Source organism: Myodes glareolus, chromosome 14 (assembly GCF_982192425.1).
Source record: "Myodes glareolus chromosome 14, mMyoGla1.1, whole genome shotgun sequence".
NCBI lineage: Eukaryota > Metazoa > Chordata > Mammalia > Rodentia > Cricetidae > Myodes > Myodes glareolus.
The window spans coordinates 43,993,366-44,570,081 of NC_142039.1; the positions used below are offsets into that span (position 1 = coordinate 43,993,366).

General features: G+C 37.8%; 2 protein-coding genes, 1 long non-coding RNA gene, 1 other non-coding gene and 1 pseudogene across 4 annotated transcripts; 3 read left to right on the plus strand and 2 right to left on the minus strand.

The window, feature by feature from the left end:
• Positions 1-103,972: 103,972 nt before the first annotated feature.
• Positions 103,973-104,169, plus strand: LOC148119855 (Nuclear RNase P; annotated as a pseudogene).
• A 283-nt stretch (positions 104,170-104,452) lies between these two features.
• On the plus strand, positions 104,453-105,858 carry LOC148119856 (uncharacterized). The gene is made up of 2 exons (XR_015734934.1): positions 104,453-105,193; positions 105,522-105,858. It is a non-coding gene; the product is annotated as an uncharacterized LOC148119856 (long non-coding RNA).
• Positions 105,859-136,297: 30,439 nt separating this feature from the next.
• Positions 136,298-136,401, plus strand: LOC146892001 (U6 spliceosomal RNA). The gene has a single exon (XR_015005273.1). It is a non-coding gene; the product is annotated as a U6 spliceosomal RNA (small nuclear RNA).
• Positions 136,402-336,123: 199,722 nt separating this feature from the next.
• Positions 336,124-338,147, minus strand: Hdgfl1 (HDGF like 1). Its single transcript, XM_048428118.3, has one exon. The coding sequence runs from the start codon at positions 338,137-338,139 to the stop codon at positions 337,210-337,212; it is 930 nt and encodes a 309-aa protein (XP_048284075.3). The 5' UTR covers positions 338,140-338,147; the 3' UTR covers positions 336,124-337,209.
• Positions 338,148-514,173: 176,026 nt separating this feature from the next.
• Positions 514,174-519,144, minus strand: LOC146892002 (prolactin-3D4-like). Its single transcript, XM_085698878.2, has 4 exons — positions 518,998-519,144; positions 517,429-517,536; positions 515,427-515,606; positions 514,174-514,362 (listed from the first exon to the last, which is right to left on the minus strand). The coding sequence occupies exons 1-4, from the start codon at positions 519,142-519,144 to the stop codon at positions 514,174-514,176; spliced, it is 624 nt and encodes a 207-aa protein (XP_085555004.2).
• Positions 519,145-576,716: the final 57,572 nt, after the last annotated feature.

Consider the following 576,716-nt stretch of genomic DNA (forward strand, 5'->3'; position numbering starts at 1 on the left):
CGGTAATGAAAAGTCCCCAGACAATCTTAATACAAAATATATAGCTTTAATAAACAGAAAGAAGACTTACACCAGCTTGCACCAGAATCCAAACGATCCGTCCGGATGCAGGAGCCAGACGAGAGAGCTAGCTGGAGCACACTGGCCAGATTTATATGTAAACTTTAGCCTAAGGGCGACATGCCCCACGAACAGAATGTGATTGGCTGAAATCCCCTATCAATCTTGTCAAGTTTTAAAGTGAGGTGACAAGATAACTTTAGACCAACAATCTTTGGACCAGTGCATTTCAAGAACTTTAGCAACATTTGATGTGACCTTCCCGCATTGTCTATGGAGCCAATAGATGGAGATGACACAGGTTATCAGCATCCTATTAAAGATTCAGCATATCTCCAGTGCATATGACAAATGGAACATGTCAGCAGGAGGCAGCTTAGAGGTGTGGATGAATGTAGGCAGTTTCCTATAAAATCAGCTAAATTAGACATCATACACTGTGTCTACCATGCAGGCTTTCCTTAGCAGAATAAAGTATTTTAAAGAAACCTTATACCACCAGTTTTCATACCAGGTAGCCATCCTCTTTGGACCAAAGAATGGATACTGGAATCTCAAGCCGCCAATCCCAAACCTGGTGAGAAAATTGATGGTGCCTGACTGGCAAAAGAAGAGTTCAGCTAATAAACTGAGCTCTCCCGAGACTCGGAAGAAGGAAATTGTAAGGGTGTGAGTCATTCAAGCATCAGCTGGAACGACAGAGATGGTGTTTGCCAAAGTTATGAGGTAACAGAAACTGTGAGTAAGCAGGCCGTTGGGTGGAGAAAAGGCAGGAAGTAAAAGATGAGATTTCTAAAGTCTGCTGAAAGTCAGCATGGGAGAATATTTGTGCCATGCTGTCACAGTGAGAGGTGCACTAAAAATGCCTCAGCATTGCAGTGAAAGTCTCTGGAAGTACATGACCATGAAATTTAAGGCTATCTTCCTTGTTGGAACTCTGTGTTTCAAATGTATCCATTTTGACTGATCTTCATAAGCCGCTTATCTGAATTGTTCATCCTTTCCTCACAAACAAAAGCGACTGTTAGTAACAACACAGTCAGCAGCATCGAGAATGAGCTTTCATTGTCAAGGGGAAGCTTCTAGGAGCTTTATTTAAAATTATGCTAATGCAAGGGTTAGTTGCCCATGCTGGGAGTTTGCCAATGATATTTTAGCTACTTCTTCAAGAGATCCTGCCTGCTACAGTCTTGAAAGAAGCTCTCTTTGTTGTCAAATATGAACAACTTATGTGGGACTGAAAGAATACAAGGTAATCCTGTGAAAAAAATCATTAACTGTAGACACCAAGAACGGTATTCTTCCCTAAAATCTATCTTCGAAGTTGGATTGAAAGAAAAATAATCCTTATAAAAATCTACTTGTGAAGAGAATGGAAATAAAAATGTTGTGATTCCTTCTCATGATTCTTTTGTTTCCAGTTTCTTCAGAATAAATGACACAATTGAAGAGCCTCTTTCCTCTGTCTACAAACACAACTCTGGAAGCCTCATTTCCCTTTGCACTACTGATGGATTTCTCAAACAGCCTGCCACTCAATTCTCTGTTCATCTTGACTTTATTCCTTTTAGGAAGCTACATACTACTATTCTCTTCTAACAGTTTTCACATCTTCAACTTAGTTTGCTGGCGCCTTACTTTGACGTTATCATACTAGTGGTTCCTGCCACATCACCGAAATTTTCTCTCCTTTTAATTTGGAATTTGTTATAACATTTTTTTTCAAGATATAAGTTAGATGTCAAGATGTAAATACATGGTGGTTTAACATTTATAATACAATGTTAAATGAAATGTCTTGTTTTCTACCGTGGTAACAAATGTGTGAAATATTCTGGCACCTGTTTGAAGTTCCTCTTCAGGTATATTACTAGGAGTAGTTTCTATTGCAGTGGACAGAAACCTAAACAGAAAGCTGGCAAAACAATAAAGGAACTATTGTACCGCTGAAAATGTCAAGGCATGTATCAGGTTTTAGGCCGTTGGAAGGGGATGTACTGCAACTCTGGAATTTTCTGGTTCTCTGTTCTTTCACGTGTTGACTTCCTAAGCAGGTGAATTTTCCACATGGCAATCAAAGGCTGCAGGAGCCTAGGCATCGCCTCTGCCACATGATTGCCTATTCATGCATCCATTCACTTGGGGGCTCCAAAGACTGTGCTCTGTCCTGAATATTGCAAGGAAGTGCTAGGCCTCTGTCTGAGTAGACTGAATTTAGTGACATGCTAAGATACTTAGGAAAGAGTCAGCACCTGCCCTGCAGGTATGGACTAGGTGCTGGTCACTGAGTCAGTTGCTGGATCATGTATTTATAAGACTGGTTTAAAATTGAGTAGAATAAAATTGATTAAAATTGAGTAGATTACGTCAATCACCAATCCAGGTGAGGGAGGCACATCCTCTCATTCTAACTATTTAACCTCCTCCTAGAGAGAGCACGTAGGTTCTCCCACAATTAACTGGTGAGGAAACAAAGAGCCATGTGCACTCTGAAAATGATGTTGTGGGTTCTGTTCCCATTTTTCAGGACTTTATGTGTGAACTCATAAAACAGGAATAATCCCAATATCTGTTCTTCAAAAGGAGATGATAAATGCCTGCTAAGGAATTCTGCAGACTGTTGCAAGTCTAAAATAAATAAATAACAAAGCAAAACCTACTTTATTAGCTTGTTCAAATGTTGTGACTCTTAGCATTAGTTAAATGAAACATAAAGAAACAGAAACGCATCAGACACTTAATGAAACTGGGAAGCCTTGAGTATGTGTCATGAATGAAGCAAGTATTTGTACAAACAGTCAGTTTTAAAGATTTTTCAATGCGTTTTTTTAAAAAAAAAGTAAAAGAAATTAAATAGCTATCACTAAGATACAGATGATTCTGTAGTCAAAATATTTGAGAAATATTAAACTAAACAAGGAAGATTGGTATGAATGTTTGCTATAAGAAATTTCAGAATCTTTAATAGGCTAAAGTTAATTGTGAATCTTTATGGTTCATTTTATTCATCATGAAATCACTGAAGAGAGACTAAATTTTGAGAAACAATTCTCAACTTCAGTAATTATGCCTTCTCCCCAACACACACAGTTTCAGGAGACATATGCTAATATCGAGAGACACTTTTAATTTTTACAAATGGGGTAGGTGATGTTGGTGCTGTTTAGTTTCTTGCAATATGAAGACACCTTCTCCCACAAAGAGTCAAGGTGTCAACAGACTTCTAGTTTAGAAATCATACCTATGTAGTGTGTGTGTGTGTGTGTGTGTGTGTGTGTATGTGTATGTGTGTGTGTATGCACGTGTGCGCACATGTACACATGCTCATTTATGTATGGATGCATATATGGAGGTCAGAGGACAGCCTTCAGTGTTGGTCGTTACTATCTTGACCTAGTTGATAAGGTCTTAGGAAGAATTAAGTGATAGTGCATTTCTAAAAGACATAAAGAGTTTCCTAGACAGGAAGGAATGATTATTTTTCCTCCTCAACAGGAAAACCATGCTTTCCATTCCTTCAGTTGAGTCTGACAAGGAAAACATACATGGCTTGCTTCTTGATGTTCTCTTGTTACTAACTAAAATGTTTCAAAAACAGAAGAAAGTGTATTATTTATCTGTGCCCCAAAAGCTCCCAACAGGGCTCTGGGAAAAAGTTCTATTTACTAAAATTGAAATCTTTATTACACTGAAGCTTCAGTTCATGACCTCACATTTGTATATGTAATCTGCGGTGACACTCCCCACACAGCACCAACAGCATCTTAACACCTGTCCTTTAAAAAGCTACTATATTTCTATGCACAACTTTTATATCTCTGTTCTGATATCACATATTCTCATTATATCCTTGAGGCTCACTGAGTAGGAAAATCACATGGACTATTGAAGAAGAATTTTTCTTTTCTTTTTTTATTGATATTTATTGAGCTCTACATTATTCTCTGCTCCCCTCCCTGCCTCTCCCCTTCTCCCTTCAATCAACCCCCAAAGTTCCCATGCTCCCAATTTATTCAGGGGATCTTGTCTTTTTCTACTTCCCATGTAGATTAGACCTAAGTAATTTTTCAATGGTTTAGAGAAATTTCGCTATGCACTGAAAACCTGATTGATGATTTAGATGGGAAAATTTTACTAGTCTTTCAAAGTCCTGTTCAAAACTTTCATCAATTGTTCTGTGTAATATTTTATATTTAATGATAAATGTTATTCATCAAAGATCACCGAAGAATATTTGATATTAAGACAAAGTTTCCTAGGATTTAATTCATAAATTAATACAATGAAATCTTAAGAACCAAAAACTTTAATAAATTCATAGGAATGAAATTAGAATCGGAAATTGTTTAAATCTTGTGTTTGTACGTTGTTGTCTATATTTATTTAGCAGTTCTCTGACTGAACTCACTATCAAGGTCTTCCTTTACCAGACACATAAACTCCAAGCTCTGCAGGCAAACAGGCAAGTGGGCTAGCACAGTGCTGGCACTGCCTCAGATTTTAACCTCGCCCTGGCTTCTAAAGTCAAATCTCATAGAAACGTTGAACACACAACAACAGTTTACATGGGGGACATGAAAAACTTAAAGAATTGGCAGAATTAAGTGTCAAAGTCAGAGACAAAGTTGGTCGTTTGACAAATATGCTGTCTTTTTTAAAAATTACTGAAACTAATCATCTGTTAAGGAAGGTGCCTCTTTCTCAACATTAGAAAGTAGGAGTGGAAATGCCTGCCACACAAGATCCATAAGTGCTTTTTCTTTTCTAATCTTTTTGTTTTTCTCTTACTACTAGAGTCTTTTCAAAAGACGAGTAGGTCAAATGAGGCAATGCAGGTCCCACTAGGAAGTCCTGTGTTCACAGTGTGTCCCTGGGCTGCAGTGGAAAGTCCCTAACATTGTCATCCAGTAAGGCAAAGGTGTCTGGCTCAGAGTTACAATTTGCTGGATCCAACTATTTTTTTCCTAATCTGAAAGACAACAGTGACATCATGTTATTTCCCAGACCCAGGGTATCACTTGACATTCTTTTCTATTGTACATTGGTAGAGTCAGTCTCAGAGGCGCAGGGGAGAATATACTCATGGTATTTTAATTAACCAAGTTTCCTTACTCATCCATAAAATTCTCTCTATATATAAAGTGTATGTGTGTGTGCATGTGTATATGAGCATGTGTGTATGAGCTTGTGTGCATGTGTCTGTGCCTGTATAGTGTGTGTGTGAAGATTTGCATGCACACACAGTTCTATTTATGTTCTCACTGTACTAAAATAGACATATATGATAAACTTATTGGACATTGTTCTTTAATGTTGGATCTTTTTTCTCATGAAAACTCCTCCTGAACAGAAATCAATGGGTCTAGTTTTAATGCGGCAAAGGCTTAAGTACTCTGTTTAACGTGTGAGTTATGATCACCTTCCTCTCTGTCTCCCATTCTTTGTGACTCAACTGTCTGGTGGGCATCATAAACATTAAGTTAAGCAATCACCACAGTAACACTCTGGCAAGAAGTTACACGTTAGACTTTGTAATGATAGTGATGTACCAAGTTGAGGCTGGAATAAAATAAATATTAACCATAATGTCAGTAATAAGTCATTATGCTGGGTAACTTAATGTGATCATTGCAATAATTGGGTTAAATGGCATCATGATCTCCATTTTATTGTTGAGACAACTGAGGTATCTGAGTGAAACTTATTCAAGCCAGGTAGTGTGAGAGCTGAGAATCAGATTTTGGTCTGTCTAGTCCTCTTAATACCTCTGGGCTTGCCTTCTATTCTTCCCATTTTAATAATATCAGCATTCAGCAAGTGTGGCATTTCATTTATGATAACTGTTTAAATGCTTATTATAAAGACTAGACACTGCTCATTGTATTATCAATATAGAGACTGTGTTTAATAACTTCATTTCTCATTCCTCACAATGCTGCCAAAACTGCCAAATTGGTATCTGAGACAATTAGTGCTTAATTTAGTAGTATTCTTTCTGCAAACACATTGGAATCTCCAGAAGACTTCTAGAAAGTATTAATGCTTTCGTGGGCAGTGCTTGGGGGTTTCTAGGGTAATGGTGAGGGACTATCATTCAGTAAGTATCAGCTACATTGGTGTGTAGGTGTGCTGACTTTATGATAATTCTTTAAGTTGTATTTTGGCAGTAGCTTTATTTCAACGCAAATTCATCTGTAAATGAATGCACAGTGAGAACAAGGATTTCAAGGTTCAAACTCTCATAAACTTTGCATAGGAATTTGTGGTAGGCAACCTTCATCATCAGCATAACTGGACTTGGAAACACCTTACAGACCTCCAGAAAGTGTTCAACATTAAAGCTCTGAGAAATTCTTAATTCAGCTGAGTTGACAGTATCACATCTTCAAAGTTAACAGATGTGAATAAGTGTTCTAATACTAGGTTTAGAGATGGTGAGAGAGTATGTTCACTTCATCTAGGACTTGTTCCAAACCCAAGAATTGGAAGAGGCCATTATGTCTGATAAGTTTGTAGACATTCCAATCATATTTATTTTCTTTAAAGCCATTTCTTTAACATTTATTTTAGCAAATTATCCATATTTTATAATTTCATGATTTATGCTCATGAATGAAGATGTCATTCTCAGTTTTGTTCACTTCCTTTGTTATAAATATTTTTTTTTGCTTATATAGCTTCAAATTGGTAGCAGGGCATCTGTAGACTGCCACCTACTCTTTTATCTCCTCCCCTTCTCAAGTCTCCAGAAATCCAGGTTTTTCTTGAACTTGGTATGCATCCTGGAGTGGCCCTGAACTCTTGATTTCCCTTCCCCCACATTCTGAATGGTGGTATTGCTGGTACGTGCTGACATGTCGGGCCTACATGTTGTTTAATAGAGGGAGTATATGTAGCATTGTTGGAGAAAAAGTATGACATGATTCTGAGTTTAAACTGTTATCAGAAGGTTAAAATAGATCATTTTCCCACTTTCCAACACATCCCCCTTTCTCCATGGTTCTGGGACTAACTAACCTCACTTGCGCATTCTAGGCTCATGTTGTAGCTGTATCCTGAATCAGACATCATCTCACTATTTACCCTTGGCTTGCCTCGAACTTGCCCTCCTTCTTCTGCCTTCCCAGTGCTTTGAAAATACACACTTGTGACCTCCATGCCCAGCTCCAATCATTTTAGGAAAGTAAATACCAGCTTTTCAGTAAGTCCAAAGAATGCACATACTTCTAAATTACATTATTCAGTCAGAAAACCAAGAAAAGCAGTAAGAAAAAAGGTGTTGGCCTTATGAGGAGTAGATGAACGTGTAGCATTGACCCCAGCTCCACCAAATCTCAAGGTGTGACTTGGACACCAATGAACTTACTATATTTTTGAAATTTCTGAGACAAATTTGAAAAAGACCAACTAAAACATGAAAGTTGCTGAAAATTCTATACTCTAAAGGATATTCATTAGTGTTGAAGCATAAACACATCTCATGGAAGCTAGTGTAAATGGTAAGATTTTTGTAGCCGATAACTTCTGTAATTAAGTAGCATGTGCCAAATCACATAGGATTGAATATTTCAGTAGTTAGAAGCAGATAGAGGCTATTAGTTGTTAGTATTTCTTCCACTCAATAACACTTGGTGTGCTGGAGAGTACTGGGAGAAGTCTCCCATCCTTCTGGATTAGAAGAGAGTACTTACGGAAGAAAATGCAGCTATGTCTTAAATACTTGTCTCCAGTTTGGCTTACTTTGCAGCCTGCATGGATCTTACATAAATAAAACTTCAAGAAAAAACATGGAATTTAAAAAGTGGGGCATGGTCTCCAGTGGTCCCTTGTGATGGATTGACAAGCTTCCAGGTGTGGTCCCTTACATTCTTATCTCTCAGGAAACAGGCATCCTGTCACTGTCTACTGGCTCCCAAATTTTCACAGGAAGTCATAAACACTGCCACGGCCCTGCCTAGCATTATTTATAGTTGAATATTCACATAATGATGTTTGACCTTTCTTTCATCTCTTGTCATTGACGCATCTGTGTGTTTATTTATTCTGCCTTCATACAATATTGTGATTTGAGCTAATTGAATTTGTCACCTTTTAGTACCCAAATTATCAGCTATTGCTATTTTCACAATTGCACATGGCTCAGTCTAGACTTACTTTACTTATGGATGAGTAAATGAATCAGGTGAGTTTTAGTGCAAGTAATAAAGAGGGCCATTTAGAGGTGTATGTGTATATGTGTGTGTGTGTACATGAATGTGTGTTTATGTGGGAGGTATGAGTGCATATATAAGTATGTGTGTATAGGCCTGTTCATGTGCATGTATGCATGGACATATGTTTATGCATGCTTGCATATAAATACTTGTGCATGTATGCATTTATATGTGTTTGGGCATGTATGTGTATATGTGGATGCAGTGAGTGTGGATTACCAAATGTAATATGTGGTGAACATTGTATTCTAAGTCCACCTATGACAAGAAAACGAATAAAACCCTTGATCTCATGAGAGCCACACATTTACAAGACAGTATATAAGATGATAGTTGCTGTGAAAAACATCTCATGAAGTGAAATGGAACACAAGGAGAACCAAGGAGTTCATTTTATATGGGACCAGGCGGCAATTAGAGATGTGGTGGCCAGGGAAGTTTCATTCAGGCTCTGAAAACTGAACAATAACCTGAAAAAGAGACAGATCATAAATCTTGCAAACACTGGGACAGTGTTTCTCCGTGCCAATGAGTTGGCAAGTGTAAAGGTCCTAGGGAGAGAAGGAACTGGTTGTTCTGAAGAGAAAAATGGAGACTAATACGGTTGGAACCAGCTGAGGAAGGGACAATGGCAATGGATGAGGTCAGGAAATAACAAGCCAGATAAGGGATGGTTATGAATTTGATTGACTTAGGAATATTATTTGATGAATGATGGAAAAGTACTAAAAAGTTTTGAGTGGAGAAGCAAAATGATTTGACATTTTACTCTTACGGGGTGACTCTGGTTAATGTGATGGAAAAAGCAGAAAGAAGACCAACTATAGAGATGGGATATAGCTTAGCTGGTAGCATTTTTGCCTATCTACAATAAGTTCTGGGTTAATGATGGAATCTAACTGGATACATCAAGTGTTGTAACATATATTTGTAACCCCAGCACTGAGGAGATAAAAGGAGGAGAATCAGAAATTTAAGATCATCCATCCATTGTTACAGAATCAAGACCTACCTTGGGTAAATAGTACCATGGAAAGAAAGGGTAGGCGGGAGAAAGAAGAGAAGAAGGAAGAAAGAGAATAAAGAAATATATAAATAAATGCTGATAATTTAAATACAGTAATTGGTCTTGGTAGATGTTTATGATGTAAATATTTATGGTTGTCATTCCACATTACAAAAAAAAACCAAATGTTTAACTTAAGTAAAATTCACTTTTTTTGGTTTGAAGTTTTATGTCTCTTCCAAACAAGCATGTGCATCCATGCACACACATGGACACACATGCACACACACACACACACACACACACACACAGAGAGAGAGAGAGAGAGAGAGAGAGAGAGAGAGAGAGAGAGAGAGAAAGAGAATTATGTGTTGCTACCTGAATTATGGTCTATAACTTTTTATCAAAATGCAAAACACCCAATGCCTTCTTGCAGTCCAATTCTTCCTCCAAATATGGTTTGGAAGGTCCTTCTGGCTGTGTGTTGCTTTTATTGGTTAATGAATAAAGAAACTGCTTTGGCTTGTTGATAGGGCAGATCTTAAGTAGGCAGGGAAAACTGGACTAAATGCTGAATGAAGGAAAGTGAAGAGAGAGACACCATGGAGTCATGGCCAGAGTCAGACTTGCCAAAACTTTGCCGGTTTGTCACTTCCATGTGGCAATACACAGACTAATGGAAAAGGGTTAAATTAATATGTAAGAGTTAGCCATTAATAGGTTAGAACTAATAGGCCAAGCAGTGATTTGCATAATATGGTTTCTGTGTGATTATTTCAGGTCTAAGATAGCTGGGTGGCTGGGAACCAACAAGCGACCCCCTCCCCCAACCCAAACGGAGGACAAGTCTGCTTTCTTTCACAGATGAAACTGTCCATTCTGACCCTACTTAAATCTGACTGTTTTCATTTGCTGTAGATCTGTGGAGATTTATTAGCACAGTTATTGTGTTAAATTTTGTGAATAGACCACAATCCCTTTATCTATTCTCCTGCAGAAGATTGGTTTCAGATTGGGGCAATTGCAAATTAATTCACAACAAATAGTCATCTGAAGATTCTGAATGAACAAAAGTTTTCATTTCACCTGCGTGTTGCTAGAATTGTCAGACTGTGTTGTTAATGTGTGCCCAGCTTCATAAAAAAGCAATGAGTACTCTCTCCCAAAGCCATTGCACTATTGCCATTCTGAGAAAGAACACATGTGAATGACAGTTGTTCTTTCTAAATTTTATTTTAATCTACACACTTCTGGCAGGTAGTATAGAATTTTGATGTTAATTTCTATGTCATGATCTGTTGTCTCTCCGGTCAGTTGTGGGTGAACGCTTATTTAAGCTTTTTGTTCATTTTAATTGCATGCATATTTCTTGATTATTCAGATGTGGAATTTCTTTATTATTCTACATACCTGACTTTATAAGATATATGCTTAGCCAATATGTTCTCCAACTGTGGCTTCTCTTTTTAGCCTTTTACCAGTGTTTTTAAGAGTGTATGTTTTAAGTTTAATTCAATCTAAAATACAGTCTTTGCTGTCATGGGTTATCTTTTTTAATTTATATCTAAGATATTCTTGCCTAACTATTCCATGTTCAATAGACGTCTCCCTTATGTTTCCTCTGAAAGTTTTGCTTTTCTTATTGTTTGTTTGTTTTGTACTTGTTGGAATTTATAGAATGAAAAAAACAATTTTTACCTGCCGTTAGTTGCCCAAGTGTTATGCGCATTGCCTAGAAAGACTCTCGGGCACTTTTTTCCATTTTCTCCTTAATATATTCTGAATAGGGTTTTGTAAAAATTAGTATTTATAAAACAAACAAACATGGCATCCTTCAGAGAATGAGAAGCTCTGAGACCAGACAATGGTTATTTAAGATGAAAAGAGCAAAGTTTCCAGGGCAAGTGAGGATAAACATCAATGATTTTGTACACGAGCCAGAGAAATATTTGGCTTGGAAAAAAAATGAAGAGAGGTGGAGAAAGAATTTCAATTTGACCTCCAGCTCAAGAACTTGCCGAATTGAGTCTTTTTCCACGGGTTTAACACAAGAGGAGGGAATGAGGCTAGGGTGTCTTTTCCCCAGAGCAGAATGTCAGTGGATCTTGTATTTCCTAGAGTCTCTTCAAGCATACTTTAAACACAGTTTGTTTATACAGTGATTCTAGGAGCTTTGGGACATTGCCACAGGAATGGCATTCCCTGGGCCCATTGTCAAAGTGGCACTGAGCAGAACCAGGCAGCATACAGGGTAGACCTTGGAGAAAGATTTTTTTTTTTCATGTTTGGGTTGTCTTTTTCTAGAAGTGTTCTTTCAACTTTCAGAAGAAAACAGAAGACTGTGTTGAGAAGTGAGAAGTGAAGAAATGCCTTGCTTGTCCAAGCTTGTATGCAGGGTTTGAGTTCTAGAACTAAATTAAATTTCAGGGAACATATCCTGGTTTAAGAGCAGAGTTTCAAATCCTGCCTATATACCAAGTCATGGGCCTTGTCGTACATACACGACATAGTCACCAACTGATCAAAAGGAATGAAAGTCTCTACTGTTGACATGTCTCAGAATGAGAAGGAAAAGATTAAGCTTTTGTGGGGCTTTTGATTCTTGTGTTTATTAGTTTACGTTATCACAAAAATAGCCAATTATTTCTAATGAAAAGTTGGAAGGCATATGTCAAGGATCCTTGCAGGGAATTAAAATTGAATTTTTTTCCTTTAAATTTTATGGAAGAGTTTCACAAATGAAATGCAAAATGATAAGCAGCATAAACACTTTATGTAGCATATTGTCTTAGTGCACATCCACCAAAGAACTAGAGAAGTTACATGTCTCTGACTAGTACATAAGGACTCATGTTGACAAACCTGGTCTTTAACAGCCCTAATTTTCAGTTCATTTACGTCAAGAAGATTTGAATATCACTCATATACTTTTTTTAGAAGTCAACATGAAAATTACATTACAAAGGCTGGAACGATGGCTCAGTGGGAAAGAGCCATCTGCTCTTGTGAAAGACCAAGCATCATGTTCAGCCCTCCACAATCACCTGTAACTCTAGCTCCAAGAATCTGTCACTCTCTTCTGACTTCAATCAGTACTGCACATATGTACACGTGCACACAACTAAAATGAAAACAAATCTTTAAAAAGAAAACTGTCATTCCTGAAGATTTTCTCTTGTTCATTCCCTTTTCTCACATGATCTTCAGCCTTGTCAATGGGTACAAAACTAGCCTCAACTCGTCTTCAGGGTATAGCACCAAGGTAATGTCACATGACTTCCAATCTGGCTCTGGTTGCAATTGCAGTTGTCACTTGTGTTTTAAAACATTGTTTGCAAAAAATATGTGCTCAGAACTTACAGTCCATTTTTATTTTCATTCCACTCCATGAATTTAGAAAAATTGCATTCGTACTTTATATATGTATAAATAAGCTTGGAGATGAAAAAATTGCCCAAATCACTTCTCAATTCTGTAAAAAAATCTATACCCTGAGACCCCAGTTTTCTATGTAGCATAAAATGTCCTCCAATTACCTATGCTTCCGTCTCAGCCTCTCCAGTGGGGTGCAGAGGTTAAAGTGCTACACTAGCTTAATCCCCTGTATTCTTGAGGGTTTGATGACAACCATCAATCAAGGGATCATACATAGTCAAAGAAGCTTAAGTTGAAATCAGGGAGACCTCACAGAGTAAGGGCACTTTTCATCAAATCTGATGACTGCATTTCACTTCCAAGGCCCGTATAATGGAAACAGAGAACCAACTCTCTCCCATTGTCCTCTTTCCTCCAAATGCCTATCACCTTGACGTATGCTTCCCAGCAACCTTTGCAAACTAAAATGAGTAGAAATATAAACAAAACAAAAATAGTAATTGAAAAGCAAATGAGAAAAGCCTCATGTTTAGAATAAGAAGAGTCTTCTTATGAATAGATTGGAGTGGATGATGAATTTTAAAGTTATCATTCCCAGATATCACATGGGAGAGGATTGTGGGTGATATTGTGACTGACTGCTATGAAGAAGTCTAGCAGTGAGATGGAATAATCCAAATATTGCCAAAAAGACAGAGTGCCACCTACCAGCCTCAACTTTCAGTTTTCAACTACTCAATAGTTACAGGACTCCTGACATTGTTAACTCCACCCTTAGGCAGGGATTGGTGGCAGAACATAGAATGGGTTCCCTATGGAAATGTCTGGCTGATCATGGAACTCCTATTGATGAGGCCAAGACATTCTATGGTTTCATAAAATAAAGCATATTTCATGGAGGAAAACTTCCCACTGCCTGTTTAAAATAAACTTACTCAGTTACGCAAGTGAAAGCCTTGCAGAAAGAAAGGAAGTGGGATGGAGATGCATTGGATGCCTGGATCCAGTGGAGGTGTGCAGAGCATGTCTGCTCATCCATGTGGAAGTACCACTGAACGTCCTCTCCTAGTTTTCACGCCACTTGTTTTCACATCTGTCTGTAGTGTCTACGATGAGTCATTTAAACTGCAGTCACAGCTGTTTTTAAATAATTTTATGAAAGCATATAGAACACATATAGAATGACAACTTTGTTTTCTCTACATTTAAAATTTCTCATGCATGTTGGAGCAGGATCAATATCAGAAAGCTCACTGAGCCTTCACTCCTAGCAATAGGCATGCAGAGTCTTTGGAATTTTCTAGAAGAAAGGAAAGCTTTGTGATTAAAAGCACAGCAAAGCCTGACTTCTAGGAAGGGTAGGCTGCTCAGTTCTCCCTGCTCTGATTTAGAACGTGAATGTGTTTATCATGGAAAGTTACTGTATAGTAATAAAGACAAAAATGTGTTCACTTTCTCTCTGATTCCCTCTGCCCTGTTCCGATCTACTTTATGCCACACCCCAGGAAAGTAAGTCTTTGCCAAAAACCTTAAAAATTAGAAATAAATTGCATTTATAAAGTCACATAGGCAGAGGCTTCACATGGCAGGATCTGTATTTCTTTACATTATTTATTTATTTTTTCCCTTCCCCACTTTAAAGAGTATTGCCATTAAGTTTCTGCTTTGGAGGGAGATGTGCACTCAAAGGTTATGCTGATAATCAACTATCGTATCTTCATTCTGTTTGGTGTCCTAAATAAGTCTGCAAAGTCTACAGTAAAAGGATGGAAGGAAGAGCTTGGCATTCTGCTTCCCGTGTTCCTAGCCTTCTTCTGGACCAAAGCTAAGTGTCTAGTTACACTGGTGCACAGGGTCCCTGTGAACTACTGTAGCCTGCAGGGGCTGAGAGATGATGAGAGATGCTGTCTGCAGCCCTTGATCTTGTGTGTGTGTGTGTGTGTGTGTGTGTGTGTGTGTGTGTGTGTAATCCTCATTCCCCTAGATTGGGTAGTCAGTAAGCTTTCCTGCTTTTGCCTCATCTGCACTGTTTACAAGCAAATGCCACTGTGCACAGCATTTTCTTGGATGCTGGAGGACTAAATATACCTTCTTCTCTATGTATGGCAAAGAGTTTCCTAATTGAACCATCTCTCCAGGCCAGATTGAAGACTTCCAAAATAGAATTGTGAGATGGGAGTCTCTTACTGAAACACTCTTCAAAAATAATTCTTAAATAACCTTTCTGTAAAAATGAAGACTAGCATTTCCTACATTTATTTTAACATTTTTTTTTGTATGAGTAAGAGGGTGCGATTAGGGAGGTCAGAGGACAACTTGCAGGACGCAGTGTTTCCTTCCACCAAGTGGGCTCCAGGGACCAAATTCAGGTGTTCAGAGTTGGCCCCAACCACCTTAACTCACTAAGCCCTCTCACGAGCCTAGAACTTCATGTTTTCAACACATATGATCTATTTGTAGGTCTTGCATTTCTTGAAACTTTGTGAAATTATCACACACACACATGTACATATATACCTATTCCTGAGACCTTAAACAGCTATGTTCTCTTTTGTCCTTGAACTCCAAATGATCTTCTTTCCAACCACACTTGAAGTTAGAGTTTATCTTTCTCTACCCTCCCATGCTGAGCATCATTTCTCCCACTTTTTTTAAAATCACTGTTCCTAAAGAAAATAAAATTTTATATGTAAACCAAACTCCGTGGGAATCCAGTCTTCTAAACACCAGGATTCCATTTTAAAAAATATTTTTTAATAATTCCAGGTTAAAAAATATTAGCAATGACAGTGCAAAACACAGCCCTCACCTCAATGGGAGTAAGAGAGAGTCTATTATTAAGTCAGACATGAGTGACCATGTCGAACTAACAAAGATTTAGGCTGACCCACATACCATGCTCCAATGTTGAAATGATTTCATGATGATTTATATTTATAGAATGAATGAAAGTCCTAAATCAAAGCACTTTTCAAACATAGAGGAGGCAACATTTGACCGTCTGGTTTTAGCATATTCGGGACATTTATGCTGTGTGTCTTGTATGTTATAAGATTGCACTCATAACGTTTAGATTGGTGACAGATAGTAGCCTGCCAAGTTAATACGTTTTAAACCCTTTAACCAGACAGTCACAGGACCTTTGATCTGACACAGATGTGGACAATGAGTTACTACTAAGAGGTTGAAAACTAACCAAGGCATTTTGGCTTTGGGTCTGCAGAGTTCCAATTCTCCTCAAACACTGTTCTCATTTGGCAGTCAGCCTTGTGGAATTGTTAACACAGGTAAGGCATTTTTCAATTCACAACAGGTTTCTTTAAAGTAGGATTTCTTACAGCTTTTCACCCCAGGCTTTTGTAATCACAAAACTCCAAGAAAGAGATACCATAAAGCATTCTGTTTTAATTTCCTCAGAAAGCTTTTGCAAACATTTCCATATTTGAGACTAGCCAAGCAGAAGCCCTGCTTATCAGCTACACACCCTACCACCAGCCTTGTCTCCAGACCTGAATGGGTTCAGAGTCCTGAAGGGCATTTCCTTTTTCTACTTGATGATGGTAACACAATAAACTAGAAGGATATGTAGTTTGTCTGTTTTGTTTTGTTCCTAATTTCTGATGCCTATTTCACAATATTGCCCTAGAGCCATGTTCTGTAATGACAGGAAAATAACATTGCACATTGCACCAATCTATGAAATTTAATAACAGAAGGCCATAGACATTTCAAGCAAATGTAGTTCACATAACAGACCAAAAGGTCATCTTTTCCTCTTGATCTGACCAGATTCCTAGGTACTTTGCGAGTTATGTTTTTGCAAGTCCACATGTAGCAAAAGGGAGGATCTAGACCCACCCACAAGCTGTGAGGATGCTGCCTGAACCTCAAGAGAAAACTAGGAGGACACATGCTGAGGGATTAAGAAAACTCAAGTAGTAAGGAACATACTTTTCATCGCTTCTTTTTCAAATGAAGCTACAATTTCCATAATAGAAAAATATGGCTGCCCAGCATTATTCACACTTGATCAAGAGTGGCCAATGGGCTAAATTGCAGACAAACTATTGAGTAGTTCTGTTTAGTTTCAATTTGGTCATTCAAGGTTTTTACTCAACTTCTTAAGTAAAGTTGACATTAAAAGTAGATAATCTAGTGTGACTTTTGTTTGTCCTTATGAGCAGCCTGTGAGGAATGAAGGAGACTCTTGCATCCCCCACTTTGGCACTGAAATAATGGAAATCCCTAAATTGGATTGTCTCTGAGGATCTCATGTTGGAGGAAGTAAAAAAAACGGGAGCTGGTGCAAGCCAGAAGAGGAACTTGCGTCAGTGAAAGCAATTTGCTACTCTTGAGACCACTTTGCAGGAGAGACTGGCATTGAGACAATGGTGATGGCTCAGGATGACACTTTTAGGAGGAATGTTTAGTCATGCACAGAACTCTCTTTCCACCTCTTCATACCTGAATTTCCTGTTAGGAATCTGTACAAAGACTTTTGGGTTGGAGATGAGGGTGGTCACCTATGCTCTTTCTTCCTTTTCCCTATGTAGCCGTATTGAATACGCTTCTCCTTTCTGCTCTGCTTTATGAACTGCACCTTTAATTGGACTTTGAGGATGATGGCCAATCCTGACTTCTTGGGGATAAGTCAGAGCCTAGGCTTCAAGCCTGGGTTTAATTCCATAATATCTGGACTTGAAGAATTATATGCTAAATCAGGGGTAATGTTGGCCATGGGATTTTCTTCTGTTTTGAAGTCAATTTATCCAGGGAAGACTTGCATGGGAAGTGAAAGTGAGAACTAGTGTTCTCCTTGCCTACCTGACAGCTGTCTTCCCTAGAGTTGTGTTTTGCTTGATTTTAGGCTTCACTAGATTCCAGCTGTGAAGTTATTTTGAGGGTTCAGAAAGTGAGTATTCAGATGGCACCTTTGCTAAAAAGCATTGACTTTTTACTTGAGACCACAAGCTGAAGATGTGATATCTGTGCCTGCATGGTATGTCTGGTTCATGTACTTACCTCTACATGTTGGCATGCTAATGACACAAGGAGGGTCTACCTAGTCTACCTCATTTCTTTCCAAGGGTGAAGGCACTACGACAAATCATTGTCTTAAACCTGTAGCTACCTGGATTCCAAAAACAGAAGAACATTGCAAGGCACATCAACCCTTCTCCAATGGGATCTTAGCCATGAAATGAGGAAGATGAAGCATGGAACAAAAGTTATTGCCTAAGAACCAACTTATCCCCTCCAGCAATGAGAACTTCCTCAGAGGAGCAGAGACAGTGATGAGACAGGACCACACTTAGATCATGAAGGCATCACTATGCCCCCATCCTTCCTCTATATTAACCCAGGACACAAGCCAGTATCCAAAAATCATACCTGAGGTCATTGGAAATTTTCCATTGCTCCTCTTCCCAATATGGCCACACTGAATAAGTACTGTCTGCAATTTTCAGTATTACCCTTATCTTCAGCTGGTTCATTGGTAGGAGTGGCTGATTGTGGCCTGTTAGGCCTCCTGAAACCCAGACTTCTACCTAAGAACTCCATTTGCAACCTATTTTCTTGAATTATGTGATTTATCTAAGTATTTATGTGGGTATATTTTGCAGGTCCAATGCAACCACAAGTATTTGACCTGGTATCAATAATCAGAAGTGTATTTAAGTTGATGAAACCTATGATAAAAACTGTGAATTCTGAACTATTTTTAACCTTGGCTTTATTGTTTTCCAGTCCTCATAATTGGAACCAATCTAACAAACTGTTGCTTGGTGTTGACATCAAGTGTCCTTTCTTAGTTAATAGCTAATAATGATTGGTAATTAGCAAATAATTTAAATGTAAATAGATTCTTCTGCATGGCCTACCAATACTTGAAAACAATTTGTTCTCCTAAACAGTTCAGAAATTACCCAGACAGTCTGGGCGATACCCTTAATTTGTTTGGAAAAAGTATTCTTTATGAGATGTGCATAATGAAGACTGATTCTTTCCTGAATTGTAATGTTTTGAGCCAATAGACTTGTGTATAGGATGGAATAGGTATTGTTTAGCGGTAACACAGGGGAAAAACTCTTCAGAAAAAAACTGTCTCAATAGGTGACTTGATTTCTCAGAAAATTCTCCAGCTTAGGAAGTAGATCTGTCTACTCTGTTTCCCATGGTAACATCAAATCAATAGGTGGAGAAAGCCAAGAGAGGGAAATTAATTAGGAAGTTATGAATCTGGATAAGAGCATTGGAGCTTCTGGATGAGAGCTATCAAAGTCACCAAGAGAGGGAGGAACCATGCAGCCATACAGAGGTTGGGCCAGAGCATGGAGACTTCAGAATGGGATTTGTTGGTTTGTGTATGAATTGAAGGGAGTGAAGAAGTGGAAGATGTTTTCATGACTGGCACCTGACTTCATAATTTGTCAAAACCTTGACTCACCACTGAAGGGACCTACAGCAATATTGCTCAGTTTTAAATTTACCACAGGCTGAGAACGAGAAAGCACATTTTCTAACAGTAGGAAGTTCATATGATTAAATTCGAAGACAAAATTTTCATAGTTACACACTAAGAAAACAAATTTGGAGGAAATAAAGATTGAAATGTGTGTGTGTGTAGGGTGTTTATATATGTGTGTGTAGGGGTATTTATAAATATCTGTGTGTGTGGTATGTATCCATATATCCATATGCATATGTAAGGAGTCCAGAGTTTGATATTAGATGTCTTCTCTTATCACTCCCCACACCTGTCATTTATGTGGGTGCTGTGGATCTGAACTCTACTCATTTTTCTGTAGCAAGTGCTTCATGTCCTCACCCAATAGATAACATTTGCCTGAATACCAGTCATACTCGTGTACCTGTATATTTACACAAATAACTTACTTATTTTAATATGTTTTGTATCATAATTTTTCTTTAATTCTTATGATTTTTTAAAGGCAATTTCACTTTATATGGATACTAGCATCTCCAGAGCAAAGCTTATTGTTAGTAAGGACAAGGTAGAGGCCTTACCACTGACACTGGCACTAATGTGAAGTTCTCTATAGAGAGGTGACTATAATATTTGCTCTGTTGGAAGGAAGAGTCAGATAATTTTCAAATGAAGCAGTACTGAAATGTGTCAAATCTGTCAGCACACACAGAGGTATTATTGATTCTTAGATTATTAGTGTGATAAAAATGTTTTACACCTTGAGTTTTGCAACAGTTTAAATGACACTAGTGTTATTTGCTATTAAAAGTTTTGGTAGATTGACTTAAGTATGAAGTCACTTAGGCTTGGATAGTTGAGGTGTTAACTTCTTGACAAATTTCCTTTTCTCCCACAGAAATGTTCACCAGAAATGCTCTGGCTGCAACTCCTGGGACATGTGTCCATCTAAACATAGTTTTCACATATTTGTAAACAAATTCAAAAAATTGGCTCTTCTTGTTTCCTAAAGTGTCTTTAAATCCCATGATTGTCATGCCATAAAAATTCCTACTTATTTGATTGACAGTTTTTCCACTTCTTTCCCACCCTCTCTCTATTGCCATCTGTTAATCCCTTAATTAGATTAGCTGATGTTCTGCTTAATAAAATAACATCCTTAACTTTTTTCTTATATTAATTTTGCTTTTTTAAAAACTGATGCATTGTTTCTGCCTTTCTTCAACTTTTAATTTTGCATTTAAATCATAACTTCCTTATACATTTTAATGCAGGTGTTTTGTTTGCTTGTTGATATTTGTTTCCATGTTTTACTTTCATTAGTACTTTGAGAGTTTTGTATACCATGTCTTGATCATATTCACCCTTTCCCAACACCTCATAGATTCATACACTGCTTATCCAACTTTGTATCCTATTTTTAATAGTTTTTAAAGACCAGTTTGTGTTGCAGGAATATTCTTGTATGGGTGGTCTTTCACTGGAAATAGGGACATATATACATGTATGCTTTATAAATGTATTTTATTGGAAATATATTATTTTGGCTTACAATTAATATTGGCTGAATATTCTAAATATGGCTGTCTACATGCTGGAGAAACCAGGAGCATCTCATAACATAAAATTAGATGGCTCATTATTTTCAATCCAGCACTGAAGGCCTGTAAGTTCTGGGTTAGCCACTAGTATCCAATACTCACTAGAAAGCAATGAAACTAATGTCCGATGACCTCAGAAGGTGACAGCACCAACAACAAACACTCACACTCATGAAGAAGTGAAGCAGGCAGGTGAGATTGCTTTCTCTTTAGACCTCTTTATATCTTGGATATCTCTTATTTCAGACTCTGCCAACATCCTTGGAAATACAACCATGAATTGTCTCTTTGGTGGTAAAATCCTGTTGACAATCAAGATGAGTCACTGTACAGCATTAAGCAGAGTTCAGAAGGTAAAGCTGCTGACACCAAGCCTCATCATATGAGTTCAATCCCTGAACCCACATTGGGGAAGGAAAGAACCAATTCTCAGAGGTCATCCTCTGACCTCTACATACACAAATAAGTACATTACATTGCAAAATTTTATAAAAGACGAGGCATCACAAGTACTATTTTCATTGGTATATCTTATCAATATTCTTCATTAGCTAAAACTTAGTCCAGAGAGAGTTAAACATTTGAATGTTGTATCACTTCAGTTTCATTGCGTAGCAGTTAGGAAGTGTAGCAAGTATGTTTATATTCTTACTAAATCCACATTAGATGAAGGGATGGTTCAGTTGGCTAAGAACTTGCCCTGTGACAGCAATGACTTGAGTTCTATTTTGAAAACCCAAAGACACATTGTGTGTATGTTGTTGTGTGATATTTGATTGTGTTCTGACAAATAAAACTTGCTTGGAGTCAGGGTGGAGATAGCCACTAGCTGACCAAAATTAACCACAGAGGTTATGGAGGACTGACGTCAGATAGGAGTGGGAGTAGTAAGGTGGGGCAGAGAGGTTCTTTTCTGGAGGAAGCAACGGAGCAGGTGGGAAGGACTGGTGGTTTCGCTGCTTCTCTGAGCTTTCAGGCTCTTACACCAATATCTGAATCCTAATTATTATTGATAAAGAATAAGTAGGATAATGTGTCAGTATGCTAGCACATACCTGTAATCCAGTGTTGAAGAGGTGGAGACAGGAGCATCCCTGGGGTTTGATTCCCAGTCTTTGTAGCCTAACCAATGAGGTCTAGGACCAGAAGAGATTCCTTCTCATTGGGCAGTGGTGGCATGCATCTTTAATGGAGCACTTGTGAGTTCAAGGCCAGTCTGGTATATATAGAGAGTGCCAGGACAGGTTCCAAAGCTACACAGAGCAACCCTGTCTCAAAAAACAAAAACAAAACAAAAACGTAAATAAAAATAAAACAAACAAAAACAAACAAACAAACAAACAAAAAACCAAGATCCCTTCTCAAATGGAGTAGATGACATTCCAGGGAACAGCACTTGAGGATGGCCTCCACATGCATGCTCACATATGTATATCACATAAACACACATGCACACACACATACACATGAAAGTGATTTTATGTAAATGCATATGTAGAGTCTCTAATCACAATTTGAAGGTATTGGAGTTTGGAGTGATTCAATTTAGGTCTCTGGGGAAGGAGTCTCTTTGATGGAACCTGTGCTCTGGTAAGAAGCAACAACAAGAAAGTTCTGAGTCCACAGAGATGACCCCAACTAGGACCCTGGGCAGTGGAGGAGAGGGTGCCTTAACTGGCCTTGTCCTGTAGTCAGACAGATGACTATCTTGAATATCACCATAGAACCTTCATCTGGCAACAGATGGAGATAGAGACAGACAGAGACCTATATCAGAGCACTGGACTGAGCTCCCAATTCCAGTTGAAGAGCAGAAGGAGGGAGAATACGAGCACAGAAGTCAGGACCATGAGGGGTTGGTCCACCCACTAAGACAGTGTGCCTAAGCTAATGGGAGCTCACCAAATCCAGCTGGACAGGGACTAAACGAGCATGGGATCAAACCCGACTCTCTGAATGTGGCTGACAATTGAGGCAGACTGAGAAGCCAATGATAATGGCACTGGGATTTGTCTCCACTGCATGTACTGACTTTTTGGGATCCTATTCTATTTGGATGCATACCTTCCAAAGCCTGGATGTAGGTGTGGCGGGGGTGGACTTCACACATGGCAGGGTACCTTGCCCTCTCTCAGGACTGGAGTGGGAGGGGGAAGGGTGTGTGGGAGAGTGGGTGGAAGTGGGAAGAGGGGAGGAAGTAGAAATTTTGATTGTTATTATTTTTAAAGTAATATAATAATAATAAAAGAAAGTTCCATCTCCCTGTCTTGTCATTATCTACCAAGAAAGTGATCATATACATATAACTTAGATCCTTGCCAAAAAGCAAATTGCTCAATATCTTCATCTTAGATTTCCCAGTGCCAATATCTTTGAGAAATCAATGTCTGCTCTGTTTAACCCAGACAGCCTGTCACCTCTGCTGCGGTACAAAACAAAGTTTCCTTAAGTGCATTACAAAATGTATCAAGTGTTTCTACGAGGCATAATATATGATCAATTTTTATAAGGGTTCCATTGGGACAGTGCATATTCTCTAGGGTGCAGAATTTAATATATGGACAGCAATGGCTTTATTACCAAGGTACAAATCTTCTGCACCAATACTTCTTTGCTTGATCTGGTGTTCACCAACACAGGCAAACTAGAGTTTATAATTTTCTCTTTACATCCATCTCATTTTTTCATACTTCCTGATTTTCCTCTTGTGACTTCTGCTCTGTTCTTATTACTAATCTTTATATTACTTCCTTTCCTTTATATACCTTTTTGTCTTTTAATCAATTGTAAAATACCTGTGAACAGCAAAAAGGATGCTTTCTTTCTTTTGTACTTAATTTTGCTCGTTTATTTTCATAATGAAGGTGACACGTCTGTTTCATATTAATAAGACTTATGCGACAAAGTCATGATAGTTTCCATCTATAATCCTAGCACTAGTGACGCTATGACAATAGAATGACTATGAATACAACAGTAGCTTGGGACATAAGGTTTTCAGACGTCTTGACTGCAGAGTGAGACAGGACCTCAAAAACACCAACAAAGAGGAGGAAGGAAGGAAGGAAGGAAGGAAGGAAGGAAGGAAGGAAGGAAGGAAGGAAGGAAGAAAGAAAGGAAGAAAGGAAGGACAGACCTTCTTATCCAAGTATGTCCTAATCAGACATAGAAACTACTGACATGTTCATCCTGTTTTTCCTTATCTCCAGAACTTGAATATACACATTTTGGCTGTTAATTAGTAACCCAATCTCTGCCCTTTTGTTTCGTAAGCACAGGAGATCTAGGACAAATCTCCAAAGGCCTTTCCTCTAAATTCAAGGCTCTTGTTTTGATGACCCTTTAAAAAGAATAGTAGTCATAAATACAGTTTTACCATGCCCTGAAAATACAGTTTAAAGTCCCCACATGCACAGACTAGAGGAAAAGGGTAATGGCTTCTTTCTTGACTGAACAAACTGGCTCTCTAAGCCCTAAGTCAGGGACATTTGCAGCACCACTCCCCACCCATCCCCCCTCCAGCAGTCTATGGTCTGGGAAGTCTTCTGCAGCCAGGCCACCCCACCACTATCTCAGGCTGCATCAGAGGGCCCCAAAGGCACCGCTTTCACCTGCACTGATTGGAGAAAAAGGTCAGTCCACCAATCCACAGCTGCATCAGAAGCTCCTAGAGGCACAACCCTCACCTATAGCTACTGGAGCAAGCACAGTGTAAGAGGCCCTTAGAGACACAGCCCCCACCTCCACCTATTGAAGGAAGAGCCACACAGCCAATCAGCAGGCAAGACTACTTCAGCCAGACCACACCACCACCAGTCCCAGTGGCATCAGAGGCCAACCAGAGGCACAGTCTCCACATGCACCAATTCGGGGAAAAGTGGCCCCCTGAGGCACAGATACCACCTGCCCCAATTAGAGGAAGAATCCACACCTGAACCTATAATTATCCTAAACCCAGATGGATAGAAGGCAGTCTAGAAATACATTCAACAACATAAAAGGCAATGTGGCACTACCAGAACCCAGTGGTTCTTCAACAGCAACACCTGAATATCCCAACAAAGATGATGAAGAAAAAAATCTTAAAATAACTTTATGAAGATGATAGAGGCCCTTAAAGAGGAAAAGAAAAAAATCCCTTAAAGAAATTGAGAAAAAGACAAACAAAAAATTGGAAGAAAATAGTAAACTCCTTAAAGAAAGTCAAGAAAAACAAGCAAACAGATGAAGGAAATAGTTCAAAACTTAAAAACTGAAATAGAGGCAATAAAAACACAAACTGTGGGAATTCTTGAAATGGAAAATCTGGGTAAAGAAAGATGAACCACAGATGCAAGAATAACCAACAGAATATAAGATATGGAAGAGAGAATTTCAGGTGTTGAAGATATAGTAGAGAAAATAGATTCATGCACCAAAGAAAATGTTAAATTTAAGAAATTTTTGGACGTCTGGGATACCGTGAAAATACCAAACCTAAGAATAATAGGGACAAAGAAAGAGGAGAGTTCCAGCTTAAAGGCACAGAAAAAATAGTCAACAAAATCATAGAAGAAAACTTTTCCAGACTAAATAAAGAAGGACATACCTATGAAGGTACAGGAAGCTTTCAGAACACCAAATAGACTGGACCAAAAGAAGAAATTCCTTCACCACACAATAATCAAAACACTAAACATAGAGAATTTTTTTGATAGAGGATTTTGTTCTAGTTTTAGAGCCTGTCATGGAACTAGCGCTTATAGACCAAGCTGGCTCCAAACTCACAGAGATCCACCTGCCTCTGCCATGTGCTGGGATTAAAGGTGTGCACCACCAGTGCCCAGCAAACATACAGAATATTAAGAGCTACAAAAGAAAAAGAATAGGTAACATATGAAGGCAGACCTATCAGAATTATAACTGACTTCTCAATCAAGATTCTCAAGGCCAGAAGGTCCTGGACAAACATTTTGCAGACACTAAGTAACCACAGATATTAGCCCAGACTGCTTTCAAATACCATAGAAGAGAAAACAGTTATTCCATGACAGAACCAGATATAAACAATGCCTAACCACAAATCTAGCGTTACAAATAATCTAGTATTAGAAGGAAAATCCCAACCCAAGGAAGTAAACTACAACATGAAATCACAGGCACTAGATAATCTCACACCAGAAAATCCCAAAGAAGGGAAACACAAATACACTACCAACAACAACAACAAAACCAGAAAAAATAATAGGAACAACTTGGGGGAAAAACATCCTGAATGAGATAACTCAGACCCGGAAAGACAAACATGGTATGTATTCACTCATAAGTGGATATTAAATGTAAAGAAAGAATAATCAGGCTATAATCCCTAACTCCTGAGAAGCTAGGTAACAAGGAGGACACTAAGAGAGATATGCACAGATGCCCCTAGGAAGGGGAAATAGATAAGGTCTCCTGAGTAAATTGGGAGTTTCAGGGGAAAGAGAGGAAGAGGTAAAGGAGAGGGGGTTGAGAAACATGATGGAATGGGATGGTTGAGTTGGGGGTGGTGCAGAGAGGGAGAGCTAGAGAAAAGATATAAAGATAGACGGAGCCATTATGGGGTCAAGGGGAAACGTAGTGCTAGCGAAACTCCCAGGAATTCACAGGCATGACATCAGTTAAACCTCCAAGCAATAGTGGAGAGGGTGCCTGAACTGGTTTCTTCTGTAATTAGATTGATGACCATCTTAACTGTCATCATAGAACCTTCATCCAGGAACTAATGGAAGCAGATGCAGAGATCCACAGCTTAAGTACTGGTCTGAGTTCCAGGGATCTAGTCAAAGAGAGGGAGGAGGGATTATATGAACAAAAGGGTCAAGAAAATGATGGGAAAACCCAGAGAAACAGCTGACCCAAACTAGTAGGAGCTCACTGACTCCAGACTGACAGCTGTGGAACAAGACCAATGACCGAACAAGACCCTCTGAATGTGAGTGACAACTGTATGGCTTGGGCAGTCTGTTGGGTCACTGGCCAGACTTTATTGACTCAAAATGGGAGGACTTACCCTTTCTGAGGAATGGATAGAAGTTTCTATGGGGGGAGTGGGAGAAAGGGAGGGAGGGGAAACTTCAGTTGGTGTGTAAAATGAAAAAAAAAGCTTTAAAATAAAAAAAGGAAAGAAACAGAAAAGTTTATACCAATCACCCAATTTTCTGGTGTTTTAGATGAATTTCCAACATTCTATTTTCTACTTGAAGCACTGAGACATCTCCCTCATGAAGAAATTAAGTAATTTATTCTCGAGAAGATCTAATGAGATCTTGATTCTGACATACACCTATGCTCTATTATTTCATGTCCGTCTCCTTGCCTTTTTTAAAAATGTAATTTATTAGTTTCTTATATTGGTAGCTAATCTGATTCATAATCTTCATGGCCAAATGATTTTTTTAGATACCTCTTTCCTTTTCATTCTATTATTATTAGGATGATTATTGCTGTTTTTATTGCTGTCACGAGGGTGTGTGTGTGTCTGTGTGTGTGCGCACACATGCGCACTATGCCATGTTGAGACCAGAGAACAACTTTATGCAGTCAGTTCTCACCTTTATGAGGTTTCCAGAAACAAACTCAAGATTTCCAGGTTTCCTAGGCAAGTTCCTTTACTCTCCAGACCACTTCACCAACCATTCACTTATCTCTTTCTAATCAAAGCTGTTACTCCGTGCCCTATTCTTAGCATGTCTGGGTTTTGGCCTTTCCTCCACTATCTGAACATTATCTGACTGTGATAGATGGGACTTTTACCTTAGTTAATTTTCTTTAAAATGAGAATAATGTGTAGAGTTGCTATAGATAAAGTATAAGGAAACATAGATCAGTTGTATATAAGTAAAAACTGAAAAACTGTGATTCATTCAGGTGGCCTTTGCTTTGCTACTTCATCCTTCCAATACTCAATTACTCTAACCTAATATGTTTCATAGCTTAAGAACTAACTAACTTTAAAAATCAACCCTTGCTTAATCCCTCTTCTAGTTCTCTATTGAGAATATTTTAACATTCATGTATTCTATAGTATGTTCTTTGAGGTTCTATTTGCTTCTGTTTAAACCATGTCTACATTGCCCTGAGAGTTGAATTAAGATCAGTACTTATCAAGTAGCTCTCATGGTTAAATCCCACAAGGTAGACTTCATTTCCTTTAAGAGAACACCCAGAACTCTTAGTGTTGCTAAGGAAGCCTGGAATGACCTGGGTCCTGATTTCCCCTACAGACATACCCCTTCTTGTTTCATATGACACTCTCTTCTTTTTTCTCATGCAAGCTCCCATAGATATTCATCCTCACCTCTATGCCTTTTGACATTATATTCTCACTGTAATAATTTTCATCTTTAGTGTTGCTTTTCCTACTAGGTATTAAGACTAAAGACCTGCTCTATTTCCTTTGCTAATTAGGATGCAAATAAGAGTTCCCTCTTCTGTTTTCATAATGCTTTGGGCCTCTCTTCTTGTAATAGGTGCTCAGTGTCTAGCAACTGTTCATCAAATATGCCACACCAGTGGAGTGTAGTCTAAGTGATACAATAGACTTTTCCCTGTCAATATTGTCATTGCCTGCTAACCTCACATATCATTTATGAAGGACAATGAGAACTCAAAGTAATCTTTTGAATGGAATAATGAATAAGTGGATAGAGGGAGAAAACTTATGAAAATAGTCTATCACTACAAATGCTCATTAGAATTGCTCTATTTTCCTGACAGAAATTTAGAATCTACATGGCAGGTAAATTTATGGATTGGTATTCTTAAATCATATACCAGATACTGTTCTCAGCACTATAGATAACTTACCACATTTCATTCTTATAAAAGCACTCTAAAATAAAAGCTACTACCATTCCTACCTAAAGGGCTGAGAGTGGAGATATATCATTTGCATATTGTGCAGGAAGTGAAAAATAGAAAATGGTAAAGCTCTTCTGCTGAAGCTCCAGTTCTGCCTGATATTACACCAGACAAGATACGTGCAATCACATGTCTACCGTTAAAATACGCCATCAGTCGAGAATGAATCCGGTTCACAAATTCTTTAGCTTCATGACTCCAAGGGAGAAGCAAAATATGTGAAGATCTTTGGCACTGTACACTTTATCTTCATGCCCTTTTCATGATGGCATGCTTCTTTGGATTCTCTGCCTTGGTCCACACACACTTAACTTCACATCATTATTGCTAACTTACATTCATCTGTCCTTAATTATTCATGAAAACATGTCAGTAAATGATACAGGGTGTAATTCAGTTGGTAGAGTACCTACCTAATATGTATGATAGCATGGGCTCAATCCTTAGAACCACATAAACTAGGGTCACGGTGCATGCCTATAATTCTAGCTCTAGATAGATAGTGTCAAGAGGACCAGAAGTTCAATGTCATTTCAGCTATACAGCAAGTTCAAGGTCAGGCAGGCCTACATGAGACAATTTCGCAAATGAGAGATTTCTGGTAGTGTGTGGGGTGCTGGTGATAATTTCCTCAGTCATTGTTAAAGCTGTCATTTTTAGGTAAATATTTAATTTATGAGAAAAATACAGCAAACACTTAAGTGTTTTAAACACAGACACAGGAGACCATAAATAAGTACACATATATTGAAGAAAAGCATAAAAATCCTCAGGTGCTAGCGAACATGAAAAGTAGGGAGCTGGTACATAACAGTAGTACTGAAATTTTTATATGTATCATCCTCTGGCTCAAAATATTCCTATGTGAATAGAATTAACTCTAATAGAAACATACTGAACAAAAGGTGAAGGAGTCTCACAAAATGTAAAGCAAGAATTAATCCAAATGTTTGGTGAAATGATAAGGTACAAGACATTTTTTAAAGTATCTGTCTTTTTTTCCCAGTATTTATTCCATTCTTTCTATTACAATCTTTGGATTACCATTTTCTTGTGATTTCTGGATTTATTCCTAGCCTATATGGCAGGTTATTTGTCTGTATTTAATTGTGACACATGATTGATCTGTAATTTCAAGAATAAGTACAGGAGTTGGCATCTATCAGCAACTTTTAGGAGCTTTTGAATTTGGGTTTTATATAGTTAATTACTACCGTGTGTCAGATGGTTTTCTCACATCTATTGGCATTAATTTTTAAAAATTTATATTTAACAAGGTAGACTTCACAAGTTAAGTGAATGCCAATTAACCTAAAAATCTGAACTGACTTTGATATGCAAGTCATTGCTATCAAATTAGCATTCTCTACGGATTTAGTAGATAGCTGTCACCACAATGGAACCTAAGCATCAATTTTAAGCAATTTATTTTTTAAGTTTATAATATTAGTTTGATTGTGATTATATATCCCAAATTTATATAATTTTGTGTCAATTACTGAGAAGCTGGATGAATTTTGTGTATTATTACATTTTAATCATCTTTATAATTAACATTTAATTTGTACCTTTTTTTCTCTTTTTTCCTCTTCCGTCTATGGAATGCATTTCTTTGAGTTTGTCACACATATTTTAAGCAATTTGCCTGCCAATTTAATGACATTTTATTTTTCTAAGTGAATTGACTGTTGGGGATATAGACCCCGGAGATTAAAGTCCCATGTGTTAATAAGAAGAGCTTACTCCCACACAGCTATTGCTGCTTTCCATTTTTTTCCATCATGACCCATCACCTTTCTGAGACAAAACCTAAGGTTTCAAAACCTAGTTTTAAAGCAATTGATGATGCTATTTTGGCATTTCTGATATGATCCCCATTCTCTAGGACCCAGTCCACTAGGTCAGCATAAAGAGTTATCTGTGAAACAATAGAAAATGATTTATAGGTTTTGATTGTCTGTATAACAGGGAAAAGCTGAGCCAGGCAGTGGATCCTCCATGTTGTCACTGGGGAAACAGGAGATGCTCTTTGACCATTACAATCACTCCACTTATTTTCTCTCCTGTACTCATTTCAGGTCTTTTTCTTTTTCAATTAATTTGGAATGATTTTGTTTGAACAATAATTCTATAGAAGCTTTATTATTATAAATTGTTATCTTAATGGGCAAATTAAATCTTTTTTGACTTCCATTAGAAGGGAGAAAAATATGCGACCAAAAGTTAGTAGCAGAAGCAGTTGTAAGTAGTTATTTTTGCATGAAATGAGGGAGAGATTAAAGACTATTCTGTATGAATATTCTCTGTGTGATATGTAAATGTAGACAACTCCTGATGTCATGCTCCAGCACAGAACTTATACATATGCATGATGACAGTGCATTGGGGAATATTGCAGAGAAGTTCAAGGAGAGAATTTCCAATTACGTTTATGACTGCAAACGTGTACTAAATGAAACACGGGGCATTTCTAAAGCTTTCTTCCCCCTGGGCTAAGTTGACATATCAACATACTTTTTTTTCTATCAGATCCATGCTGTTTGAGGGTAGTCCCCTTTATCCAAATGACTTTTAGCAGATCTACAGAGAGGTTTTGAAAATTCACTAATCTCATTTAAGTTATAAGACATAGAAAAGGAATCTTAGTCCATTATTCGTAGATAATATGGTGGTAACTTAGCCATTACTACTGGGAGTAGGAGCCTCTGTGCACATGGGATTTTTAGTTAGTATATCTATCACTACTCAAAGAATATGCTGCATTGTCATTTATTTTTTTATAAAAGTTTATTAATTTATAAAAGTTTCCATTTCTGCCCCTCCTCCCAACACCCTCCACTCCCCCCACTCCCTCTCCTCCTCCCTCTCCATCCCTAAGAGCAGTCAGGGTTTCCTGCCCTGTGGGAAGTTCAAGTTCCTCCCCCCCTCCCTCCAGGTCCAGGAAGGTGAGCATTCAAACAGACTGGATCCCAAAAATCCAGTATATGCAGAGGAAACAAGTCCCAGTGTCATTGTCAATGGCTTTTCAGAAAGACCCCGAGCCAGCCACATTCAGAGAATCTGGTTGGATCTCGTGCTCGTTCAGTCCCAGTCCAATTGGCCTTTATTTTTTTATGTTGATTGTATAAAACCGATCCATCATGTGAAAATTCTGTTTGATTTAAAACAAAAACAATATTCTTTGTTGAACACAATCCAATCTATCTTTATATATGTATATATATTAAGATATTATCACTATATATACATGTTAAGATATATCACTATATATATATATATATATATAGTGATGAATATATGTACTCTTAAGTACATTTACATCATGAGTTTTAGATCAACTATTTGCTGGTGAAGAAACAATAAAAACTACCTAAATTCTTTAATTTCTTCTTCTTTCTATCTTCTAACAGTTCAATGAGACACTAAACATGGAAATTAAATTTGATAGAAACAAACTTTCTTATAAATTAATAGATCTCTTAAAATTTTCAAGTATTGATAGTATTTATCTGTTTTTTTTACCATAACCTTTTTTATTTTATTATGTGGTAGGGAAAAATCTCTTTTTTATTGTTTTCCTTGAGCTATATATTTTCCTCACTTCCCTCCATTCTTCCCCCTTCCCTTCTACCCTCTCCCATTATTCCCACACTCCCAATTTACTCAGGAGATCTGGTCTTTTTCTACCTCCCATGTACATTAGACCCATGTATAGCTCTCTTAGGGTTTTCTTTGTTGTCTAGGTTCTCTGGGGTTGTAAATTATAGGCTGGTTTTTCTTTGTTTTATGTCCAAAAGTCACTTATGAGTGAGCGCATATTATATTTGTCTTACTGATTGATATGAGGTTTTTTAGATACATCTATTTGAATGCAAATTTCAAATTATCATTATTTTTCCCCATTGTATAGTACTCTGTTGTATAAATGTACCATATTTTCTTTGTCCATTTTTTGGTCAATTGGCATTCAGGTTGTTTCCAGGTTCTAACTATTATAAATAATGCTGCTATGAACATAGTTGAGCACATGTGCTTGTGGTATGAATGAGCAACCTTTGGATATAGACTCAAAAGTGGTATTTCTGGCTTCTGAGATAGGTTGTTTCCTAATTTTCTGACAAATCACCATACTGATTTTCAAAGCATCTGTACCAGTTTACACTCCATCAATGGAAGATGTTCTCTTTACCTTATGTTCTCTCCAGCATAAGCTGTCATCAGTGTATTTGATCTTGGCCATTCTTACAGGTGTAAGATGGAATCTCAGAGTTGTTTTGATTTGCATTTCTCTGATGGCTAAGGATATTGAGCATTTTCTTGTCTTTCGGCCATTTTGGATTCATCTGTTGATAGTTCTCTGTTTAGGTCTGTACCCCATTTTTTATTAGATTATTTGTTCTTTTGTTGACAAATTTCTTGAGTTCTTTATATGTCTTGGAGATCAGCCATCTGTCTGATATGGGGTTGGTGAAGATCTTTCCCCATTCTGTAGGCTGTCGTTTTGTCTTGTTGACCATGTTCTTTACTTTACAGAAGCTTCTCAGTTTCAGAAGGTTTCATTTGTTGATTTTTGTTCTCAGTGTCTGTGCTGCTGGCGTTTTATTTAAGAAGTCTCCTCTGCCAATGTATTCAAGTGTACTTTCCACTTTCTATTCTATGAGGTCTAGTATGGTTAGTTTTATGTTGAGGTCTGTGATTGATTTGAACTTGAATTTTGTGCATGGCATTAGATCTGGATCTATTTTCATTCTTCTACATGTTGATATGCCAACATCATTTGTTGACTATGTTTTTTTTCCATTTTATATTTTTTGCTCCTTTGTCAAAAATCAGGTGTTCATTGATATGTGGATTAATACCCAGGTCTTCAATTTGATTCAATTGATCCTCCAGTTTGTTTTTATACCAATACCAGCTGTTTTCTGTGCCTCGGCTCTGTAGTAGAGTTTGATGTCAGGGATTGTGATGCCTCCAGAAGTCCCTTTGTTGTACAGGATTGATTGTTTTGGCTTTGCTGTTTTTTTTTTTTGCTTTTCCATATGAAGTTGAGTATTGTTCTTTTGAGGTCTGTGAAGAATTTTTCTGGGATTTTGATGGGAATTGTATTGAATCTGTAGATTGCTTTTGGTAAGATTGCCATTTGCTGATGCTATAATAATTTACGTAAGTGACCCCAAAAATTCTACCAAGGAACTCCTACAACTCATAAACATCTTCAGTAACGTAGCAGGATACAAGATTATCTCAAAAAAGAATCATCAGCCCTCCTTTATACAGATGATAAATGGTCTGAGAAAGAAATCAGAGAAACATTACCTTTTACAACAGTCATAAATAACATAAAATATCCTGGAGTAACTCTAACAAAACAAGTGGAAGACCTGACTGACAAAAGACAAAAGAAATTGAAGATGACTCTATAAAACAGAAAGATCTCCCATGCTCTTGGGTAGGTAGAATTAACATGATAGTATTTATTCTTTAAAGTTACTAGTCCTAATTTCTAGAACCTTCTGATAATGCTGATTGTATGGCAGAGAAGAGTACAAGCAATGGGATTAGAGTGGTCAGTTTCTCAGTGCTTTAGGTAATGACAGTGCTTTGCATTGTCATTGAGTGGGGAACTGGACATGGTATATGTAAAGATAAAAAAATGCCTTATATTATGTTCTGATTACTGAATAGCAATTTATAAACATTTTATTTTTAATAAAGTTCTTTTTAGGAAATGTTGAAAAATATTTAAGGGAGTGATTGGGGATCCAAATAAATTTAAGTGGATGAATAGACATATATGTATATATATGTATATTTAGTATATACATATATGTATATTCAGTATATACACATATATGTATATTCACTATGATGCAATACATATTATTAAAATGAGGGTAAGTTTCTCTATTTCCAATTAAAATATGTATCAAACAATAATCCCATATAGTTCATACTAATAAAAATACCTCCAGTACATAGGATTTTTAAATTAAATGCAAGGCAAGTGTCCCAGTGCAACAAAAACCCCACAATTTTCATATAAGCTGACGAGCCAGCTTAGCTCTGACAAGATCGTTTTATCCAAAAAGATTATGGGACAAAGTCACATCATAATTTTGACCTTCCTGAATTCCTTGCCAAAGTTTATAATGAAGAAAAGATATCATTTTCTTGATGTGAAATACTTGTCCATTTTGGATGAATATATTTGCTTTAAGGACAAATAGAAAATCCAATAAAGTAAATATATATTTGCATGTAAAGGCAGTACCTCTGGGGAGATCAGATATTTCTATTCTTAACCTGTAGATGACATGACAACTTGAGAAGAATAGAAACATATATCAAAAGACAGATATGCACAATGAAAAATGGTCCGGGTTGAAAACATAGGCCTACAGAGCTCAGGAAAAATCTCAAGAGCCCTGGACTCCAAGAAGGCTCACAGCTACATAGAAATAGGTAGAACAGGAAATCTACATAGAAATAGGCAGAACAGGAAATCTAGACCTTGCTAGCTGCTATTTATATGAGAAAAACACATAACAAAGAAAATAGGTTCCAGAGACCCAGAAGATGCTTATCAAAATATTCAAAGACTTTGGACATAGGTCAGTTAGAAGAATGGTGCCCTAGCACACACGAAGCCCTGGGTTCAGTCTCCTGCAGTGCATGAACTAAGTAAAGGCACATGCCAATTATCCCAACATCAGAAGGTGCAAACAGAAGAATCAGAAGTTCAAGTTTATCTTCAATTACATAATGATTTAAGCTGCATGAGACCCTATCTCAAGATAAACAAACAAGCAAAATAAAATAATCCCTGTTTAATACCACTATCCACTCAAGAGCAAATGCCATACCAAATTTATACAAACCTACTACTGAAACTATGAGTGAATTTCCAACTACCAAACGGCAGCACCCTAGTTTACTCAGACGCACGGATCACAGGAGGCTCACAGGGCTACATACAGTATTGAAACTGAAATAGTCCTGAGTACGTTGCTGTCACTGTCCACATGCTCTTACGGTCCCTGTAAGACACAAATACAACTGAGGAGAAAATGTTAATAGAATTGATATTCTAAAGAATATACCTTGGTAAAAATATAATTAATTTGAATTCCTACTAGAGTAGTAACAGTAGGGTAACAGTTTAGTTCCATAGATATGATTAGCACATTGATGTATCAAGAAAACCCAGAGGAGCAATAAGAGGAAGGTGATGCAACTTGAGTTAAAAAAAAAAACAGAAACAAACAAACAAGCAAGCAAGCAAGCAAAAGCAGCTTTTCAGAGTTCTGTAGGGAATGATTTTTTGATGTTTCTTGATACACAGTAAGTTCCATTTTTAATGCATAATTTTATCTGGGTTTGAACTAAAATGTAGTAAAATTATACATTTTTATAGCTGATGTGTTTCTTAGTGTGAAGTCTGGTTAGTACTAATTACGCTTGTATTTTTGGAAAGACAGAGTACCATTAGGAATTGGTAAGATAAAAATTTCTCAAAATATTGATCTGTGATGGTTCTTCTAAGCATTTGCTTTTCTGAAATTGCCTTTTGAAATCAGGCCCTATGTTCCATGGTTAAGTAAATCATCATTTTGAGAAGTGTTTTCTGTGTCTCCTTATTTATACTGCAAGACGTTCACTTTTTTGAGCACTAGAGTGATGATCACTAATAGGGCCCCACCTTTTAGCAACGTGGAACCTACTTTTAAAATAGCATCGATTGGTTTCAGTGTGTTGATAGGCAGTGGACTTGTACCAGGAACATGGTGCTCATGGGAAGGCCAGAGAAGTGAGTTTTCTCTTTTATTATGGGTTCAAGGAATCAAACTCAGGTGGCCAGGCTATCAGAGCAAGCTCTCTCAACAGCTGAACTTACAGGTCCTTGGAATCCAAATGTAATGTGACCTGGAAAGTATTCTTCAAGTTTTCCACAAGGTCACACAGTATTAAACAGAAATATTTATATTAGAATGATTTCAGAAGGGTATATTTCAACTGACTTTGAAGGAATCAACAAAACGTGCCTATTTAGGAAAAGAACCCTAATTTCAAAAATGTAGAAAACCTTAAGAAATATCTAAATATCAAAAAGGAACTGTGTGTGAAAGAGAGAAAAGAGAAGTTTCTACATTTGAGCCAAAACATATTGAGGAGTATGTCAGTTAGAGAAGATGGGATTGGGGCAATCATTTTGTTTTTGATTTTTTATTTTATAAACTTAATATTAATTTATAAAAATTTCCACTTCCACCTCTCCTCCCAATACCCTCCCACTCCCCCCACTCCCTCTTCTCCTCCCTCTCCAGTCCTAAGAGCAGTCAGGGTTTCCTGCCCTGTGGGAAGTTCAAGTTCCTTCCCCCCCCCTCCAGGTCTAGGAAGGTGAGCATCCAAATAGACTAGGATCCCCTAAAGCCAGTACATGCAGATGAAACAAGTCCCAGTGTCATTATCAATGGCTTCTCAGTCAGCTCCCATGTCGGCCACATTCAGAGAATCCGGTTTGATCACATGCTCATTCAGTCTTAGTCCAGCTGGCCTTGGTGAGCTCTCATTAGATCAGTCACCTTGTGTCAGTGGGTGAACATACCCCTCGCGGTCTTGACTTCCTTGTTCATGTTCTCCCTCCTTCTGTTCCTCATTTGGACCTTGGGGGCTCAGTCCAGTGCTCCAATGTGGGTCTCTGTCTCTATTTCCATCCATCATCAGATGAAGGTTCCCTCTGATCCTGACTTCCTTGCTCACGTTCTCCCTCCTTCTGCTTCTCATTTGAACCTAGGGAGTTAAGTCCAGTGTTCCAGTGTGGGTCTCTGTCTCTATCTCCATCCATCGCCAGATGAAGGTTCTATGGTGATATGCAAAATATTCATCAATATGGTTATGGACCAAGGCCAGTTCAGGCACCCTCTCCTCTGCTGTCCAGGGATCAATCTGGGGACCTCTTCTTGGACCTGGGATGGGGCAATCATTTTGGTATCAATCATTTTATGCCTCCACTTCAATGACTGTATGTCACCAGAATCAAAGAAGACTCCCTTATCACGAAACTTTTGAATGAAAACTTTATTAAGAGAGGCAAACTGATTCACACAAAAGTAAGAAAAAATGTTTAAATTACTCTTTAAGCCATAGGAAAATGTCTTTATGAATTCAAACAGAAACGATAAATCAAAACGTAAATTTTAGTCCTGATAAGATGGTAATGAACATATGCACATCTCAGGACATAAAATATCTTGGGGTTACTCTAACCAAGGAAGTGAAAGACCTATTTGACAAAAACTTTAAGTCTTTGAAGAAAGAAATTGAGGAGGATACCAGAAAATGGAAAGACCTCCCCTGCTCTTGGATTGGGAGAATCAACATAGTAAAAATGGCAATTCTACCAAAAGCAATCTATAGATTCAATGCAATCCCCATCAAAATCCCATCAAACTTCTTCACAGACCTTGAGAGAACAATAATCAAGTTTATATGGCAAAACAAAAAACCCAGGATAGCCAAAACAATCTTATACAATAAAAGAACTTCTGGAGGCATTACCATCCCTGACTTCAAACTCTATTATAGAGCTACAGTATTGAAAACAGCTTGGTATTGGCATAAGAACAGAGAAGTCGACTTATGGAATCGAATAGAAGACCCAGATATTAACCCACAAACTTATGAACACCTAATTTTCGACAAGGGAGCTAAAGGTATACAATGGAAGAAGGAAAGCATCTTTAACAAATGGTGCTGGCATAACTGGATGTCAACCTGTAAAAAAATGAAAGTAGATCCATATCTATCACCATGCACAAAAATCAAGTCCAAATGGATTAAAGACATCAACATTAATCTGTCCACTTTGAACCTGATAGAAGAGAAAGTGGGAAGTAGTCTACAAGATTTAGGCACAGGAGGCCTCTTCCTAAGTAGGACCCCAGCAGCACAGACAATAAGAGAAACAATGAATAAATGGGATCTACTGAAACTGGGAAGCTTCTGTAAAGCAAAGGACACTGTCAGTAGGACAAAAAGGCTGCCTTCTGACTGGGAGAAGATCTTCACCAACCCCTCATCAGACAAAGGTCTCATCTCCAAAATATACAAAGAACTCAAGAAACTAGGCACTAAAACTCTAATTAACCCAATTAAAAAATGGGGTACTGAACTTAACAGAGAATTCACAACAGATGAACTTCGAATGGCCAGAAGACACTTAAGGTCATGCTCAACCTCCCTAGCGATCAGGGAAATGCAAATCAAAACCACTTTGAGATACCATCTTACACCTGTCAGAATAGCTAAAGTCAAAAACACCAACGATAGCCTATGCTGGAGAGGATGTGGGGTGAGGGGAACACTCATCCATTGTTGGTGGGAATGCAAACTCGTGCAGCCACTGTGGAAATCAGTGTGGCGGTTTCTCAGGAAACTGGGAGTCAACCTCCCTCAGGACCCAGCAATACCACTCTTGGGAATATACCCTAAAGATTCCCTAACATACTACAAAAGCATTTGTTCAACTATGTTCATAGCTGCACTATTTGTAATAGCCAGATCATGGAAACAACCTAGGTGCCCCTCAATAGAAGAATGGTTAAAAAAGGTGTGGAACATATATACATTAGAGTTTTACTCGGCGGTAAAAAACAATGACATCTTGAATTTTGCATGCAAATGGATGGAAATAGAAAACGCTTTACTGAGTGAGGTAAGCCAGACCCAAAAAGAGGAACACGGTATGTATTCACTCATAAGTGGATTCTAACCATAATTAAAGGTCTTTGAGCCTATTATTCGTGATCCTAGAGAAGCTAAATAAGAAGATGAACCTGATGAAGATTATTTAGCTATCCACCAGGAGATCCTTCGTCTGGCGAAGGACGGCTATGCAGTCGGAGGCCCACATTGGAGCACCAGATTGAGCCCCCCGAGGTCCGGAGGGGGAGCGAAAGGAGGAGGAACATGAAAGACGAAATCAGTACTGCGAGGGATGCTATCACCCACTGATACAAGGGAACGGATCTGATGAGAGTTTACCAGGGCCAGCCGGACTGGGACTGAACGAGGACGTGATCTAGCCAGATTCTCGGAATTTGGCCGGATTCTCTGACGGTGGCTGGCCCGGGGTCTTTCTGAAAAGCCATTGACTATGACACTGGGACCTGTTTCCTCTGCATATGCTGGATTTTGGGGATCTAGTCTGGACGCTTGCCTCCCTGGACCTGGAGGGAGGGGGAGGGAGCTGGAGCTTCCCACAGGGCAGGAAACCCTGACTGCCCTGGGGGACGGAGGGGAAGGAGGGGGGGAGTGGGGGGAGTGGGAGGGTGTTGGGAGGGGGAGCGGAAATGGAAACTTTTATAATTTAATAAAATTTACTAAAAAAAATGAAAAATAAAAAAAAACATGGTTACTTATAGTAAGGCTATCAGAATTATTGAGTTGATGTGTTCCTTGTATGCACATATCAGTTACTAACTAATAAGGTTATTTGCGGTATTATCTGCTGTATCAGACATATGTGGTTAATCCTAGCAACTACTAATAGTAATAATCACTGCCATCACTATTGTCTTCCCTGGATCTGGAGTTAAGATGGTTTTGAGCTGCTGGACAGGGGTACTGGGAACTCAGTTTTGGTCCTCTGCAAAAGCATCAAGTGCTCATAACAACTGACCTTTCTCTCCAACCCAAATGCCCATCATATTAAAATCGAAATTGAGGCTGAGCATGAGGTAATTACTTCTTAATTGTTTCTGCTAAGTCTTCTAATTTCAGGTCTGGTGTGGATGGACCTTCCTGTCTTTGGTAAGATTTCAGTTCTAGCCCCATCACTACTTTTCATTGCATTGCAGAAATGCTAAGGACATCTGATAGAGCCTTGCAGAGATCACTGGGAAGAGATCTTGTACTCTAGGTAATGTAAAGAGAAAGAATATCATCCCAGTGGACATCATAGCCACTTGTATTCATGAGAGGCCATTCTAACTGATCACACTGCCTTGTTGAAGAATCTTATTCGAAGATAAATTTATTATGGTGTTTGTAGGAAAAGTGCTATTCAGAGTCAGTCTCTGTTGAACCATCTAATGATAAAATCACATGGCTTTTGAGGTTTAGAGATTTTTTTTCCACTCCCAGAGCTTGCACAGCACTTAATTGGCACTTAACCTAATATAGAATGTATCAAAAATTAAGTAGGCATTAATTAGGAACACAAAATGTGAAGTAGCCTTAAAAAGTTAATTATCAAATTGGTAGAGCTATCTGTCAGCAGCCTCACATAAGCACCCTGTGAAAGTGGTTTCATTTTTTAAAATGTAATATGTTTCTTAGGATGTGATTACACATACAATGTATGGTTGTAATTTTGAGTTAATTGCATAGTAGTTAGATTAACTTTTACATCATTACACTTTAATCAGTGTTTTTCATCATTAACATTCATTTACATTCGGGGCTTCTGAGTTCTTCCTTGCATTGTCTGCTCTCTGCCCCTCTTGCTATGTGTTGACTTAATCTACCACTAGCTAAAGCCCTTGATAAGGGTGAACTTCTGTATTTTCTCACTTTAGGAGCCCTGGAAATGGTCTATGAAACAACTATGGTGATAGTCTCTAACACCAGGTGATACTACGGAGTGCCATTACCTTTATCATAGAAGAAAGGGGAGATGTTATCAGGGGGAGATTATAGCATATCCTGCAAGTGATAAAACTCTCCATCATTTAAACTTTGGTTTTAGTGGAGGTTTAACTTTGAGAGGAAAAGAGAGTATTCATTTCACTTCCTCATAGGTGCTTTCAATAACATAGAACACACCAAAAGCTTTGGGAAAAAAAAACACTCAAGTTTTTAAAAAGCATATAACTGTTCATAAATTTGCTCATCCACTAAGAAAGAAATTCCTCATACAATGATATTATAGGCTTTGACTAGGCTGAATCTATCAGTAAGAACAGTAAGAATTGGGAGCTTTTGTCTTTAAAAAAATTCCTTTATTAATGGAACAACATATGTAATGATCTTTTCTATTTTACTTTTTTTTGAGGCAGGCTCACATGTATTTCAAATGATTTTGGGGTGGTTATGTAGTCAAGGGTGGTCTTATACTCCTGGTCCTCCTCTGTCCACCTCCTGAGGGTTGAGATTACACCTGTGCACCCCTGCACTTGGTTTGATGTGGAGTTGGGGACTAAACTCACTGTTTAGAGCATTCTGGACGTGCACTCTACTGCCTAAGTCACATCATGAAATGTGTGTTATGGTGTTATATGTTATTAAATACTAAAATATTATACTCTTCTCCATTCCCGAAACCTTTTTACTCTCCTTTGGGACAGTATTTTGTCATGTTTTCTGGAAACTAGGACTATAGACTCATGTCATGGTTTCAGGACCATCAGTAACCTTAAACCCTCGCTTATTCAGCTGCTACTTTCATATAGAATTGGAATACTCTGTGGACATTTTCCTATTACCTTCACTTCAAGGCAATACTGTTGTTGAATTAGGCAACTATTTGATTACATGTGTTTCTGTATACCTACTCCTTTATCGTTTCCTTCAACCTTCCTTCTTATCTCTTGTGGTCGCCATTTGGATTCACTTAATTTCTAATTTAAAAAAGTTGTGTTAAGGTTTAGCATTAAACTCTTTCAGGTTTTGCTTGTTCGAAGTATCTCTACCTCACCTCCTAGAAAGATTGTAAGAACCAAAAGAACACAAAGTCCACTATGAAATTGCATCTCCAAGAAATGTCAGAAAATTACACCCAGCAAGTCTCAACACATCTGCTTGAAGCCTGGAACAAGAAGGACATCGTAAGTTACACTACCAGGGAAGGGAAAACCTCTCAGGGGCCCAACCTATACAACTAAGGCGACTAACAGCCAAGAGTGGTCTGAGAGGAGCTTCTATTTTTATTAAGGTATTTACTTTAAAGTTCTTTTTTAGCTGTTGACTTCTTATCATCTAGAAAATCTATTTTTGTGATTATGGGTAGTTCTTGGTACTGGTAAAAGTTTCTGGGTATGTCTATGAGTTCATGCACATTCACAGTGTGGATGGGCACTATGTGTTCTTACACAAGTCTCAGAGACAACAGCAATAATACGAGGGAAAGGAAGTTCTTTTCTCTTGTTCTGAGAAGGGGCATCCACCCTTTGTTCTGTACATCAGTTTCCCTACCTCTCAAATCTTGGGCACAAATGGAAATATACTTAGATTCTGTTCAATTTCTCCAGTGAAATGTTCTATAATTTGTTTGGAAAATGACTGTTCCTCAGGGTTGAATTTCCTGGAACTGGAGTTACAGAATAGTATTATTGACCATTTGGGTGGTAGGAATTGTATCTAGGTCCTCTGTAAGAACACCAAGTACTCTTAACCAGTGTGCTATCTCACGAACCCCTTTCAACCTATTCAAAGATAAATTATTTTCTGATTTTTAGATGATAACAGACCAGGAGAAATTTAGTTTCACTACTTCAAATTCTCTCTTTCATGCTTTGAAATTAAGAAAATCCCCATCTTTGTACTTCAGAGAACTGTCTCTCTTGCTTCCAAATACATTAAACAGATAGACAATTTGATTCATCAACTATGTTTTTGTGAAAATGCTTTGTTGACATGTGGCCACAACAGGTGTTTTATCTATTTTTCTATTTCTTTAGGCTCCTTTCATGAAGCGATTGAAAAATCTTAGATCCTAGTAGATACTGCCTGGCTGGCAAAGCCTGTAGGAGCTCCCATCATGATGGACGAACTCTTGATCCTGGTCTTTGCCCTTTATTCTCTCTTATCTTTTCACATTTGATTAAATTCCTAGCCCAGCGTTCACAGTTTGCTCGGCCCTCTCACATCAATAAATAATCAAGAAAATGACCTCTCAAGCTTGCTTACAAGCCAATCTGATGGTAACATTTGCATAATTGATGGTCTTCTTTCTTGAGTACTCTAGCCAGTGTCACATTGACAAAAAAACTAGGCAGCACCATGATCAAGTGTCATTATTCACTGGTGGCAATGATATTTAAAATTGGTTAACTGCCAAATAACCGTGATATAAAATATTTTGTTAACTCTTGCCAAAATTTAAACATGTTTTAATTCAGAATCTTATTCTCCTAAATTAATCTCAAAATTTTATGTGCAGAAGACTTTTGTGCACAGATGTTCATTGTGTAATATTCAAATTTAGAAAATAACTGAGTGCAATTATTCAAGAAGATACTTGTGAATTTTCAAGTATCAGATATCACAAAACAATATTTGAATAATTGACAGCAGACTACATGGAATCTGAGGAAAATTCGAAACTGACCCTTAAGAAAACCAGTATATGTGGAGAATACATCGGTTTCCTTTACGAGTAAAATAATATGTGTCCATGTAGAAATGTTTGATAAGCCAAAATGTCCCCCTGAATCTCTAACAAAACGAGAACTCTGCTATGACAACTGATTGTGGTTAGTGAGAGACCATCCTCTGCAATGGATTCTATGTGGTTTTCTGTGATTTAAAGTTTTCTAAGTGATGATTTATTCATGTGTTGTTGTGTAACATAAGATCGATATGGAGAATGATTAAACCTTTTAACGAAATGGGCTGTAAGAAGAAGAAAGCTTGTAAGGCAGAGGGAGTTGCCTCTCTGAAGAGAAACTGAGAAATGATGAGAGTCAATGATGTCAAGTTGAAAATATTTAGAAAAATAAAAAGAATTGGGCAAGTTGTGAAGATTGCTAATGGGCTCTGGCTGGGAGATCCATTCTAAACTCTCTGGTCTACATTCTCATGGTTTTGTAGAAAAAGAAATACAGATAGCTTGAGCTAGCCAGACACTGCTTGGCTGCATAGAGAAACAGAGAAAAAGCCTGCACTAATAGCTTTGAAATTTGCATGTGGAAGAAGTCATCTTTAGGGCTGGAGAGATGGCTCAGAGGTTAAGAGCACTGACTGCTCTTCCGGAGGTCCTGAGTTCAATTCCCAGCAACCACATGGTGACTCACAACCATCTGTAATGAGATCTGGTGCCCTCTTTTGACCTGCAGGCATACATGGAGGCTGAACACTGCGTACCTAATAAATAAATAAATAAATCTTTTTTTTAAAAAATGTCATCTTTAAGAGGAGGAACAATCATTTCGTATTTTTTAAAAAAATCCTGCATGTTTTAATATTCAGAACTACACCAACCCTTGTTTTCAGTTCTAATATATTATTTACTTTTTTTGCATTTTCACTATGAATTTTTCAAGCTACGTTGACCATTCAAATTATCCTGAGCATTGAAAAATAAGAAATGCAATTTATTTTAGACTTGGAAACCTTAACCATTTTGAAAATGGAGAAAACAAGGTGTGTGTAAAAATAGATATTGTAATAAAGGTTGCCAAGAATAAGTCATTCAAGACAGTTTCAGTTTGGTTGTTCTCTTTCCCTCGCTGTCACATTTGTACATCTAAAGCACATTATAGTCTGATTAAAAGGGTTTCTGAGGAGTACAAAGATTATTTAAGGTAAAAAGATAGGCTCTGAGCTCATTTGATTTCTTAAGGAAGTGTGTATGTAAAAGTGACTATTTTCTAGAACACTCTGGGTTGAACAGATAATCTTGACACCCTGAGTACCTTGTTCCCTGCAAGGTTTATCAGTGACCAGTGTTGAGAGACACTTTTCTCTGTAAAGAATCTATTCAGTAACTCTAACTGTGGGGGACAAAGGTCACAGCATTTAAAATGACATCCACTGTTGCAAACAGAGCTGTGATGTCATCTCCTTTCTAAAGCAAATCAAAGCCAGGCAGTGGTGGCACTGGCCTTTAATCACAGCGCTTGGAGGCAGAGGCAGGCAGATCTCTATGAGTTCGAGTCCAGCCTGGTCAACAGAGCTAGTTCCAGGACAGGCTCCAAAGCTACAGAGAAATCTTGTCTCAAAAAAAAACCAAACCACACCAAAACAAATCAAAAACCAAAAATAACAGCAAAAAAAAAAAACAATGACTACTAAAGAAAGGTTCTTCTTGTATCTTCTTACATTAAACAAAATTAAATATAAGTATACCCTGAAAACTGTATAATTTCAGTATCAGATTTTTAACATTTCTCTATTCTTTGTAAGGATAAATTTTAGTCAAATTCCACAAACTTTGATATCATTTGATCTCTGGAAATTTGTTTTACTATCTTAAAAAAAGAATTAACACATATGCTATGTGTGTCCCCAAATTTAAGTGAGGGGCATCTATCTGTCTCTCTGTCTGTCGATCGATCTATCTATCTATCTATCTATCTATCTATCTATCTATCTATCTATCTATCCATCCATCCTTCTATCTATCTATCTATCTATCTATCTATCTATCTATCTATCTATCTATCTATCTATCTATGTATCTATGTATCTATCTATCTCATCTCCTTTTCTTCTTTTCTCTCTTCCTTTCTATTTTCTTCTCTTCTTGCTGTCTCTCTCTCTCCCTCATCTTTTTCTTCTTTCCTTTCTCTCTTCTCATCTCATTTTCCCTCTTTATTTTCCTCTGCCCCTCCTATCTTTCTCCTATCTTCTCTCTTTTCTCCCCCCTTTTCTTTTCTCCTCACTGTCTCACTACTCACACATGTCCACACATCACCTCTTCCTCTCATATATAGGAAAAATCTAAATAGGAATTTTTAACTTATTGTGATATTTTAGTAATTATTTTTGAAAATGACAGAAAGAACACTTGACAAAATTTTGTGTTTAAATAATCTGTGAAGTGAAAAGAGTTCATTTCTCTTGTGAGTCTGTGACCATCTGTGTTCAGTATTGGGGAAGAAGGGCTTATATCATCATGTGAGTGATTTTCTATATCTGCTATGCAACTTAGTTTGGAATACGCCAAAAATGTTTTCCATGGACAAAATGTGATCCACTTAGAGCCTGGTCCTTGTTCTCCATGTAGCCGGTACATTAAAATCCTAATTCTGAGAATATTTGAGGTGGACATTAGGAAGATCATTAGGTCACGAGGGTATGGTCCTCAAGATGGCTTTGTATCATTATAACAAGAAGAGGAGACCAGCCAGGTGAAGGACGAAGACCCATAATCTTAGTACTCAGGAAGCTGGCACCAGCAGACTTCTGTAAATTTCAGGTCAGCCCTGGCTATATGATCAGACTCTTTATTAAAAACATTTTTCAGTTTTTGAGAATGAGATGTCTCTAGATAAAAACAGAGGGTCCTAGAGCCAAATCAACAGGCTTGAAATTTTCACCCCAGAGCTATGGGGAATAAATATTTGTATTCTAAACCATTCCTTCTATGGTAACGATTTTCACATTAATTTGTTTATTTTGTGTGTGTATAGGCTGGGAGGAGGGTGCATACCTCTGTTGTGTGAGGTCAGAGTACAACTTCTGAAAGTCAGTTCATGGCAAGGGTTCCGGGGATCAAATTCGGATTGTGAGGCTTAATGGATAGCTCCCTTACCTGCTGAGTCATCTTCCTGGCCCTGTCCATAGTAATTTTTATAACTGACCATGGTAACTAGCATCGGTTCCATGTCACCACCACACCCCATTCCTTTATCCCACATCAGCTGCAGGGTACTCTAGAAAGAACATGCCGTGGGTACAATTTAGGGTAAATTGTGACTGAGCTTTAGCTTAGAAGCTTCCTAATACATTAACCAATGCATTGTCAGTAAATAGTGCATAAAGCTTTTGACACCAAACTCTAAGCCATGTATTATTGATGCGACAATGTTAGAAGAATGGGATGTTAAAGACAACACACAGCAATAGCGACAATTCACACTTGGAATTGCAGGACTCATTAAGACGACAGGAGGATCGAAAATTCTAGGCCGTCGTAAGATGTAAATCAAGACACTGTCAAAGAGAGAAGAAAAAAGAGGGCAAGAAATATAAAGGGAGGGAGGAAGAGAGAGATGGGGTCAGTTATGAATTACATTCTGACCCTAAAGTTACCAAGTAATCTTTCCTTCCTATGATGACTCTTAGAACAAGGTGTATGATCCGTGAGAGATCATCATTCTCCCCTTTACCCATGAATCAAGAGGAGGATTGCTTGAAATGACAAATAAAGTCTCTTACAGCTTGTAATTCCATGCTGTTCTTCCATGTTGCTAAAAAAATTCTCATGGTCAATAAGCTTAAAAAACCAGAGCATACACTGAAAGCCATTCCAGCCGTTCATACTTGATTTACTTCTTTGGAAGTTTATTTACATGTGACCAAAAACAGGACAGAAAAGTAAAAGTGAGTGTCTAGAAATCTGTGACTCCACTGTCAAAACACCTGAACATGTGAACAATCTCACATGAGAAGGGATTGCTTGGGAAAGTCCACATGTACTGGCGATGACAGGACTCTTCCCTTTATATAAACAGAGGTGGGACTATTTTGCTTCTGGCCCAAGATATCACATTTCCTTGTGCTATGCATAATTCTTTACCCATTCTTTCCTGCTTGCCACATCATGTAGCTTATAGCTGGGAAGAGTAACTATCATCATAAGGCCTATCTCTGCACAGAGGTCTTTAGCCCAGTTTTCTTCCAATTTGTTTTTTTGAATAAGTCCATAAAGTATTCCCCAACAGTACTGTAAATTGTACCAACTTTCTCTAACGACTAATGAGCTAAAAAGATGATATTTGTTATTGTATTTATACTAATATTATATACTTCTGTTTCGTCTCATTGTTTTTCATTCCCCTAAATTAGCCTTGCCTTTTTCCCAAGGGCACATAACAGATACAAGTCAATGATGAATACTCAACAACAGTTGTTGAAGTGTTTTGATTTTCTTAATCACTATACTATATTTTCATGAACAATTGATCTAGTCACTAAATAAATGGTTAAAAAAAAGTGATGTCTTTGAAAATAATTCACACAGCACCTTGCTGTCTGTGTGTGATTCTGATTGATGATTATACACAGATATGTGGAGCCAGTCTCGGTCAGCCCTAATCAAAATTGCCACCGAGGAGAAGCATACCATCTCATCCGTCCTGAATATTTTGTCCTAATCCAGTTCACTTAAGGCCTAAGCACATATTCCACAGCATATGAAATACTTAGAAAATATTTTGAAGTCAAAGAAGAAATTAGTTCTTATTTTTAAAGTTTTTGATTGTGAGGGTTGTGTCTGTGAGGGCAGGCAGGCATGCGTGTGCCTGTGGAGTACAGAGGTTAATGTTGGGGACTCTTCCTTTGATGTTTTCTGTGTTGTTTGTGAGAGAGGGTCTCTCTCTGAACCTAGAGATCATCATCAGCGAGAATAGCCAGCCAACAAGCTGTGGGTCTCCACCTGCCTCTCTGACACCACACTGAGGTGACAGGCGGACAGGGCCACACCCTACTGGGGATCCACACTCAGGCTCTCAAGATCGCACAGCAAACTCTTTGCCCACAGAACTATATATACCCTTAGCCAAGCAGATTTCATTTTCAAGAGTTTTGTTTGTTTGTTTGTTTTTTCGGGTTGGGGTTTCCCTGTGTAACAGTCCTAGCTGTCCTGGAACTAGCTCTTGTAGATTAGGCTGGCCTCGAACTCACAGGAATTCACCTTCCTTCGCTTCCTGAGTGTTGGGATTAAAGATGTGCACCACCACCTCCGAGCCCATTTTCAAGAGTTTTATAGTGAAAACATATTAAAATTTTGAAACACAAAATATTCTTCAACTTTTATTACCTGATAACGTCAGGAATTCTTATCTACTTATCACCACCTTTGGATATGGTTTTCCCATCATCTCTCAAGTACTATTTCAACAGCATTTTGAGAAAGAAGATAAAATTACTATCGTACATATCATTCTTCTTTTCTCAATTGATTTTTTTTTTGGTCTTGTGTATTTTCTACGGAATTTATTTGAAGTAGATACTTTAGGAAGCTTTTATTCATATTCACCAAGGTTTGATTCTGAGACCAGATTATTTTAATGAATAATTGTTGAAAAAATTAACAGCATAATTTACTTCAGGTTAGATGTCCTAAGCAGATTGCAATGGCTGGAGATTACAAAGAGCAGTGTTGTACAGAGACAGTGAAGTAGCTAGAGGGAAGAAGGGAGGGGAAAATGAGAGAAAGAGAGAGGGGGGAGGGAAGGAGATCAGGTCAAGCAGCAAATGAGCAAATAAGTTGGGAACAGCATTTTATATTTATAAAATGCCAAATTTTGAGAATTTTCTAACAATATGACTCTTATATTAAACTTGACTGGAAAAACACAGTTCTAAGGAAAGATAAAATGATTTTGAAAAAGTTTCCTACACTAGTTAATAAAGTATTACTTTCTTTGAATGGAAAAAAAGTATTTTAATTTAGAAGTTGATGGACAGTCTTGAGAATTGCAGACTATTGGTAATCTATAGCACCGAGGTTTTATAAACAAACTGCTCGCTAATCTAGTACTTGAGAAATAAATTCAAATAGTTTAAAGTTACAAATGAGAATAATGGTTCTCAACCTGTGTATTACAACCCCTTCGGCAAAACTCTATCTCCAAAAAATATTTACATTATGACTCATAACAGTAGCAAAATTACAGCTATGAAGTAGCAAGAAAATAATTTTATTGTTGGTTGTTGTGGGATAATCTTTTTGTACACTGTCAAATGCATTACTGATTGGGTTCATAAAGAGTTGAGAGACCAATAGCTAGGCAGAATTTCTAGTCAGAGAGGACTCTGGGAAGGAGGCAGAGATGCCAAGAGATCCAGATCAAGAAGAATGGTCACTATGGAGATGAGATAATAAAGCAAAGTGGTAAATAGTAAGTTAATAGAAATGGGTTAATTTAAGTTATAAGAGCTAGTTAAAAGTCAAGCCTAAGCTAAGGCCGAGTTTTCATCATTAATATAAGTCTCCCTGTCATTCTTTTGTGAGCTGGTGGCCCAAAGAAAAATCTGTCTATCGCTGGGGGTCACCACAACATGAGGAACTGTATTAAAGAGTCTCAGCATTAGGAAGATTGAGAGACACTGAATTAGAAGGAAAATATAATATGATAAATTTTAACATATCAGACATGCTATTATTTTTTTCAAAGTTTATTAAATTATGAAAGTTTCCATTTCCGCCCCTCCTCCCAACACCCTCCCACTCCCCTCCCCTCCTCCCTCTCCATCCCTAAGAGCAGTCAGGGCTTCCAGCCCTGTGGGAAGTTCAAGTTCCTCCCCGCTCCTTCCAGGTCCCAGAAGGTGAGTATCCGAACAGACTGGATCCCAAAAATCCAGTATATGCAGAGAAAACAAGTCCCAGTGTCATTGTCAGTGGCTTTTCAGAAAGGCTCCAGACATGCTATTTTTTTTTTGATTAGCTTCAGCTGAAAACTAAAATGTGAAATGTCCGCCACAAGCTTCTGTGTTTTAGTGGTGTTGTTTGAGAGGCTGTGAGAACTTCAGGAATTAGAGCACAGCCTTAGGAGGTTGGCCAGTAAGAGCAGGCTTTGCGGGTAACAAGCAAGCCCCATTGTCTCTGGGCTTCCTGAGGGCCCACACAATGTCACAGTGTCCTCATGCCCAACCACTATGAGAACCCCTACTATGAAGGCTATAGCTTCCCAAGCCTAGAGGTAAAGTATATCCCCTCCAAGTATGCCAAATCACACACCAAAACAAACAAACAAATAAATTTTTAGATATTGAAAAAAATACTAATATATTGGATTACTTAATGTTAGCTATTAGTCTTATTATTTCGGGGTGTGTCTTAAGAGCATTTCTGGATGAGGCTAGCATTTGAATCTCTTATGATTCTGAGTGAAGGCTAAATGGTCCCCAAGTACATTGTCCTTATCCAGTCCACTTAAGACCTAAGTAGAACAGAGAGGTGGAAAGAGAAAACAATCTCTGCCTTTCTGTCAAAACTGCTTCATCTGCTTTCTCCCCATGACATAGGATTCATGCCATGACTCATTTCTCAGGATTTCAGGTCTTCAATTGCGATTTACCCTACAAGTTTTTCAGATTCTCTGCTTCAAGTCCTTTGGACATCTAGGATTATGTAATCCTGGGAGTTAATTGCTACTCTCACACAAACTTCTCTTTTTTCTAAACTAGTTCTCATTTATTTTTGAACCGATTCTACAATATAGTCATACTCAAGGATGCTAATGACTTTATTTCCAGCAGGTAGCGGCCCATAGTGTAAAGTGGTAATAGAAATACCAATATATCACACATGGATATTGTCAATCACTTAGAGGATAGCAGAGAAGTCAGTGGTAGTGTATGCTTCAGAATATTTTTAGAAAACTGATTATAACAAGGTTAGCTGGATGCTCATAAAATCACTGAAAATATTGGTAAAGAAAAAGATGAGCCCAGGAACTTGAATTCCCTCAGAACTTGCTTGTGTTTTGCAACAGTATTTATTGGGTCAAATCTTCATTAGGAAATATGTTAAAATCAACACAATTTGCATATCATGAACTCTAATAGTCAAGTGAAGGTCAAAGAAAAATTACACTTTACAAGGTAGATAATACACCATCCAAGAGCCCTCTCATTTTGCAAAGTAAAACCTCCTACAAGTTAAAACTAAATCCATGGTATGGCAACTTTGTACTACATTGGGACACAAATGTAGTACAAACTTGAATTTTCAACCTTGGTTCAGAAATTAAACATGGTTAATTTCAGCATTTACTTTTATAAAACAGTCATGAACCCATAATTATAAGGAAAACAAGTTGATGGATTCTGTGCGGGTTCAAAGGTATATTTAACATCACTCTTATTGAAAAAAAATGCAACTCAAGTGTGGTTTTACTTTAAATTCCAGCATTTTGGAGGCAGAGGCAGGCAGATCTCTGAGTTCAAAGCTAGTCTGGTTTACATAGAGAGTTCCAAGACAACCAGTTTGCCCTGACTCAAAAACTTAAAATTAAAAAGGTGTTTGCTTAACCAATTGGTTAAGATGCAAATATGACAGACGAAAAAGAAAAGAAGAAGAAGAAGAAGATCCATAAAACTAGTCACTGCTAGCACTGGATGTATTAAAATTGTTGATGGAGGGTTCTGCTTCGAATAAGCGCAGTGTTTGCAGAGGTAAGTATTAAAATATTATGGGAAATTAAGGGATAGCCATGAGTAAAGTGTGAAGAACGTACCATGAAAGATCTGCTGAGAACAACCAGTGAAATATTTATGACCCACCTCAAAGCCTTCAAATCAGTAGCACTAACAATGGAAGACCCTCGCAGTTCTAAAATAGAGAAGTATTCTAAAATGTTAGAGAATGGTATAGATGGCAAAGATCATTGTTTACTTCAGTGGTGTTAGTGGAGTTCATTGAAAAAATTAGAAAGCTCCATTTTTAAGATAAAATTGTAAATCTACAAAGCTTTTCAGTGAGTTTTAGCTAAGTCTTGCAAACAAAAGTGTTTCTCTGAAGTCAATGAGTCTGCTCCTTTTCCTCTTACTCTTCTGGTACAGGAGGACACATGGATAAATCATGCATGGCAATTCTCTGACTGGGCCAGCTAGAGATGGGCACAAAACCTTCCATGCCTTGCTGCCAGCTCAGCCTTCTGACCACTAGTGGGCAGGCACAGTCCTCGGTTTTGAGAAAATTTTCCTCTCAGTGAAGGGACCCATGGGTCAATGACTTCAAGACCAGACTCAGTACTTAATCCAACCAGTTCATTTGGCAATATAGACTGTAAGTTTACTGCCTAGTCACTAGCCCCGAGCCATCACCTTCACCATGAAGGTGATTCCACCTGTGAATGAAGTATAAAATAGTGAGCAATGAGAAGATGACCAGATGTTTGCCCCTAGCAGAACTTTCATTGGTGTTCTCTTTAAAACATTTATTTGTTCTTTGTTTCACATCCCGTATTTTTCTCTCCAGCCCCTCTCTCTGTCTCTCTCCATCGCTCCCTTTGTGTGTGTGTGTGTGTGTGTGTGTGTGTGTGTGTGTTTAAGTATTAACTCTCCTATTTAAAATTCGCAGACGGTGAGTCAGACCTGCTCAGTCAAGCTCATGGAGAGTCACTTACTGTGTTGTGTTTTGACTAAACTTCACCTTTGAGGAGGTTGGAGGACAAACATCAGAGGAACACTTCAGGGTTGTGCATATGCATACATGCATTCCATCAAGGCACACGTGTTTGTTGGTATGTCATTTCATGCCCTGATTTCCCAGATGCAGAGACAGAAGGGAGATGGACAGATATATAGTTATATACATACTGGGATAATGCTCCTCTCTCTGCTTCTCTCTCTCTCTCTCTCTCTCTCTCTCTCTCTCTCTCTCTCTCTCTCTCTCTTTCCTGCAGATAACTGAAATCTTGATGTGTCAACATCTCATTACTTTCTTGAAACTAGAAAGAAATAGCAGCTTTGGAGTTGTATACAGTGGGCTGGAAAGCCTGTTGGGTATCTTCCTTTTCCATTCAGAGCAGACAGACTGGAAGTCTGGATCCTAACATGGCAAAGAGAAAGCACTTCTCAGGATGACTGCAAGTCTGTCCCTTCACAGTTCTTATTCTGTGCCTCAGCTCATCTGAAAAGTTCTGTGCTCACATTTCCTTTCAACTCACTAGGATGCTTCTTGTGTGGGTAATGCATCTTGTCAATATTTCAAGTAAAGATGGCTACTTCTAATTGTTAACTCTGTTATAAAAATGATATTTGAAGTTTACTTATGTATTTTGTTTTATTTTGAGACAGAATCTTTTTCAGTGCAGAGTGACCTCAAAACATTAGAGAGTTGAGAATAACCCTCAATTTTCAGCCCTGTTGCTTTCACCTTGCAAGTGCTGGGATAACAGCATGCACTATCATGCTTGGTTCCTGTAGACCTGGAGATTAAAACTAGGACTTTGTGCCTGCTAGATGAGCACTCTACCAATTGAGTGATTTCTCAACATTGCAGTATAAACTTCACATGGTTACAAACCCTAACTATAGATAGGCAGGCCTGAACTAGTTGGGAAAATACATTAAAGAAAAAAAATCCAGTCTTCTTAAAAAATTCAGACTGAAGATAAACAAATAAAAAACATAAATAGTTCCTTTGAAGGGAAAATTCCCATTAGGTGACTGAGAATACCAGAAAAATTTTAGGAGTGGCTTGGTGTCTAAAGTCATCTGGATTTATTCATTTAACTATCGTTTACTATGAACCCCTTATGTACCATTACTTCTGGGGTCTTTTAAATTGAAGAAAAGTCTGTTATGGATCTACCTGTGTAGATTCCAGCTTGGACAACGAGGGTTGTGCAAACAGACAGTCACTGTTTAGGAATGAGGAAAGGATTATGAAAACCCGGATGCTGAATGACTGATTTCTTGTAACATTCACTATCTGATGTGGCTTTACAGAGGAGGTGACCCATGCAGATCTTCACAGTAAGCAGGAGGTGACTGGCTGAGCAATCAATGAACCAGGGAAAGAAAATTTTGAAGATTGGAAAGGGAAGGTTCAGAGAGAAATTCCTTTTCAAGGTGTCATTTAATGTCAGCCAGCTCTGGTCTGTGCTCCAGAGACTAAAATGTACCATTCATTTGCACTTTTATTCTTGTCCCATCCTAATGCTAACTACACACGGGAGAGCATCTACAAGTAGGAAGAAGAAAACCAGTATGTTCCCTGTCACATTAACTCACCCATTTGCTCTCTGTCTGTCTGTCTTTCTGTCTGTCTGTCTCTTTCTCCCTCTGTTGCTTAGTTTTCCATTAGACATCTGAGGACAAGTGACATGCTCCATTTAAACACTATGATTTACAAGTCACCATTGTTGAGGACACTTCAGGCTTTCTCAGGTTGCTTTATCTAAATCCCAGAATCCTGGTGGGAGATTCTCACTTGCCAAGCTGATTCCATGCATGGGTTTGAAAATAAGTCAGATACGGAACTATGAATCTGGAAAATAAACCCCAACTCTTGGGAGGAACATTCTTAGACTACCTAGACTGTGGCTCAAATTCTGCAGCAAAACTTCCCTGCTGTATATAATAATTGTACTCAGAATGTGTGGATAAATTACACTCTCACCTTCTGTAAAATTCCAACTTAATTTGGCTGAGGTGGCTTTTTCTTTGTTTTGTTTTGTTGTTTGTTTATAATTATTCATTTGGGTGTTTATGCAGAAAAAAGAAAAGAGCATTCTGTCAACGTTTCCAGAAAAATGTATTTCTCCTCAAACAGGAGGGCAAGAGGTAGATTTTAGAAGATAATTCATTGTGGACATCTGACATTTTGTTTATCTCTCCAAACTCACTGGCTAACAATAGGCTAAAAAAGGAAAAATAAGGCCATTGTGCTAAAGATATACATGATAATGAAATTCATTTTTCTGGAAGGCCTAGTCTTCCTGTGGTCAGATCATCAGGGACTTGCAGATATGAAGGGCTGGTAAGGACCTATAATTTCTCCCAATATATTTCTTTTATGGAAAAGTAGTAGACTAGTGCTGTTAGCTTCTGAGTGTTGTTTCACAGATTCACTATTTTCACACATTTTATAAAAAAATTAATTGAAATTGAATTATTTTACTTTTTGTTGCTTTTTCTCCCTGTATTCCCTCCCACTCTTATTATTAGATGTATACACAGACATACAGACACACACAGACACTCACACACACACACACACACACACACACACACACACACACTTGTATGAGTATATGCATGTGTGCATACATACAAGAACATAAATACGGATGAATTTTGATTTTGTAGTTTGTGTGTACAGGCCTTCTGGACTGACCACTCTACATTTGGAGTATCAATAAGAGGGTTCAACCCTAAGAGAGCAAAATTCTTTTTCTTCCACAAGTCATACATTGTCTACAGATCTTTGTACAGCAATGGGACCCTGCAAAATCTCCTGCTTTGTAACATTACCATGTTCATTGATATGGTCATCATTCCAATTTTGTTTATACACTCATTTCTAGAAAAGACTGCTTTATACCAGACTTATAATATATAGTGTTTCTGTACCTTCTTCTCTGATGTTCCCTGGTCCATAGTTGCAGTTGGTGTAATGTAAATGTATCTATTCACTCTGAGCTTCCCACCAAAAACTGGTTTCAGTAGCATGTTCAGTTGTGGTTTGCTGTGACAGTCTCTGCTTGCTCTAAAGTAAAGAGAAGATTATTTGGTGAGGGACGACAGCTACACTTACCTAGTTTTCTGTGGTCACTCTTTGCTTTATACCCACATCTAAAGATTTGGATCTAGGAATCTCAAATGAGAAAGAACATGTGGCATTTGTCTTTCTTGGTCAGTGTTATTTTCCAGGTCTTTCCATTTACTTGCAAATTTCATTTTTTATTTGAATAGTTTTTCATAGCACACATGTACAATATTTTGTTATCCATTCATCAGTCTAAGGACATTTAGGTTGTCTAGATTTCCTAGCTATTGTAAATACTGCATCAATGAACATGCCTGAGAAAGTATCTATGGAATAGTATGTTCAGTCTATGCGCTATTTGCCAAGGGCTGTATAGATGGATCATATAGTAGATTTATTTTTACTATTTTTTTTGCTTAGGTTAGAAAGTTATAAGAAAACTGATATTTGATTTACTTGAATTATGTTATACCAATTGTTGAGGAATAGTTTTACCTCAATATTTCCATTGGCATGTTAGTATCTAAACTGAAAAAAGTACTTTAAATTCACATCCAACAGAGCTCAAACTTGTATTTATGAAACTTCAATAAATGCCCACCTCTGAATGGTATGTTGCATGCTCACATAAAGTACCACCTAGACGTTTCTGATTGGTGGATACTCTTCTCTCTGGCAGTGCTGAGGTTGTTCTACCAAATTCTATACTAAATTTCTGTGGTCCACATGAAAGAGGAAGTATAATATAGAATTTCATTTGGGAAGATTTTATGGGCCAGACAAGGAGGTAGTAGAAATCATTTTCATCCACACACATTCGGGAAGATATATGTTATTCACAGGCTACTATCAACTAACAGCACTTGGCAAACACAAAGAGAACATAAGAGTCACTTGGCTTAGTATCCCTAGGTGCTAATAGTAACAATGGAATTGAATAATTGTTGTATAATTTGATTTGAAAACCACTTGGACACAGTTAAATCCCTATAAAATTTTCTATGACATGCAAACTTCATGCTATTTTGTTGTTTACATTAAATTAAGCATTAAGCAGCCTATAATACTATATAGTACATAGACACACACATGAGTACACACACACAAGATATTCATTGAGTCTTGTTTTATAATTGTTCAGGTTGTTTAGAGATTAAAAAATAAGCAATAAGAGCAGTAGAAATGATGCGAGGAGCTAATTTGATGGTCCATGGCTATAACTCCAACACTTAGAAAGCAGGGGAGGGAAAACTGATGTAAATTTGAGGCCAGTCTGGGCTACACTTCTAGTACCAGCCCAGACAGAGGTACAGACAATGACCTTGTGTCAAAGCAAATAAGCACCAAAAGAAGAGGAGAGAAACAGGATCTGAAGACACACACCACAGCTTTCCTACCTAAGGCCATGTTTTAAATAAAACTAGTCGATTTATGCTTAATATTTGTATAAATTGGATGCTGCTGGAAACAGACACTGAAAGAGCTCATTGTTAAATAAAATGATGAACTCTCCAGGCTTCTTACTCTCATCATTTGGCTGTGTTCCTGTGCCTCAAAATGCTAAAACCATCCTACGCATTCTACAGATTGTCCTGGCTAATTAAATCTATATTTGTTGAAAATTTTAACTTGTGGTTCTGCTTGTTTATTTTTACTAGAAATTATGGTAAAGAATTCATCTTACTCATAGGGGAAAGAAAGCATACAAAGCTATACTATTTATGGTCAAGCCCAGTGCCCTAGACTTCTAAATGTACTTCTCACCACAGTCTCTGGAGGAAGTGTTTATGGTTTGAATCCCAGGAAATATTGTCAGATGCGGTCTGGGAACACCAAGGAACAGCACACTACCACAGGGTTAATGTGATGGATTATGTCATTCCTCATTTTTAGCAGATGTCAAAAGAAGGAAACTCAAACTGCCATTCCACATACTGAACTGTTTTTCACTTAATAGAAGATCTTTGTGAACAAATTATGATTGTGGCTAAGTTTCCTGAGCTAAGCAATGGGCACTCAGACCACTTCTGAATTTTCAAGAGAAAAAGACGTGAAAATATGAGAATTCCTAGAAGAGAGACTTGTGTATTATGTTATTTCTTCTTGCTATAAATGACCACAATATTTAATTTGGTGTTGGTAAATGGATTCTAGGTAGGAAAAGTGTTGTTTTAGAAATACAACCACATGTATAGCATTCAAAATTCTAAAATTTATACAGCCTTAAACTGTGTCTTTATTTTTTTTTTAGTAAATTTTATTAAATTATAAAAGTTTCCATTTCTGCCCCCCCTCCCATCACCCTCCCACTCCCCCCACTCCCCCCCTCCTTCCCCTCCGTCCCCCAGGGCAGTCAGGGTTTCCTGCCCTGTGGGAAGCTCCAGCTCCCTCCCCCTCCCTCCAGGTCCAGGAAGGCGAGCATCCAAACAGACTGGATCCCCAAAAACCAGCATATGCAGAGGAAACAGGTCCCAGTATCATAGTCAATGGCTTTTCAGAAAGACTTCGGGCCAGCCACATTCAGAGAATCCGGCCAAATTCCGAGAATCTGGCTAGATCACGTCCTCGTTCAGTCCCAGTCCGACTGGCCCTGGTAAATTCTCATCAGATCCGTTCCCTTGTATCAGTGGGTGATAGCATCCCTCGCAGTACTGATTTCGTCTTTCATGTTCCTCCTCCTTCCGCTCCCCCTCCGGACTTCGGGGGGCTCAATCCGTTGCTCCAATGTGGGCCTCCGACTGCATAGCCGTCCTCAATAGAAGAATGGTTAAAAAAGGTGTGGAACATATATACATTAGAGTTTTACTCGGCGGTTAAAAACAATGACATCTTGAATTTTGCATGCAAATGGATGGAAATAGAAAACGCTTTACTGAGTGAGGTAAGCCAGACCCAAAAAGAGGAACACGGTATGTATTCACTCATACGTGGATTCTAACCATAATTAAAGGTCTTTGAGCCTATTATTCGTGATCCTAGAGAAGCTAAATAAGAAGATGAACCTGATGAAGATTATTTAGCTATCCACCAGGAGGTAGGAAATAGACAAGAGTCCCAGGTAACCTCGGGTGCATGGGGGAGTGGGAGGGTCGATGGAGGGGGAGAGGGCTAGAGAGAAGGGAGTAGGGGAGGAACGGGGAAAGCTTGGTGGCCGGGGATGGGGGGGGAGGGAGGTAGGATGAATATGGGATCAGGGAACAATATATTTCAACTAAGGGAGCCATTTTAGGGTTTACAGGAGACTTGATTATATATGGGATCCCAGGTCCAAGGAGAAATCCCCCAGATTGCTCTCTGGACAGAGGAGAGGGTGCCTGAATCGGCCGTGGCCCATGACCATACTGATGTATATTTTGCTTATCACCATAGATCCTTTGTCTGGCGAAACTGTGTCTTTATTAATGCTAGGTGAAAATGCTACTCCCAACTGTGTCTGATAGAGAGAGAGAGAGATAACAGGGAAAGAGAGAAACAAAGAGATGGGCTTTGTTCATTTACTTTAATTTTATTGTTTTTGCACATGTGTGTGATGTGCATGTAACCAAACTTGTGTGTATAGGAATCCATGTGTGTGAGGTAAGCATGCATATGTGTACATATAAATGTAAAGATCCAAGGTTAACTTGGGTGTCTTTTCTCATTTGTGGATGTCCACTTTATTTATTGAAGCAAGGTTCTTGATGAACATAAAGATCATTGACTCTTTTCAGTCTACCCAACCATTTTGCCTCAAGGATCCCTTATTTAGGGATCCTAGTCTTTTGAGTCCTAGGATGCTACCATGTTTGCCTAGTTTTATAAAGTTTCTTGGGGTTTTTTAAACTCTTGCGTTCAATTTTCTGATCAAGCATTTTATCCACTGAACTATCTACCCAGGCCAGGTGGTATATTTTAAGGATGTGTGCATATGAACAGGATTTGGAGAAAGTGAAAAAAAAAATTCTTCATTTAGTTAAAGACAATCAGTTGTCTTTGCTAAATGCAGCATGCTATTAGCTGTTTCAGCATTTTCTTTCAATGTAGGACTGGCTGTGCTGACCACCTCTGAAACAGGGCAAAGCAGTACCACCCACCTGCTATGTGCAGTAGTACTCATAGCATCCTTTCCCGAATCAAATCACATTGATTTGGGAGATGCCATGGTGATTCTGGAAATTTGACAAGTCTCAACTCAGGAAAGAGTGCTGGTTCCTTCTTTATTAAATGTGTAAATGGTTTCTCACATTTGAAGCATACTCTCTTTGTGTTTGACATACTTTCCTTAAGGAAGTATGAGGTCAGCATAGGCTGAGATGCTGCACTGGGCAGCATGAGTGATGATGTCCCATTTCCATCTAATCACACACCTGCATTTGTGTATCCACAAACCCCCAGGAAGAGCAGGGTTTGGCATCTATGTTATAGAGTGCTTGTTTAAACGAACAATGAAACATAAGCTCCGTAAAGGGCTGTGTCTTATTTTAACTGGAAAATATCATGTTAGGATTTAACTCTAAATAATTCCTCCAGTGTTGTCCGAAAACCCTAGCTCAAGGGCAAACTGGTTTTAATGTTGTAACTTTGACAATCTCCAGCAGGGTAGACAAAGGTTTCCTATGGTACTGCAGGCTGCCATCCTCCCTCGTGTGTCCTAACTCTGGCTCTGTTGCTGGAAAACAACTACAGTGGATGCTTAAGTGAAGAAGCACAGAGTGTTCCAGCAAGCCCTTGACACACACTAAAACAAGTGTTGGCTTGGATTTGGTCCATGATTCACAGTTTGGTAAATCCTGGAATACAGCAACCTTCTCATCATATGTTAAATGCAGTTCTCCCATCACTGGGACTCCAAGAATCCACTCTCAAGTGATTTGGGACTGAAACTCTCTCCAAAATACAAATAAGAAATAGGCCTTTGTCCTGCTGTATTGAACAGAACCATGTCACTGACATCTCCTCCTGTGCCTTGTGGGTACCAAGGACCTGTAGGAATTGGGAAATGAGTGCATCTGTTAACTGATAGCTAAAGAATCTGAAGCAAGAACACAGAGTTTTGGTTCCACATGATGCTCTATTTAATAGGACACTGCAGAGAGGCTTAATGTTCAGCACAATGAGGGATAGACTTGAAAATAATGACCTACTTTCTCTCAGCAAAGCCAACTTTGAAAGAGGATGATGTCTACAAATGAGGCCTCATAAAAGAGTATAATTAAACACTGATGCTCTTTGGAGTGAAAGGACTTTGAGATAATGACTACAGTGGTACACACTGTACCAAGAGAACAAGATGTCACAGTTCTGTGTTCGCAGGTTGATTTAATCTGACAGGGCTTTTAGCAGCAGTGAACTTGGTTTGTCAGAGCCTACCAGCAGAGCCTATGTGCTCCACAGATGGAGCTCTATTCATGTTTTATAATCATACAAGTGTCAACTATCAAACTTCTGGCTGGCTACTCTTAAGGGAAGCATACACCACATATGCCTTCATTTTATATAGCAAACTGTAAATCACCCTCTTTACATAAAGTCTTTAAAATTCTCTGTATAAATAGATGGTTTTGTTTTTGCTTTGGGAGATAATGTCTCACTGCAAAGTTCTAAGCACCGATTTTCTTAAATACAATTAACCCCTAGTAGTTTTCAGTTTCATTTCCCATTAGCACAGGAAAGAGAAGAAGGGACTAAAGCCCAAACAGCCCTGCAGACAGATGGAGCTCAGAGGCATTTCTGTCTGGCTCCTGAGATTAAGATGAACAGGTCCTGTAAAACACAAAACAGTCATGCTTCTTACAGAACTCAAAATTTCAGGGTCCTTAAGTACTCATCAAGAGACCAGACACCCTTTCTAGTGTACGGTCTAGCTCTGCTTTCTGTCACAATAGTGTGGTAGAATATTTTAGGGCAAGGTGGTAAGACCAGCAAAGACTGACTAGTCCTACTCTACTTTTTTGGAGAAAGGTTTGTAGTCAACCCTTTACCAAATGACCCTTCAAAGTCTCTTTCCAATTTCATTTTAATGTGTCTATTTTCCATACTCTCCACAGACTTCCTGCTCATGACAAAGTCATCACAGTTTGGGAGGTATTCCAAGATAGTCATGAGACCTTGACTCCATTTGTAAAGATGCACCTTCTTATTTTCATCTCTGTCCTATAAAATATAGAACTCAAACGGTTGCCGTTAGCCAGAATGCCAACAGTTATGCAATGGTAAAAGATTTATAAAGTTTTGTCAAGTACACTGCCTCATTTAATGTTACTCACTGGGACTAGTTTCTTTGCTTCAAGGAGATGGAACCTGACAGTCAGGAAAGACATTGGATGACATTCTAAAAACCAGTGCAAGCAGTAAGCAGGATGTTCAGACTTCTAACCCGAATTGGCGTCTTACTTTATCTCTATGTGTGCACCTTCTTTTAGGGAATCAGAAATATAAACTAATTACCTGTGGTCTAATACGTAAGCCCTAGACAAAGCTGCTCTGAGGAGGACACGGGGAGTGATTCTCTTCTTCTCTTGTCCTTGGTATAAAATCAGTAACAACTGCAGGCAGGCAGGACTCTCTTTCTTCACATAGAGCAGAAAACAGCAAGGGCTCTTCCATCTGCATATTAATTAGCTCAGGCATCAAAAAAGAAGTCAAAAGCAGTTCTCCAGACTGGAAAGATTTAGCACGTCAGCCAGTGTCACCCATTTTCATTGTTGAGCCTGCATAGGTCATTATCCAATGGCAGTGAGAAACAGTATTTTGAAAATCTAATGACATCAATAGAATAAATTGAGACCCCTTAAAGGTTGATCTCAATCATTTCACCATACTTTTCTCCCCCTCTATCGATCACCTGACTGTTTCCTTCTTATCTTCCCCACTCCTGCCTCATTGTCTTTTGTATCCCTGGCCAATGGCAGCCAGGCTACTCTATTCCTCTAAATAGTCAAAACTTACTCCTTCCCCTAGTTACAGCGCCATTCAAATGATACCCTTTGTGACCATTTCCACCAGATGTCCATCTTGGTTTGCCAACTTGTTTTTTTCTTAGCATCGTGTCACTTTTAAATCAAGTTGTTGATGGAGTGGAACAAGCCTTAGATGTTTCTTTTCCTCTAGGAGACTATAAGGGCTCTTGGCATAAAGACTGCTTGTGTTTCACCAGCATCAAGAACACTGCATGCCAGAAAAATTATATCCAATACACATATGCTTGAGTGTATAAGTACAGTAATATATGTACCTTATTAAACAAGCACAGTGAGTTCACTCTGGAAGGAAAGAAAATAAAGTGTAAGCTCTATAGGGATATAGGTTACTTCTGCCACTTTTGACCACCATAAACATCTTTACCTAAACACATATTCTTTCCAAAAACCCAGGTGAAGGCTACATTTACAGTTCTGTGGTCTCCTGTGATTCTGAGGCATCTGAAGGTTATTAGGAATCTAAAGTTCATAAGCTGTCACCCTTTGCAGCTACTTCAAGTTACTATGTGAACAGGAAGTTGGAATGACCCAGTTCTGCATCTATTAAGGACACAACTCTTCCAAGGAAAATACTCTGACTTTTTGATGAATCCAATAATAGTGACAAGAGTCGCTTTGGGCATGTTCACTCTTTAGTAAACATCTGTGGCAATTTGAGAACTTTAGTCTATTTGTCCAGTGGGTGCATTTGTGTGTCTGTGTGTGCGTGTATTAAAAGTTGTATTTTCACATACTTCAAACGATGCATTGCTTTGGCTGTGGAAGTAGCTCAGTTGCTAGAGTGCTTGCATAGTATGCAAAAAGCTCTGTATTAAAGCCCTTGCATTGCAAGAAACCAGCCAATCATTATGCTGGTTGACACGCCTGTGTTCACAGCACTCAGGAAAGGAAGCAAAGGTGGGAAGAGTACAAGTCTAAAGATACCTTCAGCTGCAAAATGAGCTGCAGGCTAGTATGGATTACAAGAGGCCCTTAATCAAAACATATCCAAAAATTAAGTTGATAAAAATAAACATAAATAAACAACAACCCACCTCAAAAAACAAAACAAAACAAAAATGGTACTTTGCCAAGTAAGTTCAATATGCAAAAGATGGCTATTATACAAAAACAAGGTTTAGTTTAAGCATATGTGACTTTGAAATTCTGAAGTATTTGAGAGGAATGGTAGGTTTAATGAAGCTTATATCTGAGATATGCATTAGGCTAGAGTTGAACTTTGCTTAAGACCTGGTGATTTAATGAACCCGCAAAAAAAAAAAAATCACATTTTCCTCAAGAGGAGAGAAGGTACTTGGCATATTTCATCATGAAATACAAAAGGATCTTCCTGAAAACAAGCTAAGCAGGCGGATCTACGGGATAAAAGTAGAGATGAAAGACCTATCTTTGAAACCACCAATTTGGATACGATTGCAAAGAAAGCTTCTGTTTGCATAAATTTATATACTTTTCTGTTTCAATCAATGTAAGGCAGAACTGTGAATTTTGTCTTGGATTTTTTTCTTTTTTTTCTCTATATTGCCTTCCCACAGCCGTAATTTCCCTCTTGGTGATGCCCATTTTCACTCCCATTTCGTTGGTAGAGTATTTGCTTGGAAAAGGTACACACGTCATAGAATTTATTTTTATTTACACGTTTGTTTGCTTGTTTATTGAGACAGTCTCACTCTGTACCTACTATAGTTCGGTTCCCATTGCTGTGATAAACACTATGACCCAAAGAAACTTGGGGCAGGCAAGGGTTTATTTCATTTTATAGCTTGTAGCCCATCATCCAGAGAAGGCAGGGCAGCAACTTAAGGCAGGAAATGAAGTGGAAGCCGCAGAGGAATGCTGCTTACTAACTTGCTCTACAGGTTTGCACAGCCTGTTTTCTGATACAACCTAGGGCCGCCTGCCTGGGGGGGCACTGCCTACAGTGAGTTGTGCCCTCCTACACTCGAGAAAAAGCCCCCACAAACTTGCTTAAAGGAGATCTTATGAAGGCCTTTTCTCCATGAAGACTCTAAATTGCCAGATGTGTCTACGTGTGAGTCAACTTAACAAACTAATCTGCTCAGTGCCCTGGCTGGTTTTAGTGCCCACTGCATTGATCAAGTCAGACTCAAAAGTTATGTTAATCCTGTCTCAGTTTCTAGAACGCTTGAATTATAACCATGTACTACCATACTCAGACAGGACACAGAATTTTAAAAGATCAACTTATATTGTATATATTTATAAAATTTTCAAAGAATAAATAAAGATATTCATAAAAATAAAGAAATGGCTCTTTAACATGTGGGCTTCTTTCAGATATAGGTTGCAAAGGGGACTCTTCAGCAGAGATCATTTTCATATCTGTAGAAGGGGCTGGACGTGAATTGCCCTACCTGGCTCATACATAGGCCTGACTGTAGCACTGAATTACTAAATTAAAGTTACTAGACCTGGAGGTGGCAACTAGATAATGGCCTTCTCATGACAGTGAAATGCATGGGCCTATGTATTTATGCACAGAGTAAATGGTCTTTTTAAGTCATGAGAATCCAATTCCATTGTCATTATGTCCATTGTGCCAAATGACTTGTAAAATAAAACAAATGAGATCTCCAGCACCTAGCAAATGAAGACAACTCCCTATTCATCATCCCCTGCAAAACTGCACTCCGATGCTCTCTAAACAAGGGAGAGAGGGGGTTAGTTGTGACCTTCCACCCATCAGAACAAAGAGTTATTCTTGATTCCACTTCACTGCTTTCTGGCTAGCACAGCACTTTTTGTATTGTCTTATTTCCCTCTGTTCATAAATCAAAGTCAGACTCTAAAGAGTGATAGGACCTACTGTACCACTGCTGATTTACAGAGCCCACCTCTTTGGTGGCCATGGAAGCTATTTTTACCTGAATAAGAGGCAAACGTTGAGCTAGATGAAATGTGTTAATTCCGTGAGCCTTCCAAAGAAATAGAAGCAAGGGGTCTTGGGCAAAGTTTGATATATGCATCAGCAATGCATCCCTTTGTAACTTTGCAATCCATGTTTACTCAATATCAGAAGAGCAGAGATGAAAAGAGAAAGATGCAGGACAATGGGAAAAGCATATACAAAATGTTGCTGAATTCAAGTGACAGGTCTGGACTTGGATCCTGCAGATGTGCTTTCAAAGATTTGAAATCATTCAGCCACTATGGGACACAAACTGCATATATTATTTTCATATGAAAAAAAAGCAAAAACTGCCAATACAGGGGTGAAGACACAGTTTAGTTGGTAGACTACTTCCCTAGCACTCACAAAAGGCTGGGTTCCCATCACAGCACCACAGAAATGTGACATAGCAGTGCTTGCCTGTAATCTAAGCACTTAGGAAGTACTAGGATCACAAGTTCAAAGTTATCCTTTGCTACATAGCATTTTCCAGGCCAGCCCGAGACATATGAGACACTGTATCAAAAGTAAAATAAAGAAGATCACTATTTAAATATATAGAGCAAATAAGCTTGGAAACTTTCTGAGGTTCTCTGCCATTACCGCTGGATGATAGAACCAACAGTCTTTGTTTGGGAGTGTGGTAACGAATCTTGGTTAGCAATTAGACATACCTTTATGGCTTGTCTACAGTTTCAGAGGTTCGTTAATGCCGGAAGTAGACAGGAATGGTGCTGAAATAGTAGCTGAGATCTTTGTATCATGATCCATAGGTAGCAGGCAGGAGAGAAAGAGGAGAGAGAGAGAGAGAGAGAGAGAGAGAGAGAGAGAGAGAGAGAGAGCCTGTTATGGGTTTTTGAAACTTCAAAGCCCACACCTAGTGACAGGATTAGGACTTCAAAAAGGAACACCTCCTAGTCCTGCTCAAGCAATCCATTAACTGGTGACTAAGCATTCGAATATATAAGCCTATGGGGTCCACTCTCATTCAAACCACGATACCTGTGAAAAAGGAAGTTTAACTGAGGAATTAGGTCTATCATATTGTTTTGTGAGCATGTAGTTAGGGCATTCTCTGATTTTCTCTGATTGTTAATTGATGTAGAAAAGGCCAGTCTGTTATGGGTAGTATCAAACCTGGACGTATGGGCCTGGTTTGTATAAAAAAAAAAAAGAAAAAGAAAACTAAGGTGAACCTAGGGGGAAGCCAGTCAGCACCCATCCTCCACGATTTGCTTTAGTTTCTATCTCCATGTTCTTGCATTGAGCTCCTGCTCTGAATTCCCACAATGGCAAACCGTTACCTGGAAGTATGAGAGCAAATGAATATGCTCTAGACTGGAGAGATACTTTGGTGGTTAAAAAGCATTTGCTGCTCTTGCAGAGAACCCAGGTTTGATTTCTGAATTCACATGACAGCTTACAACTATCTGTATCTCTGGTTTCAGGAGATCCAACGCCCTTTTCTGACTTCTGTGCCAAAACTTTCCTTGGGGAAATGCAACACAAACATCTGCTCACCCCAGATAGAAAATCCACAACAGAACAAAGTGTGGATACTACCAAAGTCCAACTTGGTGAACCAATAAGTTTTGTTGGGGTCACTTACAGGAATATGAGTGAGGGGTTACTTACCAGAACAGAAATGACAGACATCTATATCATGAAAGTCTAACCAAGAATGGGTGCCTACTCATGAAAGCTGGGTGCCTGGAACACACTCCTAAGCCTATAAGCAGCTCAAAATTAGGATAGTGTCCTTTCCAGGTATCTCAGTTGGTCTAAACCTATTGCCAAAAGCTTGGCTGCTTCTCCTTCTTTCTGGTCTCAGTGTCTTGTTTGCAGCTTTTCTCCTCTGAGGATCTTCACAGTTCAGTTTGTCTGAGAATCTTCTTGGCAGCTCTGTTCCTATGGTGTACTCCATTAGGGGAGGAACCTGGTGAATCTGGTTGGTTTCAGGGACTTCCTAAAGGTGTTTTGATTTTGTTACCTTTCTGCTTAAGGAACTTTCTTGCAGGATAGAATGTTTCAATCTCTGAGGAGACTGTTAAACATGTGGGCACAGAAACCTTTGTGGTATATATACACACATGTAGACAAATACTCACTCACACAAAATAAAAGCAAAAAATTTGAAAAGAAAAAAATAAAACCCTTTCTCCCCCAAGGTTCTTTGGATTCTGGTGTTTATCACAGTAACAGAAAGGAAATTATGACAGGGAAGGTTGACTCACTCTTCCAAAGCAGCCATAACTGATACCTTTGATGCCTGTCGCTTTGGATGGACTGATGTTTGCAATGAAGGGTAGGTAAGTCAAAGTACAGGAATTTTGGAGTTTGACAAACCTGACTATGAATCATTATGCAAATGTCCTTAATTTACCATGCACCACACTTATAAGGTTTTGGGCCTTCCGTCAGTGAGAAAGTACACCCGTAACAAAACTTCTGCTTTCATTTTAGAACACCATTCATGAACAAATGGGCTCTGGCCAGCTCAAAGGTGGTGAACATGGTTCTGGCAGGCCTTACCCTTAACCCCAGTTCCCTCTGCCTTGCTAAAAACCAGTAGATTACATTCTTGAGGTTAGCCACCAAGTCCTAGTCCCTTATTTGTCTACACCCTTCTCCTGAGGTTAACTACTGAGTTTCAATTATCAACGTATTGAAGCTCAGCAATCAAAACCCCCTTTAAGCCTTTCTTGTCTCACCTAGTTAACATGCTCAATTAGAATTAAGCACCTCTTCCTAGTGGGGCTTCCTATTTTAACTTTATAAACCACCATTTGCCTATGAGCTACATCTGTCTCCTCTTTATCAAGAGGCAGTCCTTTGTCCTTCTGGGACAAATATTCTTCCCCCCACTCCCTTTTCCCTCAGCCTCTATCTGCTGTCTTTGTCTCTTCTTCCCTGCCTTCTGTCCCTTTGGGGTAAATATATCTCCTTTGTATTGAGACTTGGTCTTGAGGTTCCCAATTTGATACTTTTCCTTTCAATAAGATTGTAATATTTTGAGTTCATGATGGAGCTGTGACTCCGTTGAAAGCAGAACAGGATCAGATCTGCTGTGTTTTGGTGGCTTTGACAAATTGCCTGAAATTGTCAATTCTTTGATTTCTTGTTATAGTAGTACTTTTTATTTGTTCATTGTAATTCTTATTTACGGAGCTACCAAGTTTATGTCAGGAAAGTATCTTACTGCTTTCTGTGTATATTGCCCATTGATAGGATCACACCAAGCATCAGCTGCAATTTATATCTCTGACAGGTCAATGGTCTTGGCTAAAAATAGCAAAATTCCCAAGCCTTGTCTTGTTCTCTGCTGTAGGGTCATCATCATGGGTTGGCTACTTCCAAATCCATTGGAATGATCAAAACTATAGTGTTTATCCATACCACTAAGCCGTAACCATTGAAAGTGTGCTGCATCTTTTTTCCAAATGTAATCTCATTAGTTTTACTATCCTCTTCGTGCAAAACAAGAACTACATGTTGAAATTTGTTTGCAGGTTTACTGTTTCACTTTGTGCCTTTGGCATAAGCAATAAACTCTAGAGTCTTGATCTCTTCATGGGCACTGACCACTGCTTCATGACCTTTAGTACCTGCCCAACAAAACCTATAAGTCTTGATTCTCTGAATTACATGGGACTAAGCTTAAGCCTTTTCAGTATAACCTGAAAAATTGAGGTCCCAGATCTTATTCACACCAGAATTTACTTCCTCACATTTTCCTGCTTTAACTTCATTATTCTATTATTGTGTGATATTCATTCTTCTTTGTCAATATAACCCGACTTATTATAACCACCTATGGGATGCCTCAGGTTTTGTTGAAGAAGATTTTCCCAGAATGTTTTAACTGAGGAGCGACTATATATCCAGAATTCACGTAGCAACATTCAGAGTTTGGGGGCCTTAACCAAATAGGATAAAGAAAGCAGAACTGGAACTCACCTTTTTCTGTGCGGCAACAGTGTATGCAATGAGACCAGCTACCTCATATGCTTGTCGCCACAGTGTTTGCCCTTCAGCATGCTATCTTTACCATGATGGACAGCACCTCCCCTTAAACAGGGAACCAGCCTGAATCAGTCCTTCTTTAAGGTGACTTGTCAAATACTTTGACACAACAACAAGAGAATTTGATATTCCATAATTGAATTAAAATGAAAATGATTTACCTTTACAATTATTATACTATATATGCTCTACATATGTGCGTACATGTATAAATGCATTTAAATATAGTCATTCTACTTATTTGGAGAACCCCTATTCCCATCTTCTGTTCCACACTTCCAAAAACCTAAGGATTTACTGAAGTCTTACTTCCATGCTGTGTTAATGCTCAGTCTCACAGCATATGGTGTCCTACAAAATACCCTGAGACTCATGAATACATCATATTCCTTTCAATCAACAAGTCATCTTGGTTGCAAATGCAGTACAGATGTGATATTATATGTGGAAGCCAGTAGAAATGTCAAACCCAAACCACCTTGAAAATAAATGCTTTCTCCTTCATTTTTAAACCACACACAGCTTAATACATGGAGGCACTTTCCCACGAAAAGTACTTAACACACACACAGAGAGAGGGAAAAGTGAGAGACTTTGCCTCTTCAACTCTGCTCTCTTTCTTTGACTTACTGATTAGATGGTATTCAAAAGACACATTCTGCTTTAAAAGTGTTATCATCAAATGAAACATGAAAGTAGAAGAAAATGGAGTCTTTGGCTCTTGTGAAGGTCAAAGTGTTCCTTGAAACAGTACACCTAAGTGTTTTCAAAACTACAGATCTCAGGGTCAGGGTGAACTTTTTCTTAGTACCAAATATTTCACTTAAAATGTGAAGACAGCCTGATGACCCAGCGTTTTCATTGAGTTTATTTATTTTCATTGAGTAAGATGTAAAGAATAGTGTCCTGAGTTTTTCATTGGGTGCAGGGAGGCAGCCAGTGCGGTACACAGTCCTGTAATATACACATCCATTTTGCAAATCAACTGACATTTAAAAATCTGTTGAGCCATATTGATGCTTAGCCCCCATCCCCGCAACCCTGTATGTATGTGTGCTAAAGTATATGGGTGAGTGATCAGTGACAGACCACAACCCCAGCCTGTGGAACCTCCCCTAACCCATAGGAACACATGTCTTGAATGTCTGAAATAAGGATTTAGGGGTGTTAATAATCGAAGTATGAGAAATACAGAAAATTCCAGGTGGTCTTTTTTTAGTGTTTTGAATAACAAATGGTCTGAAATGTATTCCTATGATAGCAGACTACAGTGGGAGAAGAAAAACCACACATCCAGCCAAAGCCGGAGCCGAAGAGTGGCTGAGTGAGGCTGTCTGCAGCTGACAACAGAAAGGCAGACCTAACTTTCCAGGAGTGAGAACTCCCATATGTCCAGTTAGTCCTGACACAATTCTGGTGAGCTCTGGACTTTTGTGTTGGTGCCAATTAAAAAGAAATCATAGCAAATGAAGATGCAGCCCCCATTAGAAACTGCACGCAAAGATAGGTGTCATGCAGACCTTCTCTGGGGGCTCCCCTTGTGTAGCAATTTCCTGCACCTGCAGAGCATACATTTTAATTTCATCTGGCATTCTTTCCTGCTGCCTTCAGATCCTCTGCACCTAGGGCCTCAGGTACGGATTTTCCGGCATCATAGGTGGTATGACAAAGGACAGTGGCTTACCCTATCTACTTGACGAACCTTGATCCAAGTGCCACAAATTATCCGGAGATCACAGCAGCACATAGAACATGTGGCTCATGGTTGGAATGTGACATGACAGGAAAACATGATCAGAGAACGGTGCTCTGACTCTTGAGAGTTCTGCCTTTATCATCATTTTGCTGCAGAAGGCACCACTGATGGGCTGACTTCTGAACTCAGTGAGTGTTTGAATGCATTGCTTTCCTCATTACTGTGAGAAAGTTCCTGACACAAGCCACCTAAGGAAGGGGTGTGTTGATTCAGGATTTGAGAGGATATTGTAGTCCCTCGTGGTGGAGGAGGCCCAGTGACTGGTCACAGTGTATATGATGTTAGGGAACAGAGGGATATGAATACTGTCACTCAACAGGCCTCCTACTTTTTTTTTTTTTAAAAAAAATCATTAATCTAAAACTCCATCCTGTGGAATGGTGTTTTCTATATTTAGTGTGACTCTTTCCTCCTCAAAGAAATATCTCCAGAGTTTGTTTTCCTAGGTTATTCCAGATTGTTAAATTGATAATGAAGATTAACCGTCATAATCACCTTATTGGAGGCTTCCAAATGGAGATGTGGGACAGCAAGACAAGATGCCTCAGTGGGTAAAGTTGTTTCTTGACAAAACAGATACCCTGAGGTCCATTCCTTGAACCCATATGGAAAAAATAAATTTAAACCAATTTCCATATTCCCCCTGAAACTCAAATCTACATAGTGACACACACACACACACACACACACACACACACACACACACACACAACAATAAATGTAAAAATAAAAAATATAGAGTAGAGAAATGATGGTGTTAGATCAGATTGATTTTCAGTGTGTGTATGTGTGTGTGTGTGTGTGTGTGTGTGTCTGTGTTTATATGTTCATGTGTATGAAACTGTCATTTAAGTTTGGATTTTGGAAGGCACCTGATGTGCCATCATGTTTTATATCAAGCAGGGAAACTTTCCTACAAATTACAGCATAATTAAACATCTATATTTTAATAAGTGTGATATAACTGTAGCCTACAGACTTACTGTTGAATGGTGAGCTCCAAGATTTGCTGGATCTCTGCTTCTGATGTGGGAATTGCTATTTATGAGAGTGCTCAATCTTTTTTATGACAGTTACATAATCAAGTGTTTCTTTAACTAAAAAACTATTAAAGTCTCATAAGTTCATAAAAATAAGATAGATCACACAGTAATTAAATTTTGAGTCAGTGCTTTATCTGTGGGAGCTCTCTAAGTAATTTTGGGAGGAATTAACATAGGGTCATGTTGTAATAGTCAGACTGCACTATCGTTATGTATTAGACACACATACATGTTAAAATGAGGAAAATGTAAGAATTGAGAACCTCACACTTGTGCTGTAAGTGGAAAAAAAATACAAATTAGCCCTTATAATCAGGGTGACATCTATCAAATGAAGTTTCATGCACAACAGAATTTTCTAACTACCTGAACAGAATACATTCCCACAATCTAGTATTTCCTCATGATATCTATGTTACTTAAAAGCAAAACTCAGTTGGAAACCATACTAAAGCAAAGAAGACCTGATCTCAATATGCTGTTTAACATTTTCTTTTTTATTGAAAATAGATATTCCTTTTACATAGAATGTATTCAGATTATGGTTTTCACTCATTCAACTCCTCCCATTTCCTTCTTATCCTTTCTTACATCTGGATTCATCTGTTTCTCCTTAGAAAACAAACAGACAAATAAGAAATAATGAAACAAAGTAAGATTAAAAACAAAACAAAATAACAACAATTTAGAAACAATCTAAATGCCCCTCTACTGAAGAATGGATAAGGAAAATGTGGTACATTTACAAAATGGAGTACTACACAGCAGAAAAAAAACAACATCTTGAATTTTGCAGGCAAATGGATGGAGTTAGAGACCATTATTTTGAGTGAGGTAGCTCAGAAACAGAAAGTCAAGTATCACATGTACTCTCTCATAAGTGGTTTTTAAACATAAAGCAAAGAAAAGCAACCCACAAATCACAATCCCAGAGAACCTAGACAACAACGAGGACCCTCAGAGAGACATACATAGATCTAATCTACATGGGAAGTAGAAAAAGACAAGATCTCCTGAGTAAATTGGGAGCATGGGGACCTTGGAAGAGGGTTGAAAGGGAGGGGAGAAGCAGGGAAGGGAGTAGAGAAAAGTGTAGAGCTCAACAGAAATTTAAAAAAAAAAAGAAAGAGTTCTTTCCCCAGTGAGACTCCCTTGGAGAAACTAATTTTCATCTAGAAATGCTTATCAATTGGACATAGCTTCTGGGTTGGCAATGGGGGCAGGTGTCCTCTTCTCCCTCTGAGCACTGGGATTCTTGTCTGAGCCAGCCACAGGCAGTCCCAGTACATGTTGCCACAGACTCTGTAAGTTCATATATGCATCTGTTGTGCTCTGTTTTGAAGGCCATATTTGTTTAGTGTTCTTCATTCCCTTTGGCTCTTAAACCCTCTTTGCCCTCTCTTCCACAGGGTTCCCTGAAGCCTGAGTAGAGAGGTTTAATGAACATACCCATTTATGTCTGAGTGTTCCAAGATCTCTCATTCTCTTCACCGTGGCACTCTGTGGATCTCTGTATTTTTACCTATCTACTGCAAGAGGACGCTTTTATAATGATAGTTGAGCAAATCACTGATCTATGAGTATAACAGAATGTTGTTAAGATTCATTTTATTGCTATATTACTTAGCAGAACAGTACCGTAGCTCCCGGACCAACCTACTCTCAGGTTCTTGGCCACACAAGCAGCTTCAGGTATGGGTTCTGTCTCATGGAGTGGGATTTGAATCAAATAAGATTTGGTTACTTACTCCCACAAGCTTTGTGCCATTGTTGCTTCAACTTGCATGTAGGTCACCATTATAGATCAAAGGTTTTTTATCTGGATCAATGCTTATCTTTCTCCTTTGGTAGCACAGGCAGAGTATCTACCAATACCCTGAACAGTAGTCTGTAGGGGTGGAGGATCCTGGTAGAAGAGAGCTGAACTTCTTAAGAAGTTGTGTAGGTTTTGTTTTCAGCAATAAGGCATTATCATCAGTTTGTGGGGAGCAATCAATAGCCTTGATAATAGCCTAGGTCGTTTTGGGGTTTCCATAGGACTCTTTTTAGCCAACATTTGATTATATCTAATCCGTTCCTGACCTGGGAAATTCATTTGCTGATGAGCGATGCCCAAATGGTTCTCTGCTTCACCCATTAATAACCATTATTTGATAATTTCTCTTAGATTGCCTTAATATTGGTGGATATTTTAAGAAGCTTCTACTTCATTGGGTTTCTATATGACTCCTCAAAAGGCTGTTAGTTTTATCCGTCCTTCCCTGTGCTCCCTCTACATCTCCTTTTCCCATTCTCCTCCCCATTTTAATTTACCATTCCAGTCCTGCACCCCTCACCTATCACCAATATATCCATAGCTATCTCTTCTATTTCCCTTTCCTAGGGAGATGCATGCCTTCTCCGTAGTCCATTACTCTATACCTAATTTCTGCTGTTATTAAGATGGTATTTTGCTTATTAGTAACTTAAGAGCTAATGTCCACATACAAGTGAATACATACCATATTTGTCATTCCAGGTTTGGATTACTTCAATTAGGATGACTTTTTTTTCAAGTTCTATCAATTGACCTGAGAAATTCATGGTTTTATTTTTTAACACCCAAGTAATATTCCATTTTTCAAATCCACCAAGTTTTCTGTATCCATTCATCAGTTGATGGACATCTTGGTTGTTTCAAGTTTCCGGCTATTATGAATAGAGCAGCAGTGTGTGTGTCTAAACAAGTATCTGTATAGTAGGATAGTATGTTCTTTGGGTGTATGCCCAGGAGTGATCTAGCTGGATCTTGAGGTAGATCAATTCCCATCTTCTTGATGAACTATTTCCACAGTGACTTCTATAAGTTTTCACTCTCACCAGCCATGGATGAGTGTTCCTCTTACTCCACATCTTCACTAGCATGAGTTATCATTTGTTTTATTAATCTTAGACATTCTGGCAAGTGTAAGATGAAATTCCAAAGGAATTCTGAATTGCATTTTGCCAATGCCCAGGAGTATTGAATATTCTGTAAAGTAGCTTCCAGCCATTTATTTTCTTAAGAATTCTCTATTCACATCTATATCCCATTTTGAAACTTGGGTTGTTTCCTTGATGTTCTGGTTTCTGGCTTCTTTATATTCTTTTGTTATTAGTCCTCTATGGGATGTGTAGTTGGTAACAATCTTTATTCATTCTTCAGCCTGCCACTAGGTCAAAATTATGTGCCTTTGTCATACAAATCCTTTTGAATTTCATGAGCATTCATTTGTTAGTATGCTTAGCACCTGTGCTATCAGTGTGTTGTTCTGTTTATTATGTCATTTCCTGTGGCAATGAGTTCAAAGATATTCCCTGCTTTTTCTTCTATCAAATTCAGTGTGTCTGACCTATATGTTGAGATCTTTGATCCATTTGGAGTTGAGTTTCATGTTGAGTGATGAGAATGAATCTATTTACATTCTTCCACATATAGCCATGGTGCTTAATCAGCACCAATTGTCTTTTTTCCAGTGTGTGTTTTGGGCTTTTTTTTTTTTTGCCAAAAATCAGGTGTCATAGGTATGTGGATTTATGTCTGAGACTTCAATTGATACCATTGATCAATGTGTCTGTTTTAGAAAATATCATGCTGATAATAATAATTATTATTATTATTTACTAATATTTTAGCTCAGTGGTACAATTTAAGAGAGGGATGGTGATATTTTATCATTTATAAGTGATTTAACTATCCTAGATTTTTGTGTTTGCCTATGAATCAGAAAATTGGCATTTCAATTTCTGTGAAAAATTGTATTAGAATTTTGATGAGATAGCATTGAATCTGTAGAATTCTTTTTGCAGAACGGCCATTTTGCAATATTATCCATAAACATGGATTTTTTTTCATCTTCTGATATCTTCATCAATTTGTTTCTTCAATATCTTAAAGCTTTTATCAAACAAGTATTTCACTTGTGAGGTTGGAGTTACCCTAATATTTATATTTTGAGGCTATTGTAAAAGGTGTTATTTTCTTCATTTTTTCTCACACTCTAGTTGTCAGTTGTATATGGCAAGGCTTCTGACTTATATGTGTTATGTTTGTATGCTGCTACTGTGCTGATAGCATTCATCAGCCTTAGTAGTTCCCAGTGAAATTTTTTGTGTCTCTTATGTATAATGTCACATGGTCTGCAAATAAGGATATTTTTACTTCTTCCCTTCTTATTTGTTTCCACATGAAATCCTTCAATTGTCTTATTGATCTGGGTAGGACTTCAGACACTATATTAAATAGGGATGTGAAAAGTAAATAAATTTTCTTTTTCCTGTTTTTGGTAAAAAAAAAATGCTTGCAGTTTCTAGGCATTGTTTTTGGCTTGCTGTAATTACCTTCATTGTGTTGAATTATCCCTGTTATGTCCCCTTTATCATGTTGTAGATTATGTAAAAGGGTTTTTTTTGCAACCAATGACATGATTATGTGGTTTTTGTCTTTCTGACTATTCATACAATGGGCTATACTTATCAATTCACATATGTTGAACAATCTATACATATCTGGGATGAAGCCTCCTTGATCATGGTTGACAATCTCTTTGCAAATATTTTATGGAGAATATTTGTATCTATGTTTATAAGGGAAATTGTTCTGTAATTCTCTCTGTTGGGATTTTATATAGTTTAGGTATCAGGGTAACTGTGGCCTCCTAAAAAGTATTGGTCAATGTTCCTTTTACTCCTATTTTCTAGGATAATTTGAGCAGTATTTGTGGTAATTCTTTGAATTTCTGGTAGAATTCTGCATTAAAACTGTCTGGCCCTGGGCTGCTGCTGCTGCTGCTGCTGCTTCTCCTTCTCCTTCTCCTCCTCCTCCTCCTCCTCCTCCTCCTCTTCCTCCTCCTCCTCTTTCTCCTCCTCCTCTTTCTCCTCCTCCTCTTTCTCCTCCTCCTTCTTATTCTTCTGGTGTTGGTAGAGGAGATTTTTAATACTGCTTCTATTTTCTGGTTTATTAGGAGTTATAGAGTTATTTTAATTGCTTATCTGTTCTTGATTTAACTTTGGTAGGTTGTGTCTAGAAATATATGATACAAGAAGGTCATCTGGAAAAATCATAGTCCTTACTTTTTAAGGAACAAAACTTATCAACCAAAGACTGACTGTAAAGCAGAGTATATAAGAGAGTTAATTTTTTTCATTAATTCAGTTAACTATTGAGTGGGCAGTCCTGTGTAAAGTATATTTGGAGATGTAGGAAATAAATGAAGATTCTAAAGTCCAGGAGTGTTTCAGATTACATTACTCTATACTCTGGCCTGAAAACAGGATTCTCCAATTTTCCTTTCTATTTTCGTTCTGTCTCTAAGTACAGATGTATTCATCTCTTCTCTGTTCTTCATATATGTCAAGGTTAGGGACCAAGAAACATCACTTTATTTTCCTGAGGCCACCTCTCACATGCTCAAATAGACCTTCAGCCCCTGAACAGGCCTTTCATATGTGATTACTTTGGCCTTTGACATGCAATGGCTTCCCATGTAGATGACGTAAGTAGGTGTTGCTGATCATCAGGTACAAATGCCATAAGGTCACAGATTCTAATTATGTGTAAAGGGTTTCTGGGTTGTATTTTCAATTTCACTAAATTGTTCTTGCAAATTCTCATCTTATTTATTTGTCTTTGTTCCTTTTATGCAGAGTTAAGTTTAAATATATGCCCTCCTCATTCAGAATTGTGAATATTCAACTCTGATAATCATTGGAGCATATTCATTCAAAATTATTCAGCTCTCCCCATAGACTTTAAATCAAAACAAACAGCTTAGAACCTTCACAACATGGCTACCTTAGTTACATCTTGGTAACCATTGATCATATATCCAATGTCTTTAAAATAGTGTGTGGCAGGGTGTGGGAGTTCTTCAGATATAACCTATTCTTTAAAATAATTAAGTATATTTATCTATGCAGGTGTATGTGTCCATGTGAGTCCAAGAGCCCTCAAGAGCCAGAAGAGGATATTAGGTTCCCTGGGGGCCCGCATTATAGGTAGTTGTGAGCTTCACAACATAGGTACTTGGATCCTATCTTGGGTTCTCTGTAAGAACAATTCATGTTCTTATCTGCTGAACCATCTCTCTATCCTCCTCTCAACCATGGTCTATCATTAGCCTGGAACCAATCATGTTAGACTAGATGGTAGACCAGCTCCAGAGGTCTGCCAGCTTCTACTTTCTCAATACTGCAGTGGCAAGAACATGAATCACATCAGACTTTACATTTTAATGTGGCTGATGGGAAGACAACATATTTATCATCTGAGCTATCATTCAATTCTTAGTCTTTGAAGTTTTTTAATTGTCAGACTATGTTGTGTGATTATGTTATCAGAATCCCAGAAAACACCTATTTCTTTAGCTCAGAGAAAGTTAATTTTTCCTAATTCCAATTATACTTGCTATGAAAACCTCTTTGCCATCATCTCTTTGCCTACATATCCAGCAGAACCTCTTTCTTGACTTTAAGACTTAAAACAACAATATGAAAAGCTGTCTTTAATGACCTCCTGCTTTCAGGATTATTTTCCCACTTGGGAAAGATCATGCTATTTAACCAACTGTAAGTAGAAAAAAATACATCATGGGAAAAGATACAATTTAAACTTAAAACAAATTTTTCTTGCTAACTGTGAGTAACTAAAAATACAGGTTATCTGGATATGTGTCTCAAAGACACAGGAAACTTATTTAATGATCAATGTATGCCAAAATGTAGGAGCCTGCTAAAATAGTAAGTTATTTCAAGGGAAGGAATACTCCAACAGAAGTCTGAAGTTGCTGCAATGCCTAAAACCATCGAGGTCCTTGATTCTAGGTGGAGGTGAGGAGAAATAAATGGGTTTCATGGTGTTTGCAAAAAGACATAACATTTAAATATATTTTACTATAGGATGTTGCTGAAATTGTTTGTTACTGTTGTTTATCTCTTACTGTGTATAATTCATAAATTATAACATCATAAATATGCATATATTGGAAGAAACACTATGCTTAGTGTCTATTAGTGATCATGGTTTTAGCAGTCCACCAGGAATCTTGAAACATGTTACTCATATACAGGAAAATTCACTATTTGAATTTGTCAACTCTGTTTTATAAGAAAAGCCTTATTTATTGATTGATCTTTTTTGTCTGTTTCTTGCGAACCAGGTAGTAGAAAGTTTCTGACTCTTTTGTTTGTACCTTAAAAGTATAGGGGTTACAGCACTAAGCAGTTTTTTTGTTAGATGATATCTCTCAAAAGTAGATTAATGTAAGTGTTCTGAATATATTTAAGGAAGTCTAGTACAAGTTCTAACTTTAACCAGCTTAGAAGTAATTAGTGCCTTTTTGACTTACCATGTTTTCAATTTATAGTGAGTATATCAGACTATTACTTGATCATAAGTAAAAACATGTATTTCCATTGTTACAAAATATACTAGTTTTTATTTGATCTTTTCATTTTTGAGGCATGGTGTAATAATTTTGCCAAAATTAACTGATAACTACTGATTTTCTGTCCTCAACTTCCTGAGTGCTGGAACAACAGGCATGAGACATTATTCTCAACTATTTTCTGTTTTGTTTTATTTTGCTTTGATTTTATAATGCTGGAAAGGAAATCCAAGTCCTTATGAATTAGTATTAGAAATTTTGAAAAATTCTATTAAGATAACAGGAGTTTGGCACATGCAAATTTAATATTAGGTATTATGATCCATGAAATATAACAGGACACAAAATGTATTGGAGTTGTGTATGTGTGTGTGTACACATACATATTTAAAACATAATACAGAAAATTGGGTTACAGAGTGTAGAGTATGTCATAATCATTACCAATAAGATGTCAACTACTTTCAGAGCTAAACAAGTAGCAAACATAATAGAAATTGCTTATGAAGACTGAAAGCAAGGGTAGATTTCCCCGGTCTATGTAAATCACAGAGCATTTAAGAAGGTGTTTCTAGTTGAGTGTGGTAGTACATGCTTGTACTCTCTACAGTTGGGTAGTAGAGCAGGAAGGCTTAAGAGTTCATGGCTAGTCTTGGCTACATAGTGAGTTAGAGTCTGTTGTGCTTTGAATGTATCCTCAAGGCTCATGTGTTTGAACATACTAATTATATATCACATACTTGTTCCACTTCTAATTTCTATTAAAAGTACTAATAAGCTTGATATTATCCCTGAATATGTCAGTAGATTTGAGAATAACATTTGACTTGAACAGGTAAATCCCAACATCATCACAGAAGGAAGCACAGTAATTGTAAAAATACATGCCCTTCCCCCTACCTCTACCCTACTTTACATATACTGATTGAGAAAAGACATTTTAAATACCTCAGTGTTCAAATTTCTCATGCTAGAGAAAAAAACATGATCATCATCATCATCATCATCATCAACAGCAACAACAAAAACCCCCACAAAAACCAGAAACAACAACAAAACATTAGTTCACAGCGGGGTCATGGGAAGGTGATTGATGCAGATTTCCAATTGGAAAATATTTTTTTGTTACTGTCTCAAAGCTTGGAATGAATGGTCTAGAGAAATGGTTCAATGGTTAGGATTACTTGTTGCTCTTGTATAGGACCTGAGTTCATTTCCAATCACCCACATTGGGTTTCTCACAGAACTGCCTGTAACTCCAGCTCCAAATGATCTGGTGCCATCTTCTGGCCTCCACAGACACCTGAACTCGCATGCACATGCTCACGCACTGATATACGGAAATGATTTAAAATAAAATAAATTCTTAAAAATACTTGAATTGAGTAATGCAGCTTCTATTATTTGTGTATTTACAGTTTTAAAAATGCTGCTATGAACTTACTTGAACAAATATTTTTGTAGTATGATTGAGCATCCTTGGGGTATATGTCCAAGAGTGGTATTGCTGAGTCTTGAGTTAGGTTGATTCCCAAGTTTCTGAGAAACAGCCATACTGATTTTCAAAGTGGTTGGAGAAGTTTGTACTCTCACCAGGAATGGAGGAGTGTTCAGGTGACACTGCCTTCTCTCCAGCATAAGCTACCATTGGCATTTATGAACTTAGCCAATCTGACAGGTATAAGATGGTATCTCAGAGTTGTTTTCATTAACATTTCCCTGCTGGTGAAGGATGTTGAGCAGTTCTTTAAGTGCTTTTTTGTTTGTTTGTTTGTTTTTGTTTTGTTTGGGTCATTTGAGATTCTTCTGTTGAGAATTTGAGAATTCTCTGTTTAGATCTGTATCCCATTTCTTAATTGGATTATTTGGTATTTTGATATCTAGTTTCTTAGTTCTTTATCTATTTTGGAGATCAGTTCTCTGTCTGATGTGGGGTAAGTGAAGTTTTTTTCCCATTCAGTAGACTGTCGTTTTGTCTTATTGGTTGTGTTCTCCATTTCAGAAGGTTCCATTTATTTATTGTTGCTCTCAATGTTTGTGCTTCTGGTGTTATATTTAGGAAATTTTCTACTGTTCCTATGCATTCAAGGATACTTCCCACTTTCTCTTCTATGAGGTTCAGTGTGACTAGATTTATGTTGAGGTCTTTGATACATTTGGACTTGAGTTTTGTACATGTAGGCAGAAACTGCTTGTTTGTTTCCCACAGCTCAGACTCAAATAATCATACAAAAACTATATTAATTACAATTGGCCAATAGTTTAGGCATCTTTCGAGCTAGTTCTTACATCTTAAATTAACCCATTTCTATTATTCTGTGTATCATCATGAAGCTGTGGTTTACTGTGTAATGTTCTGGTGACTGTTTCCTTCGGTAGCAACATGGCAACTCTCACTCTACCTACTCTCTTCTCTATATCTCTTAGAGCCCGCCTATATTCTTCCCTGTCATTGGCCAAAGCAGCTTCTTTATTAATCAATGATATTAAAACATAGTCACAGCATAAAAAAGGGGAATCTCATATCAGGGACAGATATGTATCTATTTGCATTCCTCTCCATGTTAACATCTAGCTATACCAACACTGTTTGTTGAAGATATTTTCTTTTCCTCTTGTATAATCTTAGCTTCTTTCACAAAAATCAGATAGTCATAGGTGTGTTCATTAATATCAGGGTCTTCAATTTTAATACATTGGTCTCCTGTCTGTTTTGGTTTCCAATACCAAGCTATGTTTTGGCTATACTGTTTTTTTTTTCTTTTTTCCATATGAAGGTGATTATGGTTCTTTCAAAGTCTTTAAAGAATTGTGTTGAAATTTTGATGGGGATTGCAATGAATTTTTACATTGCTTTTGGTGAGATTGACATTTTTATTATGTTGATCCTACCTATCCAAGGGCATGGGAGATCTTTCCATTTTCTCTTATCTTCTTCAATTTCTTTCTTCAAAGATTGAAAGTTCTTGTTGAATAGGTCTTTCACTTCTTTCTTTAGTGTTACCACAATATATTTTATTTTATTTGTGGCATTGAAAATGATGATGCTTCTCTCATTTCTTTCTTATTCCCTTTATCATTTGTATGTAAGGGAACTACTGATTTTTCTGAGTTGATCTTATATTCTATCACATTATTAAAGGTGCTTTCCACTTGTAGGAGTTCCCTCATAGAATTTTTGGCTTCACTTGTGTATCCTATCATATCATCTGCAAATAGCAAAATTTGACTTCTTTCTTTCCAATTTGTATCCCTTTGATCTCCTTTTTTTCTTATTGCTCTAGCTAGAGCTTTGAGCACTAATCTTTTGGGAATAGATCTTTATTAGTATTTAAGTGGTAAAAGTAGAATAACACTGGCCTGTAGTTGTGGATGACCAAGAAAGTGGTCTTTTATGAAAAAATACAATTTTAATGAATGACAAGGTCATAAGAAAAAAGATAATGACTATCAGACTCATTATTATACTCTGCATAAGTAAACCTCAATAGTACCTTTAGTAACTCAGCTATTTTGACAGCGTAGGCAATGCTAGACCATTCATGCTTAGAATATTACAAAATGCCATTATGGGGTTAGGGAGAAACCTGGTGCCAGGGAAACTGCCATGAATCCACAGGATGACCCCGGTTAAGACACCTTGCAATAGTGGGGAAGGTACCTGGACTGGCCTTTCCCTGTAATCAGACTGGTGACAACTCTAATTATCCTCATTGAACCTTTAACCAGTAATAGATAGCAGCAGGTACAGAAATCTATGGTCAAGCACTGGGGTTAGCTCCGGGCACCCAATCAAAAAGAGGGAGAATGAATTATATAAGCAAGAGGTCTAAATATCATGACAGGAAACCCACTGAGACAGTTGACCTGAGTTTGTGGGAACTCAGGGACCCTAGACCAACAGCTAGGGAGTTGGCATGGGACTGAGATAGACCCTCCACATGGGGAGACAGTTGTGTAGCTTGGGCTGTGTGACCCTTAGCAATGGGACCAGGATCGATTCCTGGCACATGAGCTGGCTTTTTGGATTTCCTTTTGTGGACACTTCTCTTGGCCTTGATGCAGGGGAGAGGAGCTTGGCCCTGACTCATCTTGATATGTCATGCTTTGTTGACTCCCCATGGAAGGCCTTACTCTTTCTTAGCAGTAGATTGGGGTCCAGGTAGAAAGAGAGAAGAGAGAGGAGAAACTGTGGTTGATATGGAAAATAAATTTAAAAATTTAATAAAAAAGAAGATTACAAGATGAAATTTAATCAAACTCTTTTTGATAAAGAATACAGATGTGAGATTAACATTTACAGACAACATTCTCTTTCAATGGGTATACACAACGTCTTGTATATTCAGAAATAATATATGTTTGTTTTAAGCATAAAACATAGACATTGGGGAAGAACCAATCTCTCTTTTAGTGATTGTGAACATTCCCTTCCCCATTTAACCTTGGGTAATTGTCGGTATAGAGTATGTGCCATCAAACATTTGTCAAGTACACAAATTTACAAATAACCACTAATCCACCCACATAGACATCAGTTTGGGTTAAACAAATGTTTGCATGAGACATAAAGCAAAATCAAAGTGATCTTTTACCTTCAGCAATTTGACGAAAGGAAATTGAAACAAGGAAAATTCAATCGATACAAATCAAGCCTCTGTGTTGAACAAGCAACAAAAGAATGTAGTTGAAAGACAGCATAGCTCTAGAGTAAACATGGGGAAATTACTGAGTACTTACCCTGGATCTTCAGACAGCTCTATAAATAATCCCAAGTTCTCTACAGTTAACAACATTGTACCAGTTTTGCTAATCCCTAGTCCCCATACCTTGAAGAAATGACGCTCTCTGCAGCTTCCCAGCCTCCAATTTCTTCACATCTTGTACAGGACCAAGAGCTCCTGCATTCCTTGGAAAGACCTTACCTCTATTGTACATGTTAAGACAGCATCATGAAAAGTGATCAGTATCCTTTAAAGTCAGTGAATAGAAACCAAATGAGTTTCCGTCTCAATCCAGTCGGAATGATTACAAACAAGATAAGTATGCCAAATACTGGTGAGGATGCAGGAGGAAAGGAACCTTTGTTTGTTGCTGGTGAGAATGCATATTAATATAGACACAACAGAAATCAGTGGTTGATGAAGAAAATTAAAAATAGAACTACTATATGATTGAGGTATGCCCTTTCTGGAACAACCAGAGTCATCTTGCTTGCTATAGAGACAATTCTATACCTGTATATTTTGTATCACTGGCCACAATGATCAGACCAAGCAACTGGCTTAGATCCATCAGCACAGGAATGGATAAAGAAAAGGAGGAATAGTTTCAAATGAGCTTTTAATTATCCATAAAGAAGAATGAAATGTGGGTATCTGCATGAAAATGAATAGATAAGGTGATTATGTTAAATGAGATGAACCAGACTCAGAAGGACAAATACTGCATGTGGGACTGGAAGCCAGAGGAGAAGCTATGGCTGTAGAATGGAATGGGAAGGCAGAGATGGAGGGTAATAATAAAATATAATCAAAGGGTAGGTGAGTGAACTGGAGAGATGACTCAGTAGATAAGAAGACTGATAATTCTTCCAGAGGATTTAGGTTCAGTTTCCACAATTCACAGGGTGATTCACAGCCCTTTGTAACTCCAGGTCCAGCAAATCTCATGATCTCCTCTGGTCTCTGCAGGTACCAGATATTCTATCTACTACACATGAGCTTCACAGACATACAAGCAGACAATGCACTCAAACATAAATAGTGAAATAAAATAAAGAAGACAATTAAAAGTGATATACGTGTGTTTGTGGTGTGTGTGTGTGTGTGTGTGTGTGTGTGTGTGTAAATGCTGCCATTAAATATTATTTTGTGCAATTAAAATCAACTGATAAAAATAGTAGCATTGAACAGCACTGAAGTTTAAATAGTGCAAATATTGGTAGCAGAATGAGACCAACAACAACAAAAAGGTAGTATCCTTTTTCTTGATAAAGAAGGGATCTTTGAAATCATCTGCTGAGATTCTAACAGTCCGACATTAGCTTAGACGGAAAAATACTGAGAGGACTTCAGAAATAAAATGACAGATTGGTATTACTAATTATTTTATTTTTAAATTAATAGACAAATGGGATAGAAGGCAAGGCAGCTGGTTAGGAATGGGAAAAGACAAGATGTGGAACTTGTGTGATAAAGCCATACTATCACACTACGCCTATTGAAAGGCACCACAGAGCTAGAGAATACACATGGTATTGATATCTGAGCCTCACAGATGGCCCTCAGAGTGTTTTTTCACAGCTAGCAAATAGACACAAATAATCAGATACATTGAGCGAGCTGACTAATTTGCTAATGGAATATTTGCTCAAAGGCTGTACCTACACAGTAAAACCCTGCAATTAACCTTTGAAAACAAAAGGGATGGCTGCCTAGAAGGGTTTCCGAGCTTAATTATTGATAGAAGCTGAAGGGTAAATCCAAAGCTGACCTTACACACTCTTTACCTTTATCCCTCCTTTCTGATTTAGGCAGCGAGGTAGTTCCATCACCAACCTGCTCACATGAGGACAGGGAAGGAGAGACCTGTCGGTGTTCCCTCAATTGATCAGGACAAGTGGTTCTCAGATGCTGCCTCTCATTGTTCCTTACAGATGGGGAATCGATCATCCCATGCATAAAGTGACTTTCTTAATTCAAATTACACATTTATTTTGCAGTCATTTAAAATGATGGTAATCTGTGTTGGGAAAAATAAAACCCACAGTGAAACAATTCCAAGCAAGCGAACAACACAACTCCCCAGAGATGGCAATGGTATAGTAAGATTGAAATGACAGCAACTGAACCATGCCAGGCTCTAAGTTCTTATGGGATATGTTACACATTGCTGTTTGTTTGTGGTTGCCAATGAACAAAGAGATTAAGATATTATATTGATCATGAATTATGCATCTTCTACATAGCTGATGTTCAGTGACTCTGTGGGACTGAATGAAGGTTAGACCCTATGCCAGAGAGTAGATAGATGTACGCTGCCCTTTCTTTAAATACACTATGTTTAGATATACTGTGATTTAGTAATTAGCTCAAAACTATTCAGTGATATAAAACCAAGATCTTTAAATGGGTTGGTCTGTCATTTTATAAACCCCAGAAAGGTTTTTCTCAAATATTTCATGAACCTTTAAATCTGAATTGGATAATTATTGGAGATTGTGCTCTTCTCTGAATTTACAAGAAATCAGAAGAGGGAAGCTGTCTTCCTGGGTAAATGTTAGAGCACACTATCAACAATCAGAGGGATACAATGAGCCCTGCAAAAGATGATTCCCTCCAAAATTTCTTTCTTTTTTTTTTTTTTTTCATGTGTTTTTTTTTATTGTTGTTTGTTTGGTTTTGTTGTTCATTTCTTGTTTTTTTTTTTTTTAGTAAATTTTATTAAATTATAAAAGTTTCCATTTCCGCCCCCCCTCCCAACACCCTCCCACTCCCCCCACTCCCCCCCCTCCTTCCCCTCCGTCCCCCAGGGCAGTCAGGGTTTCCTGCCCTGTGGGAAGCTCCAGCTCCCTCCCCCTCCCTCCAGGTCCAGGAAGGCGAGCGTCCAAACAGACTGGATCCCCAAAATCCAGCATATGCAGAGGAAACAGGTCCCAGTGTCATAGTCAATGGCTTTTCAGAAAGACCCCGGGCCAGCCACAGTCAGAGAATCCGGCCAAATTCCGAGAATCTGGCTAGATCACGTCCTCGTTCAGTCCCAGTCCGACTGGCCCTGGTAAATTCTCATCAGATCCGTTCCCTTGTATCAGTGGGTGATAGCATCCCTCGCAGTACTGATTTCGTCTTTCATGTTCCTCCTCCTTCCGCTCCCCCTCCGAACCTCGGGGGGCTCAATCCGTTGCTCCAATGTGGGCCTCCGACTGCATAGCCGTCCTTCGCCAGACGAAGGATCTATGGTGATAAGCAAAATATACATCAGTATGGTCATGGGCCACGGCCGATTCAGGCACCCTCTCCTCTGTCCAGAGAGCAATCTGGGGGATTTCTTCTTTGTTTTATATGCCGTCTATATTTTTACTCATAAAATACTAATTTATGTTAATAATTATCATTTTAAAATGTAACTATTCCTGAGAAAATTGAATTGATTGCAATTAATTTTCCAAAGTGTACTGATTAAATAAACTTAACACAGGTAAGTCTCACTGGAAAAACAGGCATTTCAGTTCAGAGGCTTCTGTCCTTAAAGGGAATCTAAAGACAGCCCTTTATAGGAAGACAGTTGAAGACTGGCATTGCAAGGTGATTTGTATTTCCAAAGAGCAGTCCAGATCAGTGGGTGCTTGGGTTTAGAAGAACAATGGGGAATAACTTGAAGAGGGATGTAAACATGTAGCGGTTTATTTAGCTAACTGATTAAGCTGTGCAATTGTTGTCAATACTTAAGAAGCACAACTTACTTTTAAACAAGTCTCCCTCTTAGACTACACGATTTGATCTGTCCTCTGACATTTTTATACTGCCAACTGAGGCATCACCTCTCGGGATAGTGTGCTGCTAGCTATCAAAGAAATGACAAATTTCCATAAAGGATTAAACTGTGTATATGGGCAAAGAGAGAGCAGGCTATACTAGCCGTTTTTCTTGTTGCTTTGGCCAAATACCTGGCACGCTAGAATTCAAGAAATGGGGTGGGGTTCTAAAGTGTGAAGGGATCCAGTCCACTACGGTGAGAAGGACATGGCATCAGATGGCTCCATAGTAGGAGAGATGTACTTCTGGGACTTCTCAGCTCATCACAGCACGATAAAAGAGAAAGAAGATAGCAGACAGGAAATGGAACTAGCCTAGGAAGCCATAAGACCCTCTCCAGATGACCTCCTTCCTCCAGTAAGGCCTCACTTTGAAAAGTTCCACAACCTTCCATATTGGCACTACCAGCTGGGTACATCACACTACATTCTTGACCTTCCAGGCTGCTGTAAACCTCCACACTGCAGTCAAAGGAAGTACATATTGCTCTCAAAGAATTTGCAGTGAGATCCATACATGCTTGTAAAGTAAGTATTGACTGGTTGTGCTAAATTTTAAATACCATGTTCTATCACATTGGGGTCCTGCAGTAGGATACTACACCCAAGGGAGCTAAAAGCAAAAAAAAAAAGTTTCTTTCTGAACTCTATTGCTAGAAGTCTAAAATCAGAGGGACAGCATGCCCAGATTCTCTTTGAGACTCAAGCTAAAATCCTTAGTTATTTTTCAGTATGTGGTGCCAACAGTACTAGGCATCTGTTGGTGTGAAATTGCATCAATTTAATCCCGGCCTGGCTATTATAAGACTGTCTGTCTCTGTCTTTTCTCCTCCATAGGTGTTTTGTTTTCCTTATTAGGACATTAATCATACTGGGTAGGCACTGCAAGATCAAAGAAAGGTACATTCTAGTATCACATCTTAACTACATCTTCAGAGTCCTTATTTCTTTTATTATTATTTTTATTTGTTATTATTATATTTTAAAACAATTTTATTTTACATACCAATACCATTTTCCTCTCTCTCCTGCCCTCCCACTTCCCCATATTCCTATCCCAGGCCCCATCCATTCCTCAGAGAGGGTGAGGCCTCCTATGGGGAGTCAACAAAGTCTGTCAACGTCACTTGAGGCAGGACCAAGGCCCCTCACCCCTGTATCTAGGCTGAGCAAGGAATTTCTCCATAGGAAATGGGCTCCAAAGAGCCAGTTCATGCACTAAGGATAAATCCTGGTTCCACTGCTAATGGTCCCACAAATGCCCAAACCATACAACTGTCACTCACATTCAGAGGGCCTAATTCACTTTTATGCAGGTTCCCCAGCTCAGTCTGGCCTCAGTGAGGTCCCACTAGCTTAGGTCAGCTGTTTCTGTGGATTTCTCCATCGTAATCTTGGCCCCTTTGCTTAGAATATTGCTCCTCCCTCTTTGTGGCTGGACTTAGGAGGTTGGCCCAGTGCTGAGCTATGGATCTCTACATCTGCTTCCATCCAGTTGCTGGATGAAGTTTCCATGATGACAAATAAAGAAGTCATCCATCTGATTACAGGGGAAGTGCATTTTAGGTACCTTCTCCACTACTGCTTAAATGCTTAGTGGGGATCATCTGGTGTGGGAGGTCCTTCTGTGTATTTGTGCTTTTGTTGGTTAAAGAATAAAGAAAACTGGCTTGGCCTATAGCATTGGAGGAGGAAGGCCAAGTCAGAGAGAAGCCATGGATCTTCCACCTGAGACAGACGCTGGGAACTTTACCTAGTGTGCCACTGCCATGAAGCGATACACAGGTTAATAGAAATGGGTTAAATTAAAATTTAAGAGCCAGCTGATAAGAAGTTAGAGCTAATAGGCCGAGCAGTGTTTCATATAATAGAGTTTCTGTGTGATTATTTTGGGTCTAAGCTAACCAGGTGGCTGGGAACAAACCAGTAGCTCCTTGCAACAATCATTCTTGTGAATTCCTGGAAATGAGTGGCTGTTTTCTCACTAACCCCATAATGATTGCTTTTTTCCAAGGTGTCTCTTTCCATGCTTTCTAATTCTGTACTTCCCCCATTTTGACCTTCCTGATCACCTCATGTTCTCTGCCTCCCAACACTCCCCCCTCTACTCTTCCCTCTACCCTATACTACCCTCTCCCCCTAACACTTTGTCACTTTACTAAAGAGATCATGTTTACTTTCTTTTCCAGAGGAATCCATGTATGGCTTTTTTAGGGTTCTCCTTGTTACATAGCTTCTCTGGGGTTGTGGACTATAGGTTGGTTATTTTTTGCTTCATAACTAATATCTACTTATGAGTGAGTACATACTGTCTTTGTCTTTCTGTCTGAGTTGCATCACTAGGGATGTTTTTTCTAGTTCTGTCATTTACCTGCAAATTCAAGACATCATTTTTTTTTTACCACTGTGGAGTACATTAAATTCTTCCATTGAGGGGCATCTAGGTTGTTTCCAGATTCTGACTATTACAAATTATGCTGTTATGAACACAGTTGAGCAAATGTCCTTGTAATATAATTGAACATTCTTTGGGCTTATGCCCAAGAGTGGAATTGCTAGGCCTTGATATAGATTAAGTCCCAGTTTTCTAAGAAAACACCATAGTGATTTCAAAAGTGGTTGTACAGGTTTACACTCCCACCAGCAGTGGAGAAGTGTTCCTCTTTCTCTGCCTTTTCCCCAACATAAGCTATCATTGGTATTTTTGAACTTAGTATTCTGACTGGTATAAGATGGTATCTAAGAGTCATTTTGATTTGCATCTCCCTGATGGTTAAGAATGTTGAGCAGTTCCTTAAGTGTCTTTTGGCCTTTTGAAGTTCCTCTGTTGAGAATTCTCTGTTTAGATCAGTGCCCCAGTTTTTAATTGGATTATTTGATATTGTGATATCTAGTTTCTTGAGTTCTTGGTATCTTTTGGAGATTAGTCCTCTGTCAGATGTGTGGTAAGTGAATATTTTTTTCCCATTGAGTAAGCTGCCATTTTGTCTTGTTGACTATACCCTTTGCTTCACAGACGCTTTGCAGTTTCAGGAGGCCCCATTTATTAATTGTCAATCTCATGTCTGTGTTACTGGTTTTACATTCAGAAAGTGATCTCCTGTGACAATGCATTCAAGACTACTTCCCACTTTCTCTTCTATGAGGTTCAGTGTGGCTGGATTTATGTTGAGGTCTTTGATTCATTTGGACTTGAGTTTTGTGGTTGGGGATAGTTTTGAATCTATTTGCATTCTTCAACTTGTCAACATCCAGCTATACCAGCACCATTTGTTGAAGATGCTTACGTTGCTCCATTGTACAATTTTAGCTTCTTTGTCAAAAATCAGTGTTCATAGGTACGTGGATTAATATCAAGGTCTTTGATTTAGTTCCGTCTGTCAACCTGTCTACTTTTATGCCAATACCAAGTTGTTTTCATTACTATAACTCTATACTAGAGCTTGAAGTCAGGGGTTTGGATGCTGCGAGAAGTTCCTTTATTGTACAGGACTGTTTTGGCTATCCTGGGTTTTTTGTTTTTCCATATAAAATCGAATATTGTTCTTTTGAGGTCTGTGAAGAATTGTGCTGGTATTCTGATGAGGACTCTGTTGAATCTGTAGATTGCTTTTAGCAAGATTGCCATTTTTACTATGTTGATCCTATATATCCAAGAGCATGAGAAATCTTCCAATTTTCTGATATCTTCTTCAATTTCTTTCTTTAAAGAGTTAAAGTTCTTGTCATACAGGTCTTTCACTTGTTTGATTAAAGTTACCCCAAGATATTTTATGTTGTTTTTGGCTACTGTGAAGGGTGATGTTTCTCTGATTTCTTTCTCAGCCCATTTATCATCTGTATACAGGAGAGCTACAGATTTTTTGAGTTAATCTTGTATTTTGCCACATTACTGAACATGTTTATCAGCTGCAAGAGTTCTCTGGTAGAATTTTTTGAGTCACTTATGTAAACGACCATATCATCTGCAAATGTTGCTTTTACAGCTACCTGAAATTAAAACTTCACATATCCTTTTCGAAAGACACAGTTTAAGCCACAAAACAAACTCATTTTCAACTAAACTATGTGCCTTGACCACCTAGCTCCATTTGTTGATGCAGAGGAGTCCTGCAACGATTTGACGTGAGGCCTTTGAAACTCACGCAGCTATTGATTTGAAATGGTGAGACTGGCCTTGACTTTTCTCTTTAGTATGCCATGTTGTCACAAAATTAAGAGCTAAAAGCTATTATGAAGATATTTCTAAATAGTATTAAGTGTTCAAGTAAATTACAAAAAATAAAATTATATGAAAATTGCATGACATAATTTTGACAGGGAGAGATCTGAAGATTGAAATTCCTACAGAAGAACAGACATTTTTATGCGTTATGGTAATTGAAAGATTTGGTTTTATTTTGACACCAAGACACATGTGTTTTCAACCCTTAACCTTTTAAGTTTCATTCCAGGCTTGTTTTCTGCATTCCACCAGTTATATACAGTACCCAATATTCCCACCTTTAAAAATAAGACACTTAAGATAATCAGTGAGAAAAAGCTCTTCCCAGACTCCGTTTTAATCATGATGATGTTATAACTTCTTATGTTATTTTTTTTATTTCTCATACAATCTCAGTCAGTCTGCTGATGATTTTTTTCACCAAATGCCTGAATAATTCTTAAATTCCAGGTAACCAGTTGTCATTTCTGCTTTCTAATTTACATAAAACAAAAATTTGAAACCATTTTTTAAAAGTGTGTGAAATCATAGTGTGTCCCCTGTATTTGTAATATTGGAAATCAGATGTTTGAAGTTGAAGATGTTTAAGGTATAAAGTCCATAACATTGAAGTGGTTATATTTTATAGATTTCATTCTTCAGTACCATTGAATGAAATACCTTTGAGAGGCTAGTATTCTTTTCTAGCTATTTGTAATAAAATGTTATTGATTGCTATGCTTTCAAATCCAATAACAGTGTTAATATAAATTTCTCAAAATGCTAAATATGTAATAGCCATATAGATCTCATTTGTAAAATTTATACTCTCTATAGATACAAATGGCCTTTCTGGTGCTATGCCAAATCTAGTCCCAGCTCTGATGGCATGATTGATTATATTTCAAGTCACGGTCATTAGGGCTTTCTAAACTGTGAGATACTAAATGGCTCACTTTACTATCATCATTATTTTGTGTGGGGACATGTGTGTGTGTGTGTGTGTGTGTGTGTGTGTGTGTGTGGTGGTAGGAGTTGCTTGCACGGCACAGTGTGTATGGGGAGGTCAGAGAGAACTGCATTTTACATGTTGTATTCAGGTTCTTTAGAACAGTGGTTCTCAACCTTCCTTTGTGCTGTGACCTTGTAGTACACCCTCATGTTGCTCTGACCTTCAAATATAAAATTGTGTTACTACTTCATAAGTATAGTATTGCTACTGCTATGAGTTGTAATGTTAATATCTGTATTTTCTGACAGTCTTAGATAACTCCTGTGAAATAGTCACTCAGCACCCCAAAGCATCATGACCTACAGGTTGAGAACCACTGCTCTAGAGGAACAGAACTGATGGAATAGGTACATAATTTCAAAGATGATTCATTAGATTGGATTCTACCATATGGTTCAGGTAGCCCATCATTGGCTGCTTTACACCTGATACGCTAAGACTTTACTACTTGCTTCGTTTGCAAAGCTACACATGTCAGCGTTGCAAACTTGGCACTGAAATTCTGGAGGATTCCTGGAGTACTTCTGGTCTCCAGTCCACAGCTGAAGCCTGAAGAAGATGTAGAAGATTGACTGTAGAATCAGTGAAGGGATGTAGTAGCCAGGATAGATGAACTCATCAGAAAGTGTGGAGACAAGCAGACAAAAACAAAATTTCCTTCTCCCAGGTCCTTTTATTTGAACTGCCACTGAAAGTTGCTGCCTAGATTTTGTGAGGGTGTTCATCTTCCACTCCTGATAGTCTCATCAAAGACGTCCCTATAGGAGTGACCAGCATCTGTCATCTCAGTTGGGTCTATGGGATCCACTGAGACAATGTGTCAGTCCAAAAGGTCCGTTTTTGAGGAACTCTCTGATGGAATTTTATTACAACAGCCCTAGAGAACTCATCTAGCAACCTATAAGCAGCTAAATATAATCTGTACACTGTAGTCACATATATGCGCATGTATGTACACATGCATGATTGAATAAATGAGATGAAACAGTAACTAAGGTACTTTCACATATAACACACATAAAGAAATGTAACAAAATTACTTTGTGGAAATACTTTTGTTTTATGACTTAAAACATTAAGTTTAAAGCTATTGATTCAAACTACGAAACAAAATCCTACCGATAAATATGATGAAATTATATGTAGAAAATATCCAAAAACAACTAGACACATAAATTCTAGGGCTTGGTTAGATTTCCTATGGCCCTTGTATGCATAAACACATTATTACTCATTTTTACTATGACTATATATTAGCAAAGACTTCAAATGGGAACTCTCTGGCTTATGGTCCTTTGAGCACTCATAATTGCCTATAAATCCATGTTACACGGTTTCTGTGTTTATTACCATACGAATCCATTTGATATAAGCGATGCCAGTGCAGTGTGTGCTTGCCTGAATATACATGCACAGACAGGCAGCTGCTTGGGATTAAAAAGCCTGATTTCTCACAAGAAATATGTTAACAGTGTGGATGCTGGAACAGATTGTAGTCACACCATCTATGTAGGCCACAAGTCACAGGGCCATATGCTGCGATGTTTAGAAATCCAATTTATTGCCAGCACACATCACCATACTTAGAATATATGACCATTGTTTTATTCACTTCTCCCTTAGAATGTCTCATTGGATTTTCACGGAATGGAGGAATTGGGGCTTGTGTTTAGGGAAGGACAAAATTTAATAATGACTTATTTGGAGCAGTTGGGGTTGATGAACATTTTTTTTCATCTCTACATACATTCTTTATCATTCTCGTTGCTGTGACCTGATACTTGATAAGAAGCATCTACAGGGTAGAAGAATTTGGTGTGACTCAGTGTGTAAGGCAGATAACATATCTGGCATTGATGTCATGACAGGAGTGGCTCACATGTGAGTCCGCCAGAGCTTCATCACATCAGGGTGGATCAAGAAACTGAGAAGAGAATGCTGCTACTCAGCTTTCTCTTTTTACACCTTTTGGTTAAGCCCAGTATCCAGGGCTAGCCTTCCCTTCTCAGTTAATCTTCTCAGAAATGACACATCTTCACAGATGTTGCCAGACCTGTATCTCTTAGGTGACTCTAAACACCTGATCAGCTTGATAAAGAAGATTAATTATCATGCCATCTTTTCTCAATAGTGTGCATTTTTAGTTTTTCATATATATATATATATATATATATACATAATTCAGTGTAAATAACTATAACTATCACACACATGTTGGTAGGAATACAATCTTATAAAATGGAATAGATAATACTTTCAATGCATATACATGTTGCCATCACTTTTTACAAATTTAGACACCATTATTTTAACACAGTTTGGAAGATAACTTACTTAATGAAGTTTATATAGAGGGAAGGAATGTTAACCAAATTGAAAGTATGAAAATGCATTCATTTACTATGTTTAAGCCAGTCATTTCTATTAACGTTATGAGGCAGAAAAATGCATGCATACATATAAATGTTCCTGAACTATGTATTAAAATATGTCTAAAAGACAATTTTTCACTTTTTTCATTTTATTTGTAATTATTGGATCCACATTATTTCTGTTAATGAATACTGTTCCACTCTAACATACTGAAGAATGTGACTGTCCACACCTAGTGCTCCTTAGATTTCATGTGCCACGTTGCACAATTACATACAGGACGTGACTGCCAGGGAAACCAGGGAGAGAACAAAGAGAGAGGTGTCACTAGTTTTGACCTGGGAGTTTTCTGCAGATTATCAAGGATGTTTCAAGGAAAAATATTTTTTCTAAACAATAACTAGAAAAACTGGAGCATAAAAATTATAAAAAAGAAAGAATACCTGATTACCACGGTATTCTGTTTGGTTTTCTTAAAGAACCAACAACCTGGTGCTTTATATCATGTGGGGGAAAATGTGAAAAATGATCAAGTCCTGCATTTCCACAGCTCTGATGACTTATACTAATATATGCCTTCATCTAAATACAGATTTCTATTTAAAATTCCACATGCAGGGGTATTATGAATTCCACTCTAATGGATTCCAAATAATTGCCCTTTAGAAATGATGAATAGCTGTTTAAACCTACTGATAAGAACACGCTGCTCCTTGCCAAACAATAGACCTTCCATATTTGCTGTGTCATATGTGCCTGGAACTAGTTTATTAATTTTTTATTGATATGCAAACCTGAAGTGATGACAAATGGGAAAAGACCCTTCCCAGAAAGCCCCCGACATATCCCTAGCAGAAAGCTGCTGCTTCTGTGTGTGGCAAAGAGCAATAGTGATAGCATGTCTGAGAGAAGGCCAGGCCCAAGATTCTTCTCATCTTTTTATTTACTTATTTTTGTGCGTGCAGTTCAAACTGAAATGTGTCTAAGCTGGTCACAATGAAGAACTGTTTCCAAATCATGAAGGTGACGCTGCTTTGGTGTCTTCTGCTGCCTGTCACGCCATAATCTCACAGATTTTACTGAGACGTATCCTTTAAAATGCAGCAAAAATATTTAAATTAAATAAATATCACTTATCTTGTTTATGTAGCATTGCTGGGGGGGCGTTGACTTTGTTTTGGTATTATATTCTTTATAGATTGAATGTTTTTTTATACTAGTCAAAAATAGTGTTCTGTCAGTCATGGCTAAAAGAGATAAAATAAAAGTTCCCTTATGTGGAAGTAATTCAAAATTCATTTTTGGACTGTTAACATTTTCTGCAGAAGTAAGCAGTTTTACTTCATAGTTTAATTATTACGTCATTGGGGTGTGGTCAGTTAAAAAACACTTATTTGTGTAGGGGAAACTAAGTTATGACAAACAATAACAGGGAAAAAACAAATTAACTGTTATTCATTCTATTGAAAGAGTATCCCTTTATCACAGTCAATTTTAAGCCTTTACCTTTCAAAAAAAGGAAGGAAGAAAGAAAAGAAAAGAAAGAAAGAAAAAAACGAAGAAAATGAAATCTATGGGAAAAATTACCTGTGCTCATCACAAAGTAGAAAAACAGTCTTCTACTGGAATTGAAATGTGGTTCAGAATATATGAGATCTTTTGCTCCCTCTGGGGTGATTTATAAAGTCATTATGCTCAGGGTAATATTTTATATTTAGAACAGTCCATGTATGCTATATGTACATTTATATATGGAATGCTCTGCTTATGCAGATAAACACATATAAATCAGGAAAACTACAGGGAAATGAAGATTTCCAACCTAGTCCCAGCACACCCTCCAGAAAAATATACATTGCACATTAAAAACACATTTCCCACCTCATCTCTGTCATCAATATTAATAAGATTCGAGCTCCATTCGAGAGAAAAAAATGCTGCTGGGGGAAGAAGAGAGAGGAGGCGTGGAAGCCAAGCTGGCACCATTGTTGATAACCAAGTAGCACTGTTGCTATTGCCACCAAGTCTCAACTAAGAGTAAAAATAAAGCAGAGAAAACAGTTTTATACAATATAACTACTAAAATTACAGTGTAATGAGTAAAGACTGCTTTTAATTTCTCCTATTATTTGTATATAAATCTGGGGGTGGGTGTTATTTGAAGGTCATCTTCTTAATAGTAATGCTGCCTTTTATCTCCAGGACCTTTCTGTCATCCTTTGGGTCTGTCGTTCTTCCTCTACCCATGGGTACCCACAGAAGAAAGGCCCCTCTGTTTGCATGCTTGCCTGCTCACTGCATTTTTTTGCTGCATTCAGCTGACCTTTCAGGTCTCTTGACTGTTGCTATACAAGTTAGCTTTTGTACTCTGATGACAGGTTTGCTGCAGTCAGACGGTTCCTGAAAAGACAATCCATTGGCATAAACAATGCCATCCTAGGATGTCTACTGGGAACACAATCCAAATTCACTCAAGCAAATCCTCCTCATCAACTCTTATTATTTTTTTCCAGCTACCACCTCCTAAAGTTACCATCTGTATGCTAAAATGTGGCTGAGAATTTGAAGGATTCCTCCTCTCCTTTTTCTGTGTGCCCAGCTTTCTCAGACAATCCAAAAATATATTTATTTTTCCAGCTAGTCTGAATTAAACCCACAAATAGAATGTGGTATATACAATGAGGACCACACTGGATGCTAAATGCTGGTAGGGTCAGCTCCACATCAGCTGGCCAGCATCTTACCAGCTCTCTTCACAGCCTCATCGGAATGCATATTCTAGGCAGGAACTTTCCATCCACAGTACCAAAAGAATTGAGAAACACAAAAGGTGAGGTTCACCTCAGTAACTTCAAGTCCTTACCTTAGTTTTCCACATTACTAAACTAGTCACATTGATGGCAAAGCATGAGGCGTTTCTAAGCGTCTTGAAGCAAATCCAGTCTCAAAAGGGTCCTTTGCAGAAGTACTTAGAATTTTTCAGGTCGTAAAGATGCGGAGATTATAAACATGTGCTTTGCTAAGCAAAAGGCACCTCCTCGCTTATCTAAAATCATGGATGTAATTTTGTTTCAATCTTTTTTACTTCATGGAGACAATAAATATTATGATCTACTGGGTACCGAGAAATAGCAGAAATTCTACCAACATCATATTACCTCCTGTTTCCTTTATCTAGCACAAACAAAACAATTCAATATTTTATTAGCCTGCTGGAATTTCCAGTCTTAGCACTGTCTCCCCCTAAAAATATCATGTGATTCCTATAAATATGACTTTCCATAAAAAGTATAAGACTTCTTAGAGAAATAATGAATGTCTTACCTGTGGTAGTAAAGAGTAGAATGTGACAATTAACGAGAAAGAAGATACTTCTTTTTTATTTAACTAATTAAATAATTAATTTGAGACATGGCCTTACAATGTAGTTTAGGTTGGCTCTGAACTTTCAGAAATCCCACCTCAGAAACATTAGTGCTGAAATTACAGGCATGTGTCACAAGAATGCTGTATTCCACATTCTTTACATATACATGGTTTGTTGATTTTTAATAAAATATGTATATTTTACACTTGATTTTTTAAATAAAAGACTAAAGTGATACATTAATGAATATTTGCTTTAAACCAAACTTTTGGAAAAAGTCTTCTGGGCTAAGGAGATCGTTCAGTTGGTCAAGTATCTGTTTTACATGCATGAAAAACAGGGTTCAAGTCCTCAGCATGCATATAACAACCTAACACTGTAACCAACATCTGTAATCTCAGTACTGGGGAAACTGGTGAGAGACAGGAAGGTTCCCAGGGTCACTGGCCAACTGCTTAAGTCAACACTCATTGAACTTCAGGACCACAGAGAGATCCTGTCTCAAAAACAGGATAAACAGTAACCAGGAACAGACACTGACTTCTCTCCTGCCCCCTCCCATGCACATACACACATATCCACATGCCCTCACACTATACACTATGCTCTGGACTCTCCTGCATCTAGAGCAAATGTTCTCATTCAAGTGGAAGGGGAAGGAAGAGAAAGAACTCCTCTGCCCTGCCAACCAGTTAATGTGTGGCACCTGAGGGATACGAACTAGGATTACTGGCAAAAAGACACGGTAGAGTCCTTTTGTGATGGTTCATTGCCAGTCAGTCAAGGAGTGTGAGAGGACTGGGGCCTAAAGCTTGTTCTGAGCTCTTTTCCCTAAGCAGCCAGTCAGTCAGTCAGTCAGTCAGTCAGTCTGTCAGTCAGACTTGCTTCTTTGTGTGGAATTGTGCTCCACCTCAATTCTGGCCATTTCTCCTTTCTCACCTAACCTCAGCTTTTTAATGGACTTAGTGATTATGGCTTCCACCACGGTTTCTCTCCCTTCAACGAGAACTAATAACCACATGAATCTGGCTCAAGGTGTCAGGGAACTTTGAGGAGGAGAAAAGACTTCATGAAAAAAGAGATCCCTGCGATAAAAGCACCAAAAATCAAAATCCACCATGTGTGCTGGTCCCAAGGAGAAAGCCTTCAGTCCCATCACACAATATGTGAAAGGTTCAAGCAGAAATGAAAAGCTAATGGGTACTTGTGAATGAATATTTTGCGCCATGTTCATTTCGTTTTAACCTGCTGCTTCAACTCACTCTATGTGTGAACCGAGTTATGCTCCAACCTCCTTGTCTGGTTAAGTGTTGGAAGAGCACAGATAGAGAAAAACTGCCAGGGTCACCAGCTTTACAATTTTTCATGACTGGGTATTCCAGGATTCAGAGCAAGTGCCCCTACCTTGTGACATTAAAGCATTCCCCGTGAACTATCTGTCTTTCTCAGCCACAAGGCAAAGCCTCTGCCTCCGAAGTCCTCTATTACCATGTTATCAAAAACCTCTGTCAAATGCATTGGCCATCTCATCAATTTTCTTGGTATTCCGTGATTGGTTTCACCATGCTCGATCCCTCAAGCAATGAGGCTGTCTTCTTTTCAGTCCTCCATCACCATAAAGTAAGCTCAACATCTCATGGGGTTTTTTAACAATATGCCTCTCACTTAAACATGCTGTTTCAAGTGTTATGTGAGCTGACAAGCTAGCATCCTTTCAATAGAAACCAAGCCAACAAACTGAGCAATGCCCTTGAGGCTCCACAGACTTCAAGATTTCTTTGAGATTCTTGCCTGTGGGATTGATGGTTTTTTTCCCAGTGGAGTTACTGAGGAAATTCTTGAATATAAGCTTCATTGTTCCACCTCCAACACAACCACAGCTTACAACCAATCCCTAACAGATGACAGTTATCCATAACTCTGAAAAAACAAAATCTGTTGAAAGAGGGGGCGTCATTTTCTTGGAATTGCTTCCTGCTGTCTAGGAGACAATGATATCTCTGTGGCTTTCTGTAAAAAAATAAAATAAAATAAAACAATTGTTAAGTCTCATCAGGACTGGCTGTAACATTTGTAGCCAGTTACAGAGTAATGGACAAAGCTGATGTTTTGGCGAGAGATGTAGGATGGTGGAACATCTCAGCTAGCCACCTTGGCATTGCCTTTGGTTGTATGTAGTTCAAAGCCGATCTTTCAGTGGTGTTTATTGGCTGGATGACATCATTTTGAGTCAGGCAGAATCATTGTTGTGGGGTTCCATCTTCCTTCTGGGAACTTCAGAGATTGCTGTTAGGAAATTTTATTGTTCACTGTGGGAAATATGAGCATTATTAATGTCAAAACAGAAAGATTACGTTTTAAGATAAATATTTATCCAAAGAAAGGTACTAAAGAGTCAAAAATGGATTTGAGGAGAAATGGAATTTGGGGGAGGAAACAATTTTGTCAAAAGTTGGTAGATTTTTTTATTTTCTTCTGTCCCACATCATGTGGCTCTTTTTGGTTTTGTTCTTTTTATTGATTTTTAATGAGCTCTACATTTTTCTCTGATCCCCTTCCTATCTCTCCCTTCCCATTCAACCTTCTCCCAAGGTCCCCAGGCTCCTAATTTACTCAGGAGATTGTTGGGAGCCACCTGGAGGCACAGGTGGTCCTGCAGTTTGGAGGTAGCCATGTGGGGCTGAGCACCCTTGCCTGCACCCTTGCTTGCACATGCTCAGAACAGCAGAATGGCATTATCCAATCAGGACAGCGTTCAAGCCTCTCCACCGTTTAAAAGCAGCTGCCTCGGGGCCCAACGCTCTCTCTCTAAGCTTTCTCTCGTCCCTGCTCTATCTTCCCTTCCCCCAATTTTCCTCAAGGGAATGCTCCGAATAAAGATGTGACCAGAGAAGGAATTCTCGTTTTTGGTGGCGTTCATTCCTGCTGGCCAGGATGCGCCCCGCAACTGGTGCTCGGAACCCCGGGACGCTGAGGGACCCTGACAACTATGCCGAGGGACCCTGAGAAGGAAGTGCCCAGCAACGTGCTGAAAGTCCGGGAGAAAAAGCTGAAATCAGACACCAGGACACAGAGAGCCGTGAATTTCAGAACTCTGAACACGTGGAGCGGTGAGTGACGTCAGTTAAATCCTCAGAAAGGGGAGGAAAAAGGATTTCAAAGTATAGGCCTAAAAAGAAAAGAAAATACAAAAAAAAATCAAAGTTAAGGTATCTGAAAGAAGGTACAGAAAGCAACGGGGAAGAAAAATCCCTTAAGTTCAGTGCAGGAGGAGTGTGAACAGCAGCAAAAAAGGCGAGGTAACTAAGGCGGAACTATGAGGACGATGGGGTACAGGAGACCGCGGCTTCCGCTCCCTCTCCGTCCACCTGCGTACTCGCTGATAAGAGACTCGGAGGCAACAGTCTCGTAGGGAGGCGAGTTGATCGTGTTCTAAGACTGCCTTCCCTATTCTTAAAGAGCCACACAGCTTTTGGAGGTGATTTTCGCCTAATTTTGTTAAGAGAGCTCAGTCTCTGGCTCTCATGTACAGAAGACTTTAATCTTGATTGAGGAAGTAGCCGGCAGTGGTGGCGCACGCCTTTAATCCCAGCACTCGGGAGGCAGAGGCGGAAGCTGCGTGGCAGCGCTGCTAAAGACCTAAAGACGGAGAGGGGCCAAACTCTAAACCGCGTTTCCATAGCAACATGGGCGGGCGGAGGAAGCTCACCGGCGGGGCCACGTACTAAGTGCTCGTCACTCCCCGGCCCCTGGGAAGGTCTGAGACTGGGGCCCCGCGGCCCTAACCGGGCCCTCCACGGGTGGGCGGATGCCCCCCCTCGCCGGAGACTCACGGCTGGCGGTGCGAGTTCATTGCCTGAGGTGAGGCAGGGTGCACAGTTCGGCGAGCCCGCGCACAGCCCGGGGCGGGGCCATGCCTTTGGGCCATGCGGAGCGCGCCACAATGGGCCTCAGGGGCGGGGCAACTGCCGCTGTCTGCTGCTGCCACCACCGCTCACAACCACAGCCGCCAAGAATTCAGTCAGATAAAAACATTTGTCGCCAAAAATTTAGTCAGATAAAAACATTTATCCCCCAAAAATTCACAATGTCCCTTTGTCAGCAGGAAGTAGTCAGATCGAATGCCGACGTCCATTTTCCCTCATAAACTTCAGGCAGAACTGGTCGTGATTATCATAATAAAGGCGCGTCAACCTGGTTACCGTATCCTAGGTAACAAAGGCGGACCTTTTGCCTGAGGCAACGGGTGGAATAAAACAATGCTACCTAGAGGTTTTTTCACTTGAATGCAGGGGGCTGGAGAGATGGCTCAGAGGTTAAGAACATTGCCTGCTCTTCCAAAGGTCATGAGTTCAATTCCCAGTGACAACGTTTTGGGGTTAAACAATAGAGGGGGACTACCAGTGACAGCTTCCCCCAGAGAAAGGATTTCTCTTGCATTCTTTACACTTAATTTTTAATTCAAAATTTTGCTGGTACAGGCAAACAAGATTTGCTCTTTGAAACGGAGACATGCAAGTCTCTAAGTTCAAAACCAGCCTACTTCCAGTACTGATTGTGCTGAATTTTTACACTGAGAGTTTTTAATACTCTTAAATGTCAATTTGGGAGGAGAGTTTTGTTTATGTTTTTCTAGGAATGCTGACATACATCTGGATGCCAGCAAGACTGACAAGAGAAATAAAGAAGAGAGATGACCCAGTGGATGCTGAGTGTCCTGCTGTGGAAGATTCATGTGGAGGCAGCAGAGATGACCTTCTGGGCGGTGCCAAGAGCAGCTGTTTCACACCATCGACTTGAGCAACACCTTGTGCAACCTCTTATCTCTTAACAATTTTCTGACTGACTCTATTTTGCCTTTTCCTTCCTTAGGAATGGGTGGGAGCAGAGATATCCTTGGCATGCTGTGTCTAGGTGGAAGTGCTGTATGTCTTTGATTGGTGTGCTACCTGCTAGCCCAAGTGAGGAGGGACAAGGTCCTTGTGGCACTGGCCTTGGCAGCCTTGGTATGTGTATCCTCACCCCAAGTTTGACTCTCAGCTTCAAAAGAGCTCATAGGCAATTAGCCATGCATAGCCTTAGTACCCTCTAGGGAGCAGATAATCTCAAGGTATAGAGGAAGGTATGCATAGGCGGAGGGTGTGCAGACACAGCCCTAGCACTCCCAGGGAAGTAATTGTCCCATTGCACGAGAAGGGTGTGTCTTGCTTTTCTTTTCTTTAATCGGTCCACACATCATGAGGTGGGGACCAGATTGGAAAATAGTTTTGCCTTATTGCTCTTATTAACAAGAGAAGAGGGAGATGTTGGGAGCCACCTGGAGGCACAGGTGGTCCTGCAGTTTGGAGGTAGCCATGTGGGGCTGAGCACCCTTGCCTGCACCCTTGCTTGCACATGCTCAGAACAGCAGAATGGCATTAACCAATCAGGACAGCGTTCAAGCCTCTCCACCGTTTAAATGCAGCTGCCTCGGGGCCCAACGCTCTCTCTCTAAGCTTTCTCTCGTCCCTGCTCTATCTTCCCTTCCCCCAATTTTCCTCAAGGGAATGCTCCGAATAAAGATGTGACCAGAGAAGGAATTCTCGTTTTTGGTGGCGTTCATTCCTGCTGGCCAGGATGCGTCCCGCAGGAGATCTTGTCATTTTCTACTTCCCATGTAGATTAAACCTATGTATGTCTCTCTTACTGTCCTCATTGTTGTCTAGGTTCTCTGGGATTGTGATTTGTGGGCTGGTTTTCTTTGCTTTATGTTTAAAAACCACTTGTGAGTGAATATATGTGATAATTGTCTTTCTGGGTCTGAGTTACTCACTCAAAATGATGTTTTCTAGCTCCATCCATTTGCCTGCAAAATTCTAGATGTTGTTATTGTTTTCTGCTGTGTAGTACTCCATTGTGTAAATGTGCCACATTTCTTTATCAATGGTCGAGGGGCATTTAGGTTGTTTCCATGTTCTGACTATGACAAACAATGCTGCTATGAACATAGTTGAGCATGTGTCCTTGTGACATGATTGAGCATCCTTTGAATATATACCCCAAAATGGTATTAATGGGTCTTAAGGAAGGTTGTTTCAGCCTCCCTGGAGGAAACTTGGAAGCCATAGCATTTTTCTTGCTTGCATTGTGTGAGGTTTTTTTTTCCCCTTTGTGTTAATCATTACTAACTAATGAGTTAAATTTGGATGTAATCAACATAAATAGAAATGATATTATATCTCCCCAGCTATAGAACCAAGCACTCCATTTTTTGACAGAGACGAGAAACATCCGACCACCCATCCATCAACCCAAGGAGACATCTTGGGTCAAAGAGATGTAGGGAGCAACTAGTCAGTAATAGTGTGTCGATTTACAAAGTTGTACCATGAACCCTTCCTCCTGAAGGAAGATTTCTTGGTTTGGATCTTAGAATCTTCTGTGTGTGTATCAAACACTATCATTTTTCTAGTCTATCATCCCTACCAAGTTACTGTGAACTTGTCACTTTCTCTGAAACATATGGCAAGGACTCTATCCAACCATGTAAAGATTTCCGTTTGTCTCTGTGTCCCTCTCTGGACTTTCTTGATCACTTCATTTTCACCTAGGTGGTGCTATACGTAGGCACATAGGGGACAGACTAGATCAATCCATTCAAAGAACAGGGACTAAAATATGTCCTTGAACAAACTCAGAATCCTTGAGACTGATAACTACCAAGAATGCCACTATCAAGTCTATCAACCTGTGCTCAATGAATTTTCAAAGAGAAATCCTCAATTTCTTAGAGAAAATTCAGATTCTACTGAGAGACAGAACAAATATATACTTTTTCATCCCTAAGTGAGAATGAGTGTTCTTAGGTTTGTACATTTCATGTAGAAAACCAAAATAAATTTGCCTCTTTCCCCAAAGTTAAATTATGAATCATCCATATAAGAGGCAGTACACAATCTGAAGTTTCAAGACTTGAGTTATACTGATCAACTCTCTGATTATACCCTAGAAAAAGACAATGCTAGCTTCAATTTATGGCCAGGATTTTTAAAGACTTGTAGTGAAGGTGGATTCTAGGCTATCATGAGCATACCCTACTTATTATACCTTGATTGTTGCTGTGAGTCTAGAGTCAAAACAGAAATGGAAAGATAAAATGAACTGATCAGAATTCCAAAGGCAGATTCTAAGGTCCCCTATGATTTAGTTGTTGAATTGGGTAGAGAAATAAGGCAGGGAACTCTGACCAACACTGATGTTGAACCAATTTCATAGTTTTGTTCAGAGTCCTATTGATAGCTCTAATTCAATGCTAGACCAAATGAACAGATTTGGAGCCACTCTTTGGTGTTCAGACTACTCAGCAGCTGACTTCAGAAGAATATTGATGTTAATGCTTGCTAGAAGACTAAACTGTCAAAGGATGAGAGGTAAAGATGGGACAAAGATGAAAAGAACCCCTGAAAGTATGTGTTAATATGTTGTTTAACATGAAGAAATGCTGCTTGGCATGAAGTTTGTCTTTTATATATGTATCTATAAACAGATGATTGGATAGCAGAAGCCAGTGTTCATAAAAATGAGCTAAAATCTGCAAATAAATGTCAGATTCTTAAATAAGCATGTGAATGCTTGTCATGAAGCTCTGTTTTTAATGTATCATGTATTTGGTTTGAAATAGTTTTCTGAATTTTTATTACACACACACTTACATATGTTCTTAATTTGGGTACATTATTTTATTCCAAATACATTTTAATAAATAACTATTAACACTTGACTACAGCATATCTTTTATTGCATGAAATTCTATGCAGGAGGCAAGAAGTCTACCTTTATATCACAGATGAGACAAGTCAGGTGAGCTAATAATCTCTCCTGACACTGAACATGGTTCTGGACATCTTTAGAAATGTCAAAGAGAATAGAAAATACTCAGGCCTGTTGAATAGTTGTTTTTGACTTTGAAAATATGCCCCATTACCTCCAGTATGTGCAGGTCATTCATATGCTTGAGTTTAGCATCGTTATGGACTGGGTGTTTCACTTTTCACAATGACCAAAGCCATACCATGCTGGAGTCTAGTAAAAGAACTACTGAAGCCCAAACACCCAGAACATTTTTTTCAACTATAATTGCTTTAACTGAAGAATATTTCTAAAATTCTATTTAAAGTAATGATCACTTTTTTCCTCCTTCATGATAGATAATTCTTTATTGGAAGTAGGTTTTAAGGCTAAGTAGCTATTACTATTTTTACTGGATCAAAATCTTTAATATGACTGAAAGGAATTAATAATAAAAAAGGTAAGATGTTCACAGTGGTGGTTTTGAAAGGAGGTCAGGATAATGAGCCTGTCCTCAGAGAGGAAAGAGCATGCACAGACTTGTAGTTTAATTACCTCAACATGCTCGCCTATTGCCACTTTGAAAAAAAAAAATCATTCCTCAAGTGCTAATACAGTTCTTCTGTGGTTATTAAGATGGAGGCTGTAGGGTTTTACATAAACTCTCTTCTCAGGAAACTCTACATAAGAATTACTACTTCAGCGGTGTGTTTTATATCCGAGGCAGTGCGGTATATCCTCCGTAAGCATTGGATCTATTTATTAGGGCTTTTTTTCTCACGATGACAAAACACTCATGAGAAGCAGTGTAAAGGAGAGGCTTTGGTTCTCAGTTTCAGAAGAAACAGTCCATGATGTCAGAGAAGTCTTGGTTACAAAAGTGGCTTAGTCTGTGGTGGGTGGAGCTTGTGGCAACAGCTTCTGAAATCTCCACAAAAAGCAAACAGTAATCAGCGAGTTCTAGAACTGAATTAGAGGCCCATCCCTTGTCTGCAGTAGCTAACAGTAACCACCCTGTGTCTCAAAGATTTCAGTACTTCCAAAGAGCATCACCTTTCGGGAACCAAGCATTCAAACACGAAATAGAAGGAGACACCTCATATTCAAACAATTACAGTCTTGGAAGGATCAAATTCTATCATTAAACAACATTACATCTGATTTCAAATGAAGCAGTGTTGGCACAGACAGGTAGCTAGTCAAAGACTACACCCTAGCCCAAGGTACAGCTGGGATTTGAACCCAGGGAGTATGTTTTTAGATTTTATCTAAATCTAGAACCCAATTACTTCCAATGTTTTATATCTGTTTGTACACAGGCATGTATACACAATATCTCTTTTGTTTCTTCTATTGCTAATAGTTTTTTTTCTCTGATTACAGTTTCTCCTCCTCCAACTCCTCCAACATCCTACCCACATCCCATTCCATCCAAATCCATAGCCCTTTGGTATACCGTTGGAAAAGAAAGAGGCATATAAAGAATAAAAATAAATAAAACAAAAACAAACAAGTCAGAATAGGGCGAAATAAACAAATAGAAGAAAGGAGCAAAAGGAAAGAAATGAAGGAAAGAAGGAAGAATAGCTTGAGAAACACATAGATGCAGACACACATGTGAATCTCATAAATTACAAAACTGGAAAACATAATATATACAAAAACGTATAAGAAAAAATAAAATGCCTGGATAAAACATTATAAAGCAAAGAACTTTCAAAGATGCCAAGGAGTTAATTTCATGTTGGACATATACTACTGGTCATTTGGGCCAGCCCTTAAGCGTAGTTTGTATCACCAGTAAGACTCGGTTGAAGAGAACTCATTCTTCATTGGTGAGTGATTATCAATTGTATATAGATTCTAGGTTAAGCAATGGGTGCCTATGTCCACTTCTCTCCTCAGATCTCAGTCCCAGCCTGACAAAGACACCTGCTGGCCCTGTGCATGCTGCCACAGTTTCTGTGAGTTTGCATGTGTGAAAATCCTTTTGTACTTAGAGAGACTTGTTTCCTTGGTCTCCTCTATTGCCTCTGGTTTTTGGACTAGTTTTACCTCCTCTTCCCCAGGGTTCACAAACCCTGAGGAGAAGGACTTAATAGAGATATACCATTTAGAAACGAGTGTTTCCAGGTCTCACACTCTCTGTGTAGTCTGGTTGTGGTTCTCTGAATTTGTTCCCATCTACCACAGGGGGAAACTTCTCTGATGATGGATGAGCAAGACATTGATCTACAAGTATAACAAAATGTCTTTAAGAGGAATTTTATGACTACACTCCTTCAGCAGAGCAGTAGCCTTTTGTCTTTCCTTAAGTCTCTGGCCTATCTGGTCTCGAATTTTTGGATACTCAAACAGTTTGTGGGATTATTTCATCTCATGGAGTGGTCCTGAAATCCAATCATCGTGTTTGATAATTCTCATGAACTTTGGCACTGTTTCCCACTATTGCTCTAGCACATATTGAAGGAAGATCATCATTGTAAACTGATGAGTTTGCAGTTGGGTTGGTCCTTATGTTTTTCCTTTATTGGTGTATTGATTACCTTCCAGGACTATGAGTACTTGCCCTTGAGAGTGAAGGAAGGTTCTGGATCGGAACTAGACTGACTTCTCTTTGTTCAGCGAGTTGGGTAAGTCTTATTTTCAGCAATATATGCTTACTTTTAGTTTGTGGAGAGCAACCAATAGCGTTGACAATAGCCTGGAATGTTTGGGGGTTCCCATAGGGCCATTTTAGTCAACAAGTTGAATAGATGCAACCCGTTTCTACCATGGGGGCCATCATTTAGTGATCACAGACATCCCATTGAAGCTCTGTCTTCTCCATTCTTTGACAATCTCACCTTCATATATATATATGAAGTATATATATATACACACACATATGGAAGCTTCTACTGTATTGTTTCCATATGATCCTCTTAATTTTAGCTGTCCCCTACCATATTCCCTTGTTCCCCTTCTCTATCCCCTGCCCTATTGGATCCTTCCTTTCCCGCACTTTCCCCTTCATCTAACCATAACTGAATTTCCCCTTCCTAGGGAAAACCAGTCTTCCCCACTTTCCCTTACTCTATACCTAATCTCTGTAGTTTTCCTGCAACTTCTTATTGAAGATTCAATAGCTAACATCCACATTTATCTTTCAAGGTCTTGGTTATCTCATTCATGATGATTTTTATATAACTCCATCCATTTACCTGAGAATTTCATATTGTTAAACCATTGAGTAATATTGGATAAATGTAGTATATTTTTATCATTTTATTTGTTGGTGCACATCTAGGTGGTTTCCAAATTTTTGATTATTATGAATAGAACAGCAGTGGATATTGTTGAGCAAATGTCTATGCAGTAGGAGGAAGCATCTTTTGGGTATATGTCCAAGATGGGTATAACTGGGTCTTGAGGCACATCTACTCTCAGCTCCCTGAGCAACTACCACACTGATTTTCATAGTGGCTATACAAGTTTCTATTCCCATCAGCAATGTATTAATATTATTGTTACTCTGCATCCTTGCCAGCACGAGCCATTGTTTGTTTTGCTGATCTTGGATATTCTGATTGGTGTTACATGAGATCTCAAAATAGTTTTGGTTTGCATTTCCCAGATGAGTAAGGATGTTGAATATTGTTTTTAAGTTTTTCTCAGCCATTTGAGATTTCTATTTGAAGAATTCTGTTTATGATTCTACCTCATTTTGGTTGACTTGTTTGCTTTCTTGATGTTCAGTACTTTTAGTTTTATGTACTCTATATATTAGTCCTCTATCATATGTTAAGTTGGTAGAAAACATTTTTCCCATTCGGTAGACTGCTATTTTATATAAATTATGTTGTCCTTTGCAATTCAGAAGCATCTCAGTTTTATAATGTCCAATTTGCTTAGTTTTCTTCTTTGTGCCTTTATTATGGGTATTATCCTCAGAAAGTCTGTTTGTTATCCTCAGATTGTCCATTCCTCAATGAGCTTAAGACTTTTCCCCACTTTCTCTTCTGACATATTCTCTGAATCTAGTTTTATATTGAGGTCTTTGACATATTTGGAGTTGAGTTTTGTGCAGGTGATAGGTATGAATCTCTTTGGATTCTTCTACATGCAACTGTCTGGTTTGTCCAGCACCATTTCCAAAGGGTCCTCCCTCTGTTGAAGCCTCTCTGTCAATCATTCTTCTAAAAGTCATTTGGAAAGATTCACCCTTTTAGAATATTTGGGAACTAAAATGCCATTTCTAGAAGCTTTGTTATCTAAGAGAACAAACTGTAAGGACAGTGAGTAGAGCTATCATATTCACTTTGTCAATGATTTAAAAATTATCATATTTTAGCATTCTTAGGTATTTCTTATTCTCCCATATTAAATACCATAAAATAGTTTAATCAGTGTTTGTGTCAGAATTGCTTACAGTAATCTGTGCATCTTATGAACTCTCTTTTCTGCAGTTTCATCAGCCATCCAACAGACTGGTGATCATCAAGTAGAGTAACACAATTTTGTTTCCATTTTCATCTACCATTTCACCAGGCTGCACAGTCATACCATGCTGGCAACATCCCAGTGTCAGCATGAGTTGCTAGTCATATTAAAAATGTTATTTTTTGCAGTTATATTTCAAAAATACTTTTGAGATTATAGTGTAAATACATACTTTCTCCCTTCCAACCCTTCCACTTTTCTCCCCACCTTTCAAATTCATGGCCTCTTTTACTTTAATTATTGATGTATGTATATAAATATTATATCTGTATTTCATAATCACATCTTACTGAGTCTGTATAATGTTATTGATATATTGTGTTTGCAGTACTGACATTGATATTGGACAAACGATTGGTTATTCTTCCTTGAAGAATATTATTTCTTTTAATCTGAGCATTCAGGAATTACCTGTAGTTTTTTGTCTAGTGTTGAGGCCTCCTGAGCTTCAACGCCTTCTAGCAAATTACAATTACAAAATAATTATATAAACACCAGCTGTTTTCTCGCCTCCTACTCTGTCGCTTTAAGCGGCATACATGGATTTCGGCCATGCTGCCTTTGTTTTGTTCTTCAGTTTCATCCACAACATTCCAAGCACTGGACTTGCTGATATTGTGGCCTGACAGTGTTTCTATCCCATTGTCTTGGGGTCATCACACTAGGGTTTGCAACCCATTACATTTGGGATTCTGAAGTTTTACCTGTCTCATTGTCTTCAGTATCACATGCATGTAGAACAAAGCTCAGTACATGTCACCTGTCAAAGTATCTATAAAATAACCAAATTCTTTTTTTTTCAAAATTCTTTTAATATGTTGCCAGACCCTACCTAGTTCCAAACCCAAGTCATCTAATTGAGCACCTTGGTTTCCACAGGAGGGCAAATAAAGGATCAATACTAAAAGACATTTTGTCAGTTTCAAACACATTTGGTGGTTAGACTGTTGGGCAGAAAGGCTTAGAACTTTACACTTCATTTCTCTTTACTGAAAAAAAAAAAAGCAATGCATGCAACGGCATCTGATGAGCCAATTTCACTGGCTAAAGCTACAAAGTCTTCAGGCCTCTGTACTGCTGAATCTTCGACGTGAATCAATTAGACAACTTTGCCCTCCAGAGAGTGGCTGTTCCTCAGAAAAGATTTCTTGGTTGATAGAAAACAGCAGTAACTATAAGTGTTAGGTGTGTGTGCACCTAGCAGGTTTGGACGAAGAAAATTATCTCCACCTGGATTATTGGGACGTGCACAGGAGGGAAAGTGTATATTGCATTACTGCACCCCAATCTTCACGACTCTAAAATCAGTAGGGGTCATGGGCAAGAGCTGAAACGTTCATGGGAACAGACATTAGGCTTGAATCACGGTCGCCTCGATGCAAAGATAGGTCTGAAGAGTCATGATAGGCAAGCATCTCTTCGCAGTTTGTCAGTCTCTGTAACTGTTTCATTGTGTTTCATTTTTAACTGGCAGTCCTGCAGCCTAATGCATCTGGCATCCACATGCAAGTCGATAAAGTGTCTACAATGACTTTTAAAATGCTTTTCAAGAAAGATTCTGCCATCCTACAATCATCTTATTCATGCTGAAGAAGTACTACTGCCTTTGGGGGGAATATTCAAATTTGTAAAACATGCAAAATAGGATTGAAGCGACACTTCTGTAAAGCTGCTACTCAGAGAACAATGACTTGCTACAGCAATTGTCCTGATACCAAATGATAAAAGATTTTAAAAATTAACCAAACAGGCTGTTATCCCAGTAATAGTATTCCCAGTCTCATTAATCTACCATTAGGAATTTGGCATGTGTCAGTTTGCTTGAATAAATTATTTCTTTTAAATTGCAAGAGTTCTTAATTTCTTTATTTCAATGTATTAAAAATCATTTATAACTCTCATGTAGATCTCTACTAAAAATAACAAAGCAATACCTTAAAACCAGAAATTCTTCGGAAGTTACTAAAATCATCATGCCATCTAAAAAATACCTCGCTTTTCAAATTCATTTCTTGTAGGTTATCATAACTCTCAACTATTGATTTCTGTGAGCAAGCTTTTGCTTTCTCCCCACAACCATATGATTTCCTGGAGTCCTATGTCTTAAGCAAGGATATTAATAATCTTCAGGAAAACATGACAACAAATAAGGAATGTCACAACTAAGCAAATTAGCATTCATTTTTGCTTACCTTCCTGGCTCACAGAATTAGAAAGAGGTTAAAAATGCTAGTCTGGTTTAATTTTATCACATGCTAAAGAGTGGCAATGAGATCTTGTGCAGCTGGAAGAGAATCTGGGTGATCACTTCTTACATTCATGCAGCAGCATATCACAGCACACACAGCCTTTAAAACGGGTTTATATTTACATATTGAAGCACTCCTAAAAGAGGATTGAGACATATGTTAACATCTCTGCCAAAAAGATGGAACTGTTAAATTGTCTTCAGTGTTCTTCAAAAGAAACACATCACAGAAAACTGTTGAGACCAAGTCAGAATGTTGCCATCTTAGATATCTTACATAAACACACACACACACACACACACACACACACACACACACACACACACATTCCTGCTTACAATAACTTTAATACCAAGATGCTACTTATTTCTTTTGTAACAAAAGCTTACGCAAGCAAAAACAGTCCAATAATGCTAGGAATCCAGGTATACTGATAATTTTCCTTTTAATATATTGCAAGTTATTTGGCTAAAATTTAATTGTTTTTGTAATGAAAAGGTCTGAAATAATATTAAAATATGAAGATCGATTTGAAGTCATATGATATATTTTAGCAGTGCTTGTCTATATTTATTATATTGAAACTACAAAACAGTGTGTACCAGATCAGACGTGTTTTAAAACCTCTTACTGTGATCCTATTGGGACCAGCAGATAATTGAAAACACTTAACAGAATATTTTAGGGAATGTTGCCAAGGATTAAATAAGAGAATTGCATTTCAATTTTACACGCCAGACAAAAGTCACCTTAAATGATGGTAACAGTGGTTAGAAGAAGGAAGGGAATTGGGCTTGGGAAAGGCATAATTTACATAAGGTGCTTTTTATCTAACATTTTCTTTCTTTTGTTGAATTTGACAATTTACCAGAGCTGTTTCAGAAGTGTCTGACAACCCTTTTAATTAAGCAGCAAGCAGTGAAAAAAAAATGACAGCCAATGTGTTTCTAGAGTATTAATGGATTTCTTGAACAAATTTACCACCTCAAGGGGAACTCTAATTCTGAAGGCAGCATTCAGTGTTCAGTTCTTTCCTATATAGAATCTTAATATGGATTAAAACTGAAAAGATGTGTTTATTCATTTTGGTTAAATTTCTCACCTCTAGCTTAAACTAGCAATATGTTTTTCTGCTGCAGAAGGCATCTGCATATTATAAAAGATAAGGAGGGTTCTATATTTCCAGCATAATGACTAAGAAGTAACAGCCAGTAGCTTCAAGGGTCAGCAAATACTTGGAAATAATTAGCAATGTCAATTCTGAGAACAAATACTGTATTGCTAAGGTGTTACATACTTTGAGAGCTTCATGCTAGTTCCATAAAGTATACCAGGACTGATGCAGAAAAATATTCCCATAGATGCCCTGTGCTTTCATCATTTGTTCTACAACTGCCTTGTGTAAGCTGCTTTTCTGTTAGCCAGATTGGTGGTCGTTCTCACTCAATTGTAGTTTGAAACAGGAGGAGCAGGGCCCTTTGTTTGTCCCAGCCACCCAGCTAGCTTACACCCGAAATAATTACACAGAAATTGTATTATTTAAATTACTGCTTGGTCCATAAGCTCTAGCCTCTTATTGGCTAACTCCCATATCTTGATATAACCCATTTTTAATAATCTCTATGTCACCATGAAGTTGTGGTTTACCAGGAAAGATTTAGCATATCTGACCCAGCAGCTCCATGGTGGCTCTTTCTCCCTGCTTTCTTTTTCTCAGAATTTAGCTCTGTCTTCTCCATCTACCTAAGTTCTGCCCTATCAGGCCAAGGAGTTTCTTTATTGATTAACCAATGAAAGCAACACATAAACAGAAGAATCTCCTACACCAGTAATTTTCACTTTCTATCCTGTTCTCTCAGTTTAACACTCCAGTTGGATCCCTCTCTTCTCCTCTTTTGGCATTGTGTTCTATAAGGAGACTGCTTCCTACTGGTATGATCAGAGAGAGTAACAGAAAGACATTAGCAAGAAGGAAACTCAGAACTCCAATGAACAGAGAGGCAGCAAAACATTCAGTCCTGGAACATGAAATTAAATGTAGTTTCCTTAGTGTTTTCTTATATGAATTCTTGTTAAAACTGACCACAAGAAATTACTTGTCAATGTGTCATTATTTTGATACCATCCCTTAATAGTGCTATTTTTAATAGAATCTTTGTCACTAAAAATTATGGCAAGATTGCTGGCTATTTCAAATATGACCTCAGTGACTGATGCATCCCGATAATGAGATACATTTCAACATGCAGTATAATAGTTTGAATGAGAAATATCCCTCATAGTCTTGGGCATTTGAGCATTTGGTCCCCTGTTAGAAACACTGTTTCAGGAGTGTGGTGATTTTAATAAGAATGGCACCCAAGACTCATATACTCATATATTTGAATGTTTAGTCATCTGAGAGTGGCACTTTTAAAAACCTTGTTGAAGGAAGTGTGTCACTGGGTTTCAAATGTCCATGGCAAACACAAAGTCTCTCTCTCTCTCTCTCTCTCTCTCTCTCTCTCTCTCTCTCTCTCTCTCTCTGTGTGTGTGTGTGTGTGTGTGCCTATGGATCATGATGTAACTCTCTCCTAGTGTTCCATGCCTACCTACATGCTATCATGCTTCCAGACATGATAATAACAGACTAAACCTCTGAAATTGCAAGCAAACCCTCAATTAAATGCATTCTTTTGAGACTTTCCTTGGTCATGGTCTCTCTTTACAGTAATAAAATAAAAACTAATAGAGGGAGGTTTAAGTGGTATAGTCCTGTTGGAAGAAGTATGTCACTAGGAACGAACATTAAGAGTAAAATCGCCACCTAATTTCAATTTGTTCTCTTTCCTTCTTGGTTGACATTCAAGACACGAGTTCTCAACTTCCTAGTCCTGCTGTCACACCTGTCACTTGTAGTCATTCTTCCTACCATGATGAGCTCCTATTTTTCTGGAGCCCTAATCCAAAATTAATTTTTCTTTCATAAGTTGCATTTGATCATGGTATTTTATCACAGACACAAAAAAGAAACTAATATAACAACCACAGTGGACTAGTCTCTGTCTTTATAATGTATTCAGAATCTATTTTGATTTCTCTTCAAACTTTCAAGAACTGGAGATTTTGTGATTGGTTAGATAATAAAAACTATCAACTTGGATAGTTTCAACGAGTGCTAATTTGCCTAGAAGTTTGAAATATACTCATTTAATTAAACATTCATTATCTAGAATTATCTTCTATTAAAAAGCATATCATGCATAGGACATTTTCTTAGTGCAGACTCATATCAACTGGTTGGAGTTTGGGACTATTATAAGTTCTAGATGAGACCCAGGACCCCACTGTGTCAAAGAATTTCCTTCAGATGCCTTCTTGCCAGTCTACTGTTCTACACTCATCAGCTGCTGTGTAGGTTTATCTGTTGGATAAATATAATGTTTTCTATTTATTTCTTTTCATTTACCATCTTACATATTCCTCATTGGAAAGTCATCAATTATTCCTACAAATATTTTTTTCTTAATATATGTTGCTAAATATAGGAATTTCTTTTGATGTAGACACATTTTGGAGTGTATGTACCATATTTTAATAGTCATTTTAAATAAAAGGAGATGCTCTTACAGAACTGCACTGAATGGACCATAAGACTCTAAGCATTGACAATGACACTGGATAAAATCTAGGAACACTGGCTTGTAGTTTACTGATTATTAATGCCAGATAATTTCTGGGTGCAAGAGAAAGGACTAGTTACAGCAAGGTGCCTGAGATCTTTAAGGGAGAATAGAAAATTCTGTCTATTCCACAATATCTATATATGTAAATATCACCAAGTCAACCTGGACAGCAATAAAGATGGAGGTTGACTTTGTCCTACCTTTGCTTTAAAATGATAAAGTAGTAACAGTTTAAAGTTCCATGTTAATGGCAAAGCTGGAGGATTTATTAACATGATTAAGTAACCTCTAACTTGAGACTAAACTTACATTTTGAAAAGATCACTTTTTGGTTTGAAGGATGTGGGGAAGAAAGAAGGAAGGGAAGAGAAACGTTGCTAGAATCTTATTCCTACTTTCTAGTCTAGAGTTTAGGAACTCAGTTAACATGCCAACCAAAAGGAAACACGTTTGGGGACAACAATCAGTAGAATTAAGCAGGAAGCACAAGGAAATTCAAAGTCCAATGTAACATGTTCTAAGTCAACACAGCATTGTGTAAAAAAAATATTTTACTACAATCATCGTCAAAGGAAGATACAAATGAGTATTTTCCCAGATCAAATTGACCTGTGTGCATGTTTATGCAGGAGAACTATTTTGATTCCTAATTGGTATAGAGGGGACTGTTCTACTGTGGGTGACATCATTCCCTAGGCAGGGAATGGTCCTCTACTGTGAGAGAAAACTAGCTAAGAATGAGTCAGCAAGCAAGTTATCTATCTTCTCTGATTTCTGCTATACAACTTTGCCTTTGAGTGAGTTCCCTAGTTAGTGATATTGATAGGTGGAATAGCAAACAAGCCTGCCTTTAAATTCAGATATGTGTTCTGGCCTGACATCCCTTAGTGATGGATTGTGACCTAGAAGTATAGGTCAAATGAATTATTTTCCTTCCCTAAGTAGCTTCTAGTCATAGTGCTTTAACATAGAAGCAGAAATCAAACTAGAATATAATACACCCATGCATACAAAAATTTAAAGTTCATATAAATGAATATGCAAATGGCATAACTAAGAACTAATAAAAATACAAAATAATTATTAATATTATATTACTTACTGAATTATGTGACTTATACACCATGTTTATAGATAGCACTCAAATGTTAATATTGAATATTAGTAAGAAAAGATAAAATGTATATTTATATTTGTACTTAGTAATAGAGCAGACATATGATTTTACTTTATAATAATTAGTTACCCTATTAAACAGCAAGATATTTTGATTCAGACTAAAGTATTTTAGACACTAAAAAATTGATTTTACTATGAATTAGTTCTATGTGGTACTTGTTCAATTGAAAAGTGTTTTAGAGTTGGTTCTTCTGGTTAGTGTCAAGTTACAAATAAATGGTGTTCTGGTTCAGTTGGTTCTATAATCTGCGGGGAGGAAGCATTTGTTGGATTCTTGTTTGTATAGGTAATGTCACCTAATCTAATAAAAAAAAGGGTACACAGAATAACAGATAAACAAACTTCCCATGTTTGAAGACAAATGTCACAATTTCCTAATTAAAACCTAGAAGAAAAGAAATGGAAGAGGGCTGAGCTGATAGTGGGGTATGGCTCAGCTCTTGTTCTTGTGACTCTTTATTTAGTATCAGTGGAGGGCAGATTTTTCACCTCAGAGTATCCATACACTTTAAGTCAGATCCCAGTGTTAGTAATATAATGCTTTTTTTGCTTTTTGCAACCATAAAAGGAAGACGGGTTGGTAGCTATTTGGTTCTATGCAGTGAGCAACAGAGAAGAGCAATCAGATACATTACCTGTGCTTTGTAATATATTTGCTTATAAAGCATTTTTTATACAAATGTAGATGTGAAAGTCACACTTACAATAAAGCAGATTATATAAGTTCATGAAATTTGCAGTGAAATAATTCAATGCCTATCTCCTAGGACCAACATTCTCTGCTTTCCCACTGCACCATAAAGCAAACATGAGACTACTATACTATACAGGGAGAAGAGGAGACAACAAAGAGGAGAGAGCTTTTTGAATCACTATAACCATAGTTTCTTTTAATGCTATGCATTTAGCTATCCGAAACACTTACAGGTATTTTTATTTTGATACTCAATAGCTGCGAAATCAATAATGTAGAATATTTAGCTTTCCTGTAGTATCATTTTTCAAAATCATAGAGCAATCAGCTATCCCTACCTGACTCGGTGCCTTTATACTCTCTAAATACGGTGAGTTACCAGTGAGAAATGTGAGATAGACACCAACTTGACCCAATGGGAATAACTTAACTTACTATTCAGCAAATCAATATATTTATGAGCCAAAAACCTACTGAGAAACAGGATGTGTATTATAGATCAATCAGACATTTGATGGATTTGCATTTAGGTCTTTTATAGACTAGGAACTTAGCATAACATATAGGTTATACACAATATTTTAGTTGTATTCAGAGTTTATAAATTCAAAAGGGAATTATAATACACTCACATTTTATAGGTTGTTGCTGCATTCTATAGTACTTGGTTTGTGCCACTTCTTCCCAATAGGGCTCAATGTGCTCTGTAATTTTTAGCTGCAACATCATAAAGGGTTCTTTTACCTGGATCTACTGCAAGGCAGAATGCATCTTGAAGTTACAGTGGAAGTTAGGACTCCACATTACATAAAGCTATTTTAGTATTTCTGCAAACATGTTTTATCTAGCTGGTTTGTAAAATCATGAGATGGTCCAGAGACAAGAAATAAGCAAGACATTATCACTAGACCTGATGTTTCATTGAATTTTTTCCCCAACTTAGGCATTTGATTCCTTGGTCCCCAGTTGCTGTAGGAAAACTCTTACACACTGCAAAGATTTGTCACTTGTATTGGTTTTTGAAAAATTGCTAATTGGTAAGTAGACAGGAAGGAAACATGGGTGGCGGTGACCAGACTAGAGTAGTTCTGGGAAGAGGAAAGGCAGCCAGACACAGAGGAAGCAAGATGAGAATGTCTTACTAAGAAAAGGTACCAAACCATGTGGCTAAACATAGACAAAAATTGTGAGTTAATTTAGGTTGTAAGAGCTTATTGATAATAAGCCTGAGCTAATAGGCCAAATAGTTTCTAATATAAGCCTCTGTGTGGTTTTTTTTTGGGGGGGGGGACTGAATGGCTGTAGGATCAGGTGGGACAAAAACTTCTCTCTGCACCCAGTTGGGGACACAGTTTGCAGAGATTTAGGAGATGTGGTCTTATTGCAGTATGTCAGAGGGGCAGACCTTGAGGTTAAGGTCTCATTCTACTCCCAGATAACATTTTCTGCTTTGTGCTTATGGTTAAAACTTAAGCTTCCAGCCTCTTACTCCAGCCATCATACTTGTCAGTTGCTCTGCTGTGTCTATCCACCATGATGTACTCTTATTCTTCTGTAACTGAGTTGAAATAAACTCTTGTGTCTATAAGTTGATCCTGGTACTTTAGCATTACAAGAAAACGTGATTAATACTCCAGATATTACTAAGTCCAGTCTCCTAGAATATAGACTACAGTGTCTCAGAAACATTAGCAACTAATATATCAGGTTTTTTTTTTTCTGTCATATCAGCCACAAAAAAAAGAGCCTCTTTAATGACAATTGGGCTAGGCTTCATCTATGAGTATAGAAGAATATCATTAGGAATCATTTTATTGACAGTTTTGCTTTTTGTCAGTCAAGTTTGGTTCTATCCTAATGCTCTTGTCTATTCAGCCTCTGGTCATGCAGGCAGTGTCAGGCATGGACTTCTCTCCTGATGTGGACCTCAAGTTGGACCATTCATGGTTTGGCCACTCCCACGGTCTCTGAGCCACTATTATCCTACCATATCTTGCAGGCAATATGCATTAGCCTGAAGTTTTTATGCCTGGGTTGTTGTCCCAGTCCTATCACTGGAAGTCTTGCTGCTTACAGAAGATGACCTGTTCAGGCTTTGTATCGCTCATTACTTGGAGTCTTCACTAGGGTCAACTTTATAGATTCTAGAGAATTTCCACTTCACTAGGTCTCCACATTGTCTCCAAAATGCCCCCCAATTCTAGTTGCCTCTCCTAGTACTCTCTCTTTCTCTCTCTCTCTTTATCACCCCACCTCAAGACCCATAACCAAGCATTAGGTGGAGGTCAGGGAACTCTTCGAAAGAGGGGAAGGATGGATTGTAGGAACCAGAGAGTCAAGGACACAATGAGAACACAGCCTCCAGAATCAACTAAGCAGGACTCATAAAGGTTCACAGAGACTGAGGAGAAAGTTATAGAGCCTGTTTATGTCTAAGAGTGGTCCTCTGTATATTTGCTATGGTTGTGTAGCCTGGTATTCTTGTGAGATTTCCAATAGTTGGCACTGGTGGTGTCTCTGAACCTTTTGCCTGCTTTTGGGACCCTATCAGTCCTGCTGGGTTGCCCTGTCCAGCCTTGTTATAAGGGTATCTAGTCTGACTGTAACTTGCTATGTAGTATTCTGTTGATATCCCTGGAAGGCCTGATCTTTTCTGAAGGGGAAATGGAAAGGAGTGGATCTGGTAGAGAGAGGAGGTAGGGGGAATGGGAATAGTGGAAGGAAAGGAAACTGTGATTGTGATGTAATATACAAGAGATTAAAAAGAGAGTGTCAAAACCTATAATAAATAAAAAATATCTTTCTCAAAAAAAGAACACAAAAACAAACAAAAACCAAATACAACAATAACAAAACAAACAATTTTAAGTTTTTTTTATGGCTTCCACTTCAATAAGGAAAACAGCTCATGGTGACTGGGGTAAGACGTGGTGGCAGGAGAGAGTCCTGACTCAAGTTCATCTCTCCTCCTTCTTTTATTGAATCTGTAACCCCAGCCCATGTGATGGTGCTATCCAGAGTGGGTCTTATCTACTCAGTTAAATCTCCCTGGAAAGAGACTCACAAGCACAGCCTGAAGTGTTTCTCCTAGTGATTGGGAGTCACAGCCAAGCTGACAATGAGTATCAACAGTCATACTAAGATAGTGAGAACCAAATGCCCTCCAGAGTCAGAGATCTAGGATTTCACTCTGCTGTATGTCAGAGAAAGCTCAGTTTCACAAAATGCATTCTCAGGATGTCAGAAAAGATGCAAGAGGACAGGGAAGGGATATGTCTACACTGCAATTGGCAAGAAGATTTATTTTGTAACAATATATTGATCCTAATGAGAATAGATTGTTTGGGTAGCAGCCAAAAGAATGTTGGTGAAATCCTATAGGTTTTGCTTTATATTCTGATAGTTCTCAGTCAATGTCAGTCATTTGCTTTGCTTCATTTACATTTTTGGCACATGCTAGCTACACAGATTAATGGGTTTCACCGGGATGTTTCTGTATATGTTCATGTAGTGGGTTGGTCATGACTATTATTGTTTGACACTATTCCAAGGGAGACATGAACAAAAGGTCAATTCATCCCAGATAGGAAACTAATGACATACCAAAGTCAGTATACCACTAAAGTTCAATTTTGTGTGTGAACCAGTGAGCTGTATTTGGGTTTCTTAAAGGAATATGGGTAAGAATTTGCTTACAGGCGCAGAAATAACTCAAAGACAGCTGCATGATCAAGTCCCCTTCCCAACAACCAACAGGGATGATGCTCATGGAACCTGGAAACAGAGCACACTGCACAACTTGCAAGCAACTCAACAAGTCAGAGGGTGTTTCTTGAAGGCAACTCATGTAGTTTGAGCTTCTTCCAGGCACCTCATCTGGTCTCTGCTTCTTCTAGGCAATCTGATGGCTGAGAATATTTTGTAGAGTTCCTCACTGGTTATTATATGTTTGGAGAAGGAGCAGCTAATAAACCTGGTCACTTTCAGTGGTTTCTGGAAGCTATTAGGCTGTTTGCCTCCTGAGCTTAACAGGTTCCCTGCAGGGTGGGACATTTTACTTCCTTTAAAGATATTCTGTATTTTAAGGAACTTCCCTTCAAGAGGGAGGTTCATCTCAGAGGAAACAGTTACATAGAACACATCTAACCTTCTTACACACAGGATTTAGATTTTCAGTCTCTGTCTTCTCCAAGCAGACATCCCTGTCCATAAGAGTCCTCCTCTATCTCCTGTTTATGCTGATCACAGCTGTTCTTGCCCTTCATGGCTGGAAACACTTTAGTACCATGATTAATTAAGGTCTTCATGGGGAATTTTAACCACACACTGATGAAGTTAAGGACAAATACCATCTGTTGTTTCCTAGAATTTTTCCTGAGATTATGTAAGATATCTACACGCACACACACACATAAACACACACAATGCACTCATTGATGATACTGGAAGACTAATTAAAAGCAACTCTAACTTTCGGTGCCATTACAAGAACCATTTCTTTAGTGAAGAATGTCTCCATCGCATCATGGATGACAATATTGTCAAGTCATTGCAGTTGGGTTTTCCTTTCTTTTTTCTGTTTATGATCCTCACCATGAAGAATTTAAGGCAGATAAAAGAAAGTGAGGCAGGGACTCTAGGGTAAGTTCTGTACCTAATCCTGTGTTCTTTTTTAAATTAATATCAACAGTTTGCAAAATTTATAATGTAAATTCCCAGGAATACTCTCTCCCTTTTATAGAAATTCAACAATATTATAGGTTTCAAACCAGTCTCACTGTTCAGCAGTTGTACAGACCATACAGGTCTTACGATCTTTTTACAATTACTTGATCTTCGTGGGCCTGCAATGAAGTGGGGATCATAAAAACCCATGCTGTACAGCACTTTAAGGAAGATTAAATGAGTGTTTATTCAGAATTCAACCAAAATTGTGCCAGAGACTCAACAAGACTCCTTAAATAAGTAAGGTTTACTCATTTGTTTTCCAGTTTGGAAAGTATTTCTTTAATTTATCTGCTTTTAAGTTTTCTTTTCTGTACAAATATCAATAAATAGGCATGCATAGGTATCTATGCAATTGCAGACACACCACTGAGAATCATATTCCTTTTTCATCTCTACAAAAACATTGTAATAATGTGATGGCTGGTGTTGGTTGTCAACTTGAATAACTCTGGAATAAATGAAAACCCAAGCATCTGGACATTCCTGTGAGCTGAATTCTTGATGTATCATTTGTGGTATGAATACCCACACTATATTTTGGTCATATCATCTAATGGACATCTACATAATAAAAGAAAATGGGAGAAGGAAGTTGTTTATTTGCTTTCCATCAATTCAGCTAGAAAGTTCTCATGTCCAGTTATTGTGCCATTCATCTGCAGGTATTAGAACCTACGTTTTCCGGATTCCAGTGGAGACTGGGTACCACAGCTCTTCAGGAATACGCTGGGATTCTAGCACCAGATTGTTACTGCTGAGATGTAGAGTCCCATGGGCTGAACAACTACAGAATTCTTGGCCTTTCTATTAGGAGACAGTCATTGTTAGACTACTTGGACTATATCCTGTTAGTCACTGTAATAAATTATTTATATATATATATATATATATATATATATATATATGATTCTATCATTAAACACACACACACACACACACACACACACACGTTTATTCTATTATTTTTTTTCTTTAGAGGACCTTGACTACAACAATAAGTATCTTTGTTATGCGTTTCTTTAGCCCTTATTTTAATACACCAGTCTGAGGAAATACAACTCTTTTCCGGAGCTAAAGAACTATTAAAGAGCCCTGGAAAATCATTAATTTCCCCACTCACCCACTTTCAATCTGGACCACACACATTAATCACTCAAACTACCTTTTCTTCCCATCGTGATGTGGTTACAATTCATGTTTGTTCTGCCCTAAGGAAGAGATTTTGTCACAGGTGGGTGAATTCAGCACTAATAGCACTACCCTTTATTTTCAGAAAAATTTTTGAGGTCAGAAAAGTCCAATTAACAATTCCAGTTTTGCATGCTTTTGATTACTTATCGAGTTTAATTATTTTCTGTGCCTTTGTTAGAAAACCCAGACATCAACTTCCCAACTCACAATTCATGTTCAAGCTGAGTGGTCACATGGTAAGCTTCTAAAACCGATTGCATATTGGTGACTATAAGATATAAACCTCCACTTTCACATTTCTCTACCTGCACCCTGTACAGTCATGAAAAAGGAGTAAGTGGTAATTCCTCCTGAGAAGAGAGAGTAGTGGTGTGGGGTTGCAATGTGTCATGTATTTCTGTATTTGCTTTCTTCCTGTCAGATTATTTTTTAGCTATGCGTGTATGTGTCTACAGAGGCCAGAAAAATGTATCAGATCTCCTGGAGCAGTTACAGACTGTTGTAAGTCACCTATATTGGTGCTCAAAACCAAATTCAGATCTTCTGGGAGAACAGCAAGAGCTCTTAACAAATGAGCTGTCTCTGCAGTCCCAAGATGTTTCCTTAAATTTTCATTATTAGTTGCTTAACAACGGCATGGGGAAATAGAACTGGCACCTTTAAAAGACTATTTATGATACTGGCTTGAAATTAGCTATTTTCTTCTTAAACATTCTTTTTCATTATCTAAGAGATCGAGGATTCAAAGGTGTAAGGCTGTGCATTTGTTCTGCATAAGTCTTTTTCCCAAACTCTTCTTTGAAAGTCCTTCAGCTTCCACCTGGCATCTGTTGTTTTTAGGAGTGCAAACTCTTAAGGGCATACCATCTAATGGAGTCTCTAATAACTCTTTTCAGCTTGTCCTCTATCCATAGAAGAACATGGTGGTGGCTTTTCAGCCAGTGAAGGATGTACTGTAAGTGATTCTGAATTCCTGCTGCTATGCCTAAACCAACATTTCTACTAAGAATTAAGATTACATTCTTTGTGGATTTATTTATTTGAGTCAAGTGCCTTTGCCTCTTCATGCTTGCATAGATACAACATCCAACTAACAGCTACTGGATAGCAGTGAACTTTCTTCTGTGTTGTACTTCTTGGAGAGGCTATGGTAGAGATAAGCAATAAGCATCACCTTCTTTGGTATTTTTAAATGAGGAAGTGGTCTATTGATTCAGCAAATTGTGCAGGTCAGAAAATGTGAGCCTATTTTCACATTGACCAAAGGCCAGAGAGTTGTGACTTACCTATTTCTTTCCAGGTTATTGTGCTTCTACTGCAAACAAAGGACCCACCTAGATATCAGAGAGTTCTGCTCTCTCAAGGTTATTGTCAACAGGTGTGGATAATAGCCAGACCTTGTACTCCAGGAATAGAAATAGGTTGTTCATACCTCAAACAAAAGTCTGTGGATCCAACTAAGTTCTAGTTCTCTTAAGGAGATGACTTTGGATTCCACCCAGGAATGTTTTGCTACAAGTGATTTGTCTACAGTATGTTTTAGTCTATTGTTTGTACATGACTTGTTTTGTTCTAGGAACAGAATGCTTAACTATGAATGTTGCCTGCAGCTTTCAATTGGTATGTTCATTTCTTTGTATCATGTTAATGGGGACTTTTGTCTTACTCCTACTTTTGGGGGTCAGGGGTATTTTAAGCAGTTGGAAATTAAATGCAGGCAAACTCAGTACTCACTGGAATTCCCTCCCAATACTATCCTATATGTTTCTCCATTTTATTACTTTCATTCACATCTTCATATTCTATACTAATATTTTCGAAATCCCTACACCTCTACCCAGGCAATAGGTATTTTTGTCAAGACTGGTTCCTAACAGCAAGTATTCTTTGATATCCAACACTTGACCAGTGCAGTCTAAGCTTTGTAGATATAAAGAAGGAAGATGAAGGAAACAACAGATATTCTTGGTATGTAGTCAAAGATAATTATTATTTGTTCAAAGAAGACGAGGATGGATAACAGTTTAGATAACTCTGTTTTGCTGGGTCTTTCTATTAATTATAAAATTATCTGAATTTAGAATCACCCTGTAAATATATCCATTAGTAGATCTATGATGATGTTTCCAGAAACTTTAAAAAGGTAATATCCATCTTAAATGTGAACAGTACCATCCCACAAACTGCAATTCCAAATTGAGTAAAAGGAGTAAACATGCCGAATGCTAGCATTCACGTGTCTTTCCTTCTTGACTACAAGTACAATATGACCAGCCCCACATCATATTCCTGCTAGCTGCAGCCTCTGGAACAGAAAGTCAAAATAAACCCTTCCTCCTTTAGATTGCTTCTTCTGTGTCCATTTGGTCACAACAAGTAATTATAACAGAAGTCAAATAATGTAATCAGAAAATCTTGTTTCTTAAGAAAAGGTTTGCCAAAGTATTTGCATGTGGTAAGAATGAAAATGTTTTAGCAAGTGAAAACCTATAGTGTCTGCCACGGGAACTCAAGTTGGCTGTAACTGTGAATGTGTAGTATAGGCAAACACAAACTGTATGCAACAAAATCTTCTGAGAAATAGAAGTCAGAAGTATTGATAAAGTTTTAATGTCTTAGAGAAGTGAGTTCTTTTGGAACTGAATGAAGCTGATTAAGTCCCTAGAGATTGTAGTCAACACTATGATTGCTCTTGTAGTAACTATCTTTGAAAGCCTTTCCCGTGTACTAAGTAAGAAAAACAGTGCATTAGGCACTCCTAATGAGCATCCAAAAATAAGTTTCCTAATGGGCTGTCATGTCCAAGCACTGTTCCCAGTAGCTATATCCTTAATGGGTTTCTGTCAAATGATGGGATAAAAATAATGAGTTTCTCTTTGTACTTCTTTGCTCATTCCTATATATGTTTTTATTTTTATATCTTTGTAACCCAAACAGTACCTTGTAAAGGAAAAGAATGCAGAACTGCACCGAGATGTAATCTGAGTCCATATTTCCAATGTTCATAAGATCTGTTTCAGATCATTAGAGCATAGTGAAGGGAAACACTCTATAGACCTGTGGCCTTCCTTCACTGAGATGCGGTATGGCTTCAAGGTGTTCTTTGATCTGCTGTAGGTACTGGTCTCCATGACAATCATTCTTGTTTGTAAATATTCTTATTACAGGTTGTTCTGGCTTTAGTAGGAGCAATTAAGAAGTTTCTCTTTCTCTTGGCTACTTAAGATTTCTTCTTGATACAAAACTTTTGGTTCCTTCTTAACTTTAGGAATGTGCTAACTAATTCAGATGATTTGTTAGCATCCTTAATTTACCATTATTATATTATTTGTCTTATCACTTTTGGTATAGTTTTCATAGTTCTTGTTTTTGCTAATTTAAAATGTTGTAAAATAGAAAGTTGAGCTGGTTGTTTAAAAAAATAGACTTTATGCATCAGGTCCTGAAATCAATTTAGCATTTTAAAACACAGTGAAATAGACATGAACTTCTGGACCAGTAACCAAAAGGTGAAAAGAGATCTCTAAGCAGGGTGTGGTGGCACAGACCTGTACTTCTCGCACTCATGACTTGAAAGCAGGAGGATCAAGAATTCTCTGATGATCTGGAGTATATAACAAGACCCTCTTTCAAACATCAGCATGCCTGAAAAGGAAGAAAGAAAAACAAATGTAATCCTCAGTCAGAAAGTCAGAGGTCAACAAATACTTTCTACAAAGGAAAGATAGAAAAAGTCTGAATCCTGTGGACATCATGTCTGAACAATGAAAGCAAGAAGACAGCTACCTCCTAGATCAACAGTATTGGGCCTGTATTCCAATAACCCTGTGTTTACAAAAACAGGCACTCTGCAGGAATTAGACCTAAAGATGGAACTTGCCAAGTTAGTCAGGGTTCTCCAGAGGAGCATGACTTATATGGAAATGGGTTCACACATTGAGGGGAGCCAAGAAGTACAGGATACATGTTGAAGCTGAGAACCCAGGATTCCAGAGTTTAACTAATAATGAGAACTGTAGGGAGCTCAGCTGTAAATCTGGAGCCTGGATACATAGCAAGTACATTGAGATGAAAGCCTCATCTCAGAGAAATATTTTGCCTCTTCCTGCCTTTTTTGTTTAGCTCAGACTTCAAATGTTATCTGACATATATGGATGAGAATGATCAACTTAATTCAGTCAATTGATTCAAATGCTAACTTATTCAGAGACACATTTAAAAACAATGTTTTTCCAGCAACCTCCCAACCCTCAGTGCCAGCATGCATCATATAACAATTGTGGGAGAGTAGCAAAGAAATGTAGTAACTGTAGAAGGTTTATGAATGTGCAAAAATCAGAAATTCAGAAGGAAATGTGCCACATATCCGAGTTACTTCTAACAATACTCACCTGTGTTGTATTCTGCAACTTCACTCCATCCTTGGTTCTGAACACAAAACATATGTGCTAAGATCTGTGGATAGTATTACACCACACAAAAATGAGACCTATCTGATGTACATTGGCTCAATACAAGATACCAGATCAATACATGTGATAAACTGACAATATTTTCTTGTTTATACAAAATTTTCTGTTCATACAACAACATAACAGCTTGCTACAAAAAACAAAGAAACTTTTTAATAGCTCTTGCACTATCAAATAGCCAACCATGATTTAAATCTTTAAGAATAAACCAACATTTCCATATCACTCATTTGCAAGTTTGGTTAATCTTTAATAAATGGCTACCTTGTCCCAAAGAACTATTATAAAGTAAATTTAGTTGTGCTCTGTTATCAGAAAATGTTTAATTTGTGTACCTCCTTTGTGCACCTTTATACTTGGGGCTATGCAAGCATTTCTTTCATGGGACAGTCTCTCAAGAGAAAAGCTTTTAAGAAACCCTGTGTGAGTGTGTTAAAACTGAACATATAAATTGCTCATCACTTTTACTATCTCCTAAGATACCGTAGAGCCATGGTTTTTAACCTTCCCAATGTTATAACACTTTAGTATAGTTTTTCATGTTGTGGTGACCCCCCCATCACAAAATTATTTTGTTACCACTTCATAACAGTAAGTTTGCTACTGTTATGTATCGTGGTGTAAATATTTGTGTTTTCAGCTGGTCTTAGGCAACCCCTGGGAAAGGATAATTCGATCCCTGATAGGTTGAGACACACAGCTGGAGAGCAGCTGCTATGGAGATTACAGCTGCAAGAAGCAGCTTCTGGTCCAGGGGCCCACAGAACACAGGGACAAAGGTGGGTTATAAAAATTTGGAAATTTAGAAGAAGGGCCCCTAATGTGAGCCCCTAAACCACTAAAGAGGCAGTAGTAAGTATCTTTGTATGGTTGAAAAGAGAATTGGTCCTGCAAATGTTGGAGGAAAATGCAACCCAGATTCTAGCAGAAAGATTTACAGCTTCCTGAATCAAGACCCAGGTGGAGAAAATGACCTCTCCCTGAGCAGGCAAATGGGTGAAATAAAAGTAACCTGCAGAGCCCCAGTCTCACATGCAAGAGCGAAAAGGTGCAAGGTGGGAGCTGAAAAGTAATCAGTAACTGGTGCACACATCAACCTGAGTTTATTTTCCTACCATTGCTCTCCTGTTCAATTACTACCAGCAATTGCTCAGATTGCCTGGCAATTACTGCATAAGAGGAAATGTCAGGTAACAATCATGTATTTCCAAAATCTACCAACTTCTGATAATGCTAAGAACAATTAGCAGTTTAGTATCCATAACATCAAATCATAAAGGATAGCTCTGTGTGTGTGTGTGCAGATGTTTGTAACTGTGTCTGCATATGTCAACATATGCATCAATAAAGTCCTGTTTTGAAGAAGTAATGCATGTTAGTCTGAAATCTATCTCTGCTTCTCAATGATTTTAAATATGTCTTTTATTACACACTGATGATAGTACTTGGTACTCAAAGTTTCTATTATGTTCATTTGTGTTAGGAGTTGGAGAGATGGCTCAGCAGGTAAAGTTAAGAATATTTACTGATCAAGCAGAAGATACTGGTTTATTTCCAAAGGCTTTGATGTCCTACCCTGAACGTTTGGGCACCTGTAAGCACACAGTACACATAAACTTATGCTTAAAAAATATTTAAATTCTTATGTGGAAAATAGAATATTATCAACTATACATGCATACTCTTTTCCTTCACCTCCTTCACTTTTGAATTTCACAAATTGTTGAAATAAGAAGGTTCTGACATGTTTATAATGCCTCATTCTGACTGATTGATTAATGATTGATTGACTGATCTATTGATGGACAGGTAGTGAAGGATGCTGGAGGAAGGAGGCAGGGCTATTCTGAGAAACACTCTTTGAAGATATTTTAAAAGTTAGGCAATTTGTCACTCAATAAAAAATGTGTCTACGTGATACATAAAAGTTCGGCACTCCAGTTCGACTAAATGGCTGCACATGTTGACAGCCTAAGTGTCTGTGTGCAGCTAGACAATACATAATATGACTTCTATTATTATAGTGTGCACTCACCATTCCTGCGTAATGACTCAGCTCCTATCAGTTCTACCACGACACTCTGCTTTAGTTTCAAAAGCTTCTGCATAAACAGTTAATTATCTCAACATTTTACACACTAGTTGGTCTTTTTACATTTATTGAATAATTTTTTTTAGATAGTGAAAAACTGTGCAATCAAATTGATAATGTAACTGTTCCTGTGGCAGAAAACAGCCAGAGCTTGCCTAAAATTCTTCAAGCCATCTGCAATATTATATGTCCAGGAATTGCCTACAGGTACCTAATTATACTATCTCCTAAATATCTTATGCATTTTCTTTTACTGATAAGGGTTAATCCACAAGTCTCCCAAGGGCTTTACATAAGTTAAACATACAATATCATTTCTTGTATTGAAAACCTCCATACATTATTTTCAGTACATAAATTTGGTGTATGCTAAAGAAATGTTATCTGGTGAAAAATCACCCAGAAGATTAATGAGTAGCAACTCAGTGCAGTGCTGTATGAGATACTTTATCACTGAAGCCATCCTGGGGAGTGGCATGCACAGTTTTTCTATGTTTCTACTGGATTTTTAAAAACAAAATGCTCTCCACTTGTTCACCCTAAGGAGACCAAAATTATTAATGGCTTAATATTTGCAAGCAGCTAAAGATTCTCATACCCAAGGACAGAGTAATCTCATTTGTAAAACACAACCTCAAGAAACAGAACTGCTTGTGAAATGGACTCTGCCCAACTGTATTCACTTTGTTTTATAAAAAGCCAGTTTGCATCTTTAACTAGTTTCCATGTTGTGCGTTTTCATTCCTCTTTTATCATGTGGATATGGATGGATAGAAAGATGATGTTTTGATCAAAATGTTTTCTGTGATAGAGAAAAGTATAAAGAATTCTTTTACACAGAGTGATTAAAATAATACCACAACATTCACATATAGTCTGCTTAATGACTATAAATGTTCAAAATTATAAAAATCTTTGGAGATGAAAATTTTCTAGCTGGCCGAAGTACACAGAGTTAAGAGACTTCCTAGATGTAACACACTATCACTTAGGACAGTAGTTTAACATATTATTTCAGTGTTATCAAGAACATTGTGTTGTGGATTTATTAGCTAGGATTGACTAAGTTTTTAATAACCCAGATGGCTTGAATTTGGGAAGGAGGAAATTTATTGCCATTGAGGACAAATAATCTTGAAGGAACAGAATCCAAACAGGTAAGAGGCAAAATTGACTTAGCTGGGCCCAATTACCTATCCTGTAAAGGTAGCTTTCAGGAAGTGGGTTTTCTTTTCCCTCTAACACATACTTTAGAATCTGATATTTGTTTATTTGGTCTGTTTTTTTTGTTTGTTTGTTAATTGTTTGTTGTGGATTTTGTCTTGGGTGGGTTTTAGTTTTTTGTGTGTATATTTTAACTTTTGGCTTGGGGACAAAAGGACATTTGATGCATGTGAAATGTTTTTTATTTTTTTATTTTTTCCCTGCAGTGGAGCACACTTTTCCTGTGTGGAACAATGTGTGATCAATGATCTCAGAGGTTAGCTTTGGTTCCCTCAAGGCTTGCTCTATAAAAAAGCTCTGAAGTCCCTGCTGGCTTGAAATGCCTGAAAGCCATCATTACAAGTTGTACATTTGCTGTTCTTTGGTTCCCAGCACATCCACACAGTTTGACGGTGGTAAGATGACCTCCTGGGTGGAACAAGCTAGACAGGTCCTGTGTTGTCTCTTTCAAAAATTACACTGACCTTCATGGCTGTTCAAAAAGGTATGGGAATAAGAGAAAAAAACATATTCCTGAATTATCAGATCCTTTCAACTGTGTTTTCATTGATACATATTTAAATAAACTGTTTCTTAAGACTCCGATAATAAATAATGTGTCTCTTCTTTTGAGCTATATTATGTCAAATAACATTTTGAAACCAGGAATTAAGACTTCTCATTCTTTCATAGTCATTATGTCATTGTGGGATATTATATTGTTGTTTTTGGCTTTGCTCTTTATTTACCGTAGGCTGGCATTAGACTTGTATCAATCCTAGCTTAGCCTACCAAGGAGAGTCATATGAGTGTGAACCACCATGCCTGTATTCCTTACAGGACTCTTGTGACAAAACCCCCACTTCCTTTTGTTATTATCACACTACAATTAAACTTTGATACCAGAGAAGTGTGGGGTTGAGACTTAACTGTGAGCAGTTTTGAGATGATAGGAGATTGGCTTCATGCAGCTTAGTGTATATTAGTGAATGACTTAGAGAAATTTGTTCTTTAAGTCTATGTGCAGAAGTCTAAGGAAGCCTCACTCTCTGCTATTGACTAAACTTCATGTGATGAATGACTTCTCATCATAGGATGATACTTACCCCTAATGGGCAGAGCAGAGCTGGAGGTGCCCATAATGGAGATTATCTTTCTCTCAATGACTATGATTTTACAAGCCTAATCTTGCATGTGGTCATTTTCCTGTGCAATTCTGGGCATTATGTGCACATTTGCAAGGTTCTTTTAAAAATATTTTCTTTCTTTTGGCTCAATGGGGATAATAAACACACATCTGTCTTTGAAGTAGAGTGGAGGGTGATTCTATGAACTCAAAGGGCCATTATGAAGGAATGTGAAGTAAAAGGTGAAAAACTTGACTAACAACCATTTGGAGATGAAAATGTGTTTTACTGGTGAATTCCATTAGCTGATCAAAGAGGCATGTGTGTGAGTACATGTATTTATGCAGGCTTTTAAAGTAGAAGTTTAAATTTGTCTTTCTCTGTGTTTTATCAAATGAGTTTGGCCATCATCTAATTGACGGCGGCTCTCCAAAGACACATCAAAGCTGGGCTGTCTTGTGCATCTCTGCAACTCATTTCCTAAATTTCCTGTTTCATTACAGCTTCATTTGCTCATTGAGGGATTTTTTTTTCTTTTCAGAGCAGCATTCTTTTCAAAGAAGGAACAGACCATTGTCTTTGAATCCTGACAATCATTTCCCCTGGTGACACTGAAACCAGAGAAGTGTTCCTTCCTCAAGGTCGGAGAGCCTTGTCTGCAGCTTCACCTTGCAGCCAAGAGAAGGTGTAATACTTGCAAATGTTCTACTGAGTCAGAGTCTACACCAAACTGATTTGGTGCTCAAACCTGTCAGTGAAGTGTTACATGTTAGATAGTAATGAAGTACTGCTTGCTAGCAAGGACCACACACTGTGATAGTTCTGAGAACAGACACAGTATAGGCTCAGTCTGACCTCCTGGTAGACACTGTGAGTATGAAATACATCCATTTGCTCTCAGATCTCCCCATTTAGATGTAAGTATCAAGACTTGATGAATTTTTAATCTCCTGTCTATGCTGCCACATTTTTCAAGATGAGAATGGAGCCAGGACAAATGGAGCCAGCACAGAGGAAGAGATCAAATGGACTGAAGCTGCTTCTAATATCCCCTGTCGTCACATGCTCTCCTCTTCGGCAATAGCATCCTCTCATTAATCCTAACTACCGTGCTGGCTTCAGCAGCACTTACACTATAATAGAAAGGAGATAGAGGTCAGCACGACACCTGTGTAAGGATAACGCTCATATCCCTTAGGCATTCCATAAGTTTCCCTCCGACTTTTCATCGTCGAATTTCTTAACCAACTTTCTCCAGCAGTGAAGAATGTACATCACTTTGGACTCCCACCCGCAGTGTCCTGCTAAGTCAAGGCTGGGCAAAGTGGTCCAAATCAGACCTTATGTCCTTTCCACGGCAACACCTCTTCCTCTAGGGCAAAGATTCCAGAATCAGCTCCTCCTTGCGTGTAGGGTCTAGGTTGTTTGGTGCTTAGTACCGCTTATCTGAGAAAACAAAATCCTATTAAAACCACCACTATGCCATCCTTCCTCCTGTGCAGGTGTTGGCCTCAGCAAAACATAAGTAAACCAAAGTCTGTCAGTGTCTATCAGCACAGCTGTGTGAATAATGCTCTGAGGGATGTGGAGGGTGGTTTACATGTTTCTGCCTATCACAGAACTTAGTGAATAGGTGGGTGCTTGCTTAGGCTCGCACCATCTGTCTCTGATTTATTTAGCTTAGATTTATTAAGGATGAAGGTCTTCTTTTTCCACTATTTTAGCCAACTGGAGAACGTAGACTAGGGTTAAAATGACAAGCTGAGTAAATTCTATAAAACTTAAGAGCAAAACACTGCTCATGTCATTAAGATTATATATCATCCAATATTTGATTTCAGAAACAAAGAAATAAATAATGTTGAAATTCATTCTCTTTCTTCACAGGCTTCCCATTTAAATGGTTCTTTCAGGGCCTTGTTTTAAAAGCGTCATGAAGCGAGCATTATTTCAGGCCCATACTGCAGGCAGACTCTCTAATGGTGACTGTTACCTGACGGCCAGATCTTTCCAGTGAGAATTTCAATAGGTGAAATGGAAATGATCAGTGAGCAATGAGAAGCTTTATAATAGAAACATCATTTACAATGGCAGCTCCACATCTGTTTCACTTTCTAATTACAAGTACAACACTCCCCCAGACACCCAACTGTAGCAGCAGGGGTATAAATCACAACCATAAAAAAGCTGCACACAACAACATGATTCTGATTTCCATAGTTGCATGTGCTTTGTGTTCAGTACCCCACATGTGCTGAATTCTGTGCCTGTCCTATGTCAGATAAAATCTGGCAGGATGGAAGGAGAAGAAAGAGAGGTTTTACCGTAACCATGCAATTTTTTTTTCATGAATATCCCTAAACATCTTGTATGAACAAAGTGAGATTCTGAGAAGAGAAAAACAAAAACATCCATGTGAGAAAAAAATCAACTCTGGAAAGTTTTCTCAGACATTTGTCAATAAATATTTATTAACTCCTACTATGTGACAGGTTTGGTGCTAGCCTAAGGGGACAGAGGAATAAACAAAACAGATACTCTTAGAACTGACAACCTAATTCTAGAAAGAGACATTAAAGATGATTGCACACAGAATACATAATTATTGCTGTGATGTTTCCATGAAAGCCAAACTTCAGTGCTCTACAGCAACACCACATTCAAGAGAAAAATTCCAAGAAGATAGAAAGTCCTAAGGGAAACCGCAAAAAGACTACCAGAAACATTTGTCAGTTGCCCATCAGAAACTCAAGCAGGGTCAAATTTCCAGAGTTTTTCAATTTCTAAAAAATTTGTAATTTGAAACAGAAAACAATGTGAAAAAAGACTGCTGGAGGCTTAATTTACAGATTTGGCTTTCAATACTTATAAACATAAAGAACGAGAACACTCATTCATGTTAGCTTTTACACTAAGAGGAAATATGACTCATGTTGATTAGTGTAGAATAATCTGAAACACAAAAAAACAGACCCAGAATTATCTTGACCCTCATACAAGAGAATGATTCTTATGACACCAGAGGCAGCACATCTCTAGCATGATGTAAAATTGCTGTCAGTACTTGGAAAAAAGAGAAAATGCTATTGAAAAAAATCTTGGGAGAAATTGTATAGTTTTATATACGTATGTACATATATATTTATAAATATATATGTAATATAGCAATATATATTTGTGTGTACTGTAAACTTCATGTGGAATTATATATGGATATACACTTCAAATGCTGCCTAACCTATCAACATACTATTAATCTTAGACCTATGATATATTGCATTGGTACATGGCTGCATATACTAGTTATGTTTCTCTTGGTGTGCTAAACACTAGAACCAAAAGCAGCTTGAGGGGTTCACTTGCCTTACAGGTACACTCCATTATGGAGAGAAGCCATAACAGGAACTACAGGTAAGAACCTGAAGGCGGGAACTGAGCAGAAGCTGCGAAGGAGCATTGTTTGTTGAATTGTTCCAGGTGATTTACTCTGATTGCTGTCCCACACAATCCAAAGGCAGGCTGGCACCACTCACAGTAGATGTCTTTTTAAAGCAAAGAAGCCTAGCTTTAAAAACTACCTATTAAATATTGATTGTGGTTAGTGGTTATCAATTTTAATTTCATGACCACAGATTGAAGATTAAAGTATACTTCTCCATTTATAAACACCAGTTTTCATACCTCAAGGAATGTGGTCAGGAATTCCACACAGGGATATTAAGAGACCTGTCCCCAAGCAATTCTAGACTCTGTCAAATCAAGGTTTACCCCGACCATCACACCTAAAATCATGGTTTAAAAAAAATATGAAACTCACTCCATCCAAAATAAATTCTCAGGACAGTAGTGCAAAAATATTTTTGCCCTTCCTTCTTCAATAACTATGGCAACCAACTGATCTCCTTCTGCTTATTAATAATGCCTCACATAAAGACATCACTGGGAACGCCAACCTCTACTTCTCTTCCTAGGACTTAAAGATAAATTCTTTTTTGTTTAGCTTTTCCGTATTGTACTTTAACTCTTGTAGCCTCTGGCTCACTGCTGTATACTGCACCTTTTCCACATTATGTGTGAAGAACCAAAGTGAACCTCATGCTCTGCAATTTATATCTACCCTGCTTGGCATGCTTTGATGTTTAGTAGTGTGGGAAGTTGAAGATGGGAAAAAGACTGAATTTTCTAGTTAAGTAACATGTTGTCTTTTACCAAAGATAAGAGTGCCACTGGTTCAGCCATTAACATCAGATTCCCTTGCAGTGTCTTACAAACATTTGGGCTTTTCTCATTTTACTAATGTTGTCCTTTTCCTCTTTATGTTTCTTTAGGAACATAAAAACGAACATAGAGCAACGATTTTCTATGATGTTTTAGAATGGAAAACCAAAACTGTTGAGGTCCACACTGCACGGCTAACTTTCTGTTTCCAGTCCAAATCTTCTATTATTTTAGCTGAAGTTCCTAAAATTTTAGAGCTGTAAAAGGCATGAAGAATAACAATATTCAGTGTTTGTATGGCAATATCAGGTAGAAAGATGGCATAGTACAGGGAAATGGTTTATTACATCACCTCTTAGAAACCCCCATTGCTCCTGAAATGTTAGGTGGTGATAAAGAAGTTCAAGTAACTTGCATTGATTTTTGTGGCAGCTATCGCGTGGCAGAACTCTCATAAGGGTTCATTTTATACAGGCAATGGTGTGTGTTCCTCTAGGACAATGGTCTTTTATCCTGTCACTTGTATTATTTTAATAAAATGTTGATTGGCCAGTAGCCAGGCAGGAAGTAGAGACAGGACTATGAAAACATGAGAATTCTGGAAAGAGGAAAGAGTCAGTCTGCAATCATGACCCAGTCACAGGGGAAACAAGATGAGAATGACTCACTGATAAAGGTACCAAGCTATGTGGCTAACACAAACAAGAATTATGGGCTAATTTAAGATGTAAGAAAGAGTTAATAAGAAGCCTGAGCTAATAAGCCAACTAGCTTATGATTAATGCAAACATCTGTGTGTTTCATTGAGAGTATGGGACCGGGCGGAACAGAAAACCTCTGTCAACAATGTGTGTTTCTATAGAATACACATTGAAATGTTGTCATCACTCAACATCATACTCACAAGGAAATTGAGTCCCAAGTGGTTGATTACCTGTCAGTTTTTCTCATGCCTGAAGTGAATAAAACCAGCAATGCAACATATTGGCCCATATGTGCATGTTAATTTGCCCCACAAATATCATAACAACCATACTCAACTGACTGGTCCTGCATTCATATGTACTCAACAGGCACAAGTGTAGATTTGCATTTCTATCTGAGATGTTTCCTGCCCATGTTCTTTCTAAACTTGATCCTGTGAAAGTGATGATACTACAACCTGCAGTCAACAGATCATATTCTCTCTTCAGACTTTCTTTCTGTGTGCACACTTGTATATGTGCACATGTATATGTACATGTACATGTGTGCACATGAATAAGGAAAACAGAGGGAACACTTGGCTATTGTTCTTCAAAGCCATCTACTTCATACTGAGATAGTCTTTTGCCAAGTAGGCTAGTCTGGCTGTCCAGAGAACCCTAGGAATTCACCTGGTTTCATGTCTTTAATTCTGGGATTACATGGGTGAGCCTTAATGTTTCTTTTTAATGTGGCATCTGGAGCTTGAACTCAGGCTCTCAGAGGGACCTTGCAAGCACTACATTGATGAAGCCAGCTCCCCAGACCCTACTTTGTCTTGCCTTTGAGTGTGTGTTTCTATAGCAAGCTTCACAGGTTTCAGCTATAGTAATACGGAAGGAAATGACAGTGTGAGGTCACCATAAAGTTAAAAAATACCTTGAGAGTTGAACAACATTAATTTATGAATGCACTATAAGTAATACACCTCAGTTTTTTGCTGACCATTTCTACTTCACAGCAAAAAACTCATGGAACAGAACTATAAACGTTCTTTCACACTGTCCTTGAGACTTCCAGGCAGGGAGAGCATTGATTGAAGAACAGGTCACATTTTTATTATTGTGTTTGACCCACAGAAAGTGTCTTCCTTCATTCCCTCCATAAAGAACAACTCATTTGAAAAAAAATCTCTGTGAGACCCTCACGTAACAGAGAAGCATAGTCAGAGACCTGAGTGGGAGAGTGCTTGCAAATCAATTTTCTAGGTTGCTTTGACCAATCTGCTTTTCATTAGTTCCACCGGCTTAAGTACTAAATGTATAAAAACGAGAGGTGTTTGTGTATGTCTGCTTACACATGCTCTTTGTTTCAGTGTGATTTATTATAGGGTCACACCCCAGAAGTTGGATCCTTCCAATGAGGGGGAAGGGAAAAATAATGATCATCCTTTTGTGGGTTCCAGGCCTGAATTACTCCATTTTCCCAAGTCAGCAACTCCCCTGCACATCTGAAGCACTAAAGTTGGTTCCTGAAAATATTGCCTGCTGTTTAAATCACCCACAATGGATAGGCCCTTAAAGAGGCAGACAGGCCTTGAAATTTATTGCCACGTGCCTATATATCTTCCCAAGGTCTACAAGTCTCTAGAGTCTTCCTCAAACAAGGCTTCTGATGCTTACCCCTGCAGAGGGCAACCAAGAGCCATGCAGCCTGACAGACACATGCTTGTACCTTAAAGAAATTTAGCAGGGATTTAGGGTGTGGGTATTTGCAAGACCTTGACAGTTGATCTAAGCCATGGCAACAGCCTGTAGCTGACTCATCGCTTATTTTTCCTTAAAAGTATATATAACTCTTTGAGAGAGAACAGCTTGGTGGATGAATATTAGTTCGAAGGCCGGGTTTTTCTGACATTTAGTCACTTTCATATACATTTCCATAAACATTCTCTAGAAGCTAAATTCTCACACACGTCTTTAGGCACCCAGTTTCTCTGCCCTCATGGCATCGTTCTCTCGTGGTAAGCAGAGTTTTACTGGACACCTCAAAATTTGTCCCCACTGTTCCCACTTCTTATAGATAATTTTGGAACAGGCTTTTTCCATCTTTATCTGCTTTTGTGAGCTCTTCAGGAGCCAGGATGATGATAACTGGATTGCACAGGGTCTTAAAATCTATTTCACTCATATTCAAATTTTCTAGCTGAGTCTTCCCAGTGTGTATTGAGTGGGACCGCTTAGAACACTGCCTGTCACATTTGAAGGTTGCAGAGACTTGAGCTCCTTTCTTCGATTCAACTAGAATTATTCCTTTAGTGTTTGAAAAGCTGTCTGGCTATAAGAGGACCCTTATCAGTGCTCTTTTGGGGGGCTCTTATGAAAAGATAATGTTGACTATTCCCAATGATGAAAAATGTAAATTAACGTAGCATCTGGGAAAACATAAAGTTTCCAATGCAGTTTACTTGAGATGCTGCTCTCTCCTTATGTGAGCTTTATATCCTGTCTTCCTGTTCACATTGTTGTGCACTTCAGAAAGCCTGCAACTATGCATGGCTTGCAAATCACTTTCAGTACATTTTAACTCTGCCATTGGCATCTCAGAAGCTTGGACCCAGAAAGAAGTACAGGAAACAGGGGCAGCCTGAGAAGGGAGACCATGTCATAACATCTTAGGCTTCCAATATGCCATCTCCATCCATAAGGACCACAAGCTCCTGGCAGTTTCTCGGCTCCCTGGCCCTACTTTAGGATGATCAAAACTGAACTTTAGCAAATCGGCCATGTCAGTCTCTTGTACTGACCTCTGAGAACTGCTGCCTTTGATATTTTTCAGGCTTTTCAGAAGATATTTCTAGCATAAGGTAGTTTCATTTATTAATTTGCAAATTCACCAAGTATAATATGTAGTTTTCCAATCTCTAAAAGAGGAAACTCTTAGAAAGACAATCTACTCACCTAGACTACTCCAATGCAGTCCACTGTCCAAATACCTTATCTGGGAGACAAAATTCTTCCCAAGGTAGGATTTTCTGACTTCAGTGACATTATTAATGGATAAGCCAGGTGGCACACCATTGGTTAGTCATAATGGAAGAAGCTTAAGGAGAATAGAAAATGAGGGAGAAGAGAAAGAAAAGAAGGAAAGAATAAGGGGATGGAAGGATGAAAATATGGATGTCTGACAGAACCTTAGTATATATGTTGGGATACTTATATAAAAATTGAACTTTCTCAACCAGACACAATCCTGATGTAGATTATAAACATTAAAAGCAAATATTGTTGTCCTTAAACTTGCCATCCTCATGCCTCAGACTCCTGATTGGAAGAATTACAAGTGTATCTTACCACATCTGGTTTTAGATCCACTATGTTCACAAACAGGTGAAAACTCTGTTTGTGAACAGCTAAAGCCCCCATTTCATAGTTTGCATCAGCTGTATTATATTCAGTGAAGCAATCTTTTATAACTATAAAGGAATTAGAATGGACTAACTCCTCAGAATTGAAGCAAGGACAAGAGAGCCCTGGACTGAATCCAGAGAGGTAGGTAGAAAGGGCACAGCTTTAAGTTAAGTGATTCCTGCCTGGATTGAACAGGGGAAAGTTAGTGTCCTTATAATTAATCTTGGCTGTGCAAAAGCCTCTGCAGGCATGTTAATGCATCTTAGCGATATATATTGGTAAGCATCGTTCCCTCAGTGTAGTTATATTTTAATAAATAAAGCTTGCCTGAAGATTAGAGAGTAAAACAGCCACACTGATCAGCTATAAAGACCAGGTAGTCACACTAGTTAGCCACAGAGGCTGGGTGAAGGCCAGGAGAAGACAGGTCTCAACTCAGTCTCATTCTGAGTATTAACCATTTCAGCCTGAGATAGAAGGAAGGGCCAGTGGCTGACTGCTTTGCTTTTCTCATCTTCAGGATGAACCCAGTATCTGTCTATGAGTTTTTATTATTTGTGCTATAACTAAGTGTGTAAAAGAGTTGGTCTCTGATTCTTGTACTGTTAAAGGAATGGTGAGCCACTTCCCACCGCCTGCCCGGCTAGCTTTACCTGAAATAATTACACAGAAACTGTATTCATTTAAACATTGCCTGGCCCATTATCTGTAGCCTCTTAATGGCTAACTCTTACATATTGATCTAACCCATTTCTAATAATCTGTGTAGCACCACGAGGTGGTGGCTTATCGAGAGGATTGTAACCGGCTTCCATCTCGGAGAGGAGAGTCATGGCGACTGCCTCACTGTCTTTCAGCATTTCCTCCCAGCATTCTGTTCTGTCTACTCCACCCACTTAAGGGCTGGCCTATCAAAAAGGCCAAGGTAGTCTCTTTATTAACTAATGAAAGTATCAATAGACAGATGACCCTCCTCCATCATTGTACCTTCTCTTGGAGATCTTTCCCTTCTGTTGGTTTGCCTTGTAAAATCTGATGACATGTTCTTTTTTTATTTTGTTTTATTGTATTTTATTTTCTCATGTTTGGTTGTTATATTTTAGAAGCCTGTTATTTTCTAATGAGAAATATAAATGGAATTGATTCAGACAGAAGGGGAGGTGGTAAAACTGTAATCAGGATATATTGTATGAGGAAAGAATGTATTTTTAAGAAAAGAAGGAAGAAAGAAAGATAGATGGGTAGATAGGTAGACAGGCAATTAGATAAATAATAGCTAGATAGACAGACAGACAGGCAGATAAATAGATAGAAAGGCATCTCATGTCATGCCTTAAAATAAATTCTTAGCCTTTTCTGGTGAATTCCTACAGTCTGGAAAATCTTCCTTTATTCCTTTGTCATTCCATTGACTTGACTTCTATTTGGACATAATATTTTCACATTGTCTATATGGAACTCCAGTTAACCAGGAGAGATAGAGAAGTCACATTTCCTATTCCTTGGCTGTATGAACTAAGACATCAACTCAACAAGGATACAACATCGTTTCTCTAAATGAAGTTCACACCTTCTGGCATGGCTATTTTTTTCTTTTGTTGCTTCTCCTAGGAAACCACAACTTTGAATCATTCAACCATAACCTGTCCAGCCAAAGTACAGATATCAGAATATCTATTCAAGTGCCTCCAAAATCAGTTTTCACTTGACCTCTATAGATTTGAACTTAGGCCCTCACGGTTGCTCATCAAGCACTGTTACCCTCAAGAGACCTTTCTAGCCTGTCCTGTTCTGTTTCAAAGAAAGTCTAGTTTTATTATATCAGATAAGATTGAATTGAGAAAACTAAGCTGAACTTCTGGAATCATTGTCCCAAAAAAGGAACTAGGTCTTTTGATTTCCAACCTAGAAATTTCCTGGTGACTTTTTACACAAAATTACTTTAAGATAAAAATGAAAGTTCAGCATCATGAAATTAGGAGCAAGCCATTTCATCTATCTAAATCTATATATGACATCATCAACCACATAATTCCATATTTATATAAAATAACTAGGTGTTCTTTCAACTGACTTAGTTGTGTTAATCTCAAACATGTGAGAAAAGGATTTTATATTGTATAACTAGCTCAAGCTATTAAATATTATACCATATAGAAATACTGAAAGGGAAATATAGACTCTGAACACATGGTATTAACTTACTAGAGGTCTTTCACAGTGTTAGACGCAATCTGAGATAACTCAAAATTTCATGTCTGTGCTCTGATGGCACATGAATGACACATTCATTTGTAATAGAGACCAGAAAAGTCAGTCTGGTACATTTCAGAAATTAAAATGATTAAAACACTAGAAGGAAGAGGTATTAGTTTTGCTGTGAAAAGAATTCATACTGAAATAAATGGACTTTTGTTTTGTCACAAGGTAAGCAAGCATTCTGAAGCCATAGTAACATTTAAATATATCTACACAACAAAATTTAATATCAATCAAATAGGGAAAAAACTATTTTTATTGCTCTACTGAGTACCCTATCTTATATAATTCCATGTATTAAATTTACGAAGCTGGATTATAGTCATCTTACTTTTGACTTCCATTTTTTATTTTGTGCTTTGATTTATTTGGTATTTGTGAGTATGGAAGAGGAACAGATAACAGATGTATAGAAAACACCTTACCCTGTCCACAGTGAGTGAAAACCTTTACTAACAAGAACAGTCCTTCTCAGACACAACATGAAATGCTTCTGCGATTAAGAAAACTGTTGGTTTTTCTCTCAAATTATTTAACATTCAATAGCTTTGTTCTTAAGTAGGCTGAACATGTCAATGAATCTAAGTGTAAACATGAGACCACTTTTTTGTAAAATTAAAGTCCTTGCTAAGGGAGGATTGCTGAAGCAAAGGAGAAGAGTGTAAATATTTGATTCCCTGTGAGTTGGGACAAGGCTATTCATTAATTTAGATGTGGAAGCTGAGAGGGCATTGGAAGTAAGTAATGAAGCAAACAGGTCATTGATTACCTTCACATAATGCGATCTGAAAAGTAAAGGACCTAGCTTCTCAGTGAGCCAGGAGAAAGGAGCTGAGTGTTTGTTCACCCTTCAAAATGAAAACACATGATGCTTCCGATTACAAAGATAAAGAGGATTTATTGTAAAAATTTAAAAAAGGCATGCCAAATACTATCCTACTACAAGTTAGATAGCAAATATGTTTAAAATGTGTTAAAGTCTTCAGAATAATTATTATTCTCCTATTATTTATAAGCAAGGACATGTCCAAACCCTCCAATTTATATAAGCTCAAAAGGAAATGAAGGCATTAGGAAAGGAAAGGAATAAAAAGAGTTGCAAAATCAAACCAACTCTTCCTAGATATGTGACCTTCGGAGTCATTGAAAAACACCTACTATGAATGATTGTTAGAAGAATTAATAATGACAGTATATAGTTGAGTTATGAGAACTTAGTTGTATTTTCTTGCCTTGCTTCCCCTGCCAAGAAAAAGATATTATAATGATGTCTCCCAGGGAAAGTTTTAAAACTGAACTCTCTAACCTTATATTTCATAAAGAGTAAGTACATAAAACTATATTACTTATAAAATACAAATTGGGGAGAATTTACTGAAAAAAACAGAAGAACAAAAAAATAAAGAACACAAAATATTTGAGGAAAGGTGGGGCAACTGACATTTCTTGAACAGCTGGTTGCATTATTAATAACCACAAATATCTTGAAAAAGATCATTGGCACCAGTTCTGAAATAGCTGCCTTGTTTTCCAGTGGATCAATAGGACATGACTTATGGCAGCTTTGTTTGTAGTAGTCTCACATTGGAGAAAACATGACTATTCAGCAATGTGAAATAGAATTAATACATTCTAGCACTGAACTCCAAAAGAAACCATGCAGTAGTAAAGGAATGATGTACTAAAACACATGACAGCATGAATGAGTGATAATTACAATGAGTAAATGGAATCAGATCCTCAAGGGTACCATATCCCACATATTTTACTTCTGTCAAATTTGAAAACAGGTAAAGCATAATAATAGCTTTGTCTGTGGTACCTGCTGCCTGCAAGGTAATGGAATGCTAAAAATCTTCTACACCTTGACCTGTGTGAAAGGTAAAACAGCTATCACAATTTGGATAGTTTCAGCAAGATTTTCTTTTATGATCTGTATGTCTTGAAATTTGTCAGTGGGTTAGCAAATAAAAAATATTAGTGTTTTATACACATATGGAAGTTCATTAAAACAATATTCAATGTGTTTATATTGCATTTGACCATGTCTTATATTGCATTTGACCATGTCTTATATCTTCTGCTTTATTTTCAGCAAACTTACTCTTCTGCAAAAGTTCATTAAATAAGGTGATTTTCCTGAGAAATCCTTTACATGTTAAAGATTGCAAACCTAAAAAACTGAAAACCAAAAGACTTATATAGTTGAATCTTCTGATAACCAGTATAATATTCAAACAGTTTTAGATTTGGAGAAGCTTAGATTTCAAAATTTAGGTGTAACACTGCTCAACTGGTAGTGTCTAAAAAAATATTATAGAATACAAATAAAAAGACACTCCAGAATCTAAAATCAGTTGAATCCCAAGCATGTGGAGAAAGAGCAACTCAATCCCACCCTTACCGGGAAGTTCTTCTCAATGGTTTATCTTTGGTGAGACAAGTAGGGACCATTCTCCTCATTGTGCTAAGAGTCAAAGGTCCTTCCTAGATTGAAAGACACTCTGACAGTGTGATGGTTATTTTACTTTTTTAAAAAGAAAATTATTTATTTTTTTAAAGCAATCTTTTATTATTTTACATAACAATCCTAGTTCCCACTCCCTTCCCTCCTCTCACTCCTCACACCTTCCCCCACCCCACCTCCATCTACTCTCCAAAGAGAGTAATGCTTCTCATTGGGAGTCAACAATGTCTGGCACATCACTTTGACACAGGACCAAGCTTTCTCCCTATATCTAGGCTGAGCAAAACACCCATTTCCAAAGAAAATGGGTTCCAAAAAGACAGTTTATGCACCAGGAATAAATCCAGCTCTCAATACCTTGGGTCAGCTGTTTCTATGGGTTTCTCCATCATGACCTTTCACCCCTCCACCTTTTCATATAATTCCTCCTCCTTCTGTTAGACTGGATTCCAGGAGCTTTGCCCAGGTAACAAGGAGAAACCTAAAAGGGAAACTCGTGCATCACCCTAGGAAGGGGGAATAGATAAGATTACCAGAGCAAACTGCGAACAGGGCAGGGGCAGAGAAAGAGGAGGGGAAGCGGGATAAGAACATGAGGAAAAGGATGGTCTAGTTGGGAGGAGAATGGAGTTGGAGAGTAATTAAGGAGATGACTTGATAGAAGGAGCCATTATGGGGTTAGGGAGAAATCTTGGGCTAGGGAAACACCCAGGAATCCACAAGGATGACCCCAGCTATGACTCCCAGCATTAGTAGAGAGGGTGCCTGAACTGGTCTGATTACTGAACTGTAATCAGACGGGTAAGTACCCTAATTGTCATCATAGAACCTTCAAACGACTGATGGAAGCAGATGCAGGGATTCACAGTGATGACTATTTTTAATTATCAATTTGACACAGTCTAGAATCATCTGGAAAGAGTCTCCATGAAGAATTGTCTAGATCAGGTTTGACTGTGGGTGTGATGTGGGAGATTGCATTGATTGTGTTCATTACTATGAGAAAAGTTGGTTCACACTTGGGTCCCTGTTTTCCAGGTTTGTGAGTAGAGAATGCACTCATTGCTTTCTGCTCTTGGCTAAGTATGTAGTGAGAGTAACTGCTATAAGTTCTGTCCACCTTGACTTTCTTACTATGATTGACTGTAAATTAACCCCCTCACTAGAAGTTAATTTTTGTCAAAGTATTTTCCCAAAGCAACAGAATCAAAACAAGGTCAGCTAGTGGGTTATGTATGGCTTGCTAGAGCCACCAGTCACAGGGACAAATGTTCAGTGGGGCCAGAATCAATGTGAAAATATTTTATTAGTATGAATAAGTACAACTTTTCAATTCAGATGATGTCTAATAGCTGTCAATTTCTGTGTATTCCATATGTTTTTGCGCACCTCAAGTTTTCTGTGAAGAATTTACTGTGAGACTTGAGGAAACAACAAAGAAAATTGATGGGGAAAGAGGATGAAATAGCTCGAGGGAGGGGGGTAATAGAACACAAGTGATGTGAAGGGTAAAAAGAAACCATAAGAGGGGAGGTTCAGTAACAAGAGGGATGGCAGAAGAACGGAGGAGGGAATGGGGGCATGACCAAAACTATTGAGAAAGGCAGATGGAAATACAATATTTCATAAGCTTTATCATATATATGTATATAATTTAATTAAAATTACTTTACATAAGGTGGATTAGGTTTTCCAAGAAGCCATAATTTAGCCAAGAGAAAAGCCTACAGATGGATTAGGGAGGTGGCTTGGATTTGGGAGGACTTAGGGGGAGGATCAGGGAATGAATATGATTAAAATACATTGCATGAAATTCTCAACAATTAATATGAATATTATTTTTAAAGAATAACTTATTCCCCCCTGTGCTTTCCTTTTCTTTTTACTGGCCCACTTCGGTAATATTGACCATGATTTATAGACTATGTGCAACCATTTCATATTTTTCCCCCTAAGTAAAATTCAATTCTAAAGATTTTTAAGACAGTCTCTCTTTGGATAAAAAAATAAATAGAGAGAAAAGTAAAAACAAATAAACAGAGACAAGGAAGATATGGCAAACTACCTGGTCTTCTAGTTTTGATGCTTTGGACTTTAGCATTAACTTAGCAAGGTCCTTCTCTGTAGATGGAAATGCTGCTATTCTTCATAATGAGTTCCAGGCATCCCTAGTTGGAGGAAGGACCACTTGCAACTGATATAAAATAAAAGTTTTAAGAATTGATACACAGTTTGGACGCTCGCCTTCCTGGACCTGGAGGGAGGGGGAGGGAGCTGGAGCTTCCCACAGGGCAGGAAACCCTGACTGCCCTGGGGGACGGAGGGGAAGGAGGGGGGGAGTGGGGGGAGTGGGAGGGTGTTGGGAGGGGGGGCGGAAATGGAAACTTTTATAATTTAATAAAATTTACTAAAAAAAAAAAAAAAAAAAAGAATTGATACACAGAGCAGATGCAAAGTCAATCAGCACTGTCCAGAATTACAGGCTGGTCGGCTGAAGTCTGAAACACAAGGTTGAACCCTGGCTGTACTCTGACCACTCTCGTCAGACAGAGGCTTGCTAAACTAACAACATTTTTCCTGCCCAGACTCCACAGTCCATTACTGTGTGCCAGGTTAAAGCAAGGGCAAATGTCAGGACACCATTTGCTCAAACACCTTGAGCTGTAAACAGTTTTAGGTGAAGCTGATTAGACAATCCTTGAATGTTTGAAGGAATGAAAGCAAACGGTTGTTGAGATTTTGACATGTGCTTATTACCCTCCTCATTTTAGCTTTGTTTTATTTGTTTTCTTTAACAGTCTGGGTCTGCCAAATACATCAACCCACTTAGATCTTCAGAGTGAACCATGACCTGTGACCTCACTTCACTTGAAACCAGACCTCTCTTGTTTGGGAGACGTCCAGAGCTACCTCAAGCTTAAAATGCAGCTTAAAATCCAAACACTCTTTCTCTGTGTGTATCTGTTCTTCTTATGTGCAAGTTGTGCAAGCCAGAGCAATCCCCAGTGCCTATCAAGGGTAGAGCTCTGATTTAAGACAAATGGACTGGGTCGACATGATTTGCACCCTATATGAAATAGTGATTGTTCCCATCTGGCTGCAGCCTGAGTAGAGCTTGAGAAGATTAACAAGGCAGTTAAGAAAATCGTGGTAAGAAAGGGAAGAAACTCAGTCTTGACCTATCTCAGAATATCAGGAAAACAGGAGAGTCACCTTTTTAATAAAGAAATGTGATCACATAGACCACAGCTGCAAATTCAGAATAACTCTCCCAAGTTAAGTACCAGAGTGTAAGACATCGTCTACCTATCCTACCTTGTAATTTATTCTAAGAATATTATGAACTAAAGCAACAAAGAGATTTCTACACACACGCACATATGCACATACTAATTAGGGTATTTTATTTCTAATTTCTTCATGTCAGGGAATAATAACAACAGCAGAAGAAGAATGTGGCTATACTCTTAATTATCTTTGTCTTCCTTAGTCATTTCCTAGGATGAAAACAAAATACACATGTTTATGGCTGTAATTCTTATACCCAAGGATAAAAATAAAGACGCAATAAAAGATGTATGACCACTGAGACTCTGAAAGACATCCTGGCCATCGAGTTTTCTTGAAATAAATCTTTTGAGGTGAAAAGACACAAGCATCACCGCCCTTCAGATACCTTGTCTCACGTTTTGTGACTACACTGTATGTAAATGGAGGCTTCTCGTTCAGTTCCTGGCTACCCAGACCCAAATAATCATAAAGAAACTATGTTAATTACAACACTATTTGACCAATGGCTCAGCCATATTTCTTCCTAGCTCTTACATCTTAAATTAACCCATTTCTATTAACCTATGTATCACCACGAGGCTGGGGCTTATCAGTAAGGTTCTGGCACCCTTCTCTTTTGGCAGCTACATGGTGTCTCCTTGACTCTGCCTACTCTCTCTCCTAATCTCTGTTCAGTATTCTACCTGGCTATATTCTGCTCTGCCATAGGCCAAAGCAAATTCCTTATTAGCCCATGGTAATAAAACATATTCATAGCATAAAGAGGGGAATCCCACATCAACTGTATACAGTGCATGTGGAATATATGACATTTGATGTGACCTAAAGATAGAAATTGAGATTGTAGTTAGAATGAAGCTAAAAGTAGTGCTACATGAAGATCAGAGGGGTTTGAAATGCTAAAGGAATATATAACATACAATCAAAATTGAAGCATACATGCCCTTTAATTTTTATTTATATTATTTTATTTTTTGTAGCAATATCTTTATTGCTTCTCATTCACCCGTATTGTAAAAATCCCTAAGTGTACCCCAGAGCCAGTGAGAATAAACTGTATAAGAAGGGTGGACATTTCTGTTTCTCTTTTCTAATCTCTAATCATACAATGAGACAATATAAATTATCCATGTGAGGCAATTAGTACACATGCCTTACGGAAAATAAAGTACTGACAGCATCAAAGCTGTGCCCTAAAGGTTGCTAAGATGTCCACCTGAGTGTGGTGCTTTCCTTCACTTTCCAGAACCACATTTCAATACATAGGAAACAGACTGAAGAAGTAAATGGAGTTCTGATGCAGGAGATTGCTTCAGAGACCTGTCTACTTGTGTAAGGCTGAGCACCACCATGAAAGTATACAGGGCTCTCCTGAGACTGTACTTCTTGACTTGCTTTCACTTTATAAAACCAAATGAATAATAATTTTGCAGGAGAGTGCATTCTTTAGATCGAGGGTCTACTTTACTATAGAATGTAATTGTCAGCAGTATAGAAAATTTATTTTGTTCTCTGACACCCAATGGAGTGATGTCAAAAAGAAAAAATATAGTGCTCAAGATGACAGAAGAAAGAGCCTTTTCTTCTCATGGGCACATTTGGTTCCACTTAATTTGTCCTTGGGAGACCTGGCTCTGGTCACTCTATGGTGATCTTTGCTTCTACACTAACATAATTTGCAGGTGATACCTGAGTTCCACAACTTTGCTTTTAACATAGGACTCTGGTTGACAAGCATAAATGTGGCATTGCATTTTAGTGTTCTGTTCCACCATGTTCATGGATTCTGATATTCATGCCCTTTAATTAGTGTCCTCTGTAAATAAGGGTGAGCCTGAAAGTTATTTTGAGTAATAAAATATGATGAAAAAAATGCTGTCTCAACTTCAGAACTACTTTCTAACAACCAATGACTTCTGCCTTTACATTCTTGTGAGGCCTGACTTCCACATAAGCTGTACAGCAGCCCATCTGGGAAATCGTGTGCTGTGGCCACATGGAAATAACAGAGAGAAAAGCTGAATTCCAGAAACTGATTAACTGTAGGAAAACCTACAAGGCCAATGAAGACACAGCATAACTGTGTGAGTTACCTTCTTATTGCATGGAGTCAGTAGTAGCAAGAAGGTCGGTTCCACTGCAACTCTACTTTGGAAGGAGAGAAGAGTGACAATGTTTTCTGCTTTTTGTATAGTCCAGAATACAAGACATGATGTCATTTCATGACATCATTCACAGTAGGCCAGTTTTCCCATTACAATTAACCTAATAAAGATAATTCCCTACAGTCATGGTCAGGGTCCATCCTCCTGGTGATTCTAGAGTTCAGCATGTAGACAATTAAGAATAGACATCAAAGAATCCCACACTCACTGTCAGGTACAATCATATCTAAGACAGGTAAACAAAACAGCCACTGGATAAGCCAAGAGATCACTTTGTAAATCATGAAAAATAATAAGAGAATGATGATTCTAAACATGAGCTAAAAATGGAAGACAACAATGGACATGTCAAAGTGGATAAGAAAAAGTTCGAGAGTACTCAACCCTACACAAAGAACAATAGACAACCGAGGAAAAGTTGGGAGTAGGAGACATTATCTTACCCATGGAAGAAAAGATGAAGCTGTTGTCCAGTGCCAAACAGTCATTCCTGAAAACACACATACAAGTAACATTATATGGACTGAGTAGTTTATCTTTAACAATAACACTAATTATGCATATATATATATATATATATGTGTGTGTGTGTGTGTGTGTGTATGTGTGTGTGTGTATGGATGTATACAATAACTGAAAAATTTCATGAATTAATTTAAAGGTGTATGGTTTGGAAGGAGAAAACAGAAGAGAAAAATAATTATATTAATCTCAAAATAAAAAGAAATGATGGCTTACAACCTTTATTTTCCTATAGATTACTACACAGTCACACAAAACCAAAACACTTCTATTCCCTTGGTAACCTTTACTTAGGAATTAAATAGAATATTTTTTGTTTTGTTTTGTTTTGTTTTACACAAGCAGCCATACACTGAGGTTTTGGCTAGTTTTTGTTTTGTCTTTTTCAGACAGAAGTCTCCAGTTTATGAGGGAGATGGAATCCCAATTGGCTTTCTCTTGTTACCAAATGAAGCTTCCAGTACCAGGACTAGATTTCATACTATTGAATTGTTGTTTGCGCTAAATAACCCAGGCTGTTACCAAGACAATAGGCTGTTCTCCACAAACTCCTACCAAAGCCCAATAATGAACAAAAAACCCAAACAACTCATTGAACATAAAAAGGTAGGTAGATCTAGTACCTAAATAGAACCATGACTCCCATGTTCTGGTATCTTTGGTATAGTAAGGTACTCTGCAAGCTATCAAAAGAAAAATGCAAACACCAACGGAACCACAAAACCTTTGATCTACAATCTGTCCTGCTTGCAAAATATGCTAGAGTGGTGGTTGCACAAACTTTGTACCAGTAACCAAATGATGTCTGATTTGACTGTATGAGATGGAACCAGTACCTGGTGACCAAGAACTGAAAGCTAGATAGACTGGAAACCTAAGGTTAAAACCAAGTTAGATACGACTATTTTAAAAACAGCAAAATAAAATACCTCTTAATTATATTCTGCTATATGCATCGATCAGAACCTTATTTAGCCATCATCAGAGATGCTTCCTTCTGCAGCAAGGGGAACAAATATGGAGACCAATAGCCAGACATTACACAGATAAAAAGACCTTGGGAAAACAACTATGAATGAGATATCACCATTAAACCAATCCCTTCAGAACTCATGGAACACTAAGTGGAAGCAGGACTTGGAGAGACAAAGGAGACAGAGAGAACAAGGCTCTCTATGACAACTAAACAAAGCTCATATGAACTTACAAAGACTGAGGTAGCAATCACAGGGCCTCCACAGACATGCACCATGTCACCTGTATACATATTACAGTTTTCAGTTTCGTATTTTCATGGAGCTCATGAATGTCTAAATGAGTAGATCTCTGATTCTTGTGCCTTCTCTTACAATTCTTTTCTTTTTCTGTTGGCTTGTCTTGTCTAATAGTTCGATATGAACTATTTTGTTCCATCTTATTATATTTTATTTTGTTATGTTTTGTTGTTATCTCTTAGAAGCCTTTTATTTTCTGAGAGAGAGAAAGGGAGTGGATCTTGATGTGAGAGGAGGTGAGGAAGAATTGGGAGGAAAAGAGGGAAAGGGAACTGTATTTAGATTACGCTATATGAGAAAAGAATCTATGTCTAATAAAAGGAGAAAAATTAAAAAGATACTTGAACTCAGCAAAACGTATACCAGTACAGAACACAGAATTCTCTGGCGTCCTATGATGTCCCTGGGCTCAGACTCAGCATCCATGTAGCATTTCATTTGCTTGTCTCATGTATTATTACCTAGATCTTTTAAATGAATAGCTACTTTTTGAAATCTGTGCTTTGTTTTTTTTCAACTTATTAATCTTAAAATATAAGGCAATTAAGTACAAACCTATCTTCTCTCTAATCCTTGTAGTCAATTCAATTTTCAAAAATTCAATATTGTTGGGACATTGTTATCTATGTTTGTATTTATCCCAGTATTTGCTACAGAGCCTCTATGAAAGACGTAGCATAAAAATTAATGAATGGCTGGCTTTGTAAGTGAATATATAAATGTATGAATAAATGATGCAGAACTCAAGAGCACATAAAGTTTTCCTGGCATAGTTCACTTTATATGACTTACTCAGGATTATCATTAGAAGATAAAACAGGGCCACATTATGAAGACAAGGCAAGTAGAATTCTTACTTACTCTGGGATTTTTTTAAAGGTGAAGAATCTCTCTTGTTCCCATGAGCAGCTTATAATTTATTGAAAAAATAAATCTTATCTCAGTGCTGAATTCAGTACCCTAAAATAACATGATAATGATATAGCCACTTGATCTAAAAGGAGAACTGGAAGTTTTTGTTGGCTTTGAAATAAAGCAATAAGAGCAAAATAAGCTCCCAGTTGTTTGAGGCAAGAGTTGGTCAGATTCCAGAGGAACATCTACTCTGCAGGATTCTACAGAGGCATAATCACCCCTTGGCACCATTCTACCTGTCTCTGAGACTAGAAAAGTAAGCAGAGAAACCTCAGAGGCTGAGATGTTCACTCAGCCTCAGCCCTAACAGGATAATTCTAGCATTTTTCTGTAAGATTCCGGTTAATAGTGTCTATGTACAGAAGATTATGAAAACAGAATGTTAGAAACCATATAAAAAGGCAGAGAAGAATTAATGGCTATAATTGTTTCTACAAATATTACCAGTTGAAGAAATTAGCTCAATATGACTAGCTAAAGGATAAAACAATTATATTTTTATTTATTATAAGGGGAAAACTCATGAAACAGGAAAGGGAAGTTCACGCTCAGCTGTGTCATTAGAGTACCACATAGAAAGAGAGCATCTGGTCCGTTCCCCAGTTTTCGCCAGGCTCCAGGATGTCATGCCTTAACTAGATTCCACCTCTTGAAGCTTGGTTAGCAAAGCTTCCCCCATAACCTTCTCCTTTTGTCTAAACAAGAGTGATCCAAACCCAATACAACTATATATGGCAAGAACAGATATCAAGTATAAAATTGTAGCCAACATAAACAATATCAAGCAAGGAACACATTACAAATGTTTTAATAAACATTCTATTCCAAAGAGTCTCAGCTAAATCATAAGAGGAAAAAAACTATGACTATGTAAGCTTTAACCCCATTGTAGGCCTGAGAAGGGAAATAATTAAAAAAAGAAAGTCCGGGTGGTGGTGGTGCTTGCCTTTAATCTCAGCACTCAGGAGTCAGAGGTAGGCAGATCTCTGTAAGTTCAAGGCAAGCCTGGTCTACAAGAGCTAGTTCCAGGACAGACTCCAAATGCTACAGAGAAACACTATCTCAAAAAATCAAAATAAAAAATATGTAGGCAGGAAGTGCAATCAAGCAGCTCCCAAAGCAAGCAGTGTATGACAGAGACAATTGGCTACCTCAGCGAAGTCTCATTTGAAATGTTGAGGCAACCAACTTTGGCTAAGGTCTAGTATAAATGACAGACCATTTCCAGAGGCAAGAAAATTTTCAGAACCATGTTTCCCTGTCTTGGCAAGGTTTGACAGTCTTTTTTTTTTTTCCTGTTTGTCCTGTCTGGCCATCATACATATTGTCAGTTGTTGATGCATGGGCACTTCTTTGCCCTAAGGCCAGTATTGCCAAAATGAAAATACACTCCAAGTGGAGTATCAGTGGTGCTCAACATTCTCTCAGGAATAGATTGGTGCTGTCAGGAGCAATCATGTCTCATGTCAACAGAACCCTATGTTATTTAAATGCCATATTCTACACATCCTTGAAGTGGTTGAAGATTACCTATCTAGGCAAAAATACAAACTCTCTCTATCTAAAGAACCTAATCAATCTGAGTATATGTATAACAAACATGAACAAATATTGACATATAATATTTAATACCTGTATAACTTAAAGACTAAAACTTTGTCAGAATATTAAATACTCTGTAACAAATTTGCAGAAAATGAGGACAATGACTGCAAAAAGTAAATAATGTATAAGTATCTTGATCAAATATATATATATATGTATATAATACAATATAAAAATATATTGTAAAAGTTATATCAATATACTAAATGTTCTAAACAGAGGTAGAAACATGCATATATACAATCTGACAGAATAACTTTGCATAGATATATAAATATTGTAAAACAGAAATAACAAATATAGTTTGACTTGTATCAATGTACACAAACTATACCAACATAAATTATCCATAAATAATAGCTCACAAGTATTCACTCTATTTTTTAAACCTACATAGTTTCTGTCAACCCTCTATCTTATACAAATAATAATCAACAACCCCTGAATGATATTTCCAACCCTGAGAACAAACTGTTTTGGGAGAGAGGATGTTGTCCTCTAGAACTGCTTCTGGGTTATCATGGGGGCAATGTTCTCTTTATGGGATCCTGCTAAAGTAAAGTGATGGTTAAGTTTAAAGATTACTATCTAGTATAGTTGCAAATAAAGTCTGAGCAGTAAATAAGGTTTTCCTCAAAGTTCTTATTTGGAGTTATAGCCAGAACATCATGAGAAGGTGTTTCATTTCATTTCAGCAGCTGGTACCCCCAAAAAACAGTCTTATATTAGCACTATCAGCATCATGATGTCATCTCAACTAAGTGGAGTTGTTGCTATGGGGCCCTATCTTCTTCCTGGAAACTTCAAAGATTACTGCAGGAAAAGCATCTGTAGAAAAGTATATTATTCATTGTGGAAAACATAAACATCATTCATATAAACATACATTCAATGAAGAATATGATATAGACAAAATAGACTTGGAGAAAGTAAAATTTTTCCTAAAGTCCTCCTTTTGTTCCATACTAGATGGCTCCCTATATGGGACAGAAATTTTGAACGTTACTTTCAGCAACACACTTGGATTTAAAGAAGTATAGAGCCATTGCACAACTCTAAAACCAGCTCTATGTATTTATATATATGAATATATATGTATATGTATTAACCACCTGTTTTCCTAAATCAGATGATTGGTTAACAAAGCTTCTCCCATCAACCAATAATAAATATAAAATTAGAAAAACATGAAAAATATAGAAAGAAAACTTGAGCACCACAACCTAGAAAACCTACACATATGAGCCAAATAGGAATCTGAAAGGGTAGTTTCTTCTGTCACATAAATTAAATGGATTTGTAATTTGAAGGATCAATGATAATCTCTCTTTATGATCAAAAATTTACTTTTCTTGTTGAATTACAATTTACCCTGAAGTTTAGTAGATTAAAGAAGAATGGATGTTTGTTAATAAGGATTTAATCTGAGTTGAGCTTGGCTTTCGTGTGGTGTCAGTTGGGTGTCCCAGGTGGTGCTGAAGTTTTTGCTGTGGCAGTGGCTCCTTCACTTGGTTGATGTCATACCAGTTGTCAGCAAAAGTTGAAAAGCCTTTTCCTGTAAAGAGGCTAATCCTTACTGGACCCTCAATGATCCAGACTTCTCAGGTCCATAAAAATCTCTTCTCCTTTGAGCATATTTGAGGATTTGTTCTCAGTGCCTGTTGTGATTTGAAGGTAGAATGTTCTGCACATGTCAGCGTGTTTGAACGCATGACTCCCAGCTGGTAGTTTTGTTCTTTAAAAGGTGGGCGTGTTCCCTGGCAGGCTCGCAGAGCAGCCGCTAATCCGACAAGGATGGCTGTGGGTCCCTGTAAGATCTCCAGGGTGGCAGCGCCATGCGGCCGGGCGAGTCAGGCGGCGGGTATGGTGGATAAAAGGCTCACAGGACATAGTAAATAAACATAAGGGTAAACATTTATTACTTAAAGAAGAAGGAGAAGAAGAAAGGCAGAAATGAAAAAGAGAACAAAAAGAGGAAAAACACGTGTGCACACGCCAGGAGAGACGGACAGAAGAGAAAGGGTTAGGATGGTGATGAGGGAAGTCAGAAGTGGCTGGGAGTGGGTGTGGTTAGCCCTTAAAGGGATCAGAGCATAAGGAATAACAGGTAGCACTGTTCTTGGAGACAGTGAAATCTTTAGGAGGTCAAGCCTGACAACAGCAGATGGGACCCTGGGGATGTGCTTTGAAGTGAATAACATCCTAGTCCACTTCCAGTCACCTCTCTGCTTCCCATCCAAACAAGATATTAGAAGGGAGGACTCTTAAGTGCTCTTGTAACCATGGAGTAGATCTTCCAGGTCAGGAAGGCTGCATTCCCTCAAACTACAAACTTTTTAAATCAATTCCCTCTTCTTCCCTTGGGTTGTCTTCTGCCCCATAGTTGATCACAATAATGAATTAAATAGCTAAAGCACTCCTAAGGTTTCTTCCCATGGCGATGATCCTCCTAAGATGCAATTAATTTCTCTTGGACTGAAGAACTGTGAGCTAGTTAGACAAGTATCTGTCCTTTAAATCCCCAGCAAATAATATCCAAACTTATGGGCTGTAAGTGAAATAAATCAGTGGCTTTAAGTCACTTGCCAACAAACCATATCATCTGAGCTCAATCTCCAGAACCCATATGGTAGAATAAGAGAATTAACTTCAAGTTATCCACGGACCTTCATGAGTACCACAGCATGTGCACATGTAAATACACACACACACACACACACACACACACACACACACACACACAAACACACACACAACTAAATAAGTGCAATTTATTTTTTAAAAGAGAAAACACCAGAATGGCTAAAATCAAAAACACTGATAACAGCTTATGTTGGAGAGTCAGTGCTGCACCAGCACAGCCTGGATGCCGAGACTGGCAGCGGGTGCCAGGATTGAAATAGAGAGGTTCCTTTTCAGGTGGAAGAACAGCAATCTTTATTTTGCCCCAAGCTAAAGCCTTTTATACCTCTACTGCTTCTGTGGAAAACCACCGGTCAGAAAGAACACAAACATCCTTGTCAATTACAGACCACAAGGAAGTTCTGCTGTTGGTCAGGGGGAGTGAGGGCAGCTGGATCACAACAGTGGTTTCTATGAAAATTGGCAATCAATCTACCTCAAGATCCAACTCTCCCAATTTTAGGCATATACGAAAAGGATGTGTAATCATACTGAAAGGACAACTGCTCAAATGTGTTTACAGCAACATTATTCATAATAACAGCCAGAACATGGAAACAATCTGCCCTTTAATTGAAGAGTAGATAAGGGAAATGTGGTATATTTACACAATGTACTACCCAGCTGTAAGAAACAATGAGCACATGAAATTTGCAGACAAATGGATGGAACTAGGAAAAAATCATTCTGTGTAAGGTAACCCAGACCCAGAAAGAAAAACATGGTATCTACTCCCTTTTTAATGGTTATTAGGAGTAAAGTATAGGATAACCAACCTACAATTCACAACCCCAGAGAGGTTAAATAACAAAGAGGGCCCAAAGAGGGATTTCCCTGGGAAGGGGAAGTAGAAAAGATCTCCTGGGTTTATTGGGAGTAGGTTTCGGGGGAATGGAGGGATGGGAAGTAGAGGGAGTGTGTTGGGTAGCCTGAGTGCAACAGGCAGGTTGGAGGCAGGATGAGGGGGCAAAACAGAAGAGATGTCTTGATGGGGGCACATTTCAGGGCTAAGGAAAAATCTGGTGCCAGGGAAACACCCAGGAACACACAAGGAAGACATCAGCTAAGATCCCTAGCAGTAATAGAGAGGGTGCCTGAACTGGCCATCTATTGTACGCAGATTGGTAACTTCCCTAATTGCCATCAGACATACCCTATCCAGTAACTTGATGGGAACAGAGGCAGAGATGCACAGACAAGCACAGCGCTGAGCTCTGACAGTCTTGCAGAAGTGAGGTAAGAGGGATTATGCCGACCTGGGGTTTATGATGTGAGAACTCACAGAGAGAGCTGACCTGAGCTGCAGGAATCTAATGGAAACTGAATCAACAATCAGGCAGCCTCTCCATGAAAGATTTTGAACTTACACACAAAGGTCTCCAGGTGATTAATTTAACAATAGTAGCTGCTTTACCAAAAGGCAGCAAAATTATCAAACCACGTTTAGTCTAGGGTAAGTGCCAGATAATGACATCTGTGACATTCTGTAAGTTAACTCAAGGCAAAAGACCAGCTGTTATTTACATCAAGTGCCTTGGTACCAAGACATGTCATTGACAAGAGGTCAAATTAAGTTTTTAGATTATCACAATGAAATCCATTGTCATTGTTACAAGGAAACCCTACACCAATGGTTCTTTCATATTATAGTTTCTTTTTACAAGTTATTTTTTTAAATAGAGGGCATCATATATATTTGTCATCATACATTGTTCTTAATATCTCTTGTTCCCCTCCTCCACTTTTGATAGTTTCCATTCCCTTCCCTAGTAGCCTTGTTTTGCTTTTGTACCTTATACATTTAATTACCTTCTTGTTTTCTCCCTCCCCTAAGATCTCTTCCTTTCCTTTTATGCCTTAGAATAGTCATTTTTAAGTCTCCAGGCTGCAGCATCAGCAGCACCAAGAAACTTTCCATAAATACAAATTTTTGGACTGCATCCCAGACTTACTGAAAAGAAAACTTGAGGGATAGGCCCAGTTTATCAAACCTTCCAGGTGTTTCTGATGCATGGGGAAGTTGGAGAATCCAATGAGAATGAAATGTATTAAACTGAATTTGTGCTGCATATGGAGGATGGTAAAGTGAACCATTTAGATGACTTTGGCTACAAATGAGCAATTCACACTTGTTGTAAGGGGGCTGATTGTTTGTCCCGACTACTCAGAACTGAAATAATCACACAGAAACCATATTATTTATATCACTGCTTGGCCTATTAGTTCTAGCTTCATATTGGCTAACTCTTTTTTTCCTATTTTTTTTATTTGGTTTTTCAAGACAGGGTTTCTCTGTAGCTTTCGAGCTTGTCCTGGAACTAGCTTTTTTAGATCAGCCTGGCCTCGAACTCACAGAGATCCACCTGCCTCTGCCTCTGAGTGAGTGATTAAAGGTGTGTGCCACCACCACCTGGCTTATTGGCTAACTCTTACATGTTAATTTAACCCATTCCTATTAATCTGTGTATCGCCACATGGTTGTGGCTTATGGGTTAAAGTTCCAGTGTCTGTCTCTGGCAGGGCTGCATGACTTCTCTCTGACTCTGCCCTTCTTTCTCCCAGCATTCAGTTCTGTCTTTCCCATCTAACTAAGTTCTACCCTGCTATAGGCCCAAAGCAGTTTCTTTATTGGTAATAAATGATAATCACAGCATGCAGAGGGAAATTCTACATTACATACTTATTTAAGGTCAATTTTGCTAACAATGTTTCTGTGGCTATTAGTCTATTTGCATAAACCATCCCCTATAACAGAGGTGGCATGTAAATTTATCATGACATGTTAATCAGCAATTCAAATACTTAAATAAGAAATCTCTGAGAATTAATTGATAATTATCCCTCCCCCATCTCAACTACAAATACACACACACACACACACACAGAAATTAGAGAGAGAGAGAGAGAGAGAGAGAGAGAGCAATAGACAGAGACAGACAGACAGATTGGCTGACTGACAGACTAGAAAGACACTATCTTTTGTTATTTGCCATTTTGTTATTCTTATAGTTGCATTAACATTATTCTACATTTGGATAATTTTTTTGTCATTTATTCTCAGGGATATAAGAGGCATAGTAAGCACAGTTAAAAAAAATAAAAGAACGCATACATGATAAATAGTGCCAGAAAACGAAATTTTTTTCAGCAACATTATTTTTGAAAACCACTTGGGAATGTAAATCTAAGAAAAGCATTCCAAGTCAGTAGAGAATCAGCAATGTGTCCACTCGTATTGGGGGATGCAAAGGTTACACATCCATCAATTGTTTCTCATTCAGTACACTGAGGTTAAGGATATGCTGGAATTTTAGTTGCTGTTACTGTGGAGTCTCAGAGTAGTCAAGTGTTTGCAAAATTAACCTCTCAAAATATTGCAAGTGGAAATAGCCTATTGAACTCCATTAATTGATTAAATTCTACATGCCATTAGTGCGGCACTTATTTGATTGCCAATAAAAAATGAATCATGGGAAGTGGTTTGCTAGGAAAAAGAAGGTAAAAATAGAAAGGATTCCAGTCATATTAGAACTGTAAGAAACATGCATTAGGGATTCTCGGGCAAGAGTTCTAAGACCAAATGCTATTTAAAACTTAAGATACTCAATTAGAATATTAATGAGGATCATTGCATGAATAGAAAAGCCTTGGGCAGGTTACATTTTTACCTTACTTTAATTTTTTAAAAATTTCTCCTATTTAGAAAAATCTCAAGGCACTCACAACTATAATAGGCACCCATGATGACTCACAAACTCCTTAGATAAACCATTTTGATTAAAACAGTATTCATGGCCATTCTTTATAAATATAGAAAGAAAATCCAAATGGAAAGTGACGATGAAGACTGAGACCAACTGCATGCAGAGTTCCTCCTCAAACAGCAAGGTAAAATGGATCCTTGAGCAGAATTTTTGATTCTCTATTTGAAATTCTGACTGTATTTCAACAGGATGAAGTCTAAAGGAATTCAAAAATTATATTTCATGAGGTTTATCGAAATAAAACTGAAGTCATTGCCTATGAGAAGACTATGTGCTGTTGCTTAATATTTAAAAACCTAAAGCACTTTTCATCTCATTTGATTCACAGACATTGCTTAAAGAAAAAATCATCCGAATTTCACCACTGTGAAAAGTAAAACAAGCTCTCCCCCAAGTTTAGGAGGGCAAAATTGAGGGAAAGATGTAGAAAGAATCATGGAACCTGTTTTACAAGTTGTCATATTAGGACTATCATTCTTCCCAGTTGTCATCTAGAAGACCATTGGTTAAGAGTCATAACTGTGGGGCATAACACAGCTTTGTTTGTTAGAGAATATGGATTAGCACCTTGGTAGGTATCACTTCCTGGTCCTGCCTCCTGCTATATCTCTATTTGTAAAAAATATTTAACCTTGAAAAACATGCTATCATCCCCCATATTAGCTTCATAAGGAAGTACCAAGCACAAGGAAAATTAGAGTCAAATGGTAGAAAGGGAATTGAACAAATAAGAGCTTCGAATTAGGAAACGCACGTGGCAAAACAAAACCAACACCAAGAAGATGAATAGTAGACAAGAAAACAGGTCAAAGACATTTGTAAAGAAAGGTCAGCTTTATGACTAGTTAAAGTACATGGTATCAGTGAAACAAGTCCGTAAACACTGGACTCGTTTCTCTGTTTGACGGTGTGACCAGACATTAGTCAATTTGTCTTGGTGGGAAGCTTCGACACCATTTGCTATGAAATTCATGCCCACAATATCTGTGATCAGGGCATTCAGGATGACATTGTTCTTTTTCTTTTTTTTTTTCCACTTCATGTCATATATCATTTGAGAGCTGTGTCCTCGCAATGTCAAAAGTGTGGGCACCAATTTAAGTATGCAGGAAAACAAGAATTGGAAAGCCTGTATCACTTGCATCTGCTTCTCTCATTTGCAAACCAGGCGACGGGCGGTAACAAGAGCTACTAAGTTTAACAACAAGGCATCCCGTGTTTCTGTAAGTGCCCCATTTAAACTAAGAAGCTATTGTGTAGGATCCCTTCAGAGAGGAGCTTGCTGCTTGGAAGACCCTTGGGAACAGGAGCACCTGCACAGTGCAGGCCCACGATGCTCCTCTCTGTGTAGGGTGCCAGCCTTGGCTATTCCACATCACATGCTCAGCATCTGACCAAAGATGTCAGTGGTTTCTGAGAGCCAGTTGGCAAGAGAAAATAACGACAGCTCTGTTGAGGCCTTTTCTTTGCTTTTCTCTCCAATTCTGACTACCCTCTTTCATGCTTTTACCCATCTTCTACTGTATAGCCCAAAGCCTGGGATGTTTAGCCAATTTATAACTGCTAGATGCAGAAGGAAACATCAAGACAGCTCTATGGATAATGGGAACTGGATGGCACTTAGTGGCGCTCGTTTTTTGAGTATTAAGTATTCAGTAGCAGCTCTTTGTGGGTTTAAAACCATTGCTTTGTAAGGCAGGAGTGATTTCTGTCATTTGTCCAGCTCTTAGTGCATGCCTGGCAGAGTGAGTGTCAAAACTACCAAATGGACAAAGGGCATATGCTAATTTATGTAAATTTGAATCAATTTGTACTTTCATTTTGCTTTATATACTTGGGTAACTTTCAGAAAGGAACTTAAGCATTCTCTCTTCCTTCCTCCTTTCTTCTTTTTTCTTTCTCTGTGCTTTCCCCCCTCTTCAACATACTATAAGAAGAAAACAGGCAACAGGTAATGTCCATGATAACAGAACTTATTTAGTTCATTTTATATTTGAAAGCACTTTAGGCCAAACACACATGGGCATTTCGAAAATATGACGTTCTCCCTTACGGAGAGTTTGCTTTCTTGGGAATCTGAAAAAACTGAGCAAAACTGACACTGATTGCCCTTGATCAGAACCCAAATTATAGCAGCTGTGTCAGCAGTAAATTTCTAGTATATTTTAGAATCCTTCCAACTGTCAAGCACCCTGAGATGAGAGACCAAACAAAACAGTATCTGTGCAGGCTCTAAAACCAACATCTCTTAAACTGCAGCAAGACAGTGTCCCAGGGAAGCGTCACCTCTGTCTTTGCATCTCTGACCAAATATATCAATGAGACTGAGCTTTAGAAAGGAAAATATGTAAAATATTGCATATCAACTGAGCTAAATTTGTTATTTTTCTTGGAAATTTTTAGTCATTAAAGACCAACTTATCATACCTGAAGAATAGGGCAGGTCACAAATATGCTGCCAGTGATTTCAGCCCAGTCTTCCTCCTTGAGGTGTTTGGAAATGAAAGGCAATTGTGTATCCTACTGAAAGCCCAAAGCCCTAGTGTAAGCTAGAACCCCTCCCTCAAAAAAAAAAAAAAACCAGAAGTTGTGCTAACAAACAGAGCCTACCTTCCTGTTTGACAACGACATTATTCCACATCCCGATCTTCGGCATACATTTAAAATCTAGAACTGTTGCCTAGATTCCATCCTGCACCATGGCCTATTACTACCCTCTCTTGGTGTCCTCTAAACTTTAGGCTATACCCACACTTACTCCTATTTACATACATACATGGACACATTGTGTGCTAGGATCCCCATCTAGAGAGAAAGACATGGGTTATGTAAGAGGATATACCGTAAATTTCTATTCTAGTCAGAGATTCTGCCTTCCCTAGTGAAATGTGAACTCTATGTGCTATGGACTGATGAAGCAAGAACCATGTTTGCATTCCCAAGGAATCCAGCATGGGTTGTTCCTTTGAAGGGTTGGTTGTAAAAGTCAGACTTGCTTAATCCCATTGCCATTGTCAATATGAATTAGGCACAACTAGTCACTGAACACATGTCTCAGTGTGTTCACAAAGTGAACACATGACACACTTGGAAAAAGTGATTTCTTTTAAATATTGTGGAATTTAGGAGCATTTTGAAATTGGAAATACCCCCTTTTTTCTGTTTAAAACTGTAACAAAACTTTTCATTATATTGACAATTGTCATGTAAATTATATTGCCACACATATAATAAATGAAACATAGAAACATAAAAATAGACCTTCAAACCTTTCAAAGTAAAAAGTTATGATGCATTAGAAATTTGTCCTTCCGTATCCACTGCTGCCCTGTCTACGAAGTCAACTAACAATGAGTCAAACATATTAGGAGTAAACACTGTCTCAGTATTGAACTTCTTTTAGATGTTAGCTTTTCTTGGCATGAAGGTAATTAATGATACACTGTAGTAACTGTTTAAATAACATTTGCATTGTACTAGATATTATAAATAATCTATAGCTGACTTGAATCTTCACAGTTTAAATAGCATACCACTTTCTAAAAGGAGGCTGAGCTTCCAGGGATATGGATATCTAAGTGGAGTCTGAGAACCAATCTGTTCATAGGACAGGGCAGTTCTTCTAACTAGACAGTTGACCAAATACCTTGGCCTGATAAATTCCAATTTTGAATAATGGACACTACAATCCTAGGTAGATTTTCCTAAATACACACAGGAGTTTCGCTTCTGGAGTTCTGTTCTCTGGGCATGACATAGCCATTTCCTCTTGAACTCTCATCAGCTGTGATTACCTGAAGGTGACCTAAACAGCAGTAGGAGCATTGCCTTTCTGTCATGCAGTGGGAGAGGACAGGTGATATACTGGCAGTTTATGGTTGTGAGCTGGGAAGAGTTCGGGAGGATCTACCACTCCTTAAATGTGTGCCATGAGAGAGCTTTTCCTTAGGGTTAGTTTCCAGTAGGTGGTCATGAAACTCTAAGTAATTCCCAGTAAAGTCTGTATTTCAGCAAGCTACTTCATAGTTGGTTTGGGGTTTTCAATGGACCTTGTCTGAAGTAAACAGGCATTTGTTGAGGTCTCCTCAGGAAATAATCACAGGACAATTTTTAAAACGAGGCCAGAATCTTAAGTACCCTATGTTTGACACTCTGATTTATTACATTGAGTTTATACCTCTGGGTTTTTCAAATTCCTTGGTTTTGCTTTTTTATGCCTGTATTCTTCTGTTTGAAGCATTTTCCAGTTTGGACATTGAAAGGCTACAAGAGGATACTTCCCAACTTAGTCCTATTACAATTTCATTAATATCTGAGGTTAGTTTATGCTATTACTAACAAGCTTTTGGTTGAATATAGAGAAAAATAAACAAGTTTAGCTGATTTGGTCCAAAGTCTAAATAAATGTAGTTTAATCAAACCACAATGAACTATGGGTTCACAGTCAGTTTTGAAGAGAAAAGTTCTGCAAAAGTAATGTAATTAAAATGCTCTATTTTCCACGTGTTTTATAAGATTGTATTCAATAATTAAAGTTGTTCTTAATTAGTTAAAAAGTGTGACAAATTGTTTTGTTTTTATTCTATATTTTCTGTTAATGAAAGCAATTAAAAGGACCCAAGAAGTTTAAATTGAATTTTAAGAGAAAAAAGTTGGACTGAATTGGGTAACAAGTTTCTTCATATTTCCAAAATAAAGTTAGAGTAGATGGAATAAATTGAAATTTGGTGTGCAAAACATTACCCCAGAAGTTGGGAATGGTGGAAAATATCAGAATATTTCCTGAAACTACTACTACCTTTCTCTTGTGAAAAATGATTTTTAAGATGTTGCAATTAAGACTTTGATGGCCTTGGTTTGGTACTAGACAAAAAGTTTATTGGGCAGCAATTCTAATATTTGAAAAGTGATAGGGCAGTTGGAATTTTACTAAGATATATATATATATATATATATATATATATATATATATATATTATAAATGGTAAAATATATACACACAATGTATATTTGTATGTATGTATTTTTGTATGTATGTCTGTAAGCCACACTTCTCAGATGTTGATGTGGTAAATCTAATAAGTTTACGTGAAACTGAAAATTTCATGTAAGTCCAGCCACAGTGCATTAGACCTGTAACTCCACCATTATTGAAATGAAGGCAGAAAGATCAGGATTTCAAAGCCAGCTTCGACTGTATCAAAAGCCTGAAGGCAACCTAAAATACACAAGAGTTTATTACCACAGCTAAGAACCCAGTCTCAGACCCAGCTCCACTTTACTGAATTCTTTGTTTCTTCTCCTCAACAAAAGCAGGGTCCCTAGCACCTAGCTCACAGAGTCACTATGGGAGTGTACAGTGCATCTTCAAAAGAATAAGGCAGACTCATAGTCCCCATTGAACATGTTACCTTTGAAAAAGATTATAAGACACCAAGCCCTTTATTAGAATTTCAAAGTAATCTATAATGGGGAGATTGCGAGAGAGGGGGAACATACATAGATAAATACACACATATTTTGCATTTCTTTTTGTTATTATAAAGTATATCAAGACTAAAGCTAACTACTAAGCCTTGTCCAGAGTCCTCTTCTTGATGTTGCCGTTGTCATAAGCATGTATGTAGGAAAAACTAGAGAAAATCTAGAACAAACAATATCCATTAAGTTACTGCCCTCACCCCCATGTCTGAAATGGCCGCTGCAATGACTTTGCTGTTCTGGCTTGCACCTTTTTCCTTGACTCTCTACTGTCAGAGTAGACATCTCACCCAGGTTAATTACTGTCCTCTGTCAACACTTTGTTTTAGAAAGCATAGAGAATAAAAGAAAATGAGAGACTTGCTTAAGCATTTACCATTCCCTGGTCCTCAGGATTCAATTTCTGTGACTATCCTCCTTTGCCCACCTAAGACCCGGTGATGGCAAAGAGGCACACTCAAGGTGGAATCACATACAGTGACACACACTTCAAGTAGACAAGATAACTCCAGTAAGGTATGATTTTTCTCTAGAAATACTCTGCAACAAGTGGAGTCTGCTCCCCAGTGCCTGGGCTTCTAAGTGGAGTATGTCTGCCAGTGCTTTTGCCTAGCACAATGAGAAAGGCTGGTACAGTCTGGGGGTCATATTCCTAAGGAAAGCGACCAGTTTTCCCACCAGTCACAGAGGTCTGACATTCAAAAGACCCTCTGCTGTGAGTGAGACCAGATTAGAGAGTAGGAATAATTTTTTCTTTCTTTTTTCTTGAAAAGATTCAGCAAGCATTCTATCATGTCTCATGGTAAATATGTTCTACTCACTACCATAGAACCTGGCAAGCTCAGGGTGGTTCCCTATCTTTGAAAACATTAAGAAGAAATAAAAGCAAAAGTCTACTTTCTTTCTTCTTTTTATTCTTACTTTTCAAAGTTCCCCATGACTATCAATTCTCTTATAATTTCTAGCCCACTGAAACCAGTAATGTTGAAATGGGAAAAAAAATGTCTATTCCTATTTCTGGAAATGATAAAGCAGAACTCATGAAATAACTCTCTCAAACTCTCAATATCAAAGCTATTACTAGAAAGTCAGGCAGGTTTCCTAGTATTCATGCCAATAGCTGCTTAATATGAGCAGAGTCCAAGGAAGGGAAGTTCAAACAAATATTCCCACTCAGAATGGTTATCCAGAGGACATGCACACATGGGAAAAGGTGCTCTTTCAAGGTATTCTTGCAAGGTACTTGCTAATGTTAAAAAGTGAAAACTCTTACTTTACAGACCACTTTACTCTGGGAACAAAGAAGTTGCAACAATTTTTATTATATTTTACCAAGATGACGTGGCTTAATCAAAGCTCCTAATAAGCCAGGAAGCCCATGAAAACTAGAGGCTGACTCTCAGCACACGTTCTGGACCCTCCTGCAGAGATGAACTTCTGGGTGTCTAAGTAGCGTGCCTACCAGTGCACTGATATGTCTTCAAACTTAGCATGTCTTTCCACAAATATTTACTCCCCTCTACTCAAAATCAGCCAGCCAGCCTATTTACAGGTTAAATCCTGAGGATCCTTGAAGTGGCTTCTGAACATTAACAACAGATTTCCACCTTCCCCACTCCATTAAATACAACTGTAGACAGCCACGGCGACTGTTATCTGAAGTGAACTTATTTCTGATGGAAAAAAAAGAAGTCAACTTAAGTCTAGGAGATATGTCTCAGGTTTTAATTGTTGGTGATGAAATCTCTCTGGGTCAAAGTTTATGGGCTTTTGCATTACTCAGATAATTTGGTGAGGATAAAAAACAAATCCATCACCCTCTGTAGAGGAACTGAGAATGCATTGTCCCCTAGTCTCCAGACCCCTCGCCTGTGCCCACGACGATGAATACATCATTTTTCCTGCATGAAACTTTGGCAACAAATAGCTCAGCCCAGTCTTTTCCAACTCTGTTATTCTGTTTTAGAAAACACTGACATTTTCTTAAGCAGACATAATTTACAATTTTAAAGAGCACAACAGTGCCTTGGTGTTTGAAGGCCAGAAAACAAACAACAGTCCATTCAGTTCGATTTTTTTTTTCTGAAGTGGAGTCCCGTGCTTAGTGAGTTCACGGTAGCTTAAGGCCAAAGAGATAGAGCAGAGGGAAGACAGAGCCCAAGCACAGCATGTGAAGGTCATGAATAACTGGTCGCATGGCATGGAAGGTCAGAGCAAGACGGGGGACTGAGCATCCAAGAGCTGTGTCCAATGCAATGATATCTGAGGCATCACAGTGAACACAAGTGGCCCAAGATTTTTTTTTTCTACCATCCCACTGTGGAAAACAGCAGCTTTGTGGATGTGTCTGTACTTCAGAGCTCCATCTAACAGGCTCTTCTGTGAATTCCACACAAAGAGAGCCTTACCAGTGTCTGTGCGTTTGGATCAATATCTGCAGCAACATTCGATTTCCAGTGGGGTCAGCTCAGCCCAAGTAGATAAATGGAAGGCTGTGTAGGATGATACCTTTCTGTTGTTTGAAAGAGACCTCAGGAGCAAAGGTCACTTGTAAAGGATAAAACTCCTAAGCTATTATTTGCAAACCTCCTGATGGGTTGCAGTGTGCTGGTAGTTTCTCTTTCTGTGTTTTCTAATAATCCTTGCTTAAACAGCCAGGGTCTTGTGGCTGGGGAGAAGGGTGTCGAGAGGAAATAAGTGTAAGTACCTGTGTATGTCTTGTCTAACATTTCCTAGGGAGATGGGGCAAATGTATTTTTCTCAAAAATAAAGCAGCAAGCCAGATCAAAGCAAGACATCCACCCAAGTCTGACTTGGGGCAGTAATAAGTTAATTGGATTTATAAAGCACAAATGAGGAGTAACTTTCAGAAATATGGGTGACCCAAAATTGTCTGTGTCTGGGCAAAGTCTAACCTCTTCATGAATGATGATTTCGTAGAAACTATCACAGTTTCAGCTAACCTTCAATTTTATGCACACATAAACTTGAATGTGTGCATGCTCATTTGTGAGTACACACCACACACACACAAACACACATGCATACACACATCCACACACATGCATATACCATAGTCACAGAAGACGGTTCTGTAACCCCTTTCTTCTATCCTTGACTCTAAAACCAGAAGCACGTGACTGAAGCTGACAAATTCTGCTGCTTTAATTCCCCTTCTCAAGACGGAATCTTAGCTGGGGGGACCTTGCTCTGAAGCCGCCACCCCTTTTACTCCATTGAATACCAGGCTTTCTTTAATCTATTTACCTTCTTGAATACAGGTCTTAGCTCCATTTCATTTCCTGGCACCCCTTTTCTTCTTGAGCTGTACATTTTATATTTTTTCCTAGCTCAGCTCCCCCCACTTCATTATAGATCTTCATAAGAATGAATGCTAATAACCACACGATAGAATCAATACTAGGCTGTTTTGACATTTCTTCTGCCAATGCAACTAATCCATAACTCTTCAATTTAGCCTCAGGCATTTTTTTTTTTTGGACAAGAGCAGAAAGCAGTCCCATTCTTCATCAAAATGTCGCAAGAACTGTCTCTAGGCCACAGACTAACATTCTTCTCCTTGGAAAGGTCTTGAGTCAGCCCCTACAGTTCAAATCACCTGCAGCACCACTGTCTTTCTTGTTTGTTTTTACTAGGATGGCCCATGAAGCCCCTTTTAAAGTGATCAACTACTTTTCTGATCCAGAGTCCCAGAGTTGACATTTCCCCAAACAAAAACAAGGCTGGGCCTATCACAGCAGTACCCTAGTCCCTGATCCTAGCTTCTGTCTTAGGGTGTTATTACTGTGAAGAGACACCATAACTATGACAGCTCTTTGTTTTGTAATTTTTGGTTTTTGATACAGGGTTTCTCTGTGTAACAGTCCTAGCTGTCCTGGAACAAGCTTTTGTAGACCAGGCTGGCCTCAAATTCATGCAGATCCTCCTGCCACTGCCCCCGAGTGCTGGTATCAAAGGCATGGACCACCACTGCCCAGCAACTATGGCAACTCTTATAAAGAAAAACATTTAATTGGAACTGTCTTACAGTCCAGAGGTTTGATTCACTATCATCACAGAGGGAAGTAAGGGCATGCAGGCAGACATGGTACTTGAAAAGAAGCCGGGAGTTTCATCTGGATATCGAGGCAGTAGGAAGTGAAACTGTGAGAGGCTAGCCTGGCTTCAGAATCTGAAAAGTCAAAGACCACCGCTTAGTGACACACCTCCGACAGCCAAGGCACACCACTTCCAGCAAGCCTACAGGTCAGTAAAGTGCCACTCCCTAGGAGTCTATGGGGCGTATTTCCTTCAAACCACCAGAGTACTCTCTCTTCACTCTGGGATTGATATCAGTGAAAGGTATAGGTCTGTAGCTTCATCTGTGTTTCTCTCTGTCTCCTTATCCCCAAGCCAAGACAGATGCAAAACATTAGAAAGAAAGGAAAAAGATTCAGTTCGGATGCTACAGCTACAGCTTGTTCATGTGTATGTGGAAAAACCTGGACCAGACTGTTGGCTCTTGACTTGGATGATTTTGCCTGCCCACTGCTTGTCCATTTTAATGCCAACCCCAGTAATTTCAAATGCCACCCACACCAAAGGATTGTTAGTATCTCCCCCATATCTGTGTCTTTGTCTCTCTGTCTTTCTCTCTCTGTGTGTCTCTGTCTTTCTTTGTCTCTGTCTCTCTTTGTGAATGTGCATGCAAGTTTGTGTGTATATATCCATCTGTGCAGGTGTTCCTGCCTGTGTACATGTATATAAGGCCAGAGATCTATGTCAGGTACCATTCTCTATTGCTTCCTACACACACACACACACACACACACATAGAGAGAGAGAGAGAGAGAGAGAGAGAGAGAGAGAGAGAGAGAGAGAGAGAGAATAAGAGATGGAGAAAGAGAGAGCAGGAGAGGAGAGAGCAGGAGAGGGAGAGAGACATGATGGATGAGGGCAGGGTCTCTCTCACTGAACGTGGAGTTGGGTCATCTAGAGAGACTGGCTAATGAGTTCTGGAGTCCACCTTATTTCCTGCTCATAGCTCCAGGGTTGCTTATGCTCTGCCATTTTAAAAGTTCCTTTGGATCTTCAGAATAGGATTTCTGCAAGCACAAGTCAAGATTTTTATTCTTGGCTTGAGCTGATGATAAGTATCCTGTATGAAAATTAGTAACTGATCCCTTATATTGAAACATAGATTCAGTCTTGGAATTTTTCAGTTAAGTTGTTCATCAAATTACTTCCTCTATGGGTGCTGTGAACTTCAGAGTAGGATTGGACATTGCCTATTGTACAGTTTATTTTGTATACTCTTTCAAAAAGAAATACTCATTCCATTCTAGTCGAGTTATAGTTTATTATCCAATTTATTATCCAATTTATTAACAAGATGATTTTCCTAAATCATCTGTTCCCTGAAATTAAAACATAGATGAAATTTCTTCCTATTAATATTTTTATTAACATTCCCAAAGTATTTTCTTGAGGTTTTATTAATAAATGATCTTAGTAACACTTTGTTGAATTTGTCAAGAATCGAATGGAAGATAAAATAATTGTTATCTTTTGACTCTCATATCCTTGGCATTTTTTGATGCCATTCTTCCAATACTTCAGCAGCTCTTTCTAACTCCTTAGAGACAAATGGTTCTGCAATGAGACCTGGCAATTTGTATTATCCTAAAAAGGCAGAATGCATTTAAAGTAAAGGGAGATTTCAAATGTCTCTCTCACTTGTCTTATGCACAGAGACTCTGTTTTAATCTCTCTCTCTCTCTCTCTGTCTGTCTCTCTCTCCCTCCCCCCCTTCTGTGTGTGTGTGTGTGATCACACATGATGAGGTGTGCTGCATCTGATGTGCATAGGGAAGTCAGAGGACAACCCAAGGGGATGTTTTATCTCCTTCTACTCAGGTTGTCAGGCTTAATGTTTTTACTGGATGAACTATCTTGCTGGTCCTGAATCTTTACCTTATTTGTAGTCTTGGAATGAGCACTTTCAATTTGAAGATCATGTGTCATGAAGAAATGGGGAAGTAGTAGCACACATCATCCTTTCAGAGGAAGTTGCAATATTCTGGTGCACATTCTTGCCACCTCCTCCTCTCTGATCCAAGCAGACGACACAGGAAACTGTCATTTGCCCTTGGCAGTCAGTATCTCCCTCAGCTTATTCCTTCTAGACATGGATCAGTCTGTTCTGGGCCATTGTGCCCTTGCCAACCATCAGTTGATAGCCATGGATCCTGTCTATGCCTCTCTGCTGAGAAGAAACCGCCCATGTTATCAAGCTAATATTACAATGTGGGTGGAGCTATTTTAAGCTTAAAACAAAGTCAGTACCCTAAACCTTTTCTTTTCAACTTGATTTCTATGAATCGTACCCTCACTATCTTTTCCTACGCACTCAAAGTCAATGTAATCAGGACTGAAACAATGCTCTACTTTGTCTACCATGACTTACTTCCCTGTAACATTTATGCTGGTTCATAGCATCACAGCTGAACCACTTTTCCAAAGCAGAAGCCCAGAAGGACTTTTGACTTATTTCCCCCTGCACGGCTCTCCATTCTATCACTAGGCAAATCCTTTCAGCTGTCTCTCACCTTGGCCTAAAGTTCCATCTCCTCCTCTCTACTTTCACCACCACGAGATTAGGTTAATTTACAGCATTCACTATTTTTGGAAACTGTTGTCCTCTCCTAAATGTCCTGGCCAACTCCTGATGCTTCTGTCTTAAACTCTCCTCCATATTATAGCTATGCTAATCTATTAGTGCCCATATGCGCAGGACTCCTCACACTGTTCACGATCTATAGTGTCTCACTGAATGGCTCTTACTTCTTCTGCTCAAACTCAGAACCTCAGAGCTCTCTGCATTTCTACCCCACACCACATACTTTGAAATTTCCTTTCATTTCCATTTGCCTTCTACTTTTGAAGAAATTACTTACTCTTTAACATTCAAATACACTCCTTTTTCCTTAAGAGAGTTTTAGTAATAGTTCATTGTTGAATTTGGTTCTCGTCCTTTTGGGCTATAAATGATTCATGAAGATATTTTTTACATTACCACTTATTAAACTCTAGGACAAGTATTCATCTCCTGGGACAAGTTAGCAAATTATTAAAAGTATGCCTCTAGTTTGTTCATATATCAATCTGTTCTCTATATACTTGTGCCAGAAAGATAGGGAGAGCAGTGGTCCCCTCTTCTAAAGTTACCTACAGCATATGGCTGTGTTATGCTTCAAGGAAATGCAATTAAAGTTGCTGATAAGAATAAAGTTGTTAATCACATGATTGTACGGAAGGGAAACTTGTGTAGTATTATGGTGTACCTAGTGGAATCTTAATGTCCTTCATGGAAGAGGTGGGTGGTAGATAAAAGTCAAAGTACTGTCATGGAAAAAGGACAGAACTTGCTCTTGCTGACTTGGAACATGGAAGAAGGCAACAGAAGTCCAGGACAATAGAACTATATAAGTAGAACACAGAGGAAGACTCTCTTCCAGGAGATCTACAGGGATGGTAGCTCTGTGAAATCTTCACTCTTGCCATGGAGGCCTGTGCTGTATGTACTTCCGACCTGTAGAGCTATGAAGCAAGAAATATATGTTGTTTGAAGCCACTAACTTTGTGGAATTGTTTTTTAACAGCATGCACAGAAGGTGTCGCAAAGTAATCAACTTCAAGAGCAAAATACAGAGTGGTTTGAGGAGGACTTTTAACCTAGTTAACTTTTAAGTCTATAAAGGATACGTGTAACATGAGGGGGCCTGTTTGTTGGGGGTTTTTCTGTCCTGCCTGCGCCCTCCAGATGTTTAGTCCCAGAGAAAATCACACACAGGGCTCTGTAAGTTATAAAGCTGATTGGCCCTTTAGGTCAGGCTTCTTATTAGCTAACACTCTCATCTTGATTAACCCAATTTTCTAATCTATTTTAGCCATGTGGCTCAGTACCTTTTTCAGTGGGACAGCTCACATCCTGCTGCTTCGTTGATCTGGGTAGGAGTGGGAGGAATCAACTTCCTCCTCCCCAACATTCTCCTGTTCTCCTTGCATCATTTCCACTTCCTGTCTGTTTTTCCCGCCTACACCTCCTGCCTGGCCAATCAGAGTTTATTTAAAACATGATTGACAGAATACAGACAATTCTCCCACACCAGATACGTATATTATCATGGTTAAAAAAATCTATAAAAAAAGTACTGTTCCAATAGTGACTATATACATAATTCTTTACCTAGCAAAGGAATACCATTTTTTCTTAGTCAGATAGACTTCTACTGTGCTCTTGTGCAAAAGTCATTGCAAACAGTGAACCTCTGCACTGAAATGAATTTCACAGAGAAGTCAATGCATCCTGTAGGTTTATCCTGGCTCCTTTAGCAATGTGGTTTTCAATGTGGCTGACTACTGAGCCCCATTCTCCTAGTGGGGGGTCTGTTATCCTAAGAGGAGTTTTAAGTAAGCATGACATATCTAAGGTTTCTACAGAGGAAAGTATTTGTTTTCTTTGAGGTTAAGGATTGAATTTATTGTTTAGCTTCTCCATAACTTCATGGACCCAAGGCCTGAAGCAGAGAAGAGAAGTAGTGATTATATTTGATGAAATGGACAAATAGTGACACAATGAGAAATTCTGTTAAAATGTTGGATGTGCTGCTGATGGCAGGATTGCTGTAATTAGAGTAATGTAGTGCCTCTCACATATAGCTCTAAAGTAGAAAGCACAGCAACTTACCTACCCTTAATTAGCTGTATTTAGTATTTTTATGGCCACTGAACATAGTACTTGGATTACCATATATTAGCATAGAATTTGCATATACTCCTCAAGGTATTTGGTTTTATTGCTATTACCTTTTGTGGCTCTATTTCAGTAATGACTCTAATGGAATACAAAGAGGAGATTTCTGACTCAATTTGCTTATAATCTTGAGAGCTATACAATGGAAAATTCTACATTTTAAATATAAAATCCTTCAAAAACACGGCTTTCCCTTATTAGTATGTTCAGTTGGCCTAGGTCCTTGCTGGGAAGGCCCTAATGAGACCATTCCCTTTCATTCTGGCCTCAATAAAAACTTTTATAAGCAATGCTTGGGGTATAAATCATTTTATGTTTGTTTAAAAGAAAGTTGCACACACAATTTAATGAATCTTATCAGTCTATCAGCAGCTAAAGGCCCAGAGAAATAAAAATAAGAGCTTCAGTTAGAAAATTTGGAGAGAGGTCAGAAGTCAGTGTCTGAATCTGCATTTGCACAGAGACAGAGGAAAAAGAAAGGGGCCTCCTTTGTAGCCAGTCAGCACTATTTTAGGATGTGCAGCTATTGACTTAGTTACCTGTGCTCCCTTTGACTCTGGGGTACTACAGAGAACTGTAAATCAATACCTAAGGTCACATGACTAAAAGCACTAGAAAACTCAGTCCTTATGGGAGCATTTTGCTTAGTGTTCCCTCCTTTCTGTTCTTAGTGCACAACATCAGACGGGAATAAAAGGGCTGAGCCTTTGTTTCAGAACCAGAACACAACTTGAGTGGAAAGCAGACTTGAACTCCAGAGAGCTCTACAATAGGAGTGAAAGCTCAAATCATTCTTTGTGGATTGTCTGCTGTTGGTTAATTTGTATTCTTTAGTTTTCATACTCAACCCTACAGTTTAATTACTTAAATAAATTATTGGCCAATTTGAATGATTTGAAAGAAACTTTTTTCTGTAATCAAAAAATAATCTCAGCCAGGCAGTGGTGACACACGCCTTTAATTACAGCATTCGGGAGGCAGAGGCAGGCAGATCTCTGTGAGTTTGAGGCTAGCCTGGTCTACAAGAACTAGTTCCAGGACAGACACTAAAACTACAGAAAAACCTTGTCTTGAAAAAACTAAAAACTAATAAATAAATAAATAAATAAATAAATAAATAAATAAAAATAATCTGAATGCACTAGTATTCATTTTAGTGTCAACATTCTTTAAGCATTCCTACATCAGGCTTTATAAAGTAGGAAATGTTGGCTCTGATCCGTATAAATGGTTGCTAGTCTTTTTATTGGGAACTGGTTTTTGGAGATGCAGAGAGATAAAACTCAGAAAAAAATGTGCAAAATAAGAGAACATTCATTCCCAAGAAAAATGTCTTCAACAAACTTATTTGATGGTTTGAAGAATGAGAACACATTTCTGGCTTTCTTTTTTCCTGTTCTGAAAAGAGAATGCACGGAGATAGTGCTGAGGAGTGGTTCACAGAGTGTCTTCACTGTATCTTCCCTGAATAACAGCATCAGGACCATGAATGTCTCAGGCAGTAACCATGCCTTCATGGGTCCGACTACCAGACAACAGAGAGATTTGGGTAATAAGACAAATGAAATAATTATACTGATTTTGCCAAAGGGAAAATGAGCCACATAATACAGATAGAATCTTTAAGTATTGATGTCTTGGGGCTTGGCCTATGAATTTAAAATATCTAACCTGTTTTATGTTTCAGTGCATATTGTATATACTGAAATAGGTTTCAGAAGTAGGAAGGAGTGTATGTACAGATGCCCACAGAGGCACGCATTCACACACACAAAAACACACACACTCAAGAACCATAAATAATTGCTGACATTCACTCTCATTTCTTGATATCTTTCTTCATAGTTAACAAGTTTTAGTGCTGAAGACATAGTTCAGTGAGAGCATATACCTGGCATACACAAAATCCTGGAATACTACTCAGTGACATAATAATGATGATGATGATAATAATAATTGACGTTGGATGTCCTTCTGTATATATGTTGCTTTTATTGGTTGATGAATGAAGCTGTTTCAGCCAATGACATAACAGAGCAAAGTCAAGTAGGAAATTTGAACAGAGATATATAGAGAGAGTAGGTGGAGTGAGAGACATCCTGTAGCTGCTTAAAAATAAAGGCATGCCAGAAGTTTATGAATATTACCGGTAGGCCATAGTCTTATGGCAATACACAGATAGATAGAAATGGTTAATTTAAGATATAAGAGCTACCTAGGAATGTGCTAGAGTCATTGGCCAAACAATGTAATTAATTTAGTTTCTGTGTGCGTATTCGAGAATGGGTGACCAGGAAATGAACAAGCAGTCTCCTTTTACAAAATGGCACCCAAACGACTTGGGTTAACACACATGGCCTGCCACCTACTTTGGGTCCAGGTCCTTGTACAACTGCTGAGGATTAGGATGAAAGTAGCTCAGAGCATGCCTGCCACTCAGCATCCCCACCTGGGGAAGCAGCTGGAACAGGTCTGCTAGGTGTGCACAGGCAGAAAAGCATGTCATATTCCCACCAACATCCATGCGGGTATTTCCAAGTCATAAAGCATGCTGCATGGCATATTTAGATTTTACTCAGAAAAAAAAGGGTTTATGGGCTGCACGGTGCTTCCCAGAGTTGAGTTGGTAAACATGGCTCTCACCCAGCAGTCCCAGAGCTGATGGTAAATGTACCTCTGCCATATTGAAAGGCCAAGAGATGTGGAGCCAGCATCCAGGGCTACTGCAATCACATTACTTACCATTTTAAAATGCACCTTGTCAGAAAGGAATTTCAGATGCACAATAGGACAGATTTAAACATAAAAGATCTCCAAATGAGACATTCTGTGTTTAAAAATGTACATATACTTGAGAGAGAGGGGGAAATATAGAGAGCTATAAAAAGAAAAAATAGCTTAAAAAATAAAAAAGTCTTTAAAGAGACATTAAAAGTATTATGAAAGAGTACAGGAAGCATAGATTAAAGGAGCAAAGAAAAATAAGACATGTAAAAATAAAATGTACACACAGAGTCTGGATTATGTATATTACTGTGTTCTCTTTGAAATTTTGACTGCAGAAAGACATTTGATTCTGGGGACTGCTAAGTAATCCAACATAAATGTATCTTGACTTGAAAATATAGATCTAAGGATATGTTGCTTTGGAAAAGAAGTTCTGATTTTGTTTCCACAGAGGATGGGAAACTGTAGATTTCTTCCAATCTAATGTGATTTGATTGAACAAGATCCCCTGAAAGTACTCTGAACCAAACAAGCAGGACGCAGTTTGGAGAAAAATAAGCCCAAATTCCCAAAAATATTGTTTATAAATGTTTGTTTTCATTTAAGAGGGGTTGGGTATAAATCACTAATGATCACAATCTCTTTTCTAAACAAAATAAGGGAAATATGATATAGAGATGAATACTTTGCATTGGTATGAATCTTGGTCTATTGATACAAATTTAAGATCAATTTTGTTATATGTATTTCTTTTATTATTTAAGGTATTATGCTTAGACAGCTCAATTAAAATGTAGTGTGTAATTAAACATTGCAGATTAATAGATAGACATTTATAATGATCAAACTTTTAGTCATCTTAGGTTTTCTAGATATCTAGAGATATATTTCAGTTATAGATAATGTTCAACACTTCAAAAACTTACAGAATATGGCATTTAAAATATTTTAAGAACTTAGACGTTTCTCAACAATGAGACATGTCTGCTTCTGGCAGTACCAATTACTTCAGAGAGATTGATGGGCATTGAAGGAACTCATTATGAAATTTGCCTTTAATTGACGACATTAACCATTTGGGCAAGAAACTGATCTTGCCTGGACTTGATGATATGCTGCATAAAATGAACATGCAGGTCCCACAGAAAAGGTGAGATAGTTCTTTAGGGACCTTGCTTCATGAAAGAGCCTGCCAGAAATTCTGCAGGATACAAAAGAAAGTGAATGAAAAACTGCCAATCTAGTCTGCCAGATATTACAGGCCTATAGTCTTAAGATGAATGTCCCAACACTACAGAAGAACTTTGGGTGACTATCCAGGTATCAAGATATCTCTGTCAATTCTAAAGTTTTGGAAGTTACTTACAATGCAATTCTTGTTTACTTAGGTAATATTATATCATTCTGGGGTCTTTGGAGAGTTAAAGCAGATTATTATAATTTTCCTTATTTATAATAAAAGATCAATTAGAAACTTTAGATTCACAAATATAAAATAGATAATAAAATGTTTACTTTAATTTTGCCAGATACAAATAAACTAAATATTGTAACTGTAATTTTTGCTTGATACCTATTTTGCTATGTGCAATTTTATTATGCTAAAGTTAAAATCTTCTTAATTAGACAGAAAGGGAAAGATGATATGAGATGTCCTTTGTACATGTATTATTTTTACTGGTTAATGAATGAAGCTGTTTTGGCCAGTGTGTTAGCAAACAAAGCCAGGCAGGAAGTCTGAACAGATATATATAGAAAGTAGGTGGAGTCAGAGAGAAACTATGTTTCTGTCAAAGGAGAAGGAAATGCCAGAGAACCTTAAGTACTTACTGGTACTTATGACCTACTTACTGGTAGGTCATAGCCTCATGGCAATACACAGACTGATAGAAGTGGGTTAATTTAAGATATAAAATCTAGCTAGGAATATGCTAGAGTCTTTGGCCAAACAGTGTTGTAATTAATAAAGTTTCTGTGTAATTATTTGGGAATGGATGCCCAGGAAACAAACTAGCAGTCTCCTTTTACAAAGTGTCCTGACATATTTCAGAGTTCTTTAATTCTGTTCAACTTTTTACTTCACGTGCTGAGTTTAATTCTTATATGAAGTACTTTGTCTATACAATCTCTACTGGAAATATGTTTTTAATATGCATAAATACCATTTGCTCATTCTATATAGTCATTATGAACAGTGTAATAGTCTATAATGTCATTCTACATAGTTACACAATAAGGAATAAGGAACATTTCTTAATAGCCGTCTAGGTTTATGACAAATGACAGGGGCCATAGTTGTTGCTGCAATAGCTCTGCTGAAAATAATATAGCAGTTTACTAACTAAATTATTTTCAGGGAAATTTCTCAATAATTAAGAGATGCTATTCAATGCCTTGTTTTAGGATGGCAAGTATTTTTTTTAATCTAATTATCTCTGCAATGGATCCCACTGATAGTGCAAAATTTATTACGAACTCAAACTGGCCAAGAAGATGTTCTGCATGAATAAAATGGTAGCACAGAGTAGCAAGGAACATTTCCCTGGACTTCATCATCAGAGAAATAAGAAACTGAAAGATGAGATTCCTTGGACATTCTCTTATAAAAATGGAAAGAAATATCCATCCTTTTCCACAGTGGTGAACTACATACTATTAAAACTATCAGACTGCAAAGCACAAGTCATAATGGAAAGCAGTGACTCTAAGTATGGGGGTATGCTACTTTGACTTCTAGCTTCTCACCTCACCCTCTGGGACCCATTGAGCATATGTACACTCCATCAGCCAGTCTTCCAAAACATAATATCTCTCCAGGGTTTCCACATTACCAAATTTCAAAGCTGAAAAGATGCTCGTAATTGGTTATTTTGACCTTAGTCAAGAACAGCGCCGTCTTTTGTATATTCTTTTTTATATAGAACTGAACTAGAGACAGGTTCCTGGAAACACAATTATACTTGAGGAATAGAGCACGTTGTTCTTTAAAATAATTTGCTTTTGGTATTCTATTACTGGAAACAAAAATAATACCAATTATAAAATCCTTCAGCAGAAAGCTTCAGACTTCTTTCCAAAGTAATGTGTTTTCTAGGCAACCATTGAAGTAATTCAGAAGTACTATCTCTATGCTGTTGATAATACAATGAAATACATACATATAAATGTTTAATTATGTACAGCATAACAGACTCAGTATTACACATAGAAAAATTAATAGGAAGTGAAAGCATAAATCTAATGACATATGCATTTTGAAAATACCTACTGAGAATTAGGGGGTGAGATCTCTTCAGTTTTTATCATATGAAAAGTATCTAACCATCTGGCGATGGATGGAGATAGAGACAGAGACACACATTGGAACACTGGACTTGACTCCCTGGGTCCAGATGGGAAGCAGATGGAGGGAGAGTGCGGGCAAAGAAGGCAGGATCCGAGGGAATCTTCATCAGACAATGGATGGAGATAGAGATGCAGACCCACATTGGAGCACTGGACTGAGCTCCCAAGGTCCAAATGAGGAGCAGAAGGAGAGAGAACAAGAAAGAGGAAGTCAGGACAGCAAGGGATGCGTTCACCCACTGATACAAGGGGACTGGTCTGGTGGGAGCTCACCAGGGCCAGCTGGACTGGGATTGAATGAGCAGTGTGTGATAGGGCCGGATTCTCTGAATGTGGCTGACATGGGGGCTGACTGGAAGGCCATTGACAATGGCGCTGGGTCTTGGTCTGCATGTACTGGCTTTCTGAGATCCTGGTCTGATTAGATGCTCACCTTCCTGTACCTGGAGGGAGCGGGAGGAACTTGGACTTCCCACGGGCAGGAGGCCCTGACTGCTCTTGGGACTGGAGAGGGAGAAGGGGAGAAAGTGGGGGGAGTGGGAGGGTATTGGGAGGAGGGGAGGAACTTGGACTTCCCACGGGGCAGGAAGCCCTGACTGCTCTTGGGACTGGAGAGGGAAGAGGAGAGGGAGTGGGGGGAATGGGAGGGTATTGGTAGGAGGGGAGGGAGTGGAAATTTTTTATAAATAAATGAATAAATAAATAATTAAAAAAGAAAAGTATCTAAAAAGTCACCATAAAAATCTCTCACCTATTTTTTTAAAGCTGGAAGGAAGGACTATTAATACAATATGTAACACGGCTACAATAAATAAGGAGCAGAAAGATTGTCCAGGCTGCATCTGATTTTGAAGGGGCAAAGCCAGAGTCCATTTGAGAGTCTCAAGATTTCTTCAGTCTATGCTTTGACAAAGCGTTGAGGACCCCATTTATGCACTATGCACAGTGGCAACCAAATGGCTGAGGGAAGGACACAAGAGGGATTGGATTGTAAGGAGAACCTCATTGAGACCCCAGGGCCTCCCACTGAGAGCTAAATCTGAAAGTAGTCAAACCTTGAGACTGAGTGCTAGGCAGACCATGCACAGTGGCCTCTCTCCTACAACACCGGGGCAGATGAGAGCAGGTGAGCTGCTTATACTTTGCTTCGTAAAAATTAAACACCCTATGGCAGTCTTCCTGAAATAATCCCAATTGCTCTTAAAGTGACTGTGTTTGAATAAACATCTGACTGCCTGAAAAGAAAGTTATGTGTCAGGGTTCTCTTTCTGAAGAAACCCTAAGAAACATTTTAAAGGAATATGCAATGCCATGCTTTATCCAGCTGATGGACTCCTGTGGGTCATTTCAGTCCACACTAAAGCATCTATATATCAAAATAACTAGACCAGGAATGGAAGACATCGCTAGTTTCTATTCTGTTTTCAAATTTGTCATCCATTAACCAGGCAACTTTGAACACCATGTTCACTCTCTTAATTCATTTTGATTCCATCATATCTAGTGTCCTGCTTTCATATTCAAGAAAACTGTTACTGGTAGGGTGCGTACTTCCTCTAACTACTCTGGAATGCTGCTTAGTAAACACATCACAAAGTTATTTATCTAATATCTTCTCGTTTTTCCAAACAAAAGTAACAATTAAAATGGATAAGCTTCATGTCACACATTTGTTAAACATGCCTTGAAAATCACTACTGGATCAAAAGCAGTAGCAATAGAAACAAGATGCACACACATGGTCTGGCCATGTCTGAACTTCAAGTATAAGAAGGGAGTAAATCCTTCTCCTGTTCCTAGCACAGTTTATTGTACTTACAATGAAAGTCCAAGGGGGCGGGGGCGACTGTTAAGCAAACTGAGAGCTTAGACTATACCCTGACTTCTCCCACCACGCCATCAAATATGTCACTTTGCAAGTCAATGGGCAATTCTTAATCTCTTTCCTCAGCAGGACAGGAACCATAGCAATAGCTAGCTCATATGATTGCCACACCTTTAGATGCTTTAATTCATATAAAGTATTGAGCACCACAGCAGGCAGGCAATGATCAGTACATAAATATTAAAGAGCAGTGATCACTATAGTCAAACTGATGAGTGTAAAATGTTTAAAGATTTATAGAGGGATATATAATGTGTTTTTAATGATGATATGAAGGAGTTTATCTTTTGTACTGTTGCAAAAAACAAATGTAATGAAAATTTTATGGTCTGAGTTGTGTGTGAGTTCTGTTGCCAAACTCTTGTATTGAAGTCTTGACTCCAGAACTTCAGAATGTTACTGAAGTTTAGGGCAGTGGATTTGGATAGGTAATTGATGATAAGCAAGGCTGTTAGGATAGGCCATAGCCCAGTCCAAATTGTGTCACTTACAAACAAAATAGTTGAATACATAGGGATACCTTAGGTATTCTAGTACACAGCAAGGAGACCAAAGGAGGGGGGTTCACTGGGAAGGTGGCTATCCTCAAGCCAAAAACAGAGGCCTTGTGAAAAATCAAACCTGACAATTCACTGTTAGCCTCCGCACTTTTCTGTGGATACCCAGGCCCGATTCAGGTGCGCGCTTTCCTGAACTGAGTCCACGAGAATGGACGACTGTCCTAAGGGTTTAAATAGACACACAGAAAGAGACCTGCTCACTTACCAAAGAGTAAATGGCCACTTTATTAAACTCAAGTTGGGTATTTATACCAGTGGGCAAGAGGGTTCAAAAGGGCACGGCCCCCTCCCATCAGGAGCAGTGGAATAGGATTACAAGTGCCCAGCGCCTCAGGCAGAATCAGCTGGGAGGGGCAGGTGTGGCAGGTGTATAGGGCTGGAACCTTGTTTACAGGTGGAATTACCATAACAAAAGAGAGCCAAGTTCTTTTTAAACTATACCCTCAAGCCAGTGCTAGTGCAGAATCTCCAGGAAGAAAAGGGAAAAAGACCTGTGTACCTACAATTCACTGATCTTGGAATTCCAATCCCAGGAACTAAAAGAAAGAAATGTCTGTTGCTGAATCCATCTCTTAAAAACTTTGTGAGGAAAAACCTTTGTAAACTAACTCAATATATATAATATCTAATGCAAACATTAGGGAAGAGAACAATGTTTTAAAATCTAATTATCCATATTAGTTATTTTTTATTGTTTTTATGATTAAATACCTGAGAAAACAACCTAATGGAGGCAGGACTTATTTTGACTTATTATTCAATGAGATTCACTTTACCACATGGGTTCCAAAGGTGAGACAGTTGGTCACATTGTGTGCACAATCAGGAAGCAGAGATGAAAGCTACCCATCTGACTTTCCCCTTTTACTTAGTGTAGAACCCTGCTCATGAGATAGTGCCAGCTATATCTAAAGTGAGTTATCCCACATCAAATCTCTCCATTTTAAAACTCCCTCACAGACATATTCAGAGATTTTTCTCCTAGATGACTATTGGTCCTGTCAATTTGACAATTAATATCAACCATCACAGAATATTAGCTTCTGTGAACACATCACTTTTAAAATTAAGTTTTTAAGATCAAAGTCATAGATACACTAGTGAAGAATATTGAAATAGCTAGAGAGCAGCATAAACAATTGGTTCCCTATTTTAAGTTCTACTTGAAACGAATGATGAACATTATTACCCATACGTTTCTGGGTATAATATGTATATCAAGAATAGGTTTGATTTGATATAGCGATGGCCGGCCAATAGTTATCTACCCTCAAGTAGAAGCAATAACTAACACACATCTTCATTTACACTTTGATTACCAAAGCATTTGGCCATCTTCCTCATCCACATTGAGGTTTCTAAACAGATGATGTGATTTAACATCTAACTCAGAGACTCCTGTGCTCTGAAAGTATTTGTGTGCTAATTTGATATGATTGATTAATTATGACTTGAATAATAAATTTCATAATCCAGATACACATGATTTCACTAAATACAACAAATTTTAATTTTGAGTCAAGTCTTTATATGGTCAACTAGGAAGTGAAATAATACTTATGATAGTTCCAGGCATTGTGCTAAGCCCTTCTTTATGTCACCTTATTTAGTTCCTTTGACACAGATTCACGACCACACTTGGCACCACATACACATTTGCATTTAATTTCCATAGCTGTGTGACAGGGAATATAAAAATGAGGATTAATTTTATCTGACAAATAAAGTCTTTGAGTACAAAGGTTAATCCAGATTAAGCTATAGTTTTCCTTAATTTCCTGGAGACCTCTGTAGTCCCTTAAATAATAACTGGAGGGAAAAACGTGATAGAGACAGCATAAATCACAGTGCCTGCCTAGAGTGATCATGCAGCACTGAGCAAGTACTTCACTCTGTAAGTGGGAATCCTGTTGGCTTGGATTCTAATACCGTATTGCTATCAATTTGAAGTCTAAACGTTGACTAGTTATTTTTGCTCTCTAAGAACACGGTGGCTTCTTTTGCTGATGTGCCTTGCCAGAACAAGTTCTCAGGGACTCAACTGGACTCACCAGGGCTCCCAGACTCCCAGGAACCATCTTTACCTGGGTTTCTAGTCTACTGGCTGAATGCAATTCCTAATGTCTTCCTAGAGTAGTATATGGTGGCAACACTGCTTCTTATTTAAAATGTATTAAGGGTTTGAAATTCTTACGTTATAATACCTTTATTAATTTAGAAAAATCTTGGAATAGATTGAAACTAATTTGTATGAGAACATAAAGTTGGAGGCCATAATACACAAGCAAAAGACCAATAAGATAAGAACTACCAAAAACATAGCAATATGACACAAAAAATAACCAAAAAATACCCTTGTGATTGTTTTGTCTTGGCTGCCTACTGCTTAGCATGAGGTTACCCTTAAGTGTGGTTAATGTACCCAGGGAGGCTCCATTGGAGAAAAATAAGTTTTTCCTTTGCAAGTAGATGCCAATTGGAGATAGCTGCTTGCTTAGCATTTGGAGGCCATGTCCTTTTCCTTGTCTTAGCACTGGAACCACATCATGTTTGAACCTGTGCAGGCTTTGTGCATGCAGCCACAGTCTCTTTGAGTCCAGCTGTGTGTCAGTCCAGCTGTGTACAGAAGACACTGCTTGGTATCTATCCCCTCGGGCATTAGATTTCCACTTCCTCTTCCAGAAAAGTTACCTGTGTCCCAAGGGAAAGGATTTGGAATAGACACCCCTTTTAGGACTGAATGCTCCAAAGTTCTCACCTTCTGCTCATTGTCCAGATATGGGTCTCTGTATTTTTTCCCATCTATGGCAGTAAGAAGCTTTTTTGATGATGATTGAGTAAAACAGTCATCTATGAATATAGCCAAATGATGGAGGAGTAAGCCGTTTGTTTATCCTGGCCGTCCAGCCATGAAATAACCATTCAGAAAACCAAATTTTTGCAATACTGTTTGGCCAATAGCTTAAGCATATTTCTGGCTAAACGCATATCCTAAACTAACCCATCTCTATTATTCTGTATATCACCACATGGCAGTGACTTTTGACATATCTGACTCTGGTGGCGGCTCCATGGCATCTCTCTGATTCTACCCTCTTTCTCCCAGCATATAGCCTAGCTTTTTCTGCCTAGTTCTGTTCTGACCTTGCCTTAGGCTCAAAGCAGTTCTTTATTAATTAATCAATAAAAGCAATACATAGACAGAAGGACCACCCACACCAGCCAAATGTCAGTAGAAATCACTTTTTGCTATAATTCTGTAGCCGATTGGTAATATTTGATTTTCCCCTAGATCCATGACCTAAGTAGTCTGAGGATGTTGGCTACCTGAGAAACATTATACACAGGCTCCATCTCATAGAATGACCCTTAAATATCTCACACAGTTGTTGGTCACTTCCAAAACTTCTGTGCCACTTTTGCACCAGTGTACCATATAGGCAGTTTGTCATTGTAGATCAAAGGTTTTATAGCAGGGTTGGTGCTTACCCTTTACCTCTGGTAGTATGTGGGGTGACTTTCAGTACCATGAAGACTAGTAAGAAGGGATGAAGGCTGGAGGTAGGCACACACTCAACTTCTTTCAAGAATAACAACAAATCTTTAAAATTTTCTATTTGTATGAATACTGTTATTGAAAATATATTCAAATTCATTCAGCATAATTTTATGATTTATAATTTAGATAATCAATGTGACTTGAATGAATAATATATAAATTAAACTGTCAAAGTGAGAGATTTTTCTTAAACCCAATATACATATAATAAGGTTATAGAGTATGTGTCATTTTTGGTTCATCTTTAAGCCATGAAAGTAGACAAAGAAATAATGTAACTTTTGGAAAATAACATTTAATTAATTCCTTGACAATTCCAGACACTGTATTTTGATCATATTCACCACATTTGCCCAACTCCTCTGAAATCTACACTTCTTTCCCACCCACATAATTTTGCATTGGCTTTCTCTATTTTTTAAATGTATGATTTATTTGTCTTTATTTTTTGTGCATTGGTTTGAAGGTGTCAGATCCCCTGGAACTGGGTTTTCAGACAGTTGTGAGCTGCCATGTGGGTGCTAAGAATTGAACCTAGGTCCTCTGGAAGAGCAGTCAGTGCTCTTAATCACTGAACCATTTCTCCAGCCCTAGCTTTCTCTTTTTTAAGAAGCCTGTAAGTCTAGTTTGTGTTGGCCAAATACTCTTGAGCATAAGGACTACCCCACAGCACGGTGGTCCTACCAAAAATGTCTGCTGATTTGGCTCCCAGAATATTTTACCTGACATGGATCAACTTTCTGGAGAGATGTTGCCTCTCAACCTTAGACAAGTTGGAAATTTAAATGGATAATTCACCCTCTACTGAGGTTATATTTAGGGAGAAATACTGCTAGAGATATAGCTAAACATTTTTGCTGTTTATTTGAAGTCAAATTTAAGTGGACACTTTGTTCCCTTCTGAAATTCTGCCCTCTATAAACTTAAAGATGGTGATTTGAAAGTAAAGACACAAAAAGTGGTCCTATAGCTTCAGTGGTCCTGGCTAACTTGCTTCACATTTTTAGGAGAATCTCCTTTTCCTTTTTATTTGCAACTGGTGTCCTTAGCCATCTCTGTACTCTTTATCCAAGTACACTATGTGTCTATTAAGAATTTACTTTTCTCCCATTGACTTTTCTATTTTACTCTACACAATACTGAAAGGAGTATCTTGCAAAAAGTGGTCTCAAAGAAGTAGGCTTCCATCTACTGAGCTCCTGTTCTCATATCCACACTGATCTTTTCAGCATCAGTGCCCACCAGACTGCTCTGATAGCAAGGAAGAGTCCATGACTTTATTTGTGCCAATCCAAACACTCAAAAAACAACAGAACCACACACATGAGGACCTAGCAGGAAAATATATTGTAGCATAAATTCTAGTTGGTCTTAATTAATTAAAACCCAGAGTTGGATATAGTGGTTAAAGCTGAAGATTGGAGAAGCAGAGCAGTAAGCCACTAGAGAGACCTTTTATATCTACCAATGCTCAGACCGAAGGGGTAATCCTCAGACTCCACCGTGTCTCCACCAAACCTCAGACTCCAATAAACTCTTGTCTCCTCCTCCTTTTATACATCTCTGCCCAGTAATATTATCCCTGTTCCCACCTCCCTAGTACTGGGATTAAAGGTATGGGATCCCAAATGCTGGAATCACTTTTTTTTTTTTAGTTCTGTTTCTCCTTTTAGACAGAATCAATATAATGTAGCCCAGGATGACCTTGAGTCCTTGTAGAAGGCCACTTGTTTGTTCCTGGTTGCTCAGACCCAAAATAATCATAGAGAAACCATATTATTTGCAATACTGTTTGACCAATAGCCTAAGTGTATTTCTGGCTAACTCTCATATCCTAAACTAACCCATTTCCATTAGCCTGCGTGGTGGGGCTACATGGCTTCTTCAGACTCTGCTTTCTTTCTCCCAGCATTCAGTTTAGTTTTTCCCACCTAGCTCTGTTCTGCCCTGCTCTGTTCTAGGCTCAAAGCAGTTTCTTTGTTAACCAATGGTATTCACAGCATACAGAGGGGAATCCCACATCAAGTCCTGGAATTAAAGGTGGTGCCACTACTCCCTTACCTCTAGTCACTTAGCTCTACACTCTGATCTTCAGGCAAGCTTTATTTATTAAAACACAAACAAATATCACTACAATTTATTTGCAAAAGCTCTTGGAAAGCGTGATGCAAAAGGGGTTGTATTTCATGTACTGAACACTGGCAGTAATAAATGCACCGGGAACATGAGAGGCAATAGCGAAGGCCTTTTGATTTTTATTTTCACTGTTCTGTGCTATTAAAATTTTATTCAATCTTTATTATTTAATGGCATTTGATCAAATAATTAAGAGGATAGTAGTCTTTTCATGTATACTTCAGGCAGAATGTTGGTATGCCAGAAAAGGAGACCCAACATCCTAAATAACCTTAAGTTTCAGAGAGGTTTCCCAGACCCTGGATATAACTTGGGGATTTTTCACTTTCTATATGGATCTAGCATAAGAATATGCATGTGATAACACAAAAGCATCAACATGTAAAGAATTATGTTGAAATATGATGTGTAGTATCACTATCAGACAATCCTATGGAAAATAGTGCTTGTTCATATGGAATTACTTCAGGGGCTGATAAGAAGGTTCAGCAGATAAGAGCAATTACTCTCTTGCAGAGGACAGTGGTTCAGTTCCCAGTCCTTACATGATGGCATACAACAATCTGTAAGTCCAGTTCCAAAGCATCTAGAACCCTCTTCTGACCTCTGTATGTTTCTACACATGTGAAATGCACATATATGCCCTCAGTCACACACATATGCATATAGAATAAAAATATATTTTAAAATGTTTTCAAAAAATTTAAAACAAATGTTGAGACATTCAAAATAATATATGATAAATTTGAGGGGGTACCCATTTCTTATTGTTTCTTCCCTCTATCTCTTGACTCCTTTTATTTCATACACATCTGATTTGCTTGCAAAGCTGAAAAGGTAGTAGGACAAATATAACAAGGACTTGGACTTAGATGTAGGCATGGTGTCCTTGATGGTAATCTTAGTGAGACTTTGTGATTAGTGACAGCATCTAACTTTTTTCCTTCTTTCTTTCTCTCCCTCCCCTCACTCTCTTTCGTTCTTTTCTAAAGTAGTGGATAGTGGATACTGAACATAGGAAAGGGATTGCAGTTTGTTCTACCAGGCTTAACTTGGTTTTTTTTTTTTTTATTTTCTACAGTAAAGTAGAATTACCCTAAATGGAAGAGTGCACACTCTGTGTACAGGATTCAGTCACACTGGCAAAGCAGAGTTCTTAGGCTTTGCTCTCAAGCCAACGAGTGCAGCTGGGTTCCTTCTGGACCACATCTTAGAGCTGTGTTTACAAGTTCCAGATCCCGCTCTGCTTCTCTGGAAAGATGCCTGCTCATGAGACCCCTACTTACCTTATTCCTTATGTTAATTAAATGGGTTACTTGATTTAAATGTGAGAATATAGACTGACATAGAAGGAGTTTATCAACTTGTTTTTGGAGCATGGTTTAGACTGGAAACATATAAGAACAGGGAGGGAGCATGTCTTTACAGAGGCAACATATATTCATCAACAGGAAGTTTACAGCTTACAATGAACTTCAAAGCAAGTGATCATTTATAATGAGGAGCCAAAGATGAGAAAGAACTTGCAACATTTGTCTTTCTTGTTAGTTCAGTTTATGTGAAATTTTCTAGCTTCATCCATTTACCTAGATATTTCATTTTTATTTACAGCTGAGTATTCATGATGTTTATTTAATATATTTTCATTTGTTAGTTAAAGTTGATTTATGCTATTTTCATTTCATTTCCCAAGTATGGCTGAGCAAGAATCCATGGATTGAGATGTCTAGTTAGTTAGGCGTATGCCAAAGAGTGCTTTTGAGGTCATAGGTTAGACTTTATTTTTGGATCATATGGTAGACTTATTGGCATCTTCTACACTGACTTCTATAGTGGCTATACAAGTTTACAATATCACCAACTGTGAATGAAGGTTTTCTTCAATCTCCCACCACTATAGCATATATTGTTGGTTATTTGTTGATCCTCAAGACTCTGACTGGAGTAAGATGAACTGTCAAAGTTGTTTTGATTTGCATTTCTCTAATTAGTAAGGATGATGGACACGTTTGAGGTTTTTCTTAGCCATTTATATTTCATCTTTTAAAAATTTTTTTGTTTCCATAACCCAATTTTGATAGTTTTTATTAATATTATGTTTGTGTGGGTTTTTATGTATTCTGGGTATTAATCCCCTGTCAGATGCACACCTGGCAAAAATTCTCTATTCACTCTCACATCACTAAACTGTTCATTACTTTAGCTCTGCTTAGAGGTTTTCTGATATATTTTTTGACATATATAGTATATATAATCTATACATAGGGATAATCTGACTTCATTTCCTATGTGTATTTCTTCAATTTACTTCTCTTTCATTATTGCTCCATCTAGAGCTTCATGTACATACTTGAGAAAGACAATTTGTGGATAGCCTATGTCATTCCTGATTTCATTGGGATTGCTTCCAGTTTTTCTCTAGGACAATGTTGCTTGGGATTTCTCATATAACTTTTATTTTGCTGAGCCATGTTCCCTCCAGCCATATTAATTATTGAAGTTTTATCATGAATAAATGGTAGATTTTCTGCATCTGTGGAGGTAATTATGTTACTTTTGCCTAGAAGTCCATTACATGATTTATTTTATTTGATTCATTTGTGTATGTTTAACTTTCCTGAGTCTCTGAGATATAGCCAACTTAGTCATAGCAGACAAACTTTTTGATGTATGTCTGTATTCAGTTTGCAAGTATTCTATTGAGGATTTTAAACTCTGTCTAGTTTTTATTTTTGCTGTACTTTTACGTGGTTTCAGTGTTGGAGTTTTAATACTTTCAAAAAGGATTTTGGGAGTACTTGTGCTGTCTCTTTTTTCTTCCTTTCTTTCTGCTTTTTTGTTTGTTTGCTTGCTTGCTTGATTGATTTTTTTTCTCTCTCTGACTCTGGGTCACGTGACTCAGAATGACTATTTCTTTTTTTATTTATAAAAGTTTATTAATTTATAAAAGTTTCCATTTCTGTCCCTCCTCCCAACACCCTCCCACTCCCCCCACTCCCTCTCCATGCCTAAGAGCATCCAGTCTGTTTGGATGCTCACCTGATTGATTGATTTTTATAATTTCAAAACAATTAGCTGTAGAGACTCCTTGAAAGTCTGGTAGAATTGTGCTTTACAGCCATCTGTCCTAAGCTTTGTTTTTAGTTGGAAATCTTTTTATTACTGTTTCAATTTCCTCATCTATTATAGATGTGTTTAGATCATTGATCTTTTCTTGGTTTAATTTTAGTGGTGTGAATGAATCTAGAAATCTGTTCATTTATTGGCTTTTGTATTATCCCCTTACAATATTCTGAATTTCTTTAGTGTCTTTTGTGAGGGTCTCTGCTTACTTCTAGTTCTTTTTGTCTTTTTTATAGGTATAATTAGTTTTTCTTAAATGTATGCCGGGGAATAACTTGTGCACATAGTGCCAGAGGAGGCCACCAGATCCCTTAGAACTGGAGTTACTGCAAGGTTGTGAGCCACTATGTGAGTTCTAGGAATCAATCCTGGGTCCACTGAAAGAACAACCAGCGTTCTGCTGAGCCATCGACCCATTCTTCCTTTTTGCCATTTTTATGGTGTGGTAGAATATTTAGAATCTACTCTATTTGAAATTTTAAACCTCATGAAGCATTATGATTCACTACAGTTGTCATTCTGAGCAACCAGTTACTATTTCTCTAACTTAAACTTTGTCCCCTGTGGCCTATACCAACCCACCTCCCATCCATTTTCAACCCTTGTCTCTTAGGTACCGTCATCTTTTTCAGGGAAGCCTGTTTCACTTATTATCAGGACCACTAGAAAAATCTATAATTATCTGTTGTTGACACTGATTAGGAACATAAAGTTTGCAAAGACCTTACACGTCAGAACTTAGGTGGGTATTTAGTTGAATGACTGGATAGTGTGACGTAGCAATGGCAGAACATCAAAAAGACCATGGCAACATGTATGCGCCAGACAATGTCATGAGGACTTTACCTATTTTCTCATTTAAACCTCATTAGCAATTCTGAAGCAAGTGAGGCAAGGGATAACAACATGAACTGAACCCGCCCTTTATTCTAACTCCAGAGACAAGGCATGCCTCAGGCATGATGTCACTCATTCTCACTTTAAAGTGATTTGAAGTCTTCAATGTTCAGTGTTGTCTATATTAAACGAAAATTGCTTTACTTACCACAATTTTTTCAGATTCCAGTATGCATGCAATTTTTTTTATTTTTTGGTTAAAGTGCTATTTTTCTTTAAGACTGTGATAATCCTGGGAAAGAGAGTTACAATTACCTCTCAGAAAAACCAACCAAGAATATATACTAAATTCATATTGTTCCAGTCATCTTCCTTGTCAACTTGACACAGCCTAGTGTCACAGGATTCTTGAGTACAAAGTGGTCATCTAGGGGTACTACTGATTTCCCTCAACATGGGCAAAGAGTTTCATGGTCTAGAAAAAGAGCACATGAAGGGAAACAAAAGGGACAGGAAGGTACAGTGACATTTGTAGAGATATGGTCCACTGAAAGGGACAGTTGGCACTCATATGGCAAAAGGCTTAGAGAACTCACAAGGGCCTCGGCCAGAGAGTGAAAGCAACAGTTACAGATGATTAAATCTGGGGACAGAGAAACATGCGTCCCGCGAGAATAAAGAAAAAAAAATGACAAACTTCATTAGAGCAAACAGTTCCTGTCAAGGGAGGCGCTCCAAATGTGGACATCCACACAGCAGCTCTTGAGAGGCTTTCTATAGGTTCGCAAGTATCCCTTTGCCAGATTTTCTCTTCTTCTCCTTAATTTGTCCCACCAGTCAGCCATTAGCCATTTGGAACTTTTAATGAATGACGTGTAAAAGTAGAACTGTCTTCAGGAGGTGACAGGGAACACAACCCCAAAAACAAAGAGAAGATTTTCTTAATGTGGACATTCCTGGCTTTCCACATGGCTCAAGTTGCATTGACCCTCCCTTAAGCATCAGCTGAGAAGAAAGTTTAGATTGAGAAATTGTCCCAGTCAGATTCGGCTATGGGTATGTTTGTGGAGTTTTTTAAACTGCTAGTTGATATAAGAAGACCTACTCAGAACATGGGCAGCCTCACTGTAAATGGATTTTAGTGTATTCTAGGCATGGGATAATGAAGATTTTCTAACTTAAGAGAAGTAGCTGCAGACTTGAAAATCCGCCTTCTATATTCAAGGAGGAATTTTGTTCTTTTGATTCAGAAAATGTTTTATCTCAATGCTTGGGAAGCAAATTGGAATGGATAGTAGAGTAAGAACATTTTGGAAAGAAAATAAAATTTCAAAAGATCACTAGAATGCAAGTCCATAAAAGCCTGGAAATTATTGAGGCATAATTATTTTTTATACTTTACCCCCTAAAAAAGATAATCACTGAGAAGATTCTTCTGAAGACCTCTCTGCTCTGAAGAAAATGTTGAAGACAGCAGACTTCTTTTTATTACTATTATTATTTATGACTTATTATGCTTTCCCCACCTGCCAGGTGTGTGGAAATGTACTGTATTACAAATTCTGCCAGCTTTCAAGAGCCCAAAAGGAAAAGACGTGAGCAAGAAGGTGTGAATGCTGTTGATGTGTTTACCAACTAGAGGGATCTGCCCATGCAGAATGCCAAGAGAACTTTTACTCAAAATCCTGGCATCCCCCCGCTATTCTGACCCTGGAGGCACACACTCAATGAAGTGTGATATTTGCAGGACATCATCCCGACTTCAAACTGTCACTGGAAAGACTTGTACCCCCAAAATTCATCCTTCCCAGGACATTCTCCAGATTATTACTACTTTAGGAGGTGGAAGGATGAAATAAAACTGCCACAAAACCCTACAGTTTTAAGATTAGCAATGTTGCTATCTGCCCATTGCCTATTTCTTTCATGGTTGCTTGGAAATTGTGTCTCAAATTATTAAGCATTTTCAATATATTAAAAATCATGGAAGAAAATGATGATGACACTATTGTTGAGATTTAGCAGATGGTAGCATGATGTGTCTTATTTGCCTTACCTCATTTCAAAGCTATAAAACACTGATGCATCAAAGACTTAGTCCCAACCTTGCTCTTCAGATTTTCTAAAAAAAAAAAATTGGCAATTTAAAATAGTATGGATGTCTGTGCTCAGACTCTGTCAGTCTGTCCATTCATCCACCTAACCATCAAAAATTTTTCTGAACACGTGAATATAAGTGCTTGGTGTCACACACATTTCACCTTTTTAAAATCTGTACCTTTTTGTAGTTAACTTTGACAATTCAGCTTTATACTTTTTGTACTTATATTTGATGACATTTGAACCTCTATTTCAATCATCTTTTTGGCTTATCTATTTTCTATTGAAATAACTGTCATTACAGAACCTTTTGTGAACTAAAGCTTAAATATATATTGGAAGGTCACCTGGTGATAGAAAGATTGAGTAATCTAGCAGGAATACCTTCTACATATAGATACACAAAACGGTGTCATGGAATGGCTTCTCCCATTGCAGGTGATGGGTAGATAGAGTTGTCGTGGGGTACATATATGCAGCTGGTAATATTTCTGCATGTGATGCCAAGTTGATGCAAATATTTCATACCATATTTAGTATGTTTGTTCAATTTATAACATGTTTTTTCTTCTATTATGCCTTGGCAATTTTATAGACATGTAGAAAGCATTCTCATAATGTCTGCCTCTCTCTTAACCTTTCCTATCTCCATTCTTCTCATGTTGGAATTCTTCCAAGCATGCCCCTCTCCTGCTTTCATGTCTCATCTTTGGGTGACCCACTCATTTGAATTTGGTAAGTATTTGCAGGAGCATGGACAGCTTAACACCATTGAAGAAGATGATCCTTATCCTCTCTCGGGCAGCTACTAATATACAATAATCCTTTAGGGAGGGGTGGGGCCTTACAGACCCACCTCCATTTGTAATGAACTGTCCATGGGTTTAAGTGTTTGGAAGAATGGTACAAGTAACCACAGCTGCTATAAATTCATGACTTCAACAACCAGGTAAGGTCCACAGACAATGCTTGACCACACTGCCCCCATCCTCTTGTTCTTATTCCCTAAGTGACAATGAGGATGGCTGTCTCCAGTTGTTTATTTGATAATTTTTACATTCTACATAAAATGCCATTTTTTTTCTGTTGAATTTTTTTCATTTTTATTGTAGAATCCCTTTCCTGTGTTGGGGCAATGGTCTCCTGTGAGTTGTCTATACACACTGAAATACTTACTCTAATTCGCTCTTCCCTGCAAATTCTTTCACAAACAGAAACTTTAGTTTCCTCTCCTCAAGCTCATCCAGTTTCCTGTCTTCCCGGTAGGAGCTGAGCCCTTTACATTTGCTGCAGGAAAATATTGCTCTCCTAAGATGTAAGAACAAAAACAAGAGTGGGTTTTGTTGATGGTTATTTTGCTGACTTTTTTTTTATTTTTTGACATTGGTTTCTTGGAGACAGAATATTTCTCTGTTATCTAGGTCTTAAACTTGCAGTATTGCCTCTGCCTCCCAGTGCTGGCGTGCTGATATCACAGACATGGACACTATGCTAGGCTAATTTTATGGGTTTTTAAAATGGACTTTATAGCAAATTTTATAATGCTGTTCTTTATTGTTAGATTTTTAGCGTTATCTGGACTTTGTTTGCCTGGATGCTAGAAAATTAATAGAGATGGTAGAATTTCAAGCATGCTGAATTATGGAAGAATTGCCATCTTCATGATGACATGGAGTCTTTACCTCTTTAAAAATCATATATTGACCCGTGTTTAGGCTTGTTGTTTCTCTGAGAGTAAAGTTACATGTTTTTGTTATGGATATGCTTCTATATATTTCTAATTTGTTCTAATTAGAATTGTACTTACTTGTTTGTACATTAAATTTAAATTAAGTGGAACCTACAGAAACAATGTGAAGACATACCATGTACCCATCTTTTCAAAAGTAATATCTTTTATTTCTAGAGCGTCATGCAGCCAACCAGGAAAATGACCTTAGTTCAGTTTATTAATAGACAGGGCCTGAAAGATAACACAGTAGTAAAGGCACTTTCTGTCAAGCCTGATAATTTGAGTTCAAGTCCCAGAACTCTCATGGTGAAAGGAGAGAATAAACTCCTGCAAGTTGTATCAACTTCCACATAGAAGCTGTAACGCTCACCCCTAATAAACAAACCTATGCTTAAAAAGCTACTGTCAGATTTGACCTACTACTGTCAAAAAAAAAAAGCTACTGCACAGTTTCTCATGTACTCATTTCAAATGTATGTATGCTCATCTCTGTGCAACTTTAGCACACACCGAGCCAGGGAAGTACCACATCAGTGAACCTGCAGAGTCATTGTGCTGTCACCAAGACCCTGTGCAACCCACAGCACTGTCCTACTTACTAGCTACTTACTCTACTGTCACACTAACCACTGTCACATAATTATATTTTGTGATTGTTATAGACATATAATATCTTCATATTTTTCCCTCATCCTCATTTAACTATCTCATGAAGCATGTACAATATTGTGTGCACTAATACATGACGTTTTATTCCAAAGCAAGGATGTAGTACTTTTTATTTAACCATTTTTCCACTGTAGAGCAAATATGTTGTTTCCGTTTTGAAGCTATTGGTACTACAGTCACTTTTAGCAATCATAGACCGGGTTTTTGTGAGCAAATACTTCACCAATGAGGGCGGAAATCACACAGCGGTGCATTTGTTGTGTCCCATAGTATTACAGATACAGCTTTGTGAGAATTTTCATGCCCGATTTGGAGCTATTACGCATTTTACACTGCAGTCAGCAAGGCATGAGAATCCCTCTGCTTCTATTTCCAATTCCAGTGCTTGCTACTTTCAGTACATTCATCTGTTTCAGCCATGCTGGCATTTACTGTGGCCTTGGCAAATATTTCTGTAATGAGAGGATACCAAGAAACAGAAAAGAGACAAAAAAGGAAAAAAGAGAGGAAGATTCATCATGTGTCAAGTAAGGTTAGATAATCATATAGTGTGTATAATATATGTGTGCTGGTTATAGTTCATACTAGTGTGAACAAAGGTGATCATGCTCATGTGCACATGTGTGTAGAATCCTTAAGTTACGAGTAGTGTCTGCAACTATTTTTCTACCTTATTTTTTGAGAAGTTTGTATATGAATATATTTACACTGATTCCTTCCATCTCTTCCTTCCTCCTACATCTTCTGTGCTCACAACTCCTCAAATTCATGGCCTCTTATTCTTTAGCTATTAGTTACACAAAAGCATATATTTATAAATATAACTTGGTGAGTTCACTTAGTGTTTCTCAGGTGAATATGTTTCTATCTGATTGCTTGGAATTGTATAACCCGTCAGGAGGTTTGACTTTGGAGAATATTGTTTACCTATCTCTCAGCAATCATTAATGGCTTGTAGCTCTTCATCTCGTAGTGCAGCCTTGTGAAATTTCTTTTATCCGTGTTGATATGTCAATTGATGCCAGTTTTTAGGTCTTATTAGGCAACAATATTGTTGAAATTTCATGGATGAAGTTTGCTGTCATTTATGGGAAACACTGTATTGCAGCAGCGGTCTTCTGCTGCAATATTGTATTGTCCTGGTCTTCTAGCACTTATAATCTTTCAGTAATCTTATGATCTTCTGTAATGCTCCTTGTGCTTTGAATGTAGGGGTTGTGTTATTGATACATCAATTGGGGCTGGGCAACCCAAGATCAGTCGTTCTTTGCATTTCTACCAGTGTGGCTTTCTGATTGCTGCAAAAATAAGATTTTTTTAATGAGGGGATCAGAACCAATGATGCAGTTAGAAATTGTACTGGTTTAGGAAAATGACCATCTTAGATACTATTAGGGTCATTGTATCACCAAGCAGAGATGGTGCAGTAAGATTATAGTTCCAGCCGTAAACTCCATCCCATTTAATGTGCTTTAAGTAAAATTAGATGGCTGATGGTAATTCCCATAAAATAGGTACCATTATTGCATTTTTAGGGATATCACGTTATTCTAGTCAGTGTTATTTGTAGGTGATACAGCTGGGTGGAACCCCTGTCCTTTCTTCCTTTGAAAGCTTGCAAAGCTCCTTCTAGAACTATGGGAGCTAGTTCTCACATGGGGACTATGGGAGCTAGTTCTCACATATGGACAGAGGACTTAAAGGAATCCAGCTGGAATTGACTTTTAGGTCTCCTCTCTGAGGATTAATTCTCATAAGGCCTGAAGAAGCTACAGAAGCTTTAGAGGGAGAAAAGAGATATGTCATTATATTATTTTATATTATTTAAATTAATCTAGTTCATATTAAGACAGGGTCTATCACTGTACCTGAAGCTCATTTATTTGACTAGACTATATGGTAATGTTGTCTAATGCCCTGCCTCTCTTGAGCTATATTATAACCTAGCGCTACGGTTACAGATGAACACCACAATCTCCAGCTTTCACATTGATGCTAGGGATCCAAATTAAGATCCTCCAGATGGCATAGCAAGAACTACACTGAAGCATTAGTCCAATTAATCCTAATCAATAAAAAACAGGAGTACGATATTGAAGTAAAAACCTGGGCTGCCTTCCTCTCTGTTCTACAGTCTGAAAGAGCCTGAGATCCTGTCTGCACCCCACTTCATTAATACCTCTCTTTGCCTCCCGAGTGACAAGATTAAAGGCAGAATCCTCCCAAGTGATGGGATTAAACGTGTGTCAGGATCTAACCTCAATGAGATTCACATGTTCAAAGGTAGAAACTTGAGGACTAGAATTATTAAACAAAAGGAAAAGAGGTATGAGAGAAATAAAGATAGAAACACAGAACAGCACTGGGAGGGAAATTCAGTGAATACTGAAATCACCCATATTATTTTCTGCATGCTTATGTACTTTACTCCAGAGGGGAGGGGGAGGCAACAAACTTTATTAACATGATATAAGGAATAAACATAGCCTCCTCAGTCAGAAACTCTGTTGTTTAAACTTGAATTCTCCAATCTTTGGTCAAGGTGAAACGAATCCTCCTTAATTCTCAGAATACTAATTAACCACACCCTAGGTTATGACCTCTTATTTGTAACCATACATGTTGTCAACAACTTTGAAAAAGCAAGAATAAGCTAAAACTCTCTGAGCTTTAGTCAAGATGGAGCAGGACTCATATCTGTGGGCTCTGGCAAAGGCGTGAACCTCCTCAAGTGATGGGATTAAAGGTGTGAGCCTCCCAAGTGCTGGTAAGGGATACCCTACCACCGCCTGACTTCTGTAATTAACTAATGGCTAGCTCTACCCTCTGATCTCCAGACAAGCTTTATTTGTCAGAACACAGACAAATTATCACACAAAATTACACTAACTATGCCACATCATCAGCAGAGAGTATATATTTTTAATGAAAAATAATTGAGAGGGCTGAGTGTGTAGTTTAGAATTCACCAAACATGAACAGGTATTTGGATTTGATTCCCAGCACCTCAAGAAAATCAATAAGATAATTCTGACTTTATATTAATATGGTTGTGATTTTAAGGTATACTTGAATTTTCTCAATTCCAAGGTTCCGATAGGATACAATTCAGTTCCTAAATAGAAAAAAAAGTCAAGCATTTTTGAGTCATAAATTTTGCTAGATGACATCTCAAACTAACTGTAACTCATTGAGGAACAAAGGGTTACAGTTTGAATTATGACATCTGCTCTTTTCTCCTATCTTAGGAGCAAGCATTCTCTAATACCTTTAAATATGTAAATATTATGCCGCTGGTCACTCATTGATTTTAAATTAGGGATACATAGATATTCAATATGTAGGATATACTTTGGATAGCATATTATAGAAAATCGACTCACAACAGAGGTAAAATATTGGCAATGAATGTTGCTAGACTATACACAGAGAAGAAAAACAATACATGTTTAGTGTGTGCAATGTTGATTATTGAATGGATACATCTCCAAGTCTCTAGCCTAACAAGAATCAGCCACATGCTTAATAATGTATAGTACAAAATTCTTGCTTCTGCATTGGGCTATGTAGAGAACCAGGCATTTTCTGCCTCAAGAACCCAACATCTTTTAGTTCGTTAAGCTTCTCTGAATTCTGTGAACAGACAGAGAAGGAAAAAGAGCTGAGTGTATGCACTTATTATGTCTAACCAATGGGGAAGGTAGAAGGACTGTGTGTAAGAACCAATCATGTATAACAGATGAGGAAATAGGAAGAGCTGTGTGTAGACACTCATTATGTCTCTAAATGATAGAGAATGAAGACGGATTGTATGTTGGAACTCATCAGACCCATGAGAGGATGAAGGACAAAGGACTGTGAATAAGCACATATTCTGTGCACTCCACAGCACTGACAGTCACATCCTTTTGGCTATGCATCAGTTACAGAGCAGTGGCTGACTACAGAAGAGGTTGGGAAATCCATGCAGTCTACTCAGGAAGTACAGAGAGGTTTGATATTTACCTCCACAATCCTTGCCACAAGGATGATATAAACAGAACGAGAACTGGACCAAAGCAAGGGGTTCAGGTGGTCTTATCTGGATCCAAGAGTAGACATCTACCAGATATGCCTGCAAAAAGATCAGAATTTGAGGAAAAGATACATGGGGCCAGTGTCGTCTTGCTTCACAGAGGGACCAATGCTATTGGGAAGATGCTTCAGTATTCTTGCTTTTTATACTTCTGTTCTCATCACAGCCTGAGAAATAGTTCAGCTGATTATGGATAGAAAGTTCTGAAACCAGGAACCAAACCAAACTCTCCTCATTCAAATAGTTGCTATCAGCTATTGGTAACATTGGTAACAGAATGACTCAGAAGCCTTCTCTCCTATTGCCTTTCTGCATGTTTTCCCACTCACCCATAGCCTACTGTCTATTATTCTCTATTTGTACTTTCCTGGATCTTAACTTTTCATGTAATTAATGTCTTTGAAGTCACACTTATTTTCTTCCCTGCTACCAGATATAATCACCAAAAGTCCATACATCCCTGTTATATGTCATTTGTACTTTTTTAGTAAGCAATTGTTAAATGAACAAACAAAATAAATCCTGTGTGTTCAAGAGCAGGTATGTACTATTTTCTGGGAGTAGGTATTAATTCAGAAACCTCCAAATGTGATTCCAAATCCTAAGAAATAGAATAAATAGAATTTGTGCATTAATACATTGATATAAGTTAAACATTTTCTACTGAATTGAGCAAGCTGGGTCCATTCCACTTGAATGTGGCATGTATTTAATCAGTTGAAAACCACATCCCAAAAGGTACTATCACCGGCAACATGGGGTAACTGCAGAAGAGTTCAGAGAAGATGTGGGATAAAATAAGCAAGTTGTTTTTCAGAGTTAAGTCAATAACATTCAGTCATGCCAAAGTTTATGCTATGAACTCAAACCTTATGGACATTCGGAGCATTAGGGTTGATATTGGTAAATGACCCTGTTATTGTTAACAAATAGAGATAGGCATTGTGGCAAGCATTGATCTGAAAATACAGTTAGTCACATAGTTTCGATCCTTATGTCTAGATAAGATTGTATGTCGAATTAAAGGCTTGTCTGACTTGTGTAGATTTGTAGACATAGAAGTCTCTTTTAGTCTGGAACTGGTGCCATCCACAGCATCTGAGTGAAGCCCAATAATCTTACGGAATCACATCTTCTTTCGGCTATTTTGGCAGGTAAAGTAACTTGTTTTTCACATAATATGAAATACTTAGGATAAATATTAGTGTATGAAACCCTTCACACATGAAACAGCTGTTTTAACAGCTCCTACTACTAGGATCATGATGCATTTGATCTGTTGCTGGGGAGTCTCCTCCAGAACCTGGAGCCCTGCTATTCACACAAGCACAACATGCAGTGTGCAAGCCCCTCTATCTCTCTGTAGCTCTGCTCTCTCAGCCAAAGTCTCAACAGCACAGCTATTCATAGACACTCATTGAATCCAGGTTCCATTTCCCACCAACTCTATGCATACTCGATTTTGTTTTATAGTTTCCAAATATATTGTGTAGATGACTGAGTCATGGACAGTATTTGCAAAGTTTGTGTGTGGGTTTTGTGAAGATGAAAATCCAAATGTTTGGGCATCTGTATACTGTTTATCTACTTTCTTTGGAAGATAGTGGGAAACCATCCAAGATAATTGTTACAATCTTGCCAACATTTCCTACCCTGTGTTTGGTGGAAATAGCATGTGGCCCTATTTCAGTACTTGTGTGTTTTCAATTCTTGTCAGAGACAGAAATTGCCTCAATAAGCAGTTTGGGGAACCAAGCAGGAAAATCAAATGCAATGTGGAATTTGAAGAAATTTATGTTGTGAGTTATAAATACCAGTGTGGTCCATTTCATATCAAAAGGTCTTTTGGTCAAAGGGGGCACCATTTAGCTATTGATACAATGTTTCACAACTTATTTTGGTTTGGGCAGAGATTTACATTGTATATTTATGTGACTAATTTAATTCCTTTGTCCTCTCACTGGTAACATTTGCACAGTCTAATTGATACCTTAAAAATTGAGTCTGATGTTTCCTGAATCTGAAAGAAAATGAGAGAATGTGAACAACTTGTCAGGTTCTCTGAAGTTATACACCATATCAGAAAGATCCCATGTGGTCTTTAAATACCTTGTTCAAGAAGACCATCATCAAGATCAGTTGGCCTCATTAGAAATTTACCTAGGTCCAACATTCAGTAAAATTATGTCCACTGTGTCATGTGCTATTTTCATAAAAGCTTAGGATAATTTGAATTACTTAATCCATTTTCTTTGAGATTCTGTTGATCACAATCTCCAAGAACTCTTTCTCATACCTGGCTTGTAACACTGAATAACACTCCTGTAGGAAGTCATTTATAATGATTTTAGTAAAATAACACTGAAAGTTGAGCACCAGCATTATCTCTTCATTTTTAACACTTCCTGAGGTGATGCCACACATATAACAATTAGTACATTGTTAGTTATATGTCCCGAAGTTCAGCCTTGAGTGACTTTTCTCAAATCTTAAATAAATATTATTTATGGCTTGCTCTTCCATAATAAATAACTTGCCATTTAATAATCACAGGAAATCATGGCAATATAAATCTTGGGAGTACAAACATATACATATCCATGCATAGATCAATGTATAATCTATGCACAAAACATATTAGGTTATCTAAATGTGATAGCCATTATTAGTCTTTAAAAGAAGCTAACATAAGTTCTTATAAATCTAGCTCCATCTTGTTCTTACAACAACTCTAAGAGTCAGACTCTTTCTATTTCTATTTTAAAAGGATTGAGAGTAGCCAAGTGTTGTGTCCAATGTTTCAAATATTATATGGGAATGGATGGCATAAGGAAATAGGATTCACGCCTAGATACCTGTTTTCAGAAACCGTATCAATCTGCCTCTGTCAAGGTCATGACTATAATGAGGGATATGACAAATCATGGTTCAAAAGAAAGTGCTTCACCATCCTGATTTTCAGACATTTTATCTTCCTCATTTGCTTGCTACTTGTCCCTCAGTACCCTATATACATCCTGACACTGATAACTAGACTGATATCGAGGTTTTCACACACCTCAGAAAGTTAATGGAGTTCCAGATAGTGTGTAAATTAATAAAAAACATTTACTAATTAGTTAATGACTATATTTCTAAAATCTACTGTTTCTCATAACTGGTTTATGTAAGGTCTGCACAACAATGAGCCAGTACAAGCATACAGTCATCAGCCATAACTTGAGTACTTTATTCTGATAAAACAAATGATTTTCCTCCTTCTTAGACCAAAAAAAGAAACCCTTTTCTATCACTCCTCTTGGGAATATTAATATGCTTTATGCATCACCTATCTTATGATTTCAGTGGAAGCAAGTTATCATAATAGTAACAAGGGAAACTAAGTCAAATCGTTTTCATTCTACTTCTAGTTTTAACAGGGCTAGCAAGATTATTTAGTGTAAGCTAAACTGCATTGCATGAAAATACTAAAAATTATCTGGGCACAAAGCTAAAATTTTTTTCTTTGATCATATTAGACATGGATTTCACACACTCTGAAACCTTATATGGAATGTGTATTGCAGTATTTCTTCATGCTTGTTTTACTCAGAAGTATACTTATTATAAAATTTGGCCTGAGCACAACAGAAAAATAATGACTCTTGGTGGTTTTCTGATGCACTTTTCCTTAGTTTTAAGTTTTAACATTCACAAACAATACATATGGCAGGGAGGAAGAACGTAGAACACTGGAAACATAACTAATTAGGAGACTGTTCAAGGCCTTCTTCTGTCTAGTGTCTCTTCAATACTCTGACCAGTGATGATATAACTACATATACTTTTGCCTCTAAGACTAAACAGAAGATTGACATTGGTTTCAAGGATAGATCATACACTATCACATGTGACAGATAACTAGGCTACAGTGAAAGATCATCACTTAGGAGTACTTGCTGCTCTTGCAGAGGACCTGTCCTTGGACCCCAGCACCAACATCAGAAGGCACATACCTGTCTATACCTCTATCTCCAGAGAATCTGACACTCTTGTCTGGACTCTACAGACACCTGTGCCCATGTATGCCTATGCATGTGTGTACATGCATATGTATGTGTGTACACATACATAAATACAGGCACACACACATAAACAAAAATATAATAAATATATTTTAAGCATAATTTTTCTTTAAGTTTCTAAAATAATGGGCCAATGAGACAGCTCAGCAGATAGAAGTATCTTGTCTCAAGCATGACCATGGGAATTAACTTCAGGACCCACATAGCAGAGAGAACTGACTTTCATAAGTTCATTTCTAATCTTAATACATATGTGTCTGTAACACAATCATGCTACCCACCCCCGCCACACACATGGGTAGTGAAAACTAAAATAAATACATTCCTTTCTATAAAAAAAGCTCCAGTTGGACCATGGGATAATTTAAGGAGTTATTGTGGTTTTGTTCCTTTCCTTTCTATTTTCACACATGTACATTCTTGAAATTTTACTTTTGAAAAATACACTAATTGGACATAGAGGTTTATCATTTTAAATTGCTATATATAGCATTAAAAGAAAGTTCAAAGGGGTTGTCGTCTCATATGGTAGTGTGTCAAGGATACTCACAATAAAGTTTTGGTTAAATTCTTTAGGGAATATTTACAGAATGTAAAATCTAAACACATGCACTGACTTCAAGGAGTGCCACAAAGAACTTACTTACTTTACTGTGACAAATGCCATGGAAAAGCATCACCTTGTCCTCAGGTAATAAAACTTGATATACTAAAAGCCTACAAAAATGAAAAGTATAAAGAAGTCACACATTTGTAAAACAAATGAGAAATAGTAGCTGAAACATGAAATTACATTTGAAGCCATTGTCAAAAATCAAGTCATTATTGTGCACCCAGTAGCCGTTTGTAATAATTATGTTAAAAATATATTTGCAGAGGCATTCAGTTTCAAAAAACACCATGAGGCTATATAAAGATGATATTTACTACTGTTTTGCTCTTTGAAAAATAACCTTCCCAGTACCTGAAGTGCTTCAGAAATCACCTATCTAAGCAATAAGTTTTTTTCACACCAAGTTAATTTTTCAAAAGATCCATTTTGAATTACTCTACTGTTTGAAGCTGTATTTGATCTATCACAGAACCTATAGTCTCAAAATAGGCTTAATTTACTTGATTACCACAGTATTTTTTCTCTCATTGTTGTATCTGTTTTTGTTTTAGTTCAGGCTAGCCTTTCTACTTCTACCTTCCAAGTGCCATGGTTGCAGGTATACATAGCAGGCTCCTTTTGGGCTTACTTTTCTAGGGTTTTCAAAATAATAGGAATTTATCTCTCTATACTGCTAAATAGTATTCGACCTATACCCACTGCTGCTCGATAATCAAATTCGGTGAAATTGCTTGATCATATGGTAAGATCTATGTTTACTTTTCCACAATAGCTGTATGAAGTTTCATTTCCACCCACAATACTCTAGGGTTTCTCCACATCTTTGCCAGCACATACGTTCTGTGTATTGGCAAACAGCCATTCACACAGATATGAGGTGACTTTACATGAAAGTTTAATTTGTATTTTCCTGACACCTCTTGTTGAACAATTATCAGATACCTGCTGGCCATTGTGTTCCTTTATCTTGGGAAGTAGATATTTAGGCCTCTTGTTTGTCTGGGTAATTTGGATTAGGATTTTCTGCTGTTTATGGGAGCTTTTTATTGTGATGGTTGAGTTCCTCACATGTTTATTATATAGCTGCCTCTAGTGTATTGTTTTCAAAAAAATCTTTCCAATAACTAGTTTGTTTCTTCATGCCATTGGCTGTTGATTTTACTATGAAGTTTTAATTTGATGAAATCCCAGTGTCTAGTTCCATTTCTGTAGCCTATATTTTGGTGTCTTATCCAAAAATTCTGTACCTGGAAATATTAGGTACCACCCCCTTTTCTGTTATTGTTTTAAAATTTTCCTAGTCACTAAAACTTCACAGTTAAATTTTTAATGCTTAAGTCTTTAATACATTTTAAGATGTTTTTAAAATATGGATGACATGACACTCCAATCTTATTTTATACTTTGACATATGAAATTCTAGTTCTTTCAGGACTGTTCACTGTGAAGACACGTGTTTCTCAGTTGTATATTCTTGGCACATTGTTCAAAGCCCACTAAGTAACAGTGTATAGGTTTTGGCCAAAGGCACCCATTCATTGTTATTTGTGAGTTAGTATGTCTGTTGTGCCAGTAACAGAGTGGTATTATTAACAAATCCCATCATATTTCACATCACAATGGAGCAGGGGCATGTTCTGATGTCAGAAGTGACCAAGATAAGACCATCTCCAGTAGAATAGTCAAAGCATGTAGCAGCAACTACAGTTTGTTTTAAAAAATGACAAAAATTCTAAATTCCTTGTCAGAGAGAAAAATAATAATTTACTATGGCTTCATATAAATCATAATTACAAATAGAAAAAATGTTTCTATGAAGCAATTCTATTTATGCTTGATAGAATGCATGCAGTATTTTTTATACTTACATATACCCATGTACATTAAGCTTCAGTTTCCTCTAATCTATAAATAAATACTCTGTAATTTCAGATTTCTACAGAGCTTAGAACCAAATAATTCATTCAAACTGACATAAATAGCAAAGACACTAACAAAGCACTGACAGATTAAATACTTTGGTATTTAGTTTTCTGTAAGAATATATGTTATATACATTCATGTACTAACAAAGACATATATGCATGTGTTAAAGAGGGAAATGGATAATATTTTATTGTTTTCTTTAAAACATTTTTTTCTATTTTTAAATGTGTATGAACACATATACATGGGTACAGTTGCTCATGGAAATCAGAGGGCTGGAGACAGTGAAGACACAGCATACAAGGAAATGGTGCCAGAAACTAAGCAGTTAGTTCTAAGACAGCATCAGTCAAAAAGACCAGAATGAAGACACAAATTAGGTAACAAGGCTGTAGGAAACAAAACAAGGCTACAATATAGGCATTAGGTCTGGAACAAATATGACTTATGAACTGTTTTTAACCTCACTTCAAAGTAGATAAATAATATTGAAGCCACAGATCAGATTCATTGAATGTGATATAAACATAATCTGATCATACTTAAAGTTTCATGTACAAAAAAAAGATAAGTAAAAAGTGGCTATACATACAACCACATGCATTAGTTCAAAATAATATGTGCAAATACCAGTCTAAAGGAAAATGAATTCTAAGTCACTTCATAACAAGATCTGCAATACTTAATTCTGTTTTAATCTTTATTTCCACTATCTAATATGATTTTTATGTATTACAGAGAGTGCTTATTTAATTAATGAATGAATTCTCTCTCTCCCATTAAAATGTACTTTAAAATTCTATTTATCAGGATCAAACAGATTTACTTAAAAACTTTGATGTACAAATACTAAAATTAATAACCATATTTTATCACAAAGTTAGCACCATCCTTTTGACATCAAATATGATTTAGTAAAATGAAAACTAGTTATACATCCACTGCCTTGTGCAAAGGGGGCAGTATTGGAGGGAGATGAGACTCTGCCTTCTCATGGGGTAAAAAGTCATTACATAAGTGTACACATGCATATAATTCAACAAGATGAACACTCAAGGTCTGTGCTTTTGACTCCTTGTGAGTTTCACGTCCAACAACATGTTTTTAGCCAAGCAAAACACATGTGTAAGACAAATTTTGGATAAATATATTTTTATTTAAGAATATACTGTAGAAATCATTTGACTAGCCAAACATGCCTTGTGTAGGCAGATTTCTTATGTAGGAAGCTGGGACTGACTTCTTTGTGGTTGGAGACTGAACTGCATCCTGCCTCAATACCCAAACAGTAAACCAATCAGAATGGTCACATGACATCAGTGCATTTTATCCAAACTTCATCTATTTAACATGAGCTATACTATCCTTCCAAATCTATTTGACATTTACTCAAATCCTGTCTTTCCTCATAGTCAATGAATGATTTCCAAGGGATTGCTGTGCTCAGGCTGGACAGGAAGCAAATGGCCTGGGCTGATAAGAAGACTGGCCCTGCATCTTTTTATTAACTTTACTCTGCAGTTTCTTCCACTTTTCCTCCCTGTCTTCCTTCTTTCCCTCTTTTTTCATTTCCCGGGTGTCTATTTCTTCTATTTTTACTTTTACTTCATTTGCTAGCTTTTCAATGTATTTGAGATTCACAAAGGAATATATCAACAGAGTCTGGGGAAGAGTTCCCCGTTTGTATGACAGCACCTGACTGCTGCCTCAAGCCTAAGCCGTCTTTAGCATATTTCACTGCTCCATGTAGAATGGGAAGTGATTTGTTCTGCGTGCAAATGAGTCACAAAACACCAGCAACAAAGAAAGTGATCAGATCTTAGTTCACTTGTTAGGCATTAAGGAGAAAAAAATTGTAATAAATAAATCTGGATTATTTTTATGATGAATGCAATCTTCTTAAACTAATAACCAGAGAAGAGCTATGATTGTTACATGTCTAAAATTCCCAAATGGCAAAATATAATTAAAGTTCAAACTGTTGAACAAATAAACCCGTTAAATACATAATATTATCAGGCAAAATAGCTATGTGTTTATCACTCTGCCACTGTAATTACATTCACTGAAACTCTTCATGCATATATTCATATCTTGCTAACATTATAGAGGCTAAAACATAAATTGCAGAGAACTTAGCATGGTTTCAATGGGAAAGAGTATGCTAAAAGTGCTTTTTATTAAAAAGTAAAAGTTTTAGAGTCAATGTAGCTACTAATTGCTTGACTGAATCCTCTGAGTATGTGTGGACTGACCTCAAATGAGTGATTATTGTATAGCACCACATGGTATGGGGTAGAAAATCTGTAACACTACCTCTCTAGGTCTCCTGGAGAATAGGAAAATGAAAGTGTTCATCTGAGCTGGAGAAAAGAAAATACCAGTAAGTGAAAGAACCTAGATTGTTACTCTTTTGCAAGTAAAAGTCAAATATTTTATGCATTTTCAACTAAGGTTTAAAGATCATGAGGAACTGGCAACTGGATCAATGTGGGGTCATGGAGGTCTGTTGGTTATTAAGAGTCACGAGAGGTCAGGAAATTAATTCCCTTGGTCTGAAACTGTGTCCAAAACACAAGCCAGAGCAATGTGAGATGATCTCTGCAGTCTTGACAAAATTGATGCCAAAGATTACATGGAAAATGGGAAACACAACCATAAAAGGTTACTTGTATTACTTGAATAGCAAAAGAGGAAGAGAGGTGGGGCAGAGAAAAAGAAGGAAACACCAGTCCCACTGAGAAATCCAATTCCTAGGAAGAAACTGTGTCCTCAGAGACTGATACAATACCGTAGAGAGTTTGGAATGGTGCATATCCTGAGACTGATTACTTATCTTAGGCCATTCTAGCCCTCTGGATCAGCTATTTCATTTTCTTTCTTTTTTTTTTTTTAGATTTTATTTATTTATTATGTATACAATAGTCTGCCTCCATGCATGCCTGCAGGCCAGAAGAGGGCACCAGATCTCATTACAGATGATTGTGAGCCACCATGTGATTGCTGGGAATTGAACTCAGGACCTCTGGAAGAGCAGCCAGTGCTTTTAACCAATGAGCCATCTCTCCAGGCCTGGATCAGCTATTTCTTGACCACCTCTGTGTTTGAACTATCATTGGTAAAACATCTTTTGAAATCTATTAACTTAGGACACTACTAGCTTCTACCAGCTCAAAGGCTAAGAATTTTATCACATAGCCTCTTGGGCCTATAGAAGTTTCCCTGATCTGACTGTAACCACCTCTCTGTGTACCCACCAGTGACTTTTAAACTTGCCTTGTTCTGTAAAAATATAAAAGTTCATGAAACTGCTTCCACACTAAAACATTTGGGGCTAACCAAAATCCCAGGAAACCTTTATCTGTGCTCTGGAGCCACGGTCACTTAAAATGACCCCAGGATAAACTATCTCTCTTTCCCTTTGAGACGAGAGTTATAGTTTTTGGATCTACACTACAAAGATAGAGCATCTTTATTGCTAAATTAATAAAGTGCTGCTAATAACATCAAATAACACAGAAATAGAGATTGGAAAAATTTAACAATAATTACATACCTTCATAAATAATAAGGGCAATAATTAATATATGTTCTTTTGAAAATCCCCTACTAATAATTAATTATTTTGACATCTATTAATTTCTGTATAGTAGTTTTATCATTAAAATATTTAAGATATATGGGGATCTTAAAGGCAGAAGTAATTGAGGTAACTTATGAGCTAAAGGGATGTGAACACTCAGAGGTTTCATCCTCACCAGGGTTTGTGTTTGTAGTGATCATTTGAGAAGGCTAATACTAAACTTTATTTTGAAATTATGTAAGATAGTCAAATTTTTTCACCAAGTGAAGCCTTTCAAATTCTATCTTTAAAAATAAATGCTCCAGAATTCTGTTCCTATACTATTCTGCCTCTAAAATGTTATCAAACATTTTTAGCTTTATTGTTGCTCTGCTACAGAAGATAATGTACTGATCATTACTGAAGGAATATGAAGTTCGAGGAGATTTTCAAGAGTTGTCTAAGTAGAAACAAGGAGTTAATTATGGAGCCAACAATTTGCATTCGTGAGGGTAAATTTTGATGGTCAGCTTGGTAGCATTATGATTCATCTAGGGGACAGAATTCTGGATATACTGACAAGGGTGTGTTCAGAGAGGCTAAAATGAGGAGGGAACACCCACTGCAACTATGGGTGGCACCATCACTTGGACTGGGATGGTGTGGAATTCCCCTCTGTATGCTGTGAATATGTTTTATTACCATTGGTTAATAAAGAAGCCTCTTAGGCCTATGATAGGGCAAAATAGAGCTAGACAGAAAAAAACTAATCTGAATGCAGATATATATATATATAGAGAGAGAGAGAGATTGTAGTTGGAGTCAAACAGATGCCATGTAACTGCCTAAGGAGGCAGATGCTGTTGAAACCTCCCTGGTAGGCCACAGCCTGGTGGTGATACACAGTTTAATAGAAATTGATTAAGATATAAGAGCTAGTTAGGAATATGCCTAAGCTATTGACCAAACAGTGTTGTAATGAATATAGTTTTTTGTGATTATTTGGGTCTTGGCAGCTGGGAAATGAATGAGCAGTCTCCAGTTACACCGATACCCTAAAGTAAATGGAAAGGAGGCTGCTGGATCACAGGCTTTTGTGGCATTATGCTTCCTGAATGAGAATACAGTGTGATTAACTGCCTACCATTCCTGGACCATATCCTTCCAACCAAGGTGGACTGTTTCCTCAAAGTGTAAGCTAAAATTATTGACCCTCCTCAAGTTGTTGTACCAGGTTTTCACATTAGAGAGACTGTATTTAACAGTATTACAAGCCATAACAGAAGCTTTCCTTCAAATGACTTTCATGGTGCCACAGGAGACAAGTTACCAGGGAAGAGGTGGACAAAAAGGCAAGTGTGATGTTAGTCAGGATTCCCTACAGTGTTTTCAAACAGAGCAGAACTGAGAAGGAATTCTGCTGACCTTGAGACATCTCTGTGGAACATACAGGGTGCACATGCAGGCCTCGAACAAAAATTTAGGTCAAATCACAAAAAAAAAAAACTATGCAGACTGAAGACCATTGCTGAAAAGATGTGGTGTTGTCAGATTCAGAAGAGCTATGTCCACAGGTTGTAGAGAGAGAGAGACCTATGAAGAGAAGAGTGCAGAGTCTGCAGGATTTTTAGTTTCCAGATGGAAAAAGGAAAGGTATTTTGTTCTTTGTGGGAAAGATCAAAACATCCAGTCTCCTGCAACATCACACCAAAGCCCTGTGCATGTGTTTCTTGGCAAAAAAAATGTTCAGGAAGGGAAATTCTCTTCCCTTTAGGAGAATTCATTCTTCTCTTGTTATATGGTTTGAATGTGAAGTGCCCCCCCAGAAGTTTCATGTGTTGAAGCTTTGATTATTTTTTTTGAAAGTAATTTTATTAAATTATAAAAGTTTTCATTTACGCCCCTCTTCCCAACACCCTCCCACTCCCCCCACTCCCTCTCCTCTTCCCTCTTCGTCCCTAAGGGCAGTCAGGGTTTCCTGCCCTGTGGGAAGTTCAAGTTCCTCCCCCTTCCCTCCAGGTCCAGGAGGGTGAGTATCCAAACAGACTGGATCCCCAAAATCCAGTATATGCAGAGGAAACAAGTCCCAGTGTCATTGTCAATGGCTTTTCAGAAAGACTCCGGGCCAGCCACATTCAGAGAATCCGGCCACATTCAGAGAATCTGGTTGGATCATTTCCTCGTTCAGTCGCAGTCCAACTGGCCTTGGTAAACTCTCATTAGATCCGTCCCCTTGTATCAGTGGGTGATAGCATCCCTCGCAGTCCTTATTTCCTTTTTCATTTTCTTCGTCCTTCTGCTCCTCATTTGGACCTTAGGGGGCTCAGTCCGGTGCTCCAATGTGGGTCTCCGTCTGTATCGCCATCCATCGCCAGATGAAGGATCTATGGTGATAAGCAAAATATTCATCAGTATGGTTATGGGCCAAGGCTGGTTCAGCCACCCTCTCCTCTGTCCAGAGAACAATCTGGGGATCTCTCCTTGGACCTGGGATCCCATATATAATCAAGTCTCCTGTAAACCCTAAAATGACTCCCTTAGTTGAAATATATTCTTCCTTGATCCCATATTCATCCTTCCTCCATCCCCCCCATCCCGGTCAACCGAGCTTTCCCCATTCCTCCCCTACTCCCTTCTCTCTAACCCTTTCCCCTTCCAAAAACCCTCCCACCCCTCCCATGCAATTAATAGGGTACTGAACTGAACAGAGAATTCACAACAGATGAACTCCGAATGGCCAGAAGACACTTAAGGTCGTGCTCAACCTCCTTAGCGATCAGGGAAATGCAAATCAAAACCACTTTGAGATATCATCTTTCACCTGTCAGAATAGCTAAAGTCAAAAACACCAACGATAGCCTATGCTGGAGAGGATGTGGAGAGAGGGGAACTCACATCCATTGTTGGTGGGAATGCAAACTTGTGCAGCCACTGTGGAAATCAGTGTGGCAGTTTCACAGGAAATTGGTGCCCCTCAATAGAAGAAAATAAACGGAACCAGAACTTTTTTGCTGTTGCTGTAGTTCAGACTCTAAATACTTTATTTTCTGACCATACAATTAGCATCAGTTCCAGCAGAGGACAGTGCCCTAGCAGGCTATTATATCCAAAATTAACATCATATTATGCACTTGACAAACAGGAATTATCACCCTTTAGAATTATGCATGAGAAATATCTGAATGGCGTTATCCTTTCATCTTTTATTTGCTAATTGAAATTAATTAAATTAAGCTCATGTCCTTTTGTTTCTCTACACAGTCAAGATACCAGGAGTGAGGAGGAGCAAACCCCCCCCCCCCCCGCATTGACTTGCTTATTCCCAAGTGCTTAATGTGAAATAGTGTAAGGGCAATGTGCCAGACACAGGCAGTTAGCTATCTGCAGGCTCTGTGCTGGAGAAATCTTGCAAATTAATGTATAAATAATATTATTAATACAATGGGTCCCTCTTGCACCAGATTTATGTAGGACAAACATGATGTTGGAGACAGTCTTTAGCATATGTAAATACGTAAATTGGATAATTCAGGCCAAAAATATAGCTTAGTGCTTATTATTTAAAATTTATATTTCATAGATTTCCATTGCACAAGTTCCTATATTTCTTGGTTTCTACATTTCCACATCCTGAACAAAACATTAGCTTTGGAATCTTGAATAAACTATCAAGTAGGCATTAATCCACAAAGACAAAGCGCTGCACTTGTTCATACCAACCACCTGAAAGCAGAGTCTCTTTTTATAATGAGATGCTCGCTAGCAACATGATGGAATAGTTTTCAATTGATGTTGACAAGCTTATTCTCAGTCTTCCTTCTTCCAATTGCATGTTGTGTATGTCCCCACTTGGTGTGGAAAACACCATGAGCATGGGTGGAATTTTGAAATTTCCTCTTGTTTAATATCAGTGACCTGAGCCGCAGAAAAATGCCCCCTAAGCTTGCTGAGGAGGGTGATTGCTGATCTCTTTGGTTGGCACACTTTATTTTCTCACCTAATAGGAAGGAATGTGGGATGAAGCTTCTTTGTTTAGCTCTACAATGGATGATTTTCCAGCTTCCTTCATGCATTCTCGTTGGAGAGACAGGTCTGGAAATCATTTCTTGCTCTATTTATGACTCTTGGTGCATTGTCAGGACTTTTTATTGAACACAGCTTTCAAGCTAGAACGTGTGCACTCACTTCTTATTTTCCTAACGCAAATATAACAATTTCCATCTTTGGTCACTCAAGCAATTTTTCCTTTATAGAGAAAATCATACAAGGATCAGGATCATGATCATGTGGCAAGAGTTTGACTAATTAAAATCATAGAAATATTGTCTTTGTGTGCAATGACATGTTTCTGTATGGGTCCTGAAACCCACCAGCTCTCATTTATCCGGTTCACCTTTCTCTCTGTTTCTAAGGAAGTGATGATCAATCAGTCTCACTGGTTTATCACACCTGGAAATTACAGAGGTGATTGTGTTTAAGATCGCTCCTTCCTCAAAGAAGTCTACTAAGTCAGTGCCTCTCTGAGTATGTAGAAAAAATTAAGGAATGACATTTTTAGTAAGGGCCTTGGGTACTAAATAACAGTCAAAACTTATGTTTGAAGGGAATGTCTGTGAATATCAATTTCCATGCTTATTTCTTCTTCTTTCCTTTAGCCTCAGTGTCCCCTTTTTTGTTTGCTTGTCTGTAAGAGACTCCGGTTCCGTTGTCAGTAGAAAATGTGGAAAGGCTCTCTTACCCGGAAATGCTATTTATATGTATTGTATCATGGTTACTCCTGCAAGCGCCTCCAGAGCAAACAAGCACCTAACTGTGTAAGAACAAGCATTCATAACTGTTGCATGAAATGAGGAGCCAAATAAAGAAACAGCCTTGCGAGAAAGAAAATTGAAGGCTAGAGATGGTGTGGGTGTGGGTGCTGATAATGAAATACATATGCAGTCAGACAGGTGAAGAGGAAAAAAGGCAGAACTGGCACTTTGGTTTCTATAACTGTGCTTCGTATTTAATTGAGCAAAAATTGCATGAAGGATTTGCTCCTTGTCTGAAGCCCAAAGTTCTGATCCATCACCTAAATAGGATGCTGGCACCTGAAAGGTGTGGTGGAGGGATGGGTGTGGGAAAGGGGAAAAAGATAGCAGATATAGGCCATTGCAGGCAGCTGCTATCAGGAGGTTTTCTGGAATATTCCACTGTGTTCTACAAGATTGGAACACGTTTTTGTGGATCTTATGAGGAATCTAGACCACGATAGTTTTTCCTTTGTCCTCAGCGTTCATTTCTGCTTTCTTGCTGCTTATTGAGTCCTGTGTGGATTAACTATTTTGGGGTAGAAAGTTGTGCAGACCTACTGGAACCCCATGTAGCATGCTTGTCCTGGGCTCCTCAGAACCTGCCACTTTCATCATTTCATTTTCCTGTGTGAGTTAGGTAAGAACTTCCCTTCTGATCCAGGGAAGAAGAAGTCATGTCAATTACCAAGTTCCAAGGTAAACCTAGTTGTCTTTGTAAACTGGTTGAAGGTCAGGGAAGAAAAATGTCAAGGAAGTGCCACCACATATTCATGTGCACATATTCTTGATGTGGCTTGTAACTGCCTGGGTATTTAGATGGTGAAGAGTTAACTTGCTGTGGTAGCCAGGAGTTGACTTGCTGTGGATCATTGCCATAGAAAGAATAAGCCAGCACCCACCAATGTAGTGATATCTTGTTTGTGTTCTAAAAGACAAAGCTTGCCTGAAGATCAGAGCGCAGAGCTAAGCCATTAGAGGTCAACCAGTGGCAGCACACATGCTTAGTACTAGGCTAGCCAGCGGTCACAGAGACAGATGGGTCTCAGTTAGTTCAATGCCACCCTGTGCAAGAACAACCATTCATAACTGTTGCATGAAATGAGGAGCCAGATAAAGAAACAGCCTTGCAAGAAAGAAAACTGAAGGCTAGAGATGGTGTAGGCCCTGATATGCCGTACAAATTGATCCTATCTATAAAAGAAACGGCTCACACAAAGGTGGTCCTAACACTTGGGATCCCACGCATTTAATCCCAGCACGAAGGATGTGAAGACAGGAGTGATATGACTGGGCAAAGAAAGGACTATAAGGTGGGAGGAGACAGGAGCTCAGAACAGTCTGAGGTTTGGTGGAGACAGTTGCAGTCCTGGGATGCAGTCAAAAAAATTCAGTCAGAGGATGCAGGATAAGGACAGGATCATTCTTTTGGCCTGAGAATTCTGTAGAGCGAAAAGATCTCTTCAGTGGCCAGCTGCACTACTACTCTGATTGCTCAACTTTCACCCCCTAATATCTAACTCCAGATTTTTCTTAAGAACAATTAGAATTCATGCTACACACACCAAAAAGTGAAAATACTGGGCTCATGGCACCAACGTGGGCCAACTACATCCACATAAAACCTGGGAGAGATTGGAAAGGAATTCTAGACCCAAAAGAACAGAGTTAAGCAGGGCTCTAAGTAGGATCATTTTCTCATATGGGCTCTGTTGGCTAAAGGCAAACAGAGGTCTGATTCCTTTAAGAGAAGGCTTCTGGTCTCAACATTAACAGCAAAACCTGCATGGCTCCTTTAAGAGCCAGACTCCTGGTTAGGCTTTTTCAGAAGGTTCTGCACATATTGAGGATTATGAGCACAGTCCTACAAGTTGATTAATGGTAATATAGACCTGCTGCATTCCTGGAGTCAGGGCAGTGAGCATAGCTAGCAGAAGATGTGAGCATACCTCTGCTCACATGTTGGATGGTGTGGATCCTACAGGAAGAGCCATGGATTGGTCCTAGCCCTGGCCATTTAGCATTTAGAAGAAAAAAGGCACTCCTGGCCAGAAAATTATTACAGATATGAATAAAGACAGATTCAGACAGATATAAACTTCACAGTACAACAGTTTGTTTTAAAAATGTTTGTAGGCTTGGGAGAGAAAATAAAAAGAGTATAGACAGTTAAAAAATAAAACAAAGTCTTTAAAGAGATAGTAATAGTAATATAGAAAAATGGTGTGGGAAGTACTCTGTATATGTGTTACTTTTATTGGTTAATGAATAAGGCTGCTTTTGGCCAATGGCTTAACAGAATATATCAGGCTGGAAGAGATACATACATAGAGAGAGAAGGCAGAGTAGCGAGAAGCCATGTAGCCACATCAGGGACAGATGCATTGGAATCTTGCTGGTAAACCTCAGCCACATGGCGACACACAGATGAAAAGAAAGGAGTTAATTTAAGATATAATAATTAACCAGAAATACACAAAAGCATTTGGTCAAACAGTATTACAATTAATACAGGTTTCTGTGTGATTATTTCTGGAGTCTGGGCGGCCGGGAACAAATGAGCAGCCTCCCCCACCCAACAAAAGAATACAGACAGTCATAGATTAAAAGAATAAAGAAAGATAAGGCACATAGAGATAGAAAATACACAGAAAATCTGGATTATGTATATTATTGTGTTTTCTTTGAGTTTTTTGATTGCAGAGAGACATATTCTTGGGGCTGCTAAGAATTTACACACACACACACACACACACACACATATACTTTTAGACAGTGTTGAGACTGTGATAAACTATCAGGATTCTGAAGTTGGACTAAAGCATTTTGTATTATGATATGGCCACAAGCCCATGGGGGCCAGGGAGAGGAATGTGGTGGTTTGAGTAAATGGTTCCTCATATGTTTATAGCTTTGTATACTTAGTCACCAAGGAGTGGCACTATTTAAAAGGATTAGCAGTCATGCCTTGTTGGAGAAAATGTGTCATTGTGGAGTGGGTTTTGAGGTTTCAAAATCCTGTTGTATTTCTTGCTCAAAATAGCTCTTTCTTCTGCCTGCAGATTAGAGGTAGAACTCTCAGCTACTTATCCAGTACTATATTTTTCCACATGCTGCCACTCTCTCCACCATAATGAAAATGGACTAAACCTATGAAAATGTAAGCAAGCCCAGTTAAATCCTTTCCTTTATAATAGTTGTCATGGCCATAGTGTCTCTTCACAGCCACATAACACTTACTAAGATAGATAGACAGACTGGCAGGCAGACACACATACATGCGTACAGAGAGACAGACAGACAAACAGACCAATACACACACACACACACACACACACACATACAGAGAGAGAGAGAGAGAGAGAGAGAGAGACAGAGACAGAGACAGAGACAGAGAGAGAGAGAGAGAGAGGCACAAAGAGAGAAGATACTAGAAGATACAATTAATTATTTCTTTTTAAATTTCCTGTCAAGTTTCTGAGGTATTACAGAATGGGTGGTATATCAAGATACATGAAATTATATCACTATAAAAGGTTTTTTATCTACCCTCTCATCTCACTGTTTTTTCCAATACAGATATAAGCAAAATTTTTGGTTTCCTTTTCATTTTTGATTCAGTTTTGAGGCAGGATCTTTCTCTGTATCCAGGCTGGCTTTGAATTTTCTGTATAACCAGGCAAGTTTCACTATATCACAATTCTTCTGTTCTATTCTCCCAGAGCTGGGATTCCAGGTATGTGCCACCTATTTCTTGCCATAAGTAAGTGATAAGAGCTGTGTCAAGTGTAGATTTATTGCAGATTTGCTATTTTCACACTGACTTCTCATTTCTTGATGGGTATTATATTATTCTCTCCCAAATCAGTATATCCAGTTACTTCTCATATTGATCAATATGAAAAGTTGAGGGCAGTCATCTTTGGTGACTAGTGTGGTATGGCCATATGTGTCAGACTCCCTGGCTCTGATACATGTGAGCTTTCACAATGCCACTAGCTTAGAAGACATGATAGGAGTACATAATAGATTCATCACTTCATTCAGTAACCTTGGTCAGTGTATCCTCTGATTATTTCCCAAGTTCACTCATAGAATGATAGGGCAGAATGAATTCTTTTTTTTATTGATTTTTAGATACCAACAACAGTCTACCTTCCTCCTTCCCTTCTGTTCCCTCCCACAATCCATTCCTCCTCAGTCTCTATTCAGAAGGTCTCACATTAGAGTCAACAAAGCATGGCATATCAAGTTGAGGCAGACCAAGCTCCTCCCCATGCATTAAGTCTGGGCAAAGCAACCCACCATAGGAAATAAGTTCCAAAGAGCCAGCTCATGCATCAGGAACAGGTTCTGGTTCCACTGCTAGGGCCCCCACAAAATGTCAAGCTATACAACTGTCACCACTCTCTTTATTTCATTTAGCATAGAAACATTTTATCTTCTTGAGCAAGGGACTTAGCTCCATTATACTTGCTGGTGCTACTTGTCTCCTCAAACTGTACATTTTATATTTTTATTGTGAATCTTCTTCCTTTTCATGATAGATCTGCAGAAGAGCCACCACTAAGAAGCACAGGACAGAATAAATACTGGCTGTCTTGAAATCTCCTCTGCCAATGTTATTAATACAAAACTGTTCAGCTCAGTCTCAGAAAAAAACTTTTTTGAACAAATGTAGAAACAGCCAAATCTTTTTTTTTTTGCTAAAATATCACAAAAAAGTAGCCTAAAACTCTAGTCCATTTACTAATATTCTTCTCCTTTGAAACCTCTTGAGCTAGGCCCCTACATTTCACATCATCCTCAGCACCACTATTTTCCATACCCTAAAGTAAGACCCATTAAGCCCCGTAAAGCATTCAAATGCTTTTCTAATCCCAAAGTATCCATTCTACCAACAAGAAGCATGAGCAGTCCTGCCGATCCATCATACCAACTTCTGTCTTAGTCAGTGTTCTGTGTGAAGAGACACTATGACCACAAGAACTCTCATAAAGGACAGTGTTTCATTGAGGCTTGCTTATACTTTCAGAGATTTAGTCCATTGTCATTAGGGTAGGGAACAAGTCAGCCTGCAGGTAGACACAGTGCAGAAGAAGTAGCTGAGAGTTCTACATCTGATCTGCAGGCTGCAGGAAAAGAGAAACTCTGAGCTTGGAATGGGCCTTTGAAATCACAAAGAGATTGATTGTTCCTGGCCCACACGTAGCCAAGGAGCACTTGAAATGTGGTTGAGCTATGTCACACATAACGAACACTGAACTTTACAGTTAGAAAAAAGTCAATCTACAGAAAAACTTAGTGATTTTACACAACTTACAGCATGAAATGATGTTGAATAGCTGATTCCTTGAAAATGAAACTTTTCCTAGTGGAAGAAACTGGGAAATTCACAGTGATCTTGAAATTCCAAAGAAACTTACAAGATTACAAAAGAGGGAAACAAACACTCTGGAGCTTCCTTTTCATGTGGGACGCCCTTCTGTATCCAATAAATAAAGATGCTGTTTCAGCCAATGGCTTATTAGAGTAAGGTCAGGTAGGAAATACAAACATATAGATAGATAGATAGATAGATAGATAGATAGATAGATAGATAGATAGATAGAGTAGGCAAAATCAAGAAGATACCATGAAGCTACCAAAAAAGTAACATGCTGGCACTGGTAAACCACAGCCTAGTGGCAATACACAGAATAATAGAAATGGGTTAATTTAAGATATAGGAGTAGCTAGAAATATGTCTGAGCTATAGACCATACAGTGTTATATTTAATACAGTTTCTGTGTTATTATTTGGGCCTGGGAGTTCAGAAAATGATGCACACTCTCCACCTACACCCTTCCTCAGTTTTATCAGTAGTAAACAATTTCTAGGGTTGAGGAGACTATTCAGTGGTATGACCACAAGTTGCACAAGAAAATGCAGGATGTCCCTTTCTTGAGACATTGTCTATGCTAGGGTGGGCTTACCAATGAAGCTACTATTTTACTCACCAATGCCACTGTAAGTATTTCTTCACTCATGATATTGGGGGGGGAAATAAATTAATTCATGGGTTCACCAATTTAGACTTGAATAAAGTCATTTCTGTTATGTGTTATTGACTTTTCTATCTGGGATGAGTAGGAATAGACTCTTCATGAAAAGTCAAACACAAAATAAGATCTTAGATCTATGGTATTAGATTAAAATGTATACTACTATTAATGACATTTATATATTCTAGGAACTAGGTAATTTGCATTTGAGGCTAGCAATAGGTATATTGGCCAACACTACTCTACATTTATTCTAGCTACTGCTCAAAATGTTCATAGACATCTTAAAATGATTGGTGAACCACCAAAAAGTCTCAGACAACCTGGATGAATCATATTTGTCAGTGACTCCCACACTTTCTTTAGATGTTACCTATGGTGTTAAGGTCACAGATTATCCAGTCTCCTAAGACAGAACATTGGGAAATTATTTTTCATTATTATTTTCAAAAAGGATGCAACCTAATTTTATTTTTTGTGCATTACCTATTATAGTGCTATGAATGTGCCTTCCATATTTTCAGCTCCAATCCTTACCAGGAATAGACAGGAGACCCTCACCTGTTAATATACATAGACAGTCATTCATAATGATCTGATCTTATAACCTACATCTCTAATACCTTTTCTCTGTGTTGGCTCATTAACACTTGTATTTAATACAAAGAAAAATAGAAAAAATTTAAGTTCCAAAAGTGTATCTTTATAATTCCCTCTCTCTCCCTCCCTCCATCTCTCTCATATATATAAGAATACACATACTCAAGTGAGATTGAAATGTTGGCTGCAATTCAGTGATGGATCTTGTTTTAACCTGAAATATATGATAATAGAGTTGATCCTCTTAACCAGTTAGCTCTGTTAACATTGACAAAAATTGAGACATTTCTGTTCTGTAAACACATCAAGGTTTTTCTTACCTTGAGATCTTTACACATGCTTCCCCCGCCCCTTTGGGCCCTGATTATTTGCTATTCCTTCATTATCTCATTCATGAGATTAATTCTTTTCCATTCTTGAAAACATATTTCTAAAGACCTCTATGTATAAATATACCAGTACTCACCAGTAATGCTGAGTGATTTTTCTAGGTAATTTTTATAAACATCTTAAACGATGAAAACAATATCTTCCTTACTCATTTGGAAAGTTAACTTTTTCAAATTTACTTATTTATTTATTTATAAAAATTTCCACTTCCTCCCCTTCTCCCAATACCCTCCCATCTCCCCCACTCCCTCTTCTCCTCCCTCTCCAGTCCTAAGAGCAGTCAGGGTTTCCTGCCCTCTGGGAAGTTCAAGTTCCTACCCCTCCCTACAGGACTAGGAAGGTGAGCATCCAAACAGACTAGGATCCCAAAATACCAGTACATGCAGATGAAACAAGACCCAGTGCCATTGTCAGTGGCTTCTCAGTCAGCCCCCATGTCAGCCACATTCAGAGAATTCGGTTTGATCACATGCTCGTTCAGTCCCACCAGAGAACCTTCATCTGGCGATGGATGGAGATAGAGACAGAGACACACATTGGAACACTGGACTTAACACCTTAGGTCCAAATGAGAAGCAGAAGGAGGGAGAACATGAAAAAGGCAGTCAGGACCGCGAGGGGTGCGTTCACCCACTGATACAAGGGGACTGATCTAATGAGAGCTCACCAAGGCCAGCTGTGGTGCTGGAGAATTGTCTGTATTCTGTCAATCATATTTTAATAAAACGCTGATTGGCCAGGCAGGAAGTATAGGCGGGTCAACCAGACAGGAAGTAGACAGGAAGTAGGTGGGGCAATGAGAATAGAATGAGGCTACGGAGGAGGAAGGTCCCTCAACACTCCTGCGCAGACCACCGAAGAGGCAGCATGTAACTTGCCCAGCTGAGAAAGGTACTGAGCCCGTGTGGCTAACATAGATCAGAATAATGGGTTAAGATAAGTCATAAGAACTAATAAGTAGCCTGACCTAATGGACCAATCAGCTTTATAAATAATAGAGATCTTCGTATGGTTTTCTTTGGGCTTGCCAGCTGTGGGGGGCCGGGCAGGACAGAAATCCGAGCAAGCAGGCCCTTCATGTTACACAGCTGGAAAGTTAACTTTTTATCTTGGCTTTCCCACATCAAGTAGAGTCCTTGATACACAGTTCCCAGTGAATGTCTGTAGAATTTTTGCTGGGTGAAGAGATAAAACCTCTGAGCAGGAAAACCTTTAGCTAAGTGGTCATGAGATTGGAGATTGAGTTGACATTGTCAGAACTCTTGAGATTTCTCATTCTAATTTGGGAAACACTAGACTAAAATAGAATAAAGAAGGTCAGAGAGATGAATCAGTGGGTAAAATGGCTTCCTATGTAAGCTTGAAGATCTGAGTTTACTCACCATAACCCACATGGAGAAAGGAGAGAACCAGCTTCTGTAAGTATCCCTCTAAGCTCCACACAAATACCATGACATGTGCCCCTACTCATACAAACACACAAAGTAAACAAATAAAATGTGATATATATTTTCCAACGATTAAATAAAGTTTGGACTATTTATCTTGCACTGTTTAATATTCATAGAACTATATTTTAATGTTGCACTTAAGGTATATTTGGAGGGGGAATATGTATACACCACCATGCATGTGTAGAAGTCAGAGGGTAATTTGGGGATTAGTTTCACCTTCCATGTTTGCATTAGTTACTTTTCAGTTGCTGAGAAAAATGCCATAATTAAGGCAACATATGAAATAAAGAAGAAAATGCCCATCAGGGCAGGTAGTTAGGGCAGTAAGTGGTAGTCATGGTGGCAGAAGAAAGAAGTCAAGAGTTCACATCTCTATCTGCAAACAATAAAGAGACAGAAAACTGGAAATGGGAAAGACTATAAACATTCAAAGACTACTAGTGGTGATAGATTTTTTTCATCATAGCCATACTAATATCTCAAACAATACCACCAATTTGGGACCAAGTGTTTGAACACTTGAACCTATGGGAACAATTCTCATCTAAAACACTACACTCTATTCCAAGCCCCTCATGGGCACATGGCAATGTCATAATATAAAATGTGTTTACTTAAACTTCAAAAGTCTCTATAGTCTTTTCGAGTCTCAGTATTGTTTTAGAGTTCAATGTCTATTCTGAGATTCAAGGCAGTCTCTTAACTACAATCCACTGTAAAATCAATAAGCAGAGTTCCTACTTCCAACATACAATGTTAAGGAGTATGCATTCCCATTCCAAATGAAAGTATCGGGAGCATGGTGAGGAAACAGTGGATCAAAGCATGACTGAAGTTCCACAGAATCAGTATCAACTCCTGTAATTCAATGGCTGGTGTCTGGGGCTTTCATTTCAAAGGTCTTAGATGATTCTTCCCCTCCAGCTTTGCTGCTTGCAACAGATCTGACTCTCTCAGGCTGTTTCCACTGTGCATGTAGCTCTCTTTGGCAGATATCCCAAAGTTCTGGCATTACCAGCATCTTGGGATCTCTACTGCACTGAAGACATTGCTTGCAAAGCTTCACAATATAGCATCTCGGGGTTTTTTGCCCTCTAAGGGCCTTCATGAAGGGATTCCTCAGAGAAAGAGTCTATGATGCTTTCACTCTTATATCCTTCATGCTTCTAAAACCATCACTACATTGACAACAATGCCAAGTTCAACTGCCAGTTTGGGATTCTTGGATAGGCTTTGGCCTCCTTGAATCACATTAGCAGCAGAGTTTTTTTTTTTTTTTTTTTTTTTTTTTTTTTTTTTTTTTTATCTGGGCTCTCCTTCACAAGATGGAGGCTTTTCTGGGCAGATTATTACCTTCTTGGCACCTTCCTCATTCTCGTGTACATCAGTTCCATGTTCAGTGGTATTCATTTCTTTAATGATTACAGACTCACTTAACATATGACTTGGTTGCAAAATTAAGGTTCCTAGTTCTCCCTTTCTCTCTAAACTGTACATTTTGTATTTCTTTCTGCCCTACTAGTTCTTTTTCATTGTAGGTATGTGTAACAACCATGCTTCAGCTTCAATGTTATTCTGCTTTGAAATTTCTTCCTCCAGACTAATTAGTCTATTACTCTCTACTTTATTCTCAATCAAGTTTTTAGGGCATGAGCATAAGGCAGCCAGATTCTTTGACAAAGTGTCACATAAATAGCCTGTAGTGCAAATGCAAATATTGTTACCCATGAAACATTTTGATTTGTGCCTCCATACAGTATGTATTGCTCTCAGATTTATTGCCTTCCAATCTTATATCAGAAATACTTTTTCTGTTATCCCTAACAGCTTTTCTAGTCTGAAATACTAAAGTAATCCACATATATATCAGAAGACTACAGGAAGTAGACTGACACTAGGCAGTATCTGGAACATAGGAAACCTCAGCATCTATCCACAAGTGAAACACACTCTTCAACAAGGGCGTACCAACTCCAACAAATCCATGCCTCCTAATAGTAACTTTCTTTATGAGCTTTGGGGACAAATTACATTCAAACAACCACATTCCACTCTCTGGCTCCAATAAGCTTTTAACAAAATCATAATGTAAAATCCTTTCATACCAACTTCAAAAGTCTACATAGTCTATATTCAAAAGTTTGAATTTCAAAGTCTCTTCTAAGATTAATGCAATCATCATGCAATCAATCCCCTGTAAAAATCAAAATAAAAAATTACATACTTCCAGCATATAATGGCACAAGATATACATTACCATTCTAAAATATTGGAAAGGGAGCATTGATGTGGGATACCCTTACTATGTTTGATTAAGGTATTGTGTTTGTGCGGCTCATTTAAAAATGTAATGTATAATTAAGAAATAGAGATTAATAGATAATCATCTATAATAGTTAAGCTTCTAGTCATGTTAGTTAAATTTTCTGGATATATAGAGATATTTCAGTTAGACAGGGATTCTTCAAATCTTTTAAAGACCTTTAGAATATAGTATTTAAAATGTTTTTAAAAATTAGTACTTTTCATGACAATGAGACACATCTGCTCCTGGCAGCACTAATCTACTTAAGGAAGATGATGGGCATCAAAGAGGCTCCTCACAAAGTTTGCTGGCAATTTGAGCAGAAGACTGCTCTTGCCTGGACTGCTTGATGTTATCCTGTGTGAACTGGACATGCGGGACCAACAGAAAAATGACTGCTGAACATGCTTAAAGGTGAGACGATCTTTTGGGATTCCTGCCTCATAAAAGAGTCTGCCAAACATTCTGTAGGACACATAAAAAAGGTGACTGACAAATTGCTAATATAGATGGAACCATCTTTGAAAATTCTTGCTTCATGGAAAAGTCTTCTGGATACTCTGGGCCTGTAGGCTAAAGATTGGATGCCCTAATCGCACAGAAGAACTTTGGGTGACTGTCCAGGCAGCAAGATGTCTCTATCAATTCTAGAGCTTTAAAAGTTGCTTATAATGCACTTTATGTTAACTTAGGTAATATATCCTGCTGGAGTCTTTGATGGAGTTGAAGAATAGATAATGCAATTGTAGTTTTCCTTAGTTATAATAAAAGATAAAGTAGATATAAATATTGTAACTGTAATTTTTGCTTGACACCTGTTTTATTATATGTAATTTTACTAAGTTAAAATTAAAACTTTCTTTTTTATTTAAACAAAAAAGGGGAGGTGATGTGGGATCTCCCCCTCTGTATCCTGTGAATACCATTGCTTAATAAAGAAGCTGTTTTGGGCCTGTGATAGGGTAGAACAGAGCTAGCTGGGGAAAAATAAACTGAATGCTGGGAGGAAGGAGGCAGAGTGAGAGAGAAGCAATATAGCCCTGCCAGGGACAGATGCTTGAGACAGAATTTTACCCTGTAAGTCACAGTCCTTATGGCAATACACAGATTAATGGAGATGGGCTAGTTTAGGATATAAGAGTTAGCCAAAAATACACTTAAACTATTGGCCAAATGGTATTGCAAATAATATGTCTTTTGTGTGATAATAATATGGTTTTATTTCAGGGTTGAGCAGCTGGGAATAAACAAGCAGCTTTTTATAACAGAGGATAGTAAGGAAATATTATTCCAAAACAGACCATAAAGCAGCTGGGCAAATTCCAGTGTCAAAAACTTCTTCAGTTCTTCACCTCTGTTTAGTTATGCTGGCTATAGCATACTTCTTTCTCTTGGGCTGGTTCCACTCCATTTTAATAGTTTTCCTCAGCAGGTAAACTCCACAACTTTGGCATCTTTCTAACATCTTGGGGTCTACAAGGCAGTTCAGGCTTCAACTCCAAAACTGCACACAATGGCTTCTCTGGGCCTTTATTCCGGAATACTCCTAACACATGCTTGCCTCAAAGGTTTTCTTTAGGCAGTCTGTTGCTTGCTGGAGCTGGAACACAGGTCCCTCATTCAATGGTATTTTTACCAGTTTTCTCTTTTTGACTTCCTAAACTTGGCTGACCTGAAACTTTATCTGTAAACCTGGCTGGCCTCAAACTCAGAGGTCTGTCAGCCTCTGCTTTCTAGGTGCTGGATTAAAGGTTTGCACCAAAATACCTGGCTCTAAGTGTTTCTTTAATTCCTCTTCAGTAGTTCAAAACTTAGCTCCCTCCCTGAGGTAAAAACTTCCTTTATTCCATTTTTTAACCTGTGTATATCCTTGAACATAGGATTATTTAGCTCTATTTCACTATCTGGTGCCCCTTTACTGAATATGTATATTTTGACTTTTTATTTGCTCAGCTTGATCCTTTTCATTATAAATCTTTATCAGAGTTAACACTAAAAACCACACAAGAGAGTCTGTACTAGCAATTTTAAGATTTCCTCTACTAATGGAACTAATCTGAAACTCTCCAGTTTAGCCTGAGGCAGACTATTCAGACAAGGGCAAAAAGGAGACACATTCTTCACCAAAACTTCATAAGAATGAGCTCCAGGTAAAATACTAAAATCTTTCTTCCTTGAAACCTCTAGAGATAAACCCCACCTCCAATGTTCACCAAATCACACTCAGGACTACTGTTTTCCATCTTCTCATTAATATAGCTCAATAGCCAGTGCTTAAAGCATTCTACTGCTTTTTAAATTTACTATCCCAAGGTCCATATTCTTTCAAGGAAATGCATGGTCAGGCTTATCACAGCAATACCCCAGCCCATGGTACTAACTTCTATCTTCGGGTTTCTAGTACTGTGAAGAGATACCATGACTACGCCAACTCTTATAAGGAAAACATTCAATTGTGGTTATTTACTTTCAGTTTCAGAAAGTCGATCCATTATCATCATTGTAGGGATCATGTTGACATGCAGCAGACATGGTGCTGGCTATATCTTGGTCAGAAGACTACAAAAACTGGACTCTGGCACTGGGTGGCATCTTGAGCATAGGGAATGCCAATTTTATTTAAATTAACACACACACACACACACACACACACACACACAATCCTTACTACTTAACAAAGCAATATGCATCATTACTTTCCTCTCAGGATGAGGGAAATTCTGTTTAGCTCTCAATTCTCACATTAAACAAACAATACAAAGGCTTTGCCAACTTATTCTTCTCAGTTTTTCTTACTCTCATAACCATAGCCATAGAAGTTGTTATTTTACAGTAATTCTTCTTATCATGTTTTTTTTTATCAAAGACCTTATGTGCCTTACCACATTTAATCATAAATCTACCCTAAAAAATTACTGAAAATTATTGTTTCAATTGTGTGATTCAGAATAATGGAGCCCACAGTGATTTCACAACTCTTGTAGGCTGCAGAATATTTTAAATAGCAGAAGCTATAGTTGTAGGCAAAGTAAACTTTATTCCAAAGCTTTGTTTGTAAGCACTAATCCAGGCCATGTGTCTGTAACAGTACACTTGTTTGGTGAGAATGTTGGAATGCTAGATTAGGAACCCAATTTATGTTAGACTTTCTCTGACCCCTGTAGTCATTCAAAATAAACACAAAACCAGGCTGTCGAAAACACAAGAATCTTTCTTGGCATGTTCTTCCAACCTTTTTTATACTTTTATATAGTACTGCTTTTCTTAGTGTATACAGTTAACAAATATGGATGGCTGACACTGCTGAATTCTACAAATACCAATAACCACTAAAGCACAAATGTACGTATATATGTATATCCATGTCTAGTTTGTGTATTTTCAATAATACAGACGGTTGGAATAACAACATTCTTGTCAAAACATAGCAAAGTACCATATTTTGGATACAATCACAGTATTATTATCACTGACATGGGTGCAATGGATGAATGTCCCATAACTACTGCCTGTCAATGCCTACTTTTATCTCAACACCCAAATTAAATGGTACTGAACAGCTGCCTGTGGACTTGGCCAGGAGCACATGTTAATGCAGGACTTTGATTGCCCAGATGATTATTTCTAATCATGGGTCAAAAATAGTAGCATGGCCTGGTTTGAAAGCAATTCTTCCCATACAGGCTGGTGGCTCTGTAGTTTCTCTGCAGATTCTCTCCTCCTTGCAGAATATACAGGGATAAGATGTCTCTTAATTATCCATAGGGACTAGAAAGAAGGAAGTTGACTGTAACGAGTAGCAATCATCTCAGACCTGTTACCACATCCTCCCTTCCCTTGGTGTTATTCCTGTAGCAGAATATACACTCTGTTTGTAAACTTTCCTAAGCATCTTTTATTCTTGATAAAGTCCCCAGATGCTCAGCACAGTGGCTTTGTGCTTAACAAAGAGGAACAATGACAAGGCAAACAGTTGTTCTCATGGAGCAATAGATCAATAACACAGCAAACTTCAAGTTCTATGAAGGAACATGGTGGAAGAAGTTCCCATGTATTTGCAAATTTAAAGTTTTTATTTCTGTTTGGATGTGTGGGAATATTGCATATGGTGCATGTGAAAGCTAGTGAGCATGTGGAAGGCAGAGAATGACTTTCAGGAGTCCTCTCTCCTTCCACCTTGTTGCGGAGAGTTCATTGTTTCCGCTATGCTATATTGCCTAGGGTAGACTGGCTGTGAGTTTCCAGGCAATACTTCTGTTCCCATCCCCAACCTTGCCCAAGAAGTGCTAGAGTTATAGATGTGTACTGTCACATCCAACTTGTGTGTTCTAGAGGTCATGCTTAGGGTGTTATGCCTGTATGACGAGTGTTTTTACCTGCAGACCCGTCTTGCTGGCCTACTTCACATTTCTTGCCTTGTCCTTTGCCTAATCTGAGGCAATATTGAGGAACATCAAATCACTAGGGCAATGCTTTCAAACAGTTCAACTTGTGTTAGGAAAATTCCACAATTCTGTTGCTTTATAAGTTTTCTTTGCGCAAGATCCACATAGATGCATATGGTCCCAGCTCTCGCCTTTGCCCTGGCATACCCTGGCTTTTAGGACACCCCTATGACTTGTGGATATACAATCGCATCTGCTTCAAGGAAAGACAATCTTCCTACAAATGATTAATTTTGACTTCTGCCTACCTTCCCTGGTTATGTTTCCATAGCAAACTTGGGGATGAATTGTTCTGAGCCTGTTTTATTTATTTTAATATTTTCTTCCACCACCTCCCTCTTCTAATCTGTTATTCCCGCAGGCAGAGAATGCAGTTTTGCTCCCATCACAAGAAGTTTGATAAGTGAGCAGGAACAGTGAGGTAAAGACCACAGAGTTTCGCTTATTTGCATGTCTCTATCTGCACAGCGAGGGTTCTACAGGCTCTGATGACAAAGTCATGGGTTATCTTCCATAGGAGATAGAGAAGAATTAGGTTTAATGCTTGGAAACCTTTACAAATGGAAAGAAAGCTGCATTCAAGACAGAAATAAAAGGGGCCAATCTCTGGCAAAAACATAAAACAACATCTGCTGCAACAAGCCAAGGTCTGAGCCACTCTGAACAGCATCTTTTGTTACTCAAGGATGGCCGCTTTGCTGAGGTTTTTGAGGACATAATAATGACAGATAAAGGGTGTGGGCCAAGTGAGATGCAAAGGAAAAAGTCACAATTTGATGTGCATCTACTTGATTCTCAGCCATGTGAAAATATGGAGAGGTTTAGAGTTAATGAAGCACCTTGGTAGCACTGGGTGACTAATTTACTGTTTTATACAGAACACACTACCGGAGCTGTCTGGTTTCCAGGAAAAGATAAAGGCATCCACATAATATACTCCTAGTGTCCCCAAATGGGCTCTCTGCCCTTGGTGTTGGCACCCCACTCAACCCCACTGACATTTTGGCAAGACTCACTGGTTTCTCTGTGTGCAAGGTTCACAGTCACAAAGCCCAGAAAATTCCCATTCAACTCACATATTTAGAGCAACAAATCATCTTTGTCAGTGCTTTTAACATGATAATTTCCAAGTTTCCATTAGGATAAGCAAAAACATAATCTTGGTCAGGTTTTAGCCAAATATTTGAATAACTGACATCACTTACCTTTGATAGATCTTTGTACAACAGATATAAATATTATCAGAAACAGACTGAACATTCTAAATGATCAAGTTTATTCTTTCCTGTTTAACATAGAAAATGAGCACATGAAATACATCTATCCATCCATTATTTCAAGTCTATTCTTCGGTGATTCTCTTGCACATATGATTAAAGAACTAGTAGGTAACTAATATTTACAAATCTTCCATAAAAATTACTGCAAGAAAATTTTTGACTTTTTCTTTTAATCCCTGAACCATGAAATGAGCCAGAAAAACTTTGTTGTCTCTTTACACAAACCTTTGTGCTTTATTAATGAGTTGTATCAATTTTTATGTCTCTTAAGGAGGCCTCATAGTACAACATTCATCTTCATATTGAGAAATTGACTTAGGTTTGATCTGTGCTTCCAAGAAAGCAAAGGCCAATGGTTTTCTCTGTTAAATGTCTGTTGAGATTCTCTTTGTCTTGGAAGGCTGTGGTTTACTGATTCAAAGTAAATTACAAAATGAAAAACATGAATTAGTGCTAACCAGAACTGTGTGATTGTGTGATTTCTGTGTATGTGTGTATGTATTTTGTCTTTTATTCTTCCTATAGACCAGAGGGTAACATCAAGTGCCCTCCTCATCCCTCTCCATCTTGTTTTTTTTTTTTTTTAAATAATGTAGAAGGTTACATCCTCACTGATTTCAGATAGTACTTCTACTAGAGTAGTTAGGCAGCAAACTTCCTTCCCTGATTCCCCATTGCTGAAATAACTAGAATATGCCATCATTCTTGGCTTTTTGTTTTCATTCTGGAGATCCACACTGGTGCCTCCAGGCTTGCATAGCAAGCACATTACCAACAAAGCCATATCTGTAGGCCTCAAACTAGTAATGATATTGCATTTGACTGTTTTAAAAGTAGATAAACTAAGATGAACAAATGCTATTGATCCCAAGACTTTGATCCCAATGACAATCTAAAGTTTTTAACTCTGCTTTGGCTTCCTTGGTATGATAACCAAGGACAAAAACCGGACTTGCCTTTTTGGAAAATGGGAATTTTTTAAAAAGTACGTAGGTGTCTTTTGGAGTAGAGGCTCGCTTTCTTCTGAGGCTAGCCTGAAACTCACAGCAATCATCTTGCATCAGCTTCTTGTCTTCTGGGATGACAGATGGGTTTCACTATGCCTGGCTGTGGAATGTGTGTTCCTCCATCACGCAACAGAAGTCAGGTAGTGTACTTCAGCAACAGATATATTCCAGCCCAGTGGCCTGCAGTTAGCATGAGACCTCAGGCTTATCATTCAGTGTAGATTGAGAAAAATAAAACTTCCATTTGGTTAAAAGATTCTTTTCTTCCTTCTTCCAGTGCCTTTTAGATAGGTTTTATTATTGAATTAGAATGGGTAACTTCTTAGGCATGGTTTTACATAAAGTTACTTCTTTGCATGACTGAAATATTTCATGTTTTGAATAGTTAAAATTTGACTGTATGGAAATGCTGAATTTATGTCATCATGAGATTTTCATAGATTTACTTTCACCAACATGAAAAGACCATTGGCTTTGGAAGGTCAAAGAAATCATTTGGTTCTGAATGAAAATATTTCAGGAGGGCTGGGAATGTGGCTTAGTGGTCGACCACTTGCCCATAATACTATCCTGTGTGCAGTTCCAGCACTGAAAGTAAGCAACAACAATGACAAAAAATGGAGAAGAAAGAGAAAAAGGGTCACAAAGGCAGTGAAGGTGGAAAAAAAATAGAAAATGGTGTTTTAAAAAAATCTATCTCATATTGTTTGGTTATTTAATATTTACCCTTAGTATGTTCTATGTTATATAAAACTTATAATGACTGATGAAAATAAAGAGAATAAATGTCAGCAGGGGGGCTCATCAACAAATGGATATATATCATCTCCAAGGTTTGGGGACCATTGTTGAAAAGGGAAGAGAAAAATTATTAAGAGCCAGAAATCAGGGAGGACTAGAGCAAAACAGCATCTTTTGAACATTGAAGAATTCCTGTACTCATGAGTGTTGTACAGGATCAAATCAGCTAACATTTCATCATGGAAGGGAGAGGGTACCCACCATCCTAAACTGAGGAACTTTGAATAGTTGATAGTTTCTGGGGAAGGGAAAGAATGTTTTCCTTAAGGGTGTGGCCCTTAGTTGATCCATCATGCTCCAGTGGCTGGCCCCACACCCAAGGAGTATATGGTCATCACAGACTTGGCTCAATATACACGTATATATAAATAGCACATATAATGTATATGTACATATACATACATACACTTGTACACATAAACACATATATGCACATGTACATACATGTGTGTGCTACATGCTGCAACAGTATACAGTAATTTCTCCGTCATATTTTCATGAGTCATTTCTCAAAGCCAAGGGCTTTGATAAAGGTTTTTAATCTAAAAGACAAGGCCTTTTGTCATTATAACTTTGTGAATAAGTGGCTGTCCTTGCTGTAGACTTTTACTGCAGTTACCTCCCTTTTGGTTATGTATTTGGGAATTAATTCCCTAGTTCAGAACAGTTTTCCACTACCAGGGCTTTTTCCTTTCCCCTATGTAAATGCAGAGATCCGCCTTCCTGCAATTATCTTTACCAGCAGGCATTCGGTCAGTGCTTAGGGTCCAGGAAAACAGCATTTCATTCAGATATTCACAGATCTCCAAGGACATAAAATTACCACCTGCCCAAAGCTCCTGTTCTGGTTTTATTCCACTTAAAATATTCTTAACTCCTTATGCTCCCTTTCACCTCAATTCACTGATGATTTTAGTTCAGGACTCTTAAGTACAGCAGAAGGGATAATTAACTACAACCCAGAGAAAAACCCAAAACACCCACATTCAGAACGACTGATAACAGCATAGCCCCAAACTGATACTTAAGAGTCCTGGGTCTCGTCTTTGCTGAGAGCAGTATGGCTAACTCCAGACCTAGACCTGTAGAAACTACAGCACCTGGTGTACACGCTATCAGATTCAGGAGTCATCAGCTTTTCCCTGACTGTTTACGTGCATTACTAGTTACCTGGAATCCTCTATGCATACTGGGAGAAAAGAAGCAGCATGCTCGTTCAAACAATCCATGCCCTATTAATAATTCTACGAAAATAAACCTTTTGCACTTACTAACCACTTAAAAATGTAGCATAGCACACTAACCTTCTGCTCTAGAATTCCCTGATGATTTAATGACTTTCTCAACTTTCTTCATTAAGGAGTTTAACAGACATGTACCAGCCACTCCCGTGTGTGTGTGTGTGTGTGTGTGTGTGTGTGTGTGTGAAAACCCTTATCTGATTTTTATGGGGCAAAAGAATTCTGGCCCTGCAACCTTCTAGGGCTGGGTAATTGCTGGTTTTAGGATATATATGACTGAGAACATTTGTAATGGGTAGAACAATGTAGAACAAGAGAGAGCAAGAGAAAATTGAGAGAAACGAGAAAGATTAAACATGGATAGACTATTTCTGTTGTGAGTAGATTTCTTACCCCTCAGATCTTTACCCTCAGATTTTTAGCCACCCTTTAGCTCAACCTGACATCTTTAACTAACATTTGTAATGTATGCACATATGTACATATATATGTATACATCCATATACACATACATCTATAAACACACACATACACACAAGAATATAGAGTTGTCCAGGATCAGTAGGTATCAGGACAGGTAGTAAGCATATCTGGGAGGAGTTGAGGGAGATCTAGAGGGTAAAAATGATCAAACTATATTCTATAGAATTCTTAAAGAAGTAATAAAAATGTTTGGATAAAAAGAAAAAAAATGTTTTCCAGTTAAGAAAAAAAATTGATAAATATTAATAAAATGTTAAACAAAAGGAAAAATATGCATAATTATATAACAGATGCAATCAGAGGAGAAAAATTAATAAATAAATAGCAGGTCTAAAGACCTGCAGCATTTTTTGTCTAATTGCATATATTAATATTTATTGAATGCTTTGTGTCATGTACTTTACAAATTTCATCTCAATTAGTATTCTTAGCAATTCTATGAAGTAGACATTATTATGCTGAATGTTAGAGCTAAGTGTCAGGAACATGGAGAATATATAATGCTAACATCAACTGCTGTTAAGTAGAACAGGATGTCGTGAGCTCAAGTCTCCCAAATTCCAGCACCTACATTCACTGCATTGCTGACAGCCAGTCATCTGAACCATGCCAGCAAATGTCCCTGTGCACCCAGATCAAAATACAGTTTCTCAGCTTTGACATGATTTCTTAGGGGTTAATGCCCATTAGAAGTCTGTGTTGGGAAAGCCATGAACATATCTTCTCTCATATTCTATACTCACAAACACTTACGTTAAGAAGGCTAACATATTGCAGGGTTAAAATAGGTATCTCTATTGACTTTCATCTTCACGTACTTTCTCTTCAGAGTCAGGCTTCAGATACACAGTTTAACAAACAGGAAAAGTTGACATTAAGGAAGTCATGTCATTCCATTTGTAACTTAGGAAGGCAAGTGAGGGACTTGCCACCCTAGAGAACTTCAGCAAGTCATTCCACTGCATTACATAAAACATCAAGAATGTTAAGAAACGTGGAAATGAATTTTTAATTCTCTCAAACAACAGAACCAACCAAAGCAAAAGCGATTTTGTTAGAAGAAAGAACCAATTGTTCAATCTCGTCCTGTCCTTGCACTTAATGACACAAAGACTGTATTTAGCGTGGGTAGACACGTCCCCTTCTCTCACAGCAAGGGATTATTGTATGGCATGTTTTAGTGACATCCTTTCTCTTAGGACTCTGTAACCAGTGCTGGCTGAAGAACATGGTAGTTTCAGTGCATGATAAGAATTTTTCTGGTATTTTAGGAATTCACATCATGAAATTGTATGTATCATGACATAAAGCCTTTTGCTCTTGTCCTCTACTGATCACGGATACCAGTGTTGCACCTCTGCATTTGGGTAAACAATAGCTCCTTTTCAGATATGACATCTGGATATTTATTCCTCCCTGGAACTGTGTAGGACTCAGAGTTTCTCTCCAATTCTTGAAGTTCTCTGGTCTCAGAAGGCAGAGTCCTTTTTAGCTACACTCAAAAGTTTTCATGTTTTAAGCTTCTGGCCCTGCTATAGATAAACTGCTCTTTCGTGGAACTCTTCCCCTCTCACTGAAAAGAAGCGGCATCCTAAATATTTGAAAGAAAACCACATACTCTGGATCTTGGCATCATTTTATTTGAGGGACCTGAAATGCTTGAAAGCAAATACTTAATATCTTGCCTGACAGCAATGAACTGACAATAAGTGGCAAAATAAAGTAAGTAGTAAAACAACTAGTGACAAAGAAATAGACAAAGAAATAGACACCTCTTCTATTGGTCATCCTGCTGCCTTTTGAACACTAAATAGCTCAGCTCTGCTTCAGTGAGAACTATCCACTTTGGAGATACTGTCACTGTGCTGCTGAGAGTGGATAATAGTTACATTGAGTGTTTGCTTTTATTATTTTTTTTTGTAATTTTATTAAATTATAAAAAGTTTCCATTTACGCCCCTCTTCCCAACGCCCTCCCACTCCCCCCCTCCCTCTCCTCCTCCCTCATTGTCCCCTAGGGAAGTCAGGGTCTCCTGCCCTGTGGGAAGTCCAAGTTCCTCCCCCCTCACTCCAGGTCCAGGAAGGTGAGCATCCAAACAGACTGGATCCCAAAAATCCAGTATATGCAGAGGAAACCAGTCCCAGTGTCATTGTCAATGGCTTCTCGGAAAGACTGCAGGCCAGCGACATTCAGAAAATCCGGCCACATTCAGAGAATCTGGTTGGATCACATGCTCGTTCAGTCACGGTCCATCTGGCCTTGGTAAACTCTCATTAGATCCGACCCTTTGTATCAGTGGGTGATAGTATCCCTCGCAGTCCTTCGTCATTTTCTTCCTCCTTTTGCTCCTCGTTTGGATCTTGGGGGGCTCAGTTCGGTGCTCCAACGCGGGCCTCCATCTGTATCGTCATCCAACGCCAGATGAGGGATCTATGGTGATAAGCAAAATATTCATCAGTATGGTCACGGGCCAAGGCCGGTTCAGGCACCCCCTCCTCTGTCCAGAGAACAATCTGGGGATCTCTCCTTGGACCTGGGATCCCATATATAATCAAGTTTCCTGTAAACTCTAATATGACTCCCTTAGTTGAAATATATTCTTCCCTGATCCCACATTCATCCTTCCTCCCTTCCCCCCATCCCGGTCAACCGAGCTTTCTCCATTCCTCCCCTACTCCCTTCTCTCTAACCCTCTCCCCTTCCATCAACCCTCCCACCCCCCCCCATGCACCCAAGGTTACCTGGGACTCTTGACTATTTCCTACCTCCTGGCGGATAGGTAAATAATCTTCATCAGGTTCGTCTTCTTATTTAGCTTCTCTAGGATCACGAATAATAGGCTCAAAGACCTTTAATTATGGTTAGAATCCACTTATGAGTGAATACATACCGTGTTCCTCTTTTTGGGTCTGGCTTACCTCACTCAGTAAAGCGTTTTCTATGTCCATCCATTTGCATGCAAAATTCAAGATGTCATTATTTTTTTTACCGCTGAGTAAAACTCTAATGTGTATATGTTCCACACCTTTTTTAACCATTCTTCTATTGAGGGGCACCTAGGCTGTTTCCAGGTGGAATCTGTGCATATTTGATACATAAAATAACAAAGTGTTACTTTACTAAATCTTATTAGTTTTGAATCTCAGAGAGAAGGATTTCTTTTATTAACTTTCAGAGATACCTTATGCAGATGAAATGTTTAGATCAGTGGTTCTCAACTTTCCTAATGTTATGATCCTTTAACATGGTTCCTCAGGTTGTAGTGACATCAACCATAATTTTTTGTTACTTTATAGCTGTAATTTTGCTACTGTTAAGAATCATAATGTAAATATCAGATATGCAGGATATCTAATATTTGACCTCTGTGAACGGGTTGTTCAACTCTCCAAAGAGGTTGAAACTCAAAGATTGAGAATCACCGGTTTAGCTAAAAGTCTAATTCACAAATTCCAGTAGGAAAACATTTTTTCAAACAACATCCTATATTAAGATCTACATGTTATGTCCCAGGATATGGTGCCATTTTTATATCTCTTTGACTGTGTCTGTAAATAAGCCTAGAGATCTGTCTATGTATGGTCTGACCATTCTGCCTGGTAGTGTAATGAGATTTGCTTTGAATACGATCTGGTTCCCACCACTGATTCTGACTTACTGGCTAGAAACAGATCAAATATGTATTGTGGCCTTGGTTTCAACAGCATGTAAGGCACCATTTGTCCTAATTATGTAATATTCTATTTCAATGTTTGACTGAAAGGTAGGGTATTTACATGAACTTAAACTTATTAGCCATTTTAAGGAAAAACCTTAGATTATAAATTGTTAGATACTTCAAAATAAGACCAAGTCTAGTACTGGAAACTTAACTAACTACATAGTGCTAGTAGTCATGGTTGTTGGAAGAAAATTTCCAACCAGAAGTTTACTAAATCAGCATAATTCCCACAGGTAAGCATAGTCCTTACCCTTCATCAAAGAAACATCTTTTCACAACAGATGGAAACCATTACAGAAAAACCACAACCAATCAAATTACAGAGCTTTGAAGTCCAGTCCCAGTGATAGATTTACAAAACACTTACTAAACCTAAGGCTCAGGGGACATCATGGCAGAGGTGGCAGAAAGATTGTTAGAACCATTGGATGAGGGAGTTCAATATGAAATTACCTTTTCTTGTATTATCAGAAGCCACACTCATAAAAGCTCACCAACATTCCTCTCTGGGCATAAGTTAAATAAGGATGACACCAATAAACATGACAACCTGGATGAATAAAATTCATGAGACTACCAAACCCATTCAAAGAATTATGAGCAACTCAGAACTGGGAACATTTGTCCTTATACCCACAGATAAGTGTAGCCCTCATCCTTCATCAAAGAAGTATCATATGGATATATATACATACAAATACACATATACATAAATTCATGCTATAACAATTAATTTATGAAAAGATGCCATGAATTTGAGGGAAAGTGACGAGGGGTATCTGGAGAGATTGGAGGCAGGAAAGGGAAGAGTGAAATACTGTAATTAAGTTATAATCTCAAGGTCCCCATGCTCCCAATTTACTCAGGAGATCTTGTCTTGTTCCACTTCCCATGTAGATTAGATCTATGTTGAAGGGGGAAGGGGAGAGGCAGAGAGGGGAGTAGAGAAAAATGTAGAGCTCAATAAAAATTAATTTAAAAAAGAAAAAAATATAATTCAAAAATATTTTTAATCTACAAAAAGATGCTATTGCCTAAAAATTTGTCATATAAGCACATCTGACTAATTATGGAAAAGAAAATGAAAATTATTTCATTTTAAATGCATGGTTTGCTTGTGTATTTATTATTGTATTTAAAACTGGATCACAGACTCTCATAAATCTACCAAAGGAAGAAGAGGATCTCTTACCTACAAAAGATGCCGAAGGTCCTAAAGCCTTTGAAAATGAGAAATAGAATATCCTTCTGTTGGTAGATATTTGGCAGTTGATTGAGCACTGTCCAGCGTCTTACCAACCAAATACTTCCAAACAAATAGAAGAAATCAACCTTATTCCCTAAAGTGTTTGCTTTATGCAGCTAGATCTTCATTCTGCCAAAAAAAAGAACAATTTGAAGAATTACTTCAGCATATTTTCTCACCAGAGGTAGAATTTGTCTGCGCACAACTGCTTTCTTTTTTGCCCCAATGCCTACTCTCTTGTAACCAAACTTTTGCTTTTTAATTTTTAAATAAAATTAGCTTATGCTGTTCTTGCTTTACTTCACAATGTCAATTTATCAACATCTCACTATTCCTCTGAACCAGTTGTTCTCTTTAAAGTAACACAATGCTTACTGAAAAAGCACTGCCTCTGATAGGAAGGCTAATATGTAAAAGGACGATGCCAAAAATGTGGATATAGAAGACAGTTGATAACATTCTATAGGAAACAAAAATCTCTTATGCCTAGCTGACCATAGAGAGAGTAAAACACATCCACATACCACAGGAGAATGCCAAAATACTAAACAACTAGAAAACATTCCTAGGATATGTTAGTCTGCACTTTAGTTATAACAAAGTGAATCATCTACACTGTGTGCCTTTCTCTTCCTCTGACCAAATAATGGACAAGAAGCTACTTTAATAAGGAGAGGTACATCTTGGCTTGACAGCAGGTAGTTTAGCATGTGGGGATGGTAGGGAGTGTGTAGCAGCCGCATGTTTACAGTTGGCAAAGATGGAATCAGAGGAAGGTATAGTTTGGTGCTCATTTTACTTCCAGGATGGCTGCCCAAAGAGTGTTGTTGTCTACATTCAAGGAAGGACACGTTCTATTTGAATTAATTCTTTCTAAAAACATACTCAATTATAGACCCAACATGCACCTCACTAATGCTTCAGGCATTTCTTAAATCTATCAAATTGACAATCCCTGTTAACCATCACACCAGAAAATTGACTAGTAACTACCTAATGAATTTTAAAATGTTGCAAGAATTACATATATCTAATATTCCGTTGGCTATTTCAGCCTACATTCCTGTTTGATCAGTTGTACAGGAGTAATATCACAGCCACGGATTTAATCAATAATGTCATGTCTTTACAGTAAGAAGTCTAGATAGGTAAGGTAAATAGCACATTATTAAGATACTAAATTGCATAGACAGGAAAAGATGGTGCCAAATACATTAATTTTCTTATTTTTCTGCTGTTTTTATCCTGCTTGGGTGTACTACACACAATATGATAGCTTCTTATATAATGAATAATTAAAACTGGTATTTCTCATTTAAAAATATTTTCCATTTTTGAATATTTAAAATATATTCCATAAATGACATTTAATGTTAATACATATGTAAAATACGTTATTATCAAATTCACTTCCTATTTCCTCTACTCCAATTTCTTCCTTATCCCCTCACTTTCTCTTCGATATTAATGTGCTTAATCTTATTTTTAATACTCACTGAAAGCCAATGCTTTGAAGTAGTTTCCTTTGCTTTATAGTGTGTAAATCTGTCAAATACAGTTCATTTTCAGTAAATATTTTAATTTAATTTAAAGGAAAGTATTTGGTTCAGAAGAGGAATATAACATTTGTAAACCAACCTTGTTGAGGGGGTAATGTGCAACAGAAATTAATTTTACTAAGGCATTTTGAAATCATAGTTACAGGATATATTTAATTTCTAAAATTCAAATTCAGATAATGTTAAATGGAAACAGGCTAATACACATTTGATAAAATAAAAGTCACCCTGGCCCCAGAATCATTATGCAACAAGAGTTCTGAAATCATATTCAGGGAAACCACACACGTTTCTAGACATTTAAAAGGGTCAGTTTGATCAAAGGAATCCTTATAATGAAGCAAGATGCTGATTTTCTTCATAAATTTCAAGTACAGTTTTGCAGAAGATTTATTGTGTGTGAGATTGAATAAAGATGATAACTCAGACAATTTAGCTGTCTTATATTATAATTGACAATTAGAAAATCTGTATAATTTGCAACAATGACATAAGATTTTTCTTTTGAAAAATAATCTTTCTAAATATGTTATTTATGTCAGCACGTAACCATTTACTATTGTATTTGTATTACATTTATTTATTCATTTGTTTGTGGGTTTTTTCGTATGTGTGTGTGTATTCCCTTTTGGTGACCAGAGGACAAGTTTTGGGAGTCAGCTTTCTCTTTTTCTTATGTGTGTCCAAGAATTGATCAAACATGGGTCTTCAGTCTCGGCAGCAAGTGCCTTAGCCAATTTAACCATCTTTCTGCCCATGGGATTTTTTTTTTATTGTTAGACAGGGACTTTGACTTTTTTAGATTATGACTTTGTCATAATCGTGGCTTTCCTGGAACTTTTTCTGTAGATAATCAGGCTGGCTTCAGATTTATAGAGGTCTACCTGCCTCTGCCACTTGAATGTTGTAGTTAAATGCATGTACCATCACACCAGTCTTAGAAATGCTATATTTAAATGAACTAGTAGATAAATATTTTTAAATATGTTCATTGTATTTCTAATAAAAATATTGAGAAGCAGAACCCATATCAATGTAAGTTTGGGATAGATTCAAAACCGGGCAGTTCTGTGATGCAAACATTTGGTAATTGCAGTTTTATAGCTCTAAAAACTCCATTCATTTCTGAAGCTTTGATTTCTAAAGATGACAAAATTGAAGTTAGAGGAGCAGTTGTTAGAATAGCCTCCAGAATTGCTCTTTGGGAAAATTGGATCCATGTTTTTTCGTTTGTTTGTTTATTTTTCCTTTTTCAATCTTCTTCTGTGTTGTTTGGGACAGCTTGTAGCTCCAAATGGCTTCTTTTTTTGTAACCCAGGATGATGTTGAAATCCAGATGTTCCTGTCATCGACTCCCAAGAGCTGGCATTGCAGATGTATGTCACCACATCAGCTGTCAACATCCATATTTGTTGAACTTGTCATGAATCAACAAAATATATCTAAGAAAACAACTCTATAATATATAACTAAAATTATACTTTTAGCTATTTTATTCCTGTCTAACAATCTTTATCAAGGACGTAACCTTTCACTCTATTAGGAGATGCGTTGATTGGTACATATTCTGAGTCCAAAAAAGGTTTTATGACTCAATTTGATTAAAACTATTTTCTCATTAAAGTTTGATGATTATTCATCATTTTCTATTCTACTATTTTGTGATTATAATCTTTCTGGACAGCATCATTAAAGTGGTCACCTCTAGAGCCACACTAACATGAAAAGAATCCTTAGGCCTGTGATCTTTCCTTGTATAAGAATATGTTCATGTTCCTTAACTCTCTGTAAGTCAAGGTTTGTTTAGTTCAAAAAATAAAATAGCTTTTTTGATCTTGTTGCCATGCAGGTTAAAAGGTTAATTCTTGTGAAAATCTTTGCATATGTATATGGGATTCTGTTGTGTCTGTTTGTGTGTACAGGTGTATGTGGAGGCAAAAAGTCGTTGACACATATCTGCTTCTGTTACCCTTTCTTCTCTCTCTTTCTCCCTTTCCTCTCTCTCTCTCTCTCTCTCTCTGTCTCTCTCTCTGTCTCTCTCTCTGTCTCTCTCTCTCATATCTATCTATATCTATATCTACCTATCTATCTATCTATCATCTATCTTCTATCTAATATACTTACATATATCTATCACAATTGGTTAGACTGTTATTTGCTAAACTGTGGGGACATGCCAATCTTCTACTCGTCAGTGGTGGGATTACAGATGTGTATCTCTGTACCAGATGTTTGTGTGGTGTTGGGAACTGAACAAAAATCCTAATGTTTTCATGGTAGACTCAATCATCTCTTTATTGTTGTCCAAATCTGAAGACTTAGACCAGCTTATCATAATGCTATATAAAAATCATGAGTGAGTTCAAGGCCAACCTGGTCTACTGAGTCAGTTCCAGGACAACTAGGGCTACTCAGAGAAACCATGACTTAGGGGAAAACAATCACATACAATGACAAGTTTATCTAGTCTTGTTCCAAACAAGGCCATTGATAGGTGTGATTTGGATTAACAGAACTGTGCTACTGGGAAATACTGGAAATATAACTTAACTCTGCACTCATTCCCACTGCTTATGTTAAGAATATCAGCTAAAAATACAGATACAATTACAGAGAAAGTCTGTAATACTCAGGTCAGACTGAAGACACCAAAGCTTGAGAACCCTACAGAGAAACTTGAACATATTCAACTCATAAAAAGACAATAGCTAACTTGGCCAAAGGCAGGAAGTTGAGCCAAGACATACAAGTAAGTTGAGTTTATTTTTAAGTCATAACAGCAAACAAAATTTTAAATTATTATTCATATTGTCATTTTCCTTATTTTCTTGAAATCCTATTCTTTAAGAGTGCCTTCAAAGGGTAAAAGCAGTATTGGTCATGGTTATTTAGCCAAAAATTAAGGAAAACCTTTTTCCATCCTTTCCTGAAATTTCACATGACTTGATTTTCCGACTCACATTTTCCAAACAGATAAAGTTCCCGTTCTACTTTTCAGGCACTAAATTCCCAAATGAGGATGCAATAGAGGACAGACAGGTGGGGCTTGTCAGATGAACCAGATATGGCAGCCCTCAGGCTTATTTAGGACAAACGGCACCACATAACTTCCAATTCATTTTGTTTTATTCTTCTTCCTGAAACTTACCTGAATTTCAGCAATTAGATGAACTAGTGAATCAACAGGAAAACAATCTCTAATTACCCATCTATCTATATTTGACCCATGAGAAGTGAGATCAGCAAGTTGTGAGCAAGCAAGAAAACAAACAAAACAAGTGGGTAAAATTGAAAAAAAATAAACAAAAAAGGTGAATTTCTTTTGAAATGGATGGCAGAGCTAAGAGTGGTAGATATTACCACAAACACATTCTGGGGCACAATGGAGAGTCTCTGTCTATAATGGAAGAAAAGATGCAGCTCATGACCCAGAAGGCTCAAGCAAGAGCAGTCTTTGCAGCTCAATGACTGTTCATCCGAGGTAACAGGTAAGAATGAATCACTCTTACCTAGAGCTTCTGTAGAATAGTGAATGTTAAACTCTGAAGAAAAGAGAAATTCAAACTTTGAAGTACATATATTTTCATATTTTTATTAATAATTTAGGAAGTTTTCATGATGATCCCTGAGCACCCCATTTGCCAGTCCTCCCAGTTTGGGCCTTGGAACCTCCCCTATCCCCCCCAAAAAAAATAAGATGAAGAAGAAAAAGAAAAGGAGAAAAAAGGCCCAATTTGTGTTGTCCATATATCACTGGAACAATGGTCAAACTCCAGGAAACCAGTCCCTACCAGTCCCTTAAAGAAAATGAGTCCTTTCCCATCCATATCCCAGTCAGAACCCATCAATTGTAGAGAGCTACACTTCAGCATGTTTATAACAATTCTAAGAGTTCTCATTGACAGCTTTTTGTCTAGGCTGTTACTTTTTTGTTTGTTAGGGAGTGGTGTAGGGGTTGTCACAGAAGCCTTCTATATCCTTCTTTCTCAACTGTGAGTCTGCAGTCATGAATACCAGGCCAAAAACAGCTTCTTTACTTTTTACAGTCAGTGGCAGAATGGATCCAAACATCAACATGGCCTCCTGTGCCAGGACAGGCTACCCATCAATATGACTCTTAGTGGCAGTATGGCCCAAGGACATCAACACTGACCTTGACTGCAGTATAAATATGGAGCCAGATGTGACTGATGGCGACAGTACAAACTTTTCACATTAACCTGGCCCTAGAAATGTGACCATTATTATCAGGATGGCCTCCAAAGGTATCTCAGGCCAAGGGTATCTGCACTGCCTTTGGTGCTAACTTGGCCAGGGACATTAATACGGCTCCTGGCTGCTGTAGGTCTATGGATATCCCCATAAACTTCTTGGCTTCAACATAGCCTAGAGCAGTAGACCACAGATGCCAGAGTGGCCTCCGGAAGCAGCAGGGATCATAGAAGTCTTTCAAGGAGATCCAATCTAGAAGATGAGCCATTCTTCATCTTTGGCCTCCTGCCGTTGCTCTGAACCAGAATGATTGTAGGGCTGCGTGGTGTTTTGGGAGATGGCTGTGGCAAACCATCCTGTCAGTCCTACTTAGTGATAACATGCTCCTCCATCGATGGCAGTCTTTTCTCACACCATCACTGCCATCCGGTCTCCAGATCCACCCTTCTCCATCACTCACTCACTGCTCCGTTCCTCCATCTGTCCTACCTCTCCATCTCATATTTCTTCATTATAGTGGCATTAGAAAATTTAGCGTGTCAAACAGTATTTTATTTTGTTCAAACATCTTTACATGCAAAGATTTATTGCAAGGAGCTGTTGGTCTGTTTCAAGGCTTCTGGTTTCTGACATGCCAAAACCATTGCTGAGACTCGTCTCAGATATCCTGCTGTTGCATTCTTGTGGCTAGGCACTGCATCTTGGGGCAAGTTCCCTGCAAGCTCCAGGTAGCTGCATGCCTCCCTGCCCTCTCTCTATTTTGGCCTCTCTGAGGCTCACCAGGCTCGACCTTTGTGCTTGGAGTTTGCAGGCAGCACCACTGTCCCGTGTTCTCTGCTTCCCAGCAGGGCAGGCAGCTAGGTCAGCAGCCACAGTAGCGCCATGCTAGAGGCTAGTTGCTGAGCCTAGGACTGACCCTATCAAGTAATGACATATAGTTCTGCAGGACTGGCTCCTCCACTTACTCCAGCAGGTGTTAGATGTTGTGCTGGATCTAGACCCAGATGACAGCTGAGTTGCTCAAGTACGTGAATTTGTCAAGTTCATGCAGACCTGTTTTCTGGGCCTGCAAGTGGACCTGTCCTAACATTATATATATGTGCCCTAACATTATATATATATATATATATATATATGTGTGTGTGTGTGTGTGTGTGTGTGTGTGTGTGTGTGTATGTGTGTGTGTGTGTGTGGTGTGTGTGATGTGTGTCCTAACATTATATATATACATATGTGTATGTATGTATATATATAATATATATAAAATGCTAGGGCATATATATGCAATCCTTATGATTCAGAATTCAAAGTACTTTCAATTAATTCTCTTTTATAAAAATAAGTTCTTCTGATTTCTTTCTAATTATGTGCATGTATCTGCGCGGTACAAGCATGTTAGATGTGAGTGCAGTTACATGCAGAGACCATAAGAGAGCACCAGATCTTTGGTTGTAATGTTTTAGATTATTGTAGACCAACCCACATACCATCTCTCCAGTCCCTTGCAATGACTTCTTAACCCCAGCATGTGTCTTTTCCCCATGGATATGAAGCAAATCGATTTCAAGTAAAAGATCTTTTTATAATATAATGAGCAGTACATAGTGTTCATTTACCTCATACTAGCTACTTTTCTCATTGCTGTGACCAAATATCTAACAAGAAGCAATTTAAAGGAACATGGATTTATTTTGGTTCAATATCTGAGGAGACAAAATGCATCATGATGAAGAAGCATGGAGGTGGCAGAAATGTCTATAGCTGTAATGGCTGTTGGCTCACACCTTAAAGGAACAGGAAGCAGAGACTGAGCAGTAAGTGATGTCAGGTTGTAAAACTCAAAACTCAATGGTGACCTCTTTCTGTCAGCCAGTTCCACCTTCTAAAATTCCATAGCCTCCAAAAGCTACTACTACAAACTGAGAACCTAGTACTCAAAGACTTGAGTCTATAGACATTTTACATTCAAATCATAGTAGACCAGCAGTCACCGTGGAGACACAGTTGGTTTCTATTTTTATTTTTAAAAAATTAATACATGAGTTTTTTGTTTATGTAATTTTCACTCTTCCCCATCCAACTCCTCTTATTTTGCTTGCTAATCCCTCTCAAATTCATGAAACTTTTTCCTTGGTTATTGATACACACACACACACACACACACACACACACACACACACGAAGAGAGAGGAGAGAGAACAAGACCTACTGATTCCATTTAGTGTTACTTGTATGTAACTATGTATGCTTAAGGTTGACCACTTGTTTGGGCAACCTTTCAGGGAGCTCATTTCCAAAGAAAGACTAATTTTCTCTCTCTCAACCGCCATTGATTTCCTATACTTCTTGATTTAGTGGTGCAGCCTTAAGAGGTTTCTGTCTCCTATGCTGGCATGCCAATTGGAGTTGTCATTGTGCAGGTCTTGTTTAGATGATCATATTGTTGTGATTTCAAGAGTACAACTTCTTATAGTATGCAGAAGATACTATCTTACAGCAGACATCCAGGCCCTTTGGCTCCTACGATATTTCCACCCCATTCCTAAATGGTCACAGGGTCTTAAGTGAAACATTTGTGTTGTGAGTGTATCAGTCCAGGTGGAGAACACTATAGTCAGTTTCTTCCACATTTTGAGCAGTTGTGAATTTCTGTGGTCTTCTCCACTGGATACTGAAAAACTACAGAGAGGATTTTTAAAGAGAGGGGATTAAACTTCTCTTTCAGTATATGAATAAGTATTTAGAATACACTTAGAAATTATACTGGTTTAGGAAAGTGTCAGTAATAGGAACTCCTCTAGGGTCCATTGCCTTATCATCCACGAGAGTTGGCTAAGATTGTATCAGTACCAGGTAAAAAAAATTCTCGATTGACTGGGTCATATGTCTCATTAAATAATTTTTGGTTACACCAAAAATAAATACCACTATTATACCCATTTTTATATTTTGCCATAATAGTCATTGTTATGGTTCCTAGATTGTTCAGCTTATTTGGACTGTTAACTTCCTTTATCTTGACAGCTTACATAGCACCTTCATTGTGTGAGGACTGGGCCTCAGGGAGAAGTCTTCTAAGTCACCTTGATTCTTCCAACTTTTATGTTTGAGCAATCTGTTGAATTTACAACAGAGCTTTATCTTCAAGTTCTGAAAGGGAAACAGCAATAGCCTATATTGTTTAGAGAATCTCTTAGGCTCATTGACTAACAATTCAAAGAAAGTTTTCACATGCTTGAAGCTGGGTTTTCTGTTAGATGGTCTATCATATTTTTGGAGAGCATTATCATCACACCAAGTAGCTTAAGTTTATTGAAATTATTTATATATCTGCACAACTAGACATGCACAGATAAACATACACAGACATGTAATATGTGTTTTTTCAGTAACATAATGTATTTCCCTTTTTCAATCATTCTTAGTGTTCTTTATTCCTCTTCCTTTCCTCTTCCTCTCCATGACTCTTCCCCATCCTCAGATAAAGCCCACTGCCTTCTTCATAGGATCTATATCCTAATAGTACCCTCTAGAGTTCTTCCTTTCTACCTTGATATACTTTCAAGGTTTCTGCAGTTACTCCACATAATATACTTACACCTGAATATTCAGAATCAGCATCCACAAACAAGAAATAGCATGTCGGTACTTGTGATTTTGGTTCTGGGTTATCTCCTTCAATAAATGGCTATCCTCTTAAAATAAGTTACAAAATTTAATACAACCCCAGACAAAACCTCCATGACATTATTTATAGAAGCAGAAAAAAAAGTCCTAAATGTGATACCATTTCATATGGCATCACAAAAGACCCTGGATAGCCAAACCAATCCTGCATAAAAATCACAATGTTGGGGGATTATAGATTTTATTAAGCTATAAAAACAGCCATGTAAATCAATGAATCAAAATAGAACATCCAAACATGGGTCCATATGACTTCAGCCATTTTGTATTTAACAGAGAAGCCAACAACAATGAACTGTAAATAAAACAGTATCTTCAACAAATGGCCCTGGAAAAATTGTATGGTCACATATAGAAGAATGAAATTATGCCTATATCTACTTCCCTGTACAAAAATAAATTCTAAGTGGATCAAAGACCTTAATGTGAAACCTAAACATTGAAACTGCTAGGAGAAAACAAAGGTAGTGCCCTGCAAGTGAAAGATGTAATAAAGGACTTTCTGAATAGGATTCTTTTATCCTAAGAAATGAGGCCAGTGATTGACAAGTGAGAATTCATGAAACTACAATGGCTTTGTGCAGCAAAGGAAACAATCAAACATGTGGCACAGAAGCCCACAAAGTGACAGAGAAACTTGGCCAACTGTATAGTTATAAAGGAGCAATGTTCACACCCCAATTTTAAAATGGGCTGTGGATCCAAACAGAGATTTCCTTGAGATAGGGGTTTCCCTGTGGAACTCTAACTGTCCTGAAACTCATTCTGTAAACCACGCTGGCCACAAACTCACAGAGATCACCCTGGCTCTGCCTCCCTGAGTGCTGGTATTAAAGGTGTGCATCACCACTGCCAGTCCAAACAGAGATTTCTTAAAGGAAGAGACAAAAGGTATTTGTCATTTTAGGGAAATGTAACTTAGAACTGCCTTGATATCTCATCTTACACAGGTCAGAACAATTAAGATCAAGAAAGCAAATGACAACAAATGCTGGGGAAGACATAGGGTAAAGGAAATTTTCAGGTTCTTTTTGTGGGCAAACTGATGCCATAACTCTGGAAATTAGCTTGGAGAACTCTTTAAAAGCTAAAAAATATATCTATTACTCCTTGGCATGTACCCAAAGGACTTAGCCTCCACTCCACACATACTTGCTCATGCAGGTTTTTTTCCATTTTAGTCACATTTAGTTAGTAAGTAGAACCAACCTAAATGTTCTTTACCATCCTACCAGGCAATGAAGATGTGATACATCCATACAATGGGATACTATTAAACTATAAGGAAAAGGGGATCATACAATTTGGTGATGCATGGGAAGCATAATTTTTTAAGAATTGCATTTGTTGGAAGGTAATGCCAAATGAATGCAGGGTATGCAGGAAGTTAAACTAACTTATACACAATAGTGATTGATACAGCTAAGATTTGTTATTAAACTTTTAATGCTCTATTTGATTCATGAAAATGGTGTACTTTCATAATAATGTTCCCATTATGCTTCATTGCATTCATCACTGTGTTAAAATACATCAAAAATTGTTTTATTAGTTAATTAAAGAAAGATCAAGGAGGATAAATAACTTGTTCCAGATGGCAGTAGTAATAAATTATAAATTTAAGAGTTACCTTTGGGTCACTTTCATTAAGTTTGTGTTCTGGCTTGGATCTTAAATGTCAGAAAAGGCCCATGTGTCACTCAATGGCCCAGGGTGGTGCCATTGAGAGGTGGTAGAAATTTATGGAGCCTAATAGAAAACTGTCTCTCTTCCTTTCTCTCCTGCCCTCTTTCTCTATCTTGTCCCTCCCTTCCTGTCCCTCTCCACTCCTTCTCTCTCTACCTCTCCTCCTCTTTCTCTTTGTCTCTCTCCCTGTCCCTTTCCCTCTCCCCTCCCTCTTTCTCCTTCCTCTCTCCTCTCCCAAGTTCCTCTCCATATTCCTCTCCCTCCCCACCTCCCCCCATCTCCCTCTGCTTTTTCCTTCTCTTTCCTTCCTCCCTCCTCGCTCCTCCTCCGTTTTTTCCAGATCACCCCAGAGCAGGTTTCTTTATTAATGTACCACGGCACCACAGATCTGAATGGTCTGAACATGTGAACAAAAATAAATCCAATTCCTTACTCCAAGTTGATTTTCTCAGGGAACCTGCTGCTGAAACACAATCTGATTAACAGACACCGCTACACAAACAATTTCAGTGTTGCTTAATAAGTTAAATTTAAAGCATATTTTGAACTTAAATTTCATAAAGTGTGTGTGAAGACATATCATGGACTTCTTTTTCTTCTTCTTCATAAATAGCACTGTGTAGTTTTTAATGTTGTATGAAAAATATTTTTCCTTTTATTGAAAATAGATTTTTTTCTAATATAATATATCCTGATTGTGTTTTCTCCTCACATTTCTCCCAGTTTCTCCCTCATCTCTGTTCCCATACAGATTTATCCCCTAACTGTCTCTCATTTGAAAACAAATGGGTTTCTAGGCGATAATAACAAAATAAAATAAACAAGGTAATACAAAACTAATATATAAAATAGAAAAAATAAAGCACACATATATATGTGAATAAAAGAAACTTTAAATGTAAGTATATACCTACCTAGGGTATATACCTTCCTGGGGTAGAAAGTCATTTGAATTTTATTATGCCTCAGTGTTACAGAGTAAAAATATGAAAACAAACTGAATCTTAATATACCACTGAAATTTGTTGTCACAGGCTTGCTTTGCTTTTATGAAGATTGTCAGTGTAGACACTGACAGATCAAGGGTACCTATCACACTTTGACACTATCGAGACATCGGCTGGTACACTGAGCACATCAGTTCTCATTCTAAAATGATCTCAGTCAGAAGTTTTTCTACTAATAAGTTGACACCTTCCTGGTGAGATATCATGTCCACACTTCCAATGACTCAATTACGTACTTCTCTCTCATATGGCAGTCTATCTGAACTGTGCATCTAAATATGTGGTCAAATCCTATTCTATCCATCAACACCGGGCTTTGACTTCACAGCATGCTATGAACAACTGCTTGGTCCTGATTATGTTTTCTGAAATTCCTATAGAATGAGAAAAGTCATATAGGTTTTTCTCTTTAGAATGTTAATCTTTCCTCTAGTTCTTTCAAACATATTTATATTTTGAGTTACTAAGGACATAGAGGCTAAATGATGTTTCTAAATGTCTTTTTGGCTGGAGTTGTCCTTGCCAGCTTTATCATTGGAACTGCTTAATGCTCAACAATCTTTGTATTATTTTGTACTAAGTCAGACCCAAGTAGAAAATAAGAATAACTAAGACAGACATCAATCTAGATATATGTTCATAAAAATATCACATCAATATCCTGTTTAAACCAAATGAGATTTGTGTGGAATGGAGTTTATAGAGAGAAATACCACTTGAGCATTAATTTGGGGATTTCTGTTTGCTTGTAGAGCCCAACTCCTCCTTTATCTTTTCAGACAAGGAAATGCTTTAGTAAACAAATCACACATCAAGACCTGCATGAGTTCTAAAACTCAGAAATATTGAGACAGTGGCACACGAACCCATATCAAAGTATGAGTATCAATGAATCAAAATACAATTATAAAATAGCTCCCAAATTAAAATTTTCAGTTTTATATGTATTTCATTATTCAATAATATAATTGATATTATTAACAAATTAGACTAGATGACTGACAGTTTGTAATGATATTAAATATGTTAATGTTTCTCTCAGTAGTAATGCAATCATAATTTCTAAAATAATGAAAACCAACTATGTATGTTTATTTTTAATTCATATGGAAAGATCAAGATAAGACTAATAAATAACCTTTAATATTATTTTAACGTAGTCATGAAAATGATGAAAAAGTCAAAAACTTACAGTAGAAAAGTATCCCTATTTACTATATCACACAGTCTTTAAATAAACTCTGAAAATACCTCGGAGCACTCACTACACACAATTCACTGTATTAGAGTATGACCATTATAAACAAGTCATTTTTCTTTTCAAGGGGCTTACAATGCTCTTGAGAAATACAAGTACTCATAAGACCCCAAACTAAAATAGAATAAATTAACGAAATCTTTCTTGTTGTTTACATAGCCAGACACAGGAAAGAATGGTCCAATTATTTTGTCTTTATAGAGATCTGAATAATAAAATTAAACTAATTCCATTGAAAAATAGATAATGATCAAGAATTTGAGAATCAAGTTTGAGGTTCTTTGTTAAACTCATGACCCTAAAAGGAGAACAGTCCCCAAATTCAAAGGTTACACATTTTCCAAAGGGAACTGTGCACACAAGAGAATTTAAACCCTTAAGTCTTCCACATGTGACAACTGTCCCACTGCTGGTAATTCTCAGAGAACTACTTGAACACATCTGAATAGCTCTTAGGTTACAAGGAAAAGCGGTCCTTGGATGGTCTTAGACTGAAGAGCTCACTTCACTTTAGGTTAGCTGTTGAGTCTAGGTCATGCTGAATCCAAAGTGTAAAAGTACTTGTGTGTGGTGAGGGTGGTCATTGTCTCCCAAAGTGAAGAGCCATCTCTGTCTGCTCTGAAGTGCAAGAGCTGAGAGCAAAGAAAGTAGATAAGCAGGTCATGTTATTATGAGGAAGCACAGAGAAAAGATAATACCATTGTATGCATGTATGTCACTTGGAGACAGATTTATCTCCTTATGAAAGTGGTCCTGGATTGAGTTTAGGAAATTCTCTAAATACTTCATGATAGGCCCCGTGAGAGAAGGGTAAGGGATGACTCTGCAGGAGAAACATCCCCTCAAATGTCAGTGGGTTTTCTTATTCTCTATGTTTTCCTCAACAACCACTTGTACAATGACACAATGACTTCATAAAAGAGACATTAAAAAAAGCACTGGGTATATTAAATTTGAATCAATCAGCTTGTCTTTCAGGCAGATGAATGAGATATAGGCATGTGAATAAGGCATGTTAAATGGGTGATTTCCTCTGCCTACATGTACCACATTATTAAAGAATAATAAGTTAAACATTTATTCTCTTCGTAATAGATTTGGGAACCTATTTGTAATATATATACGTGTGTGTGTGTGTGTGTGTGTGTGTAGAACAGTTTGGGAGAAATGTATGAAGTTATCCCAAATTAAATCACCTGTTAGTGCATTAAAAGGAGCCATCCTTAAAGCAAACTGTTAAATATAAGGGAATTGCTCTCCAGTCTCAGCGCTGTACATGACAAACAAGCAAATTCTTGCATTTTGCTTTGCTTCCCTTTCAGAAATATTTTCTCCCATTTCATTTTGAGTCATCTCCTTTATTTGCTTGTTTATTTACTTAATTTATGTTTCCCCGCCCTCCTCTCCTCCCAGTTCCTCCCCATCCCTTACTTCCCCTTTCTACTCCTTGTCCACACTTCCTCCTTTGTTCCTTTTCAGAAAAGGGCAGACGTCCCATGGATATCAGTCAAAAATGGTATATGATATGATGATGAGACTAGTCAACTTCTTCCTCTTCTATTAAGGCTGGTGGGAGGAAAGAGTTCCAAAAGCAGGCAACAGAGTTAGAGACAGCCCTAAACTCACTAGCAGGATTCCCATGAAAAGATCAATGAGAGCAGAATATTATTGGAAGTCATTGCATTTACGATTTTGCCAGTTGTTCTCTCCTAGGTCTCTAGGTTAGCCTGCCTCTGGGTCCTGGCCCTTCAGCTGGTGACAGAAGTGAGCTCCCTCTCATGGCATGGGTCTCAAGCTAGACAAGTCATTGACTGGGAACTCTCACTATTTCTGTGCCACCTCCACAACAGCTCATCTTGTAGGCAGAACAAATTGTAACTGGATGATTTTGGGGTGTGTTTGTTGTCCCAGTTCCTCATGGGAAGTCTTGCCTGGTTACATAAGATGGCCAGTTCTGGCTCTGAATTCCCCATTGCTGGGAGTCTCAGCTAGGGTCACTCTCATAGATGGCTAGCAGTTTTTTATCACACTAGGTTTCTAGCTCCTCCCAGAGATGTCCCCAGATTCCACTTTTCTCTCCCAGTATTATATCCTCCCATTCTCTCTCCCACCGATCTGATCCATTTTTTTTTTTTTCGGTTTTGTAGACCTTTTCCAGTTTATGAGCCATCGTGGAAGAAATCATCAAAATAATTTGTAAGAGTAGAAAGATAAACAATTTATCAGTCTCTTTTCCTGAGTGTTTAATAGTCATTAAGTACTCATATTATTATGGGAGTTGAGTGTGTGTGTGTGTGTGTGTGTGTGTGTGTGTGTATGTGTAGTATGTGTGTGTTATCTGCCAGCGGACACCTGGCCCATTCTACCCACCATTTCATGATTTGAAAATGGCAATTGGCTGAACTGCTTTCATCATCGAGCAATTAATAGCGTGAGATAGGATTTCAAAATTAAATAGAAAACGTTGCCGTGTGCGATAAACATGTTTAGTGATCACTTGTCATCACAGTGTAGAAAGATACAAGAGAGTCATCTCTCAGCCTGAGAGAGAGGGCAAGCTGGAGAGGATCAAGCTTGTCATCTTCCTGACTTGTGGTGTGACATAATCCCACTTGCCTTAACTTAGGTTTTTTTTTTCCCTATAAAGCATGTTGCTACAAGACTATTTAAAGTTGTTCAATACATTAAGTAGTTCTCTCCCTCTTAACTTCTAAAGCCTATTCATATCCAGGAAAGTGGAATGGATAATGATCTGGGGCCTCAGGGTTTGCTTTCTTGTCTGAACCCTGAGTAGCATGTCTTTAAATGTTACTCATCATTTAATGAAGAAAACAGCTAATAGTTATTAATGTTCTTGTAACTTCAGTGTATGCAATATTGATCTAAACTGTGAAGCTGAAGAGAGGCTGTCTGTGGAAACGTAACCACAGTGGAGGCCGAAGAATAAACCACCAGTTTCTCTCAGCGTTAAACTATCAAGTTCCACCAAATAAATCTGAAACAATTAGGAAATAGGGTGGCCAGAAGAAACAGAAGTTCCACACCCCCAGAAGAGCTTACATGAACTGTTGACACAGAACAGCAGCTAAAGTCTGGCCAGCTTAGACTGTGAGTTCCCTCATTTACCCACCTGGAAAATAGCATGTTGATTTCCCAAAGGAAGGTACAGGTACAGTATTTTCGACCATGCTAAAGTACCTCAGATATCCAAGAAGCTTCTTAAATCCTAACTATTATTTCTGGGGTCCCCTTGATATTTGTCTACAGATGTTATTATCTGTAATGTATTAGTTTTCCTATTATTGTTCTTCCAGGTAGGAAATGAAGTCTCATTTCTGGCAACATGTGATGCTCTATGGGACATTGTATTAAGTGAAATGAGCCAGGCATGAAAAGACAAATTCCACATGGGATCTTGGAAATGTACCTCAAAGAAGTAGAAACTGAGAGTGGGAATACGCCTTCTCTGAGGCTGAGGAAAGAGCAGAGATGGGCAAAGAAGGAGTTATTCCAGGTACAATGTCTTAGTTTAGTAGATGGACCAGTTCTGGCAAATTCCATGAGAGAGGTATGACTACAATGAGGCTAGTACTCCTTAAATATGTGGAGTGAACAACACACAGCCATCCTTGGGATACACGCTGGGAAACGCTTTCTCAAACGTCACACTTGGGAGACATTGTCTGTGGAAACATGGAAGGAACAGAATAGAATCAGCATGGTGGAAAGGAGGACTATGCAACTTCTCTGGGCTCACCAGATCAGTCCACCAGCACCACATAATGTTTTCAGAGGATTTTTTTTTTTGCAATGGCTATTTTATCCAAACTATCAGGGGAACCTAATGTACTATATAGAGTAATATGTTAGCAGAATAGATAAGTTAAACAATTTATTCTCAAGGAGTAAAATTTCACATCTAACATGAGTTACATGAGAAGCCCCTGTGCTCCCTTCGTGTGGAGGCCAGCAGGTGCAATGGCACCACCACAGGGAGCAATAGAGTCAGTTTCAGAGAAGCAGAAGTCATGGAGGGAGAGAAGACACTTCTCTTCAAGTGTACAGATGTCAGTTGTGTTCACCATTTTGGCAGCAGTGGATGTTTTTAAAGGCTTACTAGCCCTTTTAAGCAAACATCAAAGAATTAGAATCTATATCAATTCTTTTAATGAATTAAATGTCCCTCTCTTAAAAAAGTGAATTTAGGATTATAAACAATCAGAAAGCCCCCTGATAGCTGAGAGTTTTGACTCTATCTATTTCAACACAGTACTACTCATTTTATGGTGAAAAAAATGGATGTTCACATCATACAAAAGTATATCTTTTCCAAAATGAAGCAACATCGATGTTTTCTTCATATGAGTTCTTCCAAGGAAAGGACCAGATGGGATTTGAATAAGAGTTCAGAGCAAACAGGAAGTTGGGTGTCAGGGGAACAAAGGGTCAAGTAGAGAAAAGTTCAGAGAAGTTGCTCAATGCTTCCACCCCAAAGCTGCACATTGGGGCTTTATCACAACTGAGTCTTTTGAGATCTGCCTGTCACCAGACAGTACTAAGCACACTGTTTCTAAAGGAAATCTTTGTTCTAATTCCCTCCTGACAGGAAAAAGCTTCTGGGTTCACTCAACCCTATCTTCATCCTTTACAAAGGAAAAACTATAGAAAGAACGGTTGGATTCCCAGGGGCTCTCTTGATTTAACTACCTGTATCTAACCAGACAACCGCCTCAGACTCCCTCCTTTCACTTAGTATGGCACACAGCAGAAAGCTTGCTTCGATGCTTTTATTTTCTTCCCTTTGGGGTTCCTCAAAGTAGAGGTGTCCCAGAAAGGAATCCTTTGTAACTGGGTCACCTAAGTGATTGATAAAGGGACCGAAACATTCCAAAGATAGAGTAGCTATGGCTCCTTTTCCTTAACATGACAATAGTGCAAGATGTCTGACCCAGATTCAGTTCATGGGAAGGTAGGACTGTCAACCTGATACGAAAACAAAAAATGGCCGCATTTCATATGTTGATGCTCATAGCTGAGCGCCTCTAACACACATTTCCCAAGTAAGTAGGTTGCAACAGTCCTGCTATCAAAGCAGCATTGCCTCTACATTATTTTATGAAAATGAACATTGGTTTAATTTTGACAAAGTCCAAGAAGCAGATTCATTCTCAAAATTCAGAACCCGATTAATTTTTTTGACAGTTCTGTGTAGTTGAGGTTTTTTGGAACTTTATTCACAATTTTGTGTTACTGCTCATATTGTTATTTCACTAACAACAACACTGAGGAAATTTCCAGGAGCGTTTTTCTGGGCTTGAAATTAGAATGACTCCCTTCTATTCTAATGATCACAACCTTCTCAGCTCATGTGCATGAAGCAGTCTCACTAGCTGTGGGCAACTGAAAGTGCCTCTGACTTGTTTTAATAGAAAAATATTTACTGGGAAAGTAATGGGGCTTGTAGATTCTTCAGAAGGATGGAGAAAGAGAAAGTGGACTAAGATTAAGAACTTCATAAAACCAAAAAGAAACAAAAATAATTGCCTTTGAATAAAATGTCCAGATAGAAGGGTATAGGGCCCAAAGCTGGAACCTTGTTTACAGGTGGAATTACCATAACAAAGGAGAGCCATGTTCTTCCTAAACTATACCCTCAAGCCAGTCCTAGTGCAGAATCTCCAGGGAGCCAGAGGTCAAAGGGCCCTGCGAATCGTCAGGAAGAAGGGAAAAAGACCTGTGTACCTACATGTGCCTACACAGAACATTTGCACATAGCTACATAAAACAGGGCAGTAACTGCAACATGATAAAGATACATGTGCTACAGCCAAAGAAAGATGGACACGGATCACTGCATGCCTCTCATCTGCAACAGAATTGACTCTGTTTTATTGTCCTGCAAGTTCCTAGGTTGCTCTCCAGAACTGTGAAAGAGGCCTTGGTGTTTCTCTTATAAATGGGAGCTTTGCTTTTGTTTCTGTCTTTTTTGACTGCTAGGATAAATGTGGCAGCAAGCAGGTGACTTTCCTCAGTCAGCTGAATTCCTAGATGATGAGAGAAAAGGCAGGGCTCTCAAGATCTGTTCCAGGCTGGCAGTGGCTTCAACATTCCAAGACTTTTTTGTTGTTTTCTGGAGAGAAGTGAAAATTTTAGGAGCTTCAAAGAGTTTCTCAGCTTTGATTTGGCCTGCAGCCCACAGCAGCTGTGGAGGAAAACTCTTGCAGGAGAAGAAGACGAAAAAGAGAGAGAAGAAAAAAAAAGGTCAGGAGGTTGTAACATAGTTTTGTTTCCACAAAAGTGAATGACCACAAAGTATAAATATACAACAAAAAGTGAAAATATGAAAAACGTATTAGCTGTATTTCAAGAAAAGGACACTGGGTCTACAATCCCAATTATTACATGCTCTGGGGATAGTGAATGTAATTGTTCATTTTTTCATTGTTCAATGCTCTAGGCTGCAATTTAGTTTTTATCTGAAAAAAAAATGCACTGCTTTTATATTTCTTCTCTCTCTTGGCCTGAATAATGGAGGGAGGAGACCCCTAAGGTTAACAGGTTAGTGAAACAAAATCACTTTGGGGAAGTAAAAACTGTTTTCATTTTAATTTTAACAGTTTACCATTTTTAAAATAAAGGGTAGGCTTTGTCTGTCTAGGTTTTCTCTTCTTATTTATTCGTTGGCATAAAGAGATGTGTAGGCCTGCAACACACTCAACAGGTAAAGGCTCCAAACACAAAATCGAAAGAGCTGAGTGCCATCTCTCTGGCTCACGTGGTAGGAGGAGAAACCCAGACTCAGTAACTTCTCTACAATCGCTACACATATGCACTTGCACATACACTCAAATAAATGCAATAAAAAAATCAAAGGTATTTCCCCAAAGCTAGTAAAACATGTCTTTTTTTCTCACTGGTAATTGCAACTGAAAATCACATGGGTTTTGACAAAAAGCACTAGATGAAATTAGAGTTATTATCAAATAGTTAACTAATTCCGGTTGGTTTTCTTCTGCGTGTAAATTTGTGTATGTGTGTACCTCGAGTTGACATTCTTTCTCCGGTTTTGTTCTTTTTAAGTGATTTTTGCTATTAATTAGTGGGAAGTTGCAAGAGAGGTCTATATTATGTACAAGATTGTTTCCTGTGCGCTATGCATATTCAAATCACTGAAAGAGAGGAGTTATAACAAAGCTGATGCCTGAGCCAGCCTCCAGAACGCCATAAGCGGTCTGTTTAAATGTGGAAACCCACCTTAGTTATTTTAAGTCTCAGTTGTACCAAATGGACTATCAAGTTACATGTCTTTATCTCAGGAGCTGGCACCATTTCTTTGTGGTTGTACATCAGCCTAGTTAAAGATATTTTAATCAGGTCACATGGGAAGATTTGAGTTGATGTGTTTCCAGCTTTGCTCAGTGGAGAGGATGCCCCTCTGGCCTTAACACAGGAGCCCAGTAGGAATGCAACAATAGAAATACAGGCTTCACCTTCCCTAAACCAACTCATTCTCCCCCCTTCCTTGTCTTAAAAGGTGGTGTTGATGCCTCTCACTTGAAAACATGAGTATTTTAGACTCTCACCAACCTGGCTCTCCCACCTTTGCCCACTTTATGTTGCACTAGCCAACAGAGAACACAGGAACAACCAGTCCTGTTCCCTTACCCATTTCTGGAAACACTGCAAGTACTTCATAGATTACAAGAGTGTGCTGTTTATTAGATTCACTTTTCCAGGGACAGAAAATACTTGCTTGAAAGAGTACGTAGAAATCCCACAAAGAGGCCAGCTACGGACCAACCCTAGCAGCACAAAGCCACGATCCGATGATGATGATCGGATGTGATCATCCGATGATGATCACAGGAACCTCAAACTAATTCCACACCTGGCCTGCAGACATCCCAGTAAAATCTGACCATCAACCATGACAGAAGCTGCTTTCAGAGAATCAGACATATTTCTGTGAGGAATTTCCTGTTTGGAAGACAGACATTGAATACATTTCGTAAATCATTCTATGAGATGTAAATTGATGGAAAGAAAATAAGTTGGAGATACAAGAACATTGACTGGGACTCAAAAGAGAACTTCATAATCATAAATCAGATCACCTTAATAAAATAGCATCTCTAGATTTATCTAGAATTACGACTACTCCTTTTAGAAACTATCTGTAGATGTACCTGAAATGATGGACACCCAATATAGATGCTATCAGTAGGACTAAAGGAAGCAGTGAATAGGTTATTATTGATTGTGTATGTTAAAATGAAAATTCACTTTAATTATAATATCATCATGATGTAAGTCTTTGTAGCAAGATTAGAAAAAAAATCAACTGGAAATTGTATTTGAGTCACTTAATTTTCCAAAGCAACTCATCATATCTCTCGTAGCTTATACAAAGGAACCTTGCAAGGAGCTTTCACAGTCAACAGGACTGCCAAAATAAAGCAGTGACCTATGATATATAGATAGATTTATAGCTGAAGTAAGGAAAGGGAGACAGAAACACAGGGTGGAGAATAGAGATAGAGACAGAGAAACAGAGACTACCAGTGGTGGGGTGATGTGAGAACACGCTGTCCAATAAGGATAAAGTCTATTCACCTCTCCGTGAATGTAGCCATAAATTTAAATACACATGAAACAGTGTTTTGACTCCAGGAAGAAGGTAAGGTTGAAAGAGAAAGACCAGGATTCAAAAACTCACCAATTGAAGGTAAATTCACCACTATTTTTAATGGAATTACATTTCTAGAATTCCAGAACATCTAAGAATGGATTACTGGTATACACAGATGTTGAGAAATAGTCTAATTCTGGCTCAAAATATGCTGAATGGATTTTTGAATGTTCAAAGTCTACAGGTCCCTTGGCCTCATCTGTCCTCTGCACTCTGATGTCTCCATATTCTACCACTCCTCACGCTGTGGTATCACTTATTTTTCCTTCTTCCCTTACTGTGCTGTCTTGTTGTGTGAGTATGGTCAAGGAAAATATGCAGCAGAACAGAATATATTAAGTCTCAAATTCTGACCAAAAGGCTAAAGGAAAAGTTAAAACTAAAAAAGAAAGAAGAGGAGGAGGGGGAGGTGGGAGACACTGATGGAAGAGGCAAACATTGAGAAGATGAAGATGCAGGAGATGGAAGAACATTTATTTAGTTGCATATGAGCTGTGCCCCCTGCCTTGCTGACACCCTCAACCTAGATGGCAAATCCAGACTCTGACAACTGAACTAAGGGACAGAGCACACATAACCCAAGTCCCACATGGCTGCATATGGTTCTTGTAAGACAGATTGGGACCAAACTACAAGGTGAGAGTCAACTTAAGCACAGAACTGTGATGGAAATATGTGACCTGAAAGAGTTCAGCCAATTACCACCAAAGCACAAATAATATAACATTCTTTATAGGATTTTAGAACACTTGGAGACCAAATGGAACAGTCAAAAACACATGTGAGCACAAGTAATTCTACTTCAACAGATCTTTGGATGTACTAATTTTGAATAGGATAAGAGAAGGATTAACTGCTGCCACTTTGATGATATGGCTCTTGGAATTATTTGTCAGAAACTTTAGTTACAAGCCTTCTACAGGGAAGCAAAGATAATAGACATATGCTTGGAAGGAAGGGAAAAGTAGCAAAAGATCATAGGAAAAGTAGTGGAAGATAGAAAGGAGTACAAGGAAATGACTAAAATAATGTGGTTCGGTCTAACATTAGGATTAAGAGCAAAATGACTGGGGTGGAAGGAAGGGTCAGAAAGTTGAAAATGCAAGAATAAATTCTATTCATTTCACATAGCAGTTAGCATCTGGAATTTACCAGAAAAGCAGTACCAGAAGATCTAATGCATGTATTATTGGAATGCCAGAATAATGTGTGGTGGCACAAAACTATTTACAAAATTAACTTTAAACTTTTCAAATTTGCTGTAGGCTCCTCTGCAGAAGATTAAGCCTACATCCTCGGAGAAGGGCCCAGATGACAAACACAGAAAAGAAGCCACAGGGATTGTCCTACGACGTTAAAGTTACAGCTTCTGGGAACACAAAGAAAAGCTGATTTCATTTAGATTGTCTCCTGTGGGTTGCCATAACTATAGCTTAGTACAGCATAAAATCTGAGAGGGCTTCTCAATTCATATGTTTCAATCCAGACTTCTCTTAGACTTCTATAGCAGCATTCACATCCATGGCCATTATGGCCATGTTAAGTTCAAGAAAGATTTACCAAAAGGCACAAAAGAAAAGCTTGTTAGAGCTTTGATGAGTTTAAGAATGTGGTTTTTGTCTACACTCCCTTGATTTACCCACTCGGTGCACAGTTTATAATTGCTTCCAATGAGTGAGAAACAAGTCCTTACTCTATTCCACATCACCCAAAATGGAGCCTCATTTTCTTAGAGTAATTTTCAAGCAATCACATTTAAGACTAACATGTTTTGTAAAAGAATCACAAAATAACAAAAGTGATTTTAGCATTTTTAAACATCACCATAAATGGCTGAAACAATACGTCATCACTTTGTGTTTGCGGGTTATTCAAAGGACTCTTGTTCAGTTATTTTGCTATTCACTCTTATTCCTCTCAATATTGTGTATACCAAAACTAGGAGAACTTTTAATTGTGTCCAAGATAATCATCATTATCCACACTTAGGAACTCAATGAATTTGGTAGGAGGGATGTAGTTCAGTTGGTAGGATGCTGGCCTAGCAGGCTCAATGCTCTGCATTCCTTTCTTAGAACCACATAAAGCAGGTGTAGTGATGTGTTCCAATCAGTTACCCTTGCACTTTGGAGGTGGGAGTAGAAGGATCTGAGATTTCATGTCACTCAGGGTCACCCTAGCCTAGAGAGTGAGACTGGGGCCATCTTAGAATACATGAAATCCTCCTAATAAAAGTAAGAGGAAAGGAAAAATAAAAGAAATCAAAAAGTGTCCTTAAATATACATATATATATATATATATATATATATATATATATATATATATATATTCTAGATTTAGTCATAGTTTTGAACAATCATGGTATCAATGACCCCTAAATGGTGAGAATAGAGTTTCATATTACAATTATATACTCTTGCTGTGATAAACCATTTCATCTATTAGTTTGGTAAAGGTTTATTGTCTGCTTCTCAGGATCTAGCTTTGAAAATATGGCAGGCCATGAGTTAGATTAAGGGTTCTGTCTACCCTATTAGGATATTTGAATAATATGCACAGCATAGGAAGCATAACAAATCTATATTGATATTTCCTTAATTATTCTATGATTTTTATTTCACTATTGAAACTCGTTGCCAAAGAACAAGGACTACATAATAGAAAGTTCAGAGCCATTGCAAAGTTAATGTTCTAGGATTTTTTGGTTTTTATCCTAACCAGATTTTATGTCAGTTTGACATTTGCTAGAGTCATTTTTGGTAAAGGAAAACTCCATTCAGAAAATTCCCTTGGCCAGATTGGCCTATTGGACAAGTGTGTGGTGCAGTTTACTGATTGGTGATTGTTAGGGTGGGGGTGGGCCCATCTTAACAGGGGATCGTATAGACCCTTGGTGGGTGTTTCTGCATTGGAGAGGAGACTGAAAAAGTCATGGGAAGCAAGCAAGTAATCACTGTTTCCCCTTGGCCTTCGATTCAGTTTGTACATCTGGGTTTCTATCCTGACTCCCTGGGACAATGGTTTCATATCATCATACCATAAAAGGTGAAATAAATCCTTTCCTCTCCAGGTTGTTTTTGGTCCTGGTGTTTTATCACAGCAATAGAAATCCTAACTAAGACATCAGTTATGTGACTTTGACATAGCATTATGGATTAAATATGAAAATCCTAGCTACCCAAGCATGATACTCAGTGTGAATGTTTTGCTTGGAAACATTTTGCAAATTTCCTACGTACAAGCAACTATGCCAGATTTACAAAATGGCTGAAAGGCACACGTTGAAGGCAGTCTTCTTTTGAATGCTGATTTGGACTCTGTGGCTTGAAGTTATTAATTACACCTTTTATCTTCTAAAGCAGCGGTTTAACTTTGGGGCTTGAATCGTCTGATTAGCACAGTTTGGCTTTTTCCAGGTGGTTATTTTGAAGGCAACAATAAACATCAAATCTGAATAATAAAATTTGCTTGTTAAAAAGAAATTCATTTTATTTATCTATTTACATATCATTTTGGTCTACTGGAAAAAGTAGCATTTGCCATGCAGTTCTTGGTTCTTGTATGTGGGTACAATTTACTCATGCTAGTGCATGTGAGTTAGTAACTAGTTAATGCTGATTCATATTCACCCAACTGCATAGGATTTAGAACCATCATGAAAGCATATTTCAGAATGTATCTATAAAAAAGTATTTTCAGAAAGTTTTACTGAGGTTGAAGACCCACGCACATGGGTGGCACCCTGCTATGGATGGAGTCTTGGATGAAGTAAGAAGGAGAAAACAAACTGGCCAGCTGCTTCACGCTCATGTTCTTGAAACACCGTCTCCCTAGTTCTTTGGATTGTAGCCTCAAAGTGCAACTGAAAACAATCCTATCCTTCCTTAAGTTGACTCCTGACGAATATTTTGTCATAGCAACAAGAAAAGTAGCTAATGCTCTAGGCAACATCTCCACTCTCTAATTAATCTGGAATGATGGCTGTTCCCTTTAGAAACTACCTTTAGATGTACCTGGAGTGATGAATACTCAATACAAACAGTATCAGTGGGACTAAAGGAAGCAGTGAATAGGCAATTATTTATCATGTATCTTAAAATGAAAATTCACTTTAAATATAACCCATCATGGTGTGTATCTTTTTACCAAGATTAGAAAACATATCAACTAGACACTGATGCGTTGTATTTGATTAGCTTAACTTCCCAAATCAACTCATCATATCTCTCATAAATTAGACTAAGGAATCTTGAAAGCAGTTTTCATAGTCAATAGGACTGCCAAAATAAAGTAGTGGCCAATGATATATAAATAGATTTATAGCTGAAGTAAAAAGAAGACAGGCATGTGGGGAGCGGGGGATAGAGATAAAGACAGACAGAGAGTACCAGTAGTGGGGTGATATGAGAACGCTGTGTCTAACAGAGATAAAGCCTATTCACCTCTCTGTGCATGTAGCCATAAATCAAAACCCACACGGAGCAGTGACTTGACTCCAGGAAGAAGGCAGGATCGAAAGACAAAGAGCAGGGTTCAAAGTCTCACTAACTGAATATAAATCCATCATTATTCCCACTGGAATTTTGTTTCTAGAACTCTAGACTTCTCATTCTAGCTCCTGCTTGGTTAGAACTCACTACGAAGACCAGACTGGCTCCAAACTCAATCCAGTTCTACTGCTGCAGTGCCACATTTTGGGTGTGATTTACCGACTTGAGTAAGTGTAATAGGCTTGTTTTATTAGTCTTTTGGCTCCTTCTTCTTCCTCCTTTCATCCATATCTCTCTTAATGTACCCTGGCTCATACACTCAGTTTCTCAGAAGAGTCTCAGCCAGTGTGAGTTAAGTATACTTACTTCTCAGATAATTCTAGGTTTATGTCTTGGGAATTTGTATTCAGGATAATGAATTTCTTTTTTCTTTTTTGAAGTTGTAATTTAATTACAGCATTATGCTGTCCTCCATCCTTCAAGTCCTCCCATATAAACTTGTTTGTGGAAAATTTTCACAGAGGATGGAACAATTCTGTCATCTCAATTCAATGGGAAGTTTATCCCAACGTGAGTCCAAGAATGTGAATGGCCCTCACTTTACATAAACACATCAAGCTAATTAAAGCTGGTGGAAACTCCAAAAAAAAATCTTCATTGGAATCCAGAAATCATAACCTCCCAACTTGTTTTGAGACATTTTTTCCTCACATTGCATAAATAGCTATCATTTTTTAAAAATTTTTGCATTCTTCCCAGCACCCAGGAGAGGATAGTACCATAGTAATTATAGAACATTCTTTTGAGATTCATAACGAGGTATTATTTTGCTAATGGAATATTCAAGTAGTCTGTAGTAATTTATCAAATAATGCTTAGTCCCATTTTCTCAGTGTGACTCTTTTTTATCCTTAGGTAAATTGATGTGTGTGTGTGTGTGTGTGTGTGTAAGAGGGGTTATCAAGGCTTTATTTTAATTCAAATTATTCATTCCATCTCTCTTCATAATATAGCTACCACACTGATGCCTGTGGTGGGGTGTCCACTCCATCCCTGTAGTGTTAGCCTTAGTGGAATCCCTATTCCAATTTTTATGTAACAAATTTTTAACTACTTTCACTGTTGTTGAAAAAAAAATCATCATTTTTTTCTGTTTTTTTTTTCCTTGTGCTTATTGTAACAGAGAAGCTGCAGGCTGAGTGCCAACAATGTAGCATAATATCTGCTTTTGTAAGGATGAGGCCAGAGAAGGTTGCTTCCGTCCTGAGCCAGTACTTGCCATGAACCTGGGCCTTGTGACCAGCTGTGGTAAGTCTTTGAAGAGACAACTCTGTTTCCTAACACTCTCACCACTGTTGCCTTTTTAATAGAAGTTTTGTAGAAGAGAAAGTATCTATATTTTACATACTTCATCTACATTAAAATAAAATGCTTTGGGAAAAAATACCTTTCATGTGATGTGATGTGTTGTCTCACAAACACGAGGACTTGAGTTCAGTCCTGAACTCCAGAACCTGCATTATATATACATATATATGTATATATATCGTATATATATATCATATGTATATATCAGACACACACATATATATCAGACACACACACAATATATATGGCAGACATGGTTCAGTAAAGGTGGAGAGATGCACGCAGTTCAAGGGCTTGCTGGCCAGCCACCAGTGACTGTACAGGTGAGTTCCAGGACAATTGACCCTTTCTCAAAAAAGGTGGAAGGTTCCAGAGGTATGTCATGCAAGGCTGTCCTCTATTCTCCATGCAAATAGACATAAGCATATAAGCATACACTACACACACAGACACACACACATACACCTTTACTTCTAGCCAAGCCTGGTAGTATTAGCCTATAATACCAACTATTTGGGAAGTTGAGGCAGGAGAATTACAAGTTTAAAACTTGCCTGGGCTATAGAGTGAGTTAGAGCCTAAGCAAATTAGGAAGATTCTATCTCAATATCGAAAAAAAATAAAAAGAGGTAGTGACTGATGTTGCTTGGTGATATAATACTTGTCTAGCTTATGAATTAGCTCATTAGCCTTACTGCCGTATTTCCTGTGGAAAGAGTGGCCTTGCTATCATGATCTCACCCTCCTATAGCAGCAGACTGTGGTTTATATTCCGGGGCTGTTAATAGTAACAAGTCTCAGCCACAGGCTGCTCTCAGAGTCAGAGCATTGATGCTCTTCTTGGATCTGTCACCTTTGCTTTAGGAGCCATCAGGCAGTTCTATTTTCCCAAGACCACAGCAGCTCCTATATGTGTCTGATTAGAATACTAACAGTTTCCATTTTATTACTTCACGGACATTTTTTGAGTCTCAATATAACTTTAGGATAAGTAACCTGCAAAAAAGTTTTACAATCTTTGGAGGGCCCCCAGAACAAAGGAGGGAGTGTTCCTTCTCTGCAGAAAATATATTATTGTGCAGATGTTGTGTGGTCTTTTCGTTGTCATGGAAAAGCTCAGTACCAAAAAGTACGTCTTGGAACTTTCCACAATTACTCCTTGCAACTTCTCACCAGAAGCTCCATGACCTTCTCATGACCTCAAGTAATTTTTTAAAGGAGAGAACCATGCGGACTTTAGCAGTCATGGGGAGACATAAATTTTTAACAATTGCTGGAGCAACACTCATGGCTACTAATAAAAATGTGCATGTGTAACTCTTCATAAATATATACATACCAACTGCTCAGGATGTATAAAGTTACTTGTATGTAGCTGACTTCAGGACTCACCGCTTGGTGTTGGATAACCAGTTTCGTGGTTCAAAAGTAAAGGAATAGAACTCATAGAGTAGAGTGAGGGCATAGCAGGGCATGGGAAGGGTCGGGGGAGTAAAGAGAAAAAGGAAAACCGTGTACGTACATAATAATTTTTAAAAGTTATAAAATTAAAGGACGTGTATTTGGGGACAAGCCTGTTCCTTTGGAGGGTCACCTGGGAGAGTGTGAGAAGACAAGCGTAGAGAAGTGGTGACAGCCTGACCAGACGAGCCAGGAAGACACATGCAAGCATTTGAAGCTTTGCTCTACAAAAAAAAAAAAACATACAAGAAACTAGATTTGCAAGATCTAGAATCCATCTCCATTAATTAATATATAAATTAATATGAAAAAAATACAAATTCAAAACACACATTACCCTACAAAAGAATGCATGCATGTGATAAATTCACACAAAGCTATGCAAAACAATGCACTATTTCTAAATGAGAAATTTTAATTTCATCTACCAACTGACTTGTTCAAGGAACTAGAACTCTAATAGAAATATTTTGTTTCTCCACTGTTTTTTTTATTACTATACTTAAATATCTGAGGGAGGCTAATTTCATAAAGAAAAAAGGTCTGCTCTTTACAGAGCTCTGGAGGCTCAAGGTCAGAGTGCTGAAAACTCAGACTGGACATGGGTCTGGTGAGAACTTTGCATCATCAGGCATCATGACAAAAACATGTTTATTTGGGAGGGAAAGATTGCACTGCCAAATAAAGACCTGAAGAGAGCAGAACAGAGGGGCTGCTGTGTAGCAGTTCCCTCAGAGACTGAAACTCTCCACCCCAAAGGGAAGCTCTTTGAGATAGAAAGTAAAACAACTTACAAGAACTTCAAGATATTCCTGAAACTGAGCAAATCCACTAGGCCGCTCCTTCCCATTAGAAAACAATAAAGACTGCAGAGTCCCCTCAGAAGACCCAAGCTGCAAAGAAGACTCTGAAACCAGTCCAGCTGCCTGGAAAAGATTTTAGATAATTGAGTCACTTGGAAAGGACACTCTCCAACCTGTTGAGTTGCCTATAGGCCATGTGTGTGCTACACATGATGCAGCTGTCTTTGAGGAATTTCTACTTGGAGAAGTAACCCCTCACCCATATTTCTCTAAGTAAGCCCAATAAAAGTGGAAAGCTCACCAGCAGGGCTTCGGGGGTATCTGTACGTTGGTCTGTCATGGAATCCCTGTCTGGGGTGAGAAGACCTGTGTTGCATCTCCCCAGGAAAGATCTTGTCACACAACAGTGACACCTCACACTAAGACAGATAAGAGGACCTACCTGTTCATGGGCAAATGTTAATCATTGTTAAAAGCTGTTTGGTCAGTATTACTGTTAATTATTTCTTTAAGTGATTAATGTAAGAAGCCATTCTGATGTTGGTTTTCCTCTAAATAAGCAAACTGTTGTGGGTTGGAAGAGTAATTAATTCCCTAATTAGCAGCTTGTTTCCTGGCTGCCTTGAACAAATGTGTTGCCAATTAAACAGCCACCTGAACTATCCCTGTGCCAACACTGACCATTTTAAACTATGTGAGTGTTGTGTTGGTTCGAATAAGAAATGTCCTCCCTTGGCTTTTGTATGCAAACTTTTGGTCCCCAGTTGGAGGAACTGTCTGAGAAGATTATGGAACCTTGTTGGAGGAAGCAGTCAAGAGAGGTGAGCTTTGAGAGTTTATCACCTTGCTCACTTCCCCTTCACCCTCTCTTGTTCCTGTGTGCAGGAGGAAATATAATCAGTCAGCTTCCTGATTCTGTCACCATGTCGCCACACCTTTTTCAGTCATGACTCTCTTTGGTACTAAAAGTCTAAATAAAACAAAAGACAAAAAACTGTTCTTGTGCTTGTCTCTCCTGATATTGCGACATTAGACCTACTAATGCCTCAAATTAAACTGGCACTCACCTAGAAGCTTCACTCCTACTAGCAAGATTTATAATGCCATGCACACTCCTGGAAGAGAAGGTTAACCATCAATCTCTTCCATTTGTGAACTGTGTGAGCTACAATAATGACTTGGTCTAATAAGATATGCCCATTGCTTCCATAGTGGGATGTTGTGAAAACAGGGAACTGCGTTCTGATTGGATCTAAGGCCTGCTCTTTGTGATGGAACCTGTACCAGACAGTGTTAACAGGGAAAAGAACACAAAATTAAATTTGTCATAATCCCTAGGGGAGAGCCTTATTACTATTGTATCATTCTGCTAATTGGACATTTACTGCTATATATATATATATATATATATATATATAGCAGTGCATCTCTCAGAACTCTAGTGAGAAAACTTCTTACACTAGAGGACAATTAATACATAGACTCTAAGTAGCCACTAATTTGAGTATTAGATACTGGGGCATTCTCAGTCCTAAGGAGAAGGCTCATATCACATTCCTCCCTTTAAGGCTCAAGCATCTTTTAGAGGAATAGTAAAAACATTGTAAGAGCAGAACTGGGAGATGACTTCAAGGAAACAGAATTTCCCAGACACAGTGGGACACTTGTGCGTATAAACTCACAGCAACTCTGTCAGCATGCATGCACCCACATAAATCAAACCAGACAAAAGCCCGCTATGCAGGAAGGGAAGTAAACACAAAATTCTCTCCTCTAGTTGAGGAACAATTATTGGCATTTGATAGTTGGTGGGAGAAAGACTTGAGTCAGTTTTCTTTAAGGTTGTGACTCCAGGTAAGTTAACCGTAGTCCAGAGCTGGCCCAACACCCAAGAGTAGTGTGACACAAATTGGACCCAAAGGGGAAGAACGGTAAGAGGACTCAAAGTTGGGTGCATATCTTCCTGAGGCTGAATTTGGGGGGAATTGGAGAGGGTGAATATATACACAGAATTAATTCTCAAAAAATTAATAAAAGTGTTATTTTCTATAATTGTTTATCTTAAGTGATATTTTTGCCTAATTTCAGCAGAGTAGGCTGAGCTGCTAACATAAAGAAAGAAGCAAAAGACACAGGAGACCAGCAAAGAAGTGTGGGCACAGCAGGAGCCCCTGAGCAGTCAACAGGCCATGCTGTAATAGTCACAAGGTGGCCAGCTGCTTGATAGCTTAAGGAAAGAGCAGCTGGATCATTTGAGAAGCTGGGACTGCAGACAGATAAAAGCTGTAAAGAGCCAGAGAAGGAATCGTCAGCCCTGGGAACTGGGAGAATTGCAAAATGCTGTGAAGATATTCAGAGCTGAAGGACCTGTTACCTCAGCCTGCCCATAAGCTTCTGTGTCAAGTGACCAAACCTGTAAGAATTGAGGGCTGTTACTGTTGCCAATCAATTCTCTTGTCTCACCTCTGACACATTCTATCACTTGCCACACTGCTCTTCTGCTGATGAAACTGTAAGTACATGAACTTTGAAGAACACATCACATCCAAACCTATCCAGTCCACCTAGTGATTTATGATGTTACCTTAGTTCCAAATGCTGGAGGATGAGGGTCACTTGCACATCTTTCATTTTTCCCTATATCACTTTCTGGAGACTTGGCTGTTTTCCCATCACCTAGGAATCATTAACATAGAAAGTGGAATCCCCCAGAAATGTTTTAGGGCCGAAATTAAATTTCTAATCAATTAATAGAACTGTTTTTCAGGTTATTTTTCTCTTCTTCTCTTGTCAAAGATGACATTATTTCATGAACAGGGAGTACTTAGGTCTGTTTTCTCAAGAAAAGACTTTTCAATAGTCCCAGATACTGAGACAATGTTTATCTTCAGAGCTGACATTTGGCTGCCATGCTTATGCCACAATAATAGCTGGAGCTGTTCTCTGATGTCTCTTTCACAGACTAAAGTTGAGCAGGCCTAATTCCCAATCTTCGCATGGCCCCAGAATTTTTCACTAGTGTATATTCTAAGTGAAAACACACAACGTTGGAGAGATTAAGCCCCTTCCAAACATGCCCAGATAAACATTTCATAGTTCAGTCCTCTCTGATGATATTCCAGTGAGATTTTCATTTGACTGTAGATGTTGAACTTCACATTAGCATTATCACTTTGGGAAAGACTCAGGAAGAGAAATAAAGCAGTATCCATTGCTTGTGCCAGTCTTATTTCAGACCCCAGAGAGAGGAATTGGGGGAACTGATTGTAGAGACATTCCTTAATTTTGTCACAAATCCTTTTCTGCCTTCCAGCCTTCAATATCAATATGTCACACTGAATTATTTCATTAAGTACTTCATTGTCTATGTAACCTGTTTGTCTTTGAAGACAAACTTTAGATCCTCCTGAATATGACTGCAGGCTTTCCCCTCAAAGGTCACCTGCTAGCTCTTAACTGGGAAGCTATATGCATTTTTTCCTCTCCCCCTCATAAATATATATTGCAATTGCCACTGTTATTAAAGAAAAATTATCCTTTGGTCCTTAGCGATCCACCATGCTCTACCCTCCCTTCATTCCTAAGCTGACCTTGCTCTCCCAGAAAGACAAGAAGACAACGTTAAGTGACAACGAGACAAATTTCATTTTGTTGGGAACTGCCTTTTCAATTATTTCTCTCTTCTCGATTTCTCCTTGCTGACCTGGTCCAAGCTGTTGCTTTGACAGGGGTCTCTAACCTCTAAATTAAAATATGTAAATTGTTATGCTTCCTGCACCAGGACCAGTAGAGTTGATGCACTGTAATTGCAAAAGATCATCCCATTCCGTTTCATACGGGGAAAATATCATTGCCTGCTTCTGCCATTTCCTATTATAAGAAAAATGATACCCTGCAGACTGCTTTAGTACTAGCAATATATTTATGTATCAGTATATTTCTATTTCAGAAATGAAAGATTATTAGTTCCTGTGGCCCGTCTTGTGCCACAAGGAAAATATGTACATCTACAACCACTTACTCTCAAAGACTTATGGGTATATTTTAAATGTTTCAATCTTGAAATGGAGTCTAGTTAATTTGAAGCATAACTAGACTTTCATTGACTTAGCTTTTACTTAACAGACAGCAAGTAAAGATCACAGCCTAGTCATTCCATTTTCCCTCTGTCCCTCCTCGAGTTAATTCTCAGGACTAAGCTGTATCTTTCCCAGCCACCTGGCTCAATCTGTACTATTCCAGACAATAAACAAGTTATCTTCAAAATCATCCTAAGTACCTTGCTCCACGTATGGATACAATATTTTCTCCATCATCTCAACATGATATGTTCCTTAATCCCCAAATAAAATTTTCTTTATAAATATCCACTGTGAGGACAAATCAACTGCTTAAGGCTTATCTCTAATACTTGTGATAGTTCTCAGAGATAACTGAGTGATTATGAGTTGTTCAAATTCCAAATTCTGTGTGGAAGCTATTTTATGGGAATCATCTTTCAACGAAAGAGTTGGAAATGACAGATAAAAAATGTTGTTAAATCGATGGCTGTTGCATTGGGATAAGTTTTCTATTCTCTGTAAATTTTGTCAAAATCTAGTGGCTTTAAACTGGCCTTTGTTAAACTACGTGTGCATATACATATGTATGTGTGCATGCCTGCAGAAAGCAGAGAAGAGCTTCAGTTGCTATTCCTTCTCAGGTACCATTCACTGTTGTGGAATATCATTTTAGTTGGCCCAAGAAGGGTTACATTTGCTCCTGCTACAGAATATTACTTTAACTGTGAAAAGGTATGTTACATTTGTTTATGCTTCACTAGTTTAATGATGTAAAGGTGTGTGTTTCATTGTGTAAAGGTGTGTTGTATTTGCTTCACCTTGACTACTTTAGGCACATGATTGATCTAATAAAATTATGAATGGCCAATAGCTAGGCAGAGAAAGGATAGGCAGGGCTAATGGGCAGAGAAAATAAATAGCAATCTAGGCTTGACAAACGAGGAATGAGAGAAGAACATAGGGGAAAATGAAGAATACAACTGGGGTGAGAAGCCAGGCAGCCACCAGCCAGTCAGACTTGAGAAACAGTGAAAGAAAGATGTACAGGTGGAAAGAAAAGTAAACAGTCCTGAGACAAATGTAGATAAAGAGAAACAGGTTAAATTAATTTAAAAGTACTAGGCAGAAATGAGCCTAAGCCAGGCTAATCATTCAAGGCTAATAATAAGTCTCCATGTCATTATTTGGGAACTGGTTAGTGAACCAAAAGAAAAAGTGTGGTACATTTTGGCATTTCAATGTAGTGACTGAATTTCTACATAGGGCTTGAGATAGCTGAAAAAGAAAGAAAGAGAGAGAGAGAGAGAGAACAGACTGGAACTAGAAGCTTAAAGCTTAGCTCTCAAAGATCTCAAGAGGGGATGGAGTCTGCCACTAAAGCTGAGGTGGAGGAACCATTGGTTGTTTTGCAGTTTAAGATTCAAGGCCAGATTGATTTACAGAGCTAGTGTTCCAGGACAGCCAGGGATAAACAGAGAAACCCTGTCTTGAAAAGAAAAAAGGTTTTTCTCATGCAGACAGAAAAGGCTAGAGATACATAGTAAATCAGGTTCAGATGAGAAACAAAAGCCTCTGAACAGGATACTGAGTGTTTAAAATGTGTATAGGCTTAAGAAACAAAAGAAAATTGATACAGTTATAGAAAAAAGTAAATAGTGGATAAATTATATAAAAAAATAAGACACTTAGAGATAGGGAATACACAGAGAGTCTGGATCCTGTATGGTAACATGTTGTCTTTGAATCTTTGAATATTTTGATTCCTGATAACCAAATAACAGCTTATGGGAGACATGGGATTGTGAAAGGGACTGCTGAATTAACCCAAACGATATACTTTAGGAATGCTTTAACTTTAAAATTGAAGTAAAAAAATGTAGTGCTTTGGAGAAAAGGTCATGCTTTTGTTTCCACAGGAAGTAAAAGGCTGTGGGTTCATTAAAGACTGATAGAGTTTAGATTTCAAGGGGAAGATTCCTGAAAATCTTAACTACAGATATAAAGAAATAAACCTAGAAAAACTGCAAGATACATGATATATATTTTACCTGCTCAAACATGAAACAAAAGATCATTTTTGATGCTGTGTACAATGCATAATCCATACTTTTGTTAATGCAGAAATGATTAATGTTAATTTGAAAGTTTGTATGTTTTCAGAGTAAGGGGACCGCACCCTAATGAAAACAGGTAGCCCAGGAGTTCCAGCCTCCCACAGTGCCTCTGCAGCAATTTCTTCAGAATCCTGCATCCAGAGAGTTTCAAGGCAGTTTTCTGGAATGGTCCAACCTCACAGATTACTCTTGCCAGAACTTTAGAAAAACCTTGCACTTTCCCATTGCACAGAAACCGCACAACAAACGTTATAACTTGTTTTCCAAGGACTTGACCATTATTTAAAATTTCTCAGGTTCCCTATGAAGACGCCTTTGTCCATAGACAACATGAAACAGTCTAGAAAACAAAATGTCCATAATCCCAAGAGGTGGGGTGGGTGGTTTTTGGTCACTGGTGGGTTATGGATGTTTGTCATTATTTAAGGTTATATAAGAGTATAGGATAAAAACAACTCTTAACCTCAAATATTTGACGTGGGTATAGACTTTGGTATATTGATCCAAATTAAAGTTATTTTTGTCCTACAGGATATATGTTTCTACTCTTATTTAGGGTATTTTGCTTATGCAGCTCTTTTAAAATTCTTATGTATAATTAAGAAATGCAGGTTAATAATTAGTCATCTATAATAATCAATCTTGTAGTAATAATAGGTATGTTTGTACAGTTAAATTGATAGATCTAGATAGATTGATTTAAACTCATCAGAGACCTATGGAATATGGCATTTAAGATGTTTAATAACCTGAGGCTTTTCACAAGACATCTGCTCCTGGCAGCACTAATTTACTTCAGAAAAGATGATTACCATTGAAGAAACTCCATATGGAGTTTGATTTCACTTTGGCAAAGCTCACCATTTTGGCAAGAAACTGGTAATTACTCATGTAATATTATATCCTTCTTGGGTCTTTGATGAAGATGAAGACTAGATAGTTCTAGTTCCTTTACTTATTATAGAAGGTAAATTCAGTATAAAACATTGTAGTCACCAAGATAGGTTTATTAATGGAGTATTTTTTCTGAATTTGCCTAATACAAATGGACTGGTTATTGTAAATGAAATACTTGCTTCATAATTATACTTGATGTATATAGTTTTACTATGTTAAAGTTCAAACCTTTTCATTTAGCCAAAAAGGGGAAAATATTAGGGTATATTATTTTAGCCAGCCAAATTGTTACATTTGTTAGTGCTGCATTTGTTTATGACGTAAAGATATATGTTTCATTATGTAAAGATGTGTTGCATTTGTTTCATCTTTACTAACTTAGACTCATGATTTGTCTAATAAAAAGCTAGATGGTCAATTGCTAGTCAGAATAAGGACAGGCAGTGCTGTTGGGCAGAGAGAATAAATAGGAGGAAAAATCCAGGCTTGAGAAAAGAGTAAAGAAGGAAGATAGGAAAGAATGAGCGACACACCTGTAGTGAGAAGCCAGGCAGCCAGCAGCCAACCATACATGAGAAGCAGTGAAAGATATACAGATGGAAAGAAAAGTAAAAAGTTCCAAGGCAAAAGTCAGATTAGGAGAAACAGGTTAATTTAAATTATATTTAAAAAATTAAGCCACAAAGAAGCCTAAACTAGGCCAAGCATTCAAAACTAGTAAGTCTCAGTTCATGACTTAGAAACTGGTGACCCAAAAGAAATCAACCATTAGCATTGTTGTTTTGTTTTGTTTACTTATTGAGACAGGGTTTGTCATTGGTCTGGAGCTTCCATAGAACACCAGGCAAGCCGGCTAGGGAGCCCTAGAGATCCACTGGTCTCACATTCCTTGGCATTAGGATTCTAAGTTTATGACACCCAATATGACTTTTCATGTGGGTCCAGGAATTAAACTTAGGTTGTTGTTTGTGTGAGGCAGGCACTTTATTAACTGTACTATTTCACCAACCCCAAAAGTAAACTTTTAGTTTCTCTCCAGGGTTTAAGCATAGGTGTATGGAGTCACATTAAGAAAAGTATGATCAGTTTCAAATTTTACAGATTGTAAACCTTGGATACAGATATAGTGTTACATATCCAGCTCAAATTCTGACCACCAAGCGGTTATGTCTGTTGCCAAGCAGGCTAGGTACAGAACATGTAATTAACCTCTCTAGACTTTATTCTATACATAAATGAATGTACACATTCCAAGTCAATGGGCTTTCGATTGAGATGAGGCTTCTGGTCAACCACTTTCATGTATACATGTCAAAAGCAGATTGACAGTTTTAGACATACAACCAATGATTCATGAAGGCAGATATAAAATACAAGTCCTTAATCCTTTCGTTTAATTAACAGAGTAGGAGAAGTTGATTGAAAACTGAGGAATGAATACTCAGGAAGCAATGAGGAAACAAATGGCTGCCTATTACTACAGACTGAGGCCACCCGAACATAGGCTGAAGGCCCAGTCTTTGAGTATTGACTGGTGTTGATGCTCTTCTCTCATTTGATTGGTCTTCATTTCCTTGAAGTTATGAAATGCATCCCTTAGTTACAGTGCTCCACAAGAGAGAACATGCCTGTCAGCGAATTTTAAGATTTATCTTTATCTATTTGCATGTGTATGTCTCTCTGTGTATATATGTGCATCACATTATGGAGATGACCGTGGATTCCAGACAAGAACTTTAGATACCCTCAAACCAAACTAAAACCGAATCATAAACCTAACACAAACACAAACCAGAGCCAGAACCCCAAACCAAACCAGAATCCCTACCCAAACCTAATCCTAACCCTAACTCATACCTATGCTATAGACATACTGGAAACTAAGTGAGACTTGCTTTAGGCCATACTACAGAGTTATTCCTATATTAATTGGTTTTCTTGTCCATTTTAGTACCTGGAAGGAACTTAAGGACAACTTGCCTTTCAGGCTTTGGCTGGATCCACCCCACTGCCACTCCTGCTCTTGGTTTTTGGTAGTCATGGTCTTATAAGTGGTTATGAGTTACTTAATATGGATGCTGTGAACTGAATGCTTGTGGTGATATTTCATTTGTGCTTTAATAACTAAAGCTTTCCTGGAGATCAGAGTGCAGTGCTGGCCACATTAGTGAGTCATAGAGGTCAGGCAGTCATGTCACACACCTTTAATCCTAGCTCACGGGAGACAGAGGCAGACGGACCTCTGTGATTTCAAAGCTACCCTGGGTTAAATGAGATTGAATCGGTCTAAAAGAGAAAGAGAGCCAAGTGGTGGTGGCTTACACCTTTAATCCCAGTGCTAGGGAGGTGGATACAGAAAGTGATATGGCTAGTTGGAGAGAGGAATATAAGGTGGTAGGAGATAGGAACTCAGTATTCAGTCTGAGGATTTGTAGAGACAGGATGCTCCATTCAGTCTGAGAATTTCGTAGAACTAGTAGCCAGCTACACTGCTTTGCTGATATTTCACAACCTAGTATCTGACTGGGTTTCTATTATTAAGAACAATTAAAATTCTACTGGTCCTCTAAACAAGTAACAAGTTCTTTAAACACCAAGTCAAACAAACTGCCAGTTACAGGTTGTTAGAGTTTTTCGTTTGTTGGTTGGTTGATTTTTCTTTTTTGTTTGTTTGTTTTGTTCATTTATTTACAAAAGAAATAAGAAACAAAAGGCTCTTTGTTCTGTTTGTTTTCTTTTTTCTTAGCAATATTCTTAGGTGCTTGGATATGACATGATGAGGCATACTTCTCTATAGTTTCTCCCTCCTAGAAAACATCTCATCACTGGATTATGGTCGAGGAGGTCGACCATAAAAAGGAGGTCAAGCAGTAAAAGAAAGAAGGATCCGAAAACTGGGAAAAAACTAAATTCAGTACATCAGCAAATGGCTGGAGTGTGTGAGACCAACAGGTGCTGATTAGGTGAAGTGCAGAAACTGATTTATGAACTATTAAAAATGGCAAGGCAGTAAAAAGAGCAACCATATCATGTAATGCAATGAACTCAGAGTAAGGTATGTGATTTCTTTACTGAATGAAACAGTTACAGAGGAGCAAAATGCTGCCATATGAGGTGTTTCCTACAAGGCATAGCTAAGAATGATCCTACTAGATCATTCTTAAACCATCCAGAAAAACCTCATCTCAGTATAGAGGAGTGCACTGTGTCAAAGCACCTATTCTGGTCACTTAAGTTTTGAATAAGATGAAAGCATGCATACTCAGGGGGAGAAACTTGTTCCATGAATCACAATTAGAACTCTTCATTCCTAGCAATGTAGAATTCTCTCTAGTGTTTACAGGGCTCCTTTAAGTAAAACAGTTCAAAAGAAGATACATTTCAATGGGAAAATGAATCTTTTTTTTCTTCAAAGAAATAGTTTGATAAGTTTAGACACTTAAGAGTTATAAAGGACACATTGTATTGATAGAATTCTCTTTTTCACCCAGTCAATCCGAACAACCAAGTAAGAATGCTTCAAGTCAGCACTATCCAAGTACGGAAACTAGATTCTTCAAATAACCAGACTACCTACTTACTCCCACACTTTCTCCCAAGTTTTTTATCATTTTCTTTTACCTCACTCAAGCAAGGTTTATTTGGTATGCATGTCTTGTTTTTATTAATTTTTTTCACTTATTTTACATACTGACCACAGTTTCCCTCCCTCCTCTCCCCCTGTTCCTTCCCACGACCTCGCGTCTACCCATTTCCCCATCCAGTCCTCCTCTGTTCTGCTATTTTAGAACAGAATAATGATACCAGTATTTTAAAAGCATATATCCTATTGAATTTACTTATTAATTTTTTCAGTAGAGTGTGTCAAGGTCCATATGTGGATGTCAGAGCATAATTTTCAGGAGTCTGTTCTTTTCTTCCACTGTTAGTCCAGAGACTGAACTCAGGTTCTCAGGTTTGGCAGCAATTGCCTTTATCCACTGAGATATTCAGAAATCTTTTCCTCCTATCAAATACAGGCAACATCTTAGTCAGCTATGATATTTTCGGCAGTCTAAGAATGCATGGGAACTGTTTGGTGACAGTTTCACACAGGTGAGGCGCTAGGACTCTAAAGCACAATTATTAGTGGACAAAGGTTTTCACCAGGAAAGCTTAGGGGAAGGTTGGCATGCAAAGACAGCATCGAGCGTTTGGAGGGCATAACTGTCTAAATAATACTAGCATGATTGGGCTTCAATGTCTTTCTAAAAACAATTCACCAGGAGGATAGATGTGCAGGTACTTGGAATTTATAGGCTCTAATATTTTCCCATAAGAAAAATGAAGGTTATAAAAACTTTTAAAAGTGCAATTTTGTTTTTAGTGTTATACCTGTCAAGAGAGGCTATATTGTTTAATGAACAGGCTAAGTTGCTCTAACTGAGATCTCCAATGCAAGGTTTTAATAAGATTTAAGTTTATTTCTCTCTGACACACTGGCTGGAGGGAAGTGAATCTAAATGGAAAGCTTTACCACAGTGGAAACAGGAAGGCAAGGCAAGGACTCAGACCTCTGTTAGAGGTATCCAGTTCTTCTCGCCACGACAAGAGCCTATTCACATGGCACCCTAAGTTACAGGCCAAGGCCAAAAATACATGTACTTCCTGTCTTTGTAGTTACACACTTGGGAAAACTAAGAAATTTGCTCAAGTATGAAAAGATGCAAATTGGGAGCTAGAGAGCCCGCACTTTCTCCCGCTTGACATCTCTGATGGCTAACCTTGGCTGTCCACTTGACTGCACCTATAACCACCAGGAAGCAAGATGAAAGTCATTCCTGTAGGAGACTGTCTTAGGCTTTTTTGAAGGAAAACCCACCCTAAATCTGGGTCACACTTTATGGTGGCATCCCAAATAAAACAACATGGAAAAAGGAATCTGCTTTTTGCCTGCTTGCCCTCACTCTCACTGGCAAATCTGTCCTGTGGCTATGACCTGTAATAACTCCCAGTTCTTCAGGATTCCAACATACACTGAAGGTCAGGTGCTAACCAGGAATCCTCTGGGTCTCTAGTGGCAGATTCAGGCTGCTGAGACATCCAGTCTTATAGACTGGACAAATCTTGGACTTTTCACTGCAAAACAGCCCTTTTTATACTGGGACTGCATCTTTTTTGCAATAACCCTACATATATATATATATATATATATATATATATATATACACATTGTGTTAGTTCTTTTTCTTTAAATAACCTTGACTAATACACCATTCAACTGCCTTATTTTAATTTGCACACAAAATTATATTTACTTATATAATACAACATGATGTTTTCATATAAGTACACAATGTATAATAACCAAATCAGGACAATCAACATCTCAAATATTTTTCATGAAATTTTAAATAAATGTCATACCATTTATATGACATTTATTTAAAACACCAAGAAATAGTATTGGTTTGATTTCAATTCAAATTTAAGGTTTTTTTTTTTTAAATAGAGTATGCCCTTACTTTAAAAACAATCTGTATGCATGTGTGCATGTGTGTGTGTGTGTGTGTGTGTGTGTGTGTGTGTGTGTGTGTAAGAGACAGAGACATGAGTGTGTGTTTATGAGCTTGTGTGTGAGTACAGTCTTTTGAGGGCAATCTATGGAAGTTACAGGAAAACCTCGGTGTCCTCAGATACTGGTACCCTTCTCTCATGTTGGAGACAGTATATCTTTGTTCCCTGTGGTTTAGACAAGTCTAGCGGACCCTTGAGCTCTAGAGGATTCTCCAGTCCTCACCCTCCACCTAACACCAGAAGACCTGACTATGTGAGCCAATGCCTAGAACATGTGGATTCTGGAGACCTGTACTCAGGTCTTCCTTGTGTGGCAAGCACTTTCCTACTAACGCATCTCTCCAGTCCTTTTATGCACTTTTAATGTTTTGGTTTGTTTTTACTAAGAACCATTTATTAAAGATAATATTCACATTTTTCTACTCAGGAAGAAAATATATTTTCAGTTTGGGGGCAGTGGGAGAGAACATATCTTGTAATATAAGATCCTTTTTCAGTTAAGGAGGAAAGAAAATAAGCCATAAAACTTGCTAGATATTTGAAAATAACTCCATATACATAGTCATTCAAATATATAATGAGGGAGAAATGCCCCAATATTCTGTCACCTGTTATTGGCCATGGAGTGTCTCGAGTAATTTTCATTTTTCTTTTGCAAGTTAACTGTCTTGTTCTTGTGGGGAGTACTTGACATGTGCTTGCTTTCCTAGTGGTTTAACTAGATTGTCAACCTCTGGCACTGTATGACATCACTGTTGATATTCCAGAGAATCTAGCAAAGCCACCACTACTTAATTAATTCAGAGCAAGGGTAATAATAATTAAATATCACAATCCATTTTGAGAAGGGTAGCAGTAAGTAATTTTTCCCTCCGTTACTGGAACATGTTTAAATTAGCTATGTTCATTTGCTCATTTGTCAGCCAGACTGAATTGAGAATTCTGTTCACTATATTTTAGTCATTACCTAAATATTATACACTGTCCTGCCACAGGCTTTCAAATATGCTTATTTATATGCAGCCTTTGGGCGTCCCATAACTATTATAGACATGAGATGACCTAGAGATGCTCAGGCTTTCTCCCAGGGATGAAGATGTTTGCCTCATGTAGATAGAATTAAGGGCGGCAATTTATTCAAGCTTTGGTGTAGAATAGCTCACATAATTGCATGTAAGCTGCTGATATCAAAATCCAAGTAAAGACAATCTCAGAAAATAATAAAGATAAAAGCACAGTATAAAATAAATCAAATTTTAATCTGAAATGTCCTATGTAATTTCAATTAGCTCATTTTTCTAGTGCTTATTTTTCTAAATAATTCATGGCTACCACTGGTGTGTCTTAGCAACAGAATATACTTCTTGCATCCCATTTTGTCTACCCATATGTTCAATCCATCCCTTTGAAGTAATTAACATAATCACTAACATTATAAGATCATTTTCCTCACTCCAAATAAATGACCATCCAACTGGTGCCTATTCTCTGTATTCAGAAACGCTCAAATAGTTCATTATCACCCAAGTGACTATGAGGAAATGCTGTGCATGAGATGAAAGGAATAAGGACTCAAGGCCCCCCACCATGATGATGAAACTCAAGAATTAATTCCCTATAAAATATCTACATGTCAGAAAAATTGTGAAATGCACTGAAAGTACAATCGAATGAAAAAGGAAATCTGAAGGTCAAGACTGTTCTCTCTCAACAATAAGAACTGATATTTATTTCAGCAGGTATTAAAAATATGACTGTGGTTTATATCTTTCATGTAAATATATTCAAATAGTATTTTATAGTATATTTTATGAAAATGATATATATGCTATAAACTTCCATGTATCAAATAATGCTATTCATCAATAAAAATCATGAAATATAATACATACATAAATTACAAGGCATTTTTAATTTTTGTGAGATGATGTCTGATTATAGTTTTGTTCTCAATAAACAATAATTTTAAAATCACTCTCAAATTAAATATCCACACATTGGAAATATTGACATATGTTTAACATTTCTTATTTCATGAAATTAAAAAAATTGTTTTATGAATATTCATTAAATTTTCTTAAAAATTCTTGTTAACCAATGGCTTTATTTATTCTAAAATATGAAGCAATATTATATGTAGTAAGTTAGGTAGCATGAACAATGTATTATTAGTGTTTTAAAGATATAAGTAAATTTGAATAATACTGGCAAACCTATTTGTATATCAATACACAGAGGGTTGGTAATGTCAGTTAAACAAAACTTATATTATTGCAACATGACCATAAAGGTTTGGAAACCTCTTAGGACACACCTCTTTAGACATATCCAGGAGGGCTTCCCAGAGAGATTTAACTGAGGTGGGAAGATCTACTCTAATGAGGATGACACCATCCCCTAGAAGAAGAAGCAAGTGAACCAACTCCTAGAATTCTTTCTGCTTCTTGATTGGCCCATATATGCAAACTCTGCCAGTCACATGGGTTAGACCACTCTTGACATTCTTCCTTCCCACCCATGGTTTCCTCAAACCATGAACCAACTTCCATCTATCCTCCATCAGTTTGCTTTTTGTCAGGTATTTGGTCTCAATTATGAGTGAAGTAACACATGTGGAAAATGTTTATTTGCAGTGTATTATTTTTGATGTATAACCATATTTTTGACTGAAGCACCTATTATCTCCATTTTGTGCCTAGCACCTCGGTTTTCTGAACTGATACATATTGGCTTACACCTAGTTCATGTGTGACAACGATACAAATCAAGAGCGTCTACACTCTATGTGACTTAAAGTATTTTACAATCACATCCGGTATATACTCTCACAGCCAGGTTTTTCTCTGTTGAGGTCACTCTTAGACCTACTTCAAAATATTATCAGAGTCCTGCTGCACTTTGGCCAACATAAATTTCCTAGGTGATTTTTAAACCATATTTTGACATCTATGTTCTAATTTTATTAGAGTATAAGTTATTAAATCAGTGATACGTGTTGCCATGTACCATCAAGGCAGAGTTTAACCTAAAAATTTTTGGTGATGACTTTTTTAGTAGAAGGCTCAGAAAGATTTGAGGTCTTGATAAATGAAGGATTTTTCTAGTTTGACTGCTTGCCTACTCTGATTGCTCTTAATGTGGGCCTAGTGTGTGTGTGTGTGTGTGTGTGTGTGTGTGTATACATAATTTATATATGTGCTATTATATACTATATGCCATATCATATATATATATATATAAAACAAAATTGTCTAGATCATAAAAAGAATACATATTTAACAACTGATTCATATCACCCACAGATGGCAGTCATGCAGGAAAACAGAACAGAAACACATTATTTGAATTACAATACACCACGGTTTCATAGCCCATGCATGTGCCAATATGTTTGACACAATTACTCCGTGTAAATAGCAGCATGGAAAGCAATGCTATAAAAATGCAGAAAAACAAATACTTCCTATTGTCCTTTCGCCTCACAAAGCACAGAAATGACCATGCTTGGCAGGAAGGGAAAATCTGTTTATTCAAGAGGACATTTAATAACATTCAGTGGTATTGACTGTTAAAACCTGCTAGTATCTGTTCACTTCACAGAGTATCTGTCTGATGGATGCAGATACCATCTTTATATCTAAAGCCATTTGAACATATGTATCTCGTGGACAATGGGAATCGGAGAAATTTCCAGTAATTTAAGCACAGTAATCTAGAAACTAACCCCAGTCATGTTTGTCTTGCGGTAATAGAAAATCCTAGAAATAGTGTCTGGAAGCCAGCTTGGATTCAGAGGTACAAGGTCTTCTTTTAGGGTTAGTGAGGAATAGAATTCTATTTTTATTTTTATTTTGGGGTCATTTAATTGCTTTGTTTTCTTGTGCTTTTTCCTCTGTATTTTCTGGAGTTGTTTTAGTGCTGAGAACAAAACCAGTACCCTCTGGTCTTACATATTTTGACAAGAGCCCTTTCTCTTGAAAGGTGTTCACATAAGATGCCCAAGGAGTATATACTCTAGAGTAACAATGCCCATCCCAATGTCCTTCCCTTTCCCAAGACACTTAGTTTCTTGACAGTTTAGGATTGACAGTATCATAATTGTGCTGGTAGAAATCTAAGGCTATGTTCTCTGAAGAGAAATTTAATTATAAAGAAATCACATTTGATTTAATATTACCTATAAATGATACAGAAAACTTTTGCATTTGCCCAAATTACCAGTCTTTACCAGAAAGAGTGTTAGTGGTTTCCGCCCATTTGAACTCCACATATTTCTAGCTGACAGAGAAGTGACTTGTGGGATATGCTCTTTAGGTTTTGTTAAATTACCATCTTTCTTCCTCTTGAGACTCATAGAGAATTTATTTTCTCTGTTCATCCAGGTTACATCCTGCAAATGAGCCTTCCTGCACTGTCTGCTCACTCATTACAGACTTTTCAGCTTTTCTCTCCATTCATTTGAAAACATGAACTGCTTCTTACCATCTCGTTAGGCATGAAATCCAAGGTGCTCAGCTTCTCCTATGAAACAAAAGACAGAAACATGCTCAGGCCACTGTTTCCAAATTGGCTATCTCTCGAGTCCACCATGGGTGAAACACTAAGGATCAGCAGACAGGTAAGGCTGAAACCAATTTCATTAATTTCTGATAGCTTTTATCTGGTGGAACACCCACTCCTGCCCTCTCAGCAAAACAGATCCATCCCAATGCCCTTATTGTTCAAAAGGCTAAACTAGAGTTCCCATGGTAACTCCCAGTGCCAAGAGAGCTGGATTAAGGTGAATAATACATGCCCTGCTCACTGGGAATTCACCAACAGGCAGATAAAATTTTTAACCCATTCACATCTGATGTCGGTTTAAAGTCATCCTTCCTTCCCTCCAAAGAACTGAGCCTGAGTATGAGCCCAATTAAATAATTTTTCAGATACCCTATCAGTGTACAAGAAGAAGTTGAAATTGTATGATAAAGCACTGTTCTGGCCCTATCCAATGATAGAATTATTTCTTAAGGACTAGCAAGATGAAGGGGCTTAGCAGATAAAAGAAGCTGCTGCCAAACCTGATGACCAGAGCTCTAACGCCAGAACTGATAGAAGAGAACTGATTCATACCTGATATGTTCTGACTTCCACATGTATGTCATAGCATGGGCACTGCCTCATACACTCAGACATAACGCATATACACCTCACTCTTACTAGTGATGTCTTGCTACTCCTCCAGATTATTTCTCTGTATGAAGGATACTGGTCCCTTATTTATCTGAGGTTTTGTGAGCCTCAAGCAAGAACAGAGTGAAGCCAGGATATTTATGCCCCAAGTTTTCTCTTTACTCCACTACTGGCTGGCAATGACTGTTTTTCTTCACTCGAGGTCCAACTGCCCTCTAGCCACATGTTCTCCATCTTTATGTTTCTCTAGATCACCCATTCTGTCTCAACTCTGAAAATTCCTCTTATGATTTAGATGTTAAGTGTGTCCTCTACAGATTCGTGGGTTTCCCTCCTGGTCCTTTGATGATGGTGCTGTTTAGAGAGGTGGCAGAGCCTTCAGAAAGCTGACCTCACTAGAAGAAGCTGGCACAGGGGTGGGAGTGGGATCTGGGGGTTAAGTCTTGAGCCTTACGGCCTGACAAGCTCTCTCTTCTTACCTTGTGGAGATGTGAGCAGGCAGCCTCACACTCTTCCACCACAGCTCTGACCTGCTGTCCTCAGGCTGCAGTCTCCTCCAGGACTGACCCAAACCCTAACCCTGAAGCAGAAGGTCCAAAAAAATCTTTTTTCTTCCAAGAACTGTCGCCCCCTCCTCAGGAATTTGATCACATAAATGAGAAATGAACTTACAGATGTCCCATTTTAACTATATATTCTTTTAGAATGCCATCTTATTTCTCCCTGTCAGGATTTGTCTTTATGGACAGAATTTGGTTTTAGATTATTATATAATGACTAACTTTCTATAGTATACACAATTATCAAGGTCAAGGGGACAAAGTAGAAATCTAAAATAATTTTATCATAGATTAATATTTGCTATAAAGAAGCAGTTTCACGGAGCTGACAAAACAGTTGGTGAAAGTTAGCACTTATCAGTCAACACATTGTTAAACTTTTGGAATGAAGACAAGAAAGTAAAAGCAAACACATAGCATATAACTTCCATACATCAGAAATTTTATATAGTGTGCTTTCTAATCATTATAACAGCCACATGAACTAGACTTAGAAAAATCATGGTAAATTTTCAAAAGGCAACCTCACTCTGAAATATTATTTGGCCATCCATATTACTGCTAGCTAAGTAATTCATACATGTAAAAAATTATTTTCTGTCCAAAAGATTTGAGAAACAAATCAGGATAACAAGAAATTAACAACAATAACTCAAGCACTCAAACTGTTAGTATATTCTCCCCTTAAGGCAACTTTAGCTACAACAAGAACTAAACTAGTTGTTGTGTGTTCTCAACTTAGTCCTCAATTACCAGAGATTCTCAGTGGTGGTGAAGTTGATAACATACAAGCTGAAAAAGAAATTAGTCACTCCTCAAGTTGTATCAGACATAGGATCTTCTCTGTCTATGCACATTTTTATGGAAGAAAAATACAGAGAATGCATGGTATCTCAGCAACACACAGGTTCTAAGCACAGACTCATGGCAGCCATGTCAGGCAACAGGTAGAAATGGAACATGGAGGATGTCTTTCCACTTTTCATTATATGGTCTTCATTGTCAAATGTTTTGTCAAGCATAAGGGATCTCAGAACTCCTGGCCAATATCAGCACAGATGGCCACTGACCGTCATCCATTCCTCTGCTGAAGGTCATGGTTAGGAGGGCCCACTGTAGCTCAGGTTCCGATAGCTTTCCTCATCCCATCTTTTCCTCCTTAAGCTAGAGTTCCCTCTGGGACTACTAATTTAAATCAGCACACCAAGTCCCATTTACAACAGGGGGAATTCCTCTTGCCTCCTTCTCAGCTCCATGACATCATTTATCCATCTGCTGGCCTCTTTATACTATTCTCCCAGCTTTATTCCTAGGAGTGGGCAGATAGACATGAGATCCAGTTACCACCCACCTTCCCGTAACTGCAAATGAGCAACCCACTGCAGATGACAGAGCCAGCATCTTTTCAAACTCCCCAGAGATGGCACATTGAGACAGCCCTCTCTTTTTCACTTTTCTCTTAAGGACTCACGTTCCTTTCTCTTGGCACTCACACTTACAATTAGTTCCTCTAAATCTGTGTGTTTCTTTCCTTGAAGATTCTCGCTCCTATTCTCTCATTTTCATCTGATGTCTCATTTGTCTTCTCCTTTCTGTTCTTCATGGACAACTAAAATTCACTAAAAGCCTGAGTGACATTGGGAAGGAATTCTAGGCACAAAAAAGAAAGAAAGAAAAAGAAAGAGAGAGAGAAAGAAAGAGAAGAAAGAAAGAAAGAAAGAAAGAAAGAAAGAAAGAAAGAAAGAAAAAGCAGAGTTAAGCGCATCTTAACACCGTGACTCTTTAGTAGCAGAAAAAAAAAGCAGCAAGCTTTTGAAATGGCGACTTCCTGGGCTGTGGTGCCAGCGCTACCCTTACCCGGTAAGCCACAGCCTTATGGTGATACACAGATTATTGGAGATGGGTTAATTTAAGATATGAGTTAGTCAGAAATACGTTTAAGCTATTGGTCCAACAGTATTGCAAATAATATGGTTTCTATGTGATTATTTTGGGAGTCTACAAGTGGCTTCCTACTACATCTTCCCATCCCTCTTCCATTTTCTGATAATTAATTGCATTCTTCACATTTGTTCTTCCCTAGTAACATGATATAAATGGTGATAGTAAGAAATACATTTCATGGCCTTGGAAGCTTATATGTTAATAAACCTAGTTTATGAGAGAATGAGTTTACTAGAAAAAGCTATGCCATGCTTGAGCACACCAAACAAAATGTATGATTAACACCACTATGAAGGTGATAACATATTTAAATTTATGTATAGGAACATTGTAGGTTAACACAACTTAGCAGGAGGGTTTGAGAACTTATGTACATTCAGTATATAATATTTCCTAAGAATTAGCCTTGTCTACAATGTGTTAAATAACTAGCTGTACCCATACTACTGTGTGGGTATTGCATAAGAAACCAGGAATACAGAATTAGTGCATGGCCTCCCTCCATTATCTCCAGTTCTCATATTAGCAATCTCCAGTTCTCATCTTAGCAGTTCCTAATCATTACCTAACATTTTCCCATTTGATCTCATAAGCAGCTTTCACTTTTCTTCAAAGTCAAGTCTAAGCTGCTTCCAATAGCTAATAGAATGCATCACATGAAAAGTCTCTTTCCTATTCCTGCAAAAGCAACATTAACATCACTACTGACAGATGAACTGGCCCAAAATGTGGCACCTATATATCAACTGAATGTTATTCTCCCATAAAAAACAGTGAAATCCTATCACTTGCAGGAAATGACGGGATACGCAAAGACAGTGTTACATGAAATAAGTCAGGCACCGAAAGAAAAATACCATGTGTTCTCATTGTATTCAAAGGTTAAAATCATTGAACTCACAATGTTTTCTACAGTAACTTAACAGCCAGCAAAGGCTGGGAAGGAGGAAGAAGGCAGACAGAAATAATGATTCAATGGTACAGTCCCAGTAAGGGGAATAATTTTTGATTTTCTACAAATAGTAGAATACCTATGACGAATAACTGAGTATTTCAAAACAGCTACTACATTGAACCTTGGATAGTCCCAACATTGATAAAGACTAAATTTTTGAGACAATTGACATATTTACCTGATCTGATCATTGTCCATTTAAAATTAATAATTTTTCTTTACATTGCTCATATTAACTTGATCTACACATTGCATACTTCAACTCTCATGATCACTCTATATCAATTATTCTGGATCAATGAAACATTGATTGAATAAACTTGCAAGGTATAGCTATTAAATAATGATGAGGTAGCCAGGCATGGTGGCACATGTCTTTAATCGCAGCACTTGGGAGGCAGAGGCAGGCAGACCTCTGTGAGTTCAAGGCCACTTAGTTTGCAAAGCAAGTTCCAAGTCAGCCAGAGCTGTTCTACAGAGAAACCATTTCTCAGAAAAAAAAACAAAAAAAGACACCTACTTTCTCTCTTTATCTCTGTTCAGATTTCCTTCTGGCTTTACTCTACTAAGCCATTGTTCAAAACAACTTCTTTAATAACCAATGATAATAAAACATATTCATAGCATACATAAAAGTGAGAAAAATTCCACATCAGACACATGAGAAAAATTCCAGGAGCTGTACAAGTAAAAGAAATATTCTTCAAGGAGAAAAACTTCATTTCTACTCAAATGGTGTATATTTAAGTTACCTTTAGCATAATGCTTAGAACAAACAAGAATTAGTCTTCACAGGAAACAAAACTATAAAAATTTTAAAAATATAGTGTGTATGTACAGGTTGCAAATGAGAGAGAGAGAGAAAGAGAGAGAGAGAGAGAGAGAGAGAGAGAGAGAGAGAGAGAGAATATGTATAGTCCCATTTAATTCCATATTACTTACACTTGCTGTGACATTTACCTGGACTTCCTAATGGCATTTATACTTAACAATTTATTCTTCACACGTCTCCTGCAATGTTATTCTGAAAAAAAAATGCTCTTAGTAAATATTGGCCAAGGATAAGGTATAATGATATGTCAAGGAAGCTAATATTGGCTTTGACTTTAGCAAATCTTCTTCCATTCTATATGTAAAAATTTCAGCAACCATTAACATTCGCACGTGAGATCTAATACATGACTCATGAGCAATCCTAGGAATGATTTCAGAGCAATCAGAGAAATGTGGATAATATTCCTAGCTGTAATAAAACATCACTTCTTAAAATGGCATAAATATGTTTTACTTACCGTAGAGATCCCAGTAAATGACCTTAAATGTTAGGATACTAGAATGAGGAAGGTGTAGGTAAATAACAGTAAGGATGCCTAAGAAAAATAACCATAAAGATTCTTTATTCATAAGGAATAATACTGTTAATTGTTTACCTACAAAAGTAGAAAACATGTGAGTCTGTAAATGAATATATATGTATAATTTAAATGAAATTGTCTCATCTGGGCTGACAATTCTCCCAGCAAGAGCCAAAGATCACCTAACAAAAACCCCAGTCCTAGACATTCTTCTTTCAAGTTGTTGGTCAGAGCTATTCAGGAGACTGCCAAAGCTTACAGATTATTACTCTTGACCCTGGTTGTCACTCAAACGTGGAAGGTAAATCCCTACTGATGAAGAAGACACCATACACTTCCCACACAGGGCCCAGAGCCCTCTGGGCTGGACCTGTCATGGATGCCTACTCCCTGAGGACTACTTATCATGTATCAGAAAGATCTATGCAAGCTTCCAAAGGAGGAAACCGACCAAAAGTTCTCCCCAGCTATGACGTATATGAGCTGCAGCAAGCACCGGCTGAGTATGATATCCCTAAGGATGTAGTATTGGCATGCACCTCTTGGCAGTAGCCAAAGCTCTCTAGTTGGCCTTAAGATCTGCTCAACAAGGAAGAAATCATTCCTGATACTGGGAACCTAGCCAACTATACAAGGTTATAAAGTCATTGATCTTGGAGGAGAACCTACAATGGCCAGTTTACTAAACCAACAGAAACCCTAAATTCGTCCTAAGTATTTGCATTTATACCTTACTCTTCATCAAGAAAACAGCTCTTTACAACAGATATAGACCATTACCTATATGTGGGTAGTGGTGGTGGCACACACTTTTAATCCCAGCACTAGGGAGGAGAGGCAGAGGCAGAGCCAGAATCAGTGGCAGAAGCAGAGAGATCTCTGCGAGTTGCTCTGTGGTCTACAGAGCAAGTTTCAAGATAGCCAAGGCCACACAGAGCAACCCTGTCTTGAACAACAGCAACAAGAACAACAACAATAATAATAGTAATGGAAGGAAGGAAGGAAGGAAGGAAGGGTGGGAGGTAAGAAAATGAACAAGATAGGGATTTTTCCTCCCTTGTAAACCTCACAGCTTAGTGGAGAAAACAGATAAGTAAATGGAAACTATAGCACCATGTATAAACATTTCCTAAGTCATGATTTTAACTGTGTTGAATCAATATTACTCAAAGGTATCCTTAAAAAATATATTTTCACATTCTTATTTTGACATCCCAAATCAAAACCATGTTTTTGAATGATAAACCATTGCAAAGCAAGGGATCAAGCTCATTTCTCAGAGGAAACATATCTCATAAAGGGACAAGGCATTATCAAAGGCCAGATACAGGAGATGGTTGTTGGGGTGAGTCAAGAGGTCAGTAACAGTGGAGAGAAAAGCAGAGATGAATGCTTCAATTAAAGGTGGAAGAGATAACAACATCTCAAACACAGGCATGAATGTATTCCAGCAGCACAGATGTGGTGTGGAGAAATGCCAGGGATGAACATGATTTAGAGGCATGATGCTAGAGAAATAAGCTCTTGCCTGTGCAGGAATTTCCATGGCCTGTGAAGGAATTTACACCATTTCTAAAAGTGTGTGGAAGTGATGGGGTATTTGACGCCCAGGAAGCACTGGATCAGTGTTGCCACTATATTTCTGATTCTTATCATGGTGCAGACGCTGTTAACGCTTGTTCATGCACACAGCAAAGAAGGAAGAAATCCAGTCCCTTGTTATTTATGATTTCAATGTTTATAGTTTCAGTTATGCCCGATTAACTGTCATCTGAAAATATAAAATTGGAAGTTCCAGACATAAATAACTTATGTGTTTTAAACAGAATGCCGCAATTTTGAATAGCAAGATAAAGTTCTATGCCAGCCCCTTCTCTCCTTCCAGGACATTTCTGATATCCTGGTCTTATTCTTTCATATCTCATACACTTACCATCCTTAGTCTATCAGTAGCTATCCCAGTGTCCATAACAATGGGCACATGTCCTGGTGGGGATGATCAAATAACTCTGTGTAGCTTTGCTACACTATATAATAATAATACTGCTCACACCAGTCACACTGGTTCATCTCATCATCTAAATATGCATCATTTCACATCATCATAGAAGCTGGATGTGTACAGTACCATAAAAAAACTTAAGAGAGATTATAAACATATATAATATAGTATCATTATATTCACTATAAATATATTATTATCATTGTATTTTAATATCATTTACTACGTTTAATTTTTTACTGGTCCTAAAATTAAAAATATTATAAATTGGAAAAACAGAAATGCAGGATAACATTCCATTATAGGGTTAATGGAAAGAAATTAGAAAATTCTATTTTTCACAGCTTGGAGGTAATAGAATTATCATCATGAGCAATCAATGACTATAAGACCTAGAAAAAAGTTATGATCGCAGACGTGAATGTTGATAACACCAATCAGCATTGAACTAACATTTTCTAAATACTTGCTCTTTAATATGTTCTCTTTTGTCTAGGAATAAAATGGAGACAATATTTCCAACTCTGTGAACCACAGTTGTGGATGTTTATTAAAAACCCGTAAATATAAGAGATCACCAAAGAAGGGTGTAGACTAAATCTTAAAAATCAATTAATGTTTAGTCCAAGAAATTCTATTTACCTGTTAACTATTAAACAGACTGAAATCAAATAGACTCCATTATAAAGCAATGAATTAAAATAGGTTGAAATGGTGCCAAAGGACTGAACGGCTAAATCACTTTGACAAGTCTCTTTGAGAAATGAATATGTATATATCTGAATATATATTATATATATAATATATATATATGTATATATATATTTCTAAAATGTGACCATGACTTGGAAGATTAATGACAGGCATGGAAGATGCCTACCACAAAAATTGTGAAAAGGAACAAGCTTGGAAGTAATGATGTAGACTACACATACTGGTCTCCTGCTTCATTCTAAAAGTATAGTTAATGCATAGAAATTTTAATCTCAATGAAAGGAGATTATCATCACATGATGATAAGCAGGCAATTCACTTTGTTTGATATATAAATTTAAAAGTAGCGTTCTGGATGCCCTTTGAAAAATCTATTTAGGAGAGTTAAAGGAGGAAGGAGGTGTTTTAGGACCTTGTCTTTATCATTTAGGCAAATAATTTAATCTAGAACTTATTCAATTTATTTTATTTCCTGACAATTAAGAAATATGACCTACTGATGAATTACTAAAAATAAAAGGAAAAAAGAACTGTTAGATTGGGGCAATCAGGATTGGAAACTCTTCCTGGTACTGAGATGCAGAATGATATAGAAGAATAGAACATTTGAATTCTTCAAAACTTACAAACTTGATAATGCTTGTTTGCTTGCTTGTTTTATACACAAAGTCCCACATAATTTAGGATATAGACAAGGATGACCTCGACCATCTGGTTTTCCTTCCTCTATTCCTAGAATGCCATGATTACTGGTATTTCACACAGTACTGGAGATAGAACCCAGGGCCTCATGGATGCTAATCCAGACACAAGCACAGGCTGTATGTCTGGTTTAGTATGCTCACACATGGAGACTCTTCTTTTGTGGTTTAGCTGTCTATGAAATGCCTGCACTTCAATCCATGAAACTAAACTCATTGAGTCACAGCCCTGGAGTGAGACACAATTATTTCTTGCATCTGTTATTAGTGACCTATCATAAACTTTCGCTAATGTCTCCTCAGAAAAAGCCACACAATACCAGGTTTCAATGAAAATAAGTTTTAGATAAAATTGTGTTATAAATATAAAATGTAAACCAACATCTATGTGCACTGAAGCAGTAAAGAGTGAATATTACTTATTCTGTAAGCTTGGCAAAATCCCTTTCTGCCTTAGCAAGCATCATAATCACTACCTTATACGAAGTTTCACTTGAGATGGTTGCAACCGTGCTGTCGAGGCGGGAAATGAAGACTCACAGTTAACATCAAGCCCTGAAGGTTCGCCATGGGGCATATGACACAACCTAAAACACTGGTCTAGGACTCCCTGAATCTCAGCATTCTGTTCATACAAGTGTTGGTAAATATTTCAGTCAAGTTACATCTTTGGAGCATTTTCCTTTTTATATTTGTACGTGTGTATCAGAGTCTTGCCTGTGTGTAGGTTTGTGGACCATGAGTGGTAATGAGCCACCACGTGGGTGTTGAGAACTGAACCCCCTACAAGTACAAGTGTTCTTAACCACTAAGACATATCCCCTTCTAGGACAATATCTATCTTACCTAATCAGTCAGAGTAGAGTGATCAATATTCACCCTAAATAATGAACACTAATTTCACTGAACAAACCTCTGTCTAATATCCATTATGCTAATTAGACCCCACTTAGCTGTTAAGATGTGGAGAGGGAAAGGGCTTGGGAACGACCCATTCTCACAAGGTGTCAGGCATAGCCTTTGCAATGTGGATTCCTGATTACAGAATCTGATGGTCCTTAAGCCCAAGTTTTACCCAACTAGCACCTGCATGGTACTGCACTTTCTATGTCAGTGCTGAAAGGAAATTACTGTGGGCTCTGCGGAAGCTTTTCCAATTGGTTTGAATGCAGTGAGTGCAATATTTTAATAAGTTCTCACGCCATGAATTTCTGGATGTCTGACTTGATTAAGCTCAAATGTTTAAAATCTGAAATCTTGTCAACTTGTAGAATCCGCTGACCATTACTGAACCTACCTAGGTTTTCTCTTAGACCTCTCAACATGCCCATTCTGCACCTTGTTCAATTCAACAGCCAAAAATGTAAAATCATGGGACTGCATTTCATGATTGAAATGGAATCTAACTTTAACAAATTGAGTTTCTATCAATTATATCAAATTGTCTTGTTTAATAAGAAAGCTGGTGTAATAACCAATGTGTTTTATATTTACTATTTCAGGAGGAGGGAATCTTTTCAAGGAAGCAAATGTAAAAGCTACACTAATTCTGTTACTATGCAAACGTCCACACATATCTCTCTTTCCTACAAGGGAGCAGCAAATGCATTAATTCTACAGTAACTGGAAAATGCATGCCAGGAACACACTCGGGTTATTGCAGTCTAATTGTAGCTAACTTTATTCTCCAGGATAACTAATCTCTCAATAACATTTGCAAGAATGGATTAAAACACACTCCTTGCTAAAAATCAAGGTCTTTAGGTAATTGATGTGCTAATAGACCTGTAATTATTCGAGGCTGTGATTCCTCACAGAGAAAAAGTCCAGGAATGGATAAAGTCTAAATAAAGTACCTCTTTTACAAAGGGAGCTGAGATAATTGCCAAGAGACAGTCTGTTTATCAGTTTAGAGAGATTTTCATCCTTCATTAATATGTAGTTCAGTTGGACATCAGAGAAACTAGCCCCCATGGGAATGCTCTCCACATCTCCCATTATCTCATTTTCCATACTCTTGTTCTGACCTACATTTTATATCTGCACTCACAGAGAGACCTGGGTTTTTACATATGTGCTTTCTAAACAACTGGCTAGCTGTGAACCCGTATTACCAAAGCGCAACGCAGCCTGACTGATGTTAGTTTGGACAAAGGCATGCACCAATAAACTATCACTTTAAAAGGTTCCAGACTAAATATTTTAGAAACAGACAAAATAAATATTCCAAAGTGTTAACCTGTGTATTTTCCATGCTGAGCCACGAGAGTGCTCACTATGTGAGGCTTCCAATGGGGGTTATTCATTATTAATGTCTTCAGGCATCTTAAAGAGCAACCCTGTCTGCAAGTGCTGCTGGCTGACTGTAGATGCCTCTTGAGCTCCCTACTGATAATTTTCCCACAGAAAAATTAGAGTAAAGCCTTAAAACCACTAGTAATGAAGCAGAGGTCCCTTTCTTCTTCCCTGGTCAGATGTAATCCAGGTAGCCAGTTTGACAGGGTTTTCATTTGGGAAATTGTTACTATATTTATTCATGCACTTTATTAATGGTGTTTCTGTAATAATAGTGAGAACTATGATGGTTTTGTCTTTTAATTATCCATCCCTATTATAACGTAAAACAAATTTCTGATGAGGTCTATTATAGTGTATTAGTAGCAAGAAAACACAGCTATTGGAGTTCTTGGTAAGTTGCTTCCAGGTGACATGGTAATGTAATAACATGACTTATCGATACTTTCCTTATAGCTAACTCTGTGTAGTGTCTCTCCTATATCATATTGTTTGATAGCCATAGTACATAAGCACTTCTATTAATCCCAGTACATTCTTTTATTCTACCCATTTTCCAGGTGAATGTACTAAGGAAGGGAAAAATTAGCTCTAGTAAGGTACCATATGAGCTAAGCATAAGATTCTAGACAACTGTTTAACATGGACATAGTTGAGTATTACCTGTGCTAAGCTGAAAGAACTAGAGCAGGGAAGAGGTTATCGTTTTAACAAAATATTTCCTTTCATGATAATAGAATTTTGTTCTAGAGAAGTCATAGTCTACATGTCTCATACATCCTTGTTGAAGACGTTTAAATTTATGTGAAGTCATCTTTGAAATCCATAGTACTGACACTCTCAGTTCTGTGAGAAAATCATACACAAAAATAGAACAAACCATATTAGGATAAAGTGAAATCACTAGTAAGTAATCATAACTGTATGTGAAGCACACATCTTGTGTCTTCATTACAAGAATCCATCTCACAGTTCCTACTGACACAGTGAGGAAATTAATTGTGCAAACCGCAAATAGAAATTGTGTCATTTATTAATGTGATTTCTTTCTTTTATACTTCTTTAATACTTAGTTGAAAATTTATACATGTATGAATAAATTACACATTTACACACAGTCTTGAATTTTCAGAACCACTCAGTTTTACTTCTTGGTAAGTAACAGTACTTATTAACCTTTAATATTCTCATACATATTTAAAAACAAACAGAACATTTCAAAATTACACACCATTTATCTTCTAAATAAAATTTGTCTCTGATTTCTGAAACTTGATGTCACCAAGACATTACCACCAACTTCAACTTTTCTATTTTTCTTTAAGGCAAAAATAGAAAAAAAAAGCTTTCTAATTGGGTCAGTCCAACAAAAACTTCAGTTAGAATCCCTGGCTCTTGCTTAGAATATATTTAAAGTCTTATTTTAACTTGGCAGTAGGTGAGAGAGCTTCCCCTCAATTTTAGAGCAAATGTGGAAAAAAAAAACACAGGAAAAAAAATTTACTCTGGTCGCTGTTTCCGTGGTTTCCTTCTGACAACTACACCAACAGGTAGAAATGATTTGAGGTATGTCTTTCACCTGCATGCCTCTTCTATACTTCCTTCTTACTGAAAAGTCAAATGACTAACTTCCAAGGAGCCCTGGTTTTCAGTAAGAAAATTCAGAGAAACCTGTCTGAGTACCTAGGTCAGTCTGAAAGACTCAAGTACTACAATAGAATCACTCACTTTGATGCTTAATCTGTACAGGGTTGGATTTGAGAAATGTGTTAATATCATCACTGGCTGCTCTTCCTGAAGACCTGGTTTGGTTCCCATCATCCCACACCAAGATTTGTAATAATCTGTAGCTCTTGTAGCAAAGATTTAACACTTCATCTGGTCTCTGTGGTGCTGCACATGTGTGGTGTAATACACGATAAAGAAATCTTATTTTTAAAAAAACGTCTAGACGGCTTTAATACTACCAAATATATTGTCATAGACTTGAAATGGTACATTGAACAGCCCCCATGGTTAATGGATGGCCTTAGGTACCATGAGAGTTTGAAATTCAGGACAAGTCCCTGTGGAGTCTTTCCTTTCAGTCAGGCAAAATGTCTGAAATCTATTCAGACCAGTTGCTGAGCTTGACTTGAAAATAGATAGGTCCTTGGCCAGGAAAGCTGTAGTTGGGAATGCTGGAAAGGTCTTTGAGGATGTGAGATGGGAAGACACGAATTGAAATGACTCACATTCTGGCTAGAGTTGAAAAACCACTACCTATAAAAAGAGACACCTACTACCTAGTTTGAGTTATTGCCCCACTGGTATAAGCTCTCTAGCAAAAAGACCCACCAACAACACCTTTGCAGGTCCTCGGGACTGAATATATATAAAAATAAATCAATTTAACAAACTGACAAATGGATAATGATCTCTTCCTGTGTAAAATAGTCCTTCTTTTTAACAGTATACATGCAAAGTTTCGGTTTTATTTGAATGAATTCCAGAAGCATAGTAAGAATCTCTTATTCAAAAAAAAATTAATAAATAAACTCAAAAAAATCACTACATTCTTGTTCTAGTAGGGTTTCTTCTACTCGAATGAAACACCATGACTAAAAGCAAGTTGGGAAAGAAATGATTTATTTGGCTTACATTTCAATACATTGTAGTCCACCCACTGAAGGAAGTTGGAACAGTAACTTAATCAGGCTGGAATTTGGAGACAGGAGCTGGTGCAGCTGTAATGAAGCGGGTCTACTAAATGTCTTATTGCACATTGGCTTTCTCAGCCTGCTTTCTTAAGGACCCAGGACCATCAGCCAAGGAATATGACACCACCTGTGGTCCACCCCCATCAATAACTAATTAAGAAAATGTCCTGTATTAAGAACTTATTGAAGCATTTTCACTCCTTTCAGATAACTCTATCAAGCTGGCATAAAACCAGTCGGCACAATTGTATTGCTATTTACACATTTATAAATGTTCTTTGGAGAGTCTGTTAATGTTAGACTTAGTAGCAAACTTATAAAATGTGTAGATTATTATGTTTTATGAAGTGCTCGTTTAATTGCATTATATTGTTGTCTTAGTTACTTTTCTGTTGCTGTGCAAAACACCATGACCAAACTCCTTTATAAATAAAGGAGTTTATTGGGACCTTGCTTACAGTTTCATATGGTTAGAGTCCATTGACGATCATGGCTTGGAGGACGGCACCAGGGAAGAAGGCACGGTGTTGGTTCTGGTGCTGGAACAGTAGCTGAGAGCTTACGTCCGATCCACAAACATAAGGTATTGAAAAGAAAAAAAAAAGGTATTGAAAAGAACTATAACTAGAAATGGCATGGGCTTTTGAAATCTCAAAGTACACCGAACTGACACACATCCTCCAATACAGCCACCTAATCCTTCCTAAACCTCTCCACGTACTGTGGACCAAGTGTTCATATATATGAGCCTAGAGCAACTGTTCTCATTCAGACCACTACATGTATTAATTTAGATTTTCTACATGTTATATTCTAGGGATGGTAATATGAAACATATTAAAGAACACAAATGTGAAATATATTTTTATTAAAGGTATGAGTTAAATGTGAAAATGAAATCTTACTCATATTTTAAAAATATTTTTCTTCTCAAATGCTCAAAATATCTATACAGTGTAAAAATTCAAATTAGACAAAAGAATATCAACTTAAATTAAAATATTTTGAATAAATGTGACTTACAATTTTAAGAATTTAATAATTTCAGTTGTATAAACAATTCATGCTTTATCTTTCATCACTAAACAGCTATGCTTTCTGTCCTTTGGTCCAGGTTTTGTATATTCACAATGAGTATGTATGCATGTATGCATGTATATATATGTATGTACTCCTTAGCATAAAGGGTGGAATTTTCTGGGACTCTTTATCACATCCTAAAATCTACAGATGCTCAAGATTCTGCTATAATATAGTATAATATTTTATGTAATCTTCATATGTTCACTTTAAATTCTAGATTTCTAATGATGCCAAAAGAAATGTGAACAGTATTTAGTGGTTATATTTAATTGTTTAGGGATTAATGAGAAGGAAATAATCTGTATATAATATTTTTCAATTATATACTGTTCTCTGAGGTATGACTTCTGAAATGAGAGACCAGCTGCAGAGAGGGGGAAAATAGAGTGGAGAGACAGGAAGGAGAGACAGTTTTAAGTCACATAAATATTTAAATCTGTAAAATACGCCCTAGCCTTCATGTATATATTCTGAGGCCAATGCCCTAATTCTTGTGTTCTGTTTTGTCTACCAATTGGGACAAAAGAAAAAAAAAAAAACAAGTAAATGGATGCGGTCCTGTTCCCATTTGAGAACTGTCCTTTCTTAGGCAAGAACACTGTGTGTGTATTCACTGAGCATTTAAAATGATTCATATGTATTTTGGAAGGAGACCACTGCTTCCACTTTCTACTCTAAAGCTCTCTGCATTTTTGAAGCAGATCTGTTTCCAGTCCTGGCAGAAGCCCATCTGTAGCCATTCCCAGCATGTGGACCTTGTTGTTTCTACATTAAATACCAGATGTGGAAAAGTGTCTGTCTGGGTGTGTTGGATTACTTGCTGACCTGAGAAAGGATGTGCATTAAAACCTGAGCACAGAAGATGTCTTGTATTCGCCATAGGCTTTAGCGTCCCTGTGACTGTGAAACAAAGGCTTTCTAATGTGTGAGACTTAAAGGAAGCCTCAAAAGGCCAGACCAGAAATGAACTTGTCAGTCACTACTCCTTCGCTTCACAATGGAATAAGTGTGCATTCAACATGAGCCAAAGGCAGACTCTTTAAGGACATATACTCGCTTTCTTTTATGCTACTGGCCACTTTCCCTCATTTTCATGTGCTCTCCTCTCTGGCCAAAGCGAAATGTTTTCAGTCTCAACTCTACTTCTTTGCTCCTACATTTGATGATTTTAAATCATTAATCTCTGATTATGTCCCTTTTACTTGACCCTTTCTGATTGATTTGTCCATTTATAACTCAAACCAGAAACAGTTATCATTACTTTTAATCTAGAGCCCTTTATGGCCACTCCTATAGGACCTAAGACTCTTCCCACCATAGTGTTGACTACACTGGGTTATGATTTTCTACCGACTTCTTGAGAAGACTCCTAATCATGACCATTGTAAGAGTCAGTCTTACAATGTTGTAAACTGTCATTCTGATACATCAAACATGATGTCCCCAACAATGAGACATAACATGAATTAAATAAAAGAGGAAACTATTAAATAACCAATTTTTAAAAACACATAATACTGTCACCAATATGCATCTGTCACAAGCTCCACTATGCTCGTTTATTTATTTGCTACCAGAGAGTAAAATACACTTCTTATAGGATTTCCATCTATGTCTGATCAAATCACAGCTGAACCTGGGAGTGTCTGTCTAGAACACACCCTTTACATGGAATCAATAAATGCACTCTTTTTAATATATACCAACTCCTCCAAATAAAAAAAACCAACCAGCTGATGTCATCAAATCTGACACCTATTGAGGATACTTTTTCCAAGTCTCGAGTTCTTCCTTTTGTCAGCACGAATGTGAAAAGACAGCTGATGCCAGGGATTCAAACAGAGTTTACAAAGGGGTGGCTAGCATTCAGATTTCTGCTGGTAAAATTCATTCCTTTCCTTTCAAAACTTAATGAGAAGGGACAGCTTTGTGAAATGGAGGAGCAAGAACAATATTGCTTAAATAAATTGGAATTTTCACTTTGATTACCCTGCAGTTTCTGCCATACTTTACTGGAAATGTTCCCTGTGGTGCACATTTTCTCAAGAGTGACATCATCATATGCAGCCACCCTCACTATAATTATTCTCATCCATAGTTTCAGAGGACAGAGCAAGAACATTCACTAAGGAGTGCTAGATGCATAGAGAACATTTTAAAGCTGTAGAGTCACCAGAAAGTCCCATTAAAACGCAAATGATATATCTTTATGCATGCATGTGACCCCAGAGGAGACATTGCATATTCACAGTAGAAGAAATCTCTTTCAAACAATGAAACTCTGATAACAGCAAATATTCTATGGCATAAAATAACAAGCAATACCCAGCTCCCATGGCTTTTCCTGAACTAATTCTTCTGAGGGTGTAATATGGGGGGAGCAGGAATGTTTTAGTTCACATTCCCAAATTGAAATCCTTGTGGAACACAGACTGTCAACGCTAACACAAATCACAAGGATCTTAAGATTTATTCTTGACAATTCTGGATTCCCTCTTATCAAATTTGATTGTTCCTTTTATTATATAAGTGAGAGGTTTTTTTTTTAAAAAAAATAATTTTAGGGAAAGTAAAAATAGCAAAGTAGATTTTAAGATATAATTTAAGCACAATTAAAGTATGAAGCTATGGGCTATTTTCACTGGCAGTTTGTGACTGGCTCAGGCTGGCTTTACCCAGGGGAAGATTGAAGCCTCCCACTGCGAGGAGTTAAAGGGCATAGACAGGCTCTTTGTCTCCTGCAAAATGAAAGCTTCCACCATCTGCTCAGCCAAGCTTTGATTTTGCTTCTATGTAGAAAAGCTCTGCACCCACTGATAAGGTCTTGATTTTTCCTTCATGCATTCATTCATTCGAGGCAGCAACCAAGAGAAAGAAAGGAGTGTTGAATATACTATTAAATTGTTTGCTTGATAAAGGGGGAATACCTTTTTTCTTTCTTTCTTTCCGCTTTTTGAAAACCTGTAAAATTCCCCACTTTTTACCCAGACGCCACTGTTTTTTAAAAACATCAACAGTTAGAACTTTCATGGTGCTTGGGGTCCATTGTTACTGTCAATCCACAGCCTGTGCACAGCTCCCTGTCTCCCGTTTGTAAGGTCACAGTTGGCGAATCGTCTTTCTTTTGTTTCATGGCAGCATTTAGCAGAGTGTAGTAAGGGCAAAACCTACAAACAAATGAAGGGAAACAAGTATTCTACAAGTGGTACAACAAACCATATTCAAGTTGTTGTCAACACTCAGTGCGATTTGTACATTAATACTTCTGCTCTTAGAAAAAGAATACCCAGCTCTACACGAGACCTAACTTACCCCCAGTGTAGGCCAAGGTCAGCATTCTCCTCTTCACACCCTGATGACTCTGAGGCAACCACACTAGACTCTGAACATCGTTAGGTTGGGAGTGCCTTTCATGGAAGAGGCTGGCCTCCTGCCTTCAGAGTAGCCTAGGATGCCCTCAAATTTCAAATGACACTCATCAGATATTTTGGAGATGAGCATTAACGACATCTATTTTTGTAACAAGAGGGCTGGCTTGTTGGGGTATCTATCTGTCCTGCCCAGTACCCCACAACCAGCAATTCCCAAAGAAAAATCACACACAGGACTCTATAAGATTATAAACTGATTGGCCCATTAGGTCAGGCTTCTTATTAGTCTTTGTAACTTATATTAATCTATTATCATTATCTATGTTAGCCACACGACTCAGTACCTTTCTCAGCGGGGCAGCTTACATCTTTCCTCTCTGGTGGTCTGGGCAGGAATGGCAGAGGAAGCTTCCTGCTTCCCAGAATTCTCTTGTTCTCATTGCATCACCTCTACTTCCTGTCTGGTTTTCCCGCCTATACTTCCTGCCTGGCCAATCAGTGTTTTATTAAAATACATGATTAAAAGAATACAGATAAGCCGGGCGGTGGTGGCGCACGCCTTTAATCCCAGCACTCAGGAGGCAGAGCCAGGTGGATCCCTGTGAGTTCGAGGCCAGCATGGTCTACAAGAGCTAGTTCCAGGACAGGCACCAAAAACGACGGAGAAACCCTGTCTCGAAAATCAAAAAAAAAAAAAAAAAAAAAAAAAAAGAATACAGATAATTCTCCCATACCATATTTTGACTGCTTAACATTTGCTACTTATTTGTTTACTTATTTATTTATTTATTACTGAGTTCATGATTTCTCTCAAAGTAATCATACATTTAATAAAAATTCAGATATTAAAATGAGGTCAATTTGCATATCCCACAGACAGCAGGGTCAGTCTCATATAACTATCTTACCCAATGCTGACTACAGGCACCGCTCCCCAAATTGACACCGGCCTGTGCAATCCACCATCATGCATGGATGCTTGTGACATGCTAATTGGGAACTGACATGGCATGCAGTGTGCTTTCCTTTTCACATAGAACAACATGCACACTCAAGCTGACCCTCTATAGTTAAGGCTGTGCAAGGCTCTTAGAAACATATAGTTCACTATTCAAAAACTTATCTTTTTCTCAATTTAAATTTGTAATTATTCCCAAATTCTCAAACTTGGGAACTAAGTTCCGACGTTGCTTATAGGGCCAAGAAAGACAATTCCTTTAAAATCTTCTGTGTGCTCTGTTGTTTCTAGGTTTGACTTGTCAACTTTGTACAAAGAACCAGAACAAAGGCTCAGTTAACTAAGTGTTTGCTATCCAAGCATGAGGATCTGATTTGATTCCCAGTATCCGTTTGAAAGGTAGACACAGGTAGATTCCTGAGGCTTACCGTAGGTGGGGGTTTCTGTCTTGCCAGACAACTCCCACATAATCATAGAGAGACTTATTAATTATAAATGCTCAGCCTATGGCTTAAGCTTGTTACTAACTGACTCTTGTATCTTAAATTAAACCATAATTCTTATTTACTGTCTACCATGTGTCAGTACCTTTTCCCAACATGGTATTCTTATCTCCTGCTTCCTCTACATCTCCTGGTGACACGACCCTCCTGATTCCTCATGTTCTGTTTTTCTCCAGAAGCCCCATCTAACCTCTACCTCCCTAGCTGTTGGCCATTTAACCCTTTTTTAAAACCAATCTTAGTGACAAATCTTCACAGTGTACTAAGGGATTATTCCACAACAGCTTGTTACTTACTGGTTGTCCAACTTAGTATACTTGTTGAACCAAGAGTCCAGTGAGAGATCCTGTCTCAAAACATAAGGTGGCAGGCTCTTGAAGAAGCAAGCACAAGGTTGACTTCTGATTTTCACAGGTACAGACATAGTACAGGAGAACTCCCCCCTGCCCACATACATACAAAGTCATGTTGTCTTAGGCTAGACAACGTTTTTCTCAATGTATTATACATGTGAGTCATTCTTTCAGAATTTTCTCTCAGATTACCAGAAATGCTGATTCTCTTACAAAATATTATGCCTTATATTTAGATAATGAGTTATACCAATCACTAAAGAAAGCTGTTTTCCAGAAAAGAAATGGCTACAATACACAAGATGGCCACAATACTGGTAGTACAGAGGGAACACTAGGATACTTAGGTTAAGAATATGTTTTAGTTCAAAGAAATAGTAAGATCTCTTACAACCTTGTTGGAACACAGTTTTAGAATGTTCCATGCACCTTCAACCTTCATGAATCTTATGTTCCTCTCACACGTTTTTAAAGAAATGTAACACCCCTTTAATTACACATTTTAAATAACATTGAACAAAAGGTAAGTAAATGATAGACTGTGGGTGATGGTTTTCTTCAACTTGGTTTAAAGCATTAGCATTCCTTAATTTTTCACTCTTTTGGAGCATCTATTCTTAGACTTTTCAAACTAAGACCCTTGAGATACAGGTGAAAAATTTCTGAAGTTACATATCCAAATATATAACTTCCAGAAACATATACATTTCCAGAAAAAGAATTTGTTTTGCAAACACAACAAAATAAAAACTATTTTTCACACTGGAAATAGGGTAGGAGGATTTATCACAAAGTAGGACTTTTTTTAAAAATTATGTTTGTTGTATTGATTAGCTGTCTGTATCACTTTCAATGATCCCTGAGGCAATCAAAACAGAGCAACATCTTGCTTTAGTTCAGTTGGAGAGCTTCCAAGCTAGAGCAAGCTTTGTTTTCGGCTACCAGGCAGCTCCAAGACAATGACGTGGAGACTTATTAATTATGAAGGCTTAGTCTTAGCTTAGGCTTGTCCCGCTAGCTCTTATAATGTAAAGTAACCTATTTATATTAATATATGTTTGCTTCATGGCTTTTTTACTTACCTTCCATTCTGTATGTCTGAGTACCTCCATTCCTTGTTGGCATCAAATGGGTGTCTAGTAGATTCTCCTCTTGCTTCCCCTCTCCCTACCCAGAAGTCCCATCTATACTCCCTGTCTAGTTACTGGCCACTTAGCTCTTTATTAAACCAATCACAGTAATATCTCTTCACAAAGTGTCCACATATCACACAATACCAAGCCTTGCTTAGCTGGCTACATTATTTTCAGAACTCTTGAGAAGGAGGACATCATGGAGGAAGGACATGGAAGAGAGAGTGCCATTTACTCCATGGTGGTGAGCAAATAGAGACAGAGAGATGGAAGGAGTCAGAGATGAGCTGTACTTTCCCAAGGCATATTCTTGGTGACTTACTTCTTGGGAGTCCCACCTCCTACTTTCTGCTGCACCCAGAATAACACCTCCAGCTGGACACTAACACTAATTCAACATGAGTCTGTAAAGACATCCACTGTTCAAATAGAGGAGAACATAAGCATAACAAATTACTCATAATTGATCTCCTGAAAAAAAAAAGACAAGATTGTTTAGTAGGCATAACAAGGAAGTCATAACAACAGGTAGCCGTAGGTGATCATATATCATTTTCAGAATACAGACAAGGTTGCAAGATGTATAACATTTTTTTTTATTATAAGCAACTTTTTGACACAAAGGATGGCCATTTTCTAGAGCAGGCAGTATAGAGCCATTTGTAGCGAAGACTGCAGGTAGGTCAAATCAGATATTGGTCAACTTCTCCCACAAGTTTTATGGCACCTTTACACTTACCTATCTTGTAGGTAGGACACCATTTTAGATTAAAGGATTTGATGCTGGGCTGATGTTTACTCCTTTGGTAGTGTTCAGAGTATATAGAGTATTTTCACGCACCAAAGACATTAGAATATATGGGGGAATGAGCTACATAGCCACCAGCTCAATTTCTCCGTGTTCAGTGAGTTATATTGCTGTTGTCTTCAGCAATATGGCACTGCTGTCAGCTTGTGTAGAGCTGGGCAATAGTCTGAGTTGTTTGGAAATTCCCATGGGACCCCTTTGTGCCACAGCTCAATTTGATATAATGGTAACTTCATTTGATGACAAGAGGCGGCCAGTTGGGACTCTGTTTCTCTATTATTTGACAGTTTCATTTAGATTGCCTTCATATGTATATGAAGTTTGTACTGTATTAGGTATCCATACTACCCCTAAAATGGCCCATAATTTAAACTATCTCTCCACATAGTCCCTTCCTCTTCTCCCTCTTCCTTCCCTACTTGATCCATTCATTCCAACCCCATCAACCCATAGGTATTCTATTTCCCTTTCTGAGGGAGATCTATTTCTTTCTGTAGTAACTTACTGTGTATACCTATTCTCTGTGCTTCTATGGATATTAGCTTGGTTGTCATTGACTTAACAGCTAGTTGCACATATAAGAAAATACATACTGTATTTGTCATTCTGGGTCTGTATTTCATTACTCAGAATGAATTTTTCTAGTTCCAACCATTTATATGAGAATTTCATGATTTTATTTTTAAAGGCTGCTATTAATACTACATTTTAAAAATTAAAGGTCTTTGAGCCTATTATTCGTGATCCTAGAGAAGCTAAATAAGAAGATGAACCTGATGAAGATTATTTAGCTATCCACCAGGAGGTAGGAAATAGACAAGAGTCCCAGGTAACCTCGGGTGCATGGGGGGGTGGGAGGGTTGATGGAAGGGGAGAGGGTTAGAGAGAAGGGAGTAGGGGAGGAATGGGGAAAGCTCGGTGGCCTGGGATGGGGGGGGGGAGGGAGGAAGGATGAATATGGGATCAGGGAAGAATATATTTCAACTAAGGGAGCCATTTTAGGGTTTACAGGAGACTTGATTATATATGGGATCCCAGGTCCAAGGAGAGATCCCCCAGATTGTTCTCTGGACAGAGGAGAGGGTGCCTGAATCGGCCGTGGTCCATAACCATACTGATGTATATTTTGCTTATCACCATAGATCCTTCATCTGGCGAAGGACGGCGATAAAGTCGGAGACCCACATTGGAGCACCGGATTGAGCCCCCCGAGGTCCAAATGAGGAGCAGACGGAGGAAGAACATGAAAAACGAAATCAGTACTGCGAGGGATGCTATCACCCACTGATACAAGGAAACGGATCTAATGAGAGTTTACCAAGGCCAGTTGGACTGGGACTGAACGAGGACGTGATCTAACCAGATTCTCGGAATTTGGCCGGATTCTCTGAATGTGGCTGGCCCGAAGTCTTTCTGAAAAACCATTGACTATGATACTGGGACCTGTTTCCTCTGCATATTCTGGATTTTGGGGATCCAGTCTGTTTGGATACTCACCTTCCTGGACCTTGAGGGAGGGGGGAGGAACTTGAACTTCCCACAGGGCAGGAAACCCTGACTGCCCTAAGAGACGAAGAGGGAGGAGGAGAGGGAGTGGGGGGAGTGGGAGGGTGTTGGGAAGAGGGGCGGAAATGGAAACTTTTATAATTTAATAAAATTTACTTTCAAAAAAAATAAAGGAGAAGAAAATAAAAATAAAATAAAATAAAAATGTTCCACATTTTCTTTATTCATTCACATATTGAGGGTCATCTAGATCCATTCAAATTTCTGTATATTATAAACAGAGCAGCAATAAAACATAGTTGAGAAGTTTCTTTATGATATGATGAAGTGCCCTTTGGGTATATCCATAAGATTTGGTTTAGTTGTATAATTGAGATAAATCAATTTCCATTTTCCTGAGGACCTACAACACTGATTTCCTTAGGGGCTGTGGAAATTTGCACTCTGACCAGCAATGATTGAAGGTTCCTAGGCTACATCCTCACCATCATGAGTTGTCACTTGTTCTAATGTTCTGAGCCATCCTGAGAGGTGTAAGATGAAATTTCAAAGTCGTTTTAATTTGTATTTCCCTCATGACTAGGATGTTGAACATTTTAAAAAGTATTTCTCAGATATTTGAGTTTCCTTTTTTGAGGATTCTCTGTTTAACTCTGTACTCCCTTTACAAATAGGCTGTTTATTTTCTTGATATCTAGTTTTTTAGTTCTTTATATATTTTGGTTATGAGCAAAATGTAGGGTGTATAGTTGATAAAATCTTTTCTCATTCTTTAGATTCCCATTTTGTTCAAATGGTGGTGTTCTTTGTCATGTAAATGCTTTTCAGTTTCATGAGGTCCCATTTATTCATTTATAAATATTTTAAAATATTATTTATTTATTTATTTAGCTTTTTAAAGGTAGAGTTTCTCTCTGTAACCTTGACTTTCCTCAAACTCATTGTAGACCAGACTGGCCTCAGTTTCAGAGTGATCCACCTGAAGGTTCCATTTGTTAATTGTTGATCTTAGTGACTATGTTAATGGTGTTCTATTTAGAAAGTCTATTTCTGTGGCAATGAGTTCAAGGTTATCTCCCACATTTTCTTCTATAATGTTCACTGTAACTGGTTTTATGCTGAGATCTTTCATCCATTTGGAGTTTAATTTTGTGCAGGGTGGTGAGTAGGATCTCTTTGTATTCTTCTACATGCAGCCATCCAGTTTGACCAGCACCATTTGTTATAGATGCTGTCTTTTTTCTAGTGTGTGTTTTTGACTTCTTGGTCAAAAATCAGTTGTTCTTATATGTGTGGAATTATGTCTTTCCTCAATTCAATTTCATTTATCAATGTATCTGTTTTTGCAAAAACATCATGTTATTTCTATTACTTACCATTACAGTATAATTTGAGATTAAGAAAGGTGAACCCTCCAACAGATCTTTTAATATTTAGGGTTGTTTTAAGCTATCCTGCATGTTCCATATGATGCTGAAATTTTTCCTTTAAAGAGCTGAAACAAATTATGTTGAAAATTTCACAGGAATTACATTGCATCTGTAGATTGCTTCTGGTAGGCTAGTCATTTTTAATATACTAATTATATCAATCCATGACCATGGGAGATTTTTTTTTCTTCTTCTGATATCATCTTCAGGTTTTTCTCCAATAGTTTAAAGGATTCTTTTTCTTTTACTCTTCTCTCATACATTACATTCCAACCACAGTTTTTCTTTGCCTCCTGTTCTCCCAGCTCTCCTCTGCCCTCCCCTTCACTCCTCCTCTGTTTTGATTCATCAGGCTTCTCATGGGTATCCACAAAGCATAGCATATCAAGTTGAAACAGGCCTAAGCTCCTTCTCGTGTATTACAGCTGTGCAAGGCAGCCTACCGTGAGCAATAGTTTCAAAGAGTCATTCGTAACCTTAGTGGCAGCCCCTGCACTGCTAGAGGGCTCACAAATAGAGCAAGGTAAATGTTAAGCATATGTAGAGGGTCTACATTTGTCACATGTAGGATCCCTGGCTGTCAGTCCAGACTCTGTGAGTTACTCTTACCCACATTATTTATTTCTGTGGATTGTCTTCTGATGTCCTTGACCCCACTGGCTTGTATATCCTTCCTCTCTCTCTCTCTCTCTCTCTCTCTCTCTCTCTCTCTCTCTCTCTCTTCAGCAGGGTTCCCCAAGCTTGGGCCAATTCTTGACTCTGGGTCTCTGCATCTGTTTCCATCAGCTCCTGGATGAAGGCTCTTTGATGACAATTGGGGTAGTCACTAGTCTATGAGTATTGCAGAATGTCTTTAGACATTAATATGTTGAGATTTTTCTTTCTCCAGTTGTCCTTGGGTCTACCCGAGGTCTCTGTACCATCCAGCCTCTGGTTCCTGGTCTTCCAGAAAGTGCCAGGTGCAGTCTCACTCTCATGGTATGGTCTAAGGATGGACCAGTCGTTGGATGGCCACTCCCACAATTTACATGTCATCCTTATCTCCCTCACACACATGCCATAGGCAGGGCAGACTGTAAGTCAGAGGTTGTGTGGCCAGACTGGCATTTCAACCCCTCCACTGGAAGTCTTACCCAGTCACTGAAGATGGACTGTCCAGGCTACCTATCCATCACTGCCAGGAGTCTTAGCTGTTGGTCATCTTTGTAGACTCTTGGGAAATTCCCTTGTACCAGGTTTCTACCTAACCCTGAAATTACCCCAACTTTCCACTTATGTCTATTAGTACGACCATTCCCCTAAACCATATCTTTTCTGTTTCCATCCCAGTCTACCCACAGGATCTCTGCTATTGCCCCTTCCCTAGGAGATCCAAGCATTCCCCATTGGGTCCTCCTTGTTACCTTGCCTCTCTGAGCCTGTGGATTGTATTGTGGCTAGCCTTTACTTTGCAGCTAATATCCACTTATAAACATGTACATAGCATTTTTATCTTTGGGGGGTGTAGGTTACCTCACTCGGAATGATTTTTTTTCTAGTTCCATCCATTTACCTTCAAATTTCCTGATGTCACTGTTTTTAACAGCTGAGTAAAAATTCATTGTATAAATGTACCACATTTTCATTATCCATTCTTCAGTTGAGGGGCATCCACTCTTCAGTTGAGAGGCATCTAAGTTGTGTCCAGTTTCTGACTATTACAAATAAAGTTGCTATGAACATAGTTGAGCAAGTGACCTTGCTTGTCATATATACCCCAAATTAGTTTAGTTGGGAATTAGGTATATCAATTCTCCATTTTCTGAGAGATGTTCATATTGATTTCCAAAGTAGCTGTACAAGTTTGCACTCACACAAGCAATAGAAAAGTGCTCCCTTTGCTCCACATCCTCTCTGGCCTGAGCTATCACTTGTGTTTTTGATTTTAGCCATCTTGACAGTTGCAAGATGAAATTTCAATATAGTTTTGATTTGTATTTCTCCTATGGCTAGAAAGGTTGAACATTTAAGTGTTTCTCAGTCATTAAACATTCCACTAATGAGAGTTCTCTGTTTAGATCTGTACCCAATTTTTCATTGGAACATTTGGTTTGTTGATGTCTAGTTTCTTGAGATTTTTAAAATATATTTTGGATATTAGCTGTATATTGGATATTGGGTGTAGAATTGATGGAAAACTTTTCCCATTTTATAGCTGGCATTTTGTCCCGTTGACCATTTCCTTTGCCTTATGGAAGCTTTTCAGTTTCATAAGGCCCCATTTATTAATTGTTGATCTTAGTGATTACATTATTACTGTTGTCTCATGTGTCAATGTCTTCAAGACTATTATCTACTTTCTCTTCTATCAAGTTCAGTGTGACTCCTTTATTTTGAGATCTTTGGTTCATTTGGAGTTGAGTTTTGTGTAGGTGATAAATATGGATCTATCCACATTATTTTACATGCAGACATTCAGTTAAACCAGGGCCATTTGCTGAAGATGCTTTACTTTCTTCCATTGTACATGCTGGTTTCCTTATCAAAAGTCAGGTGTCTTTAGGTATGTGAATTTGTGCTTGGGTCTTTGATTTGATTCCGTTGATCAACATGGCTGTTTTTATGCTACCACTGTGTGGATTTTATTACTAAAGCTTTGTAGTACAGCTTGAAATCAGGGATGGTGATGCCTCTGATTTTAATGGAATTGTTTTGAGTTGCTCTCTATTTAATTTGATGTAGGCTATAGGCTTGCTGTATATTTATTTTATTATGTTTGCTATGTCCCTTGTATTCCTAATCTCTCTAATACTTTTATTATGAAGGTGTGTTGGATTTTATCAAAGACTTTTTCAGAATCTAGTGAGATAACTATGATTTTTTTCTTCTTTCAGTTTGTTTTATATTGCCTTATTTTCATATGTTGAACTATCCCTGCATCTCAAGGTTGAAATCAACTTGTCCAGGGCTGATTGTCATTATGCTGTGTATTTTATTAAATATTTTTGTATCTATGTTTATGAAGGAAATTGTGGTAAAACTGTAAACTTGTTGAATCTTTTTGTGGTTTGGGTAGCCTCATAAAATGAATTTGACAGTGTTCTTTCTGTTTCTATTTTATGGAATAATTTGAGAAGTATTGATAATAATGCTTCTTTAAAAATTTGGGAGAATTCTACATTCAAGACATCTGGTCCTAGGCTTTTTTTTTGGGGGGGGGGTTGGAGGACTTTTGATGACTGCTTCAATTTCCTTTGGGGTTACAGATCTCCTTAAGTTGTTTTCTGATCTTGATTGAACTTTGGTATGTGGTATCTATCCAAAAAATTATCCATTTCTTATATATTTTTCAATTGTGTGTAGTGGAAATTTTAAAGTATGACCTGATGATTCTTTCGATTTCCAAGGTCAGTTAGGTATGCCCTTTCACTTCTGATTTTGCTAATTTGAATATTCTCTTTACATCCTTTAATCATTTTGCATAAGAGGCTGTCCATCTTGTTGATTTTCTTTTTAAAAAAATCTTTCCATTGTTCTCTGATTCTATTTTATTGATTTCAACCCTCTGAGGATTATTTACTACAATCTACTGCTCTTGCTTGCTTCTTTAAGTTCTAGAGCATTCAGTTGTGCTATTAAGTTGTTAGTATGAAATCTCTCCAATTATTTTTTTAATGTCATCACCTAATGTTACGAATTTTCCTCTTAGCACCTCTTTCATTTTCATTGTGTCTCATAAGTTTGGGTATATTGTGTGTTCATTTTCACTAAATTCTAAGAAGTTTAATTTCTTTCTTTTTTCATTTTTTATTGTTCTTACTGAGTTATATATTTTTCTCCACTTCCCTTCCTTGCTCCTCTCCCCTCCTACCCTCTCTCATGACCCCCTTGCTTCCAATTTACTCAGAAGATCTTGTCTTTTTTACCTTCCTATGTAGATCCATTTATTTCTCTTAGGGTTCTCTTTGTTGTCTAGTCTCTCTGGGTTTGTGGCCTGTAGGGTGGTTTTTCTTTCTTTATGTCTAAAAGCCATTTATGAGTGAATGCATATGATACTTGTCTATCTGGGTTTGGATTACTTCACTCAATATTTTTTTCTAGATCCATCCATTTGCCTGTAAATTTCAAGATGTTATTACTTTTGTACTGTTGTATAGTACTTCCTTCAGTAAATATACCACTTTTTCTTTATCCATTCTGTCTTGATCCAGTAGTCATTCAATAGAGAATTATTTGGTTTCCATGAATTTGTAAATTTCCTGTTTTTGTGTTGGTTAAGACCTGATTTGTGACCAAATAGTTTTCAATTTTGTAAGAATATCTGTGATGTGATAAGATGGTGTATTCTTTTGTGTTTGGGGGAGATGTTGTGTCATCTGTTAGTTTCATTTGTTTTTTAATGACTGTTACCTCCAGTATTTCTCTGTTTAGTTTATGGCTGGCTGGATTGTCTGTGGCCAAGTGTGAGGTACTGAAGCTTCCCACTATCAATGTCAGAGAGCCAATATTTAATTTAAGCTTTAGTAATGTTTCTTTTATAAATGTGGGTACACTTGTGTTTTGGGCATAGGTGTAAAGAATTGAAACATAATCTTGGTGGAATTTTCCTTTGGTGGATGTGAAATGTCCTTCCCTGTCTCTTTTGATTAATTTTGGTTGGAAGTCAATTTTGTTAGATATTTGAATGGCTATATCAGTTTGTTTCTTAGGTTCATTTGTTTGAAAGTCTCCCAAACCTTTACTCTGAGGTTATGTCTATCTTTGATGTTGAGTTTTGTTTCTTATATGCAGGAGAAGGATGGATCTTGTTTTCTTAACCATGATGTTGCTCTGTCTTAATTGGGAAATTGAGTACATTGATATTGAGAGGTGTCAATGACCCATGGGTGTTAATTCTTCTTATTTTGCTGTTGGTGTTGGTGGTGTGTGTTTCACTTCTTTTGGTTTTTCTGATGCAACATTACTTAGTGTCTGTATTTTCTTATGTGTAGTTAAACTCTGTGTGTTGGAGTTTTCCTTCTAGTATGTTTTGTAAGGCTGGATGTAAGGATAGATGTTTAAATTGCACTTTATCATAAAATATCTTGTTCTTGTTCCATATATGGTAATTGAAAGTTTTGCTGAGCATAGTAGTCTGGGCTGGCATCTGTGGTCTCTTAGAATCTGAAATACATCTGTCTAGGCCCTTCTTGCTTTTGGAGTTGCCACTGAGAAGTTCAATATAATTTTAATAGGTCTGCCTAGTATGTAAATTGACTTTATGCCCTTGCAGCTTTTAATAGCCTTTTTTGTTGTTGTTATTCTGTATGTTTAGTGTTTTGATTATTATGTATCATCAGGATTTGTTTTTTTTCTGGTCCAATGTACTTGGTGTTCCATAAGCTTCTTGTATCTTTATAGATATGTCATTCTTTAGGCTAGAAAAATTTTCTATGATTTTTGATAAAATTAATTTCTTGGTCTTTGAGCTGGGATTTTTCTGTTTCTTTTATTCCTATTATTCTTAGCTTTATTTTTTTCATAATGCACCAGATTCTATATGTTTTGTGTCATGAATTTTATAGATTCAATATTTTCTTTGACCAATATGTCTACTTCTATCATATCTTCAGTGCCTGAGATTCTCTCTTCTATCTCTACTATTCTGTTTGTGATGCTTGTGTCTAGAGTTCTTATTCACTTACCTAGACTTTCCATCTCCAGGATCTCCACAGTTTGTGTTTTCTTTATTGCTTCTATTTCCATTTTCAGGTCTTGAACAGTTCTATTCATCTTCTTCAGCTGTTTGGTTTTTTTTCTTGGCTTTCTTTGAGGGATTTATTCGTTTCCTCCAATTATTTGTCTTTTCCTTCATGTTTTAAAGTCACTTGTTCATTTCCTCTTTATGGATCTCTGTTTGTCTTTTTTCTGATTTTTTAAAGAGATTTGTTCATTTCCTCTTTCAGGACTCTATATCATCTTCATGAAGTTAGTTGTAAGGCTGTTGCCTTGTGCTTTAGCTGTTCAGGACTATCCCCGGTTTCTGTAGTAGGATCCTGAGCTTCAGGGGTAACATATTGACTACTGTGTTCTTACGCTGGCGTCTAGGCATTTTGGTCTGTTGTAATTATACTTCTAGGTATCAGTTTCTGAGTTTGTCTTTGTTGGATGGATGTTTGGTGAGATATGTCCCTTGTATCTCTATTCTCACTGGGAATTTTATCATGAAGTGGTAGTGGATTTTATCAAAGGACTTTTCTGCATCTAATGAGGTGATCATGTACATTGTGTCTTTCGTTGTTTAAATGATAGATTACATTTATCAGTTTACATATGTTAAACTAGGCCTGCATCTCTGGAATGAAGCCTACTTTATCATGGTGACTGATATTTTGGAGAGTTTCTTTGATTCTGTTTGCATATTCTTTAATGACAATTTTTGTAACAATATTTATAAGGGAAATTGATCTGTAATTCTCTTTCTGTTGAGTATTTATGTGGTTTTGTTATCTGAGTAAGTGTGGCCTCATAAAACAGTTGGACAATGTTCCTTCTGTTTCTATATAGTGAAATTTGAAGAATACTGGCTTTAACTCGTCTTTGAAAGTCTAGTGGAATTCTACATTATAATCATCTATGTGGCCCTAGATTTTTTTTTTTCCATTGTAAGATATCTTACTGTTTCTATTTTACTAAGGGTTATAAGTCTGTTTAAATAAGTTTGTTCATCTGATTTCAATTTTACTTGGGGAACTTGTATGTATCAAGAATTTGTTCACTTTTTGTTATATTTTCCAGTTATGTGAAGTACAGGTTTTAAAAGTATGTTTTTATAATTCTCTAGATTTCCTCAGTGTTCTTTGTAATTTTCTCACTTTTTTATCTCTAATTATATTAATTAGGATTGTCTTTAATCTCTTTTTGTTAAATTGAGCGATGGTTTATCAATCTTACAGTTTCTTTTCTCTCAGAGAACCATCTCTATTTCATTGGTTCTTTGTACTTTTTGTTTCTATTTTATTGATTTTAGCCCCAAGTTTGATTATTTTTTGCTGTATCCTCCTTTGGGGTTCATTTCTTCGTTTGTTTTATGGAGCTTCCAGGTGTGTTGTTAAGTTACTCGTATAAGATTTCTCCTTCTTTTTTATATTGGTACTTAGATTTTGAACTTTACCCTTAGCATGATCATCCTTGTTTCCCAGAAGATGATACATATTGTGTTTTCATTTTTCATTCAATCCTACAAAGTTTGTCATTTCTTCCCTAAATTCTGTTTTGACCCATTTTTCATTCATTAGTGAGTTGTTCCATTTCCATTAGTTTAGAAGCTTCCTGCTGATCCTGTCATTGACATCTCACTCAAACTATAGTTATCAGATAGGATGCATGGTATTATTTCAATTTTCTTATGTCTGTTGAGAATTGTTTGTGTACAAGTATATTATTCATTTTGTAGAAAGTTCCTTGGGTGCTAAGAATAGGGTTTGGGTGAAATATTCTGTAAATATCTGTTAGTTCCATTTACTTTTAAATAACATTAGTAAGATCAAGCATTTCTCTAACTTACTTCTGTATGCATGATCTGCCTCTTGGTGAAAATGGAGTCCTGATGTCTCCCACTATCAGTGTGTGAGGGGCAATGTGCTATTTAAGCTGTGAAAGTGTTTCTTTAAGGAAATGTCTGTGCACCTGTGTGTATCACTGAGAAAGTGCCTTACCACTGGCACATACTAACATAATTTTTAGAAAGTCAGCTTTCAAATGAGAACCCTAATGAGTGCTGATAACTCTTTTCAAAGCAGTATAGTTTTTAAAATATAGGACATTAATAAAGTGAAATGTTTTTTACAGGGTAAGATACCCCTTCCCTCATCACAAAGACAACTGGAAATAAGCCATAAATACTGTCCCTAAGAAGATTTCCTTGTCTTTTAGAGTAGAAGATTTTCTGTTGACCCGTTTCTTTAGCAAATCAAGTTATGGGATTTAAAACAGATGCACAAATAGCATATTTTACATTTTTTATTAGTTCATCACAGACTTATTTCTTGCCTGCTGAGCACTTTGAGTGTCAAGAGTTGACTTCAATCTATAGCTATTTTGATGTGGGCAAAATCTCAGAGCAGTTGCAATAGAGGCAAAACCAGAAGATTCATCTACTATTTGATGCATTCTATCAGGCTCCAGGAGCACAGCAGGGAGCCAGGGGCTTTGGTGACTGACTGCATGTGTAATGAGCCAGACAGCAAGGTTAAAAAGACAGCCACACCGCTGGAACAAATTCAGAGAAATGCATCTCACTAACACATTGGTGTCTTTTTTTTCTTCTCTCTCTCCCAAACCATTATGAATTCTGAGACACCTTGAATCTCTCAGGCTTTTTCTAATTACCAACAATGACAAGTCTGCCCTCTCAGTTGCAGTTGGCTGCCCCAGGCATTTTCGTAGCACAACCGACAAATGATGGGAATGCATGATTTAAACTCAAAACCAAAACACAATTGGAGATTTTTGGGGGGAATGGAGGGGAGGGGCAGGACTATTTAAAAATTTTATGTCCAGGATTTGTGAGACCATAGAAGTCTTAGAAGGACAAAACAAGGTCAAATCTGCATGTCATATAGAAAGCATGAACTGGGTACCATATCTGGATGCTGTAACTTACAATCTAGAGAATACAGGATGAATAGTGTGGCCCTTTGCATGAAGATCATGCTAGTGACCTGCAGCACCCTTCTGTGAATAATGGCCATTATTAGGAGGAGAAAGTGACAGTAACAATATACCACTGTCCGTGTCCTGAACCAGAAGGAAAAGAGGGCTGAGAGTAGGTCTGCATGATGTATACCACACTAATTATTTTTGTGATTTAATTCTTCAGGAAAAATATTTTTTGAAAAGGCTAAAACATCATTCGGTGTATGACATGAGGCAACATCTTGTCATGAGCCATATATGGTACAGTCCTTTGATATTCTCAAAAATTGATAAATGTGGGATATCATTACCTTGTAGATCAGCAAAAACAAATGAAAGAAGTTTCATCGAAGGAGGTTCTTTAAAGACTGTGGTACAACACACACACACACACACACACACACACACACACACACACACAGACACAGCTATGGCATGGGCATAAAGGTTCCAGCTTTTATAAGAAGACCCTTTAGGGCTATGACACAATATTTATATATGAGACATTGATGCAGATAATCACTGTTACTTTGTTCCTTTTTATTGCATTGAGCCTGGCCGGCTAGAATGATCAGAGTCAAAGGCTTAGACATTTGTTCTCATGCATAGAATTTATTGTTGTTTTTAGGAACAGATGTAGATGGTATTCTCCAGAAGAAATGGGGTTGAACAAAAGAAAGTAGAATGTTTTTGTTTTTAAAAATAAGTTCACATATTCATTTTGCATTTTACATTGAACACATGAGGTCCAATTTCTGTCCCTGTGTGGTTTGGATGTAAATTGGCACGATGGGTTCATATCTCTAAGCACTTGGTCTTCAGCTGGAGATGATGTTTGGAAAGCTGTGGAACTTCTGGGAGGTAGAGACTTGACGGGGAAACTGAGTCATGTGGGCAGGCCTTTGAGGTTCCTGTGGATTCTGGCAGTCTTACCTGCTGGTGCAATGTGGCCAGTTGCCTTGTTCATGCTGGCAGGCCGTTCCCACCATCATTGATGGGTTCCTTGAATTGTAAGCTAAAATATACTTTTCCTCCTTTAATTGATTATTTCTCTGAAATATGATGACAACGACAAGAAAAAGTAACTAACATAGTCACTCTCTCCTTTCTCTCCCTCCCTTCATGAGTATACAGAATATTCACAATGAATTACACTTATTTAGCTTTCAGAAAGATCAGCATGAACAGAATAAATGTTTTTTTTTCTCTTGGTGGCTATAGTAAAAGTAATAAGGGGACACTCGGTCACTTTATTAACTTACCTAAATCCCATAGTTTAGACATATGTTCATGCCAATATCCATAATCTTTCTTGGCAACTAATGGTGTCTGTATTTCAATGCTCTAACCTTCAAATCTAAAGGCAATAGCAGGCAACATTGGGAGCAGGACTTAGGAATTCCAGAGGTAGAACTCACAGAAGTTAGAGTCTACATTAGAAAGAAATCTCTGGATTTATCCTAAATTTTCTTCTTTGTAGTGTATAAAGTTTTCACCTTTTATCTAACATCTTGACACTTTTAGTTAAAATCTACAAAATATTAGAGTATATTCTTCCTTTCATTCAAAAGAGTACTAAAACATATTTGATTTGTAACCTTATTCAACTTTGAAGACTGTTTTTGTCTTGGAAAAACAATTTGGACTACCTAAAAAGGTTTCCAAAGCAAACAACTGGAAAGACATTTAGTCTATAAATAGTTGCATATATTTCAATGAAAAATTTGACCTAATTAGAAATGATAAAACAATTTTAAGAGTCTCCTTTGCTTGCACACACACCCTCCTACTCTCTGTCCATGCTGCAGTGTGAACCTATCTGCTCTCAGAATCACAAGCTAATACGATTAGGCATAGATGAAGGCCAGCAAACATATCATTTTGTAAAACTTCAGTTATAGGCGTGTGATACTAATATGCATTGGGAATACTCTACAAACCTGTACTTTGTACAGCTTCTATATCCCATGGGTCTGCAGACTCAGTGTTGATGTGTACTCCAAATAATCATGTTGTCATCACTGCGACAAGACAGTCAATAACAGCTCTAGTCTTTTCTATTCAGATAGGTGCTGCAACAACAAATGTAATGATTTTCACTGTTGAGTATTTTAAATTATCTAGGTCAATAACAAAACTTGAAATGCTGTGTTATGGATGTCTATGATAAATCAGCATATAAGTGGTACTAAGCAAGAGTTTTCATTTTAAATATTCTAAGGTTTGTGTGTCTCTTTCAGTTTTGAGCTGAATTTATTGTTAATAATACATTATTTATGTTTGGGTTTTATATGTATTTTAACAGTTATAGTGACCCCAAGATCCTATTTATAATGGTACCACTATGCTGTCTTTATTCTGGGGAATCATTTGAAGGTAAGAAAAGGAAGAAGCCCCATGTCCTAACACATCTGACTACCCCCTCATTTGTAGTCGGAGATGAGTTTCTGTCCTGCCCCGTTTTGCAGCTCCTTCCCAGATTACCACACAGGAGGCATATATTAATTATAAGTGTTTGGCTGATAGCTCAGGTTTATTATTAACTAGTTCTTACACTGAAATTAACCCATAATATTTATCTATGCTTAGCCACACGGCTTGGTACCTTTTCTCCATGCAGCATTCTCTCTTGCTTCCTCTTCAACTTGCTTGCAATTCCTGACTATGGCCTTCCTCTTCCCAAAATTCTCCTAGTCCGATTACCCTGCCTATACTTCCTGCCTGGCTACTGGACAATCAGCATTTTATTAAACAATCTGAGTGACAAATCTTGGCAATGTACAACAATAATAGCCCACAGCACCACTGGCTTATTGAAAAATGGCAGGATGCCGTATTTTGCTCTCTTCATGGTTTGTATTCCTAACGGAATTCAATGTCTGTAATTTCTAACTTACCATTTAATTTCCTCATTCATTTTCCTCTTAATTGCTTTTTTCTTGCTGCTGAAATGAAAGAAGAGCTGTAATCTCTATTTAAGTTACTCACCAATGCATCTTGAACCTCTAGAACAGTATCTGGTACAGGGTAAACTCTCCATGAATGGATATAGTCATCACTTTTAGATATACACATGTATTTTCCTCATCACTACATCCCTAGCATATTTTTCACTGCATTAAAAGGATCACATTGACTAGTGAGATGGCTCAGTGGATAAAGGCACTCACCACTAAACCTGGCAACTTGAGTCCTTTCTTTTAGGCCAGCACTGGGGAGAGACCCAGCTTCTGAAAGTTTTGCTGTGATCTTCCCACATGCACAATGACATATGTGTGTCACCCCCAGAAAAATAATAAATTATAAAAAAAGAAAAGATTGTAAACCTTTGGTGAAGGCAATAATGATATGGATTTATATACTTCACAAATATTTCACAACAGCTATCACAACAGCTGAACATGACCCTCAGACTTCATAAGAGTTCTTTGACATGTACAGCAAAACTTACTTAAATGTAATTGAAAACTTACCTTCCTTACTAATCATATTCTACCAGAATCTGAGTTCAACATGAATTGGGCTCGTATTTTCCTTGGTTAGTGTATCAGATTCAGGAGGGTATAGAGACTGTCCATCTTCTCTTCTGCTTCTCAAGCATTCAAGTAGCCATGTAATGTGGGCCCAATTACTCCCTTAAAAGTAGAAATGATTTCTCCTATAGTCCTGATCCTAAATAATAAAGGATACATAAGTTGTTACAAGGTCACTAATACTACTATTCTTTCAAAGAAGAAATGATATTGTCATACAATGGTAGTGTCTTTGTGTTTTCCTATTTTTGCTTTTGTTATAAGGATATTGAGATGCCTTGATCAATGCAGTTGTTGAACACATTCAGTGTAATATCGCAAAATAAAAAGACATAATAAAGGAAGAAAAAATTAATTGAACCTGAATAAAATAAGGCATAGGCTAGAATACAGATATTGTTATGGGGAGGCAGGCTAAGAAGCCTCCCTAAGGAGAAAAGGCAATGATTGACAAATTCAAACACCAGAAGAATCAAAAGTAAAAAGGTAAAAGCAGATCTTGTTGACATGTGAATGGCAGGGAGAAAGGGTGAAATGAACCCAGCAGAACACAGTTTTAATGAAGTGTTAAGTAGATCACCAAGAGAGCTAGATAATGATTGTGAGGAAGAGATGTCCAAGGCATGAAGAGGTAAAAAGAGGAAAGAAAGAAGTGAAAGGCAAGCAAAATGAAAAGAGAATTGTGTGAGCTTCTGGAAAGAATGGGCCACCAACAGTAACACTCCAGTGCCTTTCAGTGACCAAGCTGGGCAGCTCATTAAAATTATGTGTGAAAAGACAGGTGCATCGGAGAAAAGGCAAGGGAGCCAAGAAATAACTAGAGCAGTACAATTACTATTTCTACCAATGGGGGAAAAAAAGCCAAGAATGCACAGTGCTCAAGGAGATACACTTAAGAAATACCCACTGGAAAACCGTGAGTGCATCCTGGGGAAATAATGAGAGCAATAAAGCTGCACACAGGAGGGATGAGTCAGGCCAAAAAAAGAGAAATATTTAAAATTGGATATGTCTGTATGAAATAACTCAGCTACCAGTGAGGGAATTTAAAGAAGCGATTGAAGAGCAATATGTGGAAACAGAAGAATGAGATTTCAGCTTCTCTGGGTATAATATGAGCAGACTAAATATAGAATTGCCATCTATATCATAGTGAGCTGTTTGCATTTGGTGAAGGCCTCCAGTGTTTTCTCAAATAAAAGCAATGCACTGGGTTCTAATTATTTCTAGTTATTCATATGGTTAGTCCTCTAGATTAGGTTGACAGGAAATAAATTAACAAGCATACAAGGTCTGTTTTGTGCTATGTACTATGTTTGACCTTTTAAGATATTTGAGCTCATTTGCTTTTCATAACAAATGGGCATCGAGGAAGTTACTTTCAGAGCTTTCGGTTGAAAAGATTTTAGATGGCCTAGCTCTTAAATAGGGGAGGCAGGATTTAAATATGTTTGAACAGCTCAAAACCCAACACCATGAAGCTGCTTCCTATATTAAAGGAAGCCGAGTCGATAATGCAGTATCAAGGGTTTAGCATGTAGCTCAGTGGCAAAGGTCTTGCCTTGTATGTGTGAAGATCTGGGTTTGATCCCTCCCCTTAAAACAAATGAAATATCAAACTAATAAAGTAAAACCAACTTTGAGAGCGGTGCTTGATGTGCTTATTCATACTCAGCGTGCAGACCACTCCTGTCTTCACGGAATATTCAGTTTAGTGATTGATAAAAACAATAAACGGGGATATTTATGTGAGAGTAGAGCTGACACTACTAAGGAAAACTTATGGCTTTATGGTAGCACATTGGAGTGCTATCAAATTCTGAGGAAGCTACTGAAGGAAAAGTTTCATGGGGGATAAAAAGAAACAAGGTAGACAGAAGTAACACTTTTTCAAAACTGACAGAGGCAGAAGAGAAAAAAGATCAGCCACATACCGACTAGGCAGATGAAGTATGTTTTGTTGGTTCCCATTCTGTAGACTTGACCAATCTAGGACCAGCACTTCATCCAGGCCATGTGCCCCAAGCCAACCAGAAACTTTGCTGTCATCTTTTGTGAGCGTAGTGATTAATTACTGTTGTCAACCCGCCTGGATTAAGAAACACTTAGGGCATTAGCTGGGAACACTTTCGAAAGCATCTATGAGAGCTTTGCCAGAAATTTTCAACTGGGGATGGTGAAAGGAGTTCTGTTCTGAGTGTTGTAGTGATATTTCATTTGTATTTTAATGAATAAAGCTTACCTGAAGGTCAAAGCAGAGCAGTCACACTACTCGGCCATACAAGCCAGGCAGTGGGTACACACACCTTTAATCCCAGTAGCCACACTAGTTAACCATAGAGGATGGCTAGGCAGTGGTGGTGAATGCCTCTAATTTTAGCACTAGAGAGGAATATAAGGTGGGATGAGACAGGAACTCACTCTCTTTCAGTCTGAATATTTCATTGAGGTAAGAGCTCTGTAGTGGTTTGTCTACTTTGCTTTTCTGATCTTCAGGTTGAATCCCAATATTTGTCTCCAGGTTTTTATTAATCTTGCTACAGAATGTAGATGGAACCATCCCGTGGGCTAGATTCCTGGACTGAATAAAAGATGAGGAAAATAAGAAAGTGGACTGATCACTCCCTTTTTTGGGAAGTTTATTCTGCCACAGCTGTGGAACACACCTCCTCTGTATGGGAAGCTGTATCCCACGCTGTGAGCTGAAGTAAACCTTTCTCCCTAAAAGTTGTTTCTTGTCAAGTATTTGGTAGGAGCAGGAGTTACTACCATGCTGGACTCCACTAGCAGTCTTGACCAAGTTAGTACACTTCAAATTTACATGTAAAGTCAGACTACAAGGAAGAAAATACCCCAACTTACCATAGAAAATCATGTTAGGATATCTCCATGGTCTCAAAGACTACCATGACCAGTTTGCCCACCAGGAGTGGAACAGAAAACTGTAGCTGAGGAAGACAGTAGGCAAGGGAGGCTGGGAAGCAGCCACAGGTAAGTGAACTGGTTCCATTCTCTAAGTACATTAAACTCCAAGAGGGTTTACAGGGACATGCGTACCTGACCAAGAGTCTGAGATAAAAACTGATGCAGATTCCCTCTGGCATACTCACTTCCACTGTTTTGTTACAGAATGGTCAATTTGGGCTCAGGTCCAAATACCATCAGAATCCATCCTGTTCACAAGGGGACCCATGCATTGTTTGCCTGTGGCCTAACTGAAACAACTCAAATATTATGAAATCTGGTTAAGAAGGGTGGGGGGGTGGGGTGGAGGGAAGGCAATATTTTGCTTTGATACTAATTCCTTCAGGTCTTTGAGGACTGTCAATCAAGTTTTTCAGTCACCATAATAAAATAGCCAGCTACTCACATGGATACAGAATTCCTCCAACCAAGCAGCCTTTGTCATTAGTCTATAGGCAGCAACACCTTCACTCCGCTTTCTGTCAGAGTATGCTCAGCATCCCATCACAGCTGCTAATTCATCAGCATGAGTACTAGCGGTTCTTGATAACTGACCTTCAAACATTTATAAAATAGCAAATAACTGTTGTGTGCTCATTATGGCTTGATTGAAGGTAGGAGTAAAGACTGATAAAATATTTTAGTTGAAGAATCAGTTACACGGGAAAGTAGGTTATAATCCGTGTGAACACACAGTGGTGGTAACAGACATGGGTGGATCTTATCTTGAGTGCTCTACCATGCTAAGAAGATGGTGGACTTCCTTTTAAATACAAGGAGCAATGCATGCAAGAAATATGGGGCAGAAGGTTTTCTGTGGCAAGTATCAACACCAAAATAAACTGAAGGTGGCCTGAGTGTTTTAATATCTGATATTTTTTTAAAAAAAAATGCAATGGAGCTATGTGTCACAAGGAAGAGTTGTCACTTTGGATTCAAATCTGCAGAGCAAGTGAAAGCTAAATCCTGGCTAAAATTAAGCAACAAAACTTTCAAGCCTCAGCGGAATCTTGGTCCTTTGCCAAAGTGATGATTGTGTGAAATATCGAATGCTTTGAAATTATTACAGAATTCAGCCTGTATAACATGGCCTTGAAGCAGCAACACTGTCAAGCACACCTTTGCTTGGGGCATCTTAGACACAGCCATCAGAAAAAGCATGGGCATGGCTGATTAGTGCAGCGTGGCTTCCGTGGAAGATCAAGCAGCCAGCTTTTTTCAGAAAGGTAAGCGAATCATTTATCTGTAATTCTGTTACTGAGGCATAAACTGTTCAGAGAAAAACAAAAGAAACACTGGGGTTCCTGGAATTATAAACAGCTTGAATTTCAGTCTAAGACAAAGGCATCTATTGGTCACCACAGCACATAATAGTTTCTATTATCTTGATAAAAGGGCTGAGAGTACAGATTCCCCCACCCATTTGCTCTATTCTTTATTGGGTTAAAACTGGGTCTAAAAAATGGTGATGTTATTATTTATATGTTCTAGCGGCTGGATTATCATTTTCCCTACATTACAGTTAAGAAGAAGGTAAGTGTGAGAATCGCTTCTTATGAGACCCTTTTCTATCCCCAACAAAAGAAACACAAAAGCAGAAAGGAACAACACAGAGAGGGACAAGAGAGTGAGTAAACTCATTTCCCTTCTTCCAGGCTATTGAATCATTGCAGACAATATGCCTCCACAAAAACATTATCAAGATCTTAAACTTGCCTCTGGCAAATACAACAACCCATATTCAAACCGCTTATTGTCTTAGGTATTTTGAAAAGTACTGAATGTGCAATTGTCCTCATCATTTCACCAAGTCATTTAGACACAAAACAATTGTCATGTCCCAAGATGACTTTAAACACCTATAAGCAATGTCTGTTAATGCGGTTTTTCCCTCACAAATTTCTTAATGTTCACTTCAAAACAGAAGATAGTAAAAGCTCTCAACTGAATAGGAAGTTTTATATAATAGGAAAGAATAAAATGGAGCAAAGCACCTAGCGTTTAGAATGAGAGAAAACCCGAGTCTGAATCACGGTTTATCACTTACTAATTGCCATTGGGAAAATTACTTAATGTTGCTGAATTTCAACTCCCTCAGGTCTAAAATAGAGATAATAGGAGCTGTCTAATTGGATGGCTACATTATAAAGACATTGTGTACAAAAAGTAGTGGCTCACTTTAGAAATTAGCTACTGTCTTGGTTACTTAGGCTAGAATAACTACTTTATTAACTTCTGGATTCATAGTGGTTTTTTGAGGCACAATTCAGAAGAAAATGCTTTTAGAAAGTTTTAGAAATCTGTGTTTGTGTCTCAGGAGTTCGATGGAAAGTAGGGAACCTTTGCAAGAGAGTTCTTTTAGAGGAAACACTGAATAATAACAGCTACTATGGCTGATTGTATAAAAGCTGAATAAGGCCATACTTCTGGGTGCGTGCTAGTAACTCAGTAAGCAGTAAATTTCTGCTACTAATGCAGTATCAGTTATTGGGAAACAATGACCTGACATACATAGTTGATAATATAGAAGAAATTTTTACTAGTATAGAATACAGGATTAGTCACTAGTGTTGGATTAAGTAGTGGTCTTTGAGTGGACTGTCGTATTTATTGATCTCTCAATCCTTCATGCAGAGTCTGGGATCCCCAACATGTGACTAAAATTATCTTAATTTCCCTCATCTATTTGTACAAAATCACCAAAAAGGCCCAAAATATTGTATAGGTACTACATATTTTTACAACTGGGACTATGAAGCAACTATACTTTCATGATAAAGGTGCTAAAGAAAACAGTGTTAACTGAAAAGGTGGGAAAATTGAAGCAAAAGAACCAAACCAGTCCTTTCACTCATGCTCTCCAAACCAAAAATCCTTCCAGTACATTTAGATTGGAAAGGCAATGTGCAGTTTGTCACCATCCAAACTTTGTAATCTGATCCACTCATTTGACTGTGTGCTAATGAGTACTTTAATGGAATGAAAGGTGGTGACAAAGAGAAACAAAGGTTTCTCCAAGAGCATCCTTTTCTGTAGGTCTTTGCTTTCAGCACTACAAAAGGAGCAACACATTCAAAACTCAATTCTTTAGACATCAAAGGAACAGGCCTGAGAAGATTTGTTTTAAAATAATCAACGGCTTTATTTCCTAGAACTGAAATAGTCTACGGTTCTCAGACCTAAATCTCCAAAAGTATAGTTAATTTTTTTCATCAGAGCCCGAGGGAAAAGGGCAGGGACAAAAGGGTCCAGGCACAAAGGTACATAGAGACAAGATGTTAGGAAGGGACACTCAACTTCTCAGCTCATTACATTTTGCAGCAGGTGACAACACTGAGAGGCCCAGGTGGTACATGTAGATGGAAATAACATCACAAGGAAAGAAAGGCCCCAACAACAAAAAGGTCATCAAATCCCAAATCAAAAGGGAATTCCTGGTTCATATGGCAATGAGATTGGTCGTGGAAAAACTAGGAGCAGGCACAAGCAAAGGTTTTTCTAAATAAAATAAAATTCCTCTTAAAACAAAGGTGATTCCTAAAGTCTTATGTTCTAGTGATATATATGACCAAAGGCCTTGGGGCTCCAAGGTGAATTGAGAGGGGCAGCAGAGGTCTCCCCAAGGGAGTGGTCCAAGAGATATATGGAAAGGATAATGTCTCACCACTTCAATCCAAAAGGACAGGTAAAGTCTTCAGATCTTACAACTTGGGAGCCCCAAATGTTTTAATGAAAAACAAAACAAAGAACATCAACTTCCAAACTGCCTAGGCCAACAGAAAACTTTACTGGTCCCTCCCCCACCAAACCTATACCACTGGGAATGGAGCTAAGGGAGGAGGAGACAGGGACTTGGGGAGACTAGAATCATGACCCCAAAGTATCAACATCACCAGTTTACACACTGCCCCTCCCAGACCTTTGAAATTCGTTTCTGCTCTCTATCCTCCATCCCTTCACTCCTGGTATCCAGGCAGAGATCTAAAATGCCCATCAGAGTTTAGGGAGGGAAGGGGGCCGCGAATGAAGGCACAAAGTTGATGTCAAGCGGTCTATCTGACCCATCCCAGGAATTCGGGCTTGGAGAAGGTGAGTAAATGAAGGAGCTGTGGACTGGGGTGAGGACTGAACCCTAGTGGGTTTCGGCAGTCACAGTCAGGTGGTACCAGGAACGGGTAAAGGGCTCTTCTACTGACACCGTGACTACAGGCCTTCCATTTCTCCAACAATCAGGGCCTGGACCGCCTCCTCTGTGGCCTCTTCCTCCAGCAGAGGAGGCTGCTGCTCCTGGGCTTCATCGGGCTCCTCCACGATGGGGCAGGCCTCAGCCTCCTCGCGCTCTCCAGCCGGCTCCATCTCCAGCGGACCGGGCGCCGCCTCTCTTGGCCGTTTGGGGGCTTCATGAAGCTGCTCCCCCGCGCTCCTCTTCAGACGCCCTGGCTCTACGGCCTCAGCCTCGGCCTCAGCATGCTGCTCTCCCACCTGCTCGGCCTGCTGATCTCCCGGCTCGTACTCGGCAAGGCCTGGCTCTTCGTCCACGGCGTCCAGCAGGTCATAGGCAGGCTGTGGCTCGGGCTCCTGCTCAGACTCGACCTCAGGCCCCGGCTGTGACTCCAGCTCAGGTCGGGACTCAGGCCGGGGCTCCACCCCAGGTCGGGACTCAGGCTCCAGCTCCTGCCCAGACTCCGGCTCCTGCCCGGGCTCCGGCTCCTCCCGTTGCCCCGGATCCTGATCACAGGGCTGCTCCTCCTCTGAGCACAGGCAAGGGGAGGCCTCGACCATTGGGTCATGCTCGATCTCCCACAGCCCCTCGCTGAAGCCTCGCCTCTTGTTGGGCTTGCCGAACCTCTCCTTGGACTCCTCGTAAGGGAAGAGGTGCTTGGGGCCGAGCAAAGCCGTCTCATGGGTCCCGAAGAAGAAGACCTGGTAGCGGTTGGGTTCAGCGACGTGCTCGATCCTCGCTGGCCAGTGGGCATAGCCCTTCAACTTGGCAAACACCAGGTCCCCTGTCTTGTACTTCGGGCGGCTGTAGCAAGACATGGCGAGTGCTCTTGGCCCCACCTTGGCGACCGGAAGCTGACCACCGCGTCTGCGCAGGCCGCTGGCCCAAGTGTGCATGCGCAGTGGGTCCATCTCGAGGACGCTGGCAACGCTTGCTTCTTCAGAATGTTGCGCTCCAAAGAGGGCATTATCTCCGAGAGCCAATGGCTAGTGGAGCCCGACATGGATGCCATGGTTACCTGAATGTTACGGCAAATAGCAGGAGAGGTCCTCATGGCGGTTGTGGTGAGAAGGTCTCAGTGTGGCTCCATCTTGAAGACACCTGTGCCGTAAAGATAATCTCTGCTGTATTCCAGAGTAGCCTAGAAAGGCTGTGATTGAAGAAAACACAATGACTCAAGTGAACACTTATTTCTCTGAAACTTGTAACAATCTGGAATTACCTTTCAGGGACCAGTATCTGCTCACTACAAAAACCTCAGAGGCTTCCCTGAGAAGTCTAGAGTAGGGGTTCCATTTTATGATTTACTCCCAGCCCATCATTAGAACTTAGATTGAAGCTAAGGGCCGTGTGGAAGTTTGTCAAAGGGAGGGTCAGCAGTCTTGTTAAGGTGTCTCAAAGACATAGGGCTAGGGAGAGAAACTCTAAGGATGATTTCTTGATGATAAATTGTGTACAGCAACACCACCACCATGGCCACCCAGAGATATCAAAATACCTAACAATTCCCATGTGTGAAAAATAATGGCCACATTATGGGAATACTGGGGATATGGTAGATGCTACCAGTACTTTTCTGTTAGAGGAGAAAATTGGATTCTGTATGGGAGAGATTAAGAGGAGACCCATCTGCCCCTCTGAGGTAGGGAGGTAATAAAATTAGGTAAACATTGTTGAGTACTTAAATGACCCTAGTTAAGCTTTTATTTTAAACACCCCTTAATGATTTAATCTCTTTTTAAAATAAAATATTGAATTTCCTAGTTGGCAGCTATTAGACTTTTTCTTTGTATCCTAGTTATCTTGAGTCTAGAAACATCAGCAAGACTACATCACGGCAGCATGGCTGTTTTGTCACATTAGAGTCTCTGGAAGGATACTGGAACAACTTTAAGAAGAGGGATTGTGCAACCATGGCTGCCAACATGCTCCTGACAGTTGGCATAGGCCTTCAAAAGCGGTATTCTTAAAGACAGAATTTGGTAGACACCTTTCAGCCTTTCTCACCCAGGCCAGAGAAGCATCTCATCTACTCCGAACCCAGTAGAAGACCTCTGATTGTTTCTCACACACTACTTCTTTTGAATAAAGATCAATTTATTTCACTTTTTCAGTCATATGGGGAGAGCTATTGGGTCAAATACAAGGGTTCTGTAGGGGTGACTTTTGTTGGTTGTTTGTCTTCTTTGTACTTTATTGTTGGTAGAGTGGTATGAGCTGACAGGAGGAAGACAGGATAACAAAAGCAGAAGCCAAGCTCTAGCGTTGGGGACAGAAGCATCCACTTTTGTAGCAGCAGTCGTGAAGACAGGGCAATAAAGTCATTTTACAGAGCAGTGACAGCCAAAATAATGGGTAGCAGAAGTAAAGAAGACAATGGGCTGTGTGGTGAAGATGAGAAACTGTGGACCTTAGTTGCTGCAAGAGTTCCAGGATATTGTCAAGCCTTAAGGACCAAAGGTTTCAGGCACTCTACGTCTAGGTCTCTGGCACACACCAGTCACAGACTGGCAAAACCTGATACTTAGGTCTGGGAGCTATAACACCTGCTACAGTGGCTGAGATTCCCATCACCCAAGGTCTGTGTGAAAGCTGTAACATCAGCAGGTACTGCCTACTGCTGCCTGAGTCTGTCCACTGCTGCTTCTACTTTAAGCCAAGGAATTATAATTGTTGCCAAGAGTCAGGGCCAGAATTGGTTACAGGTTAAAGCAATAAACTTCTAGTGTGAATGCTTAGCACCATACATGTCTGACTTCAAAAGTCTGGCAACAAAGCCCACTAGTTTTCAGGGTTTGTTATTGTCATTCTTCAGGTATGCCAGCCTAATCCACAGGCCTTAACTTGTACTGGACTGACAATGCTGCAAGAATTTCTCTTTACCGTCTTATAATTCCTACCTAGTTTCCAAAAAGTGAACAAGCCAGTTGATTATTGATTTATGCCTCACAATTATTTAGATGTCTATTCCTCTCAAATATATTGGAATCACAGACCTGCTGGGGATCACAGCCTAAAAACAAACACTGATCTCAATCAAGATATGACTTTAGGGATAATCAGGAGATTCTATGTGGGTGAACTTGTCTTTTTTCCCACATCTCTTTTGAGTTCTTCTACTTATTATTAGAATGTAGATTCAACTACCTATCCATATTTATCACAATACTCTGGGACATTTTGAAAAAGACATTTCTGTACTAATTAAGTGGTTAATGGTACAGATGTTCTTTTCAGGTGTAGTAAGTGAGAAATTAGAATCAGTAGCCAGTTTCAGTACAACACCAATTTCGTTTTGGTTTGCTAAGTGGGACTATCCATTTTAACATTGGGTAACAGAAGCCTGACCTGGGAAAAATGAAATAGTATTTAATGGCAAAACAAAAGTAATTGACAACCCTAATTGCAATCGAGTTCTTTTAGCCTTTCTTTAAAACCATTTTCTTAAGATGTCCTTCTGCCATGGATATCTATAGCTTTATCAAATAGACAAGATCAGAAGTGAAACAAATGCTTCTCAAAAAAAAAAAAAAACCACGAATGCAACACACTTCTCCCTCTTGAGTTCATAAGCAAAGTTCTAGAAAATTAGAAGCCTTTAGTGGAATTTCAAGAAGAGAAACCACAGTATCCCGCAGTTGTGAGGAATCTGAAATTTCTGAATGCATAGGTCAGGTAGGTAGCTCTGCACTGGCCCTCTCCTTTCCTCCTAAATATGGTTATTCACTTTGTGGGTGTCAAGTACAAAGATGACTCTGGTATATATAAAATAAACTCTTTGAGGATATTTTATTCATAAGGGACAGTTATCCACTAGCTTAGTTGTGATGACAAGAGCAAAGCAAAATCTAGCATTTTATGATACAATATCACCAGTGAATGCATCACACCAAACAAGCCAAATAACAATAACTGGGTGATGATTCAGCACAAATACTAAGTGCAGTGAAGGTCTGGGAGAGGAATCCACCCACAACTTTCAAGTAAATATAATAAGAAAAGGTAAGAAGGCAAGACAAATATTTAGATTTGCATAGGGTGATGTAGACTCTTAGGTCAATATGATTCTTCTTACAGATCTTTTGTTTTCTCAGTTTAGGAGATAATGCACCAGGGCATTATTATCCAAACTGTTGTTTAAATGCTAAATAGTGTGCCCTCTCTATATATAAACAGGAAGTGAACTCTAGGGGGAATTGTTAGACATGTGGTGGGGCAGATTTAAAGAACGTACTGCAGAAAATTCTGGCATTTTCACTTATTTCCAGGTCTTTTGTAGCTGAGAGTTGGTGTGTGTGTGTGTACTGATAGCTATGTGCAAACACACATTCTGATACACAGTCAAGTTTTAAATTTTATTTTATAAATTATCTATTTATGAAGTTGAGATTGAATTTAAGTTTCTCTATATTGTAGACTAATAATCTACTAGTGAGCTACCTCAACAACTGTCATTGATTTTTGATATAGACGCTCACTGAGTTTTCTAGGCTGGCTTTGTGGCTTCTCTGTAGTTCAGGCTGACCTTGAATGTTGATATATTCCTCCTTTATCCTCCTAAGTGACTGGGATTATGGACTCACATGACTAGGTTTGGTGATAGTATCTTTCTGAACGTCTGGCAAATATTTTCAAGATATTTAAAATAGCACATGATATTATCTTCTGGATTTCAGGAACACTAATGAGACCATGGGGATTAAAATCCAGAAAACAGAAGATACTGCCATGATACTCTGTGATAAATCATTGTGAAGAACAATTTTAACATAGATGAGAATAAGCTATACCTATCATGGTGCTAAGAGAGAGGAAGGATACATCAAAAAGATTGAATGAGGGCATTGAAGAATGAAGAAGTCCACCAGCAGCCAAGTGTCATGCTGTAAAAGATGACCTGTCCTGTGCAGCCTCAGTATGAGATACATGAAGCGTCCTCTCATTTGGAACTTTGAAGAATAGCATCCTTTTTCAGGTATGTTCACATCTCGGTAACTCATTTAGGAGTTTTCACTTTGCAAAAAGTGAAAAACATTACCTTTTGAGATTAAAACAGACCTTTTCTTTTCCCCCATTTCTTTTATTATCTGTATACACTATTACCTAATAAGAAGGGTCGACACAGATTCAATTGCCTTAAAAATCAACATGTTTTGGAGCAAATCGCTTGATCTTCATGGTAGCTCAATTGGTTTGGATTTGGTTGTTATAAAGTCCTTCCTATAAATACCACGTGAGAGTGAGAAATATCTAACAATATCTAACACTTTCCAGTTGCTTTTCTGGAAAACTAATGCTACGATTTAAAAAGCTGCTCAACAACAATTACGAAGCATCAGTAATAACACTTTTTAATTACACAAGAGAGACAATAGATATCTAATTGTTATTTCCTTGTTTAATTATTTCTAAATTCAATTAGTTTGCTGTAAAATATGATTTAAAAGAAACATAATTGTTTTCCTGTGTGCTTTTATCCTCATTAAAGATATTAACTGCCTCTGGGTTTATACAGTAGATGTGTTTGGTATTCGAAATCATGGTTTTTCTTTTTTTATATTCTAGTAGATGTAATTACACAGGAAATGTTTCCTGATCATGGGTAGAAAACTTCTGACTGTTCACTTTTAAAAAATCACCACAAATTCACTACCACTATATTTTTTCAGCTCTCTATTTTTATCATTGTCCATTGACGTGACATTCAAATCTTTGTTGGTTTCTAGATTTCAAAGAAACAGCCCATGGTGCCATTAGCAGCTGAAGGGAAATCTGAGCTAAATTCTTCTGAAGGTGGCATTTTCTTAGAGTTTCTATTGCTGTGATAAAACACCATGACCAGAATCAACTTGGAGAGGAGATGTGCTATTTCATCTTATAACTCTCGGGTCTTACTCCATTACTGAGCGAAGTAAAGAAAGGAAGGCGTGGTTGAAAACTGGAGACAGGAACTGAAGCAGAAGTGATGAAGGAGCTCTGTGTGCTTACTGGCTTGCTACTCAAAGGTTGCTCAGTTTACTTCCTTTTGCAAGGCATGGGCACAGGGGTGACACCATCCACAGGGAGACAATCTGATTGGCAGAGGCATTTTTTCAACTGAGATTCCTCTTCCCAGATAACTCTAGCATATATTGGCAAAAAAACCCAATCAGGACAGCCGTCATTATCATCATTTTGAACAGTGAGTCAAATGTGCATCTACATTAGGGAGTGTGAAAAGGAAGGGGCAAGGACACAGAATTCCTAAGTGAATTGTGTCATTTGGCCATTAGTTCCACTTCCAACAGTCAGCAGTCATAAATGTTATGAAATTTGTAGGAAGAAAAATTCAAGATGTTGAACTCTTGATGAAACCTCTGATTTAACCACAGTAGATGGAAAACGTCTCTTTAAAATGAATAAAAATAGTTACTGATGATTAAGTGTATTTTATACTAGTTTTGGGGGAAGAAATACAAGAAAAATGTTACATATTTTTGTTAATTAAAATTTTTTTTTATTTTACATTCCAACTACAGTTTCCCCATCCTCCTCTCCTCCTATTCTCCATCCACTGCCCTTATACTCCCCCAATCCACTCCTCGTCTGTTTCTGTTCACCCATGAGTGCCAACAAATCATGGCATATCAGGTTGAGATAAGACTATGCTCTTACCCTTGTATTAAGACTTGGTAAGGCAACCCAGCATAAGAAATGGATTTGCAAAAGCTTGTCAAAGTGTCAGGTAGTCTTACAAGTAGACCAAGCTATACAACAGTCACATATATGGAGGGGTCCTAGATTGGCCCCATGTGTTCTCCTTAGCTGTTTGTCCAGTGTTTGTGAGTTCCTATGATCCCAGGTTCTGTGGGTTGCCTTGAGATAACCTTGATTCTTCAGAGTTCAGTAACTGATAGAAGCAGATGCAGAAACGTACAGTGAAGGCGTAAGTCACAGACAATCCCACATCAGTTTGGAATTATGATTAATAGAATGGTTATTTATTTAAAGGGGAAAAAACTTACAGATTACCGTCCCAGACAATAGCCCCTCCACGCGAACAGAAAAGGAGTCCAGGGGCCGGAAACGGAGCCGGAAGACAAAGACAGAGTGGAGGACAGCCGCTGCTTTTTTTAAAGGGAGAGAGACCACGCCCCAATGGGCTGGTAACTCAGCGGCGATTGGCTGAAGGAGCTGAAGGAACTCCCACAGCATCTCCCCCTTTTGTTTAAGTAAGAGAGTTCTAAGCCTACTACGCAATTATATACAATAAGTACAAACCTACGAAATTATATACAATAAATACAAATATCCTATTCTAACTAGCTTAAGTCTTGTATAACAAATAACTTGGCCAAGTCATGAAAGGAAAGTAACTACATTTATATAATCTTCAATCCCATCGAAGATCTGAGAAGGGAAATAATGTTATCTGAGTAATTAGGAAGTGCAATCAAACAACTTCCAGAACATGTAATAAATCGCAGAGACAACTGGCTATCTGGACAAACACCCAAAGTCACATTTGCAGCGTTGAAGCAACCAACTTTGGCTAAGGCCTGATGTAACTGACATACCATTTTCAAAGGCAAGAAACTTCAAAACTATCTTACCCTGTCTTGGCAGGATATGACAGTCTTGTTTTATCCATTTACGGATATTCTGTAACTCTGTCAGTAGTTGAGGTATGAGCATTTCTTTACCCAAAGGCCAGTTCTGCCAAGAAGAAAGGCTCCAGGTGGAGTGTCTTTGGTGCTCAACATTCTCTCGGGCATAGATCAGTGTTGCCAGGAGTGATTGTGTCTCCCTACCATAGAACTCTGAATTAGATTAAAGGCCATTTTCTACAGCTCTTTGAAGAGGTTGAAGATTATCTATCTATACTGAATATAATCTCTATATATCTAAAGAACCTGATTAGTCTAATTATAAATGACAAACTTAGATGACTGTTGATCTATATAATTCTCAATATCTATCTAACTTAAAGACTGAGATAATAAACAACTGTGCAATAAATGAGGACAATGTGACCTCCAAATATAAACAATGTGCAAGTATACATTGCAATATGGTAAATATATATATATCAATACATAAACAATATATAAGTATCTTAATCAGAGGTAGAAGTGTACAATGCAATATGGTAAATATACATATATCAATATAATATATATATATATACAAATACATAAAAATGTTTTAAACAGAGGTAGAAGCATGAAGCATGTATGCATAAAATAGTCAACATAATTTAACTTTGTATCAATATATAAGAATCGATACCAATATGTTTGTCTAAAAGCAATAACTCATAAGTATAAATCTATTTATCCCATAATCGCCAGATGAAGGCGTAAGTCACAGACAATCCCACATCAGTTTGGAATTATGATTAATAGAATGGTTATTTATTTAAAGGGGAAAAAACTTACAGATTACCGTCCCAGACAATAGCCCCTCCGCGCGAACAGGAAAGGAGTCCAGGGGCCGGAAACGGAGCCGGAAGACAAAGACAGAGTGGAGGACAGCCGCTGCTTTTTTTAAAGGGAGAGAGACCACGCCCCAATGGGCTGGTAACTCAGCGGGGATTGGCTGAAGGAGCTGAAGGAACTCCCACAGCAGTACAGTCAATCAATGGTTCTGGGAATCTAATTGAAGAGAGGAAAGAAAGATTGTTACAATATTTTTCAAATCTTTGATGATATTTATTCAAGTACTGCTGTAGAAAAACATATGGGTTATTTACTATATAAACACTTAGTAAAGTTTAAATAAAATTTATTATGCTTGTGAATAATAATTGGAGGTTTATGTACATACTAAAGTATATTTGCAGAATAATTACATAACTTGATGGTCATACTCTTTGCACATGTAGATTTGTTTATATTGCTCATACCCACTAACAACTCTACCATGTACTCCTTCTACACATCCCCTTATGTCTTCATTTCCTCTCTTTATAATTCACTGAGTCCAAATAAATTTTGCCTGCTGACCCATGGTTGTGTGATTATCCACTGTAGCATAGACGTTCTACCAGAGACTACATTCCCAAAAAGTAACTCCCTAATCTCAGAAGCCATGAAATGTCAATAACCTGTCAACCAGGGGACCATCCTCATGAGCCTTCTTCTATTTATGCTAGAATGTGGAGTGCCTTGATTTTGTGCAAATCCTGGGCAGGTAACCATAGTTGCTGAGAATACATGAGTGAAAGAGCATACCAATGTAAAGAAGACACCATTTCTCATCACTCTTCCAATCATCTGGGTTGAAATGTTTTACCACTCTCTCATAGCGTTCACTTGGTCTTGGAGTGTAGTTAATGCATACATGTTGTTTAGGCCTTAGTACTCAATAGTTACTTATTCTGAGGACTTTGGCCAGATATAAGTCTCTTGAGGGTCTGCTGCCCCCAGTCAAAAAAAAAAAAAGAAAAAGAAAAAGAAAAAGAAAAAGAAAAAGAAAAAAAGATTCTCTGATGAAAGTTGAAAGCAGCTCTTCTAATCTACAGGTATCAAGGAAATGCTTAGGGACCAAAATTTTCAGAGAATAATGTGAATTTTCTTTCACTATACAGACTCAAATGTCCTTGCCTTAACTTTTTCCCCCACAGTTTTAAGAATAGTTACAAAATTACCAAATCTAAACAATAAATAATTTATATGACTTTTATTAAAGGAAATCAATACTAAAATGCATGCTGCTAAAAAGGGAGAATTTTAATTAATATTTAACTTTGGAGTCAATCATGGTGGCACGGATCTGCACTTCAGCAACAACCAGGTAAATGTGGAAGGGTCAGAAGTTCAAGATCATTCTTAGCTACACAGGTAGGATGTTAGAAGGCAACAGCAGCTTACATGTGACTCTGATGTGGGATTACCTTCTGTATGCTATGAATGTGTTTTATCATCATTGGTTAATAAAGAAGCTGCTTAGGCCTGTGAGAGAGCAGAATGTAGTCAGGCTGGAGGAGATATGGCCAGAGAGTGGGCAGTCAGGGAGTCATGTAGCCACCACAGGAGACAGACACCAGACGCTGGACATAACCTTACCTACCAGTAGACCACAACCACATGGCAATACATAGATTGATAGAAATGGGTTAATTTAAGATATAATATATTTATAAGATATAAATGGGTTAATTTAAGATATATAGTTAAGCTATTGGCCAAACAGTATTGCAAATAGTAAAGTTTCTGTGTGATTATTTCGAGTCTGGGCAACAGGGAATTAACGAATAGCCTCTGCCAAAAGAATTGCATGCCAGCATGGGGAAAGAATTTCCATGCAATATCTAAGAATTTTTTTTTAAAAAAGGCTTTTAGACCCACAAAAATGGAAGCCAAGCACAGCTTCTGGGAAACAGCATTGTTTTTTTAAAAATAGGCTCTGTTTGCTGGCAGCAAGCAAAGACAGAGCTCCTTTCAGAGGTTTCCTGACTCAGGCTTAGTGGCAAGAACTGCGGGGTTTCTTTAAGTGAAGGCTTCCTGGTTCGTGATGGTTACAGAAACAGTTCTGGCTCTTTTGGGGGTTGATGACCGTCACCCACTTCAGGTCCCAGTGTTTGTGTACCACTTGAGGTCTGGAGGAAAAGAGCTAAGACCATGCCCATGGCTCAGCGCCCCTAGTCTGGGCAGTCTTGCTAGGAATGCTCAGGCATGAAGGCATGGCAGATTCCCACCACCATACACAGAGATATTTCCAGACTGTGCAGTGTACCGCACTGCAGATTTAGCTTTTAGTGAGAGTAAAATGGGGTTATATGCTGCACAGTGCTTCCCAGAGTTGAGTTGGTGAGGACAGCTCCCACCCAGCAGTCTCAGAGCCGGTAGTGAACTACCTCTGCCGTATTAAAAGCCGTTAGAGGCATAACCAGCATCTAGGGCCTCTTCAACCAAGCTGCTTACCATTGTAAAAGTCAAAAATGATTACAGGTATGTAATAAAGACAGATTCAGACATAAATAAACCTCTGAACTGGTCATAGTGTTTTTAAAAAATGTACATAGGCTTGGGAGAGAGAAGATAAAGAGTGTAGAGAATTATAAAAAGAAGAAACAATCTAAAAAAGGCAAAATCTTTAAAGAGACAGAGGACAGACAGTCATAGATTAAAGGAGTAAAGAAAATAACGCAATAAAGATGGAAAATACACACAGAGAGAGTCTGAATTATGTGTATTATTGTCTTTTCTTTGAATTTTTTGACTGTAAATGAGCCAAGTAAAGAGAAGCATTTCATTATATAGGTTGCTAAGTTAAACCAACATAAAGCTATGTTGACTTCAAAATTTGGGTCTACAGATATGGTGCTTTGGAAAAGAAGTTCTGTTTTTGTTTCCACAGAGGTTGAGAACCTGTGAATTCCTTCCAGACTGATGTGACTTGATGGACCAAGACCTGAAAGGTCTCCATGATCCCTTAAATACTTTGACCAACAAAAAGAAGGAAGCAGTTTGGAGAGAACTACTATAAACGAATTCTAAAATATTGTTTATAAATGTTTGTTTATATATAAGGGGGATATGCTATAGACATGAATACTTTGCATTGATATGGATCTTGGTTTATTGATTCAAATTTAAGGTCAATTTTCTTATATATGTATTTCTGCTCTTGGTGAAGGTATTGTGTTTTTACAGCTCATTTAAAATGTAATGTATAATTGAGAAATTTAGGCTAATAGACAGTAATTTATAATAATCAAGCTTGTACTCATATTAGCTAGGTTTTCTAGATATAGAGTTATATTTCAGTTAGATAGGTGTTCTTCAAATCTGTTAGAGACCTTCAGGATATGACATTTAAAATGTCTTAATAACTTAGGATTTTTCATGACAATGACATACATCTGTTCCTGGCAGCACCAATCTACTTCAAGGAAATGATGGGCATCGAAGAGACTCCTTATGGAGTTTGTTAGACATTTGGGCAAGAAACTGCTCTTGCCTGGAGTGCTTGATATTATGCTGTATGAACTGGACATGTAGGACCCACAGAAAAATGACTACTGAAGTTTACAAAAGAAGGTAAGACAGTTCTTCAGGGTTCCTGATTCATGAAAGAGTCTGCTAGACATTTTTCAGGACACAGAAGGAAGTGAGTGACAAACGGCCAATATAGGAGGAACTGCTTTGAAATTTCCTGCTTCATGGAAAAATCTGCCATATACTATGGGCCTCTAGGCTGAAGATTCGATTCCCCAATGTTACAGAAGAACTTTGGATAACTGTTCAGGCTGTGAGATGTCTCTGTCAGTTCTAGAGTTTTGGAAGTTGCTTACAACGTACTTCCTGTTAACTTAGGCAATAGTATATTGTTCTGGGGTCTTTGATGGAGTTGAAGAATAGATAGTCATAAATATAGGTTTCCTTAGGTATGAAAAAGATAAAGTAGATATAAATATTTTAAATGTAATTCTTGCTTGTTAAAACCTTCCTTTTCATTTCAACAGAAAAGGGGAAGTGATGTGGGATTCGCCACTGTGTGCTGTGAATGTGTTTTATTATCACTGACAATAAAGAAGCTGCTTAGGCCACGACAGGGCAGAATACAGTCAGGCTGGAGGAGATATGGCAAGAGAGTGGGCAGAGTTAGGGGAAAGCCATGTAACTGCCACAGGAGTCAGATACCAGTCACTGGATGTAACCTAACTGTTAGGCCACAGCCACATGGCTATACAAAGATTAGTGGAAATTGGTTAATTTAAGATTTAAGAGCTAGCCAGCAATACCATTAAGTTATCGGTCAAACAGTATTGCAAATAATATAGTTCCTTTGTGATTATTTCTGGTCTGGGTGAATGAATGGAAAGCCTTCACCAACATGACTCTGTTTTTAAAAGAATAAATCAATCAAAGGGGTCATTAGAATTTAGATGAAAGAAAATGTTATCTTGAGAGCAGACAGTAATCCGAATTTTTTTCCTATTTTTTCATTGAGAAACACCTTTACGTTATCTGCTAATTCTTGTTGCAATAAATTTGTTATGAATTGCTGAGGATCTGTAAATCCTTATCAAAAGCTGTAAGTGCTTTCACAGTTTAACTATTGTGAAATAATTGTTTACACTTCAAACCAGAGTTGTTTTCATTTGTACTAAGAAATATGTAGTGTTTGTAGAAATACTCAGGAAGGTTTAGTTCATCCATGTCATTTCAAAACATAAAGTGAATGGCCTAGAGGCCAAGCGTGAGAAAATAAGATAAACATAAATTCAGCATGACTGTCCCCAGCCACATCTGTTAAGTAGCATGCTCAACAGACAATGCTACTTGCAAGGATTTCTTCATTATAAAACTTCGACTCCCTTTGTAACAAAAATTACCTTCTGAACAAATATTTTACTATTCTTTTAAGGGTGTTTTAATGACAAAATCCTCACAAATAGTTTAATACTTTTAGTATTTTCCAAGCTAAAGTATTTGGCATAATATTGAATATATAGTCTTATAGTATTTCTCCTGAAAATAAAAATATAATAATCATAATAAATAAAATAGAATAATGTAAAATAGCAATAAATAAAAGAATATAAAGCAAAGCTACTAATTTCAACTGCAATTTATTAAATTTGCATTCTATACCACATTCTATATAAACATTTTGTGTATAGTTTTATCAATTCATTATTTTTATTTCTTTCATTTTTTTCTGGTTAAATTTTTAACTTTTAATTTTGAAAAGTCTCCTGTAATTTGGGCTGGTCTCAAATCATTCTGTAGCTGAGATTGGCCTTTAAGTCCTCATGGTCCTGCATCCACTTGCATAGTACTAGAATTTTAGACATAGGACACCATGCCAAGTTCTTAAGCTAGCTCTTAGAATGCCTTCCCCACCTCCTTGCTTTTGAATTGACCTCTTGATAGTAAGTGCATTTAATAATTCTGAATATATAATATACTTATAATTAATAACTGTAGTTATGCATCATCAAAAGCCCTCAGGTAATAATGTCTAAAATTTAATTTCTAGCTATCCTGATGTTTTGGATAAAAGAGTAATTTATCATATAATAAAATATCCAATCTGTTGTGAGACCTGAATTACTTGAGTGACCAGAGAAATAATGTGAGAAAGGTATACACCCTTTGAGACAGTTTCAATGTTCAAAGTGTATGCAGTTACAATCTTCCTTTACATGCATATAGCATAAAAGTGTCTGGGAGTATTTGGGTGAGTTTAAACCTTTGCATTTAAAAATAAAACCCACTGTTATAACAACAGTCGAATCAATGATCTGTGATTAGAATATAACATATTGAGAAGGCAAATAAATAATATATCACATAATACCAATATTGATATGGTGTTTCTTCGAAGCAAGTTTTTGTAAAGTATTTAATTTATTTAACAATAGTCTTTGTTCTTACTAAGCTAAGTATACCTTTAAACTGTGTTCCTATGGGAAAATTTCAGTTTAATTTTTCATAAACGCATATATTCTGAGTATTGACCAGTTGCCTCCTCTCACAAGTGTTCTCCCTATAGTGGAAGCAGAGTTGGTAAATTTTCATTTAAAACAAAAATGCAGTTGCTTAAATATTAAACTAAAAAGTTTAATATTAACAATGAATAACAACGATGCCTAAGTGAATTGCAATTTTCAGACAGTTATTTTATTTTTATTACTTTTAGCTCTTTCCTGAATTCTCAATACAACTGAAAAAATAATAACAGCATATAGCTTTTTCTTTAAATATTGTAAAAGGTTGCTTGGTTTTGTTGAGTTTTTTTCTATTTTGTTTTCTTCTATTTACCCCACAGGACTTCTGTGAGTTGAAAGGGAGTTTCTGAGCTCCCTGAATATAAAGTAGTAAAAATTGAAATTTAGAATATAATGTATCTTTTAGGACAAAATTGTCTGCTGTTCAATAACATCCGGGTAGTTATAGTGTTCCCAGTGGAGAGCTAAGAACTGTGGGAAAGACAACATGGTGGTCTGAGAGGTATTAATCATTTGCATTTGTGTGTTAATCTAACCTGTTCTTATGTGTGAGCAGATGTGTGGGGTTTTGTCTGTAAACATACGTGTATAAAGGCAAGAGTTTTACTACACTAGTATTTTCCTAAGTTGTTCTTTATCTTCTTTTTTGAGACAAGGTCTCATGAACTGATTTACTCCATCTTCTCAGACCCAATCTTTGCATTTTTGAAACATTGTTCTGGGGCTATTTGAAGTTTTAAGATTTATCAAATAAATTTGAAGTATTTAACGTAGTTTTTGTTAAATACTTCCACATAGTTTGCATACTACATAGCTGCTTTGTATATCTGCTCCTGAGAGAAATATATGGAGATTTTACCAACAACTAAACTGAGGTCTGCAGGGACTTGTGAATTTCCTTTAAGTTCTGTGTCTGCTTTGTGTTTCAATGCAGTGTTAAGTATGCCAGTTGATTTCCACGTTGTTCTGCTCCCCTGAGAATCTTGTTTGATTCCAAGGAACTCATTTTGCTCATGCCTCTGCCTTAATTTCTGGTTTTAGTATGCTAAGGCTCTTGGTAACTGATTGACGTGTTCATTTCTTTAATTTTTTTTGGCACCTTGTGTACTTACATATTTTTTCTTTTACCCAGCAGACAGGTAGATTGTTGTCAATTCCCCCTTTCATGAGGATAATTTAATATTTTTTATACCCATGACAAATTCTAGGTCTATCTCTATATTCTGTGATTGGAGTTCACCATATCTTTGTATAGAGGTTGTGATTTTGTTTCCCTCCCACTCTGCTTTTCTCTGTTTTCCTAGATTGGTAATGTGCCTGTAATCCTTTCATTTGTAGATTCGGAGGTTCAGAGATTAAGGTCATCTTGGGCTACCAAATATGTTGGGGGTGAGTTTGGGTTACATGCTATCTTGTCTCAAAAAAAGAGAAAGCTAATGGAAGTGTGTGTGTGTGTGTGTGTGTGTGTGTGTGTGTGTGTGTGTGTGTGTGTGTAAGCTCATCCTTCACCTTTATTTCTTTAGTGTTGGTTTTGGATTACAACTTTTGTTACTTTTTGGGGGGACTATCCATTTTTGCATCTTTTCAGACCTTTTGAGTGTACTTATTTCAAAACCACTATGGTTGTTTTTACTGTTTGAATTTAATCTGTCATGATTTCATTCCTGTTGCCAAGTAGTGGCTTGGCATAAGGTCCCTTGCTGCAAACTCACCAGTTTCTTTAACCTCCTATAAAAGATAACTTGGCAAGTGTTGTATCACCCACAAATAACCCAAGATAGCCAACCTCTTTTGTGGTGTCAGGAAGTTCTATTCTAGCCTATATGGTCAGCTCCTTTAACCCTCTGCATGGGTGTACTCTTCTTTCACATCACAGAATTAAGGATGCTGTTGCTTTTCCTTGTATCTCCTCTCAGATATCATCTGAGATAAGGTTTAGCTTCTTCCAACATTGAGTGTGTCATTCCATTTCTAGTTTATCAATGCCTACAATACTTTTAGTTTATAAATGTGGTGTTTTATATTTGATCTGGTATTTGCTATGCTACATGTTGGATCACTAAAGAGATGTCATATTGAAAGGCATGAATTTATAATATCTTAATTAGATGTCACGAAGTTATAAAATATTGTGCCTACTCCCAACTTAGCAGTTTGCTAGTTAATTAGGAGATAGAGTGTATGCATAAAATAATTAGGAAAAAACAGATCCTTATAAGAAACAAAGCATACATATATCTACACAAACAACAGAGAGACTTTTGGGATGAGACAGTGTTTGAGATTTTTCTTAAGGAATAAGCAAGATGTTAATGAGCAGAAAATAGATGAATTTTTGTTAACTCCTTTACAGTTATATATTATTTTATGCATTAAAATGTAGTCTGAGTACCTCTATTATTGGTTTTAGTGGTACATATACACAAATACATACCATTTTAGTCATCTGGAGCTTCTTCATAAAATACCCAAATAGAAACTGACATATTCCATATACAGAGCCTGCTAACTCTGAGACAGAGGGGTCTGAAGATTGGTTTATATTGAGGGCTACACCCCGATTCCTTGGCATCTGTTTTTGGCTAGATATTTGCATCTATCACCAGGGAGTGCTATGGGTTTCTTCTAATCCAATTTATCTCCCAGAGACTCTTCTTCCTAATACCATCTATCATATTGGGACTTATATTTAATTTATGAATGGAGGAATACATAAACATTTAGTCTACAATAAACACTGTGAGTAGAACTCTGGGTCTATGACCTAGTTGGAATATTGAGAGAAATTAACTCCGTGAAGTTCTAGGAGTTTGATATAAATATTTTTATAGAAATAATTCAATTATGATATTTACATTATAGTAAAATTTCTCAAGGAATGTTAAAACTGTAACTTGTATACCACTGCATTTGGGTAAATTTCAGAAAATACAGCAAGGACTAATTGGATCAGAGTTGATGTCTTATACCCAGAAGTACAAAATGCCAAACTAACTGTGCCATCCTTTCCTTAATGTCTGCCTGGGTTTTCAAGTTTAAGCTTCATTAACTTCTCATAACTTTAGAAAGTCTAAAAATAGTTGTATTGCATAACGATTCTACACAAGTCTGATGCATGATATCTGGGACACTTCCGATGGGTTCATCTTAGATGCCAAGAACCAGCAAGTAAATAACAAAGAGGCAGCACATTCCCAAGTAGACTTCACAGTTCTCCCATGCCTTCTGTTTAAGTTTCTCTGATTGGTGTCGTACTTCAGAAAAATCCAGAAATAATGGTAGAGATAATTGGCCCAGTGCCTTGTTCGTTCTGACGTTCAGCTGTTTGGAACTAAAACAATTCCAAACCAAAGTTTTCAAACAAAGCAAATTTTGTGTTGCATAAAAAGGAGTAACTGCAGGAACCTGGCAAGGTTCTGACAAGGTCTCCATGTAAATAACTGAGTCGTTTCAGGGGAGGGAATGGCAATCAGGCAGCAGGAACATTAGCCCATGAGACATGTCTGCCTTCAGTCATCCTGACTTTTATTTACTGCAGCCATGACACTGTATTAGATCGGCTAAATATAGTTTTGAAAATGCAACTTCGTAGTAAAACATGATCCTGCTCTTTAAAGCTCTTTAATTAAACACACCTGGTGCTTCTCGCTGTCAGTTTACAGTTATACCACACACACAACAGCCAGCCCTAATTGAAGATTAAGCATTTATAAATGCCTATTCTCTGGTTCAAAATAAGGAAAAAAAAGCCTACATATACGTGTGTTCATATGTATAGATACATATACATCATAGTTGTCTCTGTCTCTTTGTCTTTCTTGATATATATACATGTATATATTTATGTACACACACTGTTTCTTAGCATTGCTATCATTACTAATTTGTGTCACTGAATGCTGGTTTTATAGACACTCTTTTTCTACATTAACTTAATAGTTAAGAGACTTGCTTAATTATCTAAAGTTAGGCATCATTTTCTGCATAAGGTAAAGCTTCTGTGAAATGCATGAGAAAGCTCTGTACTTTGTGATGTTCATAGAGGAGTCTTCTCACTGTGCACAAGAGCTTGTGAGATCTAAAATGAGTTATGAGTCAGAGTTCTCACTGAGCCAACAAGAACAACTCAAAGAACTTCCCCAGCAAGTTGGAGTCGAAGTGGAGGTCAGAAACCATACTGAAGAGCAATTTTATGCCCCTGTGTCTGGCACATTTGACACCAAAGCCAAAACTGTGGAGATCTTATTGATGTTGCAGCAGCACTTTTCAGCGGTCTTAATTATTTTTATAAATTAGGAAAATTCTCTCCTGGAAACTTGTTTATTACAAAATATATTACAGGATAATTTTAGTTCACTTCAGTGACATAGGAAAGCATAACAGAAATATAGAATCTAAGGGCATATGGAATAAATGGATTAAATACCTATTTTTAACAAGCCTTCAACCAAAAATGACCTCTATAGAACTGGAGAGGTGGGATCAATATTTAAATGTTTTTACTGTTCTTGTACTTAAAAAGAACTTAATATATTTATGTAAATATGTCTCCTTTGCAGAACTGTAACTCAAAAAATGGTAAAGTGACCATCCACCTCCCCCACCCTGTGTGTGTGTGTGTGTGTAAATAAAGAGATCAAAAGAAAAATGAAGAAAGAGATAAGAAACATAAAAGGGAGGAGCAGAGAAGGACGAAAGAGTTGCCCTAAGTTTCAGAGTTGAGAACACAGTGAGAAGCAGTCTGCAGATGTAGAAAGGTGGAATTCTCAGGGACCATCAACATCAATCTCTAAAATGGAAATCGGTTTCCCTTCTCTGTCCACACTTGATTCTTACTCCTATCTGTTCTCTCATGGATGTGCACATTACAGTGTACATGCTACAGATTACTTTAAGAGATGTGATATTTTTCCTGTGGTTTTGTTTCCATTTGCACAAATGCAAAGTGTTATTCATCACATTCCAACTCTTATTGTCCCTACATGATATGAATTTATGATCTACACAAGTATTAACACTAGTACAGGTCTAATTTCCATGATCCATGTTACCATGCACTGCTGACTCTTACTTTCCTGTGGATTCTATTACTGACTAATACTTGGATTTTGTTAATTCCTGACAGCATGTGTTTATACACAAAAGAAAATCTTTATTACTGTTTACCTGTTTAATGAAAATTTTCTTTCAAATACAGAAAGTATTATAGCTATTTAAAGTAGAAAATGATTAAATAATTTGGGAACTAGGTGTGTAAAATCTCCCAGAGATCAGAATGCCAGGTCATTCCTATAATCTCAGCATACACAAAATTGCAGCTGTAGGATTACTGCAAGTTCAAAGGCCATCTTATCAATGTTCAGACTGGGCTATAGAGTGAGTCTTCCAGCACTAGATTTCAGCTTTGAGGACCTGCAGCTTTCTCTAATATTTCTCTAAGTATTTCATTTAGAATCCAGAAGCTACTGTGGGATCACAACCAAATCCAAACTGACTGACCTTAGAGTAGGACACATTTCCCTACCCTTGCGAAGCTGGGGCAAATGCTGGCTATAGTAAGGGGAGTCTAAGGAAACAGGGAGACGTGTCTGTCTGGCACTTCTACACTTTTATTGGTTCTTTGTTTTTTTTTTCTTAGTGTTGTGTTGTTTCAGGCATGCATCTGCTTCTGATTATTATGTATTTCTCAAATTGGGGTTTCTATGTGCTGGTAGAATCTACGTGTGCTGTTTTCATAAGGAGGAATGAAAATAATTGGAATGTATGGTGGTTTAAATAAGATAGGATTTCCATAGGCTCAGGTATTTAAACAGTTGGTCCCCAGTTGGAGGCACTATTTATGGAGTTTATGGAAACTTTAAGGGGTGGAAACTTGCTAGAGGAAGTACGCAACTGGGAATGGTTTTGAATGCTTCTATTTTCACTCTACTTCCCCTTTGCACCTTCTGCTTCCTGCTTCCATTTGAAAAAAATGAGCTCTTGATTCCTGTTTGTCACTGCTGTGCCAGTTACTTCCTATTCTGCCTCCTGACAATGAGATAGACCCTTATTTCTCTGGAAACATAAACCAATATAAACTTTCTCTTTGATTAGTCACTTTTGGTCACAGTGATTAATCTTGGCAACAGAAAAATAACCAATCAAGAAGGATTTTGAGGAGGAGGTGAGAGACCTGTCTGTCATATTGGCATAATAGTCATAATGACAGTTGGCTCATAGTACTGTAATTGTTAGGGAGGTGCGAAGTGTATTTTCATTCCATCATTGGTTGGTTTCTTCTCTTGAACAAGTCAGAAACTCTTTCACATGGGTGGGGGAGGTGATACACTGGGCCTATTATATGAAAGTGCTTATACAAAGAAAGTTCCCTTAGTATTGGTAGTTAATGTTCTACAAATTCTTGCTAGTTGTAGACTGATATAACCATGCACAGGAATAAAGGAAGTTAGATACCTTAAGTATCACTAGGCTCTCTATTCTCATAAGGGATTATATTCCTCAGCTTTCCTCATCTGTGTGGACACAGATAGACTACTGATTCCTAATTGAGAAAGGATATAACAAAATCATTATTAGACAACATGGCTATTAGCATAGAGCTAAGTCCATGAAACTCTAATTAAGCCTCTTCATTTATTAGAGTTATATTGGTCATGGTATCTCTTCACAGTAATAAAATAGTACCTAAGTCAGAAGTTGATACCAGGGATTGTGGTATTATTGAACAAGTCTGAACATGCTGGGTGTTGGAAGAATATGAAGACGTAAGGACTTTGGACTAGAAAAGTGGTTGGAAGATATGAGTGAGACCTAATGGGTCATCCTACTAGGGTTATGGAACACAATGCTGAGAATAACTTGAACTGTAAGGGTTCAAGAACTCTTGGGAGAAGAATTTAGTGACCTAGAAATGATTCTTGGGATATTCTGGCAAAAAAATATGACTGCATTTTTTGTCCTTATCCTAGGAATCTGTCTGAGGCTAAGTCTTGCATTAATGGCTTTAGAAGAAATTTCAAGACAGCCTAGCATTGACTCTGTTATGTCATTATGACTCTTATTCATATCTATAACAAAAAAGAAGAAGATGCACAAAGAAAAATAGGAATATGCAGCTTGGCAAGACAAGAAACACTAAGAAGTGTTTGATATAAATGGAAACTGCTCTTTCATTTTCTGGCCACCAAGACCTGAATAATCACTGAAATTAAAACACTGTTTGGCCAAAGGCTCACACGTATTCTTCGTTAACTCTATATCTTAAATTAGCCCATTTCTTTTAATCTTATGTATCACCATGAGGTAGTAGCCTACTGGTAAGGTTCTGAAACCTTTCTCCTTCAGCAGGTTTTGGCATCTGCCTGACTCTGCCTTTTTTTCCTCCCTTTATTCAGTTTAGTTTTTTTTTTGGTTTTGCTTCTCTTTTTTATTTAATTTTTCCTTATTTATTTATTTATTTATTTATTTATTTATTTATTTAAAGAATTTCCACTTCCTCCCCTCCTGCCAATACACTCCCACTCCCCCAACTCCCTCTCCTCCTCCCTCACTAGTCCCAAGAGCAGTCAGGGTTTCCTGCCCTGTGGGAAGTCCAAGTTCCTCCCCCCTCCCTCCAGGTCCAGGAAGGTGAGCATCCAAACAGACCAGGATCCCAAAAAGCCAGTACAGGCAGACGAAACAAGACCAAGTGCCATTTTCAATGGCTTCTCAGTCAGCCCCCATGTCAGCCACATTCAGAGAATCCAGTTTGATCACAAGCTCGTTCAGTTCTAGTCCAACTGGCCTTGGTGAGTTCTCATTCAATCAGTCCCCTTGTATCAGTGGGTGAACACACCCTTCGCCGTCCTGACTTCCTTTTTCATGTTCTCCCTCCTTCTGCTCTTCATTTGGACCTTGGGGGCTCAGTCCAGTACTCCAATGTGGGTCTCCATCTCTATCTCCATCCATTGTCGGATGAAGGTTCCCTCTGGTTCTGCCTTCCTTGTTCACGTTCTCCCTCCATCTGCTTCTCATTTGGACCTAGGGAGTTAAGTCCAGTGTTCCAATATGTGTCTCTGTCTCTATCTCCACCTTCGCCAGATGAAGGTTCTGTGGTGACATGCAAAATATTCATCAGTATGGTTATGGGCCAAGGACAGTTCAGGTACCCTTTCCTCTGCTGCCCAAGGAACAATTTGGGGACCTCTCCTTGGGCCTGGGAACCCCTCCAGAATCAAGTCTCTTGCAAACCCTAAAATGGCTCCCTTAGTTGAGGTATAAACTTCCCTGCTCCCAAAGCCATCCTTCCTCCCTCCCCCCTCCCATTCCCCCAAGTCATCCCCAATCCTCCCCCTCTCCTCAACCATGTCCCTTTACTCCCACCCCCCCACCCCCCCTCCGTGCACCGAAGTTTGCCTGGCAATCTTGTCTACTTCTAATATCCAGGAGGATAACTATATGATTTTCTTCAGGTTCACCTTCTTATTTAGATTCTCTAGGATCACGAATTATAGACTCAAAGACCTTTAACTATGGCTAGAATCCACTTATGAGAGAGTACATACCATATTCCTCTTTTTGGGTCTGGGTTACCTCACTCAGTAAAGCATTTTCTATTTCCATTCATTTGCATGCAAAATTCAAGATGTCATTGTTTTTTACCGCTGAGTAAAACTCTAATGTGTATATGTTCCACACATTTAACCATTCTTCTATTGAGGGGCACCTAGGTTGTTTCCAGGTTCTGGCTATTATAAATAGTGCAGCTATGAACATAGTTGAACAAATACTTTTGGAGTATGATAGGGCATCTCTTGGGTATATTCCCAAGAGTGGAATTGCTGGGTCCTGGGGCAGGTTTACTCCCAGTTTCTTGAGAAACCGCCACACTGATTTCTACAGTGAATGCACAAGTTTGCATTCCCAACAACAATGGATGAGTGTTCCCCTTACTCCACATCCTCTCCAGCATAGGCTCTCATTGGTGTTTTTGAGTTTAGCCATTCTGAAAGGTGTAAGATGGTATCTCAAAGTGGTTTTGATTTGCATTTCCCTGATTGCTAAGGAGGTTGAGCATGACCTTAAGTGTCTTTTGGCCATTCGAAGTTCATCTGTTGTGAATTCTCTGTTCAATTCAGTACCCCATTTTTTAATTGGGTTAATTAGAGTTTTAGTGTCTAGTTTCTTGAGTTCTTTGTATATTTTGGAGATCAGACCTTTGACTGAGGAGGGGTTGGTGAAGATCTTCTCCCAATCTGAAGGTTGCCTTTTTGTCTTACTGACAGTGACTTTGCTTAACAGAAGCTTCTCAGTTTCAGGAGGTCCCATTTATTCATTGATTCTCTTATTGTCTGTGCTACTGGGATTCTACTTAGGAAGTGGTCTCCTGTGCCTATATTTTGTAGACTACTTCTCACTTTCTATTCTATCTGGTTCAAAGAGGACAGATTAGTGTTGATGTCTTTAATCCATTTGGATCTGAGTTTTGTGCATGGTGATAGATATGGATCTACTTTCATTCTTCTACAGTTTGACATCCAGTTATGCCAGCACTATTTGTTAAAGATGCTTTCCTTCTTCCATTGTATACTTTTAGCTCCCTTGTCAAATATCAGGTGTTCATAGGTTTGTAGGTTAGTATCCAGGTCTTCTATTCGATTCCATAGGTCAACTTCTCTGTTCTTATGCCAATACCAAGCTGTTTTCGATACTGAAGCTCTGTAATCGAGCTTGAAGTCAGGGATGGTAATGCCTCCAGAAGTCCCTTTATTGTATAAAATTGTTTTGGCTATCCTGGATTTTTTGTTTTGCCATATAAACTTGATTACTGTTCTCTCAAGGTCTGTGAAGAAGTTTGATGGGATTTTGATGGGGATTGCATTGAATCTATAGATTGCTTTTGGTAGAAAAGCCATTTTTACTATGCTGATTCTACCAATCCAAGAGCAGGGGAGGTCTTTCCGTTTCCTGGTATCCACCTCAATTTCTTTCTTCAAAGACTTAAAGTTCTTGTCAAATAGGTCTTTCACTTCCTTGATCAGAGTTATCCCAACATATTTTATGCTATTTGTGGCTATCGTGAAAGGTGATGTTTCTCTGATTTCCCTCTCTGCTTCTTTATCCTTTGTGTATAGGAGGGCAACTGATATTTTGGAGTTGATCTTGTATCCTGCCACATTACTAAAGGTTTTTATCAGCTGTAGGAGTTCTTTGGTAGAGTTTTTGGGGTCGCTTATGTACACTACCATATCGTCTGCAAATAAGGAAAGTTTAACTTCATCCTTTCCAATTCGAATCCCCTTGATCCCCATATGTTGTCTTATTGCTATTGCTAGAACTTCAAGCACTATATTGAAGAGGTATGGGGATAGTGGACAGCCTTGTCGTGTTCCTGTTTTTAGTGGAAAGGGTTTGAGTTTCTCTTCATTTAATTTGATGTTAGCTGTCGTCTTGCTGTATATTGCTTTTATTATTTTTCCGTATGATCCTTGTATCCCCAGTGTCTCCAACACCTTTATCATAAATGGGTGTTGAATTTTGTCAAATGCTTTTTCAGCATCCAATGAAATGTTCATATGGCTTTTTCTTTCAGTTTATTTATATGATGGATTACATTGATAGATTTGTGAATGTTGAACCAGCCCTGCATCTCTGGGATGAAGCCTGCTTGATCATAATGGATAATTTTTCTAATGTGTTCTTGGATTCGGTTTGCCAGTATTTTTTTGAGAATTTTTGCGTCGATGTTCATGAGTGAGATTGGCCTGTAATTCTCTTTCTTGGTTGTGTCTTTGTGTGGTTTTGGTATCAGGGTAACTGTAGCTTCATAAAAGGAGTTTGACAGTGACTCTCCTGTTTCTATATTGTGGAATACATTAAGGAGTATAGGTCTTAGCTCTTCCTGGAAGTTCTGGTAGAATTCTGCATTGAAACCATCTGGTCCTGGGCTTTTTTTTTTTGTTGGGAGATTTTTGATAACAGCTTCTAATTCTTCGTGACTAACAGGTCTATTTAGATTGTTCACCTGTTCTTGGTTCAACTTTGGTATATGGTACTTATCTAAAAAAAATGTCCATTTCTTTTACATTTTCCAGTTTTGTGGCATACAGGCTTTTGTAGTAAGATCTAATGATACTCTGAAATTCCTCTGTGTCTGTGGTTATGTACCCCTTTTCATTTCTGATCTTCTTAATTTGCAAGTTCTCTCTCTGCCGTTTGATTAGTTTGTTGATTTTCTCCAAGGACCAGCTTTTAGTTTCATTGATTCTTTGGATTGTTTTCTGTGTTTCTATTTTGTTGATTTCAGCCCTCAGTTTGATTATTTCCAGTCTTCTACTCCTCCTGACTGAATCAGCTTCTTTTTTTCTCTAGAGCTTTCAAGTGTGCTATTAAGTCTCTAGTGTGTGCTTTCTCTGTTTTCTTTAATTGGGCACTTAGTGCTATGAAATTTCCTCTTAGCACTGCTTTCATAGTGTCCCATAGGTTTGAGTATGTTGTGTCTTTATTTTCATTAAGTTCAAGGAAGACTTTAATTTCTTTCTTTATTTCTTCTTTACCCAGGGGTGATTTAGTAGTTGACTGTTCAACTTACATGAGTTGTTGTCTTCCTGGGGGTAGCATTGTTGTTGAATTCTAAATTTAATCCATGGTGATCTGACAAGACACAGGTGGTTACTAATATTTTTTTGTATCTGTGGAAGTTTGCTTTGTTACAGAGTATGTGGTCAATTTTAGAGAAGGTTCCATAAGCTGCAGAGAAGAAAGTATATTCTTTCCTATTTGGGTGGAGTGTTCTATAGATGTCTGTTAAGTCCATTTGATTCAATACCTCCAATAATTCTATTATTTCTCTGTTAGGTTTCTGTCTGATTGACCTGTCCATTGGTGAGAGAGGTGTGTTGAAGTCTCCTACTATTAGTGTGTGTGGTTTGATGACTGCCTTGAGTTCTATAAGTGTTTCTTTTACATATGTGGGTGCCTTTATATTAGGGACATAGATATTCAGGACTGAGACTTCCTCCTGATGAATTGTTCCTGTTATGAGTATGAAATGTCCATCTCCATCTCTTCTGATTGATTTTAGTTTGAAGTCGATTTTGTTAGATATTAGAATGGCCACACCCGCTTGTTTCTTAGGTCCATTTGTTTGGATAACCTTTTCCCAACCCTTTACTCTGAGTAGGTGTATGTCTTTGTGGTTGAGGTGTGTTTCTTGTAAACAGCAGAATGTTGGATTCTGTTTTCGTATCCAATCTCTAAGTCTGTGCCTTTTTATAGGTGAATTGAGTCCATTGATATTAAGTAATATTAATGACCAGTGGTTGTTGATTCCGGTCATTTTTGGGGGGGGGTAGTAGATTGTATGTGTTTTCCTTCTTTGAGTTGTGCTTGTGAAGGTTCGCTAGATGTCTGAGTTATTGTAGGCAGTGTTGGGAATGATGGATTCCCTGGGTTGTGATTTTCCTTCTAATATTCTCTGTAAGCCTGGATTTGTAGCTACGTATTGTTTAAATTTATTTTTATTCTGGAATGTTTTGTTTTCTCCATTGATAGTGAACGATAGCTTGGCTGGGTATAGTAGTCTGGGCTTGCATCCATGGTCTCTTAGTTTCTGTAGTACCTCCATCCAGGACCTTCTGGCTTTCATGGTTTCTATAGATAAGTCTGGTGTAAGTCTGATAGGTTTACCTTTGTAAGTTACTTGACCTTTATCCTTTGCAGCTCTTAATATCCTTTCTTTAATCTGAATGCTTTGTGTTTTGATTATTATATGGCTAGGGGATGGTTTTTTCTGATCCATTCTATTTGGTGTTCTGTATGCTTCTTGAACCTTCATAGGAATATCGTTCTTTAGGTTGGGAAAGTTTTCTTCTATAATTTTGTTGAATACATTTTCTGGACCTTTGATCTGTAATTCTTCCCCTTCTTCTACCCCTATTATACTTAGATTTGGTTTTTTTATTATGTCCCAGATTTCCTGAATGTTTTGTGATGAGAATTTGTTGGATTTGCTGTTCTCTTTGGTCAGAGTGTTTATTTTCTCCATGGTGTCTTCATAATCTGAGATTCGTTCTTCTATCTCCTGTAATCTATTGGTTATGCTTGTTCCTGAAGTCTCTGTTTGTTTACCTAGATTTTTCATATCCAGCCAGCCCTCGGTTTGTGTTTTCTTCATTGACTCCATTTCAGTTTTCAATTCTTGAACTGATTCCATTACCTGTTTTATTGTTTTTTCTTGGTTTTCCAGGGTATCGTTTACGAATTTACTCATTTCTTCAAACTTTTTGTTATATTTCTCTTCCATTTCTTTACTCATTTCTTTTTTTTGTTATATTTCTCTTCTATTTCTTGAAGTGAGTTAATCACACCCTGTTTAAGAGACTCTATTGCTTTCATAATGACACTGTTTTCCACTTATTCCGGCATAGGGTGTTCAAGTCCTTCTGTCATAACATCACTGGGATCTGGTGTTTTCATGTTGTTTTTCAGACAGTTGGAGTAATTTTTGCCTGGTGTCTGTCCATCTCTTCCTTCAGATGCTCTCCAGTGGCTCTTCCCTCCACTGGGTCTTCTGCTACAGGATCAGTGCCCCTTGCTTGCCAGGAATCACTTTGCCTGCAGTTGTACCTTGCTGCAGGCAGGCTATTAAAACAAAGGAACTCCCTCCTGCCCGTTTGCACTCACTGCACCGTCCTGGTGGTGCCCACACAGGCTGAGTTGGAGGATTTTATGCCCTGAAAAAGGGAGAGAGGAAGGGAAGGGGTTCCTGGCTGAAAGTGGGGATCTCAGTTTAGTCTTTCTGCCTACGTCTATTGTATCCTGCTATAAGCCAAACAGCTTCTTTATTAACCAATGGAAAAAAAATAACAAAATCAACCAACCAAACAAACAAACAAAAAACCAAAACATATTCACAGCTTCCAAAGGGGAAATCCCACATCAAAATGGAGCTCAGTTCAGTGCTCAAGAAGATAAAAAGCTTAAAAAAAATTCCTAATGCTAAATGAACCAAAGCAGTGGTGACCCCAAGGCAAGACTCAACCTAGCTAAACTTGCAACTTTTGAAATGGAATTTAGGAAAGCTTAGGCACTGAAGGAAGCAATGCAAATGTAATTAAATGCAGGAGCAAAGTTACAGCCTTACCAAGGAGCAGAACTTGACTGGCATGTTGGACTACATGGTTCAGCTTTAGAGTCAAAGATATAAGAAAGGGCTGGTAGACTCTCCCTCCATGGTCAAGGAAAGCTTCAAAAGTCAGACATGTGTCAGGGGTGCCTACCTGAAGGCCTAAGAGACCATTGCATAAAACTATTAAGGTGAAGCCTGGACTGTGTTGAAGATCCCAAGTTGTAGTAGACACAGATGTACAGTTAGGGTTCGCATTAGGGGTTAGGGTTAAGGGTTAGGGTTAGGGTAGGGCCTAGTCCTGAGGTACTTTACCAAAAAGAGCTGCAGACCAGGTATGGAGTCAACCCAATAGAGAAGTGTGTAGTATTTAACAAAGTCAAAAGAAGTTGGATATCTGGAGTCCTTTGACATCAGACATAGATATTCAGAATTTAGAATTTACTCTGCTGAGTATTGGTCTTGCCTTGGTCCAGTATTTCCTCCTTATGCTTTCTTCATCACTTTTTGAATCATAATGCATATTATGTTCCATTGTATGCCTGAATCGTGTGATTTTCTTTTTGATTTTCATTTTGCAATTTTTATTTTACAGACAGTTATAGTTAGGAGATTGTCCTGAGTCTCAGACAAGACTTGGGCTTTGGAATTTTAAACAGTGTTAAAACTGAAAGGCTATGGGTACTTTTGAAAATGGATGGACTTAATTTTTATTATGACATGACTATAAGCATATGTGGGCCAGGGAGAAGAATATGGTGGTTTGAATATGTATAATTGCCATAGGGTCATATATTTGAATGCTTAATCACCAGATTGAGGCACATTTTGGGGAGGATTAGAAAGTGTGACCTTGTTGGAAGAAGTATGTCACTGAAGGTGGGCTTTTAGGGTTGAAAAGTCTATACCAGGATCATATTCTCTCTTTAGTTTTAGGGAAGAATGTAGTTCTTACCTATTTTGCCAAAACAACACGTGCCTGCTTCTATGCTCCCTGCCACTGTGTTCTGTGTCAACAAGATAATGGACTAAGCCCGTGAAACTGTAAGCAAGCCCCCAGTTAAGTGCTCTCCGCTGTAAGAGTTGTCTTGGTTATGGTGTCTCTCTTCATATCAGTAGAACAGGGAATAAGACACAGATTTTCCTGTACTGTTTCATTTTGGAAAGAACCTTTTCCACCTGGTTTGATTTTTACTTGGTCTGTAGCTCATCTATTATTATATTTGTATTAGAACCCTGACATTAAGTGACTCAGTAATTGAATACTCATTGCTGTGAACTGTTTTCTATATCAATGAACCTATTTTTAAAATATAAACCTTCTTGTTATTGAGTCAAGGATGTTAACCTTTGTCTGTTATCAGGTAAAAAAATATATAAATTTTAAATGTCAAAAAGATGGTTTAAACTTAACTCTTGTCTGAAATCTTAGTGAAGTCTGTGGCACATTGTACTTGTAAAAGTGTCCTCTGTATCAAATTCACACAGGAATTCATCGTACATGACATAATTCCACATCTTGACAGAGTTATGGTACCATGTTCTGAAATTTCCTTTAGAATGAAACTCAAAATTGCATTTCCAGGATTCCAAGGTGGAAAGACTAGTCATATTCCATCTTTACTATACTTGAAGAGATGAAGATGCTTGCACTCTAGTTTGGGAAGACTAGGAACTTTTGTCTAATATATCAAATCAAAGCTATAAAAACACTTCTGATCAAACTGTAGACCTGGTTATTATGATGTAACAAAAGACCAAGATTCTCCAACTCTGAAAATGTGAGCTAAAAGAAAATACGCAAGTGTGTAAGTGATATTTTCTTCTGGAATTATATGAACTCATCCCCCCAAAGTTTTCATTTTCTTAAATAATTTAGTTAGCTATTTATAACTATAAATTTGACTGCAGCTGTTCCAATTAAATTATTCAGGATTTAGTTCCTTATCCTATTGCCAACATTCCGGCTGCTTCTAATAGCTTTTATGTAGTATTTGGGAAACACATTAAGTGAGAAAATAGTTTCCATTAGGTAAAATAACCTTCAACCTTTTTGATCATGAGCTTTTATCCAAATTACATTTCCATGCCCTCCTTCTCTCACTTCTATTTTGAAGCTAACTTCTCTAGTCACTATGGTCTTGGATATTCTGTATTTTTCCCATTGCTTCTTGAATTTCTTCCATTTGTTACTTATATTCTTCTAATTTTTTTCTCTTGAAACTCTTTTTTTGGCAATTTCAGTTAAAAATCTATCTTTACTTTTTTCATATGTTGAAGCAGCATATACATATGTAAATTATATGTGGAGGAAGGTAGTTTGCATGGAATGTCTTTCTTGGTCTCTTCACTTGTACATAAACGTAGTATCTCTTCAGAAATTTATATAATGAGTCATCTCCAAGCTCTGCTTATTTGCTGAGGATGCAACTCAGCAGTAAAGTGCTTGTTGAACACATTACATTAATCACGTGGTAAAATTAATAATGATAATATTATACTAGAGGACAATAATCCCTTCACTGTTATCTGCAGCTTCATTGTCTGTGTTTTGAGTATTCTTGGTAAACTGTGTTAAAATTATCAAAGATATTTTTTTTATAAATTGTAAGCTTTAAATTGAGTGTTGTTCTGAGATAGCTTTTTGATCTTTTTCTGCATTTCCAGGGACATAAATCCTTCCTTGCTTCAGTGTATTGACATCATGTATGCTATAGGTGCAATAGTAATTTTGGAGCAGTCTCTCTGATGAGATTGGTTATCATGGCACTGCATGAAGTGTACCTTTATTGAGTCATCTTTCTCTCACTTTGCCCTTTGTCTGAAGGGGCAAACTTTTATTGCATATTATTGTTATTATCATTATATTTTATTCATTGTTGTTGTCTTGTTGTTAACATCTTACTGTTCTTGATTTGTAATCACAACTGGTCAGAAGTACACTCAGCAAAGAAGTAAGATGATTGAAATCATTGACAGGTATTCTATCTTAAATAACATATTGTGCCTATGTTATGACTAAAATATTTTCAAACTGAATACAGAAATAAATGTTAAGCTATTGGGTAAATATAAACCAATATTGTATAAATAATTAATAACATTAACTAGTAGGAAAATCAAAATGAGATTGGATATGTGTGAGAGTAAGGTAGCATTCAAATAAAAAGGAAAGTATTAAGTATCTTACCTTTATTATCCATCAACAAGTAGTAAATATCTTTATTAATTTCAAAATCTAAAATTTGCTATACTAGAGTAATTATTAAAAGAGATTAATAGAGTCCATAGCTAAAATTCCATTGGAAGAGATTTACTGTTCCATTCAACATAGAATAATAATCAGGTAACCCTTCCTACCTGAGACGACAGCACACACTGCCAGGTAGGTAGATAAAATAACTTCAAAACCCTACAAGTAAGTGAGAGCTATGCAGAAGGAGATTAATCTTACAAAATTCTAGCCTACTGTCCCAGAAAAGAGTTTAGCCTTCAGCAGGGAGAAAGCAGATGTTTTTCCCTGAATGGAAGAGACACTTCTGTGAACCATGAATCTCGTAGTCAAGGATTGCCAGAGTGGTCTATGGAGCAGACTAAGGAAAAGCAGAGAACTACCAAAGGACAGAACTTCAGAAGTCTATCGTAGATTCCCTTGGCCGCTACAAAAGTGTAGGCCTGTGAGCAATGATACTGAACCACTTGACAGAAATAAGTAGATGAGTAGCTGGTGTTCCCAATAGCCTGGCTAAGTGACTGCTCCCACCAGCCAGACCAGGCTTAGGGTAAATTCCTCAAGTGTATCCTGTATTAGTAGTGGGAACAGTTGGCTTCAGGTTTAGCTTTGTGATATCTAGTTAGAACAATTTCATTGCATCCTAGATTGCAGATCAAGAATATGTATAGACATAAAGAAATACTTCCATCCATCCCACCTCTTATCTTTCTCTCATGGTCCAGCAGTCATTTGAAGAATCACATGCATGCAAAGGAAAAGGAAACAACGAAATTTCTAAAGAAGTTTCTAACTGAAACCATGACAGAACTGAGACAGATGCCATCATCACCCAATGACATTAAAGTCATTTCTAAAACTGTTCGTCATATGAGCCAAAACCTAAGGAGAAATGTGGAATCTGTATCTTTATCTCTTCTCATATATATTAAAGATTCCAATTGAACTTCTGAAACTTATGACTACAACTTCTGCAGTAAAGAGGCACAGGATGGAAATAATGGAAGGCAATGTAGTATGAGAGGAAATATTATAAATGGAAACTAAAATTAAACTCATCGATGGAAAGTAATTTAAAAAAAGAAAAACAATGAACTGTGGGTTGATTTAAAGCAGAAAGAAAGAAAGAAAAAGAAAGAATTAAATAACCATAATTGTAGTCTCTGAAGGAGACATAGAAAAATAAATAAGAGAAAGGTTATGATAAAAAAAATTGAATAAATAATGGTAAAAGAAATGTGGATTGCATAGCGTATGTGCACAGAGACAAAAGCAACTGAACAAAACCCAAGGATGGGAAAAAGGATGCAAAAACACAGTGCACAGCTAGGTCAAATGAATCAAGAACAGGAGAAAGTAAAGTGTCTTTAACATGAGAAAAGGCAAATATAAAAACTGACAACCAAAATCACTCTGAGTAGCAAAATCCCTGAAGCTTCCACCCTAACAGCAGGGATGACACTGTGATGGTGGGTTGTCATCTCCTCTTCTTTAAAATATATTATTATATTTCTCATGTGCATTATGTGTGAGTGTGCACAGGTCACAGCTTATGCATGGAAGTCAGAGATCCATTCTGAGAATCAGTTCTCTCCATCCTCCTCTATGTAGATTCTAAGGACTGAATTTGGGTGGTTCACCCACTTAGCCATCTCACTGGTCCCTGTCATCAATTTTTTCAGCACTTACATAAATTATAGGCCAGGGCAATACAGCAAGAACAAGAAAGGAAATGGTATTCAAACTCTATTTTAATGTCCTGGATAAACATATTTCATTGATTTCCTTCATCATCTTTGCATTGCTTGATTGTAATTTTGCACATACATGCAAACTCTCTCACACACAAATGTAAGTAAGTATGTATGTATGTATGTATATATCTGAAATGGAGTTACTCTATAATCACACTACTAGACATTACAAGCTAACAAAGGAAAAGCATAGTGTCATGAATGGGTTACCTCTTTGGAATTGCTGGATAGTGAAGTTCCATAGACTCCCAAATATTATAGGCTATTGATAATGTGTAGCAAGGGTTGAGGGCCCACTTGTTTGTCCCGGCCACCCAACTAATTTAGCCCTGAAATAATCACACAGAAAACTATATTAAATTAAATCATCACTTGATCCATTAGCTCTAGCTTCTTATTGGCTAACTCTTACATCTTGATTTAACCCATTTCTATTAATCTGTATATCACCACAATGTCGTGGCCTACCAGCAAAGTTCAGGCATGTCTATCTCTTACAGCAGATCCATAGCATCTCTCTGACTCCGTCCTTCTTCCTCCCAGCATACAGCCCAGCTTTTCCCACCTACTTCTGTTCTTCCCTATCATGGGCTCAAAACAACTCTTTATTAACCAATGAAAGCAACACATAGACAGAAGGATCTCCTACTCCAGTACTGTTCTTTGTTACCTTCTAAACTTGATAAAACTCTAATGCTTAAGATACCACATATTTAAGACATAGAACATGGAGTAATGAAGGTCCTACTGATATACAAGGATAGAAAACCTTCCAATCTTATGATGTCTTCAGCAATTTCTTTTTTCAATGTCTTAATGTTTTTATTATACAAGTCATTCTTTTGATTAAATTTTTCCAAATGTTTTTGAGGTTGTTGTAAAAGGTACCATTTTCATGACCTCTTTCTCAGCATCTTTGTGATTTGTATATAAGACAGCAACTGATAACAAAACCTGCTAATTTTGTATCCTCCTAAGTTACTGAAACTCTTTATAATTTGAAGAAGATTCATAGTGGAATCTTTGGTAAATAAAGTCATATCATACAAAAATGAAGATAAATTATCTCTTTTCTTTTTTATCCCTTGTTCTGTTTCAGTCATCTTATTGCTTTAGCTAAAACTTAAGTATAATACTGAATATTATTATGGTGAGTACAGAATCCTTATCTTCTTCCTGGTTTTGCTGAAAATTCTTTGAATTTCTCTTTATTTGAGTTGATGTTGACTGTAGGCTTGTTGTGGCCTTTTTTATGCTCAAGTATAGCCTTAATCTCCAGACCTTTTTTCATGATGATGTGTTGGATTTTGTCAAAGGCATTTTCTGTGTCTAATGATATGATACTTGGTTTTACCTTCAGAGATAAATTCATACATCCATCAGTTTGTTTATTTGATGGATTATATTTATTGATTTACCTATGTTAAATCATCCTGCATATCTGAGATGAAGTCAATTTGATCATATGAATAATCTTTTTGAGGTATTCTTATATTCAGTTTACAAGTATTTATTGAGAATTTTTGTGTCTCTATTTTTAAGGGATATTGAGCTATGATTTTTTTAAAAAGGATCTTTATATCATGGTAACAAATTTGTAATAAAGTTAGGCAATGCTCCTTCAGCTTCTATTTTGCTGAATAATTTGAGATGTATTGGTACTAGTTATTCTTTGAAGGCCTGGTGGAATCCTGCATTGAATCCATCTAACCCTGGGCTTTGTTGGGCTGAAAAATTTTTATTTACTGTTTCAATTTCACTAGATGATATGGGGGTCTGTTTATATTACTCATCTACTCTTGATTTAAATTTGATAGGTTGTATATAGCAAGAAATTCACCCATTTGCTTATTTTTTTCACTTTTGTGGAATACAAATTTTTTAGTGAAAAATATTTCATACAATATATTCTGTTCATCGTTCCCTGCTCCAAACTCCTCCCAAACACTTTTTCACCTCACCACCTGCCCAACTCCATGCCCTTTCTTTCTCTCACTTTTTAGAAATGAAGAAAACCATACAAACTACCACTTTCAGAAAAGAAAAAGGACAAGAAATACATATACACAGACGCATACACACACATCTAAGATGTAATTACAGAAGTATGACTTATTTTCTGAAAAAAGGTTTACAGTTTTTATGGAGAAAAGAATGTCATTTTATCCCCAAACCTTATAAATGTCACATTTTCATGTCATGCCTTTATATAAATTCTCACCTTTGATCTGTTCAATTAAAAAGAGCTGGGCAATGGTTGTACATGCCTTAACCTCAGTACGTAGAAGGAGATAGAGACAGGATTATATGTTTTGTTTTGTTTTTTTTTTATGTGGGTTTTTTTGTATTTTTGTTTGTTTTGTTTTGCTTGGAATTGGCTATGTAGATCTGGCTGGTCTTGAACTCATAGGGATCCACCTGTCTCTGTTCCCAAGTGCTGGGATTAAAGTTGTGTACCACCACCAGATTTTACTGGTATAATCTCATTGGGAGATAAGGATTGACAAATTTTTATCAGCACTTCTCAAACAGCTACAGTCTGTTACTTTGTATACAATTCCCATTGACTGTGATGTTATGAAAGCCAAGGTGCATGCTGGGTAATACAGACTTCAAGCCTTCACGCTCTATTAATTAATTCATCACCTAAAAGCTAAGTATTGATTTTTTAATGGTATTACAAATCTATTTAGGCTTCTGTGATGTGATTAAGAGAATGTGTTTTTACTGTAAATTATCTCACAAAACAATGAATTACTCAGAAAGAGAAAACAGTTTAGCCTGGGAGAGAACAGCAAACAAGCTTTACTAAAACATTTTCTCTATATCGATAGTTTATTTAAGAGCTGTTGTAACATATTGTACTGTGTCTTAAGATCTATTATTTCCACATACAGTCTCAGTGTTCCTTGAACTATAGTAAAAGTGAAGTCACACATCAATAATTTGTTTTCTCCAAATTCTCCTACAAATGATACTAGGCTAAACATTCTAAGTGACTACTTGTCAGACGTCATGTTAACTCATACTGTGAAATTGCATTGTAGAATTTCATTTATGTTTCTCAACAGTGCCTCAAAAGGGGTTTAGGGATACTTCTTTGTATATTTCCTCATCTTTTATAAGATTGAAAAAATCAGATCTACTATTAATTCCTAAGATAAGAAAGGTTTATCTCAGACATTCACTAAAAGTAGAACTGATGTCATTTATAGGATGAATTGATTTTCAGCAGCAATGCAAAGTGATGAAGTCTTGTGGTTATTATATCCAGAAGGGGGATGTTTGTCTACTTACATTTGGAAAGATCGGTTCATGGACAGAGTTGTGTGTGTGTGTGTGTGTGTGTGTGTGTGTGTTGTACATGTGAGGAAGGCAAATGCAGGTAAATGTGTTTGTGTGTGAATACAAAAGGTTGATTCTCTCAACTGCTTTCTACTTTATTCCCTGAGGCAGGGTCTCACGGTTTCCTGATTTGAATGGTCTATGTTGCCAGTTTGCACTGAGAGCTATGTATCTGGCTCTGGAGTCCTGAGGGTATGAACAGGCCAATATATATGTAGGTACTGAGAATCTGAAACCTGGTCCTCATGCTTGCATGGCAAGCTCTTTACCTACTAAAATATCATCCAAGTCCCTCCAAAGCTTCACTACACCATCTGATGATACACAGCATAAGTTTTTTTTTAAGACATGATAATAGGTTTATCCTCTTAAAGGTATTTCACTGAAAAATTGATAAGGAATATCAGAAGTATTTCACTCAAAAGCCTTCATTATTTTCAGCAGTTCCTTGGCTTTTTAAACTCTCATGACATCAGACTAGAAGTTTAGAAAGAAAGTACAATTTGTCTCATAACCAGCATATAATGGAACATACTAGGAAGAGCAGATAATATGTCCTGGAAAAAATGAGAACACTGTGAAAGAATTGTTTGTGAGCCTTGTGTATCTGTGCAGAAATTATAAATAGATAGTTGCATGAGTGGTGTTTAGGTAAAGAATTCTCTTGTTTGGTGTCTAGGAAAAACAGCATTCTGGTACTACGCTTCCAAATAATATTGATGATATATGAGAGAGAAGCACCATTCTCATTAGATAGTTAAATGGTTGATTATCTTCTTTTAGCCGTAATAGTTTTAGTGAGAACAGTTACTACTATTGCTCAGTTTATGCATGACACCCAAATGGCAATGGAAGATGTAAGGTTGTTTGAAGTTTCTCATCATGCAGAGATAAAAAGGCTGCAGAATAATCCTGCTTGGGCTTTTGATACCATTAATTAGCAGCAGAATCAAGGATGGTATGTACCATACTTTAAGTCAAAATTATCATTGTTTTATATTATCAGAGACAAAGAAAGAAAAAAGTATCAGAATGACTGAGTTTATATATACGAAGAGAGAGATGTTTTGTGATGGAAACTAACTAGGTGGATATTTCCTTGGTTTTGACATAGAAAAATAAGTGTCCTTTTTCTATATTTGGTTTCTCCCTAGCTTTTTTCAAATAATCACCATTTGGCACTTCTTTAAGAGTGTGTGTAATTAGGATTTCAAAATGGCTTTTGTGGATTATGAAGAAATCCTCTCATTTATGGTTAACTTCAAATAGTCTTCCAAACCTTCAAAATGAAATTAAACATTTCCTATTTACAAATTTTCACGTAGCCCACCCTTTTCTACATCTCTATCTGCTCCTAAATATAAACCCATAGATCTGGTTAATTACTTCACCTACAGCAAATAGAGAGTCTTTTTTCTACATTAAGTTCCCATTTCTAAAATGATCATTTCCAGAAACAGATGTCTCTCAATGGTAAACGTGACCACAGACATCCTTGTGAATTTGATGTGATAAAGAATATGGCAGAAGAACTACAAGCAAATAAGAAATATTGAGAACAAGAGAAATAGTCTTCCCTAGGGATGAGACCCTTAACTAGTTGTCCAATATTATGTTCAATCCTGAAATTATATAATTATATACTTGCATTATCACTAAATGGACCAGTAAGGTTATAGTTATATATTTATGCTTACATATCCCCAACTAATAAAAAAGTAGAGATGAATGTCATGCCTCAGTATAGTAGCAACACTTGTACAGTTAAGGTAGGTCGTGTGGCTTACCATGTATTTAAGGCTAGCCTAGGTAACAGAGTGAGAACCTGTCTCAAAAAAATTAAAGATTAAGTAAAGAAGAATAGGAATAATACCAGGAGAGGTAAAGAGACCATAATAACCATAATACGGACATACACATTGTGTGTGTGTTCACTCATACACATACTAAAGAAAAAGTCCCTGATTATAAGAGGAGACAATTGGGAAAGAACAGGGAAGGAATGTGAGGACAGGAAAAGGGAAAATTATGTAATTATATATTATTGACAGAGGTTTCTGTCTCACCCATTTCCTGCAGTCATTCAGTCCCAAAGAAACACACAGAGATCTATATTAATTATAGACTGCCTACTGAAGACAAATACAAGAAAAAGGTTTGTTTTTTAGAGTGCATGCAGCCCAAAGAAACATTTTCTGATATTCTTGAGTGCTCCAAGGTCTGGATGGAATGATTCTTATTTATTTTGTAAGTAAAGAGTTTCTGAGTCTTTTCTGTGCATTATGTAGAATTCCATGCACCAGGAATACGGCAGCAAATAAGTCAGACAAGTCCTTCTGCCTTCAAAGAATTAACAATCTAGTAAGAGGAGAAGAAAAATCCTCAAATAAAAACAGTACCAACGCTTGGACAGCTGAGGCATGTCATGTGAATTGCCATGTGTTTAAAAGGATAGCTTGGGTTATCTATTAAGAACCTATCTCACGCAAAAAAGAATAAATAAATAAAAATTTATTAAGGGAGAATGTGAAAGACAAAAGGAGAGAGAAAGATACCACAGTGGGGACATAACCTTGCAGTTTATAGGAAGGTGGCCAGGAAGAAACATCAAGTTATATGGAATGCAGTAGTAAGCAGAGCTTTGCTGAAAAGTACTTGCCTTAACATACTGTGGTATTTCTGTTATTTACATGTTTCCCCTTGTCTCATTCTTGTCTCAGGAGGACCTCACCAAAGTCCTGTAATCACTGACCCTGTCATCTGAAAGGTGAAAAGATACAAATCTGACAATGGCCATCAACATATGGTCTGTGTTTTACTCCCTGGGTGCCTTTGGGTGAGTAACAGAAGCTTCCAAATAGGCCTTTTCTCCACCCATCCAATGGGATTAATGATGCTTTGTGCAAATAACTTTTAAGAACTCTGTGGACACAAAATATATAGGGATAGTTTGTACTTCATGATTTCTTACAAATTATGGAATGAAAAATGTTATGATGAATATTGGACATTTTAAGAAGAATTGCCCTGTGACTGATGAACCCAGGGATAGACAAATATTGTCATTGGCATAGAATCAGATGACAGGAAATCCTCTTTTGGAAATTCATAAGTTTCCAACAATTCTCTTCATAATCAGTACTAGAAATAAATGACTTTTTGAGAATATATACATTGCATAATGGCACAAAGAAGCTGATTTGAAGTAGAAGAGTACTTCCTGTGTTTTTCCTGTTGCTGCAGTTTAGGGTAAGCCATATAGAAGATCCTGAATACCCACAATGAGGCCGAAAGCTTGTCAAAGCAAGGTCAAATACTTTCCGTAGAGAGACCGAAATCTTAAAAATAAAAAACTGTTCAGATACTAAAGTACTAAAGCAGATTAAGTGCTGAGACGCCTGTCTGCTGCGCCATCTCTTTCAGGCACAGTGCTCCTCTCGGGGCAAATGTCTTCTCTTTCCCTAGAACACCTTGTCCCGGAAGCCAACTAAATCTCCTTGCATTTTCCTAAGCCAGTTAGATTTGGCTAACTGCAAGTACTGATGAAGTGGACACAGCCTTTGGTCTCTGGGTGTTTCTCTTGCTAGAGCAAGTGGAAAGGAGAAAGAGGTATAGATATTAAAAGTCTCGGGTAATTAACTAGCTTCTAAAAGCAGATGAAGAGTACAGACAATGCTTACTGTGCGCACTTTTACTGTGCCCTGCAGAGGAGCCTACACCTCTGTTGGGAAGTCCATCCATTATCAGGCTCATCAGCAGACTACACTAAGAACCAACGAAGAGAGGGCACAAAGCAAGAGGACGGTAAAGAGAGCTTTGAAAAGTCTTTAGATGTTTCTAAGACTGGGGTTTAAAGTTGTGAACGGTCCTAAAGTTTGGGAAGAAGAAATCATGGGCAATTCATCTAAACTCTCAACAAGAGTTTGACAAAAGAAACCAAGCAAGTCTGAATTCTTGAACAGGAGCTATGATCATTTTAATGAACAGAATCAAATGTTTCACCTTAAAATTCATATTTTTTAGCTTTCATAGATATATTTGATCTGACAATGGGTGGCTTCAGCCATATTCTTTCTGCAGCTGCTGTATTTTTTTCTATGTTTGAAAACTGACTTGAGATGAATGGTTTTAGTACAGAATTGAGCATGTGGTGAGTCTGGCAGGTCATTCTGATTACCTGAGTTGAATCCAGAAGCCACTGTTCTCTCTTATTGAGAGAGTACAGAGTTCTAATCTATACACACTGACAGACATAACAAATTCAGAAGATGGATGTCCATTCAAATCTGGATGAACAGTTGCACTGAGGGTGATAGAAGATCCTTTCAGGAAGTTTCTTAAAAGCAATTGGGACTGAGAAGTATTTCTTCATGTTTTGTGGCAGAAATTTGATGATATTCCTAAATATGTCCAATGACATATCTGACTGAAGTTTCTCTAATGACTGGTTATAAAAAAAAGTCTCTTGGCCCTAAAGCTATGTAAAAGGTAATTCTATTTTTTTTTGGGGGGTGGGTTGTTTATTTTTGATTTTTTAGAAATTCTGAATAGTTTCAAGACTAAAACCATAATAGTTCATTCCTGAAGCTTTAACTTGTGCTGTGCAAAATCCTAAATATGCCTTTGGTATTATCAGTTGCCTGAAGAAATGGTTTTTAACGTAAGCTTTTGAAAAGATCCTTTAAGTAAATGTGTTCCATGATAACTTACTCTAGCGTAGATGTACACAGGGTAGAAGAATAAACTATGTTGTGCTTTCTTGGGGTTTGTAACCTGATAAGAAGCAGCTTAAAGAATAGAGGATTTATTCTGGCTTCCCATTTGAAGGATATGATCTATCACATGGGAGGGGAGTATGAACTGGGAGCACAAGGTCACATTGTACCACAATACAGAGCAAACAGGAAGTAGGGCCAGACAGTAAAAACCTAATGACCTACTGCCTCCAATACCACTGAGGCTCCACCTCCTAAAGGTACCACAATTTTCCAAACTAACCTTCCCAGCTAGGGACCAAGTGTTCAAACACATGAGCCTATGAAAAATATTGCAATTCAAACCATAAAAGAAGTACACTGCAAAAACAAAAATGTGATTATATTTCCAATTTTAAGAAATTTTCTCCCATCACTACATTAAGACTAAGCAACATATTGCTGGCTTTCACTTATTTTTATCTGATTAATTTTGTACTGGGATTTTCTTGATTGGTAAGACTCCTTTGTGCAAATAGTAGTACCTTTCTTGATCAGATTGCTGAAATTGAAGCTGTGCTGACTTTGAATCAAATTCTTTTTTTGAAAACTATTTTTATTTTGTGCTTATCAAAATAAATATTACTGAAATAAAAAGTCAGTTCTATCCCACATCAATAAATGTGGTAGTGCATAGATTATGACTGAATTCTCATAGCATGTTATTGATACATGGTCTAGGTTTGCCTTCATATGAAAGCATCTTGCTAAGACTTAATTTTCTACATGTTTGTTTCACTATATAGAACTTCTTATCAGTTTTACAGCTCATGCCTGTCACAAGACCTTTGAATGATGCTTTTTTTAAGCTCAAAAGCAATAGGTGCCTCTGTTCTTGACATCTTATTAGAAATACATGGAAATGCTCCCTGCTTGGAAAGTGACAAGAAATCTTTGATCGATTATGCCACTTGTTGACAAAACTTCAAAGAAGTCTAAGAAGTTAGAGGAAATGGATTTCATCTCCAATGAAGGCTTGAATAATTTTTTCCTGTAGATTCTTTAATATTTTAGGATGAAGTATATATTTCACATATATTTTAAAAACTAGCTTATCTTTCATGACAATGTAATACTTAGTACAAAAGTTTGAAAAATTACAAAATCTAGGAATAATACTGGGCTTTTAAAGAAAACTAGGTAAATTTTTTCCTCAATTGTATATTAGTAAAAATAAACTTATTAGCTTAGCTTTTACAGATTAGACTGGACACTTAAAAACTTATCACCTAGGAATTTCAATTAAAATGATAATTAATCTTCGATCTCATATCAATGAAAGGCGTGTGGGATATACTACTAGGTTTTTCACCAGATCCATCTGTCTGGCAACAGATTAAAATTAGACAAACGAAACCATGAGTACTTACATGAATCAGGGCAAGTGTTTCAATCAAGTGTCCTTAGTGCCTGTGCCTATGTCTGACACATAACAAGTGCTCATCATATAAAATGATTAAATCATCTCTCCCCATATTCTCTCCTCTTTCTTCTCCCTTCTCCACCTGATCCGTTCTGTTGCTATCTCCCCACCTGGTCTCATTCCACCCACAAAATCTATTTCTCCTTCCCAGGAAGATCCATGCATCCTCTTAGGCCATTCCTCTTTTTCCAACTTCTCTGGATCTGCGGATTACAGTGTGATTATCCTTTACTTAATATCAAATATCCACTCATAAATGAGTACATATCATGTTTGTCATGTATGAGTTACCTCACTCAAGATGATTTCTTCTAGTTCCATTTGCTTGCAGATTTCATGATGTCGTTTTTTTTCCCCTTAAAATCTGAGTAATATTCCTTGTGTAAATATACTACATTTTATTTGTTCATTCTTTTGCTGAGGAACATATAGGTTATTTCCAATTCCTAGACCTTGTGATGTTGACCCTACTGAGGACTCTTAGTAATGGAGGTTATAGAGCCTGAACCAACCATCTTTTGAAATATAGCTAGGCTTCCAGTGTTGGTACTGGGACACCAATTCAGCCAGAAAATATATGATTCACAACCTGCTATGCCTGAAAGATAAGCTGAGGTGATGGTGGTTCAGAGCTTGTGGGAGTGACCAATCAATGATTGGTCTAAGCTGAGGCTCACACCACAAGTGGGAGCCCATGACCAACACTTCCTAGATAGCCAGGATCCAATAGATCAGAGATTTATGATATTCTGCTGTAGTCATAGGAATGAGGTTTAGCCCAGAGAGGTTGCCTCCAGCAACTGATGGAAGCAAATACAGAAACTCATAGTCAAACATTAGGCAGAGCTGTACAAATTCTGCAGAAAAGGGGTGAAAGGATGTAGGAACCCAAGGGGTCAAGGACATCAAGTGAACATGCCCACAGAATTAACTAAGTAGGACTCATGGGGGCTCACAGCATCTAATAGAGAAATCATGGAGCCTTCATGGGTCTGCGTGGGTCTGCACAACATGTATACATGCTGTGGTTCTTTTCTTACTTTTGTTTTTCAAGACAGGGTTTTTCTTTAGCTTTGGAGCTTATAATGGAACTAGCTCTTATAGACCAGGCTGGTCTCAAACTCACAGAGCTTTTGCGCAAATCCATTTTGATTTTTTAGTGAGTCATGACTATTATTCTAGCTAATATTCAGAGATTCTTGCCCTCAGATGACTTGTCTTCATAAGTGATAATTCTCTTTGCTTGGTGATCCTATCTGGATAATTATCTTTTCCTCTTTAGGCATCTAGATGTCCAGGGTCTCTTGATTTTCTGAAGATGAGTATTTTTCTGCAAAGACAAGAACATAACCCTGCCCCAACCCTTATGAGGTTTCCTTACCACCTGTATGGTTGTCACCTCTGTGGATGAGCTGTGATTTCCTTCTCTCAAGAGATTTCTCTTTTTCAAACTAAATATTTATCAATTTTGATGTATCCATAGCTTTTTTCTCTTATTGAAACAAGAACAAAACCCCTTCCCCAGCATAGCACATCTCCTGGCTTTCATTGTGAGGTTAACACATCCTTGAAGTACACCAGCTGATATAATTCAAAAGGATTTCTATTATCCAGTGTCTCTCTGCTGCTGTTGTTCCTTTCTCATTAGCATTAAGAAAATCAAGGTTAATAAAGCATTATGTGATCTGTTTCTGTTGGTATTTTTCATCCCTTTCTTTTTGTTTAACATATATTTTATAATTTGATTTGATCTTTCTATAACTACCTGACCTGTAGGATAGTTTGGTAAATCTGTAATGTGCTTTATATTATAATAAACAAAAAACTGTTTCATTTTCATAGAGACACATGCTGGACCATTATCTGTCTTTATTCATACAGATATACCCATGATGGCCATAACTTCTAACAAATGTGTCATTACTGAATCAGCCTTTTCTGAGCTAAAAGCAGTTGCCAATTGAAAACCTAAATAAGTGTCAATGGTGTGGTGTCCATATTTAATATTCCAAAATCTGCAAAGTGGAACTCATCCATCTGCCAGATTTAATTCCTTTAAGTACCCCTGGGTTACTCCTTGTGGGTAGTAGCATTTGGTTGTAGAATGAACAAGTAGGATATCTCTTTATAATCTCCCTAGCTTGTTGCCATGTAATAGAAAACTCTTTCTTTAAACTATGCCTCTTATGAAATTCTGAGAACTCAACATACTTCCAATCAATAATCAATCAATTTCTGCATTACTTTGAGCTACAGTACCTGGCAGACCCATATGTGATCAGATGTGTGTTAAAGTATATGAGACAGAACCTACTCTTGATTATATCTTGAACTTGTATAAATAATGAAGTCATTTTTTTATCATCTGGTATAAATTCAGCAATTTCAATATGCAAGACAACTAGTTCTGCACATTGTGACTCAGTAACTACATTAAGAGGTTCTTTTAAATCCCTTAGTACATGAGAATAGAATGTAATTCTGCCTTTTAGACAGAATTATATGGGCTTTGTTCCACCTTGCTTAAATCTTCTGATTTGTAATGTGCCTTTCCTGATTTATTTGCATCAGTATAGAATGTATAAGGTCCAGTTATTGGTGTGTCCTGTCCAATGCAGAGAAAGATCCAAGTAGTTCTCTTTATAAGGTTAATTCTATCATTTTTGGAATAATCGCTATTAATTTCTCCTAAAAAATTAACATAAGCTCTTTGCCAAGGTTCATTGTCTTCCCATAATCTTTTAATTTCATAAGTAGTAAAAGCCATTGTAATCTCTGCTGGGTCTATTTCTGCTAGTTGACAAAGTCTCTATTTTCCTCTTATAATTAACTCAGAGACTTTTTACACATACGTTTTTAATTTTTTACTTGGTTTACATGGTAAAAATATCCATTCTAAGGTAATATATGCCCTTTGCATTGAAATTCTTGTATGGGAAATTCTAGAAGGCAATATGGCTAGAATGCAATTAAGATTTAGATTCACCCTTTCCACATATTCCTTATGTAATTTTTCTTCAATGACTATCAATTCCTTTTCTGCTTCAGCTGTCAATTCTATGTGACTTATTTAAGTCTTTTTCATCATCTAAGGTTTAGTTTAAATGAACTATTAGATAAGGCATTATCTCAACTGCTGGTCATAGACTGGAGATGCCTTCTAACAATCTTTGAAAGTCACTAAGAGCCCACAATCGTCCTCTCCTAATTTATGCCTTTTGTGTTCTAATTTTCTGTAAACCTATTATATAACCTAGGTAACTGACAGAATCTCCACTCTATATTTTTTTCAGGAGTAACTTGTAATCCACATTGTGGCAAAATTTGCTTTACTTCTTCAGAAACTTTTTCTAAAGTATCTATGTTTGAATCAGATAGCAAAATGTCATCCATGTAATGGTAAATTGTATATTTAGGAAATTTTCATGTATTTTTTTCCAATTGCTGGCTTGCAAAGTATTGGCATAGGGTAAGACTATTGAGCATTCCCTATGAAGTATGGTCCACTGGTATCTCCTAATAGGTTGAGAATTATTATAAGAAAGCACTGTGAAGGCAAATTTTTCTCTGTCCTTTTCTTGTAAAGGTATAGTGAAGAAGTAATCTTTTAAATCAGTAACTATAAGAAGCCATCCTTTTGGCAATAGAGAAGGCAGAGGAATTCCAGATCATAGAGGGTCCATAGGTTTAATTCCCTTGTTGACAGTTCTTAGATCTATCACCATTCTCCATTTACCAGATTTCTTTTTAACAACAAATACAGGAGAATTCCAAGGGCTGGTTGATTCTTCAATATGATGAGTATCTAGTTGCTCCTGTACCACTGTTCTAAAGCCTGTAGTTTGTCTTCTGTTAATGGCCTCTGTTTAACCCATATTGGTTTCTCAGTTAACCATTTTAAGGTAGATCTGTTTGGACCCCTAAAGGCTTGCTAGTTTCTTTGTTTTCTTGTACAGCCTGAATGACTGGTGACCTTTGTGCATAGTACCTAATAATATCCTTCCCAGAATTATGAGTTTCTTGGATTGCAGGAATGTTATTTTGGGTATTCCATTGCTGCAGCAGGTCACAACCCCATAAATTCACAGCAATATTAGCCACATATGGTCTCAGCCTTCCTCTCTGTTCTTCTGGCCTTATAATTCAACCCATCTAGTGCTTTGTTTCACCTGAGATAGGGTTGTAATTCCTAGAAATTGAACATCCACCTCTTGAAGAGGTCAGTTCGGATGCCAAGATTCAGAAGTAATGATACTCATGTCTGCACCCATGTCTATGAAACCCACAATTTCAATGCCATTTATATGCACTCTCAGCTTTGGTCTTTGATCATTTATCGAAATCTGCCAGAACATATGTTTCCTATTGCCTATTGGAATTTTTAACTGATCCTACATGTTTATTCCATCATCCAGAACAGCATGTTTAGCATGTTTTTTTGTTTGTTTGTTTGTTTTGTTTGTTTGTTTTGAGGATTTTTTTTTCATAAGGCTCTGGATTTTTAAATTTTCCTCCTCCACATTGACTGGGAATGAATGAACCATTTTTGATATGGGGGCCTGCTAAAGTCCTCCCAAAGAGTTTCCTGATGGCAACAGGTTGTTTTGTCTGTCTTTTGTTGATCTACATTTATTTGTCCAATGTCAGCCTTTGCCACACCTTCTACTTAATCCAGAAGGTTGATACCGTTTATTTTTCCCATTCCCATAGGAGACATTATTTCTAGGTATTCCTTGTCTACAATCCATTCTCAGATGTCTTATTCTACCACAGTTAAAACATTTGGCATATTGATGTGTCTTCATACCTTTAGAAATTGCTTCTTTAACCCAAGATTTAGTATTATAGTCAAATGTCCCTATGTTCACTGCATGCAAGTTCTATTTATCCACTGGTGCTGATCTAACCTTTAAAGGCCTAAGTATCCTTTTGCATTCCAAGTTGGCATTTTCAAAAGCCAGAGATTCAGTAAGTACTAGTCTAGCATCTAGTTTTGTTACTTCTATTTAAACAGCCTTAGTTAATACTTGTAAAAAGTCACTAAAAGGTTCTTTATGACCTTGTTTAACACTGTTATATAATTCAAATTGTTTTCTGAGTCCTTGAATCCTATCCTAAACATTTAAGACTGCTTTGTGGTATAGGGACAAGATTTGTTCATCATAAAGAGCTTGAACCTGTTGGTCAGCATAGGTGCCCTCACCAAGAATTTGATCTTGGGAAGTCTCAAGTCCTTTTACTTTTCTAAAATGTTTGCCTCTTCTCTGAAATAGTTTTTTCTTATTAGTTGAGGTCCATCATCCAGGACTGCTGAAACTAACTGAAACCAGTCATGTGATGTGGACTTAATGTTAGAAGCCCATGTCTTTACCTTCTGCTAACAAATGCTAAATGCAAGCAATATGTAACTACCTCTTGCTTAATTTTTTTTAGATCATTCATTCCTATATGTATCCATCTACCTTCTTTGGATCCTTTTGAGACTTTAGAACTTGTTGCTTCATTAGAGTAGATTACAGGATAGGAAGCTAAAACCCTTTGTAAGTCATCTCTGACAGGTATTGACAATGTCAATCCTTTCCTTGAACCTTCTTTCCCTGCTCATCAGCTCCAATAATTTCCTCAATCATTTCAAATCTTTTTATTATTGTCTTTTGTAAAGCCTGAATTTCCTGGACTGCATATATGTCTAGTGATTTTATTGAGGCATCTAGCCTCTGGTCCTCATTCTGCACATGTGACTTCAAGGTCTGAAGTTTTTCCTTTAAAGATAACATCTCATCCTTGAACATTATTTGGATAGCATGCAGATTGCCTTCCTGAAGAGATACTCATTCTGCTAATCTATCAACTTTTAAAGAGATTTTGATTGTCAAATTCAACAGTATGAATTATTTCATATAATTTCTCAGTACCCTTTGACATGGATTCAATTTTGTCTGTCAAATTAATGTTACCCATTTCAATAGTATTAATTTTTCAGGTAACTTGATTTTTGAGGGTATTAATCCTATCAGCTAGCTGTTTCTTATTAGTCTGTAAAGACTGTATTATTTCTAAAAGTGCCTCAATCTTGACTCTGTTATCAAACCATTTTCTTTAGGATAAAATATGAGGAAAAAAACTGAGTCCAATATCCAATAAATGGATGTATCACAGTAACCATATAAGCCTTGCAGAATACAATCCAAAGTATTAGCAAAAAGTTTACTAAACTTCTCTATGGTAATATTGTCTGCCATTATTTAACTTTCAAGATTATTGATTTATTAATTAATAAAATATTTACCTGTGTTATGAGGTCTGGTAAATTGTTTTAGGTATAATAATCTTTATTGTCCAGCAAGTGTCGAGGTTGCAGAGTTGCAACCAGCCGTGCAACTGATGGCACCATGAACAGACCTGTGCAGCTTTATTTTTCTACCTTGGGGCTTGTTAAATACTGACAAATATGCTTTTCTTGACAAATTAAAAGCAATTAAATTAATTCTGCACATAGAGCAAGGAGCCCAGAACTCAGGAGCAGGGAGCATAAACCAGAAGCTGTGCAAGTTGCTGCGTGGCAGGGAACATGGCACTCTGGGGCTAGATGTGTGTGAGCTTTGGAAATTTTTAAGTCACTATGTGCACTTAACTTTGCTATGTCAGGGGTTTTACAAAAAAACAGCTTAGTAAGTGAAAGCAAGCCAAGCGAACAGGAGTGGGAAACCTTCTGGGCTGTGGACCATTTGGGACTGTTAAAGTGGGCTACTGGCTGTAGGAGTTCCTACAGCATTTAACTTTGAAATAAACATTTTTCTAGTTTTTAAAGGCAATATATATATATATATATATATATATATATATATATATATATATATACTCTGAACTTTTCACCAGTCAATTATTGGCCATATAGTTCACATGTGTGCTTTGTTAATTTGCTTTTCTCAGCCTCACCACTCTGTTCTACTTATTGGCAACCACATTGAGGTTACTGATCTGAGATTACAATCTTAACTTGTCATTTGCCGAATGCCTGGATTCCACAGATCTCTTCTTTTTCAAAAGCTTCTCAGTGTCACAATCAGTAGATTGTCAAAACTCCAAGTTTCAGCCACCTCCATTCCTTTTCACTCCTATTTGTAAAACGGTCATTTATCATTTTTACATTCAAATGGAAAATGGATTTTTATCGTCTCTTGTGTATGTGAGATTAGTATTCTTCAAATGAGTAGATGGATATGAACACTGGGGGTTTGGGAAGACTGGTTGAATAGGAGTCTGTTTTTCCTATAATATGACGTCCAATGCAACACACAGTAGCTAAGAATCATGGAGTTTGAATTTTTCCAATGCTCATTACTGAAATTCCTTTCAGAATTCCATCTTCAAGAGGGAGTGTTGCCAACTCAACTCAAACAATGAGAAACATTACAAGTATTCATCTAGAGAAGCAGATTAGTCAGAAGAGTTCAATATAATGAATATATTGTTAGATTTGACAAGTAAGAAATAGACAAATAAATGTATGACCTTCTACTGTATGTCTTTTCATGTTGAGTTGAGACTTCATCTTAATGTGGTCTAAACATTGTTCATGCATGTTAATATCTTATAAACTAAAAAAAAAAGAATCTCAGATAGTGTCCTAAGAAAAAAAGTTACTCCTGAATTCTCCATGTATAAGTATTTACTGAAAATTTAAGTTGAACACTGAAAATAATTCACCGTGATAGGTTTAATGAAGTGTGAAAAATTACTGTTTTGTTGGGGATAATAATTGTTCAGCTATACAAACGCATATTTATCTTATCATGCAACCCTGACTATGCAGACCTACTGTAACAGGAATCTAGAAAACAAACAAGGAACAAAACAAACATGAAATTAAATTACCATTTGAATCAATAAAGTGACTGTGGTTCAAAAATTTGCCACAAGTTTTAGAAGACAACTCAGGTTTTCTCAAATTCTCAGACAATGAGTAATGATTTCAATTCAGTTGTACCAACTTTACACTGTTTCTCAGACCTAAGGAAGAAGCTTTAAATGGAGCTTTACCAAGATTTGAACTGTGGTGGCTTAATTACATGTCCCTCCCAGTCTCAGATGTTTTAATACTTGGTTCTCAATGGAGGCACACTGTAGGAGGCTTGAAGATTTGACTTTGTTGGAGGAAGTATGCCTATGGAGGTGGATTTGAGAGTTTAAAGACTTCTGACATTCCCATTATGCTCTCTCTGCTTTCTGCTTGCAGTTCAAGATGTGAGCCGTCAGCTTCTGGTCCCTGATGGCATGCTTGCTGTCTACTTCCTGCTGCCACAATTCCCTGCCATGACTAATTCTTGATTCCATCTTGGAATTGTAGGCCCGAACAAACCTTTCATTCTATGATTCCTGTTCAAGGTGCTTTATCACAGCAGTAGGAGACTAATATAGGAGCTCGTAACAGAGAGACTAGTACTGTGAATAACCTGACTTTATTTCTTTATTTTCATTTTTATTTATTTTTTGAATATTGGAGGATTTAGGAACTTGAAACTAAAAAAGGAGTTGGATATTTTAAGTAGAGAATAATGGGCCACCCTAGTAGGAACTTGGAATCCAGTAGTTACTGATATTGAAGGCTTGGGGACTGTGGAGATCAAGTTCAAGAGGCTTCAGAGGAAAAAAATAATAGCAGCTGGGATACAGACCACTTTTGTGGTGTTTTGGCAGAGAATCTGGCTGCTTTCTGTCCTTGTCTTAAGATCTTACCTAAGCCTAAATTTAAATTTAACTGGGAAGGAGATTTCAAAATATTATTGATTCTGCCATATGGTTATTAGCAATCACTCTTTTGCCAATCTGTAATGAAAGACAGCAAATGGGGCAGAAAAAACACAAAATATGCAGACTAGAAGGAAAAAGAACATTAATGGACTAAATATTTTACACAATGCTTATGCTGGAAGGCAGACTTGGTTTCAGTCTTGCATTGGTTCCATATTTTCTCACTATCCCCATTCCTCTTCTTTGGAATGGCAATGTATAATCTGTATCATTATATGTTCAAAGTATATATATATTTTGAATTTACAAGGGCTTACAAAAAGAGATTGCATGGATTCTTTGGTCTTTTAAGCAGTGTTGAAACTGAAATACTATGGAGAATTTTAATGCTGGACTACATGCATTTTACATCATAATATAGCTATGAGATTATGGTGGCCAAGTAGTGGAATCTGGTGGTCTGAATGAGATGTCACACTTGATCCCTCATTGGTAGCACTGTTCAGAGAAGCTTTAGAGGGATGACTATGCTAGAAGATGCACATCACTGAAGGTGGAATTTCAGAGTTTAAACACTTGCAGCTTCCAACTGCAGCAACCATGACTCTGCCATCATGGACTTTCATCCTTTTGTCCTTATGAAACCATGATCCAAAATAAACTTTTTCTTCTATAAATTGCCTTGGTCATGGAAATTTAAATATAAACATAACTAACACCACATTGTGAGGAGAGGGTTTTTGTCAGACTCATATCCAGCCATAATTATGTGTGTGTGCCCATGCATATGTGCCTTCTAATGTAGTTCTATCTTTCATGTGCTGAAGCTCTACTTTTGGTAGTGCCTGTGCAGAGTTTCAAGGCTAAACAAAATATCACATGGCAAGACATAATTTCTCTCTCATCTTATAAAGCCATTGTCCCATTGTATCAAGGTTTCATTATTATGGTCTCATTTAATGTTAATTATTTCCTAAAGCTCTCAACTTTAATTACATAATTGTATTGTTTCTACTTGATAGAGGGAATTTAAATTTAAATTTTATGGTTGGGGGAAGTGATGTAAATCTAGAAAATTTACCTTTAATCCCAGTAGCCACAATAACACACACCATAAATCCCACAAGCCACAATGACATGCACCTTTAATCTCAGTGGTGCATGTCTTTAATCCCAGCCCTAGAGAGGAATATAAGATGGGGTGGGGGAAAGACAGCTCTCTGACACACAGTCTCCTTCTGAGATTCCAGGAGGAAGAATCACCATTTCAGACTGAGGTTGAAGTAAGAGCCAATGGCTGGCTGTTTTGCTTTTTAGATCTTTAGGTTGAACTCCAATTTCTCTCTCTGAGATTTTGTTAATGATGCTTCATCTCCACCCATACAATCCACACTCTTTATTGCTACCTCCCCTTAGAAAACAGGCATCTAAAAAGAAAAGAGAACAACAGAATAAAATAAAAATGAAACCAACCAAATCTGAATAAAACAAAACAAACAGAAAAACAAAGTGCCAAAGAAAAAGTACAAGAAAGACATGTAGATGCAGAGACACACACGCTTTTTGAAATGGGAACATGCATATCTAACCTACTTGGGAAGTAGAAAAAGACAAGATCTCCTGAGTAAATTGAGAGCATGGGGACCATGGCAGAGGGTTGAAGGTGGGAGGGGAGAAGCAGGGAGGGGAGCAGAGAAAAATGTAGAGCTCAATGAAAATCAATAAAAAAATTTAAAAGTAAAATAAAATAAAATGAAGAAATGCCATAAAAATACAAAATGAGAAATAAAAATATAAAAGCAAAAGACACATGCTGAGGAAGAAAGAAGGAAAGAAAGAACAAAAGAAAAAGAAAAAAGCAAGCAAGCAAGCAATCAAGAAAGAAAGAAAGAAAGAAAGAAAGAAAGAAAGAAAGAAAGAAAGGAAAAGAAAGGCCAGACAAAGCATTGACCAAAAAACCAACAACAGCATCAAAAGCAAAAAAACTTCCAAAATATTACTGAGTTAGTTTTATGTTGGTGATCAACTATTGGACATTCAGATTTTACATTTGGCAACAAGAGATGTCCAGCTGGAGCTCTGTATTCCTCTTTATTTGGCAATTTCATTTAGATCACCTTTATACACACATGTGCACACACATACACACACACATGCACACATACACACACAGATAGATAGATAGATAGATAGATAGATAGATAGATAGATAGATAGATAGACAGATAGATAGATAGACAGATAGATAGATAGAGATAGAAAGAGAGAGAGAGAGAGAGAGAGAGAGAGAGAGAGAGAGAGAGAGGAAGGGAGGGAGGAGAGAGAGAGAGCTTCTACTGTGATAGTTTTCTGTATTACCTTATAATTGTCCTTGATTTTAGCTGTCCTCTCCTGTGTTTCTTCCATCACTCTGGTATTCTCTTTCCCCTCCATCTGATCCTCCTGTTCTAGTGTTCCTCTATCCACCTATAACTATCTGCTTTATTTCTTCTTCTTATGTGATCCAGTCTCCCTCATTCTTTACTCTTTACCTAACCATTATGCTTATATGGATTATAGCCTGCTTATCAAAGACTTAATAGTTAGCATCCATATATAATCAAATATATACTATATTTGTCTTTTTTGAGTCTGGGTTCCCTCTTTCAGGATTTTTCTCTAACTCTATTTACCTAAGAATTTCATTGTTTAAATAACTGAGTAAAATTTTATTGTTTAAATATTCCATGTTTTGTTTAACCATTCATCCATTGATGGAAATCTACTGTTTCCAGTTTTGAGCTATTATAAACAAAGAAGTGAACATCATTGAGAAAGTGTCTCTGTTGTACGACGTAGAGTCTTTCATGTATATGCTGGAGAATGGTATAGATGGATCATGAGGTAGATTGAGTACCAACACTCTGATCACTTCCACACTCATCCCCATAGTAGCTGCTTAAGTTTGTCATCATAAATGGATGAGTATTCCTGTTATTCCACATACTTGTCAGCAAGAGCTGCCACTTGCTGTATTGATGTTAACAGTTCTAATAGGTACAAGAAAAAATTTCAGAGCAGTTTTGATTTGCATTTCCCTGAAGACTAAAGATGTTGAGGACGTCTTTAAGTGCTTCTCAACTATTTGTGTTTTCTCTTTTGAGAACTCTGTTTATATCTGTACCCTAGTTTAATGAGTCTTTAGTTTTCTTGATGACCATATTTTTAAGATTTTAATATATTTTACACTTTGGCTTTCTTTCAAATATAGAGTTGATAAAAAATCATTACCCTTTATGTAGTCTACTGTTTTGTCAGAATACTGGTGTCGTTTTCCATACTGATGCTTTTTAGCTTCATTAGACCCCACTTGTTAATTGTTGTACTTGTACCTGTGCTGTCAATGTTCTGAAGAGAATGTTTCTGTGTCAATGAGTTCATGACAATTCGTAGCTCACTCTAACATCTTAAATTAACCCATCTCTATAAATCTGTGCATCATCATGAGATTGTGACCTACAGGCAAGGTTCTGGAACATCTATCTCTTCTGGTGGCTACATGATGTCTCATGGACTCCATCTACTTTCTCCCAGCTTTCAGTTTAGTTTTATCTGCCTAGCTCTAGTCTGCCCTATCACAGGTCAAAGCAGCTTATTTATTCATTAACCAATAAAACAACACACATACAGAAGGACTTCCCACACCACCTTGTCTTGTTATTGACTTTAATGGAAATACTGTAAGTTTTTCTCCATTTAAGTTAATGTTGTCTATGACCTTACTGTAAATATCTTTTATTATGTTAAAATTTTTCCCATGTGTCCATAATCTGTACAGGAATTTTATCATGAAGGGGTGCTGAGGTCTTGTCAAAGGCCTATTCTTCATCTAATGAGAAGATCATATGTTTTTGTTTTTCAGTATGTTTGTAGGATGGATTACATAAATGAATTTACATATGTTGAACAACCTTTAACTATGGGTTAATCTGGCAAAGGATTTGTCGATTCCAATGATTTTTCTCAAAGAGTAAACTCTTTGGTTCTTTAATTCTTTGTAGCTTTTTATTTCTGTTTTTATTGATTTCAGCCTTTCATTTATTTCTTGCCATGTACTCATTTTGGACATTATTTCTTCTTTGTATTCAAAACTTTCAAGTGTGCTGTTAAGTGACTAATATGAGATCTGTCTAATTCTTTTACATATGCATTTGGTGCTATGAACTATATCTTAGAACCACCTTCACTTTGTCCCATAAGTTTGGAAATACTTTATAGTCATTTTTTCATTCAATTACAGAAAGTTCTTAAATTCTTTCTTAAGTTCTTTCTTAATCCATTTTTCCTTTAGTAGTGATTTGTCCAGTTTCCACGAGTTTGTAAGTTCTGGTCAGATAAAATTTAGGGTGTTATTTCAATTTTCTAATATTTGTTGAGACTTGCTTTGTGTCTAAGTATGTAGTAAATTTTAGATAAAGTACTATGAGGTATAAAGAAGAAGGTATATTCTTCGGTTTTTGAATGAGATGTTCTCCAAATATCTGCTAGTTTCATTTTACTTATGAAATCAGTAAGCTCTAGCATTTTTGCTTTGTTTTTTATCTGGATGATATGTCTATTGGCAAGAGTGGGGTATTGAAGTCACCCACTATTAGTGTGTGAGAGTAGCATATGATTTAAGGTATAGTCGTGCCTCTTTTATAAACTTTTGTGTCCTTATGTCTGGTGCATAGATGTTTAGAATTGCTATATCTTCTGGGTGGATTTTTCTTTTGAAGAAAAAGAAACTTCTGATTAGTTTTGGTTTGAAGTCAATTTTGCCAGTTAACAAAATGGCTACATTGACTTATTTATAAGGTTCTTTTGTTGAAATATCTTTTTTTGTCCTTTACCCTGAGATGCTGTTTATCTTTGAGGTTAAGATGTTTTTATTGGATACAGCAGAGGGATGGATTCTGTTTTCATGTCCCAAATGTTTGTCTGTGTCTCTTTGTTGAGTTATCTGAAACACTGTTGAGATTTACCAATAAGCAGTCTTTGTTGATTTTGTTATTTTGGTGTGGGTTCCCCCTTTTTGATTTGCTGATCTGAAACTATTTATTCCTTGAACTTTCTTGGGTATGGTTTATCTCTTCACGTTGAAGTTTTCTTTCTAGCACCTCTATAGAGCTTGATATTATTTTTGGTAGATACTGTCTAAATTTGGTTTTCTCATGATATGTCTTTCTTCATCTATAGTGGTTGAAAGTTTTGCTAGATATAGTAGTCTGGTCTGGCATTTGTGTTCTCTTAAGAGTTCATAGAATATCTTACCAAGCTCTTCTGGCTTTTAGAGTCTCCATTAAAGAGTAAGTTTTTATTCTAATAGGATTGTGTTTGTGTGCTAATTGGCCTTTTTAATTGCAGGATTTAGTACTTTTCTTTCTCTGCATATTTACTATTTTGATTGTTATGTATCATGAAGAATTTTTTCTTGTCCACTCCGTTTTGTGTTCTGTATACTTCTTTTACATTGATAGGCACCTCCTTCTTTAGATTAGGGAAAGTTTCCTCCATGGTACATGAAAATAGTTACTGACTATTTGACCTGAGTCTCCTCTTTCTCTTTCCTATTAATCTTAGAGATGGTCTTTTCATAATGTCCAAGATCCTGGATGCTTTGTGTCTGAATTATTTTAGATTTAACATTTCCTTTGACCAAAGTATTCTTTATTCTGTCTTGTCTGCAATGCTTGAAATTTTCTTTTTAATCTCTTGCATTCTTTTTCTGAGGTTTTCTCTTGTGGTACTTGTTCATGTTCTTAAATTTTTCATATTCAGTTTTTCTCTGTCTTTTCTTCATTTAGTTCTACTGTTTGTTAGTGTTTTCATGGATTCTTTTAGGATATTTATTCATTTCTTCTTTAAGTATTTATATTATACACATATGAGATATTTTAAAGGTTTTTGGCTTATGCCTCATCTATATTGCAATTCTCAGTATCTACTATGTTAGGGCTAGAAGACACTAGTGCAGGCATATTGTCCTGACTGTTGTTAATTTTATTTTTATACTGGAGTCTAGACAACTGGGTTTGGGATGATCGAAATTCTAGGTGTTGATAGTTTGTCTTGTCTTTGTTCAGTGAGTTTTCTCTTCCTTGCTTTCCGTTGCCCTTTCTAGATTTTAGGAGTGTGTAAAGCCTTTCAGTTACATGGTGGGGAGTATTACTGAGTTCTGTCAAGGTGTGACTTAAAAAAGATCAGTGGTAGAACTTATTTCCAGATATTGTGAGCTGATTTTTATGAGTAGGCGTGGGCTAAAGGGTTGGGGGAAGTGCTGAGAGAGTCCACAGGAGGGAGAAAACCTAAGAATGTCATCAGGATCTAATTGCCTGGTCCTCGTGGACTGTGGGTTTCCAGAGAGAGAGTTTCTGGTGTTGGCTGGTAAGTCAATGGGGTGAGATGAGGAAGGAAAGCTGTAGGAGAGGATCTACTTAGTTCCCTGGGATTGTAAGAAAAGGAGAATTAAAAGGACAGCAGGTAGTTTGCTACCATGCTGGAGCCAAGACTGGGGAATTTGTATTGGAGGCTGGGAAGTATAGTGAAAATCATCTACCTGGATTCCCTGGCAAAACTGCCAACCAGGTTTTCACGATGAGTCTGCCTCGTGTGATGGTGGGTAAAACCAAAGGATGGAGTGATCTTGTGGCCTTTTGAATTGCATTGACTGAACAGGATTATTATGGATTTATGAAAGTTTATGCCACTACAGCTTCAGTTTTATAAAATAATGGATTAGATCTGGTGTTAAGAACACATAGAGTGATAAATAAAACTATAGAGGGTAGATTCAAAATAAACAGAATCAGACATCATAATCAACATGCAGAAATGAGTCTATGGGAAACTACCTTCATTGATCTCATTATTACCATAATTAGTACCTGTAATTTCCAACATTAGAAAAAAGGTTATCATTTAAAGTGGTAAGAAGTTCTTTTCCTTTGAAGTGGTATAGTGCATGATTTTTTGAAATATTGTAGCTTATTTATTTGTTTATTTTTCCATTCAAAAATTTACACTTTCTCTTCTCCTCCCTCCTCCCGTACCCCTCCTGCTCCCCCACATACTCTCCTCCCTCTCCCTCCCTCCTTGAGAGAAGGCAGGGAACGCTGCTCTGTGGGACTTCCAAGGCCCTCCCCACTACATCTAGGCCTAGGAAGCTTTGTATCCAAATAGACTAAGGTCCCAAAAAGCCAGTACATACAGGAGAAACATGTCCCAGTGCCTTTATCAATGGCTTCTCAGTCAGCCACCATAGTTAGCCACATTTAGAAAGTCCTGTTTGATCACATGCTCATTCAGTTCTGGTCCAGCTGGATTTGCTGAGCTCCCATTAGAACAGGCACACTGTCTCAGTGGGTGGACCAACCCCTCACGGGCCAGACTTCCTTGCTTATTTTCTCCCTCCTTCTGCTCTTCAACTGGACCTTGGGAGCTCAGTCCATTGCTCTGATGAGGGTCTCTGTCTCTATCTCCATCTGTCACTGGATGAAGGTTCTATGGTGATAATTGAGATAATCATCAATGTGATAGTGGGGCAAGGCCAGTTCAGACACCCTCTACTCTGCTGTCCAAGGACCTAGCTGGGGACATTCCATGGACACCTGGGATCCCCTCTAGAGCCAAGTCTCTTGCCAACCCTAAAATGGCTCCCTTAATGTAGATGTCCTCTTCCCTGTTCCTATATCTGTCCTTTCTCCATCTCTACCCTCCCACTCCTCCAAGCTTTCTCCAGTCTTTCCATTCTCCCTTCTTTCTCCCCCTCTCCCCTTCCCCCAACTCTACCTCCACCACTACCTCCACCCCCATGCTCCCAATTTTGCCTGGCAATCTTGTTTGCTTCCAATTTCCAGGAGGATCTATATATGTTTTTCTTTGGGTTCACCTTGTACTTTGGCTTTTCTAGGCTTGTGCTCTATAGGCTTAATGCCCTTTGTTTATGGCTAGAGTCCACTAATGAGTGAGTACATACCATAGTCATCTTTTTGGGTCTGGGTTATCTCACTCAGGATAGTGTTTTCTATTTCCATCCATTTGCATGCAAAATTCCAAAAGAGAATTCTCATCAGATGACGTTCAAATGGCCAAAAGACACTGAAGGTCATGTTCAGCCTCCTTAGCGATCAGGGAAATGCAAATCAAAGCAACTTTGAGATACCATCTTACACCTGTCAGAATGGCTAAAATCAGAAACACCATTGATAGCCTATGCTGGAGAGGAGGTGGAGTAACGGGAACACTCATCCATTGCTGGTGGGAATGCAAACTTGTGCAACCACTTTGGAAATCAGTGTGGTGATTTCTCAGGAAACTGGGAGTCAACCTACCTCAGGAGCCAGCAATACCACTCTTGGGAATATACCCAAGAGATGCCCAATCATACTACAAAAGCATTTGTTCAACTATGTTCATAGCAGCATTATTTGTAAAAGTCAGAACCTGGAAACAACCTAGATGCCCCTCAATGGTAGAATGGATAAAGAAAGTGTGGAATATATATGCATTAGAGTACTACTCAGCAGTAAAAAATATTGACATTTTGAATATTGTAGTTATTTCAGGAACAAATTTTAAGACTTGAAAGCTAAAGCTGTGTCAAGAACCCAACATACAGATGCAGCCTTGGTTTTTGTTTTCTATGCTTATGTTCTTGAGAGAAGAGCTGATTGTGCAGTCAATGTGCTAGCTAATTAAGAAGTTTGAGCCTGAGAAATCTAAGATGGGAAAAGATTATTGTATTGATGTGGGATTCCCCCTTTTAATGCTGTGATTATCATTAATGAATAAAGAAACTGCTTTGGATCTATAGCAGGGCAGAACTAAGCTAGGCAGAGAAATCTAAACTGTATTCTGGGAGGAAGAAGGAAGAGTCAGAGAGAAATCAGGGAGCTGCTGCCAGAGATAGATGTGCTGAAACTTTGCTGGTAGGCCACGATCTCCTGGTAATGCATAGATTGATGGAGATGGGTTAAATTAAGATGTAAGTTAGCAAATGAGAGCTAGAGCTAATGGGTCAAACAGTGTTTTAAATAATATAGTTTCTGTGTGATTATTTTGGGTCTGAGCTGCCAGGAAGCAAGGAACAAACAAGCGAGTCCTTACATTATATTTGTTAAAAAGAGTTATTTCTTCAATCACCACTATAGAAGAGTGTATTCTAACGATATCCTGAAGGATTTTCTAAACCATTATGTGTTATATCATCTGTCAAGGTACATTGATGATTGTGGAGAACGGAGATATACATTGCTAGAAATACATTGTACGGGATCCTACAAGCAGTTTTAAGTAGCATAGGAAAAAGACTTTATCAGAAGAGAATGATAAAAGGACTTGGCTAGATAGGTCTCATAGCTAGGTGGATGAGATAGTTCCCTCATTGGTCATCATTGATGTGACAAAAATCTGGAAAAATGAAACTTCACAGAAGAAGAGTTTGCCTTAACAAACAGTTCAGTGAATGTTTTATTTTATGGGCAAGGAGGCACAGCAGCTGAAAAAATTTGATTCAGAAAACAGAAAGCTGTTCTCAGTCCCCTTTCTGCTTTTTGTCATCTTATTTAGTTCACACCCAATCTATCTGATAGTTCCACCTACATTCAAGATAGATCTTTTCTTCTCAGTTGAACCTCTATAGAATTACCCCCAATGTCATACTCAGAGATGTGTTTCCTAGGCTATTCTAAAGCCATTCTAGTTCATAGTGACTGTTAAACACAACTGGGCATGTCTTGGGTATTGTTTTAGGACACCATGGTTCTGGAAAATAATGGTGTTTATATACACGTGTATTTCTATGCACATGCATGTGTGCACGCCTGTATGTGTATATGTGTGTGAATTGATAGAGATGAGATACAGCACAAAATTGCCAAGTACGGCTTTAAAATACATGAGTTCTGTGAGATGTTTCACCAAACTTGTTCCCAGAGTTTCAAGAGATTTTTAACATTATGTTCTGCACGTAACAGAAAAGAATCTTTTAAAACTTTAATTATACTTGATTGAAAAATCAGAGAAAACTGTGCTTGAGCATGGAGTTGGAATTATGGTAGTGGATTATAAATTTTTGATATTTGCTGAATTGCCACACCCTCTAACTAATAATGCTGCTTTCTGCATTTAGGCCTTTATTAAGATAGTAGTTTTGATGTGTTCTTATTGCAACAAAGTTCTATATAAGGAGAAGAAATTTCACATTTATCATGCTATTGAAAATTATGAAACAAGATATATAGATATTATAAAGTCTGAAATTAATTACTTTGATGAAAATTAAACCAAGTGCCATTTTAAAATGTATATAATACAAGGTATTAAAGGACTTAGCTACTTTCTTCGACAGACTAAATATTTAAAATATTTTAATAAATATTAAAATTTTAAATATTAAAATAGACAAAAATCTCAACTTTTATTAAATCAAATTGGTGTATGCAATTATTACATTATGATATGTTTTGAACCTCCTACCACATTCAGTCAGCCACTCAACAACTTCCTTAAAGTTATCCTGAATAAGCACGTAACAGCCTCACAGAGTAGCTGAGTTCAAACAGGGACTTGATAGGTGTCTCCCAAAGTCCTGCTGCCTATTTCTCAATGGTTCTTTAGCTCAGGGATGGATTTCTTCAGTAAGAATTAGACTGCTTGATGTGTTAACCTACTCTACCTCGTGTTCTTGTAAGTGCTTTTCTAGTCACCTAAAGAAGCTCCTTAAAAGCTTTGTGATTATAAACCATTCAATCCTTCACACGTAAAATTGATGAAAGTCAACAGAGGTCCAGCCCAATACTTGGGATGATAGCATCTCCATCACTAATGTTCTGTGTGCAGTCAGAACATTATCATGGCTGTGCTTTGCCCTTGAGATAGAAGCAGTATCTGAACATGTCTAAAGACTCAGGAAATCTTTTAAATGCTCAGACTCTTTTGGAAAGTTCAGTAGGACAGCCTCTTACATTCCATTGGAATGTTTGCTCACCCCTATGTTTATACTTTTTTTCATCTTTGTTTTGCTTACTTTTATGTATCTCCTTTTTTATAATTTCATATGTCTCCATATTTTTCAGCTCCTGTCTTAGTAATGTATATCTCATTTCATAACAATATACTTTATTTTTAAAAATATTTTGCTTATTATTTTTAAGTGTGTGTGTGTGTGTTTGTGTGTGTCTCTGTGATTGTAGGTTTGTGTACATGAATACAAAGCCTGCAGAACCCAGAAGTGGACATTTGTTGCAGTTAAAGGTGATTCTGTTCAGTCCTGTGTGGGTGCTAAGAGCCAAAACTATGGTCTTTTTCAAGAACACTGTATGCTCTTAGCCTCGAGTCATTTTTGCAGTCCATAACAATATAATTTCTGAAGAAGTAAGGAAGCTATCTCTTCAAGGTGATGTGACCTTCATGGAATCATAATACTAGCCAGCACTGTGAATACATTAAATATTTAAAGCACTTTGGTTTGATATTATGAAATAATACTTCTATGGTCTGGAAAACCCTGTGGGTTTCTATTTAGCTCAATGGTCTAAGTATTACTGAGTGCTGAACTGTGATTCTATTAGATAAGAGAAGTTCTCATGTATAGATGTTTATTGTAAAATATGAAAAATTGTTTGATCTTTGATATGAAAATATTCTTTTTTATTTATTTACAACAGAAAAAACAATAGTAAATATTCATATTTAATTGTCTACTAGAATAAAAATAACTGTGTAATGCAATGCACTTGGATCTATAAGATGATATTTTATTGAGTTTTATAACCTTATGGAAATTGGTGAGGATTCATAAAAAAGATAAGGATAATTAAGGGATAGGCTGTCATAGTGCATGGTTACAGTGAGACCAGGATTTTGCTTTCATTGAGTTTTATTCTCTTGTTAATAAGGGTAGATGGTAATCCAGACAACTTTATAAAGAGGAGCGAGCTGTTTCATGAACAGCCAGAGCAGTGAACCCTAATTTCTGTTCTGAGGATTAAAGGAAAGTGGTAGTTTTCTAAAACACATACCTCTTTGGGAATCAATAATTAAATACAAGGAAAAAGTTGAGTGACTTGGAAGCATTTGCTGTGTATCTTACACCTGCATGTGTTTTTGTAAGGACAGCTGAAATACAGCATATGTCTCTATGCTGGTATAGAATATAGAGCAGTAGGTTGTCTTACATTTCTAAATTATGGGGTTATGAAGATGAAAAAGTATGGTACTTACTTTAATGATGCTGAGCTGGGTTTTGAGTTCTAAACAAAAAAGAATTAATTTTTCCTTCAAAATAATGGAATCCTGAGAGCAGTAGGTATGGTCTTCTCCAGGAACAAGTACACCAATTGGTTATTCAATAGTGATCAACCCTGGAAGCATACATACAAATAGTTGTATATGGACCAATCAGGTGGTATTTATAGATTTAGAAATATTTACACACATGGCCAGGCACACACACACACACACACACACACACACACACACACACACACACACACACAAATAAAAACCAATTAAAGAAAAAGGCCATGAATTTGAAAAAGAAAAAGGAAGGAGATTTAGGGATGAAAGGGAGGGGATGAAATAATTGTATAATTATAATGTAATTATGTTATAGTCTGAAAAGTAATAATAATAATGTCTTAAAAGCAAAACAAAACAAAAAGATGCTTTCATTTCTTTCTTGCTAGTATTATCTGCCAAACTTAAGAAAAACCGCCTTGGGTGAATTCTGGACAATTCCTAACACTACTTGCATAGATCTATCTTAACACAAAGTAATTGATTAAAAGTTCACAGTAAGGGCTGGGGATGTCATTCTCAGTTGATAGAGTGCTTGTTTAGCATGCATACAGCCCTGGGTGTTGTCCCAGTACCATTTAAATGGGTCACATCCCTGCAGTCCTAGCACTCAGAAGAAAGAGAAGTTCTAGGTCATCCTCTGCCAGACAGTAAGTTGGAGCTCAACCTGGGCTACATGAGACTTTTACTTATTAAAAAGAAAGCAAGAAAAGAAAAAAAACCCCGAAACCTACAAACTGAAAATGAGAATAGTATGATTATGTCCCTAAACTCTAAAATTATTTTGTTATTTCATTGGAGGATAATGGTTGTATAATCCCTTAGTTACCCAGGAGGCAAAGAGATACAAACCTCAAAGTAAAGAAAGATGTCCTTTCCTTTCTTTAAATGTTGCACACAAAAATGAAATTGAAAATATATCCCACCTTCTTAATTTTACATTATCATATCTTTATTTGCACATATCTGAGTTTCTAGGAGTATAAATAAACCTGGGCTATGTGCCAGAATGCAGGCATCTTGTTTAATTTACTATCAGAAAATAATGGTACACTGTAACACATACTCTAAAGCAACACAGCACAGGGTTACCAGCATGCATTTTGAACATTTTCTCCTAGTTTAGCCCCTCACTGGACCAATTTCCTGTGCCTACCCAATGTGAACACATTTAGTCATTTGTCATCGGCTTCCAAATTTAACTGAGTTAACATATTTTATTTAATCTTCCCCAAAGGAAATATATTGAACTCTACTAAAATAGCAGGGTTTTTTTGGGTAAGGAGGTTTCACAATAAATCATACACACACACACACACACACACACACACACACACACACACACACACAGTGAGAGAGAGAAAGAGCGAGCGAGAGAGAACACTTTAACACCCTGTGTATATGGAAAGAAAACAGCTGCCAAAAAGAGTTTAAAATATAATGAAACAGAGCCTTCCTCCAAGGCACAAGTATTGGACATTTCTGGGGTTTTTTTGTTCTATCTTTTTCAAAGAAGATAAAAATACCTCATTTATTTTAGAACATCACTTCTATCTTTTATTAAAATGTGATGGAGATATGTTTTTATTCTTTCAGTGCAGTTAAGACTAGAAGATTCTTATCTTAATCAGGAGCACATGATCAAAGCAAGTGCTCAGAAGGCATGCAGGTGCCCTGAAAACAGATTAATCAGGAGGAGGAGAAAGTACTGAATGTCGCAAAAAGGGGAACTACAGCCAAATATATTTATTTGATTCAATAACTTAATATGTGCCTAAGGACAAAGTATGGGCAAAGTTTTGCAAAAAGAGTTTCTCTAAGCAGTTGTTAATGTTTTCATTTAAGAAGCTCATTAAATTCTGAGTGATGAAATTGACTGGACCCAAAAAATAAGAAGAAAAACACGCATCCAGATCTGGTAGTAGGAATAGGTCACATAAGTAGAAAATGAGTTATAAAGACAGAAAGGGGAGGATCGAAGGAATAATTCCCTGGGTAATAGTACTTGCTGCGCTCTTGGAGAGAGCTAGTTGAAGTTTCTAACACCCACATGAGTGGGGCACATCCACGCTAAACTCCAACTCCAGGGGACCTAATATACTCCATTTCCCCTTCCTATAGCACTACACACACGATAATTCATGTACATGTAAGTGTGAAAAGCACACACATGGAATAAATATAAATCATTCAGAAAACAGATGTGAGTGAATCTCAAGAAACAAGCTTCTCTAGAACAAGACTGAGGAGTAAAAAAATCTAGAAAGATTTGGACTCTTTATCATATATCATCATTTTGGATAGATTTGGAGACAAAGGTATAGATGAAATAATTTACTTTATAAATATATGGTAAAAAAATAAGTGCTTATTTAGTTGACTTATATAACCCTTTCTTTATGTTCCTCTTGATTGATTATCAACTTCTTGTTATCTTCTCTGAACTTTAGACATCAAATTTTCATAAACATTCAGGCAAAATTTTTAGCTGTGTAAAAATAGTTGAGATCACTATTAATATTTCAAGTGAAAGGTTTCTATATTTGAATTTTATGATGTGACCTCTTTTCCATAGTCATGTATTATTTAAGTTGTATAATGTCAAGGTTTCATTGTATATACTTTGACAGATATTTTTTATTCAGACAACATTAATAAGGCATCCAGTAATTGCAAGATTCTTCACTAGGCACAACTCAGCATATATGATAGAACTTCATCTTCAAAAATTTGATATGAGAATAATAAACATGGTAGTGTCTATATGGAAGGGACCCATGACTCTGATGAAGGTGGCACTGCTTTTTTTTTGCTTTGCAGTTAAAAGAATGTTTTCAGTACTAAATGGCCAAATAGGAATCCTCATTTTGATACTACTCACCTTGTAAATTTGTGCACACTTTGTGGCTGCTTCTTGGTTATAATTTTCATAACTGTAATCTTAAAATTCTAATAATGTTTATGATGCTGCAGTCTTGCAATTAGAGATGAGCTCAATTTTGCATGTGGCAATTGTTAAAAGACAGTTCTCGGTGATTACCTCACATCTTTGCATGAATGAACTTCTCTAAAACCTTTATAGCCAATGTTTGAATAAAAAGGTAGTCAAAGGTTGGAAGTTGACTACCTTTTTATTTAGATATCCTTTCCTTGAGACATCCTAGTATTGGAAAAAATAAAGACATCCCTCTTCCTTTGTGAATTTTAGTAGACTGGTATACTGTAGAAATGTTAGAACCTTTATTTATTCTTTTCTGGAAACATCAGCTTGCATATTAGAGTGGTTTTACCACTGAAGTCTCATCAGCACAGCTGCCCAAATAGGACGGAGACTATGACAATGTCAGTGGACAGGCTAACATAGGAGGTAAGATCTCATGGGGCTGAAACCCTAGACAAAGAACTACTGGTAATTAGAGAATGCCTAAGCATGGGAAAATAGTCTGCATTAGAAAAAAGGCCCCCAAATGACTATCTAATACCAAGTGCTCAGTTCTGAAACCATTTAGATGCAGGTAATATATAGATGGAGTATGCTGTATTTAAGTATTTAAAAGATAGGTAAAGAAAAAGTAGTCATAATTTTGAGAGAGGGCAATGTATGCATGATAAGTACTGAATGGAGGAAAGGGAAAAGAGAAATAATATTATCATATTATAATCTCAAAAGTTATATGCAAGAAGTAAACAAGCTCCTCAAGTCATATTCCCAACGTGGCACCAATGTTTTACATGGCCTTTGGGTTAAGTAGGAGGCAGGCATATGTTAAGTATGATATCAGCTAGAGAACATTTTAAATGGTCTCAAAAAAGAGTAATGAATTCCTAATTAAAGAAAGTTACAAAATTCAAATGGGGTCTGGTCATCTTTTAAGTAGACTGATTGTAACACAGAGAAAGGACAACACAGACAAGAAAAAAAATGAATGGTAAAGGACAGAACCTCAGACTTTTGGTTCATTTTTATCTTGGATAGACACCTGGCTTCTCTGTGAATGTATTGTCTTCACTTTAATAAGTCTTACCTGCTCCATCTTCCTTTCTGTCTCCTTGAATTTTTTCATGAGGACCAAGAACTGAGACTCCTATAAAATTTTGTCACAAATTGTTCACATTCAGGCACTGTAGCTATCTATCAAGATTTAAGTCGTCTCTCTGTCTGCTACACAGTCAGACAAAACAGAATAAGGAAGCATGAAGGTCATCACTATCTTTAGATCATATTTTTTAAAGTAAAAAAAAATCATTGCTGTGGGATAATGCTTCTGTACACTGTAAAGATTTGTTACTCATTTTGGTTTAATAAAATGATGGACTGGCCAGTAGCCAGGCAGGAAGTATAGGCATGGCAACCAGACTAAGAGAACTCTGGGAAGAGGAAAGGCAGAGAAGCAGTACCAGCCAGATGCAGAGAAAGCAAGATAAGAATGACTTACTGATAAAATGTACCAAGCAATGTGGCTGAACATAGACAAGAATTAAGAGTTAAATTAAGTTGTAAGAGCTAGCTAATAGTAAGCCTGAGCAAATAGACCTCATGATTTATAAGTAATATAAGCCTCTGTGTGTTTCTTTGGGACTGAATGGCTGTAAGACAGGGTGGGACAGAACCTTTCATCTACTATAAAACACTATAAAGTATATTTGAAATGAAAAATATAACAAGATAAGACAACTTTGGGAAGTGCCTGCAGCTGAGCTAGGACTTGAACAGATTTGGTTGATATAGTGAGCAAAACCATGACAATATAGAAATGTGATGGTTAATCTTGATTTTTCACATTGTGGGGCTTAGATCAAAATGGAAACACTCTCTGGGCATGTCTGAGGGAGTTTCTAGGTTGGAGTAACTGAACTAGGAAGGTCCATCCTAACTGTGAGTAGTACCATTTTATGATGTACGATCTAGGACTGAGGAAAAGGGGACCTGAGGACCAGTATTCATCTCTCTCTACTTCCCTACTGCAACGCTGTGATCAGCTCCTGGTACTGTATTTGAAACTCCTGGGCACTGTGTCCTAAACCCACACAAGTTTACCAAAAGTGGACTTGAAAGTGATCGGTGGATAAAAGTCCATGTGTCAAGCCTGGAGACCTGAGTTAGCTCTCTGGAACTTAGGAGGAAAGAACCAACTCTTGCACATTGTCTTCTGTCCTTTTCAGGTCACTAGGGCGCCCACCCAAACACAAACACATCTGCAAAAGAATGAATAAAAATTAACACAATTTGAACCAAATCAAATCCTGTCTCAGTTTCTTTTGCCAGGCATTTGATGAAGCAAGGAGAAAAGTTATTAATACAGGAAACTCAGGCAAGAATGCAGCATGTCCCTCCCGAAACTCAGGGTGTAAAGAGAAATAGGAAGAGATGACAACTAGGTGGACCTTATCTGACTCTGGAAACAATTATGACCTCCAGGGCAGCAGATCACGCCTTTCACTCTGGTGCTTTGTTGCCTGTTTGGAGCGAATGCAGTCCTATCATGTGTGAGACGCACACAGGAAGAAAAGTAATACAGAAGAGACTTAAAGCACTGCCGTGGGAATTTTGTGCTGACAATCTGACCCTCGACACCTCATGTGGTGAGAGAAAGTGTGTACTGTCTGTCATAGGAGCTGGGAACCTCCGGCAGGGGGTGGAGCACACCATATGCCACTTCAGCCTCAAACACACAGCCACTTCAGCCTCAAACAGACAAGTCTCCCAGTTCTCAAAAATATTCAAGTCCCCACTCCTGACCGCACTGTTGAGAATGGAGGCATTTTGGCTGCTAAACAGGAATATGCCAATGGCATTGTAAAACCTCAATAAAATGTTTATTGGGCACATAATGAAATTTAATTATGCCTAAGTAAAACATAACTATGTACTTAAGAAACCAAAAGACTCTCAAATAAATTTAGACCTTGGTCAAACTAAGTAAAATATATTGTTTTCTTTGGCAAACCAAAAATATCTGATAAATGGTGCTTGTTTTTTGTTACAAAAATATGTATAAAATCTGTCCTTAAACACATAAGAAGGCAAGAAAGTAGATATGAATTGAGTTTACCTTGACAACAATGTGTGTTATTAAAGTACACATATCCTAAACAGACAGCTTAAATATCTTCAAATGATCGATTAAACCAAACCATACCTTCAGAAAAAATGGTTTTGTTGATTTAACTTTGCAGATTCTCAAGAAGAAAATATTGTAAAGTAAGCTGAAGTGAATTTTAAAACACACACAGTTTTTCCTTGTTTCTTTTCCTTTTTTTCCCATATTATTCAAACCAAAAGACTTTTGGGGCCTAGATAAACCTCAGGTAAAATGGCTTCAGTCTTACTCATCCGTGTTTTTAATATCTAAGTCTTTTGGTAGCACGTCTGTTTCGCCATCCCACTAGGGTTTTCTGAACTCCACAGATGAAAATCTGCTGTCATGATCCGTGATCAAATGTGAATTCAGGTTGTCTCTTTCTTTTTTTAATGTTATTGTTCTGTGTCTCAGCACATACACATACACACACATACACACACACATACACACACACACATACATACACACACAATTAAAAATTTAAAAAAGGATCTCATGAAATACTTCTGGGACTAAGATTCTAAAACCCCATTTACACTGAAACCTTGTTCTGTTTCAACACAGCTATTTAATTTCAGCCACATTTTGGCAGTTCCAGAAGTGCCTGAATTTGTAACTCCTGATTTCTGGTTTTGGTTGCTTCTTCTCAAACAGAATTATTATTACACTCAAATAATTATTAAATAATTATTATTATCTGATAATAATAAAGCATTATTATCAGAATAAAACAGGCCACCTAAAGGGCCAGTGACTGTGCCACCCCAAGACATTTTTTAAAAGTGACAGAAGTGCAGATTTGCTCAGTACAGTCATATAATCACACATAAACAAACATTTGGGTAGCAAGAAGCCGATAAATATTTGAAACAAAAGAATACATGAGGATGCTTTCCTTTCCTATTCTCTGACACATTTCTTATTTCTACACCATCTTTTGGTGACTGCCCTGCCTTTCTACTTCTCTTCTCTTTTCTCTCTTTGGTTAAGTTTTACTGACTTTTAATATTACGTTCTTATTCTAGATGTCAGTCCTTCATTACAGACAACAATTTTTCTAGTATGCAAGTTACATTAGTTTTGCTTATAGAATTCCTAATTAAGGAAGGGTTTTAGTTTCAGTATTCTGTTTTCATTTATATTGCTTTATGTTTGTGGAAGTATATACTTGAATGCTTTCTCTAGTATTTTATTCTGTAATATTTGTATTTGTTGCCTAGGAATTATTATTCTGTGGATATCAACTGATTATTTTTTGTAAGTTATGCCGAATTCCCATGATGCCACAAAATATTTTGTATTTTAGTCATGGATTCAATATTTGAAAAAGGAAAGTAAATAGATCCTCCACTCAATACTAATAATCTTTTGTTTTCTGTTCTGATGACAAAATGTTAGATTTGAATGCTCCTTCTTTATAATAACTTGTTATCATACAGCACAGGTGTATGTATGTCCTAAATCCTTACCAAAGTCTCAGATTTTTCAAAAACAATGTTTCTTATTGTTTATAATTTCTTTAAATAAATAGAATTTTTGTATCAATTGTCAAAGGAACCAAAATACTCCTATGAACAATTTGAACATATAAGACCTACTCTTTGTAAGCTAATCTTCACATTGGACTTCAGTTCTAATGCTTCTTCTTAGACTCTAGACTTCCATATGACAATGATGGCATGAAGTTGAATCACCTGTATCTAGTATGCCATGGTCACATTGTATTAATCAAAACTCTTTTATAGAAATTTATTTGACTTGTCAAGCGGAGGGGTATGTGATAATTCACTGGCTACTTTAGTAGCGACATTAGGTGGCACTAACAGATGAAAATCCAAGTTTTATGTCTTACACTCTTATCCTTTTCCCATTCAACTGACTAGTGAGAGTCTTTTCTCAAGACACTATCTGAATAGTGCACTATTCACTGAAAAGACGCTGATGGATATACATAGGCCACAAAGGCACCATCTTCGAAAGCCAGATAATATTTGCTCTGGAAGGACCTAATTAAGTTTATATAGAAATTAATGAATAGCATTTATTTGATTTTGGTTAAAGAAATTGAGATGATGAGAAGCAAAGACATTTTAAATGCCAGAAGTTTCTGGGTGACTGCGTACGTCTTATATCTGAATTTAAGCATGAGTCCTGGCATTGGTCTGTTGGCAACTCCCTACTAAAATCTGCCAACCTAAGATAAATACGGTAAAAAATAATAAAATAAAAGAAATGTGTAGATATTCATGCTGAAACTCAGAATTGCAGTTACTCTTCTTCTGAGATTTCAGAGTATAAGTTCTACTCCCAAGCTTAGTTGTTAGAGACATGTTAGCTGGAACGCCACTGTTACAAGCATGTGTTTGCTCCCCACTGTCCTGGGGATCAGACTTGTTTGCCTAGAACTAATATGTAACCATCAATAGAGGTATAGTTCCCATGCTCTCAATTTTAACTTTAAGAACAAATATTCAGCTTGCTTGCTACTTAGCCACAAAGAACAAGATATAAAAACACGGGGACCAGATATTGGCTTTCCTTTTTCTCTTTTCTGTCCATATATTATACTTTCTGAGTGAGATTATTGCTAAGCTTTAAGCACAGGTTGTATTTGTACCTTTTTTCCTAGATCTTAAGTGCCTAGACAAGTTGAATTAATGAGGTGTGTGAAAGTTATACTCCAATGTAAACGTCTATTGTCTACGAGCAAGTCATCTCTAAAACGGCCAAACTTTGTCTAGTAACTACTTGCCAAATTAACTTATGTTATAGCTCCTTTGAACATTTTTAAAGACTGAAAAACAAAAAAAAAACATTAGTGATTCACTGCCTTGAAGCAACTTATACAACTTATACTTTCTGATGCAGCTCCTGGATAAACTATACTCTGAGTCTAGTCAACCTGAGACTGCCATACACAGTCTGCATATTGTTTTACATCCTTTTGTGTCTGATAGTATCCCTCACCTTCTCCCTGACAACAGAGACCTTTTCTGTTTCAGTTACTATCATATATCTCTTAGTCTAGAAGAGAATATAACACACAACTAGCTCATGTTATTCTGTAACTTCCACATGCTGGCTGTAGCATGTCTATCTTCACATACATGCACACATATATACATACACACACACTTGATAAATAAAATGGTGAGTAGGGAGGGGGAAAGAATCTGAAAGGACTTCAGGGGGAGGAAGGCTATGAAAAAATATACTTGAATTTAAAATTGTTTTAAATAATTAATATAATAAAAAGATAAAACAAAAAGAATATATAAATGAGTCTTTCTATAAGTTTCATTAGATACGAAAAACTATTTTTGAAGTTTTTGTCAAAGGAATATTTTCCCTAAAATTTATAAGCCATTGATTGGTATAACCCTTTTTGTTTTGTACCTATTAAAAATGATGTTTACTTTTCTAGTAAATTACCATTTCTTATTGATTTATGCATTATTTGACCATGGTCATATGTATAAGTTATAAAAACATAGAAAAATGCCTAATTCAAATATTCTGCATTGCTTTACTTTCCAAAATAGCTTTGGCTATATTAAAAACTCATATTTTCTGTATTGAAAACTTTTAGATTCTCATGTAAAATATATTAAGCTATCCACACATTCATCCATCTGTTGGAAGCTCATACTCATTTCTATTCAAGGGTGATGAACACAATCTCATGTATAATAGAGCACAGGAGCCTGTGTTGAGAGGTCATTGCATCTGAACACAGCTGCTTGTTATGGGCTTTATAAGTCTGTACTCAGTGTGAATGTGAGATATTATCATGAGGATGCCTTTAAACTAATTTTAGAACAGTAATAGTTTAATGGTGCCATAAAAGGCCTTAAATCCAGTGATGTTAGGGGATTTTGCATACATATAACTATACAAATGGGCATGATTTGAGACAAAGCTATTGCTCCTTAGCAACTAGCTAAACTACAAGGCAGCAGTATACAAGCAGACAAACCCTAGGAAGGATATCAAAAGGGCAAATTTTCACTTAGATAGGTTCTGATATGAGTTTTTCTCTGTTATTTCTTCCTGTTATAATCCTCCCTTTTCTCTCATTGTTTTTATTCTTCTTTCCCAAAGTATTCTCCTGCACAGGATGTACACACCTGAGACTACTCCAGTGTATGAGAGGTAAAGGGCACAGACGCAGGCCAAGAGAAGAAAATGGGAAGAGGGGCAGCTCTGAATGCACTGGACACTAGCATGTGCTACAGTTGCCTTCTTCTGCCTACACCTCTGTGAAAGTGCCTTTCGGCCACTCAGGACACCAGACCTGGAACCTTAGGCTCATAGAAGCCCATGCTGCCAAGCTGCAGGTGCAAGCCTTCAAGGAGGCATTGCTGCTCACCTCTGTCAACACTAATGAAATTCAGGCATCTAAAGTGACAGGCACAGCAACTGGTTTGGGAGTTTAAAAATTAATACTTTCAAGTTTCATTTCTTCATTCCTCCCTCAGTACCTTCCCTTGGAAGGAGATCACAAGGAGAATCACCCTGACCAGTCCAAGCATGCCCAGAAGTGAAGGACAAAATTCAATGACACTGTAGAACTGATTTGAAAGTGAGGGAAAGGGAAGTGAATAGGTGATAAAAGTTTGGGTATTCTTTGAACTCTGAAAAGGCAAATAAACTTTCAGTCCTGTTATCCCGGACCAGAACTGGATCTCTTTCAGAGGAAGAAATATGATTGCAAAACTGTGGTCTGTCTGTCATAGCCCACTAAGAGAAATAGCTAATGAGGCTGCCATTCAGCAATGGGCCATCCATCAGAAACTGTTGTTAGACCAACTGTAGATATTATTAGGGAGCCTAATTTCTGGAAATAATCAACTATAATATTTTATGTAATAGGACCATACTTTTCCCTTGTGAAATAAATCACTAAACATAAATTGTGTCTCAAACCAAAGATCCTTCTAAAAACACAATCACACACAGGTTGTGCTTTTAATACATTATCATCAGAATTAGTTTTAAAAGGACTCTTCCCTTTAAGATTTGAAAATCCAAATGCTGGTATATGCTTTTGTTTTATACATTCACAGAAATATTTCCTCTAAATTTACCATGAATCTGACCAGAAACCCTTGACAGTAAATCTCTGGATGCAGTCTTGAAAAAATACCATGCTTAAAAATTTCTACTGTAGAGCTGGAACACCACCAAGACTTTCAAGAATCCCGATGCTTTAGACGATTGATTGATCCTTTTCACTGGTGCAACTGAACTCTATGCATTTCTTGTATTAGGACTAATACACAAGGTGTGGCTCTTCCCTTTATCTGCCTTAATCCACCCCCTACTTCTGAACTTCAGTGAAATTAGGAAATGTTTCCTCTTCCTGGCTAGCTGTAATTAAGGTCATACAGAGGCCAGACCGGCTGGGACCTTCTTTGAAAACCATTTCTGTGTTTTCCCTCAGCCACCCATCCCCTGTGTTATGCCTTCAGCCCTTCCCAACATGATGCCCATTAAAAATTCATAAACCTCAGCTCATCCTCACCCTTCACTGCACACCGTCTAAGATGGAGCATGCAAACATTTGGAAACCATCTCAGAGCAAACAGATTTCCCCGCTCAAATCCCAAGAACCAACTGTTTAAGAAACGTCCTCCTGCACTTTCAGAATGAGGTAGTACTAAATGATACATAATTTAAAGATTTCAGCCTATCTTTCTTTTTTGTTTGTACCAGGGGAATGCATTTTTATAAGAAGCAGAGTAGGCAAAGTAAGTAATTTATCATCCAATGTAAGTCTTTTTGTAGTTTTAATAATTACTCCAGGACAACAGTTTGAAGATATACCTGCTCTGGGGCTAACCTGGATGACATCATCCTAAACAATGTATGTCTAAAAGATGGTCTTGCTAATAAAAACTACCATTTAACTGGTTTGTACAAAGTACCTGAATTGATAGTATTGATTTACCATCACTGATCAAGAAATTTAAAGATGGGTTTTTGTTTGGTAAGAATTGCACACACCATGTTTTAGGAAATGTGGGAAAGATGAGAAGGATAACTTCAATCAGGAGAAGAAATCAACACAGCAAGAATATATAATTGTAGCAGCACTGTTGGCATAATCAGGCAACACATTACAATCAAGTCTGAACAATAGGATGGAACATTGTTCTTCTAGGCACTGAAGGGTTTAAAACAACAACAACTATTGTTCTTTTTTGTTTTTTTTTTATTTTTTGTTTTTGTTTTTTGAGACAGGGTTTCTCTGGAGCTTTTTTAGAGCCTGTCCTGGAACTAGCTCTTGTAGACCAGGCTGGCCTCGAACTCACAGAGATCTGCTTGCCTCTGCCTCTTGAGTGCTGGGATTAAAGGTGTGTGCCACCCTGCCCAGCTCAGCTGTGGTTCTTGTGTGCATGTTTGATAGAAGAAAATAGAAGTAAAACAAGAAAATAGTTTTAACTAAGATGATCAAGGAAGGCAATGAGGGTACAGTTGGCTAGGGCAGCCTTCAGCTGAGGTATGCATGTAAGCAGAAATGATATGGGAAGAGAAGAATAGTAGAAACAAAGTATTAGGCACAGCCATGACATTGATGTCTGCTTTATTTATATTCAGCAGAACACCCCATTCAGTGAGAGAATGCATTAAGAACATGGAAAAGAATGCAACTATGATTAGATAAGGGGTACATTAGGTAAGAAAGTTTGGAAATTATGTGTTGTATATTGAGACGTCTACTGAAATTGAAGGAGGGACATCATTTTCTCTAGTGTAAAAAGAATGCTATTAAGAGTCTATCAGGAAATAGTTAAGAGACAAAAAAAGTATATTTGTGACTTAAGATACTCCCTCTCAAAAAATCAATGTCTAAGTGTCTCTACTCCTCTCTTCATGAGACTTACAACACTCATTATTTCATGTTTCCTTCTTCTTTCTCCTGTATTTTTCTTTATGTTCTGTTTATGTGCCCTCTTTGGAGTTTTTCTGCATCTTCTCTTTCATGTCCTCACTTAACAAGCTATACATAAATAAATCACAGCAGTTTATTTTAATTTCTCACATTTCTTATATATTTTGCAATGTCTGTTCATGGTTCATAATTTTCTTGTGGTTTTTAGTTAAAACAATTTCTAATGACTCTCCTTCTACCCGAAGTCAAACTGAAATCTTAAAGTTATTTTAATAAAGAAAAAAGATTTGAACTACTAAAATATATAGGTTTTTCATTCTTATTTAAGAAGTTAAAAGTATCCATAAGTCTATACAATAGTTTACTAAAAGCTAGAAAATTATGAAGATGTTGGACTTCAAGTAATGCTCTGTCTCACCAGTTGTGCAAAGAGCTACACCTAAGCTAATTTTCTATTGGACTCAGGGAAAAGTACTGGAAGCAATTATAATGATATAAGAGGCTGAATTTGCACAGCAAGGAAACCCTGAAAATAGCAAAGCACTCAATAAATATGTTGATGATTTATTTTCTAGGTGATTCATTTTTATTTTTATATCTTGTAAAAATGCTATCTGTGGTGGAAAGAAAGCTCAGGTCACTGCCAAGTTGATCCAGAGGCTATCTACTGTTGACTTACCACAAAATATGAGAACCAAAGCTGAAACAATCATGTAATTACTTAGAAAGTCACAAATACCTACATTTTTGGCCCTATGTGTAAAACACATTTATATTTAATCTTTATTCAAATATCGTATTCAAATATTTGACTCCTGCAGCTCCTGAAATTGTCTTTTAATCTGTTGGGCCTTAGAACCTAACTCAATTACCAAGCAATTTTCCTTTCGCCTTTCACATAGAAGCACTGCACATATTTCCCCTGACTTTTCCCTGGCCACCTTGACATTACGTAAGAACTAATTATGTCCCAAGAGCTGCAAAATTTTCGATATATTTTGTCTCTGGTCATTCCAACGTTCTGTGAAGTATTCAGCAAAGAAAGGTGTGTGCTGTAGTACTTTGAATGAGTTACCCGCCATAGTCTCAGACATTTGAATATTTGGTTCCCAGTAGCTGGCGCTCTAGGGAGGTTTAAGCGGTGCAGTCTTGTGTGATGCAGTAGATCACAGAGGGTTTGACTTGAGATAAAAAGCTTCCACAAACCACATTTTAAGTTGTGAGCTCTCCATCTTCTCTGACAACAATGTCTGCTTATTACCATGGTGATGAGCTCTAGAACTTTAGACCCAAATAAACTTTCTTGTCTAAGTTGCCTTGGTCAGAGTGTTTTAGTACAGCAATAGAAAGGTAACTGGCAAATCTGTCAGTATCTGAGAGTACACAGGGATCTGCAGCTCAGGGTCCACAGACTTCCTCCCACCAGCCTAACCAGCCTTTCTTCCACACACCTGTGCAAGTACTTTCTAACTAGAACCACCCAAATGCTAACACAATGAAGACCTTATCTCAACTTCCATCATGAGTCAGCCTAACATAAGACCTTTCTCTTAACTGTCCTCCTTGTCACCATTTTCAGTGATCTTTTAGGCACTAAAAGAGAACTTTCAAGAGATACTTTCAAGAGATACTTGGGAGAGTGAAGCAAATAGATTAAAATTTTTACATTGTGTTATTTTCAGGATTAAATTGCACGAGACCTAGGTATTTCAATTTGTATAGGTATGCTTTGTTTTCTAGTTCTTGACCAATTGGCTCAAATGTTCTCTATATATTGTACTTTGAAAGCATGCACACATATGTATATGCGTGTCCCACATACCTAAGATAATAGATTACGCCTATAAAGCAAGCACTTCGGTGGTGCTATCTCAGTCTTCTAGGTTATTTCTCTGGTTGTTCTCTTCTTTCTAACGAAGTCTTGGTTGTGTTTTTACTACTGGTGTATTCTCAGACTATCTCTTCTTGGTTTCATCTTTTGAGCCCTTTCATATAGGTGTAGGGTTTACAAAACTCTATTTTGTAGTGAGACTAAGAATACTACAAGTCATTTACCAAGTTAGCAGTTGGCCTGCCTTAGTTCGTTTTCATGTAGCCTAGGACTATTCTTTCTGACTATAGGCAATTTAGCAGCAATTTACCCCACCCAGCCTTTGACAAAAATGTGAGGTGGAAGGCTAGGTGTCTCTGAAACCCAGAACTCTTGGCAGTCTCTGGCTTAGTCCTGAAAGTGTGTAGGCTCCCGAGGACTGGGTCAGCACAAAGCCCCTGCCCTCTTCTAGACTTGACAGAAATAGTTTGCACACTGAGATTGCTCACAACATTGTTCTTTAGATTCATTTCTAGTCTGCAGGGACATTACCACTTTCTAAATCCTGACCACACTGATTTAATTTATCATAACGCCCTAGTAATGGTTTGAAGCTAATGGGCTGCATGAAAACGTACCCCTCCTTACTAGAAATTGTATATCCTGCTTGTGGTGTTTATGAGGTTATTCTATTTTCCCTGAGCGTCGCATTTTACCACTAAGTGCAGTTATCCATATGAGCACACCTGGAGATGAGTCCCATTTCCTGATGCTAGGAAGAAGAATCAACTCCTTACAGAAGGTACATACAGCTTAAAGGTCAGGGCATAGACATGACCAACATAAGCCAGTAGAATTTTCCTTCCATGCATCCCCTCTGTGGCTTCTGAGGTGGAAACCTCCTCCACAGATGGGCAAGGTCACTGTGTGCCCTGTGCTGTTCCCAGAACAGGGTAGTGGAAGCACAAGGCACAGATCTGGGGGACTTTCCTAGAGCTCTGCAGTCTTTACACTTCCCCCAGCATGACAGTTTTATTTGCTCATCATTAAGGAACAAAACACAGGTGGAAAACATGGGATCTCCATTCCCCCAGAACGACACCCAGCAACCCGAAGGAAAGGACCTATTGCGAAGAGAACTAAATCCGCAGTGCTGCCGGGGACAAGAACAACAAGTCAAGATCACAATCAGCTGCATGGAGCCGAGAGTGTGTGCCAGCGGCTCAGGGCTCTGGCCAAGTCGCTCAAACTATTAAAAATAAATACAATAAATCAGCGCAGCTAGGAGCAGATGGCTTCCTTGCAAGTCCTAAGTCTCCGTTTCAATCTCCTAATGCCACCGCGTCTCAGATTAACCTGTTTTCCAAAGAGGGATCAAGGTTGATAATATCGAGAAAGCTGAAATCCATCTTCCTAAAATATAACTTTAATGTAAGTACAGGCACCAGTGTGAAAAAGAATTTTGTAATAACCCATATTTTAGCAATGCTCGATAAACATCTAGTAGATAAAGTCTCCAGCAGTAAAAGTAAATGATACTCTCTACCAGCAACTTCTCAGTGAGGATCAAAAAAAAATGATCTTATACAAGCAGTTTTGGAAAGTAACTAAGAAAGAGAAATGTCTGTAAGGAAAAAAGCCAAAGGAAATAAAATTACTGTGAAAATTTTATATGTGCATATAACTTTATGTGTCCTGGCATGATAAAAGTGTTGGTTAAAAAAGAAAAAAAGAAGCTCTACTATTCCTACATGTTCCTATTAGGAAGAATCTGTACAGACTCAGCCATTTGAAGGCAAATGCTACAGAACTTCCAAAATAAATCTGACACAAATGTTATCCAAATAATGAAGGAGAGTGCTATTTTTAACAGATTCTAGTTACTTGTGTACAGAGTGCACTTAGGAACTCAGCATCCAGATGCGCATACTACATGCCCTATTTCTATTTCATCAGAAGGACACCAGCTATTCTGGTTTCTGAAGGGTAATTGCATTTAATTTAAGAACACCAACAGTTGTTCTGTGTATCTACTTTGAGGTTTTCTTTCTTAACCTAAGTATTCTTTTTACTATAGACTTTCATTGTATTTTCTTTCCTTTTTGTTTAAATCATTATAGTTTTTCTTTATGTTTAGTGTGTGTGTGCAGTCTGTTTGTGTTCGCAAATGTATGTGTGTGTGTGTGTGTGTGTGTGTGTGTGTGTGTGGTAGGTGTGCATGCACATGTATGCATTGGTGTGTTAATTCCTGAGACTGATATTGTCTTCCTTGATTGTTGCCCACCTATGTTGAGACAGGGCCACTCATTTTACCATAGGTCACAGACTTCCTCTACTGATAGTTTGCCCCAGGGATCTTTCTGTCTCTGTCTCCTTAGAGACAGGATTTTAGGTGGACCACAGTGCCTGCTTGGCATTTACATGGGTGCCGGGGATTTCAATTCATGTTCTCCTGTTTGTACAGCAAATGATTTATGCATTGCGTCATCTCTTCAGTTCTCTGTCTTTACTTTTTAGGGACACGTGACATAAGCATAAACCTGAGAAGACAAATCCCCTTTTGAAGCTTGACTGTGTGCATTATAGGTGGAGTGGAGCTCAATGCTCAACATTTAATGTCGTCTATAGAAAGAGAACAGCCTGATTTCAAATGAACACCAAGTTCTACCCAACTGAATAGAACTGACACTATTTTAGATTAAGATAGAATGGATTATTTCCCACAAGTTAGCTAAAACAGCCTGTCTTGTTGCTAGGCATCTTGCTTTTCTTTAGCAAAACCTTCTGGATCACTTCCTCTGATTAATTGTATTAAGATCTTCAAGCTAAGCAAAATGTCAATAAGCTTGGTGACAATGCTGAAGGTTTTGCTGAACAAGAGCTGCAAGATCAGATTCAGAGTGTTTTATGCCTGAGTGATTGCTGGCCCACAGTGATAAAAACTGAGTGGTTATCTTTAAGCCTTCATCTCCCCTCTCATTGCTGCAGCAGCCTAAATGGCCAACACTCAGGGTTTTGCCATTGCCAGGCAGTCATAACCACAGCATCATTTCTAAAAGGACATCTGATAGGCAGAATAACTTTTAAAGGTGGCCACATCTTGTGCTTGAATCTTCTATCCTATTTCATGGTAAAGGAAATTGTAGCTATAGTAAAATTAAGATAGCTAATTGATTGACCATGGCCTAGGAAATTACGCAAATTATTAAGGTGGGCTCATCACAAGCACACCCCTAAATACAGTAGGAGATGACAAATAAAGGAATGAGATGACAAATCAAAGAATCTGGAGACATTCTAGAAACTTGAAAAGGAAGGAGAAGTGATTTTCTCTTTTAAAATGGTATTTTGCTAATGACTTGAGAATTTCATACAATACGTTTTTATCATATTTACTGACTCCTCCTCTTTCCACCCTCTGCACCTTCACCTTTTAACCATCCTTAACTCTGAGTTCCTTTTCTTTACTCTGCACAGGTTCCATTTGTTGCTCAACTACTTTTGGGAATGGAGCTAACCTGGAGTGTTGCCACCCTAACAGGGATTACATCATTAAAGAAAGATGACTCTTCTTTCTAACCTCAGAGCATCCTTCTTATGCCTGGATTCCAGCATGCTGATACTCAGTTCAGGTTTCTGACTGTAATATAGTGAATAGTTAAGTTTTTGTTAAGGTTGTGGTAACTTACAGCAGCAGTGAGTATCAATACAGTGACTTGTGAAACACACCTGCTTCCATAGACACCTGCTGTTGTCAAAACGTCAAACATGAATCTCAGCACATTGACCTGAACTCAATCCTTGAAACTCATGTAAAGGTGGATAGAAAACTATCTGCTGACCTTCACTTTTATGTTGTAGTACATGCATATACATATACATATCATTGCACACAAACATCTAAGTACCACAACAGTAATAGTAATAACAATGCTATTAACAGTAATTTTAAGTTTTTGAAAAAAAATACAAATTAGAATTTATATGATATAGACAATATTAGGAACAAAAGAACTCTTTGTCAGTGAATCTGGAATGAACAAATATTACATTATTGTTTGCTATTTATCTTAAATTTTCTATATTTTACAAAACAAAAATATTTATTAGGCAAATACTCAGATCTAAAGTTTGTTCTAAGGATGAAAAAATATTCATCAAGAAACCTATGGATTTCCTTGAGATCACTCCTTGTTCCCCTATTATCCCAGATTTCAACTCTGACTTCCTGCTGTTGGGATGCCATCTGTAAGTCTGGTTCCTCATCCCATTCATACTGGTTCACTGTATTCTCCACATTAATTGCTCACATGTTGCAAATTCTAATGCTTCTATGGATGGCTATTGCAATTTCTTGACCTAATCTTTCACTTTTTTCTTCACAGATCTCTCATTTATTATCCAAATTTGTACTCTTCACTATTCATTCATTTCTGATTAATAATACATTTAGACACTTACTCATTATAACCTCAATTTTGTGTACCCTACTTTATGACCACCAACTCCTAACAGATTATGTCTGTTTTTCTGTGTGTATATTTCCATATGTGTGGGGTGTTGGATAAGCATGTATTGCATGTGTGTAGAGTTCACAGGATACTTATGGTAGGTGCCTTTCCTTTTTTTTTGGTGCCTTCCATTTTTCTTCTTTCTTTCTTTCCTTCCTTTCTTTTTGATTTTTACTTTTCTTTTTATTTTTGACATGATGACTCCCATTGGAACTCAAGAATACCTTGATTAGGTTAGTCTGATTGACCAACAGCACTATTCTGTTGTTCTCCAATACCACAGTGTTTATCCTGGCTTTTTATTGTTTGCTTATTTCTAATCTTTATTTTATTAAAGTGAATTCTAGGGGTAGAACTCAGGTCCTCATGCTTGCAAGACAAGCACATTGCCATCTATGTATCTCCTATCACTAGAGCTCACATCTTTTGAATTCTGAATTCAAATACTCTTTGACATCACCAAAACTTTCAGTACACTGTATGAGTGCCATGTGTTGGTTCACTTGGCACCAGGCTCAGTCCAGAAGCACTACTAGTCTCTGACCATTTTTTTTCTCTATTATTTCAAGCATTATTTGTTATAAAATTCCAGTATAAAATAAAACTTAACCTAGAACCCCTATAATTAATGTTTCTACACCAACATCTTCCCTGAAACCCTTGCTCTTTCCAGCCTATTCTTCTGTCAATCATTGTCTATCACCTACACATCAGTAAGAGGTATGATTTTGAAGTTCAAATCAAAGCATATTGCAGTGGGGATAAGATATCTTGATTATTTGCTATTACAGTAATTGCATAAGGCTTTTATAAGGCTTTTTAAAAAATCTCTATATGGCTTCTCTTCATCCTTGTTCCATTCATTCTGGTCCTATTGTAGACCAGATGCTCCGAGATCATGGCAGGCAGATTTCCAAGCTAAGAAAATCAGATTTCTTGTTATCTCTGTCTTGGATACTCTTCATAGTGTTTCCTTCACTTTTCAGCTGTACACTGCTGAAATAGAGGGGCACTTTGTAATAAAATTATTTATTTAAGCAGACTAAAATGTGAGTAGGGACACGAGGGCAAGGATTTTGCCTATGGGACTAGGCAAAACAACTAGGTCTGAACATTTTTAAGGGGGAAATTTTGTTCAAAGGAATATAAAAGTAAAAATGAAGATAATTAAACTAAGGGTACTAGACACAGGGTATAAAAATCTTGATTTTAATTATTATAATATACAAAAAACAAAGTTATTCCAATAAAGAACTGAAAAGAAATTGGCTGTGAAACAATTTGGTTTATAGTAATTTCCTATTCCTATCTTCAGTGATTTCCATATGTCTTCTACTCATATTGCACCAGCATTAACTTTTCCTTTGCTTCTACAGCCATTTGCTTTTTACTGTGTGCTTTGAAAGATGTGGTTTTCTTCCAAAAGCAACCATGGCATACTCAAAACTCTAAAGCTAGTGGGCCTTACTATATGAGAGGATCTGGAGATGAAACATGGTAGAATTTCATTCCAAGTCTTACTCCAGCTCAACTCTTTGTGCTCAGAAGTTTGATCCCTGGGGGTAGCTCAGCAATAAAGTACTTGTCTAGCATGCCCTGGGACCTGAGTTCAAAAGGGATGTTTTGGGGACCGTTTTTGGACAAGGAAGATACTCTCTTGGTGTGGGAAGTCTTTCTGTATATGTGTTGCTTTTATTGGTTAATAAATAAAGAAACTGCTTTGGGCCTATAGCAGGGCATAAAAGAGCTAGGCATGGAAAACTAAACTGAATTCTGGGAGGAAGAAGATAGAGTCAGGAGAAGCCATGTAACCTCACCAAAGACAGACAGTGAATGAAATCTTGTTGATAAGCCACAGCCATGTGGCAATACACAGATTAATAGAAATGGGTTAAATTAAGATGTAAAAGCTAGCCAATAAGAAGCTAGAGCTAAAAGGCCACACAGTGTTTTAATTAATAGAGTTTCTGTTGGATCTGAGTGACTGGGAAACAAGCAAGCAGCCTCTCCCAACAAACTGATGCCCCAGCATGGTCAACTATATCCACGTAAAACCTGACAAAGTTTAAAAAGGAATTCTCAACACAAAAGAACATTGTTAAACACAGCTTAATGCACTGGCTCCTTTAAGAGAAGTTTTTCTGATTCAGTCATAGCAAAAAACAAACAAACAAACAAAAACAACAACAACAAAAACGGTCAGCTTCCTGGGTCATGCTGCCAGCATGAACTCTGACTCTTTCAGGAAACTGAGCATTTAAATGGAGTCTGTGAGCAGAGTGCTACAACTTGCTTAATGGCAACATAGACTCACTGTGTACCTGAAAATAGGGCAATGTGCATGGCTCTCAGAGACAATGAACATGTCTCCACCATGTTAGACTGGATGGGGCCAAAAGACAAGGCAGCCTTAGTTGCTGCTTAGCATTTTAAGAAGCACTACTGGACAGAAAAGGATTTCACACACACAATAGACAGATTCAGACATAAAAGACATCTAAACGAGACACAGTGTTTTTAAAAAATGTGTGTAGGCTTGGGAGAAAGAAGAAAAATATTATAGAGATAGAAAGTAAATTGTTTTTCTAAAAAGTAAAGTCTTTAAAAAGACAGAATGCTGACAGTCATAGATTAAAGGAGTAAAGACATAAAATAAATATTAAACTTGTATAAAAAGTAATAGAATTAGAAAAATAAGCCATGTAAAGATGGAATATACACAGGGAATCTGAATTATGTATATTATTGTGTTTCTTTAATATTTTGACTATGAATGAGCTAAGTACAGAGAGACATTTCATTGTATGGGCTGCTAAGCTAAACCAACATACATATTTTAAAGGTATCTTGATTTTAGAATTTGGGTCTAAGAATTTGTTACTTTAGAAGAGAGGTTGTTCTTTTGTTTCCACAGAGTATGAGAACCTGTGGAATCCTTCCAGACTACTATGGTTTGATGGATTAAGAACCCCCCAAAAGGTCGCAATGAACAACCCTTATAATTATTTTGCCCAACAATAAGCTAGAAGCAGTTTGGAGAGAACTGCACCCAAATTCCCTAAATGGTTGTTTATAAATGTTTATTTACATTTAAAGGGAATATGGTATAGTCATGGATACTTTGCATTAGTATGGAACTTAGTTTATTGATACAAATTTTAAGTCAATTTTGTTATATACATACATATATACACTTACATATATGTATATATATTTCTGATCTTGATTAAGGTATTGTGTTTGTTCATCTCATTTCAAAAATGTAATATATAATTAAGAAATACAGTTAATATATAGTCATAATAGTCATATGTAATAGTCAAGCTTGTAGTCATGTTAGGTAGGTTTTCTAGTTGTACAGAGATTTATTTCAGATGGATAGTTATTCTTCAAACCTTTGAAAGACTATCAGAATATTGTATTTAAAATGTTTTAAGAACTTAGAACTTTTCAAGACAGTAAGATACATCTGCTCTTTGCAGCACCATTCTAATTCATGAGGACGGTGAGCATCAAAGAACCTCTTTATGGAGCTTGTTAACAATTTGGGCAAAAAACTGCTCTTACCTAAACTACTTGATGAACTGGACATGCAGAACCCACAGAGAAATGACTGCTGAACTTGCCTAAAGGTGAGATGGTCCTTCAGGGTTCCTGCATCATGAAAGAATCTGCCAGACATTTTGCAGGATACAGAAGAAAACAACTTAAGAATTTTGCCATTACAAGGCAGAAAAGATCTCAGTTTCCTGCTTCATATAAAAGTCTTCCAGATACTATGGGCCTGTAGGCTGAAGATTGGATGCCCCCAAGTTACAGAATAACTTTGGGTGACTGTTCAGGCAACAAGATGTCTCTGTCAATTCTAGAGTTTTGGAAGTTGCTCACAATGCACTTCCTGTTAACTTTAGGTAATATTATATCCTTCTGGAGTCTTTGATGGAGTTGAAGAATAGACAATGATAATTATAGCTGTTCTTAGTTATGATAAAAATAAAGTAGATATAGATGTTGTAACTGTAATTCTTGCTTGATACCTGTTTTGTTATATGTAATTTTATTATGTTAAAGTTAAAGCCCTCCTTTTTATTTAATCATAAAAGTGTAAATGATGTGGGAAGTCCTTCGGTATATGTGTTGCTTCTATTGGTCAATGAATAAAGAAACTACTTTGGCCTATAGCAGGACAGAACAGAGCTAGGCAGGGAAAACTAACCTGAATTCTCACAGAAAAAATACAGACTCAGGAGAAGTCATGTAGCCCTGCCAGAGGCAGATGCTGGTTGGAACCTTGCCGGTAAGCCACAACATGTGGTGATACACAGGTTAATAGAAATGGGTTAAATAAAGATGTAAGAACTGACCAATAAGATGTTAGAGCTAATAGGCCAAGCAGTGATTTAGTTAATACAGTTTCTGTGTGGTTATTTTGGGTCTGAGCAACTGGCAAATAAACAAGCAGCCTCTCCCAACACCCTCTCATTGTGACCTCTTCAGTGGAGCAGCCTATGACTAATAACTGATTAATAAGCAGACCTGTTGCTCTAATCTCAGAAAACTCTGAAGGGATGTACCAACATAGATCTTCCTAAGAGGTCAACCAAAGCCTCTGACACAGATCAATACCAACCGCTTTCTTCCTAGTGCCATCCTTCTTCCTACAATTCACATCGTTCAAAACCAGGCACTGTAATCCATCTCCAGTCTCAAACTTTGCTAAACAACAAAATAAAAAAACCTCAACAGTCTTGGTGACCTTTATTTCTGCATCTCATATTTTATAAACAGAATATCCAGCTTAATAAAGTCTTTAAAGCGTAAACATCAATAATATATTGAATAATTAGTTGTTTTTTGAGCTCAGAGCCTGTAGTGACAAAGATATTTACCAAAAAAATAAAACTAACATGACAATTACTTAATGGAATAAGTAATAATGACAGAGAAAATAGCCTCAATAAGCACTACCAGAGAAGCAAACATAAATAACATCTATAAAATGTTTCCCAGTGGCAGAGATTACATCAGGATAATTTTTAATAAGACTGGTTTTAAATAATATTTTAACAAATATTCATGCTACTATCAATTTTGTAGCTTACTTTACTTCTCAGCATTTGACTATGGACAAGTGTCATTTTTACAGCATAAATGTATTTATAAAATCAATTTACATTCTAAATGGCACAAACATAACTTCTGCTTCCTCTGGCACTGAGCATTTTACAAATGTCCACGTCTTTCTCTCTCACCATGAGTCATGTAGTTTTAGTGCAAGGTTATATCGACAGCTTCTCTATTGAAATTTTTCATCCATCGAACTTTTATTAAAGACTCTGTCTTTGTCAGAAATAAACTTTGAAAACATCACTAACGTGCAAAGAATCCATATCTACACTTTTAAAGCAAGGCCCAGAAATTTCATAAATGTCAACAAAAGGTATAAAATTGGATTCTCACACAGATTCAATTTTATTTTCCACTCAAGTAGGGGTTTTTATCATAGCAGGGTGTTCATCTGGGATCAAGATTCTCAAGTTACTTCTTTCCAGGTTACTGTCCAGCGCCTCTACATTTTTATTTAGTGCCAAGTGTTCTCCAGAGGATTGCATTGACTTAGATGTAGTACTTTCTTAAGGCCCTTTGTGAGAACTCTTTCCTTTCCACTAACCGTTTAAAGATTTTAAGGCAAAGGTGTGGGGGTTTTGTGTTCTTCATGTTCTTTCTGTAAGTTTAACCATTTTGCAGGACAATTGTCTGTATTATGTCAATCATATTTTAATAAAACGCTGATTGGCCAGGCAGGCAGTATAGGCGGGAAAACCAGACAGGAAGTAGAGGTGATGCAATGAGAACAGGAGAATTCTGGGAAGCAGGGAGGTTCCTCTGTCATTCCTGCGCAGACCACTGAAGAGGCAGCATGTAACTTGCCCAGCTGAGAAAGGTATGGAGTCATTATGGCTAACATAGATGAGAATAATGGGTTAATATAAGTTATAAGAGTTAATAAGAAGCCTGACCTAATGGGCCAATCAGTTTATAACCTTATGGAGTCCTGTGTGTGGTTTTCCTTGGGAGTTGCCGGCTGTGTGGTACTGGGCAGGAACGGAAACCCCAACAAGCCGGCCCCCTCATGTTACACCATTTGAGCAATTTGAGGTACCTGTTTTATTAATATCAATTTTATGAACAAAAATTTCTCAGGTTAATGATATTTTAATGTCTTAAAGCTAATATTATGTTTATAGTTCATAGCAGTGTGTTAATTTCTTTAATTAATTTTGAGTTCAGAAATGGTGGAATCAAAGATTGTCACAAGAAACCTAAAAATAAAGTAATTAGTTTTTAACTCAGAGACTTAGAATTTTGAAATCCTAAAGAACTCATTTAGATAAAACCCAAGGACAGTAACTACTTGAATTATTGTAATTATCTTGTTTCCTGTAATCCCATCTTTGGAAGAAAAGAAAGCTCCAGAAAATTAACAGACTATTAGTAATGAAATTTTCTAAGATTATCCACTCTGGAGATTGTCTTCCTTGGTTCCGGTTTTAAACCAAATATACAAAATAGGGATTCATTCAATGCATATTGGGATTTACTAAAGCACCAGAATGCTGTTCCTTAATCCAGAAGAAGATAAAAGGGAACTCTACACCTTGCCACATAGAGAAATGAAATGTCTGGTTTATCTGGCCTCCAGAAACAGAATAGAACACAGGAGGCTCAATATCTAGCATTGCTTACATTAGGTTGAAAGAATATGTCACAATAAAAAGAGAAAAGCTTAGCTCAAAGGCAAATAGATGAGAAAAAAATCCAATTTAATAATTTATGATAATTAGCCTAGAGTTCAAAAGTCATAGCAAAAAAATTCTTGACTATGAAATCATTAAGTGAAGGTCATAGTGTATCAATAAAGAGAATTAAAGTTTTAGATACATGAAAAAAGGGCTAGTCAAAACCTAAACCAGGTGGATATGGCCTTTTCTAGTTACTCAAAGCAAAAAAGATTAAATATTTGCTGCCAAATTGTCAAAGGTCAAATATTTGATGGCAGTTTAGACTTAATTCTGTCTCAGGTGAGAAGGAGTCGTTCAGATGTAATCTTTGAGTTTAGTCTGTCACACAGTAAGCACAATTATTGCGTTTAATCAAACCATGTGTTCTTAATTCAGTAAGGGCATTTTGCCTTTCTAAAAAATAAAGCAGAAATATGCAGGGGTTAGAAAACAAGAAATTTGAGGAGAAGCAAAGTTAGGTCAGAATTTCTGGGAAGATACAAGGTACCATTCAACAAGCTGCTCATCTGTCACAAAGCTTCCACATCAATTATGACCGAGCATCGCTTATAAAGCCATCAAATCCATCATTAGCGCCGTAAGGAATAATCAGTACTCTGCAGAAGAGATGTCGAGGACTTGGGAACAGTTTGAACATGCAAAAAATAAAAGTGCCTTTATTATTATTTTAGCACAAGCTATTTAAATAATTCATTTTAAAGGAAATTTTTCATCACAAATTTGGCAATATTTTTTTAATTACAAATTCAGAATAATGAATCAATCAACAAAACAGTTCACGATTGCTAATCGCTGACAGGATGACATATTGGGCTTTATTTAAAGCACAACATAGTGTTTATAAAACAGGATTTATGTAGAATTTATTATGTTCTGACAAAACAAATGCTAGTAGAATACATAAGCAAATAATTTCTGCCATCCTTTGGGATCAGTTATTTTGAGAAAGAAACTATTCATGATGCATGGATACAACTGGCTTACTCTAATTATGTTTTTTGAATGTCACCAAAGCATAAATGTGAACAACTGCCTTGACTTGCAGTCTGGTTAAACTGCAGTATTACTGGGAAACTCTAGCTTTAAAGTCCTGAAATTGTGAGATGGATGCCTCTGTTCTTTTATATAGACAAAAAGTTTCATTAGCTCTGTGATTATAAAAGAACACACATAAGAATACGTAGAAACGGCTCTGTCAAGCATTATTTGTGAGTATGTCCTCTATGAGAGTGAGCTGATGAAGAAGTAAAGGTAAAAAAATAACCAAGAAATGGGCACAAACTCCATTATGTATCCTAAAATGAGGGCTATCTCCTTTATGTAGATAAACGGCAAGCAGCAACGAAACTGAGGAGTAATGATTTGTAATACCAGCATTAACAGATTCTGTCCGCATAAGCTCACTAGGCAGCGTAGACAGTGGCTACAGCATGAGAAAATTTACAGACATTTCTGAATACCCCAGGGGTCCACGCAGTGTTTGGTAAAGAAGTGAGCAAAGTCAGTGGGTCATGGGAGGTCCTGAGACCACTACCCATTTGCCAATGATTGCGGAGCATTTTACTTTTATTTTAAATCATGGGTCCTCACTAGTTCACTGTGTCTGAACCTCAATTCTGATACAAGGTATAATTTTAGACTGAAGGTAATAGTTCCCAGAGAGCTTTAAAAACGATTGGTACTACAGCTGTGGTTATTTACCTAAGAAACATGGTAGGAAGTTAAAATCTTTGGGTCTGGACTCAGGACTACATGGTACCAATCACTTCGTGCTCATCAGAGCCGATCCTATCTCTGGCAAAGCTGCAGAGGATCAGAGGATCCCTGACAATTTGTCCTACCTGGGGGATGGAGAACATGACATAGGAACCATGAGTGACTGTGTGAGGTTGTCATGGGGTCATATGAAGTCTACACCTCGGAGTATAAGATAACTGTTAGATGAATTAAAGATGTTCTTTCTGTGGGCTCAGGAAACCTAAGTTAAGTTGGAGGCTGCAAAAGTAAGATGAATGTACACTTCGATGGGAGGTTAATGAAGGTATGTGTGATATATAGACTGAGTAAACCCTTTATCTATGAAAAAATTAAAAGCTATACATGTCTGTTTTGTCACAAAATATCCTCAATATCTGTTCCATTCCATAAATGGTTCAAATTAATTCATTTGATATTATTCACAATATAAGATAATTGCTGCTATCAACTGAAGTAATTAGGAAAATTTTAGGTCTCCATGCAGCAAATGTTTAATAGGTATTACTTAATATCAAAAATAAAAATACAATTTGTCTGACTGGTAAAGTGATTGCATATATATGTGTGCCTTGGAAAGCATATTTATCATAATAAAATTCTATGCATATGTAACTGATTGAGCTCAAATAGAAAATTCATGAAGAGAAAAAAGAGATAACATACTTGAAATACGCATATATTGGAAACGTGGCAGATCCTAATTGAGTAATTCCTAGGCTGCATGCCTTTGCATTATGCTGTCTACATACATTAAACATGACAAAACTGTCGGTATCACTAATCCCAGAGATAATGTGTTCAGTGTTGCATGTCATTCAACTGACGAACAATTGGCAGGTAGCTTTTATAATAGCAAGATGGATTCTTGTATGGGATGTGTTGATTGCTTATGTCAGTCCCTTTGAAATTTTACAGCAGTCATAATTGGAGTTGTAAATCTCTTCTAACTATAATTAGATTACTATTTATACCCATTGTCATTTTTTTAAAACAGATTGAGACTCCAGTGTGCAGTAGAAAGAGAGGGGGAGGGGATATTATGGTAGCTTCAAAATGGTAAATGATGGTAAAATTTACTTGCATGTAGGTTTGTAAATTTAAATACCAAATACCAAGGAAATTATTCAGAACAATTGTTCCAAGAATATTTAAGTTTTGTGAAGATGTGTATTCCCCAAAAGAAGACACCTTACTTTTTCTTGGATTTCTAAAATAGACCACATAGTCAATGGTTATGCCTACCTACCTGGGTGCACAAAACAAGACTGGAAAATGTGTCATGAAAGTGTACTCAACATTTGAAATCTCATTAGTTCTCCACCTCCCTTTATATGAACCTTTTGCCAACTTTGTAATCCAGTGAGAATATATAATGTACCAGAAATAAATTTCTCACTTAAGGTGCTATAAGTTATTAAAGGCAAGAAAGGGTTTTCACCTTTTTACCTTCCTGTCCTCACACCTCCTATACAGGTTAAACCAATAAAGCCAGGAGTACCCACATTGCTTTCCCATTCCGAAACTTTCAAATGCCCATTGGCATTTTTAATCTAGATGAGAATAAAATAATTGCAGTATGACATTTGGGAGATTTTGGCTTGGTCTTCACCCTGTCCCCTTTCTTAAAATCTTGAAAACCAGATAGTCCATGTTATTCACTTAAACAGAGGATCAGGAATCAAGGCCAACTAGAATCATGTGAGGATTGATTCAAGGTACAGCTTTGCTAAATAAATAATGGAAAAACAGAGAAAAGACCGAACTAAAGGGGAATCTGGTAGGCAGGAGAGGACTCCACCCCCAGGCATCCACAAGGACTGGAGTGCTTAGGTATACCATGATGGTCACTGTCCTGAAATTCTTTGGCATTCAATGAATTTCCATGTAATAAACGTACACTAGGTGATCTTCCAGTATTTTCTAGCTACAAAGCCTAATTATTTTTAAAGCCTATATCTCATGTGTCCTTTTTTAAAATAGTGTAAAACTCTTCCAGTTGAGCTCGCTCGCTCTCTCTCTCTCTCTCTCTCTCTCTCCCTCCCTCCCTCTTTCCCTCCCCCTGCCTCTCTCTCTCTCTCTCTCTCTCTCTCTCTCTCTCTCTCTCTCAACTTTTTGAAACAAAGTTTCTTTCTGAAACTGTCCTAGCTGCTCTGAAACTCACTTTGTAGACCAGGTTGACCTTGAACTCACAGAAATTCACCTATCTCTGCCTCCTGAGTGCTGGGATTAAAAGTGTGTGCCAACACTACCCAGAAACTTTTCTCTTAAGTATGCTGCCTACTGACACTGCTTTCCCATAATTCAAGCAGAGTGAGTTTCCAAATACTGACATTTAAAAAATATTTTTCTTTTATAAATAAAATAAGCCATAAAATTACTAGAAAAAATACTTATAAAAATACAACCTTGTATAGTAATTATTTTCCCTTGACTCCTCTCTACCTATTATCTGTCTTGCCTATCTAATTTTATTTTTGAGACAAAGTCTCACTATGTAGTCCTGGCTGGTCTCAAATTCACTATGTAGACTGGTCATGAAGCTCACTCTGTAGACCAGGCTGGCCTCAAACTCACAGAGACCTGTCTGTCTCTGCCTCTTAAGTGTTGAGATTAGAGGTATATTCCACCACATATGACTTTCATCTCTCTATTTTAAATATCCAACCAATATGAAAACTAGAATTGTTACTGAAAATGATAATTTGTATTCATACACAATAGTCTTACAATGAAAAAAATCAACACCAAAGTGATGCAAATATGATAAAGCATACTTTATATCAAAATAAATAGAAAGACAAAGGAACAGAAAAATGCATAATCCAACTCACCTATGATTAAAGTAATGACTATTTAAGTCACTAAATGAACACATCATATTCTATTGTACTTTAAATATTTTCAATATTATTTTTAGTGAGAGAATGGAGTACATATACTTGTAATTTTACTAAACACATTATGGGAAATTTCTTAGAAAACTAGCTAACTCATAGTTCTCAGAGTTATAAATAACTAATGTACAGAAATTCTAAATTCTGTAAAAAAGGTATTCTAAATACGTGCCATTGAGTCATTGCATTTGATGGGGATACTCAGAAACACTGATACAGATGTGGCACTTTGAGTTTTACTCCTGTCCATCTGCCACCAGAAGTGAATAGATACTAAAAGATCAGTACAAAGGCAGTAAACTATACTGATGTTTCAAATAATACAGAGGTAGATCTTGGTTTGGAGCTCACAGTTAATTTACACTTAGCCTTAGTCAAGCACTTGATAAAATCCCCCACACTGGGAGAAAGAAAACAAACAGGGGTAGATGCTCTGATATCTGCTGATGTACTTAATGTAATACATATTTGAAAAAAAGAATGTCACATGATATTGTGTATCCAAGCCACAAGCGTTGTGATCTCATAGTTAAGAGCATATTTTATAAGAAAAACAAAATACTTAGGTGGATATATAGAGCAAATGGGATTTGTGGGGAGAGGAAATTTTGCAATAGTATTGAATGCTTTACTGTGTTGTTTTAAGCTTGAAATTTTATTGAACTCGATTGTATGTATAATAAAAGGTGAGTTTAAAGGACTTCTGGGGGGGGGGGGGAGTCCATTGAATTAGAGACTGTAACCTAAGAGGAAAACCTGGGTGTCAGAAAAGAGTTCACAAAATTTGTTTCGCATTTTTTACAGATAGTGATTTTCAATTAGAATGCTAATATTTTTTTTTTCCGAAAAAGCAAAAGTGAAACTGTATTCCTCACCTCAACACACACACACCCTTACATCTGAATTCATAACAGGAGTAGTTGTTGAGACAAAATGATCTCTTTCCAACTTTCCAATATCTCATGTTAAGATCCTTCATAGGTTCACAACATTGGCAATCCCGTGATCTATTGTTACCGCCTTTCATTAGGAGATTAACAGTGACCATTAAAGATGTATATTTGGCTTTTCTTTGGAAAGATCAAATTCAACTAGGTTATTCCAGAATTTGAATTTTAAGATTAAAACTACTCTCTAAGATGCAAATGACCAAGGGAAATAATTCAGGTATTGATCAGACACTCCTCCTCTCTTTGACATGTAGTAAATTTAGTTTCATGATTTTGAGCAGTTCACTGAGGTGTGGCCACAGAGGGCCTCTGCATTGTTATGAATGAGGAAGGATCCTGAATTTGGAAACAGAAATGCTGAATTTTGTTTTTGTTTATGTGCCTTAGTTAAATAACCCAATCTCTGTAAGGCTCAGTCTGTCTTATACACATTAGGTTTAAAAATGATAGTATTTTCTCAGTTAATCACTTCTGATTCAAAACACTCATGTCCAAATGTTTTGCTTTAAATACTCAATCTTTCCATGTCTTTGGTTGACTATATTACTTCAGGAAAAAGAAAGTAAGAGTCCAGAGACAAATGTCATTATAATACCTATCATGTAAACAAGGTGTTTTATTAAAAAAACTACTTATATAATTGATAATAAAATATTTTCATTAAATAATAGATCAATTATTATATCCATCAACTTCTCAGGTTGAAGCTGAAGCAGCTTAAAATAAAGTCATACCTAAATAAGACAATTATTACAGATATAGCATATGTTTAGACAAAAATATCTTGGGAAATCTGAACTAAGCAAAGTATGACTGACATGATAAAATAACACATTTTAAATACAGGAATTCTAGAATGCTCTGTGGCAGGAGACGTGACTCAGTAGTACAGGTGTCTGTTACACAAGTTGAGGAATTGCACTAGAGTCCCCAGAAGCCATACAAAGCTGGGCGAGGCAGCGTGCATTTGTAATCCCAGTATTCCTGCAGGACAATTGGAGATTAGAGAATCATCAGAAGCCAGTGGACTGCAGTCGTAATGCAGTGGCAAACACCAAAGACATATTACCTCAAACAAGGTGGAAGATGAAGAATAACACAGCATATATAAGTCATGTTGCTTGCATGTGGTAGCACTCAACCAGAACAGGCTGGGCATTTAGCAAGACTTTCTCAACTTGATTTTATGAGGCTACTTGTCAGGTCTACTTATTCCTGGTTCATTGGAGTTCACTCAGTTCAGAAAGTGCAGAGATGAATCAATCTATCTATCTATCTATCTATCTATCTATCTATCTATCTATCTATCTATCTATCTATCTCCATCATCTTTCTGTTTCTCCCTGTATCTGTCTTTGCACACACACACACACACACACACACACACACATACATATGCGCGCACGCGTGCTAAAAAGGAAAGTTCTATTTTCATTTCATTTAGTTTATAACAACAAAAAATTTAGACAATAATCAGAAATTTGAGATTCATTCTTGTGAAAAGATGGAAGGCAGTAAAGACTCATTCAAATTATTGTAGCTTTCACACCAAAAAAAATCTACCTGCTTTATAGAAAAATAACAATGGCATCATTCATCCTGCCTCAAAACAGCATTGGTTCTGCATAGATATAGATTGATAGCTAAAAGGTTTGCTTTTGTTTTACTTTGATTTCAGAAGTGCACCATAGTACATACAGTCATTAGCTGTGAGATGTGCTCAGTGTAATCAATTGTTCAAAGAAAATAACCAAATTTTGAGGACAGTGTGATTGTTGCAATATAATCTACAACAATGAGAAGAACAGCCATATAATATATTAATTATCATGAATACACACACACATACACACACACACACACACACACACACATATATATATATATATATATATATATATATCTGCATAGTTAAAGTGTGAGGATTTCAGTAGAAACATTAGAAAATTCATTGAAAGAATGTGATGAGTAAATATTATTCAACTTGTGTGTCATAACAAAAGAAAAAAAACTAGGTTGAGTGTTCCTGCTTCAATGCATTATCTTGCTTGAATAGGTACAAAATCAAGACAGCCTGGGCACCTAACAAGACTTTCTCAAATTGATTTTATGAGGCTACTTGTCAGGTCTACTTACTCCTGGTTCACTGGAAGTTCACTCAGTCCAGAAGGTGCGTAGACGAGTAAGTACTCCATTTCGCATGAGGAGCCTATCTTTGAAGTACTATCATTCTCTCAGTCGTTTTAAGATGCTGTGACAAAAAATCCATCAATTAGGGGAACTTGTAAACATAATGATGAGTTGGAGTCTTATTTCTAAATTTTATTCCATTTATATTTCTCTTCCTTTTAACCCTGCAGGTTATTTGGTATATATTATGGGTCCCAGTTTGGTGTTTTTACAGGATTGCTGAGTGTGTGAACAAGTTGGTCTCTGGGTCTATATCTGTTTCTTGTGCCTTTCTTGGGCTCTTTCTCATTTCTTTTGGCCTACTTCTATGTTCAATGTTAGCTTTTGTCTTATCTCATTTTATTTTATTATTATCATGTAGAAGCCTGTTTGTTTTATTTTTTAATATTTTCATTTTATTTTACATATCAACCACAGTTTCCCTCCCTTCTTCTCCTTATGTTCCTTCCCCTGACCTCCCATCTACCCAACTCCCCATTCACTCCTCCTCCATCTCAGTCGGATGGGGTAAAGGCTCATTTGGGAATCAACAAAGCATGTCATATTAATCTAAGGCAGGACCAAGCCCCTACCCCCTGCATAAAGACTAAACAAGACATCCCACCATAGGGATTAGATTACAAAGAGCCAGCTCGTACATTAGAGATGGGTCCTACTTTCAGTGCTAAGGGTCTTACAAAAGAAAGAGCTACACAACTGTTACACAGATGCAGAGGGCCTAGGATGGTCCTGTGCCAGTTGACTCCCTAGTTATCTGTCCAGGGTACATGAGTTCCCGGAAGCTCAGGTAAACTGACTCTATGGGTTTCCTCATCTTGATCTTGACCCCCAGCCCTTTCTCATATAATCCCTCTCCCACTCTTCAGCTGAACTACTGAAATTCAGCCCAGTGCCTGGCTGTGGTGCTCTGCATCTTCTTCCATCAGATGCTGGATGACAGCTCTGTGATAATAATCAGCATATTCACAAATCAGATTGCAGGGGAAGGCCAGTTTAGGGACCCTCTCCACTATTTCTAGAAGTCCTAGCTGTGTCATCCTTGTGGTTTCCTAGGAGTTTCTCTAGCACTAAGTTTATTCCTAACTCCATAATGGCCAACTCTATCAAGACATCTCTTTCATTTCTCTCCCCCTCTATCCTGCCCACAATTTGTATCCTGATACCTCATGTTCCCATTGTCCCATCCTCTTCGCTCTAGTGTACTCCCAACTGGAGTTTACCCAGAACAACTTATCTATTTGCTCTTCCCAGGGAGATCCATGCCCACCCTTAGGGTCCTCCATGTTACCTAGCTTTTCCAGGACTGAGGATTGTAATATGATTATTCTTTGCTTTACTTTTAATATCAACTTGTAAGTGAGTACATACCATGTTTGTCTTTCTGGGTCTGGGTTACCTCACTCAGGATGAGTTTTTTCTAGTTAAATCTATTTGCCTGCAAATTTCATGATGTCATTTTTCTTTTCTAGTGAGTAATATTCCATATGTAGATATACCACAGTTTCTTTTTCCATTCTTCTGTTGAGGGTCATCTAGGTTGCTTCCAGGTTCTATATATTATAAATAATGCTACTATGAAGACAGTTGAGTAGGTGTCCTTAGGGTATGCTCGAGCATCCTTTGGTTATATGCCCAAGAGTGGTATCACAGAATTTGAGGTATATTGATTCCCAATTCTGAGAAAGCACCATATAGATTTCCGAAGTGACTGTATAAGTGTGCACTTCCTCCTGCAGTGGAAGAGTATTTGTTTTCTAATGGGAAATAGAAAGGGAGGGGATTAGGACAAGAGCAGAGGCAGGGAGGAACTGGGAGGAATAAAGGTGTGCAGTAGTTTAAAAGAAAATGACCCTCAAGGGGAATGGCACAATTAGGAGGTGTGGCCTTGTTGGAGTAGTATGGTTTTGTTGGAGGAAATGTGATGCTATGGAGGCAGGTGTTGAGGTCTCATATATGCTCAAGCAATACCCAGTGTCTCCGTCAGATCATTTCTTGCTGCCTTTAACTCAAACTGTAAGAGCTCTTAGTTCCTCCTCTAACATCATCTGCTTGCATTCTGCCTTGCTTCCTGCCATGACAATAATGGACTAGGCCTCTGGGCTGTAAGTAAACCACCCCAATTAAACAATTTCCTTTATAAGAGTTGCTGTGGTCATAGTGCCTGTTCGTAGCAATCGAAACCCTCACAAGGGAGAGGGAGAAATATACTATGTAAGAAAAAGAAATCTATTTTCACTATAAGGAAAAAATATGTTAATTTACATCTAAAATAATTTAATAAAGAAAAGTGTTTCTCATAGGCATTACACAGTTGATTGGGTTTTAGTTCATTTTAACCATAGTCAAGTTGATGTCCAAGACTAGCCATTGCAATTCCAGTACTTACCAACTTGATGTAAAATCATCTCTCCTTATGTCATGCCTAATTTCCAAATGAAAACAGTAATCAGTTTATAAGTATAACTAACCTGATAAAACTATGGCATGTATAATCGCAAATGCATTATAAACTTTAGACTATGTGGTAATGTCCCTTAATAAACATTCTTTTGTATCTCAAAATTCAAATATGGCTACCATTGATATTCCTTAACTGATGTTATATTACATGATAAAGTAATTGAGGAAAGAGGAAATATCTGTACAACAATTTTTTTTTTTTTGCAGAAAGTGGCAGACATACTCATGTGAATCATAATCTCATTTCTACAAATGGCCACCTGGCCTTATCTGGTGTTGATAGTTATCTTCTTCTATTACCCATTTTGTACTTCCTCCATCCTCAGTAAGCAATTCAGCATGTCTTGGATCTTTGCTCAGACCTTTGATTTCTGAAGGGTCTCTTCTCCTTATCATCCTACCTGATTAGGTTGTTGTAGTTTAACATTGACTTTAATCACAGAACATGGAAGCACTAAGAGATGCCCTAAAGAATCTCCTGCAATCCAGACATAAGCTTTCTTACCTCCATTGTGGAGAAACAATCCAGTTTCTCTGTGGGAATCTGCCTCAATAATCCCTCCTGATATTGTTGTTCTTTTTCTTAACATGTTGGCTTAAGGGTATCAGAAATCCAAAGTGGCCAGAGAGAAGTCTGAGTTTCCAATTCAATGTTGTGGGTTATGTATGTTTGTTGTACTTTAGGGGAATTGGTTGGAAGTTGTTATTAATCATAATCAAGAAAAAAAACTAAACAATGAGGTTAGATTAAGGGTTTCTTTTCTCTTTCTCTTTTTTTCCCTCTATCCATCTTTCTCCTATCTAGTGAAAAGGGGAATATAGGAATTATAAGATAAAAGGGTAGATTATTAAATCTACTTTTAAACTAAAAGGTAACTACTATTCTCAACTATTTTACATTGGTGTGGATTTTTGTATATTGATACAAATTTAAGGTTATTTTCATTCGAACATGCTTTATGTATGTTTCTTCTCTTTTTTAAGATAATGTACCCATGAAGTTGATTTAAAAATGCAACATAAAGCTCTATGTCTTGAAATTATTATAGTCATTATTATAAACTATGATAATTAATAAATGGAGGTTAGTAGTTATAGTTGTAGTTTTCATCTATAACAATCAAACTTGGAGTATGTTAAGTATGTCTTCAAGGTTAAACATATATTTTAAATAGATAGATAGTCATCAAACTCTTCTGACCTACAGAATCTGGCATTTAAGATATTTTAATAGCATAGGGCTTTTCATGACAGAAAGACACATCTGTTCCTATCAGAACCAATTTACTTCAAAGAGATGATTGTCATTGAATAAACCCTGTATTATGTTTGCCTTCAACAATGCAAAGCTAACCCCTGGGCAAGAAACTGCCCTTGCCTCAACGGTTGATAGTATAGTATCCAAACTGTACAAGCAGGACATAAAGGAAGTTGACTGCTGAATTTTGCTAAAACAAGGTGGCTTGTCCTTTAAAATTCCTGCTCCACAGAAAAGTCTGTCAGATATTCTATGCCTACGGGCCAAAGATAGATGCCCCAATATTGAAGCGGAACCATGGGTGATTGTCCAGATATTCATCTGTCTCTATCATTTGTATAGTTTTGGAAGTTGCTTGCTCTGCATTTCCTGATCACTCAGTTAATATTATTTTCCTTCTGGTGAGATTGAAGACAAGATAGAATTTTACCACTTTGTTACTCAATCCAGAAAAGAAACTTACAAAAGAGATGCAAAGCTCATAACGTAGAAAGATAGAAGCTTAAGTTGTCTAACTAAGAAAATGTTTTATAGTCTTAAAGGATATTTTTAGCTGGTAATATAAGTTACGATGGAAAATGTTTTAAGTATAAAACTTTGGACTCACTAAGATAGGACAGATACTAGAGTAAATACTGTCATGTGACCTCATCCATCCAATGGTTATAGAGTCAGTCATGTCTCATCTTTGTTTTTGTTTGTCCCATTATTTATTTATAAGTTTCCAAGCTTTTAAATGTCAGTTGCAAAGATTCTGTTCCTTGAAACATGGTAATAGTTGAAGATTTAATCATCTATGCCCTTATTGATCTTCCCTGTAATGAAATTTTAGCACTGATAGAAGTCATTCATGACTACTGCCTTCTTTCCTGTTCTCCTGTCACTTGAGCAGTAGAAATTAACCACAATAAGAGAATTGCTTCACTGTGGATGGTTATACAGACAAGGAAACAGACACACTGCTTTCTTCCTCCTTTATTTTGTGTTTTATTAATTGCTTGTCCACCAATATTAGAGGATTTATAAGGATACTGTATTTTCTATAAATCCTTAAGCTTTACAAATTCATTCATGCATCCAGGAAAAGCTTAAAACTAGACTGTCAGTAAAATTTCATTCTCAACTGTCATGTGGACGTTGAAATATCTGTTTTCATGAATTCCTTATCTTTTCTTCATGGAGAAACTTAACAGTTAAAACTACTTAAAATGCTATCTTGCAGGATTTTATCCATAGTGTCAAAGTAAAGAGTATACTTTGGACTACTTTTTTTGGCTATATAAATGTAAAATCACACATGAGTCTGCTTTGGGTATCAAATAAAGTAGATTTGATTCTATAATAGAAAGCCTAATTTCCCCGCCATTCCAGTACTGCGGATGAAAGTTGAAAAGAAGTGGCATGTGAATAATATTTAAGATTATTTTAAATATTTAATATCTTAAATAATTAAGAATATTTAAGATATTTAAGACTAAACTTTCAGCTGTACTTTAAAAGAAAGAGTTGAATTTCAGAAATTATAAAACATGTAAGTAGGAGAGGATCAGTTTGTCAGAGTACACTGTATCTTTTTCAGACTCATCCTGAAACTTTAGCAATGGCTAGCAGAAATTAATCCTTTTCTTTATAATCTACTGCAAAGACTTCACACACAAGTTTAATTAATTGATTATGGGTACGTGTTTTGTCTACATAACTTGTCTAACATATACCATAAACATTCTATTTTATGTGCAAAAACAAATTTCTCAATCTGGATGCTCTAAAACTGCTGGGCTATTAGACAATTCAAAACATATTCTTTAAATCTAATCAATCTCTCTATAACAGTATGTTTTAGTGGATAAATTAATTTGAAGTGACCATAGGTTAATTAGTTAATAAGGGAAACTCCATAGGATAGCCTCAAGGGGGGAAAGTAGCAAATATTGTTTTAGATTGAGAAATTATTTATTTCCTTATTTATCTACTTATTTATTTTTATATTTCTTTTACTGAAAATGTGGCTTTTTCTCACATACTACTTCCTGATTATCAGTTGTCCTCCTTCTGCTCCTCCCAATTTCTTTCCATTTCCTTCCCATCTGAATCCACTGCCCTTCTGCCTCTCACTACAAAATGAACTGGGGATAAGTAAAATGAGATGAAATCATATGAAACAAAACCTAACACACTGGACTATAACAAAACAAACAAGCAAAGGGAAAAGATCCTAAGAAAAGGCACAAGAAGCAGATATATACACAGAGACCCACTTACTCACACACTCAGGTATCCCATGAAAAATACCAAATTGGTAGCCACAATATGTATCTAAAGGGCCTGAAGAGTAAAAAACATTATATATATAATAAAAGTAAATATAAGATCAAAATAAAAAATCAAAACTAACCATCCAAACAACAATACCAAAAAAAAAAACCCACAAAAGACAAAACAAAACAAAACAAAAGCCTGATTTGACATTATAAGACTAGGAACCCTCAAGGATACCTTTGAGTATATTTTCTATTGGCTATTTCTTCCCTAGAATGCTAGCCTGCCCTTAAGAACAGTTTGTTTCCCAGTGAGGCTCTCTTGGGAAAAAAAAGCTAAATTTTCTTTTGTAAGTGTTTATTAATTGGAGATAGCTCTGGGTTAGGAATGGTGGCATGTGTCCACTTGTTCTTTCAGTTCTAGGACTGTATCTATTATAGACCAGTGAGTACCCTACACATGCTGCCTTAGTCTCTGTGAGTTCATTTGAAAGACCCAAATTTCTAGGGTTCAGGAAGGATCCCCCAGATTCAATAAGTCACGCCAATAGATGCAAACAGCAAGAGAATTCTTTATTGTCAAAGGCACCAACGGGTGACTCAGTACTCCAGTGAGACTGAGCACCCCCCCCCGCCCACATGTATTTTTCCAGCAAACATTTATAGGGTCTCAGGGTTACATAACAGGGAAGCAGAGCAACAGCAACATCATTGGTCAATTCAAATTAACATATGGGGTGCGTCAACATCAGGACAAAAACAAGTCTAGATTAAACCAGTTTCAGCCAGTTTCTGCCCCTTTGGGTTTCAACACACAAAGGATGTTTTTCTCAAGACTTCTTCTGCTGCCCACAGATCCTGTTGTGCCCTGGCCTAGTTGATCATAAAAACCTCTTAAGTTGGGGACTAAGGTTGGGGTCTTTCACATTGTATGTCAATTCTGTTGACTTAGAAGGCCTTGTTTCCTTAGTTTTCTCCATCTCTTCTGGCTCTTACATTCTTTCTCTTTCGTCTTTTTCAGGGTTTGCTATGTATGAAGGGGAAGGATTTGATGGAGACATCTCACTTAAGACTGCATACTCCAAGGTCTCCCATTCTTCATGTTTGTCTGGCTGTGGATCTCTATATTTGTTCCCATAAGATGTCAGAGGAAAGTTCCTCTGATAATGGTTGAGCAAAGCACTGATCTATGAGTAGTGAAGAATGTCATTAGGAGTCATTTTACTGCTACTTTTTAAAGAAAGAATGATTATTTTAAGGCCAGAATTCTAATAAATTTGTTGATTAATTCAGCACTCTTTATTAGTAACTTTATTGTTTAACTACTAGAACTAAAATTAACATAGTTAACTGACATACTTATAGTGGTTAATTTAATGCAAAATGTAGCACAAAGATATATGAATTATAATCAAATGGAAAAATAATTGTCCTTTTTCACGAAACAAAGTCAGAGTTCTTTAGGAAAGGGTTCTCGTGTAGATTTACACATGAACATTAAGAGAGCAGGGAATTATGAGACCACAATAAGCGATAACATTCTGGGGCAATATGAGCTTCAGGGGAGAGAGAGCCTTTACACGTTTGAATTTATGTTGATGGCTGGTGGAATATTCAATTGACATGTGTTTGCCCTATTTTACTTGTTAACAGAAGGACTGTAATCTTTCAGAATTTTGTGACTGGTACATGTGCTGTGGTTTTTGCTAGAACATTTTGAAATTATTCGTCTGAGCATCCTGACAGAACTGCTTTGGCCTTTGAGACTTCTAAAATAAATAAATAAAATTTAAGCCTTGGGAAGTGACAGAATATTCCATTTGCATTTCTTGCTTCCTAACCTTTTTACATCTGCTTTTATTCACTTACATCTTTGTCTACTTGCTCTTTCATTGATGATTACATTTCTCTTCTATCTTTTGTCTTTCTTTTGTAAGTTGTCGGCTTTCTAGAGACCTGTATTTTAAGCCCCAACAGACTATTCTGTGGAATCCTTATAGCCATGTGAAACTATGCTTAGGTGCTCCAAAGGAAATAAAACTCTTCAATATGACTGAACTTTGAGACCAGGTGTTCTAGTTTCTCATACCCTTCATAAACACCCGTCTATTTCAGATCTTAAAGGGTTTCTTAGCCGCATACTGTGCAACACACCTGTAGTCCCAGCATTCAGGGAGGCTGATACAAAAGGACAGCCACAAGCTGGAGAGCAGTCTAGGCCACGCCCTGTTCTAAAGTAGCCTGGATCACAGAGTGAGTTCATGTTTCAAAAATAAATACTTAAGTAAACAAGTACACAAGTATACACAGATAGACCTTGACTTTTCCATTTCTTTAAACTTTCATTAGTTTTTAGGATGGACTGGTAACTTCCTAAATCCTCTTTCCAAGGACTTCTTTTATCCTGAATATTATAGTCCTAATTTCTGTTGGTATATATGAATTTCATCTCTGTACTTGAGATATAAATAAAATAGAACACTTAGAAAAACATCAATCACTCCGTAATATATAAGCCATTAAAAAGATAACACATTTTTGTGTTTACCTAAGAAAACAAATTATTTTCCTTTAGTTATTATGTGGCTCAAACTATTCCAGGACTTCTTTCAGATACTATAAGAAATGGACATCAAGGTGAGATTTGCTTCATGTTGTTAAATTAAAACCTAAAAGAGAAACTCTACTGCCACTCTGGGGACAATTATTCGGAAATGTCACCATATGTTAACACCCAAGCTACTTATGAGACTATCTGTTTAGTGAAATGTCAGCTGTTGATTGGCCATGAAGATGTCATATAAAGATTCATGTATTTATAAGTTTCTGAATCTATGCCTAGGGGAGAGATAAAAGCTTCTAAATAATCCATTGCATTCTTCTCAAACCATTCTCCCAGTAAGGAAAGCAAAGCAACTTCTCAAATTATGATATACAATATTTTTGAAGATCCAGAGTATAATAGCTCTTTTCAACGTCATTTTTGATTCCTTGAATGAATTTCAAACCCTGAACTTAGTTTTCATATGGCCTCTAGATTATGTGAAGATTTTTTCAAGTCAAGTCAGGTAAAAGTTAGGAGTATATTATGTTGAAAAAGCCAGAGATCAGACCAAACCTATTAGTTAGATTTAAAACGTCTGTCATAATGGTCTGAAGAGATGGGTCAGTGGGTAAAGAACTTTCCAAGCAAACCTGATGATTTAGTTTGTTTTATATTGTTGTGATAAAACATTGTGACCAAAGTAATTTTGGGGGTGGAGTTAATTTCATTTTATAGCTCACAGTTCTTCATGAAGAGAAGTCAGGACAGGAAGTCAAGACAGCTTAGAGAGTGAGCTAATACAGTCTATGCAGAGATTCTGCTTACTGGTCTTGCTTGGCCTGTTTCTTTTTTCCTTATTTTTTTTCTTTAATTTACTTATTTTTTAAAAAAATAAATCTTTTCTCATTTTACATACCAATCTCAGTTCCCACTCCCTCCCTTTCCCCTGCTTCCTTTACCTTTCCCCTTCCCCCACTTATCCACTCTTCAGAGAGGGTAAGGCCTCCTATGGGGAGTCAGCAAAGTCTAGCACATTGCTTTGAGGTAGGACTAAGGCCCTGCCCACAATATCTAGGCTGAGCAAGGTATCCCTTCAAAAAGAATGGGTTCCAAAAAGCTAGTACAAGCAGTTGGAATAAATCCTTGTCTTACTGGCATGGCAGGTTTCACATACTACCCAGAACCACTTGCCGAGGGATAACAAGACTCCAAGTGAGCTAGGATCTCCCACATCAATTATTGATCTGGCTTAATCAAGAAAATGACCCAAATACTTGCCTATGGGCAATCCAATAGAGATATTTCTTTTCTCAACTGAGGTTCCTCTTCCCAGACTACTGTAGCATCTATGAAGTTGACACAACCTAACAAGAGCGCATGGCGAATTTAGTTTCACTCCTTAAACTTTTGTCACATGGCAGGAATGGCAGCACTTGCTTATAATCTCAGCACCAGGGAGGACTAGATAAGTGTATTCTCAGAGTTCACTGGCCAGGAAGCACAGCATGTTTTAAAAGCTCCAAGTAAGAGACTCTGTCTCAAAATAACAGAAGGGAATCTTCCATGCAAGCCTTACCACTTAAGTTTGAACTCTGGCTTCTACATTTACACAGGCACGTGTGCACCAATATGAATATGCATGCATATAAACACAGACATATATGGTCTTGTGTGGGGACACACACACACACATATCAGGATTTAAAACTCATTTAATAACTACCTCACTCAAAAGTTCTGCTGGATATAGTGTATAAGTACAGTCTTTCTGCCTGTCTCACTTTCTCAAGTCTGTGGTGTGTGTGTGTGTATGTGTGTGCATGTCCTGACAATAATTAAGGAGTTGGGAAATCTTCAATTAAAATCAATTACTTGAATTATAACATTTAGAAGTAGTTCTGGAATCAAAAGAACAAGCAGTTCCTTACTTAAAGATGGCTTGACATAAGAGTCTTTGAGCTTCTACATGTATACACACATGTGCAATGATAAATATGCATGCATATAAGCACAGACATACATGTGTCTGTGTGAACAGAATATGCATTTTGTTTAAACTGTGTTTAGGGTTTTGAGTCCTGACCTTAAATTTTATTTAATGATATTTTAAATGAATAAGGTTTATGGGCAAGTTATTACAAGGGAAATAGAAAAATTATAGATGGTCTTCCCTTTGAAGTCTAAAGAACATTTCCATAGTAAACTCTAAGTCTCTTGAGTGTCTTGACTCTTGGACTTTGGCAGAAAACAAAAGATATTAGGCAGGGAGACACTCTGTTCAGCAACTATAGAAAAGTAAAGAACAGATTTGCCTAAATTAATATTATTTTATGCTTAAAAATAATGCGACAGATAGACTCCCAGGTCAGCCTGCCCTGCTGGCTCCACCCTGCTAGCTTCCCACCAGCCATCCCAGCTTCCATCCAGAGGGCCTTCCCGAGTGGTGAGTTGATTCGGGCCACGGCAGGGGCCCCGGCGAGGGGGAGCTAGGACTTTCCCCGACCCCATAGACTCCCAGGTCAGCCTGCCCTGCTGACTCCACCCTGCTAGCTTCCCGCCAGCCATCCCAGCTTCCATCCAGAGGGCCTTCCGAGTGGTAAGTTGATTCGGGCCACGGCAGGGGCCCGGCGAGGGGGAGCTAGGACTTTCCCCGACCCCATAGACTCCCAGGTCAGCCTGCCCTGCTGGCTCCACCCTGCTAGCTTCCCGCCAGCCATCCCAGCTTCCATCCAGAGGGCCTTCCGAGTGGTGAGTTGATTCGGGCCACGGTAGGGGCCCCGGCGAGGGGGAGCTAGGATTTTCCCCGACCCCATAGACTCCCAGGTCAGCCTGCCCTGCTGGCTCCACCCTGCTAGCTTCCCGCCAGCCATCCCTGCTTCCATCCAGAGGGCCTTCCGAGTGGTGAGTTGATTCGGGCCACGGCAGGGGACCGGCGAGGGGGAGCTAGGACTTTCCCCGACCCCATAGACTCCCAGGTCAGCCTGCCCTGCTGGCTCCACCCTGCTAGCTTCCCGCCAGCCATCCCTGCTTCCATCCAGAGGGCCTTCCGAGTGGTGAGTTGATTCGGGCCACGGCAGGGGCCCCAGCGAGGGGGAGCTAGGACTTTCCCCGACCCCATAGACTCCCAGGTCAGCCTGCCCTGCTGGCTCCACCCTGCTAGCTTCCTGCCAGCCATCCCAGCTTCCATCCAGAGGGCCTTCCGAGTGGTGAGTTGATTCGGGCCACGGCAGGGGACCGGCGAGGGGGAGCTAGGACTTTCCCCGACCCCATAGACTCCCAGGTCAGCCTGCCCTGCTGGCTCCACCCTGCTAGCTTCCCGCCAGCCATCCCTGCTTCCATCCAGAGGGCCTTCCGAGTGGTGAGTTGATTCGGGCCACGGCAGGGGCCCGGCGAGGGGGAGCTAGGACTTTCCCCGACCCCATAGACCCCCAGGTCAGCCTGCTCTACCTGCTCCACCCTGCTAGCTTCCCGCCAGCCATCCCAGATTCCATCCAGTGGGCCTTCGGAGTGGTGAGTTGATTCGGGCCCGCGGCCGGGGCCCAGCGAGGAGGAGCTAGGACTTTCCCCGACCCCATAGACTCCCAGGTCAGCCTGCAGTGCTGTGTCCACACTGCTAGGCTCTCCCGCCTGCCATCCCAGCTTCCATCCAGGTACAAATTTCTATATTTCTCCCCTCCCACTGAGGCCATAAAATTTCCCCAGTTCAGCTGCCTTGCACACTGGGCCTGCTCTGTAGGGGCATCCCGGAAAGAGGGAGTGCCTGTGCTTCAATACCCTGCCTGGGGAAAGGTAGGCATTCTATCAGTGAACTCCCTGCCCAACAAGGGAACCTGACCCGATACCAGAAGCTCCAATAGAGAGCATTGGATCGAAGAGATGGGCAGACGCCAAGGCAAGACCTCCTCCAACAATCTGAAAAACAACATGAAAATATCAGATCCCAACAGCCCTACAACAGAAGGATTTGAACACTCTAACCCAGATGAAGTGGAAAAAAGTGCCATTATGAAAGCAATAGAGTCCCTTAAACAGGATATGAATAACTCCCTTAAGGAACTGGTCGAGAAGTATAACAAAAAGTTTGAAGAAATGAGTATAGAAATGGATGAGAAATATAACAAAAAGTTTGAAGAAATAAGTAAATCCGTGAGTGAGACCCTGAGAAACCAAGAAAAAACAATCAAACAAGTAAAGGAAACAGTCCAAGAATTGAAAACTGAAATGGAGGCAATGAAGAAAACACAAAACGAGAACCGGCTGGATATGGAAAACCTAGGTAAACGAGCGGAGACTACAGAATCAAGCATAACCAATAGAATACAAGAGATAGAAGAACGAATCTCAGATTCTGAAGATACCATAGAGAAAATAAATGCTCTGGTCAGAGAAAACGGCAAATCCAACAAATTCTCTTCACAAAACATTCAGGAAATCTGGGACACAATAAAAAAACCAAATCTAAGAATAATAGGGATTGAAGAAGGAGAAGAACTGCAGATCAAAGGCCCAGAAAATATATTCAACAAAATCATAGAAGAAAACTTTCCCAACCTAAAGAACGATATTCCTATGAAGGTTCAAGAAGCATACAGAACACCGAATAGATTGGACCAGAAAAAAACATCCCCGCGTCATATAATAATCAAAACACAAAACATAAATATTAAAGAAAAAATTTTAAGAGCTGCAAAGGAAAAAGGTCAAGTAACTTATAAAGGTAAACCTATCAGGCTTACACCGGATTTCTCTATGGAAACCATGAAAGCCAGAAGATCCTGGATAGAGGTACTGCAGAAACTAAGAGACCATGGATGCAAACCCAGACTAATATACCCAGCCAAGCTATTGTTCACTATCAACGGAGAAAACAAAATATTCCAGGATAAAAACAAATTTAAACAATACGTAGCTACTAATCCAGCCTTACAGAGAATATTAGAAGGAAAATCACTACCGAAGGAATCCAACATTCCCAACACGGCCTACAATAACTCGAACATCTAGCGACCATTCACAAGCACAAATTAAAGAAGAAAAACACATATACTCTACTACCTAACAAAAAAAAAATGACCGGAGTCAACAACCACTGGTCATTAATATCACTTAATATCAATGGACTCAATTCACCTATAAAGAGGCACAGACTTAGAGATTGGATACGAAAACAGGATCCAACATTCTGCTGTTTACAAGAAACACACCTCAACCACAAAGACAGACACCTACTCAGAGTAAAGGGTTGGGAAAAGGTTTTCCAAGCAAATGGACCTAAGAAACAAGCGGGCGTGGCCATTCTAATATCTAACAAAATCGACTTCAAACTAAAATCAATCAGAAGAAATGGAGATGGACATTTCATACTCATAACTGGAACAATTCATCAGGAGGAAGTCTCAATCCTGAATATCTATGCTCCTAATATAAAGGCACCCACATATGTAAAAGAAACTCTTCTAGAACTCAAGGCGGTCATCAAACCACACACACTAATAGTAGGAGACTTCAACACTCCTCTCTCACCAATGGACAGGTCAATCAGACAGAAACCAAACAGAGAATTGAGAGACCTATTGGAGGTATTGAATCAAATGGACTTAACAGACATCTATAGAACACTCCACCCAAATAGGAAAGAATATACCTTTTTCTCTGCAGCTCATGGAACCTTCTCGAAAATTGACCACATACTCGGTAACAAAGTAAACTTCCACAGATACAAAAAAATATTAGTAACTACCTGTGTCTTGTCAGATCACCATGGACTAAAATTAGAATTCAACAACAATGCTCCCCCCAGGAAGCCAACAAACTCATGGAAACTGAACAGTCAACTACTAAATCACCCCTGGGTCAAGGAAGAAATAAAGAAAGAAATTAAACTCTTCCTTGAATTTAATGAAAACAAAGACACAACATACTCAAACCTATGGGACACTATGAAAGCAGTGCTAAGAGGAAAGTTCATAGCACTAAGTGCCCAATTAAAGAAAGCGGAGAAAGCACACATTGGAGAATTAACAGCACAATTGAAAGATCTAGAAAAAAAAGAAGCTGATTCACCCAGGAGGTCTAGAAGACTGGAAATAATCAAACTGAGGGCTGAAATCAACAAAATAGAAACAGAGAAAACAATCCAAAGAATCAATGAATCAAAAAGCTGGTTCTTGGAGAAAATCAACAAGATTGACAAACCCCTAGCCAAGTTAATCAAACGGCAGAGAGAGAACATGCAAATTAATAAGATCAGAAATGAAAAGGGGGACATAACCACAGACACAGAGGAAATTCAGAGAATCATTAGATCTTACTATGAAAGTTTATATGCCACAAAGTTGGAAAATGTAAAAGAAATGGACATTTTTTTAGATAAGTACCATATACCAAAGTTGAACCAAGAACAGGTGAACAATCTAAATAGACCTGTTAGTCGCGAAGAATTAGAAGCTGTTATCAAAAATCTCCCTACCAAAAAAAGCCCAGGACCAGATGGTTTCAATGCAGAATTCTACCAGAACTTCCAGGAAGAGCTAATACCTATACTCCTTAACGTATTCCACAATATAGAAACAGAAGAGTCACTGCCTAACTCCTTTTATGAAGCTACAGTTACCCTAATACCAAAACCACACAAAGACACAACCAAGAAAGAGAATTACAGGCCAATCTCACTCATGAACATCGACGCGAAAATTCTCAATAAAATACTGGCAAACCGAATCCAAGAGCACATTAGAAAAATTATCCATTATGATCAAGTCGGCTTCATTCCAGAGATGCAGGGCTGGTTCAACATACGCAAATCTATCAATGTAATCCATCATATAAATAAACTGAAAGAAAAAAACCATATGATCATCTCACTAGATGCTGAAAAAGCATTTGACAAAATTCAACACCCATTTATGATAAAGGTGTTGGAGAGACTGGGGATACAAGGATCATACCTAAATATAATAAAAGCAATATACAGCAAGCCGACAGCTAACATCAAACTGAATGGAGAGAAACTCAAAGCCTTTCCACTAAAATCAGGAACGCGACAAGGCTGTCCACTCTCTCCATACCTCTTCAATATAGTGCTTGAAGTTCTAGCAATAGCAATAAGACAACATAAGGAGATCAAGGGGATTCGAATTGGAAAGGATGAAGTTAAACTTTCGTTATTTGCTGACGATATGATAGTTTACATAAGTGACCCCAAAAACTCTACCAAAGAACTCCTACAGCTGATAAACACCTTTAGTAACGTGGCAGGATACAAGATCAACTCCAAAAAATCAGTGGCCCTCCTATACACAAAGGATAAAGAAGCAGAGAGGGAAATCAGAGAAGCATCACCTTTCATGATAGCCACAAATAGCATAAAATATCTTGGGGTTACTCTAACCAAGGAAGTGAAAGACCTTTTTGACAAAAACTTTAAGTCTTTGAAGAAAGAAATTGAGGAGGATACCAGAAAATGGAAAGACCTCCCCTGCTCTTGGATTGGGAGAATCAACATAGTAAAAATGGCAATTCTACCAAAAGCAATCTATAGATTCAATGCAATCCCCATCAAAATCCCATCAAACTTCTTCACAGACCTTGAGAGAACAATAATCAAGTTTATATGGCAAAACAAAAAACCCAGGATAGCCAAAACAATCTTATATAATAAAAGAACTTCTGGAGGCATTACCATCCCTGACTTCAAACTCTATTATAGAGCTACAGTATTGAAAACAGCTTGGTATTGGCATAAGAACAGAGAAGTCGACCTATGGAATCGAATAGAAGACCCAGATATTAACCCACAAACTTATGAACACCTAATTTTCGACAAGGGAGCTAAAGGTATACAATGGAAGAAGGAAAGCATCTTTAACAAATGGTGCTGGCATAACTGGATGTCAACCTGTAAAAAAATGAAAGTAGATCCATATCTATCACCATGCACAAAAATCAAGTCCAAATGGATTAAAGACATCAACATTAATCCGTCCACTTTGAACCTGATAGAAGAGAAAGTGGGAAGTAGTCTACAAGATTTAGGCACAGGAGGCCTCTTCCTAAGCAGGACCCCAGCAGCACAGACAATAAGAGAAACAATGAATAAATGGGATCTACTGAAACTGGGAAGCTTCTGTAAAGCAAAGGACACTGTCAGTAGGACAAAAAGGCTGCCTTCTGACTGGGAGAAGATCTTCACCAACCCCTCATCAGACAAAGGTCTGATCTCCAAAATATACAAAGAACTCAAGAAACTAGGCACTAAAACTCTAATTAACCCAATTAAAAAATGGGGTACTGAACTTAACAGAGAATTCACAACAGATGAACTTCGAATGGCCAGAAGACACTTAAGGTCACGCTCAACCTCCTTAGCGATCAGGGAAATGCAAATCAAAACCACTTTGAGATACCATCTTACACCTGTCAGAATAGCTAAAGTCAAAAACACCAATGATATCCTATGCTGGAGAGGATGTGGGGTGAGGGGAACACTCATCCATTGTTGGTGGGAATGCAAACTCGTGCAGCCACTGTGGAAATCAGTGTGGCGGTTTCTCAGGAAACTGGGAGTCAACCTCCCTCAGGACCCAGCAATTCCACTCTTGGGAATATACCCTAAAGATTCCCGATCATACTACAAAAGCATTTGTTCTACTATGTTCATAGCAGCACTATTTGTAATAGCCAGAACCTGGAAACAGCCTAGGTGCCCCTCAATAGAAGAATGGTTAAAAAAGGTGTGGAACATATACACATTAGAGTTTTACTCAGCGGTAAAAAACAATAACATCTTGAATTTTGCATGCAAATGGATGGAAATAGAAAACGCTTTACTGAGTGAGGTAAGCCAGACCCAAAAAGAGGAACACGGTATGTATTCACTCATAAGTGGATTCTAACCATAATTAAAGGTCTTTGAGCCTATTATTCGTGATCCTAGAGAAGCTAAATAAGAAGATGAACCTGATGAAGATTATTTAGCTATCTACCAGGAGGTAGGAAATAGACAAGAGTCCCAGGTAACCTCGGGTGCATGGGGGGGAGGGAGGGTCGATGGAAGGGGAGAAGGTTAGAGAGAAGGGAGTAGGGGAAGAAAGGGGAAAGCTTGGTGGCCTGGGATGAGGGGGGAGGGAGGAGGGATGAACAAGGGATCAGGGAAGATTATATTTCAACTAAGGGACCCATTTTAGGGTTTACAGGAGACTTGATTATATACGGGATCCCAGGTCCAAGGAGAGATCCCCCAGATTGCTCTCTGGACAGAGGAGTGGGTGCCTGAATCGGCCGTGGCCCATGTCCATACTGATGTATATTTTGCTTATCACCATAGATCCTGCATCTGATGAAGGACGGCGATACAGTCGGAGACCCACATTGCAGCACGGGACTGAGCCCCCCGAGGTCCAAATGAGGAGCAGAAGGAGGAAGAACATGAAAAACGAAATCAGTACTGCGAGGGATGCTATCACCCACTGATACAAGGGAACGGATCTGATGAGAGTTTACCAAGGCCAGTTGGACTGGGACTGAAAGAGGACGTGATTTAACCAGACTCTCCGAATTTGGCCGGATTCTCTGACTGTGGCTGACCCGAAGTCTTTCTGAAAAGCCATTGACTATGACACTGGGACCTGTTTCCTCTACATATAATGGATTTTGGGCATCCAGTCTGTTTGGACACTCATCTTCCTAGACCTGGAGGGAGGGGGAAGGAACTGGAACTTCCCACAGGGCAGGAAACCCTGACTGCCCTGGGGGACGAAGAGGGAGGAGGAGGGGGAGTAGGGGGAGTGGGAGGGTGTTGGGAGGGGGGGTGGAAATGGAAACTTTTATAATTTAATAAAATTTACTAAAAAAAAAATAAAAAAAATAATGCGACATATGAGAGTTCAATTTTTAAAATCAGTTTCTACTAAAAAAAAAAGTTTTGTAACTGGAGGTTTCTTTCCTGCCTGCCAATTTTCAAATAACCACTCTGAATCTTAATATTTATTATAAATTGCTTGGCATATTAGCTCATATTAACTAGCTCTTACAACTTAAATCACCCCATTTCTATTTTTCTACAATTTACCACAAGGCTAACTGCTTGTTACCTCATATCTTGATTTCCAGGTGGTTGCTGGCATCGCCCTGACTCTGCCTTCTTTCTCCCTGTCTCTCTGCTTAGGTTTCATGCCTGGCTCTATTCTGCCTGGCTATTGGCCAAATCAGCTTCTTTATTAACCAATGGTAATAACACATGTTTATAGCATACAGAAGGGCGGCCCACATCAAACTTGACAGACTTTATTTGTCCTATATTGAGAGTATTTGACACTATTAATTAAATTAATTAAGAGACCGAGAACACAGATTCGTCTGGTACCCAGTGAAATCTGAAATGCTCACAGGTATTTTTCCCACATCAACCCAGACACTATAAAAATAGTTTAGCTGAGTTAATTTAAATTTGCAATAAAGGTCAGAATTGTACCACAGAACAAAAATATAGAAGGAATACTCAAGAGTTTTATTGGAACTTTGTTAATTCACATCTCTCCCTTGGGAGTTTAACTTAGTAAATACAAGGACAAACTCTGTCTCTTAACTCTAATAAAGTCTCTCACAAGCCATTATTTAATATCACACATGACAGTCCAATGCTGTCTTGAAGCTTTTGTCTCCAGAGAACAAGAGATTGCTAGTGTAATGGGAACAAACAAGACCCCGTTGACCTTCTGCTGTAAAACAATTCAACAACAGTCAGAGAGAAGGAATGAAAATTTTCATGCAGACTTTATGAAGTGAACTTATTTTGAACTCACAGAAATTTTTGAATTTCACTGCAACCATCATAGCATCGTCTCAGGAGCTCAAAATTTGTCATTAACCACTGAACCCACAGTATCCTGTTAGAGCACGTATCTGGGGTTCTACTTATGCCAATCGTGAGTGGGCATTTGAAATGCCCACAAGAGGAGCTACTTGACCCTAATTTAAAAACCAAACCCCAAAATTCAAGGGAGAACATTCCCAGGCCTCAGTTTTGCAGTAAAATTGCTTTGGCTATAAGTTCAGGGACTGTGACTAAAGCAGAGACACAGTTTGTTTAGAAACTTGAAATAAAGGGTCTCACTTGACTTTGGACCTACAGTTTTACTTCTGAGGTAGCTCAAAACATGTGTTTCCCTCATTATAATTTTCTATTTGACAGCTACTATGCCAAATGTTATATGTTAAACACAACTAGCCAAATATTCTAGTTTTATCAAAGGAAATGATGACAGAGAGTTAATTAGTATGATGTAATCACGTAGAGAATCAAGAAAAGCCAGACCAGGCTGGGAAATGGCTGCATAGAAAAAGTGTTTACTGTGCAAGTTTGAGGACTCACGTTCAGATCCCCAGAAACCATGTGAAACCAGACTGGGTAGCATATGTCTGTCATCATCACCGTGCTCCTAATGAGATATGGAAGGCTGAGAAAAGAGGAAACCCCTGAAGCTCACTGGCTTCTGTAGCAGCTAAAAATAAATGACCCTATCTCAAATAAGCCAGTAAGAAAGCATCAGTAACTGAGACTGTCTTCTGATCCTGACACTTGTGCCTCTGAACTCGTACACACAAATGTGCATGTGCACATACAAGAATGTTTTTTGAAAGAAAGAGAAAGAAGTGTATGAAAAACATCTATTATTATATTTTATACATTATATGCCTCACAAAATCTCATGTGTTTAAGGCTTGGTCTTCAGTCAGTGGCACTACTTAGAGACATTAGAAACTTCGGCACAGAAGCTAGGCAGGAGAAATCAATTTATCAAGTTATACTTTTACAGGTGTATGGGATTCTGGCTGCTTTATTCCCCACTATTTACTGCCCTCCGCTTGATGAACAGCAAGCATCATGGCACTACATGCTATGCTTCTAGCCACATGACACAACACATGCAAGTGACAGCAGACCGAACTCTCAGGAACTCTGAGCTAAGATGAATCTTGTTTCCATTTCTTGATGCTTTCCTGGTAAGATGAAAAAAGCTGACTAACCTAGTATCATATACAGAAAACACACAGGTATGTACAAATATGACCACCTGCAACTCTCCAAAAGTAATTCCTTAAAGGGCAATGTCATGATGTTCATCTTAGAAATTAGCAAACGCAAATGCAGAAAGTGTAATCTTGGTAATTTCACAAAACCAATTTTTGACTCATGGCTTGTGTCTTGAATTGAAATAAAAATGTAGGGCATCTCCTTCTGCTGCCTGCATTGAGCAGCTGTCTTTGGTAAACCACTTATTTCTTTGGCAAATTTCCTTACTTTTAGAATAAAATTTGGAAACAAAGTATAAGGCAGTCCTCACCATCATGTCCCGTGTTACTCTGTCCCCTGGAGGAGGATCAGGACCGAAGACTCATGTCTGCCTAACAGAACTCAACAAACACAAGATATGCTTTGACAACATTTCATAAAATAGTAAAATCTGTGGTGAATGGTATCAGATAGATGAGTATTGGTAAACAGGCCCAATGGGCAGCTACTTATAGAAAAAAAATCATATAGGAAGGAGCCAAGATGCCCTGTGGCTAACTGCTGGCAAAACAAAGTAAAGACTGTGACATTGCCATGTGAATTTGGAACTGGAGTCTTTCCTCACCTTAACAAGGGTCTCCTCATTAAAATTTTGCAGGTTTGGATGCAGCTCAGTGGTAGAGCACTGGCCCAGTATGCACTGGGTCCTGGGATAAGTCTTAGTACTAAAAACAAACAGCAAACACATAAGCAAGCAAACCAATTCGTGAACAACTTTGCCAAGGATTTACCTAAGCCATACCAATATATCATGTCTTTGAAAATTCTGATTCCTTTCGATTTAATACATCTAAACTAATACATCTTAGTGTCTTCCATAACAAAATATGAAGGTGTTAGGTATACCTTTGGGGTTGGTATCTCAATATCAATGATTCTATATCCCTGGCAATTGTTTCTTCTCAAATCCTTCAATGGTTTACAGAGCGACTGCATCAGTTCCAAGTTTAACATCCAGACATAGGAAACACAGCAGAAAAAAAAATTCCTTGCTGCTCACCCTCAAGGCTTTTATGGACAAGAACATTAGGTCAAGTCACCATGATTTGTTAGTCGGGCTGGGGCAGGAGACCCCATCTCACTGAGTCACAGTAGGGAAGAAGAATGGATGTTCCATAAATAGTTCTCAAGAGAGAAGAAAAAGTACAAAGTGATTGAGAGTGGGCAGCAGTGAGTCCAAGGCAGTATCATTCTACCTTTGGCTTTAAACTTTTAAGATCCCATGGCTGATCAATAACAGAAACCTATTCACCTAGTGTTCTTGAAGCTTTATTCTGTAGACACTGAACTGTGCGGTCTTTTATTTAAATATAAATGAGTTATTACAATTAAATTGAAAAATATATTTAGTTCTTCATCAATCCTGGCTATATTTTTAGAGTACAATAAACAAGTAGGAAGATACAGGTAGAAAACATCTCTCCTTTCAGGACATTCTTTCTACCAGGCTGCCACCTTGCAGTCATGTGGGCCACTGAATATAAATATAAAACAACATAAAGCAAAAATGAATTTTTGGCCATCTTTTTGTGACTTAATTGCATAGTTCTCAGGCATTAACTTCTTATAAGATCATATCATGTTATATTGCCAAAAACTGAACACATTGGGTGCTACCAAAAGCCCCAAGTTTGCAGAATGCTCCCAAAATTCAATAGAATTTTAACATTGCATCTAACAGATACATGCTTGTATTCTAACACTTATGCTGTGTTCTAACTGGCGGGACTTTTTGTCTCCCTCACAGAAATCTTCAACCCAATTACAGTTTTCTTTACTTCAAGGTTCTTTTCCTAGCAGGTATGAAAGTTGACAAAGCAAAAGAGTCTCCCAAGAGGATCTCCAAGAATCAGTGGTTAGGATGTTCGCAAAGGTGTTCCAGGTTAATCCTGTCAAGAGCAGAGAGCGAGGTACATGAGGCCTCAGATTTCTCCTTCACATGTGTTGAGGTGATTTCCCTTACTCCTTGTGTGCAAGCAGCACTGCAGCAGGAGTTAGGTGTTGCACTCCCTCTCTCTCTCTCTCTCTCTCTCTCTCTCTCTCTCTCTCTCTCTCTCTCTCTCTTTATTTATTATGTACACAATATTCTGACTACATGTATGCCTGCAGGCCAGAAGAGGGCACCAGACCTCATTACAGGTAGTTGTGAGTCACTATGTGGTTGCTGGGAACTGAACTGAGGACCTTTGGAAGAACAGGCAATGCTCTTAATCGCTGAGCCATCTCTCCAGCCCTAGGTGTTGTTCTCTTACAGCGAGTCCTGGCTGGCAGCTAGAAGGCATCCTTCAGACTGCTGTGTTCATCATTTCTAAACTTGAAACCACACATCAATTGCTGGAGACTATGGCTTTGGATTAACCTCCAGCAGCGATCCCCAGGAGACTTGACAAAACTGGAGTCACCCACATGGAATGCAGCAAAACCAAACTGACCTCAGAAATGGAATTCCTTTTTAAATTTATTAATTCATCTACTTTTTAAAAAAAGCAGAAGACTTGGCAACTGCTTGGAAGTGGCCTCATGTAGCTGAGCTTGTAGAAAAAGAAAGTTCCCCCTGCCACAATCCTCTAAGGAGAAAAACCTTGAAATGGCCTGTGTCCTTGGAAATTCTTACCTCTGCTCTGTCCTACCCGTAGACAGCCAGTGTCCTCTGCCCGCTCATCAAGATACACATTCAGTTTCATACTGTGAATGTTGCCTATGTTTAGAATCACAAATGTAAATAAAAGTAAATTTATTCAAATAAATTTGCTGTAGTTTTGTCTTTAGACAGATGAACTAACTTGTACCCTGCCATTGTCAGGTGGGGTATGACAAGAGGTAATCGTGGCATCTTCTTGAGATGAGGAAATTAGCTCAGACACAGAGGAAAAGAGGAGAATCTGACTTCGGGGCTCAGGGCCTAGAGAACTAACTGCTTGCCAGTTAGGTTTAGTCAAGGTTCTATGTGAAGTAGAACTGTGAATCGGGCTACTTCTTTTCGCATCTGGAAGGTGATAGAGGTATGTTTTCACATTGTCTTGTCATCCCTTCTGATTTCTTCTCATGGTCCTCAGCCCAGAATGAGGTGCCTGTCCACATGAATGCAGGAGATTAAGAAGTGATGATGCTGTTGGGTCGGAGAAGTCACATCTTCACACCCCAGGCAGTGGCAAGCGTTAAGTGAAAGCTGGAAACACACAGCCGGAAACAGTGAAGAAATAGTGCTGTGGAATTCGAGAGTTAGGACACCGTGGCCTCTCCCTCATGGAATTTTCCAGAACCTGCATGTGCACTAGGCTTCTGGTCTGGTGAAAACGAGGAAATGGTGACAGGGTCTCAAAGTACTCAAGAGAAAGAGGCGATAAATAGTCATGTGTGTTCTAGGACGGCTCCTTTTCCTCCTTTGCGAGCTGTCCACAGTCATGTTTAATGAATTGGAATGTCAAAACAAATTAATAGTGCAAATGAAAAGAAAAGATAAAACGAGCCCTTATGTAGGATATTATTTTTGTTTTGCTTTGCAGTGACTATAATTAAAACCACGTGAGGGAAATTACCAGTAGATTTTTGGGTCATGTTGGTGTACTTTTCACATTCATTGAATCATGGGGTCCAAATAACCTGAAAAACAACTCAGGGAGCCAGACAGGGGAAAGGTTACCTATCAGGTCAGGGGCTTCTGCATTACAAGGAGCTATGCCTCAGACATTATACCTCATTTTCCATTTTCTCTTCTGCCCAGTAAATTAATTAACCACTTGTCCTATCGTGAAATATATATCTTCATATGAACTTATTTTCCAAAGTTTAACAATAAATTGACATAACAACCGTAATTATCATGAAGGCTGCCAGGGCTCGTAGTCAAAAACTACAATCATGTGAAGCTGGAGGAGTCAAAGGGCATGTGTGTCTTGGCTCACGATCTTGCTGCAGGCTGCCTTGGGTCACCAAATGCATTTCCCTCAACAGAGAGAAGGATTACCAAAAAAAAAAAAAAAAAAAAAAAAAAACTCATGTTAGTCAGGATGTGTGACCAGAGTAAAAGAGCCAGAGGGAGTTCTCTTTTCACAGTGCATACTGAAAATGTTTTCTGAGCCTTTTGATGGTGATAGCAAAATCCCCATTCTGTCCCTGAGCCTGGACAGAAGTCTCCAAAGCTGGAAAAAGTGGTGAATTGAGCATCGCTAAAACTCTTTTAGAAACGAGAAGTGGTCAGTGTTTCCTCTCCTGGCTTTGTCACTCTCGCTCTTGAGTATTAAGCCTTTTATGGCTGACCTTGTTTTCCCTCCCCAGCTTTCAATAGACACGTCCCTGGGCTAGCCACTAGATGCATGAAGATCCACAGACGTTAATGGGCCAATAAATCCTAGGGCAGCAAGTCTCCGTGAGCTCTGGCCACCTTCCTGATGCTCTTGTGAATGTGCTTGGCACTAGAGTTTCAAAGTCTGTGACCTACAGCTGGCAGTGCCTGGTTCTTCTATCTACCACCTATAATGTTGCCCACATCCCGTTTCCCTAGTGATGTTTAGGGTCAGAACCAAACTGATGAAGTTGCTAATGAGTGGAATTACTGATGTGGAAAACATAGAACTTGCTCTATTTTATGTGGCTCTCTTTGGACAGCACCAGAATTTAGGTACTTGTATCAAGTTTCCTATTCTGTAAAACATTCCACACTGTGTCAAGCAGAAGAGCAACCTAATCCTGAATCACATTGGTTTCATAGGTCAGACTCACTAGGCCTAAGTTAGGCCAGGAATGCATGTCTGCAACACGGTCCCAGGAGGTGGCTGTGTGACCCTGGCACTACACTTTGAATACGAAAGTCTTAAAGAACTTTACAAAAGGTGTACGCTGATTACCCCATGAGTCGAAACTCTTCAGCAATGCCTTGGAAATGTTTATTTGTAGAAAATGCTTTTGTGAATTAGGAAGCCTGTTTCTCTAAGGACCACTGCATGGGACCAAAGAGGAATGATATGCCCCTCTGCTCAGGTTGATAGGCAAATTCACTTTTGAGGTAAAGATTAGGACAGAAACCTATCAACAAGCTCTCCTCCAACCAAGCCCACCCACCGTTGACTTCCCAAAATCCCTTACTTATTAGGAATCAATTACCATTGATTACCTACAATCTTTGTCAACTGATAATCTACTTTCTGTTTCTGTATATTTGAGTACATTATATAAGTGAAGATTTACTCCTATAATGTACATCGGTATTTCATTCATTTTTACCAGTGATTAATATTCTATCATGTAACTGAAACATATTTTCATTATCCATTTTTCACTCCTTCTACCCTGGAAAGAAATTACAGAAGCAGCTTTACATAAATTGAAATAATGTACATTGCTTTTGTCTTCATTACTTTTTCCTGTAGTCTTGATAAAATGTTCTGACACCATTCACTTAGAGGAGACAAGGCCTATTTTGCCCCCCCCCAATCAACACTCATGATGGAGGAGTGAGAGCAGCGAGGACATGATAAGCCAGTCACAGTGCAATCACAATCACAGAGAGAGCGAGGGACGTGCGCAGTTCATTCCTTCCTTTTATATACAGCTCCGGGTCCTAGCCCACAGACTGGAACCACTGATAATGAGTGAGGCTTCTGCCTCAATTAACCTAATCAAGACAATTGGTCACAGTCATGGGAACAGGCCATACTCTCAGAATATCCTAGATCTCAGCAAGCTGATAATTGAGATTAGCTATCACAGCTTTCATCAATCAGTGAGTAGTATATAGTCTCTTAAAGGAAAAATCTCGAAAGACTAATCAATTAATCAAGAATCAGTAGAATTTTGAACACCATAACACATTTAATAAAAAGTATGTGTGTGTGTGTGTGTGTGTGTGTGTGTGTGTATGTGTGTGTGTGTGTGTGTACTATACAGCTGAGGATAGTCTTGAACTTCTGATAGATCCACTTGCCTCTACTTCTTTGTTTTGTTAATTCTAGGCAGGTTTCACAATGCCCAGATTATGTGATGCTGGTGACTGAATCCTGCTTCCAATATGCCTACTGATTTACATCCAATCCCCTAAAGTACCTGACCTCTGAGGTCATATTGCTCCTATCAGATTCACCGTGGAGTTTTGCCAGAGGAAATGTGTTTTACAGCTTGACTAGGTGTCTTATTCTCTTTCTGCTCCCTGTGTGTGAATCAAATGTGACCGGACCACTTCCTGACTCCCAGGTGTACCTCTTGCTTTTGTTGTCACGTCTTCCCTGTTGTAATGGGTTCTATTCCTGCTGGAATGGAAATCAAAATAAACTTCCTTTCCTAAGGTGCTCTTTGTCTGAGTAGTCCCTCACAGCAGCGTAAATTAACTGAGCTCTCAGCTATTCGTAAATCACTGACTAAATTTATGCCATCATATTTACAAGGCAAGTGTTGATTGACTGAGCTATCTCTTCAGTATGTCCCTGCCCCATACTATTCTTAGGAAAAGAGCCTAATTATATGCTAATTTTAGAAATCAAAGAATGGACTCTGCTATGAGGAGAAGAAAAAAACAGACAACATATTTAAAGTTGGGGATGATTTTTCATGCCTATTGAAGGGCAATGGCAAAGCTGGGAGGCTCCTTGCAGCTTATAGACCATTCACTCTAGTTAACAGGTAGGGCTGCGGGTTCAGTTAAAGATCCTCTGTTAAAAAATAAACCCGGAGAGCAACAGCTCCCGGCCATTGCATGTGGCTGGCGCAGGTAGGGCTCAACTAGCAGCCACCTGGTCTGTGAACTATAGGAGCATGTGAAGGGTACGAACCTCTAGATCTAAAACTTTAGGATCCTCATGACACAGGACAACAAGAAGATATTCAAGGCGAGCTGTAGTGAGAGCCCATTGTAGATGTGTAGCAGATGCCAGTGGCCTTGAACCAGACCAAAGACCCATGGCCATGACTACTTGCAAGTAAAGATGAAAGGACTAAAGGGTAAACAGTGTCACACTACACCAAGCCATAGTAAAGCTTCCACTATTTTTTGTTTTGTTTTGTTTTGTTTGATTATTTTTGTTTGCTGTTTTTGTTTGTGGTCTTTGGTTTTTCTTTTAGTATTTTTGGGGGTGGTGATTGTAAGGGTGGAGAGGAAATGCAGGGCAACAGGGGATGGGGAGAGAGATGAGTGGGATTGTGATACATGATGTGAAATCCAAAGAGAATCAATAAAAGTAGAAAAAATGAATAAAAATTAGAGTAAAATAAAAATTCAAAAATTTACTACATGTCATATTGTGATTAAGTAGAAGTTGCTCCTTCATTAGTCTTGACTGTAGATAGCCCTGTTTGGGGGTCAATCCAGGCCTGTTACCACTTCTGTTCAACATCCTGCTAGAATTCCAAGTCTGTATGGCTAAAAAAAAGCACACCAAAGAAATGGATATAAAAATAGAAATCCTAAATAAGTGGCTGAGGAAGACGTGAGATCAACTTCTGGCCTCTCCATTCATGTGCCTTCACCTAAGCACACACAGACACATACAAACACTCTTACACACTTATATAGAGGAAAAAATAATAGAAAGGTGATATACTCATGTGATATAAGTAAATGTTCTAAGCCAAGTAAATATTTGTAAGTGTGTTTATTTTCTTTGTTGAAATCTAAATACCAAATGGATGTAAAATCACATTAGTTTACTCAATTTTCATATTTTCCTAGAAAAGATACATTAAAAAGGATCTATGCTAAATCTACAGAAAATATTTGCTACAAAGGAAATCTCTAAACATGCTGCTTAGTAATACTGAACATGATTACTATAGCCAGGAGAAATGTCTGAATACCTTCAGCCAAGGAAGCTGCTCAAGAGTTGTTGGGAGTTTCCCATTGCTTCTCTTTCTTTCAACAGCCTTGTCAGTCTCAGAGCCTCGAGAGATATACAAAATGTAATTACCAAGGCTTACGATAACGCAGAAATAAAATCTATAAGTAGAGAGGAATATTCAAATGTCAGCCAGTACTCACTATCTCTTTCTAAAATGTTTCTTATGGACCCTGATCTTTTACACTGAAACCATCCTTGCAATTTGTATCTGTATCTTTATTTGTAGACTTTTCTACAGGATGTAGAGCAAGAAGCTGAACTATTGCAATGGTTGCTGGGTATATGCATTGAATGTCACTTAAATCTTAAACAAATGCCCCCCGCATGAGTTTTTCTGAAGCTGTTGGAAGTTTGCACTTCTCTGAACTGCTCCAACCTTGGGTTGAGCCTAGAATGAGTCAAGAAGGCAAAAAACAAAGAAGGAGTCATGCCTCATCCATTTCCCTTGGAGCCGTGGTTTTATGCCAATGATGTTGGCTGGCACAGGGCTGGTGTTTATCGGCAGCAAGTGTAACATTTTTATGTTGGCCAGCTGGATGGGAGTGTGGGATTGAGGGCATCTTCCTGCCATCAGTCAGGGGACTCTCGGCTATTAAAGTATATTAGTATTAAAGAAAGCAATATGTATAATGATTTACAATCTCCTAAGTTTATTTTTTTAATTCTGAAATCAAAGAGAAAAGAAAGCGTCTCACTGACGTGAAACACAGAGATTCTTCTTATTCAGCATTCACCAGAGAGTCATGGGTTCCTACTTTCAAGCTCAATTTAACTGAGCCTTTGAGCTCTGAGTTTCATTTACTCCAAGCCAAACAAAACCTGTAGGCCAAAAAAAAAAGAATGAATATTCAACCAAAAGCCAGAACATTAAGAGAGTTATAACAAAACTGTATGTTCCCTGCAGCATGTGAAAACAAATCCATTGGATTTTGCATTGACTCGAATTGAAAATGAAGTTCTAATGTTGTTTGTTCTAAACTTCTTTCACCAAGTCAGTCACAAGATTACATTAGTATTCTCACCTCTTTTTCATTCTCATTGCTCTCTCATTGACTTCATATTATTGATCTGGGAACATATTGTAGGCCCTGAACAATGCCAGCTTCAGGCATCATTTATTAGCTCATAAGACTTTCTTGGAGTGGGAACAATTACCAATATGAACTCTTGAAAATCACCAAGATATCCTAAGGAAGAGTAATGAATCATAAGCAAGCTTTAATGACTCCCAAGTATGGGAAAGGGAGATTAAAACCCATTTGTGTTCAGGTGACTGAACACAAAATGACTGAACACAAAATGGTGAATAAAATGAACCCAGTTCTTTGTTCTCTATTTACACAAAGCTCCCCACTGACTTTGCTATGGGGCTCCAAAGAGGACCCAAGGTCTAATGTACTTCCTTGCATGGTTGGTTTGCACTGACCAGGATCCCTAAGCACACAGTCATACATATTCAAGAATTGTTCCAGGGTACCCTTTCGTTGTCAATCTGAATTTTAGTTGAATAAAGACTGACCAATATATTTTGAGAGAGAGAAAATAAGAAAACCTTAATTGTGAGTGTGTTTGCTTCATGCTTTCTTCCTCTGAAGTCTTCACATTCACACATGCTTCTGACCAGATATAGAAATCTACACTATTTCTATATTTCTGTTTAAGCAATAAGGCAGCTGAGTGGGAAGATGCAGAAAAGGTTAGGTTTTTTGCTACATCATCGTATAGGTTCTGCTCCATAAAGTTTCATTGTATTTCTAATTAGAAATTTTAGAAATAAAAAGATTTTAATAGTTGGTGGTGGAATTTCTTTTTTAATCAAGATGGTGATTATGCAATTTGATGATATAAAAAGTGTTTGGTAGGACTATGGAGCAGGGTCTTCTTGGAGCTGTTTCCAAGAGAGGTGTTTTTTTAGGAGAGCCGGGCAATGGTACTTCAGTTAATTGATTTGCATCATATTAGAAAGTCCCACTTGATTATCTGATGTTCTGCTTCTCTATTTCCTGATCCATTAGAATATTAACATTTACCTTTTTGAAGTCACTAATGTCATTAAAAAATAAAACGGTGCTAAGGGCTATGTCCTGAAGTTTACACACTATCAGTTTTGTTCAATTCATGGAGAAACTGAGCTACAGAGTATGAAAAGCCACCTTGAACAAACTGCTGAGACTGGAAACCTCCCCAGGCAGCAGTTCAAGACTTAAGTGCTGAGGAATATGATATATGCACTCTTGTATGCAGGCTCTGGGGATTAGAACTCAGATTCCCATGTCTATTCAGCAAGCACTCTCAGACACTGAGTCATCTTCACAGCTCTGATATTTACTTTGTTTATTTTTTTAATTGTAAATAGATTCGTCTCTCATACACTACATCCCGAGCACAGTTTCTCCTCTCTCCACTCCTCCCAGTTCCCTCTCATCCTCCACTCTAACAAGAATCCACTTCCCCTCCCATTCCCTTCAGGAAACAATAAGCCTCCAAGAGACATCAATGAAACAGCACAAAACAAAACACAGTAAGACCAGGCATAAGTCCTCACATCAAGGCTGGGTCATGTTTAGATATGTCCCTTGCATCCATAATATCTCCAAGACATTTATCATAAAAGATGGTAGACTTTTGTCCCTTCATGCACTCTAACAGGTCATAGATGAGATAGATCTTAGGGTGAGCTAAACCAAGGCCCAAGATGTGGGCCTAGGTGGTCAGTCCAAGTAGCTGGGACAGTTACACTTATGCGCAGTGGCAGGCTCTCCCATGAGGGATGGGACCAATTTTCCTGTTGCAGTGTCCAGTCAGCAGCATGGCTAGCTGTCCCAGGACTAGAGAAGAGCAGAGTTGATTCTGCAGGGCTCTTTAATTCCAACATGCATTGTTCCTGTAGCCCCCTGGGGTAACAAGGACCATGGGTATCAATACAGACCCCAGCTGCAGCAGGGCCACATACTCAGACATGGCCATCTGCAGCAGCTCAGGCCCAGAGGTCAACCTGGCTCTAGCATTGGCAAGATTTTTGGACACCAACATGGCTACAGATGGTATCCCAGACCCTGGGCATTCCTGTGAACTTTGGTGACAATGTGTCATGAATGTCAACATATACTCCAATTGTGGTAGGACCATGGACCAAGGCATGGCCCTTGGCAGCATCCCAGCCCAGATATTACCCCTGGGCCCAGGTGACAAGCAGACCACCCACATCATCCTCTTCTTAGATATCTCTCCTACCCACTCAGTGTTGGGTGGTTCTGTGAATACCTTCACCCAGCCCAGACTGTGAAGACCCTAGCTGGCCTGTGGGTACTTTTTAAAATCCTGGGCCAAGCGTCCAGTATACAGGATTTTAAAATATGTCATTATGATTCTCTGGATTCCCTCTGTGTCTTTTGTTATGCTCTCTTTATATTTATGATTTTATTAATTTAGATATTATCTCACCTTCTTTTAATTAGTTTTGTTTATTGATTTCAGTCTCCAGTTTGATTGTTGTTTTGCCATCTACTCTTCTTGGGTATGCTTTTTTAAAGGGGGTATTCTAGAGCTTTCAGATGTGTTGTTAATAATGAAATATCTCCAATTTTTTATGTATACATTTAATACAGTGAGCTTTCCTCTTATGCCTTCACTGTGTCCCATAAATTTGGGTATGCTGTGTATTTTGAATTCTTTAATTTCTTTTTTACTTCTGTATTGACCCAGTTTCATTCAATAGAGGGATGTATAGTTTAAAATAGATCATAAGCTTTCTTTTATTTGTTTCTGTTGATATGCAGCTTTAATCTATGGTGGTCTGAAACTATGCAGGGAGCTATTTCAATTTTCTTGTATTTGTTCAAACATTTTTTTGTCTGAGTATATGATCGATTTTGGAGAAAGTTCCATGATATGCCGAGAAGAAATTATATTCTTTTGTGTTATGGTAAAATGGTCTATGAATATATTTTAGGTCCATTTTATTTATAACAGTTGTTAGAACCAGAATTCCTCTGCTTAGTTTTTCCTCTGAATGACCTGTTCATTGGTAAGAGAAGTTTGATACTAAAGTGTCCCACTATCAGTTTGTAAGTGTTCATATATAATTTAAGCTGTAGCAGTGTTCATTTACAAAAATGGGTGCCCTTGTGTTTGGGCCATAGATGTTAAACATTGAAACATCATCTTTATGGATTTTTCCTTAGATGAGTATGTACTGTGCTCCTCGTCTCTTTTGATTAGTTTTAGTTTGCATTCATTTTGTTAGATATAAAAATGACTATATCGGCTTGCTTCTTAGGTATGCTTGCTTGGAATACCTTTTTCTAACACTTTACCCTGATAATATCTATCCTTAATATTGATGTGTTTTTCTTGGATACATTAGAAGTATGAATCCTGTTTTCACACTTATTCATATGGATCTTTTTATTGCAGAATAAAGATTATTGATATTGAGAGATATCAATGATTGCTGTTCCTGTCATTTGATTGTTGTCATTGGTGATGATGCTAGTATTGATGGTGGTGATGATGGTGGGAATAGTGGTGTGTGGGGGGGCAATGTGCACATACTCCACTCATGCTTCCCCTCTTTGGGGTTTCTTGCTTGAGCTTATTTGTTTCCTGTGTTTTCATGGCGTGGTTAACTTCCCTCAGTTGGAGTTTTTCTTATAGCACCTTCTGTAGAATTGCATCTGTAAATACATGTTGTTTAAATGTCACTTTATCATGGGATATATTATTTTCTTCATGTATGATAATTGAAAGTTGTGCTGGGTATAGTAACGGGACTAGTAGTATCTGTGGTCTGCAGCAAAACTGATCAAGCCCTACAGGCTCTTCGAATCTCCATTGAGAAGTTTGAAGTAATTCCAATAGACCTTCCTTTATATGTTTCTTCTGTGTCCTCTTATGACAAGACTGACTCTGTGAAACATGCTGGCTAAGAATTTAATATAAAATTTTGGTCATGGCAAGAAGAAGTAGTAAGTAGATATCATTCATTAATTATGCATCCATATTTTGTTCTAAGTTGAGGAATACAAAAATACATAATGATCCCAGTACCGGTAAATGGAAGAAGAGTGGTTCACTTCAGATTTTGCCTTATTTTTCAAATATTGGTGAGTGAAATAAGGCATAGGTGATGTTGATATAAGATGGAATTGTAAGGAATAGAACGAGCCCCAAATGGCACTTGTAACTCCACTTGCAAATCAAACTCAAGAGGCCATGATTTCCTATTTTGGCCTCCAAAGGTCCCCAAACATGTGTAGCACAAATACCTAATGCAGGCACACATAAGCTTATACATAAAACAAATAAATCTTCTTTTTAAAAAATTCTCCCAAACAGAATTAGAAAAAAATCAGAATTCAGATCATTGTTTGAAGAAACAAGCTTAATCATTAATTAAAGGATATGGATGATCTTGCCTTCTCTGAAACAAATAGGTTATGTGAAACATGGAATAACAATTCAAAATTAATCAAAATCCGATACCACTCTATGTCACAGAATAGAAAAGAGTAAACAACATTTTAGTAAATACATGTGTCTGATATTGACTAAATGGTCATCAGAAAGGAAGTTCACCCGTTGGTGTGCAGATATCCTGTAGTTACAGTGATAGCCTCACCCAGCAGCATGCCAGTGAATGCTAGGTAAAGTGTGAACTAAAGCATTCCTCAGCAGGCCTGTGTGATCCTAGAGACGTTATCCTGAATTAATGACTTCTACAATTGTCAAATTGTGGATTACTTTACAATAAGATCATAGAGATTGTACAATTCACGTAATTAAATTCATTTTGAAAACATAATGACTTCTTTTGCTTCTGAGTGATATTTTTGTCTAAAAATCTCTAGCTACCTATAATTAACAATTCTAAATACAGCAATCATTTCCATCACCTTACATTTCCTCAACATTTATCCATGATAACAGATTAGGTTTCAGTCCTCATTATGGTTAACTTTCACACATGCCACAATTCTAAGCAGTCTCAATTAATGTTTTCAAACGCTGGTGCCCAAAATGAACTTAAAGACTTAAAAATCACATTTGATTACTACAAAAATTAGGAACTGTATAGCAATTCTAATTTTCAGATCTGCAGATAAGTAGGTATGTGCCTGCTGTGTGTCAGGTCTGCAGGGTTCACATTTGGGCTGGGCCGTGAAAGGCTAATTCTACCTCTGGGTGTAATGTATCATTGTGTCCTCAGCTCATTCAAGTGAATTCTAATTGTCCACTGGAGCATCCAATTCTCTTCCTTTTATTATTTGTTCATGTAATGTTAAGGTCAGCATTTAAAATATCCATTTCTATTTAGTAAACCAGAAACAACCATAAATGATGGGAAGTTTATTAATTTAAAAAAACGGCCCTTCCTCATATTATATATAGTATTCCTAATCTATCTCAAAGAAAGGAGGCTGAATTATTCGTTTTAGATGATCACCGTTAATAATAAAACTATCTTCTCCTGGGCTATCCTATTTAAAACCTCCAGCCATTAGTTCTTTTACCTATTGAACTCATATAATTACTTGGTGTTGTCTCCCCAGTGGCCAAGACTGCTCCTTAAAACTAGATTTTATAGAAGAAGAATGTGTAGTGTGTCTGAGTGATTTGGAGTGTAAACAGGCTTAGGAAGGGCAAACACAGAATCTAGTGGCAACACAATAGACTGACCTTCTCATCAACCCTTCTCCCTCCCCCTTCCTTAACCAAGTCAAGTTGGGAAAAGGCAGAGCAGCAGCAGAACAATGAGTGAAAAATGACCTCTGCTAGCTGTGGATTTCCAATGCCTTATTACTTAGCCACCCCATCTTATGCATCAAAGAGCAAGGAGTAAGGGGAGACTGTTGCAGTGTTGAAGAAGAAAGGGAAAAGAATGATTTATTGGCAGTTTTGAGATCTGGTTACCAGCCTGGAAAACAAGAGCAGATGCATTTGCATGATTACAAAATGAAATGCCTTTCAAATAAGTTAATCTCCAGGACTATTCTAGTATATACATTTGCTTTTAATTCCTGAGAGATAGGCAGTAGAGCATGGGGTCCTTTGTTTACCTACTGGAGAAGGATGGAAGTCGTGGGTCTGTGAGTGTGCACGTGTGGGAGTCAAGAGGATTATGGTATTATCCGACTATTGTTTTCTGCACTACAACCATTTCAATCTACAGGAAAATTAAAACAGAAATGGGGCCCAGGAGGTTTTTAAGCACAGGCTGCTCCTATGGAAATCTGTACGTCTCATGTTGATGGAGCACGGAAAGCAGGATTCTTTCTTTAGATTCCATCCCAGACCTTGTGTGGGCATGAAAAGATTTGGTGCAGGTGAAATTACCCAAAAGACAATCATACTCTCCTCTCTCGGAAAAGTGGATTTCAGCCAAGCAGACATAAAATTATAAAGTTTCCATTACAGTTCACATGTTCAAAGCCAAAAGGCTTTGGGAATGTTTATGGCTAGTGTTGGATAACCAAGGCTCTAATGCAGCTGTTCAGACTAAATATGAATTTAGGGAAAGGTAGGAAAACTACTAATCCCTCCCTAATGCTGAGCTTCCCTAGACCTGGAATAGCAGAGATTTCATTTTCCATCTGGCACAAAAGGAACCTGGAACCGCCCCAGCTGGATCAGTCAAAGGGCCTGCTGCGTGTCCTATCTGCAGGGCCCACTTTTGGGCTGGGCTAAATGACCCGTGCCAGTTGTCAAAAGGTAGAATTTCATCAGGTTTCAGAGGTCATGAAGGTCAGACATAAACGCAAGCAGGCTGGCTCATAGGGTTACAGTCATGTCAAGCAAGGTCTGATCATTTTGTCCATTTGAGTGCTGGGTTGTAAGAGTGAGACAGGGTCATTAACAAAAGGGATGATCATTGTCTTTCAAGGAAAGGGTTCAAAAATCTTTCCCAAGAAAAGATGGCTATTAGTATCCCTAAATGAAAGATGAAGAAAGTCAGGCATAGAGGAAAACAGTTAGGCTGAGAGCATAGGTGCAATTTGGGAAAAAACAATAACAACTGAATTCCACCCTCCTCGGTCATGTTCTGGCTCTTAAGCATATTATTCCAGTCTGATGGGTCTGCTTTCTAAAGGACTGCCATTCTTTCTCAGAAGCCTCGGCGATCAAGTGAGAAGCATTATTCAATATATGTCTGAAGCCCTGTCTAGTCCATAAACTTATTTTTTAAACAGATAATGGAATAAAGGTAGGCTTTACTATTTGTTTTATTTTTTACATATATAGAAATACGTAATGTATCATGAGGGGCCGGCTTGTTGGGGTTTCTGTCCCACCTAGTACCCCACAGCTGGCAAACCCCAAAGAAAATCAACCACACAGAGATCTCTATAAGTTATAAAGCTGATTGGCCCATTAGCTCAGGCTACTTATTAGCTCTTATAACTTATGTTACCCCATTATCCTTATCTACATTAGCCACACGGCTCAGTACATTTCTCAGCTGGGTAGCTTACATCTTTCCTCTCCGGTGGTCTGGGCAGAACTGCAGAGGAGCTTCCTGCTTCCCAGAATACTCCCAGTCTCTTTGCTCCACCTCTACTTCCTGTCTGGCTTTCCCGCCTATACTGCCTGCCTGGCCAATCAGTGTTTTATTAAAATATGGTTGACAGAATACAGACAATTCTCCCACACCAATGTAGAATAATAGTTCAAACAAATAGCTAAAAAAAATGAGCAGAAATGAGTGCTGCTTTCTCCCTATATAAGAAGTATATTAATATATACATGCACTCTAAAGTTATATGGCTTCTCACACTCCCATGAATAATTCAAAGCGTAAATAAAAGTTCATGAGCTGATGAATTAGAGTTCTCTAGAAGAACATTGTATGTGTGTGTGTGTGAGAGAGAGAGAGAGATAGAGAGAGAGAGAGAGAGAGAGAGAGAGAGAGAGAATTAGTTTCATTGGTTTATTTTGGACTGGGTTATCATGATAACTATCTCATTCTGGGAAATTTGAGGACCCAATCATTGAAGCTTTGGACCTTAACAGTACCAATCTGGCACTCCCTGAAGAATCCCAGAAAGCCACTGGTCTTCAGTCCAGGTGAAGAAACTGGGTTCTTACATTAGTAAAAGAATGCAGCAATAAAAGGTAGATGAACTTGCCAAGAGAGTGAAGGCAAACAGGCAAAAAGCACAGTCCCCTTTTTCTTCTTTCTTACATGTGGGCTGCCGCTGGGAGGGATCATATTGAAGGTGAGTTGTCCAACTACAAATAATCTGATAAAGAAAATCTCTCACAGGGATGTCCAGTGTCTTTTCTTTTAATTTATTCCAGGTCCAGTCAAGTTTACCACCAAAACTGACCATCACAGCCAGGGGCTTATTTGAAGTCAGATTAATCTTTCATACTTTCCAAAGAAACTTGCCAGAAGCAAAAGGACTTTTATCCAGGGATAGTCTGATGATTTAGGAATCAGGAAATTATCTAGACCTTCATTTAAAGCAACATTTATCTAGTAATTCTTTAATTTATTGCAGATGCTATGGAAGACTCTAAGCAAATCTAATGTAATGGTCTGAAGATGAGGTGTCACTCATAGGCTCTTGTTTTGAACACTTGGTCCCTGTCTGTTGGATCATTTCTAGAGGAATTAGGTGAGGTAAACACTTGATGGAAGAAAGAAACCACTAGGCATAAGCCTTGAAGTTTGACAGGCCCAACTTCCTATATTCTCTCTGCTTCTTGAATGCAGATGATTGCAGTAGGGCTCACACCTGTTACCATGATTTCCCTATCCTATTGGATTGTATTTTTTCTTAAGCTATATTCAGTCATAGAATTAAAAAATATAAGTAACACAGTCAGAGATTTTGATGCTTTACTTTTCTGTGACCTACCTGACTTTGTCAAGACTTTTACTACTCTGATCAGTTTTCCCTTCTGTAAGATGGGAATGAAGTGAGTCAAGATAAAAACATGTTACACACAGTAAACAGCTGTATGCAACTTCCAGCTTTATTGCAGAAATGTTCTAAACATTTGCACTGCTGCCTGTGACTGTCAAACCCAAATCAAGGAGTAGAACATGAAATATGGTTTGTCACAGTATTTGCCTTGATGACAATGCCATGAAGATGGTAAAGGAGAATATCAATTATGGCAGTTAAAGAAGACGTTCTAGATGACAACATGATCACCATTGAGCTATGAATTCATGCTTCCTGTATTGTCTGTCAGTGAGAGATTTTCTTCTGTAGCATACCCATTGGAGTCTGTTTATTACTTGTTGGCTCCACAAATAATTTAAAGTGTTTAAAAAGGATGAAGTGTGGGAATGGAGAATCCATCATTGGCAGCTATCTGATAAAAATGTTTCCTAGACCTTAAGTAACTCCTACTTTTCTTAGCATAAGAATTAGGGTAATTTTTTATAGGAAAGGTTTCTCCTTCCTATAACTGCAGGTCAGTATCATTAGGGTTTTCTGACCTTTCAAATGAGGTTATGTTCAGCCTATTGGGCCTTTATCTCAGCAAATCCAGGTATTTCAGTTGTATGTCAAATTTTCAAATTTTAAGTTCTTATATAATTATTTATTTTTAATTTAAGAGATCTAAAATGTATATAAGAAAAATGTATAGGGGATATAAGAGTGAATAAAATATGGAGTTACAGTGCCTAAAAATAAGAACTGATTCAAGGATTGCTATTAATAAAGAAATAAGTATTTTTTTGAAAGTAATTTTATTAAATTATAAAAGTTTCCATTTCCGCCCCTCCTCCCAACACCCTCCCACTTCCCCCACTCCCTCTCCTCCTCCCTCTCCATCCCTAAGAGCAGTCAGGGTTTCCTGCCCTGTGGGAAGTTCAAGTTCCTCCCCCCTCCCTCCAGGTCCAGGAAGGTGAGTGTCCAGACAGACTGGAGCCCCAAAATCCAGTATATGCAGAGGAAACAAGTCCCAGTGTCATTGTCAATGGCTTTTCAGAAAGACTCCGGGCCAGCCACATTCAGAGAATGCGGCCACATTCAGAGAATCTGGTTGAATCGCGTCCGCGTTCAGTCCCAGTCCAACTGGCTTTGGTAAACTCTCATTAGATCCATCTCCTTGTATCAGTAGGTGATCACATCCCTCACAGTCCTGATTTTCTTTTTTCATTTTCTTCCTCCTTCTGCTCCTCATTTGGACCTTGGGGGGCTCAGTCCGGTACTTCAATGTGGGTCTCCGTCTGTATTGCCCTCCATCTTCGGATGAAGGTTGAAGGTTCCCTCTGGTCTTGCCTTCTTTGCTCACATTCTCTTTCCTTCTGCTTCTCGTTTGGACCTAGGGAGTTAAGTCCAGTGTTCCAATGTGGGTCTCTGTCTCTATCTCCATCCATTGCCAGATGAAGGTTCTATGGTGATAAGCAAAATATTCATCAGTATGGTTATGGGCCAAGGCCGGTTCAGGCACCCTCTCCTCTGTCCAGAGAACAATCTAGGGATCTCTCCTTGGACCTGGGATTCCATTTATAATCAAGTCTTTTGTAAACCCTAAAATGACTCCCTTAGTTGAAATATATTCTTCCCTGATTCCATATCCATCCTTCCTCCCTCCCCCCATCCCAGTCCACTGAACTTTCCCATTCCTCCCCTACTCCCTTCTCTCTAACCCTCTCCCCTTCCAACAACCCTCCCACCCCCCCATGCACCCGAGGTTACCTGGGACTCTTGTCTATTTCCAATCTCCAGGAGGATAGCTACATGATTTTCATCAGGTTCTCCTTCTTATTTAGCTTCTCTAGGATCACGAATAATAGGCTCAAAGACCTTTAATTATGGTTAGAATCCACTTATGAGTGAATACATACCATATTCTGTCCCGTGCTACCGTCTCGCCAGCAAGAACGACGCGGCACACTTAAGATCCTTCTGCAGAAAAGTTTTAATGCGTCTTGAGAGAGAGAGCATAAGCTTACAAAGTGGAGACCCAGAATGAGGGGAACCCATCCCTTATATAGGAAACAGTCCTCACTTCGAACGTGTCACTCTTGGATTGGTCCGCTGACCATCAACCCAGATGACGCCTTGGGAGTAGGCAGGGACGCAGCAGTGGAAAGTTACCAAGCGCATGCACATTATCTTGTTCACCAGGCGGTAAGGCTGGATGCCAGCGCCATCTTGTAATGGAGAATGTGGTTGTGGCCCTCCACATCTCTCCCTTTTTTACTTCTTTGCAGAAAGGCAATTCCCTCAGAAGGCAAAGATAGAGGTTCCCAGAGTAGAAACATTATAATGGGCTTGTATGGAATCTGTCCCTAGGTTTATGACATTTTGACCTTATCCGACCTGTCCTCTGCCATTTTTTTGGGAAAGGGAATATATGGCAGGAAACCCTTATGCAGGGCAACATATCTCTCAGAGAGGGCCATTTTCTGTGCGATACTCTTTAGCTCGACAACCTTTAGGGCTAGCTAAGCCAAGCATTCCATCCTGTGCAATGGACCACGGTCCTAGGGGTGCAGGAGCTGGTTGGCATAAACCTTATTGCTTCAGCATAGATAACCATACATCAGTAGAGGCCCCCTGTTCCAAGGCAGCCAGCGCTTGTGTAATAACCATTTTGTCCCTACGGCTTTGGGATTTGAGTCGGCAGACCATCCAGAGGAGAAACATTATTTCATAGCATAGGGCTGCTCCAAACATTCTCATCCCCACCCATTCTTTGAAGTAGGAGATGAAGGACACAATCTAGGACTGGAATCCTTTGGCCAAGCTTATGTCCACTCACGTGGAGTTGATTGTCACAATGGACCGTCTCAAGGAGGACAGCAAATCATCAAAATTTTCGGTCCAATTTTCTGCAAGATATAAAGACAATTCTCGGGACAGGTTAGCCGCTTTTGTAAAGTTTTCATATGGTACATTGGTCACACATAAGGCTGGAGTTTTTCATGGTATGGGCTGTGCTGCCCAGTGGCGCCTAGGAAAAATCCAGGCCCTGTTTGTTGATATTAGGTTTAGGATTTATTGGCTCCCGTATTCCTTGCTTGGAGCGACCTAAGCCCTCTTTTGGCCTATGGCCCATTTTTATCATTATATCTTGGGCCTGAGATGAATATTCTTTAGATAAGGTCAATCCCATACCCTGCATCACGTCTCTTCCCCATAAGTTGACTGGTAGGGGAGGACATATGGTGTAAAATATCCTGACTGCCCTTTGTCTGTTTTCCAGGTTAATCTGGTGGAGCTAATGGTGGGGTTTGCACTGTAGCCCAAGCCCTGTAGGGCATGAGATGACTCGGTAACGGGCCAGGACTGTGGCCACCAGCGTGATGAGATAATACTTTTGTCCACGCTGGTGTCCAAAATGCCTTCGAAGTATTTATTATTGACCCAAAGGGGCAGTTTGGGTCGATCTTGAAGGCTAACAACCAAGTAGGCCGAATCCTGTCCTGTTGACCCCATTAATTTATTCTCCGGCCTCTGGTGGATGTCTGCCAGGAGAAGCAGTAACTGAGCTATCCTGTCTCCTTTACTGATGGAACAAACTCCATTAGGGCAAGAGCATAGGCCTTGTATTTCACCAGTGTGCTGACTATCAACAAGGCCTGGGTGGACAATCAGTCCCTGTAGGGTAAGCGAGCCACGCCCTAAAAGCAGGCCCACGCTTTCAGGGGGTAGGGGCTCAGGCAGCTGCACAGGGACAGGCTGTACCCCCATTTGGGGCATCAATAGGAAGTCGGTGGAGGCAGGCAAGTCCATTCTTGTTCTTCCTCCGAGGGTCCCTTGGTCGTTGCCCTGACGAACTATTTCCCATATTTTTGGGGGCCCTGGGACCTAGGGCCCATCATCCCGTTTTTTGGACCATCAGTCTGTAGGTTTCCTAATGGTGGGAGGATCTTGCCATGGATATCCCTAACAGAGCAGCAGAGCTCAGCCCTATGATAACCTTTACCATAGCGTGAGCAAAGGGTAGGAGGCGCTCTCTCCTTTTCTGATGACCTACAATCCTTTTTTAGATGTACTGGCTTCCCACATTTAAAGCAATCTCTTTTATCTGGCCCTTTAAAAGGGCATTTTTGTGACTGCATGATGGCTGCAGCCAAACCTGCATTCGTCAGGGGTCCTCCTAGTTCTCTACAGACCCTGAGTCAGTTCTGTAACCCTTTATTTTTCCTAGGGGCTATGGCAGCACGGCACTCCTGCGTGGCTTGCTCAAAAATGAGCTGTTCAATGAGTGGCGTGGCCATATCAGTATCGCCAAAAATGTGTCCTGCTGCCTCAGTCATTCTTGCCATGAAATCTGAAAAAGGCTCCTGAGTCCCTTGTATAATCTTGGTGACCAGAGTGCTCCTTTCTCCCTTTTTTGACAAGGTTTTTCATGCTCTTATAGCTGTATCGGCTACCTGGCGGTAGGCACCATAAGGATAGTTTGTCTGGGCAGCAGGGAAGCACCCTCGCCCGGTCAGAAGGTCAAAGGTCCATTGTTGTTGTTCTGGAGTTAAGGCCTGAGCGTTAGCTCTGGCCTGTTCCTGGGCCGCCTCATGTCACAAGGCTTTCCACTCCAAATATTGACCCATGCTGATGAGTGACGCTTTTGTAACTGTCTTCCACAGTTTGCTGGAGTCATGGCAGTCAAGGCCAATCTGTCCAATTGGGCTAAGGTAAAATTAGCAGTCATTTTATACTTTTTGACTGACTCTGCTAACTCTTTTATTTGGTTGTACTCCACAGGTGCATGCACTTGCCCGTTCTCCTCTTTGTAAATGGGGAAGGCCAGGCGTAACTTTCTCTTGACCTTGTCAGGGATAAATGAAAAAGTCTTTGGCCCAAGGCGTTCCTCATAAGGAGGCGCTGGAGGGGCGGTTGGGGGAGGGCGCAGCGCATAAGGAGGCGGATGGGCCATTCGGGATGACCTTCTCATGGCCCTACTGCTGGAAGACCGCGCCCCATTATGGAGATATCTTTCCCTCTCATATCCAGCCACTTCTTCTAATTCTGCCTCCTCCTCTGTATCTAGTTCTATTACCTCTTCTCCTGAGCCAGAACTTTCGTTCTCATGCACACTTTCATGGTCACTTTCAATTCGCAGAGCTTTGAGCTCCTGCAGAGGATATAAACAGCTGTTCTTTCCTTTTTTCTTGTTGTTGGTATCAGAAAGCTTTTGACCTTGTAGGTCAGTCTTCTCTCCCGTTTTTATTTTCTTAGACCCATCGGGGGGTCCTTTTTTCTTATCTGGGACTGTCCTTTTCTTGTACGCACCCAACCTCTCATTGCCCTCAGTTTTTGACATGCTATTCTGGACTTCCTCCAATACATTTCATCCTTCTGTAACAACCGCCTGGCAGGATTCATCTTCTAAGCAATTCCTGACGAGAGCTCAAATGGCCTTGGTTCCAAAATCTCCTTCCTTTAACTTTTGATCAAGATCTTTACCTAATTTTTCCCATGAGGCGAGAGTCAGAGTCCCAGAGCAAACATACCAGGGAGCAACCCAGTCAACATTTTTTACAAAGTTTTTTAGTGTCCGCTGACCAATCTTTAAGTCCCTTTGCTTCAGTACCGCGTCCAAGGCGGTTGGAATAGACTGTGAAGAGCCCATAATGGCAGACAAGTGCCCGCAGCTTATGTACGTCCGGCTTACAGGCACGATGTAAAATGAAAGTAAAGTCTGTGTGCGGCTCCTTTATGTACAGGAGACTAAAACACAGGACAAGACATAGCTGCTTATCTACGGCGAACTTTGGTGCTTAGCAATTGAATCGCCTGAAACAAAGTGATCCCAATAGAAAAAATAAAAGAACTGCTAAAAGAAGTACCAAGGCTTCTACACAAGGCTTCTACGAAACCTTCCCAAGGCGGAGACAAGTCAAGCCCAAAATCAAAAAGTCCAGGAATAATCATACCTCTCTGAGCATACAGACCTGCAGTTCTGAATCCTCCTTATGTCCAAGGGGTCTCCGGCAGTGCGAGCAGTGGTCAGGGTCCCCCGGCATCCCGGGTTTCAGCACCAGATGGCTGGCGCTACCTTCTCGCCAGAAAGAATGATGTGGCACACTTAGGATCCTTCTACAGAAAAGCTTTAATGTGTCTTGAGAGAGAGAGCATAAGCTTACAAAGCGGAGACCCAGAATGAGGGGAACCCATCCCTTATATAGGAAACAGTCCTTGCTTCGGACGTGTCACTCTTGGATTGGTCCGCTGTCCATCAACTCAGATGACGCCTCGGGAGTAGGCAGGGATGCAGCAGTGGAAAGTTACCAAACACATGCGCATTATCTTGTTCACCAGGTGGTAAGGCCGGATGCCAGCGCCATCTTGTAATGGAGAATATGGTTGCGGCCCTCCACAATATTCCTCTTTTTGGGTCTGGTTTATCTCACTCAGTAAAGCATTTTCTATTTCCATCCATTTGCATGCAAAATTCAAGATGTCATTATTTTTTACTGCTGAGTAAAACTCTAATGTGTATATGTTCTACACCTTTTTTAACCATTCTTCTATTGAGGGGCACCTAGGTTGTTTCCAGGTCCTGGCTATTACAAATAATGCTTCTATGAACATAGTTGAACAAATGCTTTCGTAGTATGTTAGGGCATCTCTTGGGTATATTCCCAAGAGTGGAATTGCTGGGTCCTGAGGGAGGTTGACTCCCAGTTTCCTGAGAAACCGCCACACTGATTTCCACAGTGGCTGCACAATTTTGCAGTCCCACCAACAATGGATGAGTGTTCCCCTCATTCCACATCCTCTCCAGCATAGGCTATCATTGGTGTTTTTGAGTTTGGCTATTCTGACAGGTGTAAGATGATATCTCAAAGTTGTTTTGAATTGTATTTCCCTGATTGCTAAGGAGGTTGAGCATGACCTTAAGTGCCTTTTGGCCATTCGAAGTTTATCTGTTGTAAATTCTCTGTTCAGTTCAGTACCCCATTTTTTAAATGGGTTAATTAGAGTTTTAGTGTCTAGTTTCTTGAGTTCTTTGTATATTTTGGAGATCAGCCCTTTGTCTGATGAGGGGTTGGTGAAGATCTTCTCCCAGTCCCAAGGTAGCCTTTTTGTCTTACTGACAGTGTCCTTTGCTTTACAGAAGCTTCTCAGCTTCAGGAGGTCCCATTTATTCATTGTTTCTCTTATTGTCTGCGCTCCTGGGGTTCTGTTTAAGAAGGGGACTCCTGTGCCTATATCTTGTAGAATACTTCCCACTTTCTCTTCTATCAGGTTCAAAGTGCTCGGATTAATGTTGATGTCTTGAATCCATTTGGACGTGAGTTTTGTGCATGGTGATAGATATGGATCTATTTTCATTCTTCTACAGGTTGACATCCAGTTATGCCAGCACCATTTGTTAAAGATGCTTTCCTTCTTCCATTGTATACCTTTAGCTCCCTTGTCAAATATCAGGTGTTCATACATTTGTGGGTTAATACCCGGGTCTTCTGTTCGATTTCATAGGTCGACTTCTCTGTTCTTATGCCAATACCAAGCTGTTTTCAATACTGTTGCTCTGTAATAGATTTTGAAGTCAGCGATGGTAATGCCTACAGAAGTTCCTTTATTGTGTAAGATTGTTTTGGCTATCCTGGGTTTTTTGTTTTGCCATATAAATTTGATTATTGTTCTCTCAAGGTCTGTGAAGAAGTTTGATGGGATTTTGATGGGAATTGCATTGAATCTATAGATTTCTTTTGGTAGAATTGCCATTTTTACTATGTTGATTCTCCCAATCCAAGAGCAGGGAGGTCTTTCCATTTTCTGGTATCCTCCTCAATTTCTTTCTTCAAGGACTTAAAGTTCTTGTCAAATAACTCTTTCACTTCCTTTGTTAGAGTAACCCGAAGATATTTTATGCTATTTGTGGCTATCATGAAAGGTGATGTTTCTCTGATTACCCTCTCTGCTTTTTTATCGTTTGTGTATAGGAGGGCAACTGATTTTTTGGAGTTGATCTTGTATCCTTCCACATTACTAAAGGTGTTTATCAACTGTAGGAATTCTTTGGTAGAGTTTTTGGGGTCGCTTATGTACACTATCATATAATCTGCAAATAACAAAAGTTTAACTTCATCCTTTCCAATTCGAATCCACTTGATCCCCTTATGTTGTCGTATTGCTATTGCTAGAACATCAAGCACTATATTGAAGAGGTATGGAGAGAGTAGACAGCCTTATCGTGTTCCTGATTTTAGTGGAATGTCTTTGAGTTTCTCTCCATTCAATTTGATGTTAGCTGTCGGCTTGCTATATATTGCTTTTATTATATTTAGGCATGATCCTTGTATACCCAATCTCTCCAAAACTTTTATCATAAAGGGGTGTTGAATTTTGGCAAATGCTTTTTCAGCATCCAATGAAAATGATCATATGTTTTTTTTTTCTTTCAGTTTATTTATATGATGGATTATATTGATAGATTTGTGTATGTTGAACCAGCCCTGCATCTCTGGGATGAAGTTTACTTGATCATAATGGATAATTATTCTAATGTATTCTTGGATTCGGTTTGCCAGTATTTTGTTGAGTATTTTTGCGTCAATGTTCATGAGTGAGATTGGTCTGTAATTCTCTTTCTTGGTTGTGTCTTTATGCTGTTTTGGTATCAGGGTAACTGTAGCTTCATAAAAAGAGTTGGCAATGATTCTTCTGTTTTTATATTGTGAAATACATTAAGGAGCATAGGAATTAGCTCTTCCTGGAAGTTCTGGTAGAATTCTGCATTGAAACCATCTGGTCCTGGGCTTTTTTTGGCAGGGAGATTTTTGATAACAGTTTCTAATTCTTCACGACTGACAGGTCTATTTAGATTGTTCACCAGGTCTTTGTTCAACTTTGGTATATGGTACTTATCTAAAAAAATGTCCATTTCTTTAACATTTTCCAACTTTGTGGCATATAAACGTTCGTAGTAAGATCTAATCATTCTCTGAATTTCCTATGTGTCTGTTGTTATGTCCTGCTTTTCATTTCTGATCTTATTAATTTGCAAGTTCTCTCTCTGCCATTTGATTAATTTGGATAGAGGTTTGTCAATCTTGTTGATTTTCTCCAAGAACCATGTTTTTGATTCATTTATTCTTTGGATTGTTTTCTGTGTTTCTATTTTGTTGATTTCAGCCCTCAGTTTGATTATTTCCAGTCTTCTAGACCTCCTGGGTGAATCAGATTCTTTTTTTTTTCTAGAGCTTTCAAGTGTGCTGTTAAGTCTCCAATGTGTGCTTTCTCCGTTTTCTTTAATTGGGCACTAAGTGCTATGAACTTTCTTCTTAGCACTGCTTTCATAGTTTCCCATAGGTTTGAGTATATTGTGTCTTTATTTTCCTTAAATTCAAGGAAGACTTTAATTTCTTTCTTTATTTCTTCCTTGACCCAGGGGTGATTCAGTAGTTGACTGTTCAACTTCCATGAGTTTGTTGGTTTCCTGGGGGTAGCACTGTTGTTGAATTCTAACTTTAATCCATGATGGGGTGGTCTGACAAGACATAGGTGGTTACTAATATTTTTTTGTATCTGTGGAAGTTTGCTTTGTTACCGAGTATGTGGTCAATTTTCGAGAAGGTTCCATGAGCTGCAGAGAAGAATGTATATTCTTTCCTATTTGGGTGGACTGTTCTATAGATGTCTGTTAAGTCCATTTAATTCAATACCTCCAGTAATTCTATTATTTCTCTGTTAGGTTTCTGTCTGATTGACATGTCCATTGGTGAGAGAGGAGTGTTGAAGTCTCCTACTATTAGTGTCTGTGGTTTGATGACTGCCTTGAGTTCTAGAAGTGTTTCTTTTACATAAGTAGGAGGCTTTATATTAGGGGCATAGATATTCAGGATTGAGACTTCCTCCTGGTGAATATTTCCTATTATGAGTATAAAATGTCCATCTCCATCACTTCTGATTGATTTTAGTTTGAAGTCAATTTTGCTGGAAATTAGAATGGCCACACCTGCTTGTTACTTAGGTCCATTTGCTTGAAAAACCTTTTCCCAACCCTTTACTCTGAGTAGATGTCTGTCTTTGAGGTTGAGGTGTGTTTCTTGTAAACAGCAGAATGTTGGATCCTGTTTTCGTATCCAATCTCTAAGTCTGTGCCTTTTTATAGGTTAATTGAGTCCATTAATATTAAGTGATATTAATGAACAGTGGTTGTTGACTCCGGTTATTATTATTTTTTGTTTGTTTGTTTAATATAATTTGTATGTGTCCCTTCTTTGAGTTAAGCTTGTGAAGGGTCACTAGATGTCTGAGTTATTATAGGCAGTGTTGGCAATGTTGGATTCCTTGGGTTGCGATTTTCCTTCTATTACTTTCTGTAATGCTGGGTTTGTAGCTACGAATTGTTTTAATTTGTTCTTATCCTTGAATATTTTGTTTTCTCCATTGATAGTGAATGATAGCTTGGCTGGGTATAGTAGTCTGGGTTTGCATCCATGGTCTCTTAGTTTCTGCAGTACCTCTATCCAGGACCTTCTGGCTTTCATGGTTTCCATAGAGAAGTCCGGTATAAGTCTGATAGGTTTACCTTTATAAGTTACTTGACTTTTTCCTTTGCAGCTCTTAATATTCTTTCTTTAATCTGTATGATTTGTGTTTTGATTATTATATGGCGAGGGGATGTTTTTTTTTGATCAAGTATATTCGGTGTTCTTTATGCTTCTTGCACCTTCATAGCAATATTATTCTTTAGGTTGGGAAAGTTTTCTTCTCTAATTTTGTTGAATATATTTTCTGGGCCTTTGATCTGCAGGTCTTTTCCTTATTCAATCCCTATTATTCTTAGATTTGGTTTTTTTATTGTGTCCCAGATTTCTTGAATGTTTTGTGATGAGAATTTGTTGAATTTGCTGTTTTCTCTGATCAGAGCATTTATTTTCTCTATGGTATCTTCAGACTCTGAGATTCATTCTTCCATCTCTTGTATCCTATTGGTTATGCTTGATTCTGTAGTCTCTGTTCGTTTACCTAGATTTTCCATATCCAACCGGCCCTCGTTTTGTGTATTCTTCATTGCCTCCATTTCATTTTTCAGTTATTGAACTGTTTCCATTACCTGTTTGATTATTTTTTCTTGGTTTCCCAATGTATCATTCACGGATTTACTCATTTCTTCGAACTTTTTGTTATACTTCTCATCCATTTCTTTACTCATTTCTTCAATCTTTTTGTTGTATTTCTCATCCAGTTCTTTAAGGGAGTTATTCATATCCTGTTTAAGCGACTCAATTGCTTTCATAATGGCACTTTTTTCCTCTTCTTCTGAATTAAGAGATTCAGGTCCTTCTATTGTAGGGTCGTTGGGATCTGGTGTTTTCATGTTATTTTTTAGATTGTTGGAGGAGTTCTTGCCTTGGCATCTGCCCATCTCTTCCTTCAAATGCTCTCCATTGGATCTTCTGGTACCAGGTCAGGTTCCCTTGTTGGGCTGGGACTTCACTGACAGAAGGCCTACCTTTCCTCAGGTAGTCTATTGAAACACAGGCACTCCCTCCTGCCGGGTTGCACTCACAGCCCAGACCCAGTACTCAAGGGATCAGCTTTGGGGAGATCTTGTAGCACCAGGGGGAAGGGGTTAAGAGAGGAAGGTGTACCTGGATGAAGGCTGGGATGGGATTCGGGAGAGCTCTGCAAGGTGGAGCCACCACTGCAGGGTGACCAGAAATTTGAGTGGGGCAGGGAAAGTCTGAATTCCTCCTAGCCGAAGCCTTCGGGCCAGGAGCAAACTCCCCCCTTATCCAATGGATGTCTGCTAGAAGTTCACTGTCTCTTGCTGGCCAGGAATGTGGCTGAGCTGACACATGGACTGCCTGTCCTCAGGCAGGCTATCAAAGCTCAGGAACTGCCCCTGCTGGGCTGATCCCACAGCCCAGGCCCAGTGTGCAAGGGAGCAGCTCTGGGGAGAACTTGTAGCCCCAGGGGGAAGGGGGGAAGAGAGGAAGGTGTACCTGGATGAAGACTGGGATGGGATTTGGGAGCAGAAATAAGTATTTTTAAATGTGAATGATATTCAATAAACAATGTAAATGATATGGTAATCATACATTGATTACATACAGATAACTACTCTGATAGATTTCCTTCTTGTTATTTTCATGGGAAAATAAATAAAAAGCCTGAAGAATAATCATAATTATTGTACCAAGTTAATGACTAAGGTTATTTTGTTCTACCCTGTGGGAAACTGTGTACAGGAAAAAGAAACACTTCTAGAATGGAGCTTTGGCAGCATTTGAATCCAAGGGGCAGCAGTAGGGAGAATGTTCTGATGTTACAGCTCTCCCTTGGGTGGTAAGGCCTGTAGCTATACAGGTGTTATAGTGCTTCCATAGGTCTGGAAAAACAGGATTCCCAATCTTTTTCCAATAGCTAGTTTCACAGCTCCTGGATAGGTATTATGATCAGGAGTCGGCATGCTCCAACAGTAGCCTGTGTTTTGATTCCTGGGCCTGTGGCATCAGATGCCCTTGGTCCAAATGACTTCACGGTTCTCTGACATTCTCCCCCTGACAATGTTCTGCAATTTCTCTTTCTTGATCTTTGTAGACTTCTTTTTCAGCCTTAGCTCTCAATCCTTTGTTCCTGCCCCTCACCAGTCTCTCAAGCTGTTCCTCTGAATCCTTTACAGCTGTTAAACAGCTATCTGACTGTCATTCCTCATGCTGTAACTCAGCCTGCTGACTGCTGAGCAAGGACTAGCACCAGTGCCCTCCGGCCTCTAACACTGCTAACACTTGGTTGTCTCTTTTACTTCTTTCTTTGTTACCAACTCGGTCTGAGCTATAGACATCGGCAAGGAAGAGCACTTATGAAAAGTACATCACTTGGTTTCTGTACTTCAACCCAGATGAGGCAGGCAACAGGACATCACTCAGTTTATTCACCAAGTGAACCCGAACAACGTGTTACATATTTGCTCCTCTCACAGCCAAGAAACACACAGATGAGTTATATTTGCAGCAATCACAGCAAACTTTGCATACCAATGAAGATCTGTGCTTGCAACAATCTCCACAATGTCCCTTTCACACTACTCAAAACAGTCCCTCCTCTGCTAACCCCACTGTAAGATACCACATTTCATGGAATATAATAAAGTCTCTTAAGAATTTTCTAGTAGTCAAACATCTGTTCCACAATTTTCATTCTTGTTTCCTCTGAAAAATCAAGTTTGGGACTTGATTTTTTTAAAGAAATTCTAAATTTACATAGAAAAATTTCCATTAGTATCATTTTTTATTGCTGCAAATATGATCTATGAAAATTTGCCTTAAAGTATGTAGTATTAAAGAGTAAGCATGTGTTTTGATTTTGTCAGCGATTTTGATGTGCTCAGGTGGACTTGACTAGACAGCTGTGGTATTGCCTGGGCTCCCTTAACACTTCTGAGATGTACCTATCTGTCCATAAGGACATCAGTCAGAACAACTGAGGCCTTTTGACTTCTTCGCCCTTGCCTTTCTTCAGCATGCTAGGCTGGACTTGCTCTCTTGGCTTTTACAGTGGAGCAAGGGACAACCAGAAACAAGCAATGGCATGTTTGCTTGTTGTCTGACAGACTGTTGTCTGATTCCCCAGCTGTGCTTCTGCCCCTCTGCTAATATACAGTTGCTCAGTTTTCAAGTGAAGCTCAGATTCCTGGGACAGGAACACCAACTGTGAAGTCCTACAGCTGTCTGCTTTAAGGAAGAGTGAAGAACAGCTGAAAAAAAACAAATCATGCAAATGCATTTGGGGGGCTGGAGAGATGGCTCAGCCATTAAGAACACTGGCAGTTCTTCCAGAGGTCCTGAATTCAATTCCCAGCAACTCCATGGTGGTTCACAGCCATTTCTAGTGGGATCGGATGCCCTCTTCTGGCATGAAGTTGTACGTGCAGATAGAGCAGTCACACTCTTAAAATAAATGAATATTTAAAAATGCATTTCTTATAAAATGTATGCAGAAAGAGCAGTCACACTCTTAAAATAAATGAATATTTAAAGATGCATTTCTTATAAAATGTACATTTAGAAATACTTGTAAGGAATTAAAAACCCAAATAAAGAGGAGTTTCATGCACCGTGGTCAATTTGTTCAGGTGTTTTGCAACTGTGATCCTATGATTCAGGAGAAAGGTAGTCTAAAGAAAGAGACTGCGAGATTTGTTTCCCTTTCTTTGGCTAAGCACTGACATAGAGATCATGAGTTAACGGACCCCAAAATCAGGGAGGTGATGGACAACATTTGAGAGGCCAAGGAAAGCATCATCAAAAGTGTGAGGACAGTCAGGTCCACACAACAAGATCCAGGTCAGACATGGTGACATAAGGAGATCCTATCTCAATACAAACACAAACAAAAGGAGGTAGATAACTCCTAAGAACACTCCGCTGGAAGAAGGGAAGGACTGAGTAGGCCCAGCCATTAAGAGACCCCGACCTCCCAGCCCAGGCTTTATTTCACTCTTTTCTATAAAAGGGTAAGTACCACAGGACAAAGGGAGAGATAGTGGGACTTTTTCTTCTCCCATTTGGCCAAATTGTAAATAAATCCATTTTCTTTCACCAACTCTGAGTCTTTGTTTTTCTTAATCAGGAAAGAGAGGCACCAGATATCTGGAGCTAACTGCCTCTCTTGAGTGGACAAAAAAGCTGAGGGCATCAGACTCTATGACACATGAATCTGCCCAATACTTTTCTTGCCCATCCCCAGCACAGAATGGGAACCCCAAAGTGAGGAGATTGTGGTCCTTGAGGAGAGAACATGGCAGAAATGCCCTATAAGTCCTGCTGTTTTCTCTAATACCAAGATGCTGTATTTAAGGAAAGCATGACCCAAATCCATCAGTACTACAAGCAAAAATGAGACTGACAGCAAATTAATAGAGCAGGTTCATGTGGAAAAATTAGGAGGCTTTTATTGCTATCCTGAAGACAGATGATATCTTTACTTGTAGCCTCCTCTCTTCTCTTTTCCTATCCTGTCCTTTCCTCTCCTTCTCTCCTCTCCTCTCCCCTTCTCTTCCTTTCTTCTTCCCTCCTCCTCTCTCCTCTCCTCTCCTCTCCTCTCCTCTCCTCTCCTCTCCTCTCCTCTCCTCTCCTCCTTTCTCCTCTCCTGTCTTCTACTCTCTTCTCCTCTCGTTGCTTTTCACTTATTCCCCTCTCCTCTTTTCTTCCTCTCCCTTTCCTCTCCTCCATCTATTTCCAATGTGTGTGTGTGTGTGTGTGTGTGTGTGTGTGTGTGTGTGTTTTGGTTGGAACTGCCAGCTCCCAAATAACACACAGATTTATTATGAATATAAAAGCTAACTTGATAGCTAAGGTTTGTTTTTTAGCTAGCTCTTATACCTTAAATCAACTCATTTCTAGTAATCCATATGTTGTTCCGAGGCTCATTCACTTCAACTATGTACTTTTTATCCTGCTTTCTTTGTGTCTTATGAAGTCTCACAATTCTGCCCTTCTTCCCAGCATCCTCTCTGCCTTCAGAGGCCTGCCTAGCTATTGGTGATTAATCTTTTTATTAAACTAAACCTAGTGACACATATTCAGAGGGTATGAAAAGATTATTCCACAATACATACTCTTATTAAGCCAGTACTCTACCCTGAGCTATATTCCACCCACCTTGGTTTATTTATTTTTTCCATTCATAGTTTTACTAAGTTTCCTGAGCGGACCTTTAATTCACTCTGTAGTTCAGACAGGCCTTGAATCTGTGATTCTCTTGTGTCAGCCAGTAGCTGGAACTGGTTCATTCTACTGTAGCTAAGAGTAAAGACTTGTACTTTGAAAGATTACTGTGACAGAGGCAAAAAAAATAAAAGAGAAAGAAGTCAGTCAGACAATGCTGTCAGCTAACATGTGGTCACAGAACTAAATCACAGTGAGGTTTGGTAACTGGGGGAAGTGAGAATATTTCTGGTGGTCACATGGGCAGTATCTTGAAATTAATATCAAAATTAAGGATTTGAAAACAAACACTCATTTTATCTAAATATTTCTACCTGGCTAGGGGAAGTCTAAGCAGTTAGTGTTTGCAACAAAAGTGTAAACTGAAGCCCCAGAACCCATGTAAACAGACACAGCACCACATGTCTGAAATTCCAGCATTCCATAGCAAGATGGAGGGGATACAGAGTGGAACCTCCACGGGTTCAAAGCCTGGTCAGCCTAGTTTATACAATAGAGAAAACAATGAAGGGGTGATATATCAAACAAGACAGAAGATAAGGCCCTGACTGGCAAAGTTGTTTTCTGACTTCCACACATGTGTTGTTGGAAGCACATCCCAATAACATAAATGTGCATGAATGCACATGAAAGTACATGCATACCCACACTGACACACACAATAAGCACAAGCATGAGTGCATTTGCACATGCCTGTACACACACACACACACACACACACACACACACACTATACACCTCACAATTCACTTATCCTTCTTTAATTTGTTCACATCAAAGTTCACTATTTAAAGTTATCTTCTTGAGCTTACTGACTTCGTCTTACACAAGCCTTTATGTCATTCAGTCCTCTCAGTCCTTCTAACCACTGTCCCATTGGTCTGTTTCTTGTTGAAGTATTTATCACTTTCCCTGGACTGTCTGAAGCTTGAGAAGAAAGCCCATGTTCAGTTATTTCTGTGTTTACACCTATTGTTCTTTAAAAAGATATGATGTTGGTGTGCCCCCAGTGGCCTGCAAGCCAGGCAGAAGCTGCCGCCAGAGCAGTACAGGTTACCGGTGGCAGCAGAGCTGGTCCCGTCATGCAGCAGGGGAGAGTCAGGCAGGCAGGTGCGGCGGATAATAGTAAACAGACATAAGGCTAGACATAAAGGTAAACATTTATTACTTAAAGAAAGGGAGACATAAAGACATGGAGACAAACATAGAGAGAGACAGAAACACGTGTGCACACGGCAAGAGACGGACAGAAAAGGGGAAAGCCAAGATGGTGAAGAGGTCAGACGTGGCTGGAAGTGGGCGTGGTTAGCCCTTAAAGGAACCAGAGAGAGCATAAGGAATAACATTCCCGGATCCTTTTTATAATAAAAAGTAGAAGGTTAGACATTACAGTTTGACGGAATTGGAGTGGCTAATTCTCAAGGCTGCTTCTGGCTGATTTGTGGGCGTCGTCTTTTGGGGGGAGATTCAAGAGAAGCTGGGTGCTGGTCACATCCTGGCATAGTTGGTCTCTGTTCCCCACAGGACAGGTGTCTGTGGCATGGAAATGTCTGGTGTCCCTTGTACCTGGTTAGGGTGTTGTCAGAACAGAGGACAAAGTTAAATTGAGAAAAAAATTTTAGGACCAGGGAATTGAGGGGTTTGTATCTGACCTGTTTATGATGGGTTCTTTAATTTGGCTCCCTGGAACTTATAAGAAAAACAGAAGTTTTATATATATATTGTATTAAGAACTCCTTGGGTTTGTAAAAACAGAAATTATAATGAAAAGTATTTTTATTTGGTGAGACAACCTGGCAAAACCTCTTAACTATCAGACTGTCAGAGATCTTTGAGAAGGATAGGATTTTACTTGAGTTACTGATTAAAAAATGACAGAAAACTTACTTGGTTGGCATCCAGGGCTACTCTTTTGGGTCCTCCACGGCTGCTGAAAGTTGTATTTGACCTTTGTTGTTTAGCGCAGAGCCTGTCAGGCTTTAGAAGACCCTGTGGGCTAAGAAATCTTTAGGTAGACAGGCCTACCTTGACCTGGGCAGCTAGGCTGTCGATTCCAGTGATCCTGTCCACGTTTGGAGGTCTCCAGTTTAGGTGAAAGGTAGTTTTTGCCCAATGGTCACTGCTTGGCAGTCGAAGCAAACTGCTGGTCTTTGACCATTTGTGTTTTGTCTTTTTGGAGGAATTAGAGTGCTTGCTAAGAGCCAACCTGTCTCTTTATGTTATGAAAAGTTATTTAGTAATTAAATATTTAAATATCACATTCCCCAGATCTTTGAGCAGTTGAGGCTGTTTATTAGGTATAACTGCAGTATAGAATCTGTCTGGAAGGTTGGGTCTGAGTTTGACTGTATTGACTCTTAACAGGTAAGATCCACATTTGTAAAAAGACAGAAAAAAAAACTGTTTGTAACATTAAGATTAGTGGCAGAATTGACAGTGGTAGAGAATAGCTTAATATTAAATATGAGAGAGTTAAAAGTACATACCAGTTTAAAAGTTTTGTAGTCTGAAACTAGATGAAATGAACAATCATTATACATAGAAAGGTTGAACAGGAATTAGGCAAAGTGCATGCTTTTGATGGGCCCTATCAAGAAGCATGTCACTATGCAAAACACCTGTAATCAGAGTTAACGAGGATTTCAGTGAACATCGAGGAGGGAGAGAGGAAAGGCAGGACATACATAAGAATGAGAGAGCTTGGTCGCGTGATCTGGCTCTCAGTGAATCTAGCGATAAAGTCACCTGACCCCAATGAACATGGCGGTGTCCAAGTGTTGTGGCTTGAATGGAAAAACCGCAGGAATTGTAAAAGCCGGGGGCCGCCTGGTTGTTATCCAGAGTCTGAATCATGAAAACACGCATAAACAGACAATTTAAAGATGGATAGGTATGGAGGATTTTGAGTAAAGCATATTTAGGCTGGTACGACTTGCTTTCCCAGGTCAAGACAGTGAAAAACCCGTAAAAGCCGTGGCAACTCGAGCCTATGGGGAACGGCTCCCTGTTTAGGTGAGATGCAAGCGAACATCGAAACATGTGCCCAGGCTTCTGAGGTGCCCATGTGGAATGCTAAAGGCCGAACTGGATCAGCCCTTCTGTCCGTGAGAAAGATAAGAAGGAAGAAAAGAATGAAATAAGAGAGGAAGAAGACTGGAGGCCCCGAGCACCCAGGTGCGAAAATGCTGGGAGCTGGTCAGGCCAGCTGTCCCAGGCATGGGCTTAATAGGACGCAAGCTGTAATGAATGCCAGCGAAGGGGCAAAGAAGTACCCCCCCCCCAGCCTAGAAACACCAGGAGGACCGGTCAATCCCGGGGTTAAAAAGGCTCAGTTAAGCTGGCTGGAGTGAGGAAACTTACAATTAGAAGCTGGTGTTGTTTGTAGGAATGAGTGCAGGCAGTTGGAACATGTGGGTTGGTGTTGAGAAGTTCTCAATCTCGATTCAATCCCGGAAATTGGAACGGGTGAATCTATCCGAGTCTCGGCACCAAATATTATTCTTTAAAAAGATATGATGTTGGTGTGCCCTGAACGGCCTGCAAGCCAGGCAGAAGCTGCCGCCAGAGCAGTACAGGTTACCAGTGGCAGCAGAGCTGGTCCCGTCATGCAGCAGGGGAGAGTCAGGCAGGCAGGTGCGGTGGATAATAGTAAACAGACATAAGGCTAGACATAAAGGTAAACATTTATTACTTAAAGAAAGAGAGACATAAAGATGTAACATGAGGGGCCTGCTTGTTGGGGTTTCTGTCCCACCCGGGTACCCCACAGCAGGCAAATCCCAAAGAAAAATCACACACAGGACTCCATAAGGTTATAAACTGATTGGCCCATTAGGTCAGGCTACTTATTAGCTCTTATAACTTATGTTACCCCATTATCCTTATCTACATTAGCCACATGGCTCCGTACCTTTCTCAGCTGGGCAAGTTACATGCTGCCTCTTCAGTGGTCTGTGCAGGAGTGGCTGAGGGAGCTTTCTCCTCCCTAGCCTTATCCTATTCTCATTGCCCCGCCTCTACTTCCTGTCTGGTTGACCCGCCTATACTTCCTGCCTGGCCAATCAGCGTTTTATTAAAATACATGATTGACAGAATACAGATAATTCTCCTGCACCATAAAGACATGGAGACAAACATAGAGAGAGACAGAAACATGTGTGCACACAGCAAGAGACAGATAGAAAAAGGGAAAGCCAAGATGGTGACAAGGTCAGAAGTGGCTGGAAGTGGGCGTGATTAGCCCTTAAAGGGACCAGAGAGAACATAAGGAATAACAACACCCAGTGCAGTTCTTGACTCTCAATAAATATGTAAGAAATGAATGAAAAGAAAAAAATATGTAAGAAAGCTTGTTTAATGGAAAGACATATTAGCACCATGGGGAGAAAAGAAAATACAAGACATATCAAACTCAAAAACTTCTTCATTGAGAAGTTTTAGAAAATCTATTTTTAAGCAAGTCAGTCAACCTAAACTATATGTTTTAATGTCCCGATGCTGGGTATTCAACACTCAAATGCTTCAGAAATCATATACAACCACATTTCATATTTTTATAAGTAAGGACCATAGAAAATCAATGTCAGAGACTTATCAAACATATTCAGGTTCTCCCCCAGGATATGTTGCTTTCCCCAGAATTTTCAATGAAGAGGATGAAAGGGAAGATACACATTATACATACCCAGTCCAGAGTCAGCTGGGGCAGAATCAAAGGCTTCACCGGGCACTTTGCAAATATTTAATATTTTCTGGAGCCAATTTATATTTGTACACATTCCTTCTAATTGCCTACATGCTGGCATTATGGGACCTTCTGGAATGCACAAAATGAACCCACTGCCATCTTGCTTGCTAATGAATTTATTTTGTTCTGGTTATAACTCCAAAACATAAAAGGGTCTTTGTTCACTTCTCTTAATTGAATACAAGTTTAATAGGGGTGTTATCTTCTTAAATTCTTAATAGAAATGAAAATTGCTTAAGTAAAGAAGCTTTAATGACTTCTTGTCAAGACGATACACAAAATGACATATGTTCTATAGCCCTGGATGAAGAGTTTAAATATGGGATTGTGAACCACATACTGACTATTTTCAGCCCAATGAATCTATTCGGTCAATACCTACTTTATAGTTCTGCAGGTATCAAATGCTAGCCTAAACACTATCATTCTTTCACACCACACTCAACTGGACAAGAAATGTCTTCCCATGGCAGAATCATAAATACCATTGTGTCATCATGGTACCATCAATAGAGAAATCAGAATGAATTTGAGCTGCACGGAATCTGTGTAAATTATTTCATTTCATTTGGGTTACAATGGTGTTGCATTTAAGGAGAAAATCCTTAAAATAGGCCCAAAGAAAAATTAATATGACCTGAAACAGAGCAGTAAGAATAAGTCTGAAAGATGATTGGCAGATTGAGGGATTCAAAGTAAGGAGATCCTATAACACTTAGTGACCAGATGAAGATGAATGATTTGGTATCAGTAAAAACACATGAGTTCATAATTGTATCTGGGCTTTGGATATGTGCATAACTTAGAAACAAGAGCAGGTGTAGGAAAAAAGTCAGTGTTAATTTTTCAGTACATTGGATTGTTCATGTGGGAGATGCTGATATATGCTAGAAAAAGAAGCCCCTCAGAAGCTAAGGAAATAATTGTGCAATGAAGAATGGAGATAATAATTTTCAGTAATTGGCATATAGGGACTGAAGATGTGTTAAGTACTGAAAACCCTGCCACAACAGTGCATAGGGCAGGATAGAGGATTGCTAAGTTTAAATCCAGGAAAGCACAGCCATCTAATAAGCAAACGAAGGAAGAGCAGTTAGGAGATAATGGACAAAGTGTGGCTGAGATTCAAAATGTGCCCAGGAAAGAAGGCTGTCATTGAAGTTAGGGTAGAATAGATTTTACAAAAACTGCTTATTGCCAATGACATCACAGAATTTCAGAGGGTTGATATTGTATAATCTAGAGTGTCAGGGATCATTGTGCATTCGGCCTTGAATTGCTATCTGCAAAATGAATTTCACTGCCTTAGGACCTTGGTTTTCTCCTGAAGAAAAGTTTAATTCACTGTCCTCTTCCTTTTAGGTTACCTTGAATTAAATATTATGACCATGAGGACAGTTTCTTGTGTTTGTATATTCAACAGCATTTAACACACAGCAAAAAGAATAGAAACGATATAACATTTGTCCATGAAAATTGTTGTGGCAGTGAATTTAGGGGTCTGCAAGCTTGCATCTTCATTAGATTAAGATGAGCTCTTAAATTATATAAAATTTGAGCATTTATCAATTACTGCAGATAGGATTGTGGGTGTGTATGCATGTACACATGTGCACACGCACATATGTATATGTATAGGAAGAATAGAAGTGGTTTACAGATTCAATTATTCGTTCGTTCTGCATTAAGAATTCTATCCTGTTTAACAGGAAAATACTGTTAACAGGAAAAGCTGAATTTGCCTAGCTTCCACTTCACTAACAGTCCACTCCAACTGATATGTGTCTTTGCCATTCTAAGTCTACCCCTGTCATTTATCAATTTTAGATGTATTTTCAACGGAAGAGATTCTAAAGTTGATGCTGACACATTTTCAAATTTACTCCCAACAATAAACAGTCATTCTTTTTTCCATTCATATTTCCATTATTTGGTTGTCAGTATCTATGAGTGAAATGGGGAAAAGTCTGAGTTTTACTACAGAGGGTAATTGTTTGAGTCTGTGTCTCAGAAAGCCTCAGACTGGTTTGAAACTACTGAGGTTACCAAGCATATGGACAATATTAATATTCATAGAAAAGCTAAATCACAGTGTTCTGTAGATTGCTTTTGGTAAGATTGCCATTTTTACTATGTTAATTCTACCTACCCAAGAGCATGGGAGATTTTTCCATTTTCAAATGTCTTCTACCAATTTCTTTCTTCAAAGATTTAAAGTTCTTATCATACAGGTCTTCCACTTGTTTGTTAGAATTAGTTACTCAAATATTTTATGCTATACTGTGGCTATTGGGAAGGGTGATGTTTCTCTGATTTCTTTCTCAGTTCATTTCTAATCTGTGTAAAGGAGGGCTACTGATTTTTTTGAGTTAATCTTGTATCCTGCTACATTACTGAAAGTGTTTTTGAGTTGTAGACGTTCCTTGATAGAATTTTTGGGGTCGCATATGAAAACTATCATATCACCAGCAAATAGTGACTGTTTGACTTTTTCTTTTCCGATTTGTATCCCCTTGCTCCCATTTTGCTGTCTTTGCTCCTCAGTAGAGGAATCCAAATGGCAGAAAGATAATTAAGGAAATGCTCAACATTCTTAGCCATCAGAGAAATACAAATCAAAACAAGTCTGAGATTGCATCTTCTATAAGAATTGCCAGGATCAAAGACCTTTAATTATGGCTAGAATCCACATATGAGTGAGTACATACCACATTCCTCTTTTTGTGTCTGGGTTACCTCACTCAGTAAAACGTTTTCTATTTCCATGCATTTGCATGCAAAATTCAAGATGTCATTGTTTTTTACCACTAAGTAAAACTCTAATGTATATATGTTCCACACCTTCTTTAACCATTCTTCTATTGAGGGGCACCTAGGTTGTTTCCAGGTTCTGGCTATTACAAATAGTGCTGCTATGAACATAGTTGAAGACATGCTTTTGTGGTATGATAGGACATCTCTTGGGTATATTCCCAAGAGTGGAATTGCTGGGTCCTGAGGGAGGTTGACTCCCAGTTTCCTGAGAAACTGCCACACTGATTTCCACAGTGGCTGCACAAGTTTGCAGTCCCACCAACAATGGATGAGTGTTCCCCTCACTCCACATCCTCTCCAGCATAGGCTATCTTTGGTGTTTTTGAGTTTAGCTATTCTGACAGGTGTAAAATGGTATCTCATAGATGTTTTAATTTGTATTTCCCTGATCGTTAAGGATGTTGAGCATGACCTTAAGTGTCTTTTGGCCATTCGAAGTTCTTCTGTTGAGAATTCTCTGTTCAGATCAGTACCGCATTCTTTAATTGGGTTAATTAGAGTTTTAGTGTCTAGTTTCTTGAGTTCTTTGTATATTTTGGAGATCAGACCTTTGTCTGATGAGGGGTTGGTGAAGATCTTCTCCCAGTCGGAAGGTAGTTTTTTTTCTTACTGACAGTGTCCTTTGCTTTACAGAAGCTTCTCAGCTTCAGGAGGTCCCATTTATTCATTGATTCTCTTATTGTCTGTGCTACTGGGGTTCTACCTAGGAAGTCGTCTCCTGTGCCTATGTCTTGTAGACTGCTTCCCACTTTCTCTTCTATCTGGTTCAAAGTGGTCAGATTAATGTTGATGTCTTTAATCCATTTGGACTTGATTTTTGTGCATGGTGATAGATATGGATCTACTTTCATTCTTCTACAGGTTGACATCCAATTATGCCAGCATCATTTGTTAAAGATGCTTTACTTCTTCCATTGCATTCCTTTTGCTCCCTTGTCGAAAATCAAGTGAGTTAATATCTGTGTCTTCTATTCGATTCCATAGGTCGACTTCTCTGTTGTTATGCCACTACCAAGCTGTTTTCAATACTGTAGCTTTATAATAGAGTTTGAAATCAGGGATGGTTATACCTCCAGAAGTTCCTTTATTGTGTAAGATTGTTTTGGCTATCCTGTTTTTTTTTTTGTTTTTCCATATAAACTTGATTATTGTTCTCTCAAGGTCTGTGAAGAAGTTTGATGGGATTTTGATGGAAATTGGATTGAATCTATAGATTGCTTTCGGGAGAATTGCCATTTTAACTATGTTGATCCTCCCAATCCAAGAGCAGGGGAAATTTTTCCATTTCCTGGTATCCTCTTCAATTTCTTTCTTCAAAGAGTTAAAGTTCCTGTCAAATAGGTCTTTCACTTCCTTTGTTAGAGTTATCCCAAGATATTTTATGCTATTTGTGGCTATCGTGAAAGGTGAAGTTTCTCTGATTTCCTTCCCTGCTTCTTTATCCTTTGTTTTAGGAGGGTAACTGATATTTTGGAGTTGATCTAGTACCCTGCATATTCCTAAAGGTGTTAATCAGCTATAGATGTTCTTTGGTAGAGATTTTGGGGTCGCTTATGTACACTATCATATCATCTGCAAATAACGAGAGTTTAACTTCTTCCTTTCCAATTCAAATCCCATTGATCCCCTTATGTTGTCGATTGCTTTTGCTAGAACTTCAAGCACTATATTGAAGAGGTATGGGGAGAGTGGACACTCTTGTCGTGTTCCTGATTTTAGTGTAATGGCTTTGAGTTTCTCATCATTCAGTTTGATGTTAGCTGTCGGCTTGCTGTAAATAGCTTTTATTATATTTAGATATGATCCTTGTATCCCCAATCTCGTCAACACCTTTATCATAAAGGGATGATGAATTTTGTCAAATGCTTTGTCAGCAACTAATGAAATGATCATTTATTTTTTTCTTTCAGTTTATTTATATGATGGATTACATTGATAGATTTGCATATGTTGAACCAGCCCTGCATCTCTGGGATGAAGCTTACTTGATCATAAAGGATAATTTTTCTAATGTGTTCTTGTATTCGGTTTGCCAGGATTTTGTTGAGAATTTTTGTGCCGATGTTCATGAGTGAGATTGGCCTGTAATTCTCTTTCTTGGTTGTGTCTTTATGCGGTTTTGGTATCAGGGTAACTGTAGCTTCATAAAAAGAATTTGGCAATGATTCTTCTGTTTCTATATTGTGAAATACATTAAGGAGTATAGGTATTAGCACTTCTTTGAAGTTCTGGTAGAATTCTGCATTGAAACCATCTGGTCCTGGGCTTTTTTTGGTCGGGAGGTTTTTGATATCAGCTTCTAATTCTTCATGACTAACAGGTCTATTTAGATTGTTCACCTGGTCTTGATTTAACTTTGGTAAATGGTATTTATCTAAAAACCAGTCCATTTCCTGTAGATTTTCCAACTTTGTGGCATATAAACTTTCCTAGTAAGATCTAATGATTCTCTGAATTTCCTCTGTGTCTGTTGTTATGTTCCCCTTTTCATTTCTGATCTTATTAATTTGCATGTTCTCTCTCTGCTGCTTGATTTGTTTAGCTAGGGATTTGTCAATCTTGTTGATTTTCTCCATGAACCACCTTTTATTTTGTTGATTCTTTGGATTGTTTTCTGTGTTTCTATTTTGTTGATTTCAGCCCTCAGTTTGACCATTTACAGTCTTCTACTCCCCCTGGGTGAGACTGCTTCTTTTTTTTTCTAGTGCTTTCAAGTGTGCTGTTAAGTCTCCAATGTGTGCTTTCTCCGTTTTCTTTTACTGGGCACTTAGTGCTATGAACTTTCCTCTTAGCACTGCTTTCATTGTGTCCCATAGGTTTGAGTATGTTGTGTCTTTATTTTCAATAGATTCATGGAAGACTTTAATTTCTTTCTTTATTTCTTCCTTGACCCAGGGGTGATTCAGTAGTTGACTGTTCAACTTCCATGAGTTTGTAGGCTTTCTGGTGTTCGAATTGTTATTGAATTTTAACTTTATTCCATGGTGATCCGACAAGACACAGGTGGTTACTAATATTTTTTTGTATCTGTGGAAGTTTGCTTTGTTACCTTGTATGTGGTCAATTTTCGGGAAGGTTCCATGAGCGGCAGAGAAGATGGTATATTCTTTCCTATTTGGGTGGAATGTTCTATAGATATCTGTTAAGTCCATTTGCTTCATTACCTCTATTAATTCTCTTTTTTTCTGTTGGGTTTCTGTCTGATTGACCTGTCCATTGGTGAGAGAGGTGTGTTGAAGTGTCCTACTATTAGTGTGTGTGGTTTGATGACTGCCTTGAGTTCTAAAAGTTTTTCTTTTACATAAGTGGGTGTTTTTATATTAGGGGCATAGATATTCAGGATTGAGACTTCCTACTGATAAATTGCTACTGTTATGAGTATAAAATGTCCGTCTCCATCTCTTCTGATTGATTTCTTTTAGTTTGATGTCAGTTTTGTTGGAAATTAGAATGGCCACACCCGCTTGTTTCTTAGGTCTGTTTGCTTGAAAAATCTTTTCCCAACCCTTTACTCTGAGTAGATGTCTATCTTTATGGTTGAGGTGTGTTTCTTGTAAACAGCAGAATGTTGGATCTTGTTTTCGTATCCAATCTCTAAGTCTGTGCCTTTTTATAGGTGAATTGAGTCCATTGATATTAAGTGATATTAATGACAGGTGGTTGTCGACTCTGATTATTTTCTTTTTTTTATTTTGTGTAAGAGAGTTTTGTGTTTCCCTTCTTTGAGTTGTTGTTGTGGAGGGTTGCTAGATGTCTCAATTATTATAGGCAGAGTTTGCAATGTTGGATTCCTTGGGTTGCAATTTTGCTTCTGTTACTTTCAGTAAGGCTGGAATTGTGGCTACGAATTGTTTAAATTTATTTTTATCCTAAATATTTTGTTTTCTCCATTGATAGTGAATGATAGCTTGGCTGGGTATAGTAGTCTGGGTTTGCATCCATGGTCTCTTAGTTTCTGCAGTACCTCTATCCAGGACCTTCTGGCTTTCATGATTTCCACAGAGAAGTCCAGTATAAGTCTGAAAGGTTTACCTTTATTAGTTACTTGACCTTTTTCCTTTGTAGCTCTTAATATTCTTCCTTTAATCTGTATGTTTTGTGTTTTGATTATTATATGGCGAGGGGATTTTTTTTTATTAAGTCTATTCAGTGTTCTGTATGCTCCTTGAACCTTCATAGGAATATCGTTCTTTAGATTGGGAAAGTTTTCTTTTATAATTTTGTTGAATATATTTTCTGGGCCTTTGATCTGCAATTCTTCTCCTTCTTCAATCCCTATTATTCTTAGATTTGGTTTTTTTTATTGTGTCCCAGATTTCTTGAATGTTTTGTGATGAGAATTTTTTGGATTTGCTGTTTTCTTTGATCAGAGCATTTATTTTCTCTATGGTATCTTCAGAATCTGAGATTCATTCTACTATCTCTTGTATTCTATTGGTTATGCTTGATTCTGTGGTCTCTGCTCGTTTATCTAGATTTTCCATATCCATTCGGCCCTTAGTTTGTGTTTTCTTCATTGCCTCCATTTCAGTTTTCAATTCTTGAACTGTTTCCATTACCAGTTTGATTGTTTTTTCTTGGTTTTCCAGGGTATCATTCACGGATTTACTCATTTCTTCAAACTTTTTGTTTTACTTCTCAACCATTTCTTTACTCATTTCTTCAAACTTTTTGTTATACTTCTCATTCAATTCTTTAAGGGAGTTATTCATATCCTGTTTAAGGGACTCTATTGCTTTCATAGTGGCACTTTTTTCCACTTCTCCTGGATTAAGGTGTTCAAGTCCTTCTATTATAGGGTCGCTGGGATCTGGTGTTTTCATGTTGTTTTTCAGATTTTTGGAGGAGTTCTTGCCTTGGCGTCTGCCCATCTCTTCTTGCAGATGCTCTCTATTGGATCTTCTGAAACCGGGTCGGGTTCCCTTGTTGGGCACGAATTTCACTGACAGAAGGCCTACCTTTCCTCAGGCAGGCTATTGAAACACACGAACTGCCTCCTGCCGGGTTGTGCTAACAGCCTAGGCCCAGTGCAAGGCAGGTGAGCTGGGGAAATTTTTTGGCCCCCGGGGGAAGAGAGGAATAGAGGAAGGTGTACCTGGATGAAAGCTGGGATGGGAGGCAGGAGACCTTAGCACGGTGGAGACACCCCTGCAGGGTGACCAGGGAGTCAAGGGCTGTCATTGGCTTTTGTACTGTCTAGCCAGACATGGAATGCCAACCATTGTAATGGTGACATAGATGTTATGAGAGGAATATTTTGATTGAATCTAAAGTACACTTTACAATGGACATAATTACTCATTCCTGGTTTCATTAACTTTTTTAAATTTGTAATAATTGACATGTAATAGATCTTAAAAAACATAATAGTCTTATTCTGCTTCATGTATGGATTAGCAAATTTCCCTCTCAATCCTTTCCTTCATATACATAGAGTGATGAATCTCTCAACCATCATTCTTATGAAAGAAGAAATTTTATACAATATATGGTGATTCATACAGATATTAACAACAGGTAAGCATTCATAGTATAAAAGATTATAGATTGCTCAGCTTCCAATGAGATAACTGGATCAAAACATCCCCCAACAGGCTCAGGGACCATCAGAGTACAGGAGCTTAAACCATTGTCAGAGACAGAGGTAGAGGATGTCTATCATGAGACAGTATTTACTGGACATGACAGGGAAACTGGACAATTAATTCACAACAGGTTTAAATGTATGCACAATACCTGCATAAGATCAAGCTTGCTATTATACAATCACTGATGAGAGAGGAGTTCATTAATTAATACCAATATATGAGTAGTTATTGGCAATTGATGCCTGCTGGGGTAAGGAGAGTGAATTTTCTACAAGTAAGAAGCCTCTGAGAAGCTACCTATGCACAAGTAGATGATACTATCCCATATAACACAAGACTTAACTTTGTAGATTGATTGTAATTATAAACAGGACATCTAAAACTGGGAAGAAAACACCTCGGTACATTTTGTTTTCCTATAAGTTTTGGAATGTTGGGACAAGTTTTCTTAAAAAAGGGCAAATCTGGATGCTAATGGGTATTTTTGAAAGCTGCTGAAGATGAGTCAGCTCTCTAGAAATGTTTTCTTTTGAGGAACTTGAAAAGATCTCAAGTTTAAGGAGTGATTAAATTGGAATATTATTCTAAAAGTAGCTATTCAAAATTATTTAGTTTTTTTTGTTTTTTTGACAGAAGGTTTCTCTGTAGCTTTGGGACCTGTCTTGGAACTATCTCTTGTAGACCAGGCTGGCCTTGAACTCACAGAGATCTGCATGCCTCTGACTCCCTAGTGCTGGGACTAAATGCGTGCACCACAACTTCTTGGCCAAAGTTATTTAGTTCTAAAAGTATTTCTGGAACGTGGGGAACTCAATAGTAAGGGGGAAAGAACTGTAAGAGCAAGAAGGGTCCAAATCAGCAGGAGAACACTGCTTGCATAATCAACTAAGCAGGGCTCATAGGGCTTCATGGAGACTGAAATATCAATGACAGAGCCTGAATATGTCTGTTCTAGGTCCTCTGCATAAATATTATTGTTGTTATTGTGGTATTTTGTGGAACTACTAATAGTGGGAGTTGGGGCATCTCTGCCTCTTTTGCCTTCCCTGGGACACTTTTCCTCTTACTAGGTTATCTTGTCCAACCTTGATCTGAGTGTTTGTACCTCGTCTTGATATATCTTGTTTTTGGTTTTCAGTTGATATCTCTGCAAGGCCTTCACTTTTTGAAGGGCAAAAAGAAGGAGTAGATATAGGGATGAGGAGGAAGGACTGAGAGAAGTGGAGGGAGGGGAACTTGAAGTCAAGATGTATTCAAAATAATAAAATAATAAAATAAAATATTTTAATTTATTTTTTAATAGTTACAAACAGATGACTTTGCTCAAATTCTTCCCATTTTTTATATTCTCCCAAACCCCAAAGATGAATATTCAACTTCATATTCTATCTCCTTTCCATATTGATATCCATGTTCTAAGCTGCTGTCAAGGTCCATGTTGGTGTTCATGGTCCTTGTTCTCAAAGGTTATGTAGGTGTCTGGGTGTTGTTTCTGGGTGTTGTTTCTGGGTGTTGTTTCTGGGTGTAGGTAGGTGTGCTGTTTCTGAGCTCCATGTTTTTTCTATGCTGCCATATATGTTTTTGTTGATGCCCATGGCCCATGCTGCCAATAGAAACCAAATGGAATCCATGATTCATGCTGGTGCTGGCCAGTAAGGGAAGGATGCCTCTTTTGCAGGAGTATAGATGACTGCAGAGCCATGACTGAGAGCAAAAGACCGTGACATCACCCCAAAGAAAAGGGAAAACAGCCCAGACAAGAGGCTGTTGAAGAGAGTCACTGAAGATTGTGACAACGATGCTGAGGTGTTGCTCTTCTCAGTTAATTGATGTAGAATGCTGTTCTGTATGGTGTGAATATGTCTTATTATCATTATGTTAATAAAGAAGCTGATTTGGCAAATAGTCAGTCAGAATAGAGGGTGGCAGGAAATTCAAACAGAGAGACAGGTTGAAGTAAGATAAATTCAGGTAGATGCCAGCAACTGCCCAAGAAGCAAGTTGTGAGGTCACATACCACATGCCTTGTGGTAAAATATAGAATAATACAAATAGTTCAATTTAAGTTGTAAGAGCTAGCTAATAATAAGCCTGAGCTAATAGGTCAAAGAGTTTGTAATTAATAGCAAGACTTGGAGTGGTTTCTTGGGAACAGGTGGGTAGACAGAAAGCTCCTATTACAGTTGATGACTTGGCCAGTGTGTGGGGAAGGACTCAAATATCTTTAAGGCCTTGGCTGCTGGAACTGTGACCATGCATCATTGAGTAAACGGTTAACACAAATTGTAACTTGGAATAGTTCTTGTTCGTTTATTTTGGGGGTGGTTATAAAGTTGGGAGAGTACAACTCCATGTAATGAGAAGGAAGTATGATTGGTTTGCATTGTATGAAACTTCCAGATAATTAATAGGAAAATTATGATGAGGAAAAATAATAAAGTGTGGAAAAATTTACAAAATACAAGTCATTTGATTTGTGTTGGCCATCTCCTCCTAAACATGGACACTGTCCTGAAGAAAGGTTGATATATTATGTGTCGCTCTAATGAATAAAACTGGTTTTTACTCTCTTGGCATCTATCAATTTTGATTATCAAATGTATTCTCAGCTAAGTATGGTACATTTGAGCCCATTTCCCCTCCTCTGTCCTAAAATTTTGTCTGGTTTTATCTATAGGTATTACTCTTAGAGAGTCTCTGTGATTTCAGAGGTCTATTTTCCAGTCTATATTTAGAATAATTTGAATCCTTTGAGTCAACCACAACCTCTGACTCTTACATTATTTCTATTTCCTCTTCTGTATAAATTTAAATCTTTGTTGGAGTAGTTTGACATAAGTATCCCATTTAGAGCTTGAAATTTCAAGATCTGTTACAATAAGTTCAAAATCCAGATGAAGATTTTCATGTTAATTACTATCTACTCTATCAAGAAGCTTCTCTACAGAAGGTTAAGTGACATACAGATGTATGAGTATAGCAGTGTGTCATTAGTAGACATTTTATTGCTATGCTTCCTTGGAAGAATAATTAAGGTATGTTTGTCCCTTGTGTCCATAACCAATCTATTCTTAAGTTCCTGGACTCAATAAAAGATATGAGTAGGGCTTACATGCAAAGAAAATGTAGCTGGTTACTTACAATACATTTTTTCCAAATTTGCACAAGAAGACATGTTTTAGAAACAGGTTGGTATTTTGATTCACTGGGTTCATAGTTGAATAAGATAGATGTTTATTTTTTTCCTTAGTGGCATGTATAATACTGACAAGCATTATAGATATAACACATATGGGTGAGTCTTTCACTTGTATACCAGCTAGAATTCCACATGTGCTATGATGTAAATATATGGTATCTTAAGGACCAGAGTATTACTGTCAGATTGTGTAGGCATTTAATAGCAATGATAATTATCCTGCAATATTTGTATGGTCTATGGGAACCCTTTAGCCAATATCTCAAAAATTATATGACATTACTGTTAATGACATTTCTTATATGGTAAAATAATATCTAGTTGGGGTATTTTCCCTTCATTTAACCTTCTTTTATATAAGTTTAAATTTGAGAAAGCTTATGTGGTAGTAAGTTTAGAGATGGCTTTTCAAAAGGCTTTCGCAGCAAATTTCTACACTTATTTCCTTCTCTATCCCCTTGTCCTCACACACCTCATTCTTTTTATCCTGCTTATATATTTCCTTCATGTTCTTTTATAGTCCAAAATCTATTCATGATAAAAACTCATAGACAAGGGATATACAAAGCATGTCAAAATAAATAAGTAAAATTACAGCAAGTCTGCTATTAATATTTTTATAAAGAGAAATCAGCTCAATGCTTTTCCACTAAAATCAGAAGCCAGATAAAGATGCCCATACCTGTGCAAAACCATATACAAAGTCTTAGATGGATCAATAAAATAACAGAAGGAGATTGGGGTGATGTAAATAAGAGAGGGAGAATTCAAAGTATCCTTACTTGCAGATGATATAGGTTTGTATATGAGAAACTCTGAGGATGCCACCAGAAATGTTTATAGCTAATAGACTCAGAAAAGTATAAAGATAGAAAATAAACATGTAAAAATCAGTAGTCTTCCTGTATACTAGTGACAAACATACCAAACCAGAAATCATGGAAGAAATTTCTTTCATAATAGCCTCAAAACAATCTCAGAATAAGTCTAATTAAGCAATTAAAAGACATTTATTATAGCAATTTTAGGATGCTGAAGAAAGAAAAAGAAGAAGGCATTAGAAAATGGAAAGAATTTCATGCTCATTGATTGGTAGGATTAATAGTATGTAAATAGCTATTTTTTTTAAAAAAAAATTCTAGATTCAGTGCAATCTCCATCAAAATCCCAGTACAATTCTTCCAAGAATTTGAAAAAAGATCTCAAACTTCATTTAGAAATGAACAAACAATTATAGCTGAAACAATCCTGTACAATAAAAGAATTCTTGAAGACATAACTATTCCTGAATTTTAGCTGCACTACAAAGATAAAGTCACAATATTAGGAGAATATTGACAATAAAGCAGACATGTTTATCAATGGTTTAGAACTGAAGACCAAGGCACAAATTTACACATTTACAGACACATGATTTTTACAAAGAAAAATATGATACACTGGAGAAAAGACACCACCTTCAAAATCTTATGCTGCCCAGACTAGATAACAGCATGCAGAAGAAGGGAAGCAGAACTGTATTTCTCACCCTATAAACTCAAATCCAAATCTACCAAGTACCTCAACATAAGACCTAATACCCGGAAACTGATAAAACAGAGATCGGGGATATTTTTGAAATTATAGAAAATAGAAAGGGCTTTGTAAAAAGTACCCTGACAGTGCAGGCCTTGAGGACAATTAATAAAATAAGCTATAACACTGTGCAGCATGGGACACTATAATTCAAGTGAAGAAGAATCTCAAAGATTGGAAAAAATATTTATCAAGTGTAGAAAGGCAGTGTCTAGAATCCACAAAGAAACAAAAATAAAAACAAAACAAAACTAAACTTCTACATTTAAAAAAAAGTGAACTTAGAATTGGGACATGGAACCAGAGAGTTTTCAAAAGATAAAACACTGGTAACTGAGAAACAAGGAAAAAAATGTTCAACATCTTTAGCCATCTTGGATATAAAATTTAAAACTATTTTTGATATTTTATGTTACTATGAGCACAATGACCAAGATTAATTTTAAGAATGACACCAGGTGTTGGTGAGAATATGGTGAAAGTAGAACAATTATTTATTGCTGGTGAGAGAGCAATGTGGAAATCAGGATGGGTATTCCTTAAATAATTTAAAATAGAGCTACAAAAATATCTAGCTAAACCATTCTTGGGCACTACTGTCGCTCATGAACCTCAAACAAATGGGAAAGTTATATGATTACCTTTCACCTCTGGTAAAATGTGTACTACATGTCTCAAGCATATATTGGGTAATTAGGATGAATCTGGTCATTGTAAAAACAGCAATCAATAGATTAAATGTAATCCCTATCATTAATACAATACAGTTCTTCATAAACATTGAAAAGATGATATTAAATTTCATATGCAAACACAAATACTGATAGTCAAATAATACTGAACAGCAACAAAATACTGCTTAAAATATAACCATCTTAAATTTCAAGATATGCTCTAAATTTGTGGTAGTAAAATCATCAGGATACTGCATGAAAACAGTCATATTGACTAGTAGTGGAGAACTGATGATCTACAGATAAGCTCAGAGTTCTGTAGCCACCTAACGCTTATCAAAACAGTTGATACACACTTGGGAAAAAATCTTCAACAAATTGTGCCCATGCTCAAATGTTATAGAAACATGTAGAAGAATGAGACTATATTCTTACTTGTTAAGGTTCACAAACCTCAACTCTAAATAGACTGAGTGCCGCAATATATGACAGAATACCCTCAGCATGTGGGAATAGAAAGTAAAGCATATAGAAGAACTACAGGCTAAAGAAAGTACACACACACACACACACCCCAACACAAATTTTATATGTAGAAAGGAACACCACTTTTAATGTGTAAAGGCAGCCTATAGAATGGGATAAAATCTTTCATATCTGACAGAAGGTTAGTACATAGACTGTAAAGTATTCACAAATAATAAGCCTCATAGAAAGAAACAACATAATAATGAAAGTGGACTTAGAATTAAGTCAGTTGTTTTCAAAAAGTGAAAGACAAATATTGAGAATTATGTTTTTAAGTGTGCAGCATCTTCAGCCACCAAGAAAATGGAAATTAGAAGCACTTTGAGATTTCCTCTTGCTCTGATTAGAAAGATAAAACAGGAAAGCACATCACCAGGGCTGGACATGGTTTTGCAGTTAAGAAACCTTGCTATTCCTGCGGAGTACCTGTGCTTGATTTCTAACACTGATATAAGTGATATTTACAAGTATCTCTAACTTCAGTTCCATGAAACCAAGGACTTCTTTAGAGCTTGTAGGCACTACATGCATGTGTTGCACATACACATATGCATACTAAAATGCCCATAAAGCGAAACAAACCATCGAAAATCAATAAATAAAATAAAAGTTTAAAATCTGAAAGGAAAGAGTTATTTCTATAAGGGGAACGAGGACCTCTTATACACAGCTGGTGGGAATGCAATCTGGTACATCTACTATAGAAATTGGTATGAGGTTCTTTTACTAAGGCTCTTGTTTTCTTTCTTTCGTCATTTATTTGTTTATAAACAATTTTTCATTTAATGTATCAATCCCTGTTCCCACTCCCTCCCCTTCTCCTGTTCTCCTCAGATTCCACCCATCCCAACCTCAATCTACTCTTCAGTGAGGAGTCAGAAAAGTCTTGAACCACCCCAAAGAAGCTAGGTAACAAGGAGAACCCTAAGAGAGACATACATATATCCCTCTTGGAAAGGGAAATAGACAAGATCTCCTGAAACCTTCATGGAGCAACTGATATAGATAGAGAGAAACAGATATACTGGGCCAAACTCCCAGAGTCCAGTCAAAGAGAGGGAAAAGCAATAATATTACAAAAGGGGTCAAGGCCATGATGGGAACCCCCACTGAAGCAGAGGAACCTGTAAAGGACCAAATAGACCCTCTGAATAAGGGTGGCAGTTCTGTGACTTGGGCATTCTGTAGGGTCACTGGTAGTGGGACCATGATTTATCCCTAGTGCATGAATTGACTTTTGGAGCTCATTCTCTATGGAGGGAAACCTTGCTTAGTTAAGAAACGGTGATAAGGGCCTTGGTACTGCCTCAAGGTACTGGTTTCTTAAGAAATCTTGTGCTAGATCTCCCATATGAAGCAGTTATACAGATTTTACAGAATATAGCAAAAGGTCAGTATGTCTTACAATAGTGCTAATCTACTCATCCATATCCATGCTGCTCTATTAAAAGACTATAAAAGACACGGAAAAGGTCTATATGTATGTTATCATGTATGCAAATATTGAAAATGTGTTTTTAGACAGTGTGATTTTTCTTTCTTTCTTTTTCATTCTTTTGTCATGTGATATATCTCTACAGCAGTTTCCCCTTTCTCTACTCCTCCCTGTCTCCTTAACACCTCCACTGTCCTCAGATCCATTGTCCTTTAGTTCTCTTCAGCAAAGATCAGGCTTCCCAGGGATATCAGCTGAAAATAGCATAGTAAGATAAAGTAAGACTAGTCACAAATAGTCATATCAAGGCTAGAAGAGGCGATCCAAATAGGAGTAAAATGGCCCAAAGAGCAAGCAAAAGAGTCAGTCACCCCCATAGCTACTGTCAGAAGTTCCACAAATCTCAAGCTAAGCAACCATACCATATATGCAAAGGACCTAGTGCAGACCCATGCAGGAAGAGAGGTTAGAATGAAAATTATAATAGATTTAAGGAATAATAAAAAGAAAATGTTAAATGAGCTGAGAATAGAAAAATGAGGCAGGATAGAAAAGGAAATACAGGGAAAAATAACTAATACTAAAGACCTTCATGTGCTTGCTAGGTATTGAACTCATGACCTCTGGAAGAACAGTCTGTGCTCATAACTGCTGAGTCATCTCTCCATCCCCATGAAGTCTTCACCTTTAAGTTATATAGGAATTAAGAATTATAGATCAGTAGTCATCTATGTTTGTCATATTTATAGTTAGATTAATCAGGTTCTTTAGATACATAGAGATTGTATTCAGAATAGAAAGGTAATCTTGAACCACTTCAAAGAACTGTAGAATATGGCATTTACATAACTTAAGGTTCTGTTGACTGAGGCATGATTGCTCCTGGAAGCACTAATCTATTCCCAAGAGAATGTTAAGCACTAAAGACACTCTACTCAGAGTGTGTTTTCTTCTAGGCACAATTGGCCATTGGGGAAGAAAATTTCCTTGCCTCAACCACTGACAAAGTACATGATATCCATAAATGGATAAACAGGACACCAGAAAAAAGACTGTCAAATCTTGCCAGGATAGGGTAATACAGTTTTGAAAAAATTTGCCTCTGAAAATGGTCTGTCAGTTACTCTAGGCCTTAGCCAAAGTTGGTTTTTTCATCATAGCAAATAAAACTTTGGGTGAATACCCAGGTATCCAGTTGTCTTTGTCATTTGTTGTACATTTTTGGAAGTTGCTTGATTGTACTTCCTGCTTACTCAAATCATATTACTTCCCTTCTCGGATCTTTGATGAGGTTGAAGACTAGGTAGTTGTAGTTACTTTCTTCTCATGACTTGGCCAGGTTATTTATTATAAAAGACTAAAACTCATAAAGATAGGATAATTATTAAAATATTTATGACATGCTTCTTGTTTGATATATTTGTTCTTATTGAATATAATTTTGTATAAGGATTAGAACTCTCTTATTTTAAAAAGGGGGAGGTGCTATAGGAATTCCTACAGCCAGTGACCTTTAAGTTACCCACGTACTTGGGTGTGGACTCTTATACTATTATTCCAATGTAAAGCACATGTCCCGTCTCTTTTCTCGCTATGGGATTTGGTTGCTGTTCTCCATTCCAGCAGAAGATATTGATTTGTGAGTCTACCTCTAAATAAATAACCCTCTATTATTCTCAAAAAAAGACCCACAGGAAATGTAATTTGAAATCTCTTACTATAGAATCTTCCTAAAATATATACATATATATATACATTTTAAAGAGCTTAATGGAATTGTCCTACAGTAGGATATCAATATCCCTATTAGACACAAGAGGGTAACAAGTAAGAGACTCAATCAGTGAGAGGTCTCAAAAACTGTCAAATAATACAGGTTATTGTCATTGCTCTTTGTAGGCTGAGACTACTTGTTCATTTCCTAGTCACTCAGACTCAAATAATCAAACAGAAACTATATTAATTACAACATTGCTTGACCAGTGACTCAGGCACCTTTCTAGCTAACTCTTACATCCTAAATTAACCCATTGCTATTATTCTCTGTATTGCCACAAGGTGGTGTTTTAGCGGTAATTTTACCGGTAAAACATATTCACAGCACACAGAGGGGAATCCCACATAAGCCTTGATTACACTCCTGAATTTGGTAATCAAACACTATCACTGAAGGCATTGCTCAAGTGAGTCAATAATAGAGCCCTATGTGTATGTTGGCTTATTATTTATAAACTTAAGAATATTTTGGTAATTTCTGGCAAAAAATCCCCAATAAAATATAGAAAAAGAAAGTTCATGAATATTTACATCAGTGTATTTACCTCACTGTCTTCTGGGTTTTCCATCATTCAGTTATTCTAGCCTTCAGTTTTTTGGTCTCTTTTAATCTTCTGCTTCATTTATACCAGAGTTAGGGTGGTCAATGTTCCTGCTATCCTGATTCTTTCCTTTTTTGCCAAGCTGACACTGAGTTTCTTCTGTAACAACTTTATGATACCTCAATTTTTGTCTGGATTCAGTACTTGTCTAACAACTTCACACAAGTAAAAACCTTAATACTGCATATTTTTTTTTATTTTCCACATCTAAAGTATTTCCTTCTGTTCATATATTGCCTTCTATACGTACATTGATAGCCACTCTTCTTTGTCATATAACCATTTATTTTTCAAGTTGAAATTATACATCCTCTATCACAATTAAGCTTCAGCAGGCTTTTTTTGCAATTAGTCTAGGGTAATGTGAATATCACAGTATCATAGGAGATACCTCATATCCATTTAGATGACACACAAATATAATTATTTACAACCCCCCCAAAGTGCTGTATATGTGAATGTCTCAGAATTTTGTTCAAAATCAGAAAAGAGTTATATTATGCAATGCTCTAGAAGAATTATTACATGTGCTGTCCTCCATTTTGTCACTGTTCCATCGTGATCTCAGTTTTCTAGTTCTAACCCATCAGCATCTTGAAACTCTGCTTTCCTGGTCTCATCTTCATTAACCACTAAACTTGTTCAAATCATTTTTCTGTGAGTACATTAAGTATTATACTAGTCTTAGTATTTTTTATTTTATGTTTATTTAGCCACCACTATTTCAGAAAAAATATCATAAATAGCCAATTATTTTCTTCTCAAAATGTACCTTTAGTGTTCATCATGTAATTTATTAATCTACGAGATCATTTTTTTTACCTCATTTTCTGTTTTAATCTGGTTTCTACTATTCTTCCTCTCCTAGAACAATTTACTTGAATGTAAGCTTATAAGTTGAATACCCTAGAAGCAGCAGACTACACTGACACTCTGGTGTTCTCAAACATATTCTATTTTTTCCATTATTTTATCTTATATGTCAGTTATGCTTTCTCTTAATTTTACCTGAAAAACTCAGACTTCAATTAGAATGTCACCACTGAGAGACATGCTACCATGTCTTCTGGTCTGCTGAACTGTGTCTAAATAAGTGGGAAAGATTTGTTTGTTTTCAATTTCCACTTTTAAAGTATTAAAATGGTCTTAGATTCTAAGCTACAGAAAAATAAAATTTTGCTTCTTTCCTAAGATGGCCCAATGGATGATCAAAAAATTTTACCTGAAAAACTCAGACTTCAATTAGAATGTCACCACTGAGAGACATGCTACCATGTCTTCTGGTCTGCTGAACTGTGTCTAAATAAGTGGGAAACATTTGTTTGTTTTCAATTTCCACTTTTAAAGTATTAAAATGGTCTTAGATTCTAAGCTACAGAAAAATAAAATTTTGCTTCTTTCCTAAGATGGCCCAATGGATGATCAAGAGGCAGAAAGATACTAGAGAAATATAGATCTGTTTCATACTTCTTTCCTATTACATTTTTTTGAACATTTGAATTAATGGTACTTATAGATAGTCCAACATTATTTAACCTACATTGTTGTTATTGGACTAAATATTTGCTCACAGAAAGATTTTCTTTGATAAACTACCTAGATATCCATCCTCTTCATACAAAGGATCTTATGAGTAGCAACAATCTCTTACTTTGATTTTACATAAATGATCTCTCTTCATTCACTATGAACTTAAAGAAGTTTTATGCTGTCTTGCATGATTGTCAAACTTCAGATTTTTCATGCACATCACAAAAGCCTGGATCTATAGTATATTAGATGGAAACAGGAGACTTTCATAAATTTCACACTGAATTTGCTGTTTATAAATGCTTCGATTTTATTTTATAAGAAGAAATCCATTATATGCATGCATGCACTGACAAGAAAAAAAAGAATTAAAGTTCTGCTTCAAAAAGGACCCTGTTAATAGAGCATTGCAGGGATGTGCACATTGCATTCCTTAAAACTAACACTCATTATTAAAGACAACTCGGCACCTCAAGACCTTGAGAAAAGTGTCGATCTTATGAGTGTCACGTCTCAGGCAGCGGACCAGGCTATAAAAGGCAAAAAGTTGAGTGTCTTCATCAGCTGACTTTAAGTCTGACAGTCCAGACCAGACAGGGGAGTCAGTTTCTTCATATACAGTCTTGGTCTAAAAATTAAATGGACAGGTATGATTAACATTATCTTTTATCCCTCTCTCTCTTTCTCTCTCTCTCTCTCTCTCTCTCTCTCTCTCTCTCTCTCTCTCTCTTTCTCTCTGTGTGTGTGTGTGTGTGTGTGTGTGTTTGTGTTTGTGTGAAATACATACATATGGTATGGATATCAGCAATCCATTTTGGGTAAAGTTCCTCCAGTGACATCTACATTGATTTTTGAGAGAGCTGCTCTTACTTTTACCTACAATTTGTGGCAAACTCCCTTAGATCTGATTCCCTAGTCTGAGGGCTACAAAGTGAAGATACCACATCACACATTCAACACAAATTGTGAAACTAGATTCAAGTCCTCACACATGGAAGAATGGCACTTACAGACATTATGCATCTCCCAATGCACCTTTCTCGGAAATATTTAATTAACTCTGGTAGAACATAGGGCACTATATTTTTATAGTGAGAAATGCTGGAAATTAGGGCAAAGTCATTAGATATCTCAACATAAATTGAAGCAAGCATATGTATTTTCTGACACTCCACTGATCTCAGATGAGATACATCCACACAGAAGTGGACAAACAGTGAACCAGCAAGGTACTATTTGACTGTGTACATGGGATTAACTAAGCAACAATGAAAAGGTTACTATCAGTTCTTTCACTTTGGGAAGTTTTACAGCTCTCAGTATTTTCCATGACGTGCCCTTCAAACCATATTAGTTCTGGTATAGTGTCTTGATCCTTCCATTCTTTTCAGGTAAATCCATTCTACATTTATATACTATATTGCACATGATCAGAATATTTTATTTAATGTTTTATGGTGCAGGTTATGAAGGCTATGACAGTTATAAGATCTGAATTAGACTGGAGTGTCCTACCTATTCAAGAAAGTTACTGTCAAAATTTTTTTGAGGCAGACAACTATTTCCTACACAGATCACTGTTCTATGGGCTTATTAAGTAACCTGGTATTTGGGTTCAAATCCTATTTGAATGACGTAATACATGAATTTTATAAATAAGATAAACAAAAACACAATGTAGAAACACCTTACCCTGTTGAGAATGGTTTTAAGTCCCTCCAGAAGAACAGCATTTCTATTCTTCAAAGTATTGGCGATTTTCAGCATGTTATCAGCAGGTTTTGGAAGAGAGGTCACTGCTGACACCAGATGTTTCAGAGGTTCTTCCCAGGCATTAGTAATGTTGATGATTGCTTTCAAAAGGTCTTCAGTCTAAGCAAACATCATTGGACTTCATATTAAACTATGTAACATACAGCTCGGCAGATAGATTCTTATGTTTTTTCACAAGAGAGACAATCTACAGTATACTTTTATTATTAATACTTTATTATTGATTTTATAACATTTAAATATTGCATAAATATAAAATGACAACTACTGAATTTTACATGGCTAAATTAAACCAACAGGGTTTTAATAAATTTGGCTATTTCAAATGATCAAATTTTGTGTTTCCTCAACAGTCTACCCTTTTCCTACATGTTAGAGCTGTTCTCTTTGATGGTGTAGCCTGTCTATGAGAAAGCTAGGTTTGCATAGCTTTGTAGGTGTCCAAAAACATAACTCATGATACATAGATCCTAGCACTATCAGGAGTTAGTGGTTCAATTAATTTATACAATACTGAACAAAATTAGTTTCTCATATTCTTATTTAAGTATTTATATATTGTGCTAGAATATTAAAACAGGTGAATGCAGAAAAAATGGCTTTCAAATACTATTTCTTCTTTATGTGCATGATTCTGCTGCCCTTGCAGCTAAAGAAATTGCTTATTCATTGAAATATATAAAAGAAAATCTATTGCAAAGCATTACTTTAATATCAGGCATCAGTAAAAATTAGAATGCAATTTTAACCTGGTAATTCTTAGGTCACAGACACAGTCATACAAAATATTTTTAGATAGTTGTTGATTATGATGTTTGTGAGGAGTATTACAAAGTATAAAAATAAAGACTAGAGAGAAACTCAACCAGAATTTCAGAGAAAAGTAACTTTATGAACAAAATGGACAGCTCAATTTTGATCAACAACATTTTGCTAGGAGCATTAGACAAAAATGATTAAGAATGGCTGCACGGCATGAAAGAAGTGTAGTGTAAATTCTTATATTCAAGGGAAATGAATCCTGCATACTGTTGGAGCTTCAGATTGTTGTCTTCTTAAAGGTTCTATTATCAGAGACTGTCAGCATTAAATACTTTGGTACCACCAGTGTGCTATCTATATTGTCTAGGAAAGTAATATGTACAAATGTTTACTTCAGTTCCTTTTTCTGTATTATAATCACATGTTATTCCTGAGAATATCTTGTGTAAAGGTTTCTTGTGTTGGTAATATAAGCAAGAGTAGATAATAGATTATATATATGAGGATATACATTATTAACATTGCATAAATAAAACTGATGTTTACAACACAAAGTCTGAATGAAGAGATCAGACACATATACATCAGATCTTCAGTGTTATGTAAATCTCACCAAAAGAGAAGCCATCCAGAGGAACACTTTTAGACTACAAGGAAGTCTCTTATACAGCCAAATTTCAGATATAAGAGAAAGCAGAGCAGTGAGGCAGGAATGTAGAAATAATGATAGAGGAGAAAAATGTCCAGGATAGTTTAGGAACTTAAGAAGAAAGGACACTCTCCTCATTTAATCACATGATGCCATAGGAAGATTCTTTAGGGTTATATCACGAACACAGGAGGATTTTATTTACTCCATATTTATATGGATATGTTAGAAATGTTTGTTCAATTCAGATCAAAACTTTCCAGGGATAAGCAGAAAGTTCTGGTAAAAATAGTTTTCTATGTGGACAATTACAACTCTGGAAACATGTGAGTTGGCAGGCATTTTACTGTGCTCTAACATTAACCAAACTATTATGTGATTCTTCTTTGACAGCTGTGTATTCCTCTATCTATTCTGTCTGAAATGATCACAACTATTAGTAATTACACAGAGAACAATTATCCTGTGTATAGCAAGACTGTTTTGGTCAAATTCAGAGAAGAAACATACCTTTGTTTCATTGACTTCCTGACGAGACTCTGGAGTATGGATGGAAGCTGTGTGGCATAACCTGGGCATCCTCTTGGGAAACCAACTACTCTTGTAAAAGTTGGAATCCTGGAAAAAATTAAATATTTAACTCTTTGGAATTCAGAATTGAATAAAAACCAACGTGATAGTTTGATAGCCTGCAGATTTTTGATATTTAAGAACAAAATGTGGAACACTAGAATGATGGAAACATCATCTGCTTACCTTTTATTCCTTTACATGAGTAAAGTAACTGACTACCCTCCATTCTCTTCCCTTCTTTACTTTCCTAGTATTGTACTTGTTAATGACATTGTTTGGAAAGAAAACACTAAAATGGACCAAAAGTTGTAAGTACCTACATCTTTAAGTATCAATTTTTCTAGGCTGAGAGTCATAGAATTATTGCTGTTTATACATGTTTAAAGTATTTTGTTTTTTGTTTGCAAAAATTGGTCTATTATTTTTAAAAGGGAATTGTTGATTTATAAATTTGCTCTCATACATCACCATGTGTCCGTACCATAAAAATTTCATGATAAATGTAGGGTTCACTCATGTTGTTACAGTCAGCAATAAATCATTAAATTCTAGGCATATTTTAAGAAAATATTCAGCAAGGAATGAGGTAAGAATTAACAAAATATTTAAAGTTTCTATATAAATGATATGAAGGATGTACTTGCATAAGGTATTTATTAAGAACATACAAATTACTTAATTCTACCTATCAGAGAATTTAAAATAGTTAATGGGTTCTTAGAAATGTGTGAGTCTGAAAATTTATGACAGAATAAAGGGTATGAGAAAAACTAGTAACAGAAAATAACCATGGCAATATATCTATTCCCTGCAAATGTTGAGATACGAAATCCATATTTAAATGAATTAAAACTAAAAATTTAAATGAAATTTATATGGTTTAAAATGAAGATTTATATGGTTAAAAATGAAAATTTGCTTTGCTGTTTCCTCAATGGCACAACCTGAATAGTTGAGTTATTTCCCTGATGAAGAGAGAACACCTTTTGTCTCTACAGTAGTCCTTCAACTTCATTAAGAAACTCAAACTGAAAACAACAGGCCATGGTTCTTTGTATTTATGAGCTTATGTGTAGCTATTTTGTTTTGTTTTTCTGTTCACTGTCTACACGGTTTCAATTTTCTTAAATTTGTGTTCTCTCTACACAACTAACTCATTCATTTCTCCTGCACTAGTGATCTTCAGGTCAGGACGTAATGAAAGCCCAGGAAGACAGAAGCCCTGGAAATATGACCAGGAAGTCCAAATTCCAATGAAGAAGTTCAAAGTTGTTATTGCTAAAGTTAATACAGGAAAATTTGAAATATCATTAAATTCTTTACAATTTTTGAGATCTTTATGAAACTTCACATTCTTCCTATTACACAGTTTCCTATATGATTCATTGTATTACCTACAAAAGTGAAGTACTTGTAATTGGACAGATGAGTCATTACAATTTCATTAGTGGTCAACTATTTGAAGGCCCTTTTAGATAAGAATCTAGAAGTAAGGACATTACTTACAAATTCATAGAAGATATCTGCAGCCAGGTTATATGTGGTGTGAGACTGAACAACCACACGATCATACAGGTCTTCAGTGGACACAAAGCCAGTTGGTTTGGAGGCTGCATGCTCCCACAGGAGCAGACTCGACACAAGCAGCAACATACACATCCCGGCTGTCAGAGAAACAACAATGAGAGGAGCTATGCAAACGAAGTAGCAGACAGTTAAACAAGCTGTGAATGTGCTCCAATGGCCTCTGCTATGTGATTTAGGTTGATGTATCTTAACTGACTATTCACTTGTACAATTTGGAAAATACAGAGAAATAACTAAAAGTTTCCAATAAAAAGTTCGAAATGGGGGAGACATTTCACAGTTTGCACTGCCTCGGAAACAGCTCCTCAAGTTTGCGAACACATAGAGTTTGCCTAGCCATGAGCCTAGACTGCAAGTAATTATCTGCATGTGTTTGAGATTCTAGAGAATTTCACTTTCTTAAATAACTTTACTATGGTAAATAATTCATTTACCTTTCATATATCACTTAAGACTTAGCTAATTTGATAGTTTATCCAGGTTGTTTTATGTGAGCAGATATTCAATTTTGGCATACAAAGTAATTATAATTTCCTGTTTCTGTGCTTGATGCAATTGGACTACTCAGTTGTTCTCAATATAGCCTAATTCTCTGTAATGTAAATGAAACCCTTTGATTTTCATTATCTTTCTGTCCTAGAAGGTACCTTTTGAAATAGAAGGTGCTATACAATTAACGATGCTTAAATATCAGTAACACTGTCTCCTGCTAAGTAAGATATCACAAAATATTTGAGCATTGCCTTGTATCTGTCTGCAACACAAGGAAGAGCCTATTTGAAAAGCTCTCAGTTGAAACTTAATTAAGCATGTAGAATATAGAGTTGTCTTTAAGTTCTGTGTTAATTGTCTCTAGAAGAAACCTGGTCAGGTATCAGTTTACCAAAAATATAGTCTAGAATACATTAAAGAAGTTGTACTGTACAAACAACCTTGTGAATTATAGACTAAGGAAGTCTTAGAAGTATATGATGAATGGCTACTTACCAGAGCTTGGAAAAGTCGAAGTGAGCTGCATCTCTGAGGTGATCCACCACAGTGTGAACTGCTTCACCTGAGTGCTGCGTTCAGTCAACTTTCCACCTCCCATATATACTTCAAGACTGTACCCAAAGCCAGACGTAGCTTCAGGCCATATTGAATCAATGTCCCTGGATCAGTGACGTTCTTCCCTCAGGGTTGATTAACATCCTCTTTACATTTGCCACATTTATATGTCAAAATGCGTCATCATACTGCATTCCATCACACAATCAATAGAGTTCCAGTCATTCTCCAAATCAACAAGGCAATCTCTTCATTGGCTACTCATTTCCAGGTAAGCAGGAGAAAAGAATTATTCCCCAACACTTTTCCCTGGTTCCAGATCTTAGAAATGTGTCATAACTTCTGCTCTGTACCCTACTGGTTCCAGTTTTGATAAATGCTTTCAATAATTCACCCTAAAGCCACATAAGTCAATTATTACAGACTATTTTAACTAAACACAAATGTATTTCCTTAATCATTAAAACTATAAAAGATTTATCTCAATAGACTTGGTAATGGTTTCAGTAATCAACAGGTCTAAACACAAACGTTCAGAAGTCATTATGACAACCACATCATTTCCATTTATGAAATGTCAACTTATAAGTGCAGATAAAGACATTTTAGGCACCTTATTTTTGTTGTCTTACAATATAACATACTGATTGCTTTACGTGGCTTGTGGTTTAAAACAATTCAGATAATTATCAATTGCAGTGGTAACTGCTGTGCCATGGTTTCCCTGTTGCCATACTGCAAAAGTTGCTGATGACCTTATCATGCAATCAAATTACAACAATTTTAGACATTTAATCTGAAGTATTCTACATAGTGACTGGTGGCATCATGAAAAATATTCCATATTGTAATAGATTCCACATCATAGATGCCCAAAATTTTTATATTGCTAGTGAAAAATATTCAATTTCTTTAGCAGACCAGTAAGTAATTTAGGGCAAAGTTCTGTTTTCTTCTTTTTATCATCCTTCCTTCCTTCCTTCCTTCCTTCCTTCCTTCCTTCCTTCCTTCCTTCCTTCCTTCTTCTCTCTCTCTCTCTCTCTCTCTCTCTCTCTCTCTCTCTCTCTCTCCCTCTCCCTCTCCCTCTCCCTCCCTCCCACTCTCCATGACAGGGTTTCTCTGTGTAGTAATCTGTCCTAGAACTCACTTTGTGGACCATGTTGGCCATGATCTCATAGAGATTCACCTGCCTCTGCCTCTGGAGTGCTGGGATTAAAGGCATGTGTAAACACTGCCCATCTTGGAGCATAAATAGTTCAATTTCATTTAGCTATTGTGGACTGTTTTAAGATAATGTGAAATGTCATTGAGATTGAGATATTGAGAATCTGTAAGATTTTAGTAAGTTCTACTGGAGTATGACTAAGCACCCAGGCTTACCCACTGTTAAAAGAGCAGCATGTTTATGTGAGAATGTTTGGACAAAGATTCTATCTATCTATCTATCTATCTATCTATCTATCTATCTATCTATCTATCTATCTTACTATATATGCTATTATATATATATATATATAGTGTCTATCATAGTTCTGCTTGAATCTTATTTTCCTAATCTTGAAATGTAAAATTTTCCTGCTGCTCTGTATAGAAGAAAGCATTTGATAGGATACCTAGATATGTTATGGGATCAGGATCAAGTAGGTAGACATCATGCTTGGTTCTATAATACTTTACTATACTATACTCACTGCTCCCTCAAGATCCAGGAGTCTGGTGACTACAGGTTGTGTATTGACAAATATTTTTTGACTTGGATTGCCCGAGAATGACTTTGACATTTCCATCTGAACATCTTCAATTACTTACAAAAATATCAGTTTTCCTATAAATCACCGTGAAGCAACCCCTCTATTATATAATCATAAATAAACATAACACATACTCCTTCATATTCTTAATACAGAAGGGACATGATCATAGTATGATTTGATGTCTTCATACCTGCTTGCCCTCAAACCAGTATTTTCACATTTAGCTTCTAAGGACATCCTTTTTTCCTCACAATCCATTTTGATTGCTTAAATACATGATTCATCTATAGCCTCTCTTATAGTAACCATCATCCTGTGGTTTAGCTCTGATTTCTGATTACATTCTAATCAAAGGAACTGTGTCCTACTCTTTGGTTATTAAACTATCTCTTTTGTTCACTGGCATATTATAATGTAGCATTTAGACTAGCATTTATGTGGCAGTTTGGCTCAATAGAAATCTCCAAAAAGATGAGAAGGTCCTATCCTCAGTCTACCCAGAGTATAACTTTGAAAATCAATTTTATTTAAATTTCTTCTATGCTGTAAAAGTTTGTCTGCAATAGAGAATAAGAACAATATGGAGTCACAAATCCTAAAGCTTCAAGGTAGGGACCATTTCTCGGAGAACAGTCATACTTAGATAATATCTCAACTGTGTCCTAAATAGTTTCAGAAAATGTAAGACCTCCCTAGGCATGGGTGGAAGGAAAGATTTGCATTCTCCACTAGTTTAGTCAGAAGGTAAAGAACAAATCGAGTTCATTTTCCTTTACTAATTCTCTTTTCTTGATTCCTGATGGAATTGTAGAAACTGATATATTGATGTAAGTCCCCTGTGAATACACAGCTTTACTCGAGACTGACCATCAGGAAATTTCATGACCAATTGTCCTTGTGGTCATTTTCCGGAAATTTCTTAAAGTTAGTAGATGTTTTCTGCTGTTTGTATGTAAGACTGAGGTTCTGTTACATCAATGCCTATTTGATGGATAAGTACACACACGAATACAAATACCATTTCATTTTGTGGTACTCTCAATTGTTCCTATGACTTTCTGAATGTGTGTTTGTCAGTATGTATGTGCAGTTATACTGATCGGGGAATAGCCATGATATCATCTCAGAGATACTACTGACTTCACTTAAAATAGCTTGACTTGTTGACCCGAATCTTACTAATTAGGAAAACCTGATTAACAGACACCCAGAGATCTTTTCGTCTTTCTACACAGTACTAGGATTCAAGTGCATATCAACATGCCAGGGGTAAATATTTCTGAGGATCAAACTCAGGTCTTTATGCTCATAAGGCAAACACTTCATAGACGGTACTCCAGCCTACCATGGTGATTTTATATGTAAAGAATTCTGTGGTTGCTGAATATCATTATTCGAAGAATTAGAGGAAACTCTGTCTTGAATTTGATATGAACTTTTTTCTTTGATAACTTATAAAAATGTAAATTTAATAATTTGGTTAAATGTTTTGCTTAATTATTTTTTCTATTTGGCTATAAATTTCAACTTTTAGTGGTACAGAACAAGATTCTCTGGATTCTACTTAATCTTACATGGTATTTCTGTGTTTATTTTTTTAAATCTTTGTTTCCTTGTTTATTTTGTCAAAGTTATGTGGAATCATCATATAAAGTATAATTTAATGAAATCAAACATTTGTTCAGGCATTTCAACTAAAATTAAATCCTACCATCTTGGCGAGAAATATATTAAGAAAAAGAATGATAAAAGGGACATGAAGCAAAATGTCCTAAGGAGTATGAAAAATTCCATTCTCTTGGGAACTTCTACCAGCTGAGGTAGAAAACAGTTCGAAAGCTTCAGAAGTAACCTGAAAATTATCACATTCAGTCGAATTCTCCATGGCAGAATGTATCCATTACAATGACTATGGAGATTTCCTTTTTCATGCTCTCCCTCCTTCTGCTCCTCATTTGGACCTTGGGGGGCTCAGTCCGGTGCTCCATAGTGTGTCTCAGTCTGTATTGCCATCCATCGTCAGATGAAAGTTCCCTCTGGTCCTGCCTATCTTGCTCACGCTTTCCCTCCTTCTGCTTCTCATTTGGATCTAGGGAGTTAAGTCCAGTGTTGCAATATGTATCTCTGTCTCTATCTCCATCCATCGCCAGATGAAGGTTCTATGGTGATATGCAAAATATTCATCAGTATGGTTATGGGCCAAAGCTAGTTCAGACACCCTCTCCTCTGCTGCCCAGGGAAGAATCTGGGAACCTCTCCTTGGGCCTGAGAACCCCTCCAGCAACAAGTCTCTTGCCAACCCTAAAATGGCTCCCTTAGTTGAGATATGAGGGGTGCATTCACCCACTGATACAAGGGGACTGATCGAATGAGAGCTCACCAAGGCCAGCTGGACTGGGACTGAATGAGCTTGTGATCAAACCGGATTCTCTGAATGTGGCTGACATGGGGGCTGACTGAGAAGCCATTGACAATGGCACTGGGTCTTGTTTCGTCTGCATGTACTGGCTGTTTGGAATCCTAGTCTGTTTGGATGCTCACCTTCCTAGGCCTGGAGGGAGAGGGAAGGAACTTCAACTTCCCACAGGGCAGGAAACCCTGACTGCTCTTAGGACTGGAGAGGGAGGAGGAGAGGGAGTGTGGGGGGAGAAGAAGTTGGGGGGAGGAGAAGGAGTGGGGTGGGGAGGAGAGGGAGTGGGGGGAATGAGAGGGTATGGGGAGGAGGGGAGGAAGTGGAAATTTTTATAAACAAACAAATTAAAAAATATGTTACATTAAATATTTTGGGAAACTAATTAAAGATATTGAACATGTCATTAAGACAAAAAAAAATCGATGACTACGGAGAGACACTTTCCGACAAGTGAAACTGATCAAAACATTTTCAAGCCAGCTTTGCTCCATGGAGAAGACAGAGAAGCGCCTGAATCGACTAGAGAGTCTCAGACCCATCAGACTGACTGAAACTCAGTTCACAACCTTTTAGATGCTAACATAGTATGTATTGTGCTGTCGTGTTATAGTTCCCCTGAGGTTTCATCCATCCTGGAGTGAGCTTGTGGAGATCTAACTCTTCTGTAATAACTTCTCCTGTCAGTAACCTTTCACTCATATAGCCTATTTAAGCAAAATAAGATCACTGGTTTGCCACATTCAGAATTTGAAGACACCCTGACTTATTCTACCAATGTTACTCTACCTAGTGAATGTGTGTTCATGATTCCTGGGGAGGATTAGTGTCATACTAGTGTCATACAGTAACATATATCTGTGACTTAAAGAGTGCTCCTGCCTTTGTTGAACTGAGGATGATAGATTTAAAATATTAAATTTATAGAATGTGTGCAATTTGTGCCCGTGTAATATGCATGAGTGTCTGCATGTATCCTGTGTATGTCTCTGTCTGTCTGCATCTGTCCTGTTTCTCTTTCCATGTGTTATGATTAAATGTGAATATAAGTTTCTTCCCTTATTGATACATTAGGGTTCTTACAAGGTCACAAAAAAATTTTGTTTTTCCAGTTTCCAAAAGTCTGCTGACATTGCACACATGACTCATAGGAAATAGATAAATCAAACAGCTACCAGTTTGTAATATTGATCCTACTGAATAACATTCATATTACATGAAGTTAGAATTTTCATGATATGAGAGAAGAAAGTGCTACAAACAGGATTACCCAGGTTTCATTAAACCTGTGATCTGTTATACTGACTGGAGCCATTATTCTCTCGCTGTAGCAAGAGCGTGTGAATATTAGAACAAGAGATTACTCCACAAAATAAAAGTTCTTTCTGCCTTTAAGATCCAGGTCAAAATATCTTGTCTCCTTATATCATGGGTCTTAAGGGAGAATTTGATGCTTAAAGGATAGCCATGCTCAAAAACATTGTAATTAACTGTCCCGTAGGGCTTCTGTTTATACTTGTAGATTTAGGAGCACCCAGTTCTCATCAGAAAAATTCTTATGTATATAGTTATTTATTCAGAAATCAATAACAGTTGAACAAACACAGTAAAATCTGCTGAAGGGTGTTTGGCTTCCAGTGGGGTAAACACGCAGTGAGACAATATTTTTGAGATATATAAGGGCCATCTTTCTGAGCTGTTATTCATAGTGATGTCTTCTGGAGGAAGGGGAACGGGAAGGAAAATTTCTACAAGGATGAAGTCTCTGAGAAATTACTGTGTTCAAGTAGATGTACCTAACCCCTTAGCACGTACTATAATAAATAGAGTCCATGGGACCAAATCAGAAGACTTGAAGTTGGAATGAGACAAGTGAGGGAACAGATGTGGGAAAAATTGGAAGAGAGGTTGTGGGATGTACATTTTCGGAGAGCAAATTATATGTATGAAAGGAATGATTAAACATTAAGAACTACACATTTTCATGACTGTTTAGCTTTCTTATAAATTATAAAACTTCTACAGTAGTTTCTCTACACCTGAGTTTGGAACAACAAAAAATACATTGATTTTTCTTTATTAAAAATGTGAAGAATTACTTATATTCACTTTCTTAATGTAGATAGAAACTATATTTAGAATTGAATTTTACAACCACAACTAACTAGAATGAAAGTGCAATAACTAGAAACAACTCATTTTTTCTAGAATATTTTTTATAAGGAAAGAAATCAATTTTAATAAAAATCATTAAAAAGATTGGATCTGAAACACATGAATCATTACCACAGAGAATAATCTTCACAGAATGGGTTTTTCCATTAAATTAGCAAATATTTTAGTTTTGTACAATAAGAATATTCTGAGTCCACCTGATACTTAATTTTAAAAAATGTTAATTATAATTTCTTAATCCTTTTTCATAAAATATATCCTTACTACAGATTTCCATTCTTCCACTCCTAGCTGTGTCTTCCCCAAAACGCCCTGGATCCAGTGTTCCTCCTCTCTCTTCAGAAAAGAGAAGACCTCCATGACTATCAACTGAACATACCATAACAGTATGCTGTGATCGTAGACACAAATCCACATATCAATGCTAGACTAGGCAACCCAGTAACAGGAAAATGATCCCAAGCGTAGGCAAAAAAGTCAGGAACACCCCTACTGTCACTGGTAGGAGTCCAACTCCTAAAACTCTATGCTAAAGAACTATAGCATTTTTGCAGAAGACAAAGTGAAGACTAAGCAGGCTCTGTGACTGTTGCTTCAGTCTCTGTGCACCCTTTATGAGCCCTGCTTAGTTGATTCTGTGTGCTGTGTTCTTCTTGATGTCGTTGACCCCTCTAGCTCCTACAAATCCTCCCTCCCCCCTCTTCAGCAGTGTTTCCCAAGCTCTACCTAATGTTTTGGTGTAGGTCTGTACATTTGCTTTTGCTCACTCTAGTAATAAGCCTCTTTGATGATAATTAGATGAGGCAATGACCTATGAGTATACCAGAATGATTTTATTGACCTTTTGTGAGTTGTATATCATGCTACCCTAGATCTCTAAGCCACCCAGCTTCCAGTTTCTATTCATTCAGTAAATGTAGGGAATGCAACACTTATTGATTGGGCCTCATGTTAGAGCATTTATTGATTGGTCACTCACACAGGTTCTGAGCCACCCTTACCCTAGAAGATCTTACAGGCATTATAGGTGTCAGTCAAAGGATTTTTTTAGTTGGATTGGTGTCCCAGTACCACCATTGGGAACCTAGCCTGAATATCAAATATGTTGAAATCAATATGGTGGTTCCTTAGAAAATTGGGATTTGATCTATCTCAACACTCAGCTAAAACACTCTTGGGCACATACCCAAAAGATACTCCACACTACACCAAGGACAGTTGCTCAATTATGTTATTAGTGGTTTTATTAATATTAGCCATAAACTAGAAAAAAACAGATGTCCCTCAATTAAAGAATGGACAAATAAAATGTGAAATATTTACACAGTAGAGTATTACCCAGCTGTTCAAATAAAAAGGCATCATAAAGTTTGCAGGAAAATGGATGGAACTAACAAAAACCACCCTGAGTAAGGCAACCCAGATCCAAAAAGACAAATGTGATATTTACTCACTTATAAACTGATATTGGCTATTAATTAAAGGATAATCACATAACAATTTGTAGAGCCAGAGAGGCTAAGTAACTAATAGCATTCTAGCAGAAAGGTAAGAGTCTCCCTAGAAAGGAGAAATTGAATAAATTTTGTGGATATCTGGGGGGGGGCATGGGAACAGGAGGGATCAGGTAGACAATGTAGGGGCTGAGATGTTGAGCACAAAGAGAGTCCAAACTGGAAGAGAGGCACACTTAGTGGACAATATGGAAACTTACAACAGTAGAAACCTGAAAATTCCCTGGAACCTCTGAGGGTGGCCCTTTGAAAGACTCCTAGTAAAGTGGGATTCAGAGCCTGAATCAGCCATTTTAACTTTCTTATTTAAAAGAAACTATGTTTCTGGACTATATATAATAAAGTGATATAACATGAACAGATTAAATTTTTGAATCTTACAGTAAGAAACCTTTTTAAATTTTTTTAGCCTTTATTTGCACACTTATACACATATCACTCTGTCTAGGGACATGCATAGAGTTGCACACATTTTGCTTTCCTGTAGAGGTCAGAGGACATCATGACAGGGTTGGCTCTCTCTTTGAATAGTGAGAGTCTCAGGGATTCTAGTCAATTTGTCAGGCTTAGAAGAAAAACCTTTACGTTTTGAACCACATGATTATCCCCACAAAATTATTGTCAAATAAATGAGTCGACTGGACTTACAATGCAATTCCCACACTACTCTTAGTGAAGATGCCACTCCCAGGTAGGCTCATAAGCTTTCAGTCACTGACAGGCCAACTGGGTTCTTGCTTTTATGCAAGTGTGTTCCTACTTTCTCGTTAATCTTTTTCTAAACTTCTATTGTTTTATTACGACTTTGGATCTTTTCTATCTAAATATGTTTTGGCTATAAATTATTGTAGTAGGAGGTTCCTGGCCACCCAACTAGCTTAGACCTGAAATAATCACACAGAAACTGTATTAATTTAATCACTGCTGGGTACTTTAGCCAGTAATCCACAGCCTCATGGTGATACATAGACTACTAGAAATGGGTTGAACTAAGATGTAAGAGTTAGCTAATAAGAAACTAGAGCTAATGGGCCAAGGAGTGATTTAATAATTTTAGACATCTACCCCCAAAATAGTGTTTGGTCACTAATGAACCCTGAAATCTTTCTAAGTTCTTCTAAATGTGACTTTAATATAGAACTTTTTCCTTCCCCACATCTTTCTAAAGTGCCCAATGGTATGCAGATATGCATTTTCTTCTTGAAATATCTGGTGTGGGAGGTCCTTCTGTCTGTGTGTTGCTTTTATTGGTTAATGAATAAAGAAGCTGCTTTGGACTTATAGCAGGGCAGAACTTAGCTTTGTGGGGAAAACAAATTATAAACTCATAGGATTCTTCATTTTCTCACCCAGAATCTTGCTCAGATATGTTCATTCGTGCTCATTCATAGTATTCAGAATTAGAAACAGCCTCAGTGTCAATCAACTGAAGAATAAACAATGATGAAAATATGGCAAACTTATACAATGTAGTATTATTCTGTTCTTATGAAAAAATGAAAATTTCAGGTAAATGGATGAATTCAGAATCAATCATCCTGAGTGAGACATTGAGATACCTTGGATCCAGAAAAACAATATTAATTTTTTCCTTACATGTGAATGCTAGATTATATACTGTAGAAATGTGAATGTCTTTAGACTAGACAGATTGTCTGATTTATATTAACTTGACACAATCAAGAGGCATTGTGGAAGAGGGAACATCACTTGTTCCATGTTCTTTGCAAACTCATTGAGTTCCAGTAAGTCTTATTTTCTCATAGACAGGGTAAACAACCAAAGAAAACTGACCTTACTACCAGACAAAAAGTAGAAGAGTAAACACAAAGTACGATTATTTTGACCAAACAATAGAAAAACATATTAATATCTAATTAGTTTTCTTTAGCAAAATGGAATACATAGTTGAAAATTTACATTTCTACATTTTGTTTATATTATGAAATGATTAACAAATACTTTTATAAAATACAAATGCATGCAAAGTCCACCTTCTCTCCTTTCTGCAAAATTCAAAGGTACCTACAGAACTGCATGTTACCTAGTTTAATATGATGTCCAATGATGTTTGCTAAGACTGAAGACTTTCTAGAAGCAATCATCAATGTTTCTCATGCCTGGGTAAAACTGCTGAAACACCTGCTGTCCACCGGGGCTGCTCTCCTGGGGGCTTCTGGTAATATGCTGAAAACAGATAACATTGTGAAAGACAGAAACCATGTGCTTCTGGAAGAATTCAAGACCATACTCAGCAGTGTTAGCAGTTTCTACAAATGTCCTGTTGATCCTATGCATAAAACTTATGAATTGTGTAAGGTGCAAAGAATTTTGAAGTACTTCCTTTTCAAAAGTGAAATATAGCTATCCAATTTGTTGACAGTTGTGCTAGTGAGGGGCTGCATGCAATGTCAATAGTCTCCACGATTGCTTTATAAGAAACCCACAGGCCAGTGTTCTTAATGTAAAGTAGCTGTGTTGCACTGTAATTTGGACAGTATATTTCCTGGATGTGCTGAACACTCTTCCTAATTCAGGTCTTATAACTGTCATTGCCTTGATCTCCCTCACGTTTTCACATTAGATGAAATGTTCATGTTGTGTAAGGATACAGACGAGAACATAAGATGTAGGATGTGTTCAGTAGAAATGTAAGAGATAATCAGGGCACTTTACTGGAACCACTAAAGTATGAAGGATGCATCAAGGAATGCCCTGAGGACATCTAAAACTCACCAAAGTGAAAGAATTGTTCCTCGAACCTAATTGTCCTTTAGTTAAATTCATCTCTATAGCTAAGCAGCACCTTGCTCATGTACCATGCGTCTACTTATGTATGGATATACTTCATCTGAGATCAGTGATACATTAAGAAATCTGAAATTGTTTCCCTTCTCAGTTTTGAGGGTTAATCAATTTACCTAAAAATTCAGGATTTCTTACTAAAACTTTATACTCTACTATTTTTTATCAAACCTTTTTCAAAACTTAGAAAGAATTTGTGCTGGATCTAGGTCGATGTCTCATGTGTGTAATTATCTTTTTTCCATACGTTAGGGCCTGAGTCCTGTTTCAGAATTTATATAAGAAAGAGATATGAGGAATTTGATATTCTCCTTGTAACCCTAACAGTAGGTAAGCAGAATGAAGATTTTCTATGACTTCCAGATAGAAGTAATGTCATTTATCACAAAAATCAAGGAAGAATTTCTTGAAGTAACTTTAACCAAAGTTAACTTCTGACAACAGAAACCATGTGTATATAAATATTCATGCACATACTCCCATGTACATATACAGTCTTACATACTTACATAGATACAGAAAGTTTTAAGGAAATACCCCTGGTAATAATGTCAATAATAACTTTCCATTTGATGTTTAGTGTTAGATTGGAGTTGTAGAAACTGCCTACCATGCTTGGTCTGGATTTGCAGTCATCTGATGAAGATACTCAACTTTTTGCCTTATAAAACTACTTAATAAGATTTTTTAAAAAAAAAATAGAAAGATAATTAATACATGGTGTTAACTTCCACTTTTCCCATGTACCTATACAGGTAATCACAACAAGACACATGTATATGTGTACACCACACACATGTATCCATGGATATCTAGTAGTTTACAAATGCAACTCTCTGTGAGTGAATTTTCTGTCTAATAATAGAAAACACAAGTTCTATTTCACTGTAATATTGATAAGTACCCTGAATTTTACATTTTCCCACAAGTATTTAAAAGAAGTACTAAATGCATCAAAATTCCTCCAGTGCCCATCTATAAACTTTATCCTCCTTAGGGACATCTTAGACCGATTCCACATGTTTACATTCCTGTGATTCTAAAAACATGCCATGTCATATGTATTAAGTTATTAAGTCATTCTCCCATCATCCTCTAGTTTTTAATTCACATAGTAGTGAAGATTCAATTTATATATCTGTATCATTATCTCTGTCTTTTTTCTCTTCTTCATACTGATGTCCATGACAGTTTCATTAGATAAGGACAAGTGTTAGACTAAGACATTAAGTGGATAACTAAAGATTTTTATGGACAATGTCTCAATACCTCTGAGAATCAGATGAGACTCTATTTCCGACACTAGTGCTGTCATGACACAATGATTGATAAAATATCAAGGGATAGTGCTTTAATTAGGACCCAACCCATGGGTAGACTGCTTTCTCCCATCTGTGTCTTCCTTTCCAGATGCTGTGGATAGTCCTGTCTCCAGGAGGGCACACTGCTCATAAAAACAAGTAACTCTCAAAATGCCCTCCTACTGATGCACTTGTTACAGACATCAGGTCCAGTTCAATACTGGGACAATACAGCACTGAGACACTGTGGATGTGATTTTTACATACGAAACCCCAGTTACCTGACTATATCCATACCACATTTTTAACTGGGTTATTTATTTTCTGGTACCAAGTTTTTCAGATTTTTATATGGTTGAAATACTAGTCCTCTTTCAAATGTGTAGCTGGTAAACATCTTTCCTTATATTGTATCCTGGCAGTTTATCTGAATGATGCTGTCTTTGGCAGTAAAGAAGATATTCAGTTTCTTAAGTCCAATTTATCAGTTGTTTTTACTGCCTGAGCTATTGGAATTCTGTTCAGAAACTCTTTTCTTGAGCCTATGAGTTCAAGAGCCTTCCCCACTTTCTCTTTTAACAGATCAGTGTATCTAGCTTTATGTTGAGGTCTTTGGTTTATTTACACAGGGTTATAGGTATGAACCTATTTATACCTTCTACATTTAGCCATCTATTTGAGTAAAACCTTTTTTTGAAGCTGTTGCCTTTTTTCAATGCATATTTCTAGCTTTTAAATATAATATTATATCAGGTATCTGTAGTTTTAGGGACTTATTCCTGGGCCTTCTATTATTTCATTGATCAATGCATCTATTTTGATGCCAACACCATGCTGCTTTTATTGCTATAGCTCTGTAATAAAGCTTGAAATTGGTCATAGTGATACCTCTAGCAGTTCTTTTGTTGCTTAGGATTGTTTTTGTTGTACTGAGTTTTTTTGTTTCCATATGAAACTGAAAAGTGTCCTTTCAAGTGCTGTGAAGAATTGTGTTGAAAACTGATTGGGCTTGCATTGATTCTGTAGAATACTTTTGGTAGAGTGGCCACTTTACTATATTTGCTACTGATCCATAACCATGGGATATCTTTCTTATGATGTCATCTATAATTCTTTATTAAATTTCATCATGTTTTATTGTACAGATGTTTCACTTGCTCGGTTAATGTTACATTAAGTTTTTGTTTTTGTTTTTCTAGCTATTGTGAAAGGAGTTGCTTCCCAATTTGTTTATTACTTTGTTTGTCATTTTGTACATAGGAAAGCTACTGATTTTGCTCACTATTATTATATCTTGCTACTTTGCTGAAACAGCTGTAGCAGTTTCCTGGTTAAATTTTAAAATTTCTCTGGCCACTTATCTTATGTCTAGTATCTTATCATCTGCACAAAAAGACAATACAACTTCTCTCCTTCGTAATTGTACCCCCTAGGTCTCCATCAGTTGTTTTATTAGCTTGAGCAAAAACATCAAATGCTATATTGAATCAGTATGGAAAGAGTGGACAATCTTGTCTACATCTTGAATTTAGTGCAAATGCTTTCAGTCCCTTTGCAATTGGATTAATATTGGCTGTGGACCTGCTACAAATCACCTGTATTATGTTTATGTATGTTCCTTGTGTTTTTCTAAAACTTCTGTCATGAAGGGATATTGAGTTTTGTAGAAGGCCTTTGCTACATCTACTGAGATGATTATGTGTTTTTTGTCTTTCAGTGTGGTTATACTGTGGATTACATTTATTGATTTACAAATGTCAAGCGACCCATGCATCTCTGGGATGAAATCTACTTGATCATTGTAGAGGATTTCCATCACAAGTTCTTGTACTTTGTTTCCAAGTATTTTATTGAGTACATTTTAATAAGACACATTGGAAGGTACTTTTTATGGGGCAGCATCTTTATGTGGTTTAAACATCACGTGACCTATGGAATAATAAAAATAATTAGCAATGTTTCTTCTGTTTTTATTTTGGAATTCTTCAGTAATTAGTAAAACATTGTAAAGCTCTCCTTCAGAATGTTACATAATAGAGAAAGCTTTTATAATATTGACAATTAATGAGTTGTAAGTCATTCATCTTCTTCAAATCCTCAAAGAAAAAAATCATAAAAATTAGATAATAGATGAGAGAATGGAAGAATTTGAGAAACCAGAGAGGACAGGGACACTATGAGAACACTGACCACAGAATCAACTTAATGGGACTCAAGGGGCCTGACAGAGATCAGGGAACTTGTAGTGATCTGATGTAGCTTCTCGACATATAAGTTATGGCCGAGCACCTTAGTGTTCTTGTGCGACTCCTAGCAGTGGAAGTAGGGGTTTCTCTGACTCCTTTTCCTGTTGGTGGGACATTTTTCTTCTTACGAAGTCACTTCATCTAGCCTTGGCATGATGGTATGTGTCTGGCATTTTCTCCGCATATTACGCCATATTTGATTTATCCCTGGAAGCCCTACTCTTTCTTGACGGGAAACAGAGGGGATGAGTCTGTGCGAGGGGAGAGGTGGTGGGAAGAGATGGGGTGAGTGGGAGAGGAGGGAGGGAAAACTGTGGTTGGGATGTAAAATTTATATTTATATTCTATATAAATTATATTTTATAGATCATATATACATCATATTATATATCATAAAATTTATTATAAAAATTATAAATTTGTTATAAAATATTATAAAATCATATTTTATATATCACATATAAAAATATATAAACACATATGAGAAAAATAAAAGAAGATATATCATGTAAAAAATCAATTTTAAATAAAATAAAGAAATTTACAAAGGGATAACATAAAAAATAAAATAAATTTGGAAAAAATAATCAATAATTTAATATTGTTATCCAGTCCTTTCACCTATTCATTTAAATCAACTTTACCTAATATGTCTTTCTTCAATTTATGAGTTTTGATTTAGCCTCACGGGATGGATATTTTAAAGAAATTTGAGAAATGAGAATCTAAATGAAGGAAGTTATGGCATTGGATGCATAGTTTGAGGGAATTTATGGAGGGTTTCAAGTCTGTTTCTCTTTTTCTCTGTCCTCTTTATTTCTCTCTATCACTCTATCTTACTCTGTTCTTCCCTTGAAACTTTTTCTTCCCCTCTCTTTCTTCATTAACATCATATAAACACCTCTTGTGGTATGTACTTCAGCCATAGACAACTGTGCTGCATACACCCAGCGCAACAAGACCAAATGACTTCACTGAGAAAACGCTAAAACAGAGATTTTTTTCTTTTAAGAAGTTATTCTCAGGCTTTGTGATACAGTAATACAAAACGGACTCACAAAGCTTTCTAAGAATTCATTTGTCATATTTTCATTATTAGTTCCTGTCTCCAGGAGGACAAATAATCATAAATTGATTAAATTTCTTTCCTCCTTCAAAGTTCATCTCATTTCTCTAATGTGCTTAGTAGCTACCAAACTCTTTTTTTTTTTTGTATTGTATTTTGTATTGTATTTGTATTTTTTGGTATTGTCTTAGGGTTTCAATTGTGATTAACATCATGACCAAAGGCAACTAGAAGAGGAAATGAAATTTTTATTTCACTTCCTCTTCCAAATCGCACTTCATCACTGAAGGAATTCAGGGCAGGAACTAAAGTTAAGAACCTGGCGGCAACTCCTGAAGCAGAGGTCATTGAGGAATGGTACTTATTGGATTGTTCTCTGTGACTTGCCATCCATGCCCCGTCATATTACCCATCTGGGGCACTGCTCAAATCAATAATCAATCATGAAACTACACAACAGTCTAGCTCACAGGTGAATCTGGTGAAGGCATTTTCCTCAATTGATGGTCCCACTTCCTCAAGTCCTCTAAATTGTATTATGTGACTTAAACAGGCCAACACAGAAGTCAAGTAACAATCACATTAATGTATACAAAGTAGAATCTAACATCCACACATAAGCAGAAACATAAATGTTTGTCTTTTTGGATCTAGGGTATCTTAATGACTCTCTCAGGATGATCAGGATGATTGATTCTGGCTCCATTCATTTAATCCCATTTTTTTTAAACAGCTGAATGAAGCTACACTTTGTAAATATAGCAAATTTACTTATATGGGTGAATTTTGTGGCATATATATTATTAGCTTTATGAATATCTTCCCTATTGATTTCCATAGGGGTACTACTTTGATTGATTTCCAAAGGGGTACTACTTTGCAATCCTACCAGCAATCCCTTTCTCCGCATCCTTATCACCATCTAATGCCATTTGTTTTATTATTTTTTCTATTCTTACTTACGAAGAATAAAATATGAAAGTAGTTCTATTTTACATTTTACTGACAATGAACATTTTTCCATGTTTTCAACCACTTTGTTTCAATTTAGAGAAAAAAATTATGTAGGTCCATGTACCATATATATTTTTTTTAATAGTTCAGTTACTCTAGATTAAATGAGGGTTTTTTATTATTTTTTATTATTTTTCTTTATACTTTTAACTGAGATGTAAAATATGAAGTTGGATGTGTAGAACATAGGGGAGGATGTAGAAAGAGTTCAAAAGAAAAAAATATATGACCAATAATTTGCATGCAATTTTCAAATAATATAAAAATCATTATAAGGGGTAAATGATTTTAGGTATCCGCTTCAATAATAATATTCCACTTTAATCACTGTTGAAATTTGAAAGCTTCCTAAGTTTTTAAAAATGAAGCTTCTTAGAGAACTGGTTCCTTCTTAGTAACTTTCTAAAATGCTCAGCAGTTGCCAGAATGCCCTTTCTACATTAAATATTTCACCGCCACAAAAAAAAATATGAGTACAGAAAGGGCAGGAAGTCAAAAGTAAACAATGGAATATTGTGGCCATTAATTCATAAGCAAGTGGGAAATGTCACACATGCATAAAAGCAGTACCACTGTTTACATGTCAACAGAAATGAGCAAAGACATATCAGCCTACTTGGGAGTGGCTCATGTTTTAGATTAGAAAAAGAAGTAGTTTGTTTGAATTAGTAAATTTTCATTCTAGTTAAACAGTGTTTGCTAAACTTTATCTCCAAATGTAGTTTTTACCATCACCAAGATAGTGAATATAAGTGTTTTCTATACATATTTGCTGAAGGAAAATAAATTTAGTTTATTTGTTCCAAACCCAGCTGTAGAGAAACTGTTATAGAAGTTTTACATTTTGATAACAAAGATGAAACACAGGCCAGAAAATAGGCAGCTTTTCATTGTTCGAAATTTTCTTTTGGGCAAAGTTACATTTTCTTCAAATCAGTTTTTCATTACTTCATTTCTTTTCCTGTGTGCTTCCTACCAGTTTTCTTCCAACTTCATATCTTCTGATTTTACCTTTTGGAATCCATTCATTTAGTGCAGTCGGTATGGGTCACAGGTTCAGCATCATCTGCTGGAGCATCGGTAGTCTCTCAGTGGGTTAATTCTTCTATAAAATTATCTCTCCTTCCTCGAATAGTTACCATTGACATTTCTAAGTTCTTTAATATGAAACTTCTTGGAGCACTTACTCAGAAAACTAGCTCAGCAAATTGTGGGTTTTCATGAGGTCCCTTTTCAGCAATGATGGGTTTTTCGCTGGATTGATCATACACAGCACTTATCACAATATTCACAGCTGTGATTTAATACGTGAAGTGGACCAGTCATAGCCAGCAAATATTATCTTACCACAGATATCCATTACCTTTGGCTCTGACATTATTTCAAGTTCATCCCAATGATAATCCCTGAGTCTTTTGAGAAGACAACAATATTTGTTGGAGGCAAACACTATTTTATGTATTTTACTGTTCCTGTTACCAAGTGTCAGTTTCTGTACAAATACACATGACACTTCCTGGGTGTATGATCAGAATGCTTTTCCTAATTTGTGAGGTTGAATTTGACAAAACAACATGTTCTCTGGCCTCTATAACTGTACACACACCTTACACATGCAACACACATATACATAAACACACACACATACATACAGACTTGGAAATATCTGAGATCATCAAAAAATGACCCACTAATGTGATTTTTTAATTAGTCATCAACTATGAATCAATGTAGAATGTACAACCTTTGTTTGACATCAGACCATCTTGGCAAATCTACCAGTGTAAAGGAATTCCCTCAAAAGTAGAAGCCTGGGAACTGTTGGCCATGAGCTTTCCCGATGGCAGATTTACAGGAAAACTGACCATTTACAGATGGATTCTGTAAGCCAGTTTCCAATATTTCCCCAGAAACCAAGGAAAAAATAATTAATAGAGGAAAATGAACTTAATTTTGTTTTTTACCTTCTGCCAGAACTGGAGAGAGTGTAAATTGTAAAATTTTTCCTTCCACCAATGCTTGGGATGATCCCACAACTTCTGAAGCTATCAGGATGTAGTATAGATTATATCTAAGGCTGACTAGGATGCTGAGAATCACACCCTATCTTGAGGGTTAAAAGCTATAGTCCCCATGTTGCTCCTGTTCTCAACGGCAGACATATTTTTCAGGGTATAAGAAATTCAAATACCACTGGTTTGCAAAGTTCTAAACTGGACAGAGAAGATAGGGACTTCTCATCTCTGTTTGATAGTTTCTAAGGAGCTGAAATGATACACAGTGAAAGATATAATGTGTCAGAGAGGAAAAGGGACATTTTGATAGCCAAAGAAGAGACACCATGACTATATTCATAATGTATTCTCAGAAATCATAACCTAACTATGGGATGATGGTTACCATATAAAATCCAAACAGTAAAGCAAACTACTGAACTGAAAAAAGAAAAGAAGCTAAATAGTCTAATATTTGTTTGAATTCAAACCTGTCCTGTAGTATCAATGTATATTCTATTTTTTTACTTTTTTTCTTTTTTTACTTTTATTATTATTATTTTTTTATTAATTTATATAAGTTTCCACTTCCGCACCACCTCCCAATACCCTCCCACTCCCCCCACTCCCTTTCCTTCTCCCTCTCCAGCCCTAAGAGCAGTCAGGGTTTCCTGCCCTGTGGAAAGTTCAAGTTCCTCCCCCCTCCCTCCAGGTCTAGGAAGGTGAGCATCCAAACAGACTAGGATCCCAAAGATCCAGTACATGCAGACGAAACAAGTCCCAGTGTTTTTCTCTTAAAATAAGAATATTGGACACTCAGAAAATTGGGAATCAACCTACTTCAGGACCCAGTAATACCATTCTTGGGCCTATACCCAAAAGATGCTCAATCATACTACAAGGACATTTGTTCAACTATGTTCATAGCAGCTTTACTTATCATACCCAGTATCTGGATAAAACCTAGATGCCCCTCAACCAAAGAATGGATAAAGAAAATGTGGCACATTTACACATTAGAGTAATACTCAGTGATAAAAACAATGACAATGACATATTGAAATTTGCATGGAAATTGATGGAACTAGAATAAAGCATCCTGAGTGAGGTAACCCAAACCCAGAAAGATGGATATGGTATCTATTCACTCATAAGTGGATACTAGGTGTAAAGCAAAGGGTATTAACCCTATAGTTTGTGATCCTAAAGAAACTAAGTAACAAGGTGAACCATAAGAAAAATGAACTTAGATCCACCTGAAGAGAAGAAATAGACAAGATCTGCTGACAAAAATGGGAGCATGTGTGTGGGTGGAAGAGGGAGGACAGAAGCAGAAGGCGAGGAAAGTAGGGGATGGCAGAGTAGAACTTGAGGGAAGTTGATATGGAGGAAAGACAGAGATGAGAGCAAGAAGAGATTATCTTGATTCAGGGAGCCATTGTGGGGCTAGCAAAGAAGTTGGCACTAAAGAAATTCCCAGGAATTACAGGGATGACCCCAGCTAAGACCCTAAACAATAGAGTAGAGGGTGCCAGAACTGACCTTGCCCTGTAGTCAGACTGATGAATGTCTTAAATATCACTATAGAACCTTCATCCAGCAACTGATGGAAGCAGAGATGGAGACCTGAATCAGAGCACTGGACTGAGCTGCCAGTTGAAGAGTGGGAGGATTGAGAACATGGTCAAAGACTGAAACTATTTACCTGAGCTAATGGAAGCTCACCAACTACAGCCAAACAGGTAAGAAAACAGCATAGGGCCAAACTACTCCCACTGAATGTGCGTGACAGTTTCAGGGTTGAGGCAGACAGTGGAGCCTCTGGTAGCGGCACCAGGATTTAGTCCGACTGCTTGTACTGGAATTTTTTTGGGACCTATTTTCTTAGAATGGACACCTTGCTCAGCCTCGATATAATAGGGAGGGCTTCAGACCTTCTCCAAAGTATTGTGCCTTACCCTCTCTGAGGAGCAGATCAAGGATGGGGTGGAGGCATTAGGTAGAGGGAAGAGGTAGAGGGGAGGAGAGGGAGTTGGAACTGGGATTGGTATGTAAAATGAAAAAAAGTTTTCTTTTTAGAATAAATAAAAAGAAGAAAAATAAACAATAGAAAAAGAATACTGAAAAGGAGTAAGTTTTGCAGGTTAATGTTTATATAATATTGAGGAAGTTAGCTCACGGTGGAATGTATGAAGTGAATGTTTTTATAAATAACAACAAATACTGAGATGGAAACTCCTCACCCTTCTTGGCTTGCCTGAGTAAAAAGATTTTGTCTGTAAGCAACCTGTAGACAGCAGACCCATTTAGTACAAATACACAACCTGAGTTGGAACCAACACTGCAGTAGAAATCTCAGAGATGCAGCTGTCTTTGACTCTTACTGTCATTAGAAAGTAGTCATTTGTCTATGCACCACAAAGAAAATGTTATCAACGTGTATTTGTTCCAGAGTATATTTTCTTTGGTATGATCAGCTATGAATCTTTGTTGAAAAGTTATTTGAGCATGCTTCCTCTAGAGACATAGACATGGCAAGATAGTAATTATATAATTTTAGGTTGTATTTGCTCAATTAACTTTGAAATCAGTGTTTTCAAATGGGAGTAGTCATCCTTGTGTTACAGACACATGGCAATGCTCATAATTACTTTGCATTGTCTTTATTATGAGGAAAATAAAGAGGACAACGTTACTAGTATCTAAGAAGCACCAGCTGTTTAATACCTTCGTTTGCAAACATCACCATCCAGAACAAAAATTAATACAACTCAAAATGTTTTATTTGCATTATTGAGATTTTGGGCTTTATTTAGAATACAAGATTAAATGAAGGATCTAATGTATTATGTGCAGAAACAGGAAGTTTTAGTATTTCCAGGTCTTGGATATGTGTGAACAAATAAATTCACCTGAACAAGCATTCATTTAGGAAGCCTAATGTAGACAATGATAATTTTGTATCTTTAGGAGTTTAGAGTATGTCAAGTGAAACGCATTAATTACCAATACTTTTAGACATGTATACACAATGGCATGAAGACTGACTCAGAGGAATCAACGCTCCATGTATTTGCAAAGGTTAGAAGTTCTTTCTCCCAGAGCAAATTCAGAGTGTGGGAAGTCTCTAATATTTCATACTCTGTTCTGTACTGGGAAATGTACCTATTGCTCTATACTTTCTTAGTTGTAAAAGTGACTATTCTCTGACATTAGAGAAAACCAAATCATGTGGCAGAGGGCCCTAAAAAAATGACATTCCAAGATAATTTAACAGTTGCAACTTCATTTGAACAGACAAGCTCAGTGTTGTTTCACTGACAGCAGGGATGCACCTCTAGCTGTAGGTATCAAATCTGCTCCCCTGGTAGCTTGTAACCTCCAAAGAGATGTCTTTGTATCCACTGAAGACCTGTATTGTTTGGTGGTTGAAGAGTCTCATACTGCAAATGTCCTATATGCAGAAAGGTACCATGAGTTTGTAAGTGCTTTCCTTGTTTCTGGATTCTTATCTAAAAGGACCTTCAGAAAGCTAAACTAATTAAATTGGAATGAGTCATGTATTCAATTCCAAATAATACACTTATATAAGTAATAAAAAAAAGTTCAGAAACTAAAATGTGGAATACACACAATGGGGAGTTTCATAAAATATCAAGAATTTGTAAAGAATGAAATATTCCAAGGTTTTCTATAACAAATTTAACAATAACATCTGGATTTCAAATTCTTTAGATATCAATTCCTAAAATAATTCCAGAGAGCTGTGATTTCCTGGGTATACTTTCAGAAGTTCAGTCTTTGGTGGTTTTCATTACTCATAGTTCTGAAGATATCTAGTGCAGGAGAACTGCATTGCAGGTAGTTGTGTGGAGAGAATATAACCAAAGTAAATTCAATCTCGATAAATGGGGGAAAATGAAAATAAAACAAACCAAAATTGTTTTAAGGATTTATCAGTAAGAGTATTTTTCTTAAAACTTTGAAAAGAAGCTTTTGTTTATTTTTTTGACATGTACATTACAGGAAACAAACAAAAAAAAAAGATGCCAAGACCAGTCACCCAGTCACGTGCAGCTCAGCTTGATGTGTCTCTCTGGGTGCTGCAAGTGTACACACATTTAGGTCATTGAGGTCATACCATATGTACCATGCTTGCCCCCACATAAAGAGTCTTAATATAATAGATGGATAGAGTAGATGAAAAGAAATATATTCTTTCTTCTTTAGGGATGTATGTGACTTTCTTCAATATCTGTCACCGAGGAAAGCACAAAGAAGAATTCAACTCCAAATTTGAATCCTGGATATTTTCCTAGATTTTCAAGGAATGTGATTGCCTGCTGTTATTTCCCCTCGGTAGGATCTTTTTTCTAAAATTCCTCATTCTTCATTCACAGTCTCTCAACTGCACAATAGTTTTAGAAGCCCGATAAATTTTATTAGCTTTGTCATAGTTATAATGAAATAATTTGCATTTTAAATAATAAATAACTGAAGCATATATAGTTTTCAATTGTTTAATACATAAACCTTTCCTTTAAGAATATTTTATGAATTCTTCATTCAATGATTGCTAGTTAAATACCTTAAACTATTACTAGATCTTTAGGATATATTGTTGAATATATCAGACTCCAGAGTGATAGTCATTATACAATAAAACCCCCTCGAACGATCATATCAGTATTGATGTACATCTATCATGAAATTGTTAAGGACATAAAGAAAGGTTTGATGATATTTGAGAGCAATGTGATGAATGCACAAATCATAATTAAAGGAAACAGAAAAGTTATATACCAAAGAGAAACAAGATATTAGTAAATGCAAATGAATAACAGCAATCTTGTGACTCAAATCTCAAATCCTAAAGAGTGCAAATAAAACCCTGAGTGAGAACTCTCTCCCTCTACCACACTGCTCCACCACCTGATCACCAACTTCTGCCCTCACCTGACCCCAGTTTGCCCATAAATTCGATTTCATTTCCCTCTCCAAGAAGATCATTACATCTCCAAGACCCTTCATTTTTTACCTAATGTCTCTGGGTATATAGATTGTAGCTTCGGGTTTGATTGTAATTGACTTAACAGCTAGTTTCCACTTATAAGTGAATGCATAGCGTATTTAATTTTCTAGGTCTGTGCTATTTTACTCATTTTAATTTTTTTCTAGTTCCTTCCATTTGTCTGCAAATTTCATGATGTTATTTTGTTAACCATTGAGTAATACTACATTTGTAAATGTATCATATTTTCTTTATCCACTCTTATGTTGAGTGACATCTAGGTTGGTTCCTGTTGGGACCAGTTGGAGTCCTGGCCTTCAGCAGCCCTTCCCTGCTAGAGCCTTCTAATTGAAGTTACTAAATGCTATGCCTTGCCTAGAGGATCAGAGGATGGGATTTTCACCTGTTGGCCATTGTCTGCTGGGTATTTAAGCCTCCATGGTGCTATTGAAGAGGGGCTTTGTACCAGTAATAGTTGATCTGTGTGTCTGTCTGTCACTGTGTGTTTCCTCAACCTCCAGCCACTTTCCCGAAACTCACGAACTAGATTCTAGTGCAAAGAGCCCAGACGGTTTGTGTGTGGGGGGGTGCGTGGCAGTTTCAGTTTCTGGATGTTGTGAATAAAGCATCAATCACCAGAGCAGTAATTTTTAAGACCTCTGTATGTTGTAGACATTGCTTTCAACTTTTACATGCACACTCATTTCTTTTATGGATAATAACAAAGGATATTGACAGAGCTGAAGGAAAAATTTGGGCTTCAAACCGACAGTTTTCTACTTACTGAGAAAAATAAAGTAGACTATGTTGAAGGTACAGAAGTAACAACCATCATGTATTTGAAGAAAATACCTATTAAACATCAAATTACGTTTTCTAATGGGTATGGCGGTGAGAATTTTACGTAAAGAAACCTAGATTCTTTCTTGGCTGTGAACCTAATCTCTAATGAATGAACTATCTCTCCAGCTCTGAAATGGTGGTGCACATCTTTATTCCCAGCACTTGGGAGGCAGACACAGGCAGATCTCTAAGAGTTCCAGGCCGACCTCCAGCCTCATTTGAAAAGGTAGTTTTAGAACACTTAGGATTGTTAAACAGAGAAACTTTGTTGCGAAATAAACAATTAAAAAAACCCTTGATTCTGTAGTAATTATCTATTAAAATTCTGTCCCAATAAATCCCTATTAACTCTCCCTTCTATTTCCTATCTTGTCCTTAATCCTTTATAAATAAAAGAATACTACATTAAAAAAAATAAATTATTTGGAGGTTGAATACATTTTAGTGCTATTGTTTCAAAAAGTATCATTTAGGAAGAAAATACATTAGCGAATAACAGAAAAGATCCGCAGGCCAGTAAACCAGATTGCATACGTAAAGTGAAGAAAAGTAGGCAGAGAGTCCGGTTTGATCACATGCTCCTTCAGTCCAAGTCCAACTGGCCTTGGTGAGTTCCCATTAGATCAGCCACAATATTTCTGTGGGTGGATGCACCCCTCGGGGTCCTGACTTCCCCAATGTGGGTCTCTGTCTCTATCTCCATCCATCGCCAGATGAAGGTTCTATGGTGATATGCAAGATATTCTTCAATGTGGCTATGGGAGAAGGCCAGTTCAGGCACCCTCTCTTCTGCTGCCCAAAGACCTAGCTGGGGAAATCCCCATGGACACCTGGGAACCCCTCTAGAGTCAAGTCTCTTGCCAACCCTAAAATGGCTCCCTTAGTTAAGATATCTTCTTCCCTGCTCCCATATTGACCCTTCCTCCATTTCAACCATCACATTCCCCCAGTCCTCCCCTTCTCCCTACTCTCTCCCCATCACCCTTTCCCCCCAACTCCTCCTACCCCTGTGCTCCCAACATTTGCCCAGTGATCTTGTCTACTTCCAATATCCAGGAGGATAAATATATGTTTGTCTTTGGGTTCACCTTCTCATTTAGCTTCTCCATGATCAGAGGGTGGACTGAGAATCCAATGATAATGACACCGGGTTTTGATTCTACTGCATGCACTGTTTTTTGGGGAGCCAAGTCTGTTTGGATGCACACCTTCCCAGACCTGGATGGAGTGGGGAGGGCCTTGGACTTCCCACAGGGCAGGACACCCTGACTTCTCTTAGGACTAGAGAGGGAGGGAGAGGAGGAGCAGTGGGAGGGAATTGGGGGGATGGGAGGAGGCGGAAGTTAAAAAAAAACTTTAAGGTATACAGAGTGATTTAATTATTCAATTTTTTCTATTATGCAATGTCTCGGTACAACTGTCATTTCTTACTCATTAGCATTTAGAAAATTAAAAGTTAATAAAGCATTATGCAATCATTAAAAAATTAAAAAACAAAAATAAACAGAAAATAAAAATGAAAAACAACAACAAAAAAAGAAAATAAAACAAAAATGAAAGAAATGTAGGCAGATGGTGTTTTCTTCTTTCTTCTGTTTCTAATTTTGTATAGTTATAGACTTTTAAGAATATGATCCCAGCCTCCATCCAGTGGGCCATGGGGGGGGGTGAGTTTGCTTCAGGCCAGCGGCAGGGGCCCGGCGAGGAGGAGCTCGGACTTTCCCCGACCCCATAGACTCCCAGGTCAACCTGCAGTGCTGGTTCCACCCTGCTAAGCTCTCCCGCCTGCCATCCCAGCTTCCATCCAGGTACAAATTTCTATATTTCTCCCCTCCCACTGGGGCCATAAAATTTCCCCAGCTCAGCTGCCTTGCACACTGGGCCTGCTCTGTAGGCGCATCCCGGAAAGAGGGAGAGCCTGTGCTTCTATAGCCTGCCTGAGGAAAGGTAGGCATTCTATCAGTGAACTCCCTGCCCAACAAGGGAACCTGACCTGCTACCAGAAGTTCCAATAGAGAGCATTTGAACAAAGAGATGGGCAGACGCCAAGGCAAGACCTCCTCCAACAATCTGAAAAACAACATGAAAACACCAGATCCCAACGACCCTACAACAGAAGGATTTGAACACTCTAACCCAGATGAAGTGGAAAAACGTGCCATTATGAAAGCAATAGAGTCCCTTAAACAGGATATGAATAACTCCCTTAAGGAACTGGTCGAGAAGTATAACAAAAAGTTTGAAGAAATGAGTATAGAAATGGATGAGAAATATAACAAAAAGTTTGAAGAACTAAGTAAATCCGTGAATGATACCCTGAGAAACCAAGAAAAAAACAATCAAACAAGTAAAGGAAACAGTCCAAGAATTGAAAACTGAAATGGAGGCAATGAAGAAAACACAAAACGAGAACCGGCTGGATATGGAAAACCTAGGTAAACGAGAAGAGACTACAGAATCAAGCATAACCAATAGAATACAAGAGATAGAAGAACGAATCTCAGATTCTGAAGATACCATAGAGAAAATAAATGCTCTGGTCAAAGAAAACAGCAAATTCAACAAATTCTCTTCACAAAACATTCAGGAAATCTGGGACACAATAAAAAAACCAAATCTAAGAATAATAGGGATTGAAGAAGGAGAAGAACTGCAGATCAAAGGCCCAGAAAATATATTGAACAAAATTATAGAAGAAAACTTTCCCAATCTAAAGAACGATATTCCTATGAAGTTTCAAGAAGCATACAGAACGCCGAATAGACTGGATCAAAAAAAAAAAAAAAAAAACAAAAACGTCCCCTTGCCATATAATAATCAAAACACAAAACATCCAAATTAAAGAAAGAATATTAAGAGCTGCAAAGGAAAAAGGTCAAGTGACTTATAAAGGTAAACCTATCAGGCTTACACCAGACTTCTCTATGGAAATCATGAAAGCCAGAAGGTCCTGGATAGAGGTACTGCAGAAACTGAGAGATCATGGATGCAAACCCAGACTACTATACCCAGCCAAGCTATCATTCACTATCAACGGAGAAAACAAAATATTCCAGGATAAAAATAAATTTAAACAATTCGTAGCCACAAATCCACCCCTACAGAAAGTAATAGAAGGAAAATCGCAACCCAAGGAATCCAACAATGCCATCACTGCCTACAATAACCCAGATATCTAGCGACCCTTCACAACCACAACTCAAAGAAGAGAAACACACAAACTCTACTACACACACACACACACACACACACACACACAAATAATAAACGGAATCAACAACCACTGGTCATTAATATCACTTAATATTAATGGACTCAACTCACCTATAAAAAGGCACAGACTTAGAGACTGGATAAGAAAACAGGATCCAACATTCTGCTGTTTACAAGAAACACACCTCAACACAGAGATAGACATCTACTCAGAGTAAAGGGGTGGGAAGAGGTTTTCCAAGCAAACGAACCTAAGAAACAAGCTGGTGTGGCCATTCTAATATCTAACAAAATTGACTTCAAACTAAAATCAATCAGAAGAGATGGAGATGGACATTTCATACACTTAACAGGAACAATTAATCAGGAGAAAGTCTCAATACTGAATATCTACGCCCCTAATAAAAAAGCACCCACTTATGTAAAAGAAAAACTTTTAGAACTCAAGGCAGTCATCAAACCACACACACTAATAGTAGGAGACTTCAACACACCTCTCTCACCAATGGACAGATCAATCAAACAGAAACTCAACAGAGAAATAAGAGAATTGCTAGAGGTAATGAATCAAATGGACTTAACAGATATCTATAGAACATTCTACCCAAAAAGGAAAGAATATACCTTCTTCTCTGCAGCTCATGGAACCTTCTCGAAAATTGACCACATACTCGGTAACAAAGCAAACTTACACAGATACAAAAAAAATTAGTAATCACCTGTGTCTTGTCGGATCACCACGGAATAAAGTTAGAACTCAATAACAATTCGAATTCCAGAAAGCCTACAAATGTTTGGAAGTTGAACAGTCAACTACTGAATCATCCTTGGATCAAGGAAGAAATAAAGAAAGAAATTAAAGTCTTCCTTAAATTTAATGAAAATATAGACACAAAATACTCAAACCTATGGGACACAATGAAAGCAGTTCTAAGAGGAAAGTTCATAGTGCTAAGTGCCCAAATAAAGAAAACGGAGAAAGCATATATTGGAGACTTAACAGCACACCTAAAAGCTCTGGAAAAAAAAGAAGCAGACTCTCCCAGGAAGAGTAGAAGATTGGAAATAATCAAACCGAGGGCTGAAATCAACAAAATAGAAACACAGAAAACAATCCAAAAAATCAACGAAACAAAAAGTTGGTTCTTGGAGAAAATCAACAAGATTGACAAACCCCTAGTCAAACTAATCAAACGGCAGAGAGAGAACACTCAAATTAATAAGATCAGAAATGAAAAGGGGGACATAACAACAGACACAGTGGAAATTCAGAGAATTATTACATCTTACTACGAGAGTTTATATGCCACAAAGTTGGAAAATGTACAAGAAATGGATTGGTTTTTAGATAAATACCATTTACCAAAGTTAAATCAAGAGCAAGTGAACAATCTAAATAGACCTGTTAGTCACGAAGAATTAGAAGCTGTTATCAAAAACCTCCCCACCAAAAAAAGCCCAGGTTCAGATGGTTTCAATGCAGAATTCTACCAGAACTTCCAGGTAGAGCTAATACCTATACTCCTTAATGTATTTCACAATATAGAAACAGAACAATCATTGCCAAACTCTTTTTATGAAGCTACAGTTACCCTGATACCAAAACCACACAAAGACACAACCAAGAAAGAGAATTACAGGCCAATCTCACTCATGAACATTGATGCCAAAATACTCAATAAAATACTGGCAAACCGAATCCAAGAATACATTAGAAAAATTATCCATTATGATCAAGTGGGCTTCATCCCAGAGATGCAGGGTTGGTTCAACATACGCAAATCTATCAATGTAATCCATCATATAAATAAACTGAAAGAAAAAAACCATATGATCATTTCATTGGATGCTGAAAAAGCATTTGACAAAATTCAACACCCCTTTATGATAAAGGTGTTGGAGAGATTGGGTATACGAGGATCATACCTAAAAATAATAAAAGCAATTTATAGTAAGCCGACAGCTAACATCAAATTGAATGGAGAGAAACTCAAAGACATTCCACTAAAATCAGGAACACGACAAGGCTGTCCACTCTCTCCATACCTCTTCAATATAGTGCTTGAAGTCCTAACAATAGCAATAAGACAACATAAGGGGATCAAGGGGATTCGAATTGGAAAGGATGAAGTTAAACTTTCGTTATTTGCAGACGATATGATAGTGTACATAAGCAACCCCAAACACTCTACCAAAGAACTCCTACAGCTGATAAACACCTTTAGTAATGTGGCAGGATACAAGATCAACTCCAAAAAATCGGTTGCCTGCCTATACACAAAGGATAAAGAAGCAGAGAGGGAAATCAGAGAAACATCACCTTTCATGATAACCACAAATAGCATAAAATATCTTGGGTTAACTCTAACAAAGGAAGTGAAAGACCTCTTTGACAAGAACTTTAAGTCCTTGAAGAAAGAAATTGAGGAGGATACCAGAAAATGGAAAGATCTCCCCTGTTCTTGGATTGGGAGAATCAACATAGTAAAAATGGCAATTCTACCAAAAGCAATCTATAGATTCAACGCAATTCCCATCAAAATTCCATCAAACTTCTTCACAGACCTTGAGAGAACAATAATCAAGTTTATATGAAAAAACAAAAAAAAACAGGATAGCCAAAACAATCTTATACAATAAAGGAACTTCTGGAGGCATTACCATCCCTGACTTCAAACTCTATTACAGAGCAACAGTATTGAAAACAGCTTGGTATTGGCATTACAATGGAGAAGTCGACCTATGGAATCCAATAGAAGACCCGGGTATTAACCCACAAACATATGAACACCTGATATTTGACAAGGGAGCTAAAGGCATACAATGGAAGAAGGAAAGCATCTTTAACAAATGGTGCTGGCATAACTGGATGTCAACCTGTAGAAGAATGAAAATAGATCCATATCTATCACCATGCACAAAACTCAAGTCCAAATGGATTAAAGACCTCAACATTAATCTGACCACTTTGAACCTGATTGAAGAGAAAGTGGAAACTTTAATAAATTAATAAAAAAATGACATCTTGAATTTTGCATGCAAATGGATGGAAATAGAAAACGCTTTACTGAGTGAGGTAACCCAGACACAAAAAGAGGAATATAGTATGTACTCGCTCATAAGTGGATTCTAGCTATAATTAAAGGTCTTTGAGCCTATTATTCGTGATCCTAGAGAAGCTAAATAAGAAGGTGAACCTGAAGAAAATCATATAGTTATCTTCCTGGATATTGGAAGTAGACAAGAGTACCAGGCAACCTTGGGTGCACGGGGGGGGGGGGAGGGTGCGGATGGAAAGGGAGAGGGTTAGAGAGAAGGGAGTAGGGGAGGAATGGGGAAAGCTAGGTGGACTGGGATGGGGGGAGTGAGGAAGGATGGATATGGGATCAGGGAAGAATATATCTCAACTAAGGGAGTCATTTTAGGGTTTACAGGAGACTTGTTTATAAATGGGATCCCAGGTCCAAGGAGAGATCCCCACACTGTTCTCTGGACAGAGGAGAAGGTGCCTGAACCGGCCTTGGCCTATAACCATACTGATGAAGATTTTGCTTATCACCATAGATCCTTCATCTGACGATGGATGGCGATACAGATGGAGACCCACATTGGAGCACCGGACTGAGCCTCCCATGGTCCAAATGAGGGGCAGAAAAAGGAAGAACATGAAAAAAACTCAGGACCGCGAGGGGTGCGATCACCCACTGATACAAGGGGACAGATCTAATGAGAGTTCACCAAGGCCAGTTGGACTGGGACTGAACGAGCATGTGATCCAACCAGATTTTCTGAATGTGGCCGGATCTCTGAATGTGGCTGGTCCGGAGCCTTTCTGAAAAGCCACTGACAATGACACTGGGACTTGTTTCCTCTGCATATGCTGGATTTTTGGGATCCAGTCTGTTCGGATACTCACCTTCAGGGACCTGGAAGGAGTGGGGAGGAACTTGAACTTCCCACAGGGCTGGAAGCCCTGACTGCTCTTAGGGATGAAGAGGGAGGAGGAGGGGGAGGTGGGAGTGGGAGGGTGTTGGCAGGAGGGGCGGAAATGAAAACTTTCATAATTTAATAAACTTTAAAAAAATAGAAGAATATAAAGTTAATCAAATCCACTCATGTTGTTGTCATATTTGTTTCTACTCAATTCTAAAACCCCAATAAACTGAATCATTTATTTCTTCCAGGAATCAAAGTTTGGCAAGAGAAGTTGGTTAAGGGACAAGACACTCACCGTGTGTCACATTGTCTCCATCCATATTCCAGAGAACCATGAGCAAGTTCACAAAAGAAAAGCAGATTTCCTCCCTGGTTTCACCAAACAAGTGAAGCTAAGCAGAGGATAGTTGTGATGGGGTATGTGTGATTATTGAGACCATAAGGTGTGTGCTTATTTCAAACCCACTTGATGAGTAAATATGCAACTGTCACATCATTTAGAATCACCAAAATACCTGGTGTCTTCAGTGGCCATTGTCTCAGGAACTTCTGATAATATACGGAAAAGAGCCAATATTATGAAGGACAGGAATCATAGATTTCTGGAAGGACTCAAGACCATACTCAGCAGGGTCGGCCACTTCTACACGTCTTTGTTGGTCCTTTGCATGAAATTGACAATTTCTAAATGCCAATAAATTTTGAAATACTTCATTTGCAAGAGTAAAATTTAGCTCTACAATTCACTGGCTATTATTCTAGTTAAGGACTGCTTGCAAACCCAAATTTCTCCAAGATTCTTTAATAATATTTCACACACCAATGATCTCAATAGAAAGTAACTGTGCTGCATAATAATTTGAGAGATAACTTTTTGAATGGGTGGACACAACATTTTTATTATGATCTTATGACAGTCTTTGCCTAGCTCTTCTTCAGCTTAACACAATAAAAGACATAATAATCAAGTGTAAGGATTCAGAAAAAGTATAGAAGAGGTAGAATACATATAGCTGAAATATATAAGAAAATCAGGTTACTTACTGTACTAGAATGCTCCTTTTGCAACAATGCTCTCCCCCTTTCCCCCTACTGATCCATACTATTCCTATGCCTCCTGGTCCCAGTACATCCACAGATTCTATTCTATTTCCCCTTCCCAGGGAGAGCTCTACATTCCTGCTAGAGCCTTCATACTTACTTAGGTCCTCTGAGTCTACAGACTGTTATGTGATTATTCTTTAATTAATAGCTAATATCCTCTTATAAGGGATTAAGGATCATGTTTGTCTTTCTATGTCTGGGTTGTCTCATTTAGGATAATGTTCTTTCTAGTTTCATTCATTTCCTTGTAAATTTCATAATGCCTTTTTATTCTTACAACTATGTAATACTCCACTGTGTAAATATACCATTTGTCCATTCTTCCATTCAGGTACATCTAGATTATTTGCAGTTTCTGGCTATTATTAATAAAACCACTATTAACATAGTTTAAAATGTGTCCTTGTGGTAGATTGGAGTATCTTTCAGGTATATGTTATATCTGGGTGTTGAGTTAGATCTATTCCTAATTTTCTAACAAACCACCATATTGATTTCCACATTTTCTATAACCAAGCAAGACTCCCAGTGGTGGTACTGGGAAGCCAATGCAGCTCAAAATCCTTTGACCTACACTTATAATGCATGTATGACACACTAGGGCAATGATAGCTTAGAACATGTGTGAGTGGCCATTCAATGACTTACTTCAAATGAAGCACAAGCCATGAGTGGGTATGTATTCACTACATTGACTATATGGCTAGGAACTTGAAGTTCCTGGCTTAGCGACCTGAGGTAGAATGAAATACAACTGAGGGAAAAAAGTCAATAAAGTGATTCCCAATGATATTTTGCTATACTCATAGTTTGATGCCTTCCCTAATTGTCATCAGAGAGGTTTCACACTGCAGTAGACAGGAACAAATGCAAAGAACCACACAAAAGCATAAGGTGAAGCTCAGAAGCCTTGCATAAGAAGGGGACAAAGACTTGTGGGAAAAACTGGGGTCAAGGACACCAGAAGAACATAGCATACAGAATCAACTAAGCATGGCACTTAAGGGTCCAAAGAGATGTAAGTGGCAATCAAGGAGCCTGCCTGAGTTTGCTTTAGGTCTTCTTCATACATGCCATAGTTGATTAGATTAGAGTTTTAATTAGATTCTTAACAGTGGCAGTAGAAGTGTCTCTCACTCTTTTGCCTACTCTCAGGACCCTTTTCCTCTACTGGATTGCCTAACCCAGCCTTGACAGGAAGATTTGTATCTACTTTTACTGTATCTTGCTATGCTATGTTCAGTGGACATCCCTGGAGGTCTTCTCTCTCTCTCTCTCTCTCTCTCTCTCTCTCTCTCTCTCTCCCCCTCTCTCTCCCTCTCTCCCTCTTTGAATAGATAAATAGATAGAGTTAATTTTTTGGAACAATAAGCCTCTTTGCCAATGCAATAATCCAAATCAGACCAAATCAGACCAAATTAAGGGATGCCAGTGCTGCCAGGTGGCCCTCAGGAAAATATGGAGAGGGGAAAGGAAAACTGGGAAGACCATGTGTTTGTTCTCTGGGTAGCAGCAGTTTAAATAGCCTTTGGAAGTGGTCTTTACCCTCCCTGGGGAGGAGTCACTATTTGGCAGGTTTTCTTGGAGGTGGAGACTGGACTATGGCAACTCTTAGGGTAGGGGTGTAGGAGGAGGGCCCTCTTGTTCATCCTGCTGCCTGACTATCTTAGCCCCGAAATAGCCACACAGAAACTTTATTTATTAAATCACTGTTTGGCCCATTAGCTTTAGTTTCTTATTGGCTAGTTCTTATAGCTCCTTTCTCTTTTGAAGGGAGAGAAGGAACATTGAATCCAAGAGAAACGTGAGGTTTTGGGAGGACCACTGGAATGAGTTCGGGAAAATAAGTTTGTAGTTAAGATGTCTTATATAAGAAAAGACTGAAGAAAAATGTATATTTAACAATTTATTAATAAGGTATTAGGTGGACTCAATATATTCTTATTGTACTAAAAATAAACTATTTGAGAATTTAATGGACAGGCCCATTCTGTGAAGATTATTTTTTGTGTTGGTAATTGTTTCAGATTCCACATTTTTAAGGATTTCCTTTTCATTAAAATTGATTTTATTCTTATATAAAATAAAGAACAGGAAAGAATTGGTCCTATTTAGTAAACATTCTTTCAAGTTATGTTGCAGTTGTAAGCATTAATTCCAAATATAAGTTTTTATCTACATTAAGAAAGTGAATATAAGTAATTCCTGCCTTTTTCAATAAAGAAAATCAATTTATTTTTAGTTGCTACAAACTCAGATGTAGAGAAAGTGCTGCAGATGTTCTATAATTTCACAAGAAAGCTGAACCAACTGCCATAAAAATTAGTAGTTTTTTAACATTTAATAATTTCTTTCATATATTCAATGTGCTCTCTGTAAATCCACATCCCACAACTCCCCTTCAAACTTTTCCACTATATGCTCTCTTACTTGTCCATTCCAACTTCATATCTTCTTATTTGATCCCATAGAATCTACACTTAGTACAGTAGGTGTCAAGGGGTTAGGATCCTCTCCTGAACATGGATAGTCTCTCAGAATCTTCATTATTGTAGAAAATTCACTCTCCTTCCTCCAGTAGACATGCCTATGAGTAACCGCATGGAAAGATGTAGGACTTCATTAGCTTCTTCTCAGTAGTGCTGCAATTTTCCCTTGGTTATATCATATGCAGCTCTTAGCTCTTATGAATGTAGAAAGAACAGCTGTGAATAAGTGTTCATAAGGGCCCTCACATTTCTCAAATATCATGTCTTCTTATATATATATATACACCCCACAGGAAGCTGAACACTCTTCAACAACTTGTACTGTGTTGTGCCATAGTTATTTATTTATGAATAAATAGTTATATAGTACATAAGAATGTTCTCTGATAAGAACAGAGAGTTTCCAAAATCTAAGGTAAATAAAAGAATCACTTACAATGATTTTTGAGCAGTGTAATAGCATCCAATTCTCCCTTAAGACCTGTAACATAAGGAGACAAGAGATGTTGACCTGCTTCATAAAAGCAGAAATGACTTTTATCTTGTGCACCATGTCTCACATCCTACTATTCATCATGCTCCTGCTACAGTAGTCATATGATGATGCCAGTCATTATAAGAAAATATAAGGTGAAGGAAATCTGGGTAATTCTGTTAGTAACCCTTTCTCCTCCAAACACCGTGAATCGTAATGTTATATACTATAAATGCTATTCAGTAAGAATCAATTTTATAAGCCAGTATTGGCTTCATTTATCCTCATCCTATGACTCATGTACGTGGTATCAGCATTAAATTGGAAAAGAGAAGACACAAGATTATTTTGAGACCTTGTCACAGTGGTAATGTATCAATGGAATAAGACATTTTATATTGACATTTGATTATAACACACACACACATACACATTCACACAAACACACTCAGAGAGAGAGACAGAGACAGAGACAGAGACAGAAACGGACACATAGAGCTAGAGACATAGAGATACACACAGAGCCACATGCATGTCACATGCACACAAACACACACATACATTCTAAAAATTTGATATTTTGAATCTATTATTATCAGTTAAACAAATGCAGGAACACTCTTTAGTCTAAGTCACAGAGACATGAACACACAACCTGTCACACCAGATAGAATAACCATGGAAGAACAAAGGAAGGCTATCTTCAAATTCCATATTTGGCAAACCAGTTATCTTATTGTGCTTAAATTTATGAGTAGGAGCAAAAGGAGAGTTAGATCTCCACAAGCTCACTCCAGGATGGATGAAACCTCAGAGGAGCTAGAATGCTACAGCACAATACATACTATGCCAGAAGACGAAAGTTTGTGTAGTAGATTTTTGGTCAGTTTGATGGGTCTGAGCCTCTTCTAGTCCATTCAGCTGCTTCCCTGTCTTCTCCGTGAAGCACAGTTGGTCTGAAAGTGTTTTGGTCAGCTCCACTTGTTTGGAACTGTCTCCCTCTAGTCATTCCAATGCATACACTCTGCCACAGAGATACCTACTGAGTGTGATAAATTTCAGGGTCTCCCTAAATCTGTGGAACTGTTTCCTACTTCAGCTGGATGAAGTTCCCAAAATGGAATTTTTCACACCCTCTTAGGACATTTTGTTTCACGTCCCTTCTATCATTCTTTTTCTTAATAAATTTCTCACCAAGATGGAAGGATTTAATTTTAGTGGAAAAAACTGAATAGATGACTGACTTCATACAACTTCATTCTAAGATGATTCCATATAACTTTGATGAAAAGTTAGGAAAGAAATTTTTTTTAAATAAACACAAGATTGCCACCTAAGGCTAAGTATAATCGCGAGTATCGAGAATCGTATTTGTATCATGAAAACATGAAATTTACAGCCACATATAAAAACAAGTTGAAGAAAGCATTCAACCAAATTATGAAATATACATTGTTTACAAATTGTCAAAAGAAAAAAAATGAATTTCTATAACACTTTGAACCATGATATTCAGTAACCACAGCATTCTTTACATATAAAAATGAGCATGCTAGAACGGAAGGATTTCTCTGTGCAGTATTTTCTTATAAACACCTGAGTTGGATCCTCAGAAATAATGACACCTGGCACAGTGACATGCAGTTGAATCCTAGCACTTCTTATATAAAAGAAGCTTAAAGGAAGGGAAAATACACCAACTCAATATTATTCTACCATATAAGAAATGCCATTAACAGTAATGTCATATAATTTTTGAGATATTGGATAAAGAGTTCCCATAGACCATACCTATATTGCAGGATAATTATCATTGCTATTAAATACCTACACAATCTGACAGCAATACTCTGGTCCTTAAGATACCATATATTTACATCATAGCATATGTGGAATTCTAGCTGTTATACAAGTGAAAGCCTCACCCATATGTATTATATCTATAATGCTTGTCAGTATTATACATGCCACTAAGGAAAAAAGTAATTATCAATCTTATCCAAATATGAACCCAGTGAATCAAAATACCAACCTGTTTCTAAAACATGTCTTCTTGTGCAAATATGGAAGAAATGTATTTACATTTTCTTTGCATGTAAACCCTACTCATATCTTTTATTGAGTCCAGGAACTTAAGAATAGATTGGTCATGGACACAAGGGACAAACATACCTTAATTATTCTTCCAAGGAAGCATAGCAATAAAATGTCTACTAATGACACACTGCTATACTCAAACATCTGTATGTCACTTAACCTTCTGTAGAGAAGCTTCTTGCTAGAGTAGATAGTAATTAACATGAAAATCTTCATCTGGATTTTGAACATATTGTGTCAGATCTTGAAATTTCAAGCTCTAAACGGGATACTTATGTCAAACTACTCCCATAAAGATTTAGATTTATACAGAAGAGGAAATAGAAATAATGTAAGAGTCAGAGGATGTGGTTGACTCAAAGGATTCAAATTATTCTAAACATAGACTGGAAAATAGACCTCTGAAATCACAGAGACTCTCTAAGAGCAATAACTATAGATAAAACCAGACAAAATTTGAGGACAGAGGAGGGGAAATGGGCTCAAATGTACCATCCTTAGCTGAGAATATATTTGATAATCAAAATTGATAGATGCCAAGAGAGTAAAAACCAGTTTTATTCATTAGAGCGACACATAATATATCAACCATTCTTCAGGACAGTGTCCATGTTTAGGAGGAGATTGCCAACACAAATCAAATGACTTGTATTTTGTAAATTTTTCCATACTTTATTATTTTTCCTCATCATAATTTTCCTATTAATTATCTGGAAGTTTCATACAATGCAAATCAATCATACTTCCTTCTCATTCCACTGAGGTGTACTCTCCCAACCTTATAAACCCCCCAAAAAAGAACAAGAAATATTCCAAGTTACAATTTGTGTTAGCCATTTACTCACTGATGCATAGTCACAGTTCCAGCAGTCAAGCCCTTAAAGATGTTTGAGTCCTTCCCCACACACCGGCCAGGAGTCATCAACTGTAATAGGAACTTTCTGTCTGCCCACCTGTTCCCAAGAAACCACTCCAAGTCTTCCTATTAATTACAAACTCTTTGACCTATTAGCTCAGGCTTATTATTAGCTAGCTCTTACAACTTAAATTGACCTATTTGTATTATTCTATATTTTGCCACAAGGCATGTGGTTTGTTACCTCACAACTTGCTTCTTGGGCAGTTGTTGGCATCTACCTGACTTTATCTTACTTCAACCTGTCTCTCTGTTTGAATTTCCTGCCACCCTCTATTCTGACTGACTATTGGCCAAATCAGCTTCTTTATTAACATAATGATAATAAGATATATTCACACCATACAGAACAGCATTCTACATCAACAACTGAGAAGTGCAACACCTCAGCATCGTTGTCACAATCTTCAGTGACTCTCTTCAACAGCCTCTTGTCTAGGCTGTTTCCCTTTTCTTTGGGGTGATGTCACTGTCTTTTGCTCTCAGTCATGGCTCTGCAACCATCCATACTACGGCAAAAGAGGCATCCTTCCCTTACTGGACAGCACCAGCATGAATCATGGATTCCATTTGGTTTCTGTTGGCAGCATGGGCCATGGACATCAACAAAAACATATATGGCAGCATAGAGAGAACATGGACCTCAGAAACAACACAGATCCCAGACACCTACATAACCTTTGAGAACAACAAGGACCATGAACAACAACATGGGCCTTGACAGCAGCTTAGAACATGGATATCAATATGGAAAGGAAATAGAATATGAAGTTGAATATTCAACTTTAGGATTTGGGGGACTATAAAGAAATGGGAAGAATTTGAGCAAAATAATCTGTTTGTAACTGTTAAAGCGTAAATTAAAATATTTTTATTTTATTATTTTATTATTTTGAATACATCTTGACTTCAAGTTCCCCTCCCTCCACTTCTCTCAGTCCTTCCTCCTCATCCCTATATCTACTCCTTCTTTTTGCCCTTCAAAAAGTAAAGGCCTTGCAGAGATATCAACTGAAAACCAAAAACAAGATATGTCAAGACGAGGTACAAACACTCAGATCAAGGTTGGACAAGACAATCTAGTAAGAGGAAAAGTGTCCCAAGGGAAGGCAAAACAGTCAGAGATGCCCCAATTCCCACTATTAGTAGTTCCACAAAACACCACAATAACAACAATAATATGTACGGAGAGGACCTTGGACAGACATATTCAGGCTCTGTCATTGATATTTCAGTCTCCATGAAGCCCTATGAGCCCTGCTTAGTTGATTATGCAAGCAGTGTTCTCCTGCTGATTTGGACCCTTCTTGCTCTTACAGTTCTTTCTCCCTTCTATTGAGTTCCCCACGCTCCAGAAATACCTTTAAAACTAAATAACTTTGGCCAAGAAGTGGTGGTGCACGCCTTTAGTCCCAGCACTAGGGAGTCAGAGGCATGCAGATCTCTGTGAGTTCAAGGCCAGCGTGGTCTACAAGAGATAGTTCCAAGACAGGCCCCAAAGCTACAGAGAAACCTTCTGTCAAAAAACAAAAAAAAAACTAAATAATTTTGAATAGCTACTTTTATAATAATATTCCAATTTAATCAACCCTTAAACTTGAGATCATTTCAAGTTCCTCAAAAGAAAACATTTCTAGAGAGCTGACTCATCTTCAACAGCTTTCGAAAATACCCATTAGCATCCAGATTTGCCCTTTTTTAAGAAAACTTGTCCCAACATTCCAAAACTTATAGGAAAACAAAATGTACCAAGGTGTTTTCTTCCCAGTTTTAGATGTCCTGTTTATAATTGCAATCAACCTACAAAGTTAAGTCTTATGTTATATGGAATAGGATCATCTACTTGTGCATAGGTAGCCTCTCAGAGGCTTCTTACTTGTAGAAAATTCACTTTCCTTACCCCAGCAGGCATCAATTGCCAATAACTACTCATATATGGGTATTAATTAAGGAACTCCTCTCTCATCAGTGATTGTATAATAGCAAGCTTGATCTTATGCAGGTATTGTGCATACACTTATACCTGTTGTCAATTAAGTGTCCAGTTTCCCTGTCATGTCCAGTAAATACTGTCTCATGATAGACATCTTCTAACTCTGGCTCTGACAATGGTTCAAGCTCCTGTACTCTGATGGTCCCTGAGCCTGTTGAGGGATGTTTTGATTCAGTTATCTCATTGGAAGCTGAGCAATCTATAATCTTTTATACTCTGAATGCCTACCTGTTGTTAATATCTGTATGAATCACCATATATTGTATAAAATTTCTTCTTTGAAAGAATGATGGTTGAGAGATTCATCACTCTATGTATATGAAGGAAAGGATTGAGAGGGAAATTTGCTACTCCATACATGGAGCAGAATAAGAGTATTATGTTTTATAAGATCTATTACATGTCAATTATTACAAATTTAAACAAGTTAATGGAACCAGGAATGAGTTATTATGTCCATTGTAAAGTGTACTTTAGATTCAATCAAAATATTCCTCTCATAACATCTATGTCACCATTGCAATGGTTGGCATTCCATGTCTGACTAGACAGTACAAAAGCCAATGACAACCCTTGACTCCCTGGTCACCCTACAGGGGTGGCTCCAACCTGCTAAGGTCTCCTGCCTCCCATCCCAGTATTCATCCAGGTACACCTTTCTCTATTTCTTCCTTTCCCCTGGGGCCATAAAATTTCCCCAGCTTACCTGCCTTGTGCTGGGCCTGGGTTGTTAGTGCAACCCGGCAGGAGGCAGTTCGTGTGTTTCAATAGCCTGCCTGAGCAAAGGTAGGCCTTCTGTCAGTGAAATTCGTGCCCAACAAGGGAACTTAACCCGGTATCGGAAGATCCAATAGAGAGCATATAAAAGAAGAGTTGGGCAGATGCCAAGGCAAGAACTCCTCCAAAAATCTGAAAAACAACATGAAAACACCAGATCCCAGCGACCCTACAATAGAAGGACTTGAACACCTTAATCCAGGAGAAGTGGAAAAAATTGCCACTATGAAAGCAATAGAGTCCCTTAAACAGGATATGAATAACTCCCTTAAAGAACTGGATGAGAAGTATAACAAAAAGTTTGAAGAAATGAGTAAAGAAATGGTTGAGAAGTATAACAAAAAGTTTGAAGAAATGAGTAAATCCGTGAATGATATCCTGGGAAACCAAGAAAAAACAATCAAACAGGTAATGGAAACAGTTCAAGAATTGAAAACTGAAATGGAGGCAATGAAGAAAACACAAACTGATGGCCGGCTGGATATGGAAAATCTAGGTAAAGGAACAGAGACCACAGAATCAAGCATAACCAATAGAATGCAAGAGATAGAAGAACAAATCTCAGATTCTGGAGATACCATAGAGAAAATAAATGCTCTGGTCAAAGAAAACAGCAAATCCAACAAATTCTCTTCACAAAACATTAAAAAATCTGGAACACAATAAAAAAAACCCAAATCTAAGAATAATAGAGATTGAAGAAGGAGAAGAATTGCAGATCAAAAGCCCAGAAAATATATTTAACAAAATTAAAGAAGAAAACTTTCCCAGTCTAAAGAACGATATTCCTATGAAGGTTCAAGGAGCATACAGAACACCGAATAGACTTGATCAAAAAAAAAAAATACCCTCAACATATAATAATCAAAACACAAAACATCCAGATTAAAGAAAGAATATTAAGAGATACAAAGGAAAAAGGTCAAGTAACTAATAAATGTAAAGCTATCAGACTTATACCGGACTTCTCTATGGAAATCATGAAAGCCAGAGGTCCTGGATAGAGGTACTGCAGAAACTGAGAGACCATGGATGCAAACCCAGACTACTATACCCAGCCAAACTATTGTTCACTATCAATGGAGAAAACAAAATATTCCAGGATAAAAACAAATTTAAACATCATATCCACAAATCCAGCCTTACAAAAAGTAATAGAAGGAAATCGCAACCCAAAGAATCCAACATTGCCAACACTGCCTACAATAACTCAGACATCTAGCGATAATCCACAACCACAACTCAAAGAAGGGAAACACACACACTCTATTACACAAAAATACAAAAATAATAAATAATCGAATTCAACAACCACTTTTCATTAATATCACTTAATATTAATGGACTCAACTCACCTATAAAAAGGCACAGACTAAGAGATTGGATACTAAAACAGGATCCAATATTCTGCTATTTACAAGAAAGACACCTCAACCACAAAGACAGATATCTACTCAGAGTAAAGGGTTGGGAAAAGGTTTTTCAAGCAAACAGACCTAAGGAACAAGCAGGTGTAGCCATTCTAATTTCCAACAAAATTGACTTAAAACTAAAATCAATCAGAAGAGATGGAGACAGACATTTTATACTCATAACAGGAACAATTCATCAGGAGGAAGTCTCAATCCTGAATATCTATGCCCCTAACATAAAAACACCCACTTATGTAAAAGAAAAAGTTTTAGAACTCAAGGCAGTCATCAAACCACAGACACTAATAGTAGGAGATTCAACACACCTCTCTTACTAATGGACAGGTCAATCAGAAAGAAACCCAACAGAGAAATAAGAGAATTAATAGAGGTAATGAATCAAATGGACTTAACAAATATCTATAGAACATTCCACCCAAATAGGAAAGAATATACCTTCTTCTCTGCCACTCATGGAACCTTCTCGAAAATTGACTACATACAAGGTAACAAAGCAAACTTCCACAGATACAAAAAAAAACATTAGTAACCACCTGTGTCTTGTCGGATCACCATGGAATAAAGTTAGAATTCAATAACAATTCTAACACCAGAAAGCCTACAAACTCATGGAAGCTGAACAGTCAACTACTGAATCACCCCTGGGTCAAGGAAGAAATAAAGAAAGAAATTAAAGTCTTCCATGAATCTAACGAAAATAAAGACACAACATACTCAAACCTATGGAACACAATGAAAGTAGTGCTAAGAGTAACATTTACAGCACTAAGTGCCCAATTAAAGAAAACGGAGAAAGCACACATTGGAGACTTAACATCACACCGGATAGCTCTAGAAAAAAAAAGAAGCAGACTCACCCAGGAGGAGTAGAATACTGGAAATGATCAAACTGAGGGCTGAAATCAACAAAATAGAAACACAGAAAATAATCCAAAGAATCAACGAAACAAAAAGTTGGTTTTTGAAGAAAATCAACAAGATTGGCAAACTGCTAGTCAAACTAATCAAATGGCAGAGAGAGAAAACCCAAACTAATAAGATCAGAAATGAAAAGGGGAACATAACAACAGACACAGAGGAAATTCAGAGAATCATTAGATCTTACAACGAAAGCATATATGCCACAAAGTTGGATAATGTACAAGAAATGGACTGGTTTTTAGATAGGTACCATTTACAGAAGTTAAATCAAGACCAGATGAACAATCTAAATAGACCCATTAGTTGCAAAGAACTAGAAGCTGTTATCAAAAACCTCCCGACCAAAAAAAGCCCAGGACCAGATGGTTTCAATGCAGAGTTCTACTAGAACTTCCAAGAAGTGCTAATACCTATACTCCTTAATGTATTTCACAATATAGAAACAGAAGAGTCATTGTCAAATTCTTTTTATGAAGCTACAGTTACCCTGATACCAAAACCGCATAAAGACACAACCAAGAAAGAGAATTACAGGCCAATCTCACTCATGAACATTGACGCAAAAATTCTCAACAAAATCCTGACAAACCGAATCCAAGAACACATTAGAAAAATTATCAATGATCAAGTAGGCTTCATCCCAGAGATGCAGGGCTGGTTCAACATATGTAAATCTATTAATGTAATCCATCATATAAATAAACTGAAAGAAAAAATCATATGATCATTTCATTAGATGATGAAAAAGCATTTGACAAAATTCAACATCCCTTTATGATAAAGATGTTGAAGAGATTGGGAATACAAGGATCATACCTAAATATAATATAAGCTATTTACAGCAAGCCGACAGCTAACATCAAACTGAATGGAGAGAAACTCAAAGCCATTCCACTGAAATCAGGAACATGACATGGCTGTCCACTTTCTCCATACCTCTTCAATATAGTGCTTGAATTTCTATCAATAACAATACGACAACATAAGGGGATGAATGAGATTTGAATTGGAAAGGAAGAAGTTAAACTCTCGTTATTTGCAGATGATATGATAGTGTACATAAGCGACTCCAAAAACTCTACCAAAAAACTCCTACAGCTGATAAACACCTCTAGTAATGTGGCAGGGTACAAGATCAAATCCAAAAAATCAGTTGCCCTCCTGTACACAAATGATAAGGAAGCATGGAAGGAAATCAGAGAAACTTCACCTTTCATGATAGCCACAAATACCATAAAATATCTTGGGATAACTCTAACCAAGGAAGTGAAAGACCTATTTGACAAGAACCTTAAGTCTTTGAAGAAAGAAATTGAAGAGGATACCAGGAAATGAAAATATCTCCCCTACTCTTGGATTGGGAGGATCAACATAGTTAAAATGGCAATTCTACCAAAAGCAATTTGTAGATTCAATGCAATCCCCATCAAAATCCCATCAAAATTCTTTACAGACCTTGAGAGAACAATAATCAACTTTATATGGAAAAACAAAAAAACCAGGATAGCCAAAACAATCTTATATAATAAAGGAACTTCTGGAGGTATAAACATCCCTGACTTCAAACTCTATTATAGAGTTACAGTATTGAAAACAGCTTGGTATTGGCATAAGAACAGAGAAGTTGACCTATGGAATCGAATATAAGACCCAGATATTAACCCACAAACCTATGAATACTTGATTTTTGACAAGGGAGCTAAAGGTATGCAATGGAAGAAGGAAAGCATCTTTAACAAATGGTGCTGGCATAATTGGATGTCAACCTTTAGAAGAATGAAAGTAGATCCATATCTATCACCATGCACAAAAATCAAGTCCAGATGGATTAAAGACCTCAACATTAATCTGACCACTTTGAACCAGATAGAACAGAAAGTGGGAAGTAGTCTACAAGATATAGGCACAGGAGATCACTTCCTAGGTAGAACCCCAGTAGCACAGACAAAAAGTGCATCAATGAATAAATGGGACCTCCTGAAACTGAGAAGCTTCTGTAAAGCAAAGGACACTGTCAGTAAGAAAAAAAAAAAACTACCTTCTGACTGGTTGAAAATCTTCACCAACCCCTCATCAGACAAAGGTCTGATCTCCAAAATATACAAAGAACTCAAGAAACTAGACACTAAGACTCTAATTAACCCAATTAAAGAATGGGGTACTGATCTGAACAGAGAATTCTCAACAGAAGAACTTTGAATGGCCAAAGACACTTAAGGTCATGCTCAACATCCTTAGCGATCAGGGTAATGCAAATCAAAACAGCTATGAGATACCATTTTACACTGGTCAGCTTAGCTAAACTCAAAAACACCAATGATAACCTATGCTGGAGAGGATGTGGAGTGAGGGTAACACTTATCCATTGTTGGTGGGAATGCAAACTTGTGCAGCTACTGTGGAAATTAGTGTGGCGGTTTCTCAGGAAACTGGGAGTCAACCTTCCTCGGGACCCAGCAATTCTATTCTTGGGAATAAACCCAAGAGATGCCCTATCATACCACAAAAGCATTTGTTCAGCTATGTTCATAGTAGTCCTATTTGTAATAGCCAGGACCTGGAAACAACCTAGGTGCCCCTCAATAGAAGAATGGTTAAAGAAGGTGTGGAACATATATACATCAGAGTTTTATTCAGCGGTAAAAACAATGACATCGTTCACCCACTGATACAAGGGGACTGATCTAATGAGAGCTCACCAAGGCCTGCTGGACTGGGACTGAACCAGCACGTGATCAAACTGGATTCTCTGAATGTGGCTGACACGTGAACTGTCTGAGAAGCCATTGATATGGCACTGGGACTTGTTTCCTCTGCATGTACTGGATTTTTGGGATCCTAGTCTGTTTGGGTGCTCACCTTCCTAGACCTGAAAGGAGTGCGGAGGAACTTGAACTTCCCACAGGGCAGGAAACCCTGACTGCTCTTAGGGCTGGAGAGGGAGGAGGAGAAGGAGTGGAGGGAGTGGCAGGGTATTGGGAGGAGGGGCGGAAGTGGAAACTTTAATAAATTAATAAAAAAAATGACATCTTGAATTTTGCATGCAAATGGATGGAAATAGAAAACGCTTTACTGAGTGAGGTAACCCAGACACAAAAAGAGGAATATAGTATGTACTCGCTCATAAGTGGATTCTAGCCATAATTAAAGGTCTTTGAGCCGATTATTCGTGATCCTAGAGATGCTAAATAAGAAGGTGAACCTGAAGAAAATCATATAGTTATCTTCCTGGATATTGGAAGTAGACAAGAGTACCAGGCACCCTTGGGTGCACGGGGGGGGGAGGGGTGCGGATGGAAGGGGAGAGGGTTAGAGAGAAGGGAGTAGGGGAGGATTGGGGAAAGTTTGGGGGATTGAATGGGGGAGAGGGAGGAAGGATGGATATGGGAGCAGGGAAGTATATATCTCAATTAAAGTAGCCATTTTAGGGTTGGCAAGAGACTTGATTCTAGAGGGGTTCCCAGGTCCAAGGAGAGATCCCCAGATTGTTCCCTGGACAGCAGAGGAGAGGGTGCCTGAACTGACCTTGGCCCATAACCAAACTGATGAATATTTTGCGTATCACCATAGAACCTTCATCTGGCGATGGATGGAGATAGAGACAGAGACACATATTGGAACACTGGATTTAACTCCATAGGTCCAAATGAGAAGCAGAATGAGGGAGAATGTGAGCAAGGTAGGCAGGATCAGAGGGAACCTTCATCAGATGATGGATGCAGATTGAGACAGAGACCCACATTGGAGCATTGTACTGAGCCCCCAAGGCCCAAATGAGGAGCAGAAGGAGGAAGAACATGAAAAAGGAAGTCAGGACCGTGAGGAATGCGTTCACCCACTGATCTAATGAGAGCTCACCAAGGCCAGCTGGACTGGGACTGAATGAGCATGTGATCAAACTGGATTCTCTGAATGTGGCTGGCATGGGGACTGTCTGAGAAGCCATTGATAATGGCACTGGGATTTGTTTCCTCTGCATGTACTGGATTTTTGGGATCCTAGTCTGGATGCTCACCTTCCTAGACCTGGAGGGAGAGGGGAGGAACTTGAATTTCTCACAGGGCAGGAAATACTGACTGCTCTTAGGTCTGGAGAGGGAGGAGGAGAGGGAGTGGGGGGAGTGGGAGGATATTGGGAGGAGGGGCGGAAGCAGAAACTTTTATAAATTAATAAAAAAAATGGCCAGGATCAAAAACACTGATGACAACTTTTGTTGGAGAGGATTTGCGGTAAAGGAAACACTACTTCATTGCTGGTGGGGGTGCAAATTGTTAGAGTCCCTTTGGCTTTGGTTATCAGTATGATGATTTCTCAGAAAATTAGGAAACAGCCTTCCTCAAAATTCAGCAATATCACTTTGGATATATAGCCAAAGGATGTACAATCATACCACAAGAACATGTGCTCAACTATATTCATAGAAGCATTGTTTGTTATAACCAGAACCTGAAAACAACCTAAATGTCCCTGGATCGAAGAATGGATAAGGAAAATGTGGTACATTTACACAATGGAGTACTACACAGCAGAAAAAAATGATATCTTGAAATTTGCAAATGGATGGAGCTAGAAAACAATATATTGAGTGAGGTAACCCAGACACAGAAAGATAGTTATCACATGTACTCACTCATAAGTGTCTTTTAGACAAAAAGCAAAGAAAACCAGAGAACAATCCCAGAAAACCTAGACAACAATGAGGACCCTAAGAGAGACATACATGGCTCTAATGTACATGGGAAATATAAAAATACAATATCTCCTGAGTAAATTGGGAGCATGGGAACCATGGGAAAGGGTTGAAGGTGAGGGGAGAGGAAGTGAAGGGAACAGGGAAAATGTATAGCTCAATAAAATCAATAAAAACAAATAAAAAAGAATCAGATACTCCTTATGAAGTATTTAGTTAGGGCTGAAGAGAAGGCACAATGTCTGGAGGCCCATGCCTGAGTGACCTGAGCTCCATTCCAGGTTCCACAGTGTAGAGGAAGAAACATACTTTCTATTAGTTGTTACCCGAGCTTTACAAGCACGCCATGGCATGCCATGTAAGAAACTAATTTTCTTTAATAAAAAACAGTCAACTCTCAAAAGAAGTAAGCAAGTAGTACATCTACCACATACAAAGCAATGTTTCCTTGGAAGTTGCTCTAAAATTAAGATTTTGTGTAATAGGCAAACATTGTAAGGAGCCGTAAAGCAGCAGAAAATAGGTATTTATGAAAACTATATCAAGTGGAAGACTGTTGGGTTTGGAGTTCTCCTTGATGTTATGTACCAGATAGAAGGTTGTTTACGGGCAGGCAAATTCACAACTTGCAAACTTTATCTGAAACTTGAGCATGTGTTTGAGCCACCGAGGTCTAGACATGAAAAGCTTGTTAAATTTTCATTAAAGGTTGTTATTTTTTGATGGATCTTATCTAAGTTACACTTCCTGCTCCAGTGCAATATTCTTGATGTCATTAAATAAAAAAGAATGGGATAAAACAATCATTATATTACATTTTCCTGAAAGAGCTCCATTCACTGTAAGTGAGGTCTCATCTGACAAAATTTAGTGTAGGAACCAAAGAAAGCAAGCATTAGAGAAAGCAAAGATAAGCTGTGGTCATTTTATAAATTTAATGATTCCCTAATTAAAAATCATTTTTCTGGAGTTAGAATTACATTAAAATGGCATCTTCCATCTTCGCAGATATAAATCATACAGGCAAACTGCCGAACCTTTCTAAGGCCCAGTCTACCTGGAACAACAATAACCATTTCTCCTCATAGCTGTGCCAACAATGAAAGGACAGAAAGTAATACAATGATGTATATACTTTCCTTCATAGCATAGAACAGAAAATGAAATTCTGAAAACTTAGAAACATGTATGGATAAGAAATCGTGGGTTTTTGTTGTTATTGTTGTTTTGTTTTGTTTTGCTTCCATTGTGTGAATTTCAGTCCTGGCTTGGTGGTTTATTTGGTCTGTGACATTTTGTTAGTTACTTAACCATTTAAGAAGGCATTGATTTCTCCAAAAAGGTGAGGTTGTAACACCTGTCTCACTGTAGTGTGCAGTTTTCAAATAAAGTGCCCTGTTAAAATACTCCCACTTTTACTGAAGCAGTAGATTGCAGCACTGACTCATCACATTGCTCAGCTTTAAAGCTGCATAGCATTGTTTCGTTGAGCAGCATTACTCCCCATATGCCCTTTTATACACTCTTCGCTGTTCTTTTATCGTTCTAGTCACTTCAATGGGTAGTTCCTAATGCCATTAGAGCCCAGTTCCTTCTGGACCCACGAGTCCCAGAATAAAACCTTTCCGTGAAAATTTGCTGAATTGAATTGGACCCAGTTTGGCAGAATGATGAAGAATTTGTAGAGCACAAACTTAGCATATTCATGACACTGCCTCGATTTAATGATATCGCTATATCAAATGTGTGTCACACGACGTAGTACAGTTGATGCAAAGGTGTCTTTCAGGCTGGTAAGAAATACAGTTGAATATTCCAATAATGTTGACTTTGTATCTATCTCTAGAACATCAGCAAGGAGAGAGTAGACACAACTGCTCCTATTTCTAAGAATTACAGGATTGGCTTTTCTGGTCCCATTGGAGTTTCCCTATCTTGCTATGTACAAAAAGTGTTAGTAAGACAGATGCCCATGCTATATAAATGATTAATGTATGATAGTTGCAATTTAGCTTTAATTTAGCAATATAAAATAAGTTTTTAAATAATGTAATTATCTTGGAAGGTTCAAAAAGACTATGGAAAAGAAGCTAGTATTTGACCAGCTGAAATCATATATGCATTGCTAAGAGGCTATTTAAAGTGATGTCTATTACTTGACCTCTAATAAATAACATGACTAAAATTTACTACTTTTGGAGAATCATCTGTTCTCCTCTAATGTTTCCATACGAAAAAAATTCCATAATTTTCCTTAGCAACATATCATTTCTTTTATAACTTTCTGATTATTCTTTGTGTCTTTAACATCTTACATTTCTTTCCCATTCATCTCTCTGTCCCTTCGCATTTACCCTCTGCTCTTACAACCTCTCCTCCAAAATAAAATAAAATAAAATAAAATAAAGCATTCGAGAAAAAATAAAGAAAAATTTCTTCATGGAAACTGTAGTATGACAAAGTGAGTCATGCAGTTTACCCTTTTATTCATATGTATTTATGTGTAAGTGTTTATTGCTCTCCCATGCCTACATCATTAGGGCCAGGTCTACTGTGCTACCTAGTAGAGGTACAGGGGCCACTCCCCCAATTGCTCCTCCACCTGCCACAGGTGGCAAGGAACAAGGGGAGGGAGGCAACTTGTTCGCATCCATGCCATCACAGGCAGATGAGACAGGTTTGTGGTTTTTCCCTTAAAGCCTGGGGCAGACTGCCGAGGTATGTATGTTGGTCTCCTTGTATAACTCAGTCTTTCATGCCCCTGGACAGGACCATGCTTTCTCCTCGGAGTGTCGGGCAGACCTATCTCTTATTTCATAAAGAAATTCACATAGACAATATATAGCAGACAATTTTCTGTGGGGTGTCATTTTAGAAATTTAGAGAGACTGGAATACAACAGCCCATTGTTAATAATAATTATTAAAAATGATACTGACTGGCAAGTTGCCATATACCATTCTAAGTCTCTTACCAATATGAATTCATTTAATCAAAGCATCCTCATTATGGAATGACTGTTGTACTGATTAGTCAAGTTGCTAGTAGTTAGAGTCATCTGAGAACAGGGAATTATAAGAAAGACCTGTAGACAAGTTTCTGGGGCATTTTCTTAATTGATCTTTGTGGAAGGAAATAGAACACTGTAACTAGTGCCAGTCCTGGGCAGATGGAAATGAGAAGTATAATAAACATAGCTGAATCTATGTTTGTAAAGAAAATCAGTGAATGCCATGTTTCCATGTTCTCTGTTTTTGATTCTATTTCCAGGTTTCTGCTTTTAGTTTTTAGAGATTTCTGTTCATACTGGACTGTGATCAGGACATGTAAGCTAACTAATCCCTTCTGTTTCAACATGGTATGTGTTATAATGCTTTATCACAGCAATAGAAAAAACTAAGACAACTTTTATTTTGACCATGTTTTAAATTTGAGTCACCTTGGGTAGACACATTAAATAGATTGTCCGAGGCCACATGTACTGTTAGTAACGAAGCTAGGTTGGCTGACTCTACCTAGACATCTTGATCATTGTTTTATATTTCACTCTCAGTACAGAAATGCCTCTAGATTGGGAGTTGAGAGATACTAAGACTGAATTTATACTTCATCATTAATGAGCCATATAAAGATTTTAATACTTCTTCAACTTTTACTTTAAAGAACAGTATTCTTCTATCCAGTAGAGAGTATAACACAAATATACCTAAAGTAATATGGTAACCAACAGTTTAAAGATATTATATAGATGGTAGCCCATAATAGTCATTTAATGAACATCGTTTGTAGCTAAATTTAATTACTTTTAATTTGATTTTCCATAATAGTGCTTGATAAGTTACAAGTCAATTATTTGGATGTGATTTTTTAGCTATAATCCCTTTGAAAGATGCATACAATTTAGTTTGATAGATTCATTATGCTAAGAAAAAAAGTCTTGAATTAAAACAAAATGAAAACAAACACAAGATTATTTGGATGGACCATGTGTATAAAAACAACTTGAAAACACAGAACACTTATATAGGAGGCAATCCCAGGTTGGTAAAGTTGGAGGTATTTGGGGGCAGCTGAGGGTTACTGTGAGTGAAAAGGGAGACTTTCTTGAGAGAAAATATGTCAAGAGGGAATGTCAAGACTTAGCACTATGCTGCCTCAGGAAGGTGCTTCTTCAATGCCAGTGACTTATACAATGGGTCCATGCTATTTTTAAGCTGAAAGAAGACAGAATCATACCAGTTTAGACTATAGGTGTCTCTTCATTTCTCCTGTCATCTGCTGTGATGCATATTTAAAATTATTAGTGTCAATCCCAATTTTTCCTATCATCATATAAAGGGTAAACAGTGTATGGATGTTCAAACTGATATATCTGTCTGAGCTCTATGGGGCTCAGATATTGTTGAAAAAGTTCTTTATCAATGCTTAGAAGTTACACCATGTAGGGGAAGTAAGCATGGAAAGAGATGACTCTACCAGCATATGTAACTCAGTCAACCTGCTTTTGTATAGTTGGGCATTTCCATGATGTTATATTGTGGAGCTGGTTGTCCTGGAGGGACCTCAGAACACATACTTATCCCGCAAGACTTCATGAGAAAAGGACAAACTATGAAACTGAGTTTATTCTTCAAACATTAGATTTCATAAGGAATTAATTCATCTTTCTTGCCAGTGCAAACAGAACAGAAAATGCTTTCTCTGACATTTTTCTATGTGCCCAAGACTATGCTACATGATGCCAAACTGCCAGCTACAAAGAAAGCATGGACTTCACTAACCACAGCAGAAACAAATAAAAAAGAAAACATGGAATCAGAAATAGATACCCTGCAAGTGGACTCTCTGTGGAAACACAGGCAGGTACAACCATTATTTCTATGTCATACAAAGAAGAATGATGCCTGAAAACCTTAAGGCACTAGTAGAATATTATACCGCTAACAAACTAAATTTGCATAGGTTGAAGTTTCATGTGGCTTTTGGTTAACACCAAATAATTTAACAGATCCAAGGTAATCTGTGATAGGACACTAAATTTGTGCTAAATAATGGCTTGAGTAGATCAGAAAAAAACAATGTTCATGAGCCAAGAAAGGGTCCAAGAAAATCTTAGAACATTGTTAGTCTAAGTCTGAAGGGTGGAATTTACCTTAAATAACTGAAAGTGAGATGATGACGCTCATTGTTGCCCAGCTCGATAAAAAAAAAAAAAAAAAAACTGAGGATTCATTTCAAGAATTACTTTCAGATTTCATGATGGAATAATCTAAAGGAAACCATGAGTTAAGAGAAACCTCTCTTTCCTCTTAGGAGGTGTCGTGCTATGTACTCAGTCACAGCAAAAAGAAATGCAAGCCACATTTCTCTGGTTTTCTCCTCACTCCTGTCATGGGTTCCTGCAGTAGTCTGGCAGCCCAACATTTCATTGGCCCTCTGCAGCTGCCAAGTCCCTGCCACACTCCCTTCCCAATAAGATGACCAAAAGAAAATGCAGATCAAACTATGGGGACAGGACAATGAGAGTAGCAAGCTTATCAGGTCAACCTGCTCCTGAAAACATGGAAGAATATAATAAAAGAAAGAGAAATGAAATAAGAAAGACAGACAAATAGCATAAATCAAAGTCTCTGGAGAACAAGGAGAAAACATACAGACATGACTAATGAAGACACAAATAAATATTTACCCATGAAGGTGGGAGAATGAAGAATGATTACAATTCAGCAGGTAATGACATAAAGCCAATTCTGATTGATGTCGTTTGTATGTCCCCTGTCTCCCTTCCTGAGCAATCTATAGGACTATTTTTATTTTTAAATGCTAGTTTTGTAGGACTCTGAAAACACTGTAAAATGTAGAAAATTTCAGGCTGGAAGACAGTCCAGTTGGTAAAGCACATGCTATATAAACATGTAAACCTGAGTTCCGTACCCAGAACACACATGAGAACCCAAATGTGTTGCTGTATATTTGAAGTCCCAGTGTTTAGCAGGAAGAAGGAAATGAGTCCCTGGGGCTTGTTGAATAGCCAGCCTTTACCTAATCATGGATCTTCAGGTGCCAGAGAGAGACCTGATCTCATAAAACGAGGTGAACAGCTCCTGGATAACATTTGAGGGTGACTTCTGGCCCTCACACACATATACAAATGTATATATGCATATATTCATATGTACATATATATATATGTATATGTATTCATATGTAGTAGGAGGGAATGCTTGGTGGGGTTTCTGTCCTGCCCAGTTCCCACAGCCAGTAAGCCCCCAAAGAAAATCACAGAGAATCTACATTAGGTTATAAACTGATTGACCCACTAGCTCAGGCTTTGTATTAGCTCTTACAACTTATATTAACCCATTGTTCTAGTATATGTTAGCCACATGGTTCGGTACCTTTTTCAGTGGGGCAGGTCACATCTTGCTTCTTCCATGATCTGGGCAGGACTGCAAGGCTTCCTCCTTCCTAGAATTCTCCTGTTCTCATCACCCCACCTCTACTTCCTATCTGATTGACCTACCTATACTTCCTGGCTGGCCAATCAGCATTTATTTAAAACATGATTGACAGAATACAGACAATTCTTCCACACCATTCATACATATGTATATCTGTATACACACAGAGAGAGAAATAATAATTTAGCTCCATTGAAAACAGTGGCAGCACACAGCGTTAATTCCAGAAATCAGGAGGCAGAAACAGGCAGATCCCCTGTAGCCAGACTGGTCTACATATCTAGGACAAGTAAGACCACACAGAGAAACCCTGTGTCTGCCTCAAAAAAGCACCCCAAAAATGTTTCTGGATACTTCATCTGAATGTATGTTTATGTACCAGGTGTATATCTGGTGCCTAGGAAGGCTAGAAGAGGTTATGGGTCCTATGGAACTGAACTTAGAGATGTTTGTAAACCACTGTGTGGTGCTAGGAGCCAAATTAGGTTCTCTGGAAGAGCAGCCAGTGTTCTTAATTGCTTAGCCTTCTCTTCCACACCTTTAGCCCACTTTAGCACACAATAGACATCGATTCACTAGTGACTTCTTTGCCACAGAGAGACAACATTGAGTCAGGAGGTATAATTCTCCAGGTTGTCAGTTTGACACCCTATGTGTGGATGATTTGACTTCTTTGCTAGAGAGACAGCATTGAGCCTGGAGGTTTTGACTCTCCACATTGTCAGCTTGACATCCTCTATGTGAATGAGTGGTTTGATTTCCTATAATTCAGTTCATACCAAAAAGCCCAACTGAGGGCCCACTGAATGTTTAACATTTTGGAGGATTTTAAGTTAACTCTTTATCTATTGTTTCTCACTATAATTACCTCTTAGATAAAAGTTCATTATTGCCCAGTCAGAATTGTGTGTCTGCTATAAAATCTTTCGTGTGACAAACTAGTTTCTCTAAGAATTTTGCGACTGTGCCAGAAACAATTGAAAACTTCAATATGTATTACACATGAATTAAAATTGTACATTAGTGAGAGTTAAGAATTAGTATGTGAAAATACTGGAACTTGAATATCTTTGTAATGACAATTTGCTTCAATCTGAAGTCGAGAACTCACTGTAATAATTGTTTTAATAGGGATCTAATTAATGGTTTTCTATATCTCTATTTCACTTCTTTGTGGATCATGTAAATATTATAATGTTTGTGCACTAAGCCTTAACCCAACCAACAAATTCTCAATTACCAATGTTAAATTTAGTACATTTAGTACATGCTTATACAAAGAGAAGAAAGAAAATTTAGAGATATACATACACACATACATGCATATGTACAAACATGTATAGGTATATGGGATCAAAATAGGAGAACCTATACATCGGACTATGTGGGAAACTTGTTTACAGTGGAAGTTGACCAAGAAAGAACTTAACAGGCTGATTATCATGTTTGACAGCACAAGGAGTTAAAAACCCAATGCTGACCAACATCCTTTATACACAGAAACAAACCAGCTACCTTTAATGAATAACAGCACTGAACATTATCTGGCTAGTTAAAACCAGTGTAGCAAAGACAAATGCTGTCAGCATCATCTTGACATCAGGAGCAAAATTAACAAAAAAGCGGAATACATATTGTTGGGTTTTCAGCATTACATCAATTAAAACCCAGTTCTTTAGAAATAAAAATCTTCAAAGAAAGCTTTGGTTTCCATCAAATTAGCATAAAAGAACTTTCTATCAACAAGGACACTTGAAACTAAGTTTAGTTTCAAGAGACAAATATTTCCTCCATCTTGACTATGCCCTGAAAGTCTCTTGTGTGGAGGAATTGCTGGAAGTTTCTATGATTTGTTGTTCTTTTGTCTTATAATCACTAGTCATCCTTCTTAATGGTGGAAGCATAGAAGTAACTGAAATAATGCAAAACACACACTAATCTCTACATAGGCAT

What these genes read in the sequence shown, in the direction of transcription:
- Hdgfl1 (XM_048428118.3), bottom strand. Translation starts at nt 338,139, where the DNA reads ATGGACCCACTGCGCATGCACACTTGGGCCAGCGGCCTGCGCAGACGC.
- LOC146892002 (XM_085698878.2), bottom strand. Translation starts at nt 519,144, where the DNA reads ATGTTGCTGCTTGTGTCGAGTCTGCTCCTGTGGGAGCATGCAGCCTCC. An exon ending in AGGAAGTCAATGAAACAAAG is followed by an intron (nt 515,607 to 517,428) that starts GTATGTTTCTTC and finishes ATGTTTGCTTAG; the next exon opens with ACTGAAGACCTTTTGAAAGC. An exon ending in TTAAAACCATTCTCAACAGG is followed by an intron (nt 514,363 to 515,426) that starts GTAAGGTGTTTC and finishes TTTAATTTTTAG; the next exon opens with ACCAAGACTGTATATGAAGA.